Source organism: Ceratotherium simum, chromosome 4 (genome assembly GCF_057802395.1).
Source record: "Ceratotherium simum simum isolate JZ-2026a chromosome 4, ASM5780239v1, whole genome shotgun sequence".
In the NCBI taxonomy this organism is placed as follows: domain Eukaryota; kingdom Metazoa; phylum Chordata; class Mammalia; order Perissodactyla; family Rhinocerotidae; genus Ceratotherium; species Ceratotherium simum.
This window is the reverse complement of record NC_141903.1, coordinates 88834213-89247461: the sequence shown is the minus strand read 5'-3', so window position 1 is coordinate 89247461 and position 413249 is coordinate 88834213. Positions and strand designations below refer to the sequence as shown.

The following is a 413249-nucleotide window of genomic DNA, read 5'->3' as shown; positions in this document are numbered from 1 at the left end:
GAGGCGGACTACCTCCCCATGCCTGCAGAGGGGCCTACTTGGTGCTGAAGGCTGGGTGCTTTCCAATCCAATTTAAATGCTGCAACTGCAGAGGTTGCCCCCTCTCTGCCTACCCTGCCACGTGCCCTGTCCCCTTAGAGCCAAGAGTGCCCAGGACTGGGGGGGGAGAAAGCAGCCTCAGCCTCTGCGTAGACTCAGACAGGGCTTCACACCACCAGCGGCCCACCCTAGAAGCAGCCTGAAGAGTGACTGGCCGAGGCTGCTCGCAGGGGCCACAGCCTTCGAAAGCCAGTGATGTGGGGGAGCAAGCTCAAGCCAGTGCCTCAGAGCCAACTGTTTCAGGGATTTTGTGAGCCAGTGAAACACAGCCATTATAAAAATTAAATTGTGTCAACTTACAACTAAATAAATTGTGTTTTAAAACAAAGGTAATAAATATTCAAAACTCATCCCTTTCTAATTGCTACATTTTAGTATCATGGATGACCTTGGGGTAATATACACCTGTTGTATTTGTGTGGTAGAAATACTGTACACATCTTCCCAACTCCAGGATCAGTGACATCGCATTTGTAGCTTGAAATCAGCCATGGTGGGAGTACTTGTACCACAGAAATTGACAAACACTACAAATCAGACTCCTCATTTGCCTGCACACTGCTGCCAAAAGCCCTGACGGATAGGTGGCATCCCACTGCGGAGACCCAGGCCACAGCAAATTGAGTCCCCTGGGTTTGTGGGCCAGCATTGCCCCTAAACCCAAAGGAAGGGAAGACTGAGCAAGCTCAACATCACGTCAGAACACAAAGGCTTTCTTGCTACATTTGTGTTGACTCGGAATAGGACCCAACGTGCAGAGAGTCCACCGCTTTCTATGGGTATTGTTCCTTCAGGGAGAATGTACAGTAAATTGGCTGTTATGCTGTGTAAACAAAAATAAACTCTTTTGAAGTTACAAAGGTGTTTCCCCTCTCGCACCTAAGTAGGTATCCGAAAGGAAACTCTTTCCTTGCCTTTGATGTTCACCAGGCCTGCCTAAATAGAACTGGGCAGGTTGGCTTCATCTCATTTCCAGCACTATCGTTATATGTTTATTGTACTGAATCTGGCTCCTAAATCAAACAGAAGAAAAAAAGAAATGTTCTTTCTTGATCTGTGCTTTCATAGCACCCAGAATGCGGTTATGTATCCTCACCCTGACCCAGGAACGTGTTGAACAGATCATATTCCTTCACTAACTTTTAGATGCTGTAAACCAAGTCCTAGAAGAGTTTTTCTTTCAGGTAAACCTCCATTTTGGACACATGCTAAACCCACAATCCTCTCCTTTGCAATGAGATCTTGGCAGTGGTCCTGCCCTTGGTTTTGGCATTTGGGCGTTTCGCTTTGTTTTGTCTTGTTTCTTTTCTGTTTTTACTGCTCTGTAAGACCTTCTGCTGTGAATATTCCAGTCACCCCAATTGTACTGTCTGTGTGCTGCATGTGTGAACCCCAATAAACTCTGTTTCAGGTTTCTGGAGTTTTCATCTTAAGTACAGCTGGTCCTGCTGTGAATTCATCTTTCTGGTATGCTCCTCTGTGTCTGATTCCCAATTGCCAAAATGTTTGACCAAGTGTGTTGTAACAAATGTCCTAAGACAGCCCTGTGCATCCTTGTGAAAGGGCATGCTCCATGCGGGAGGGCTTGTGTACGGCCTAAATCTATCAAATGTGGAAGTGTGTACACATTTATGTGCCAGATACCTAACATTCATGTAACAGCTGCAAAGATATTTAATGTACATCAAATTAATAAAAGAGCAATTTTTGGTCCATTGTATTCAAATAAAGATTACCCTGTGACTGACTTCCCTTCCAAGCACAAATTGATCCTTAAAAAATAAGTACTATTTTTATGTCCTTGGACATAAAGAAAACCTGTTTCCCTTGATTTGGGCTTATTTGAATTGTTTCTGGGGGCTGGTATGTCGTGGGCATTGAGGTATTTATTGTTCATTTTGCGGGAACACTTGCCGATTGTTAGCCAGGACCACTGGAGAGGGAATGTTTGTCGGGAAGTTTGTGGCGAAGCAGATACTCGTGTTCTTTGGCCCTAGAGCAGGAATAGCAAACAGATTGTTACCTTGCATATTAACTCCAGTTGATTGGCGGTGGCTGCTTGGAACATTAGTTTGAGAAGAAAGATAAAAGTGCTATATTTTATTGCCTTGGCATTGGAGGCAGAAACATGGACTGCCTGCTATGGATTTGCTAATCCCAAAAGAATACTTTGATTGCATTTAACAGAAGACCCAGCTTCAAGTATCTTTTCTAAATAAGGGAATCGTTATTTCACATAACAAAAGAGGAGGACAGCCCCAAGGCTGGTTATGATGTGCCTTGGCCACATCACTGAAGACCCAGGTTCTTTCCATCTTTTAGATCAGCCATCCTCAGCACACTGGCTTTTGTCCCTTCATGCTGGGACGTGAGATGGTGCCAGCAGTTCCAAGCATCAGATCCCACACAAAAACCTGAGGGCCAGCAGAGAGACTATGCCCTCTTTATGACACTTTTTAAGGTCAAGGAGAACATTCTCAGACTCCTCCAGCAGACTTCCGCCTGTGTCTCATTGGCTGGATTTGAATCATTCGCCTACTCCTAAACCAGTCACTAGCAAGGGGAATATAATTATTGTAACTGGCTGAGACTAATCAAGATTCACCTCCCCCAGAGAGTTTGAAGGAGCTCATTCTCTCCTGAAACACATGGCTCCTGACTGCCTAAGCACAACTGGGGTTAGTGAGCAAGGAAGAGAAAGGTAGCTACTGAGTAGGCAAGTAGCAGTGGGCCATGAGCTCTAGAACCATGCTAACACTGTAGCCACATGTAGCTATTTATACTTAACTAAAATTAAATTAAGAATTCAGTTCCTGGGTCATACTCAGCCACATTTCAGGTGCTCGATTACCCCGTGACTAGTGGCTGCCATATTGGACAGTGCAGATATAGAACATTTTATCATCATGGAAAGTTCTGTTGGATAGCGCCACCCTGCAGGCAGAGCACTCACTCCCTCTGCAAGCTGTTCCTTCTCCTCGGGCCTGGTTCTCTCCCCGCACCACTAGATCCTTTCTTTTTGTTGTTGCAACTTTTTCCCCCCATTTTCTTTCCCCAGCAAACTGGAAATACCCAGCCCATCACACCACACAGGCCTTCACCCTTTCTCCAGGGCCCAGCCCACCAGATCTAGAACCTATCCAGTATTTAAGAAAAGTTACCATCTGCCCCCTTTCCTTTCCTTCTGGTTCATGATGAGGATCTTACATGAGGGGAAAAGAAGACTCCCCAGGCTGAAAACCCCTGTAGTGTCGGGGATGATGGCAAGCGTGGGAACTCACCAGAAGATGCTGGGATACAGACGCGTTTGGCAAGGATCATTGTGAAGTCTGAGGGAAGCATCCACAGGCCTGGCCCGGGTCAGTGGCTGCAAAATCCCAAATGTGAAATTCCTAGCAATCCATGTGTTAAAACAATGCAACGTCGGTCTTGAAGGAATATCTTTTCCCGCTTATTGATGTCCGATGAAATGAAGTTGTTATCCTTATCTATATTAATTTGCTAGGGCTGCCAGGACAAAGTACCACAGACTGGGACAGGCTTACACAACAGAAGTTTGTTTTCTCACAGTTCTGGAGGCTATAAGTTCAAGATCAAAATGCAGACAGGGCTGGTTTCTTCTGAGGCCTCTCTCCTTGGCTTTAGATGGCCGTCTTCTCCCTATGTCCTCACAAGGTCTTCTCTTGGTATGTGTCTGTGTCCTCTTCTAGTAAGGGCACCAGTCGTAGGATTAGGACCCACCCTAATGACCTCATTTTAACTTAATCACCTCTTTAAAGTCCTGTCTCCAAATACAGTCACATTCTGAGGTACTGGAGGTTAGGACCTCAACATATGAATTTTGGGGGGACACAATTCAGCCCATAACGTTATCGCAAATGCTACTTATTTTATGTGTATGTATAGTGTGTGTAGAATTGTATTGTGTGTGTATGCTGTATACAAAATGTGACTGAATGTGATTGAATGTGCCTGTGGTCACATGGGAGAGTAGCACAGGCTGTGTATATGTGTTGACTCTTGTGTGGGCTGTTCGTTCAGGGGGGTACGTAGAGAGAGAGAGGTTGAGAAATAACCCTTGGGCCCTGCACTCATAAGCCAGGAACAGATAACTCTGGGGACACCCTGGGGCAGGCTAACCCGGCTGTTCTTAGACCAGTGGCTCTTTGCCTCCTTCAGCCTCTCTGCTTGTTAGAATTCCAAATGAGACCTTACTCTCTCCATACAATAATTTTCTTTAACCCTGGAGTCGATGGGGGCATCATTCCCCACCCTGCACCACAGTCTCTGAGCAAAGCAGCCCTTGTGTGGGCCTGTCCCCCGTGAAGCTTCCTCCATGACCGTGGCCTCCATGACCTTCGTGTGCCCTAGCTGGCTGCAAGGGGAGCCAGGGAGAGGAGCATTCCTAGAGCCTGGGTGGACTGCATCAGCCTATCACTACTGCAGTCCCTTTGTTCAGTGGGGAGAACAGATGCATCATCGTCTCCTGTAATTTGCAGTCCAGACACCAGGTGGAGAAGTGAAAACCACGAAGGAGACACGTTCCTGAGGCCAAGGCAGGCTCAGCCCTGTGGCCCCAAACCTCCCCGGGGCCAGAATGAATGAAGTGCTGTCGTCGGGCTCCCGGAGGACACAGTAAGCTCCAACCCTGACTCCAAGTGCACCAGCGGCCACAACTTTCCGTCTTGTTTTTGTGTCCACTGCCCAAGAGCCCACGGGGAGGCAAAACAGACCACGTGTGCCGCAGCCCCCCTCCTTCACACTTGCTCACATCTGCATCCTCACTGCTCAGCCTGTTGGACTGAGATGTCCTAGGAAATCTCATCAGCAGGTTCAGTTTGGGATGGGGCTGTGCAGAGAGCTCCTGCATGTGATGAAAGGCTAAGTGATTTGTAAGTTGCCCCCCGCTTTTGGTCTTGCAAACGTGGGATGTACCCCACTGCAGGCTGCCGGTGCCCCTTTCTCAGGGGCTTCGCTGTGCTGTCGCACCCTCCTCAGCCTCCTGCCCAAAGGACGCCTGCAGCCTCCCACCGACACTAGAGGATGCTTGTGGCACTTTGTAAAGTCCTGGAAGTCCTGTAAAGTCCTCAGGCTTTTCCAGACCTCGAGGCCCCATTTCTCCATCCATACTGGGGACTGTGAACCTTCCGAAGCAGGAGGCAGAATGTCACCATTGCTAAGAGCATGAGTTTGGGCAGAGTCAATTCCAGGTTTGGGGGTCCTCTTTAAGAAAAATGATACAAAATTAAAAACAAAAAGTGAGCTACAAAAGTAACTATTTATAATGAGAAAAGAAACCTCCACAATTCACAAATTTTTAAAAACTGACAAATATCGGGGGCCGGCCCGGTAGCTCAGGCGGTTAAGTGCGCGCGCTCTGCTGTGGCGGCCCGGGGTTCGCCGGTTTGGATCCCGGGCGCCCACCGACGCACCGCTTGACAAGCCATGCTGTGGCGGCGTCCCATATAAAGTGGAGGAAGACGGTCACGAATGTTAGCCCAAGGCTAGTCTTCCTCAGCAAAAAGAGGAGGATTGGCGGATGTTAGCACAGGGCTGATCTTCCTCACACACACACACAAAAACTGATAAATATCTCAGAGCATACCAAAATCCAGAAAAATAATATAATATTTTTATTAATTAACTGCCTGACACACCTCTATAATTTTTCCCTGTATTTTTTGGCTATATACTCTTTGATTGTCTCTTCATATGACAACAGTTTTGTGATATCATTGCCTATAGAGAGAATAGAAAGATAAAAACTAGTTTTGATTGCTAATAGTTTCTTTGAAAGTTTCGTGTTTCTTCTCCACTTCTCACATACTTCCTGTGCTAAAGGTGCAGGCCACATTCCTATCCGCAATCCCATCTCTGGCTCTGTACGTTCGGGTCATGAGGCCAAGTGAGTGGGCTTGATGGACAGCAGAGTATTTCTGGAAGCCGTTCCTTCAGTGGGACAGCTAGCAGTGACGTCACAATCACAGAGGGATTGAGAACCACATCAATATATCCCACCAAACCCAATTGAATATATCCCCAATTCAAATTCCTCTTAACTAGATCCCCAAAACACCTAGCTCCACACAACACTCAGGAGAGTTTGAGGCAGGAGAGATGAGGCAGGAAAGAAATGATAACTAAGAAAATAATTTATTAGTTTTGCAATTTGTTTTTAGTTTTGCAAATTTTTAAAGAACATATGACTATGTGAACACATTGCTAGGGCTCTCCCAGTGCCTTGGAAGGGACCTGTGCAAATGGGGGGCTCTGAGGCCTGAGCCTCATTAGCTTCGTGGTAAACACTCCTCTGAGTCTGGGAGTCACACAGATGTGGGTTCGAATCCTGAAGCAGCTATGAGGGCAGGCAGGAAGCTAGAATTAGTCTTTCTGAGTGTTCATTTCCGCAAGTATACATTAGAAATGATGATAGCTTGTATTTCTCTGAGGTTTGTAAGTATGCAGAAAATGTGTATAAAAAGCTTGGCAAAGGGCCTGGCACATAAGTCCTCGGTAAATGGTAGCCACTATGATTAGCATGATTGGCTCAAATCTGCTCCTGGAGGCGGGTCTGCAGTCCCTTCACCTGGGGATGTTGAGATGCAGTCATCCTGGGAGCCAGCTCCCCTTGAAGTGCTCAAATGGGGTGCAGTCCTGGCATTGTCTAGTTCTCACAAGACTTCTTACAGGACCAGGTAACCTTCACCTTCTACTGTCAAAGGCATTGCCTGGGCCTGTGGTGACCCTGGCAGCAACTCCGGGTGACTCACCCACAGCCCCCAAACCCAGCTCTGGTTCCAAGTCCCACAAAGACAGCCTGCACAGTGCCCTGCCCAGGTGTCCAGATGCCCAGCTCCAAGGAGGGCCTCTGCCACCAGGAAATGAAGGCAGAAGCAGTGGCCCGCAGGCCAAGATACTGGGACCTCACTGCCTCCAGCAGCCCCTGAATACACAGTGCAAGGCTTGGCCAACGTGGTACTACCCGTCAAGAGCTGCCTCTTCCCCTGGTCCCCGGGGCTTTGCCCTTCATCCTGCTGGATCTAAGAAGCCCCAGAGGCAGAATGGTCCTGTAAGTCTTTCCCAAGTGCAGTTGCCTTGAATCCCGCCCAGAGGAGTCTTGCTTCCTTGGGACCAAAAAAAAGACCAAAGAGCCACTGTTCCCATCAGACCAAGCTAACAAAGCAGAGGTGAGGGAATGAATAGTTTACAGGAAAGAAGGCACATGGGAAGCCAATGGCGACACTTGTTTGGAGCCCAACATTGTGCCAGGCCCCACAGGGGACACTATGGAGGTAGGAAAGGAGGCACAGCACCACTAGGAGTCAGGAGTGTGGTCTCTAGACTGAGTCAGACCTGAGTTCAATCCCAGCTCCCCCACTCGTAAGCTTTGTGGTCCAGGGCAGGTTCATTAACCTCCCTGAGCCTCGATTCCTCGTCTGTAATACAGGGATACTTGTATCCCCGTTTGAAAGGACTGAATGATGTAATGCAAGAGTGCACACACTCTCTTAATGGTGTCTTTTGATGCACAGAAGTTCCTATTTTTAATGTAGTCTAATTTATCAATCTTTCCATATTAGGTTAGTTCTTTGAGGATCATATAAAAGAAATCTCTGTCTATCCCAAGGTCATGACGACATTCTCCTCACCTAGCTGCTCTATTGTTTTTCATTTCACATTTAGCTCTATATTCAGCTGGAATTCATTTTTGTGTATCTTTGGTATTCAGCAGATCAAAAGGAACCACTGAAGGAGTGAGAGGGCAGACCGCAGAGAAGATATTGGCAATTCGAATAACCAACAAAAGACTTTCATCCAGAATAGATGAAGAACTCCTACAAGTCAGTATGAAAAAGACAGATAACTCAATAGAAAAGGAGCAAAGACTTCAAAGGAAACTTCACAAAATGTCCAGAAGAACATGGCCATTAAACACATGAAAACAATCTCAAGAGTCATCTGGGAAATGCAAATAAAACCATATTAGATATCCCTAGTCACCCCCAAGAATGGCTAGAAGGTAAGAGACTGGCAATACCAAGTGTTGACAAGCAGCTGTCGTCAAGGAACCCGCACTGCTGGTGGGAGGGTACACTGGTGTGACCACTTGGGAAAAGCGTTTGGAAGCATCTGCTAAAGCACAGTCAGCCCTCCATATCCATGGGTTCCACATCCTCAGATTCAACTAATTGCAGACAGAAAGACCTACTATGATGGTTGTGTCTGTAATGAACATGTACAGACTTTTTTTCTTGTCATTATTCCCCAAACAATACAGTATAACCACTATTTACATAGCGTTTCCATTGTATTAGGTATTATAAGTAATCTAGAGATGATTTAAAGTATACAGGAGGGGGCCAGCCCAGTGGTGTAGTGGTTAGTTCGTATGCTCTGCATTGGTGGCCAGGGGTTCACGGGTTCAGATCCCGGGCACAGACCTACACACCACTCATCAAGCCGTGCTGTGGCGGCATTCCACATGCAATGTAGAGGAAGATTGGCACAGATGTTAGCTCAGGGCCAATCTTCCCCCCCCCCAAAAATAATAATAATTAAAAAAAATAAGTAAATAAAGTATACAGGAGGATGTGCATAGGTTGTATGCAAATACTACCCCATTTTATATAAGGGACTTGAGCATCTGCAGATTTTGATATCCGGGGTGGTTCTTGGAGCCAATCTCCTGAGGATACCAAGGAATGACGGTATACACCTCTTACAGTGCAGAATTCCTCTCCCTGGTATGTGCTTGATAGAAATGTTTGCATATGTGCACCAAAAGACACATACAAGAATGTTTGTAGCAGCCAGTGTCAAATAGGGGCCAGATTAGGGACACACTGCCTTCCCCAGATCACCCTGTACTCATCTATTGATTATCACACCATTGGCTACTCCCCTCCCAGTCTTCTGTCTGGCATTCATACATCCTCCTGAACTCCTTATGTATATCTGACTTCTCCCTATTTGGCAGCATTTTTATGATTCCTTCTAAAGTGGGTTTCACCCCAGTTTCCTAAATAAGTATGATTTAAAATGCCAAAGTCACTAAAGAAAATTCAGAAAAGGCAACTTGCCCTTAATTGGTTGCACAGGAAATTAATCTCTAAGGGAGAAGGACATGCTCTTTTCCAAGACCTCCTTATGATACAATGGCTGCCATTGGTTGAGCTCCACCAACCCATGAGGGTTGGTGCTTTATGTACATTATCTTTATTAATTCTTTTTTCTTAGTAGCAAAGTTTTCTTAAAATCTTCCATAACTCAAGCTTTATAAAAAGCCAACATGGTTGAAAATTGGGTTCTCCCTGTAAAGCCCTCCCTCTAAAGGATAAGAGCGTGGATGCTGGAGTCAAATTTTCTGGATCTCTTTCCTGGCTCTGACACTGCCAGCTGAATGACTTCAGACAAGCTGCTTAACTGCTCTGGGCCTCAGTTGTTTCATCAACAAAAAAGAAGATTGACTACCTCTTAGGATTGTTGAGTTCACGTAAAGCGCTTAGAACAATGCCAGGCACGTAGTAAGGTTTCAATAAATGTGAGCAATTGTTACCAAAGTCATGCATATCTTCAACAATTCAGTTTACGGTATCAGAAAACGATTGACTAGAAAAAATCCTTGAATGTTTTGGCTCTTGACAAGAACACGTAGAAAGACATGGATTCTTAGCCTTCATTTCAGTCGCCACATTTTTCGTCTGCACACACTGTGAAGCAGCATATCAGACATTCCAGAGCAATAAGCCCAGCTGGTCAGGTGAAGACTTGCTTTAGCACGTGAGAGTCGGACAGCATTTCCCCGCCCACCCGACAGAAACCAGCCTGGTGTTGATAATGGCAATGCAGGAGCCCACACTCCCCGCTGACGTTCGGAGGCTGGGTTCCCCTTTGTGGAATGAAGGAGACGTTATCTCCTTTGTCTTGAGCTATTTTGTGAGCTCTTTGTTTAAAATGGCGCAAGAATTAAACAACCACAAATCTGCATGTCCTGAGTGACCACTTCCCCATCACACCCCGCATGTGTGCTGTTCTCCTCTCTAAGGGCCCCGCAGCTGCTGGAGAAGAAGATGTGGAGAGGGATTTCCCTCCCCTCCGCCATCGCTCACCTGACGGCTGGCCTTCATTCTCCAGAAGAGGCAAAGGAAGGAGAGGGAGAAGGCAGGGTGGGGTTGTGGGGATACGGGGGCTCTTCGAGGAGGGGAAGTGAAGCAGGCACCCTCCTTCCCCAGAGCAGCCCTTTCCTGGGCCCCAGATGATGTGATGTTCCTGCTGAGATTCTAATGAACGCAGAGGCCAAGTTTTGTGTTGTCATTTTCCAATGTAAAATCCTTCACTCAGGGTGGCTTGAGAAATGACATCCAGGTGAGCTGCGGAGGTCCACAGACCCCGGATTGCTGATTGTTGCAAGTCTATCTATTAATTCACTAAAAAAATAATCATTGTAGGCACCAACAGGAAATAAGACAGTGTGGTTCTCCACATCTTCAAGGATCCTACATTATAATGGGAGAAGACAGACAGTAAACAAGTAAATTAACAAGATTCTGTAAGACTGTATGCAGGACTAATGCACAGAACACGAAGCAGGTGACGTGTCCTCCAGCACTGAGTAGGAGTTACTTTAGATCCAATGGCCAGGGAAGCCCTCTCTGAAGAGATGACGTTGACCTGAGTGACAAGAACGTGTCTGAAAGCCCAGTCTGGATTAGATAGTGTTTTGCTTTGAAACTCTATGAGCAGAGCACCCCCTCCCCCCACAAGGAGACAACTACAAAATTAGATGCTGGGCAGCCTCAGGAAGGGCGTGGGGACTGTCACAGCAGAGAGAGCTTTCCACACGCTGCCACAGTTGAAACGGCAGCTTACAGTTCTCGCGGGCTCCGCGAGAACGGCCCTGGTGAGTGAGTCTGTCTGTGGTGCGGACACTAGACCCGTGACCCGAAGCACCTCGCTGTCACGCAGCTCCAGCGACGGCGCCGCCAACCAAGCCCTGGGGACCCCACATGCTTGCCACCGTTGCCCGGTGAGCTCAGCGCCGCGGAACAGCCCTGTCCCGTCCAGGGCGTCACTCGGGGATGGGACTTCACAGGTGGTAAACCTCAGCTTAAAAAAATCTGACACGTAACCCAACAACAGAAAAAAAAACTAAAGATGTTACAAATGTAAGCAACGCCACCCAGAAAGAAGGCTGGCAGGACAACAGATTTTCTGAATCCCTCCCAATTCTCTTTCGGTCTTTGTTAATGGGCCGCAATACCTTTTCAGTAATTTTGATCGGCATAAACACACTTTTCCACTTTACGTTTTTCAGATAACACATTTCCACTCATTAATATTGTTCTCATGTGTCATTTTAACAGCTTTATAGAATCTAAGAATGTTGAAATTCATTGTTTATTTATTTTTGCTTATTTTCATTCCATTTTTGAGGATTAGGATTACCTGAAATTTTTCACATGCATTATACAAGGCCCCGCTAAGGACATTTTGGTAGACTTGGGGTTTTTCCCCTTTTGCCTGATAGAAATATTCCACAGAGCGAAGTGACCCAGGCGATGGGTGTGACCAGTTTTACGGCTCTTGTTAAATGTCCTAGATGGCTCTCAGGAAAGACGGAGCCAGTTTATGGCCCGGCCAGCAGTGGGTGCATGCCTCTCTTCTTAGATCTGTTTCTAAACTGGGCTTTCTCCACATAAGGAGATAAAATGGTTGCAAATAATTTGAAGGAATTCTTTGTTTTATAAAAAAAAAAAATTCTCAAAGCCTTCCTTTGACCCCACTGGTAGGTACATTTAACCTTGCTCCTCCACAAACAGACCATTTGATGCCCCTGCCTCGGCCTTTGTCTTTACTTCACCCTCCTCTGAAATGCTTTTTCCAGAAAATTGTGTGGCTCGCTTCCTGACTTCAGTCTCTGCTCAGGTAAAATCTTAACAGAGGCCTTTTCTCTTCACTCTACCTAAGATGCCCTACGCCCCACTCTGTCATTCTCTCCTCTTAACTCGGTGGCCCTCATCACAGCCTGACATAATATGCTCCTCTTCTGCTTTTGGAGATATTATCTGTGTCCCTCCACTAGAACATACATTTCTTGAGAACGAAGACTGCCTCTTTTGCTTCTCTGTTCCGAATGCCTAGAAGATGCCTCAAATATAGCGAGTGTTCAAGACCTATTGTTGAATGAATAAGTGAATGAACTGAGTGTCTGATTACACCATTAATTGCCTGACATTCTGAAAAGTAAATGCTGGAAACCTGTGCTAGGCTAATAGGTGGATCCTAAAAGCTTGCTGGTCATGGGTTCTTAACTTTAGTGCAACTTATGAGTCCTGTCCCTCAAAAAATGTAATCTAGTGTGTAATTTCTGGGGATTTTCGACCTGCTGAAGCTCTTGGTGGGTCTAGAGATCTCAACTTTAGTACTACCACTCTGGTGATTACAGTAACCCGGAAACCATAAATGGGCAGCCCTACAAACCAAACTTGTTTTAGTTTGGCCTATAGAAGATTGACTGGCACAGAGTTTTTATTTTTATTTTATTCTATTATTTTTATTGCAGTAACATTGGTTTATAACATAATATAAATTTCAAGTGTGCATCGTTATACTTCTATTTCTGCATAGATTACATCATGTTCACCACCCAGAGACTAATTACAATCTATCACCACACACATGCTCCTAATCATCCCTTTTGCCCTCCTGCCTCCCCTGTCCCCTCTGGTAACCACTTCTCTGTCTCTATGTGTTTGTTGTTGTTGTTATCTTCTACTTATGAGTGAGATCATATGGTATTTGACTTTCTCCCTCTGACTTATTTTGCTTAACATAATACCCTCAAGGTCCATCCACGTTGTCACAAATGGCTGGATTTCATCATTTCTTATGGCTGAGTAGTACTCCATTGTGTATATATACCACATCTTCATCCATTCGTCCCTTGATGGGCACTTAGGTTGCTTCCAAGTCTTGGCTGTTGTGGCACAGGGTTTTTAAAAGTTTTGAATTAGTTACCCAAAAATCAGAGAATCTCATTATAAAATAAGTCATTGGGGTGTAAGTTTCAGCATAGGGAAATATAGTCAATAACAGCAATAACTTAGTATGGTGACCGACGGTAACTAGACTTGCTGTGGTGATCATTTCATAATGTATATAAGTGTCGAGTCAGTACATTGTACCCCTGAAACTAATACAACATGGTATGTCAATTATACTTCAATGAAAAAAAATTTAAAAATTAAATTTCACAAAGGAAAAACAGTCCATATTTCTCAATGCTCTTGAAAATCCAGGAGACCTGGCAGCGCTTAGGCCACATTCCTAACTGGAGATGAGCAACAGCGGCCCTCCCTCGCCCACCCCCACAGAAGGGGCTTGTCCTCTTCAGGTCACCCCAGGCCCCCTGCTCCCTGCCGCTTTTCTGGGTTGAAGCTGAGTGTTGGTGACCATTGATCATTGGGCTCACACTGTTGTTTTTCTTAAACCTGAGTTAAGAAGAAAGCAAACCAGCCCCCTGCCTCTTTTTTCTTAAGCCAGGTCCACTTCACATCTTGATGTTACATGCCTCACCACTGCAGAAATTCCACTTGAGACCTCTTCTCTAACTCAACCATAAATCATACAGGTGAGGAAACCAGGCTCCAAAATGGTTAAGAGACTTGCCCAAGATTTCATGGGGGCTTCAACTCAGGTTTCCTGACTCAATGCTCTTTCCACCACACTGCCTTCTCAGCTGAATAAAGAGCCAAGAAACTTATAGTGTCACTCTCTAGAAACCTTGGACACCTGTAAATCTATCAGAATTGACCAAACTTTTCAAGGTCATCTCTGTGTACCTGCCAAGTGCTCAGAGACATCCAAGCAATTCTTGACCTGTGAATGAACAAACCAGTGAATGAATCCGTTTCCAAATTATAGTTCAATCTGGGGAAAAGATTCATTGAAAAGCAAGCCACTTTTCACTACCAGCTGAAGGTATAATCATATTTCTGACCACTCATCTTTATTTCAGTGGAATAAATTCTAGCATATGAAACACACAGCTCTAGCCCCCACGTGAGGTTGGCGCACGGCACAGTGAGCGGGGATTAGCCACTGGTCTTCCAGAGGACGCAAACCTGTGTCGTTACCCTAATGTGCTCATTTGATGTTGAACATTGCAGGCTCCTTTAAATTCCCCACAGCTCAAGTTTCGAGTCATCAAAGCGCATGATTTGTCTTGATTCCAAGAGATAAGAAGCAGATGACCTGAGCAGCTGGTGCTGGGAACCGCCGCGGAGGAGGCTGTGTTTCTTCTGCCTGACCACTGACGCTAACCAGGCTGGATGTGGGCCCAACTGTGTTCTGAAAATCCATTCCTCCCTGTCTCCAGCGGCGCATTGCGTCTCTCTGGGAAATTATTCTGCATTCTGACCAGTGGCAATGTTGTGCCCTACAGTAACAAATGAGAGCCACTTGACCTTTTAGGAAAGTCATTATTACTATTATAGCATAATTTTAAAAAGCATTGCCTCCTGAATATTTATATCGTCCAACCCTGAGGACACTAACCGCCACTCCTAGTGGCTCCTATATCTGTTTTCTTCTTTTTTTAGCAATAGATGTCCTGTTTTTAACTAGATACATAGCCACAGAATAAATACGACATTTCCTAGCTTCCCTTGTGGACAGAAGTGGCCATATGTCTAAGTTCTAGCTGAGTGGATATAAGTAGAAGTGTCATGTAGACACGTAGAAAGTAGAAAGTCAGGTAGAAGTAGAAAGGTAGTCAAGTAGAAAGGTCAGGCTGCCTGGAACGTGGACTTGATGGTTGGATCTCAAGCAGTCATTTCAGACCATAGAGTGGAAGCCAAATTGAGGATGGCAGAGCAAGAGGATAGAAGGAGCTTGACCTCCTAATGATGATGACATTTTCTGTCCTTTTCAGCTGATTCTAATGCTAATTAAAGCAACTAAAAGTTGATCAAAAAGACTGAAAGCCATTTTTGGTAAGTAGGCAGTTAATTACATTTAAAGATTGATGCATAAAACCATTTTTCACCATTTCCAATGAGACACTGTCTCTTCTGCATTAAGATTATGTGAAAATGATGTTTTCCTTTTTTTTTTTTTTGGTGAGGAAGCTTCTCCCTGAGCTAACATCTGTACCAATCTTCCTCTATTTTGTATGTGGGATGCCGCCACAGTATGGCTTGACAAGCGGTGTGTAGGTCCACGCCTGGGAACCAAACCCACATACCCCAGGCTGCTGAAGTGGAACGGGCAAACTTGATCACTACACCACCAGGCCAGCCCCTTCCTCTCTTTATATATAAATAAATGCTTAAAAATTTTTATAGCAATTTTTATTTTTTATTGAGGTATAATTGACATATAACATTATAATAGTTTCAGATGTACAACGTAATGATTCTATATTTGTGTATATTACAAAATGATCACCACCATAAGTCTAGTTAACATCTGTCACCATACATAATTACAAAATTTTCTTTCCTGGGATGAGAACTTTTAAGATTTACTTTCTTAGCAACTTTCAAATATGCAGTACAGTATTAACTATAGTCACCATGCTGTACATTATATCCTCATGACTTATTTATCTTATAACTGGAAGCTTGTACATTTTGACCCCCTTCACCCATTTCACCCACTCCCCACCCTTTCCCCCCACTCCTCCTCCCCGTCTCTGGCAACTATCAAACTGTTCTCTGTATCTTTGAACTTGGCTTTTTTGTTTGTTTGTTTTTAGATTCCACATATAAGTGAGATCATACAGTATTTGTCTTTCTCTGACTCATTTCATTTAGCATAATGCCCTTAAGTTCCATCCATGTTGTCGCAAATGGCAGGATTTCCTTCTTTTTTATGGCTGAATAATATTCCGTTGTTTCCATGTCTTGGCTATTGTAGATAATGTTACAATGAACATGAGGGTGCAGATATCTTTTCAAGTTAGTGTTTTTGTTTCCTTCAGATGAATACCCAGAAGTGGAATTGCTGTATCGTATGGTAGTTCTATTTTTAATTTTTTGAGGAATGTCCATACTGTTTTTCTTAGTCGCTGCACCAATTTACGTTCCCACCAACAATGTACGAGGGTTCCCCTTTTCTCCACATCCTCACCAACACTTGTTATTTCTTGTCTTTTTGATAATAGCCATTCTAACAGGTGTGAGGTGACATCTCATTGTGGTTTTGCTTTGCATTTCTCTGGTGATTAGTGATGTTGAGTACCTTTTCATGTACCCGTTGCCCATTTGTATGTCTTCTTTGGAAAAATATCTTTTCAGACCCTCTGCCTGTTTTTTAATCAGATTGTTTGTTCTTTTGCTATCAAGTTGTATGAGTTGTTTATATATTTTGGGTATTAAACGTCATCAGATGTATGATTTGCAAATATTTTCTCCCATTCAGTAGATTGCCTGTTCATTTTGGTGATGGTTCCCTTTGCTGTGCAGAAGCTTTTAGTTTGACGTAGTCTCACTTGTTTATTTTTGTTTTTGTTGCCTTTGCTTTTAGTGTCAAATCCAAAAAATCATCACCAAGACCAATGTCAAGGAGCTTACCGCCTATGTTTTCTTCTAGGAGTTTTATGGTTTCAGGTCTTACATTTAAGTCTTTAATCCATCTTGAGTTAATTTTTGTGTATGGTATTAGATAGTAGAGCAGTGTCATTATTTTGCATGTGGCTGTCCAGTTTTCCCAACACCATTTATTGAAAAGACTGTCCTTTCTCCTTTGTATAGTCTTGGCTCCTTTGTTGTAGATTAATTAACCACATGTGCATGGGTTTATTTCTGGGCTTTCCATTCTGCTCTATTGATCTATGTGTCTATTTTTATGCCAATACTATACTGTTTTAATTAGTGTAGCTTTGTAATATAGTCAAAATCAGAGAGTGCGATGCCTCTGGTTTGTTCTTCTTTCTCAGGATTGCTTTGGCTGTTCAGGGTCTTTTGTGGTTCCAGACAAATTTTAGAATTGTTTATTCTATTTCTGTGAAAAATGCCATTGGAATTTTGATAGGGATTGCACTGAATTTGTAGATGGCTTTGGGTAGGTAGCAATTTTTAATACCTGGTTAAAATATACATTTTTCATACTTTTTACAACAAAATGCCCTACCCTACTGAAATGATTTGGAAGCTAACCCATGGCCTGCGGGTCTTTATTTGTTGTTCTTTGATTTTTGCTTTAACATGCTCTAGGGGTGATGGAGAACCACTATTTCTACATGTATGAGCTTTAAGCTACCACGAACTCATCATCTCCTATGCTGACTGTGAGCATATTAAGCTCTAATCCTGGGATTTGTCACTGGGAATTCCAAAAGGGAAGGGTAGACCACTCTTAGACACATGTGGTCATCACTGGGTAATGCTAATGCCACATTCTAAAATGGTTTAGCTAAATACATTGCTCTCCCTTTCAAAGTGAAAAGTTTTCTGTCCCACTCTGTTTCTGAATTACGAGTTTCAATCATATTCATGAATTATTAAATCTAATAGAACCTCATAATATAATAACAAATGTAAATAACTAAAATATGGTCAAGCAAAAATAAATTGTTAGCAGACTTTCAGAATCTTTGCAAAGTTACGGAATCTAAATGAAAATGATTCTTTCTTTCTTGATTCTTCATGCTTGCCTTCTGTAAGAGTTAGGATACAAACAACATTGCCAAAACAAAGAGACTCAAAACTGCAGAGATTCAAACGAAGTAGAAGTCTATTCTCTCTCGGGGGACGTTGTGGAGGAGGATGCTGAGTCAGGGTAGAGCAGTTCTGCTTCGCAAGGTCACTTGGGGTCCCAGGTTCCTTTTACTGGGACTCCACCAGCCCCTGGACCCTAGGGTGTGATCCCTGTCCACCTGGTGAAAGCCAACTCCCCACACATCCAAATTCTAGCTTGAGGGAGGGGGAAAGAGAAGAGCACATTCCCAGTCATTTTAATGACAAAACTTGGAAGTAGCACATAACACTTCCATTCAGAACTACTGGGTACGTGGCAGCAGAGGAGACTGTGAGCGTGGTCCTTAGCTGGGAAGCCAGGGCCCAGCTAAAATGTCCGTACTAGGGAAGAAGGGGAGATGGGTTTAAGGGGAGAACCAGCAAGCTTCCACACCTTCTAACTGGTTTCCCGCCCCTACCAAGCCCACTCTAGTCTGTTCCCTGCGCTTTTCTCAAATGGGAGTCTGATCAGAACACTCCCCCGTTTCAAGTTCCTGATGGCACTCGATGGCCTTCGGGGTAAAGTTCAAGTCTTGTGCTTTCAACACAAGCTCCTCCACGGCTGGCCCGGCCTGCCCCCTGGGCCTTAGTTTCTGCTGCTCCCTCACATGAGGGCTGCCAGTTAGCAAATAAAAATATAGACACCGGTTAAATTTGCACGACATCTACTTATACTCAAAACTGAGTTGTTGTTTATCTGAATTCAGATTAACTGGGCAGCCTGTATTTTTATCTGGCAACCCTACGCAACATTCATGGTTAGACTGGTCATAATGGAAAATGCATGTGTGCGATTCCCTGAGCAGGTGGCACCATCTCAGCCCTATGCTGGGCCCTTGGCCTAAAAAGCCTTTCCCTTGCTCCTTAGTTAATCTGCTTAATCCCAACTTGTCCTTCAAACTCAGGTCAAGGGTTATCTTTTCTAAGACATTGACCTTGACCATCACCAGGTGGCCCCTGAAATCTAATTTAGCTGCCCCTCCTCTGAGTCTTATGACACCAGGTCACACCTGTAGAATAGCACTTGTCACACAGCTTCACCATCATTAAAGCTCTTGTCTGATTCCTCCCCTCGACTGCAAACCTCTCGAGAACAATTTCAGCTTTAAGATTGTAACCCCCCACCCAGTAGGTGCTGTCTAATGTGTATTCAAATGAATGAATGAGGCAGCACAGCGTAGCAAAAATGATTAGGGATGTGGGAGAGAGGCCTGGGTTTGGATGCTGACTGTCTTCTACCTGATGTCAGATGAGGTCAGTTGTACACTCCTGTAGGGGTGTTCTAAGGACAACTGATCTTGCCTGCACATGGCAAGTCCTCAGCAATAGTAGTATCCTTCTCCCTCCATCTGGTGCTGAATGTTGTTAGAGGGCGCAGGGCGGGACTCAGGGGAAGCATCCACGTCCACACAGATGACCTTCCCCACTCAGCAGCGAGGAGTGCTGGTGAGACCCTAGGCAGGATGGGAGAGCCTGCATCTGAACGGGTAAAGGAGTGGGCACTCACTCAGGGAGAACCCTTCAAACCCAGCTTCTTCTTCTCATTATTGAATACATTATACTTGTTTAACCACTTAATTATTTTTAATACTAAAAACATAAGTGAAAAGAAAACTGATAGGAAACAGGCAAAGCTAGAAAAACTTTGATTCTAAGGCTGTGGCCCAAACAACTGGTGTAAAAGCAAAAAGTCAGCCCGCTGTTTCACTTGTAATGTAGCCCGCTTTGTGGAGTCCGGCTCTCAGTGGTAGGAGCAGGACCCAGTAGGAAAGTGAGGTGTGTTGTAGGGTACGTGGGCCATAGGAAGACAGGACCCTCGGCCCCACAGCCGGGCCTCATGGAGATGGAACTGTGCTTTGGGGACTGGAAGACCCTCTGCAGCAGGCTTTGGGGGCCTCCTTCTCAAGGGTTTCACTCTTACATTGTCATTGTCATTGTCTCGGCAACTCTCTGCCTCTGTGTCTCCTGCTCCTGCTCCTACTGACTGGCTGTGTCCGATGCCTCATATTCAAATGCCCCAAGAGAGACGTTCTCATCGGTTTGCCCAACACTGTGGAGCATAGCCTGCCTGTGTTTCACAAAACTTTTGCAACAGGCCAATTCATAGATCACCGAGCGGTTTATAGACTGGCTTCTCTGGGGTCAGGCAACCACCTCGGACCAGTGGACTTGGCCAGGGTGACAGGCTACACAGCCAACTTTTCCAACTGGACTGTGGACATGAGAGACACTCAGATGATCATTTGTTTGTCTATTTGCTTATGAACTGGTAAAACCATTTGTCGTGCAGAGTTGGGGGAAGAGAAGGTCATTTGTCTGTCAAATGCCAGATTTTGGAGGGTGTGAAGAACTGGTTCTATTTCCCCTCAAAATGTATTTAATGTCTCCCCCTGGTTCCACCTCCCTCTCTTCAGTTCAGTCATCCTGGATTTCTTTTTGGGTTTTTTTCCCAAATCCCAATCTCTCTTTCTCTCTCCCCTTCCCCCCTCCTCTCTCTATCCCTACTCTGTCTCAGTCTCTCCCCTGGACCTACAAATATGTAGTTTCCTCTGTCTGGAACTCTTTCTACACCCTCTCAACCTGGCTAAAATACCTATGCATTCCTCGAGGAAGCTTTTCCAGACTCTCAGGTCAAGTCAGTTTCCCCTGTTATAAGCTCCACTTTGCCTGTGCTCCTACTTTCATCAGGTTCCTTGAGTTTATAGTTATTTGTTTGATGTCTGTCTTTCCTGTTGACAGAAGCTCGATGAGGGCAGAAATCTCTGTCTCGTCACTGCCATTTCCTCAATATCTGGTCTAGCTCCTAATGCTCAGTGGACTTTAACAGATATTCATGGAATGAAGGTGCTTTTGCTATTATCATGCTATCTGGACAGAATGTGGTTCATTTAAGAAAAATGTATGAACCGCAACCATCCCAGTGTTGAGCAGAACCGAAATAGAGTGTTTGTGAGTTGCACCAGCAACTGCAGAGAAATTGGTCTCACCTCTGGGCAGGTGGGAAGCTTTCCAGGTGTGTCCTTGGGAAATGACTCAGGACAGTAAGTGGCTGGCAGCCTGGCGGGGAGGGGCCAGGCCCTGTGTCGGATCAAGTAACAAACAAGTGGGGGCAGGGGTGACGGTCCTTCCTCCACCTGCACACCGTCCCCCTTCTGAGCCCCGGCCTCGCCCCCAGCCTGCCTCAGAGGAGCCGCTCCAGGCTGCCCTGGAACAGCAAACATGGGATTTTGTTTGCTGACTTGGCTTAGAAACAAGGCCTCTCTCTGACCTTCCCCTGCACAGTAATAAAGGGAGAGGGCGCTTTTAAAGTGGCATTGCACAGTTTCCCGTATGTATCGCCACACTCTAAAGGGAGCATCTCAGTTGAGCATGACTGCCTGCAACGGGCGAGGATGTGGACCCCAGCTCCACCCTTGGCACTTTCACCCCACGGGGGGTGAGACCCCGACCTGTCACCCGGAGCCCTTGCTGGGCAGGGGGCTCTGCTCCTGCTCAGGCTTGTGTCATCAGGTGCCTTTGCCGAAGGGGCCAGAGACCCCCCAGCTTAGCTTAGCTCATGGCAAGCTGTTTTTAGGATGCTCAGAGAACCAGGGAAGAAGGACCCAGCCACAGAGCTGGGCTTCGTGGCCACCCTGCATGTCACTGGGGACAGAAGAGCAGCTCAAGTTGCCCCGCAGCTGCTCTCACATCTCAACCAGCTTCCAGAGTCGCTCTCAGGGACGATCAGACTGCAGTTTCTCCGCCATCAGGATGACTCGGCTTTTCTCTGTCTCCACGTCCATTACTCTGTCCCTGCTGACTAATTCCCTCTACTGCCCTCCTCTCCGTCTCAAGCTTCCGCTGCCTTTTGTCTGTGGCCCTTTAGTCCCATCCTACTGTCAGCTTCCCTCTCGGTGTCTCACAGACTCCCTAACAGCAGGGACTGATGGGTGCAGCCTGTCACTGTGACAAAGCTCTCAAACCAGACCCCCTCTTAGGCCATTGCCAAGCAATGGGAAGCGGCCACTGGGTTAGGGGCCAATTCCTGGCTGAATCAGTTGTACCAGAAGCCACATGTGCAGAGCCACATGTGCAGAGCCACATGGTAGAAAACATTCATTCATTGGACGAACAGGGCACTTCTGATATGCCGGGCTCCATCCATCGTAGAGAGAATATAGCAATGAAGTCAAAACAGCACAGGCCTCTGCCTCCGCGAGCACGCATTCCACTGGAGGCTGGGAGGACTGTCCGGAAACAAACTAGAAAGAACACTCGGGACAGATGTTGATTCATGTGATGGAGGAAAACAAAGCCAGAAGGGGGTTGGGGAGTGCCTGGGGCGGGGTAGGGAGTGGTGGTGTCAATTTCAAATCAGGTGGTTGGGAAGGTGAGAGCGTGACATTTGCATCATTAAGGACATAAAGGAAGAGAGAAGTCTGAGAAGGAACCCTCGGGGGCTCTGGTGTGGTAGACACCACAAGGCTTCTGGAGGCAAGGAGTGTCACTTGGTACTGGCATCACGGGGAAGCCCTGCCCTCCAGGGCCTCACAGATGAGAGAGAGATGCCCCATAAGGTACATAGTGCAGGCTGTGAGGCTTGACTAAGTCCCAGAAGGACCAGAGCCCAAGGGATGTTTGAGGAGGCACCAGCCTGCAGGCACCCACACTGTCTGCACCTGTCCCTGGGCTCCTAGCCCTGCCATGGGTGAGCAGACTTCCAGTTAGGAGTGGTCCAGTTCAGTGGGCGTTGACCTTTAGGGTCATTGGAGGGCTTGTTAAAACATTTGGACTGGCAGGCCCATTCGCAGCAGGTCTGGGTCAGCAGGTCTAGGGGGCCCAGGGATTGGCGTTTCTCACACTGACCCAGGAGACGCTGCTGCTGCCGGCCCGTCCACCCCACCCCGGAGCACTGCTCCCATGTACCCTCTCCTCACTCCCTGCCTTGCCTGAGTTGCCCTTTCTCTTCCCTCTGTCTGCAACGGCCAGCTTCCTCTTCTGGTTTTTCTTCAAAGCCCAGCTGGGAGCCACTTCCTCCAGAAACCTTCACTGACTCTCCAAGGCAAACCCCTTGATGCCCTCTTCTGAGCATTTCCCCTGCGATTTCACGGCGTCTAACTCCTGCACTCATATCTCTCTGCCTTTCTGGGTTGTAAGCACTTGAGGACCATTTCTCCAGTTCCTACTCTCTGCTGTGTGTTCAACACTACTGTCCGAGACCCTCGGGTTTGTCCCGGAGTCTGTGAGAGGAAGGCCCGGCGGGGAGAGCCCCTCCTGCTCCTCCCCGGCCTCCCTCCCCAGCTGAGCCCCTCTCGCCCCAGCTCCCGGGCCGCCTGAACTCCCGGCTCCAGCAGGTCCAGGCCCGCTGTTGTGACGACATCTGGCCAGCAAGGAAGTTGAAATTCTTTCTCTGACAAAGCAGCATGCAGCTTAAAGTTTTAAGACTCTCCAGAAGAGCAAAGCATGCATGGGTCGGCCAGTGGGTCGGGAGGCCACCGCGAGTGTTTCGACTCCCTGTCTGCAGCTAGCTGAGCGGCCTTGGGCAAGTCACTGGCCCCTTCATGTGTCAAGGAGGGAACTGGACTAGATGATTGCTAAGGTCCTTTCCAGCTCTCAAATTCCAAGATTACTGAATCCGAGTTCATGTGAATGCTAAGCAAAGATACCAGACTTCTAGCATGAGAGTGTCAGGTCTGGTGGGAAATTTGCCCTTCTGACAAGCAGTTTCCTAGTTTTATTTCTGCACATGGAGTCATAGACACTCTGTAAAGATTCTGAGTGAGTCATAGATCGAGGTGCTGCAGAGGGAAATGACAGAACTAAATTATAACACAGAGAAAGGTGCATAGACAAGAGTTTGATCTTAGCATCACCACTGTGTGACTTTCAGCAAATTATTTAACATCTCTGAGCCTCAGTTTCCTCATATGTAAAATGAAAGCAAAACCAGTATCTACCTTATAGGATTACGATGAGAATTAGCAGAAAATAATGAACAGAGGTGCCTAGCACAGCACAGATGTTCAGCAATGGTAGTTCCCAAGGGATCCCTCGGGATCCTTTCAGTTCATCTCTGCTGCCAGGCTGGGCCCTAAAGAAGGAAGACATTTTGAACTCTGAACCCCAAAGTCCTCTGATGAACATCTGGTCACTCTTACGGCCTTGCTGGTCACTCATTCATTCTATTTATGTTTATTGAGCTTTTACTGAGCACCAGATATGGTGAAAAGAATAAGTATAGATAATCAAGACATGGTCCCTGTTCTCAAGGATCAGGAGCTGTGCTTTAGTTAGGGACGTAGACAAATCAACAAAGATGACATAGCGGGATAAATGCTACCGGGGTGAGCACTGGGTCTGAGCACACAGGAGAGCTCAGAGGAGACTTCCTGGGCCAGGTGACACCCAAGTTGATTCTGGAAGGGTGAGGAGGATTGGCCTGGCTGGGTGGTGGCAGGGAAGAGAATTCTAGGGATGGGGGAAATGAGCCTGGAGAGGTGAGCAGGACCATATCACCAAAGGTCTGTGCCCCACAATATGGAGTTTAGTCTTTAACTTAGGAGCAGTGTGGAGGCGCTGCAGGGTTTAAGCAGGGGAGTGGCAGGATCAGCTTTGTGTCTGTGAAGACCACTCTGACTGCTGTGTCGAGAACTGAGGAATGGGAGGTAGGGGAGGTTGGCAAAACTATAAGAGGAATGAGCAGTGTAGACAGCGCTGCACTGATCCAAAGTGAGGACGGCTGGAGGTGGTGACGATGGAGAGAAGTGGAGGAGTTTGAGAGATGTTTACAGGGTTCCTTCTACAAGATTCAACAGTGAATTGGGTGACAAAGTGACAGAGAGGGAGGAATCAAGAATGATGCCTAGATTTCTGGCCTGGGCACCTGAATGAATGCTGATGTCATTAACTGAGATGGTGCGCACAGGAGGGAAGGGGCAGATTTGGGATGTGACAAGGGGAGGAATCAGTTTTAGAGAGAGGGTGTGTGCCAGGGCCTCTGGTCTTTCTTGCTCCAGGCCCGGGAAGTCCTGCCCTTCCCCTCACCCTGTGGTCTCTGACACATGCAGTCGGTCCTCCCTGTGTCCCTCGGCCAGCTGGTGAGTTAGTTCTTCCGTTTAGTAGGACCGCCTTGAACAGAGGGCTGGCCTTGGGTAAGGGACTCTCCATGCTTCAAGTTTCTGATCTGTGAAATGGAGAGTGACAACCTCAGAAGGCGGTGGTTAGGATTAAATGAAACGATGTGTGAACGTGTATAGAACAGTGTCGGGCGCCCGGACGCTGTCTGCGATGTTAACTCGCCTCTTCCTGGGGTCCAGACGCCTCACGACACCGTGTTTACCTGGGGTGCTCCTTCCTCGTCAGAAGCAGGCTTCCTGTTTCTTCCCCTCTCAAAGGCGGAACTCCTCTTTCAGCTGTCCGTTACTTTCCTATTTCCAATTTCTATTCATCTGCAAAATCAAAGACTATAAACAAGCTGTGTGGTCTAGTGTGCGAATTCCCCAAGTTGCCCAGCACTTAAAAAACATTCCTGGTCCCACCAATGACTGGAATCTCTGGGATTTAGGGCCATGGAATCTACATTTTTAACACTGGTCTGATGAAAAGAGCACAGATTTTGTAGTGAGCAGACCTAGATCTTAGTACTGGCTCTATGTTTAAGTGGCAGCCTCGGGCACCTCTCTGAGCTTTCGTTTCCTCGTGCATAATACGAGGGTAGTAGAATCTGTTCATAGACTTACTATGAAGATCAAACAAGACAGCCCAGGGCCAGGCCCTCTGAAAGCCACGCGGGCTCTGTGGGCTGTACGATACTCTCATTGGCTCTGAACAGGGAGCTGCAGCCCAGGTCTCGTTTGACAACTGAGCCCTCAGACACTCCCACGGAGACAGTTTTCCAGCATCTGCCACCATGACAGTTGTACATCACTAATAAGAATTTTATAACATCTATTTTTATGGTATTACATGTCATCCTCATAAAAGGAAGTGGCCTGGATCTTAGTTAAATCCGCATGCCCACCACCCGCTCTGTGGAGGTAATGTTCGTTTTTAATCTGCCTTCAAATGACTTTTGTTCAGTTTCAAAGGAAAACCCTCTCAATCTGGTGTCTGAGGAACTCCAGTCCAGCCGTCCAGGGTTTCATTAGTTTTTAGTGGGATTTCTTAGCCCCTGGCCCCAGGCCCCATGCGAGGCATCCTCATACAGCAGCCCCTCCCACAGGCACCCTTCCACCCAGGAGCCTGCCCGCCATCCTCCTCTGAAGAGGCTGGGTCTTCTCCTGGTGACGGGCTTCGTGAAGATCAGAGGGCGGACTGCGTCTCCACGCTCCTGCAGTGCGCTGGTGCTTCACACCCAGAGCAGAGTGGCCGGTCAGACTTGACCCCATCGCGGCCCTGAGACTGCGAGGGGAACTTATAGTCCAGGGAGAGGGAGCCCGAATATGCTGTGTGGTTCCTGAGATCATAGCCAAAGGCAGGCCGTCCGCCACTGTTTTCCAGGACACGATACTCCATCGGTAGCTCTGTGAAACCCAGCATTCTCAGATATGTTCCTATTTTGGTGTTGAAGCTTTTCTCCCCCGTAATCCTGGGTTTGAAGGGCTACACCTGGTGGTTCCTCACAGAGAAGGACTGCGTGCGTCCCCAGGGAACTGTGAACCCTTGGGGGCCGCCACTTCTCCCCCACACACGTTTGTCTCTTGTCTGCTCCCTGCAGCCCACCTCACAGCACGAGGATTAGTGGAACGATCCGTTGGTTGAATCAGATCAACTCGTAGGTTTGTACTCCCCAGGGGTGGATCTTTCTTTTCTTGGTTTGTGTTTATTTTGATGTTTTTGAATCGACAGTGACGATTTTAGCTCTAAAGTTGTCCCTCAGCAGAAGGTCCAACCATTTCTTTCCGGTGCCTGTGTCATTTGCTCCGGGCCGCCTGTCCTCTTGGCCACCGTTGCACTGGGCACCCGGCCCCAGACCCAGGAGGGGTAGTCGAGGACTGAGGGAACCCCAGAAGCCCGGGCCCTCCGCCCCATCGTGGGCCTTCAGGAGCCAGGGGGAAGCAGGAAGAAGAAGAGTGTTCCAATGGGGTGGGAAGAGCCTTCCTCACTGAATATTTAGACTTTAAATTTGGTAACTTTTCCAGTGTTTGTCAGAGAGAGCCTGTTTGCAGATGCGAGGGCGGCCGCTCTAGACCGGGGTCTTTGGGGAGTGATGAAATCCCAAGGGCCTGACCTCTCAGCCCCCTGCCGAGTGGTGTGACCAGACAACGTCATCCCTGGCTTAAACCCCTGTGGCTCCCATCTCCCTCAGGAGGAAATCCAGTGTCCTCCACAAACTGCCCGGCCTCCAGCACCAGTCTCCCCCGGGCCTCGCCATGTCTGGCCACCCTGGCCTGGCTTCTGTGTTCTCTGCGGCCTTGCCCCGGATTCTTTCCCTCCTTAGCAGCCCCCTGTCCTGTTCCAGGCCTCACACGCTCATCCCACCTACTCGGAGGGTGTCTCGGCCACCCGGTCTGGAGCAGCCCAGAATAGGGGCCTGAGGTCAGGGCACAGGCCTGTCCTTGTCGCCTTTGCCTGTCTCTGTATGTTTCCCCCAAAACCCCACTAAGAGCCACTGCTCAGCTCCCCATCTACACTTCACCTCACCCCATGACTCGGCTGGTTCCCCCAAAGTCTGTGCAGGCCAAACTTTCCCCCCTTTCCTTCTTTTCCCTCCTTCCCCGTCCTCAGGAAAAATCATCTTTCCCTGTGCCCTGTCCCTCCAGGATCCTATGTAGGGGTAAGAACCAGGACCCGGGAGATGTAAATACATTCAGCAAACCCTGGGGGACTGTGTGGGCCGGATGCTGTGCTGGGCCAGGGTTTACCACATGATTTGAATCCCAGCCTTTCAGCTTACAACCTGGGTGTAAACCCTGGGCAACTGTCATAGCCTCTCAGAGCCTCAGGCTTCTCACCTTTAAAATGGGGCTAATAAAGTCTACTGGGATGGTTAATTTTATGTGTAAACTTGACCAGGCCATAGTGCCCAGATATTTGGTCAAACATTATTCTGGGTGTTTCTGGGAGGGTGTTTTTAGATGAGATTAACATTTAAATTGGTGGACTTGAGTAAAGCAGATTGCCCTTCGTAACATGGGTGAGCCTCATCCAATCAGTTGAAGACATGGATAGAGCAAAAGACTGACTTCCCCCAAGCAAGAAGGAATTCTGCTGGTGGACGGCCTTTGGACTTGAACGACAACATTGGCTCTTCCCTGGGTCTGCGGGCTGCTGGTCCAGCCTGCAGTGGACTTGCCAGCCTCCATAATCATGTGAGCCAATTCCTTAAAATCAATATCTCTCTATATTTATACTCATCCTACTGGTTCTGTTTCTCTGGGGAACCCCAAACTAATACATTCACCTTGTAGGATTTCATAAGGTTCGTTATTACTAATAATTCCTCCTATTTATTGAGTGCTGACAGTGTGCCCCCACCTTGCTGAGGGTTACCATACATTATCTCGTCTAATCCTCACCACAACCTTATGAGCTGCTGCTATTATCACCCACTGAGTACACTGAGAAAATGGATCCTTAGCCAGAGATTGCTCAGGTGGTAAAGGGCAGAATCACAATGCGCATTTTAACCAGCACGCTCCCACCTCTCAGCTGAGTCCTAATTAACGGATGCTCCTCTTGCCCAATAAATGTTCTCTTCCACCCCCACCCCAAAATAGCTGAGGCGTGTTCATTCACTTAATACATGTATTTGATTTTTAAACACGGGGGTTTTTTGGGATCATCTGATGCCATGTTACCCAGGAGCTTTCAGGAGAGGGACTGGGGACAGGAGGATCTGACTGTATTCCTCAGACCACCACACACAGACTCCTCCGGGGCCCAGGTCTACCTGCCCAGCAGAGCCCCCTTGGCTCCCTGCCTCCATCTGCAAGGCCTGAGGCCGCCCTGCCTCTCAGGCTGGGAGAGCTTCCTGGAAATCAAACCCCCTTGGTCCCCTCCAATGAGCAATGTCATCTTTCACTGCTGCAGGATTTCTAGGTCCCCCGGCCCCATGGGGGAGCAAATTGGCTTGCGGGTGGAGTTTGTGGAGGAGAGAGACACGTGCGTGACCAATTCCCTGGACTTTGTACCGTCCCGTTTCGAACCTGTCCACTGAAGGCTCTCGTTACTGATAAAGCTCACACATGAAACAAGCCGCCCGGATGGCCTGCCTCCAGCGAAGCAGAAGGTGGGGAGCTGCGGCTTGCAGGGCGCTGGGGGGTGTGGGGTGGCTGCCAGAGAACTGCTGCTCTGCAGTCACCACAAGCTTTAACCCTCTCCGCCCCGCTATCGCGGGGAAGCAAGGAGGCACCTGGCTTGCTCTGGAGAGACCATAGTTCCTTCCCTAAAGGTGGGTTCTCCCGGCTCACCACGTTAGTGGATGTTTTCCCAGAAAATTCCCTTTATCCATGAACAGAGTTTTTTTTAAGTTGGAAAGAGAAAGACCCAATAAAGTTTTTTAAAAAAAATAACTAAAAAAGCCTCTTAGGGCAGGAATGTGCAATTTTCTTATATGCAAATTAGAATGGGCTGTACAACAGCAGGTTCCAGTTACTGTATCCCCATAGCTCTTTGCTAAGAGCTTTGCTACGCTATCTCCTTCAGTGTTTCCACAACCCTGTGAAGTGGGTATTGCTTGACATATGATGGCACAGTGGCTTGAGGGATGCAGGGACTTGCCCTGGGTCACATGGCTATAAGTACATAATTGCTACTTTAGACTTGTGCTGGCAAAGCAGCCTCACCAGGAGTGATGTCTTGGCAGATATGGGGAGGGCTTATGACTCTGATAATCTGTTTCTGCGGGGAAGTGTTCCTAAAAAGGATGCCAAACAACAGTGGAACCTGTCTGCTTTCTTTACCTGAATTCATTCCGCTACTCATCCATTCAACAAACATGAATTTAGCACTTACACTATGTGTCAGCTTGTTCTAGATGCTAGTGTGGGGGATCAGAATCAACCACTTCAAAATATGTCTCTTTACCTTGATTATTTTCTCTGAATGAAACTTTGACGTCCCCCCCCCACTAACTGCCTAAAAAATTTTAAGATAGATGGCCTGTCCCTGGGGACACCATAGATAGATTCACCATAGATAACTCTGCATATGGATAGACTGGGAGGGTCCTTGCTAAGCCCATTCTTATCCAAGCTCTGAAAACCAAGTAAAAGTAGAAATAACTTCTACTTTGTAAGAAACATTTACATTTCTAAGGGAAATCTCCATTTGTAAAGGTATCTCCCTCTCTCTACTGGAGGAAGGGGGGATGACCTTATCTCTAGAAACTCTTATCAATGTGGAAGGTGAGGACTTAAATCTGCATACTCTTGTTTACTGTGCTTTCTGGTAATCTCCCATAGCTGATTCCCCCCACCCCCAACATCCTCCTTTGTGTTTACCTGAATATGCTATTTAAGATGAGAACCTCCGCCATTTTGTTGTTACCCAGTTTTTCCAGGTTTCTCCCATGTATACATGTTATGAAGCTTTGATTTTCTCCTGTTATTCTGTCTCATGTCAATTTAATTTGTACCTCAGCCAGAAAGGACTCAGAGTGGGTGGAGAATAGTCTTCCTCCCCTACACTAGAAATAGGACATAGTTGCTGTCTGTCCAAACACTGGGTTGACATTGCATGGAGTGTAAATGCCAAATTCAGCAAAACCTTTCCTGATGGGTCCAGCTTTCTCTTTGTCCTAACAACTCATAGCAGTGGTTTTTGCTAAGAAATGTCCTTATTCCTATAGCTTCTGCCCTTGTTGGGCTAACATTTGTACTGTTATTAATTATTTCCAAAACCCATGCCTTCTTAACCCAGTTAGACGGCGAATTTCTTGAGAGCAGAGGTTAGTTAGGCACTTACCAGCCACTCAACAAATGTGCTCTGACTTCATATGTCATTCCTGATACCTAATAATTTCCCTACAGAATCAAGATATTCACACTGAAGCAAATCATCAGTTTTATTTTTAAGTATTGAATTGCATGCTCTCGGTCTTCCTATAACTTTTTTTCTCCTGGATCTAAATCTGGGCTGTGAATCCATGTGTGTAGAGTGATAATATATGATATAACTTGAAATTAAGCTTGTTACGTCTCCTGTTCCTGCAAACCTAGGGAAATCAGAAGTATTTGCCAGGGACACAGGAGCTTAAAGAATTTGTTTCCAAACTGTCTATTCTCTTTCTCTGCTGTTCTCTCTTGCTTCCTTCCTTTGCCATCTCTCAGATCACAGTATGATTTTTCCAAGCTCATACTGTAACTTCTGGGCTGGGAGCAAAGGCTAGGGGATATGAGGAAGGTCATTGCCCCCTGCCTGTTGTTCCTGAGGGTTCCCAGGCCCCTGCCATGTTCTTATTTAAACACAAGACTTGTTAAGTGCTTCCTAAAGCTAGAAATTTGGAGAAGGAGAAGGAAAAGCTATAGGAACTAAACCAGCTGCCAGTCTGATGATCATAGAACAGAACCATATAGGGCCAGCCACGGGGGAGGGGAAAAGGCAGGAGCGAAACTGTAGGTAATCGAGCTCCCTCCTCCCTGGGCTGCGGAGCCCATGCCCTGCTCGGCTTGGCCGCCCTCTAGCCTGGTTCGACCTTGGAGCTGTACCTGCAGGGCAAGGGAGGAGCCATGTGTCTCCCTAAGCAGTGCCTGGCCCTTTGCCGGGAGGCCGGCGCCCCGTTGGCATCACAGGTGGCTCTGATGGGCTCGTCATGCGCTTGATTCCCAGTCAAGGCTGGCCTCGTCCGGAAGGAGGCCCAGAGAGAAGTTCCTTGTGGGGCCATCTGGAGGTGGCTGTCAGGGTGGGGAGGCCCCTCTCCTGTTCTGGGACGGCTCTGGAGAGGGCTGTAACTGCTCCACCACCCTGCCACCATATTACAGTCCTCAAATCTTGGGTCGGCCTGCTCTCAAGAAGGGACAGAACCCCCCCAGGCTGGCACCACAGGCAGACCACCTGTACCAAAATCTCTCCCCACCTGGCCTACAATTCGCACCACCATACTCTTTCTGGCAGGTCCAGAATACCCTGTGAGGATGAACACGTGTCATTTGAGAGTGTAGGATTTAAGACTGTGAGACTGCCCAGTTCATGGATGCCACGTAGAAGGCAGCAGGGCTTTCGAGAGGCAAAGCAGGACTCTGCAGGAGTCTGAATGCACAGGTGGGTTAGGAAAGTCTGCAGCACCTGCAGGTGCTGAGGAGACGCTGGGGCAGGTAATGCAGGGGAGGAAAAGGGCTGTGAGGAGGAACAGGCAGGGCAGGTAGCCCGGGACGGTGGCTCTAGCTGCACTGGGGGTTGTGTCCTCTGTAAAGAGGCGGCACGGACACTCCAAGGCCATTGTTGCTGAGTGGGAGTGTGGGCCCTGCTGGCCAGGTTTTGTTTTCTGGTTTCTGGATTTTTTTTAAGGAGAAGGGAGAAAACAACCAGGTTTTTTACATGTTGGCAACTAGTTTAATTATTTTTAACCACTGTGTGGGCCTGCACAGTACAAGCTAAATGAAATATCTGTGGGCCCCATATGGCTACTAGGAAATAGTGAGGGAGGAGTCTGCCCAGGGCCATGTCTGCTTCCAGGCGCAGCTATGACACCCTCTTCCCAGCTCTAAGGCATGATGTAAAATTATTTAACCAGCGGGAGGCCCTTCTTAACAATCAAATCTGTTCAAGCCAGGAGCCAAGTGCAGTATTGTCAGTCTCTTTACACCTCCGATCCATATCTTGACCCTGAAAACAGTACAATCCATTCTTTTCCCTTTTTCCTCTTCTTCCAGCTCAAAAAAAACTAAAATGCAAAGCTTCACCAGGGAAGTTTCTCTGGAGAGGCAGTTCTAGGGGAGACCTTTGCCTCCCAGTCGTTAGTCAGGAATATTCCAGGTGGATCCCCAAGCCAGCAATGCTTTGAACTTGGACAAAAGCCCTGAATGACCTTGGGCAAGGTACTTAGCCTATCCGATTTCCTTCTTTTGCTCACTAAGAAAAACGCTCGTAGTGGGAAAAAAAGCACAAACCAAGAGTGTCTGATCATTCATCTTCCAGACGTCTTGTGCCTGTTTCCTCCTCCAAAAAATTAGTGGAACAGGCCTGAGGCCCTTAGGGGCCAAGGGTCTCTAACAGCCTTGTTCTTAGAGCACTCCCCTCCATGGCGCTCAGGAATGCCCTCTGGCAGAACGTTTGAATTCTGTGAGCTCCATCCCACCTCGCCTACCTGATGCCCTCCAGCTGACCTCCGGATGCCCCTGGGACACTTGATTGAGTCAAAGGTCCGGTCATTTTACCAAGTGATACAACAGGGTATATGTATAATACACATAAAGATAGAGAATATTGTGTCCATATGAATATTGCTTATACCCAAAATGACAAGATGAATTTGTGCCTCTTTTTTCAAAGGTTCAGAATGTACTCCCAGCTGATTTTAGAGACCACATCCAGGACTTTCATGCCGAATGCCATTAAGTGTCTAGTGTTTGGAACTATCTGCTCATCCTGACTTGGAAGCAAGTTTATTTATTCAGCATAAAAGGAAGTATTTGAACTCACAGTGTGATTCTCTGCAACTTTTAAAAGCAGCAAGACTGGACAGACGACTTTGAGGACAATAAGACATATTTCTCTGTTCTGAATACCACCTTGCTACCTTAACTTGACAATCATAGCTATCCACGAGCTCAAAGTTAAAAAGGACGTGAATTTTAATTAATAAAGATAATATATTTAGATGATAAAAATGAGCCTTTTTTTCCCTAAAATTCCCTTGTATTGCCTTCTTCATTCGGTTAGTTTTGAAGCACTCTTGTTTGAAACTAACCATGTGAACAACGTTTTTATGAAATCGCAAGATCGCCCAGGTGACCAGAACAACTTTCCCCGTCCCACTCCGATTGCTTTGCCTGGGTTATTTAGAGCCAGCTGGCTTTGTGGAATGACGTATTTGAAAAAAAAAAATGAATTACAAAAATAGGGCAAGCGCAGAATAGAACTGCAGGCTGCAGTAGGGCACAGCCCCTGGTTTACATCCTCTCTTTCTACCCCTCCTCGACATTTAGCATGGTGTCCCCCGAAGGGAGGCGTGAGAGAAACTGGCGAACACGCAGAGGAATTGAACAAGGGAGAAGACCAGTGACTGCCGAAGTACAGGATGCGTGAGGATCAGGACGCAACAACAGGCAGGCCGGAAGGCTGCCTACAAGCTGAGCCCCAGCGACTCCCTCTCTGGACGGAGGGCACAGCCGTCCTTCGCGTCTCACCAGCTCTCATTGGCTGTGCTGAAGCTCCTCTCGCAGATACTCTTCTGGGCATGGTTTCACATGGTTCCCAGCTCATCTTCCTCTCTTACTGAATATTGGACTCTCCCGCTCTCAGGCGAAGAAGCTGAATGGTTCTCTTAAAGCCCCTCCTGGGGCCGGCCCGTGGCTTAGCGGTTAAGTGCGCGTGCTCCGCTGCTGGCGCCCCGGTTCCCGGGTCGGATCCCAGGCGCGCACCAACGCACCACTTGCCTGGCCATGCTGAGGCCGTGTCCCACATACGGCAACTGGAAGGATGTGCAGGTATGACACACAACTATCTACTGGGGCTTTGGGGGAGGGAGGAAAGCCCCTCCTGTCTTCTTTTCTTCCAAGCAAGTAATCATTTTGATCACTTCCCTCTGGATTCTCCCCTAATCCTTACAGCCTTGCATTTGTCATTTAGAAGCTGCTAAGAGAGGAAGAACATGGCACAGCGAATTCCGTCAAAGCTCTCTTCTTCTGAGCCAGTGAGTGGAAACCAGCATGGCGCTCTGCCCCAGACCATTTTGTTGATGCTACGCTCAGCTCAACGCCCCCTCTGACCCTGAGGGTTTTTCTTTTTCTATTCTTAGGCATAAGCCGTCATCCTCCTACCTGTATTTATGCAGCTTGGGTTTTTCCTGACTCATCTCTTTTGCCCTGGTCCCTGGACGGTGTAGCGATTAGAACGTGTGGATGTCACTTTTGCCCCCTATTATGGTTCCTGGAGCCGGAGCTGCTGCTGTGTGACCCGCTATTACTACAGGGTTTTCACCAGCTGAATTCATTCTCACCATGTGGTCCTGTCCACAGTGGGCAGCTTCTAGGAAAGACAAATCCATAATTTTGTTTTGTTTCATGGGACTATTTCTGGAAGTTGAACTGGTTGGCTGGTTGGAGTGAACGATCTTGCAGTGAAAGCGTGTAAGTGACTTTCTAAGGGGCTCCAAGGTGTTTTTTCCTTCTCTGAAATGTCATGGTTGACTCTCTCTCTCTCTGGATTCCAACTAATATTTTGTATAATTCTGCTATGCTGCCGCTCTGTTCTTCTCTGGGTGGGAGATATTGCAATGCAGGTACTTGTTAATTTTCTGCTGCATCCAGATGCTGTTTAACGTATAGTCATTCACCAAATATGGGATATTACTGAACTTCTTCACAATGGGGCTTTTTGGCATCAAAGAGCTGGGGAGAGTCAAGAAATTGATTTCAGGACCCCAGTTGGAGGGAGGCAAGTGATAGAGAATGCACCAAGAAATTGATTTTGGCGAGAATTGAGATTGAAGTTAATCAATCATTGATTTGACAAATATTTATTGGGTTCCTACTATATGCAAGGCATCAGGTGGACAAGCAATGAGTAAAACTGGAGAGCTGGTGAACCAGAACAACAGATGATTTATTAAGAGCGCCAAGTCATGGAGACTCAAGAAGTCTTTGAGGAAGAAATGAAAATTACCTGGAAATAGCAATTTTATATATCAGCTCTTTTTCCTTTTCCTTTTTTTTAAAAAAAAAAGTCCTAAAATAGGACTCTTTCGTGAGAGGCATCAATGAAGCCTGGTAGAGGCATCAAAGGAGAACTATCGCTCTCCTGGTGTAAGATTACAGAGGAGGAGGAGCGGGAAGTGTGATCGCTTCCCTCTGTGGCCCTCGGCCACTAGATCCTGGGGATTTTGGGGAACTGAGCAACTTAATCAGGGGAATTCAACATGAGTGGAATTCTAAAACCTAATTTTTGAGGCCAAGTACAATAAAATGGACGAAGACCCTGACACAGAGTGGATAGCCAGTGTTAGCTGAATTCTATTGAAGATTGTATTATCACAGAGAAGCACTAACTTAAGTAGAGCAACTAGAAAAAAGTCCTACTAATGAAAAAGCCATTTGAGATTTAAAAATTTGTAAATTTGTTTACAAACAAATTAGTGTAAAAATCAGAAATAAAATCACCGTGAGTTCAGATCTTCTGGCCATTGGAGGTTTGGAATCCTAGGTACATTTCATATGCAATTCCTTTTTAAGATCACCAGAATTGGGGCCAGATTTTCAAAATTTCTATCAAAGGTTTTGTTGCTTATTGGAAGGGACTTCCCAACCCAATGGACAAATGCTCTGTATAGCATTTCCAGCTAAATGCTTTGTTTCTTTTTTGAAAGAGCACCTCATATAATTTCAGTGAAACATTGAAGTCATATTAATTTATGCGAATTAACATATTTTCTGAGAACATATAAACTCCAGACATTCAGAAGAGCTTAATTCACCACATGTTAGAGGACACATAAAGTTGACATTATAGTTTGCAAAAGATAAATTCCTAACTCTGTTGTATTTTGTTTAATTTTACCTCCTGGAATGTCCTCAATCCTCTCAAGAGATTATAGAATTCACTCTCAAAGTGAAAACAATTTAAATTCATTTAAAAATAATTTAAACAAACACTACTAGACAGCACGTAGCACTTGGAGTGGGAAGAAGGGCTGAGGGTTTTGTGAAATCGAACAATAAACATCAAGGGTGTAAAATGATAGAACATGAAGCAGCGATTTTCTGGTGACCGTAGTGCCTCCCCTCCCCCGCTGGGCCTTGTGGATGATCAGCAGAGGTTCTGCCCTACACTTCAGTAACACCATCCCTACTCTGCTTTTGTAGTCTTTGTTCATAGTAAGCTCTCACAAAATATGTGACTGGGTAAAACCACCACTCTGACACTCCAACGTGCTTAGAATACAGAAATTTTAGGAAAATGAAAAGAAGCTGCTATGGGCTGAATGTGTCCCCCCAAATTCATATGTTGAACCCCTAATCCCCAGTGTGGTGGTATTGGGAGGCGGGGCCTTTGGGAGGTAATTAGGTCATAAGGGTGGGGCTCTCATGACGGGATTAACGTCCCTTATAAAAAGAAAGAGGCAGATCTCTCTCTCCCTGCAGGCATGTACCCAGGAAGGGCCCTGTGAGGACTGATTGGTTAATTTGTAGTTATCAGGACCCAAAAAATGGAGGCGCCCCAGTGGCCTGGCCCATGTCGCAGATCTAAACCTAAATCAGCCTGCACCTATTCGAAACACAATTTACACCAATCACAATCCTCCAACTCAGCTTTAGCTAGCTCACCTGACCCTAGAAAATAGGACCTCTGGCCTTGTAAGGATCTCCAACCTCCTAGCCAATCAGGATCTCTTTCCATGTTGTCTCTTCTCTACAAAACTCGCCCTCCTCCAAAATTCCCTGGGAAGAGTGTCCGGCTGCTTGTGAGGCTCCATACTCTCCCATCCATGGATTGTTTTCCCTTAAATCAAGGAAACAAACTCGTCACTAAGTTCTTTTAGTTTTCTCGTTTGACAGGACTTCATGAGAAGACAGCTGTCTGCAAACCAAGAAGAGGGCTCTCCTCGGGGACCGAAATCAGCCGGCACCCTGATCTTGGACTGCCAGCCTCCAGAGCTGTGAGAAATAAGTGTCTGTTGTGTAAGGCCCCGGTCTATGGTATTTTGTTATAGCAGCCCGAGCTGACTGGGACAGAAGCCTTCAAAAACCCGCGGGTTTTACTGACCTGGCTTAGAAACTGCAGCAATCAAATGATGATCTTTGTGTGTAGTGGGCAGACTCTATTTGTTGATGTCATCACCTGCCAGCACCCAAATAGATCTCTACTATGACTGTCAAATCTTTATTGAGCACCTACTCAATGCTGGACGAAATTCAGATTCCAGCTCCTTGAAAGCTCTCAAGTTTTAGACTCTCAAAGTCTCTAGGGAGAAAATCCTAGTTTGGAATTCTACACATGGAAAATGAGCAGGCTTTCAACAGCCATAACTTCCCACACTGCTGTCTTGGACCCTCTGGGGTCACTTTTTTTGTTTACTATTTGGGAAGTAAAGGGGAAATCTGGGTACTCCAAGTGCCAAGTTTTTTTTTTTTTTAATCAAGAGGACAATAGAAACATAAATAGCAACTAAGGTAGCATTTGCTAAAGGCGCAAAGGAGGGTACCAATAAAAATACTGGATACAGGAATTCAGAGGAGGAAATAAGCTAAATTGCAAGAAGGAAAAAAACCAACAGGAATGGCCATTGGAATAGCCCAGGTGTAGGACCATAAGAGCTTGAACCTGAGTGGTAGTGGTGATGATGACAGCAAAGAAGAAAGAAGAGACATTAACAAAGGAGAGAGAGTCACAAACGACCACCGGTCTCAGTGCCTGGACGCTGAGGAATGATCCTGGAGGAATCCAAAAAAATGGAGGTTTTGAATCTAAGGGACTGAAAATGTGTGTATTAACAGGGGATGGCACCCAGAGGACAGCGGACAGACCCATTGGTAGATGGGGGTGCTGTGGAATCGGTTGATTCTGATTTTTCTGTCTGTTGAGTATGAGGTGACAGTTGTGTTTATAGCACGACAAAAGGCAGGCATTGGTGATCTCTGCCTCCCTGGCTGTGGCGTTCCTTGGTTCACTACTGGCTTTTACGCTTAGCCTCGGGCTGACCAGATCCAGATGTGAAGTTGACTCTTAATGAGCTGAGTAACTGAGCTTCAGCAGCTGGTTAGCGACCAAAAAACAAAAAAAAGAGAGAGGCTTTAAAATGAAGGGAGCCCCACCAAAACGTTCAAGCAGTACTTTGTGAAAGCGGCAATTTCTGCTTAGACAGTAGACCGCTCCGATGGTCAGCCTTCCTCCTATCCACCAAGTGAAGAGCTATCCCTTGTCGAGTTGTAACTGAGGACCGGGAGTCACTAACCAGTCCCCAAATGGAAAAGCCGTTCCGGCAGCCCCTTAGCAGCAGCTGAGTTTGGGGGTAGAAGCCACAATCCCTTCACCAGATAATAAGCACCTTCCGGGAAAGATATATATGTTTGCATATTCAAATTGCCACCATCAACATGTTTATCTCAATGAGGCTTTGTTTGGAAATAATATAGATTTGCCTTCACCAAGAAAATTAAATGCATCTGAACTTAAAAAACTGGTAAACCAACAAAGACATTATTTCTATTTGACTATACTAACAGAATGCAGGTTTCTTTTTAAAAAATATTTTGAAAAGTATTCCAAACATAGAGATACAGAGGATAAAATATTAAATATGTACATACCACCTGGATACAACAAATGCCATGTTTGCTTCAGTTTTTTTTTTTTAAAGGAAATTAAATGTAGATATATATGATATTGCTTGTCTACCCTCTCAGCTTTCATTCCCTTCTCTAGTTTCTCAGAGGTTAGTGCTGTTCTGAATCTGGTATGTTCTTCCTGGGCATGTTTTGTATACTTTTACTACATGCATATGTCCTCATATGTATACGTAATATTATTTGTATGTTTGTAACTGCATGTAAATGGCATCATGTTGTATTTATCATTTTCTATCATATTTTTGTATATTACAATGTATCTATTCTGCCACTAAATGCCATTTAGCTTGTTTGCAGTTTTTCCCTGGAATGAACATCCTTGTGCCTGTTTCCCTATATGTGGGAGCTTCTCTAGAGGATCTTAGTAGGTGTGGAATTGCTGGATTTCAGGAAATGTACATCTTTACCTTAACTACAGATGGCCAACTTATTCCTCAAAATGATTACTCAAAGTATACTCCTCCTCATGCTGTATGAGAACTCCTAATTCCCTATACTTGTCAAACTTTTTAATTATTGTCAACCGAATGATTGTTTTAATTTTCATTCCCTGATAGCGATGCTTCTTTCAAAATATCCAAGCTCTCCTAGGTCATCGAGAAGTCTGTTTGCCTCTCATCAACCAATTAAGACAGAGTGTTCCAGAAGGGAAGTATAAGAGTCAGGCAAAGAAAAATTAAAGCTAGGACTAAGAGCTACTGCCAAAGATAGATCAATCTGAGATTAAGATAAAGCATACTTGAAGTTATAGTCAATGGAAAGCATGAATGATTTTAATAAATTGATTCGGAACAAGTTTACACGTATGTGGTAGAGCCCTTTGCTGAGCACCTTTCAGATCTTATCTCATTAATGTACACCAGACCAACAGGGAACGGTAAGGGATTATCAGTGAAACTATAACCAGAGCTGGTGCCTGGACACAGACTGGACCCAGGTCCCTAGTTCTTTGTAATGGCAAATGGATGATGGTAACTTGGGGGCATTTGTAGTAGGTCCTTTAGCATTCACCTGGGAAAAGGGAACATGCATTTAGCAGAAGATGAACATGTTGACATTTGTAGTTCAATTTGTTAGTCTAAAGAACAGGAGATGGGCTTCTGTGCTGGGGAAAAAGTTTGGACTCAGGTAAACCCAGAGCTGCCATTTACTGCCTCTGAGACTCGCTGGGTCTTTTTCCTCACTGGTAGATAGGATAAGGATATCTTCTTCATGGAGTTGGTACAGGATGGATAGTTACAGCTATTCCTAGTATAGTGCCCAGTACATATCAATATTTAGTAAATCCGCTAGTATTTAGTAAATTTAGCATGTAGTAGCAGCTGTTACATTCCAGGCATTGCTGCAAGTCCTGGGCCCACAGCAGTGAAGAATGAGATCAAGAAGCTCACATTCTAGAGGGAGGTGACACACAGTAAACAAATAATCCACCATATGGTATGTCAGATGATACATGCAATTAAGGACATTAATGCAGGGTAAAGGGGATAAAAAGTGAAGGGGGCCACCTAGAACCAATGCTTCTTCTCTTGCTGCTCATTTCCAGGCTACCCTGGGGATCACCTTTGGAGTCACTGGAGTTCTAACTTTCTTAAACTATTAAATGGGAAAAATAATAATGGGATTGTGTATGGCTTTATTTATTTGCTAAAATTAAAGTTTAGACAGACTTTCCAAACTTTGATTTGTTTACAACTTTAACTTCAAAGCAAAGATAAAAAGGCAAGATTGCCAAAAGGCTTGCCGATTTACATTGACAAAATATCTGAACATTATCCAAAATTACAGGCTTTAGTGAAGTGAAAAAGGACTTCATTGAAAAAAAATATATATGTATATATAAACAAAAATATGTACAGTAGAAAAAGCAATGGGCAGAGACTCTCAGGAGGCCTGGAACGTAGTTTAGACTCTATTCTTCCATAGCCGTGGAAATCTAGTTTGACAAGTATAGGGAATTAGGAGTTCTCATACAGCATGGGGAGGAGTGTACTTTGAGTAATTTTTTTTAAAAAGCCTTGAGTGGGCCGGCCCCGTGGCTTAGCAGTTACGTGTGCGAGCTCCTCTGCTGGCGGCCAGGGTTTGGATCCCGGGCGCGCACTGACGCACCGCTTCTCCGGCCGTGCTGAGGCCGCGTCCCACATACAGCAACTAGGAGGATGTGCAGCTGACATACAACTATCTACTGGGGCTTTGGGGGAAAAAACAAATAAATAAAATTATAAAAAAGCCTTGAGTAATTTCTTCCCTGTCACTTCTTCCCTGTCACTTCTGGTAATCCTTTGAAAGCACATTGGTCACTATTCTGGTAAATATGTTAAAATGATCAATAACATGATATTATTGGAAAATTACCAAATCATTTCAAAGGTGAATGAAATGTTAAACTTCTGTGCTGTTTTACTCAAACATAGGTTTTTATCCTGTTTGATGCTGTTGATATAAATAATGTTATTGTTATAAAAACAAAGTGGCATTTTTTCAAACACCTTTAAGCTCATTTCAACTTATCAAAAGAAGAGAGATAAGGGCCGGCCCCGTGGCTTAGCGGTTAAGTGCACGCGCTCCGCTGCTGGCGGCCCGGGTTCGGATCCTGGGCGCACACCGACGCACCGCTTCTCCGGCCATGCTGAGGCCGCGTCCCACATACAGCAACTAGAAGGCTGTGCAACTACGACATACAACTATCTACTGGTGCTTTGGGGGAAAATAAATAAAAATTTAAAAAAAAAAAAAAAGAGAGATAAGCCTTAAACAACAAAAAATTTTTAAACAATATTGCTTTAAAAATTGTTTTACCATGTCTAGTAGTTTTCAAATGTCATCTTTTGTTTTACATTAAAGAAAAAATTTTTCTTTATTAAAAAAACATTTTTCACTAGATGGTCTCAGTTTTTGTTTTTAATATTCTTGCAAGCATAGTCAGATGGCAAAGTAAGTTGGCACATTGCCTCATATTTATTTGAATCGCTCTCCAATGTCAAACCCTAAGAGAAAATAGCCCAGGATTCTGCAGACAAGTTTCTTTTCTGCGATTCTGCAGAGACATGATCTGTGAGATAGTACTGGTGTTACACAGTGAACGCAGACTGAAATCTCAAAGATTAATTTCAGCACTTGCAAAACATCAGGAACATTTGCCTTTAGAATTTCCTCTTACATTAAGTTCTTCATAGAAACATTAGCCATGACAGAGCCTTGAACCTCCCCAGAGCCCTCAGGGAAGAGCTAACCAGCTAGAACAAGAACCTAGAACTACTCTCCTGCAGATCTCCTATTTATGCTTTAACCTTCACTTGCCACCATTAACAGATATGTACTCAAGCTACTTATTACTATCTGTGATATCTAAGTGTTGATGGCACCAACTTATTTTTCTTAAAACTCCCCTTTATCACTCTTACTGGTGTCAAACTCATTACTCTCCTGACTCTCTCCTTGCCCTCTGCCACAGCCCCTTGCCAGGTGTCAGCAACTCCAGGTTGCCCCCCTCTAATCCGTCCTATAACCTGCTGCAAGATTCACCTTTTCCAAACTCCTTTCATCACGCAGCTCTCATGCCCCAAAGAGCTCTCCAACGCTCCTGTGATAATATCCTCTTAGCCTGATGGTCAGTGTCCTCCTTGTTAGAAATGCAAATTAATGGGCTCCAGTCCAGACTTCCAGGAATGGACGTTCCCCATCCAACTCTTACCCATTTTTCAAGGTCTACCTCAAACCATACTTTTAAGTCCTATCACCTTCCTTGACCATTCTAGTTTACAGTGATGTTTTTCCACCTCTAAATACACAGACTACCCACTTATTTGGGCCCTAAATCATACACTTACACTGAAAATTGACATGTGCAAGTAAGGGCTTAACTGTTAGTACTTAATCCATGGAATCATAGAGATGGAATGAACTGCAGGTATCATCCAATTCAGCACGTCCTGCAACACAGGAAATCCTCCTGAACATATCCCCCTCTGGTGAACACTGATGGACAAGATGCTGTGCCTCAAGACGTGGCCATTTCACCTTTGAATTGCTCTTATAATTAGAGGCATCTGCTTTTTAAGGAAGAAAACCCCACTCATCCTATTCCAACCAAGTGAGAATCTAATGCCTCCAGAAAAAAAAAAGATGGGGGTTGGGGGAGAATCTTCTTGCTACGCCTTCTGAAGGAGAGTTCCCTGAGTCCAGCTGAGATCGGTTGTGTCTGCTTTCCAACAGAACCAGGTACTGTCAGCGTGGTCTGCAGATCTGCAGTGTCAGCATCACCTGGCGGCTTGTCAGAAATGCAAATTCACGAGCCCCAGCCCAGACCAACTGAACTGGAAGCTCCGAGGGTGGGCCCAAGGATTTGAACTTTAACAAGTTTGAGAAGGACTGCACCTCCCATGTGAAAACAGCTGGCCACTCTCTGTATCTTTGCATACTTAAAAATGGTTATTGTTACTATGCCACCTTTTCTGCAATTAAATCATCTCATAACTCTACCCCAGTTATTTTATTTTGCCAGCCATCTGGTTGCCCACGCATTCCGCATGCGACAAGCAGGAGAGGCCACAGGTATAGACAAGTCCCACCCTCCTCCAGATCTTTTCACTCTGAGGCACAGAGAGAAAAACAGCTCCAGGTGACCACATGAAAACCCGCCTTTTAAAATAGCCCCATGCAGTTTAATTTCCTCAAAAGCTTAGCCGGAAAAGGTTTTTGTGGCGTTCGACCCCAGCTGGGCTGGGCGACAGTTCAGTACACGGGAGGGGGAGGGGCTGCGAGGTGAGCGGGCATGACTCGCAGTCGTTTTGAGCGGCTGCTGGTGTTTATCTTGCCCCTCCAACCAACGCACACACACTCTCAATTTCTTGTCATGAAAGGGAAACCCTGTATTTTGTAGACAAAGTCACAGAAGCAACTTTCAAAGGAAAAAAAAAGAAAAGAAGTCACCGTGCAGCCTCCCCAGAGGAAAAGGAACCGCGCTGTTTGTCCTTCTGTAACTGAGCAACACCCCGGGCGGCGGGGGCTGCCTGTGTCTTCTGCGGTTTCTCTTGCTCTTCTCGGCAGAGGTTCACTTCCACCCTCTAAGTGCTCCAGAAGTGAAAAACCAGGCGGGGCGGCCGCAGCCCCAAGGCCAGCTGTGCGCGGGCCCCAGCTGCAGGGGATCCCGGCCCAGCGGCCCGCTCAGCCCCTTCCTCCAACCCCGGGCCGGGCGGGGCGGGCCCACGCGGCCCGGGCGCTGCGCCCCGCGCGCGGTAGGGGTCGCTGCGCCGGCGCGCGCTCCTGCCGCGGTGAATAACGGGGCCGGGCTGGAGGAGAAAGGAAACCTGCCGAGGGAGGCGGCGGCGGGCCGGGAGGGCGCGAGGGCGGAGAGTTCACTTTTGCTGGGTGTCAGCGCGCGGCGGCCGCAGCGGCGCGGACGAAGGAGCACCGAAGGAGCTGGTCGCCCATCTCGGGGCAGCCAGGGAGGGCAGCGAGAGGCCGGATACGAGCGCGCCGGCGGGGCGCGGGGTTGGCGAGCCTGGCCAGCGAGGGGAGCCGCGGGGGGCGCGCCCCGGGCGGTCCCCCGGAGCCGCGCAGGATGCCCCACGAGGAGCTGCCGTCCCTGCAGAGACCCCGCTATGGCTGTAAGTGCGCGGAGTCCCCCTCCCAAGGAAGGCGTCGGAGAAGCCGAGGGAGCGGGTGCGCGCCGCGGAGGGAACAGGAGGGCAGCGGCTGTGTGGCTGGCGGAGTTGGGAGCCGGAGTTGCAGAGGATATTGAGCGGCGTCCTCCCGCTCTCCCCATCAATTCTCATTCCCCAGCCGACACCCCCACCCTCTAGCCCGCAAACCCCAGCGGGGCGCGCTGGCAGCGCTGGGTCTGTGGTCTGGGACAGACTGGGTTGGGGGTTTTGGGGTATCAGGTGAAGAGCCCGCGGAGCTCCGGGCCGCTGCCGACTCGGGCCAGGGGGTGGCGTGAGGGACCGGATTCTGCCAGCTCAGAAGGGGAGGAAAGTTTGTTTGCTGTGGCTACAGGTGGGCACCGCAAGTAGTGTGCCCGCGCGCTCTGCTAGTGGCACAGTCGACTTTCCTGGAGGGGCAGGCGTCCCCACCTACCCCACTCTCTCGGACTTCACCTGAGCCCAAAGAGCCAGCGTGGGCGCCACGGGTGTGAGTCCTTTCCTGCTGGTGCCGAAGGGGGCACCTCGGGCCCCAGCCCGTCTCCTCCCCGCTCCCCTGAAACCCGCGCGGACTGTGCCGCGCGCGGGAGCACTGTGTCCCGCGGGGAGAGGACGCGGCGCCGGGCGCCCGGGATCCGGTCGGAGCCCGCGTGACTTGAGCGAGATGGTGTCGATTACCCAGCCAAGACTGCCCTCGGGAAGAGGTTGCTTTGGCGGATCGTGAGTGGATGGAACCAGATTAGCACCAACCACGTGGCTTCATGTGCAGAGTTCAGAGTCTTTACTAAACATGTGCCAGGAAGTATTTCCTTTAAAACAAACAAAGTTGGCTCTCTCTCTCTCCAGGATTGTCCCTGTTAGTGAACCCATGGCCGAGGGCCACAGGTTAACTTTTGCCCAGGCTGGCCTTGGTGGCAGAGGTTTGGGTAAGGTGGTGGTACCTGCTGCGGGGTGATTTGTGTGGTTCTGGCTGGTTGGGAGGGCCACACACTTGCCTAATCAAAAAAAGGGAGTGGTCCGCTTGTCTAAGTTCACCCTCCCCTTCCTGCCGCCAGTCTTGGAATGGAGCGTGAGATGGGAGGTTAGTTTTCCCATGTGACCCTTTTGGTGTCGGGCAATGAGGCAGAGACCTGAGGAGTCAGCGCAGCCTCGGTCCTCTAGGGAAGAGCATGCAGCAGTCAGCTAGGACCCGGCTGTCTGCAGCCTTCACTAGTTGGCACTTGGGTAAACCACACGGACAGCAGCGCTCTCTGGGTTCAAGGAGGCCCGCTGTGCTCATCCGGAGTGTGTGGCGTCAACCTCAGGTTGGTGCAAGTCCTTCCCGGAACGTATGGTAGCTTCGCTGTGTCAAATTATAAGATGACCACACAGTCTGGAAACAAGGCGAATACACATAAACAATGGGTTTTGATATCACATTTTAAACTATGATCTGCTGGCCGTGTCGTCCCTCGTTAGTTCCATGTGCCGTGCTCGGTTGCCGTGAATGGAGTGCGTTAGCGCAGCGTTTCCATCAATCTCTGCATGTGCATCTGTGGTGGTGCTTGGTTTTCACTGAATGCACCTGTGGTTTTAGCACCCCCCCCCCCCCCCCCCGCAAGCATCGATCAAGGAGAGTCAGATCTCACAAGCATGAAGAGCACTCCACACGGCACTTTCTTTGGAAATCATCATCCAGCCTTTCTCCAGTCTGGTGTAATGGGGTGGTGTGCCACCCTGTTGGAATCACTCCCATTTAACTTCCCCCAGCCTAGCAAGTGCTGACATTCTTGGTCACTTAACACTGTGAAAAATGGAAAATATTTGCCAGTTTCCAAACTTTATGGTCACCCTAAAGTATTAAAGCTTTAATACAATAGCCTGTTATGTCCTTAAAATGAACATTTCTATAATTTTCATATCAGGTCCATGAATGTTTATTTTTAACATAGTTTATTTTTAAAATGATATAGTTTATTTTTAAAATGATATCTAGTGGAATATACCTTAGTGTTAATAGGTACTATCTAACACTATTCATGCAAAAGGGGATGGTCTGATGTGTTAGAATAGATAATTTCTGGTGGTTGTTGGCTGTCTGGGCCTTCTGTCAACACAAGACTGAAAATAGTGCTGTGGGCTCCTCACGGGAAGGCGGGGGAGGATAATGCAGGATTGTCCTTGCTCTGTTGCGTTACTGGGCTGGGCTTTTTCTTATTTGTTTTTTTGGTAAGTACAGGCTCAATAAAACCTGGAACTATACCAAACTGGCTTTATCCCCGACATTTACAAAGAAACAAATTCCCTATACATTGTTGTAATTTCAGTTCCCATGCTGTACATTCTGAGTAAAAGATATTTGAGAGTGGGCTTTAAAAACAACTTTTTGGTAGTTTGAATTAAGCTGTTACACTTGTTTTAGGTCTGGCCTTCTGCTGTCTTTCCTTCTCCTCTTGTAAATGTCGTTTAATTCAGTAATTCTTGTACAAAGTAAATTAACTCTGCTCAGAGCTGCTATAGTATCTCTCCTCTCCACCAGGCTGAGTGTCTGTACAATACCACATAGTAAGTCGTACTTAAGGGATTTCTCAATGAGTTCTCCATGAAGGCTCCCGTCTCAGATTTCTGACCTGAGGGATTACTGAAGTCGTCCTGACTTGCACACTGGTGTGCTGAATTAAAACTAAATAGACCACTTTCTATTTAATCCCTGCTGCTCCGTATTCGCCACATCTCGTGCAACCTGTAAAGTTATTTTGTGTGACATTACTACAGAACAAAGCTGCATTATCAGCTCACTAGTGAAATTCTGCAGGGGAAAAGTGGAGAAAGGAAAAGGTGGAAGCCTTTTTACATTAACTTAGATATAACCAGAATATTAGATAATATTATAACCAGAATATCTTTCTACACTCAAACCAAATTGAAATGACATGGTTAAGTATGATTTGCAAATAATTTTTGTGCTGTTGTGATGAACTGATGTATGTGGCAAAATTCTGAAACCACGTTGCCACCATGATTTGTAAAAAGTTTTGTTCCAGTTACTTGAGAGTTAAAAAGACCAGCAATAGCAGCAGAGGGCCTTTGTGACTGGCCTCGGATGATTGCCCTCATCACTGATGATGCAATCAGCAGTTAAGTGCCGCTGTGGGTCGGTGATCAGTGTGCATGTGGCAAGAACTGTGGTTTTCTACCCTCTGCAAAACTTCTTTCGTGAGAAACATTGTAAACATAATAGTGATCAATGTTTCACTGTTGGCTGCTTTTAAAAAGTGCAACATAAGCCCAGCATACCGTGGGTATGTGTGCATTGTGGGGGGATGTTCTGGCTGATGCTGTGAGCTTTTGAATAATGCTCTTGTCTGAATGGTGAGATTTCTAGATCGCCTGGTACCTGGAGTATTGGGGTGGGCAACATAACTAAACCTTTTATCCCTTTCCCAGTACCAATCCGGGATGAAGAAATTTAGGTTCTGAATTAAACTCAGGTGTGTAGAACAGGATTGACTCCATCTGTGTGCAGCAGCGTGCCTCTAACGTTCTATCAGTGTTTTCTTTCGAGCCGCAGAAGGTTCAGGATACAGGCAGTGTAGCCATGCGATGCTGTGTTTAGTAGACAAAAAGTCAACTCTCTCCTTCATGTGCTAATGTTTTGGTTGAGCTTTTCAAAAGGATCTTTAAGGTCAACAGCTCAAGTGTTATTTTAGTGTGCTTTTAACTTTAATTACACATGTTCTTAGCCAAAATGACTTGTTTGGGAGAGTTTAAGCTTGTAATACCGAGTTTGTCTTAGAATTTAGTATAGTTTAGAGTGTTAGCTAACCCCTTTTTTCTCTAGGGAACCGTTGGTTTGCTGTTGCCCGTCCTCCTCCACAAACTTTTTAACAGCTCATTTTATTCAAAAGGCTGGTACACAAACAAATCTAGTGTACCAAGTCTTCCTGGTAACCAAAAGAGAAACAGAGGCCACTCAGCTTCTGATGTGACAGCCAGGTGAGTCCTGCAGGGGAGGCAGTTCAGCGTGGGGCACGGAATGGAGATTTGTGAAGTGACCAGGGGCTGGGGCTTCTCGTGTGCTGCTATCATCCGCTCGTCATCACCTTTGGGGAGGCCAGTTGTCTCCCCATTTCACAGAGCAGCTGAAATCCATGATACTGTCCCAAGGCCACACAGCTGGCTGGTGACAGTGGGAACTGGAAAGCCAGTGCTGTCAGACCCTGAAGGCTTTTCTCCTTGGCTGTTGCCAGTTTGCCTGCCCTGAACCAATCATAGGGGGTTTGCCCCATGTGTCTGTGTCCGGTGTTTGTCATGATTTTATCAAACTGCAAAAATCTGCAGCCATTTGGATAGTGTGTTCTCTTAAAAGTAGATGCATGGTATGCTCTAAAGTTGATTTTGCTTTTTTTTTTTTTTTTTTTTTTTACCCCCCAGGGAAAAGCATAGAAGAATGCATGGGCTTTTTATAGAGTATATCCAGACTTCATCAAAGGATTTTACATATATAGGTAGAGACATCGCATCTCACTGTGAGGCACTGAAATGAAAGAAAGGCTTTTCCATAGTATGGTGGCATGCTCCAATGACTCCAAATAGGGTAAATTGTAAAACACTTTATTACGTGTATAGTCATCCCTCAGTATCCATGGGGATTGGTTCCAGGATCCTCCGTGGATATCAAAATCCGCTGGTGCTCAAGTCCCTGCGGTCGGCCCTCCCTATCCGCGGATGCGGAAGCTGTAGATACCAAGTGCCGACTGTACTGGCCATGCCTTAAAGTCTGGGGCTGATGAGAAATCAGGCAGAAGTTTGTAGTGGAGTAGGTGACCAGTGAGCCAATGCATTTTCACTTTACTGCTCTATTTTATTTTTCTCCCTTGAAAAATGGTGTTGATGAAATGGCAAAAGCTTTGGAGTTAAATAGATGTGGGTTTGAGTCCTGACTTGGCCATTGACTGCATGAGCAACCTTGGGGTTTTCTCCTGTACCTTGAAGGGTGGTGGTTTATATTCCTGTAATGGTGGCTCATGTGGTTTCTGGCACATGGTGCTAAACAAATTGTAGTTATTTCAATTAATTGAGCACTTAATATGTACAACACATTGCGGATGAAGAAAGATGACTAAGATGGTTACAGCTTATAGGAGAATCCGGAAGATGAAGAATGATGCTTATACTTCTCTTAGTGAACTTCCAAGTTCTGTGGAAGCGAAGACATGAGAGTTGATGGGTTTGGATGGGGCAATAGGAAGGCTTCAAATTTGAACATGACCTTGAGGAAGGTCGGAGGAACAACTGAAAGGCATTCCAGTGCATCTGTTGTGTGGGTAGTTGGGCGGGGTTGAAGTTTAGGATGTATGGATAGATGCTATGGAAGGGAGCTGTAGCTGGAAGGGGATTTGTCATGGAATCCCTCATTTGTAGGCAACGAATGGCAATTAGAGCTGTCTTGAGGAGAGCGGGTTGATCCCATCTCGCTGAAGTGTCTTGTTCTTTGAGACCCCCCCCTTTATTTTTTACTCTTCATTGGACTTTCATCGGTGAGTGGCCCTGTGAGGTGGGCAGTGGTGGGAAGGTTAGGTGTGGTTGAAGTGCATGGTCGAAATGCAGGAGAGATGTGTGCATTTGGTGCCCATGCTCTCTGCTACTCAGCCCTTCACATGCTTCCAGGTTTGGGAATTCTTTTGGATGGTCAGGTTTGTCAGATATTTTTGCTCAGGATAGGCCAGAAATTACTGAAGAATGATTATGCTTATGGAACTGCTGGTATTCAACGAACTCAGAGAGAGGTAGGCGTGGACCCTCACCAGAACCTCACCGATTCCAGCCAGGGAGACAGACAACTAAGTACACTATCCCAGCAGGTAAATTCTCTGGGAACGGGTAAGAAGAAAAGGTGTAGTTAGAGCAGGGCAAGGATCCTGACAACTAAATTATCTAGGGCATAGGGTTTCTCCAACCTCTTTTTTCCTCATTCTCTCCATTACTTGTAGTAATTTTTAATTCTCAAATTGCACTTGATTTAGTGCCCTCAAATGTTTTGTTGAGAAATGGCTAATGCTACATTTCCGGTTCATTAGCAGGCACACAGATTTAACTAAACTGTAATTGGACGCTCCCTTAATTTTCCAGTCGTGGATTATGTATGGTCCTTCTTGGCAATGTGCCTAAAAGGATCCCACAGCTGGCTCTCCAGGCAGTGCAGTGGTTTTCAAGGAGCGGTTCCCGGAGCAGCAACAGCAGCAGAGCATCACCTGAGAACTTGTTGGAAAGGCGAATTCCCGGCCCCACCCAGACCTTCTGGGTCAAAACTCTGGGGGTGGGTGCAGCAAGGTTTCTAGAAGCCTCTAGCTGATTCTGGTGCACTGCTCTAGTGTGGGTGAGAAGGCATTCCTGATATACTATTACCCTCTTCCCAGCGCTTGCAGGCTTCTGTCGAGTAAGTGAAAACACAGGGGCACGTTACTGAATGCTTTATTTACAGTGTTCCTGCATGTTTACTTCCAGCACACATGCACCGCATACAAACCCAGGCACTGATTTCTGTACAGGTTTGTTTATTTTATAGGATTTATTTTGGTATGGCTTTAAGTTTGCTTTTCTCCCTTCTGGGAAACAAATATGATCTAGAAGATAAAATCTCCTGATGAGGGATTCAGTCAGGTCAGCTCTCCCAGGGTTTCTTGGTGGGGGCGGTCTCTTAGGAGCCATTGGGAAGGCTGAGTGAGCTGGGGAACATTTTTGTGTTAAAGAGAGGCCCCAATCCTGGCAATTCTGGGCTCTAATTCTTGCAAGGGGTGCCTGGACAGTAAGGGCTGAAAGATGTTGTTTTCCTCCATTTTTTTCCTCCAGGACAACTTAGTGTTTTTCATTCATTTACATATTCATAAATTTTAGAACGTTGAATACGTTAGCAGAAACATTATTTGATAGGAATAAGTGCACCCAGGTCATCTCCACACTGCAAGAAACTACGTGTCTTTGTATTTTGTTATTGATTAAAGAGAGAGGACATTTCTATGATTTCTTTGCTTGGGATCCCCAAAGACAAAGACTTTTAATTCTTCTCCTTTCTCCATAACTACTAAATCTCTGAAGGAAGACATTTTTCTATCATTTAAAAAAAATTAAGACAGATTAGTTCCTGATAATTTTGTCTCAATTCTCATATTTTATTGCCAGTATAAATTCAATCTTAAGTAATGCTCATGCCATTCCTTGGTCATCTCTGTATAAATAGATGACTTGCATGTGATTGAAGTGACATATATTACTATTCCTTAAGTAATGCTGAGGTCAGTACCCACCCCATAGCCTGGCACCTAGAAGATGCTCAGTGAATAGGTTTTAAATTTTATTTATTTATTTATTTTTTCCCCCAAAGCCCTAGTAGATAGTTGTATGTCATAGTTGCACATCCTTCTAGTTGCTGTATGTGGGACACGGCCTCAGCATGGTGGGAGAAGCGGTGCGTTGGTGCGCGCTCGGGATCCACGCCCGGGATCTGAACCCGGGCCGCCAGCAGCAGAGCGTGCGCACTTAACCACTAAGCCACGGGGCCGGCCCAACTCAGTGAATAGGTTTTGCCTGAAGTGTCTGTACTGTACTGCTTGTCTGAAGGAGGAACTCATTTCTTTTATCTGTCAAATTAAAGATAATCTCAACAGCTTTCAAGTGCCAGGCAGATATTTAATGCTGAGTTTAGATCAGCTTTCCCTGTGTGTGGAACCTAGGTAAGTTGTTTTAATGTCTCTCTGCGTCAGTTTCCTCTTGTAAAATGCAGGTGGGAAAGTGTGTGCTCAGGGTTAAATGATTTAACGCGTGGAAGCACGCGTGTTCAGAATATGCTCCGTGTAGAGTCAGCACTTGAACTGGGGGGTGAGCCGCCGAGGTTCACCCTCACCCACCACCACTTGCCTGTCGCACGCCTCTTGGTCCCTTTCTTACTTTAACCAAAAGTGGATTAAAATCCTGGCCCCATACTCGCTTGAGAGCATATACTCGTGAGGAAACTCTCTAGTTGTCTATATGAAATGGAGGGAATCTATCAATTTGGATGGGGGTCAGATTAATCCCTGTTTGTGTATACTTTAACAGAGTAACGTGTTCTATTGCTATTTCCAAATACAGTTGGATGGGGGTTGGATTTCTGCACTGCATTTTTTGGTCATGTCAGAAACGATCGTGGAATTGTCACTCTGAAGTTACCAAGCCTTCTATTGTTTCATTTAGGTATCAAAGGGTCAGTTGGTCATTGCTGCTGCTGGTTTGAAAGCCTGAGGGTTCATGAGGCTGTCGAGATGGGAAGGAGCTCCTTGACATAAGTGCTGGTCTTTACGCAGCGGTCAGATTGTAGAGTCTGACTTGGCTACCAGGGCCAGCCAACCTTCTGGTCAACCCAGTGCTGTGGGGGTTTAGGAGGGAGTGAGGAAGAGGAGGAGAGAGTACACGGCGTTCGTCTGACATCCCTCAGGTCTCACTGCCTCTAGAAATGTAGTGAAGCTTTAGGTTCATGGGCCCAGCGCAGCTCCGCTTAGAGGAATAACTGGTGTCTTGGAGCCATTAGAAATGGAGAACCTGGGCTGCTGCTCGTTGCCCACTTTCAGATTACTCATCCATTCTGCCTCCCTCCCCTTTCTACCAGGTGGTTTTATTCTGGCAAGTTTCATATAAATGTTTCCTGTAAACCCCTCTACTCCTCACTTCCCCCAAAAAGGAGCATTGGGATCAGCCAGACTTGGCCAGTTCTTGCCTGGGGCTGTGGGTACCTCTGTCACTTTGCACATTCTTGGTGTCAGCCCTGGGCTGACCGAGCAGACTCCCCAGGGCTAGGGTAAGGGGCTTGGCAAGATGTGAGTCATGTAGTCAGCCTTGTGGTATATGAGTTCTCCATTCACCCACCCCTGAACGATGCTCCCCCCGCATAAGATCCAGGAGGGCGGCTTCCCAGAGCCTTGCTCCGATTGAACTCTTAGCAAGTTTTCCCCAGAAATGGACATTACACAGCTCGTACAAATATGCTCCTGCTTTCATTCTGTATCTACTAATGGGTTTTATTTTCCAAAGGAAAAAGTACTCATTTAAAAGAATCTATAAAGATACAGTTCTCTCTCCATGAGAACAAAGGCTACATGAGTCCTTTCCTTGCTTTGGAACTGATTCTGGGGAAAGTCTCGGAGCTGTCTTCCTCAGCTCCTTAATATTACAGTCATGCACCATATAATGATGTTTCAGTCAATGACGAAATGGCCTAACAACGTGTTTCTCAGAATATATCCCCGTCGTTAAGCAACGCATGACTGTTTGCTATTGTCAGTTTGAATTGGTTAATAGTTTGGAGGATTGTGTTCACATAGTCCTCTTCAGCGTAGGCTCTGCTTGTAACTTCACATTTGATCAGGTGAACTCTGAGGAGGAAATGGAACTTATAACGTGCTTCTATGTAGCAGTTTTGAAATCTCTGAAATGTGTACCTTTGATCTGTCAAACAAGATCTAACCCAACAAGGAAGATATACTTCACCTGTATACTCATGAATACCTCTAGAATGCAAACATCTTTGAAGGTTGCCTTTAGGGAGGGAGACTAAGGGCGAGGACAGGAATACTATTTGAAATTGTTTTTACCGTGTATTACCTTTCAAAAAAATAAAGCAAATGTGTTTGAAAAATATTGTACTGCATTTATTACTCTAAGAATAACATGGGTAAAATAGAACAGCAGTAAGATCCATGAGGATCAGAACTGTGTCTTTTGGTCACTGCTGTATCCCCAGTGTCTGGCACATAAGTCATTCAACATGTCAACAGTGGTTCTTTCCAGGTAATGTGATGATGAGTGAATTAAAAAAAAATTTTTTTTCTCTTCAGATTTTTTGCTATAAAAACATTTTTATAGTTAGAAAACTTATAACAGTTACCCTTTGCTGCTCAAGATACAAAGTTCTCGTTAGCTAGAAACTCTGCCTTGAGAAAATTAGAGTCTGAAAAACAGGTCTGTTATTGTTAGAAGGATTCAGTGGAGATCTAATTTACCAGGTGTGTGTGCGCATGTGCACATGCATGTGTGAGAGAGAGAGACTGAAAGACAAAAGTCTTGAGGGGTCCAAGACTCTACAGTTGTAAGCTGTTGTGGTTGGGATAGAGGTGATGAGAGGATGGACGAAAAACATAAGGATCAGCAAAGTGAGGTTAGCGATGGTGACAGAAAAAACATCCCAGGTGGGCAGGAGCTAGTCAAGGTTTCTAAAATTGGTGAAGGGACAGTGTGTAGGAAGCTGATCTGTAACAGGCAATAATGAATCAAGACGTAGTGGCCACAATGAAATAAAGGTTGCTGACGTAAAAGTAGGGGATTGTTCTCTTGTCTCAAAAGGAGAACTCTCAAGAGCATATATAAAGAGGCAGACCTCATGATTGTTCTTGCATTCAAAAGAGGTGCAAGATGCTGTGTATATGATGGAATTTACACAGGGTTTGCAGACCAAATGCCGTCAGGGGTCAAGCGTGATCAGAGCCTTATATAAAAATAAGAAGCTTTGGAGTGTCCCTCAACTGGAGATTGTATTTCCTACCTTAGTCATTCAAATGGGGAGGAGAACATTTGTGAATAACACTCAGACAAAAGATTAGTCTGTGGGTTTATTTGCCCCTTGGAAGCTGCCTTCACGCCCTGCATTTTGTTGTAAAACTGAGGTAGTTGTGATGGAAGTGAGAACCTGGAACCGTGAGAGACATGAAGCACTGTGGTGGTGTGGTGGCAAGGTGGCAGCCTTAGATTGAGGTGCCACTTACTGTGTGACACTGGGTGACACTGGGTATGACTTCTCTGAGCTTCTGTCTACATCCGAAAAATGGATTTATGTTGACCTCAAAAAGGATGTGAGGTGCGGGAGCCTGAAAACTGCTCAGTGTGTATATGTGTGATCTGGTGGGGTGGTAATTTTACCACTTACTTGAATCACTCTTCAGTATAGTTTTATTAGTGTTGAAAAGGGTTTTTCACTTAATCATCCACCTCAAAGGCAGTGGCACTTTAGTTTTGTGACATATGCTGTTTTTGGACCCATGTTTGAAATGAGACTGTCTTCCTCCTCCTCCAACTTGAAAGGCAAAATTTTGGCTGTGGGTAGCAATATCTTTGAGATGTAAATTTTCTAAATCATAATATATAATCTTGGCCAGATCTTTCCTTTTCCACCTGAGCATTTCTCTTACTAGGAACTGTAAATATTGAAAACACAAGAGAATAGTAGGATCCTCAAAATTGAAGAGATATTTCAAAAGTAGTGTCTTTGAGACCCACGCTCTCAAAATGAAAAATGTTTCATAAAGCGAAACTATTTTGTGAGACAGGGAAGGTCTGTGTTTTTAGCAACGGAGAGATGTAGCTTGGGAGGGCAATTCTGTCTCCCCGGCTGTTGATAGAGCTCGTTTCTTTACAAAGTTGAGATGTTGTGGCTTATTCTCAAGTAAATGAGGGGTGGAAGGCAGGGCAGCTGGGATCAGTTGGGGCTTGAGAAGATTTTCCAGGGCTGCTGGTGTCAACAGCGGGCCAGCCTCCCAAGTTAATTGCACGTCTGTGACTATTATCCACGCTGTCATAACATCACATCTTGGTTGAGAGCTCTTCTAATTTGTGGTTGTCAACCTGGCTGCCCGTTGGAATCTCCAGGGGAGCTTCACAAAGAAAACACCCTTTCCCTGGATCTCATCCCCCAGAGGTTCTGTGTATTTGTTTTGGGGTGGAGCTCTGGCATAGGTATTTTTATTTTGTTTTCCTATTAAAAAATTTTAAACCCTCAAAACCTCACAGAACAACACAGTGAACATCCATTCCTTTCACTTAGCTTCACCAACTGGCGACATCTCGCCACACCCTTCCATCTGCAGACATTGTGACAGCTCCCCCGAAAATACTCCAGCACCCATCTCACGTGCCAACAACAAGAACACACCCCTCCACAACTATGTCCTCAGTGCCACCAGTACCACACCTTCAAGCCCACAGTCCAGTTTTAAATTCTACCGTAAGGTTTTCCCCAGATGAATTTCATAGGCATTTTGGGGGATCCAGGGTCCGGTCAAGTTTCTCACGTTGCCTTTGGCTGTTATGCCCCCTCAGTCTTCTCCAGGCTGGAACATCTCTCCTGCCTCCCTATCAGTTCAGTGACACTGAATCCCCTAGGGAGCCCAGGCCTGTTTCCTGGGACCAACGCCTTATGAGGGATGCTGTTCCCTCCCAGGTCATCACATCAGGGGGCCACGGTGTCCAGCCTCCCACTAGTGGTGATGAATGGATATTTTTAAAAATCTCCCTAGGAGATTCCAATGTGCAGCGGAGGTTTGAAATCCATTGAATTAATTAAAACTCCTCACTGTGTGTGTGTGTTTGTGGTTGTCGTAAAATATACAACATAAAATTTACCATTTTATCCATTTTTAAGTGTACGGTTCTGTGGCATTAAGTACACTCACATTGCAACCATCACCACCATCCATCTCCTGAACTTTTTCTTCTCAAACTGAGTCATTACTGATTCATTAACTGATTCATTAAACAATAACTACCTATTCTCCCGGCCCCTGGCACACGCCCTTATACTTCCTGTCTCTATGATTTTGACGACTCTAGGTATCTCCTGTAAGTGGAATCATATAGTATTTGTCTTTTTGTGACTGTCTTATTTCACTTAGCTTAATGTCCTCAAGGTTCATCTAAGTTGTAGCATATATCAGAACTTCCTTCCTTTTAAAGGCTGGATCATATTCCATTGTGTGTATGAACCACATTTTCTTTATCCATCTGTTGATGGATGCTTGGGTTTTTCCACCTTGTGGCTATTGTGAATAGTGCTGCTGTGAGTGTGGGTTTACAAGTATCCGCTTGAGTCCCTGCTTTCACTTCTTTTGGGTGTATACCCAGAAATGGGATTGCTCTATCATATGGTAATTCTATGTTTAATTTTTTGAGGAATCTCCATACACCTCTCACTTTTCAATTGACTGAGGAAGCCTCAGAAGGGTGAAATATCTTTGAATTCAAGAAAGAACTCAGTTAGAATGCAGGCCTCTGGGATCCTGTTCAGATTACCTCCCCAGGGCTGTGTGTGGGTCCACCTCTTCTTCTTAGGGGATACAGACCATGGGTGTAAAACCCAGCTGTGGCAAGATTGACTTCTTTGCAACCTCAGGTGGTCTGCAGGACAAGGGTTAGAGTGTAGTATTTCATTTATATTATGCATAACTTTTTAAAGAGTTTAGTTTTGGGTTGATAATTTAAGTAATATTAGTACATAGACAACAAGTTGCCTTTGGTCTCTATAAATAGTGCAAAGGGAGGTAACAGGTTGCCTCTGTGGGGTGTATAGGATTTTTAAAACAGAATATTGTTTTAGTTTGTTAACCTGGCTCCTCCAAATCCTAGCTGTGTGACCTTGGGCAAAGTCTTAACTTCCCTGGTTTGTGTTGTCCAACTGTAAAATGGGGAAGATGATAATAGTCAGAATTGAAGGAATTCATCTATGTGAAGTGCTTGGTATCTGGTATACAGAAGGCACTCATTCAGTGCAAGCTATTAATATAATATTTCCCTTTGATTTCAAAGATGTTGTTTAGATAATCTGTTATCCTCAGAAGTACTATTTGGAATGCTGGTATTTGTTAAATGAGTTATTACTGTTTTACCAGACTTGGCATCTCTATTTGGCTGTCTTGTGACTTGGGTTAGAGGCCTAACCCAAGGCCTCTAGGTTAGTGATTCTTAACCAGAGTGCAAGGTGGCAGGAGCATGTGAGAGCCAGGCGGTAGCACAATTGCAGACTTGAAAGTAGGGAGAACAATTTCCTGAGGGTGAGTGTTGGTCATTTGTATTTATTGTTGGGACCGTAGGGTCCAGATTAGGAAAGTGTATGGGGAGGATTCCGGCTTCCTGGGGCCTGGCTAAGGTGGATCCAGGACGAGGCAGCCTGCTGTTGTGGAAGGCTGGATATTCTTGCACTCCCTGGTTGGAAAAAGCTGAGAATTATAAGATCAACAGTCTAACTCCGTGCAACCAAGTAGTTGTCTCTTACTGATGAGTTTGGAACTTGTGCTAAGTATGGTGTGTGGAGTTCCCAGAATTATTTAACAAAAGAATCGTTGGCTCTGCAGAATAGTCCAGTAAGTGTTGAAACGCGGACAGTCCTACTTCAGTGGAAAACCCTGATCTGACCCTGGTCTTGGGCCTGTCTCTGGTTGCCTCGTATGGTCTGTGGAGAGACCTCCCCCAGTGCTTCATGTCTGGTCGGAGGGGACAGGACCATGAGAGGTGGGCATGGTGTACACAATTCTAGGAAGAGGGGACTGGGTTCTATCTTTTTCTGTCAGTTTAATCTCTAATGATGCTGATAATAACAAATACATATACTGCTTATAGGTGCCAGGCACTATTCTGAGCACTTTATAGGAATCACTTGGTTTAACCCTCATAACAACCCTCTGAGGTTGGTAATATCTCCTTTTTTTTTTTTTTTTTGGCTGAGGAAGATTAGCCCTGAGCTAACATCTGTGGCAATCTTCTTCTACTTTATATGTGAGTCACAGCCATGGCATGGCTTGATGAGCAGTGTGTAGTTCTGTGCTCAGGATCCAAACCCAGGAACCCGGGCTGCCGAAGCAGAATGCGCTGAACTTAACCACTACGCCATGGGGCTGGCCCCAGTAATATCCTTATTTTATAGGTGGGAAAACTGAGGTACAGACACATCAAGTAACCTGCCAAAGGGCCCACAGCTAGGAACTGGCAGAGTCAAGATTTGAACCTGGGCTTTGTGCCTACCATACCTGTTGGATACAAGTCACAAAGTCAGTTTTTGATACTTGGTACTCTGCCTTCTGGGTAAAGCATTTAGCCATTGTATTAGTTTCCTATTTGTAACAAATTAACAAAAACTGCAGGGTTTAATAAGACAGAAACTTTTTCTCTCTTACTTCTGGAAGCTAGAAGTCCAAAATCAAGTGTTGGCTAGGCCATGCTCTCTCCGAAGCATCTGTTGTAACTACTCTCTGCCTGTGTAGTTACATGGTGTTCTCCCTGTGTGTCTGTTTTTTCTTTTTATGAGTCACCAGTCATTGGATTAGGGCCCACCCTAATCTGGTGTGACCTCATTTTATTGCATCTCAAAGACCCCATTTCCAAATAAGTTCACATTTTGAGGTTTTGGGCACACATGAATTTTGGGGGGGATACTATTCAATCCACTATAGCCATTACATTTGGGAAAAGGAAGAATTGTAGACGTCCTAAATTTTTAGCACGGTGATTGGCTAATTCCAAACAGTGATGGGAGTAGCCAGGGAGAGGCAGTGAGTCAGTGGGGTTGACAGGGTCTGCTCTTCAGTCAGCGCTTGGTCGTCACCAAAGCGGAGACGTCATCACAAAAACAGACAGAAGAAGGAAGAGTGGAGGGGGGGCAGTGCAGAGCAGCCAATATCAAAGGATTTGGAAGCACCAGAAGGCAGATGACGCTATGGTGGGAGAGAGAGAGACAGAGCAGAAATAGCATCATGGTTTATGAGCAAGCAACTCATAATTATAATTTAAACACACTCTCGATGGCTTGAAGTATATTCGGCACATTCTGAATAAGACCAATGGGAAGTGCGTGGTCCTTTTTAGAGCAGTTTTGATCAAGTTTACTTTGCAGCCCTGTAGCTTTAGCCAACAGTTAAGGAGAAAATAGCTCACTTAGAAGTCCTTTGATCAGGCTGGATGGCTGAGACATACATTGTTTCCAACCTAATTTCTATGCAACAGGACTTTCTAATATAAATCCATAACTCCAGTTTATGAATATACATTTTCTGTTTTTTGCTTTGGCTGATAGAAAGCAGAGAACCAAATTTGGGGCGTATCTACAGAATTTGTGAAGGGCTGACGCACTGTTTTCAGCGTATTTACATCCTTCTGCTTCCTTGCTCTTCTCTACTTGTATTTTCCCTTTACCCAATTTCTTGATATTTATTTATATTCTAACATATCTGTCTTTGTTAACCTCAAATACTTTTAGGAAGGACATAAGATGTAAGTGAAGTGTTCATTCGACAAGTGAGCCATTTGGGCTGACCTCTGCCCTCAGAGAGCTGAGCTGGTAGGGGAGGTGGCACAGGGTCTCAGGGCCCTGGCTCTGTCCTCGCTACCGCTCGGCTCTGGCTTCCTCCCCTGCGGAATGGAGTAATGCAGTATGGTCCCTATCTGATGACGTCATTGGGACAGAAGGCGATAGATGGTGGGCGTGAAGCTCTTAGCGCAGTGCTGGCTAAGAGAGTAGCGAGTGCTCGGTGGGCGGAGAAGGAAGCCTTCCACCAAGAGGAGAGGGTGTGAGCTGAGGCCCAGGGTTGAGAACTGATGAGAGGAAGGAGAGCAGAGCAGATGTTAGATCTTGACTGCCACCAAGGCAGGGATTCTTACACCGCAGAGGCACCGGCGGTTGGACCTTTTCTGCTCCTCCCTCCTCAGCGTTCCTTCTCACCGGCACTGACTCCAGGCCCATGCCTGCCTCGCTGTGTCACCCCCTGTATCTGCTGGCTCCACCTGGAGCATGTGCCAGCTGGGTTAAGTGAGGAGCCTGCCCTCTCGACTGATTCCAGCAGAGTTAAAGGAGTAGTCTGAAGCTCCTGACACTGGTGACCAAGACTATTTTGGGAGACGGATTCTCTGTTAAAATGTTATTGCTTTAGTTTCCTTTTTCTTCTCCGTCCTCTTTATTTACTACCTTCTGTTATCCATAAACTTTTCAACTCTGAATAGCAGACAGCAGTTAATGTGGCCATTGGAGAACCACAGATGCAACTTAAATAAACTGATTAGTGTCTAATAATGTGGAGAAATGCTTATGTAATAAAGTAAAAAGGTAGGGTATGGTGTGGGAAGTTAGAACAGAAGTCCTGTGGAGAAAAGACTGGAAGGAGACGCACCAAATCGTTAACCGTTGTTTGATAAAGCTATGTTTCCTGCTCTGTAGTCTTCATTTTTCCCTAGAGAGACTTGTGATCATATTAAAAAATGGGAGGAAAAAAACCATCACCCACATTAGTTTTCGTATTATTCCTCCTGATTGTGAGATAGAAGTTCTTCCCTGTCCGGCCTTGACTGACTTGGGCTGCTGGAGTCCCAGGCAGCAGTTGATGGTGTGATAAGAGGAGCTGCCGGTGTATCGTCTTGTTGGCCTTGCTCTTCTGCTGCCTTTTGCCTGAGCCTGTGAGCCCCACAAGACCACTGCGGCCTCCTGGGTCAGTGCCTACGCGCCACATGGAAATAGGAGCTTTCTGTGCGTGCTGGTGTTAGAAGTCGGAGGGTGGACTGAATTTGAATTGGAGATTCTTGTGTGACTAACTTGATGGGTCAGGTTGAGAGGAGGTTTTCCCATGGGCTGTGCCAGTAGCCTCTCTGGCAGTAGTCACAAGATTAGAGTGCGTGCGCTCAGTTCTGGGTTTCCCTTCATCGGCGTCCAGTCGTTTTCAGGGAGCAGAATTTCGTCAGCTGGCCCGTCACCAGCCAGGGCCAAATTAGACATAATTGCGCATGAGCTTAACTTTCAGGTCTGTGGCTCCCTGTGCTCTGCAGAAGCATGCCAGGCCAGAGGCTTTGTTCTCCCTGGGAACAGCATGCCCCAGCAGAAAGGTGACAGTATAATTCATCGTCCAAACCGAGACACCTTAGTGGGGAGAGGGGCTTCTGTGAATTATGCCAAGGCAACAGCGGGGCTATTTCTGGGCAGACAGGGACGAATGGTCCCCCTAACCTTTAGGATGGTCCTTTTCTGTTCTGTGAAATGAGCTTCACTTTCCTAGACAGTCTTGACAGCAACCTTTGGAGGAGAGGGGAAGCCAAAACTGTTGGAGAGGATGCCTGGGCATTCGAGAAAGGGGAAAGCAGGGTGCCTTTTCAGAAAGGTTGAGTTAAAAATAGAGCGCCGCCATTCAGCAGTTGCTTGGGCGCTTCAAACACCGGGATGTTGCCGTTGTTCCTTCCGCGCATTCCTTGTGAGTCCGGCTCCCTTTCCTCTGTGTTGTAAAGGGATGCAGCCTCTTTAATTCGCTGCTGAGGGAGCTGCAGGAGAGGGTCCCTGAGGCCCCTCCCAGCTCTCCCAGCCCATGATTTCATAATGGGTAACCTAAGGCCTGCACTGCGTGGGTAATGAGGAGCGACAGGCAGGGGCCCTTCCTGCTGAAAGCACAGGGCCCCGGCTCCTCTGTCCCTGGCTGTCACACACTCAATGGCAGGCTCTTCTCTGAGCCAAGGATGGAAAACCATTGAGCGAGGGGAGTGCAGGCCTCTTACTGGAAAGTGGGTTTCTTGGTGGGCTAAGCTGTAGGTGATGGGGGCTCTGAGAGGGAAGAGAAAATAACACTGTAATTAATTCTGCAGGTCAGGGTTTCTCAACCTTAGCCCTTCTGACATCTTTGACTGGACAGCGTTTGGTTGTGGGGCTGTTCTGTGTATCATAGGATGTTTAGGATGTTCTGGCATTGTAGGATGACAGCAGTTTCCCCCTCAGTTGTGACAACCCGAAATGTCTCCAGACATTGCCAAATGTCCCCGATTGGGAATTGTTGCTATAGCTGAAGAAACAAAATCGTCTTCTGGATATTGCTTTTGGTGCTGCTGTGTTTTGTTCTGGCCAAGCTCCCACCTTAAGCCTTTATAATACCGCTTACTGGACCAATTAGTGTCTGTGGCGGTGGGTGGTGATTTAAAATGAAACAGCCTCGCTTGCGTACTCTCGGATTTGGCTCTGAAATAAAGTGAGCTGAGCACCCTCCCCCCGCCAAGAGTGCTTGAATAATGAGGTCTTTCTGCTGGGAATGGGATTATGCTTTTTCCCACCATTTAAAACTATTTTTATAAAATTTCTACCATGACTAGTGTAGCAGGTTTAATACCGATAGAAACATGACATTTTCAATGAGGTTCTCTAGTAGGCGCTTCCCACCCTTCACTGCGCACATGCATCGTCTGAGGATCCGGTTAAACTGTGGGCTGGGCTGCAGCAGGTCTGGGCTGGGCCCACGATCCACATGTCTCACATGCTCCCAGTGATGCCTGTGCTGCTGGTTCGGGGACCATACTTTGAGTAGTGAGGCTCTAACAGGGACCAGCTCTTGAGAGTTAAAGAAAAATTGGCAGCTGTGTCCAGGAGGATGGTGGAACTCTGAGTGGGGGCAGCATGAAACTTTTGGCAATCTGTTGTGTGAGGGAGCTGCCCACAGACCTTTCTGAGTGTGGGATGTGATCTCCCAAGCCCGGCTGTAGTCTTGCAGGCTGTCAGGCAGCAGAGGACCAATGCTTGCAGCCACTTACCTGGCACTGTGAGGAGTGCTTTAATAGGACAGCCTGAGACAGATGGCTGCACCCCCTGAATGGGCACTGAAGGGGCAAGCCAGCTCCAGAGAGGCAGCAGACTGGACCGTTTTAGACTCGGAGCTGTTGTCTGCCTCCCTGGGTTCGAATTGAGCAGAGCGAGTCACGCAGGGGAACCAGCCCAGAGGAAGGGCTTTGGCCTAATTTTCTAGTTGCTCAGCTCTGCAGGGCTGGTGGGCACCTGCTTTCCCAGCGCACTGGGCCACGAGAAGAGTGGTCCGTGCTGCTCCTGTTCCCCTGAAGCCTTTGCTTCTGCAGGTCTGCTGGTACCAGGAAAGGGAGTGGGAGGTGGTATTGGGTACTGTGGGAAGTGAGTAAAACATTCCCAACAGTAGTGCAAAGGAAGATACGGGGCCCAGGCCACCCACTGTTCTGCACTGGGAGTCGGATTTGGATGCAAGTACTGTCGTCCCTCGGTATCCGAGGGGGATTGGTTCCTGGACCCCCAGGGATATCAAAATCCATGGATGCTCGAATCCCTTATATAAAATGGTGTAGTATTTGCATATAACCTAGGCATATCCTCCCATATACTTTAAATCATCTCTAGATTACTTATAATACCTAATACAGTGTAAATGCTATGTAAGTAGTTGTTATACTGTATTGTTCAGGGAGTAATGACAAAAAAGAAGTCTGTGCATGTTCAGTACAGATGCATCCAAGAGGCCTTTCCATCCGGGGTGGGTTGAATCCATGGATGAGGAACCCACGGATATGGAGGGCCAACCGTACAGCAGTGTCTTTACTGCTTATTAAACCAACTTATTCCAAAAAAAAAAAAAAAAAGACTGCAGAAGTAATAAATTTTCATCCTTGCAAAACCCCTGAAATGTAAAGAAAAATTTAAAATGATCTTTAATCTCATTATCCAAATATAATCATTGTGAGCATTTAGGCATATTTCTTTCTAGTTTTTATTCCTTTCTGTATCTGTTTTTTGATTTTTTTATCTGTCTGTGTTAAAATTAGTTGACATTCCTATCACTCTGATGAAGGTGTTAAAGTAAATTTGTACTGTTCATGATTTTTCAAAATTAGGAGAGTGCCAATCTATGAAGGTCTTTGTGGGAGAATTGAAATGAATGAGAGCTTACACTCTCCATCCAGAAGTCCAGAGATCCTGACTAAATCTTAACCCAAGTTCACTGGGGATTTGCATTTGAATGTCTTTGCTCCAGCTGAATGAGAAGGACACACACACACACACACACACACACACACACACACGACTATTTTGTTTGTATAGAGTTTTAGCACCTTGTTTAGCTCTCTCACAGCATCCCTTTAGGAAGAGAAAGTAGATGTCTCTAGTTTGTAGGTGAGGACAGGAGAGTTACAATGGTTTAAAGACTAATTTGAGGTCCTAGTCCAGACCTCAAAGTCGTTGGACTTGTCTTTATAGCAAGAAGTAATAGAAGTCATAAGATTTGGCAGGGTAGGCAAATTTGCCTGAGTTAGGCAGGCTGACCTATGTACAGTGGTTCACTTATATAGTGCCCCAAAACTTAGTGGAGTAAAACCACCGCCGTCTTATGATGCTTACAGATTCTCTGGGTCAGGAAGTTAGGCAGGGCAGAGTGGGAATGGCTTGTTACTGCTCCATTTGCTGGACCAATTACTGAGCTGGAGTGACTCAAACTTCTGGGGGGCTAGAATCATCTGGAAACTTCTTCATTCAGTACGTGGGCTCGGATGACTTGAAGGCTGGACTTAGCTGGTCACCAGGGCACCTACAGGAAGACTCTCCATGTAGCTAGGGGCTTCTCCCAGAAGGACTGCTGGCTTCCAAGAGACCGAGAAGAAACTTCATGGACTGTTATAACCTAGCTTCAGAAGTCAGATAACATCATTTCTGTAGCCCTCTATTAGACGAAGCCATTGTGAGTCTGCCCAGATTTATGAGGATAGGACATAGACTCCATCTCTTAATAGAAGGAATCAAAGAATTTGTCACCACTTAAAAAAAAAAAAAAAAGGCACATAAACTAGTCCACGTTACACCACATATTGATTCAACAGAAAATTAGCTTGAGTAGAAGTCAGCAAAGCTGTAACAAGAATGAGTTCATGGTAAAGAGGGAAATAAAAGATGAGCTGTGTATATTGTGAAGAATTAATGAAAATAATTGAGATAAGTAGAAAAATTGAAGTTAATCTAAGTTCTTGGCAATTGAGGAATGATTTAAATAAATTATGAAATATGTATATTAGTACTATGCAGCCTTTAAAAAGAATGACGTAGCTCTGTATGTACTGACATGGGACTATGTCCATCTATTTGGTGAAAATATAGAAAAACATGTATTCAGTGATCCATTACTATTTTAATGTAACATATACATGTATATGTAGAAATTTAAGAAAGAGTCTTAAAGGAATTGCACCACACTGTTAAAGGGGGTTTCTAATGGGGATGAGGGCAGGACTTGGGTGGGTGTTAGGTATGAAGGGGAACTCACTTATTATTACTCTCTATAGTTCTATGCTGTTTAAATTTTTTAATGAATTAATATTCCTATATTGCTCTTACAATATGAGTTGCTATGTGAGATTTTAACCTTTAAAATATATTAAAGTTAATTTGGTAAACATCTAAAAGTCAGGAGAGGGAATTGCTGTCTTCCTGGCACTGTTACAACACCTTCCCTTCTGTGTAGTTTGTTATATGAGCGGCTACAGTAGGTGTGGTATTTGCACAAATTGGCACCAATCTGCTTAGTGTGCACTGTAGTTGCCAGAGAGATTTAAGAAAACCGGTCTTTTTGTTGTTGATTTGCTTTGCTTTTTCCTCTCTTTACTTTTCTGAGAAGTTTCCTCAGTGGCTGCACGGTCCCCGAAATGCTTGGCGATTGCAGGTTACCTCTGTGTTACAGCTCTAGTAGGAGTTAATAGACATACTCATGCAGGGTTGAAACGTTTAAGCTTTTATTATCTCCCAAATGGAATTAACTGTATTCATATAATCAAATTGGGGAAATTCAGTAGCATTAGAAAAGATTTATGGCTTTAATCAGATTCAAATCGGTCTTTTTCTGAGCTCCCGTTCTGGGGTGGGGTTTTTTGGAGCATCATACACCTTCAGGCTAATAGAACAGGGTGGAAGCAAGGCTGGAGATCCGGACCTGTGTTTTAGAGGTATAAGCCCTCTACTTATTTCCTGTGCTGTATAGCAACCCAATCATGTCTCATTTTTCAAATAATGATATTATTTCAAAATAGCATCCTAATGAAAGCTAGGAAGAGTGACTTATCCCGTGCCCATCCATGACTGAGCTGTGCCCTGACCTGACTGTGAATTAGGCAGATACTTCCTGCCCTTAAGGCATTTACCGCTGAGTAGGACAGAGACATCAAGTGAGTGATTATGAGAGGATGAGCTCGCAACAACTTTGTGAGACACCGGGCTGAGTGTTCTCTGTTTGCCCCTTCCGCTCCACCATGCCCTGTGCCCTGGGAGGCAGGCCGCTGTGGATACCCTATGGGCTCTCTTGCCCTCTTTCTTTGGGAAGATAAGTCAGGGTATTTGTTTTGCGTGCTCCCTCCTTCCGCAGGCTGTGGGTTGCTGGTGGTGCTGGGTTCCTCTCCTGAAAGTCACAGCTCCTGTCCAGGGGCCCTCTCCTGCTGTTGTTGCAACTAAATTCTTGCTGCAACTGCTCCCTTCTTTTGTTCCCTCAGACCTAGGGGAAGTGATGGCTCTCTGCTGTTGCTAGCTCCCAGGTACGCCACAGTCCTTGCTAGTGTCCCTTAATTTGTTCATGCCTGTGTAAATACAGGAATACCTCATTTTATTGCACTTTGCTTTATTGCACTTGGCAGATACTGTGTCTTTTATAAGACTCTCCACCAGCAAAAAGATTATGACTTACTGAAGGCTCAGATGATGGTTACCATTTTTTAGTAATAAAATATTCTTAAATTAAGGTGTACATTGTAGTTTTAGACATAATGCCATTGCACACTTAATAGACTACAGTATAGTGTAAACATAACTTTTATATGCACTGGGAAACCAAAAATGTTGTGTGACTTGCTTTGTTGTGATATTGCCTGATTGAGGTGGTCTGGAACTGAACCCGCAATATCTCCGAGGGATGCCTGTAGTGTTTTCATTAAACTCGTTTCAATTACCCTGTTTGGGTACCATTTCTTTCCTGGCTGTATTCTGACTAATTAGATAATACCCCGTTTAACAAATGAAGAAGTTGAGGCTTAGAGATCAGTGACTATCAGAACTGGAATTAGAATTCAGGCTATTTTATGTCAAAGCCTGCTTTTTTTGTTGTTGTTGTTGTGAGGAAGATCAGCCCTGAGCTATCATCCGATGCCAGTCCTCCTCTTTTTGTGCCGAGGAAGATTGGCCCTTGGCTACCTTCCATGCCCATCTTCCTCTACTTTATATGGGACACCACCACAGCATGGCTTGACAAGCAGTGCATCGGTGCGCGCCCGGGATCCGAACTTGCGAACCCCGGGCCACCGAAGTGGAGAGCAAGCACTTAACTGCTTGCGCCAGCGGGCTGGCCCCAAAGCCTGATTCTTAAACTCAGTGCTTGACTGTTTGCCTCAAGTGACTAGGAGGTTCTCATTGTCATCTTCAAATTGAGAAGAAAAAGGAGGGAAAAATTTCTTACCTGTCAAAGGTAACTATGAAGTATAAGGCTAAACAACAAACTAGCTCTTATGCATTTACATAAGCAACATCCTTCAGATCAACTTCTGTAGTTCAGAGCTTTTGTCTTTCTTTTGGAATTACCGTCAGAATCATTTTATCAACCGAGAAGGAAAAATCTAATTAAAGTAATAAAACCTTCAATTTGCCACCTTATTTTCTAGGCTTGGCTCAAGAAGTTGGCTCAAACCAGTTCTTGACTACTGGTTTGCAAACATCTGATCCATCTTTGAGGAGCAAGTTTCAAGATATTTAAAAGAAATATATAACTGAGTTGGACATTCCAAAAGAGGCATCTAAAAGTGTGCTCCGTAATGGTGGCCAAGTTGGAATGAACATAGAGCTGTTCAGGTGGCTATTTTGAGGGATAGAATATTTATTTCTGTGTACGATCTCTTGACTTATAAATACCGGAACTTAATCATATTACCTGAGTCTCATCTCAGTGCATCCTGACTCTGTATTCATTTCCTTGACCTACAGAGGAACTTGAGGCTAACCAGGATGACAGTGTTTGAAGGCACGCTGCCCATTGTTGCCTTATAACTGGAGCTGTCTTTGAGGAAACATAATGTGATGGATAAGAGCTGGGTCCTCGAGCCAGACTGTGCTGGTGCCAATCCAGGCTCCACAAATGACCACTCTGTGCCTCAGTCTCCTCATCTGATAAATGGAAATAATAACACCTGCCTCACAGTTTTTGGACGCATTAATTATGTAAAGGACTGAGGAGAATGTCTAGCACAACTGTAAGTGCTCAGTAGTAGGGAGCAGGTGATGATCACTGGGATCATCACCATCATCTTCCCAATCTGGGCTCCCAGTGATGCTTCCTCCTTCTGTATAGTCACAGTCCTCCATAGATCTGGTCTATCACATTTCAGTGAACTCTTCTGTTTTCTTTCCAGGAAAAAAAACTTAACTTTCTAAATTACTTACTTTTGAAGAGGTTGTGTCCGAGTCATGGAACATGAGAAGAAGAAACAGAGGAGGAAGAAGGGGTTAAGAGCCTGGTGGGAAGTGAGCATGGTGGGAAGAGAAGTTACCATGCTAATAATGCTGTTTCTTACAAAGCCAGTACCTAGGATCCGGTGAATCTCAGCCACACGTGTGGGCTAGTTTCTACTTCTAGTTCTGTTGTTAGCTAGCCAGGTACCTTTTGCCATTCAGTCACTACCTTTGTAGCGACTCTGAGTCTTCAGCTGGCAAAGTATTATTAATACCTGTCACTTCCCTACTTCCTGATTAACTTGGTGGACTGAACTGGTGCAGACAAACATCCCTCTTGCATTAGACGTGTAAAAGATATTTAAAGAAGGCAAGCGTGAGAAATCTGCCTGTGCCGTAAATAGAGAGGGCTTTCAAAGCCTGAATGTTGAGTAGGACGGCACCTGTGGCATGAAGTTCAGGCCTATGCGGAGCAGGGCGCCTAGCTCTCCCTGCATTAACTCCAGGAAGCAGGAAGAGCTGTTCTGCCCACAAAATGGGGAGTAGAAAAACCCTACCCACCGGCTAGGGAATGGCCATGGGAAGAAGGAAGGAAATGGCAAGAAACGGGGACCCAAAGCCTGCATCATAGGTGAGGTGGGTGAGTTCTTACCTGCATGATCGGAGCCCCTCCAGCCGAGACATTAACACCAACATGTCAAAAGCCAGTGGAGAAGGTTAAGGGAGCTATAAACAGGGATTGGGCTATAAGGCCTTCGTTGGTAATAAATCTACTCTCTCAGATTTTCTGTAGAGGATGTCATAATTCTCTTCTTCCCACCCTTCCAATTAAAATAGAAGCCTATGGTATGATTTATTACAAGTTGTCTTTCTTTTTTTTTAAAGGAGTGCTTCTTTTTTTTTGTGAGGAAGATCAGCCCTGAGCTAACATCCATGCCAATCCTCCTCTTTTTGCTGAGGAAGACCGGCTCTGAGCTAACATCTATTGCCAATCCTCCTCCTTTTTTTCCCCTTTTACTCCCCAAAGCTGCAGTAGATAGTTGTTATAGTTGCACATCCTTCTAGTTGCTGTACGTGGGACACGACCTCAGCATGGTTGGACAAGCGGTGCGTTGGTGCGTGCCCGGGATCCGAACCCGGGCCACCAGTAGCGGAGCGCACGCACTTAACCGCTAAGCCACAGGGCCGGCCCCACAAGTCATCTTTCTCAACTTCCAGTAGTCTGATCCCATTTCCTTAAATGAAAATGTTATCACAGTAAAACTGGGTTATAATGTTTCTAGTCTTGGTCATAATGTAGATCTATTGATTGACTTAACCCACTGAACAGCTCCAGGAATGAATAAGTAAGCTGTGTGCATGCTGTGTGTGTGATGGGGAAGGAAAGGAATGTGAATTCTTTCTCACACAAAGTAAACTGACTGCGTGGTACAGGTGTAGAGCCCGGGGCGGTAGGCAGACACTCCTGGCCACTCGTGCTCCCTTCACTTGGGATGCAGAGTTTTACGCTGAGCGTGTGTCAACATCTCTCCTTGCCTGAGTCACTCTTCCTTCCTTTTTCTCCTAAATTTAAAATTATCTAACAATATGATACCAGGAATAAAGACGAAATTCATTCTGCTTGAATTTAAAGAGACATGCAATGGAAGCTTCAGTGAACCATGTCTTGGTTGAGATTTTTTTCTGGAAGGGGGTATACAATGGGAGTGCCACAATTTACAGTGAAGAAACATATGCAAGTTAATAATTTCCCGAGTTTTAAATCATCTCATTATAGAACTTCATTTCAATATAATAGTTATCTGATGCATAAAATGGATGGAAGCAAAGGTGATGGTAGATGTATGAACTTTAAAGTTCAGCTTCGTCCTGGTGTGTATATATACAATGGGACAGAGCCATGTGTGGGAGAGCATGGTTTCTAGAACCCACACACTGAATCTGGCCTGCCTGGCACTGGGGCCTTGGGCAAGTCCCTCGTTTTCTGAGCCGTGTTTTCGTCCTCTGTAAATTAGGGCTCTCTGTCTAGCAGGGTTGTTGGGAAGGTCAGTAATTACATGTCAGGCTGCTAGCACAAAGCCTGGTAAATTAACAAATGGTAGCTGCTACGGGCCGTGGCATTCCGTATCTGAAATACACCCAGGGTTTTTTCATAGAACAGGGGTTTAGCTGTAGACTTCCTGGCTGAAATTTTAGCATGTTTGTTGGGCAGACTTTAGACTGGTTTTACGAGATACTTGTATAAAATTTTAATCCTTTCTTGACACTTTTTTTTTTCTGTTTCAAGGTCACTTTGGTGCATTTTTCCTTATGTGTCGATTTTTCAAATACAGGTTTGGGATTGAATACAAAATCCACAAACTGATGTAAATAAACAAATGAGGAAGAAGGCGGTGCTTCCTTACAGTAGACAACCTTAAATAGTAGAAGGAATAATGGAGTTACAAAGTCCTTAGTAGATGCTAATATTAGTGGAGGAAGTTTTATGAGGAAAAGGATATTTACATAGTCTCAAAGTATCTCCCCACAAATTGCTTACTTATTACAAAGGAAAAAATAGTTAATGTATAGTGGAGAAACCTGGCACACGTCACCTTAACTTAGTGATTACAGTTAACATCACCCATATTGAGACAAACCAGCATCTCTGCCTCCTGATTTGAGTCTGAAAAGCACACAACTTGAGTTTTGTGTTGTGTGTTTAAGTGCAAAAAGTGTATAGCCTGAATCAACTCATGAGGAAACATCAGCCAAATCTAAACTGGTGGACATTCTATAAAATTAATGGGGTATAATCCTCAAAAACATCAGATCAATGAAGAGAAAGGCTGATAATAGTTGGAGATGAAAGGAGGCTAGAGAGACATGGCAGCGAAGTGTGTGTAATGAAAAGAAAGCTGTAAAATACGTTCCTGGGACAAGCAGTGTGACTTGAAGATGGACCGTGGATTGGATAACAGTGTTGTGTCAATGTTGAATTTCCTGATTTGGATAATTGTACTGAGCTCATGTCATAGAATGCCCTGTTCTTAAGAAATATATACAAAATAAAATATACTGGAAAAACGGGAGAGAAATCGGAGACCTAGGCTAGAGGGTTCCCATTTGTCGTTATGTCCTTAGCTCTCTGGTCTGCTTTACTCTTGTCCCAGGGTCACCTTGGGAGAGGTGTGCAGAAAGCTGACAATAGGAGAAAGGCATTTTCTTTGAGCAGAGGTGAAATACTATGTATATTGTGAATATCTCATTATCTTTGGATAGATGAGTAACAATGTGGGGAGAACTGGTGAGAACTCTAGGAGCAATGTTTGAGACCTGGATGTGATCATTATTGACCTGTCAAGTATATTATTAGATCTTTATTTTTAACAACCTCCAAGTGGATGGAATTATGAGAACAGCATTTTAACTTGTCGAATGTATTTTTCTATACATTGAGCTAATCTTAAGCCATTAATACTGTTAAAGAGAAGATAGATTTAAAAGTATTCCCGTTTGGCAGATGAGGAAGACAGACCCAGAGAGGATAAGTGACTTGCTCAAGGTGGTGCCTCCCGGACTTGGAACCTTCTGGACTTGGAATCTCAAAGCATCTGGGGATTGGGTTCTTTCCTAGACCATCAGTTCTAGTTACTTTTTGGAAATTTAAGAAAATAAAAGTATGAGAAAGTAAACATATCTTCTCTGGTATAGTTTAGCAGTAGTTCTTGTCTTGAAAACAGAGTTAGACCAGAGAGATGCCATTTCTAATTTGAAACTCTTTGGTTCTATGAAATTGGTTAAAAAGGCTAAATTTGATTCAAGAGCTGCCTGTCTGTGGTGAGCCCTCTGGATGTTCCTAAACTCATCACTGTGAAGCTGCAGCCATCTGTCTTGAGGACCCTCCCAGGGGTGTGTGAGCAACAGGATCTGTTATTCTGTATGTATGTGAATTGAGTGGCGAGTCCCCCAGGCCCGGCTGTCTCCCTTGCTGAGAAGCAGCAGCAGCACAGAGCGGGTGAGGGAAAGACGATGGAGCTGGAACGCCAGCCTGTGTGTCTTGGCCCTGCCACTTGCTAGCTGTGGACTCTGGCCAAGCATAATAATAAAGATGACAATAATAATAGAACCTACCTCGTAGGGTTGTTGTGAAGATTAAATAAGTTAATATTTGCAAAGAAGTTAGAACAGTGCCTGGCATATAGAAAATACTATATAAGATTTTTTTTAAATTGTTGTACAATATACATAATTTACTATTTTAACCAATTTTAAGTATATAGTTCAGTGGCATTAAGTACATTCACATTATTGTGCAACTGTCACCACCATGCCTCTCTAGAACTTCTTTCTTTTCGAAACTGACACTCTGTACCCATTAAACACTAACTCCCCACACCCCTTCCCTGCAGCCCCTGGCAACCATTGTTCTACGTTCTCTCTGAATTTGAGTAGTCTAAGTGCCTCCTGTAGGTGGATCATACAGTACTTGTCCTGTTGTGACTGGCTTATTTCACTTAGCATGATGTCTTCATAATGTCCATGTTGTAGCATGTGTCAGAATTTCCTTCATTTTTTAAGGCTGAGTAATATTCCATTGTATGTGTATACCACATTTTGTTTATCCATTTCTGTTGATGGACCCTTGGGTTGCTTGCACCTTTTGGATCTTGTGAATAATGCTTCTATGAATATTGGTAGACAAATATCTGTTCGAGTCCTGCTTTCACTTCTTTTTGGTATATACCTGGAAGTGAAATTGTTGGCTCATATGGTAATTCTGTGTTTAATTTTTTGAGGAATCACCATACTGTTTTCCACAAGGGTTGCACTGTTTTATGTTTCCACCAGCAATGCACACAGGGTCCAATTTCTCCACATCCTCACCAACAGTTGTTATTCTGTATTTTTATATATAAAAATACTATATTTAACAACCAGTAGTCTAATAATCAACGTCTAAATTGTTGCCTTAGTCTTTCTAAAGAGAGAGAGAGAGATGAGTAAAATATTTTGACTAGAGATGATTTGAGAAATCTTGTGGTTAATCAGCTACTGGTTAAAATGTTCGCCAGCCAAACGTGCACCAGAACCCTATTCTGTATTTCCAGTCTCCCCCCCAAAACCTCCCCCTCATCCAGTATTCCCATCGCACTCTGCTTTTAAGGAGAAGGGTAATTCGTGAGAAATGAGCTCATGCCAAGAACTTTTTTAGAACCAAAGAACTCTTGGGTTTACGTGCTGGAGTGTGTCGAGAATGGGTTTGCTCAGTTTCTTCTGCCAAACGGGAGTAAACCTACCTTCCAAGAGCACTGTACAACTCGAATGGAGAACAGACTTGGAGTGTCCAGCATAAAACCAGCCCACCCTGAAAAAGAGTTTTTCTACAGATAGAATGAGAATGTTCTGGATCCTCTTTGACCCCCGTTTTTTCCTCTTGACATGCTTCCCTGCTTTGTAAACACTTTCAGTGGGTGCTGCAGGCACCGATGCGTGAAGAGGGTCCGGTCCATTCCCAGTTCCAGAGGGCCCCGTGGATCCCAGCAATGGGTGGTGATATGGGGCCTAGCCAGACCCTCAAGGGCTGCTGGAATCAGCGGGTCCAGTGCCTCAAATGAGATGCTTCCTGGGAAGGATGCCTCTCAAAGTTGCCTGCACATGGGCAGTCAAGTGTGAGCTAAGCTGGCATTGGTGCCCGTCACAGAGGAAGCTGCTCTCGCTGCCTGAGCCCTCCACGCTGCTAACCCGGGCGCTGGTGGTGTGCGGGCCATGCAGCCCGCAGGGTACACATGGCATATCTCCTTGGAATGCCAGTTTTATGAAGTTTGGAGGTGGGAACTCCTTATGTTGTAAATACTGAACCAGATCAGTTGTGGAGTAGAACAAAATGGATGATGTTTTTTTAAGGGTGAGACTGAAATTAGACATTTCAGGCTTGTTTGGGCTTTGAGCTGTGCCCCTATGTACTTCACCCCCATTGTTTCTACGCGTTTACTCTCTTCTGCAGTTAGGATTATTTTTCTATGGGAAAGCTCACTGACACACCGTTTGGGAAGCCTGGGTGTGTGTGTAGATCGAGAGAGGGCCCGGGAAGGCTGGTTTGCATCTCCTGGAGGCAGTGTGCCAGTTACGAGTCAGAACATGCGTTCTACGGGTCAGCTGCGATCTGGGACAAGTGATAGAGCTGTTCCCAGTCTGTTTCCACCTCTGTAAAATGGGAAGAATACCAGTGTCGTAGGATTGTTGTGGGTTAAATGGTAATGCCAATGCTGAAAAAACTGTGGTGGAGATACTCCGGGGCAGGGCTGGCTGTGGCCCTGGGAATGGGGCGTTAAGAAGACAAAGCCTCACCAGTGGCTTCTATGGTCCTCTTATTCATCCCAACACGATATCAAGAGAGAGAGACGGCTGGGTTAGAGGAGGGTTTGGAGCTGCCTAAGACTATTCCAGAAGAATCCACCGGAGAGGACAGAAACCCATTTGGTGTGCTGCTCAAGGCTCTCCAAGTGAGACATAAGGATGGCAGTGGCTGGAGCACTAGGAGAGGGACCAGGGAACCAGAGGTTGTGAAGAGCGGATCTAGGGCTGTTATCTTTGATCTCCACCCCCACTTCCCAAGGAGGCAGCTCAGAACATGTTCCAAGGGAGAGCAAATACCTGTTGACTCTGAATACTGGTGACTTGGCAAAATGAGGAACCTGGTTTGACTATTAGTAGTAATTATAGTAATTTATGTCAGTGACTTAACTGATGCCCAAGGCCTATGTGTGGTTCTGCTGCAATTATGTGTGCCACCAGATGTGCCAGGTGAACTTGGTGGAAAGAGCTCTTAGTGGTAGATGACCCCTGCCCAGCACCTTGAGGATGAGCTGCCATCTGGTCATCTCACTGTCGTCAACAACCTGTCCTCCTTTCAACTGCACCGCTTGGAAACAGCTGACAGCGTCCTGGGCGGTCTCCCTGTTCCTCCCCTCGGGACGTTCAGAGACTTTCGGAAGAGTGGGGCAGAGTGGCCCTGCTTGGGTCTGTTTCCGTAAAATGGAGTCTTTGAACGCCGAGGAATGGGACAGGAGACAGGACCAAGGAGAGTCCTGAAGTGCAAGTGCCATTGCCTCGTTCTTCTTGTCTTCACTCCTCGAGGTGCTGCCCCTCCCAACTGCCTTTCCTCCCCTCCTTCAAACCTGACTTCACACTCGCAATCTGGAATCGGGCTCTGATTAATCCCACCGTTGAGTAGTCCCTCTCTCCCCCTTGCCTTCTCTGTTCTTTGTCCTATAATTGGTTCTTTTCCAGAGGGCCTAACTTTTCTCCAATGTTAAGTGTGTTTTCTGTTAGACTGTAAACTCTTAGGGGCACAGTGTCCTTTCTCGCCCCCCTTCCCATTCCTTCTGCCTACCTCTGACTTCCCTGATGTGCACTGAAACTATTTAACGATTAGTTACAGACTTTGCCACATACCAAAAGAAAAACATTCTGTTGTATTTATTGGTTTTAATTATAAGGCACTTAGAAGATGTTTTAGGACTCTGCATCTCCATAATTCTCTGTCAGCATTTTGCACCTAGTGGACCAATAATAAGAATAAATTTCCATCCTCACTTGGCTTCATAATCGTGGACACTTCTGCTGCACAAATGCTAGCAAGGATCTCATGTCTGGAGTAGAAACAATGACCTAATTCTGAAATTGTATTCAAATCCCCTAAGGAACTAGTGGCTGATACACAATCTGGCTATCTCCTCTCATCTGCAGTAGACATGTGCTGCAAGGAGATTTACATACAGTACCATGGGCCAGTCCCCAGCCAAGAAAGAAATGCCTGAAGGAGATCAGTTACTAATTGAAGTCTGAAGCAGAAGAATGTGAATCATATTTAAGGTAGTCGCTGTCCTGGCTGTTGTATACAGTTCTTTGAGTTTTGGACTAAAAAATCATATCTGAAAACCTTAGTGTCTGTCATTTTGTTTACAAGAACATCTGCTTTTCTAAACTTGGGTCCTTGTACTTTCTATGAGCGGTGGTACTGCATGTTAGAACAAAAAGCACACTACAAGCCAAAACCAAAATTGGTTCAGCTTTGTTGCCCAAATGGAGTAAATTCTTTCCCACAAGAGAGCTGTTCCCAGGGTATTTTATACACTTTCCGAGTAGTTTACAAAATCGTGGTTTATATACATTCTCTGCAGCCTGCAAACTCGGTGTTAGCCTCACCCACTCTTGCCAACTCAACTCCCTTCCCACATCAGCCATTCCGTTTCCTCCTACTGCTCCCTGTATTGTTGACCTAAAAGAATAAAAATATGTTTGCTGTGATATAATAGGGTACCTCCAAAAGTTCAGTAAAAACTAAACAAAAGCCAAGAAATTAAAGTTGGTTTAAAGATTAAACCAGCTCTGTAATCTACTAGTTCTGGCACCTTGAGCAAAGCACTTACCATTTTAGTCTTAGTCAAGTGGAAGGAATAATACTTGTCCAGCTATCTGACGGGCTGTTACAGTCATGTGAGATGTATAAAGTGGCAGCACTTTATAAATGGATGTGACTTCTACGAACCTGAAGGGCGCGACGTATGTGGTTCGAGTCCTGCTGCTTGATGTTGGTATCATGTGCAGTGTTTTGTGACTTCTCACAAGTCCACTCTCCCACAACCCTAAATGTGTGAGCTGATGCTGATTTTCGTGTCCTACTTAAAACCAGAGAGGCTTCTTGCTCATGAGGACTAGCCTAAACTGCTTTAGTCCAAAATCAAGTTGAAATGTCTCTTGATTCATGACTGTATTGTCACCATATTTCCATTTGCATAGCATGATCCATCTCAGAGCTGAGTTTTTGGCACATTTTAAAAATTGACTGTCCTGAATCATGTGTTAATTCACACTCACTAACAAACAGCGTATGCTTGCATTAATAGTAACCTTCTGCTCTACACTATAGGCTACTAATTGAGTCTGTTTATTAAAATTCTAAATGTAAGTGTAGATTTAAAGTCAGCTTCTTAGTATATCCCCAGAACAATGGAATGTGTCTACATTTTTTTCTCTTTAATTATACAAACTTGTCTGTATGGCAATTGGCGTATTGGGGTGACTCGCGGGTGCTGAGCCACGTGCGGCTTCTACCTCCACCATCTGAAGTCACGAAGGGAGTTGGCTCAGGTTGTCTGCCTCCTTTTCCTTCCCCCGTACGATGCTCTTCTCCATCCTGTTCACTCTGTTGCCAAATTGTGCCCTTGCAGAGCATCGCCGTGTTCCTCTTCTCTCTGCTCAGACCTGTAGCGTTTCGTGTCACACAGGCTCGTTGCAGCCTTCTCTTTGTTCTCCGGATTAGGTCTCCTGCCATTCATTCTGTTCCACTCACCTCTTACCCTACCTGTTCTCTCTCATTAGCTTGTCACACCCAAGCTATTCAGGCAGTTCAGGACTTCTAACAGACTATCAGGGCATTAACCATCTTCCTCTCTGCTGTTGGTTCGACGTTTTGGGATTTTTTTCCCCCAATAAAGCTGACTAAATAATCATCCTACATTTTGAATGACTGTGATCCTTTTCTAGAAGTTCAAATGGATCAATTAGGTGCAGGAAAGCCATCCTTCGCAATGGAACTGACATTAAGCTTATTCCTCATTATATTATTTTATTTCTCTGTAACTCAATATTAAAACAATTTAATCTTTTGTTACTTCTGATATAGATATACTGAAGTAATACGCATCAATGGTAGAGAGTATTTGGAAAATGTGTAAGAATCAAAAAAGTTGGAGAAAAAACCCCAAAGCCCTCCTTTTGGGAACAGATGCTTTAACATTTTGCTGGTTCCTTTTAGGCTCCCCCCCGCACTCCGTAATTATAGTGCATATAATAACATAACCTTATGTAATTATTATAATTAAGAATATATACCTACAAATATATGTATATTCAATATGTGCATATATATGTGGAATGAAAATTGTGGAGCTTTTTTTCAATTTATGTAACTGCAAATACATTTGATTTGCAAGTTATATGGGAGATAGATGCTAAAGCCACAGAGGGAGGGAAAATTGAGGCTAATCAATTATCCTTGAAAAACTAGCTGATTTATCTGTTGTCTTTATTATATAAGTCTATAAATTTTATAACTTGCTTTTTTAATAATCACATTATAATTTAACTATTAAATAATTTAACATATAACTTTTAAGGATGATTTTTAAAAATATTCATACAGCAGCTTCACGGGGTAGGTAGCATTATCCCCATTTCACAGATGAGGACACTAGTGTCTACTTAACTCATCCGTGACTGAGTGTGACACCATTACATGCACATTTCACCCCAAAGCCACTGCCCTTTCCACTCGGCCACACACCTTTTTTATCAGGTATCTTTGTCAGTTTAGGCAGAAATTCACCTTTTAGGGGAAAAAGGAGTAGAACGGAGGAGGGTGCCTCAGATTTAAAAAAATGTTAGATTTTCTCAAATGTGTTCTCAGCATCTGTTGATCACGTCTTTGCTCATGATGGGATATATCGTGAAAGTAGTGTCATTTAGTTTTTGGTGATGGTGTTTTGTTTTGGTCTTGTTACAACCTTTGCGTTCCTGATACAGTCTAACTTGGCAATGTTGAATATTGTTTTAATATTTTTTCCCTTGTTGGACCGCATTTGAGATTTTTGCATCTCCGAGAAATAAACCTATAATTTTACTTTCTATACTTTGTCAAGATAGTAGCATTAATTTATATGGTTTCCAACAGGAACAACAGTTAACCTCCGTCTATCTGCTGCTGAGTGAGATTTCAGTGATACCATTAATAACACCCTCAAACATTCACAAACATGCAGGGAGGCACTGGCACTTGGGTGTAGTAGAAAGATCAGAACTTCGGAATCAGAGTTGTTTCGAATCCCAGCTCTGCAATTTGGCTGTCTTTATGATCTTAGAATTACCTAAACTTGAATTACTTAACCTCTCTGAGTTTGTTTTCCAGCAGAAAAGTGGAGATTCAAATTCCTGTCTTAAAGGGGAGTGCAGAGACTAAAAGATACTGTATGTCAAATATCTGGGGTGCAGCAAGTGCTCTTTGGGTGTTAATCCCTCTGTCTGCTACTTGTCATGAGTACGTCAGAAAGAGCTCGCACTGATCAGAGAAATCAGACGTGCACGTGAAACAGAGAAAAAGCCTTACTCATAACCAGTAGGTTGTTTTGTTTTCTTGCACTTACCTTTGAATTGTTTGTGATTTCTTTCTTTTCTCCTAATAGTCAAGGAAAAATTAGGCCAAGACTCACTATTCTATTGTCTTCTAAGGCTCCCAGATTTGTAGAAATATCCTCTGTTCTTTGGGGTAGTTTTGAGAGAGTAGGGACGGAGTGTTAGCAGTGACTTCTTGAAACAGCCCAGGGGGCTGTCCTTATATAGCCTGCTAAGTCTGTTTAACAGATGTAAAATATCACTGTTCCCATGGGTTAATAAAGTTTAGGTAAACATCTGTGTCCTTAAAATATTCGTTATGTACAGAGAACAGGGAGAATCATTTTAGGACCGGTTCTAAATAATTGGGAGCATTTTGCACTGACCATCTTAAGTACAAAGTTCTTACCCAAGTACAGATGAGTTGAATTGCTTTGCTTTCTTTTAAAAACAGAAGAGCTCATCCAGACTAAAGATTTTATGATTTCTTCTGTAATTTTAACTGTTGGAGTTAAAATTTTAAAATTGGCCTTGGAAACTTGACACTCCATTCTTCCTTACTGTGTGGGGATGACGGAGTGTGTAGGAGCAGGGCAGTAAACAAATGGAATTTTTCCTGCCTACTTCGTAGCAAAAGAGGTAGTTTTGGTCCCCAAAATGTTTTTTGAAATAATTGTTTAAGAAATTTCAAATCTGGGGATCATTGCCTTTAATTCTTCTCCCAAGTTGAGGAAAGTTCTAGATAGACCCTTCCTTCCAACCCAGTCTGCAGGCTGGCCCACCTTTGTATATGGGCCTTAAAGTCTCCATGATCTGCTTTGAGTTTCCAGATTTAAAAAAAAAAGTTAGACATTCTTGTTCAAATTTCACTCGTGTGTGAGATGGAGAAATGAAGTCCTGTTCTGAAAAGGTGTCCTGAGTTTTGAGATCCAGGCTTGGTAGAAACAGATGGCATCTTAGGTGCTCAAGTAGGATCACCTTCTTGGGGGATAAAAGTTTGGGACCTTTTGTATCAAAGTAGGATCGAAGAACTCTCTTTTATATGTAGATCTTAAAGCTGTGTACATTTAAAGCATATTTGCAGAAAAAGATTAACTGTTTTCACAAAGCTTGAAATATTTCCTCATTTTCCTGAATATTTATGGCAAAGAAGCTTCCTAACTATTCTGGGCCTTAGTACCCTCACTGAAAAACGAGATTGGCAGCCAGGCAGAGACTCTAACTCTTGTAAGTAAACCGTGTGTTTCAGTTGGTTACCCTTCTTCCCCTACCTAGGAAATTCTTCTAATGCTGGACTTGAAGACTGAGGGCTTTGTCTTATTAAAGGAGATGGCCTCAGTCCCTCACAGCCATGTCTAACCTGAATATCCACTGAAGTTATGTGTTTATTTACAGCTTTGGAGAGTTTTTAGAATATGTGATGGGGGAGAAGTTCCCATAAGGGTGGAGGGACAGGCTTTAAATAAAGTTGACCTTCCCTTAGGATCTAGATGAGATGGCTGTGTTACCATCAGGGCGTTGGACTTGGTGGGACTAACCCTGTGAAGGACACAGCATCTCTGCCTTTCAAGCACAAAGCTGAGCACACCATTGAGCAACCTTTACTGAGTACCTGCTGTTTACCTGGTCCTTGGTAGGGATGTGGAGATGGGTGAGATGCAAGCCCCTGCACTCAGTGTCTCATAATTTCAGTGACCTGATGAAGCCTCCAATGTTAACACGTGGGGTGGCAATCTCTGTGGTTTCAGATTCTTTAGAGTGTCTGTGAGGATGTATCGGGTTGCTCACAACTTCAACCTCAGGTTTGCCTTTGTTTCAAAAGAAAATTCAGTTTAAGGAAGTTTGATCATGTGGTCCTTTAAAGCTTGAGATTAAGCAGCTGTGAAATGCTTCAGGAGGCTGGTGTGAAGCCAGAACATACCACGGGGCACGCTTGCTGAGTGTATCGGCTTACTGGACATCTTGGACTTTGGGTTCTCTCATCTTTATATCCCAACACCGTCCCAGCCCCAGTTTTAGGGTCTTAGAATCAATTCTCTTCCTTCTAGTGCCTAGATGGGGATATACATACCATCTCTGGTAGCCATTCCTTAAGTTCTGAGAGTGGGGAGATAGCAATTTAGGTGTGCTCTCCCAGGTAAAACCTGGTCCCAGCTCTTAGAAGATGGTTCAGTACATGTTTGAATTGAATTACCCACGCAAGGGATATTCCGGGTTCCTTACAGAAATTTTGAGTCACAGAGAATAATGATGTGTATATAAAATGCTAACATGTGGCGTGTTTCTATGAATTGATGGTTCATATCATATTCCTAATCTGCTTTCCCTTAAAAGGACATGCCTTGAATGATGCCATTTTGTGAAACAGATTCCCAACCCTGGTTTTTGTGATTCTTGCTGACCCTCCCTCCAGTACATCCCTGCCTATCTAAGCATCCTGTAGATGCTTAATAATTGTAATTGTAATTATGCCAAACTTTCAATCATTTATAATAAACATTTCATGAGGCACCTTGTGTCACACTTATCCCTTTGTGTCCAGTCCCTAGAACAGATTGGCACAAAGCAGCCACTCAAATATTTGTTGAACAAAGAAATGAATTTTAGTACAAAGGAGATGGTGGCCTTGGTGTCTCTGTGAAGGGAACAAGAAGAGTAGCTGAAACTAACAAGTGGCCGTGCCAACTCCTTAATGAATGAGGTCGGTCTTGGGCTATTTTTACACTAGATTTTGTGGGTGTTCATTGGGAAATGGACTCCTTAAGTTTCCTCTGTCTCTAACTTTTGTTCTATTTCAAAACCTTCTCTACCAGCTCACTCGCATTCAGCTCCTTAAACCTCTGAATGAGCCCTATAATATGATTTCCATAGAATGTTATACTTTAACATACCATCTTTTAGCCAATGTCAGCTAACATTACAAAGGGCATTTTGCGAGTTGCTAATACTTCAAGAAGTTGTTCTTCACAATGTCCTCAAGTTTCTTAGGGTTCAAGGCAGCAAGTAAAGATGGACTTGAGAGAAAATTGCAGTTAATCAAGTTGCTTTAAAATCAAAGCAGTTGTGAAGGCATTTAAATGATCCGCCCTTGGGTTTGGCGATGACAAGTGCCTTCCTGGCCCACTTGGATTTAGCAGCAGCATGGCACTGGGCAAAGATCAGGGGCTGCGGCACTGAGGGACCTCAGTTCCAGCCCTGGCTCTGCCATTGACAGAGCGAATAACCACAGGTAGTCCCTTTCCCTTGCATGACCCGGTTTCCTCATTTATAAGAGGGAGATGATGCCTGTCTCTCAGGGTGATTATGAGAATCACACAGTGACATGGAAAAGTGACATGGACAGCCTTATGGAGGTCAAGTCATGCTTATGTGAATTCTTATCAGTTATGTGATGGCTTTTAAATGGCAGGGTTATTATCCATGCTAATGGCTCTTATCAGAAGCTGCTACTGAGTGAATGTTGAGTAATGCAGAAATATATGCAGGTGACCCTTATGCCCGAGAACGATCTCACACTCATAACCGTGGCTTCCGCTTTGACAATAGGTCATGAAGGAAGGAAGGTGAGGCTGAAGTCCGTGTGGTTGGAAGGGCAGTGGCCAGGTATGTGGTCCAGGGGACCAGGTCAGCAGGGAAGGCAGGGATGTGTCAAGGGAAGCCCCATAAGAGCAAATGGATCTTGTTCTGTTCACTGCGCTTTCCCAGGGCTCTCACTATGTCTGGCCCATAGAATCTAGGAAATGAACATTCCTTGAGTGAAGTCTGTGGAATGGTACTGTATTTGCTCCATCAGTGACCACACCTTTATTTTATCCAGGTGTGGCATATAAAACTACCCCAAAATAGGCAAGTAAAACTGCCCCACATAGATATTTTAGAGCCCTTTTATTAATCTTTCCTGATAAGAGATTACTTGTTCATCAAATGTTTTTATGGAGCATGCAGCCTATACAGGAAGGTGTGCTGGACACGATGAGGACAGAAATATGTCTCCTGGGAGTTTACTGTTAGATGAAGTGGGATGGGAGGTACCAGGAGAGAGGGCATTTTGAGTGGGAACAATCAGGAAGACTTTGGGAAGGAAGTGGCTCTTGAGCCTTAAACATAGTTAGATTTCCATCAGCTGGGGCCAATATGTTGCAAATGAAATTTAAAGCTTGGATGTGTGTGTGTGTGTGTGTGTGTGTGTGTGTGTTTTAATTCAAACGTTAAGACAAATCTTCTCCTTGGACAGGGTGATGTCCGAGTTTGAGAGCCGCTCAGCAGCTCTCCTGGGCTGGTGGGATCTTGTGTGGCTTGTGGAAGCAGTTGGGGGGCAGAGGCCCAGGGACTGAGTGCTGCTGGGGCTTCTGCCTCCTCCTGGGTGGGTTGGTTGAGGCTGGAAGGAAGCAACAGCCAAGAAGGAAGGTGGCAATAAGAGAACCTCCTTTTGAATGTGAGCCTGGTGCTCGCACTTAAAAGTTGGGGAGGGTAGAGTAAGCACATGGCTTCTGAGGAGTGAGGAGTTTTGTGTTGTTTTCGAACTTCAGTGTGTCAGCAGGTACTATAAAATGAAAATACCCTGTCAGAAATGGGAGACAGTCTTTAGGCTGAAATGAAAATGAGAAATTGGAAGTCATGGGGTGTCCTGGGGGTTAACTGTTAGGGACAGCGGAGATGGAGGATTAGGTATGATATGTGAACAGGCCACGTATCTTCTAAGAAAACTCAGGGTAAGAAAATTATAATTTGCAAAGTATATTAATTATGGGATGATGGTTAGATCACTTATTGAAGATTCACTGGAAGGTAATTTTTCAGCAAATATTTGAGTGCTGTCTATGTGCAAGGAACCATGATAGATGTGAGGGTGATGTAAAGATGAATCAAGAGTCCTTTCCTCCGAGGAATCCCTAGTTTGGAGAGAGAGACATGACTGAGTTACAGTGGGGGCTTCTGTGATGAGTGATGTAATAAAAACATGAACCAAAGTGCTGAAGAGAGTGGATGGATTCTGACTTCAAGTTCTACTTGAGAAGGTGTCAAAGATGTCACACACAGAAGGTGGGACAATGGCTTTGCAGACAGAGAGAAGGGGAAGAGCAGAAGCACTCAAGTCTAAAAGGTTGAGGTATGGTCCTGGAAGACAGTGCTGCGCAGAAGGGGTGGCTGAAAGGTGGCTGAAAGGCTTCATGTAGGGGAGGAGAAGGAAAGTGTTCTAGAACTTTGTTCTGTAGGAAATGGGGATCTATCAAAGATTTTGAGAGGAAGAATACCATCAGTAGGACTATGTGTTAGAAAGATGCTTCTGGTGGCAGTGAGGAGAGTGGATGGGAGGGGTGGGTGGTGGCTGGGAGGCTGTTTGAGGGCTGTTGCAAGAGTCCAGAGAGAGATGGTGAAGGCCTGGAACTGTGTAGTGAAGGTGCAGAGGGGGGTTGTTCGAGAGCTTTCGTAGTTTTCCTAAACCTGAGAGCTCTCTTCTAAAGTTTAGATCAGATTCAGTTAATTAGCAAAAAGAAGATGCTTTTGGCAAATACAAGTCTTTGTTGACCCCTATTGGTATTACTGGGATGAGGTCTCCCTGTTTTAAGGAATGGAGCCACAGTGGAAGATTGGGAGTGGTAGAAAGGGGGGCTGGGGTTGCGTGTGGAAGCTCCTCTCCTCGGCCCTGCTTGTTATATACCAGCCTGTCCTGGTGCTTGCATGTCTCACCTCTCTCTCCTGCTGGTTCCGTTTCTTCCTCATCCATAAACAGAGACTTTTCCCAAAGTGCTTCCATACTTTTCTTGTTTTCTCCATCCCATCTGAATATTTCTAGCCCCAGTGTTTCTGCTCTTCACTTGGGCAAATAACCTCTCAGCCTGTTTGCTCAACTATAACGTGGGATAAATTACCTGCCTCATAGAATCATGAGACTTAAATGAGACACTGCATAGAAAACACTGCCGAAGGCCCTGAAGCAAAGTAAGTACTCAGTAAATAAGCATCTAGGATGTATTTACGTGCTTCTGGTATTCTGCCATATTTTATATTGATGTAAGTTTAATCTCCCTTTTCTTTTGAATTCTTTGAGAGTTTGGTATTATTTTTAGATTTTAAGTGTTTAGCACTATACTTGCTCCAGTAAGAGGTCAAAATTTGATCTTAATTCCTTTTGTCTGCCAAGATGATGTTTTGGACTCCTCATCTGCAGGGCATGGGATTGGCCTTGCTTAGGGATGGGTGGTGACCTTCACATCATTATTGCTTCTGCTCGGGACCAGGGGTCCCATTTATGAAATTGCTGACTGGGGCTGGTGGCTGGCGAATGAAGAAGCAAACACTGACATTCTTGTCCCATGTGACCCTGCTACCCATGCACGTTGTCTTCATTAGATGAGTAATCTAGCAAACTCGAAACCAAACTCATTTTATAGCCATCAGAATTAAAGTTCAGAATCGAAGAGGGAAAAAGCGTCCTTTTTATGAGAAAGGAGTCTTGTCATGTAGACAGACAGTCAAGAGTTGGCAGGTGTGACAGTGGAAGCTGTTGGGTGCTGTTGAGACCACAACAGAGGGCAGAGGAAGTGCAGTCAGGAAACGGGAGGCCGTGTTCCCTAAAGTGTGGACATTCATAAACTAGGCTTGTGTTGGAATAAAGAGTGTGGGCTTGAAAACTCTGCTCACTTGCTGTCTCTGTTGCTTTTTTCCCTAGGATACCTGTTGACCAGGAAGGTTAGCCTTGTAAAGGCCAAGAAATAAGGAAGGAATTTTAGAGATTTTGGCATCTGTAAAATAGGATTTGGGTTGGATGAGAAGCCTTAATTCCCTCTAGGAGTGAGAAAACACAGGTCCTTGTAGATTCTTTGTTCAACCCCCACATTTTCAGGATGGTCCAAGCTGAGCCACTGGACCAATTCTACAAGCTTGTCAAGGAAAGTTGTTGTGAGTAGACCATGCTCTAATTGATTTGAGGCTGTCTAAATCATGTGGCATCATGTCTATGAAATCGGATTGCTATTCTTATTCTATTATTTAATAATTTCAACCTATACTTTAGTATTGCACGTTTTGCTAGAAATAATATAATATTTTTAAATCCAAAGGAAAATCTCTTTCTATGCTTGATGTTTCAGTACCCCTGTCTGTCAGTGTTCACTGTTGATCTGCATATGAGTTTTTCTAGTTGATTGTCTCAGGTATTTATATGATGAACACTGCCTTCAAGTAATGTGATGTTATCCTCTATTTCTAGCTATTGTGGACGATGAAAGGCTCTCTGCAGAGGAGATGGATGAGAGGAGGCGGCAGAACATCGCTTATGAATATTTGTGCCACCTAGAGGAAGCCAAAAGGTAAGACCCAGACTTAGTCTATTTATGCACCTTTACTTGGAGATAAGCCCTGGGGTACTATACTTTTTTTTTTGCTGAGGAAGATTGGCCCTGGGCTAACATCTGTACCCATCTTCCTCTATTTTATGTGTGGGACGCCTGCCACAGCATGGCTTATTAAGCGGTGCGTAGGTCCGTGCCCAGGATCCGAACCTTCGAAGGGAGGCCTCTGAAGCGGAGCGTGTGAACTTAACCATTATGCCACCGGGCCAGCCCCTGGGGTACTATACTTTTAATGACTCATTTGCAGTCTTGTTGGTAGCAGGGTAATGAGAGAAGAACCACCTGTTTTGTGTAAATGGTCAGGCAGAATTGAGAAAAAGTTGCCACCACAGCCAAGGTCAAGGCAAGAGAGGCAACTGTTCCTTTTTCTTCCTCAGAGCCTCTCAGGAAATCTCTGGGCAAACTGTAGTTTATTTCAAATTCCTCATCTTGCTGGCTTGGACGTAGGGGAGCAGCAAAGACTCAAATTAACTTCCTTTTCCCCCAGAGCTTCCTCAGATCTTTTCCCCACTCTCACCCCAATAATTATACATGCCCAGTAGGACGATAGCATTTTGGACTGAAGTCCGTGGGTCACTAAGCTGGAAGGTAGTTTTATGACGGCTATCTCCTTTTTAACCTATGGGTGTGACTACTTGGGATATGTGTCTTTAAAGTCGTATTGACTTTTTTAGACTTTTTAGATTATAAGTAAATGTTGGGTTCTACAAGGAGAAAGTGAAGATAAAGTATTTGCACTTCAGCCTCTGTATCAAAGAAATCAGAAGAACTTTGTCCTTTGCTGGGTGAATACTGCAGAGCCCATATGCCATGAGTTAGATTCTGACTTAATGCTTTGTGCTGTGATCAAGCCACATATTGTTCCCTGGACAGATGATATGTTCCAGCTCTCTCATCTATATAGAAAATACACATTGAGTTAATGGTCATTGCTGTTAATTCTCTCTGATCACTGATAAATAGCTATCTAAAGAGCTAGAAGAATGAGGTTTTTAGTCAGTGTTTTGTAAAAGAACATTCAGTGACACATGCTCTAATTTGGCCTCAAAATTGCTTAAAAGGGGATTTCCCAGGGTTGTTTAATATTTTAACAGTGTCCTGTAACTCTAAGCTCTCAAGATAAATTTTAAAGGTTATTTAACATGTCCGTGGAGTCTACAGTTAGGTTGCAGGTCACCGAAGGCTCACTATTAGTCTCAGATTATTAGAAACATGCTTTTAGTCAAGTTGTTGCTAAAAAAGTTAGATAAGGAGAGTGATTTGTAGACATTCAAAATAAACAGGCTTTCAGTGAAAAAGTTTGAGGAGAGTTAGTGGAAACTTCCTCCTGACACACACTTTGCATTGCAAGCTCCTGCCTCCTGTGTTTTGTAAGTGGGAAGCAGTGTTACGCGGAGGAGAAGGTGTGGTTGGAGTCAGACGACTGAGTCTCCTGGGTCCAGCTCCGCCACGTGCGAGCTGTGTGAGCTTGGGCAGGTCGTCTAACTGTGGGAACTTCAGTTTTGTCTCCTCTGTAATGGGATGATACAGATCTTGCCACCACCTGCCCTACTTACTGTATGGATTTTTTTTTTTTTTCTAAAAATCAACTAAAATCAAGAAGGTTTAAGTGTTCTGTGAACTATAGTCCCAGTCAGGTGGATGGTGATAACATAAGCATAGTTTTCTCCTGAATGTATCAACGTGGTATCAGTATAGCTTGAAAACTTGCCATCTTTAGTATTTTCAAATTTCTGTAATTGAATTTTGTTTTAGAAAAGTCAACATAACAATTAGCCCAGGTTCTTTGAAGAAAGCTTCCTTAGGAATAGTTTCATTGAAAGAATAGACTATAAAATATACAGTTTTCCCTCTAAGTTGGTTTTCATAAAGTTATTTTACAAGAAGAGATTAGACATGGTATGTATTTATGAATCCTTTATTACAATCTGAACACTTTTTGTGACTTTCAGGGGAGCTGATTTTTGGTCATGGAGTATGTAAAAATTATGTGGCTATTAATAGATATATTAATATGTGTGCTGTGATTTCAAAAAGCATAGTATACAGAATTCTGATTGTCCTGAACTCAAGAAATAAATAAAGGGGTAAGTTAGCCTCTGTTCAAAAAACTATTTATTTGAGAGGATTTATTGCATGATTCTCTTACAGTGTTAATACCTTAGGAATTTGTCATATTGGGTTTATTATAGTGCATGTATGTGTGTGTGTTCGTGTGAGTGTATCCGGCTTATAATAATGAGTTTGTACTAAATGATACACTTAGAATGTGTAAGTTTAGCCAGAAACTGTTTCTTATTTCAGCTGAACTGACTTGGGTGCATTTTAACTAGAAACATGTTGGTTCTGTCTTCGTGCCTCTTTTTTTTTTTCTTTCCAGAGGTGGTAGCTGGAAGGATATCTAGTTTGTATGTCCTGTAACTCAGAATTTTTAAAAATTCAAAATTGTAATAGTTCAGTATGTCTTTAACCTTGGTTTTATTAATTTCAAGATTCTATGTTGATGTCAGATCATTTAAAAGTTCCTTCATTCAGAGGAGTATCACTACCAACATTAGAGAAATAAAAAGGAAAATGAGAGAATTATTATATGAACAGTTATATGCCAACAAATCAGATAACCTAGATGAAATGGACACGTTCGTGGAAAGACACAAACTGCCAAAACTGACTCAAGAAGAAAAAAATCTGAATAGACTTATAACAAGTAAAAAGATTGAGTTATGTAATCAAAAGACTCCCCGCTCTTCCAAAAATATACAAGAGGAGGGAACACTTCCCAGCTCATTCTATTGATACCAGTATCACTCTGATACCAAAACCAGACAATGATACCTCAAGAAAACTCTAGACCAATATCCCTTATGAATACAAATATAACATTCCTAAGCAAAACACTAACAAACAGTCCAGCGACATATAAAAAAGATCTACTGAGATGTTGAGTTAGGCAATGGTTACTAGTCCCAACCTGTGGAATGGGAGGAAATAATTGCAAATCATATATCTGATAAGAAACTTGTATTTAGAAAAATAAAGAACTCTCCTAACAACATAAAAAGTAAAATAGACTAATTTTAAAATAGGAAAATGTTCTGAATCGTCATTTCTCCAAATAAGATACATGAATGGACAATAAGAACAGGACAGGGGGGCCAGCCTGGTGATGCAAGCGGTTAAGTGTGCACAGTCCACTGCGGCAGCCCGGGGTTCATCGGTTTGGATCCCGGGCGCGCACTGACGCACCACTTGTCAAGCCATGCTGTGGTGGCATCCCATATAAAGTGGAGGAAGATGGGCATGGATGTTAGCCCAGGGCCGGTCTTCCTCAGCAAAAAGAGGAGGATTGGCAGATGTTAGCTGGGCCGATCCTCCTCACAAAAAAAAAAAAAAAAAAGAACAGGACAGGATGCTTAACATCAGTCATTAGGGAAATGCAAATAAAAACCACAGTGAGATACCACTTCACACTAGGATAACTATAATCAAAAAGAGTGATAATAACAGTGTTTGCGAGGATGTCGAGAAATTGTGATTCTCATATATTGCTGGTTGGATTGTGAAAGGGTGCAGCTACTTGGTAAAACAGTCGAGCAGCTCTTCAAAAGTTAAATACAGAGTTACCCAATGATCCATCAATTCCACCACCAGATCTGTGTATACCCAAGAAAATTGAAAACCTATGTCCACACAAAAACCTGCACACAAATGTTCACTGAAGCATTATTCATAAGAGCAAAAAGTAGAAACAACTCAAATGTCCATCTACTGATGAATGGATAAACAAAATGTGGCATATACATACAATGAAACATTACTCAGCTATAAAAAAATATTAACAAATTGAATCCAACCATGTGTTAAAAGAACCATGTAAATCACAACCAAGTGGGATTTATCCCAGGTCTGCAGTGCTGGTCCAACGTTTGAAAATCAATGAATGTAATCCATCACATCAACAGGCTAAATAAGAACAGTGACATGATCATATTAATAGATGCACAAAAAGCATTTGATACCCATTCATGATAAAAATTCTTAGTAAACTAGGAATAGAGGGGAACATCCTTGACTTGAGAAAGACTATCTACAAAATACCAATAGCTAACATCATACTTAATGGTGAGAAACTAGAAGCTTTCCCACTAAGATCAGGTACAAACCAAAGATGTCCCCTCTCCCCACTCCTTTACAACATTATACTGGAAGTTCTAGCTAATGCAATAAGACAAGAAAAGGAAATAAAAGGCATACAGATTGGAAAGGAAGATAAACTGTTTTTGTTTGCAGATGACGTGATTGACTATGTAGAAAACCTGAAAGAAAAAAAATCCCAGAATTAATATTCAATTATAGCAAGCTTGCAGGATACAAGGTTAATATACAAAAGTCAATTGCTTTCCTATATACCAGCAATGAATAAGTGGAACTTGCAATTAAAAACGCAATACCATTTATATTAGCACTTAAAAAATGAAATACTCGGGTATAAATCTAACAAAGTATGTACAAAATCTAAATGAGAAAAACCACAAAACTTGGAACAAAATCAAAGAAGAACTAAATAAATAGAGAGATAGTCCATGTTCACGGATAGGAAGACTCAATATTGTCAAGATGTCGTTTCTTCTCAACTTGATCTATAGATTCAATGCAATCCCAATCAAAATCCCAGAAAGTTATTTTGTGAATATCAACAAACTTATTTTAAAGTTTATATGGAGAGGCAAAAGACCCAGAGTAGCCAACACAATGTTGAAGAAGAACAAAGTTGGAGGACTGATGTTACCCGACTTCAAACTTAATATAAAGCTACAGTAATCAAGATAGTGTGATTTTGGTAAAAGAATAAACAAATAGATCGATGGAACAGAATAGAGAGCCCGTAAATAGACTCCCATAAGTGTGATCTTTGACAAAGGAGCAAAGCAATACAACGGAACAAAGACAGTCTCTTCAACAAATGATGCTGAAACAACTGGACATCTACATGCAAAAAACTGAATCTAGACAAGACTTTACACCCTTCACAAAAATCAACTCAATGGATTAGACCCACACATAAAACACAAAACTATAAAACTCCTACAAAATAACAAAGGAGAAAACCTAGATGAATTTGAGTATGGCAGTGGCTTTTAAAATATAGCACCAATGGCATCCATGAAAGAAAGAATTGATAAGCTGGACTTCATTAAAATTAAAAACTTCTGCTCTGCAAAAGACAATGTCAAGAGAATGAGAAGACAAGCCACAGAAATATTTGCAAAAGACATAGTGATAAAGGACTGTTGTCCAAAATATATAAAGGACTCCTAAAACTCAACAATAAGAGAACAACCTGATTAAAAAATGGGCCAGAAACCTTAATAGACACTTCATCAAAGAAGATATACAAATAGCATATAAACATAGGAAAAGATGCTCCTTCATATGCCATCAGGGAAATGCAAAATAAAACAACTATCAGATGCCACTACACACCAATCAGAATGGCTAAAGTCTGGAACAATGACAACACCAAGTGCAGATGAGGATGTGGAGCAACAGGAACTCTTATTCATTACTCGTGGAAATGCAAAATATACAGTCATTTTGGAGGGCAGTTTGGCAATTTCTTACAAAACTAAACATACTCCTACTGTATGATCCCACAATTGTGCTCCTTCTATTTACCCAACAGAGTGAAGGCTTGTGTCCACACAAAAAGCTGCACATGGATATTTATGGAAGCTTTTTTCATAATAGCCAAAACTTGGAAGCAACCAAGATGTTCTTCAGTAGGCAAATGGATAAATAAACTGTGGTATGTCCAGACAATGGAATATTATTTAGCACTAAAAAGAAATGAGTTCTCCAGTCATGAAAAGACATGGAGGAACCTTAAATGCACATTACGAAGTGAAAGAAGCAAATCTGAAAAGTCTACATACTATGTGATTCCAACCATATGACATTCTGAATACGGCAAAACTATGGGACAGTAAAAATATCAGTGGTTGGGGGAGGAGGATGAATCAACGAAGCACAGAGGATTTTTAGGGAAGTGGAAATACTCTGTATGATACCACAATGATAGATAAGTGTCTGTATACATTTGTCCAAACCATAGAATATATAACACCAATAGTGAGCTGTAGTGGGGCCGGCCCGGTGGCGTAGCGGTTGTGTGTGTGCGCACAGCTGCAGCGGCCCAGGGTTCACAAGTTCGAATCCTGGGCGCACACCGACGCACCACTTGTCAAGCCATGCTGTGGTGGGGTCCCATCTAAAAAACAAAAAAAAAAGGAAGATGGGCATGGATGTTAGCCCAGGGCCGATCTTCCTCAGCAAAAAGAGGAGAATTGGCGACGGATGTTAGCTCAGGGCTAATCTTCCTCACAAAAAATAAAAGAGTGAACTGTAATGTAAACTGTGGACTTGGGGCGATTATGATGTGTCAATGTATGTTCATCAGTTATAACAAATGTACCACTCTGGTGGGGGCTGTTGGTAATAGGAGAGACTGCAGGTGTGGGGGGCAGAGAGTATATGGGAAATCTCTGTACCTTCCCCTCAATTTTGCTGTGAACCTAAAACTGCTCTGAAGTCTGAAAAACAAACAATGAATGAAGTACTGATACTCTACAACATGGACGAACCTTGAAAATATGCTGAGTGAAAGAAGCCAAACACAGAAGATCACATATTGTATGATACCATTTATATCAAAGGTCCAGAATAGGCAAATACATAGAGACAGAAAGTAGATTAGTGTTTGCCGAGGGCTGCGGGGATAGGGGGATTGGGGAGCAGCTGCTAACGGGTATGAGTTTCCTTTTGCAGCGAAAAAATGTTCTAAAATTGGTTGTGGTGGTGGTTGCACAACTCTTAGTGTACTGAAACCCACTGAATTTTACACTTTAAAAGAGTGAATTGTATGGTGTATAAATTCTATCTCATTAAAACTCTTTAAAGAAAAGTTCCTTTGATCAGACTGGCTTGGAGAGGTTCTTAGTAAAGCTGTTAAATAAGATTAAATGGTATTTAGCAAATAAAATGCATATAGAAGGTATTCCTAAAATACATGAGGTGTCTAAAACACTATCATTTTACAGATCTTTTTGAGCACCCACTGTGTGCAGACAGGTACAGTAGGGTCACTTTGGGAGAGGGAGATCAAGCAACTAAGAATGCTATGCTCAAGAAATCTCACTATTTGATTAAAACTTTTACTCACAAGTTAAAAATTCTTTCCTTCACTTATGTTTGTTCTGCTAATCTCTCTGTATGTATGTGCATGAGTATCTCCCTGTATCCAGCCCGTCATCCTAAACATCTCTCATGTGATGACCTCTCTATCCCACCAGCAGCCTACTGAAGGCTTCCAGGGGCTCTTGCTCGATGACTCTAGTGATCTCTAATTGGTTTCCTCACTTCTCTGGCTCCCTTCAACCCTTTATCTGTATTAGAGTCATCAGATGAATCTTTGCAAAGCTCTGATCTGTTGTGGCCAATCCTGTTTAAAATCTTCTGGTGATTTCTCAATACGCGCAGGGTAGGGACCAAACTCCTCTCAAGGGCCTCCCAGGCTCTTTTGAGTCCAGTCCTTACAGCCTCTCTGGTTCCATATTGTGCCCTTTTCCCTCTTGCTCTGTATTCCAGCCATTTGATCCCTTTTCATTTCTATGTTCCCTCCTATGCAGGACCTTTGCATGTGCTGTTCCCTTTTTATACTCTTTATCTAGTCAGACTCGACTCATTCTTCAGATCGCAGCTCACTTTTTCATAGAGTCCTTCTCTGGCATCCCCATCTAGGTCAAATTTCCCCTATTATAAGGTATCATGACATTGCATCTGTCACATATTTGAATGAATTATTTAATGCTCAGCACTGAATTACTATCATTTGTTACAAATGAGAATTGATTATACTCTGTTTTCTGTATGTTTTCGTTCTTTTTGGAGGTAACAAGTAGGATATGAATCAGACTCATGGTAGACAGGATTCTGGATGGTTTGGCTTGACTGCCAGTCTACAGGTGAAATTTAATCTGGGTGTCAATTGGAAATTCTATGTTGCAGTTAAATGGTGCACATTCTTCCTGCCTTGTATGTGACCCAATGATTATGAAGCTGGGAAGTCCAGACAATTTAATGATACCACAATAAACTAGAAGATATCCAGAGTAAGGCGTATAATATTTTCCAATGAATGAATGAAGAGAAGTAGTAACCTGTGTATTAAGATGATTTATGGCTGAAATTATTTTTCATAATTTATAAAATTATGAAGTCTCTGTATATATACTTGTTAATTAAGTCTCAAAATACTAATATTAATGGCAGTGAAGGGAAAATGAAAAAGGCATATTTTTAGGACCAAAAAAGAGAGAGAATTGCTCTATAAAGTGGCTCTTTACCCTAAGGGATGTGTTTCTCCACAGGCTAAGTGGTTTAGATGGTGTCATGGAGACCTAATCATCACTGTGTTGGGAGGCAGAGGATGTCTGGCAGATGTATTAGTTATCCATGACTGGGTAAAAAATTACTCTAAAACTTAGTGGCTTATAACAGTGAACATTGATCTCACAGTTTTTGAGGGTCAGGAATCTGGGCATAGCTTGACTGGGTCCTCTGGCTCTGTCTCACAAAGCTGCAGCCACCACAAGGTTCGAGCAGGGCAGATCAGCTTCCAAGCTCACTCACGGTGTTGGCAGGATTCAGTTCCTGATGGACGTTTGGACTGAGGATCTCAGTTCCTCGCTGCTGTTGGCCAGAGGCCTCCCTCAGTTCCTTGACATATGGGCGCCTCCACAGGGCAGCTCCCAATATGACAGCTGGCTGCCATCAGAGTGAGCGAGTGATAGAGCAGGAGAGGGCAAATAAGATGGCAGCCAGAATCTTTCTGTAACCTTTTCTCAGAAGTGGCATCCCAAAGTTCACCGTATTTTATTCATTAGAATCAAGTTACTAAATCCAGCCTGTGCTGGAGGGGAGAAGATTACACAAGGGCATGGATTCAAGAAGATGGGGCTCACTTGGGGCCACCTTAGAGACTGCCTTCCCCAGGATGTGGACATGTCCTTTTGAAACTGACCCCAGAAAGAGTACCTGAGGGGGAAAGATCCTCTTTATTACTGTTGGAAACCAAATCAGGAACTGGATGATGCCTGGTCTGAATGATGATGGTCCTAGGGTGATTTATGCCTTGATGTTTTTGAATTGTGAGCTATTTTTAACTCAGCTTCCATTCCTCTGCAATTTTAAATAATACTAAATGGACTTTTAAGTTTTCTTTTCAGGTAGGCCCTGAAATCTAACTGGATAGTTTCTTTGCTGTGAGAATTTTGCTGAAATGGGCCTGTGCAGACAAGTCTGCTACTCATATGGGCTTTGAAAGTTTCTCTCTGATGCCGGAAATCCCACTGTTTACAGTTACTTTTCCAAAATAATTAGTACTGCTAAGTAGATTTCTTATTAATCATTTCATATTAATAAAATATATTTGAATAATGAAAATGAGTCTATTTTAAGAATTTCAGTTCTTTAGTTTTTTAGGACAACTGTGCAAAAAGTTAAGATAGAGAGTTCTCTTTGGGAAAACTCTGGGTTGAGGAAGGAAATCGAACTGGAGCTATTATGAAGGTCAAGGAACGGGAGAGGGAATCTTGGCAAGAAGTGGGGAGGGAATTTGCAAATTGCAATTGAGCAAATAGTTGTGAATGGGACTGCTGTTGCGTTTCCCAAGGAAAGTTCCTGAAATATTATATTCCTTTTTTAAGGAAAGAGAAAATGCATAGGAATCTTTTGCTGTGTTTACTTTTTCTATCCTACCTCTGAAAATTAAACAAAGCAAAAAAGCCTTCCGTTAGATGAGCTTGTTTAGAAATACTATCTTCAAAGAGGTCTTTATGTGAGCCAAGCTGTCCTCTGCATTAGTGAATCTGGGATAGTTTCGTATGTGCCCAGGACGGGAAACAAAACACGGGTGTAATTCCTTTTGTGTCAATGCTTACAACTCAGATACCAAAAGGACACCTCACTGATGAGATCAAGTCTCATGCTCTGGCCTTAACTAGTAGTGCGTTAGAGAATCAGATCTGAAAGGAGAAATGCTGTGAATGTTGAAGCAAGTCAGAGCCATGAGTGTGGGTTTGCTCAACGCTGAATATTGGTGATTACTTTAAGAAAAAGGATCTTATGACTGGGCAATGCTTTAGAGAATCCACTGGATTTCCTCTATGTGCTTGGACCTCACTGCCTTTATTCCTAAGCCACCCGTGGCTGTGCTCATAAGCAATTCTAATGGAAACTTGGAATTTGGATGGTAGTACTTTCTTGGTAATCAACCCGTTAAGAGACATGTTGTTGCTCTATACAAAACATTAATGAAATTTTAAGGAGTTCTTAATTGCGTTTTGAAAACATAAACAGCTTTCATATTTCTATGGTAACTCTGTATTTTTCCCTTCCTCCGCATTCTCTCCCTGGCTCTGACCTCACCTCTGCTGTCCAAGGGAACAAGATGAAGTTCTGGATGCAGCAGCCGGGAGGCTGGTAGGGCAGGGGGCGCAGCTGAGTTGAAAGCAGGGCCCCTTCTTGGGGTCTGGCTCCTGGGTGAGGAGAGGGCCTGCCTCTGAGGAGTGGCTTGTTTGGCCACTTTCCAACCAGCTTGCCTCGGGAGCCATATGCCAGAGAGCCCTAGGACCTTTTTGGCAGGCCAGGGCTTATCACACCCAGGCATATCCCAAAAGTAGGGAGAGGGAGTAACCTGCGAGGAGAAGGGGGTCGTCAAGTGTAGCCTGGGAGAAGGTGAGATGTGGGTGTCTCCATGGCACATGAGGAGACATGGTACCAGTCAGCCCAGCCTGCCAGGGTATGGTGTTTGCAGCCGGGGCCTCAGGGAACCGGTGGTGCTGAGGTCCAACTGGGTGGTGACTAGAGGTTGTGCCTTGGAGCTGGAGTTGAAGGAAGAGACATTAAGAGTGTAAAGGAAGAAGCCGCAGGGGTTGACAGGGGACTGCATTTGAGGAAGAGGACACTGGGAGGTCAGATGCTTTGGGGTGGATCCAGGCATCACTTTTCTGACTCAGCGGGACACATTGTGTGGTTTCTATCAGCTGAGCCTGAGGTTCGGACACATAGTTGGGAGACTTTTTTGGTTTTAGTTTTCATGTATTCTGTGTTCTAGCCTTGGGTATATGTTGGACAGGTGCCAATCAGGTGTGATCTGACAAATGAAAGCTTAACTTCTCAGAATGCTGGTATTTTTGAATACAAATAATTGATATTAATCATCTCTAGCTAAAGAGAAGTTGAGCAGCTGATATTTGATACCAAAGTTTATATTTGTTTCCCAGGCTCTTCGAAGCTGGAGAGCTGGGAGAGGTTTGGAATTTTCCGTGGTCTCAAGCATACTTGACTACAAGGGTTATCACATAAGTGCCCACTCACTAGGCATGGTGCGCTCAACTTAATGGGGTTATCCCCATTTTATAGATGGAGAAACCAAGTCCTGGGAAAACTTCAGTAATTTGTTCAAGGTCACAGCCAATAGGTGACATAAACAGTATTCCAACCTAGCTCTGTCTGACTTCAAAGCCTGTGCACTCAACGACTGACACACTGTCTCACTTTATTTCTTTACACATTTTGATCATGTCTTTATTGTAAATTCAAAACTTGGTTTTGGTGGTCTTGGTTTTTAGGTTCTATATGGACTAGCTTTGTTCTAGCTCTTGATCTGTTCTCACTACTTGAGTTTTGGCGCAATTAGCACAACATAACCATCCACTGTCTTCTTTTGGTTTTCTTTTCTTTTTGTTCTCTTCTATCCCCTTTTCTGTTGCTTGTTTGTTTTAACTGGTACTACTACTAGTAGAATTCACCTCATATCCTCCGTCCCTTCCTGCCTGTCTTCTCTCTCTCTCTTCTATTAGTCGTCCTAAAGTTTTAGTAGGAATTTGCACTTTTCAATGGTGTTGACTTTATTCCCTTCTTACCCAAAATAGTTGTGGTGCATCTTTCTTTTTGGTTAGGTCTGGATGCTACATTCAATTCATCAATTGTCTTTTTGGTTCTGCCACTATTAGGACTGGTTTGAAAGGATGCTTTGTTTTTTTGTTGAAACATCAAAAGGTATGAATAGCAGACACTGCTGAGGACTCTTCCTTCCTGTATGAACCTCCCCACCAGATGCTGCCTCATGCTGTGATGTTTAAAAGTCATAAAACAGTGTCATTATCCAAGGCATAGAGGGACTCTAAGGAAGGCTGGTGGGGGAAAACATTTGTAAAGGGTTGTTATAGAATGACTTTTTCATGTCTTCCATTTGTAGAATGTAGAATGGTTTTCCATTGCTTTTTCGGTCTAAACACTTGTTTTCCTCTAACAGAGTGCAGATCCCTATTTTGTATATGGGGACACTCAGAGTTCATTAACTCACTAATCCGTGGTGGAGTTAGCAGTAGATTTGGGATTAGGATAAAGGTCTCCTGACTGACAACTGCTCTTTCATCCCGTGATTCTCTCTAAGTCATGTTGATTAGAAAAGGTATTAGTACAAAGCTCAGTGGTGAGAATATACGAAAGTAAAAATAAATATTAAACTTACATTGTTTGGTAAATTCAGTTTAAGTTTGCTTTTAGTTAAATACTAAATTCATAGTTGGGGGGAGTTAGCCATTTGTACATTTTTGTCATGTATCTTTCATTTTTGCTGAGACACGTGAACCCATTTAGGTGCTAGAAGAGGAATTCAAGAATTAACAGTTCTAGACGTTTCCATACTCTACTCAGTCTTGCTTGGTTTAAATGTTCATTGTTTTTTCTTTTTTCCTTCAAATAGTTTGTAGTATACAGCTGTTCCTGCCTCTGGTATTTCATAGGACACAAGTTGAGGCAGCGACGTCATCTGAGTGAGAGAGTGACTTTGGACAGTGATTCTAAAATTCACTTACCACCTGCATCAGGGTCACAGGGGTGCTTGTGCAAATGCAAGCTTCTGGGGTTCACCCTGCAAATCCATCTCCAGGAAGTGGGGCCCTGGAGTCTGCATTTTAACAAATCGCTCAGGTAAACTGAGCACACTGAAGTTCGAGAATTACGATCTCAAGAGGGAAGAGACCAGCATCTATGACTGATGCTGTCTCAGCAGCTCTGACTTTCCCACCCCAGCTCAGATGTAAAGAACACGGATACCCCTGCCTCTGTGATGAGAGGGGGAGAGGAAGCGTATTGAGGGTTGTCACCTGCTGAAGTGGGAAGGATAGGAGGATGCAGGAATGAAAACAGCTGTTGTAGAGAAAGCAAGAGTGCATCAGCCAGGGTTGGATAGAAAGCCTGAGCAGTTTTGAAGAGCCGACCGAAGTTCTAAATTTTCCTTGTGGAGCCAATCAACATATTCATGTGGATTTTCCCAGCAAGATGAGAGAAAATGAATGGGGTAACTAGGCTCAGGGATTGGCATGTTGGCTCTGAGAAAGTCATGGAAACAGGGACCCCAGGGTGTTAATGTGAGCATCACTGACATTGGGTGGCCTTGGGGTCCCATCTCAACAAGGAGGCTCTTGAAGCCAGGATGGGTAAAATGGAGTGGGGCAGCAGGAGGGTCAAGGAGCAAGCTATGACGAGGATGAAGGGCAGGACCTGTAAGAATAAGGAAGTGGAGAGGTGGGTAAATAGAGAGCTACAGTCAGAGATTGGGAAGCCTAGACCTTAAAGGTGGAGTATTGCTGGGTATTGATAAGGGTCAAGGTGTGGTGGGGCTTGTGTGTGATTGAACTGGAATGGAGGTGAAACCTTTAGATAGAGAAGGAAGTCTCTGAGCCGTGCCTTTGGGTGTTCCCAAGGACGTCCACCTTCTTGAAGCCTCCAGGCAGAGGTAGACGTGGGAGGAACAGTGACTGTGACGAGAAAGAAAGGCCTTTGGAGGTCAGGAGAAGAGTGACAAGGTAGGAGTGAGGAAGGGGAGGGCTTAGAACAGAGGTGATAGGACGTGGCCTGGAAGAGAGAAAGTTCAATTGGAATGGTGATGAATGACCCTCCCTTCTTTGGTCCCAAGTTAAGGAAATTTGGGGAACAACTACCCCTGGTTTAGGAGAAGTGGTATTATGAACGAAGAGCCAGATTTCCAGTAGGACAAGTAGGTAAGGAGAGTGTAAACAAACAGTTGAGAATACAGGAGAATTACATTGTTACAACAGGTAAGCATCTAGAGGCCGTGGGAAAGAATTAGTAGATTTGGGGTGTGTATAAAGAGGACTGCTTTGTAGGGCTCACTGAGACAGATGACTGTATCCAAGAGTGGGTAAAATGGAGTGGGGTCAGTTGTACCCATCCTGATCCATCCTGGGTCAGCCCTTCTCTCAAAGTTAAGGATGAGACTGAAACCAATGCAAAAACACATTTAGGTTTCTTTACCTTTGTAGGCGCCCATAGAGATCTTCTGTTACTAGTTTATTACTAACACAGTACTTATGACATACACTTTCAACAAGTGACTTTAAAACCTTTGACCCAGAGTAAAATAGTTTTATATCATTGCCCCAGGTATTTGTGTGATGATGTGTATGCATTTGTGTCTAACTGAACAACAAGGATTCACAAAGCTACACTCAACCTTTAGTGTATCCAATACACCCTGTCATTTGCTGTTCTGGTCTAGTTCGTTTTCTCAGAAGATGCTGCCGTGAGCCATTGTGTTGATGTCATGATGCGTGCAGCGTGCAGCCTGCAGCTGGACGAACATGCTTACGTGCTCCCGAGCCTGCTTTGGTGACACTAGGTGCTGTTTCCTGGGCACCTCTTGGATGAAGAACATTCGTTTTCTGTGTGTAGATCATACTTAGGCTTATTGCATGATCAGGGAGAAGCCAGGAAGTCATGTTTGATCAAGACTTTCCCACTTAAAACTTGCACTGGCTCTCCATTGCCTGCAGGATCACACGGTACCTCCACGCACAGCACAGCGGCCCTGTCTTACCCTTGGAAGTCTTCCTGTGGTTAATCATTCCCTCCTCGGTTTCGCCTTAGGTCCTTGTCCTGCTTCCACTGCACTTATTATAGTTGATGGTAACTTTTACTACATGTAGTCCTTTCCTAGCCCTCAGGGACCTCCTTGAGGAAGACGTTCCTACTCTCGGTACCCCCAGGGCCCCGCACAGGGCCTGGCACAGAGTGGGTGTGGGGTTGGTTTGCCTGAGTGAAGGACGTCGTGACCTCAGAAGTCCTGCCTTAGGGTTCTTGTCCCGTGTGGTTTGGCCTAGAGGGGCCTTGTGAGGGGTGCCCATTCTCCCCATCAAATAGCTCTGACTGATAATTGACAGTTTTCATTTCTGAATTGTGTGGGTCCCTTTGGGGAACACAGATCAGCTGATTGTGCTTAGGCATTTTATTGTGGAAATGGTGGTCCCCAAATGGTTGCACTCACATTCCACTTACGCTGTTCCCCACAGATGTTCAGCGGTGCACATGCCACGTGTCTCACAGTTTTGGATGCTGTGGGAGTAGGCACTGCTCACCTTTCCATTTCAGGGGGTAGTTTGTTAGCGGCTGCTCTGTCTTCATGATGTAATGGAATAGGAATTTGAAAGGACCTCGGTGCAGATAGAGTCCGCCACCCCTGACGATGTGTTCTGCACAAATAGATTTAAATAGGCCTTTTGTGGATCAGAACTGCCTACAGCCTAAAACATACCAACGAGACAGATTTGAGGATGAATTAGCAAAGGTTCAGCAAACTTAAATGGTAAATGAGGTTGCTCAGATGTCCATGGCTCAGTCAGACAATAAAATAAATTCATTTATGTGGTGTGTGTGTTGGTTTTGAGAAATTGATAGACAAAATAAGGAGTAGATGGAGTATTCTTGTTCCTGCTGTGCCTCCAGGCTGGACAGACAGAGAACAAAGGGGAAGTAGGCTGAGTGTGTGGGGAGTGAGAGGCGATAGGAGTGGCATGGTTTTTAATAGCCACATTAAAAAATAGAAACGGGTGAAGGTAATTTTAATATCTTTTATTTACCCCAGTATATCCAAAATATCATTTCAATATATAATCAATGTACAAAACTATTAGATATATTACTGTCTTTTTTATTCCCGGCACATGTCAATTCAGACTAGCTGGGCTTCAAGTGTTCAAGAGCCACATGGACTAGGGGCCACCACATTGGACAGGACAGGCCTTATACACTTGATGCTTTAGTCTACAGGGGACCTCAGAAGGAACTTCTGACTAGGCCAAGAAGAGAAAAGGTGCAGAGATAGTTGTGTTTTGTGTACAATGGAAGCAAAGTAAAGCTTTAGGACAGCAGAAATGGAGAATTCACCAATGAGGTGAGCTTGACTTTCTTCTCCCTTAATTTCCTTCTCATATTCACATTTAGAGCAGAAATGAACTCACCAAGATACTTAACGGGAATACTAAGTAGCATGCGATGCATCCCCCTTTGCTTCTGTGTTTAGCTCGACACGCACCTGCCTCACCTTTTCCCAGGTGAGTGGGGACCACCACGGCACCTTCGCAGGCAGAAGTTGTAGAGGAGGAGTGGTGATACTACCTTCATCCTCTGCCCTGATGGGCTCTTGCTTTGTCCATGAAGTTAAGTAACCAAAATGGACGCTGGTCAGAGTTAACTATTGGTCAGCAGGCCTCTCTGTGGGCAGCAAATCTGTGTTTCTTTTGTTCTTTTACGTAACGACTTAAGGACTTAATGATGGACTGTGACAAAATTGCCAGTCTATTTTGAGACTCGGGAGCTAAGACCTGTCCAGAATGCTTAATTTTACGAGAGTGGTGATGGAGGGAGGAGGAGGAGGGTAGTACAAACATACGGAAGAAGGATGTCCGCCCAATGTTGACATTTGAATACCCGGGACTAAAAACAAAGTCTTGAGTGTTACAAAGGCCAGGAAGGATGCTCTCTTTCTACCCGGGCCAACATTTTCTAAATTTTATTCACAGGAAGATTCATTGTGTACAGCTGCAGAAACAATAGAAAATACAGTGTCTAGGTTATCAGAGCAGCATTATCTAAATAAAATTAGCAGGTTCAGTGTTTTGATTTGGCCTTGACTGAAAGTTAGGTGTGGAGGTGCCATGCTGATTCTGTTCTTCTCAAACAGTGCATGAACCGTAGTTGATTTCTTTCCCCTAGTCCTGCTCTCTTAGTGTCTGAGTGACCTTGAGGAAAGCACAGTCTCAGTGTCTCAGCCTCCTTATTTGTGAACCGGGTCCAGGAATACCTTTTACACCTACATCATAGCCTTCTGATGTGGAAAGCAGGCAGAGTCGAGCACTGTGTTGGTGAAATTATCAAGTGTTGAAACGTGGAACAAAATACCCCCTCAGCTTATTGTTTGTTACAAAAACATTTTCAGTAGTAGGAACAGCTGTGAATCAGGCAGCCCAACTTAATCAGAGTCAAAGAATGTGCGCCTTCGGCTGCTTTTTATTGATACTGTGAGCGCATTTACTCCTATAGAGCATGAAGAGAGGCGGAGCAGGATTATGCAGGGAAGAATGAGGACGTCTCAAGACAGAATCATCTCTCTGTCAACAGTATTTTCAATACCAGATAGAGGCCCCTCTTTCACCGCATAAGGAGAGTAGGGAATTGGTTTTTAAACCTGGAAATACACACATTGGTTAATTATACCTTTTCTCTGTAAAGCATCTATTGAGGAAATACTTTGACCAATGTTGGCATAGCAAATGCAGCTTTTAAATATAATTCTTACTGGAAAGATCATCATCTCCTTTAGGAAGAAAAATATAATGCTTAAGAAGTGTTGATCCTTTGACCTGCCACGTTGGGCAGGGATGGAAGTTAGTCACTGGCTATTAGAGGTGACTCAGGCAGCAGATAAACTGGACTTCTTTGACTCAGGTGCATGAAAGGCTGTAGGTTTTCTCCTGGCCACCAGGAAAGCAGAGCTTTTTCTGAAATAAATCTGAAATCAAGCTCATTTAGGCTCACCACAGCTGCCCCACTCCCTGGTTGGTTGAGCATAGGTGTACACCTGCTCTAAAATTGTGTCCCTAAAATTGTGTCCCTTTATGCTGGTCCTGATGCCCCTTCTCTCCACCCCCCACCCCATGCCAGTCAAGCAGAATTGGGAAGTTGGGGAGAGGAATCCAAAGAGATAACTCTTTAGCGCCTCAGAGGCCTGCCAGGAGAAGCCACAGGCTGGGCGAGGATCAAGGGAATAATGATAAAAACGTTTCCATCCTCCTGTGAAACATTCTAGAATTAGGTGTTGTGGTTATTTTATTGAAGTAATGGGGGACTGCAGTGTGAGTTGAGGGGAGAAGCCTGCCTGACTTTGGGGTGTCAGGAGTGCAAGTGTTTTGAGGGCAGAGACGGTCTCATTGATCCTAATTTCTTCTCCTGTTGATCCACAGGATGTCTGTTTCCCAGCAGGTTCTTGTCAAAGGTGTGGTGGTGAAGATGACTGCCAGCTTGGGTCCCAGATGTTCCATTGGATGGGTCTTGCTTTAAAACTTAAATTTATGTTAAGCCCCAAAGAAAGAGCAAACTAAAACTTCAAAGAACCCAAAATAGAGCATGTAATTTCATGCGCTATAAAGGCTTGTGGAGGTTGCTTCGCCCAGGTGCCAACATCGTCTTTGGTATATAGGAATAATCTGGTCCAGCTGCTGTTACAGATGTGGCAGGGCAGGTTGTGACAGGGGGCTCTGGACAGCCCCTTGGGGGGTGGGGGTGGGGTCTCTCTCTGACTGTGTGATGCGCTTGTTCCTTTCCGGGGTATTCCCTGGCTCCTTGGTAGGCATTGGCTTGTGGAGGAAGTTCTCTGCTGCGCCACCCTGTGAAGCAGTGGCCAGAGGCGTCAGGCTTAGAAAGTGCTTTTAATTTTTTAGAATTGTTTTCCCTTTAGCACTCGAAGCAGGGTGCTGATGGGCAAAAAGGCAAGAAAACTAAAGTAATTTTCAGAGCCCAGGCCAGAATCCGCTTCTCCAGATGATGCTTCGTATGTAAGTATCTTTTTGTGGGATATTTTGAGCCCTTTTCATATGTAAAGATTTATTAAATAACACACGTGGGTGGACACGTACAACAGAACGCTATCTCTAATAGCTTTGAAATGCTTTTACGTCAGTGGTAGGTTCTGATTCCCTCTGGCGTGGTAAGGAAAGGCTTTTTCTTGGGCTACACTTTAATTGCAATGGGGAGTAAACAGATTTTAGAGATTTCCTTGTGTATTTGTGTTGGCATGGGTTCATTCTTAAAGCCCTAAGTGGGGTCCTAGTGTTTGGGTTTTTATGGAAGTTACTTGTCTATAATACAAGCACCCTTCGGGGGTCGAAGGTCTGTGTGGTCAGAGGAGAAATGGCCCGAGGTGGACGTCAGAGCAGCTCTGGCGCATCCCTGAGCGCCTCACTATCCTCCCGCTCAGTCCCCGGGCGTGGCTCCCGTGGGAGAGCAGGTGTGCGCCATCAGGCATGCCCTGTTCTCGGTAGATTCTGGATGGGGGGCGGGGAGGAGCTGATCTTTTCCAACTGTATTTTAGATATTTGACATATTTAAGGTAAATTCTAACCTTGAGTCTTGATTTTGAGTTCCTCACAGCCTAGTAGGAAGACGGTCAATGACGTACCCGGACATGCCCTCTTTCTGGTTTTCATCTTTGGAGGTGTAATATTTTTGTGAAAACTTGGTCCTTAATGTTTAGATTCACCTTTTTCTCCCCTTAAAAATCCAGCGGAGGGCCGGCCCTGTGGCTTAAGTGCTCGCGCTCCGCTACTGGCGGCCAGGGTTTGGATCCCGGGCGTGCACCGACGCACCGCTTCTCCAGCCGTGCCGAGGCGGCGTCCCACATACAGCAACTAGAAGGACGTGCAACTATGACGTACAACTGTCTACTGGGGCTTTGGGGGGGTGGGGAAAGGAGGAGGATTGGCAATAGATGATAGCTCAGAGCTGGTCTTCCTCAGCAAAAAGAGGAGGATTAGCATGGATGTTAGCTCAGGGCTGATCTTCCTCACACACACACAAAAAAATCCAGCTGAGGCCAAATTAGTGAGAGTTGCTATAGTAACATTAGCTTTGATATGAAGATACTCAGCTGAACCTCTGTGGAAAAAGTTGACACGGACTAAAAATACAAAAGGTTTATAGCTTGAATAGCTTATAATGGGAATTTTTAGCCAACTTTTAAATAAAATCTCATTTGGTTACGACATGTTCATCCTATACAGGAATAGTATTAGTTTAGATTCTGCTCAGGTCTACAAAACATGGATTTAAAAATCTGCCCCGTTTATCTCCCTCACTCCTAATATGATTTTGCCCATAGAAGATTAGCTTATAATGTTGTTTATATTTCAGGCTTATATTAATATACTCCTTTATGTTGAAATAAACTCATATTTTCCCCTGAGATATAGACTTCATCAATTTCACCCCCTGTGGCACAATTATCAGCACATTAGATGCTTCTGTTTGTCTTTGGCCCAGTATTGCTGAACACCTAACAATCGATTAGGTGGAAGTTTCCTAAATCAATATTTTGCCAATTATCTGGAATTTTGATATATTATTGGTCTTGGCAGCACAGAAGACTATTATAATTCAGCGATTTTTTCAAAACAGACATTTCCTTAGTAGAATGATTGTTGTTACACCCTCACAAGTGACAAACACCCATTTGAAAGAAGCTGATGGTACGTTTAAATATCGTATAAAAGATGACTGATTTTAAACTTCTTCCCAAGTAATTTACTATTGGGCCACTGTAGCCACCATTACGAGCTTGGTTATAAGTGATAGTGAGCTGTTCCCTTCTGTTTGTTTTTCCTCACACGTGTCCTAAGCACATTTTCTCACCTCTCAGGTTAGTAATCGTTTAACCTGGAAACTCGCTAGAATATAAGATGTTTAATTTTTTTTGGTTACCGGCATTTATCTTAACTGAGTGCTTACTCCATGCTAAACACTGTTCCAGGCACCATGAAAACGGTAGTGCTGTTGTGACTGTGACTGGTGTTGGGGGGGTGTGTTTATTGGTATTTAGTATTGTCAGTTTGCAGGTAGGCCAGTTAGAATCACTCTAAGACAAAGTTGAGCTTTTTGATATAATTTATTAATTGAGGTGGTTTTCTTTTTACATACTGGTATGTAAACCTGAATTTGAGGATATGGTAAACTGGCTGTTGAAGGGTTAGAATGGCTAGGCTACATCGCGTGACAGTTTCCATCCTCCCACTTCTCCATGCACAACTCCAACCCTCCACACGGCTCTGCACGTGGCACTCAGGCACGTGGGTACACTTTCTATGAGGTGGGGTTGGAGAGTGGAGGGCAGGATCTTTTCCTTCTGTAGTGTCAGAAATAATCTCATGTTCTTAAACTATACTCTATTGAGATTGTGGACTAGTTGAAGGAAAATTAGGTGAAAATCCTGATTTCCTCTTCTTTGTGATTTTTGTTGAGGAAAGGCAAGAGATAAAGAAGCAACTAAAAACGAGCTGGGCGGTGAGAATATTTTTATAATAATGGACGTTGTGCAGATATGCGTAGTACATACCTGTGGTGGCTGGAAGTTTAACAGCTATGTCTCCTGGAAAAAGTCTTTATTCTGAGTAGCTCATGCTTATGTAATAATTACAGTACTGTTACTGAAGAAGGGGACAAATGGATATTGGGTAGACAGTTGGCAGCTCTGCCTCAGCCGTGCTGTGCCACCACGCACCAGGTCAGATGCGGGGGTTCTGCTGTGAACAACACCAGTAGCCTAGCCTTGTGAATCTCACCACAAACAGTTGACCAGATTATTTAAATGACAAGAAGATTGAGGGTGCTAAATCAGCATATAAGAGGGAGGCCTAAAGTAGTCTGAAAACTAACAAGAGCAACAAGCTTCCATCGAAAAGTGTGTGTTTTTGAAATCTGACTACTGGTTGGTGGTTTAACAGTGAATGGTTGGGGCCGGCCCAGGGGCGTAGTGGTTGAGTTCACGTGCTCCACTTAGGCAGCCCGGGGTTCACGGGGTCGGATCCTGGGCGTGGACCTGTGCACAGCTCGTGGAGCCATGCGGTGGCAGTGTCCCGTATACAAAAATAGAGGAAGATAAACATGATGTTAGCTCAGGGCTAGTCTTCCTCAGCAAAAAGAGGAAGATTGGCAACAGATGTTAGCCCAGGGCCAATCGTCCTCACCAAAAAAAAAAAAAAATTGTTGGTAAGGGTAAGTACATGCTGGATGTGCCATTCACATAACTAAGAAAGATACAAGCCGGTAAAATGCTCATTGATAACCACCAACTTGCATAGTTAGTCTCTCTCACAGCTGGGTTCCTTATAATGGAAAAACAGAGTGAACCTGGGTCACTTATAAGTAGTAACTGCTGGTTTTAAAGAGCTTTATGGTTCATTTATTCTTCAGAGACCCCTATGAGGTAATACAAGTGATTCTTTGGTTAGTTTATGTTCTTACAAGAAAAGAGAGATCATCTCCCTGATGTTGGTTTATATGCCTGATTTTGTTCTCTGTTCAAGTATAACAAATCCAGCCCCCTTATAATTCAGTCAGATATGTCAATTGAAATAGTTGTCACTAGATGCATAGACGTAAGAATCGTCTTTTGCTATACCCAAGTCTTCAACATTCACTTGGTTGCTGATCTCTGAAGTGAGCATAAAATTTGCCTTCATAGAGATGTTGGGAAGATAAAGTGAGAATTTTGGGAAAATGGATGTTAGAGATGAGAATACACTTTACAACCAGTTCTTAACTTGCACTGTGTATCTTTTGGACAAATTTTACTTTTAACTGTTAAAAAAACCATTTTGAATAGTTGTTCTAAATCATTGATCAGTGTCAGTGTGCAGTAGGCTGAGTAATGGCTCTCAAGGAGACCGGGTCCTAATCCCCAGAACCTGTAAATGTTACCTAATTCGGAAAAAGGGTTTTGCAGTTGGGATTAAATTAAGGATCTTGATATGGGAGATTTTCCTGGATTATCTGGGTGGGCCCTACGTGGAATCACAAGTGTCCTATAAGAGGGAGACAGAAAGGAAAAGACAGCCATGCACAGAGGAAGGGACCTGAGTGATGTGGTCACAAGAATCTTAGTTTCTCCCAGTTGCCTACTTTTCAGGAATTAAATTTCCTGACTTCTAGCTCTCAGAACGTTCAGGATTGTCTAGTGTGTATGAAGGCTGGGAATGGGGAACACCTGGATTGGGGTTAGGGAGCACATTTGCCAGACACTGTGTCTGTCTGTTCTCCCCTCTCTCCTGGTGAGGGACCTGCGTGGCGCGGCTCCCCTCCCGAACAGAAAACTCAGAGCCGAGCTGAAGCAGAGGTTTAGAAAACACATTCAAAAACTCAAACACATGGAATGCATCCAGCGCTTTCAAAATTCAAGATGATGGAACCATATTGGGAAGTCCTTAGTCAGAAGGGCGAGGAAGCTGAATCAGGCAAGGCAGGAAGGGAGTTCAGGGCTCTGTGGAGTTACAAGGAGGCGGGAGCCTGGCCTCACATCAGAGGTCACCCTTCTCTAGCCGTGTGACCTTGAATGATGACTGAACCTCTCGTCCTTGGTTTCCTGACTGAAGGGGGAATCATGCCTACATCATAGCACTGCTCTGAGGACTGGAAGTAATAGTGGATTTTATAAGAACTGTTTTAGCGGTTTGCACACGGTTTCCTCAGGGATTGGTGTAGTTCCTAATCCGCATTTAAATTATTATAAATGTGAGGTGAAAGGAGGGAGAAATTCTTGTTAGTGAGTAATTAGCTTACTACTCAGCATCAAATTATCCATGACACGTGTTCCTTGTGTCTGTTAAGCACAGCTAAGGTCAAAACTTGATTGTTTTATAGACTGAGTGTTCTCTTTATGAGAATTATCAATTGATAACCTCAGGGGGGAAAAAACAATCTATAATGAACACCTATTTTTTAAGATTGGCCTAAGGTAGTAGCGCAGGATCTAACATAATAATTGCCCTACAAAGGATTCTCTAGTTCTGAATAACTGTAAACTAAAAGGTCAACTATCTGGAATAAATTCTTATGGTCTGAAAACATCTTGATGTAGGGAAAGGTGAGAGCAACTGAGTTCAGTAATTTGTCTTTGTGGAATCCACCCTGTTTGTATAAAAGTCATTTTCAGGAGCAATTTGACGGAGTTTTGCTTCTGTAAGGGAGGTGTGAGGTACGAGGTGCCTGTTGCCTCAGAGGAAGAGGTGGTGGGTTTGCCCTCTCCCTGTAATGCCAGACTAATCCACCAGCCTAGGTTAGTAAGATTAGCCATCTGTTAGCTTCAAAGCCAGAGGCAAAAGTCTCTGCTTCCAGATTCCCTTGGTGTGCGGGTTTGGGAAGAATAGACGGGAGCTAGTAAGTGCCACATACCTTGACGGGCCACATGCCCAACTGAGTTTTTATATCCCCTGTTACATCCAGTCCCACAGCAGTCTCATGACCTAGGCGTTACTCCCCACTTCACTTAGGAAACCAATGATAAGGGGTTTGGTCATCATTTAAGGTCACGACTGGAAAAGAGTAAGGTCAGGCTCCCCTATCTCCCAGCTCTCCCACTGTGTCCTAAACTCCTTTCGGCTGATACAGCTTCGTCCCCCCTCATTCTATGCCTCTTAGTAGCAGACTTGCAAGAACCCCACTTTTTGACAGACCTATGACCAAGCTGTTCTGGAGAAGGATGCCTAGTGGGAGCAGGGGGCCCTTCATTCCCAACACCACGCGGTCCTTCCAGGGAGTGGCACCTGCTTTGGGTTCCTGGTTTGAACTAGATCGTTTTGTCCTCCAGACCTCATTCCTTTGTTTTCTGCCACTTCTCAGGTCAAGGAGTAGTTCAGATTGTCCTTTCTCTCTGACCTCTTCCATGTAAACTTTCTTAAAAGAATACTCATGATAAATTTTGGTTGAGCCCATTTAGGTTGAATTAAGCTATTGTTTTCAGGAGGATTATTTCTGACCCCTATTTCTCATTTCCCTTATCACTCCCACTCCCTTTCACACACACACTCCACGTACAAACCATGTGTACACACACTTCACCACCCAGCTTCAAGATGAGTCACTTTAAAATGAGACTTTGTTAACCTGGCTGCAGGGAAATTTCTTAGCCCTTGACATTCTGTATGAAGAGAGCTCTGTTGGCAGCCTGCCGTGGTATTTCAGATGTCTGCCTCAAACTTGACGGTGCTGGTTGGAAATCATGGTTCACTCTCAGCAGTGTTTTTCATTGAAATGTAAATTGCCTTATACCCATTCTCATTCTTGTAGATTCCCAGGAAGAAGACAGATTTTTTGTTACAAGTGTTGAAGAGAAAAACTGTCCTTACATCTCTTTTTTTAATATATAACAAGATTGAGGATGATTCATTTAGGCAGTTCTGGTCCACTGTAGCGATTTGCATATCTAACAACAATATAAAAAATTCTCAGAAATCTTACCCCTATGGGATTGTTAGTAATTTGAGGGAGAAAAGAGGGCTTTGTATCTGGATTTAATTCCTGAATTAATAAGCTGCCATCACCCTGGAATGCCAGTTTTCTTTTACTTACCTGTGAACTACATTAAGGTATTTCTCAAATAGTGGTTTAAATCTAAAAACAAAATAATTGCCATAGGACTTTTTTTTTTTTTAATTTAATTAATTTATTTTTTCCCCCAAAGCCCCAGTAGATAGTTGTATGTCATAGCCGCACATCCTTCTAGTTGCTGTACGTGGGACGCGGCCTCAGCATGGCCGGAGAAGCGGTGCATCGGTGTGTGCCCAGGATCTGAACCCGGGCTGCCAGCAGCGGAGCGCGCGCACTTAACCGCTAAGCCACGGGGCCAGCCCTGCCATAGGACTTAATGTCCTGGGTTTGGAGTGCTTTTCGAGAGCATGAGGACTAAGCAGGAAGGTGGACGCGGAGGGAATGAAAGATTCAATAATAACTGCATGAGACCTCAAAGTACCACTCAACTGGCCAAAAATGTGGCCTACAGCATAAGAGGCTGTGAGATAAAAGCTATTTGTTGTTCTTCTAATAGCTGCAGGCACCATATATATTTTAGGTCCTTTTAAAACTTTCCTGCTGAATCCTACTTTATTCCTATTCTGACTTTCAAACATGACCATTCCATTTTTAAAATACGATCGAATCTATGTGGCAGAATCTACTTAAGATGAACAGATTACATTAAGAAGGCTCTGGGACCAAAGGGCTGAACAACCTCAAGGGTTTTTCTTTAAATATGCTTAAAAGTAAGTTCCTTAGCACCCCTGAGAGGAAAGCCCAGTAAAATGAATATGACCTTTAGAATATAGAGCATTTGAGATTTTGATCTTATTTTTTAAGATTGTGGATTTATCACTTGGAAGCTTTTAATGGCATTATTGCATATTGACATGGTAGTGAGTGTGGTGTGATCAATATATGCACTAAAATGGCGTCACTTCCTCTACTTTCGCAAAGTTTGCTTTCTCTCATGTGTCATCCTTGCTATGTTTTATGTCATGTTTTTACAGACACGAGGAAACCACTTGTGTTGTTGTCACTTCTTCCCTGACTGGTCAGCACTGAATCTGTAGGTGTGTTTTAATTGTTTGCTAGACCTTGAAAAGTCTCGTTAGATGGAATATGAGAGAGACTGGGAAGGTGCATTTTTTTTGCCTACTTCCTTTCTGAAAAAATCTGAAACAGTACCATTTAACAGAAGTTTCTGTGAGTTGTGTGAAATAGAGTTGTAACAGTGTTCTAGTCTATAGGAGTTTTCATCTATTTGGAAAGATATGCATCATCCTGTCTTATGTTTCTTGTCTTTCCATGACTTTGCTCTTTGCATCCTGACATGCACTTGAGCCTTTGATGGTCATCAACACCTGTGACTCCCAGGGTTGTTCAATCCCTTTCCTACTGCACCACGTGTCTCCTACCTTCAGGCAAAGTGGGCTCCTTGTGATTCTCTGCCTAATTTGTATGTCTCTGAACCCCCTGTCCCCTCTCCTTCAGGTGTCCCTCCTCTTCCTTCTTGCATCACTAACTCTGACATGTCCCTTAGGACATTTGAGTTGGGCCTTTGTCTCCAGAAGTTCGCCCTGGCGTTCACTCCCCGCCTCCCACAGCTCCGCACACACCATGTTTCTTGTTTGCCTCTGCTTAGGCTCCTGTGACTCCTGATGTACCTTTCTTACCCCTTCCTGCATTGGCAATCCTTGTTGGCTTGTTCACCTGCCATTCTGCCCCATTCCCGTGGCCCCTCACACAGCGATGTCTGCGGGAAGACACAGCACTTAACTTCATGACCTTAATAATAACCTCACAAGAGCAGGTCCTCGGTAAATACTCACCAGCTGTGTGAGTCTGTAGAGACTGTGAAAGGAATTCAGAGAAGTCTGAGATGCATTTGGCCCCAACAGTTCTTTCTCGGGTTGGGAAAATAAGGCATGTCCTCCAGAAAGTTGCTCTGTTGCTGAGCAGAGGGGCCGTAAAGTGAGTCAGGGCAGCATGAACTCGTGGACTGTGTTCAGGCCCTGAGTGTGAGGCGTGGGAGTGGCTCATGCCTCCTGCCCTGGAGGGCAGGGTGGGAGCAATCACCTTGGTGGCAGAGGGAGTGAAAGGGTGGCACTGGGCTATTGCCTTGGGATGAATAGGATTTCTGTAAGCTCTGGCGGTCAAGGAGGAGGAGCACAAGGAAAAGATTAGCATTGAGAAGGGGCAAGCGATTTGGGCAAAAGGTTGGAAGAGAGATTTCCTGTTCCAGAATTAGTAGGGGGAGGGAACGTGGCAAGGTATGTGAGAAGCGGGTTCTAGAGAGCCTTGACTGCTAGGTCAAGACGTTTGGGTGTTATCCTGACATGCAGAGGAGTGTTTGAAGGTTTTGGAGTTGCAGAGTGGTGGAAGCAAACAGTTTTAGTGCCGAAGGGGAGGGAGACTGTGGGCAGGGAAAGAGGCTCTTCCAACAGTCTAGGCAGGAAGCAATCCCAACCCAACGAAATATGAGTCCACTATTCACTCAGTCAACAAAACTGAGTCTTGTGTGTCAGGCCGTGGGGATTCAGAGGTAAGTAATGTAGGGTTCCTTCATAAAAAAAGGGTGTGAAAACAAAACTCCCTCAGTTGTCATGGTGGTAGTGAGAAACTTGCAACCTAAAGGAAAAATGCGTGAATGGTGATAGGATATTAGTCACCCGATGTGAGCTGCAGCAAGGTTGCATGATGCTGAGATCACAAATTGCAGCTTTGGCTTTCGTTCACAATGAAATGGATAATACCCTCTGTGGGCTGCCATAGTACTGCTGCCAGGAGTCTTCCTGATGGCATCGGCTTTGGTCCCTTTCAACTGGTCTCCCCGCTTCTTCCCTTGCCCCCACCACACTCTGTTCTCAACACAGTAGCCAGGTGATGCTTTTCAATGACAAGTCGGATGATGTTACTTCTCTTCCCAAACCCCACAGTGGCTCCTGTCTCACTCAGGCGAAACGCTGAAGTCCCCATGGTGGTCCATAAGGCACCTCCAGCCCTCATTACCTGTCTGGTCTCCTCTCCTTCTGTGCTGCTCTTTCCCCTCGGCCATGCTGGCCTCCTCGCTGTTCCTCAGATCAGCCTGGAACGTTCCCCCTTGAGGCCTCGCCCCTGCGTGTCTCCATGTCTAACCTCTCACTTCCTTGAAGGCTGTGCAAAGGTCACCCCACCACCCTATTTAAAATTGCAACCTGTCCCCAAACCCCACACCTAGCCCTCCCCATCCCTCTGACCCTCCTCTACCTTTTTCTGTCCATGACGTTAATTGCCTTTAAACATAATACATCAGTTGTTATTATTATTACTGTTGTTATTATCGTTTCTTGTCCGACCTCTCCCTACTGCCTCCCCCCACCCCATATGTAGGCTCTTTAAGGGCAGGAATCTTCATCTGTTTTGTTAACTGATGCATCACAACTGCTTAGAACAGTGCCTGGTACAAAGTAGAAGCTAATAAATATTTGTTGAATGAATCATGACTTATCTGCTATCACTCATAAGGCCTAGTTAAATAACTTGCTTTTCCCCCTGTTAAATGGGTTTTGGTCATGGGAAAGAATCGTTGATCCTGTCATGATCTAAATTTCCTATGTATTTCAACCAATTTTTGTTTGTTTTCCTCAAATGACCCACTTTCTCTGAGATTTTTAGAGCCAAGTTTTATGAAATATGTACAGTAAGTAGAGAAGAAAATTCGAAGGCAGCTTTTCAAATAAAAGAAACACTTGGCAAAATAGTCCAATTGTATTATATCATAGATGATTTGTGATCTGGAAGGCAGAAATGGACTTCACTATAAAAATCTGGCAATGCTAGAAGATAAGGTTCTGTGTTTCTCTGGCTTACATTCCCTGCATGCATTGCAATGATTCCTGACAACAGTGATGAGTTCTCCATCGTCTCTGTCTTGGGGAATATTTCAGTTACCCCCACAATTGTTGATGCCTGTTACTGTTCCGTTACTCTTAATTCTGGAGCAAAATGCACACACACACTCACACCCCAAAAAATTAAACAAACATCTTGTATTCAAACATCTTGTATGTATGAATACAAGATGTAGAAAGAATAATTGCGTAAAAGGACCACAAGAGTTTTAGGACTTTTTATTTTTTGGTCACTTAACCTGTTTGTCTCCTATGCATGCATGCATTGACACAATCATACACACTCACTCCGCCGCCTCCATCAAAAAAAACTGTTGAAGGAAATTCAAAAAATCATAATCAAGAACTTGGAGATGTGCAAACCTTGGAAAACTTTTAATGAGCTAGCCTGCCATCTTGTAAGTAAGTTCCAAAGGTGAGTTGGGATCTCTGGAAAGGTTCCATGAAGACTGTGAGAGTAGTGTTTTGGTTGTTGGGTTTTTTTCCCTGTGAATAGGCGAGTTCCTTTTTTCTAGAGCTGTTTTTATACCTTTTTATTGATTGATTGATTGTAGTTGGGAGGCCAAGAAAAATCTTTATGTATAAAGGACAGATATACACACAGTACATAAATAAATATACAAGTAGCTAGCATGGCATTAAAATTTCATGAGACGGCAATTAGAAGGAAAAATCTAAAAAACTCCTGGGGGTGGGGGCAATAGTGAAAATGTGGTTGTGTAACACTGGTCTAACCTGTACTCAGAGGCACCAGCCTAGGGCATGAATGGTCTCTTCTGGACTTGCATGCTTTTGCATGGTGGAAAAAAAGTTCCTTTGATGGTTTAGCAGTGAGCTGCATCCAAGGGCCTGAGTTGGCTGGGCAGAGCACAGGCTGATCCATTTGATCTATCAGGCTCTTTATGGTTGAAGGGACAGAATTGCTCAGGTTTGGGATCATGGAGGGCTGAGTGAGGGATTTGCTGGGCTCCCAGCGACTGGCAGGCAGGAGCAGAGTTTGGGAATGTGAAGGGGTTTGAAATGTCCAGCGTGAGTTACCTCCCCCAGCAGCAGCATGTTCTGCATTCTTGACCCCAGGCCTTTGCCGTTAAAGCAGCTCCCTCTGATTTCTTGTGATACTTTCTACTTGAGTCCTTTCTTCTAACTCACCAGTCCTTCCCCCATTTCCATTTCCAAGTCCTGGGAGAGAATCCAGACAACTAAGTCCTGCCGTCCGTGTTTGAGCAGAGCCGAATGCCGAGGCTGGTGAGCAGCCCTCGTTAGGAACAGGAAGGGGCCGCACATGATCCGGTCGTGGCTGCTGTGCCTGATGAGTCTCCTGAGGTCACTCCCCTGAGGGTTGGGGTCAGGAGTCCCTGTGAACACAGCTTCTTGAGGGTGACGGGGGCATCCTGAGGCTTCACCTGCCTGGAAGAGGCTTAAATAACTGGCGTGAGTGTTTGCCCTAGGTGATCGTCACTGAAGATTTTCCACTGGGGCTCCTTTCAGCATCTACTTGGACAAAGAATTTTAAAGTTTTATTCAAGCTTCTTAAAGTTTGTCTAATGCCTTCACATCAGGAAAGGAAAAGTTTGCGCAGATTGAGTGTCTCAGAGGTGGCACTTACTGCTCATATGATCTGTCTCCTGAGACTGATTGTGAGAAGCTTGAGCAGAGACTTGTTACCTTCATCTCTGTTTCTTCAGCACTTAGTACAGTGTCAGACACATGGGAATTTTTCAGTGAATTTTGTGACCTGACAGAGCCTTGCACGTGGAAGAGATGATTGGTAATTCTGAAAACTTGAACATTAATTATCAAAGGACATATGTCATAAACTTCTGTTTTATCTCAAGTCAGGCTATGGAGCATCCTTATTTTAGACTTTAGTTCTGCACCTTAATATTTATTAGGTTGCTTCGTAAGAAAATTTTCTTTAAAAATTTCTGAGCATCAATTATGATAGAAAAGATAGAGTCGAGGGAAAATTGCAATATGTAAGACACAAAGATTAATCTCCTTAGTATACAAAGAGCCTCTTTCAAATAAGTAAATAAGGAAAGAACAGTCAGTTGGAGCATTTTTTTTTTTTTGCCTACTTAATAGATAATTCATGTTTAAAAAAAAGCATATGAAACATGTTCAAACTTGTTAAAGAAAGGCGAATTATAAAAGCATCCCATTTTACCTATCAAGTTGACAAGGATTAAAACATGATTGCCACTTTTAGGATTAAGGGAAACAGGCATTCATACCTCTTATGTGGGAGTGTAAGTAATACATAATCTTTTGGGAGGATGATTTGAAAACAAATACTTTTATGACTCAGCACATTCTTTCACAAGGATGTGTATTGCCACATTATTTACAAAAGTGAGAAATTATAAGCAACCTGCATGACTAGGAATAAGTGACTGTTTAATTAAATGAAGTAAACACAAATGATGGATTTTTGGCCATTAAAAATTAAGTTTATGAAGTCTAATGACATTGTGAAACTGAAAGAATCATGCAAAGTAATATCTACAGTAAATGTATTCAGAAATTTAGAAATTTTCTTAATGTTAATTGTTTATTGCTGGATCAAAATTTATGGTTCTTCTTGGCACTTTTCAAAGTTTCTTGAATTTTTATAATAGGCCAATATCATTTCTATAATCAGGAAAAATTATTTAATAATACAAAGCATGGTATATGGAAGTGAGAGCGAGTCTTAGTTACTTAATAGAATATCCATCCCTATAAGGCCTGAATGATGCCTTTTCATTTAAAGGTCCTTCCCCAGTGATTAAACAAGGAAAAGCAGTTTAATAAAATGCTCTTAATGTTAACGTGTACTATTTTATAGGTTGTTAAAACAGAAGCAAACAGAGGCAGTGTGGAACAGGAGAAGGAGCAAGGACTTCTCAGTGCGATGGTCCTGGGCCAGGATCATGTCTGTAGCTGTGGGACTTGGGGCACTGGACCTCCAGCTTTCCCATCTGTAAAATGGGTATATTAACTGTCCGTGTCCTCATGGGACTGTTGTAGGGAACAATGAGAGTAGTGTGTACGAAGCACTTGGTACAGAGTAGAACTCAGTGAACAGGTGGCTCTTCTTATGAGGAGAAACCTCTCAGGAGGAACATAGCATTTCCTTCCAGGGAACCAAACTTGAAAACTGTTAATTAGGAACGCTTCCTCATTTTACAGAGAATGACTATGGTAATGGTGTGTTAGTTTTCTATTACCTAAACTTAGCAGCTTAAAACAACACACATTTAGCATCTAACTGTTTCTGTGGGTCAGAAGTCCAGCCATGGCTTAAGTGTATCCTCTACTTGGGGTCTTGGGAGGCTGCCGTCAGATGGTGACTGGGCTGGGTTCTCATCTGGAGGCTCAACCAGGGAAGCATCAACCGCCCTGCTCATGTGGTTGTTGGCAGCACTTTCCTGGGGTGGTAGGATTCACGGCAGCTTCTTCAAAGCCAGCAAGTGGGGAAAGACAGACAGACAAGCACAAACCCTCTAGCAAGATGGAACCTTACATAACGCAGTGTGATCACAGGAATGGCAGGCTGTCACCTGTGCCATCTTCTGTTGAGTAGAAGCAAATCACAGGTCCTGCCCACACCCCAGGGGAGGAGATTCCACAAAGGTGTGAACACCATGAGGGAGATCACGTGGAGGGGTCTGTTGGCTGCAAATGGTGTCCCCATTCACATGTGTTTCAAACATAGAAGCAAATGCACTCTTTTAGAAAGTGATATGGTTGAGACAAATATTGGCTTCTATCTTAATGACACTGATTGGAAAGCAAGATGAACCCACATTGTGCTTGTTTAATATTAAACAATATTAAATTATTATTTAATAACAATATTAAATTAACATTAACTGGGCTGGCCGCGTGGCTTAGTGGTTAAGTGCGCGCGCTCCACTACTGGCGGCCCAGGTTCAGATCCCGGGCGTGCACTGATGCACCGCTTCTCTGGCCATGCTGAGGCCGCATCCCACATACAACAACTAGAAGGCTGTGCAACTATGACATACAACTATCTACTGGGGCTTTGGGGGAAAAAGAAAAAAAAAGGAGGAGGATTGGCAATAGATGTTAGCTCAGAGCCGGTCTTCCTCAGCAAAAAGAGGAGGATTAACAGGGTTGTTAGCTCAGGGCTGATCTTCCTCGCAAAAAAATAAATAAATAAAAATATTAACTGTTAAAGGCTGATAGCACTGCCTTCATGCGGTTTGGTGCGGGAGGACACAGCTCTTTCCCTTGAAAAACTTGGTTATCTGACATCTCCCAACCCAGCGAGTTTTCGAGGTCTCAGGACTGATTATTTTGTAAGTAATGGTAATTGAAATATCACTTCAAACGTGATTTTTAAAAATCTTTTCTAAAATGTATGACTTTTTTCTTTTATTATTTGTGCAGTCTTTATAATAAGTACTCATTTGGTGAAAATAAACGTTGCTTTGTCTCGCCCAGATTCCTTGTTAAGCTTCAAGCTTTTGTTTGTTCTCCAGATTGAAAAAAAGCCACTTGTTTTGCTTTTGACTTGGCGTCCTCCAGCAAGAAGTGTGGCACTTCCGGTTCTCTGCTGGGCCCCGCCTCCTCAGGCTCACTCGGTTGTTATGATTAGTCAACTCTCCTTGTAAAGGAAATGTTGATGAATAATGCAAGAAATTTATGAGTATCATAAAAGCCCAAATGAGATTGCTGTTTGAGATGGGCCTACTGAAATGCCAAATGGGCTGTTTGGAGGTGCATTGGTAATCCAGAGGGCGAGGAAGGGGGATCGCTCACACCTTTCACCCAGGGGTAGGAGGCCCTGATGAATCCGCGTGGGGACTTGATTCCTGCTGTGAACAGGTGTGCCGGCCACCACATTGTGGTGCTTCCAGTGGCTGCAGGTTCAAGTCTTGGAGATTAGACTCTGGAATATTTTATAACTTCCAGTTACTCTGCTCCTGCTAAGTGTCTGGCCGACTGACCAAACTTAGCAAAGCATCAAGTCATGGGCCTTCATACAGTGTGGAACTCCTGTATGAGGGAAAACCAAACCGCCCAACTCTCTCACCTAAGAGACCATGCAGTCCTTGCCACATGTGTTCTGGCTGTGCATGGTGCATGTGTTAGAGTTCAGAGTAGAGAGAAGCTTCAGCATTCTGTTGGGCCAGTTGTTTGCCAGAACACGGGGTTGGATAAACAAATATCTTCACATTCCCCGTATTCTTAATGCTGCATATTTGTGTAGTGTTTAACTTTTCGGAATGTTTTCATATCTCTTCTTGATTGAATGAATGAATGCATCCAGATTGTGGAGTTGAGGCAAATGGTATTACATCAGTTTGACAGATGAGGAAACTAAGGCTTAATCACTTGACTTGCCAGGATCGTGTCACAGAGACAGAAAAAGAGCCAAGGCTTCCTAGTTCCAAAGCTCAGACACCTTTTGTTAACGAGCTATGCTGGAGCAGCGGGTCACTTTGGATCCTAGCTCTTCCATATTCCGGGACCTTGGGCTGCTACTCAGCTTCAAAGCCTCTGTTTTCTCATGTGTGTGTGGGGTTGTCAGGTTTAAATAATTATTGGGGGATAGTCCCTAACCCTGGGAAGCACTCAGTAAGTGACAGCTGTTGATACAATTTACGTTGGATTTGACACATTCCTCTTATTCTCACAACTTAGACGTTGGGCTTACCTGGTGTGTCTCCTTCAAGCACACTAGATCTGGGTATCTGAAATCCATCTCGTGTGCAAACACTGACGAATATCCTGCTGTGATGAAGTCTGTTGTCTTTTCCATGTATGCCAAGAAAGGTTTCTTCTGAAATGCAAGCATCTGGGCCCTCGCTCCTACCCTCTGTCTTTGAATCGGAGAGAGGCTTTACCCCTTGACGTCTAAGCAGATGTCTTCTTAAACCACATTAAAAGCATCATCGCCCCGTTTCTGGATCTTCTTTTCTCTTCCCCCTTCAAAAATAAGACAGCTCTTTAAGAGGAGAGAGATCTCTCTGCCTTCCTGCATGAGAATCGAGACATGCTGCAGAAAATAAAATTCTCTGAGCTCCTTTATTTATCTTTTTTCCAAATTATTTATCCTTTTTTTTTGAGCTCTTTTAAATTTTAAATATGATAGCATGTTATCTGTGCAGGTTTTTTGTGTGTGTGTGTGAGGAAGATTAGCCCTGAGCTAACATCTGTTGCCAATCCTCCTCTTTTTGCTGAGGAAGACTGGCCCTGGACTAACATCTGTGCCCATCTTCCTCTACTTCATATGGGACGCTGCCACAGCGTGACTTGATAAGCGGTGCATAGGTCCGTGCCCAGGACCCAAACCTGTGAACCCTGGGCCCCCGAAGCAGAGCGTGCAAACCCAATCACTATGCCACCAGGCCGGCCCCATGTGCAGTTTTTTAAAAGCATGACGTCATACATATACATGCACGCATTTGATGACAGGCTGCATTTGAAGATAAGACAGTATCAAGGAATGCAAAAGAGTTAGTCTGCTTTCCAACCTAGCTTCACTCTTGGACAAGTTGCTTAAACTTGCTAAGTTCCCTGAAAACAGGAATAAGAAGAGGTGCCTCACAGAGTTGTCACTGAGAAGATAAGCGCGCAGTCAAAAATCAAATGTTAATAACCTAGCAGCACCTGTCTCACTGTCTTCTGTTGCATGTCCCTACTTCCTGAGTGTGGACATCTCCTCATTGATTAAAGGTGAATGCAAACGCTGGTTAGACTGGCTGCGTTTGCTCACTGGTGGAGGGAGTGGCCTGAGAAATGGAGTGTCTCTTTCCAAAGCCAGCCTGTGTCTCCAGCTAAGGACTTGTCAGTGTAGTGTTGTCATTAACAAAATATTTTTTTCTTGTTATAGAAAGCTTAGAAAATATGGAAATGCATAAAAAGAAAATAAATGTTATTGACAAGCTTACTGTATAGAAATAAGACATTTTGGTGTCTTTGCTCCCTCTCTTTTTTTTAGCTTTAGATATTTTTGTGTGGGAAATGTTATCATGCCTGCAAAAGTACACAACACATATGCCCAGCTTACCGAATACCAAATATGTGGGTACCCATCACCCAATTAAAGAGCTAGAACATTGCCAGTGTCTGTGAACCCCTGTGTGCCTCACTCTTCATTTATTTCATTTTCCAAAATCAACTAAGTTCTGTTTATGTAGTTCCATATTGTGTTCTTTTTCCTACTTTGTCATAAGCCTTTTCGTATCAAGTCATTATTTTAGGTTGCTTTCTTATCCTTGGAGCTTAAAGTGATCACAGATCGTGGACTAGCCTAACTGCTTCTTGTAACTTAATATATGCCAGGCACTCAGCCTTAAATATTCATCTGATTTAATTTTATAGCACCCTGTGAGCTGTAGTATTTCCTCCTTTTACTGGTGGGGAAACTGAGTTCAGAATATTTAAGTAAATTGCCAAGGTGATATAATAAGCAACAGAACTGAGATTGGAGTGCAAGTCTATATCCAAATTCCTTGCCATTTCTACCCCTGCCAGGCTGCCTTATGGGCTATATTGGAAGTGGAATGCACATTTCAGGAATTGGCGTTAAATGTAGTATTTCTCCCTAATTCCAAGCGTGAGTAACACAAATGACTAGGTCTAGTTTTTAGATGGTGCTGGTGCTGGAAAAATCCAAATGAAGGCAAACTTCAACAAGAAATGTGGAAAAAAGAGAATGATTTCTTGATCATTGGAACAGTATTGCATGTATAAGGTCTGCTTTTATTTGGAGGGCCTGTCGTGTTGGGTCATCCAGTCCTGTGCCCCGCCCCAGGCTGCAGTGGAGTAAGGTCTAAGCTTTTATGTCCTGAGTAGCCCTCCTGCTGCCTGCTTTACACTTGTGCATCTGTAATTATGTGCAACCTGGGAGGGAGCCGCTCTCCTCCTTTGCTTTGCCCATGGAGAAATTGCCCTGTTGAGTCTAGAAGAATGAAATGGTTGCTATGGTTGCCGCGGCAGCGACAATGTCGAGCTCAGAGTTGACTCAGAAATTGTGCTGCTTATGTGTAGAAAGAGCGGAGACTCGATTTGGCACAGATGCAGTTGCTCATTATATTTTGTAGGTAGAGTCACTGTGGAATCCCTGGTTATATTCCATGAACTCTAAGAAGTCCATAGAAATAGAATGTGAATAAAGGCTGTATTTGTTGAGGTGGAAAAGCATCCTTCCTGTAAGAGACTTTTAGTTCTTACGTGTTGCGATGTAGCTCTTGTTACACTTAGTGAGGCAGCAGAGGTTCCGCTCATCGAAGTGTTGGTTTGTATAAGCATCACCTTCAGCTTCGCTACAGTGTCTTTTCTAGGTATGGAAATTCACTGCCTGCGACCAGTGAATAGCAACCACTATGAGGATTTTCTCAAATAGCCATTAAACGCCAACAGTCACCACCGCTTGCTGAGGACAATAAAAGGGGTGGAGGAAGTGGTCACCACTGGCATATATGTTTGAATTCTTACACTGCAGGCGTCCAGCCTAAGTAATGCCGTCATCAGTTTTAGTTCAGTTAATCATGCTTGAATTAAAATTGGTTTTTCAAAACTTTGTGGGAATGATGCAACACAAAAATAGCTTAATGTGTCCTGACTTCTTGTCTGAAGTATGAAATGATTTGTTTCATTTTAAAAAGCTGGAGAACATCAGAACATATTCTTATGAGCACTTACTCCTAAACATAGTAAACCTAATGTGAAGTTCAGATTGACTTTTTTTTAATTAATTTTATTATTAAATTTTCGATTTTCTTATTTTTAAGTTCTCAATTAATTTCACTTTGATACAGATTGACTTTTGATGCCGTGCCTTCCTGTATTGGTGTGGAGTCTTAGTTAGCAAGGAAGTCCCATGGGTGGCTTTTATTTCAAGTGAGACTGGTATCCTTTCATGGGGGCAGGAATCCTCCTGTTGGTTGGTGCTGTTTGGAGATGTCTGCCTAGAATCTTGTGTCCCCCAAGACTTGATCCGATTGCTGGGTTCTTTCCAACTAGCCTGCTAAAGCTGCTGAATCCCTGAATGATAGAGCTGGCACTGACTTAGGCAGTGGCCTTGACTTTTAGAGCATCATGTGCTGACAGGGGAGCGTGCGTCACCCAAACAACATTAGGACAATGTCCAGGATCAGGCTGACTCAGGTGTTCCTTCTACCCTTGCCTTTCGTCCACCTCCGCCACTGACTGTGGTTTGATGACTCTTATCCTAGTTGGGGGGCAGGCAAAATCTTGGGGTTCAGCTCAGCTGAGTGCCTTCAAAGTGAGGAGGACAAGGGAATGAGTCACTGTCTCTCCACTGCTTGGGTTATCCATCACAAGGTCCTTTTTGCTTTCCTAATCCTTGTTATTGTCACCATTCATCTGTCACTCTCCCAAATTTGTGTGCTACTCTGTGTAATCAACGTGTAAATGGTCAGGTTCTAAGACTCGGTTCTGGGCTGGCTTCTCTCCTCCATCTGGACTTTCTCTGTGGTAGAGATGGATGTGGCTGAGATTCCTTGATGACTCCCAAATGTATGTCTCCAGCCTAGCCACTTCTCTGAGTCCCAGGTCTGTCCATGTCATTGCAAACTCAGCATTCTCCTCTTCTGGGTACTACTGTAAGCTTTCAATGTTCAGATCTAGACTCATGACTTTGTAACAGCCCCAACCTGTTGGGGGAACAACCCTTCCCCAACAACAGAATCACAGACTTGGTCTCCTCCGTGTCCTCTTCACATCACAAGCACTATCATCCTCTCAACTTCACAGCCCAGAGTCGACACGACTGTCTCTTCCTCACCCTCTATACTCAGTAGTGCTCACATTCATCAGTTCTGACTCCTAAATCTCTATCCTTAATAGGGCTCGAAAAGCCCAGCATGATCTGGTCCTTGTCTCACTCACTCATCTCCAGCCGCCACCCTGCTCCTAGCCACACTGGGCCTCTGGGTAGACCCTTCCCACCTTAGAGCCCTCACACAAGCCCCCAGTTGCTGAAGTTTTCTCTTCCTGACTACTGCCCATCATCCTTCTGATTTCATGTTAAGGGCCATGTCCTTAGAGGAACCTCTTCTTGATGCTCAGATGAGGTTAGTCTCTGTGGAATAAGCTCTTGGGGCCTGCCTGGCTCCCTCAGAAGAAATTTAGTCCCATCAGAATAAGGACTGTGTCCTTGCTCAAAGCCTGTGCTCAGTGCCTGGAGCAGGGTCCCACACAAGGTATGCACGTGACAACTATTTGTTGAGTGAATGAAGGAATGACAGGCACTGTGCCAGGCATCATACATACATCATCTCATTTCATCCTCATAACAGTGCTCAGATTACTTAAGGAGCTTGCCAAGGCCACTCTGGAAGTGAGGAGTCACCCCAGTGCTGGAGAGTCATCCAAGTCCAGGATCTTTCTGCTCCTCTCTCTGGCTTTCTCAAGGAAGAAATGTTTCCTGCTGTTAGATTTCCTTAATAATAAATCTATGATAAAAGGAGAAAGGAGCAGGGCTTCTTTTCATAAGGGAAATTGAGGGAGAGTTTGAAGAGACTTGCATTTTACAGGTGCGGATTTCCTTAGGGTAGTTTCTTATTAAAAAAAAAGAAAAATCTCTTCATGAATAAGCTTGGGGAACTGTAGAACTGGATCAGCAGAGTTTGCTGCCAAGACTCTGACATTCCAAGTTCACCCTCTATTGCTTCCTGAGATGGTCTGTCCTCCAGAGCCACATGCGTTTATTCCTGATCTCTGGGCGTGTAGCTTTTAATCCAAAGGAGCTTTGAGCTCCTTTCCTCTCTACCATTTTAGTTCTTATCTTTTTGGACTCCATTTATTCACTCAAGAAGTACTGTTGACCACCCATTATGTTCCAAGCACCGTGCTGGGACCCAACTTGATTCCTATCTCTTGTGAACATTTCCCCACTATTGCCCCTCTGCTCAGCAACCCCTACACTTTAACAAGAAGCATCATTAGTTATGTAATGAGGTCTTGACTATACAAATGTGCATAGCCTTATTATTTAAACATTAATTGAGTACTTTCTGTGTACCATGCACTGTAGTAGGCTTGGAAGCTTAAGAATAGACACCTTCAGTGCCATCTGTTTATACTACCAACAACCAGGCAGGGATGGGCAGGTAACCAGTGTGAAGTCAGGAAGTATCTGTAGTTTTCTGTGATCCGCCAAAGTGCTACAGGTTTTCAAGCTCCTGCCACTCTGAGGCCTCCATCCATTCTTGGCTCAAATATTGTACAGAAAGTAACTAAGAGACCTAGTGTTTGGGCAGGAGGGAGGACTAGTTTATTTCCTCTTTATCACCTCCTCACTCTCATCCCCACCATTTATCTAAATACATCTAGTTCACTGCCAGTAAGTTTCTTGTGCCTAACAGGTGAAAGCTTCTAGCACTTAGTGGGCAATTCATAAATGCTACTATCTTTCCCTAGAAAGCAGTGGCATCTATTTATCTCAAACTTGAAGTTAATGGAAAAAATATTGACCATCAGACACACATCTATCCACCCTATTTGTATTTGATCTAACAGTTAAGAAAGCTGGAGTCTACAATTGACAAAAACAGTGGGCTCCAGTGTGGAAAGTGAAAAGAAAATATTAGAACATCTATTTTTTACTTATTGCCTCTTAAAATTTTCTTTTGTTGGTTTAGCAAAAATGTTGACAATATTTTGAAACTAATAAATTATTATAGCAAGGTTGTAGCCTACAAGGTTAATAAACAAAAGTCAATTGCTTTCCTATATACCGGTGATGAACAAGTGGAATTTGGAAATAAAAACACAATGTTATTTACATTAAAATCCCCCAAAATTAAATATTTAGGTATAAATCTAACAATATATAGAAGATCTTATATGAGGAAAACTACAAAACTCCGATGAACTAAATTAAAGAAGAAGCTAAATAAATGGAGAGATATTCCATGTTCATGGATAGGAAGACTCAATGTTGTGAAGATGTCGGTTCTTCCCAACTTGATCTATGGATTCAATGCAATCAAAATCAAAATCCCAGAAAGTTATTTTGTGGATGTTGACAACCTAATTCTAAAGTTTAGGTTTAAACTAAACTTTAGAGAGAAGAAAAAGACCCAGAATAGCCAACACAATATTGAAGGAGAACAAAGTTGGAGGACCGACACTAACCGACTTCAAACTTACTATAAAGTTATAGTAATCAAGACAGTGTGGTATTGGTGAAAAAATAGACAAATAGATCAGTGGAACAAAATAGAGAGCCAAGAAATAGATCCCATAAATATAGTCAAGTGGTCTTTGACAAATGAGCAAAGCAGCACAATGGAGCAAAGATGATCTTTTCAACAAACAGTGCTTGAACAACTGGATATCCACATGCAAAAAATGAATCTAGACACAGACATTATACCCTTCACAAAAATTAACCCCAATGGATCAGACCTACATGTAAAATGCAGAACTACAAAAATCCTAGAAGATAACAGGAGAAAATCTAGATGACCTTGGGTTCAGCGATGACATTTTAGATACAACACGAAAGGCATGATCCATGAAAAAAAATAATTGATAAGCTGGACTTGGTTAAAATTAAGTTTCTGTTCTGCAAAAGACACTGGCAAGAGAATGAGAAAACAAGCCACAGACTGGGAGAAAATATTTGCAAAAGACACATTGGATAAAGGACTGTTATCCAAAATACATAACTAACTCTTAAAACCCAACAATAAGAAAATAACCCAATAAAAAATGGGCCAAAGACCTTAACGGACACCTCATCAAAGAAGATATACAGATGGCAAATAAGCATATGAAAAGATATTCCACATTATATGTCATCAGGGAATTCCAAATTAAAACAAGGAGATATCACTACACACCTGTTAGAATGGCCAAAATTTGGAACAGTGCCAAATGCTGACAAGGATGTGGATCAACAGGAACTTGCATTCGTTGCTTGTGGAAAAGCAAAATGGTACAGCCACTTTGGAAGACAGTTTGGCAGTTTCTTACAAAGCTAAACATACTTTTACCATATAATCCAGCAATCCCGCTCATTTGTATTTACCTAAAGGAGTTAAAAACTTGTGTCTACACAAAAACCTGCACATGGATATTTATAGAAGCTTTATTCATAATTACCAAAACTTGGAAGCAACGAAGATGTCCTTCAGTAGGTGAATGGATAAATAAACTATGGTACATCCAGGTAATGGAACATTATTTAATGCTAAAAAGAAATGAGCTATCAAGCCATAAAAAGACATGGAAGAAACTTAAGTACATATTACTAAGTGAAAGAAACCAATCTGAAAAGACTACATACTGTATGATTCCAACTATGTGACATTCTGATAAAAGCAAAACTATGGAGACAGTGAAAAGATCAGTGGTTGCCCAGGATTAGGACGGGGAAGGAGAGATGAATAGTTGGAGCATAAAGAATTTTTAGGGCAGTGAAAATATATGATACTATAGTGGTGGATACAAGTCATTATACATTTGTCCAAACCCATAGAACGTACAACAAGAATGAACTCTAGGGTAAACTATAGTGATATTTTGGTGATAAATGATGGGTCAATGTAGGGTCAAATAAATTTTGGTGATAATGATGGATCAATGTAGGGTCATCGATTGTAGCAAATGTACCGCTCTGGTGGGGAATGTTGATAATGGGAGGGGCTGTGCAAGTGGGGGAATGGGGGAGGTATGTGGGGAATCTCGATGCCTTCTGCTCAATTTTGCTGTGAACCAAAAATTGCTCTAAGAAAGAGTCTGTTTTAAAAATGTAGACAATATTAGTATACAGCAGCAATAGCAAACACTTATGTTGCTCTTTTGTGTGTCAGGCGCTGTGCTGAGCTCTTTACACATATTAGTTAATCCTCATAAAAATATTATGAAGTACTGCTTTTATCCCCATTTTACAGATATGGAAACGGGCAGAGAGAGGTTTAGTAACCTGCTAATGCAGCTGATAAGCAGAAGGCTGTCAAACCCAGGGAGTCTGGCACCAGAGCTGTGCTGTTAACCACTCTGCTAAACACTAATATATGTATATAATTTGTAAATAAATGTATGTGTGCTCACAATACTTTTACTAGTATGAGTATATGATCAAGAAAGTTAGAGATCATAGTTTGAGAAGGCCAGATGCAGAATGAGTACTGCCCTTTGTTCATTGCTGCTGATGAGCATCGTCATACAGTGGGGATGGGGTTTGCCTATGAAAAGGATTGGGGGAGGAGTAGACTCTTCTTTTTTAGAGAAAGATTCTTAACTGTTATTGGGGAAGAACAACCTTAGGAGGTAGGGAGGAAAATAGAGGAAAAATCAGGTTAGATTATATATGTAAGATATTATCAAAATAAACCTTGGGCGTGTCTGATTTTTGAGAAAGATCCAAACTGACCTGGAAAAGGAATGAAGGAAGAATGGCATAGCACAGGGTAGGGCACACTTAGCACCAGTCTGTCCTAGGATGGAAACAGGGCAGGAATTGGAGAAAGGGAAGCCTTCATGAGGTACTGATATGAGGGTGGTTTTCAGAGCCCCTAAAGCTAAAGACCAAGTCCTGGAACTGAATAAAGATCCAGTGAGATGCATACAAGTTCACAGGAAAAATTCTAAGAGCTTAACAGTTATGTGGACAAAGAACAGGTCACAGAAAAGTAAAACTAATAAGCTTCCAACATGGTAAGTTCTACAAAATGGAAACCAATTTCTCTAAAACCAATCAGATGCATTTTTTACCTGCTAATTTAATAAGACAAAGTACAAACATGCACATGCAGAAGGCCCCCACCTGCACCCTCTGTTTTAAGTATCCCCATCGTTTGCAGTCGTGGGGAACCCTTTAGGTAATTAGATAGGGTGTGTGCGTGTACACACACACATATATTTTAATATATACATAAGTATAAAAGGCCTTAATGTTTCTCTTTAAACTTCACCTGAGAAAGCAGTCTTAGAAGCAGTAAATGCCACATTGCCTGTCATAACATCGCTTATTATAGTGAAGTATTGGAAATGACACAAATGTTTACCATGTTTAATCTAGCCAGTCAGTGAAATGTTAGGCAGACATTACAAATGATGGTTAGACAGACTGTATAATAACACCAGAAAATGTTAATGATTATAATGTTGAGTGAGAAAAGTAAGACAATTATACCTTATAGACTACCTCTATTACAGTATTTGTCACCTTGTGTTGAAATTCCTTGTCCTTACTTCACTGTCTTTGTGTCTAGACTTGGGAGTGCCAAGGGCAGAGATGAGATAATTCGTAGTACAGTACATGAGAAATGGATCCTTAGTGCTTTGCCCATGGTAGACAATACAGAATGAATAATAAACTTCTTCCCCCCAAACATTTCCCAAGAGCTGCTAACATGTCTTAAAATTACAGGAAATAGTATTTAGAGAGCTCCTTTTTTACATTGAATAGATTTAAATGATTAATTTTGTTATCTTTCTCTATATGATGGAATGTTAAATCATTTGGAAAGTTTTCCAGTGTAGTATTGGTAACTGCAATAAAGAAGTGTCTTCCTTAAATGAACATATAGAAATGATGAGTATATGGTCCTTTTATAGAAATCCTTAGGGCAGGAACATATCACAGTTCAGATCATCTCTAGGGTGTTTTGGAATGGATTCTTCTAATTCTCATTCTCATTATGTGTCAGAGTTAGAAAGACAAACTATTTGAAGACAAAAATTTTAGTGAAACTTGACCATTAGACAAAAGATAGAATTTGCTATTGAAGGAGGGAGTCCTGAATCCTATCCCAGGATAGTTGCTGGGATATGCAAACACAGAGAGTGTAAGAGGAATTCAAGTGTGGAGCTCACACTTTGTATAAGGCTCTGTGTCATTGGAGGGAAACTTAGAAACCCCTAGCACCCCTGGGGCTCTGTGTCTTCCTGGTTCCTCCTGCATGGATGCATGCTAACTTTTCTGCTTTAGTAGCTAACTTCCCATTCCATGAAACTGAAACCTTTTAATTGCTCTTTATTGGTGACCTTTAAGAGAGAACTTGGGCTTCTTGTTGTCAGTCTCGAGAGAAACCAAACTGTAAGGTGTGATACCATCTATTGAATTAGGCAAGGAAAAAAGCTAATTAGAACTACTGTGAAACTGAACTGCTTCTCAAATGTTACCAAACCTTAAGTGAGGGGTGGCTATTCCAACTTCTAGACTCATCATGAGTCTATGTCAGGGCCGGCCCCGTGGCGTAGCAGTTAAGTGCGGGCGCTCTGCTGCTGGCGGCCCGGGTTTGGATCCCGGGCGCGCACTGATACACCGCTTGTCAGGCCATGCTGTGGCGGCGTCCCATATAAAGTAGAGGAAGATGGGTGCGGATGTTAGCCCAGGGCCAGTCTTCCTCAGCAAAAAGAGGAGGATTGGCATGGAGGTTAGCTCAGGGCTGATCTTCCTCACCAAAAAATAAATAAATAAATAAAAGGACCAAGCTGAAAATATTAAAAAAAAAAAAAAAAGTCTATGTCATAATTTTCGTTAAAAAATATTTTTCCTAACGATTGCAGTGTTTTCTCTCTAATAACTATTTTCTATGTATATGTGTTTTATAAAACGTTACCTTTGAATTCTCATAGCCTTGGCTCATTTTAGTGCTTCTTCATTGGTAGAAAACTTAAGGATCATAAAACAGTTAATAGTTACTATTTATTGAGTTCTTCCTCTCTGTCAGGCACCGTGTTAACTATTTTAAGCATATTGTCTTGATTAGTCCTTGTAGCACTCCTTTGAGGAACATGGTATCGTTCCTGAAATACATTTTTAAAAACCCTGAGTTTTCGGAGGTTAGCTTGCTCAGGGTGGGGGCAGGAAGGACCTTTACACCAGGTCTTCTGCCATCAAGGCATTCCTCTTTATAGGGATGGTGGTCGGGAACAGTGGTAAAATCTAGCATATTAGGACACTTACATTGGTTTGTGAGTGTGTTTAAAATTGCTAGATCCCTTATAAAGCACATTTGTGACACTGAAGTTCACTCACGTCTCATCTTTCCACTAAGCCGCAGAAGTGTTGATGTGACACAGTGAAAGAGTCAGAGGAAGCTATTGGGCCAGCTGGCACCTGAAAAAGCTAAGCCTGAAAAGGCTACATATTCCAACTATAGGACATTCTGGAAAAGGCAAAACTATGGAGACAGGAAAAAGATCAGTGTTTGCCAGGGACTCGGGGAGGGACAGAGGAATGAAGAGATGGAACACAGGATTTTTAGGGCAGTGAAACTATTCTGTATGATCCTGTTAATAGTGGATATATGTCATTATACATATGTCAAAACCCACAGAATGTACACCACCAAGATTGAAGCCTAATGTAAACTATGGATTTTAGTTAATAATAATGTCTCAGTATTGGCTCATCCGTTGTAACAAATGTCCCACCTTAATGCAAGATGTTAATAATAGGGGAAGCTGGGAGGTGGGGGCAAAGCGTATATGGGAAATCTTTGTACTTTTCCCTTAATTTTTCTGTAAACCTAAAACTGCTCCAAAAAAGCCTTTTTTTTTTTTTTTAAGCGAATCCTCAAGCCCTTCTCTCCAATTTCAGGGTTTCCTTCATTTTTTAAATTCTGACCCCAGGTCCTAAAACGTCAATCACATTTGAAAGTCCCCTGTCGTTCACCCCACACCTGATCTTTTGCTAGCTCTGTGGATGAGCTTTTCCGTGTCTACTTTCTGTCTTTTTCCAGCTGCCAGTATGCTAGCTGCTCACATTTGGTCTACCCACTCCCAGCCTGTCCTGCATGCTGCCCTCAGATTAATCTTCCTGAAATGGAGCCCTGACAGGCTCACTCCCCTGGCCAAAAACCTTTGTCTTTGCCCCTCCCACCTCAGTTTCTCTATCATCTGCATCAGGTGGCCCACACTCCAAGAAATCTTAGAAGCAATTGTTTCTTGAAATCAGAAGTTATCCCTATCATAGCACATTGTTGATAGCTTTTTGTTGACATTTGTTCTAATGGTTTGTGTTAAACATTGTGTTGTACTTGCCTCTCCCTCCCCTACCAACTGGACTATGTTATTTAATGGTAAAGACCATTTTCCCTCCACCATTGTTTTTGAGTCACTGTAGTGCTTTGAATACAGTAGGCCCTGGAGGAATGCAGCTGAATTCAAGGTATCTGTGTTCCCAATCTGCTTATCCAGAGCTCTGCTGTCAGGTGAAATGAAAGACAAAGGCATTGCCCATGCAACAGGCAGTGTCATACACAATTCAAGAGCTGAGATGTTTCTGACATTAGAGTGGTGTAATTTATTGGTATTTGATCACTGACACATTTATTTGGAGTTTGTAGCCACTATTGTGGCTGCCCTACTGTGTCTTGAATTGAAAGTTTAGCTTGGCATTAACAATTTTAACCACTACATTTTGAACCAAACATCCATCCACATGCCTTTCCAAAAGAAATCCTTGTTGCATAATAAAAGGGTGCCTTTGCCTATCTTTCTTATTAGAAGATTGAAAATGGTATTTAAATAATGCTGTTGCTTTGATAACTGTTTTACATTCTTTAAGGATTGAGGAATCTTGTGGCTACTTTGTTAAGTAATTTTTCTTCTGAAAAAAAATTTTTTTCTTTTTACCTTTTGTGGCTTAATTCCAGTAAAAATTTTCCACTGAGTGAAAATCCTAGGTCTTTTTCTTTATCCCTAGTAAAAGTTGGGGTGAGATAGAAACACTTAGTAGCTCCATTATTGCCTCCAACACTCAAGAGTTCAGCTTGAAGAAAAATAGTTGACTTTAAAGAATATAGCTTGAGGACAGAGGTGAGGAGGAGATACAGAAGTATGCATCTATGGAACCAAATTTTTTATTTTCTTTCAAAATTGTTTAAGCAAAGCACATTTCACCAAGTTGAATTTCAACTTGAGAGATATCCAGATGTTAAATGGCAGGACTCCAGATACTGAATGTGCTGTGCTTTTAGCAGAATAGAGTAGTATTTTTGTTTTGTTTTCTTTTGTTTCTTTAAAAATAAAGGTCAAGAGAGACACCCGCAGGAAAGTAAGAACAGAAGATTTAGAGAGAGAAATGTTCTCTTGAGGAACAAGGGGGTAATCTTTTTTTGTGTGTGAGGAAGATCAGCCCTGAGCTAACATCCATGCTAATCCTCCTCTTTTTGCTGAGGAAGACCGGCTCTGAGCTAACATCTATTGCCAATCTTCCTCCTTTTTTTCCCCCAAAGCCCCAGTAGATAGCTGTATGTCATAGCTGCACATCCTTCTAGTTGCTGTATGTGGGACGCGGCCTCAGCATGGCCAGAGAAGCGGTGCGTCGGTGCGCGCCCAGGATCCAAACCCGGGCCGCCAGTAGCGGAGCGCGTGCACTCAACCGCTAAGCCACGGGGCCGGGCCAAGGGGGTAATCTTTTTAAAAGGAGGTAAAGTTTGACAATAGTATGTAGGAAAGAGGTTTAAGGTTTTAGTTGACTGTAAACTCAATATAAATCAATAATGCAATGTGGCTGCAAAAAAGTCACTAAAATATTAGGTGGTTTTGATATATATTTTATTGTTTTGAGGAAAGGTAAGCATCCTGTTAGGGTTTCAGGTGCTACATATTTTTAAAGCTTTGGTATCTGTTTGACTTACAAATGTAAAGCTATAGCAAACTTAAGTCAACCCCTGATACTTGTCTCTCAACAATAGCTGGTGGCATATTTTTGTCAGGTCCGTATTGGATTATAGTTGAATTAAAAGTTATTTCTTAGTTCTCCAGGATGATAGAAATAGTAATTGGTCAGAAAAGCCAAAATATAATGAGGATTGTAGAAAAAGTATTTGAGGAGAGAGAAAATATGTGAGATGGAAAGTTGTCCAAAGCATTCCTTGCCCTTGAAAATAGAGCAGAAGAGAGCCATGGAAGATGTGAAGTGACTATTTGATATTTGATCTTAGAACATTCACAGATGGATTTCCTTTGCAAGTGGTAGTGTTCTATAGAGAGGGAAATGATGTGGTCACCTTTGGTTGTTTGCTTGCTTTCCAAAGAAGAATTGCTGTCTTATCTTGAAATTTTCTTTCCAATGCCAGAAAATATTATATTTTAAAAATTGGCAAAGATGCTTCCAGTTGTAAATACTTTTTTTTTTAAAAAAAGAAATAGAACACAAGATCGTGGCTCCCCTCTCTGTATGTGAATGTGGGGTTCTTAAGCAGCTGAAGACAGAGGAAACAGTTGGTGAGACAGCTAGTGAAGAAAATGGCGGCCAGAGACCAAGTAATGGTGGTTGGTAATACTTTCAGTGGTCTGTTTAATCTACCAAGGAAGATAAAATAAAATTTTTCCTCTAAAGCAGGTTAACGCTTAAAGGATAAAGGAAATACATTAGAGATCTCACATGCCTTTAGTCTGGAATATTTTTTTACTTTGTGCATTGCTGGATGCACGCATGCACAAATATGCACACGCACACGAGTATGGATCATCCACACAGTGTGATTTCAGGGAGGTGAGTACACACTAGCACACTCCTTTTGAACCTGGTTGCTGTTGCCCCAGATTTTGTTCCCTGTAACTGGAGTCAACTCTTTATTTTGTAATTAGAAAATGCAACATGCAAATGCAAAAAAGAGTAAGGTATTTACTCAGTTTTATATTTTAATCTGATATTTCTGGAACAATTTAAAATGCTAGGTATATAAGAAAGGCAACTTAAAGCAGAGATTTTTCATTTCTTTTTACCTCCCCAGAGGAGCTGGTGATTGGAGAAAGTTGAATAGCCATAATTAGAAGTAGATCTATCACTTACTGAATTGTGTGATCTCTGAATTGTTTCCTCAACTGGAAAAGGAGCTGTTGAAAGGGTTAAATGAAAACCTGTCTGAAGCATCTAGTTTATATTGGGAACTCGTTAAAATGGTAGTGCCACGTAAGAGGGAAAAAGGCTATAAATAGGGAGAGTTTGGGATTCCAATGTTGACGTCCAGACACACCCGGTGGTTCTTCCTCCCGATGCTTAGCAGTAATCAGACAGAGGTTATTTGCCCAAAGACACCTTGAATTTATCGGCTATATACCAAAAACTATTGACAGAGTTGGTGGAACCACGGAAAAGACTAATTTAGAATATCTTCATCTGATTCTTAATCTTTAGGGGAATAATAAAAGTTCTTTGGGAGAACTTTAAAATTTTACATTTGAATTTCATCAAAAATGACATTTGGGTTAATTTTAATAAATGAAAATGTTTGAGTTCCAAGTTTTTGGTTTATATATGTTTAAAACTTTGTGAGTCTGGAAGTTCCTGTTAGAAATTTATCATTTTTAAAATTAGATTTATTCACATACCAGAGGACGTGAAACAATGAGTCTACTATCCCAAGAAACTCATTTTTATTATATTCTAAATGTATATATATTAAAATTCACTTTTTTTGGTGTAGTATCCTAAAGTTTTAACAATTGCACATACTCATATGATCACCACCACAGTAAGAATACAGAACAGTCACATCACTCCAAAAATCTCTCTTGTGTGACTTGTTTCTAATCAAACCCTCTTCTCCTCCTAACCCTTGGCAACCACTGATGTATAGTTTTGCTTTTTCCAGGATATCCTATGAATGGAATCAAAAAGTAGTAACCTTTGGAGGCTGGCTTCTTTTACTTGGCACACTGCATTTGGCATTCATCTATGTTGTTGTGTATAACAGTTCATTCCTTTTTGTTGCTGAATAGTATTCTGTTGTAGGGAGGTGCTACCAATTGCTTGGAGGACATTTGGGATGTTTTCAGTTGTTGGTGATTATGAGCAGAGCTGCAGTAAACACTCATTTGGGAAGTTTTGTATGAATGCATGTTTTCATTTCTCTGGTATAAGTATCTAGGAGTGGGATTGCTGGGTTATGTGGAAACTGGTTAACTTTATAAGAAACTGCCAAAGCATTTTCCAGAATGGTTGTAGCGTTTTGCATTCCTGCCAGCAGTGTATGAGAATTCTAGTTATTCTGCATCTTCCTCAGCACTTGACATTGTCGGTTTTTTGTTGTTTGTTTTGCTTTTTTTTTAGCCATTCTAATGGGTGTGTGGTAGTATCTCAGTGTGATTATTGTTTTGCATTTTCATAATGCCTAATCTTTTCATATGCTCATTTGGTAAAGTATATGCTTAAATCTTTTGCACATTTTTTAAATTAGACTTTCTTATTGTTGAGTTTTGTGACTGCTTTATATATCTGGATACCAGTCCTCTGTTGGATATGTGATTTGCAAAATTTTTTTTTTTTGAGTCTATAGCTTGTCTTTTTACTCTGACAGGGTGTCTCACAGAGCAAAGTCTTTAATTTTTTTTTTAAGGTTTCTTTTTTTTTCTTTGAGGAAGATAGGCCCTGAGCTATCATATGTTGCCAACCTTCCTCCTCTTTTTTTCCTTTTTTCTCCCCAAAGCCCTAGTAGATAGTTGTATATCATAGTTGTACATCCTTCTAGTTGCTCTATGTGGGACGCTGCCTCAGCATGGCTTGATGAGCGGTGCGTAGGTCCACGCCCAGTATCGGAACGAGCGGACCCTGGGCTGCCGAAGCAGAGCGCGTAAACTTAACCACTATGCCACAGGGCTGGCCCCCAGCAAAAGTCTTTAATTTTGATGAAGTCCAGTTTATCAGTTTTTTTCTTTTATGGTTTGTGCTTTTGGTGTCATATCTAAAAACTCTGCTGAACCCAAGGTCACAAACATTCCTTTCGTGTTTTTTCCTGATGGTTTTGTATTTTTATGTTTCACATTTTAAGTTAATTTTTGTATAAGGTGTAAGGTGTAGGTTGAGGCTCTTTTGTCTTACATATGGATTTCCAATTGTTCCAGCACCATTTGTTGAAAAGACTTGCCTTTTTCCATTGAATTGCCTTTGCTCCTTTGCCAAAAATCAGTTGAAGATATTTGCATGGTTCTATTTCTGGACTCTGTTCAGTTCCGTTGATCTGTTGTCTGTCCTTTTGCTAATACTACAGTAATTTTTAAAATCAGGGAATGTGTCTCCTAACTTTCCTTTTTTTCAAAATTATTTTAGCTATTTAAACCTCTTTGCTTTTCCATATAAAGTTTATTATTGGCTTGTGTATACTTCAAAAAAAATTCTGCTGGGATTTTGATTGGGATTGTGTTAAATCTATAGATCAATTTGAGAAATGACGTATTAACCACATTGTCTTCTAGTCCAAGAACATTGTACGTCTCTCCGTTCATGTAGGGCATCTTTGGGTTCTTTCATCAATGTTTTACACTTCTTATCTATTTTTAAAGTAGAAGCATCCATTAATTCTGATGCCTTAGGCATTTTTCACCCTTCTTCCTAACAAAAATGTTTTTAAAAATCTGATTTCATTTTCTTTCATTGCCATAGGAACACCAGGAAACTCAATCATTTGTCCAGATTTCCAACTTATTTAGTGCTGGACCCAGGCCCTTAATGATAAAATGTCCCCCTTGATAGAGCAGTGACCGTGTGTACCAATTACATTGATCGAGCCAGCGTCTCGTAAATTACAACAGGGCAGAGGGTGTCCTCACGTCACTATTTCCTATTTCTCTCCTCTTCATTTTAAGTTACAGTTTCTATCTTTGGGGAAAGCAGGAGAAATCTAATTTGTAATGGATAGAACTAGTTGTCCACTTAAACAATAGAAAACTGAGTCATAAATTCTGTCTTCATAAAAACTCCTCCATACTTTTGGAAAATGACTCATTTTTAGGCAGTGTCTGCCACAGATAGTTGCCAGAAAATGATCTAACTTGGATAAGCTTGATGCTTTGTACAAGTTTCAGGGCCCCTGTCGAGAAAGCATTAGGGACTAGAGACCATTGTAGGCATGTCTGTGTGCCAGGCTGATGAGTCTATCAACACAAGTCAATGTAGCATTTGGAATGTTTCAGTTCAGTTTTTCTCCAACTTTAGCTTGCTTCAGAATCACCTGGAGAGCTTGTTAAAACACAGATTGTTGTGCCCCACCCCCAGAGCTTCTGATTCGGTAAGTCTGGGATGGGCCTGAGAATCTACACTTCTAACAAGTTCCAGGAGTTGCTAAGGTGGCTGGTTTAGGGACCACTTTGAGATCCATTCCTCTAATTTATCTTATTGAGTCACTAAAAAGAATTGATAATTTAAAAAAGTGCAACCTACTGAATTTCCCAAAGATCTCACATGTTACAGTGAAATCATGCTCACGAGTGATGCAGCGGATTGTGCTGAGGCATCTTGGATTATTGAATGGGAAGAGGAACTCCTGCACTCGGAGCCCTGCCTATTGCACGCATGGAGAGAGGAAAGGAAGCTGTGTCATGTTGCTTTCTGCCCTCTCCTTTGGTCAAACGGGTGGGATAGATCACTAGAAATTTAACAGCTTAGTATTATTTTAAGATTGGGTCTCTGGTGCTCCTGCCTGTAGGAGGTGTAAGTATTTGATTTTATTTCCTTCATTTAGCCAAAGAATTTCACGCTAAATTTTGTAGGTTGGAAGCAAACTTAACTTGGATGCAGGGAGAATTCAGCAGTATTCAAGAGGAATTTCTAGGTGACTGTGATTCATTCTAAAATACTCACCATTGACTGAAAGCTTGACGCCCGTGTGTCTTGGTAGAACATAGTGTGGTAGAGTGGAAACAGCAATCATTAACCAAGGAAATCTATGTTCCTGTGTGCCTTGGACACTCAGTACAGTGGCCTTGGATAAGTCATTTAATTTATTTGAGTCTCAGTTTGGTCAGGAAATGGGAGTTTTTGGAATAGATGATCTTTTAAGTTCCTTTCTGGCCTTGAGATTTTTATGTTTCTGTTTACTTCCAGCCAAGTAAATGATGCTTTTTTTCCCCCTCCATCCATTCCCATTATAAATTGGGACAACTGTATAATACCCTGATATCAAAATGAGAGGAAATGTAATTAGCAAACTCATGAATTTCCTTTGTCTTAATTTTCGAAGGAAGAGATATTTGAAATCATGGTCTGCGCTCTGTTCATTAGAGATCTTGCCATATCAAATTCTTCCTACCTGTGTTGAAATAGGGAATTTGCACTTCTTTCTAAAATGCACACTTACTTTTGTCTGCAGATGTCAAATAAACGAGGCACAGCTGAGTAAGAGATGAAACTGTGGCTTGTTGCGTGTATAATACTGGGGGGCGGGGAGCTGGAGTTTCTTATCACTTTTGGTCCAATCAGGTATGCGATAGTAGCTTGGCTTTCATCATCCAGCCCTGAATAGAGCGGGAGAATCATCAGCAGGCTATTCTGGAGCCTCCTTTTCGAAAGTGCTTTGAAGAGAAAACTTTTCATCTAGTAAGTAGTGAAGAGCTCCTGATTAATAACCTCATTTCTTTTAATTGGCATAAATTGAGATGATTAGGGGGAAACAAAGGAGGGGGCAAAGATTCAGGATTTTGAGACTTGTTACCTCCTGATTCAGGTGGTTATGCACACACTGGGCCCAGGACACCCCGTGGGCTTTCTTTACGTGCTCTCTGCAGCAGATGAGATTAGATAGACCCGAAGTGCTCTCTGCCCAGTGATCTTTGCCTATAGATTTCAGAAATCTTAAACTCAAGCAGGCAACATAACACAACCTGATCTCTTCAGGTGTCTATGAATCTGGGGCACTTGCTCTGAGATGGGGGCAAGCCTCATTAGGTCACTCACTGTTAGGAGGAGTCCGCCCAATAAGGGATAGGACAGCCTACTCTCAAATTCACCCTGAAGTCCAGCAGAATTAATTATGGTCTTGATCACGTAGGGAATCAGACAGCCTTTGGAATTGAATGAAAAGCAGTACCTTAGCTAACAGTCTGACTGCCTGCCTGCACCTGACTTCTTGTGTGCTGTGACTTGTGTCCCAAACACTTGACTCTTCAAAACTCACGAAGGCTGGGCTGCTTGGTGGAGTATGGTAAAGCCATTTGACATCTTTTCATAACAAATCTAGAAACCCTGGGAGGGCATCTGTTGCTACTGTTCTCCAAAGGCAGCCTGTGTTTGAGAATCAGCTAATACTGATCCAATGACGCACAAACTAAAACTCTGGGATTATGGAAAAACAGAATTGAAGGCAGTGTTGACCAATCAAGCTACGTGTCTGGGCATAATGCGGGCCACGGTTTCTCACTTTGCTTTTAACATGGATCCACAAAGAATTTCTTTGTTAACAAGCAGAAAACATAGAGTTGAATATGCCAGAGGAAGAAATGATATCATGGTCCAGTTGAATCAACTAAGAAATATTTTTGTGTTAAAGAAATTTTTTAATCTTATAACCACAGCATTCACATTCTTGTGTGTATTGAATGGAAGATTCGTTTGAAAAGAAAGTTAACATAAATGGCCTCGTTAAAGATTTAGGAAATATTTTGCAATGTAAGACTCACTACTTAAAATCAGAAATACGTTTTTCTTTCCCACTAATCTACATGTTTATGGTAACGTCAGGACAGTGCTACCCTGCGATTGCACCATAACCTATCACAAATGCATGCCTTGTGCCCACGTATTCAGCAAGGAAGCTCTCTTTTACTCTGTCTTATTTTCATTGAGGAAACTCAGGCCTGTCCATCATGCCTGAGTCTGGTGTGGTATTTAAGTACCCTCCCGTGAGATGCTATTAAGTCTGGATTTGAGGGAGAGCTGCATCTTTGCATTTTCAAATATGAGAGAGATGTTACCTGATACTCAGAGAATCTTGGCTGCAGTTTAGCAGCCATCTCTGGATTAGTTTACTGTTGTTTTATAATACTATTTTTTTGTTTTAACCAATTTGCCCTTGTTTGCTGATGGAAATTATTTCGTGCTGGCAGGCAACTGTTAGGCAGTTCTAGGGTTTCTGGTAAATGGAGTACCCGTGTCATTCTTCATGTCAGCAAAATGATGTCGGGTTTTTGCCCATCATACTTAAAGTTAATTTGAGACTGAAATTCTGGAGCCATGCAAATTTATAAATATAAGTACTATTTAATAGCAGATAGTGCGTTAGCTGATTTAGTGGTTGAATCTTCAATGATTTTTTTTTTTTTTTTAATTCTGTGTGGGGAATTACTTTGAGATAATCTGGGAAAGGAGAGAAGTGGGAAGGAAAAGAGTGTGAGGCAGGCTGGGCGGGGAATGAACAGAGCTGTGGGCTTAGGGGTTAGAGCAGGGTTCTTATACCTTCTGTACTCCAGGAGCCCCTCTGCAGGCCGAGAAGTCTATGGAACTCCTCTTAGATTATGTTTGAATGCATAAAATGAGACAAAAAGGACTGCAAAGGAAGCCAATCTTCTTGAAAAACAGTTATCAAAATGTTTAAGAAAACAAATTTGTGATAAAGTAGTATGTGCTTCTTTACCAATGCACAAAATAACCACTTCCAGTGGTGGATCTGGTGACTACTGTAACTTTAAGTAGTGATGAGCATAAACAATATTTTGAAATTGACAGCCACTGTAAAGTGATACGAAAATACATTTATTTCTATTGGTGACAAAGTCAGGTATTGCTAATACCTACTGCGGTTGGTGGTTTATATTCATAATTGAAGGAAAATGCTAAATTTTAGGTAGACTTCAATGAAGAGTAAAATGTAATTATTTTCCTATCCCAGTCCCCAGACTAGGAGCCCATGGATCTCAGATTAAGATCCTCCTGGTTGGAGGAACTTGACTTGAATTTTAGTTTGGCCATTTACTGGCTATGTGACCTTGGACAAATTAACTGAACCTCACACAGTCTTTTTCCTCATCTGTAAAAGGATGGATGGTACCTACTTTGTCCTTGGAAGGCTTAAGAATAGCATGCCTGGCCTAACTCCTTGTGCAAAGATAGTGACTTGGGCATGTTATTTCCTCTGACTGGCTTTCTTTTAGCAGTTATAGTATAAAACGATGCTTGCTGCACTTGCTGACGTACCAAGGCAGACTTTCTGCTAGATAGGAAGCCAAAAAACCAGATTATACTGAAAGCGGAAAACTCCTTTTACCTTTAGATTTTATTAACAGTTGTTGACCCTTAAGGGGTATGAGGGGTGGGGTTATGGTACAATACAAAGGAGAGAAACCAGTATAAAAGTATTTGGGAAGGAACCTATTAGGGAATTTCCTGCTTGCCTTGTTGATCCAAAGCCTTTACTTGCAAAGAGCCTTTTGCTCATTATAAAGGTTTTAACAATAACTAGAAGTGGCATTGCCACCCAGGACGTTTGGGCACGAGCTTTTTGCATTTGTCTGGTAGGTCTCCTGATGATTGATTGGCTGCAGGGCGTGGCATGTCTTGGCTGCTTCTACAAAGGGCAAGACCACTACCTTCTCAGATCACACCTTCTACACCTGCAGAGCGTCCAAAAGTCTGGTTACTCTATTAGATTCTGGTTTAATATCTGAGTTTTATTACTTAAGGGGAAACGCAGAAGGGTGGAGCCTGTGGTTTTGTATAAATATTTTCTTAAACGAGCATACCTCTCGGGCATAAGGACGTGTTCTTTTCTGGCTGGCCACGTGAGTCGGTCTGTGCGTGGAGCTGCGAAAGCCTGCCTTTCTCTCTGATGGCTTTTAAAGGCAGGCACTGAGTGTTGGATCATCCCAGCCACTGGGCTGTGAGGTCCGTGAGGCAACACAGTTTCAGTTTCCTTGTCCCTGGGGTAATACTAACACCCCATTTAATGTCTCCTTTTCATCAAAACCAGATTTGTCGTCTCACTTATTTCCCAGTGTCTGGCCAAGATAGTGATCTTTATGAAAACAAACTGGCAGTAACTCAAACCAGATAAGATAGGAGAGCTTCGCCTTGGCAGAAGGAAGCTGTTAGGGGGAACATATGGAGACAGTGTCTAAACAGCTTCAAGAAGGTGTATGCTGGCTTGTCTCAGAGGCGCTTCCTGTCTCCCAAGGGCTGTTTGAGTCAGGAAAGCTACTGGGACCTGAAGGCCTTCCCCACCCCCACAGGGACCCTGCATGGGGCCAGCACCTGGTGCCCCCAGGAGACCTCTCCAGCTCTTCCCTGACATTTCTGAAAGCGGAAGCAGGAGTGAGATATAAAGAGTAAATATAGTAAACTATTACTTGGTATCATTAGAAAAACAAGGTGTTGCAATTTATGGAGAATTACCAAATATACTGTGCATAGATTACTAATTTTCAACATATAATAATTAAATCACCCAGACTGGGGACTGTAATTGTCATATTAATCTCTGAAGGTACAGACAGGACTTGGGGAGGTTCTTGGGTGTTGGCCATCACTGTGATCGTTAACGGTTCCTAACCAATCTCCCGACTGCACGTGGATGGTAAGCATTCTGGGCAAGGGAAGGGAAAGGAAGAAACAGCTTATCTGCATTCACCAGAGCCCGTGTCTTGCCTGTTAGCAATTTTTTACTCTTCTTTTCTGTTAATCTAAACTTCAGAGTCCCTAAGCTCGTGCTTTCTCATATATTAACTTGCTAACTCACCTCCTTGTCTCATGGTTTTCTTTATTCCGATACAACCTGTCCAATCAGAAGGAAGACTGTATAATTCCTCAAAGGCTACTTGTATGATGTCATCCTCTTAAGAATCTTCCCTTTGCTTCCCTATCAAGTCTCAGCTCTGGCCATCAAGACCTCAGGTGACGCCCTTTTATCTTAGTCACCTTATTCTCTGGTCACCAGTGTAGATCTTTGGCCTCATGAAGGTGGCTGGTTTATGGTCAGATATTCCTTGTTCCTTTCTATCTTTTCGCTTGTGGGATTTTCTCTCAGCCAAATTCTGTCCATTCTCCCAGCCTCAGTTCTGGTTTTTTTTCTTCCTTTCTGGAACCATTATATCTTGGCCCACAATACCTCACCAGCAACCTTGCATCCCTCTCACTGTCTGTCCCACACACTTTGGTCATTGGGTATATTTGATTTTATATTGGTCTTTTATTTTTTCACATATGACTTGTTTCCCAGGGTTAAAGCTCCTCGATAGAGGAGACTCTGTTCTATTTATTTTGTATGTTGCAGTTCCTAGCAAGGCACTAGCACACAGTAAATGTTCAATCAATATGTAGAGGAGGCAGGTGAAAGATACCACAGGTTAGATACTTCATAGGAGGAGATGGAGCCTTGATGTGGTTGCATCCTTGTATGCCTGCTTTACAGAACCAGAAACTCGGTTTTCCCTACTTTGCTCAGAGTTGAGCCAGGCCCAGGGAACTGATTTACAAAAACCAAGCTCAAGTTAGTGACTGCCAATTCATCCACAATGAGAAATCTAACTTCTGGGCAACTGGAATATCTGTATCAGCTGCTCAGTGCATCCTTTTCTTTGTGGCAAAGTTTCCAGAAGGTTGCTCTAGGGCTATGGATGGCCAAGATGATGCATTTGAAGCAGCTCTGAAACCCTACTGTGTGCTCCCTGGACTCAAGGGACATGGCGCCACAGTCTTGCTCTTTAGTTCCATATCTTCCTCATAGAAGACTCTGCTTTTAGGAATTGAAGGGCTCATCTGTAGACTTGGGGGTACAACCTGGTCAGTGACGTTCTGAAGGCCAGATTTGAATTGCTGGAGAAGCAAAGGGAAGGGAATTTAGACAGGAGCAAAGGCACAGCCCAAAGGCTTTGGAACAGAATTGCCCAAGATGTTGGTGGGGATGTCACCGGACCAATGGGCCAGATGAACAGGATTCCTGAGCTGAGAGAACAGCAGCCCTGAGTACAGGGCGAGGACAGTTTTGAAGGGGTGGGTGGGAGTGTTCAGTGATGCTGATGGGAGATCAGAATGTTGAAAGAGAAGTAAGACCGATGTCTGGTTGGTTTCTTTATTTTGTTTTTCCTGAAGCTGATTTGGCTGATAATTTACATATGAGTAAGGGATGTTGTGAATAAGTAATCTTCAAACTAAATTAACTGAATTTTTACATAGAACTTCAGAGTATGCAGAATAATAGATATAGGCATAAAAATGGTTATTTTTCAAGTGTGATTTAATATGAAATTCATAATACTCTGAACTGGTAGAAGCTGTGGGAGGTTAATTCCCAGGGTACTGTGTATTGTCCTTTTAACACTGGTGAGTACTTTTACAAGCTGAGGGCTGTGTATTTATCAGGAGCTTCTCTCTCCCATGGACAGTGTGAAGGGGTGTTTTGAAGTGTGAGCCCGGGAAGTCTGGTTGAATAAACACTAATGGATGGGCTGATGGAGAAGAGTTTACCATCTCTGAGCGACTGATAATCACTCAAGCATATATAAGAAGCTGAACGGTAGCTGTTTGCATCTGTCACTAATGATGTTTGCCTGGTGTGAATGGGAGTAAAGAGGATTCAATTGGTCTAGAACAGAGGCTGGCGCACTTTTTCTGTAAAAGTTCAGATAGTTTTGAGGGCCATAGAGTCTCTGTTGCAACTACTCAACTCTAGCATGCAAGCCGCTGTAGACAATACAAAAACAAGTGCATGTAGTAGAGCTCCAAGAAACTTTATTTATGGACCTCGAAATTTGATTTTCTATAAACCTGTGTGTCATGAAATACTATTCTCTTTTTGAAGTTTTCCATCCATTTAAAAAATAAAAAGTATCTTTGACCCATGGACTGTAATTCGCCAATTGCTGGTGTATGACGTAGAAATAGGATGGGTTTTGGGGAGAAATGGTACAAAATACTGGCAGCTATACATCTGTGATAGTGTGGAAGGGAGCTTCATCCAGCCTTTCTTGGCAACTGATGCTTCTTATACCATTCATTTGCAAAAGTCATCTTCAAAACCCGTGATTTTCTCCACTGGTTTCTTCAAACTGATTATCAGCTTTCCCAAAGTGCTGTTTTTGTCACCAGATTTTACAGGTTGCAGGTTAGTACTGGGTTTCTCCTGTTTCCAAACAAATTGTTGTGGACACAAATGTCCCTGTATATGTGCATACACCACACACACACGTGGGAGGGCCCTACCTTCACAACTTCAAGTTCTTCTAATCTTTTTTATTCACCACTCAGTGGTTCTTCATTCTCCATGTGTTGGTTTATTTCCGGATGTACATATTCGTTTTCTTTTGGTAAAGTCCTGTTTCTTCCTATTCTTGCTGATAGAGGAGACCACAAAAAGGACTTCTTAAAACAAAATTAAGAAAACAATGTAATTTCAGCTCTGAATCTTGTCTGCTTTGAGAAGAATCAGAGTTTGGGGTCCACACTTAACGCCCAAGCCCCAGATGCAGGATTCACTCAAATGGGAACCTGTTGTAGAGAAAGCCGAAAAACGGCAGTCAGACATTTACAGGACAGCCCAAGGGGTGCCTGTGTCCTGATGATTAGAACTTGTGCGGATCCATGGTTAGTAGATTAGGACTGACAGATGGACTCCGTTCCTGGGAACAGTATCTTTTTTAAAAAACATTTAATTATTCAAGGAATACATGAATATGTTCTTGTCTTTTAAAATAATGTGGGGTGAATGGGATTTCCCATTTTACACAGCCTCCCCCACTCAACACTGCTTCCCCACCAAGAGGTAACCATTGTTATCAATTTTTGTGTCTTCCTAATCCATTTTCTGTGTGTTTACATAAATGTTCATAAAGTGTTTCTTTTTTTTTAAAGATTTTATTTATTTATTTTTTTCCCCCCAAAGCCCCAGTAGATTGTTGTATGTCATATCTGCACATCCTTCTAGTTGCTGTACCTGGGACTCGGCCTCAGGATGGACGGAGAAGTGGTGCCTCGGTGCGCGCCCGGGATCCGAACCCAGGCCACCAGCATCGGAGCGCGCGCACTTAACCACCAAGCCACGGGGCCAGCCCCATAAAGTGTTTCTTAATATAAACTGAATCATACCATATGGATTGTAATGAAAGTTGCTTTCTTCTTTTTTTTTTTTTTAACTTACTACATCGTGGAGAACACAGGTCCACATCTTTCTTTTGCCATGCTTTCCTGTGGATGGGGATAGGAGAATGGCAAAGGGGAAGGAAAATCTTTACGTGACTGATACTGTGGTAAGATAGCCTCTGTTCTCTAGGCCTGATAGTGGTTTAAAGCTGACCCTCTCATGGGGTGCTCTTCAAAGGCCTCCCATCGCTTACTCCATCTCAGCCCCTGGGAGCCCAGTGGTCCACCTCCAATTCTGCTTCCTGAGGTCATGTTCCGTCCTGACAGCCCTTGAGGTCTGGACCTAAGATAAGCCCTGGACTGGCTCATTCTTGCTTGTGGACCACCCCCAGCCCATGGAGACATCTAGAAGTCTTTGTTCCAGCAGACTCTGAGAGGATGCACTAGTCCCAGTGCAGACGTAACTTTCCTTCACTCCCTGGTCACCAAGGCAGCTAGCCACCCTGCCTCTCATGTTCTAGATTCCCAGGGTGGGAGTCAGACACCAGCTCTCCGTGCTTCCTTAACTGGGGGGCTGAGGGGGGGTTCCTATGAAGCTCCCCACTGCTGTCACCAAAAACCCTCTTGTGAGGCAAGAACGTGCTATTTCCACCCTCTGAGAGAGGGGGAGCTCTGTGGGGGTCTCACAGCAGCTCTTTCCAAAGAAATCCTCCCTGAGACCTTTCTCAGGACCCTCCTTAAGGGAGAGAGACTCCAGTCTGGTTTTTCTTGTCTCCCTTTGCCACATTTTCCAAAGGTGTTCTGTAGCTCACTTGGATACCCGCCATCACGAGGATCTTGTGTTTGTCCAAGGTTTCAGTGTCGCATCCTGATGACCTGTAAGTGCGGTCTCTTCTCTTCACTAGGGATGAGTGGGGTTGTTGGATCGTAGGGCTTGTGTGATAGAAGACTGTCAGATTGTTCACCAGCAGGGTCTCAGGTTCATACTTGCCAATACTTGATAAAATTGATCTTTAAATTTTTTGCCAATCTATTAAAGAAAAACCTGTGTCTATTTTTTTTTTCCTTACTAAGCAGCCCTTCATATGTCTGTTAGGCATTTTTATTTTTCTTTTCTATGAATTGACTCATAATATCCATTGCTCAATTTTAAAAAAGTCTTTATTGATTTACAGTTCTTTGTGTTTTCTGAATGCTAATCCTTTGTTACGTGCCAAATATTTTCTCTAAGCCTGGCCTTGTCTTTTAACTTTGGGAAATTGGACTACATCAAAGGCACCATAAATAATTTTCATCTGTATGACTTTTTTTGTTGTGTCTGACTTAAGAAGACCTTCCTTCTCCAAGGTTATAAACACGGTCTCCTATATATTCTTCTAATGCTTTAATAGTTGAAAATTTTTAGTGTTTAGAACCTTTGTGCGTCTGGAATATTTTTGTGAACAGTAGGACTCTAACTTAATTTTCTCCCAAATGGAGATTTGGTTCTCTCAACATTCTTTTGTGAAAAGCCAGCAACGTGTTCTGTGGCCAATGGAGTAAGAGTAATGAAAGAGTTAGTTACAGGATGGGGGAGGATGACAGATCCTTGCTAAACATCCTAAAGGTCAAGGTGAGGTGACCTCTGTCCAGAAAATACTACTCTCCTGGAAAATCTCCTGTAGCAGTAGACACCCAGGATCCCTTGATTTGCATTGTCAGAGCATTTCACTAGAGGCAGAACTAAAATCTGTGAGTATCTGGACATTGATAGCTCATGAGCAAACAGTCGTAGGCAACTTGTTCGTAACTGTCCATTTCTTTCTAATCAGGAAAAGTTTTTACTTGAACAGTTTCTGTGTGAATCTTTTATCAGCTCTAATAGTTAAATTTCTTCAAAGAATGCATATGAGCTATTCTTTTTTTAAGTGGGCCCTTAATTCATCCTCATTAATACTTCTTTTTAAATTAAGACTTTATTTTTTAGAGCAGTTTTAGGTTCACGCTGGTAGGGGATGTAGGGGTATACCTCCTGCCCCCACACATGCACAGCCTCCCCCACGATCAACATCCCCTACCAGTGTGGTTCATTTGTTATGATTTGTGAACCTACAGTGACACGTCGTAATCACCCCAAGTCCGTAGTTTACATTATGGTTCACTCTTTGTATTGCACATTCTATGGTATGGACAATCATTATGATATTATACGGAGTAGTTTCACTGCCTTAAAAATCTTCTGAGCTCCACCAATTCATGCTCCCTTCCCCCCCGTCCCCCACCTGCCCCCAACTCCTGGCAAGCACCGAACTTGACTGTCTTCATAGTTTTGCGTTTTCCAGAATGTGATATAGTTGGAATCATACAATATGTATATAGCCTTTTCAGATTGGCTTCTCTCACTTAGTAATATGCATTTAACTTTCTTCCATGTCTTTTCATGGCTTGAGAGCACATTTCTTTTTAGCGTTGAATTCCCTCTCTGGATGTACCACAGTTTATTTATCCATTCACCTACTGAAGGTCATGTTGGTTGCTTCCAAGTTGTGGCAATTATGAATAAATCTGCTATAAACATCCCTGTTCAGGTTTTTGTGTGGATGTAAGTTTTCAACACCTTTGGGTAAATATACCAAAGGGGTGTGATTGCTGGATCGTATGGTAAGAGTATGTTTAGTTTTGTGTGAAACTGCCAAATTGTCTTCCCAAGTGACTGTACCGTTTTGCTTTCCCGCCAGCAAAGAATGCGAGTTCCTGTTGCTCCACATCCTGGCTGAAATCTGATGTTGTCAGTGTTCCAGATTTTGGTCATTCTAATGCATGTGTAATGGTATCTCGTTGTTTTAATTTGCATTTCCTTGATGACATAGGATGTGGAGCATCTTTTCGTATGTTTACTTGCCATCTGTGTGTCTTCTTCGGTGAGGTCCCATTAATACTTTTCAGTTTGTTTTCCCAAAACTCTTCTGAGTTGTTAGCGAATGTTGTATTTAAGAGGTTGGGGAAGATCATAATGATGCTTTTAAGGCCTAATGAACCTGATCTGAAAAACTTTAAAGCTGATATTCCCTGTATCGCCTCGTCATCGTCCTGAGTTTCATGGTTAGATTGAGACTCATTGTCCTCACCATTGGGAAAGTAGCTCAAGGCATAGTGTAAGTGAAAAACATATTTACTAAGAATTGTAAGCCTTTGTAAACTCCTCTTGTGTTTCTTTCACAAAATTAAAGCCAATAATGACTGTCAGTTTGAATCCAGGACTTTTGCCTGATTTTATCTAAACCTTTGGACATAGACAGATTGAAATATTTGTCCTTTGGGCAGAGAGGATGGCAAGTGCAAAGGCTATTGGGGGGAAGGGAGAGTGTGGCACTTTCTAGAAGCTGAAAGGCCAGTGAGACCAAGCAGTCGGCGGGGGCTGGAGCTCAGAGCCTTGTGGGCAGGTGAAGGCTTTGGGCCTGGTGCTGAGGGCACTGGATGCCATTGAAGGGTTTTAAGCCGAGTGACAGGATGAGCTTTGTACTAGACAAGAACTTTGGCTGTGTGAAGACAGACTGGTAGTGGGCAAGAGGGACCCAGAACAAACAGTTAGAAACCTTTTGCAGTGATCCAGGTGAAGGGTACTTTAGTACTTTACCTTGATTGGATTGGAAAATATAAAAATATTGGCGTCTGTGTTTTCTAAGGTAGAATAAAAGCCCTGTAACTTACAAGTATGGTATAAAATAAAACTTTTTTTTTTTTTTAACCTCAGTGCCGTTTTAAAAAATCAGATCTGTGCAGACCAGTTACAAAATTTGCAGGGCCCACTGAAGAATGAAAATGTGGGACCCCTTGTTCAAAAGTTAAGAATTTCAAGATGGTGACAGAAGAGCATTAAACCAAATGTGGAGTCCATGTGACTGCCGTAGAGGTCGCTCTGGGTCTCTGTGATGGAATGACTTGGGTTAGTCCCCAAGAAGCTTCTCTCTGCCCGTTCCAGTGTAAGGCTGGGATTCCTGTGGCGTAGGCAGAGGGGCAAAGACTGAAGCAAGCTTGTGTTCAGCTGATACTATTCCTTAGCTCAAAGCTGGTGTTAACCTTACTAGTGGTGATTGATCAACTGTAGACAGGGTTGAAAGCCAAATTGAAAGTAAGTATTGTGACCAGGCGAGGTAAATAAGGATGATGGTGGAAATTGAGAGAATGTTTTTTTTATTATTTCTTGTTTTTATTGGCTATGGTGGACAAAAACATAACTAAGAGAAGGGAATACGGTTAACTTTAAATCTGTTCCTTGGAACTATTCCCTACCAATACGTACCCATTTAACTAGCTTTCTGAGAACATATTCTTGAATAGTTTTGGGGAACACTGGTTTGGGCAAAAGTTTACTGTCAAATTGTGTGCTTTTTTTTTTTTTTTTTTTTTTTTTAAGGAATTAATGAGACATAGCTTTTCATCTCAATTTTAAGTGTTAGGACTCTTCTCCATTTATTTTGTGCCTCAAGAAAATGGCTCAGAGAACTCACAGAGCTTTTCATAGGAGGTATGAAAAATTTAAACTTCTTTAACTCTGAAAATTGAAAGCATAATGTATATATGTATTTTTACCTGCTAATATCACAGAGGGAAGAATAGTGACTGTGGAATTTGGCAGTTTGAGATCTGAAACTGGACGCTCATTCTTATTTGTAGTGAGTTCTCTTGGTGAGCTCCGTACTGGAGATATCTTGAGGGCAAAGTTTGAGAACACCTTTTACAGCATAACTTACATTTCTAGGAAAAAGATCTGGTGCTCACTAAACCAAGTAAGTCCCTTGCAGCAATTTTCAGTGACTCAGAGCCCTGATATTTGCGTAATGATTCCACCAGCAAGGAGACTGGCTGCTGAGATAATTTGGTTAAGATAAGTCCTCTGGTTTATGCTTTTAAAAGGTTAATAAAGGCCTTTCCTGAGTCGTGTGCTGTGCAGCGGTTTCCAGGGATTTTTAATTACCTAAAATGCTACCTCTCGAGCTGGGTAGGGATAGTGTATTAAAGTATTCTTTCAGAGAGACCCACAAGACCGGTTCTGGACAGTTGACATTAAACACTGTGAAATTCCAAAGTGCAGACAGCTTGGCAAGTTTGAGTTCTGGTGCATTCTGTTCAGAACTCGTTTTTTGTGTTTTTTTTCCTCAATAGTGCTTTTGTCTTTCTGCTAAAGGTCAGGCTGCCCTTGTCCAGTACTGGTGGTGTTCCTTTGTGCGAGTTACTCAGGAAGGGGGTGGACATATTGACTCAGTTTTTATATTGATAATAACCTATCACAATGCCAGATTTTATAGATTTGAAAATGTAAATAAAATTGTTTACATTTTTAAACTGCTGGTGAGCAGCTGCCAATTCTAAAATCATCTGGACTTTTGTCGCTCTCCTTTGGGTTCATCTTGCCCCTCTCTGCTCTTTGGCGTGGTAGGGCAGAACCACCATGGACTGGGTTTAGAGCCAGGCTTATTTGGAATCCTGGTCCCATCATTTTGACCATTGCTGTAACACTTAGATTAAGTGACCTCTGTGATATGGGGGTACTACCCACTACCTTGTACAGTTCTTGAGCAAAGGAGCTGGTGTATTGCCTGCTACATGGTGGGTGTTGCCTACCTGTTAATTTACCTGGAATAGCACCTAGGAGAGGGGGCGAGGTTTGACCTCTGCCCCTTTTCTTTCCAGGGCAGTGGGGGTTGGCAGAGGCCTTTCGCTGAAGCCTGTTCCTTGGAGAGTGACCGTGAGGGGCCCACAGCCGACTGTAGCCTGCCTCAAGCTAGAATATATTCCTACTGTACTGTTGTTTTTCAACTACTCACAATTTATTTAGGGAAAGTTTGTGATTTATGTCTATTTAACTCTACTGTTAGTGTGGCTGGGAGGAGTTTCACTCAATTTGTGGGGGATAACAGCGTGAAATGACTTTAATTCTCCCCAGGCAGTGCTTACAACTGTGCTCTGTAAATCCCCCGTTCCAGTTCCTGGATGATACATTGGACATATTCTAGAATGCCTTCATCTTTCTAAGACTCCTAATCTCCTATCCAGTTCAAGCCTCCTACTCTCTCCTCTGAGCTCTAGCTCCTCCCATGACAGGAAACAAGTTATTTAACTGGGCAAGTTGTAGTTGGTGGAGAGGAGGTGTGTCCATCTGGCTCACTCTGATGCTGGAGGTCTCTGCGCAGTTAGTGTGTGAGGCTCTCCTGGGGCTGTGGCTCCTCTGCGCAGGATCTGTTCAGAGGGGGCGCAGTGTCTCCCTTTGGCTTTTCTGGGTGTTCATGCCCCATTTGTGCTCCCAGCTCCTCCCTGGAGTCAGTGTCCTGTTGCCTGGCCCAGCAGCTGCGGAGCCCTAGGGCTCCTGCCCCTCTGTCCTCGACACTCCTGCCAAAGGAACTGTGCACACTACTGGGGTCCCCTCGCACTCTGTCCAGGGCTCATAAAGAACTGGAATGGAGTGAGAATATTCCCCCCTGGATCCCTCTAAGCTCTCCTTGCATGAGGCTCCTCCAGTGGACCTCCCACCTTCCAAATCTCTAGCTCAGAAATGGGTGCCAGTCTGTTTATGGGTGTCCCCACAGTCCAGATTGCGGATGCCAAGTTCTCCCAACTCCTAACATGCTCACTTCTGCTGCAGTGCCAGCCCAGCTGGGCCTATGGGTTCTGCAGCTCAGCCAGCAGCCAGACAAGGAACAGGATGCCCATTTCTCCTTCTTGCAGGTACCCCAGACTGCCCTAGAGATTATCGTAGAACCCCTCCCATGCTCCTAACTTGCTGGGAAAGCAGGTAGTAACTGTACTAGAAACTTGCCCTTTCCACAAAGCCAGCATCAACCATTCTCCTTTCCAGGGCGGCTGGTTGGAGGGAGGGGCTGTGATCAGCTAGTGGAACTGTTGCTGCGACTTCTTGGTAAGCAATAGGGAGCAGTGTCTGTCCCTATGTGTTTACGGCTCAGTGTACTTAACACCATTGTCCTCGGCTTTGGGCCTTGGCTGTAATTCTAAGAATAAGAAAAAAATCCCACCCAACTATATCTTCATATTAGTAATATTCTCTTTTTTAAAATACCTGCCATCTAGTCCTGGGATAGTCTTCCTGTGCATTCTTTCCTGCAGAACCAGGTTAGTACTTACTGGTAGTTGTGTAGGATTTGAGTTGTAGGCTTAAAATATATCTCACTTTAGGAAGGTGCTGTAGGGACTCTGTGCTATGGTGTGAATGTTTGTGTCCTCCCAAAATTCACATGTTGAGATCCTAATGCCTGATGTGATGGTTTTAGGAGATGATTAGTTCCTGAGAGTGGAGCCCTCATGAATGGGATTAGTGCTCTTATAAAAGAGACCCCACAGAGTTCCCTGGCCCCTCCTGCCATGTGAGGACCGGGCGAGAAGGTGCCAGCTGTGAACCAGGAAGAGGGTCCTCACCCGACCATGCTGGCGCCCTGATTGTGGACTTTCCAGCCTCCAGAACTGAGGCAGACATCATTTTAATTGGCTGTAGGGATAGGAAGTCCAAGGGTCTCCGGGTTTTCTTCAGTTTCCATCTTCTGACTCCTTGCCGGCAACTTAGAAGTATAAAGGAGTGTTCTGCTGGAAAGATTGGCTAGGTCGGTTTCTGCTGCTTCACACTCACCTAAGAAAGGGACAAGCAAAATAAATGACAGTCTCACTTTAGTAAAGTTGACGATTAGGTGTGAGCAAGCTACTTCATTGTTCACTTTTTCAACATGTGCAGGAGAGGAAAAGGAACCACTGGAGGTGTGTGAGTGAAATGGTGAGCCCTACTTGGGGAAAGTTAATCTGGCAGCAGCTCGTAGACTGGGTTGTCTGGGGAGGGGATGCTGGAGGTAGGGAGCACTAGCTCAGAGGTCCAAGTCCAGACCAGAGTTCAGAGGGCCTGAACAGGTTAAGTGGCATTGGGAGTGGAGAGGAGGGAGGAAGGGGAGAGGAGCAGAGTTGATAATAGCTGATTGGGACGTTGCAGTTTCAATCTAGGATCAATGGGAAGAGAGCGTATCCTGAACAGAAATAGGGAGTTAGAAGAGAAGACCTATTTGAGGGTAGGGAAGTGCGGGGCCACCACTAGCCCATAGTGCCTTTGTGAGAAGGAAAAGGCACCTCCTCCTGCAGGCACAGAGCCTAGCCAGTGGAGCACAGGCTGGTACCCTGGGCCAGGATCCTGTGTACAGTGTGCCACCTGTACAGTCATACACGGTGGCCCTGTGGAAGATTCCTGTAGAGCAACAAGATTCCTATAGGCACAGACGTCCTCAGGGTCGCCATCCCCGGGGCTGTAAGATCTAAGAGGTGGTGGTTGGGGAGGGGAGCTCCTTGTTCCTGTACTGGTTGCTGAGAAAGCCAGCAGGTAAAAAAGGCACTTCCTTTTGACTACCTCCTCTATGTATATGCCTGCTATTCTTTTTCTTTTTGTTTGTGTGGTAATACATATGTATAACAGAAAATTTACCACTTGAACTATTTTTAAGTGTACAGTTGAGTGGCATTAAGTACATTTACAATGTTGTGCAACTGTCACCACTATCCATCTCCAGAACATTTTTATCTTGCAAAACTGAAACTCTACCCGTTAAATACTAACTCCCCTTTCCTCCCTGCCCCCAGCCCCTGGCATCCACCATCCTACTTTCTGTGTCTATGATTTTCACTATTCTAGGTACCTCCTATAAGTGGAACCATACAGTATTTGTCTGTTTTATGTGTTTCATTTAGCATGGTGTCTTCAAGGTTCATCCATGTTGTGGCATATATCAGATTTTTATTTTTAAGGTTGAATAATAATCTACTGTATGGGTATATACCACATTCTGTTTATCTGTTGATGGACATTTGAGTTGCTTCTGCCTTTTGGCTGTTGTGAATAATGCTGCCGTGAACGTGGGTATACAACTAGCTGTTTGAGTCCCTGCTTTCAATTCTTTTGGGTATATACCCAAAAGTAAAATTGTTGGATCATATGGAATTCTACATTTAACTTTTTGGGGAACCACCCAACTGTTTTTCCACAGTGGCTGCACCATTTTACATTCCCACAAGTAATACATGAGGGTTTCAATTTACCTGTCTTTTCACTGACATTTGTTTTTTTCTGTGTATTTTTTGAATAGCCATCCTCATGGCTGTGAGGTGATGTCTCGTGGTGGTTTGATTAATGTCCCAATTTTACTTTTATGCAGCTTCTCCTAATGTATTTTTTATCATAAATTTAATAATTATGCAAATATAGTGCCTTGCCTTTTTTTTTCCCCCCCCTCTAAAAGCTCTACTTTTTGGGCCAGCCCTGGTGGCCTAGTGGTTAAGTTCAGCACACTCCACTTCGGCAGCCCGGGTGTGGTTGCCAGGTGTGGACCTACACCACTCTGTTAGCAGCCATGCTGTGCTGGTGGCCCACATACTAAAAACTAGAGGAAGAGTGGCACAGATGTTAGCTCAGGGCAAATCTTCCTCAGCAAAAAAAATAAATAAAGCTCTACTTTTCAAGAATGTGCTGAGAAAGAGCAGCTGTTACCCCTGTACGTTCACGGCGGACTGTTACCCATCTGAAAACTTAATTACAGGGCACATTTTTACTTCCCTTTGAAATGTAGTAAAAGTTTAAGATGTATTTCATTCGACATGCAGAGTGTTTAACTATTTTTAAATTAGTTCTGAGCACATAAAAATCAGAAGAGCTCTTAAAAGCCTGGATTTACCACTTAGGAAATCCTGAAGGGCCCCAGAGGTCCCCATTCCCACAAGGCAGCAGTGGGCTGGAGCCCAGTCACCCACAGTCCTCTCCTAGCCAGGGCCTGCCTTGCCCCTGAGGCCTCTGTTTGTAAGCCCACTAGAGTGGATTTCCTGAGGCTCAAGTTAGTCTGGATTTATCCCAATTTGTTAATAAATTAGGTGATGAGAAGTGACTAATACTTCTGCTGTACCTAGTTACTTAATACCTCCGCTGACACTTTCTCTCCCGATGAAATCTGAAATCTCTTTGTCATCTGTCCTTGCATACCTCAAGCCCCTTGGGGACAGGTCTTGCCAACAGACTGGTCCCTACTGGTTAAAAGTCACTTTAAATTTGAGTGTTTCTTCTTAGCGGGAACATTTGAAATCGTGTTTCTGTATGTGCATGAGGCACGTGTACTCTCTTCTCCCTCTGCTGCAGCCTGGCTCTGTGGCTCTTCAGAGTGTTGCCCCCCAATTCTGAGTCCCTGCTTGTTCTTGTCCACCAGTGATCATATCGAGAAACCTGCTCTTCCCATATGTGGGGGCTAGCTTTGTATTTGTGTACCCATCCATTTAATATTCTGTGTATGTGCTAGAATGATGGCTCAAGATATAAACATAGTTTATGTCTGTGGTCTGGAAATACAGTTAGCGATGTCTGTAGATATTTAGATTGTAAAGATGATAATTGGTCGACTTCAGATCCTGTGTCTTACACATAATCAGGACTGGAAAGTGTTAGGTGTGGCTGCCTTGCAGCCATGAAATGGAGGCATTGTGAAACCCAAGCCGGGCCCAGAACACACTCCCAGCATGATTTGTTACTGCACAGAACTGGCTCTACTGTCAGTCAAGCCACACTTCCTGAAACCTGAGAACACAAGGGTGTAATAGTGTTCTCTTATAACTGGCTCCTGTTCTCTAGAACCTTCATGTGACTCTCCTTGTGGTTTTCAGCCTGTCTCTCTCTCTCTGGTCAATGATGACTTCTTTGAAGGGGAAACATTTAAGGGAACGTGATGGTGGTGGTAGAAGAATGGGATGTCATGGCCAGTTTCTTTAGGCAGACCCGCCTCCACTCTCTAGGTTTCTTCTCCGAACTTCTCTCGGTCATTTGTCCAGGCAACCGAGCTGGAAACCTCCTTGGCAGTCACTAAGTTAGTCCCCATGATTTGTGCTTCCTGTCGGGAGGGAGCCATGGTGTGTGTGTCTCAGCGGTGAGTTTGCCTCCTGCTTTCTAGGCAATTTCTTTTTGTGTCCATCACTTTTTTCCTGTGTGTCATCTTTTTCCTAACCGGACATAGTATTTAGCCATAGAGTTCGAATTTTGATTTTCTTACTACATAGAAGTTTGTTTTCTGGCTTCTTCTTACCCTTCCCCCCTAAAAGCTCCACTGGTCTGTCACTTCTTCCCCAAGGTGGGTGGGATAAGATTGCTTTTTATTCACGTGGACTTGCATTGCCCCCCTCTGTAAGAGTTTGTCACAGAAAAAAGTTTTCTCTATTTCTAATGTCTATTTCAATACAGAACAATGATGAAATTGTTAGACAAGTGAAATGGTACTTAATTATCTGTCTGGAAATTCTTACACATCTCAAGGGCTTTCTTCGTGGGAATTCACTGTGGGTGTGAACTAGGGTGCCCAGTTCCAGAACATGCTATCTGGGCAGGTTCCCAGGCACCACTTTCTAGCTGGGCCAAGGCAGTGCTGGCCTGTGGCCCCCTCTCCTTCCACTTCCTGCTTTGATGGCCACTCCACCCAGGTGGCTGCTGTTCTGACCCAAGAGCTAGCAGACAGTAAAGAAACCGACTTCTAAGAAAAGGACCTTAGTTTAAAAAACTTTTTAACATGCCATCTTGTAAAGGTGTAAGGATTCTGAAGTCCCCAGGGGCTCCTGCCTTCGGATCACAGGGGCATCTAGAGCCAAGAAAAGTAGAGACTCCAGGGTGGGAACATTTGACAGAGGCAGCAGTCCCCAGCTGCCTTTGGTCCTGGGAAGATATTCTGAGTGGCAGGGCTCTAATTAATTATTAACCTACATATCAAATCGAGGAAGTACAGCAGGGCCAGCAGCAAATGCTGCCGCCTGGCGAGCTGTTGCTGGTTGAGCCTGGTGAGAAGGACCTGGGAGGAAACTGATCTAGTCAAGGGAAACCTGTGTGGCGCTTCGAGAGGATGACTCGGGTAGGTTCTTACTGGTTCAGGTGTAATTGGAACATTTTACTTAATCTTATTTTGTAATATTGTGTTTACCGAGTGGGTAGTTGCTTAATTAAGTGCTTTAAAATTTTTATTTGGTCATATGTATACATGGTACAAAATGTAAAAGCTCCGAAAGAGAGTACTCCGTGGAAACTGTCTTCTCCTACCCAGTTCCTTCCCTGGAGGTAGCCACTCTTGCTAGTTTCTTGTGTAGCTTACAAGGGATCGTTTCTGAATAATTATGTATGGTTGTATAACTACATATAACTATGCACATGCAATTATATACATATGCACATATTACTCTATAATTGTTATACAATTTTGTAACACAATTGTGTACACAATTGGCAACATGATTAAATATTTTTCAGTAATGATAATTTCCTGCAGTCTTTTAATCTTGCTTTAAACCAAAGGAAAATTAGAATATGGGACAGAACAAAATGGCCATTTGGGAGCACGGAACATGTCCTGGAGAGGAAATGTTTAGCTCTCTGAAACTGTAGCAGTTTACTACAAAATCGTAAAACCGCAACTGGCCCTCCTTGAGGACCTCAGGTGTAAAGGCTGAGCCAATGCCACCCCTCAGGGTATGGCTGACAGTCACACTGGTCACATGGTGGCCGCTGGTTTGTGCTGGACCCCCCAAGAGTTACTTCCTTTATCCCTGGTCCCCTCCCTCCCATAGGCGTCCATTCGGATATGTATGAAGTGTATCACTTAGGTCTGTATGTATTCTTGTCATGAATCTTGTCATGTATGTAAGTATTTTTAATTTATGCAAATGCTATGACTGTCTGCTTCTGTTTCTTAGTTCTTTTTTCACTAGGATCTGAAAATTCCATCCTTGTTGCTAAGTGTGCGTCTAGTTCGTTGCTACCTATCCTCGTGTGGCAGAACTGAGATTCTGAAGATAGCTGAAGCAATTGTGGTGACTTTTACTGCAATTTTTCTTTTACCTTACTTTTTATTCGTCACAAACATTTTAGGAAACCTTAGAATTCCACCAATCTAGTGTATCAACTTTTCTAACTTTTATATATATGGACACACTTGATATAGCAAAAAGTGTATGTACATTTGTTTTATTGTTTTATTCACTTTACTACATCAGTCTTCCTCCATTTTGTGGAGTGTCTTCATAGATTTTAATGACTGCATAATATTTCATCTATATTATGCACCATAACTTCACGATCTCTTTTGTGAAACAACTTTTAAGTTGTTTGTTTTTTAATATCACTGTAATTAATATCTTTGTGCATATGGTTGGGCTTTTGTTGTTGTTTTGTTCTCATATTATTTAGCCAGAATAGATATGCACTAGGGATTTAGGAGTTCTCTGGCAAATGTTGCAAGTTGCCACATTCTGCCTCTCACTATGTTCCCAGAAATGAATGCAATGTCTGTCTTCCATTAAAACATCCTTCTTTTATTTTCAGAGTGTTATACTTAGAGCTGTTGCCGTAGAAATTGATTTATCGAGTGTCGTGATGGTCAGCAGAGAAATAAGGAACTGCAGGTTCTCAGTCTTCAGAATGAGGTGCAGAGTACCATCTGCTACCTGTATTGTGCATCCTTTCTACTCCGCCGTCCCTGCTGGCACAAGCATGGCATTGGTTTAATCCTCAGTCCTTCCACGCTCTGTGGTCTGGATTGTCAGTAGCCACTTAGTGAGCAGCTCTGCTTCAGTCTGGGCTGAGGAGTGTGTGAACTGTGAACTGTAAATATGGACACACGTGTGAAAAAGAATGGTGCTTGGGATGCTTCTCCTGTCTGCTCGTCGTACAGTTCCACTGGAGCGCTACTGAAAAGGGGCTTGCTGCTTGTCAAGATTGTGTCCCCATGAAGAGGAGGAGGAGGAGGAGGAGTGGAGAGGGGAGGCATTTGCAAGAACATATGCTGGATTCTTTTCATTCTCCTCTTGGTGACGATGATTGATGGCATCTAGTGAGTCCCCGTTTGTCACTTCCTTGGTACAGCTGGTAGTGGGGGTGGGGGAATCAATAAGGGCTGGGTGAAGGTTGTGGCTAGAGGAGGAAGGGGCTCTCAATTTCTCAGTTACACCTTCCAGTAGCGCCTTCTGGTGCTGTTACTTCAGTGCTACCTGCTGAGAGCTACTCTTTTCGGTCCTTTAGACTCTAGAAGAATCAGTCTTCATAGCCCTGCCTTATTCTTCATCTCCAGGAAAGGGCTAACTTTGACCACAAGATGCCTGCAGTTTAAGGGGAGGAAGAGAAGGAAGGAAACCCGTGCTGGGTGCAGCTTTTACCGGTTATGTTTCTTGTGTTTTGAAATGTGGCCTGGCTTGAGCTATGGCATTCTCTTGGTGTTCTAGAATGTCCATTATTTAGCGATTCCATGTTGAAAATTTGGTTAGGAAGTAGGAAAGAGCTGTGAAAAGGAGAGTTGAGGATAGGAAGGAATTGTGGCAAATTAGGTAAGTTTACAACGATCTTTTTAAGCTTGCTGCTTTCGTTTTCTTGCCTATATTGGGGCAAAGAAATGTTTAAAAATGCAAGCACAGTGATGATTTTGTGGTTAGATCATGTGCACAATGCAGACAAACCCAGGAAGGAGAATCTGCCTCATCAAGTTTTCAGTTGTTATTTAGGCCAAAATTTATGCGGAAGCCTCAGATGAGTGTTGATTTGCCGGGAAACTGCTGCCGAGTACTTTCGGTTCTTTCTTCTTGACTCTTCCTTGGAACCCCAGCTCATGGTTGTCTTGCATAATGGAAGGCGCTTTGCACTGCAGATGAGCAGTACAGCCTTATCTCACCTGTAGCAAGTTCTAGGGAAGCCAGGGAGGCAGAGTCCAGTTCTTGAGTTCAGTTCTCCAAGGCACTTTGATCTGCTGGTTTTCCTGCAGGGTGTCTATGCCCCACCACTCTCCCCCAGAGGATTGTGGATCTCACCTGTTCAGGTCAGTGTGGCCAGCCTGCCTAGGTGCACAGGACAGACACTCCGTGGAGAACCCATGGTATCTGGTGGGTCTTTCAGAACATTATACTTTGAACTGGTGCTCACCTGCCTACCTCCTTTTTCTTCCTTTTTGTGAACAATTGATTCTTGAACACCTGGTGCATACTGGGTACTTTTTTTTACCAGGTGACTCGACACATGGCATTTGTTTTAATTCTCTTGACTTCTTTGAGGTAGCTGGTTTGTACCCAATTTTCTGAAAGGGGAAATTGCGGCCCAGGGAGATGGTTACACACCAGGGTAATCATGACTAATAAGTTGCAGAACCAAGTTTGAAGCCGGGTTTTCAGGAACCCAAAGTCCAGTGCTCAGCTGCATCCCAAAGACACCTCTGAAAGTGACAGCAGCCTCTTTGGCCACTCCCAGAGTATGTTCTCTTCATCTTGTATTAAAGCACAGGTACACCTTGCTTTGGGAAAACAGGGTCTATGAAGATCTGAGCTGGCTTATTTTAGTTGGAAAGACGGCTTCACTGAGAGTTTCTGCTTAAGACTGTTAAAACTTAACATTCCTAGGAAGTGAGCTTAAGCCCTGTTCACCATGTTCATCTTAAGCAATTTGTCAGAGCAGACTGGAGTGTGGTGGACATGGGTGCTGTGGAGGTGACAACCTGGATTGAAATGTCTGCTTATTGGCTGTGTGACCTTGAGCAAGTTACTTAACTCTCTGAGCCACTTTCCTTCTGTGTTAAAGGGGAAAAGTACCCATCTCATCAAGTAGTGTGAGAATACACTCACGTAAGTGCCCAGTATCTGCTAAGTACTGGGCAATGTGCTAAGCAAATGGAAGCTGCAATAGTTTGTGGTTCGCATCATCAGTATTGTGGGAGCCCCATTATACAGTCATATGGTGCATAATGATGTTTCGGTCAACAACGGACCACGTATGTTGCGGTGGTCCCATAAGATTAGCACCATCCAGCTTAGCTATGTAGTAGGCTGTACCATCTAGGTTTGCGTCGTCACTCTGTGATGTTCATATGATGACGAAATTACCTAACGATGCATTTCTCAGAACTTATTCTCGTCCTTAAGCGACACATGACTGTAATGGAAACCTGGCTCATGAACATATATAAATATTGGCGTAGCCCTACTAAATGCCATTTAAGTCTATAGCTTGTGTAATGCAATAGCGTGTGTGTGTGTATTGGCAGGGGGTTGGGAGATGGAGATGGCTTGAATTAGCTAAGGGAATGGTAAGATGGTGACTAGAGGAGAAGGCATGTTTGGTGGAGTAAAATGCTGGCTTAGTTGCTGCCCCGTGGACGTGTATATGGCAGGAGCCAGCTAGACAAATAGTGCTGAAGAAAGATGGGAACAGTGAATTATGCTGGCAGTTGGGCAGAGAGTGGTCCTAGGTGGAGCAGTGAGCAATGAAAGCTACGACAGCTGCCACTACAGGTGCTTATTATGTACCAGGCACTCTTCTCAAGCTTTTTTTCCATTAACTCACAACCGCCCTCTGAAGCAGTGCTATTATTATCCCCAATTTACAGATTGGGAAAACAAGACAAGACGAGCTAAGTCAGTTCCCCCAGGCAGACAACTGGTGGGTGGCAGAGCTTGGTTTTAATCCCAAGTGTCTGGCTCTGGGGTTTCTGCTTTTAACCATTGTCCTATATGCCTCCCAAAGACAGACAAGGTCTTTGCTCTTACGGAGTCTACATTCCGAGTAGGTGAGTCTGTCAAACACACAAATGATATAATCTGTCAGGTAGTAATAAACCCAATGAAGGGAAATAAAATTGGGGAAGGGGTTTTAGAGGATGATGGGTGTCGATGTTTTAGCTGGTGTATTATTTGCTTGGGCTACCATAACAAAATACCACAAACTGAGTGGCTTAAACAACACAAATTTATTTTCTCACAGTTCTGGAGGCTGGAAGTCCCAGATCAAGGTGTCGGTGGGATTGGTTTCTCCTGAGGCCTCTCTCCTTGACTTGTTGATGGCTGCCTTCTCCCTGTGTCCTCAACAGTTTTCCTTCTGTGTGAGCACAGCCCTGGTGTGTCTCTCTCTGTCTGTCCTAATCTCCTCTTAAGTACATCAGTCATAGGATTAGGGCCTACCAACGTGGCCTCATTTTAACTTAATCACGTCTTAAAGGCCGCTGCTCTGAAGACTGTCACATTCTGAGATACTACAGGTTAGGACTTCAACATATGAATTTGGAAGGGACACAGTTCTGCCCACATCATTCTGCCCTTTGGACCCCAAAATTTGTGTCCTTCTCATATACAAAATGCATTCATCTATATCCCAGAAACCTAAAATCTTAACACATTCTAGTGTCCATTCTAAGTCCCAAATCTCATCTAAGGCAAATGTGGGTGAGACTTGAGGTATGATTAATCCTGAGGCAAAAAATCCTCTCCAGCTGTGAACCTGTAAAACCAGGCAAGTTAGGTGCTTCCAAAATACAGTGGTGGGACAGCTGTGCGATAGACATTCCCATTCCAAAAGGGAGAAATTGGAAAGAAGAAAGGGGTCATGGATTCCAGGCAAGTCCAAAACTTACAGGGCAAATTCCATTAGATTTTAAGGCTTGAGAGTAATCCACTTGATGCTCTGTCCTTCCAGCCCACCACGGGGGAGGCAGCCTGGCCCACTGAAACCAAGGATGAGACAGAGTCTGAGCCTGTGGTGGGAGTGGCAGCCCTGTCAATCTCTAAATCACCTTCAGGGTCATTCTTCTCTTATCTTGATGGATGACCTGTTCCACAGCCAGGTAGCTCTACTGTCCCATCCCCTAGAATCCCAGAAGTCTGACAGCTTCTTTCATTTTTGGTGGCTCTGTCCCCTTGAGTCTAAACTGGCAGGGTTTCTGCTGCTATAACCCATCTCTGTTCCTGCCTTCTGCTGAGATGGCTGATTAGATCCAGAGTCACACTCTCGATGCACTGACTGTCCAGCCCCGCCCTTTGCGTTCTCCCCAGAACACACTTGCTCATTTTTTGCAATATGGATAGGCTGAGAATTTTCCAAATCTTCAAGTTCTTGTTCATTTTTGCTTAACAATTCCTTCTTCAATTTCTCTCTCTCTTCCTTCATTTTACTTTAGGCAGCAAGGATGGTCCGGGCCGCATTCTTTTTTTTGTGAGGAAGATCGGCCCTGAGCTAACATCTGCCAATTCTCCTCTTTTTTGCTGAGGAAGATTGGCCCTGGAGTAACGTCTGTGCCCATCTTCCTCCACTTTATATGGGACACCGCCACAGCATGGCTTGCCAAGCGGTGCGTCGGTGCGCACCCAGGATCCGAACCGGTGAACCCCGGGCTGCCGCAGCGGAGCGCGCGCACTTAACCGTTTGTGCCACCGGGCCACATTCTTGATTTGTTGATTTTCATTTATTGTATGTCTTGGTTAATAACAATTCCTCTTTCACTTTCCAAGCCTTAAAGCCAGGCTGTTGACATGGTTAGAGGTATGTGAAAAGATACATATACTTAACATTGTCCTTAAGAGGGAGTCATACTGATGAGGTGTCTCAAACAGCACACTTTAAAAAAAAAAGATGAGAGTGTTTTCTTTTTGTCTCTCCTGCTTCCCTCCCCCGTCACCAACTAGACTCAACCACAAACTACCATTTTCCCCTTTGTTCCTGTTACCCCAGTTTTTATCACGATTCTTTTAGTGTTTGCTACCACAAGTCTCCATTTTGCCTCAAATGTTAGGTGTCATCAGCAAACAAGCTCTTGCTTTTCGTACGTTGGTAGAATACGTACACTGTATTTCGTTATTATCTATTATTGAAAATAATACAGGCTTATGATAAAAAAATTAAGATACAGGAAAAGATAAGAACCTCACTAAAATGATTACAAAGGAAAACTACTGTTAATACTTTGCTATATGTTTTCTAGTCTGTGTACATTTAAATATATGTAATTTTAGAAATAAAATTCTTGTATAATTTTGCATTTGGTTCTTTTCTCTTAATTTATTGCCAATATTTTTCCATTTTCTTAAATATTCTATGAAAATAAGCAGCTATATAACCTTCTATCCAATGGATAAATATGATTTTGTTAGACACTTAGGTTTTTTCCAGTTTTTGTGTTGCACAAAAATCTTGGACCATAACTGTGTTTATTAAGCTATATTCATAAAGTAAAATATCTGGGTGGTATTTTAAGTTTCCTGATGTTTTCTTTCAAGAAGCAATATAGTGTGGTGGTTAATGTGCAGAGTTCAGAGTGATATTTGGGTTCAAATTTTGGTTTTTCCACTGATATAATCTTGGACAAGATATTTCATCTTTATTGATGTCTGACTCCTTATTTTTTTTAATGAAGATGATATCTCATTGGGTTATGGGAAGAGTAAATGAAATTTTATAAAGCACCCATGCCCTAAACTTAATAGGAGTGCAGTAATTATTTACTTTTTTATCATCAGATTGCTTTCCAGAAAGTTTGTACCAATAGTTTATAACTGTTCGAACATAATGGGGAGAAGGTTGTACAGCTGAGAACCTACAGGCACATAAATTGGAACCAGTAGAGGACATAAAACATGGGAAGATTCCAGGGAGGTGGGACTTGTGGCTCCTCCCATTCACACCCTGGTTGCCTGGATACCAAAGTCTCCAAGGATCCATATTTTCCTATTTAAACATTTCAGGCATATATATTTCTTTAATCCCCACTGAAGTGTTGACTATCCTGTGTACACTTAACTTTTTGTTTTTTCCAGTATAGGAGTATTATTTCAGAAAAAAATTTAAGTCAAGGTATTATTAAACCTATTAAATATTTAACACTTGAACCAAGTCATCTAAGATATCAGCCAAAAACCATGATATTGAACATATTAGATATTGTCTCTCCCCTCCCAACCAAATGTTGAAGCTTAGGACCAGCCTTTTGCTTAATGTGCACAGTAACATTAACAACAAATGCATGCTGAGCCAGCCCCAGTGGTCTAGTGGTTAAGATTCGGCGCTCACTGCCACGGCCTGGGTTCATTTCTGGTCGTGGAACCACACCACTCGTCTGTCAGTTGTCACACTGTGGTGGCGGCTCACATAGAGAACTAAACTAACAACTAGGATACCCAACTATGCACTAAAGCTGTAAAAAAACAAAACAAAACAAGTGTATGTTTTGGGTTTTTTTAATTTTTTGTTGTTTTATAGGCTCATTGCTTTATGCAATGTCTGCCTATGTAGAAATCTTAGCACATGTAAATGTCATCTTTGCGTTTGTGTATTTGTATATGCCAGGCTAGCTATCTCTCCAGGCATGTCATATTATCTGTATAATACATCCCAAGTAGATGATTAATTGGGCCAAACTGAAATAGAAGTACAGTAAATATCTGATTGGTGCCTGGAGTTAGGAAGAATTATGAATAGAGCAGGTATTTGAGCAACAGTGTATTCTGTGAAATAATTTTCCATTTTTTTCAAAGTTTATTTCAAAATAATTTTCAAAAACTAATCCAACCTATTACAAATTGGGCTACAGAGTTTGCAGGCCTTCTTATATCCATCAGTGCCTCAGGCTCTTCTGCTTATTTCTACTTCTTCCTTATCCCATGTCGAAGGGAACATAGAGGAAGCAGGATAACATTAATGTGCTAAATGTCCTTCTCTAAGAAATAATTCACCCAAAAAGATTCTTTGAAAATTTTGTTTGTTTAAAGAGGAGGGAACTATAGGAGTGACTTCCAGGTGCCAGCTCTCTGTACAGGTGCCATCTCCTGTAATCCTCAAAACCGCTTTGAGCTAGTGGCGTCCTAATGGCGGTGAGAATCTGCGACTCACTGCTCAGTAAACTGAGGGGCTTTGCCTGATTCACCACTTGGAACAGTGTCTGGAAAGTACCAGATGCTCAAAAATATTAACTGGGTTAATTGATTAATCTGTTGAGGTTACACGTCTGATGAGGGACTAGGCCAGACTCAAACTTGGGCATGCTAATGATAATTGTGGTCACTGTTTGCTGGCGTCTTCCTGTGTGCCAGGCACAGAGCTACACGTGTTACATGGATTCCTGTTTACTCCTTACAACAGCCCTCCAGGGGCAGATACTTTAAATAGCCTCCTTTTACAGAGAAATCACTGGTATTGTGCTGGAACTAGGATTTGAACCTTGAGAGTATCACCCCAGGGACTGATTTTAGTCCCCAAATTGTACTGCTTCGGTCAGTTGCCTGCCATTTCATTATAGGAAATGTTACCAAGGGTTCTGGGGAAAAAAAGAGTTCTGTGGTCAAAAATTGGGGAAACATGGGGTTAAAAGAAATCAAACTTGGTTCCTACTTGAGGAATTCTCTGAGCTTTCCGGATGTTAAGGCAACTTATGAATCCTCGAGAGAGGACATGGAGTGCAACATTTTCTAAACGTACTTGGTCCCCTTAGTACTCCCAGGACATTATTAGCATCTCACTAAGCCAATATTCTGTGGAACACAGTTTATGAAGTGCTTGCCAAACTCAACAGATTGCCTCCTATATCGTCTCCCTCCTAAAGAGGAGAGTAAGAAAGAAGTCCTCAGAAGTACGCTCCGTTCCTGTTAGGTCTTGGAGTCATACATTGATTCTTTTCATAGTATTGTATGTCTGTGTTTTAAAGAAAATATTTAGCATTATTTTAACATTTCATGTCATTTTCTTAGAGTGAACCAAATGAGTTTTGTATGAGAGAAGGATAGGGGTCCACGGATGCCCATGTCAGTTGTGCAGTGTATGTTTTTCTACATCCCTGTTTCCCTGAGCTAATAAAGTGATAGAATCGTGGTGACAGTGTTTTACATCAGCCTCCAGCGAATGGAAAGGTTACCATGAGAGCTTAATATAGTCCTTCCGACATTGTACTTCCTCTGGGCGCAAAAAGTGACCAATTACACTGTACGTATAAAAATGTCTGGTCTTTGTTTTTATTCTTTTGTAAAATATTTCATATGCTGATTTTCAAAACATTTAGGGAGAGAAATTGTAATACTTGAAAGTTCAGGGAACAGGGCACTGCATTAAAACAGGGTTTGTGCAGAAAAAACATACTTTCTGTTTTTTGGCCAGGAGTTCTACTTTTGGGACGTTGATTCCATACCGCGCTGCATGATAGAGACCAAGATTTATAGTTGGTGATTTCCTGAATAACAACTCAGATAGCAAATGCCACAGCGAAACAACTTGCATATGCTCTGCAAGGTGCAAAGTAGCACCGTAAAACGGATCATTTGTCTCGGGATTTTTATGAGTTTCTTTTTTTTGTCTCTTGCAAGATAAAATGACATTGATTATTTTTCTTTTTGGCTTTGACCTATAATTGGAAAAATTTCACCCTTCTCTCTCCTTCACCCTGCTCTCAGCATCTGCTCCCTTCCCCTTCTTCTGCTGTTCTCTCTTTGATCAGACCGTGTACGTTTCCACATAGAGATACTCATGGAAACCACTTCACCTCCAAAAAAAGGTTGAAGAGAGACCACTTGAATGATAAAAAGGAAATTCCTTTTCCTTCCATTTAGTTTCTCCGTGCCTGATAAGTGATCCACATTTTCCCTGCAGAGAGGAGAAAGAATAAGCAATACTAGTAGGAATTAGTCCCTCCACCCTGGGAAGGAAGGAAGATGAAGTTCTCCAACAGCCTTGAGATGCTCGTTAAGAAGAGCTTCAACTTTGGCTCTGGGATGAGACAGTCACGTCTTGGTGTTGTGGTTTAGGAGGAGTAATCAGTGGAAGCGACAGGGAAGAAGCAGTAAATGCAAGGACAGCGTGAGGAGATACAGGCCAATTCTGGGTGATTTTCAACAAGGGTGCTAAGACATTTTAGTAGGAGAAAATGTAGGCTCTTCAACAAATGGTGCTAGGACAACTGGGAATCCACATGCAAAAGAATGAATTTGGATCCTTACCTCTCACCATATACAAAAAAATACCTCAATGTGGATCAAAGGCCTAAATGCAAGAGTTAAAACTGTAAAGCTCTTAGAACAAAACGTAGGTAAATATTTGTGACCTTCAGTTAGGCTGTGCTTTCTTAGACATCACACCAAAAGTCCAAGCAACAAAGGAATGGATAAATGGGACTTTGTCAAAATTTAAAATTTTTTGTTCTTCAAAAGACACCATCAAGCAAGTGAAAAGACAATACAAAGAATGGAGAAATATTTTCAAATCATACGTCTGAAAAGAAATTTGTATGCTAAACTCTTATAACTCAACTATAAAAAGACAACTCAACCAAAACATGGGCAATTGATTTGAATAGATATTACTCTAAAGAAGATATACAGATGGGCAATAAGCACATAAAAAGACGCTCAATATCATTAATCCTCAGAGAAATGAAAATCAAAACTGTAATGAGATGCCACTTTGCATCTACTAGGATGGCTATAATCAAAAAGACAGCTAAGTGTTGGCAAGGAGGTAGGGAGATTAGAATCCTCATACGCTACTGGTGGGAATGTAAAATGTTACAGCTGCTTTGGAAAACAGTCTGGAAATTGCTAAAAAGGTTCAACATAGAGTTACGTTATGATCCAGCAATTACACTCCTAGGTATATATCCAAGAGAAATGAGAACATATGTCCATGAAAAAACTTGTACTTGATGTTTATAGCAGCATTATTCATAATAACCAAAAAGTGGAAATAATGCAGATGTCTGTAAACTGATAAATGGATAAATAAAATGTGATATATCCATACAGTGGACTATTATTCAGCAATAAAAAGGATTGCAGTACTAGTACATCCTAGACCATGGATGAACCTTGAAAACGTTATGCTAAGTGAAAGAAGCTACTCACAAAAGGCCACATGTTGTATGAGTTCATTTATATGAAATATCCAGAATTGGCAGATCTATAGACAGAAAGTAGATTAGTGGGTTGGAGCTTTGGGAGTAAATGGGGAGTGACTATTAATGAGTATAGGGTTTCTTTTTGGAATTATGAAAATGTTCTAAAGTTGGTAATGGTGATGGTCTCACAACACAGTGAATATGCTAAAAGTCATTGCACTGTACATCTTAAATGGGTGAGTGTACGGTGTGTGGATTCTCTCTCAATAAAGCTGTTAAAATCATATTACATAACTGCAGTGTCATATTGAATTCCATTATAATTTTAGACTCATTGACTAAAACTCAGCTCAGAGTTTCAAGTGACCTGTTCCAGTACATCTAGCTAGTAATTGCAGGGCTAGACTTCCTGAACATTGGGCCAATTGTCTCTACATTGTGATTGTTATAGGAAGTTTGACCCCAATGGATCATAAAAACCACACTTCGGATTTTTATGGGTTTGGCTGGATACCACTAGCTTGTGTAACAGATAAGCCACGGGGGTTGAGGTTGGCAATAGAAGTTTAATTTTTTCTCATATGAGGTAGTGCGAGGCGAGGATGAGGGGGCCCTGGGGGTTCTTGACCACACGATTGGTCAGGGACACAGGCTGATGGGAATTTTTCCCCCTCCCCTTTCCAGGTTGCCATGGGCTCTAGTATCCAGCTAGCAAACAAGGGAGGCGAGAGTCGGGGCTCGGCCATGGAAGGCGTTCCTGAGGCAGGCCTAGGGGTGATGCACTCATTCCCTGTCTCATTCAGTGGTCACAACCCAGCCACTTGGCCCCCACAGGTACTGTGGGGCTAGGAAATGTAGACCCTGGCCAGCAGCCTCTCGTAGCTGTCTCCTAGCCCCTGGGATGAACCATTTGGTATCTGTGCTCCAAGTTCTCTTCCTTTACACTTTTGGAAAATAGATCAGAAGGATATTCAGCCCACATGATGACTGTGTGCTAGTTTAGAAGTTTGCATATTGTGGTTCCTGCTTCATTGTGAGGTATTTTATTACCTTTAGAGCACTGTTGATCTAGCTGGTTATTCTGTCAACAGAGTTTACCGCCTGTCCCAGAAGAATAGTCTTGCTATCAGTCAGTGTTTATTGATCATGTACTGGCTAATAATTGGTAAGTTTCCAAGTAGTATATTATTAGCAGACTCTTTGAGATCCTATCTAAGCTTGCAGGAGTTCTCGAGGAGGTGACTCCACTTGGCTAGGCTCTAGGCTTCCCATACCCAATGCCTGCTTGCAACAGCACCCACAAGAGGCAGCCCAGGCCACTTATCATTTACTGTGGTGAGGTAGGTGACTGACAGGTGACAGAGGGAGTTCTGAGAGAATAAATGTAACCCCGAGATATTGACGGTGAATGTGCTGTCCTCTGACCTTGTACTGGAAGAGTGACAACATGTGCATCTCCAAGCCATGGAACTCTTACTGCTGCTCTGAAAGTGGCCTGGAGTGTCTTGTTATCACTTTTATTTTACACCAGGCTGTAGGACTGCACTGAAGGATTCATTCTTCTGTTCGGTGAGTCATGAGAAGTTAAAAGTTGGAGTTAAAGGAGCAGAGGGTCCTGGCAGCTTTTTGATGGCTTTCAATTACTAGCTGTGTGGCCTTGGGCTTTTCTGAGCCTCAGATTATCATCTGCGAATGGTGAGCCTTATAGCACCTCTTCCTTATGGGTTGGTCTTGAGGATTAAATGATAATCCTCGTAAAGTATTAAATCAAGGTTCTGGCACAAAATAGTGCTTCGTAAATACTAGTTATCATTGATGATAACAGCATCTTCTTTTGACTTACAAGGTAGTGAAAACAAGATCTCTCCATTAATGCCTAATGTTGCAAAAATGCTACATTTATGAGTCTTTGGCAATGTCCTAAAAGATTTTATGATGTAACTGTGATGCTTGGAAAAAATTTTTTCTGAACGGTCAGAATCTTTCATCTAATAACAATTTGTTGAGTACCCACTATGTGCAAACACATGGCCAGGCAGAGAGGGATTATAAAGAGGAAGAGGTGGCCTTTGCCTTCAAGTAGTTCATGATGTCATAAGTATTAGCAATAGTTGCATTGTAAATAGGCCGTAGCTAACCTAACTTTTTGGTATCATTAGTGTTTTAAGCCAACTGCACATATATTCTAATATAGACAAAAATAAATGTGATTATCTTTGTTTTTTTTTAACAAGCCCAAGTCTAAAATATCATATTTCAGAGTTGTTTTCATTTTAGCTTCCTGCCACTTGGTCCCGATTGTCAACTTCTCTCCCCTCACTCCTACTACAAATTGTCAGTTTACCTGTCCCCTACCCATCACACATATACCCCAATTATGGGATTACTATAAAGCAATTATGTATTGTTGTGTGAAAAACAATTTCTTAAAATTTTTCAAGGTAATTACTTGAAAGCAGGTTTTTTAATGAGAAATAACCTGATGCTGTAATTTGCAGTTTGTTTAGATTAGAAACTCGATCTAGTGCAATGGCTTTCAACTTAGCCAGATTTTTACTAAAAAGGCAACATTATTGTTGATTTATTAAATTTCTTAAAAATTTTTCAAGTCCATGGTACTCTTACTTCAGTTTATTTGAAGCGAGGCTCATCTAAACCAAATATCCCTTATTGTGTATGATACGTGAAAGCCAAATTCATCATCTCCTTTTGCCGGGTCCTTGTTCTCCCGGTGTCACAGTCCCCCTAGGACATCGGAGCTGGGAAGGACCTTATTATCCCGTCCTTCTCGCTTCCTGTCCCTTTAGTAGAGGAGAAAACTGAGGCCCAGAGAGGTTAGGGGACGTGTTGGGTCGCACAGTGGGCATGGGGCTGAGTCCTGGTACAGAGAGCTCCCTTCACCCTGGGCCTCTCTCTCTGGTGGTGATACTTTCTTTCCTTGGACCCTTTTCCTAAGCTGTCACCAAGTCTTGTTACTGTTTCCTTGAAACGTCTCTTGGTTTCCTGCCTTCCCAGTTTTTCCTGTCTAATCCAGTGCCTCAGTTCCTTGAAGTGGGAAAGGCCTGACAGAGCACTTGGTCTTTGGGGCATCCATCATACAAGATTAATTTTCTCTAATTACCACCGTCAGCATGTCAGTCTTCTGCTGTGAAGCTGCCAAGAGCTCCCTGCTTCCTGTAGCAACAGACATCAACACTTCTCCTCTTGGGCTAGGTCCTCCTGCACCTGACTTCCTTGTATATGCTCACCTTCATTTCTTTTCTCCCCATGAACCCCAAAGGCCCAAAGTCTTTTCTAGGTTTTCTCCATGAGTCAGCCATGTTTCCTTTAGGCCTTGAGTCTGTCTTGCTCCCCTGGCCTTTCCAAGTACTCCATTTTTCTAGACCAAATCCAGGTCCCACCACCTTTTCAATGTTTTCCCTGTTACTCCAGTGATAACCCAGTGACCCCTCTTTATTCCCAAACTTTATCTTTATGCATTAATGCATAGCATTGGGCATAATGGCCTCTCTTATGTGGTCCTCTGGTTTTTCCTTGCCATTGCATTGCATTCTCAATTATATTTAATGCTCTTTGAAGGCAGGGCTTGTGTTTATATTTTTCTCATATACTCCGTGTTTTAGAGTGCCTAATAAGTGGTCAGTGAATACTCCTTGCTTATTAGGGGCTCTTTGAGCTTTTAAAAGATGTTGTCCAGAGATACAAGCAGTTCAGACATTTTATGGTATTCACTGCTTGGATCAGAACTGATTGTTAATGTTGCAGAACAGTGCTCTGCTGTCTGCCAAATGTTGGTAGGATCAGCCACTGTTGTGTTAATGATCCTCTGAGGGGACTGGCTATCTAGGTATGGTGCTCACACTAATAGTTTATGATTTGTTTGTGGATCAGTGGTAGGGAGGTGGGAGGCTCCCCCACTGGGAGCCTGCACACCTGCCTTTTGGATCTTGGTAATAGTTCCTTGAGAATGGGTAGGAACAACATTATCCTCCTACCTGTGGCAGGTTCTCAGCACACCCGTGTGAAATGTGAACTGGCCTGGCTCCCCTCCCACTGTGTGTCCTTGAGTTGGTAATGACCTTGGTGCTCTGCTTTGTGCAATACTGGCACAGTGTCCTAAGATTTAATCTGATCTTTTTCTGAAATAGTTTTTCAGAACCCAGTAAATACTGCACCTTCCCAAAAAGGTAAGCATGTTGTAATGAGTTCCTGGTATTGGAAAAAGGAATGTGTATTATTTAAAGAAGACTATATCTGCTTTCCAAATTTTGATGTCCCTTTCCCAAGCCTTCCTACCTTTCCTGGTAGTCATTTCTGGACTGAGGCAATGGCAGATTTTACAGCATGTTGGACTATGCTCTCCCTGAGGCATAACCCCTTCAAGAATCTCTTCCACTAAGAGCTTGTAAACTTAGAATTATTTTTTCTGTAATGTCAGCAGGACTAATTCCACTCATACAAAATGATTTGGCCTTTTTCCTCTTTGGCACAAAAGGGCGTTGGCAAAGTCTCAGATAAAGGTGAGGTTGACAAGCGCTGGCATGGTAGTGAGTTCAGCGCCTCTGGGCTTGTAGTCCCCCTTGTTCATCTTGTATTCTGAATCCTTGTCCCACCTAGAAAGTTCTCTCTTCCCGTCTATGACACCTGAAGATGTTTCAGGTCCTGCTCCCTTGGTTAACATCTCCATCTCACATAGGGAGATGCTGCAGCTCTTCATTTACAGAAAGTTACCCAACTGGAGTCACTTTAAGGTGTTTTTAATCCCTTTAGGTGGATGGAAGTCTGCTTAGTGGAAGAATTGCCACCAACCACTGAGCTGGAGGAAGGACTTCGGAATGGAGTTTACCTTGCCAAGTTAGCCAAGTTCTTTGCCCCGAAAATGGTATCAGAGAAGAAGATCTATGATGTGGAACAAACACGTTATAAGGTAACTGAGATCTAATTGGTTTTGGCTTCCAGCTAAAAGTGAAAGTTTAGTATTTCAGTTCAGTATTTCCTTTCCCTTCTTTTAGTGTTTCTACAGGGATTTGGGGGGTGAGGGGAGATGTCCTTGGTCTCTGAAGCCTGTTAATAATCACTCTGGAGGCAGCAGTTTTAAAAGCAAAGTGTTTCTGTTTCTGGGCTGAGGCTGAGAGACCTCTGTTTTGTGGGACGTCCCAGCCCCCATCATTCCTTTGTGGAGGTCATTTTTAGTAGCACCAGCAAATGTAAAGTGAGGACACTCCACCCCTGCTTTATACACCACCAGCGCAATTTATTACGCCCCTTGTTCCATCGAGGAATAAAGGGCCCCCCAGGACTTGAACTTGTGGCCCTAAAGAGTTAGGGCCAATGTGATAAAAAGAGGACCGATGTTGAATAGGCAGGAATTCTTTTCCACTTGGTGTTTAAAACAAAATAAGAGTAACCTTTTTGTATGCAACTAGTTTTAAGAATTATTTCATGGCTAATTTAGGAAGGCTTATAGGGGAGAAAACAAGACCAAAATAAACACCAATCTTGTATTAATAAAAGAAAATTCTGATATTTTAGAGACGCATGTCTAAGTATTTACAGATAAAATGATATATCTAGGATTTGCTTCAAAATAATTGGGAGGAAGCCGGATAGATAATTCAAGACTGGCCGTAGTTCATAATTGCTGAGGTCAGATGATGGGTGCCTAGGAGTTCATTATACTATTCTGTCTGCTTTTCTATGTTTGAAATTTTCCATTAAAAAGTGAAGGAGGAAAAAGTAAATGCTGGCCTAAAAGACCCTTTCATTACATGTGTCTTCAAAAGGGAATTTTATAATGTGTGGTGTTCCCTCCTGGAGTATGTGATCTCTTGTTCACTCTGGGTCAGGGTTTTTAAAGCTTCTTTGAAGCTTAATTCTTTATTTTCTTAATATATTTGGTTCTTTATATCAGTATTTTTTATCTGCAGATTTTCAAGTATGCTTAAAAGTTATTTTCTTACCATTGCAAGGACGACATTAAGTATAGTTGAAAATGGAATGATTTCCCAATTATTGCATGATTCATACTACCCTTCAGTTGTCATTGAGACAAAATTTATTTTTAAAATATGTGTATTGAATTTAGAGCAAATGTTTGAGTAATTTAGGCTAACCGTAGACAAAATGAATTGACAAATCTTTTTTGACAAGTCTGTTTTTGTGGTCTAGTCTAAAAGGTAACAGAGCAAAAGTTTCTGCCTTGAGTAGTGTTATGTACAAAAGTGTTTGCATTTGTTAAAGTAAGTTTGAGTTTATTAAGTCTTGTGTTTTACACTAGAGTTTTTAGCTCATTATCGCCTTTCACAAGACTTGAATGAAGCAATGACTTAGGCAGCCAAAATGAAAGTTGTTTTTTGTAATTTTGAGAAATATTTTTAAAAGTTCAGAAAAAAAATTATTTGTATCCCCACATGACAAAATAAATTAACATTTGTCCACGTTTAAGAGCACAATTTTTCTTTTCTTCATTGCTTGCATAATGGTTATTACCAAGATCTGGGCCAATTAGTATCAACAGCCACATAGATTTGACGACACAGTTAGAGTGTAGCCGGGCTGGGTTCCCGCCACACTGGAAATGGATTGTGGGTATTCATTTTGCTCTTGTGGATGGTGAGAATCAGGCCAGAAAGACAGACCTTCAGTGGAGGCGAGCCTCAGAGCAGAGGGTGGGCTAATTCTTTCCTCTTCTCTGTGCATTATACACCTTGACTAGGAGTCTCTTTCCAGTTCAACTCTGGACCCCCTCGTGGCGAGGTACTGTTAAACAGGTACTGTTTCCTCCTGGCGTGGGAGGTCCCACTATTTGAATAAATAGCAACTTCTCTTCGGGATGGGCACAGGGGAATTATTTCCAGTCTCTTGTTACAAAATAAAATACCTGTGGAGCTTAGGCAGGTGATGACATGGTGAGAGAGGGACGTGTTCTGTTTTGCCATCCCCCACCCCATAAGGCCCCGGGAAGACTGGGGTGCACAGAGGAAGGGAAGCTAGGAGAGGGGCGGAAAGAAGGGAAGTGGCAGAAGGAGAGGGGTTGATGCCAGCTGTGATGTGGGAGAGAACCAGGGAGAAATGGAAACTACTCCTCTGTTAATTCACTGGAGAAAAGAGGCTTTTCTTTTTTTCCTTTTAATAAATCCCTGAACGTGCCTAATGTACTTGAATGGGAATTTTTAGTGATTTGCCATGTAATCATAAAATTTTATTTTAAGGCCATTTCATTTCTTTTACAAAAATGAGAGAAGACAAATATTAGTGAACAGGAGACTTAACTTCCTGTTGTTGTGTTCCTCGGGACTAAAGCCTGTCACGTGGTCCTTCCCAAGGAGCACTAAATCACGGGACTGTGGCAAAGACGTTGAAACACAAGGGAACACTTGATAACCTGAGCCAGCCCCTTAATGTGCCATCTGGAAACCATGAGTTCAGTGAGCTTGGGCTCTCGCTGCAGGGTCTGCCTAGACTGCAGCCATAAAATATAACCCGCCTGTGAGGCAGTGTTTCCCCAAGGTGAAAGCTCTGTCCCAAATCTCTGCAGGTCCAAGTTTGGGCACTGACGGCTTTGGGTAGGCAGGAGGGGACTTTCCTGCTGCCCCTTCCCTTTGTCTGCCAGCTTATGTACAACCCTGGCTCCTCGTTAATTTAGGGTTAGAGAGATGTCCTAGGTATTAGAGTTAAACCTTGCAATGATGAGTATTCTTTCCCTGGCCACCTCCACCTCCCACTCCAGGTCTGAGTTACGAGACCATGCCACGTGGGCTGTGGCACCTGACACTGCCCCTCTTGGACACGCCATGGTGTACTGTAATGATTGTTTTGTCATAAAGGCAAGAACCGTGTTTCGTCTCTGCCATGTCCTCGGTGAATGGTGCAGGGTCTGGCCCATAGTAGGTGCTAGGGAAGAGCTGCTGGGTGAAGGAATGAAGCCAAAAAACTCGGTTTCTTTCCTTGTCTTTGGTGCTTTTATCGTCCTTAATCAAGGTGCTTTGAGTCTGACACTCTTTCTCTAGGTGTGATGCTCAGACCTCCTGCAGGACCACCAGATGGTGTGTGTAAAAATGTGGATGTTTAGGCCCCATCCCAGACTACTGAGTCAGGCAGGATCTCTTGGCTGGGGACCCAGGGAGCTGCACCCTTAATAGTCATCCCAGCTGATTGTTTTCTTATCTACTACAAAGGTTTGAGAACCACTGCTCTAATAGGCAGGTAAATAGTAATAGAATAAATTTTAATAAAGTTATAGGGAAAGAAGATAAAGTGATACCATGATAGAAATACATATGGGATGAACTCATTCATCCATACAGTACTTATCAACGCCACCATGGGGCAGGCGCTGTTCTGGGCGCTCAGGGTGGAATGATGAGCAAGGCAGACGTGATTTCATGGCGCCTACAGTTAGAGAGACACACCATGAGCAAATAAGTCTGTTAAGAAGTTAAAGCCAATGTTATGGACTGGTAGCAATGGGCTTCTCTGAGGAGATGTTTACTCTGAGGCCGGAAGAATGAGGAGAAAGTCATTCATGTGCAGAGTTAAGGGTAGGGAGTGGGGAGAACAGTCCAGAGAGAAGAGGCCCATTTGTGAGAGAAGCGAGGAAGAAAAGAGCTTGGCCAAATCGAGTGGCTGAAAGGCTGCAATGAGGGACAGTGGTGAGAAGTGAGACCAGGAGGGAAGCAGGGGCAGATCATGCAGTCACACATGGAGGCTCTGATTCCATCCTAAGTACAGGGGCAGCCGCTGCCGTGATAACAGGCATCATGGTACAGTTCGCTGCGATGTGGAGAGTAAATTGGAGGGAGGGTGACGGTGGAGGCAGAGTGCAGTGAGGGGATTACTCAGTCCTGGTGATGTGGTCTGCACGGACAAGAAGGGAATGGATTCAAGGGAAAACAAAGGGTGAATCCTGGAAGGGGGTTGGAAAGGGGCGAAGGGCAGTGAAGAGAAGACGGCTGGGTGAACACTGGGGGACAAACAAGGAGAAAGCACTCAGTTGTCAAGGGGGTGGGGGTGGTGAGGTCAGGAAGGCTTCCCTGGTGGAGGCATGACAGATGAGTGTTCCTCAGCTGACTAGGCTGGGCAAGAGAAAGAGGAGGAGAGGGAAGGAGGGACGTTCCTTTGAGAGGCCTCAGCCTGACAAGGCTCAGAGACACAAACAGTACCGTTGTGTCCAGTGCGTTGATAGCTGTAGGCGTAGGATAAATGCCTGCTGAGCGTTTAGCTGAGCCGTGGATAGGGAAAGCGGACAGGTGATGCTAGTGGCGTGAGCTGCAGAGTCAAAACGCTTCCGAGTCTGGCCCCACCACTGACTGCCCCTGTGAGCTTCAGTTTCCTCACATGTAAAGTGGGAATAACAATAGTGTCAACCTTTGTAGAGATGTTGGAGGAACAAATGTGATCATCCACGCAAGGCACGCGGCCCAGCGCCTGACGGGCATGCGCACTGTACCTGTCAGCGGTGGTGGTCGTGCTGTGGCTCTGTGGGCAGGACGTTGACCAGGATATTTGCACTTGGGGTCAGGAGCTCCCACAAGCTAGTCTTGACCCTGAGCTCAACTCGAGCTTCTTAAATACTTGGGCCTCTCAGTTTCCTCATCTATAAAATGAGCAAATTAGAATAATTATTGGTTTTAAGCTACCTCAGCTCTAACATATCTTGATTCTAATGTGTAAGAAGTTACTATCCAAAGAAAACTTATATAATTCCTCATCTATTCAACGTGAACTAGAATAATCTTGTTTGCTGGTGTTTAATAGCTCAGCAGTAGAAAATCAGCATATACTTTCTAGTCCGGGACCTGAGAGAAGTTAGGGAGAGGGACATAACACCCCTCGGCTAAGTCTGACTATAGACACACCGCCCGCGCTAATATTAATATGTAGGACTGGTGAAAAAAATAAACAAGCTAAAAGTGGTTATAATGGACTAAGCTTATTTTTAGCCTACTTAGAAGACCATTTTTGTTGTAATTGAAGTAAATCTAGTAGATTGAAGGTGTTCGCTCACTGAAGCTTACTTCTTATATATGCGGACATGAACCACAAGGTTCTGAAGTCAGCACTCCTCAGCTGTTTAAAATGGATGAAGGATTTGAAATCTGTCATTTCATTGACAGTAGAAATATGACCAAGATAACCACCCTTCCCTTCAGTGCCTCTTACATAAAGCGCTAAACCTTTCTCTGACCTTAAAAGTGAATAAAAGATTCAAGCCCAGTCCTATAGCGTAGTAATTACAGTAGCTAAAATTTATTGCCTTCTTAGATGCACTTTGCAACTAAATGCTCTATGTGTGTTGTCATTTAATCTCTGCAACTCAGAGAAGCATACCATTCCCTTTTTATGGCTGAGGAACCAAGGTTCAAAGGGATTTGTAACTTTCCTGAGGTTACCTAGCTAACAAGACCATTAAATGGATGGCGTGTCTTCGTTACATGGTTTGGATTATTGAAGCCCACCAGCCAAAGATCCCCAGAAACTCATCTGGGGTCAAACAAACAAAGTTAGGTTTATTTAACTCATTGCGGCAAGAAAGAAATGCATATTCATGGAGCTGTAAGGAGGAGCAAGTAGGAGCTTCGTGTAGATTTGGGCTTGTACTGGGTGATTCTAATAAGGATTTAGGGAAGCAAGGATCGGATGTCTTTGGGGTGTTATCAGGGAGGGGGATCAATTTGATGTCTTGGTAATTTTTATCTAGAAGATGAGAAGATTGAATAGGGACTAGATTGGCGTTAGTCAAGAAAAAAGTTGCCCTTCTTAGAAGAGAGGATAGTTTAGTTATTTTGTGGTGCTGAGGGTCCTCTTCTGTCTCTTGACATGATTTGTGGATTGTTTCTGTCTTGTCCCTCCATGGTCACAGAGTGGCTGTGTCTGAGAATTGTTTGTATTCTGCAAAAGTTGTTTATGCTGAGTTACCCTCAGACCCTATTGCCTGGCTGTTAACTGTCTGGGCTCTCTCTCTTTATTCCTTTCCCTCTTTCCTTCCTTTCTACTCTCCTCGCCCTCTCTCTAGTTATTTCATAGTAACTAGCTGATTTCTCTCCTCTGAAGAATAATCCCGCCATCATTAGGTCCTGTGTTCTTTCCTGGGTGGTGTTAGCACAGGGAAGATCTTCAGATCCAAAGAGACAAGTCTGGAATCCCAGCTCAGCCACTTAACAGCTGTTTGGCTTTAGGCAAATCACTTCCTCCTTTCGGCCTAAGTTTCCTCATCTCTTAAAAATGGGAATGATAACTACCTTGCAGAAGAATTAGAGATAATTTATGCAAAGTGCTTGACACACACAGTCCAATCTCAATAAATAGTGGCCACTATTGAAAAGTATAAATATTTGTCAAATGTTACTTTGCTTACACTTTATAATTTCTAACAGCAACAAAAATACTTTTGTTAAATAAACTATTAGATTGTAGAAAGTCACAGAAGATGGGAAGAGCCAGACTTTCTGAATGTGATTATCTGCCGTTGGATGTTAGTTATAGATAAAATTTGCTGTAGTTGCTTTTTTGTACATTTATTAAAAAAAAAAAGATGGGCCAGCCTGTGGCGTAGCAGTTGGGTGTGCGTACTCCGCCTCTGGCGGCCCAGGTTCAGATCCCGGGCGTGCACCGACACACCACTTGTCAGGCCATGCTGTGGCGGCGTCCCATATAAAGTGGAGGAAGATGGGCACGGATGTTAGCTCAGAGCTGTCCTTCCTCAGACACACACAAACACACTAAATAAATAAATAAATTTAAAAATAAAAAAAAAATAACATTATACTACTCATCTAACTAAAAATACAAGGTAGTTTTAAAACTCTTCTTAAAGGTTCATTACCTGATAAAACTTCATGAGATACAGGCGAGGATACTATACTTATAGACTGTGTAGAAAAAATGGTTGGCTGATAGGACTATAAAGAAGAACAGAAGACATAGACTTTTTATTACATGGGTAGAAAAAGGTCTTGTAAAACATTTACACTGAAGGTTTACTTCTTGTGTACAAGGCCAAGATTAGGATTAAATTATAGGAGGAATAGATACTAAAATTAGCTCTGAATTGTGGGGTGGTTTTTGTTTTCATTTTTGTATTTTTCTACATTTTCCAGGTTTTCTACAGAAATCGTATTACATTCATGATCAGAAAAAGCAGTTTGGCAGAACCATAAACCACACAAAAAAAGGCATTTAGTCTTCTAAAAGTCCTGTTTTTCTTGAAGTTACTACACTTCTCAGCCATGGACATGATAAAACCGTGTGTGTGTGCACGCATGCATGCATGTCCATTCATGTGTACGTGTGTTTCATAAGACATCCTAAGGCATGTGCTAGACGTTACATAGTCTTTGAGATTTTGGTTCAGAATTACCTCAAATGTGTGAATTCTTGAAACTGGAATGGTCCATCACAAATGGTTGGAGTGTAGCTAAGACAGTCTAGTCTCCTTTATTGTCTCTGGTTCTTTTATATGAGTATTAATAACTCTATTACAGGAGAAATACAATTGAAAAACATCCTGCTAACGAAAAATGTCATTACAAATGGCTCACTTTTTGTGTGATCTCTTCTTTCCTTCCCCGCTCCTGTCCTCTCATTAGAAGTCTGGCCTTCATTTTCGACACACAGATAATACCGTCCAGTGGTTAAGAGCGATGGAGTCTATTGGTCTACCCAAGGTAAGCCTGAACTGGGAAGCCAAAAGGGGTAGTGCAAACACCTCATTATGAAAAATGATTTGACAGACTGGGGTACGTTAATGCAACAGATGGCCTCATTGTCTTAGGAATGAGAAATGCAAGGACTAGACAGAAAGGCCTATGGCAAGAATTTAGAATGAAGTATGTGTACAAGTTGAGAGCAGCCAGGTAAAAGTGTGTATAAATTAAATAAGATCAAAACAAGCTTTAGCTGATAGATGGTTGATTTAAAATAGCCACCTCCTGGGGCTGGCCCGGTGGTGCAAGCGGTTAAGTGCGCGCGCGCTCTGCTGCGGCGGCCTGGGGTTCGCCGGTTCGGATCCCAGGCGTGCACCGACGCACTGTTTGTCGAGCCATGCTGTGGCGGCGTCCCATATAAAGTAGAGGAAGATGGGCATGGATGTTAGCTCAGGGCCAGTCTTCCTCAGCAAAAAAGAGGAGGATTGGCATCAGGTGTTAGCTCAGGGCTGATCTTCCTCATAAAGAAAATAGCCACCTCCCTTTTTTGTGTTGCTATTTATACTTAAGATTCTAAGTCTCATTGTATTACTGTAAATTATAATTATGAATTTATTTTTATAAATTATTGTTATAAATCATAGCATCACTTTAAATTTTAAAGGCTAGGGGGTTATAGCTCTCACTCCTGAAATAGATGTCCCAAATAAAACTCAGCAAATATTCAGAGCTTGTTAAATTCAGAGAGCAGACACCCTTAAGCCTGTGAGAGAAATAAAGTAGAGGAAATGAGGAAATAATTACATTTGATAGAAATTGTGGAGCTATTTCTTAAACTTCTTATTTTGAAATAATTATAGAATCACAGGAAGTTGCAGAAGTAGTACAGCTATGTGTGCTCTTCATCAGCTCCCCCCAGGGGTGACGTCTCCTACCTGTAGTACAATAATAAACTGACATTGGTGATTGATGTGAACTAGGCCACAGAGCTTACTCAGTTGTCACCATTGTTACATGCAGTCGCCTGTGTGCACTCACTTGCGTCTGTTCAGTTTTATCCCGTGAAGAGATTTGCGTGACCACCACCACAATCAAGATAAAGATACTGCAGAGGAGAGGGCCTTTTTGTTGTGTCCCTTCCCCAGCCGTGTCCCCTGGCAACCACTAATCTGTACTCCATCTCTATAGTTTTGTCATTTTGAGAACGTTACGGAAGTGGCATCAGACAGTAGGTCATCTTTTGAGATAGACTTTTTTCAGTAAGTGTAATGCCCTCAAGATCCACAAGTTTTTGTATGTATCAAGAGTTCGCTCCTTTGTATTGCTTATTACATACAGCTACTTTCAAGAAATGATTGAGGAGTGGTCCAGCATGAAGGCAAGGGGATAGGCTACTCACTTAAGACCTGTGTTGTTCTTATTGTTGTTAATCCAGATTTGCAATTAAAAGCACCCACCACAACAAAAATAAAAGATTCCTTAATGTAAACTATGAATGCCTATTTTTAATATATTTGTGCTCGTGTCTGTTTTAGCTCAACTTATTTTATCTCAAAATGGTCAATACTGATTTAATTTATTCTGCCATTTTTAATCAAACGACATTCCTTTCTCCGAAAATGCCCAGAACATTAAATGCTCTTCTCTTCTGGGCACTAGTTATAGTCTAGAATTCATGTTTCTAGATTATGATTTAGCAAGTAGTAACTGGGGGCTGGGTGGTAAACAGTTTAATAAAGAAAGGAATTCAAATTGGGTTTTTCTGTAGGAGGCAACATACTTTTTAGACTAGGATAATTTCATTATATTTGATAAATTTGATTTAAACCTTTTCAAATTGTACATATGTTGGACCAGGTTTCACTTGATTTCAAGCCCAGATAAGTGATCCATATAGCAGATTCTATTTTCACAGTGATTTTTATTATGAAGTCATTGATACGTTACATTGCAGGGATGAGAGACCAACATGTACTGAATTGGCTGATGTACTTGACTGCTATTAATGCCTTCCACTATCAATATTAAGTGCCTACTGTGCTTAGCATCATGTGAGGTGCTGGGGATAGAGTGCTGAATAAAACATCTGGTGAACCATAAATTGATCCTATCTTCCTGCTAACAGTAGACACATTCATAGTGTTTTTACAAAAGAAATGTGAATATACAAGGTTCTTGTTTAAAGGAAAGGGAGGGAGCAGTTATAGTTGTCCTCTGCTTACACAGTAGAACTTTAAACCTGGTCACATTCTTCTGAATTGGGAATCCTCTTCTCATTGACACTTTAACAGCGAACATACAAAAGGAAAGTTGGCAACACCTTTGAAATTTTCTAGGCTACAGACATTTCTTTAAGTGCAGAGCGACTATCCGTTTTGTAGCTCAAGAAACTTTGCTTCTTTCTTTTCTCAACTTTTTTCAGTGTCCAATAGAAAATTGCACTTGAGTATCAAGTACTACCATATGGGACACGATTTAATTTTAGTTTTTATGTCAAATTTTATAAAATATTTACTGAAAGCAAGTAATGCCAATACGCTTATCTTAGTCTTAGAAGCTTCAAGTCTGATTACTCATTTTTTGGTGCTTAGGAAAAAATAAGTTTGGTGCCCTGTTCTGGAATCTGTTCCTTATTAGGCTTTTAGTTTTAAACTTAAGAATCGTGTAAGTGTGTATTAAAAAGCTTAATGTTCAGACTTTTCAATCTAGTAACTCCATATTTAGTTGTTTATCCAAAAGAAACAATCAGGTGCTCGGAAAATACAAGGATATTCATTGCAGTGACTTATAATAGGGAAAAATTGAGAGCAAAAAAATGTCCAATCATGAGGAACTACTTAAATGATTCAAAAATATGAAAGAATCATATATATCCATTAGAAATAATGTTCTTGTAGAATAATGAAGGGGGTAGAAAGTAGTCATGTTCTATTAAATGTTTTAACTAGGTTTACAATATGTACAATTTTGTCTTCACATACACACATACATAAACATAAATCAGAGACATATACAAAAAAACGACTGGAAGAAAATATACCAAAATGCTAGTGGTGACAGTCTGGGAGGTGAGATTATAGGTATTTTTCCTTCATATTTGATATACGTTCCTGATTTTATTTGTGAAAATGTATTACTTTAAGCAGAAAAAAATATCAGTGTGTATGGTAGGTGTGTGCATACATGTTTACAGAACGGTGTAGCCAGGTTTTTGACGGTGTAATGCTGTAAGAAGGACACACTTCTCGGGCCAGGGGACCTCTGGGCAGTCACAGGAGTGACTCTGCTATGGAAAGCAGAGCCTCTGCGGGCGCACACCTTGTGGAATGGAACTGTTACCCAGCCCTGTGGGTGCAGCCTTCTTGGAGTGGCCGGCGGGACCCCCACCCCCAGAGCCACTAGGAAGTGTGCTGTCAGGCAGTGGACCAGATGTGATGGGTCCTCCTGGAGAGCAAGGTGAAGCAACAACTGACGGGTCCCTCTCCATTTAAATAAATACAGAACAGCAAGGGTAATCCAAGGAGGATCATTTGGGAGAGTTAAAATGATTGTGAAAAGCAAAATGTAATAAACACGTCGTTTCTTTTGTTTTCCAGATATTTTATCCAGAAACAACAGATGTGTATGACCGGAAAAACATTCCAAGAATGATATATTGCATTCACGCGCTGAGGTGGGGGAAATACAACTAAAAGTCTGGAGAAATCTTAAGTGACTTTAATAATCTGAAGAACTTTTTATTGGATTGAGTTGTTTTGAATTTGCTGGTACAAAATTAAAATAATTGTCAGGGCCCACCTGGTGGCGTAGTTGTTAAGTTGGCGTGGTCCACTTCGGTGGTCTGAGGTTCACGGGTTACGATCCTGGGTGTGGACCTACACACTGCTCATCAAGCCGTGCTGTGGTGGCATCCCATATACAAAATAGAGGAAGATTGGCACAGATGTTAGCTCAGGAACGATCTTCTTCAAGCAAAAAGAGGATGTTTGCTCAGGGCCAATCTTCCTCACCAAAAAAAAAAAAATTTTAAAATAAGTGTTATATGAAAATGATCCTTGAACTTGAAAAAAATTTTTTTTATCTAATTCAGCATAGAAAACCAGAAAATGAATGAAAGACCTGTAAGTGTAATAAGGAGAAAATTTAAGTTGAAACTTCTAGAGATCTAATAGTAATGTGCTACCATACTCTTGAGTTATGATCTAGTTTACAAATATAGCCAAAATATATCGAATGGGCAACTTGAATGGTCATAATTTTGGTTTGAATACTCTTAAAATTATCAGTTTGTTTCATTTCTTAGCATAGATTAATAAAATTCACTGTAAATATGGCTTCTTCTGACCTTTTGTTCAATAGAACTTGTATGCTAAGAAGAAAGGAGAAATTTGGAAGTTGCTTTAAATTAGTCAAATCAAGACACGTTCATTGTTTTAAAGCAGTTGTTCAATAACTTAATTTATGCACATGTTGAAGTTCTGCTAGCCCACAAATCATTTTTTATCTTATTGGCCTGCAAGAAATGTGATTTTCAGACAGTAACAAAGATGATTCTAAAAATCTAGTTTGTGGCGGTTGTCTTGCGTGCACACAGGTAATGGCTGGAAGACTCATGTCTAATTAAGTTTTAAGTTTCTTTTAGAACATCTGCCTTGTGTTTATATCACTAGAAGTCATTTTCCTGGCGGAATCTTCTGCCTAGAGGTTTATATTAACTTCTTCCTGGCTCTTTTCCTCTCCAAAAGAAAAGGTTTCTATAATAATTCATTGCAATGCTGGCCTACTATAGGAGAATTTTGATTATATCATATAATTTGACTTTTCCCCCTGATTAGTACTTACGGGATTTCTTTTTAGGATGACAGTTGCTAGAAATATAGACCAAATGTAGATGCCTTTTCTATGATTTCTTTTTATTCTAATAATTTAGAACTGAAAAAAAACTACTTCTGCGCCTGCCTCCTCATATGTGGCTAGTGTATCATTATGCCAGCAGGTTTTCTAAAAGCTTTTTGCGCAAAAGTGCTTATTTTGAGGAATATTTTCAAATGTGTTGCCCAACATTCTTTGTCAAATATTTTTCAGCACTTAGAATGAGCGCTTAACACTACGGTTAGTACTGTTTGTGTGACCTGCTAAGCCAGCCACCATTAGTTAATGTCATTATCATATCCATGCATCATAGTGCTAATCTCCAAATCTGCAGCATGCTCACGGGGTGTCTTGTGCAAGCTTAAACTGATTTCCTGAAGTGGACACCTGGAGCGTTAATGTTAAGCAGCTTATAAAGAAGTGGTGTGCTAACTTCCTTTCTGGTGATGTCACAATTCTAAAGAAGTTATATAGAACTGCACCGAGGCTTACAAATGGATGTTTGTCCGTAGTCTCAGCAGTGACTTGAACAGCGTGGTAGACTAAGACAAAGCAGCTTCTTGCTTATTATTGCCAATTGTATGCAAATGTTGGGGTGGTGTTTGCTTGGGCTGGTTTTCTCAGTTATTCACTTACTCATCGTGAAAGTCTTTGCTATTGTCATTCACAGATCCACCTTGAGTAGGATCTTTAAAAACAATATTTACTTAATAAACGGCATTCCCTGGGGGAATCGCCTTCACTTTTCTCTGTTCTAAACTTAGTGTATGGCTGCTTCTGGATAGGGAACTGAGAAGTCTCAAGTGTTATCTAATTTTTTCTATCAAAACTTTTTCCTGCTGTGGTTTATTTAGAATGCAGTCAGTTACTCAAATGAGGCTGATATTCTGCTCTGTTGAGCAAGACACATTTGGCAGCTGGGTAGCAGAGCCCTTTAATAAGTACAGTGGGCTTGCCCTCGCTGCGTACTTAGAAGTGATGCTGGAAATGAACAAATGTGTCTGCAGCCGTTCTATCCTGCTGCGGAACAGCAACACTGCTGGTGTGGAGAGTTCTCGTTACCTGATAGGGAGGTAGGCAGGTCAGAGGTTCTGACCCTAGATCAGGAGCCAGGCAGGAGGATCCCCTGGCACTGCCTTCCTCCTGCCCCAGCCTGGGGGCCTGACTTGATCTACAAAGTTCACTCTCGTGTCTTCTGTTCCCTGACTTCTTGATTTGGGCTTAACAACCTCATTAGGATCTCGTGGTTTCTTGCCCTTGCTTCCTGTTTGTATCTGCTTTTCTCCTTTCCCGCCTGCCCCTCGCCCTTTCACTTGATTTCTGACCCAGCCTCCTGGCCTGCCACTCGTTGCTGCCTTTGTCAGTTCAGCTTGGTGTTCTCAAGCCCAGACTCCAGTGAGCGTTAGCACGGCAGCCCCACGGGGAATCCTCACGCTTTGCCTAATATCCAGAGACTCACCTCAGTGATGGGTGGCCTCGTTGTTTTTTCAGAGAAATGTTTATTATCTTGTTCTTATTTAAAATAAAAAATAAAATATGTTCATTGTGGGAAAAATTGGAAAATTCTGAAAGAATAACAAAGGAAAAGCTCAAGTACCCGTTATCTCAACGCCAAGTGACAAGCACTGTTAGTGACTGTTGGGCATGTTTCCCTTTTGTGTCTTCATCTGGGGTGTTTATAAAGCCTGTGCAATGAGAAGGAACCCATTCAAGAAGTGAGAACCTTACTAACCAGCTACTACTACTGATTTTTTTTTTTTTTTTTTTTTTTTTTTTTTACTGTCTGGAGGCCTTTTATGCATGAAGAACACTTTTTGCATGTTGTTTGATGTTTAAATATTAGTTATAAAATTGAATTCCCTTAAACAATTAAATTTAATAGAACTGATTTTTTGAATACTTCCAATACCTTAAAGAGCAGGTGAAATGTCCAGATACATTATTACCAACTTACCACACTTAAACCTATTCTCAAAGATCTGCTCTACAGATTTCCCTTGTTTCCTCATTATTTATCCACTAATTTTGACTCATCCTAGGACTATAATATTTTGGCACCTACCCAGAGTTGTTACCTATATGTGGTTACCAAAAACAATACCTCTTCAGACCTGCCCAGGTTACAGATCTGGTTTCTAACCCATCAGCTGTCCGTCAGAACATGGCTCCAGCTTGGACTCTTCTCCCAGGGAGAGTCAGACCTTAGCTACCAGGCAGCAGGCTGCGCTTTGCTGGGGAAATCAATCAGACCTTTCTAAATTTTCAGTATGTGCTGTCAGGTAGGTTTTTATTTACAATCTGGTCCCCACCCCCATCACCCAGAAATGATTTACTTCCACGTCTCGCTTGGCCAACGTTAGATAACCCATTGTTCTGTCATAATGATGTATGGGCCTGATGTGTTAACATTATTAAAAGCTTATGGATGCCTTTTGAATGTTTTCTTGAAATTAGGTGGGCATTCTAGAGGTTTCTCCCCCAGGAGATGAGGGACTGACTCTACCTAATACTCTTTGGGCCATTTGGCTGATTTATCTTCTCAGATCATGTTTCTGGATCCTCTCTCTGCTTGACCATTGAGTGGGACCATCAGTGCTGGACCTTCTTTCCACCTGGTTATTTTTGTCACCACCTGTGTTCCTCAGTCCTTCCTTATCTTGGGACACTTCTTTGGTTTTCTAGGACTGTTTGGCTTACTCAGAGTTCCTCGTCTTTATTCTTTCTTGTAGTATAAGTGTAGTATAAATAATATAAAAACAAGTACATATCTGTACTCTATAGACAGTTATAGAAAAAACAAAGCTCCCATATTTTAATAACTATTCCCAACTTGTTAAAATTAATACAAATAAGTATACATGTCTTGTTTTATCTCTATTTGTATTATAACTGCCTTTTTGTTCACTTGATACTATTCTCTTTTGACCACTGTTTTGAACGCCTGGCCTTTCACAGCCTTAATCAAGACGAGGATCTTTTTTGGTGGACCACATTGATTGAGCTTGGTCAGTGGGGCGCTCTCTGGCAGCTCCTTTGTCCTTGTAGCACTTTCCCCGACATTCTTTGAAATATCCTTGCTTCATGGTCACAAGAGGATATTCTGATCCTGTCCTGCTTTAAGACATGGAATCAACTCCCCTCCAAGGAATCCTTTTCAAGTCATGTGTTCATAATGATTTTTCTAGTTTAACAGATTAGGATTCTGGATTCTGCTTTTCTTACTGTATAAAGTTGATTTGACTATTAAGCTGCTACTATACTGACAACAACAAGCCTAAGATCAGTCTGCCTTCCCTCTGTGTGAGCATTACTGCCCCTGCTGCAGCTTATGTGGCTGCCGGCCCAGCGGTCGTGTTTTCAGATGCGGTGGCGATGCTGAAATAGCACACCTTTGGGGCTTGTGTTTGTGAAAATGGCTGTGGCAGACCCACTTCTGGTTGGCCAGCTGTTCCAGTACCCTGAGAGCTTTGTGAAGAAGGACTCCTCTACCAGCTCCCACAGTTGGGCGGCTGCCTTGATTACCAGGTGGCCTTTGAACCGGCTCCTCAGACCTTAATGTATAAATTCCCTTGTCCTAGACTCACTTCCCTTAGGACCCTTTTCGTATGAAGAAACCCATTGATGCCTTATACCAGATTGATTGCGTCTCTGACAGAGAACATATTTGTATTTACTAATAAACTTCCTAGAAATAGTCCTTTACCCAAAGGACAGGCTGAAATCCTATGTTTTCAGGAGGGATATCTAGAGATGGCAATAGTTGGGATTATGGTGAGGAAGATGGTTACACCTTCCATATCTTTCAACTTACTCCTTATTCAGAATTCTCTCCATACTTTGGACCACCCTCTCTCCTCCCCTTCCTCTCCTGAGTTAGTGTTATGGCTCAGCCTGTCCGTCCTACTAGATTCTAAGCTTTTTGAGGCTGTGAACCAGGCCTTGTCACCTAACACAGCACATACACCATTGATTCCAACTGGAAGTCTCTGGCGTTTGTATTTTTAACTTTTCAGTTAGTTTAACTGAACTAATTTCCCTATGATGGCTGCCTCAGGATTCCATTTATTTTTGCTTGAAAATTGGGTATAGAATACTGGATTTTGCCATGATATTCATAGTGACGCATGTGACTAAGATGGGGAAATAATGTGGTTCAGTAGATAAAACCATTTCAAACATGGAGCCAGCGAGGGGAAGTAGTAAAAGAATCTTAGTGTTGGAAGTGGGGAAACCACTGTGGTAGGTTATTAATAAGTGTGTGTATTGAAAGGGCATGCTTGTTTAGCAGGGGATAATCGTAGTAAAAACAGAGGCTAACACCGACTGAGCTTTTAATTATATGCCCGACACTGTTCAAAGTACTCTAAGATGTCATCTCATTTAATCCTGACAACATACCCATGTGGTGCGTACTGTTGTTAGTCTCATTTTCTAACCAAGGCGATTGAGGCACAGACCGGCTGCCCAGGGTCGCACAGCTGGTAAATGGCAGAGTTGGTATTCAAAACCGGGCTTTGTGACACCAGAACCTGCTGTGACACTCAGCCCGCCATTGAGCTCAGAAGAGAATCAAGAATTGCCTTGCTACTCGGAAAATTAAAAGAACAGTGGCGTCAGACTTGAACTTCAGCACAGGCCTCTCCTCTGTTATATTTAGGAGGTTTAAAATGAAGCATCAGGGAGCTTCAGAACTGGGAGGGCCTGGGAAGTCGAGTCCAGATCCTTCCTTTCACGGATGAGGGAACTGAAAGTTGGGTGACGTGACTTGCTCAGAGTCACACATCCAGAGACGGCCGGTCTTGGGGCGGGATCCAGGGCTTCTGCGTCTAGTCCCATGGTCTCTCTGGTCAGCCGTGTGGCTGTGGTACGTTCATCTCATGTGTTACAGCATAAAATGAACTGCACATGATGTGACCCAGCAAAGCTGCGATACATTCGGCTCCTGCCTTTTAAGTTTGCATTCCTTTACTATGGCGCCTTTGAATGTATGTATTGAAAGTAGTAGGAAAAACCTTAGTAGCATTTATGTTTTTACTGTCTTTATTGCTTCTTGAACTGGCACTGTTATTCTTTGTACAAATAGGAGCGGATGGGCCAGTGAGGCTTTAGTACCTCAGGGCTACCCGCCCTGCTGGCCTCACTCAGTGGCAGCGCCAGTGTGTGGTAACTTTTGGTGTGATAAGAGGCTCGCTGGTTCACACCAAGTCTTTCTTACCCAGGGAAGTGGTGGCGACATTCATTCCACAGTGTCCTTTGGAACGCTCTGGGCCCTTTGTGTTGGCTGTTAGGCACTAAAGGTGCTTAATGAGTTCAGTGTTGAAAAGCTGCAAGAAATTGGTGTTTTTTATACTGGGTGGGCTTTTTCGTGTTTTGTTTTTTTAGGATTAAGGCTCTGGATTTCCTATATGCTTTGGGTGATGAATGGCCTCATTTGAATTTAAATGCTTGGGAAGGAACAGGCTGCTACTGCTGATTCTTTTCAGCCAGGGAATACTGGATAAGACAGTTTCCTAGTGAACATTTGTTTGTCCCTCTGAGTCATCTGCCTGGAAGCCCCTCCCACACTGAGATTCTGTATAAAACTCCCATAGTGTGAAAAGTGATCTTTTTCAAGCTAATAGTTTAAACTTCAATGTCAGAGACATTAAATGTTGAAAACTGAAGCCAAATAAAAAATACACGTTAACATTTACAAAAACATTTTTGGTGAAGGTATGTATATGCAAATAAGATTTCTACCTGATCAGTACTAGCATAAGAAAATCTCTGATTTAAAGTAAATTTAGGGGCCAGCCCAGTGGCGTAGCAGTTAAGTTCACGCGCTGCACTTCAGCGGCCTGGGGTTCGCAGGTTCAGATCCCAGGCTCAGACCGACACACTGCTTGTCAAGCCATGCTGTGGCAGCGTCCCATATAAAGTAGAGGAAGATGGGCATGGTTGTTAGCCCAGGGCCAATCTTCCTCAGCAAAAAGAGGAGGATTGGCAACAGATGTTAGCTCGGGGCTAATCTTCCTCACAAAAAATAAATTAATTAAATAAAATAAAATAAATTAAAAAGTAAAGATTCTTCCATCCAAAAGATAACTTCTCAGCTCCACCTTGTGGCAACTTTTAGTTAAACCAGGATGTTTGTTTGTTGTGAGATTTACATTAGTATTACAGTGTACAATGGAGAAGCAAAAAGTATAATTGGAAATAGTCACCTCATTTCTTTAGTACCACAGGGGAAAATGAACGGTTTTGTTTAGTATAATTGCTTTAGTTCATATTACCAAACCTTTTTTTTTGTGGCAGCCTAAATACCTTTATTTGAGGAACAGCTTGGTAGAGACAAACATTTTTCTGTTGTAGATGTTCCATACAGAGTGATTGAATGAGTGGGTAAATCATGTCAAGATCGTTGATGGAGCACAGCTCTCTTACTCCCTTTCCAAAACTGTCAGGAAATTACTACAGTGGTCATTAAAAAAAAAATTGCAATAAAAAAGAATGCCATTCACCGACTAGAAATTTAAACAGCTCCTGACAGAAAGCAAACAGATGGGACTGGACTGATTGAGAAACAAGACAGGAGAAGACCGCAGCCCAGAAACCACTAAGGGATGCAGCAGAGCGAGGAGCTGCCGTGGGGCTTGCTCCAAGCAGAGAGATGGCAGGAAAAGGAGAGCCCCAGAGCCAGCATTATTGGGCTTGGACCTGCTGAGCCTTCTGACCCTTCCCTGAAGCGGCGAGTGTGGGTGCTGATGGCTGGGTAGCATACCAGTACCCGAGAGAGCTAAGGACCCCAAAAAAGCGTGCACAGGGAGCCCCAATCTGAGAAGGCAAGACTCTGGGCCCCCTCCTGTCGTCAGCCCCACTGTTCCCCCACTGTCTTCCTAAGGCTGGCTCCTGTCACGGGGACCTGCGATCAATAACCACAAACAGCAAATTGCAAACCCCAAGATGAGCCCCAAATCAGGAAATGCCACATATTTGAGGGAACCAACACTATGAAAGAGGAATTAGATTCACGAACGGAACCAACACCCAAGGAACAAACAAAATACTAAAATATGTGCAATTGGTGATTTATTCAGTTGATCTATTTAACAGATATTTATGGAGCACTTTCGCTTATACACAACAAAACCAAAGATAGAACTAAGAAAGAGGAAAATTGGATATAGATGAAATTAGAAAAGAGATTAATAAAATTTATAGTTATCTAAATTTTTGTTACGTAATAGGAAATTTGATGCATGGATCTAAAACTCTAGATTATCTCAACAGATAGGGAAGTAGAAGTAGAAATATATTATGGATAATACATATTCATTAGCTTAGGCTTTGATATAAGAATATAAGTTTAAAGTGTGTTAAAAGTTTAACAGATTATTAATATAAGTAATACACACTAAAAATACAACACATTAGGGGGCGCTGTGGCCTAGTGGTTAAGTTCAGCGTGCTCCACTTTGGTGGCCCAGGTTTGGTTCCCAGGTGTGGACCTACACCACTCATCGGCGGCCATGCTGTGGCAGCGACCCACAAACAAAATGGAGGAAGATTGGCATAGATGTTAGCTAAGGGTGAATCTTCCTCAGCAAGAAAAAAAAAAAAAACCAACATATTAAATACTTGAAATAATTATAGACATAAAATTTGTTGTTAGAAGACATTTTATGGGTGTCTCTAAATTTTACTGTCACATTTTCAAAGTTTCAGTAATTCACTGAATTATTTTTATAGTTTTCTTTATAAATTAGTTCATGTGTATTTTTAAATTTAGTTGTAAAAAGAGGAGGAAAATGCAAATCAGTTACTATGAAAGAAATTGAAGAGATAAAATGATATATTTTTGATTATTTATGGATCTATTTTCATTTCTTAAAGTATGGCTTGATTTTATTTTCTTAGAATTCTTTTGCAGCTTTATGGTACCTATCTGTTTAGTGCTGTAGTTCCAGTTACTAGAGAGAAACAAGTGAGGAGGTTGACATTTAATTTGTTCCACATGATTTGAACTCCCTTTTAACTGGAATGTTTTTCCCGTGTAATAAAGACTTGAGAAGTGGCTCATGAAATATTATGATTTTGAAAATGTCAGCATACTAGTTTTAATTATAATGACTTGTTTGGCATGAACCTTTCGTAGTAAAGTCTTCAGAGGCTGTGTAAATAGTTTTATATCCATGATAATCTCTGAAGACCTAGAACTTAAACTAAGGAATGTATCCTGTCTTTCTAGCTTTGAATTATGATTACCTAATGCCTATTTTACATTGAAGAATGTTCAGAGACTGATATGTTTTTCCACTGTGGGTAAGATGATAATATCATATTAAAATTTAGTACTAAAATTGAAATTACCATATGGTTAAAATGTCATTTGTTCTTTGTCCTTTGGTTGTGGTTTTCAGGGAAAAGGGAGAAAATCATAGAAAGGAAAATCCTGCCCCCCCCCGAAAAAAAATCTTTAAAGCCAAAAATTTATTAATAGGCCTTTCCTGGGAGAAATGGAAATGGCCAATATACGTATGAAAAAATGTTTACCGTCACAACTAACAAAAGGATATGTGGACTTAACATTTTTTGGCTATCAGATTAGCAAGGTTTTTATTGATAGTACCCCGTGGTGATAAGGGCACAAAGAAAATGGCATTCTCCTGTATTGGTGGTAGAGTGGGTTCTTGGGTTCAACTGCACATTCAGACTCTCACAACTGCCATAAGCCACATCTGGCACCAGTTGCTCAGAAGGATAGAGATAGCCAGGAAATGAGCCTGCGGGCAGGGCAGCATCGAGTGTTTGCTCTTTGTGGGGAGGCTTCAGGACACTGCACACAGTTGTCCACGCAGCCATCTGGAAGCTGTTCTCTTTGGTACCCTAGGTGACAGCTTGAGTGCTAAAGAGTGAGACTCATATTGGTGGGTGTGGGAACCTCCGTGGCTTAGAGCCTTAGCCCCCAGGAGCCAGGATCTATTGTAACAGCTCCACAGCATGGCTTCCCAGTGCCCTGGAGGAGTGTGCCAGTTATGAGAGTCTCTGAACTCAGGAACACCTGAAGGTATGGTGCCTGTTAGGTATTGATAATTCCTTCTAGTCAAGATGCGATGTGTCAATCAGAGGTTATTTTTCTCCTAAGCAATCATGCTTATTTAGTAACACGGTTGTGTATACCTGTATCAGGTTCCTGGGGAAACAGAGCTAGAAAGTTAACTAAAGGTCAGATTCTCTTGCAGTAGGGAAAGGGGCTTTGTTAACCCTTTACTCACAGAAAATAAATGAGTATTGTCTTTAAGAACACAATTTGACAATGTGTATTGAAAGCTTTGATTGTATATGTATTCTTTCAATCTGGCAGTGTTGTTTTTAGGGATTTATTGTAACAAGATACCTGCACAAAGATGTATCTATATGTAAGTAGGTTCCCTGCAGCATTATTTGCCACAGTGAGTAATTAGTGACCATCTAAACGCTCAGTGATTGCTTAAGTAAATGACAGTATGTTCACATTGTAGAATACTATGTGAGTTTATAAAATACTTATTCCAGAAACAACATTAAAAGAATTTATATCAAAATATTTAGTGTTTAACAGTGGATGGTGATTTTCCATGTAACTTTTTTAACCATAGATTACTAATTTTTAACTTTGACCATATATTACTTTTCTAAATGATTGTTTTTTGCAGAGATGATCAAAGTAAATTTCAATGCATGCTACTTACATTAATTGATCATGCATTTTAAGAGTTTAATATCATTAAGAAGGCTTGATCTTGAACTCCTTTAATGAAATTTTATGTATTTTATAAACTGCTCAGATCCATCTCACATCAACATCTGAAGTGATCATCCTGAAATATTTCAAGCCATTGAAATCATTCTCCCATGCGCGTTATTGTGTAATTTCTAACTTCTAGTTAAAATCTCATAAATTATAACCTATCAAAATTGATGGTAAAGTGAATACAGAATTTTTTAGTTGGTCTGTAGAATTAATCTTGGGGGCTGGGAGGTTAGGATAAATATGGAACAGAAACTATGGCTCAGTGATCAAGTGAGAAAAGTCACATAACCATGTATTTTCATCTGCTTCGGTAGAGTTTAGATGCCAGCCTTAACTCCTTTTATCAGGTTATGGGTAGGTTAGTGGGTACCCTAATTGCTTCCTAAGGGATTTTTAAAAAATATATACAATTTCCTCTCCACTTAGTAATATGCCCACATCATGGTTTATCTTGAACATCATTCCATCCATGAATAGTCTTCCACTCTATTTATTGGCTCAAAAAATGTAAAACAAATATTTCTTCAAGGGGTGTATGGTACTTGGAGGCATATATACGAATATATAGGAATGAAAAGGAAAATATAATTTGAGCTTTACTTTCAACGAAATAAGAATCATGTAAGGAATATCCAAAGAAACGTTTACTGCATTGGTTACCTGCTGTTTTGTGTTAGCTGTGTCGCTTATTCTCCCAACAAATGGGTGGCAGAGAGTTAGTTAACCGCATGACAGTGCTGTGGACTGCAGAAGACCAGTCTTTCGGACTTTGACTAGGGTATAGTCCTGGTCCCACCAGGGACTGTGTTACCTCGGGACTCAGTTTCCTCATTTGTAAGGTGAATGGATTCAATGAGATAATAATCTCTTAGGTCTTGCTCAACTAAAAAAACCCTTAAGATTTATGTAATTTCTAACTCTAAGATTTATGATGATCCAGTTGCTAATAATTTTGTTTTCTTTCAGTTTATATCTGTTCAAACTAGGAATAGCACCCCAGATCCAGGATTTGTTGGGCAAGGTAGACTTCACAGGTACTACTCTCTATCTTTACGATTTTGTACAATGTATTTATTAAGAAAATATACCAATATCTTTTTTCATTCTACTCTTGATTCCCTTTTTTCCTCTGTATTGATCAGAGGGGAAAACCTACTTATTATACTGTTCATACTCAACCTAGTTTCCTTTTCCCCACATTTGCAAAATAAAAACCTGAGGCCGGCTTCTTGCTAAGGTTCTTGTTTAGAAATGGCCCCGCCTTCTTGATGAAGACGTTTCTTGATACCAATATACTCATTCCTCCCTCCATCTCTGGGGCTTACTTTGATTTGTTTTGTTCTTTTTCAGAGGAGGAAATCAGTAATATGAGAAAGGAGCTTGAGAAATATGGAATACAGATGCCATCTTTCAGCAAAATAGGTGGTATTCTAGCTAATGAACTGTCTGTGGATGAAGCTGCATGTAAGTCTATTTAAAATCCAAATTTGCCGCTGACAAGACACTTACTATGCTTTATTTTGGTTATAAGATTTTGATTATAAGAATAGAATATTTAGAATATAGTTTAAGCACCCTGAAAGTTTTTATTATACGTATCGTAGATGGTTAATTTGAGTATATCAAAACATAACCAAGTGATTGATTTGGGACTTTAGACATCCACTTGTGCACTGTGAATTAAGAGGTTCCAGAAATATCTTCATTCTCCAAAACGTTTCCCTGCTTTCTCTGTCCTTAGATGTCAGTGATAGGGTACGCTGCTGTGACTCTGTCAGTGTTGCAAGGTAAATCGTAGGCCTCTCTTAGAAAGCACATGGTACTTTAAAAGTGTCCCTGTCACCCTGCAAACCCCCAGTGGCTGAGACCAGTGCTTGGTTCATTTTAGCTGTTCAGTGCAAGTTGCATAGATAGGGATTACGTAACAGATGCTGAGACAGGACCAGAGACAGACGGGCAGGTGGAGAGGCTGTCGGGGGTGCTCTCTGATGTGTCTGAGGTCTCTCTTGGCACACTTCCTGGAAGCCAAAGAAGAAAGTAAAACCACTTAAGTTATGCATTGTCAATGCAACTGTCCATATTGTCTTTTGCTGATTAAAATCTTTTTTTTTCTCTTTACTTTTCAGTGCATGCTGCAGTTATAGCCATTAATGAAGCTATTGAAAAAGGAATAGCAGAGCAAACCATTGTAACGCTAAGAAACCCGAATGCAGTTTTAACTTTAGTGGATGACGACTTGGCACAGGAGTATCAGAAGGAACTCTGGGAAGCTAAAAAGAGAAAGGAGGAAAATTCAAGACTGAAGGTATTTAATTAGATTCTCAGTAATAAATACGGTTATGAGTTGCTGGTTTGAAAAAACCTTACAGTTAGAGGTGATATTTTTACATCAACTGCTGTGGTCCTCGTAGGCATAGGCAGTTGGTTTGGGTGAAATGTAAGGGTAAAAGAAGAACATGCACTGTGTGAGGAGATTAGATTTCCTTATATGATGACTATTGTAGGTTGCAAGAATTGAAAGAATTGATGGTCATGTCATAAACTTAACTACGTACCTGGGAGCTGTAGAAGTAGCAGCTGAAGACCTTCCCTTGGTGTGACCATCACCAGAAGACCTGGTATGGTCCAGGTTACCTTGAGATTTGTTAGTAGACGTTAATAATTCCGTGTGGTAAACTTGAGAGAGGATATTTTTGAATCCAGTCTCTTCGTATTTTCCCAATGGTTTATCCTCATGTTTGAGGAGGAGGTCTCCCTCCTGGGCAGGGCAGCTGCTCCTGATCCTATGTCATACTTCCTGCCTTCCTGTCTAGTGTTCTTGGAGACTTGTCTGCACTCAGAGCTTCCACTTCCTCCCCAACTTTCCTCTCCTTAATTTCTGGCCGTATCAGCCTCAGCTCCATTACTAAGAGTAACCACCTCATCTTACCACCTTTTCTTAACTGGTGGCTTCCGCCAGCATCCGGCACATTTGCCTGTCCCTGCCCCGCCTGCCTTGGGACTGTCTGCTCCCCTAGCTTATGTGCTTCTTAGTTGCCGTGGTTCTCCTCTGCATCTCTCAGTGGCTCTTCCCCCTCCTCCTCCTAAATGTGGGGATGCTTCAAGGTCTGACACCGAATCCCTCCTGTCTCTATTCTTCCTCAATTAAGCTCATCTACTTGTTGAAGAAATCAGCTGTCAGCTTGATACCAGGCCCCTCTAATGCTCCTCCAGATAACTTCATCTCTGTGTCCCACGGGCCTCGTCCCAACCACGTCAGAAAGGTGCTCATCTCCACCCTGCCCTCCTCACACGCCTGCCCCTTGCTGGCTTCCCTTTGGATTGACTCCCACATTGTTTCAGAACTCTCTTTACGTCCGCTCTGCCCTACCCATCGCTGCATTCCATTGCCTTTTCTTGCCAGGCTTACATGCATTGCCCACCTTCTAGTCTCACCACTCTTCCTCAGACCTGCCTCTCTTGACTTCGTCTCAGGCCTCTTGCAGCACCTTCCTTCTGGGTCTCCCTGCTTCCTGTCATTCTCCAAGCCAACCTCTCTCAGAGCTAGAGTTTGCAAAATTAATCTTTGGCTACAGATCTGATGTCATCCCACCAGAAACCTGCTCTGCTTCCCTACTGCCTACTGAGTTAAGTACAGGTCCTTCACATGGCCTTAAAAGGCCTCTAGGGTACCCAGCTGACCTCCCCACCCTTTTGGCTAATGCTGGGCACACACTCCATGCTGTAGCCTGATGTGCCAAGCTTTCCCACCTTTGCGACCAAACCCTGCTCCCTCCTCTCTGCCTTTAACATTGCTCTCAATTGTTGTCTCTCTTTAAAACTTGCGTTCCAACTGAGTATGTACTTCTCCTATAGAATCTCTTGTGTTCTGTGTATATTTGTTATTTGTGTTCTTGATTTTATTAGACTGAATCAAATGAAATTTCCAGAATTCAACTAGTTAAGATCTACAAAAAAATGCACTATCAAGTGGTCCAAGCTAATGTTTTCCACATTAGACAATTCGGCCTTTGCAGAGAGTCACTGGGTCCATTGTTCATCCTCGTAATCCTCGCCCGGCGTGCCTAACCCGAGGGCCCTGCACAGAGCAGGCACTCCTAACTACTGGCATTGAGTTCAAATGAAAATTCGTGCATGGTTTTTATCACTCTTTGCATTTTTGCTTTTGAATATCGAGCTTTGGAAATATTTAACCTCAGGATTCAGTGAAGACTTTGTTTTGCAGAATAACTGTATTTCAGAGGAAGAAAGAGACGCATATGAAGAACTGTTGACACAAGCAGAAATCCAAGGCAACATCAATAAAGTCAACAGTAAGTAATGGTGTGTAATGACAGGAATGGATACTTCTATAAGACACAAACCCTCCTAGTCAGAATCTCAGCAAGACTCTCAACTTTTTTGTCCTTGTAAAACTGCTTTATATGATGGAAAATCCACTGAATGTCAGTGTCGCTCTTAATTACGGTGCATCATCTGATGTTTCGCAGACAGCTTTTTTGGTGAGCTTGCCCTAGTGCATGCAAAGTACCTTGAAGCTAATTTAACTGTACCTTCCCTTTTCATCATAGATCCAGTGTATGTTGTACTTCGCACCTATCCTTTGTTGGGCTAATATTGAAGGTGACCTAGTAAAAGATTATGACTTAAAGATTGTCATTCCTTGCCCATGATTATGTGGTGGCGTGCAACTGGAATTGTAAAAGATACTGTTGACACCTCTGCTCTGTGTGACTTCCCAGTCATTAGTCTGCAGTCTGTGAGACTTGTTTTCGTACAGCTTGTGTAGCTTTAGTGCAAGTGTCGAGTGGACTCGACAGGCCAGGAAATCACAGGGCGGCAGGTTTGAATCTCATGTCCCTGAGACTCTACGGCGTTGCACAGTTCAGTTCTTCTTGATGCCGGTTCAGTTGTATGACTACAGAGAGTGGAAAACTTGGGTAATTGAAATAAGCGCATGCAAGTTAAATCCATTTATCTCTTTATTAGTCTTTTTCCTCTCTCTAATAAAATTTTATTTTTACTTGAGGCAGTAGGGAATTCTATTTGATATCTGTTACCCCTAGGTCAATCTAAATAACCCACATATACCCAAAAAACTAATACATGAGAGACTGTGCATTTAGCCCATTTAGTAAGGCGTGTGAACCACCTGCCAAATTTAAACTCTGAGTATCCCTTAATTACAACAGTCCTAAACCCTGCCCTTGATTTAACCTCCTAGATGAGCTTTGAATGTTCTTCATTGCTCTTAACACCTTCGAATAAATGCGCACCTGTAGGTGTTACCTGGAAGTTTGCTCCTAAGTTGCTGGTGGAGACGTATCCTAAAGGCTTCAAACAGGAATCACGGAGGCCCAGAGAAAATGGATGTAAACATCTAGGGGTCAACAGCTGAGTGGGTTTGAGAATTTACCTTACACACCCAGCTGCTGAGAGCTCATGGGTAACCTTTTTTAAAGGGAACACCTAGGGGCCGGCCCGGTGGTGCAAGCAGTTAAGTGCGCAGGCTCCACTGCAGTGGCCCAGGGTTCGCCGGTTCGGATCCCAGGCGTGCACCGACGCACCGCTTGGCAGGCCATGCTGTGGCGGCGTCCCATGTAAAGTAGAGGAAGATGGGCATGGATGTTAGCCCAGGGCCAGTCTTCCTCAGCAAAAAGAGGAGGATTGGCATCGGATGTTAGCTCAGGGCTGGTCTTCCTCACAAAAAAAAAAAATAAAGAACACCTGAACATTTTGGAATGCATGTTCCTGTCGTTTTATTCTTATTAAATTTTGAACATGTCAGTGATGATACATGAAGGACAATTTCAAGTTTCTCTTTCTGCTCTGTTTGAAAGCTGAGAATTCATTATGCTTGACAGAAATGAATTACAGGAAGAAATTAATATCGCCAGCGAGACATCTGAGGTCCATAAGCTTAGTGAGGAAATGGTTCCACAACCCTTTGCCGTCGTTTATTTGTGCAATGTTTATAACCGCTAACACAGATTTCTTTTTCATGTTAAATAACATGCCTTGTATAAATGTTTTAATACTTTACTCAATGACTTAATTTCCTGACTACAAATTTAATGCCAAATTGGCTATACTTTTTTTTCCATTTTTAAGTAAGAGGCATGAGATGATTTGCACTAATGCAAAACCAGCTGAAATTATGAGGGGCTTTGCAGTGTTTGATGGCTTTAAATGGGTAGAACATGATTATTCTGAAGTTTTTGATCTCTCCTCATCTGAAAATTTATGGTCTAGTACAACTTAAAAGTAGTCTTGAGAAAACCTTGTAAAGCGTATTTCAGTCAGTGACATGACAATGAGACAATTGTATGCTTTAAAATATGTGAGTATAGCTACTTGACAAGCTTTTTTCCAACCATGTAGGTTATTCTATTAAAATGTTAAGGTGTCCAGGCCGGCCCGGTGGTGCAGCGGTTAAGTTCGCGCATGCTCCACTGCGTGGCCTGGGGTTCACAGGTTCGGATCCTGGGTGCACACCAACGCACTGCTTGTCATGCCGTGCTGTGGCAGCGTCCCATATAAAGTAGAGGAAGATGGGCAAGGATGTTAGCCCAGGGCCAATCTTCCTCAAGGAAAGTGGGGAGGATTGGCATCAGATGTTAGCTCAGGGCTAGTCCTCCTCACAAAAGGAAAAAAAAAAATAAGATGTCTACGTTCGTAGCAGCCATAGTAACAACATAAGTGACAACTTCCATGGTAATGTCACTGGATCTGCTGTCAGAGTCTTCAGCTTTGTTTGAACAGCAGTCATTTAACGTTTGGGTTTGGCACACGCATTCCATTCATTACTTGACATGTTCTGTTAAGATTAGGACTGGAAATTTTGTTAAATGCAGAGTGTAAAAGAATGGTTAAGCTTACTTGTTTTTTTAATAGAAGAAATGGTTCATTAAGAGTGTTTTAAGGATATGATATTCTGGTAATATTTTACCATCCAGTTATGCAAGCTCATAGAGTTTTCAAAGATGAAGCAAGATCCTCTCCCGAGAAATCAGAGACGCAGCTGAAAGGCCTTACAAAACTTCAACAGAACAGCCAAGGCTGCAAACAACCACTAACCTTCCTTTCTGGAATTCTTTCATTTGTCATGTTAATTCTAAGAATAGAGAAAGGTGTTTGGATTCTTAGGGTCCTTCAGAATCAGTGTAAGTTTTCTGGGGTGTGGCATGAAAGATTACATTTGTTACATTTCCTGCTATTGGAAGATGTCTCTTAGTAGAAAGGTTATTGAGGGTAGCCCCTTGTCAACGTAGTTAGAGAAGATAAATTGTCATCTGTTAAAAAGGTTAGAATAATCTTAGCTCCAGTCTTGTCATGTATTAGGGAGACTGCCTAACTCTTAAAAAGATCTAGAAATCTATGGGTCTGTGTTATTTCTACTACCCTGAAGCCTTCTTTGTAGGGCAAAATCCTGCTGGTTCTGTTCGGTTTGCTGTTGCCTGGTGGCAGAGTTCATCACTCATTCTTCCATTTGGGCAGCAATTCTGTTTCTGTTTTCTGAAAACTACGCTGAATCTACTGTTCCAGGCATCCTCAGTTTTGGTCATTAAAATTCAGGTCTTTATAATCTGAGTATTGCAACCGGGAGAGACATCAGAGAGCTTATGATTGTGTCAGATCATGTAAACCAAGGCATGTCTGTGATCAGAGCTTTTTTTTTTTAGGTTAAATGATACTAGCACAGGCTTATTTAATGATATGAATTTTGGTTGTAATATTTAAAAAAACATATAAAATTATTTTTTCTTAAGAATCACACTTCACAGAACACAGGAGTTGAAGGGAGAGTATTCTGAGAACTAACACCGTCAATATCAAGCAGCAATGTGTCTGAGTGTCTCCTGGGGGCTCCCCTGGTGCTGATTCAGAGGGAGGGTCAGCAGTAGGGCGAGACTTGCTTCTGGTCCTCACGTAGCTTCAGTCTCCTTGGGGAGGCAGTACTAACACACAGGAGTGTTAAAGAGCAATGCCTGCAGGGTCTGTATGGCCCGGCTCTAAATACTGTGAGGATTCCCAGGGTGTGAAGCCTCAGGGACTGGAGCAGTGTGAGGGCTTCATGGAAGAGGTGGGACCAGAGCTGGTCCTGAAAGGACGGATTTTGTAGGGAAGTCATGCTAGGCAGGAATGATCTCATAACTCCAGCTCTGTCAATGCCGAGCTTCTTTTAGAGATGACCTCCAAGGATTGGACTGACTTCTAATTACTGAGCTGCCATTTCCAAGGCTTTGCCTGCCTTCTAAACTGCAGCTTTTCAGAGTTCATGAGAAGTGATGCCTTAGGTTCTAATGCTTGGAAAGATGGGCTGGTTGGGTCAGGCCGCAGTGGGAATAGAAAACATTCTGATGAACTGTGCCCCCCCCACACCGCAACCCCCCCCCCCAGGGCTGGCCGCGGTGGACCACATCAACGCTGTCATTCGGGAAGGCGACCCCGAGAACACGCTGCTTGCACTGAAGAAACCAGAGGCCCAGCTGCCTGCTGTCTATCCCTTTGCTGCTGCCATGTATCAGAACGAGCTCTTCAACCTCCAGAAGCAGAACGCCATGGTGAGTCAGAGGAGGTTCCAGGCACGGAGATGGTAATTCTGAGTCCAGGCAGTGAGGAAGGCTGTTGAGGACAGGTGCAGGGGGTGGAGTGGCTTCCACTTGAACAAGTCCCCACTCTCCTTGGCCTCCCTGTGCCATCCCATGGCTCCTTCCTCTTTAACTGCTGCTTTTCCTTTACATGAAGCTTCTGGAACATAGTTAGGACATGCAGGAGGCTCCGCACAAATATACACTGAAAACAGGTGGTTCTTATTCTCTGTGTGGTTTTTGAAGAACTTTGGATAATTTTTTTAACTACACTGAAGTTTTTTTAAAAATATGTAATGTATTGTGATATAGAAAAATAACCTCTGAATCTGCATTTTTAGAAGTCTGCAACCACGAACATTAGCACCATGGCTTTGATGTTGTAAATTTATGCTCCTTAATATGCTAATAATATTAAATAGTAATATTCGTATGCAGGCACAGTGGTTAAGAGCATGTGTACTAGCACAGGATTAAGCCAAACAATGGAACAGAATGAAAAGTACTGGAAGGAGAGCCAAGAATTGTTTCAGAAAGTGGAGAAAGGAAGGCAATCTTACAAGTGTTTAACCATTTGGGGAGGAAAACATTACTTCACTACACAAACCAGAATTAATTTCCAATATAAAAGGTTAAACATAAAAAATAACACAAAAATTAAAGTTCTAAGGGAAGATAGAGGGATATTGGATCTCAAAAATCAGAAACAGCTCTGCTCCACCAAAATAAGGGGAAGCAGCCAAGAGCATGAAGAGGCGATGTGCAAAACAAGGAACGTGCAGATGACGAAGACACAGAAAAAGTTCAGACTCAGTCGGAAGTCAGTAAATCTAAATTAAAATGAAATATAGTTATTTTTAGGAAACAGATGGGTAGAGAGTTGAGAGCGTTGACCCAGTGTTTGGAAGTCTGGGGCAGCGAGCACCTCCTCGCAGCTGGTGGGACCATGAATCCTACAACCTTTCTGGAGGATGATCTTAGTAATGCGTGTCAGAGGCTGTTACCCACTGTCCTGACAATCACATTGCTAGGAAATGAGCCTAAAGGATACGAACCGAAAAGTTTTAGCCACAGGGGTGTTTCACAGCATTGTCTGTAATCCTGAGAAACAAGAAACAAACCACATGTTTAACTAATAACAGACTGCTTAATTTATGGTATTTCCATGTGCTAGAAATAATATGTAACCAGTAAAAGTTATAGTGTAAAGAGTAATGATCTGAAAAGATGTGCACACTAATATTAAGAGGAAAAAATGAGATTAAAATGTGTAGCTTTATCTTGTTTTTTGTAGTAAGAAAATAAAGTCCATTAAAGAAAACAAAACCTCTGTAAATGTTTGCGTGAATTAAAAAGAAATAAAAGGATATGCACTCAAGGGCTTGAGTGGTAGGATTAGTTTTCTTATTCTGGCTTCTTAAGACTCCCTATGTTTTATAAATAGAAATATGCTATTTCATAAGAAAAGAAAAATAATTTAGTTTCTTAAATTGCACTTAGGTTCTCTCATTAGAATTGTCCCCGCTTCTCTAGCTTTGAAGCCCGAGGCTGCTCACACCCCAGCACAGTCATTCATCCTGCCCCATTTCTTTATTTTTCCTTATCCTTTGCCAAACACCACTTTAGATATTTGTGGACAGTTCACCAGCACCAGTAGAGGAGGTGAATCTCAAATGATTCTGTTCTGCTCTTTGCTTATAATATTATACCTTCCTTATGTGTTAAACTTGCACTTACAGTTAATGTAAGATATTGGGGTAAAATTTACTTACTTGCTCCCTATAATATCCCCTCTTTCCATTTGCTTTGGGAGGTAAAATGATGCTTTGTTACTCTAAAATCAATTTGCTGTGAGATTTCTGTGGTTACATGTAATATCCTAAATGTAAAGACATATATCAGCTTTTTTTGGTAATTTGTTTTCATGCTCCCTCTACGTTCCTTCAGTCTGATGGAAGAAATAACCCTTTTGAAGTTGGGTCAAGTCAGTATAAAAAAGTTAAATGGAAGAGAACGTTGAAGGGGGAGGGCGTTCTGAAATCTAAGATATATTTTTTAAATCAGCCAAATCCAGATTTATAACTTGTATAAATCTGGAGATCCTTACTTGATTTACCAAAAGATAGACCTCACATTTCTTCAAATATCTAGACCTTATAGTACATTTTAAAATTTATAGCCAATTATAAAAATGTGACCTAGACTAACCTTTTTGGAACTAGAATCAATATTCTTGGTTTAAAGACTTTGATATACTTTTCTGGGGTTAAAACTTATAGGTGAAATTCTCCCCTCTTTTCTTGACCTTTAATTTAAACTAAAAATCACCAGCTATGCTAAAATCTTACCTCGCACTCTCATACAGTGACAACATTGTCTAATCCTTGACTTAGTTATTTGGTGAGAGTGAGCCTGTAAGCAGCCCATATAGCTGGGAGTAGGAATCGGCTACGGGGGTGCGGATGTTTGTGGAATCTTAACTGTTGGTTATAATTAACTCAGTCCCCAAAATGGTCATCTAAGGAAAACCCAAGGCCATTTACCTGTTCTTTAAAGCCAACGAAAAATAAGTAGCCAGTGAGCTGTCTTTCTCCTGGGTTCTCAAAATCTTTACTTGTCATTGTGCTGTGAAACGTGCATTCTAAACCGCATCACATACACGAGGTGTGTGATTTGGGGAGATTATGTCGCTGTATGTTTTCTGACAGAACTACTTGGCCCACGAGGAGCTCTTGATTGCGGTGGAAATGCTGTCTGCTGTGGCTTTACTAAACCAGGCCTTGGAAAGCAACGATTTAGTGTCTGTGCAGAATCAGCTCAGAAGCCCGACAATAGGCTTCAACAACCTGGACGAGACGTACGTGGAACGGTAAGGGAACACTTTCCAGACCTCCTTTCAAGGCAGAAATGTGTGTTTGGCAGATCTTGCAAAGGAAGGATTTGTTCCTTACTGAAGAAATCTATACTTCCATGCTCATTTTCTTGAAAGTTAGTCTACTTTAAGAGTCTTTCGTTACAGTATTCCTTTTAAGGGAACACAGAGTCTAAAAATGATCAGTCTGTGGCAGTTACTGGCTGAATTTGTCATTAGCAAAGATTATTCAATAGGCTAAAAATACAAGAACTGTAGAAAACATACCTTCCCTTGGGCTTCTTTTGGAGACGACAGAAGGTAGAAGAGCTGGAAGCCACTTTAATAATCATCCAGTCCAGTTCTCTTATTTTACTGATGAAGAAACTGAATCTGGATTTATGGACCCAAAGTTGGGCGACTGGCCCCAAACCCCATTCTTCAGGTTGTTAAACCAAAGGTCTCCTGAGACCACAGTGAATCATGGCAGTGGGTAACAGTCTCAGTTTACTATCTTTCATTTCATGTTCCTTAAACATGCTACTAGATAGTGCAATTGGCAGTATTATAAAACACTATGGCAGATCTAGAGAGAGAATTAAGGGGCCAGAATGAGGAGCCCAATTAGAGATTCAGCGAGACAAAAGCCCGAGTTAAAACGAGTGATTTTCCATCCTGGATTCTTGTGACCACCAGGGGGCGATGTCTGCATAGATCTTGACAAAACCTCTCTTCAGATACTGATTGTGGAACTGCTCAAATAGGTAGGTTGGGTAATTCTCTTGGGTCATGTACAATTGTACAGGAAAATAGACGTCTTAGTTTTTGTTAAAATGGTGTTTGACCACTTGTCTGTGTAGAGAATGGCCCAAAAGTAGTAGGACAGTGGGTTTTCCTTGTTTTTAGTCTTCATGGAGAAATGATGCCCTTGTACGATTTAAGTTTGGCCACCTGGTTCGTATAACTCCTCAGAGTCTCTTTCCAAGGTGATTTCTTTCTGCCTCCACTATTTCTGTTAATGGGACCATCCTCTCCGCCAAGCTTTAGAAACCTCAAGCTTAACCTGAGTTTTCTTCTGCCCTCCACCAGGCACCCTTGTGCTGTGAACAGCCTCCTCACTTGTCTCCCTACCAGTAGCCAATCAGCATATGTTATACCTCTACAATGTTTCCATTTCCCAGTGACCACCTCATTTAGACTTTTCACCTTTGCTTCTGTGATAGCCTCCAAAGTGGTCCTCCTGCGTCTTTTCTGTCCTCATTCATTCTTCCCTAACCAGGCTTTGCTGCTCTCTTAGTGCTGGAGTGGAAGACAGAGCTGGTCGCTGTATTATGAAGCCTAAAGTCTAATGGGGCCCTGATGGGGTGTCTTGATGAGATCATTGTCAGTACTGTCCCACAGGTTTAGCATCCCTGGCCACTGACCTCTAAATGGCAGTACCCCCTCCCTCCAAATCACCATTTTGATTATCAAAAATCCTCTCCTCCCCTCACCCCAATTTACAAATGACCCATCAAGGCAATGGTCCCACACCCCATCTCAGAATCACTTTTATACCTGTGGTTTTTAACTGAGGCCTACAGACACAGCCTCGGAGTTCAAGTATTCTGTATGAGAAACTTTTAGAATTTGTGTTTGTTTTAATAATCTTTTTACATTTTGATTTAAGCACTTCATGGGTCACCTGGATAACCCAATGCCGACCTGAGATTTCAGGGCCCCTTTGGTTCTTGTACTGGCAATTGCATTGGCCCCATATGGTCTTCCACGGCCTCAGCATTTCACTTTCAGTGTCAGCTTTGTAACCCGGGATCTTGGAAGCCAAGTTTGCAGGTTTTCAAGTTTGAGAAACCCTGCTCTGTCTGGGCCACTCCCTGTGGTGGTACAAGTTCTTCACAGCACCAGGCTGCTAGGCAGGGCCACCTTGATGAGTTCTTACAAAGTCTCAACCTATGTACCATGGCTTCCACCCTTAGGGCTGTGTTTTCCCAGAAAGATTCTTTTGTCTAATTCTCACAAAAGTAATGTAGGGTTGGCATTGATTCTAGGCATACGCTGTTCCCAGATTAATTGCTCTAAAATGTAGCTATGTTTATCATGCAATTCAATTGTTCCCTGTTCTCATCTGAATTAAGAACAGACTCCTCACTCTGTTGTTCTAAACTTAGCTCCAGCTATATCCCTACTCATATTTTGCACTTCATCCAAGCTGGATCTGAACCCATTGTGTGCTTTCTGGCCTCTCTGCTCCTATGCACGCTCCTCTCAACACTGGGAACGTGGTGCCTGTCACCCATCTCTGCCTCGCACAGTATTAGAGCTTGTAAGCCCTGCCCACCGTAGATTATGCTTCTGTGAATTATTTCCATGCTTCTCCCCACCCCAGCTAATGTCATCTCCTCTGAGAACTACCATGGTGTGGTTAGAGGAACGCAGCCTTAGAGCCAAAAATATCTGAGTTTGACTCTTTCGAACCAAGCCCTTTTCTCTTCATCTATAAAGCACAAAAACAAACACAACAAAAACACCTACTCTGTGTCTGCAGAACAGTTTTGAGGGTTAAGTGCTTGGTTCAGCGCCTGTCCCAGGAAGGTACTCCACCACTAAGGCTTTCCTTCCACTTCCCTTGCTTAGAACCCCATCGTTACTACTCTTAGGAACTCTGCTTTTGTGGTCGTTCCTGTGCTCTGCTTTTATACCTTTCTTGCATTGTTGTCATCTTATCCGCTAGACTGGAAGCTCCTTGAAGTACTGACTGCATCTTGTTCATCCTGGAGTGATATCCTGTGGTGCTGCCACAGGCTTTGCACATAGTAGGTGCCTGATAAACATCTGCTGGACTGGACTGGAATTTCATCTTCTCAAAGCTTCCTCAGTCTGTTAGAAATATGATCTTACTAGTCTGTCTGTAATAGATGGTGAAGAGAGATCTGAGAGGCGGGAGGAGAAGAACATAGACCCATTCAGGTCAACTATAGACTGTTGCCACCTTTAGTACTGGAGACGAATGTGTGGAAAAGCCTGTGGAGCCCTGCTGTGTTACTCCTAAAATCTTTTCCCTTCCACTAGTGTTTGTTCATTTCTAAAGAAATGATGGGTGATTGTGTTTTTTTCTGCATTCATCCTTAAGCTTGCTCGTGTTATTCCCATTATGTCATCATTTAGATGTTAAGCATGTGACATGCCCATAAGGGTTTGGCACTTTCTTATATAGTGCGCCCCATGTATAAGGGCTGCTAACCAGTGCAAGTTGCCATTTATCCATAGTGTTATTGTGGTCAGTGTTATTTATTTCTATTACTAGTGTAGCAGAGTAATTTCTTAGGTTTATAACTCTTGGTAAGATGAAAATCTCATGCATGACATTTAGCCAGTTTCAGGCCTGAATTTGGTGATGCATCATTTAGCCGCAGATAATGAATCATCACTACCACTTAATATTTTGAATGATGTTTTTCTTTCCCAAGCTGCACTCTGTGGAAGACACTTCAGTGCCACCTTGAAGCATGCAGAACTTTGAGAAAATTTGTCACAACCAAGAAAACAGTTTTAGGCTCAATGTGATGTTACTTCTTTTAATTCCTGCTGTTAGCATGTCCAGAGGTATACTCAGAAATCAAACTGCGCAGTGAAGCAATAGAGGATGGGTCTTGATTTCCCTGGTGTCAAGATGAAAAAGCAAACTAAATGATCTAGTTTCTTTACTTTGGGCTGGAATAGCTCATGTTAGCTTATGGTTGTGACGTTGGTTCTGTGATTTTTAAATGAGAAAAGTGATTATTGAGAAATAAAAGTTTCCTTGTAATATTTCGAGATGAATCATTTTTTTCTCTAAAATTTCCCAAGAAAAATAATTTGAGTGGTTGACCAAACTCTATTTTCCAGAGGGCTGTGCAGAGTGAGGAGGGTCAGGGGTCAGAAATGAGGTGTAAGAATGTGATGGCAGTGAGCAGACAGAGGAGAGGTTTTGAGTAGCTGCTATGAAGCCTTAGGAGAAATGGACAGGTGAGGAGGAGTTCTAGGATATTCTGGTTCAACATGCACCACCTCTTCAAGAAAACATACAGGAAGGATTCAGCAGAGTTTCTGGAACTGCGTTTGCATTTTATTTGATTTCTCAATGGGCATAGTAGGCCTGAAAGTAACCCAGCTATGTTAGGGTTACAGTAGCAAAGGTCTCTCAAAGCTCGGATTTTGGAAGGAACAAGAAAAATAGTAAAAAGAACCCTCAATGGAATGGTTAAGAACCATGGTAATTCTGGATTTTATCATGTAACAGTCATCTGGAGACCAAGAAGAACCAAGACACGCAAAAGGAAGGAAAATTAGTAACTAAAGGTAATTTCACAGGGTTGAGAGCTCTGAGTTTTTTTGCTTGACTTAGATACAAGGTTGGATTTTGAGGAACTTGGACTAAACAGCATTTGTATGTAAAATTATTTTTAAGGAAAAACACAGTATAAGTGGGCTTACTGTATGTTGACAAAACTGCACAAGACAATTTCTCTTGCCTTTCTGCTCTTTGACCTCGTAACGTGTATTCAGCGATGTGTGTTGAATTTAAGATGCGTGGCATGAACAAAGAATGACTGTCCCTGACTGGTGTCATAATTGTTTTCTCTTACACAGTTATGCAAATGCACTACTCGCCATCAAACTGGAAGCCTTATCCCAAGGACAAGATAACTTAAGCTGGAATGAAATTCAGAATTGTATTGATATGGTTAATATTGAAATTCAAGAAGAGAATGACCGTAAGTATGGAACACTTTCCTTCTCTAGGATTGTGGGAGAATAAGGTGTCTGGACAACTTAGTTTTCTAGATTAGGGCTGCACATTTTTGCTCATGGAGCCCTATGAGAGTTCACTCCCCTAATATATATATATGATTGTTGCTTTATGATCACAAATCATGGTGATTTGCTGTGTTTCCAGAAATTATGAGCTACCAGCATGAAAGTGGACAATCCCAAATCTGCCCTGAAACATGCTTTCTCGAATGTCAGCTTGATTCCTTATCATTTACCTCTTACTTATAAAACCAGAGTGAAGACTGAGGAGCTGTGTAACTGCAGCAATCAGTATGTTCATTGCGTTTCCGTACATAAATTACCAAATTCAAGCGTCAAGCTGTCTTTTCCGTCATAAAAACAAACAAGCCAACGCCATCTTCTTTGGCTTTCTCTGAGCAGTTTGACCCTGGGTTAGGATTGCTAATGTCATTGACCTTCCTTCTACCCTGCAGCCTTGACTTATTTTTCTAACTCCCTTGCTCTAAGTTTGCTGGTAGAATAGGCAGATACTTCTCTCAAAAGTTGATGATGCTTTGTTCTAGTATGTTTTGGTAAGGTCTTAGATTTGGCTTTCTAATGCTATATCTTACTTTGTGATACTAAAATCACTCTTGAGATAAAACATATGACTTTGTTAGTTAGCAAATTGCATCTGCATAGTTTTCTTCTCTTGCTTTACTATCTCCTGTGCACAACATCAAGGCCGAGTTTGGCTTTGTGTTAAACATCTTCTCCCTCTAGGCCCCTAATAGAAAACAGGGTCCAAGTGTGCTGCCTTAACCGCATGCACCATAGATGTCACTGTTGCTGTGATCCCTGAAAACTTTTTTCGTTTTGTCCTTTTCAAGTTGTGTGCAAATCTAAATTTCTGCTTTCTGCTGCATCTCAGCGTTTCCGGCCCTTGAGGGTTTTGGAATCCCTGCTGTCAGGTGACTGACACACAGCCCCCTCAGCTCTCTTCTGACAAGTTGGCTTGGGGTTGGTTGTTCTCGCCAGATGTTAGTTAAGAGGGAAGCACGAATTGGAGCAGAAGTTCAACATTATCTGGGGGAGAAAATGCTGGTGGGTGTGTCTGTAACGAAGCTCAGCCCCCAGCGCTCCGCCCCGCTGCCTTCCTCCTTGACCCCAGCTCCACACTCCGTCTCCAGCAGCAATGCTCTCGGTGTTTGACTAATGCCACTCATGGGTAGGCCTCTTCTCTTTGGGTGGGCAAAACAAAGAGTCGTGTTCCATCTGCATTTTCTAACTTCTTTCCAGTTCTTTCTGGCATCCCCACAGCCCGGGTCTGCTCTGGTGATTTCTGTATGTGCTGCTTACACACCTAAAGGTGCATTAGTTCTTGGTGCTGAATAATCGTAGTTTTATTCTCATTCTTGATGTTGATTAAAAGGGGAAGGGGAGTGCCATTTTTGTCCCAGGATATCAGATAGAGCCTTTGCTTTTACCAGGAAAAGAAAAACAAGTAACATTTTTATCACTTAAAAAGAAAATGGTCTTTTGTAGGTGGATATCTTTAAGCAAAAACCTCTTCGGATTGGTATGGCATTTATCTAGGTAACTCCTGTAAGTTATTCTGCATGGGACATATCACGAGGCCATTATCACATTTCTTTTAAGCATCCAGTCGTGAAGGGCATATGCTATAACCAGAACAGTTATTTGAGACTGATATTTCCTTTCTAGAGTTTGGGGGATTTAATACAGAAGATTTAATTCCTCTGTGTCTTGGTTGGTTTTGTTGTTTGGTCAAAATGAGGTATTTTTGGTTAAATCTCATGAAGTATTGAGTTTGGTATCATATGTTTGGGTAATGGCTTAAAAAGGTAAATTAAGAAAAAAATATACCATTGTGAACAGGCAGGAATTGCACAATATAGTAATCATCTGGAAGAACTGAGACTTTTTCATGGATATCTTGAAAGTGCCTTACTCGCCCCACCCTACCCCTGCCACACATTCCAAGGTCTAGTACTGTGTCTGAATTGTGATGTGGATAAGGTCTGCAGCTAATGGGAAATGATAACTGTGGAGGGTGAATTTAATGAAGAAATTGCTAAACTCATTTTCTCAGACTTGGATGCTCTGTTGATTTCTTAATGGAAAATTCACTTTTCTCAGAGTGATACCAGAGCATTATTTTAACCATGTAGCTTATACAAGAGAGTTTTCTTCCTTTGAATTATTGCTTTTTAAATTTTGTAGGTACCATTCCTTGTAGGTTACCTCACCTGTTGTCTCAAATACACAACCTCTAAGAGAATGCTCACTCTCTCATTGGACTAGAATGTTAAAGCATCACACAATGATTTACAGAAGTGGGCCGTGGACTGAGACTCAACAATCTTTGCTCAAATAGGATTTCCCCTTTACTTATAAATGGAGGAAGTGATGCAGAGGCGCCCAGGGGTCTTCTGGGTAGGTTTTTCAGCTCCTATGAGGTCATTTACTATGACCTCAGCAGCTTGTGTTCTTAGAAACGCACCAAAAACTTAAGGAGGCGATTTCAATCATGTCAGCTGGAATGCACTCATTCCCAGGTGACTGGCCATTAGGAACACACATTCTCTTTCGCAGATTTAGTTCTGTTAAGATCATTTTTGGATGGAGTGTTTACAAGTCTACCCATGGGAGTGTCCAGAGAATGACATGAAGTATTCCGTGCTCTCCAGTTTATAAATACTACAGGGTAAATGATAATACCTTGTATGTGGATGGTACTCAGACTTGCCCGAGTTCTTCCAATGTTTGGAGATAATGTAACTTGCATGTTAGAGAAGTACTTTTGCTTTTTCTTCAAACATATTTAAGTATTGTAATCTGGAATAATTTCTAGGTGTTTTAGATAAATCTTTTCATCCTTAGCAAGGTGATATTTATGGGGTTATCTCCTCAGGAGATACTTAGCTAAATATTGTACCTTAATTTGAATGTCAAGATGAAGATACTTCTTGAAAATTAGAATTACTTATTCTGTTTCTTAGCATATCCCATTTGTAAAGTGACTTGTGACTGTTTTAATGAAAAATAACTGACAAAATAAGAAATAATGTTTGGCTTTAAGAATGTGTATTTTCTGAGCTTACTGCTTGTTAATGTTTAGTTTCTTTACTAGATCTTGTCCATCAGCACTAACCTGGGAAGCAAAAGCCTCCTGTTAGTATGTGTATGTATGTCATGTATACGTGTACATGCATGCACATACATGCATACACTGTAGTATTTTATGACTGATTGATAAGTTTATTTTTAATAATAAGGTAGTATTGAGAAGTGGCCTCCAAATAGATCCCTTTTGCTAGAGTTTCAAAAACTTTTCCAATGCCATAGCTTGGCATCTGTGCTTTTTGTTCCAGGACCTTATAGTCTACGTCCTCAGACCCTGTAGTGTGGTAGAGATGGTAGGAAGGTAAACTGGGGGGTATGCTTATTCGTCCTTTGGTACATCCATGAATTAGGGCTCCAGAGGTCATTTTACCAGCTAGTGTTTAGAAACAATTTGTGGTGTTAATTAGTGATACTTGAACCTTAAAAATATCCCACAACATGCATGACTATGTTAATGTGGCTAATGACTACCATGATGGACAGCCCAGATACAGAACATTTCTATCATCACAGAACATTCCAATGGACAGCGCTGGACTACATTGACCCAGAAATTAACTCTGCTAACACTGTAGGGAATTGCTTGATTTTGAATTGTCTGACTTTTCTCTGTTTGGCATCATTTACAAAGTGGTGAAGTAGAGTGATCTGAAGAATAGAATGTGTATCCAAAGTTCTTTGTACTTAGTTGTATTTTCTGTACATCTCTGCATTAAATTCTTCCAGCTCTGGTATTCTATGGTTCTGTCATCCAGTATCTTGGCATTGTTATCTGAGGCTTACACTAGAAATAAACATCCCTGTTACTACCTGTATGTAAAGTTATCCCCCCTTTTTATAACAGCTTCAAATTATAACAGAGATATAATTTGTATACCATAAAATTCACCCTTTTATTGTGTTTTCATGGTGGTGTGTGTGTGTGTGTATATATATATATACACAAGTTGTGCAACTATCACCACTATCTAAATCTAAATTCAGAACATTTTCATCACCCCAAAAAGAAACTTCATACGCATTAGTAATCACTCTCTTTTCCCCCTCCTCCTATCCGCTGGCAACCACTAATCTACTTTGTTTCTATGGATTTTCCTATTCTAGACACATCATATAAATAGAATCATGTAATATGTGGCCTTTTGTGTCTGGCTTCTTTCATTTCATAATGTTCTCAAGATTCATCCATGTTGTATCATCTATCAGTATACTTCATATTCCTTTCTAGGTCAAAAAATATTCCATTCTCTGGATATACATCTTGTTTATCCATTCATCAATTGATGGATGCTTGGTTTGTTTCTACTTTTTAGCCATTATAAATATTGCCTCTGTAAACATTCATGTATAAGTTTTTGTGTGAACATATGGTTTAAATTCTCTTGAGTATATACCTAGGAGTGGAATTGCTGGATCATATGGTAATTCTATGTGTAATATTTTAAGGAACTGCCTAATTATTTACCGAGGTGACTGTACCATTTTCCATTCCCACCAGCAATGTATGAGAGTTCCAATTTCACCACATCTTCACAACACTTGTTATTGCTTGTCTTTTATATTACAGCCATCCTAGTGGGCATGAAGTGGTATCTCATTGGGATTGGGATTTGCGTTTTCCTAGTAACTGATCACATTGAGCATTTTTTCATGTGTTTATAGGCCATTTGTATATCTACTTTAAAGAAATGTCTATTCAAGACCTTTTCCCATTTTTTGTGTGTGAGGAAGATTAGCCCTGAGCTAACATCCGTTGCCAATCCTCCTCTTGTTGCTGAGGAAGATTGGCCCTGGGCTAACATCCGTGCCCATCTTTCTCTACTTTTTTTATATGGGACGCCACCACAGCGTGGCTTGATAAGTAGTACATCAGTCCGCACCCGGGATCCAAACCGGCGAACCCCGGGCTGCCAAAGCAGAGCACACAAACTTAACCATTACACCACTGGACTGGCCCCAAGACCTTTTCCCTTTTTAAATTGGGTTTTCTTTATTATTGTTGAGTTGTAAGAGTTCCTTATATATTTGATACACTATACAAGTCCTTTATCGGATCTCAGGACTTGCATGTATTTTCTCCCATTCTGTATAGGTTGTCTTCACTTTCTGTGATGGTATCCTTTGAAGCACAAAAGTTTCAGTTTTTACAACATCCAATGTATTTATTTTTTTCTTTTGTTGTTTGTGTTTTGGGTGTCATAGCTAAAAAGTATTGCCTAACCCAAGGCCACGAAGATTTATTCCTGTTTTCTTCTAAGAGTTTTATAGTTTAAGCTTTTATGTCTAGGTCTGTAATCCATTTTGAGTTATTTTTGTGTGTATGATATGATGTAGGGAGTCCAACTTCATTCTTACATGTGTGGATATCTAGTACCAGTTGTTATAAAGACTATTATTTACCTGTTGAATTATCTTGGCATCTTTGTCAAAAATCAGTTAACCATAAATGTAAAGGTTTATTTCTGAACTCTAAGTTCTATTCTGTTGACCTTCATGTCTATGCTTATGCAAGTACCAAGCAGTATTAACTGTAGCTTTGTAATAAATTTTGAAGTTGAGAAGAGTCCTCCCATTTTGTTCTTCTTTCAGCATTGTGTTGGTTATTCTTAGTCCCTTGCATTTCCATATGAATTTTAGAATCAACTTGTCAATTTCTGTTAAAAAAAAAAAAAAAAAGGCAGCTGGGATTTTGATAGGGGTTACATGGGATCCATAGATCAATTTGAGGAGTATTCCCATCTTAACAACATTAAGTCTTCTGATTCATGAATATGGGATGATTTTTCCATTTATTTAGGTCATCTTTAATTTTTTTCAATGGTGTTTCATAGTTTTCAGTGTACATGTCTTATGCTGATTTTGTTAAATTTATTCTTAAGTGTTTATTCTTTTTATGATTATAGTGTATTTTTAATTGGTATCTATTGTAAGTGGAATTTTTTTAAATTTCATTTTCAGATTACACATTGCAAGTGTATAGAGATACAATGGATTTTTGTACGTTGATCTTATATCCTGCAGCTTTGGCTGTACCCTTTTATTAGCTGTTATAGTTGTGTGTGTGTGTGTGCGCGCGTGCGCGTGCATTCCCCACCCCCCTTTTCAACTCAATCTTTGCAATAGGTGGTTCTAGAGAACTTACAATGTACTGTGACTTAAAAGGAAAACTTCTTCTTCATTTTCTAGGAATTGTAGCTGTAGGGTACATCAATGAAGCTATAGACGAAGGGAATCCTTTGAAAACTTTAGATAGTCTCCTGTTACCTACTGCTAAGATTAAAGATGTGGACCCAGACTCTGCCCAGCACTACCAGGATGTTTTATACCACGCTAAATCACAGAAACTCATGGTAAGTCTTAGTGGTTTTGTTTCTTTTAAATTTACAGACTGGGTCGGGAAGGGGAAGCGAGAAGGAGAATTTCTTACCCATTTTTCCTAAAGCTCATGGGCTTCTTGTCCAGCAATTGCCTGTGAGCCAGATGGAAGTAAGGGGGCTGTTATTTTCCTAGTGTCAAACATGAGGGGGAGCCGGCTCCCGAGCTGATTGCCGCTTCTATTCTTTCACTAAAAACTCAGTTGTGAGTGAGTTCTTGTCCAGAGGCCAAGTCACTGGAGAGGTACAGAGCACATACTGTGTGCATAGTGCAGTATAAAACATCTGGTAGGGAAAAGGGGATACGAGGAACACATGATACCATTTGAATGTTCTCTGTCCCTGACTTCAAGATGCTTAGAAACTTATTGAGGCATGTAGAACAGTTAAATAACTATTCTAGAGATGAGTATGTGGCAAACTGTCAAATGAGGAGTGCACAAAGTGAATCCTAGATGGTTGGGATTGTTGTGGACGGGAATCCCAAGAGAAGTTGGCATGAAGATAGAACAGGAGCTGTGCCTGAGAGGTAAGGAAGAGTTGGTTAGGTGAAGGGGAAGCAGGAAGATGCAGGCAGGCAATGCAGTGCTAGGTGGGTACCAGCATGGTTTGTTCTAGGCACGAGAGGAGACTGATCTGGGCACAGTCTCATTGAAGGGCAGAGGGTTTTGTCTGGTGCAGAGTTTGTACTGATGTTATGAGGAGTCCCACAGATGCTGGCCACTGTTGGAAGGGTACTGGGCTAAGTGGTGAGGTTTGATGACTGTCACCTGAAAGTCAGAGTGATGCTACCTGGGACCTCACCACTTATAGCTGCCGTGCCCCCAGGTGCAAGCCCAATCCGAAAGGGATGGGCGTCTCCTTTATATAGGTCTTTAGAATCCAGGAACTGCCTCATCTGGAACAAGAAAAACATCATTGGTTAGAGCAAACATTTATTGAGTACCTGCTGTTTGCCAGGCATGATATTAGGTACTTGATGTATATTATCTCATATAATCCCCATAACAGCCCATGAATTAAGTATCATTATCATCACCTTACAGATAATGAAACACAAACCAAAGTTGTCCAAAGCTACCCAAAAAGTAACTAGTTCTGGAACCATGCCCTGGTCTGTCTAATCCAGAAACATATATTATTGTGCATTAAGGCAGATGGAAAAGATGTTTATTGCAGCATTGTTTGTAATAGCAAAAGACCAAAAACAAGCTAAATGTCCATCAAGATGGGGCTGGTTAAAAAAATTGCAGTATATCCATACAGTGAAATACTATATGGCCATCAAAAAGAATGAGTGAATCTTTATTGGACAATCTTTAATCTGTATATTGTTAAGTGAAAAAAGCAGGCTTCCACTTGCATAAACATGGGATACATACCCATATATATGTGTGCTTGTGTGTGCATAAAATATTTCTGGAAGGAGATACCTTCTGGAAGGTGAACGAGGAGGCTGGTGTAGATGGGACTCCTCTTTCTCTCTGTTTTTGTACTGTTTGGATTTTTTTATTTTTTACAGAGAGCGTGTATTATATACTCGGTGTTTCTAAACTTTCAAAAAACAATGTAAACTCACAAAAGGCCAATTCTTCCAGTAACTTTTCTAGTTTCTGGAACGGTACCTACTGCCCCAATCCAGGTGTTCCTTCAAAGCAGCTAACTTCCACTCAAGTAGATTAGAAACATTTTGACGTAATCTGGTCTCCAGCAGCATACAGGAGTAGTTGCCTCTGGAGAAGAGAATTGAGTGGCTAGAGAAGAAGATGTATTTTTGAATCTTTTCAATTTTATACCATGTATTACTTAGGCAAAAAGAAACTTAATAAAAATTCAATAAAAGTAAAAAAACAAAACAATGTAAATCCTATTCACGTCACACCACTAAATGGCCTCATTTGAGGTGAAGAAAAATATCCTCCAAGGTGGGGCCTTCTGTGCTCTTAGCCTCTAATGGGGATGGCAACAGCCTTACCCTCTGCTTTATGGATGCCCTCACTTAAATCGTCCCCTTCTGAGCCTCACAGCAGCTGTGGGGTGCTGCCCTCTGAGCTGACATGGGTGAACCTGAGGCCCAGGTTGAATGCCAGGCCCATGAGTGGGAGAGCAAGACTCAAACCCAAGCCTCGTGTCCCGACATCCCAGGGGGAGGAGAGAAGCCCCTGTCAACCAGGAGTGGGCTGCGTCCTGCTGTCCCACTGATGGAGCTGTGGCTGGAGCACGTGGCACAGCATTGGAAGATAAAGTCATTTGCTTTGGAGACAGATAGACACCATTCAAATCTTGGCTTTGGCACAAATAGCTAGGGATTTTAGTCAAGTCACCAAAATTGTCTATGCTTTGGTTTTCACATGTGTAAAATGAGAATAATAGTACCTACCTTATAGGATTATGGTGAGGATTAAATGATAATATAATATTAATATATTAAATGAATAATGTATATTTGTCTATTCATATGTTAACATATTATTACAATAACTATTAACATATGTGTGAGTGTATAGCATTTAGCATGGAGCCTAACACCCAGAAAAAGTGCTTAAGGACTGTAGCCTTATTATTGTGTGTAGCTCTGGCTGCCACACGGGTGAGTGATGTCTGCATCACAAGGTCCTTACTAGACACAGGGTCTGCTTTGTCCACAGACCAAAGCTGGGATCCTCTAGGTACAGAATAGAGAGAGACCTGGGTTCCTCACTGCCCACAGCCGCATGGGAGTTTGTTCTTGAGGAGAGACCAACTCCACAAACCTCTCAGAGGCGGGCAGTGGAGGGCCCCTCGAGAACATTCCAGTCTATGCCTCTAGATCAAGATGGAACCCAACAGCCCCTCTCCAGGGCTCTCAGAAGCCTCCCATGCTCCGCCAGCCATCTGTTAGGTGTCCTTCCTAAGTGTAAAAGCTGTAGCTTTAATAGTGTAATTAGAGCATTAAATAGGAACCCAGGGATCTGGGTTCCAGCTCAGGCATTAAACCACTTTTGGCCTATAAAATTAGGGCTTCAACTATATTGGCAATAGCTAACAGTTAAAACACTACAACTCCAAGCAATGAATCTGATTTGGTTAAATTGCTATTTTTAAACACAATTTTCTTTCTCTGTCCATTAATTTTGAAACTTTCTTTTCTCAGCCTGTTCTCTTTCCCTGGGGGAAAAAATCTGATTCTGTTATTTATTTGGTGGGATCTCTGGTTTGTTTTTTAACCCCTACTGTTTTGATACCTGGAAATTTCTAGTTGTGTTTTTATGGGGGTATTTCTGTGCCTTGCGTTTCCAAGGTCTGGCATTGGAAAATAATAGAAGAAAATTATATTACTGGTATTGTCAATTTAAAGTAAAGCTTGTGCCCAAGTAGACAGCCATTAAAAGTCACAATGGATAGCATCTTAATAGAATAGATGCTCATTTTTATCTAAGATTGAGGACAGCGATGTAGGTTGGTGAGGATTCTTGGTCCTCGTTAACAGTGTTTCAAGTATAACCTTGTGTAGGCACTAAATTCCTTTTGTCTCTTGAGGAAGGGCTGAGTGATGGGCCTATTGGCATATACTTAGCAGAGAACACGCTCTCTGTGTATTCACTGGAGACAGTGAATTGTGAGCTATTTTAAAATTGAAAGCTTTGCATAAGAAGATAGGAATTATACCCCCGAAAAGTTCTGTTTTACTATATATATATTTATTGCATAAAAATTAAGTGTGCTTTTAACAAGTGAATGTTGCTGCATTTTTTTCCATAGGTAAAACTGTATTACAGTCGATGACTTATTTGCAGAAACCAATTCCTCCTGTTGAAGTTTTTATCGTCTTGAAACTTATTTTAGATTTGTTTTTCTTGCTTTACTGTTTATCTGATTTTTATTCTTCACATAATCACACACGTACCGTAGAGGATCTTCATGTGCATGTTGTTTTCTTTCTTTTTTTTGTTACCTAAGTCCAATGAAATAGGACACTCTGCACATTCAAAAATATGCATTTAAAATGTTTTTTTATTGTTTTGATAGTCACTGCAAAGTATATGGTCAATGCATATTCTTACAGACTTAAAAATTCATCTCAGCAATGCTTCATGCCCTTAACCACTAATATCCACCTCTTATCTAAATCCCTAAACTAAGGGAAATAGAGTCATTTACCTACAGGAGTATACTGGGCGTTTATAACAAAATGTTGTTTCCCCATTAAAAACTAGGCATAAGGAACAAAAATAATAGAGGCGTTATTTTAAACTTCTAAGTGACCTCAAGAGTATATTTTTAGCTTAGCTTCCTTATTTTTTTTTTTTAAGATGGCCAACCAAAAATGATATTGTCCCATGTCCTACAGAATACCTTGCCTTCTCGGTATGAATTTAATGGGCTTTTGTGCAGTTTAGGTGCTTTGGGATTTTATTCTTTCATTCATTCAACCACATGATGTGCCAAGCTTGGAGCTGGGCCCCATGGACCCTGAGAAGACATGGGCCTAGGGTTGCTACAAGAAGCTCAAAGAAGGAAAAGGAAAAGCCATTTCTCTATCATACATGGTGCTTAATAAGTGTTTATGGAATTAATATTTGTATATAAATGAACTATATATAAGTGCCGTGATAAAAATACAAGAAGTGCTTTGAAAGTTCAGATGAGAAAAATGAATTTCTAGCTTGAGAATCAGGGAAGACTGGTCCTTTGAGGAGTTCAAGAGATGGAGAGTAAAGGCAAACATGTTAGACATAGGTTTCCAGTTATAGGCAGGGGCAAAGAGAGGAGAAATCAAGATCACCGCAAAGCAAGAAGTTTTGCTAGTGCCTATATCACAGGGAAGATTTATTGGAAAGCAAAATTAGAAAGTCAACCCTGAATGCCAACCTAAAGATTTATAATTTATTCTAAAGCAGTGGAGAGTCAATGGAGGTTTTTGAGCCGGGAGTTTTGAGTGATATATTCAGACTGATCCTTGAGGAAGATTAATCGGACAGTGGCCGGTGAAATGGAGGACAAGCTGGCAGTGAAGAGAATGATTGGAACGCAATAGTGGGCCTAGGACAACGGACCCTAGTGAGAGACTTACAGAGATAGAATCAGCTGATGAGGCAGCCACCAGAGTGAGATTCGGACGAAGAGAAGAATCAAAAATGACACCAGATACTGAAAAATGAGATCTTAGCTTCTCCCCATGCTGTGACTTTGTCCCTTATCCCACCCTTCCCTTCAAGTCATCTAGAGTAGAAACCTCAGAGAAGTAGGGAAGATGGACTTTTAAAGAGCTTGAAGTACCAGTCAGGCGAATGTGTCAGTTGCTATAAGGAAAGTGATGATATCTTTTCTTCTGCATTGACATTCTTAAAATACTGATAAAGTATGTAAAAAAACTAGTGCTATTGTAATGTTTTATTTTGAACCACTATTTCTTAGGCACTCAAAAATGGAGCTGGAGAATAGAACTCCTTGCACTTATTATGCACGTTATCCCAAGAATGTATGTTTTTACGGATAGCTTTCCTTATTCTCTAAGATAATTTCACCATTGTAAGGTAAACAGTGGAATGATCTGTGATTTTTGACATGAGAAAATATAGGAATGGATCTAGGCAACTATTCAGGCTACCAAGGCACAAAGCTATGAGATAGATCAAGTATAAGCCATCGATGTTGTTGTAGTAGTAGTTAGTGTGGTGAATAATAAGTATAACATTACTTGGAGCAAAGCAAATGGTAAAAATCATAAGAATGAGGAAACTCGTCTTGACATACCACAACCATCTATGATCGTATGCATTAAGTGTCCGAATGATGGCTGTGTAGCAGTAGATAATGACCACAAATGGAATTAAGAATCCAAAGAATGCCAAGGAGATGAAATAGTAGAGTTGGAAGGGAGCTGAGGATTCACATGTATTGTGGACATCATGGCAGGTGGTGATATCTGGATGGACAAGATAATACTCCTGCTTTAGGATGAAAAATGGCAGCATGTATAAGAAAACCGTTGCCCACACCAGTCCACACGTTAGCAAGGCATAGGTGCGCTTGGGCAGTCCCCGATAAGTGAAAGGGTGGACAATGGCTAGGTAGCGGCTGATGCTGATACAGGCAAGGAGCAGAATGGAGCAGTACATGTTGCCATAGAAGATGACTGTGGTGGCCTGGCACATGACCGCTCCAAATACCCAGTTGTTCCCATTGAGATGGTAAGCTATCTTAAAGGGAAGTGTGACACAAAAGAAGAAATCTGCAACGGCCAGGTTGGTGTAGAAGATAGTCATACAGACGGACCTAGTCCTGAAGAAGAGCATCCACAGGGTCACCGCATTGGCTGGCACACCTACTACAAACACCAGGATGTAGATGGCAGGTATCAGTTTGGTACTTAAGGAGCTGCTCAGGTACCCTATGGTAGCGTTATTCACGTGGAGATTTGAAACACTTTCTTTGGGGCACTTAATTTTTACAGTTGTGGTGGTTCCTGTCCAGCCTTCTATGGCAGAAAGGGGAAACTCTTCAAAATAATTTGGGGGAGCTCCGCGGTAGGTCTTAATAGGTAAGATTGGCTTTGCCAAGTTGTCTGCATCATTTTCCATGCCTGTAATTGAAAAGAAGTATTAATATATGGTTTGTTGCTGAGCCATATCTGTGGTTCAGGAGACAATAAAACTAAAGGTCTTATGCTACATTAATTTCTGTAGTTGTAGAATTTAGGGTCATTTTTATTTTGAAAAGTTGTTATAGATCAGGTAATCAACAGGAATGCATTTAGTATATAAAAACTATGTGACAACTCCTTACATGTAGCGAGTTTATAATACTGTTGGAGGAAACAAAAATAGCACATCAGACTACTATACGCTAATGTCATATTGATTACAAGCTGTATAGGCATTCAGACGATAGTTAACAGATTTACATGTTTGAGCAAAATGTCAAGGAAAAGATAAACATGAGCAAACATGAGCAAAGTTCATAAAGACATAGAATTTAATCGATGAATGAGATTCTGTTGGTGATATATTAGCAAAGGCATAGTGTGGGCTGGTGTGAAATCTGGGAATGTCAGATAAGTTAGTTCAACAAATGTTTGTTGCATACATATATGCCAGTGGTATATAGTTTTAAATAAACTCCATCCCTGTCTTCAACTCTCAGGCTGGTGGAGAAGATGCACAACAACACATTGTCTTATGCTAATATGGTGCATCTGAGAGATGAATTTGAAAGAGTAGGTTACAGTCAAATCTCTGAAGGGCCTCTAAACTGCACTGAGAAATCAGGTGCCCATTCATGGATGCTGGGGTTCTACACATGCAAAGTTGTGAACAGAGGGATGGCGTTGTGGAAGACAGCATGATGGCCCCCCAAAGATTCCATCTGCTAATGCCTGGAACCTGTGACTATGTTACCTTGTATGGCAAAAGGGACTTTGCAGATTGATTAAGGACCTTGAGATGGGATGGATATCCTGGATGGGCTGACTGGGCTGAATATAATCAGAAGATTCCTTATAAGAGGGAGGCAAGAGAGTCCAAGTCAGAGATACTTGAAGATGCTATGCTGCTGGCTTTGAAGATGAGAGAAGGAGCCATGAACCAAGGAATGTAAGCATTTCTAGAAGCGGAAAAAAGCAAGAAAACTGATTCTTCCCTAGAGCCCCCAGAATGGACACAGCCCTGCTGACACCTTGATTTTACGACTTGTAACCTCCAGAAATGTAAGATAATAAATCGGTGTTGTTTTAAGCCACTGTTTGTGGTAATTGGTTACAGTGGCAATAGGAAACTAATATAACCGTGACTTGACTTGTGTTTAAGATGACTTTGGTGAGAGTATAGAGAATAGACTGAAAAGGTAAGAAATTAGAGGCAAGGGGGCCTGATTTGGGGGCCACTCAAGATGGAGAGTTGCCGAAGTAGAGCGACGGCAGTGGAAAGGTGACGATGCACACATGAGACTCTGTGATGGAGGCTCCAAGGGGCTGGCATCTGATTGGTGATGGCAGCAGAGAGGGAGAGGGAGGAGCTAAAAGTGCCTTGGAGGTTTCTAGTCTAGATGACTTGCAGGGGGGTGGGACAAGGGGCAGCACAGGGAGAAGCTAAGACCTCGGTTGTTAGCATTAACTAAATTTGAGTTGCTGGTGGGATATTGGTGTGTTAAATGTCCCGTGACAGGTTAGAAGCCTTAGGCATTGAGTCCAAAATTCCAGGAGCCCAGATGAGAGGTAGGATGTTTCAGTGTGCAGAGAGGCTGTAGTTTAATTTAGTGCGAGTGGTGGGGGTGGCCTGGGGAGAGAGAAGAAGAAAGAATCGAAAGGCAGACTTTAGGGGAAATGTCAGATTTTAAGGGGAGAGGAGACAAAGGAAGAAAAATGAGAAGATGAAATCAATATGATGATTTTTAGGAACTTGGAAATGAAAAAACAAACTCAGCAACTACATACTATATGTATTTGGCATTACTTGGCATGTTGATGTTAATGATCCTAATTCTTGAAAGAGCAACTTCAAAAACAGAATAACCCTTAATACTCAAATCTCTTTCTCATTATATATTTTTCCATAAATTAATCTTTGACATGTATAGAAAGTAGGTTCTCTTAAGTTTCTAACGTTACCTGAAGATGGATTTTTAGGTTGAATGTGCGCCTCATACTTATCAACTTCAAATGCCATTGCTCTGCCAGTTACGTCTTCTCGCGTGACGTCAGAATTCCTACGTGTTAGTTAAAGTGCTAAGACTTTAGTAACCTGCTTCTCGTTCAAAGCCAGTCTCTCTTCCTGCTTTCTTCTCTAGCAGCTCGCCCCCAGGTGAAATTGAAGCCTCCTCATAGCCATGAGATTGCACAAACTGAATTCAGTGTGTAAAACAGAGGGAGGGTGTTGCCCGAACAAGCAGGGACAGGGGGTGCTCAGGTGTCATTTAAGAGCAGATAAATTAAAGAGAAGGAAAGAAAAATCTGGGAAGTGGCGTTCTTCTGTGCCTGTGTTTAGATGTGAACCGTGAAGGCGTGTGTGTGACACTTGAGTTCAGCCACACAAATCCTTCTGCTCACTTGTGCATTTTGGAAATTCTTGCATCTGACAACAGCCCGAAGAAGTGCCTTTACCGAAAGGCGAAAGCTGGAAAGGGTGGCTGAAGAACATGCTGCACAAGTTACTTCCCTTCCAGATCTGATAAGAGAGCTGTTGAAACCAAGTGTTTGTCAGTTTTCAGAAAATTCCTCTGATTGAGCAAGGCATCATGCCTAAAAACATGCCAAACAGTGACTTTGTTTGTGAAAAAGTCTTAATTCCATTTTCCATGAGAATTCTGGATCTGGTTCAGCTTGAATAAGTCTTTTATTCCTTAGAGACTGGTTTTCCTTAAGAATAGTACTCATTGTTAAATTTAAATTTAAAAAAAATTTATTTGAATTCTTTATACAGGTTTCCATTTGGCATAATGTTTCTGAAATGTTTCAAGGCCTTGGAGAGGGGCTGATCCAATGGAAACGGACGTCAGCCTCTAGACAATGGGTCCTTCCCTCACCCTTCTCCCCCATCCCATCCAAGAAAGCAAATGCACTGCCTTTTACTTTGTCGCCTTTAAATTCCACTCTTCACTTCCGCCAAATCCCATCAGCATCTTGAAGGAACCACCTCCACAAACCTCTTTTCTTTCATTACTCTGCTGCATTTGGGTTCATCCATTCCTAGATAGAGTGCTCAGTTATCTGATTCGTAACCCGCATGTGTGCTCCCACTCTCCTACACCCGCCTCGGCCATTCCAACTGTCAATGTAAGCAGCATCCCTTTACCGCGGTTTGATTTTTGTTTCATTTTATTTCCCCCTTGTTGTTGCCCCTCACCGGCTCTCCTGCTCCTGACAGTGTGGCCTGGACTGTGACCTAATGGTGAAAGCATTGTGGATACAGATCTATCCGAAGTTTATTAATTTGGAAGCAAGCAGGAGATTACAGGCTAACATCGTGTTGAGTGAAAGAGAAAACACATTAAGAGTTGAATAATAGTATTTGGGAGATTTCGTTTATAAAATTAAAAAATCATATATGAGGGTGGGGAGAACTCCCTGGTACCACTGAAAGTCAAAAAAGGTATTTCGTTAAGAAGCATTAATTTATTAGCATCACTGATTACTGAGAGCAGACCACTCAGTCTTTCTGGGAGTATTCTTGTTTCCCCCATTTGTACCTCACCAGAAGGTATAAACAAGATTTTTTTTAATCTCTTGCAAAAGTGCTATCTTTGCTGAATCAGAGGAAATACTTAGAAAATCAAAAACTTCTCACAAAGAAAACTGATCCTTAATTGTAGAGATCTAAAACCTTGGCTGTGCCACACATTCTTAAATGTAAGCAGAGGACACAGTCTTTGAAGAGGTTTGAGCCGAGTGAACCAAGTTACGCTGTTCGCTTCTGTGATGCCGCCTTAATCTTAATCTTAATAACTAAGATCAAACGCTGTCTTTGGGTTGCAGTTTGTGTGAGATGCAAAGAAAATTAGATTCAGTTGACTCTTGTAATACAAACCAGCACCCCCACCCCACCCCACCCCGTGTGAAAAGAGCTTACCGCTTTGACAGTGAGTGAGTGACAGAAGCATCACTCCAGCAGCTGCCAGGATGAGGACTTTCATCTTGATGACCTGGGTCCCGCTTCCCAGATGTCATCAAATGTGTAAAATCGGGGAGCACGGTTTCACCTCAGTTCCATGTGTTAAGAGTAAATGGAAACCTTGTTCTCTCTGTAGACGTGTGCTCTCCTGTGCTCTGCAGGCAGGAAACGTGCCCAGGTCCTCTGCAGGGAAAGGGTGTGACAACACTCGAGTTTCAGTGTGCATGACTCAGGCTGAGCCTCTGAGCATGATGCGTGATCCCGGAGAAAGTCATTTAACTCTCGCCCGCCCTAATGGTCCATTCTGAACAGATGCTGGCATTCCCACCGGGTTACATCTGTGTGTTGAAAGAATGCAGATGGTGTACTGACCTTTACTGGGGGGCGGGAAATAGATGCTGAGCAGCAGCTAGTTTTGACTCTGTCCCATCCCATTTTAAAAATGCAGTTCCAGAGTGTAATTTCTACTTAATAATTGAGCTGTCAGAAATTATTCTTTCCTTTATCCTCCCAGCTATTTCAAATTTTAATTCTTAAACTTATGACATGATTATAAATTAAGTGAATCATGGAAAGCAAACATTTTTTAGAAGTTAAAATTGTTTAAGTGTTTGATTTACTTTGAAAATTCTCCCTCACTGTCAATTGGTCAGAATTAGTCATCAGTGTTTGGCCAGAACTTGGTTTTATAGTGTTTTGTTTTACTTTGCCACAGCTCAATATATTCTGAGCCAGGGCGGGGGGTGGGGACAGGGCAAACAACACTATTTGATTAATAAATCATAATATAATGTTGAAATGCAGAGGACTCCCTTTATTCCATGGGTATTGGCGAGCAGGTCTACAATAAGCCTTTTTTGTAAATTGTGGTAAAATGTACGTAACAAAATTTACCATCTTAACCATTATTAAGTGTACAACTCAGTAGCATTAAGTACATTCACAGTGTTGCGTAACACCTAAGCTTTTATGAGTAGTTATACTCTGGAGGATATGACTTAATATGTAGTAAAAAAAAAAAAAAAAACACTGCATTATAACAGGTTTTCCTGTAATTAATGAAACTTAAGGTTAAACACTAAGCCAGACAACCCAACAGCCTGTTGCCTATAAAATGCAACGAGAATCAGAAAATGCAAATTTCACATGAGACTTACAGGCTAAGGGATAAGCTGGGAAGGAATTGATCTATGTAAACTTTTCACATCTTGATTCAAATTTCATCACACCAAGAGTTTTGCAATCAAAAGTCAGTGCGATGACTACATAATTTATGGTAACATAAACTGAGATAGAATGCTATTGTGTTGCAGAAATAGTAACCAAAAAAGCACAAAATATTGAAGAGAGTACTTTTTTGTTTAATTAAAATTTTGTAGGACTCATCTAAATTCAGGAATTTATGACATGATTCGCAGATGGCCTACTTTCTGTTCACTTAGTCCATTTGTAACTCATATGTTGAACCTAGCTATTTAGCTGGAGGTGGAGCCATGGCCATCCTGTGTATATAATATTTCCAGTCTTCTCATGAGCAATTGAAAAGGAGACCTCTGGTAGGATTCAGTTTTTACTCTTGGTTTTGCATTTAACTCTAACAACCTTTAGTTCAGTGAGTCATGATTTAAACTGTTGCCTTAAATTCATTTAATGTGCAAAGTCCCTCTTCAGTTTGGCTTATTAAACTAATACTTAAGTAGGATTGTAACTTCTCATCTGGGGAAAAGTTTGTATGGTGCCTCTTCTGCAGTGATAAGTTATGAAGAAATTTGGTAAATACCGTTCAAAAACATTGAGGCAGACGTAAATTAACTTGTAAGGAGCTTAGTTTTTAGGCTGTACCTTGGGGAGTGTTCAGGTTCTCTTTAGCCTTGGAAACAGAGAAAAAAATAATTCCTGCTCCCTGTCTCTTCGTTCCTCCTCTAGTCTTCAACTTCCTATCTTGCTTCCTGTTTGAACCTTTCCCATCCATTCTCCCAAGAAATGGAAAATCTTACTAACAGCTGACGGTACCCCCGTGGCGGACCTAGCTGGAGATGATTGCAGAAGCAGGCACCGAGCCTTTGGCAATGGTCTCGGTTAGCCCAGATGGCACAGGATGAAATAACAGATATTTTGTCTCATTTTCAGAGCCCTTTCCACACATAATTTCTCATGTTAGTCTCTAAGGGAAATAGGGTTGAACCCTGCCAGAGGAGCTGGTGAATGTTATTTCTCCTTTCTGCTCCTCATCCATCTTGAGTCCCAAATGATGGATCTGCTTCTCATGGCTCCAATGAGCTCCATTCTATTCATCACAGTCTTGCTTTATGATTTAGTACATGATACTTACATTCCTACGCATAGGCAAATGTCCCCATTTTTGTTAATGGAATGACTTATCTTCCCTGAAAATCTTTAATTTCTACTGATAAAAACATTTACTTATAATCTTGGACAAATTGATATAAAGTGCAATTACTGTCTGGAAGACTCATTTAATTACAATATATGCCAGCACTGCATTCGTAGCAAGATCATCAGAATCAACCCAAAAGTAAAAAATAGTGAAGATACTTCAATGCCTTTTCATTGCTGCTATCACTTCCTTTCTGAAGCTGTCCTTAACTGCTTAATGTTTTCTCACCCTGCAACTCAACCCCCCTACTCGAAGTTAAGCCCTACTTGGCTATTTCTAGATTGTGTATCTACAGCTAGTATTACCCTGATCACATTGTATTATAATTATTTTTTGATGCATCTGTCTCTTCTACTGAGCTGTTAGCTCCTTCAGGGCAATCACCATGTTTTTTTTTTTTTTTTTTGGTATTTATTTATTTATTTATTTATTTATTTATTTATTTATTTATTTATTTATTTATTTATTTATTTATTTATTTATTTATTTATTTATGCAGGTGAAGAGTTGTCCTAAGCTAACATCTGTTGCCAACCTTCCTCTTTTTTTTTTCACTCCCCAAAGCCCCAGGACATGGTTGTATACACTAGTTGTAAGTCATTCTAGTTCTTCTATGTGAGCTGCTGCCGCCACAGCATGGCCGCTGACAGGTGGTTCTGTGACTGGGAAGAGAACCTGGGCTGCTGAGGTGGTGAATGCCAAACTCAAGCCACTAGGCCATCAGGGCTGGCTCTGTTTGTTTATATTTTTGTCTCTGTGTCTGAGACTCTGTGTCAAGTATCATTGTGTTTCCCTCAAATTTAAAGTATCCCGTGGCACTCTGGGCCACCTTGGGAACCACAGTTACTGAGTGATTGAGGGAGAGAGTATTTGACTAGGGCATCCAGAGAAGGCTTTTTTGGAGGAGGTGGCATTTGAATGAAGGCCTGAATGGTAGGAAAAAAGCACCAGCCCTGAAGCTGGGGTAGAATGTTGTGGCCTGAAGGTCTGGAACGGGGGGGTAGAGGAGTGTGAGGTGAAGCCAGAGCAGTCAGCAGGGCCAGATGATTAGATCCCCTGAGTCCACGGGAAGGGAGTTTGGTTTCTTCCCAGCAGCAGGGGAAAACCTTTGGAGGAGGAGAAGCAGAGGAGTGGTGTCACGAGGGGTCCATTTTGCGGAGATGATCTGGTTCTCTTTAGATGACCACTGTGGTAGAGGGCGAACTGAAACAACAAAAGTGAATAGAGACCCGTGCAGCTGTCCAGCTGAGCGATAATGGGCTGGTCTACAGGGATGGCTGGGGAGAAAGGAGAAGCGGTCCGGTTGGGGGTCTTTTTCGTTAGTAGCTTGTACAGTACATGGCAGTGATGAGTAGTTGCTAAATCAGAATTTGTGGAAATTATAATAAAAGGCTCCTGAAAAGCAGTTATTAATTCTGTTGCGCTGTCATTCACTGTTCATTCTTTTTTTCTACGGCGATATTCTCAGGACTCGGAGAGTGCCTCTAAAGTTCTTTGGCTGGACGAGATACAGCACGCAGTCGATGAGGCCAACGTGGACGAAGACACAGCGAAGCAGTGTAAGCCCGCACCTCCTTTGGCTGGCCCCGCTTGCTTGCACCTGCTTACGCCCTGCACTTTTACTTTAATTTATAATTTTTTTAATTATGTAATTTTAATTTCTGAGAAGATTTGGCCTCCCTTACCAGTTTTAGTTCTTGAATACGTATTTACACAAAATTAAGATTTGTTGGTTGCACTATTTTCAGTGATGAGGTGCCATCTCCAGCAAAAGCTGAGAGTGTTGTTGAACAAAATCCAGAAAGCAAAAAATGGTTTCTAACCTCTCAAATTTATAGTTAATCAAGTTCTTTTTTATCTTGATCCTTAGAAAACTAGCCCATTTCTGCTTAATAAATGCCCATCCTCCCTCCATGCCTTCCATTGTATTAGTCCTTGTAGTAAACAGAACTACGTATATATTTTTCTCTGGAGAAAAACAGAACTACGTATATAGTTTTATATATATATGTATTACTGTTTCTCTGGAAAGTATATATACTGTCTATCTATCTACACACATATATATATATGGAGAGAGAAAGAGGGAGATTTATTTTAAGGAATTGGCTCATGCAATTGAGGAGAGGCCGGCAAGTCTACAATCTGTCGGGCAGGCCAGCAGAGGCCAGGTGGCAGCACTTCATCACCAGAAACAAGTGGGCGTGCTTACTGTGATGGACGGCAGAGTCAAAGCGGCGACCAGAATAATCTGACTCACTGAGACTATGGAGTTAGCTATGTGATCATGGTGTTCCTAGAAGTGAAATAGACAGTCTACTGAATTCTTACTTGATTTTTACAAATGGAAGAGTTCTAAGTGAATAGAAGTCTAACTTAAATCATAAAAACAAAGTTATGGCCGCTCAGTCAATTCCCAGACGTGAGCCATTTACAGACCCAGAGCTCCTTGAATGAAGGGGAGGCTGGGTCCTTTTGAGAAAGGACTCTACTACACTACCAAAAATTTACACTGTTCATCTTGCTCCCAGGCTTCTCCCAAAGAGATCTGTGGCCTTTTACCATGGTTTCTGTGCTGGGGGCAAAGAGCATAGTCAGACTGTTTAGGGATTACTTGACATTGGCTGTGGACTGACACTAATTCCAGGAGACCCAAAACTTCACTGTGGTCTGCCAGTCAGAGTAGGGGCTTATGGAGGTCAGGTGATCAATGGAGTTTTAGCTCAGGTCCGTCTCACAGTGGGTCCCGTGAGTCCCCAAATCCACCCTAGGATTATTTTCCCCAGTCCAGAATGCATAATTGGAATAGATATACTCAGCAACTCACAGAATCCCCGCATTGGCTCAAATGATAGTTTTTTAAATTTTATTTTAAGCCTCTATTTTCATGAAGGAATAGTATGAAAATTCACATGGCAATCTAAAATAGCTTCGAGATTGACTAACACTCTACATGTATGAATCACCTACTCTAATTAAGATAAGATTCCTAAAAGTGTAGTTCATTAACCAGTCCATTCATGGCACAATTAGAATCTCTCTGGTTGTATCAGGTCATAGAATGCTGTTGGGATGCCTTAGTCTTGCTCCAAAGATGTACTTTTAAAATTTGGAAGCATCTGTAAGGAACATCTGGTTTTTATTTACTTAGCCTGGAAAAATATGTGTATTTCTCCAAACTGAACTTTTATACCCTTAGGATCTTTTTTTTTTTTTTTTTAATTATTTATTTATTCTTTCCCCAAAGCCCCGGTAGATAGTTGTATGTCATAGCTGCACTTCCTTCTAGTTGCTGTATGTGGGACGCGGCCTCAGCATGGCCGGAGAAGCGGTGCATCGGTGCGCGCCCGGGATCCAAACCTGGGCCGCCAGCAGCAGAGCGCGCGCACCCAACCGCCAAGCCATGGGGCCGGCCCCTATACCCTTAGGATCTTTGAAGTCTTTCTGTTCTAGCACTCTAATCTTTAAGAAAAAAATAAAATTGAGATGTGTATATAAGAGATCTAAATTTAAATATAAAACTGAAGGCAGCCGTAGTTTGAACAAACACTTTTAAGAGATTAGATTTTAATGTAGGCACTCAAATAGCCTAAAAGGGTTACAGTTTTTCTCTCAGAGGTCAAACCGAATTAGAGATTATTTTATTCCTTTTATTCCATGTTCTTCTTACATTTGACAAAAGTAAAGTAGATTCTGTTTTTCTTGTTGAGACTCATGGTTCTATTGACTATGAAAGTAAAAGGTTTTCTTAAATTAGTGTGATTTTGTGCTCCACACTTGCACATTTAAAATCTTATCTTCTCCCTGTGTCCTGTCCCTCAGAGGAGTTGATATAGTTTCTTCTATGGTATATAACAACAAAAAGATGTTCTGAAGATAAAACCATCTATATTCTGACACTGAGATGAGAATTTTCCAGTTTTTCAACAAGGAATTTAATCTTACTTTTAAAAGCATTCTTCATCCTTTATATGAAGACTTGAAACAGATTCTCGTCACATGTTGTAAGCATCAAACCCACTCTCAGATCATTTGATAAAAGAAAATGTATTGGCCCATATGTTTTACCACAGGCAAGATTTCAAAGGGCAGATTGACTCAAGTCTCCTTCATTTTGGCCCGAGGTGCATTTTCACTGGAGCATCTTGCTTTCTTAAAGTAGGTTTGTCTCTACTTTTGACCCCTTACAGCAATGTTTCTCAACCTTTTTCCCATATAGGACCCTAAGGAATCTTTCTAGACTTTTTTCCCCCCAATTGCTCCTCACTGTGAAAGTTTAATACCACAGATAGATTGTACATCTGTTTATGTACCATATGCAGATCTGTGCTTTATACATAAAAAGGTCATTTTTACCCCCTCCCCCCAAGAACCAAAAGGTTATATCGCCTCTTTTGAGAACGCGTGCCTTAGAGAAAGGCTGCTGGTATTGGCTTATGATGTAAAGCAAACACTTTTTGGGGGTCTTTTAGGAGATTTGTGTAAGGTTTCTTAATTTGTTCCTTAGCAGAAATATACCTAACTTTATGGAGATCATTTATCTGACATCCTCAACTATCTGGAACTTAACCACAACCCACAGGTTAAGCAAAAAGCAATCAGAATGGATGTCTCAAAGCCTGTGCACTGGAACTGATTGCCTCTACTTGTGGGGGCCTTGTGGACACACACTTTGTCTGTTTATTCTTGTCTTAGGCATAAGGCTAACATGTTTGCTCATTTCTCTTCCCAATTCAGAGTGCATCAGGAGCCACGTGTTACCAGGCAGTGAAGTGTTCGGGCTGTTCTATGCAGGCACACAGACAGCAGCAGGAAGGGATGCTGGCAGTGACAAGGGGGGAAACTAACAAGCATAGGAGTTTGGGGCCATTTAGTGCAGGAGCAAAGAAGCCCCAACACCTCCATGGTCCTTGAAGGTGTCGCCCGCTGGATTATAGCACAGGCTGATTCTAATGACATGAAGGGCTCTTCTGGCAGCTCTCAGCAAGCAGGAAGCACCTACTAGGTACTAGGGACTGTGGGTAGAATGATGAGCAGCATAGAAACTGTTCTGTTAGGGTTTTCCCCAGGGCTTTCGATTTTCATGGAAAATGGTTCTGTTAAGATGAGCTTCAGTAATCTGGAAAATTAACCTGTGGACCCACTCCTTGCACATCAATACTCAGTGATAAAGCACATTACTGTATGCAAGAAATTTATGCCTTGATAATCCCCATCCTTTAAGGAAAATAGCATTTTACTGGGTTAGACAAAGCTATCAGATATAATTTATGTGGGAATTCTTGGTCATTTACTTGTTCCTTCTGCTTCTCTCAGCCCACAAACTTCTCAAATACCAGTGCCACATTTTTCTCACCCTACGAAGCTTTCCTGGAGAAGAGGAAAGAGGGGCAGTTCACCTATTCCTACTGACTTCTGTAATCACAAGAACATACGCTATACCGTTTGTTCAGCAACAATTGGAGTCTGCCACAGAGGTTCTCTGTTATTCTTTCTGTGCTGCTCCAGATTCGCATGACTTTGACTCCAGGCTGTTGAAAGTCCAACTCTTTTTTTCTTGCCCCTTCAGCATTCATAGTTTTATGTACATGTGAACATAATTTGATGACAACAATATACCATTTAGCATTTGTATGGTAGAGTTGGACATGTATGTGTTTAAAAAAAAAGAAAAAATATCCATCTCTCCCCTCTCTTTTCATCTAGAAAGTTTTTTAACCTGGTTTCTTCCATATTTTAGTTTACATTTCTAACTCAGTACATTTACAGGTCGTGAAAACAGTAGTTCCATTGGTTGGACCAGAATATTCTTACCTGGACCTAAAGTGGATTATAAAGAATTCACCACGTTAACTTTTTTTAGGCAACCAAGAGTTCAATGTGGTTTTATTTAAGGGGAGAGGCAGAAATTTCAATGAGATAAAATGCTTTCGAGCCTAAACTGGTTCCAGAATTAAGTTTTTGAACTCCATTGCACATATCCACCAGCTGTGCCTGTTGTCTTTCTAGAGCATTCATTTAGGTTGCTAATGACAGCCTTTGTATATCTTGAGAATATATTAGCACTATACAAGAGACTATCAGGATTTCTGTAGCTTAGAAAGCATTTTACTTGTTCTGAGAATAAGTAAATGTCTTTGTAAAGCTAGTTCTCCAATACTGATTAATGACCCTACGTAAGGGCTGCGTATCCACGTTGGTGTGTATTCATCCCGTTTCATAGATGACTACGGTGAGCAGAACCTAATGTCTTGATACCACACAAGAGTAACCAGGAAAGACTGAGATTTTTAATAAACCATGCTCCTGGGAATCTTCTTACAAGCTAAACTGGTAGGTGAGTTGGTGACTGTCTCAGGCATATGTGGTACATACTCTCAAAGGGTAAAAAGGTTTAATACCAATGCTTTCCTAAAAGGTTGAATTATATCCTTGCCTGCCTCTAGGGTAAGCAGAGGATAACCATTAATAGAAACTTTCTTTTCCGTTACCCAGGGGTTACGCTGGTCGTTGATGTTAATCAGTGTTTGGAGAGAGAAAAGTCAAGTGATATTTTGTCTGTTTTGAAGTCTTCCGTTTGTAATCCAAATGACGTACTCCCCGAATGTGCTGACAGGTACTATGATGCCCTTGCGAAGGCAAAAGAGAAAAAATCTGAAAGTGGTAAGCTGCCTCGTCATTTAGCACCAACTAAATATTTTAAATATTTTTCTTAATTTTAAGACAAATATTGTTTTCAAATGAACATTTCTAAAATTTTTTTTGTCATCTATGGCACAGGAAAATTTTGAGATGTTTCTTTTTTGTTGTTTGGAAAGCTGTGATTTACTTGGTGACTATGCATGGGTGGCATCATAGACTTGAGAAGATACAGTATTTAAGGAGACTTTGCTTTCTGTAGGTCTTGCTTGTTGATCCATTCCTCCAGTGATACAAACTGATTTTTACACTCATGTTTCTCTCAATCCTTTTTGAAACAAATGATACATGATTGTATGATATTAAGTAGGAATAAAGAGTAATCTTGAAAATACAGAATAAAGTGTGGTGAATTGGTCTCCAAGAGATCAGATCAATAACCTTGGCAAGTATTTATGCCTATTCAATTCAGTGGCAGATCATGAAATGTTAGCTCTGGAAAGTGTCTTTGAGATCATGAGTTTAACACTCATTTATCAGATTTAGAAACTCACATTCATGAGATTTTGGACCGAAGGAAAAAATGACAGACCCAGGGAGATTGATTTTTGACAGAGATAATCCATCATTCCCTTAGTAGATTTTTCGAGCACCTGCTATGTCCTAGCATCAAGGATCAAGGTGTCTCCTGACTCCTAGCCTGGTGTTTATTTGTACCACAGCATAGGTCATGTACATAGTACTTTTCATCTTTAGGAAGATACTGTGACAGTATATGGCCTTAGAAGTGGAACTTAAAAAAAAAAATTTAGTTCAATTGAAAGTTTGTCCAATAGTACTCTATGTACTTACTTTTAAGTTTGTCTGATGCATTTCCAACTTGGAGATTCCCCCTCCAACTCAGCAAATCTTCCTGATAATGAAATGGGAGGCGGGCTATTGGCCCCTCTCTCTTACTTGACCTCTGACGACCCTTGAGCCCCTCTCTGTTCCCTCCACATCTCTTCATCAGCAGGTACCGTGCTGAGCCTTCCTCACTCTTCACGGGGAAAGAGTTGCACAACTGTATTAATGCAGAGGTTGAGTTCCTAGAGATGACCCATCATAATGTCAAATCCGTCCTGGCCCAGACTTAGTTTATCTTCTCTCTCCTAAACTTGTCTACTCCCTTTCCCATGTGCCATGTTTTAGTCAATGGAGTCAAAATGTCCCCAGATATCCAACTCAGAAACCTGGGAGGTACCTTAGAGTTACTTTTCTTCCAAAAAAAAGAGAGAGAGCCAGCTGGAACTTTGTTAGGGGTTGTTTTAAATCTGTAGATCAATTTGAGGAGTATTGCCATTTAACAATATTAAGTCTTCTGATCCATGTACGTGGGATATCTTTACTTTTAATTGGGGCTTGTTAAATTCTTTCAACAATGTTTTGTAGTTCTCAGTGTACAAGGCTTGCATTTCTTTTGTTAAATTTATTCCTACGTATTTTATCATTTTTGATGCTGTTGTAAATGTTTCCTTTATTTCGTTTTGGGGTTGTTTATTGCTGATATATAGAAATACAATTGATTTTTTTTTAAATTTTTTTATTTATTTATTTTTCCCCCAAAGCCCCAGTAGATAGTTGTATGTCATAGTTGCACATCCTTCTAGTTGCTGTATGTGGGACGCGGCCTCAGCACGGCCAGAGAAGCGGTGCATCGGTGCGCACCCGGGATCCGAACCTGGGCCGCCAGCAGCGGAGCACGCGTACTTAACCGCTAAGCCACGGGGCCAGCCCTGCAATTGATTTTTATTGAGAATTAATTCACATACCATAAAATTCACCCTTTCGAGGTGTGTAATTCAGAGGTTTTTAGTACATTCGCAAACTTGTACAGCCAACACTGCTAGTTAATTCCAGAACATTTTCATTTCACCAAACAAAACCCCATACCTATTAGCCATTGTTCCACATCCCCTACCATCAGCCCCAGGTGACCACTAATCTACGTTCTCTGTGTGCCTATTCTGGATATTTTCTATAAATGGAATCATACTGTGTCTGGCTTCTTTCCCTCAGCATAATGTTTTCAAAGTTCATCCATGTTGTAGCATGTATCAGTTCTTCATTCCTTTTTGTGGCTGATAATATTCCATTGTATGGATATGCCACATTTTATTTATCCATTCATCAATTGATGGAATTTGGATTTTTTTCCCCCTCTTTTGGCTATTCTGAGTAATGCTGTTGTGAACATTTGTGTACAGTTTTTGCATGGACTTATTTTCATACAGTTGATTTTTGTAGCTTGGTCGTGTATCCTGCAATCTTCCTGAACTCATTCTAACACTGTTTTACTGGATTCCTTGAGCCTCCACCTGTTTTTATAAATCAAGTGTTATTGAACAGCGGCCATGCTCGTTAATTTCCGCATTGCCTATGGCTGCTTCCATGCTACTATGGCAGAGTTAAGTAGTTCTGTCAGAGACCTATAGCCCACTAAGCTGAGAATATTGATTCTCTGGCCCTTTACAAAAAAGGTTTGCCGACCCCTGTTCTAGAGGGAAGTTGAGAAGATTTCTAGGCAATTAAAGACTGACTTTCACCCCCAGACAGAGTGATGAACCTTGTTTTGGGGAGTGAACGCAATGACTTATTCTTTTCTCTTTCACCTCTGGTTCTAGGTTGTCTCTTCTTTCCCTAACTGACATGTTCACTCTTAGGTGGATCACTCACCTCATGCCTCAGTTTAGCTGTTATACAGAGGTATAATTTTTGTCTGGAAGGCATCTAGAAAGTATGCCTCCTTTTAGAATGCTCATCACCTCTTAACTAACTGAATTTTTCTCTTCTGTGGTTTCCTCAAAGGCCCATTATTACTCTTTTCCCTAAGTAACAAACCAACTATATTTCTTAGGAAAAATACTTGTACCCTGTGCTGGAGACACCCTCGTCAGCCTCTCAAAGTCAGACTATAAATTCAAACTTGATGTGAAATGATAGGAATTCCCTTTTTCTATGATCCACTGACATTCCAAACCAAATAAAGTTTTCTAATGCCAATATGGTTGATTTTTAACCAACTAAGACCTTTTTACTTCTCAGTTCTTATGTAAATAAGAGACCAGTTTTCACCATCTTTGCTTTCTTTCCTTCCCACTGAGAGTTGCCTTTAAAAGGGTGTTTATTCTACTGAAAGCATTTGTGAATTGACAACTATTGGTGATTGAAAATATAATGATTACTTGTGATCAGCCTAATTTAACTATGCAATGTATTTTCTAGTAGACTAGCATTTCTAAACAGATAACAGCTATCTGACTGCCCGTTTAAAAAGAAATACATCTCTCTTCCTGGTCATTGACAAATAGAACAGTTGAGGGGCACTTAAAATCAAATAAAGAATCAACACACACTGAAGGGCCTTAAGGTTTCTCTGCTTAGTTACTTGAATCCATTTAAATATTCTACGAGGAAAATCAGTTGAACTCTGACTTACGTATAAAGGCAATTAATCTAATGCTCACTTGGCAGCAGTTGGCTTAGCTTAGTCTAGGTCAGAACTTTTTTATTTTTATTGTTGTTTTTAGCTCTCTGGTCTGGAACAGGGATCATGATCATTCAACAAAGTAAACAGATTTCTAAATAGGAAGTGTAGCCCATGATTTCATAAGGAGGAGATATTCTTCTTGATCAATTTAAGTCATGACTGCCATAGATTTTTTTCTAGTACACCCCTCCCCTCAAATTAAGTCCTTTCAACATTTTTTTTTCTTATTTTGTGTGGTGTGTGGAGCAAGATGAGTGAGAGGAACCAGGAATTTTCCTTCTCCCTGCTTAGTGGCCTTAGTGTTTGCATATGCCATTTTGTACTTTGAATAGAGTTATCTGCAAAGATGAGTCACCTCTGCTTTGGTTTAATGGCCCTCCTTAAATAATGGGTCACAGTCCTTGTAGGTCACTTCTTCTCAGAGAAGTTACTGGAAGGCTGTCTAAGCAAAGAGGATTCTTGCTCATTGGTCTCCTTTTTCTCCTTGTAGTGCTGTTCACATCTACCTGGGGCATACATTCTTGGTTTGCTTTTCCTTCTTGTTGGCCACTTGTGATTCCTATCATCCGCATGAAAAATTTGGGATCCAGAGCTAGCATTCGACATCAGTCTCTCCTCCCTTTTCTTTGGCTTAGCGGGGAGCTGCCAATGAATACATAGAATTCATTCCATTTTAGTGAGTCATTTCTAATGATTTTAACTTAGACCATCTGAATGCTTGGTAAAAAACACATCCATCAGATTATTTTACATATTGAGGAAACTACATTGATGTTAAAGGGTTCAGTGTTTCTCTCTAGAATGTAACAAACTTTTTTCTTTAGTGTCTGCTGAAGGTTCATGGCTCAAACTCACCCTGCAGGAGAAATATAAGTACTACTACAACATCGATTCGAAAGAGAGTTCCTGGGTCACACCTGACTCATGCTTGTCTAAAGAATCATGGCTCATGGTGAAGGAAATTGAGGTAGGAAGTTGGTGTTTGATGGAAAACTGTGCTACATGAGGATAAATGTGACTGCTTTTCTGTTTTTGACTCGTGAAAGTGATGGAAGGAACTAATTGATTTATTTGAAGGCTGGATGTGGAGTAGAGTTTTCATGAACTACAGTTGGATGTGGTTACATGGTTACTAACTTTTAGAATGCTTTCCATATTGGCATAACACCACCAAACAGAGCAGAGGGAAGACAGCTTTTGCAGCTTACTCGGGGTGATAGATTATCCTAAGAAATCAATTATCAGGTTTTCCTTGACTCAAAGGCTCAATTAGTAATAATTCCTTGATTGTCAGTATTCAAAATGTCTTCTTTCTTTCCCCCTCTCAGCCTGCAACACAGATATGTAGGTCCTTTAGAAAGTGAGTAATGCTTCCGAGGGGGAAATACTCTTGAAGGAATGTTCAAGATTGCTTTGGACTTGAGACCAAAAGTTGGACCCAAAAGATATTTAAAGAGAAAATACTGATAATTTTTGAGTTCCGTTTCGGAAAAAAAAATAGAACACACAAATGTAGATCTTACAGAATTGTTCAAAGTCACCAGCATCAACGATGTTGCAGTATCACAGTACTGTGGACAGAATCACCAGTATGGTATTTACAAAACTCAGAGACAAAACTGGGCTGGGGCTGACACTGCCACCAGAAATCTTGAAAGACAAGAAGATAGTGAAGAATGTAATTTATTAACTAATTTCAAATGTTCAAAGTTCCCACAATTTATAGGAAAATAGCATTGTGGCAATGAATTATTAGTGCTGCTTTGTTGAAAAATGAAATTACGGACAAGATTTAAAAACCGTACGCTGCAAAGATGAAAAGAGGTATCAAACTGTGAAGAAGCAGCAAGAAAGGGTTAAAATGCAGAGGTAAAAACTGCTCGTGTGTGGCGTCCAAAGATGTCCTAGGCATAGCTCTGTGAAAGCGAGCATCTGTCTGTTAGGGTTATTAAAAAGTGGAGAATCTACATTGTAGAAAAAAAAAAAAGGAAAAATTTTATTTCTTCGAGACAATCTAAAATTACTGATTTTATTCAACGAATATACGTATATGTCTTCTCTTAAAGGTATTTACGCATCTTTTCTATGATTTCACTTTTAATTGTTTGAATTGACTCCAATCCGTTTGGAATCCAATCCAAATCTATTGATTTCAGTCACACTGGATAAGAGGCATCAGCCATAGAAGTGAGTTCAGTCTTTGCTTGCATCTCTCAAAGAACATACAAGTAAACTCAGTTCATAATCCACATAAAGACAAATCACAGTCCGCCCTCTTCCTTCTTCTCGTTCATCTCGGTCTGCCGATGGTAGCGCATCTTTCCTCTCCCTCCTCCTTTCCTTCTGCCCCAAGTCTTTTATTTTCCCCCAAATTTATTTTGAGTTTTCCCCAACCTAATACAATGGTCTGCCTACCCTGGCCTGGGCAAGCGAAAGCGGGCAGAGAAGCCTGAGGACCTCATGGGCACTCCAGGCTTGTCCTTGGCAGCCTGAGGGAGGGAGGATGTGATTCTTATTCTTACCATATTCATCCTTGTCTCATTTTCACTCTGTGGGGCTCAGGCCTCACGCTTGGTCCTTGCTGGTGTCATCTGTACATCTCCACCTCCAAATTTTGAGATCATTCAACCGTGTTCTCATACCATCCCAGCACAGAGCTCAGAGGATTCCAAAATCCTGTTGCTAGAAAGAAGTTAAGCGAGTTCATCCCTCAGCTCTGGTCAAATCTGTTTTTAAACTAAACCAGAAAGAGCTATTCATACCATTTTATAAAAGATAAAACTTCCAGAAGCTATTCTATATGCTCCTTTCACCTGATGTGTGAAGTGTAATCATAAGAAATATCTCTTGCCAGGACATCATCGAGGAAGTCACAGCAGGTTACATTCGTGAGAAGATGTGGTCTGCTTCTGAAGATTTGCTTCTTCGCTTTGAAGCCACAAGCTCAGGACCCCTCCTTAGGAAAGAGTATGAAGCTAGGAAATCATTTTTGTATGAACAAGAAGCGCATGTGGTCCAAATACAGGTATGTGAATCACCTACCACTAGTTACATCAAACTGTCGTATCCCCTGAAAATGTTTTATTTGATAAGATAATCAACTACCAGCTTTCTAATAAACAAATCTGACTGCAGAGTTTTTCCTTAATCAGTGCCCTTGAGTCTGCTTTATTAATGCTTCGAGATGGGAAAAATGTTGAATGATTTTTCACCTGTGGTCTTCTGGAGAGTATTCAGGGGCACTGTGGACTTGCACAGATCCACCTGCCACCAACCTAGTCAGAGCTGGAGGGACACCTCAGATCAGAGTTGAAATCGTGTTTCTCTAAAAAGCTAGATCTCCTTGTGTCATCTACTTCCTGAATCAGGTGCTTTACGAATTGGTTTTTAGTGGGTAGTGGCTGTTGAGTGGCGTCTGAGGTTCTATGCTCTTCTAGCCGGAAAGAGCGGAAGAGCTAATGAAATAGATTGAGCGTCTCCAAGAGTATCTTCTCCCTTATCTAATCTGTCATTCTTTGTTTAGGCCTACAGGAGAAATCTTCATTCCCAACTTTTTATCGTGAGTTGTTCTTAAGCTAGTGTGACTTGTCCGAACTTTCTTGTTGGCAGGAGAGGAACTTGCCAGATTTAGATGTTTCTCCTCTGTATTCCCCCAACACCCTCTATCAGCCACCACGCTGACTTCCGAAAAGCCATGTGTTTGTCTTTTTTTGTGCATCCAAAGTGATGCTGTTATTGACAAGCAGAGTTTGATGGGGTTTTTCTTTGGCCAACAACTATGAAATTTCCTAAATTGGAAGTTTTTAAGCTGAAGAGCCTCTCTTTTGTGATCATTGGTGTACTTATCTGCTTCTCTCACCTAACTATAATAATGTTCAGGGCAGAAAATGAATTTTTAAAACTTTCATATTCTTGTGTCTTGCATACAATAGGTACTCAAATGATTGAATTTGCTCAGAGCTTAAGATATTAGAAGGCAGAAATGATTAATTTTTTAAAAGAAATTTCTCCTATTAACCTGACACTCAAAGGATTTTTCTAGGTGAACCAATAAGTTTTCTAGTTTATTCCTTCTTTAAACAAGTGGTAGGCAAAACACACAGGAAGTGAACAGAAGCCTAAAAATAGAATCACCTACAGTGATGCTGAGGCTCTAATTTTGCACAAAATTCAAAGAGTGTCAGCTGATGTGACACAATTTGGACCAACTCGAATCTCTCTAGTCTCAGGGCATGGAGCGGTGTTGCAGTTGGAAGGCATTCTGAAGAGCCCACCATATATAATCCGTCTGATATTAGGACCCAGGGCTGAAGTCACGAGAGGGCTGGGGAAAGGACAGAAACAATCTTTTGGAGCCATTTTCCTTCAGTTCAGCAGAGGCACCAGGATTGAAGAAGCCATCAAACTAAGAAGTCACCCGTCATGCCTTTTTTTTTTCACTCTTCTGATGGTTTTCTGTCAAGGAGGGCATGAGGTCTAAAGGCAAGCTATTCTGGAGATAAATATAGTCAGTAGAAACCTGCTGACCCACAAAACCAAGACCATGAACCAAAGGGTATCATGGTAATCTCATTTCTTGCCAAAGGGCTGATTAAGCCCTGAATTCAGAGACTGATCTGAAATCTGAAGACTTCCCCTCCATAGAATAGCTCAACCTTCCTAGCTTGCCAGATCAGCCCAGATACAGTGCTTTTAACAAATTCAGAGAGAAAGCTCCAGGCTGAGGCCAACCACACCCCAGCTCCACCACCCTGCACCCTCAGTCTCCTGCCCAGGAACTGAGAGAATATATGTCATCAGTAGCCAATCCTCTGTCGCAAGTGCTTCTGGAAGAAATCAGAAGGTGCCCAAGTAAATGGAGGGAAGTCAAGGAGAATCTACATAGCCATATTATTTTTGAACAGTAAGAGGGCCCTGACAAAATGGCCTACATTTAAGAATGAGTGAGCCAGAAAAAAATCTCAAACAAAAAAGAAAATTTCATATCAAAAAAAAAAAAAAGTATAAGTTGTAAAATATAAAGGAAGTAAACATTTAAGGATACTCTTATTCCAGGAGACAGAAGACAGAAGACATTTTTATACTGAAACTGCTTTATGCTTTCAAGAAATTTAATAAGACATAGACTTAATGAAACAAGTCAACACAATAAAATGAAAAGATAACCGATCATTAGAGAGGAAGAGAAATAATGACATCATGGAATATAAATGAACTTTTAACTGCAGAATGCAGAACAGACAGTGAAAAGTGAAACGTGGAGAACTTGAGAAAAATCACACAAAAAGCTGAGGAAAAGAATAGATGATTTAAAATACATTTTCTCATCTAAAAATGATAATATCCCTTTTATTGCAGGGTTGTGGGGATTAAATGGGATAATTCACGTAACAGACTTTGCCCCCAGTATGCCGCTCTTCAGTGCTCAGTAAGTGTTAGAAATGATGAGATGGTAGAAAAGATGACTCAGGACAGATCATGGGTGTCCAACATGGAAGTTGTTTGTATGGCACAAGAAGAAACCAGAAAAAGCGAGACAGGAAAAAATACATACCTACAGTTTTGTTTTTTTTCTTGAACTGAAGAAAGCTGGAACACTTCTTTTTAGGAAAAAACATAATAGTGACAAACCCCAAAACTTAGCCCTGGGAATTACTGAATTATTGAAATTCAGGTCAGAGAGTGCCACAAGCATCTGGGCAAAAAGAAAAACAAGCTTCTCTGAGGCAAATTCAGATTGCCAGGAGCAGTGGCAGAGTCTGCAGGCTGGGAGGAAGGCGGGGTGACCCTCTGTGACAGTCCTTCGTCACATTGTTTTAATGTAACTGACCGCTCTTGTAGATGGCTGGATTTTACCTTGTAGCAGAGAAGGACAAGAGATAAATGTTTAGGGCTTTCTTGGCTAACAGATCACTCAAGAATTTGTGCTTTGGGAGTTGCAGTTGGTCATTTGAATATTATTGAGGTGCCCAATTATCAAGTAACACAACCAACTTAGAAAGCCGGATTTTCTAGAGATTGACAATGACAATCTATAAAACAAAGTGGTAACCTCTGGGGTCTAGATATTTTGAAAGACTCCTTTATTGCAGATGCATTACACAGAAAATATATTTATGGTAACAAAAAACAAAACAAAAAGGTGAGTGTTATAAATTTTCCCACGTTCTCATACCAGTCAAGAGCGAGGAGATTGACATCCAGGGCCGTGATAAAATGAAGCTTTCAAAAGAGAAACTGGGCTTCTGCCCGGCGACTCTGCTGTCCCAAGCTTGAGAGAAGCCTCAGCTTGAGCTGGTGTACTCTGCTTGGTTTAAGGTCCACCCCCAGAGACAGGGGGACCTCAGATGAGCTTTGGAGGGGAGGGTCTCTGACAGCATTGCAACTCAGTGTCTCCTGAGATATTCTCTGTTCTTGTACTTTCTAGAATAAACTGTGGAAAACTTGCACATAACTAATTGGGTAACTCACTGTTTTCCACAGGCTTTTTGGAAGGGACATAAACAACGGGAAGCATACATGAGCAGGCGGCAAATGTTCGCTGATAATGTTGCTTCTATTGTGAAGGTAAACGACCTCTCCTACCTTTTCAAGTGCTTGACTCAAACTTTTCCCTTCATTTTAATTTTGCTTCTGGAAGACAGACTACGGAAAGAATGTATATGAGCCTTGATGTCAGGAGCAAGTCCTGGGTTTGAATCTCCCCTCCACTTCTTACTCACCTGATCATCTTCAAGTCTATTAAAACACTGGCTCAGGTCCTTTATGTGGTTGTGAGAATCAAATGTGAAAGTGCTTCATGACCAATAAATGTTCTTTCTCTGGAAAGTCTAAATTGATTGTTTCAAGTCTGAGGGACACCCAGCTTTGTTTCATGGTCTTCTTATCATATATGCTAATAATATTTAGAATGCTCAATCTTAAGGTTTGTTAAAGGCAAATGCAACACTAGTGACAAGAAGAACTAGAGTTGGGTTGGGACGCGTGTTTGGGTGGTGAGCCAGTCTAACACAGCTTTTCACCTAGGCTGACGGCTCTGAGCTTAGAGAAAGAAAAGGCACCGGATGCCTGCTCCCCCAGAGCTGAAAACCAAAGGAGTGTGCAGAAATGAGCTGGGAGACCACTTGGACATCAAGATGAGAGTCAGAATAGTGGGGCTGGAGAGAGAGTTTGGAATCAGATGACATTAGATTAAAAGACCTTTCAAACGGTGAAGACAGGCAGAAAACGATGTGGTCTAGCTCCGTAGCACATCAGCTCCTTCATACTGTCCTGGGCTCACTGTGGAACACGTGTCTGTTCTCAGAGAACTGCTGCTCATGGTTGGTCCCTATGAGACCTCTGCAGGTGTTTTCCTGTCAAGACCTAAGGATATTGGATGCATTTAAGAGCTGTTAGAAGAAACCCTGGACTTAGTTTAATTTGATTTCCTGACCCGTGGCCACTCTCACCAAATGCTTTGTCCTCTTGGCTTTTCTTTCTTTAGATTAAAGCAAAGTACTGCAAAGCTCCGTTACCTTCCCCACCATAACATATGAAATGTTTTTGAATCCCTTAAGAAAAAACAATAAAAGAAGTAGAAGATGAAGATTAGGCTGTAGATGTTTGTTATCTGGTGGGCTGCTAATTTTTACTGTTTTATCAAAATAACTATTATTTTCAGAAAGACTGCATAAAAAAGATATTAAAGTTTGTTTGGTAATGGCCTTGATGTCTCTATTTGACTTATTTTTAGATTCAGTCCTGGTTCCGGATGGTAACAGCACGAAGGAATTACCTTTCACGACTACAGTATTTCAGAGATCATGTAAGAGACATGCGTGTGGATTTTTTATCCTGCCTGAGAATGAGCTAAATGAATGCTTTGTTGAACGTTAGCATTGAATGATTTTTATTAAGTGGTGGAAATGAATACCAGGAGGAAAAATAGGTCTTAGAACTTGATGTGGTAATATTTGGAGACTGACTTTTTAAATTCAGAACTCACGTTCAGAGTGAGTCTTCACCAGTCAGGACTGGATAGGAAATGGGTGAAAGGAACTGATTGGGCTAGTAATGCCAAAGAGAAAAGATTCTAAAGAAGTATTTTCCAACATTGCTTGTAAACTTTTTCTAACTGCTGACTGATTAACTTAAATAGAAGTCCACCAGAGGAATTTTTTCAGGATCTTTTCAAAGAGGGAGATGTGAAGATAGATTGGATCATCTCAGTTTGGTGCTAAAATTATTTTTCCCTTTTTAGATCTCTTTATATAAATAGTCCCTGTTCAATCTTGTTTATAATTTTAGCTAACTTATCCTTTCTTCAACGAAAATGCAAAAATAAACATTGAATACGCCACATCTGTATACTGTCATTTCTAAATAGTGTCCATTCTTAAATATTGTCCATTCTCAAATAGTTCTGAATTCTAGAATAGTGGAGTAATTGGGACTCTGGAAGGTCATGATGGTCTCATTCTTTTGCAGAAAAATGAAATTGTGAAAATACAGTCACTGTTGAGAGCAAACAAAGCAAGAGATGACTACAAAACACTGGGTAAGTGGGAGCATTCTGAAACAAAGTATGGATCCCTTATAAACCAGGCAAGGACAAGCTATTTCCGTCTTAATCACTTCAGGGGCTGCTCCAAGAACAGAGGATGACCACTGTGTCCAGTAGATTTTGATCATCTCGGGCCCCAGCTTCTGAACCAGTACACAAAGGAACGTGTGCTGACAGGAAATGGGCCTTCCTATTATAAGTGGAGGGGGTAAGGAGTGGATATGATTTCTTCTTCAGAAAGAATGGAGTTGGCATAAATGCTGATATTTCTATATTAAATGTGAGCTAGAGTCCGGAATCTAATGAAAAGAGTTAACCAGAAGATAAGCTTACATTTAAACTGTTTATTAGGTGGCCTATGATTTTTTTCTCTCATTTTAAGAATAAAACATGTTCATAAAAGAAATTTTGGAAATATAAAGAGGGAAAAAAAAAAACAGAGTCTCTGCTCCCAAAGATGATTACAAACATCTTCCTGTAATTTCATTCTGGGCTTTTCACAGTAGCTGTGGTTTTTTTAAATGTTTTCTTAAAATACTAGTATATGCTGTTTGTGGCAAGTTTGAAAACAGCAAAACAAAATAAAAAACACCCAGAAATATCATTCACATTGTGTTCTTTTTACAGTCCCAACCCTACATATGTTTGTTATTCTGTTTTTTACATAATGAAGATCATTCTTTATCTGCTGAATTTTTAGCATTCTAATTATCACAAGAACATGTGATAGATTAAGAACACATCCTAGATTAAGTCAAGAAGAGCCTGCTGATAAATTTATTAGTACTGCCCAAATTTTTAAAGTATTTTATTTAGGTCATTCAAAATTAGTTTTGAGAGGGTAAAAAATCATTGTTTGTGTTCCTTAGTAATGAAAAGGGTCGTTATGTTGTCGCTAACTCTGCATTGTTTCTTATTTTTATTTTTTGGAGAAAATAAAAAACTGTTCAGTAATGTTCCTAGCACAGTGCCTCGTAAATAATGGAACCAATTCCCTCTATTCTGTAAAGTCTGTCTGAGTTATGGAGTGAAGTAGAAGGCTCGAGAGAGATCTTCCCTGATACTTGTTAAGGAAAAGCCGCGGGAAGCTTTAGAGGCCAGGTCCTGCCTCCAGCCTGCAGAATCTACTGGACGTTAACCCATTGCCTAGATTCCAGAATCCAATATGCAACCTGAGTGAGGAAAGGTCGGCCATTCTTTTCAATGCCACACTTCTCCACTTTTGAATTACTGAGATTCGTTTCTCCGTTGGTAGATATCTAAGTTTTTTTACAAGAAGCTGAGTAGGGGGTTTGTGTTCTGAGCCCTCACACACTAAAACAGGTTTGCTATTGCCTTTGCACAGGAAAGATAATTTAAGAATAAATTTTCCAAATGAACATGGTCTGCTTTCATTTCCTTCCAGATAACATGTTTCTGTGGGTAGTTGCAGTTTATACTTCCTTACTTTTTTTTTTTTTAATTACAAAGACAAAAGAAATTCCAATGAAAACATCGAAGTGATTTTATCTTAAAGCATAGAAGGTAGATAGAAACTATGTTAGTTAGTAAGTTAGATCTGAGCTGCTCTGCGCTTTGGCAAATAGGGTGGTTTTGTGGTAACTGAAATGTGACTTTTCACTTCTGTCTCAATTCAGCATCCTCATAAAACTAAGGCATTTTTTTAATCTGAAAAAAAGATCACTTTTCTTAGTCTATCCTCATACATTTTCACCCATTCCCTCTGGAAAGGCATTGAATGCACTCAAGCTTGGAAGTTGCTGGAAGTGTAATATGGCCACTTGTTAAGCACTGACTATGAAGTTATGTGATTTCCTGAAATTAAAATATCTCAAAGTGGTTCTCAGCATGAAGATGTCAAAAAATCTACTGTTCATAGAGGAAATATTAAGTTTGAGCCATGATAATTAGTAAAGCTAAAATATTAATTTGTTTCTAACGGGCCTATTAGCACATGCAAAGATACACAATCCTTAGGAGCAGGGGGAGAGAACTTTAGACACAAATGAGATGGCTCATGTTCTCTCAAGTTAGCTACATAAATGAGCTCTGGTGCACCGCTCAGACTTTTTCTGATATGGTTATGTCATCAGCAACATCTTTGCTAGAAATGGTAGGAAAATAAGTTCACATGTGCTTCAGTGATCAGGAAGCAAAGGGTCCAAGGTGACTTGCTCCAATCAAGACCATCGGAAGTGGCGAAAAGAAATACGGATGCCTCTAGACTTGGTTATTCATGCTGAGTTCATGCTGTTAATTGTTTCTTGGTTGAACTCTTTTTATTCCTTGAGTGTCAAAACACCACAGAGCCAAGCTGGAAGTGAAAAGGGAGATTGACAGGGCCCTAGATGTGATGGAGAGGACAGCTATTGAGGGTACCACAACTGCACTGGGCTCTGTCATCTTTGTATTGCTGTGTGTAATCATTCGTCATCAAAGGTCCAGACAGTTTATTCTTACAGTTTACCCAGAGTGGATCTCACTAAATACCTTAAAAAATATTTTTTTTCAAAAGTCAGAGTGCAAGGCAATTAAAGCATAATTGATGTTCAAGGCTCTAAGGGAAAGGGTTTTAGAATTTCTATGGATACCCTCTCAACGACTGAGGCTGGTCTCCCGGGTCCTGAGCACCCTCCCTTGGTCCATGCTGAAAGGACAAGGGCCAGGTTTCAGTTTCTGAAGTCCTTTCTTTCTGGCAAGTAGAACATGTGTTCCTCTTGCCAGTCCGTTGGCCCCTATTTGGCCTTAAAGTTCTCCCTCCCTTGATCTTTTCTAATTCACCTTTCACCTAGTTCCTGCTCCTTCCCAAAGGTCTTTTGGGCTGAGAGAAACCACTTTCTGCTTCCTGCAGCAAGAACAGAAATCCCTTATCTGGCTCAGCCACAAGCTCTCAGGGCCGAGGTAACTTACATTAACATTCTTTCCCAGGGTCCTCATCAATAAGGCACGGGTAGATAGAACTGTCTTCTCAGTGCGTGCGTCCTGGAATCAGTGGGAGAGAGGGCTGATAAATGAATAATAGATAACCAGAAAATAGTGAGGCTGGACATTATCAGTAGTGTGCATTTATTTATATGATCAGTTTCCTTGTCAAGATTTTACATGGGGCCGAGTGATTCACTCCAGACACCAAATACTTCCATTGCCATATTTTGCTGGTAATGCTTGATTCAAAGACCTGGTTTCTTTCCTATTGATGATAATTCCAAGCTTGCCTAATTAAAGCATGCCTGTTCCTTTCTCTGCAGTTGGCTCTGAAAACCCGCCGTTAACAGTAATCCGCAAATTTGTACACCTACTGGACCAAAGTGACTTGGATTTCCAGGAGGAGCTGGAGGTAGCACGGTTGAGGGAAGAAGTGGTGACCAAGATCAGGGGCAATCAACAGCTAGAGAAAGACCTGAACCTGATGGACATCAAGATTGGGCTCCTGGTGAAGAACAGGATAACACTAGAGGTCAGTGGGGTCTCTGGGACTGGTGGCTCCCAGAAGAGAGAAAATGCACATATATTGGCCCACAACACCTTGGTCCAGCTAAGCTCAACTGAAATCCAGAATGAATTGTCCAAAGTTCAGTTACCGTTTTTCTTACAAATTAGTGGTTCTCAGACCTGCAAAATTCTGTGCCTCCCTTTTATAATGTATTTTGTAAGGCTTCTTTACCATTTTGAAATGAAATTTATATGAAATAAAACCTACTTAAATATGTACCTTCATAATAATACTAAGGTTTTTATATGAATATGAAAGAGAAAAAGAAAGTAATTTATAATAAAAACACATTTTAATTTGAAAATACATGGGCCCAATGCCATTAGAAGCTATGTGATCAAGTGGCCTGAGTGTTGGGCTCTTCACAGAACAACCACAGACTGAGAGAGCTACAAATAGCTACAGATGAGACTGATCTGGGTGAGTGGTGGAACCGCTGGTTATTTCATTTTCCAAAATGGAAAGTTCAGAATAAGCAAAGTGTGGTCTCCCCCCACCCCAATTTACACAGAATTGCAGTCCTAGAAAATTCAGTGTATATTAAAATTGTGGGGATACGTATTGTACTTATATGTAAAACAAGTAGATTCTAGGCTCAAATAATTACACATAGAATTTTGACCTACATGAAAGACCAGCAAGACATTCAAAATCCAGCATTCAAGCTGTGGACAATTATTTATGCAGGACCATCCTACAAATTGCAGGACAGCAGAGCATCTGTCACCCCTAGCCCCTACCTGCTGGAAGCCAGTGGTGCCCTCCAATCATTAAGATGTTAAAAAACACCCTATGCATTTCCAAAATGGCCCATACACAGAGTGGTACTGCCCCACTAATAGCCTCTAAATAAATAATGCTGTAGTTTTGTATCTGTGTGAAACCCGCCAACGTCAGAGCTCCTGAAAACCATGTGAAAAGTGTCATTTTTACCCAAGAAAAGGAGATTTCTAGGGTAAGGCTGCTCTCCATGTCCCTGCTCCTATGCCACGTCAGTTTTCAGAAAACTGATATGTCAAGCACGGGGAAGCTGACCTCTGGAAGCTCCGAGACGGCCACGGTGGGTCAGAGGTGGAGAGCCAACTGCCGGTGACTCGAATACGTGGTGCTGGAAAACTGGGAGGTGCGCAGCCATTGGGAGGCCACCAGATAAGTGGACATGTGAACGCCCACTCTGGTCTCCAGCCCTCACAGACATCCTAGTGAAATAGTGCAGAGAGAATAAGGAAAATAGAGCAATTTGTAAAATAGGAAATTATCATCTTTTCTAAATATTAAGAAAACTACAATTTAAATGTTCTGCATTTTTTTCATTATTTTATCCAGAAAAACAATAGTACTTTACTCTTTTTAAAAAAATCATGTTTGTATTGTTGACACACATGAGAACTTTTGAAGTATAATATATTCCAGAAGGTCCTTCAGAGAATGCCTTTTATAGTCTTAAACTGCTCTTTTATCCTATTCCCATAAAGTTGTAAACAGGAAATGTCTTGCCTGTTAAAATAAAGGCTTAGTTGTGAAACAGTAAATAGTAGACATATTTATGTAGCTTGTGGGAATACAATCATGGCAGATTTTCAGATCTTTATGAATGTTTAAGATTTTTTTTAGAAGTGGTCCTAATTGATAGCATTGTGAAACAAAGTTAATTTTTCATCTTTCAAACACCAAATATTTATCAAACACTTATTAGAAGTTAAACTAATGATGATTAAATATGTAGCCTTTAGTCTTATTGATAGAGCATATTTATATTTAGTTTGATGATAAGAAGGATGCAATTTATAGTAGTGAAAAAGGGGGAAACAACTCAAACACAAAAACAACAAACAGGATGATAGAATTAGTTTAACACGTATGTTATACAGCCACTAAAAATAATGTTTTTGAAGAACATTTAAGGGCAAGGGAAAAGGTTCGCAATATAATGGAAAATAAAATAGTACCTAAAACAGTACAATTTTATTTATTACAAAAATACATGTATACTTCAGAAAAGATAGAAGAAAGAAAGTTGTGCTTTTTCTCTGGGTGGTAGAATTAAACTTCTTTATCCTGTTTTTTTTTTTTTTTTTTTTTTTTTTTAACATTGAGCATGTGTTTAGTGAGAAAAAAAGATTTTAAAGGGGAGTAGCTTAGTTCTTATAGAACAACTCTAGCTCTCTCCAGTAACCACGTCTTACAATTCTTTTTAAATTGGCGTTTCTCCTAGAAACCTCAGAAAGTCAGTGGGTGAGTGAAGTGGCTAACATTGGTTTTAGTCAAAAAGAATGATTTGGAGATGGAGACAAAGCATCTGAAGTAGAAGTTTCTTAGAGAAGAAAAGTATAGACTCAAACTAGCTTGAAGGAAAACCTAAATAGAAACTGTAGGTAATCATGAATCACTAAAATTCCCACTGATGGGTGTGATGTACCGTATGAATGCAGATTCACAGGCCAGGGCTACCTGAAACCCAGGATTGAGATTTATTTTACTGCTGAATTATACCACTTCACTGCTTATATTAGCATGCTTCCTTGGGCGTATTTCTCAACCTCTGTGAGCCTTGTTTTCTTCACTGAAGAATGTGCTAAATGATTTACATATATTGTTTTTAATCTTCACAGCAACTCGGTGAGATTGCTATTATTAAGCCCATTTTATAGGTTGAGGAAACTGAGGCTTTGAGCGGTTGACCTGGACAAGGTCACAAAGCTACTTGTGCTTTGCAAATACCATATTTTTCTGACTCCAAAGCCCAAGCCCTAGCTCACACCTTCTACAAAAGTTTTTATGTTCTAGCCTATTACCTGCATGCAGATGTCCTGTGATCAGGGGAGGGAGAAAGATTGTGGCAATCAGGGCAGCATTGAGATGGGGGAATATCATGAGCAAGCTAATACTGTTAGCTAACAGTATTAGCTTGTTCAAACCTCCATTCCTCAAATGTTCCGTATTTATTGGTAAGAATAGGGGAAATTAAATTTCTGTCAATACAAAGCACATGCCTCTGCTGGGAGCCCCTGTCTGGGTTGGCCTTTGGCCCCTTCTGCAAGCTTCCCAAAGCAAGCCTCCCAAAGCAAGCCTCCCTTCACATGAGCAGTCATGAGCAAGGCATCCTTTCCCAGGGAAGGAGGAAAAAGGGCTCCCCACCTGCCCAGCTCTGCACTTAGGTCCCCAGCAGACACACTGTTCCCTCCGCACAGCGCTAGCTCTCCCCTGCGGAACTCAGCATTGGACTCTGCTGGTTCCCTGCCTGCAGGACTCTGCTGTCCAGTCTTCACCAAATGTCTCTATTTCTAATGCAGAGGAATTTAGTTCTCCCCACAGCTGGCTTCCCACCGCCACCCTCTCTTCTGTATGTGTCAAAAACCATCACCATAAAGATGAAGTCTGGAATAGAACGAACAAGAAGTCTCCAGTTTCCAGAGCCACTTCCATTGAAAGTAGTTGGGAGGGGGGTTATAAGTACCAAGATTGTTTTTCTGCCATGTATTTAAAATCAAGATCATCACTTTATTCCATGAATTTGAGGGAATTGAACGATCTACACATCACCAGTTATTTGAAGAGGAGAAACCTGGGTTAAATGGAACTGAAAGCCAGAGTTAGTCTAGTGATGTTCAAGACTTCTTACAGATAAAGATATCAGGCAGCCACCTGCCTAGACTTCTCCTTAACCTCCATCTGGTGGTAACTACCCTTCTTCCTTCATCTTGATTGTATTTTATATGTTTGTAAAATAAGGGGGGTAATCATTGTCCTTTTTTTGTTGTTGTTGTTGAGGAAGATTAGCCCTGAGCTAACATCTGTTGTCAATCCTTCTCTTTTTGCTGAGGAAGATTGGCCCTGGGCTAACATCCATACCCATCTTCCTCCACTTTATATGTGAGACACCTGCCACAGCATGGCTTGATAAGTGGTGCATAGGTCTGCGCCTGGGATGTGAACCTGTGAACCCCGAGCTGCCGAAGCGGAGTGCATAAACTTAACCACTACACCACCGAGCTGGCCCCTGCCCTTTTTTTCTTTAATTTTATGGAGGTACAAATCAAATCCCCCTCTTTCCCCATATAAGCAATTAGGGGGACAGAAGTAAATGATTAAGTCAAGGTTGCCCCTCTCTAAACTGAGAAAGAGAAAGCCTAAAATCATAGACCTGGAAGGCAATGGATGTAACCACATAGAACCATCTTATGTCAGAGCTCCAAGGGTTTCTTCTACCTATGGGCTGACTTCAGCTAAGAAAATGGGGTACTAGGAGGTAAGCAAACTTAGAGCTTGTCCTGTACACAAAAGCTGACGGTGGTTCTCATCCCCAGGGACAACTGGAAATGAGGGCAGGTGCATTTTTGGTTGTCAAAATGACTAGGGGTCTCTACTGGCATTTGGTGGACAGGGGCTGGGGATGCTAGATGGCCAGCACACAGCAAAACATCGTATTGCCTGAAATGCCCGGAGTGCCCCCTCTAAAGAACAGTGGTCAAGCGTCCTGATGCTGGCTGCCGATAGAGTCCTCATGTGGAGGTTGTCCTAAGAGCTCAGGGAAGCAGATGGAAGGAGTTTTAGAAAAAACAACTTTCTTGCCACCTACTCTGTGGGATAGTGACCTAGTGTTATGTGGCAGAGGAGGCGTTCTAGAGCAGTGGCTTTCGTGTGAGTCAGGTGCCATTGGTGGATGATGAAATCCATGGAGTGTGTCACATCAGCAGTCTTTAGAAATGGAATAGAATGAAAACAAACTGAAAATATCAGACTGTGTCCCAGTAGTAAGAATAAGAATTGTTGAGTATAGTCTGCGTGTGTGTGTGTACACCAACGAAAGATGTAAAATGTATTTTTTACTGTGGGTCTCTGTAGAAAGTGTTTGGCAGACCCTTATCTAAAGGAGCTATTCTTGTTCGTGACCCTTTAAGCTCCTAAACGGGGCACAATAGCCTGAGATGACCACTTGACAATGTCTTCAGCCACACATTTTCCAAGATTCCTTGTAAATGTTTAAGGAAGTGTGACTAGGAAAAAGAATGTAATTTTGTTGAATATTTAGAGGATTTCTTTCCTCTATATTGCATAACTTTTACAAGTGTTTTAATAAATTGAAAAGGTATAATTCACTGTTTTAAAGTGTACAATTCAGTGCTGTTTAGTATATTCAGAAAATTGTGCAACCGTCACTTCTATCTAATTCTAGAACATTTTCATCACCCCAAAAAGAAACCCTAAAGAAAAAGTTCTGGAATTGGATAGTGGTGATAGCTGCACATCTTTTTAACTATACTAAACACCACTGAATTGTACACTTCACAAGGATGAATTTTATGGTATGTGAATAATATTTCAATTCAAAAACAAAAGAAAGAACATCCATATTCATTAACAGTCACTCTCTGTTCTCCCCGACCCCCAGCCACAGCAACCATTAATCTATTTGTCTCTATAGATTTGTCTGTTCTGGATTTTTCATGTTAATGGAACCACACAATATGTGGTCCGTTGTGATCGGCGTCTTTCACTTAGCGTAGTGTTTTCAAAGTTCATAGCATGAATCAGTGTTTCATTCCTCTTTATTGATGAATAGCATTCCAGTGTATGGATATACCACATTTTCTTTATCCACTCCTCAATTGATGGATATTTGAGTTGTTTCACTTTTTGGCTTTTATGAGTATTTCTGTGAGCATTCATGTATATGTTCTTCATGTATATGTTCTTCATGTATATGTGAACATATGTTTTCAGTTCTCTTGGGTATGTACCTAAGAGTGCAATTGCTGGGTCATATGGTAACTCTGTTTAACTTTTGAGGAATTGCCAAAATGTTTGTGTAAGTGGCTGCACCATTTTATATTCCTACCAGCAAGGTATGAAGTTTCCAGTTTCTCCACATCCTCACCAACGTTTGTTATTCTTTTTCACTTTAGTCATCCTAAAAAGTATGAAATGGTATCACATCGTAGTTTTGATTTGCATTCGCCTGATAACCATTGATGTTGAGCATCTCTTGCTTTCTTATTAGCCATTTGCAGATCTTCTTTGGAAAAATGTCTATTCAAATCCTTTGGCCTTTGTTGATTGGGTTGTCTTTTTATTTTTGAGATGTAAGAGTTCTTTCTGTGGATGCAAGTCCCTTATCTGATATTTAATTTGTGAATATTTTCTCCCATTCTGTGGGTTGTCTTTTTACTTTATTGATAGTGACTTTAGAATCACAAAGTTTTTAATGTTATGAAGTCCAGTTTATCTATTTTTTTCTTTAGTCACTAGTGCTTTTGGTGTCATATCTAAGAAACCATTGCCTAATTCACGGTAACAAAGATTTATACCTAGGTTTTCTTTCAAGAGTTTTACAGTTTTAGCTCTTACATTTAGTTCTTTGATCTCTTTTGAGTTAATTTTTGCTTAGAGTGTGAGGTAGGGGTCTGACTTCTTACTTTTGAATGTGGATATCCGGTTGTCCCAGCATTATTTGTTGGGAAGACTATTCTTTCCCTATTGAATTGTCTTGGTGCCTTTATTACATCTTAAGAGCAAATAAGTGCAGCTTTGGAGAACAAATATTACAAAAGCCAAATTCACCTGCAAGCTGGATTTCCTTAATTTGTTTAACATTTTCTCTTCCTTTGTCTCTTCATGAGGAGAATGTGGAAAATTAATCTTTCCAACTGTGTGTGTTTCGGGGTGTATGTGAAGGGAGGAGGTGAAGAGCACCAGAGTACAAAGTAGTAATTTCATAAAATTTTTTCCAGGATGTAATCTCACACAGAACGAAGCTGAATAAGAAAAAAGGTGGAGAAATGCAAATACTAAATAACACCGACAACCAGGGAATCAAAAGTTTGAGTAAGGAGAGGAGAAAAACACTAGAAACATATCAGCAGCTGTTTTATCTTTTACAGGTGAGAATGGTTTCTTTCCCTCTGAGTTTTAGATAAATACTCTGTTCCATGTTTGTGGTTTACAGGGCTCTCCTGTGCTGCAGGTCTGGTAGCTTACATGTGCTGAGCACCTGCTAAGTACCGAGGGCTGTTCTGGGTGCTTTATATGCATCATCTCATTTAATTCTTACTGCAACCCTGGGAACCACCAGAAAATAATTATTATCGTTATCCTTTATGACACATGAGAAAACTGAGACACAGCCAGTAAATGGTAAAGCAAGGATGGTGGGACCAGGCAGCTTGACTTCAGAGCCCATGCTCTTCATGACTATATTTTATTACAGTTATCTGCAGAAACAGTGTAAATCTAATAATAACATGAGCAGATGCTGTCAGCCATGAAAAAACTAACTATGTGAAAAGAGATCTTTACCAGATGCAGTCCGCCCTTCTTTTGAGGAAAGAGCCAGAGAGTTTGGATTAGGGTATCTTTTTCTATTTCGTTATTGTCATGGCATTACTGTGATCTCAATGAACAGTAATTTTCCATTGCTTCCAGAGTGCGGGTGAGACCTGATAAGTTGAACTGGTTACAGCTGGACTCTCTTGTTCTGTTTGACCATTGATTCGCCCCATCCGCCCTACCAGCACGTCCCCTTAGTCCCAAAGGAAACTGAGTAAGCGATAGTGATAGATCTAAATGAAGCCTCCCCTTTGGCAGGAAAACGTTCCCAGAAGAGGCGGATCCACAGTTCTTCCTGAGGGTCAGCGGTCCCTCTGTGTGGGGGCCTGGAGGTGCCTGAATCTTTGCTTGAAGAGGTCGCCGGCATTAGCTGTACACAGAGCATGTTACCCAAACCATAAAGGAAGTGCGGCTAGCCCCGTTGAGAGAAGAGATGTTAATTTTGCTAGAGTTGACAGTTCTGTACTTGGAATAATAGATTGGCAATCGTGTAGAGCCACAGATGGCCACGATGTGGCAGCATAGAAAGAAAAATGTTAAAACTTAGAATTGTTTGGGGAATCCACTGCTTAACACCGGCAACCTTTCCAGAAAGAAAGGGGGCTCACAGTGGGTGGGGAAGGTTTTTCGTCTGCTAAATAAGATTAGTACTCATCCACCAGTTGGAAGTTTAATCTTAGGCATTTATCATTTTTGACATCCATGAATTTCCAAGTGTATGAAGCTTCTTTAGGATTTAGTTTTTTAATGGTAGATTTTGATAGACTTTCTGTGATAAGGAAAGTGAAAATTTGGTCGTTGACCTAAGGCTTCTGTTGTTTACCCTGTTATATAAGTGGAGGCTCATTAATGGAAAGAAGAAAAAGCACAAGAGCATGGTTAGAACAATTCCACCAAGTTTTATTCCCCCAACAATCCAAAACCGACAGCCCCAGGACACGACCCTTCAGTGAAGTGGCTCTGGAAATCATGTGTTTTTCTCCACCTTTTCTTCTCTCTCCTTTGGGAGACGTTAGCCCAAGATCAATGAGGAAACTACAGAAAAGCAGGTGGTCTGGATCCCTTTGGCCTTTGGACTGTGCCTTGGCCAGAATTCTTAGCCGTAGCAGCAGGTCAGCTCGTACAGGTTTTGCGTTGGGATTGTCTCTTCAGTCTGAGCCTAAATTTACAGTTTTAGGTCATCTGAGAGGAATGAGGAGTTGGCTTCTTTAACTTTAGAGTGAGTTTCCTGTCTCCGGATCCCGTGTGCTTAGTGTGGGAAAAGAATCACTATGGAGATATAAAGAAAAAGTTGTCCTGAGCTGCCTATTCATAAAATTTCGACCAATCATTATGGGCTTGAACGTAAATCTAAGTAGAAAAGTAAACTAGAATTTGGGTTTTCATAAATACTTTAAAGCCAAACTGCTTGAGTATATCAGATGAACACTCGTTTCCACGTATAGAAAATTTTCTTTCTTTATCAGAAGGAAGATGAAGAGTAGCAGTATTACGTTTCTCTGCAACCTAAATACTATTTTCTCTTCTGACCTCCACCTGGTTGGTGTAGCCACTAGAGAAAAACCATATTACCGTGAAGACTGGTGCTACAGCTCGTGGACTCCATCCTCAGCTGAGCCCTCAGGGCTCCATGTCAGTTTTTTTAAAACTCTTGTCAATCTTTTATGTTGTCTTTTTGTTCTTGTCAGTTTCTTCTAGTATTTTCCCATCAACTGTCCTGACCTTCGCCCCACTCTTTAGCCTCCCTACCTCTCTCCTACCTTCTCACTCTGTAAAACACCGTGGCTATCCCACTGTCTCCACATGGAACATATTCTTTCCTTTTTCTTTTTAGTCTCAGAATATGGGATGTGTTTCCTTCTATTCATGCATCAATCCTTCTACGACAGTCTATTTAGCTGGGCCCTTGGTCCATTCTTGCCAGTCTCTTTGTATACCAGATTCTGTTGGCCACCCCCTCTCTCTTCTGTGCCTCTACAATATAAATATTAATATGTGGCTCAAAATGGTTAACAGTGGGACGTGTACAAGATACAATTATATTTCATTAAATATATCATTCAGTATATAAAAGTAAATCCTATGATAACTTTCTAATATAACTTCCTATGGTATAGGATTAATATTGGCTGATACCTTTTAAAGTCTTATTATGTGTCAGACACTCTTCTGTGTGTTTTATACATATTAAGTCATTGAAGAGCAGGGAATTGGATACTCCTCTTTGCTTTAACAATATATTAACATGTAGTTTTATGGGGGGTTTTTTCTTCTTCTCTCTTTCCATTTAGACCAATCCTTTATACCTGGCTAAGCTGATTTTCCAGATGCCACAGAACAAGTCAACTAAATTTATGGATACTGTTATTTTCACACTGTACAATTATGCTTCCAATCAGCGAGAAGAGTATCTACTCCTAAAGCTTTTTAAAACTGCTCTGGAGGAAGAAATAAAGTATGTATATAAATATGTATGTAAAAAATACCGAAGAATAGACTCTTTTGTTAGTGGTGGCTATCTCTGATTTACTAAAATAAGTTAAAAATTATAAGTTATTTATACATACTAAAATATGTCAAATTTCTTGAGAAATTTCTTCATCATTATAGATATATTCAGGTGCAACTTTCTCCCGCCAGTGATACCTTTTCTAGTGCTAAATTAACTTTTGATTTTGCTGGTGTACAACAACTAAAAATCAAAAGCTTTTTGAAAGTCAGTGGGAAAATTTAATTAAAATTCTGTGAGTCATAAAAAGCCATAAACAGATGAGGATAATGATCTCTGCTAAGTAGCCCTCCCTTCTTACTGGAACTTGAACTGCTTTTTGCTAATTTATTTTCTGACTCAGTTATTGTAAGAAGTGTGTAGGTAGCTATAATAAATGGGGGGGGGAAATACATGAGAAATGCCCTTAGCCGACCAGATGGACCTTAACTGCCTTCTTGACTTCTTGATCCCTTGAGCTATGCTGGTTTGGGTCTCCTGAGCATATTAGCCAGGCACCTCTGCCCTCCGGGTGCCTATAAACCAGCATGAGAAATGAGATTCATGAGATATAGTGATGCTGGGCAGTGGAATAAGGTAAGTGGATGAAACAGATCAGAGGGATGGAAAGAAAAGTTCCAATTAGGTCAATCAATAAAGATTTTATAGAAGAGGAGGTAGATGACCCAAAACCTTGAAGAACATTTACTGTTTTTATAAGAAGAAATAGAAGCGGGAAATAAAACACAATGGTGATAGAAGCAGCACGGGCCAAGGTGCAAGAAAGAAGGTAGAGCAGCCCTCCTAAGAGGTGATTTAGTCAGTCACCACCGGGAGGTGGAGCTGGAGAGATAGGTTGGACCAGATCACGGGAGACACTGAGTGGTGGCCCAGGTGCTGAGGTACTATTTACTTCCTAGGAAGCTGTGAAAGGTTTTTGAGTGGGGTATTGACGTGACCACATTGGGTTTTTGGAAGATCAGTCTGCTGCCATGTGTGAACAGGATGGCTTGGAGTTCCACAGGTCAGAGAAATGGGGGAGTCAAAAGGAAAAAGATACAGTGTGTGAGTTTGAGCTATTGGTGTAGAACACACGCATGATAATGTCCAGCAGAAAATTGGAAATTCAAGACCAACTCCCAGGAAAGATGGTGGATTAGACACCGAGGCCAGAGGATAGGTTCCAAAGAGATGGCAATGGAAGTTGTGCATGTGAGCGAGGTCTGAGGGTAGATTGTGTAGAAAGACGTGAAAGAGAACAGAATTAAAATGTGGAAGAGGAGCCCGCAAAGGAAGCAAAAGGAATGACTAGGTAAGATAAGGACCCAGGTATGCACTATTAGACCCTAAAGGGAAAGGAAGTGGAAAAGGATGAGAGGTTGCCCAGAGGTGACGGGGAGGAGAGAGGGGAGGTCACAGGAGCTGGCAATCAGAAGTGAAGAAGAGCGCTCTCAGCCATGTGATGTTGCTGGAAGCTGCATGGCAATACATTTGAGTGGGATTTGGGGAAGTGGAGATAGTTCATTCCATCAAGAGAGTTATTTTTAAAATTTGGTAACTAGAGGGAACATAATACTTGTACAGTGTCACCCAGTGTTATTATTAGTCTTGGTCCTTTTTCAGTTCATGCCTGTCTTCTAGATTAAAATTAAAGCTGAAAACTAGTTTCTAGATTCTTAAATTTCTCAAATAAATACACATCTTACAAATGATTGCTTCCTTTTAAATCACATCATCTTTGATCTTCATGGAGAAAAATACAACCCCACGAAGCCCTTGCCTGCCAGAGAGAATGTACACTGCTTAAAACTCTATCCATAGAGGCCAACCATTTTGTTTTGGTTTGGGCTTTTTTTAGATCGAAGGTGGACCAGGTACAGGACATAGTTACTGGGAACCCCACAGTCATCAAGATGGTCGTCAGCTTCAACAGAGGTGCCCGGGGACAGAACACCCTGCGCCAGCTCCTGGCTCCAGTGGTGAAAGAGATCATCGATGACAAGTCCCTGATCATCAACACAAACCCCGTAGACGTGTACAAGGCTTGGGTGAACCAACTAGAAACACAGACTGGAGAAGCCAGGTAACAAAGCCAGCAAGATGCTGGTTTTCAGTCATGTTTTATGATCATTTTTACATGTTTATTTGTATATACTCTTAAGCTCTGTTAAGAGAACAAAATTTATCACCCAAAGTCAGTTTCAATCCCAAATGTTACCTCCCTTTAACATATCCTTGCAGGTCACATCCTTGGACTCTTGCTCATCTTGATATTACGTGGTATTTTCAAATTTCAGGACCCGTTGATCCCCAAAGCCACAACTTCTGTTAATTCTCTCCCTTGGTTATTCTTTGTGTGTTTCTAAACCTAAACCTAGAAATGGCAGACACTTTTCTCTTCACCCGATAATATGTACTTTATTTTATAGTTACCGAGTGAGTAACTTCAATGTATAAGCGTTAACAAGCCAGGTAGGATTGGCTTATTCTAGGTGGTGGTTTGTAGATTTTAGTGATCCCAGCTTTTTATTTCCTACAAAAGGATGCCTTGTGAAATAGTTAAGATATGCACCGAGAATTACATGGATGGTTGTTTCAGCACTATTTGTAATAACAAAAACCTGGGGAAAGTCAAAATATTTAGCTTTGGGAAATTTGTTAAATAAATGTTTGTATAACACATAATAAAGTAGTAACTATTTGGAATGGTGGTATAGAAATGTATCTGCTGGCATGCAAAAAATGTTCGTGATAAAGTTTTCAGTTGCAGTTAGGCACGATAACCCATTTTCTGAAAAAAAATATGCATGTATATATACACATACAGGTAGGATCTGTATGGGGTGTTAATATATGTGAACTGCATTACACTCATGCGTGTGTGAGGCCCATATACAAGCATGCATAGAGAAGGACTTAGAAAGTTATGCACAAAGATATGAAAAGTGGTTGTCTCTGGGTTGGTATTGTTTTCTTGTTTGCTCGTACGCAATTTTTTCTGTAATGAACATATTGCTTTTTTATAATTAAAAAAAGAAAGTTAGCTGAGTCTACGTTACTTGGATCTGCCTATGATTTTGCTAGAAGAGCCTAGAGTCCCCCATTTCCACTGGTGGCAGAGGTACAGTCTGGGCACGTGGGGCTTCCCCTCACTTAGCAAACATTGTGTCATTGGAGTCAGTGGGCAAAGTCCAGTTCACTGTACAAAGCTTGACCATAGAACCAACGTGGCAAGGATAGAGACACTTGTAGCGAAGCCCCCAGTTAATTGCAAGCCCTTGTCTTGTTTTCAGCAAGCTGCCTTATGATGTGACCACAGAACAAGCCCTAACATACCCAGAAGTGAAAAGCAAACTGGAGGCCTCCATTGAGAACCTGCGCAGGGTCACTGACAAAGTCCTGAACTCCATCGTTTCTTCCCTTGATCTACTGCCGTAAGTTGTTCTTGTAGCAACTTCAATGTTCTCTGCTGAAAATTCTTGTAATACTACGTAAAATAAACCCCGGTAGTGAAGACAGGAGTTTTCCCTCATATTGTGTTTACTATTTTAAAAATTTACCTACATTTGCATTTTAAAGTCATAACTGTTCCCTAAAGAGGGAACAGTACAAAACAGTACTCAGTTACTATCATTGGTGGAAGTCCTGTGATTCCGTTACCATCTCATTTTATGTTTAATTTTTAGGAAAACTGCTCAACTTTAGTTGACTGGAACAATTAATGTGTTTCTTCCTCTCTTAGCCTTTTTCCATGATTTTCTTTTGTCATCTGTTTTACCTGTAGCTATGGATTGAGGTATATAGCCAAAGTACTGAAGAATTCCATCCATGAGAAATTTCCTGATGCAACAGAAGATGAGCTATTAAAGGTAGATTTTCAAGGGTACTTTCACCATAGCTGCTCTTGGGGGTTTGAGCCAAAATTACCAATGTACCATTTTGTAAGATTTTTCTCCGTATATCACTATTTATAATACGCTGCTGGTCTTCTCTTTCTAATGACTATCAAGATTATTGATTATGCTGAGGTAAATTTGTAGATCTTACACATTATTGAGATTCTTTATATTAAAGCATTTTGGGAGCAATAAGCATATTTTCCACCAAAAATAATTTTGTTAACTATATTAATAATGTGCGATTATATTAGTGGAAAATATAAATGACTATTTCCCTAAGACAAATCTAAAACTCTTGAGTTTTCTTTCTTAAAAATAGTCTTTCCTTCTGCTTCACTCCAGATTGTTGGAAACCTCCTGTACTATCGGTACATGAACCCAGCCATCGTCGCTCCGGATGGCTTTGACATCATCGACATGACAGCCGGAGGTCAGATCAATTCCGACCAAAGAAGGAACTTGGGCTCGGTGGCCAAGGTTCTTCAACATGCAGCCTCCAACAAGCTGTTTGAAGGAGAAAATGAGCATCTCTCCTCTATGAACAGTTATTTATCAGAGACGTATCAGGAGTTCAGGTGAGAGGGGTCATTTCTTTTGGAGAAACTGACAAAATGGTGGGCAAGAATAATGTGTGTTCTGTGGCCAGAACTGGAGATTTGGGGGTGGGGGACAAGAACCTCAGTTGGCGGCATGCGTTTCTTCTTCTAGTTGGCACTGTGGGGAGAGAGGAGGGAGGGATGAACAGGCTGGGTTACCTCTGTCTGGTGTTCCCCATCCAACCCCCCGCACCTGCCCCCAGTGCCCCTGGTGCATTCAGTTATCCCCATATGTACAGTTTCTGCTGCTGACAAAATGAAATCTTGATTCTTCCTGGTATGCTACAGGCTTATTGTGCTTAGAATAAAAAAATCAAAATAGCCAATTTCTACTTTGTTGCACTTAAGAAGAGGGTTTTTATTTTTGTTTTTTTTAAGAACTTGTCCAGTCGAGGAGAAATTGCCTTATCTGCATCAAACAATAGTAGGAAACTGAGTATTTGGTCTTGAACAGTTGGAAAAATCCAGCGGTTATATTTGTTGAAGATTGTGTGTGAAATGTTCTGTTCTATTCTTGAACCTCTCTCAGTGATGCATGTAAGACTCACGTCTATTGCCTGTGTATGCGCTTCTGAATTATATCACCAATCGGTCCACAGGAACGTGGAAGGAGGGAGTCCAAAAGAAAGAGTCGTTCACCTGAGGCTCTCTTCAGAGGCACCCTGGTTCAGCATTCCCCCTTCCTCCCGTCTGCCTTTCAGGCAGAAGGATGTAGCAATATGACAGAAATGTGGCCTCTTTCGCTCCTCACTTGGAAAATGATCATTTCCCATTCCTCAGTTTTCCTCTGGATTAATGACTTCCTACTGACAAAGGGAGTTCATGATCATTAATCTCTGTTTAGAATTTGTGGCCTCTTGTAAGAAAACTCTCCCAAATCCTCTTACTCCAGGAAGTTTTGTTTTCTCAAGCTGCTAATTTTAGTTCTCCTCACTGACCAAAAAGCAATATCCATTTCTTGTAAACCCGTATCTGCTATTAGAGCTTCTTTTTTTCTGAGATTATTCGTATCAACCATCTATGGTTCCAGCTCTTCTCCATAAAGAAACAAAACCAAAACCCTCCCCTTACCTCCCCTTGAGTCCTTTTTTCCTCTTCCACTCACATTTATCCTTTGTGTTCCTTAGCAACTCATGGAAAATTATAGCCAAAAAAGTGCAGGAAGGCCACTTGTCACATACCCTCCCCCAGCCTTGGCTTGGGAAGGTTAGAGGTTATTTCTGGTGGACAAGCCTTGGAGATAAACCTTAGGAGGTAAACCAAGGATGATTTCAGGTGTGTGAAACATTTACGACACTAGAGAATAAAATACCTCGTCTACTTGAGCAAGGGGTCACTCCTAAACCTGGCCACAGCACACCTGGCTTTTCTTGATCTCTGTCTAAATTTGCTGTCATTTAAATAGCAGACTTTTTAGAGTCTGAGTACTGGAGGAATGGGGCACTGTATATATTTGTGTGTCTAGCCTTAACAGTCTCCATCAGCCAGCAACTGTTGTTTGGATCCACTAAGAGTAGAGTAGGCTTAACTCAGATTATTGTCAAATTGGTAACAGAAGCTCTGAGGGTTCCTTAGAGCTTGTGCCGTTTAAAGTAGCAAATTTGATGATTTGCTTTTCTGATTGTTTTCTCTAGAAAGACTTGAGTCTTAGATCAAGGATTATCAGTCTTGACATTTTTGTTTAAATTTCAGGGGCCGTTTTAAAAAAAACAACTTTTTTTTTGAGGAAGATTGGCCCTGCGCTAACATCTGTTGCCAATCTTCCTCCTTTTTTCTCCCCAAAGCCCCAGTAGATAGTTGTGTGTCATAGTTGCACATCCTTCTAGTTGCTGTATGTGGGACGCTGCCTCAGCATGGCTTGATGTGTGGTGAGTATGTCCGCACCCAGGATCCGAACCGGCGAACCCCAGGCCACTGAAGCAGAATGTGTGAACCTAACCACTACACCACTGGGCTGGCCCCATAACTTTTTTTTTAATGACCTGCCCATCATCTGATTACACTGAGTCACTGACAGGGCCTGAGGCCTTTACTGCTCTCTCCCTTCCTGTCTGAGGAGCTGGGTCCGACGTCCAGAAACACAGTCTCGGCTTCCACAGTCAGGAGCCAGCCTGGAAGATGCTGTAACAAGACCCCCCAAGGTTTAGGATGGAGGACAAAGCACTACCATCCTTCAACATTCCCTCACTATTTTGATAAAGCTATTTGACTCACAAATTTGACTCTGTCTTAAAACTTTTTTTTCCTTTGTTAGGAAATATTTCAAAGAAGCATGTAATGTCCCTGAGCCAGAAGAAAAGTTTAATATGGATAAATACACAGATGTGGTGACAGTCAGCAAGCCAGTCATTTATATTTCAATTGAAGAAATCATCAGCACACATTCAGTAAGTGGGGTTGGAGGGGGGTCTTAGCAGGGACCCACGGTTCAGAGGGCTGTTACATATTCTTAATTCTAAGAACCCTTTGATTATATATTCCTGACTCTTATAAATTAATAAAACTCATTTTCCCAAACAAGGAACATTTTCTTTTTACATGGTACATTTATTCCCTGACTCTTACATATTAATAAAACTCCTTCTCCCAAACAAGAAAAGTTTACTTCTTTTTTTTTTTTTTTTTTTTGCTGAGGAAGACTGGCCCTGGGGTAACATCCATGCCCATCTTCCTCCACTTTATATGGGATGCCGCCAAAGCATGGCCTGACAAGTGGTGCGTCGGTGGGCGCCCAGGATCCGAACTGGCGAATCCCGGGCCGCCGCAGCGGAGCACGTGCACTTAACCGCTTGCGCCACTGGGCCGGCCCCAAGAAAAGTTTACTTCTTATCTGATCCATTGAGAAGTCAGATTGAGCATGTGCAGTGTAGGCCCTGAGCAGGGACAGGCCCTGGTATTCTCCCCACCCACCAAGGCCACACTGCCTGGACCCCCACCGTTTGTCTCTCCCCCTTTCAGGAATCCTCTCAGCTTTTCCAGTAATTTTCTGGGAAAATGAGAATGTTCTCTCTCTTCTCATGTTGGACATAGAGAAAGAGAGAATAAATGGGGGAAATAAACACCCCCACCCAACGATAGCCACCTGCAAAGAATCACTTCTGTTGTTCTGGAAACCCCCATTTCTTAGGAGCAGGCCCTTTCACAGTCTGTGCCATGTCATAACGTCACCATCTGGTTCGCATGCAACCATCACCACCGTCAGCTGCTAGCATGTATTAAGCGCCTCTAGGGATCAGGGCAGTTGGCTGGTCCTTAGATGGCCTTTCAGTTATTTAAAGTAAAAAGAGAGCCTAAGCATTGAGAGTTTGTTTGTAAGACAGATTGGAACTTATTTTCTGAAAAATCTAGATTCTTAAAAGGTAACCATTTCACGAATTGTTTTGGACCTGCTACTCCAAGTCTATATATATATATATATATATATATAGACACCCAAAATCGCAAAACATGTCCAGCAACACACCATTTGCAAAAGTAATTTTCTAATGAGGAAGTAGACTCGTTCATGTTTGAGCAGCAACTCAATTGTCTATTTTTGTGGTAGATCTTCTATCTCAAAAAAAATGTCCACATGTTGGCTGCACATTTGCTGTGGGCAGTATCCTCACGCAGAGAAAGTGGTGAGGAGTTCTCTTTTAGAGTGAGAGATTCTTTCCCAAGGATAGCAGAGAGGAAATGTTACTGTATTAGTTTAGACTGTTGGTCTTCAAGGAGAAATAGTCTGTTCCTTTTGTTAACGAGGATTGAAAACAGAATCCCATCCTGGGAAACGTGGCTTGTGACCGATTTGGAATTTCTTCATGTGTTGGGGTGGAAGCAGATGCAGTAACGTGGGACACGGTAACAGCAGAGACCGTCCTGTTTACTGTCTGTCTCGAGGAGGAGGTGTCCGCCTGCAGACACAGACACAACAGCAGCACCGCTTGCCAAGCCTGTGGTCACGTGCTTGCCCCTTGTTCTCTAAGGAACGTGTGGAACGTCAAAACAAGCTCTTGAAGGAGACTTTTTCAGGAACGTTTTATATTCTTTAATTATCAGAATGAAGGGTAGAAGCTGGCTCCCTAAAGCAACCCTTTCCGGAGACAGCAGCCAAACAGCTGTCCTGTCTCTTCAGAGAACGAGAGCAGAAACTGGCCCATCTTGCTCATTTGTTCTTACCTCTAGCTTACCTTCCCCCCAAATGTCATACGTACTGCCCGTCCAGATTTCACTGTATTTTATATCACCGCTATTATTTATATAGTGTCTTTCTTTAAATCCACTTGCCTTTTTTGTTTAAGAATATTTCTTTGCTTTAAAACAAATACCTCTATACCTCTAATCATAGTGGAAAAAACTAGCATGCCTTGCAATAAACAGAAACTTTGAAGGTAAATAAATAAAATGAAAACAGAGTGGTTGGATGTAGTTGCTTCCTTGAAGGTATGCATCTGAGGCCTCCTCTCTCTTTCCTAAAAACCCAGTTAGCAAGTGTCAGGGAATGTTAAGGAAAATGCAACATTAAACAGATACTCTCCTTCACTAATCTTAAAGATTAAAAGAGAATGGAAAAGGCAGTAATCAAAGCAGTGTGGCGCTGGCGTAGGATAGACATACTGAGCAGTGGGATAGAACTGGGAGTCTAGAAATAAACCTTCAAATTTATGGTCAATTTGTTTTCTACAAGAAGCTAAAACAGTTCAATGGAAAAAGAATAGTCTTTTCGACAAATGGTGCTGGGACAACTGGAAATCCACATGCCAAAAATGAAATTGGCCCCCTTCCTTCCACCCTACACAAAAGTGAACTGAAAATGGACCAGAGCCCTAAATGTAAGAGCTAAAACTGTAAAACTCTTAGAAGAAAACATAGGAGTAAATCTTTGTGACTTTGGATTAGGCAATGATTTCTTAGATATGACACTAAACACGCAAGCAGCCAAAGAAAGCAGTTGAACCTCATCCAAATTAAAAACTTTTGCGCCATACAGTGCCATCAATAAAATGAAAAGACAACCATGAGAATGAGAGAAAATAATTGCTAATAATATATCTAAGGGACTTGTATTTGGAATATATAAAGAAAACCTACAACTCAATGATAAAAAACTGAATAACTTTAAAAATGGACAACTGTGCGTCAAAGGGCACAATCAACAGAGTGAAAAGGCAACCTACAGGATGGGAGAAAATATTTGCAAATCATATATCTGATAAGGGGTTAATACCCAGAATATGTAAAGAACTCCTACAACTCAACAACAACAAACAACCTGATTGAAAACTGAACTAAGGACTTGAATAGACATTTATCCAAAGAAAATACACAAAGGGCCAAAAAGCACATGAAAAGATGCTCAACATCCCTAATGATTCCAGATTGAAATCCAAATCAAAACCACAGTGAGATACCACTTCACACCCATTAGGATGGCTTCTACCAAAAAAAAGAAGAAGAAAATAAATGTTGCCAAGGATGTGGAGAAATTGGAACCCTTGTACACTATTGGTTGGTAAGGACAATGGTGCAGCTGCTACGGAAAACAGTATGGTAGTTCCTCAAAAAATTAAAAATAGAATTACCACATGATCCAGCAATTCCATTTCTGGGTATATACTCAAAAGAATTGAAAGCAGAGTTGAAGTTGTACACCAGTGTTCATAGCAGCGTTATTCACAAGAGCCAAAAGGTGGAAGCAACCCGTGTCTGTCAAGGGGTGACTGGATCAACAAAATGTGGTAGGTACATACAGTGGAATATTATTCAGCTTTAAAAATGAAGGAAAGGGGCCGGCTCGGTGGTGCAGTGGTTGAGTTCGTGTGCTCTGCTTTGGCAGCCTGGGGTTCGCAGGTTCGGATCCCGGGCATGGACCTATGCACTGCTTATCAAGCCATGCTGTGGCAGGCGTCCCACAGATAAAAGTAGAGGAAGATGGGCACGGATGTTAGCCCAGGGCCAATCTTCCTCAGCAAAAAGAGGAGGATTGGCAACAGTTAGCTCAGGGCTAATCTTCCTCACCAAAAAAAAAAAAAAAGGAAGGAAATTCTGATACGTACTACAACATAGATGAGCCTTGAGGACATCATTTAAGTGAAATAAAAGGACAAATACTATATGATTCCACTTACATGAGGTACTTGGAGTAATCAAATTCAGAGAAACAGAAAGTAGTATGGTGATGGGAAGGGAGAATGAAGAATTGATCTTTAATGGATATAGAGCTTCAGTTTTGCAAGATGAAAAGAGTTCTGGAGGTTGGTCGCACAACACTGTGAATGTACTTGACTGAACTATACACTTAAAAGTGGTTAAGGTGGTAAATTTTGTTATGTGTATTTTACTACAGTTAAAAATAAAAACATAAAAAATTTTTTTAAATGAGCAAATAATCTGAATAGATATTCTCCAAGGAAGACACACAAATGGCCAATAAGCACACGAAAAGATGCTTGACATCATTAGTCATCAGGGATTGAAATCAAAACCACAATGAGGTATCACTTCACACCCACTAGGATGGCTAGAATCAAAAAGTCAGGTAATAACAATGTTAGCAAGGATCTGAAATAATTGAACCTCGCACATACTGCTGGTAGAAATGTAAAATGGTACAGCCACTTTGGAAATCAGTTGGCAATTCCTAAATGTTAAATATAGAGTTACCATATGATGCAGCAATTCCACTCCTGGGTATGTACTTAAGAAAAATGCAAACATGTCCACACAAAAACTTCTCTGTGAATGTTCATAGCATCATTATTCGTAAGAGCCAAAAAGTGGAAACAGATGTGCATCAACAGACGAATGAATGAAGTGTGGAATATTATGCAGCAATAAAGAGGAATGAAGTGCTGATACATGCTACAACATGGGGGAACCTTGAAAACATCATGCTAAGTGAAAGAAGCCAGACACAAAAGGCCACAAATTGCATGGTTCCATTTACTTGAAGCGTCCAGAACAACTAAATCTATAGAGATAGAAAGTAGATTCATGGTTTCTAGGGGCTAAGAGGAAGAGGTAATGGGGAGTGACTGCTAATGGGTACAGAGTTTCTTTTAGTGTGATGAAAATGTTCTGATAGTAGATTGTGGTGATGGTTGCACAATTCTTTGAATATACTAAAAGCCATTGCATTGTACATTTTATTTATTTTTTATTTTTTTGTGAGAAAGATTGGCCCTGAGCTAACATTTGCCAATCCTCCTCTTTTTTTTTGCTGAGGAAGACTGGCCCTGGGCTAACATCCATGCCCATCTTCCTCCACTTTTTTATATGGGACGCTGCCACAGCATGGCTTGACAAGCAGTGCGTCAGTGCGCGCCCGGGATCCGAACCGGCAAACCCCAGGCTGCCACAGCGGAGCGCACACACTAACCGCTTGCGCCACCGGGCCAGCCCCTGCATTGCACATTTTAAATCAGTGGATTGGATATGTGAATTCTATCTCAATAAAACTGTTGTTAAAAAAAAGAGAGATTGAAAGTGGGAAAGACTGATTTTATCATTGTGATTCAGAGTTTTATAAGATAGTTACTTAAAACAACTAAAATTATATTTCCTATCACCAGAGATACCAGTCCCAAACTTTGGAAACATTGTTTTAATTTAATTCTAAATGGAAACAAAAACAGATGTATTGTCCTTCATGGTTTTCCCCTCCAATGCTGCTGCTCCTCAGGAGTTAAGAATATTTCCTGTGTGACTCAATGAAACGCCCCAGCTGGGTTACTCACCTTTGACCCTTTTGTGGGATGTGAAGGGAGAACCAGCTGGTACAGCTAGGTCTCAGGCCAAGGCACCATATGGGCATTTATGCCATCCCTCCCCATGGAAGATCTTCAATGCCGGACAGATTAAAATAGCTAATAGTGGTGATTTCTTTTTCTCTGAAGAGATATGGAAATGCCCTTCCAGTTTGCTACCAAGCCAAGAGACTTCTATCTCATTTTAGATTCTTTCCCCCCAACTCTGACTTTTTCTGTAAAGGTGGAGGGGAGCACAGGGGTTCGGTGGTAGAGGCTGCCGCTTGGCAGATCTTGCAAGATCTTGCTGAAAGAGGTTTTATGAACATCTTTCACAAGCTACAATTTCTTGATGTAGAGTAGACACTTCCCTCTAAGATAAAAGTAAAACTGTATCTCTCTGTGGTCTCTAATAAATGTCAGACTTCTATTTAAGATTCAAATGATTGCAGAAGAGAATTATCGTGAAAACCTAGAAGGGGAACTATGTAACTATGGCAGCGGTTGAGAATTTACTTTTATCTTTGTGTGCGTGCTGCTTTCTGCGTGTAGCTCCTCTTGGAACACCAGGATGCGATTGCGCCTGAAAAACAAGACTTACTGAATGAACTGTTGGAATTGCTGGGAGAGGTGCCCAGTGTGGAATCTTTTCTTGGTAAGAGCTGTTCCTTCTCCTTATCCTCTGTTTTTTGTTCATTTGTTTGGTTGGTAGTTGGGTTTTCCTATACTACATCAAAATTTTTCTGGAATTTGATACTAAGCTCACTTAAAACATAATGACTACACTAGCCCCTTCCTACATTAGAGGTGCTGTAATTCATAGTGTCCTAGATTGTAAAACAACTTGATAGTCTTGAAGGTAAGTTCTAGAGATATCAGAAAGGATTTGTCAACATATATCATAAGGAAAGAAAAGAGCCACATTTATTAGAAATTCCCTGCTATGTTCTCTGAGGATTTCTTTTAACAGTTCTCTCTTCTAGGAATTTTTTCATGTTTTGAATATCTAGGTCCCATGTTGCTTTCGAGTTTGAATCAAAGATTTAAAAAGCCACTTTAAGTGTATTGGAATGTGGTTTTTTATGAAGACCACGATCTCCTGTCCAGATACGGAGGCTTTCTTTCCCACAGAACCTGTGTCTTACCTTGTTGATGCCACCATCACAATGAGTGAACTGAAAGTATAGCAATCCTTTTTTTCTACAGGGGAGGGAGCTGTTGACCCCAACGACCCTAACAAGGCAAATACACTAAATCAACTCTCAAAGACGGAGATTTCTCTTTACTTGACAAGCAAGTACGACTTAGGGGATGGCGAAGCTGTAGATGGCCAAAGCCTCATGATCAAGTAAGTTTCGGGCTTAAAGGGCACATGTCTCCAATGATGCGTCTTAAATGGTGAAAATTCAAGTAAGGCTAAGTCGCCAAGTAATTCATTTTAAAATATCTGAATATTGAAATATGTTATCCATCAAACATCTGACCAAACAAAGCATAATAGACTCTTTATAATTTAAGAGGGAACTAAATACTATAATAGTTTATAAGGCCTGTCTTGTTTTTTAGTTTTCCATGTAGTAATCTGATTCTTTTTTAGTTTTTTCATGTAGTTTTCCATGTAGTAATCTGATTCCTTTCCTTTAAGAGATGAAGTGATTAGCTCAACCTGTGAAAGTTCTTAGCTAACTGAGGGAAATATCTGTTTCAAAGTGGTTCAAAAGATTAGTGAGGATATTAATACCCTGAACCAAATTTAATTTCTGGCATAAAATGTTGATGTAGAAGCTACACACAAGTTAAGATATAATGATATCATCTGGTTTATTGGCCTTCTTTCCTGTTAAACTGAGCCTGGATACATTTACCAGCTCTGACTTTATTTATACCTTACTTCCTGCCCCCAAAGACTTCAAATGAAATATTCACACTTTTAATTAATACTTCCATCAAGTCCTCATGGATATTCCACACCTGTCCTTTACACACAGAATAAGAAAGATTGAGATCCATGACACAACACCATAAATCAAACACCATAGACCAAAAACACGTGCTCACCAAACAACAGTTTCTAAGAACTCATATAAACAAAAGGATGTGTATTAAAACAGTTGTATATTGGGGTGCAGTTGAGATGGAATTGGGAAATGGGGACAAAAGGAATAAATACATATTTAAATAATACTTCACACGTTACTTCTAAGCTCCATGTCCTGAGTTCTGAGGTGGTTTTCAGTTGTGACAAGAGCGTTCTCTTCTGCCACTGGCATGCTTCAGACAGCACTCATTTCCAGTTGGTTTTTTCCCAGATATTCATTAACCCATGAAAATGGCTAAAAAAGGCTTTCTCAGTGTGCTCTTGCCATATGTGCTGCTTCTATTAGGCTTGTCTATTTTATCCTCAGGTCATCTAAGGCTCCGTTCGTTCACGTAGCACACGTTTGAGTGCCCACTCTGTCCACAGCACTGGGCTTGATGCTGGGGATACAGCTGTGAGCAAGCTGGTAACAGTCCCTGCCTCCCAGGACAGAGGCCAGGGGCAGGGTTCGTACGCAACCTTGGCCTCAGAAGAGTTGAGGGCGCTTCCTTTAGACTACTGATGACCAAGTCAGACTGAACTTGCAGAGAGACAGCTCAGGGCAGGGCAACAGAGGAAAAGGGGAAAACTGTGGACTCCCCTCCCTGGGTCCTCTGAGCAGGTGCCAATTATCAAGGTCACTGGGAATACAGATTGTGTGGTTCTGCCATGCAAATTAAATTAGGCCAAGTACCCTATGATCTCATAAGCTTTGGGAAGAAATGTTTTCATAACTGGTTTTGTCTGTTATTTGAACACCATTTCCTAAATGCAGTCAACTCAAATGTCTGCATTAAAGAATGGAAATCACAATTTGGCTGGTCTAAAATATCAAATACTCAGAATGTCATATACATTTATATATATTTATACTTGTTTCTGAATGAGTCTCCACAGTTCTGTGAATTTTTGGAATTCACATTTTAAAAGAAAAACCAGAAAAGTCAGGCATGTTAGGCAGTGATGTGTCTTAGCCAGGGAAACCTGGTGCATTGTCCTGCTTGCCTCAGCCGCCGTGGGGCCCTCTCCCAGCTCCCTGCTGTGTGCTGGAAACAAATCCTGTCTACTCCCTTAATCACCACACCAAGTAGAGCCGGCCAGTGGTTTTATTTTTAGCTTTTTATTGTGGTAAAATATATATAACCTAAAATTTACCATTTTAACCTTGTCAACTGTACAATTCAGTGGCATTTAGTATATTCAGAATGTTGTGCAACCATCACTACTATCTAGTTCCAGAACATTTTCATCACCCCAAAAATAAACCCCATATCCATTAAGCAGTCACTCCCCAATATCCCCAGGCATCTTTCCAGGCCCTGCTCCCCAGTCTCTGACAACCACTAATCTGCTTTCTGTCTCTATGACCTTGCCTATTCTGGATATTTCATATAAATGGAGTCATATAATATGTGGCCTTTTGAGTCTGGCTTCTTTTACTCAGCATAATGTTTTTGGCTGAATAATATTCTATTGTATGCATATACCATGTTTATCATGGACATTTGGGTTGTTTCCACCTTTTGGCTCTTGTAAATAGTAAGGCTACGAACATTTGTGTACAAGTTTTTATTTGAACACCTGTTTTCAGTTCTTTTGGATATATACCTGGGAATAGAATTGCTGGGTCATATGGTAATTCCATATTTAGCTTTTTGAGGAACTGCCAAACGTTTTTTCCACAGTGGCTGCGCCATTTTATATTTCCCACCAACAACATATGAGAGTTTCAATTTTTCCACATCTTCACCAACACTTATTTTCTGTTTCATTTTTTATTATAGCCATCCTAGTGGGTATGAAGTGGCATCTCATTGTGGTTTTGATTTGCCTTTCCCCAATGATTAATAATGTTGAGTGTCTTTTCATATGCTTGTCAGCCATTTGTATATCTTTGTAGAAATATCTATTCAAGTCCTTTGTCCACTTTTTATTTATTTATTTTTTTTGGTGAGAAAGACTAGCCCTGAGCTAACATCTGTTGCCAATCCTCCTCTTTTTGCTGAGGAAGATTGGCCCTGGGCTAACATCCGTGCCCATCTTCCTCTACTTTATATGGGATACCACCACAGCATGGCTTGATAAGCAGTGCATTTGTCTGCACCCAGGATCTGAACCTGCGAACCCCAGGGCTGCGGAAGCAGAGCGGGAGAACGTAACCGCTACACCACTGGGCCGGCCCCCTTTGTCCACTTTTTAATTGGATTGTTTGTCTTTTTGTGGCAGAGTTGTGAGAGTTTTTTGTATAGTCTGGATACAAGACCCCTATCAGACATATGATTTGCAAATATTTTCACCCCTTCTGTGGGTTGTCTTTTTATTCTGTTGGTAATATCCTTTTCTGCACAAAAGTTTTTTAACTTGATGAAGTCTGCTTTATCTAGTTTATCTATTTTGTTGTTGTTGTTGCTTGTGCTTTTGGTGTTATATATAAGAATTCATTGCCCAATCCGAGGTCATGAAGATTTACTCCTACGTTTTCTTCTAAAAGTTCCGTAGTTTTAGCTTTTACATTTAGGGTCTATAATCCCTTTTGAGCTAATTTTTGTGTATGGTGTTAGGTAGGGGTCCAGCTTCATCCTTCTGCAGGTGGAAGTCCAGTTGTCCCACCATCATTTCTTAAAGAGATTATTCTTTCTCTACTGAATGGTCTAGGCACCCTTATCAAAAGCCAATTGACCATACATGTGTGACTTTCTGCACCCTCAATTCTATTCCATTGATCTATGTATCTGTCTTCATGCTAGTACCACACTGCATTGATCACTGTAGCTTTATGGTAAGTTTTGAAATTGGAAAGTATGTCTTCCAACTTGTTATTTTTTCAAGATTCTTTTGGCTACGTGAGGTCCCTTAAAATTCCATGTGAATTGTAGGCTCAACTTTTCCATTTATGCAAAAAAGGCTATTGGGCCAGTGTTTTCCTAAACTTGATAATTCACTGCATTCGTAGACCTCTGGGGTCTTAGAAAGCCTTCCTCTGGGCATACTTCATTATTGTGCCGTTGTCATTGTTCACTAAACAGCTCAGTGATCAATGCAGATAACAATTTGAAATGAAAATTGACCAAGTAGCCTTCCCTGAAAGTGGATTTTGAGTATTTCCCCAAAGATTCAATAGAGTTAGCTTTGTGATGTTAGGCAAGCCTTACTTCCAAATACATTATGCTTTCTTTAACTGTGTATTTAAAAATCATGATACTAACAGATAATTATGTGTCATTGACAGGGAACTTGGAGACCATCTAGTCTTAGACTTTATCTTTGAGGTGAGGACATTAAAGTCTAAAATTATGGGAAGCAAGTAGCTAGTCACTGACATGCTTTAAATTCATATGGCATATTTCATTGATATTCCATTAAAATACACTTTGACATGTTGATTTGAAAACTCTTATGGGGGTGACTTTTTTTCCAAGCTAATAAACCAAATTTCTACCCCAAACATATGAGATGGTTCTTGAGACTCTTCATTAGAAAACCAAATTTAACTAAAATCAGACAATCAGCTTTTTAGAAGTCGCTGTAAAGTAGACAATCAGGGAATAGCAGTTGGGACATGAAAATACCTGGCTTTTCTCTATCAAAAAACTATCTTGCTTGCTTGTTGTGTTTTTAACTTTCAGAAATACCCCCTTATGATTAATTACAAAATCACTAGCTTTCCAGTGACAAGTAAATCCTCTTCATGGGGGTCTTTGCAGTTGCAGAATTTGAGGCATTATTAATCCATATGGTTATCAATTTAATACCATCCTAGTTTCATAATTGTTAATAATTAGATAAGGATAAAGATGATTATAATAGCAAACACCTATGTAGTGCTTACCATTTGCCAGGATCTGTCCTATAGATACAGATATGTAGATAATAACCTATATATAATATAATAACATACACGTATAAAATTTGTCATGTAATACTCTCAGTAACTCCAAGAGGCAGAGGTTATTACCTATATTTTACATATGAGTTAATTAGGCACAGAACAGGCAAAAATCCTTCCCTGGGTAGTACAGCTAATAAGTGGAGCATAGATTCAAACTCAGACCATCTTAAATCTTCCAGGGCCTAGACTCTTGATCACAGGGTTTTAGAACTCGTTGAGGGCAAGGTCATTGCTATTTGCACTCTTAGGAATCTTGGAATAAATCATGAGAATGATAGCAGAGCAGTTATTGCATAACCAATGCTGCGGCATCTTTCCAGGCCAAAGGGAAGGAATGACTGATAGATGTGAGGGACATGAAGACACACATTGGTGTGGGAAGAAACATTTCATTCCATTTCCCTCCTGTGTGTTGATGGAATAGGGAGCCTCAGTTTGAGCTGTTGGCACTTTGCCAATACTACCAAGCAAGGTGGTGGTAAAAGAACCAACAAAAAGAGCCTGGTTGAGGAGTCCTGGGAAGACTGGGATTACAGCCTCAGTCTGTCCCTTATTAGCCATAGGACTCTGAGCAAATCACCCAACCAACAGTTTCCGCATCCGTCAAATGGAGACGAGGGGAGATTGAGGGGGAAGGAAGGGTCACGATGAGCAAATGAAGTCACGCATTGACACCTTATAAATGAGAAAAAACTATACAATTGTAAATCTCATAACTTGTGATTTAACTTAAAATATGTGCTCCTGATGGCCTTTATTAAGCTTGTTTTCCTGCAAAAGTGTGTGTGTTTAGGTAGAAGGCGGTGTTTGTGGTTTTTAACCATACTTAGCTGCCTGAGTGCTTAAGTTGTCATCTCTTAAGAATTTTTTTCCTATCACATGATTCGGTTTAGGCATCCATCATCCCAACTGAAAGATATCCTTGGTTTTGGTTCAAACTGGCATGAGCACAAAATGGCTAAGGTAATATTTGAGATCTAGTGATAAAAACGCATAATCACATTATTAGGATTTTAAACAACTGGAAGTGTTCTGTAGCTTCCACAAACTTGAATTCCTTTTCAACCCTGGGCGTACTGTAAGGCAGATGACTAAGGAGAGGCCCAGGAATGCTATGGTCAGAGAGTAATAACATACGCTGTATGAGTGGAATGGCCAAGCCTGAGGGGCCACACCAGTTTACAAGCGCCATGTGGTCTCATTTAGCAACAGTGGGATGTGAGCGCAGCTAAGAGGAGTAAACTCCCTGGTGTATTTCCTTTTTCTTAATTCTTCCTCAGAGTTAGAGACCTCCTCATTCAGGGAGGGTGGCGGAGTCCTTGGTTTGGTCAGCCTGTCTTACATATTGTTTGAACATGGGGCCAATACTCTAACCAGTTGACTTATGCTGGTCAGACCGTATCTAGAATATTGTGTTTGCATTGGGGTGGGGCAGGGGACACGTCTTGAGATCATTGGTACACTGAAATCTGAGCAGGGCTATGAACTCTCTTTAAATCTGGTTGTGAAGAGGTTTAAGGTACTGAGGGGTTTCACTTAGAAAAAGGAAAGGTGGTAGGAGAGGAGATGGGGGACACCTTCTCTGCAGATTTGTGAGGCTGATGATGTGGAAAGGGAATTTGACTTGTTTTCTGCAACTCTAGAAAATAGTGATCTTCGTGTAACCCTTGAACCTCTTAGGTCTTGGTTGCCTTGTTTGTAAAATCAGGGGTTGCACTATTCCCTGAAGGTCCCCCCAGTGCTGAAGTCTTATGACTGAACAGATCCAGTGAGTGGACATCACTGGGAGTCAAGCCTCTTAGAGTGAGCTTCCCATTTAAGAATGGAATGTTTCAATGCTGCATTTGCCAAAAGAAATTTAATGTGAGCCACACAAGTAATTTTAAATTTTCTAGAAGCCACATTTTTTAAAAGAAGCATTAAAATTAATTCTAACAATATATTTTATTTAACCCAACATATCAAAAATGTTATCATTTTAATATGTAATCAGTGTAAAAAATTGTTAATGAGATATTGTGCATTCTCTTTTCATGCTAAGTCTTCAAAGTCTGGTGTGTGTTGCACACAGTACATCTCAGTTTGGACTAGCCATGGTTCAAGTGCCCAATTGCCACCTGTGGCCAGTGGCTGCAATTTTGGGCAGCATGGCTTTAGAGACCTTGTGACTGCATACCATGTGTCACACCCCAGAGAAAGCCTTTACGTACATCTTTTCGTTCAGTCCTCGCATCAGTGCTCTGAGAGGTTCCCATTATATAAATGAGAAAAACAAACCTATAGGGATTATGTAATTTGCACAAGTCCACACAGCTTGTAAGCAACAGGAGCTGTGATTCGACCTGAGATCTGTCTGACCCCAATGTCCTTAACCATGGGCATACTGCAGAGGGAGGTAATGAGTTCTCTGTCATGAAGCTGGATGGTGACGTATATGTAAGATGTCTGGGGTAGAATTTTGGCAATGGATTCCACAGGCCTGACACAGAGTAGAATTCCAAGAGAAAGAAGCTGTGTGGGCTGTTTGTCCTCCAGCAACTCCTGAGCAAATAAACATTCTTTGTCCCTGGCAGGGCAGGCTTTAGTGACTCTAGCCATTCTGGTCATCAGATAGCTTCTCGAAAGAGACAAGCTGGGAGTTTCCTGGAGGCATATATCATAAGTAGTTCCTGGAATATTATTTCAAATAAGAAACAGTCACTGTGCTTACATTTTTAAAATCATTCAAAGCTTTTATTTTTAACTCGATGTTCCCATTTAATACATTTCTAATGATGATTGGAGGAGGGGGGTGTGTGGGGAGGAAGCAGTCCTTGGCCCTCTCCCCCCAGCAACCTTGGGAACAGTGCCATCTCCCCACAGCTGTGATTAGCCATGAGCCCACCTTTGACGCTCAGCGGACTGTTTTCTGTGCATTCCCAGACAGCCCGTAAACCCCCCGGCAGTGCAGGGTCATGGGCCAGAGGAAATGGTTGTGATCATGCTTCTCATACAGACTTGCAATAAATAAGAAATGAGAAAAATAATGTTTACAGATGGCTTATTGGATTTTTTCCTATTTTCAAAAATAATATATTTGGGATTTGAGAGTTTCCTCTGTCATTTGGGAGCAGTTGCCCAGATGCTTCAAAACGTGAACAATGTTTTATTTTCATTTTCATGCTGTGTGAACATTTCCTGCTGTAGTTGAGGAAGAAATTCATCATCCCGTGATACCATGAATGTCTTTGAAAGGACTGAGGTCAAACACAGCAACAGAGCTGTGATAAAAGTGACACTTCAGACCTCGATAGACCTGTTGATAATCTAAGGCAACTTCTGTTTAGGCTTCCTTGTTTTGAAAGGGAAGCTATATCCGATACTACTGTTCCCACTTGTGTAAAAGTGGGCCAACTTGACCATTTGCCTTGATGTTAACATCTTTTTGCATAATCACATAGCCTGATCTTTTATTAGGATGCCATAAAGGACGCATGAGAAGATATGTGGTTTTAGCACTTCCAATTTTCCAGCTCTTACCTTTTCACTGAGCAGCTCCTGTATTCTCTACCACCTGAAGACAAGGCTCCAGGCCCCCAGTGTGTTAGTTCCCCCACCAGACCTGAGGTTCTTGCACACCATCCTCCTGGCTGCCGTGCCAGCCGTCAGCTGAAGCCTCCGCAGCCCGCACGCGACTTCTGCTCCCCCTGTCCTGGAAGCTGTTTCGTAACTTCTCAGAACAGGAACGGTAGCAGCTGGTCTGGCTCCTGAAGGCTTATGATGTATTCAACAGGCTCAGAGGTTTAAATGGTATTAAAGTCAGGAAAGGGGGATGTTCAATATCATGCCTGCACCCTCTACAGTAGCGCACCGTACCAGCAGCTCTGGTGCCTCTTGCTCGTAAGAAGTCGTCTCAGTCTAAAAAGAAGAAAAAGTATTTAGATAAGGAATCTGATGACATGCTTGTGCCCATGTTACTGACAGTATTATCCTACAACATCAAGCATATAAAACCCAGATTTCGATGATCAAGCATTCACAAACTTTCAGGAGACTTAGAGCAGACATAGTGAATTTCTGCAGGACTGTTTTACTTTAAGGGATTATCTTTGAAGCTTCATTTTTGTACGTGTTTGTGCACTCCCTCAGGAGAAGCAGATATTTGTGCATCAGGACTGCTGTCTGAAAGTCTGTCTCTTCTTTCTCTGTTTTGTAAGGACCAAAAAGCTGATAATTGACGTGATCCGGAACCAACCAGGGAACACATTGACAGAAATCTTAGAGACACCAGCAACTGCACAACAGGTAATTGGTCTTTGAGTGTAAAGTCATAGGTACCATAGATGGGAGTTGATTTCATTAATCTTCCTGTCCAGTGTTTACTGTTATCTCAGAAAAACAGTATCTGACATGGTTTGGAAGTAAGGAATTTTATCTATTACTCTGGCCAGCTGAGTTCAGCCATGTATAAAATCCATATGGAATATCAGTGGGAATGAAATAGAAAATGCAGCACCAAGTTTATGCTGAATGTAATTTTGTCCCAGATTAGAAAGATAGTTCTGGGTCTTTCAAAGCCTCTGAATGTTTATCATAAACTTTATCACACAGTGGATGGGCAGATAAGTCAGTTAAGAGAGAGTTCTGGTCAACAGGATGTAGAAAAATACCTCTCATATCTTATGTATTTGCTAACTTGAAGAAGCGAAGAAGCATCTCACACATTAAAACTATTTTCCAAATGCTTCAGAAGCTAGTGTCTTGAGTGCGTTGGGTCAGAGCACCATTATCCTGCTGTAAGTAACTAAAGTTGCAGAACAGTCTTGCATTAAACTTTTTATCGACGTCTTTTACAATGCATCGTTGTTTAGTTGGTTCTGAATTAAGTTAATTTCAGTGGTATTGCTTTAGTATCAGTAATTGCCACTCCGTAAACAAAAGTTAACAAAATTTTCTAATTAGTTACTACTTAGCAGACCTACACATAATTTTCCTGAATCATTCTTAATTGGTTGCCAAGAAATCATTCTGTCAGTTTTTTTGTGTGTGTGTGAGGAAGATCAGCTCTGAGCTAACATCCATGCCAATCCTCCTCTTTTTTTTTTTTTTGGTGAGGAAAACCAGCCCTGAGCTAACATCTGATGCCAATCCTCCTCTTTTTTTTGCTGAGGAAGACTGGCCCTGGGCTAACATCCGTGCCCATCTTCCTCTACTTTATATGGGACACCGCCACAGCATGGCTTAACAATTGGTGTGTCAGTGCGCACCCGGGATCCGAACCGGTGATCCCCGGGCCGCTGCAGCAGAGTGCTCGCACTGAACCGCTTGTGCCACCGGGCTGGCCCGGCCAACCCTCCTCTTTTTGCTGAGGAAGACCAACCCTGGGCTAACATCCGTGCCCATCTTCCTCTACTTTATATGGGACACCGCCAAGCATGGGCTGACAAGCGGCACGTCGGTGCGCACCCGGGATCCCAACCTGCGCCGCCAGCAGCGGGGCGCACGCACTTAACCACTAAGCCACGGGGCCGGCCCCCATTCTGTCAGTTTTTAATAAGAAAATATAAAATAGAACTTCGAGTTATCTGATGTTTGTTAATGTGTGAATATTTTTTAGACAATGTGGGTCGAATATCCTACTAATTTAGTATGAGAGTTCTAGTCCTTATTGAATATTTCATTTTCCTCCAAATGTGGCATAGTCACTAAGGATGCAGACTTTTGAGATCAAGTACAGCTCCACACCTCCCAGCTAGGTAATGCTAGGCACATAGAAGTGTTTCTGTGCCTTAGTTTCCTAAACTGTAAAAGGGGAATAATTATATTGGTACCCAATTCGCAGGCAGGAATAAATGAGTTAAAAGACATTAAGTAGATAGAATAATGTCTGGCACATATTAAGTGCTCAATAATGGTGGCTGCTCCTGCTACTATTGTGATTTACTGCTGACCTGGTAAACTGGTCCTGTGTCATGATGGTGTCATGATGTTGACCTGTCCATCGTGTGTCTATAACATTTGTATCCTTAGACATTATCTATTGTGTCCATCAATTGTGTAGTACAATGAAATGGGAAGATTACCAGTCTCTTTTTATTGTTTTTTTTTGAACAAGCTATCCAAATTGTGTTCATTCATTCATTTACTAATCATTTATTTGGGAATTTATTATATGCTGGAATATTCTTATTGCCTTTGATTCAAAGAAACCCTGCAGGTTTTTCAGAGTTAGTAGTTCAAGAGTGATTCCCTTATCAGAACAGAGGGCTCTGACTGCCTTCATGGCTGATGAATCTCCATAAATGTTGCTGAGTTGAGTGTGTGCGAGTTGAGTTGGGTTCTGGATGTTCAGTGTTCTCACAGCCATGTTTTAATGGATAATCTAGTTTTAGTTCCCTCAACTGGACTAACCAGGAATTGAAATCCTTCCATCCAGGGAATTAAAAATATCAGTTATCCACTGTAATATTTCCATTACTAAGGGGATTTTTCACCTTAGCAAGAAGGTAGCTATTTAGAATTTTGTCCAAATCAGGCCTGCCACCACTGCTATGCTTCTTAAAAAGATGAAGTAATTTCTTCCCAAAAACCTACTTCAAAATCCATGGAGAACATATTCTGATTCTGCTCTTTAGGCTTTGGCTTGAGGACTATTTTCGTTCTGACATTAACTTGTATTGTGTAGTTTCTGAATCGGTGAGATTCGAGGATCAGAGAAAAATCAACATCTCTATATTCCCTTTTCAGGAAGCAGATCATGCCACAGACATGGTGAGCCGCGCAGTTGTAGATTCCAGGACTCCAGAAGAAATGAAGCATAGCCAGTCTATGGTGGAAGATGCACAACTGCCCCTTGAGCAGAAGAAGAGGAAAATCCAGAGGAATCTTCGGACGTTGGAACAGACTGGACATGTGTCATCCAAAAATAAGTACCAGGACATTCTCAATGAGATTGCCAAGGTTTTTGGAAATAGTATTCTTTCTTCTTAACTTAGCAGACATTCGCTAATCATTGGTCACATGCTGGGCACTCTGTGAGGTGACATGAGGGATTCATACTTGTATATGCCATGGTCAATATTACAGATTTTTAAAAGTTTCAAAGCAGTTGATGACTTTTAATAGAGAACAATCACAACTCCCCCAAGTCATTAGAAGAGTTGACACACAACAGAAATAAATGCTCAGGAAATGTAATAGACAAGTTTCATCTATACCTTTAAGCAATACCTACTAGTTTTAAAAATGACACTTTTAGGAGAGTTCTCTCTTGAGTTGTTAGTTGTCTTGGGATGTGCCACTGAGATGGTAACTGTATCCCTGAGAATTTGCCTCTGAGCAGTTTAGCCTAAATGCTTTTCAGACTTAAAGGTTGGTTTCTGTTTTCTCATCCCATATTTTTACAGTTGAGAAACTTCCTGAGAAACGGATCTCAAATTAGTGCAAGGAAACATCAGAGGAAATGGCTGAGATCTGTTTGCCAAGGATAAGGAAGTATATATTTGGGTTAAAAGGACATTTCATTCTTTTTATCCAAACATGCAAATTAAAATGGGTCCAGAAGTTAAGGGCAGTTAAATGATCAGAAAAAAATAAATTTCCTCACCTTCTGCGAGGGAAATGCACTCAGCTTCATTCTTCCATGGAAAGTTATGAGTAACTCAAGGAAAGTAGCGTTTCTTTCTATAGAGCTGGGGTAGGAAATATTTCTCTCTGGGAATATGTAATAGAGAAATTGATGCTTTTGCCTTAAAAAAAGAAAAAAGATATCGTGAAGGCATCTACCAAAAGATTCTACTTAATGAAGAATTTTTGCTTAAGGAGGGTGTACGTGTGTCTGTCTCTTTGGATTCCTAGGGTAATGGTTTTTAATTTATCCGCAAAGGAAAAATAATATTAAACAAGCACCATTTTTGTTAAATGGAACATTTTCATAATTTAACCAGTAGAATTACAAAAAAAAAAAAATCTTACATCTGTAAGTTTAAATATAGCATTGCTTTTGTAACCTGTGAGCAGCTTGGACAAGTTTATGTTCCAGGAACTCTATTTAAATCCAAGTAATAGTTTTCAAAGCTGAATCTTTTCAGTCTGTCTTGAGAGCCCAGTTGTTGTTTTTGCAAACTTTGAGAAATATTTCCCAGATTAAAAAGCATATTTTTTTTTACTTATTTCTAAAATGAATGCAGTGATTAAATGTAAACTTTCCAGTGCCAAGTATTCTTCAAAGAGGAATGTTCAAAATATTCTGAAGAAATTGCTTGTCTCCTGCTAAAGTCTTCCTTGTGCCCCTTTTAAAACACTGTTTTTCTAAAATTGCTTCTTTGCTTTTCCACCAAGAAAAAAATAAACCTTAGCAACTCACTAAAAGTGAGAAATGGACGCTTTCCAGTTCTGAAGTGGGAAAGAATGAGCACACTTCAGTGTTGTGCGAGTAGAAGAAGCTGTCCGAGATCAGCCACCAGTTCTCACGGTCACGAGCAGTGACTCACCGATTGACAGTCTTTGTGTCCCAAATGAGCAATGTTATAAAGCAAACTTCTGCTTAAATCTCAGATCACAGCCTCGCCTTGTTGTTTTAGGATATTCGAAATCAAAGGATCCATCGTAAGCTTCGAAAAGCTGAATTGGCAAAACTTCAGCAGACCCTGAAGGCGCTGAACGAGAAGGCAGCGTTTTATGAAGAGCAAGTTAATTATTATGACACCTACATAAAGACTTGTGTGGACAACTTAAAAAGAGGGTATGTTAAAATCATATCACACTCATTTGTAATATCGTGATTCATATGGGGTGTCAATTCTTCTCCAGTCCTGGGCTGTTGGGTTCGGTTTGGAAGCAAACTGTTTGCTTTATGTTATAACCAAAAACTAGAATCTCAGCTTTATTATTTGCCACCGTGGACTAAGAAATCAGGGATGTAGAAACTGTTAAATTCCCCACCAGCATTGGAATTAAAGTAGCTTACCCTGTTGTATTCTAAGCAAGTAGCTTCAACACTTAGGGAGGCGCTTCCATAATTCCTTTTGTCTTTTTTAGTCAAAGGTGTTTTTAAAACGCTATTATAAAAAAAAAAAAGCTACTCTTTTTTTTGGAATGTTTACAATAAACAATGTTTTATATACTTGATAATGTTAGGTAATGCCAGATATTTGCTAATTGCACAGTGCAGCTTAATGATTTTAAGTTGCTTAGTGGTTTTAAAAAATCACTATTGACACAAAAGACAAAATTTGGCAGTTCTCCATTACCCATTAGCATGTGTATTATAGATTTTTTATATACAATATAGCCACTTTTAATGAGTATTCTTTGCTCATAATTATTCTTATCACTAGACTAAGGTCAATACTAAATAAATTTTAATTACCCATTTAAATATGTAATACAGTATTTTCACATAATCCTTGTAGTCAAATTGACAGTAAGAAATGGTGCTGTATGGAAAAATCAATTGCATTAATCATAGAAGATTTGATGAAGGGAAATCACCACATTTAAATCTCAGTTATTCGGGCCCCACTAGTTCTGAATTTTAATTCATTTGCTTGTGGCCTGTAAATTACTTTTACTCTATTCCTAGGAGGCAAAAGTTGGTCAAGCTAATATTCAGTAGAAATAAGGTTGTTAAGGGTTTTCTTTACATATTTATTGCAACTACTTTCAGGCACCTTACAAGCCCTGCAGTCAGGTGAGCTGGAATTGAGTTCTGATTCTCTTACATGTGTGATCTTGAACCAGTCCAGCGCACTTCTCTGAGCCTCCGTTTTCTCATCTTTAAGGTGGGATTAAGAGTATAGTACCAGCCTCACAAGTATTGTTTAATGAGAGCTAAATGAAATAGTATATGGGAAAGGAATTTATTCACTTCAGAGCCCTATAAGCAATGTTAATTTTGTAAACGGGAGGCAATATTTATAAAGCACTTGGAACAGTGTGTCCCTGTAGTATTTGTTGAATAAATTAAAGCAGTCCTGGTAATACCTGTACTTAGGAAAACGCAGTTTCATGTTCTTGCACCAAAGTTGCTTGTGAAATGACTTAATCTAGCCACTTAGTTCAATATGCCTGAAAAAAAGAGAGTACAAGTTTTATGAAAAATATTAGCCTGTAATTCAAACTTCAGTCACTTTGAAAATTGCTTTCCCTTCAACAGTTCAGTAGTAAGGTTTTACCCCATGGGGAAAATTGCCACCTACATAACAAAATAAAAAGTGGCACATTCCGTGCAGTGGGGAACAGGTACGAACAGTGATGTGCACCTGGGCAAGGTTATGGCACCACCAGAAATATGTGTTTGCCATCGTCATGACACACGGTTTGTTCTTATTTTGTCAGAAATTCTCGGAGATCAATTAAACTAGATGGAAAAGGAGAACCCAAGGGGGCGAAGAGAGCAAAGCCGGTGAGGTACACAGCGGCGAAGCTGCACGAGAAAGGTGTCCTCCTGGGGATAGACGACCTGCAGACACACCAGTGAGTGCCCTGGAACCTGCACAGGACACACGCGCCCTCTCATCGCTCACAGACAATCTGACTCACATTTCCTCAGTGTCCTGTGGCCTTTGAAGAAAGCTTCCTTTGGCCCATCTCGGCTTACCCTTGATTACAGATGACAGGGGGAAAATCCATGTATTGTAATCTCTCTCTTCCCATCACGCCTTTAGCATCTGGTCTGTCGGTCAGATGAAGTGCTGATCAAGTGATGTGTTTCCCGTGGCTTGTCCAGGGGCTTAGGATTTGCCAGCCTCCGCTGTCCCTCCAATAGAACTGAGTCATAGCAGTGAGAATGAAGGGCTGTCTTTTGGTCTTGATAGATGAGAGTTTTTTACAATTGCAAAGTATTGCCTGTCTGATTTCAGATCCACGGGTTGTGTGCCAACCCCTGGGTCAGAGCCATCCCAACAATGCGTTGTTAGTGTGTGTATTTGAGATGGAGGAGGAAAGGGAAACCCTCCTCCGAGGCCCCACACCAGGCACCAGTGGGTTCTCCGTTTTACAGGGACCTTGAGCCACGTGCCCCATTGGTCCCTGTCCTTTGGTGGGGGGGAGCCAGACTCACTCTGTGTCTCCTCTCTAACTCCTGCCTTCCTCCAAGGCCTGGCTTCTGCTCCATTTATCCCATCAAACCTTCTCTTGTCTACACTGCCTCAGAGAAGATGCTTGTCCCTCTTTCAAGTTTCTATGAAAGTGATCATCTGAAATACTCAACCCACCTGTCAGCAGTATAAGTCAATATTTAATTCTCACGTTCTGTGACTCTCATATATTTCCAACTATATTTTATGCACTTTGAAAGCAAGGACCATATTTTGCATTTCTCTCATAATGAAACACCTACTTCAGTGCTCTGTGAGCCACAGATCTCAACAAGAGCCATCAAACCTAGTTTTAGTGAGCAGAGTGGAGGAAAGATGATGGGAGGTTTTGGGTGACTTCCGTAGGATTTTCCCAGTAGACTGTTGGCTAAGAATGGTAACTTAGGATTCCATTAATTTGTTTCAGCTTTAAGCGTGTACTTGCAATTCCACATGTCAATGTCCTTTTCTTCACTAGGTTTAAAAATGTTACATTTGATATCATATCTACTGAAGATGTGGGCATCTTCGATGTCAGGTCAAAGTTCCTGGGTGTTGAGTTGGAGAAGGTGCAGCTCAATATTCAGGTAAGCTGGGATCCCTGTCCCTAGGGGGTGAGTTTTATAGTGGACAACATTCAGGGCTCCCCGCCTTGCATTCTTCGTGACAACGATGAAATTTAACAGAAGACCAATGTAAGCCTTATGTGCCAATATTAATTTAAGTGTTGATGATTTTTTAAAAGCCATGATATTTCAAATTACTGGAATTTAAAATGCCTTACACGGTAAACCAAAGCAGTCACTTTTTCTAAGCCGTGTTTCCATTTTCAAGCTTAGAGAAAATAATAATACAAAAGTATTCAGAGCTATTAAGGAAAGGCTGGAAAGTTTCCTTTTATTAGGAACTTGCATTTCTTTCTAAGACTGCTCATGATTGGAACTTTCCTGATCTCATTTCTCCTTCCTAGAATTGTTTTTACATCAGTTTCTTAAATCTATTTGTTAAATGTTTGGGACCATAGGAATGAAAGACATTGTGCAAAATAGGTATCTATAAATAGATAAATAGTGTTTGCAGTCTGAATTATTGCAGTTTTCTCGCAAGAACCATATTTAAGCCAAATATACAGAAACTGAGAAATCCAGTTTATGTGCCACACAAAAAAATAAATAAATAAATGGAGGGGAGGGTACAACAAATGTGTAAGTTCATCTGCTCGCAACTTCTTAATCCTTAGCACAGGATCAATTTAGAGAAGTAATTTTTTTCTTTTTCATATAAGTTTTTAAATGGAAATAACACCTATTTACCTGGAGTCCAAATTACCTGTAAAATGGTTTCCAGGTATTCTGCATGTATCTACATGAATCACCCTGATAAGCCACTGGGAGTGATGTAAGTTCCAGCCTCACTGTCTGCTCAGCCCGTGGCTGACAACCCTGAAATTACCTCCTCCTCCTGGGAGCAGATCCCCAAGACCTTCTTTTCTGTCTAGCCTTTGGGAAAATGGAAGCTAAATGGGTTTGCTAAGGACATTGAGATAATGGAATAAATTAGAGTTCAGAGAGAAAAATTAAAGATATTACATAATTATGAAAAGCATACTTAAGTAACTATCGTTTTCTAACTTATTTTAAATATCACTAAATGTATCCATTTAACGATTTAACTGGGAGTCTTGAGTTACTTTATGTAACATTTAGATAAATATGGGAAGAGAAAAAGAATGCGCTTGTGGTGATGTGCCTTGGTTAGTGATTCTTCTCTAGATGTGGCAAAGACATCATGTGATTGCCAAGAAGGAGATGACCCAAGGCCAAGTGACCAGGTGACACCTGTCTAGAGATGCCTCAGGAATGCCATGGGACTTCCTGTGAACACTGGTGCCAACACCAAGCTTCGCTTGCTCCTTTGTTCAGGATTTGTATGCAGTAGGATTAGCTATTCACACCATTCATTTTTACACACAATTGATTGTGAAATGTTACGCCCTAGCTGTATGCAGGTAGCTAATAGGCTCCAGATTTTTTTAAGTCGTTAACATATCTTCAGGACCGGGGCCGGCCCAGTGGCACAAGCGGTTAAGTGCACGTGCTCTGCTGCGGCGGCACGGGGTTCGCTGGTTTGGATCCCAGGCGCGCACCAACGCACTGCTTGTCAAGCCATGCTGTGGCGGCATCCCATATAAAGTGGAGGAAGATGGGCATGGATGTTAGCCCAGGGCAGTCTTCCTCAGCAAAAAGAGGAGGATTGGCAGATGTTAGCTCAGGGCTGATCTTCCTCACAAAAAAAAAAAAAAAAAGCTTCAATATATTTGGGCCGGCCCTGTGGCTTAGCGGTTAAGTGCGCGTGCTCTGCTGCTGGCGGCCCAGGTTCCGATCCCGGGCGCACACCGACGCACCGCTTCTCCAGCCATGCTGAGGCCGCGTCCCACATACAGCAACTAAAAGGTTGTGCAGCTGTGACATGCAGCTATCTACCGGGGCTTTGGGGGAAAAAATAAATAAATAAAATTAAAGAAAAAAAAAATCCTGTTTAAAACATATCATCAGGACCAGCTACATAATTTGCAGGGCCCAGTGGAAAATGAAAATGCGGAGCCCCTTGTTCAAAATTATTAAGAATTTCAAGATGATAACAGCAGAGCATTAAACCCAGTGCTTCTGATCATGGGACTCTGGACAGTTCAAATGTCCAAGGTGCCTGCATATAATAGCTGTCAGACATAAAGTCAGACTTCTATTTATATGTATGGCTTCCAGACAATTACCTTGTTATCTGAATTACCAAAGAGAAACACGATGGCCAGGTCTGCAGTGTGAGTCAAGGACTGGGAACAGGACAGAAGTTCCTGGGAGAACAAAGGGAGATCCCGTCTAACATTATGTTCCTAGGTTTTCCTGAGCCCGCTCTTGCCTTAGTTTCTAAAGATTATATCTAATTCTATCCTATAGCTACAGGCCATACACAGGCGGTGTGACTGACGTGAACATGTTCTGCTTACACAAATAAGGGCAGTGTTTATTGAAGGCTGCAGAGTTGGCATTCTTCTTTCCCAGATGAAGATCTGAGGTTCAGAGAGCTCATTATGGAAGAGGCAGCTGGAGTCCACGCTCTTCACCACCCTGCTCCGCTGCCTTTCTCACAGGATTCCAGTTGATCCTGACAAGACAAGGGTGGCTTACAAAGAGACTGCAGAGGCCTTGGTCTCATATACCCAGTAACACCCCTGTGAGGTTGGCAGTGTTAGCCTCAGTTTCACACAAGGAAACAGAACTTCAGAGAGGTCATATGATATCGCAAGGTCCTAAGATAGCAAATGGTGGAGTTAAAACTAAAATCTGGTCTTGCACCCACAAGGGCAGTTGTTTTCTCTGCTCCGCACCTTGGGGGCCCAGCTACACCCCTGCTTACACCGTTCCTTCTCAACTTCACCATAGTGGTTTAATTCTTTGCAAATAGACTTGGATTAACAGATGTTGCCTTTCCCAAAGGAAAAGTGAATCTCCACTGCCCTATAATAGGTAAAAGCATTCTTGACAAAAGAATGTCAATTCCTGATGGAATTTCCGGCCCAGAAGCATATCTAAATAATGTAGCATTTAAGTGAGCGAGCTTGGAGGTAATTGAGGAAGTGGAGGAGGAAGATGGCAAGAGCCAACGTTCTCTCAAAGATGGCTCCAACTTCTGCAGCAAGCTTTGCTTAACGGAGACTCAAGGCCTTATCATTAAGAACCAAGAAGTTTCCAAAGGGATGATTAGGCATATGTGTGTGGTGATGGAATGTAGTCTCTGGGTGGTGAACATGATGTAATCTATGCAGAAATCAAAGTATAATGATGTACACTTGAAATTTATATAATGTCATAAACTAGTGTTACCCCAATAAAAAATAAAAGACAAAAGGAAAAAAAAAGGAACCAAGAAGTTTTCAGAGCTAGAAACAAGGAAATGAGACCTGGGTCTTAGCCTAGGGCAGTTCGGGAATGAGATCTTCTATTTGGAAAAGGCCTCCTCTCCTGTATTATTGTGAAATGTTACTGCTTAGTCATATGGCTGGTGTGACCTAGTTATTAATTTTAGCAGGAGAGTTTATTTCCTTTGCTTATGTGGTGGCAATGAAACATAGTATGATAGACTGACTTGAGAATGAGGGCTGTTCTCAATACAAGAACAGAAGTAGTCTAGATTGAAAGGAGTTGCTTTGTACAGTGGTCTCCAGATTTCCGTCACACAGCTTCATCAGTAAATAGCATGATCACTTCTCGCCCTTTGTACATATTTATTTATAAAGTGTACGTGCTCCTACCACTGTACTCAAAATGTACTTCATAAAATATATATAAAATTTAAATGTTTAAAGAATGGGAAAAAATAAAAATAAATAGGAGTTCTAATATTCTGTTTGCTCCCTGATGGATTATCTTATTCCACTTTAGAAAACACTGCTGTTCTTTTTTTTTTTTTTTTTTGTGAGGAAGATCAGGCCTGAGCTAACATCCATGCTAATCCTCCTCTTTTTGCTGAGGAAGACCAGCCCTGAGCTAACACCTATTGCCAATCCTCCTCCTTTTTTTTCCTTTTTCTCCCCAAAGCCCCAGTAGATAGTTGTATGTCATAGTTGCACATCCTTCTAGTTGCTGTATGTGGGACGCGGCCTCAGCATGGCTGGAGAAGCGGTGCGTCGGTGCGCGCCCGGGATCCGAACCCGGGCCGCCAGTAGCAGAGCACGCCCACTTAACCGCTAAGCCGCGGGGCCGGCCCAACAGTGCTGTTCTTAAAGATATGCCCCATCTTGCTGGAACATTGTGTTTTTAATTTTTCAGTTAAAAATTATATATCTGATATTAACTTAAGGATAGTGGTTTTCTTTCATGCCTTCCTTATCAATTCTAAAAATCTATTTTCTTTCGTCTAGGTAAGTGATTCTCAAAGTATAGCACCCAGATCAACAATATCATCATCACATGGGAACTGGTTAAGATGCAAATTCTTGGGCCCCACTGCAAAGCTGCAAAGTCAGAAATCCTAGGGATGGGGCCCAGCACTCGGTGTTTTAACCAGATGATTCGGATGCACGCTAAACTTTAAGAACCCCCACCTAGGTCATTCTGTTAACTGAGTCTTATTTCCGTCAAATTCTCCTAGAATGTTTTTTGAATGTGCGAAATGTCAAATTTGAGATTTACTGATATTCCTTACAATTTCAGGATTTACTTCAGATGCAGTATGAAGGAGTGGCTGTGATGAAAATGTTTGATAAGGTGAAAGTGAATGTCAACCTCCTCATATACCTGCTGAACAAGAAGTTCTATGGGAAGTGAAGTGCCTGCAGAGGTTTTGTGGATTCTGGGCCACCTGGATTGGGAAATGAATCTGTTCAGTATTTTTGTTTTTAAACATGATTGAAATCACTGCTTATAACGTGTGATTTTTTTTTTAAAGACCAAAACTGTTCCGAAGAATGTACCCACTGTGCCTTTTTGATAATTTGATACTACAGTAGAATGATACACAAAATGAATTAATGTAAACAATTCCACATTATACTCTGGTATAGGTACTCTGATTTAAAACTTTGGACGTTCTGTGATTTGTTTGAAAATAGGGAGAAAATTAATTTAGCTGACTGGGGACAAATGTGTAAACCTATTTTCCTATGAAAAAAATTTTAAATGTCCCATTTGAATAACACAATTCTTCATAGATTTTTTTTTAATCTGTGGAGAAATGGAACCCTAATTATTTGTAATGAATTATTTAGATATACTTAGTTCTAAGCCCTGTCTTCTGGGAGTTACCGATTTTAAAAGAGAACTTTTGTGCAATTCAAAATGAAGATTTTATAATAATTGAAAGTGACAATACAATAACACTTTCTGTATAAAAGTATATATTGTATGTGATTTATTCCTACTAAATAAAGTGCACTACTGCCTCATGGTAAAGACTCTTGTACCCAGAGCCTTTAAGTGACTAAGGAACAACATGGACGGTGATCCTAGGCCCCCACCTCCACCCCTCACAATTCATTTGAATACTTCAGTTGTGCCTCTCAATTTTTTAATGCAATAAAATCAGTATCTAGATGGTTTTTAAATGTATTCTTTGAAAATTGTTTTATGTAAAATAAATGTTACTCGATTACATTAATTTGGTTTTTTGGTTGTCTTAATAAACTCAAATCATTTAGTGGGTAGGAGAGGGTTCTTGGTGGGGCTTATCAGGAAAAGAAAGACTGCGCCTTATGCTGTATGTGTCAGGGTACCAAGAGATCCCAAACCCTGTGGCTGAAACGAGATAGAAGTTTGTTTCTCTCAAATTCGGTAGTTCCAAGGTAAGTGTGCAGGCCTCCGAGGTTATCTGGGGATCTAGCCTGGCTAGTGGGTTCTGTCATTGTCACTGATTCCTGGCCAGCTGGGAGGGGGACAGAAGTCCAGGGCAAGCATTTTAAGGTACATATGTCACTTGTGTTTGCATCCCATGGACCAAAATCTAGTCCTGTGGCCACAACTAGCTTCAAGAAAGGCCAGCAAATACGGTCCCTAACTAGGCAGCCAGCTGCCCAGTTAAAACCCCAGGTAGAAAGAGAAGCGTTTGTTATTAAAAGAAAGGGAAAGTGATTCCTGGGGTAGGTCAGCCATCCCCACCATGGTAGTAATCCCCCTGACACTTTGTATTCTGTTCGTTCATTCAACAGGCTTTGTGTTCCACAGGGATTACAAAATATTGAGAAAGTGGGTTGGCTTATGCTTATTTGGCACAAATGAACTTTAAGTGTTAGACCCATAGAATTTGGAAAATTCAAATTTTAAAAAGTAGAATCTGCTACTTTAGTGATTGTTTCAGGCTATACATATTTTTGACAGGTAATTTGACTCTGTTGAAACAATGCTCAAAACGATGCTCACTGTCTCAGCAGTTTGTGGATGTGTTTTGTGTGTGTGTGTGTGTGTGAGGAGGACCAGCCCTGAGCTAACACCCAATGCCAATCCTCCTCTTTTTTTTTTTTTTTTTTTGCTGAGGAAGACTGGCCCTGGGCTAATATCCGTGCCCATCTTCCTCTACTTTATATGGGACACCACCACAGCATGGCTCAAAAAGCGGTGGGTCGGTGCGCGCCCGAGATCCGAACCGGCGAACCCCGGGCCACCGCAGCAGAGTGCGTGCGCTTAACCGCTTGCACCATCGGGCCGGCCCCTGTGGATGTGTTTTTTTAATGCAGTAACCTTAATATAGACTTCTGTAAGAGGAAGCAAATAAGCACACAGTAAAGTTGCACCTGTGAAGGAAGCGCCCTCTCCCTGCAGCTAGCATTAGATGCATTAGGTGGGGAACAGGAGCCGGGGCAGCAGCAGGTGAGTTAGACGTCATTCTTCATGCTCCAGGAAAGACCTTAGTGGAAATGTACAGGAGGAGCCAAAATTAAGGAAAGTTGTCTGAAGGCAAAAGCCAACCTTTCACAGCATCTCTGAAGGGAGCTTGTCTTGTTCCACCTGAGTGCTATGCTTGGGTGTTATCTGTGTGAATAAATATCTCTGTGTCATGCCAGTACCCTAAAGGAAAGCTGTGAATGGTTTCTCTCTGTTGGCCCACAGGGTGGGGTTATTGTTGAAGATATTACCAATTGCTACTTGTCTGAGGTCCTTAAGGCACATGAATGAATGTGACCCAGAGAAGGAGTAATTCGATGAAGAAAGAGACCAACAAGAAGCCAGGGGAGCATGGGTGTGGAGATTGTCAGAGCCAAGGCCTGGGCATCTCCCGGGAGGACTGAACCATCCCCCAAGCCAGAGGACATTGTGTCTTGTAACCCTGAGCCACTAAGGACTCCTGACCAGTGTATGGAGGAAAAATAATTTTCCCTCTATCCTTCTGAGTTCTTGGCTGAGACCCCCTGTAACAAAAGACAGATTGTCAAGAGAAAAACAACTAGAAATGTATTAACATGTATACCCCACATATACATGGGGAATACCCAGGAAACACTCCCAGAAGCTACCACCTTAAATACTATCTTTAGCTCAAGACAGAAGAAAGACGTTGGCATTGGGTTGGGGAGGGGCGGGGTGCAGTTTACTGGAAGGTGAGAAGAGGAAACGTTTGGTAGAGGTTGCCCTGCCTGCAGATAACTCTCCCACATGAAGAAGTCATCTCTGGTAATAGCTCTCTTCCTGGTACAGGCACCCTTTCTAATGCAAATTTCCTTTGTAAATGTAAACTTCCCTTACGAAAGGATAACTTCCGCTGTTTTCAGAGCTTCTCCTGTGTCAGCCTGTCAGCAGTCACTCAAGATAAACCATATGCCAAAGAGGCATATTTTGGGGGGCCCATTCTGCTGCCCTGCACCAGCTTCCTCCCCAGGGCTCATAGCTTTTCTTACTCAGCAGGAAGGGAAAATTTTTTTTTTTTAAACACAGCAATTGAAACTATAACTGGATTTTTGTATAGCTGACTCTCATATTTTGATGTAGGTTCGATCATGTTTCCACTGTAACAAAAATGGTCTTTGGTCTGGAAGGTTGAGAGTCCATGCTCCCCTGAACTCCACTTTTTAGCACCTAGAACTTGAAAAGGCAAAAAGAACCTAAGGAGCACACTAGCTGCTCTCAGAGGACGTGCTCTGTGATCTCCAGGAGGGAAAACCGGTGCATGCTTCAATAATCTGGAAGTTTGTGGTGAAGAAAGAGACCAGCTCAGTGTGATCATTGTCTGACGTGACACATCTCCTTATGTCATTGAAAGACCAAAACCATAATGCGTGTGTTGGTGTATGTATGTGTGGTTGCGCACTAATTAGAGGTGCTATTCATGATGTAATTTTATGACTTGGGCTGTGGTTAAGTAGGGATTTGTGGTATTCTTCAAACATTCCAAGAGGCAAACCACAGAACTCTGAATGGTAAAAGTTGTCCATATTTTGAGAGAATCTGGTGAGCATTGGATAGTCTTACTGCTGATCAGCTTTTTGAAAAATCTGTTGCCTCTGTTACTCAGGACTGAGTAACAGGTTAAGATAGAGCCCTCTAAGATGTCCTCTACACTCCAGAGGACAGAGATTGTTTCCATGTCTGCTGTAAGTCCAGAGCCAGGCAGTGCATTGTGAATGGCGGAGAGGCGGAGGCCCAGAGACGGGCTCTGCAATGGGTTGAGAGGAGGCAGACACCACACCACTGCCCCTCAGGAGTTGCAGTATTGCTTTAGGTTGGTCCTCACAGAAATGGGACAGTTAGTGATTATCTCAGTCTGACGATGCAGACACTCTCAACTCAATCTCCAAATCAAATAGCTCATACAGATTTTCTAGGTTGCCTCACGGTTGTTTTCCTTCAAGCTAAAATACATTGGAAGGTGTGAGGGTTAATTTTGTGTGTCAGCTTGATCAGGTTAAGGGATACCCAGATAGCTGGCAAAACATTATTTCTGGGTGTGTCTGTGAGGGTGTTTCCAGAAGAGGTTAGCACTTGAATCCATAGACTGAGCAAACAAGGTGGCCTTCACCAGTGTGGGTAGGCATCATCCAATCCATGAGCGCTGGAATAGAACAAAAAGGCGCAGGAAGGGCAAATTCTCTCTCTCTTTCTCTCTCTTCCTCTTTGATCTGGGATATCCATCTTCTCCTGCCCTCAAACGTTGAAGCTCCTGGTTCTCAGGCCTTCACACTCTGGAACTTATGCCAGTAGCCCCCCAGTTCTCACGCCTTCAGTCTTGGACTGGGAGTTAGTTAGACCATTAGCTCCCCTGGTTCTCAGCCTTTGGGCTTGGATTGAATTAGACCACTAGCCTTCCTGGTTCTCCAGTTTACAGACAATAGATTATGGGACTTCTCAGCCCCCATAACCTCATGAGCCAATTCCTACAATAAATCTCCCCTTGTATCTATATCTATAATATGTCCTGTTGGTTCTGTTTTCCTGGAGAACCGTGACTAATACAGAAGGGAGATGACCAGAAGTAAAAGATATTGAGTTCACCTTATATAACTGCAACAACAGTTTTTATTGTTGTTTTCTTTTTAACAGATATTGTATTTGACGCTTTGTTAGTACCTCAAGCATAGGGAGAGTCTACCATTCTATCCACGGTATAATTAGTGGAAATACATTTGTTGACCCATTATGAGAGATTAACTTTACTTCTAAACCCAAAATACCAGTGCAGATTTGAAACAACAGAAAGCAAAAGGCAGAAACAGGCTTCCTGCTGATTAGCTTGTAACGTGATTACAGACTTGTTCTCTTGAAAAACAGATGTGGAGGTGTCTGCACAGAATCTGGAGTATCTCACTCCTAACTTGAATACTATTTGCTTTCCTTCCGTGTGAGCCCTGGTATCACCGCCGTTAGCTTCCAAAGGGGAATTCCTGAGCTAGTTCCTGGGATACACGGTTGTCTTGGAGGGCTTCCCAAGAGGAGTGGCAACCTGAATGCCCGAAACAGGTAGATCACCTAATGGATTTAAGAGAAACTGCTTTCATATCATTTTGGGATTAAAATGTGCACCATTTTGATGTCACGTTTTTATAAAGCACTACTAAATACCACAAACACTGTGAGAGGATAGCTAATGACTCATACTATTTGATGCCAGGCAAGTTCAAACAGAGAAAATAAAAACTGGGAACCAGTATCAAGTGGTCCCAGCATGAATGATGCTGCAATGTTGAGGCGTCATTTCTGAGGAATATCGACCTGTTAGGTAGCCCTCTCTGGTTAGGAAGATTTTCTACTCTGGGAAACCTACACACATGTGCTCTAAAACTGGCAGTCAAGGGGTTTTGGTATAGGTGACATGGAACAAATGAAGCAGAGAGATTCATATCTTTTTCAAGAAGCTCTAAAGGGCACACAAGTGGTATAGGAACTTTGTAGAGTGTGAGGAAAAAACAGACAAGAGAACATCGCCAACAGACCATAACACAAAATGAGAAATCAATCACAAAAAGCCAGTCAAAACTTCTAACAACTGATGAGATGGAGCAGATATAATGAAACTGACAAAATATTTAGCCCTGAATTGCATATATGTACATATCAAAACTTGCAAAATGCAGCTGAAGTGGTGATTTGAGGAGAAGGAATGAAAATTAACAAGCTAAGCAATCAGTTCAAAAGGTTAGGAGAATAAAGAGTAAATCCAAAGAAAGGGAAAGAAAGAATAAAAAGCCTATGTGAAAATTAATGACATTGAAAATAAACAATAAAAGCAACAAAAAAAAAAGATGGGCATTGGAAAATGGTTATTTCCAACCTCTGGCCCGATTCATCAGAAAAAAAAGCAAAAATATGCTATTTTAGGCATAAAAGTGGGGACAAAACTGCAGATAAAACAGATAGCTTTAGAAGAATAAAATTCAGTATATACATACAAGAGAATACTATGAAGAGTTTAAAAAGAAAGAATTAGACAGACACGTATCAATCACATAAATCTAGAAAAATTCAAACTGACCAAGTATTCCTAGAGTATGTTACTCTGTGTAAATATTTAAAACATACAAATCAAAACGAATTTTTTTTTTTTTTTTTGGAAACACAGATGTACTAAAAGTATAAAAACATGGATGAGAAAGTTCCTTTTCTGGGCAGGAAAAAGCATAGAATCAGGGGCCGGCCCAATGGCGTAGCAGTTAAGTGCATGCTCTCTGCTTCGGCAGCCTGAAGGTTCGCAGGTTCAGATCCCCGGCACGCACCAATACACCACTCATCAAGCCATGCTGTGGCAGCGTCCCATATAAAGTAGAGGAAGATGGGCACGGATGTTAGCCAAGGGTCAATCTCCTCAGCAAAAAGAAGAGGATTGGCATTGGATGTTAGCTCAGGGCTAATCATCCTCACTAAAAAAAAAAAAAAAAAAAAAAAAAGACTAGAATCAGAAAAGGGTACCAGAAAAGCTTCACCACTGTAAGACGTGTATGTATTTACATGTATATGTTCACACCGAGTTGTAGGCCCACGGGTGTGATATTAGGCTCTGTACTTCTCTATGCTTGAAATATTGTGTAATTTAAAGAAAGTCTCACAAACTATATGAAATCCTGTTCAGTTCTTTTTATCTCTCAAAGCAGTAGTTTTCAAAGTGTGTCTGTCTGTCTGTCTGTCTGTCTCTCTCTCTCTCTCTCTCTCACACACACACACACAGAGCAGCTTCAACCCCTGCATCACCTGGGAACTTGCTAAAAATGCAGATTTTCAGACCACGCTCCAGACCTACTGAATCAGAAACTCTGGAGATGGGGCCCAGCACTGTGTCTTCCAGATGATTCTGATCCATGCTAAAGTTTGAGAACCACTGTCTTAGAATAATGTTTCTCTAAACTTTGTTCTGGGAACCCTCAGACATCACCATTGCCTGGGGGTCAAAATGTAGAATTTGATTTCCCAGGTCTGGGAGGGGGTCCGGGCATCTGCACTTGTGTGTGACAAAAGTTAAAACCACTGGTTCTGAAGGTAGGTTTAACTTTTGGTGGCCGCTCAATTAGCAACCCACAATCTTTAGAAAACACTAAAGTGAGGAAGAAATACCTCACTGTGTTCCACTCTCTCACCTTGTTCACTGTATTTCAGCCTAGATAAAACATACTTAAAAGGATACTTTCCTCTACTTAACAGGCACAAAGAATTTAAGCTTTTGTTCCAGTGGCTCTCTTTTTGTCACCAGAGGTACATTCTGTTCTAATAAGTAAGCAAAAAAAAAGCATCCTTTTAAATTCTACAGTTTTGTAAAATGGTTAAAAACATTTTCCACCAATGTAATAGTTACAACTTAAAAGCAGTCATAGTATTATTCCATTCTTATTTTAAGTATACACATACATGAATACTTGTATGTGGATACAATTTCTTGAACAGCAGAGGCAGACAGAAACTTTTAACTGCAGCCGCCATGGAGACATGGTTCTTAGAAGGGGAGGCTGGAGAGACTTTTACTTTTCACTTTACATCCTTGAACTATTAGAATTTTTTGCCATGTGTATTGATTACTTTTATATTTTACACTGTATTTCATTGATTCTAAGATGCCCTTTCTTCATGTTTAAACAACTCTGAAACTGAGATGTTTCTTACAATCAGTAGTATGTCACAGTTTAATTGGCAGTATTTTTTCCTTGCTTGTGGTACATAAATTAAAATGATGAGTCTTAAAATCAATGGTGTTTAGGATTGATGAAAAATAGTATAAGTTAATAGCGAGTGGAGAAATATATAATTGTAGTGGTTCACGTTACTCTTGGCTATGTTTTCCTTGGAGAAATGAATAGAGAAAATTTTTAAATAGCGTTATATAATTGGGTTAGTCAGTAATTTATTGAGAAACTTCTATAAACGAAAAGGCCTGTGCCCTGAGGATGACGGAATGCAGGGAAGAACGAGATAGTCTCTGCTGTATTTTCTCCTCCGGTTTAAGTGTCAGTGCCAATCTCGATGCGAAATTCCCTTTTTAAAAAGCTGAGAGCCCTGACCAGTGACTCTCCACCGAAGTTTATCAGCCGCAGGGCGCAGAACACGCCCGCACATCTGTGGGGGAGAGGGGCTGCGGTACACTTTCCCGGAAACGGCCGGTTGAGGGGACCCACTTCCTTTGTGGTCTAAAGGACGCAGCCACCAGATACGCTCTCCAAGCAGGACAGGCTGCGTGCTCCTCCTGGCCCAGCCCCGGGCGCGACGTCCTGTAGGGGCCCCCAGCGAGCAGCTCGGTGTCCCCCGCCCTGTGACTTAAATTTGGCCAAATACTGTTAAACTCGCGCACTACCGTCCGAGAGAGTGTGAGGGCCCCTAAGAGTCACCAGGGCCCCCCGCCCTCCGGGCACCCCCCTCGCAGCCCGGGCACAGGCCGGTCTCCTGCGAAAGGCCGCGGGTGATTCCCACGGCCCTCGGCTGGGAGCTATTGTCAGAGGGGAAAAGGGACAGCTGCGCCCGAGCGGGGGGCGGAGAAGCTGCTCTTGGGAGGCGGGTGGTTCGTCCCACTCAGAGGCAGCGTGTCGGTAAAATAGCGAGTGTCCGACGGACGAAATGTCTAACTTGGAGAAATAAAGAGAAACGAATAAGAAATGTCTAGAATTCTGTCCAAATGTAGGACCCCTTCTCATTAGGGGGCAACCTTGTCACTACAGTATAAACTTTTTAATCCACTCTCCCTAGTTGCAGAGACACAAGTCACTTTCAAACTTTTAGCTAAATCCCGAATTTCCAAATGGGCCGCCGGGGCAGGGAGGTCTCGGCCGGGGGCCAAGGGCGGGCGCCCGGGCGCACCCTGATCAGACGGTCACCGCTACCGTCTGTGCTCCCGGGAGGATACGGAGAGGTCGAGGGAGCAGCCGCCCGGGCCGCCCAGCCCTGTTCCAAAGCCCCGCCGGCCTGAGTCACTGAGAGCTTCGTCCAGGGCGCCCAGAGGAAAAAATGTCTCGTTCGGCTTCCCCCGCCGGGCAGTGGCCGGCAGCCAGGGCGGAGCGGCGGCGCACCGCGCGACAGGGGCTGCCAGGTGGCCGAGCCCCGGGGCATCCGAGCGGCGGGGCGGGGCGGGACCAGGGGAGAGGGGGCTGCGGGGAGGGGGCGGCGGGCCGCAAGGCGCACACTCGGCGCCAGGGGCGCCCTTCCCGGCCCGCGCCGCCGGCGCCCCGCCCCTCCCGCCCGCCGGCGCCCCGCCCGCGCCCGGCCCCGCGCCCAGCCCCGCGCGCGGCGCCCGGCGGAGCGCAGCCAGACCCGCCAGCCACCTTCCTGCGTGCGGCGAGCGCCCTGCCCGCCCCGCCGGCTGGCCCCGCGGGAGCAGGAGGGAGCCCGGGCCCGCGCTCCCGGCGGCGGGACAGTCTCGGGAGCAGCGCCGCGCCGAGCGCGCCGAGCCTCGGACAATGGGGCCGCGGCGGCTGCTGCTCGTGGCCGCGGGCCTGAGTCTGTGCGGCCCCCTGCTGTCGGCCGGCACCCGGGGCCGCAGGCCAGGTGAGACTGCCCCGGGCTTCGCTCCCAGCCGGGGCGCCCCGGGATGGGGCGGCGGGAGGAGGAGGGACGCTGCGGGGCGCTGAGTGGATGCAGGTTGCGCCTTCTCGTCGCTGGGGGTGCCCCTGACTGCCCCCTCTGCCTCAGTTTCCTCCAGGAGCCACACAGGCGTTTGGGCTGAGACCCGAGTCTCCCCAGTCGTATCCAGGTGGGCGTGCCCATCCCACCCGCCCCCTTCGCGGCTTGGCCGAGGCCCCTCGGCGCTCGGTTTTGGAGGATGCAGCCGGCCTGCCACAGGGTGTTGGATACGGAGGAGCCTGGGGAAGCCTGCATTCCTCGTTGCATTTGTTGCCGCTGTGTGGCCTGGTTCTCCCAGGACCACCCCAAGAAGAAAGGGTCTCACTTTGCTCCGCCGATAAACGTTCCGGTCTTTTCAATGTGGATTGGAGAACCGCTCCCGGTGAAGTTTTGTTTTGTTGGAATTGTTTTCCTGGCGCATTGTACAGGCGAGGAGAGTGTGTAGAGAAAAGCCCAGTCAGTCCCTGGGCACGTTTGGTAGAGAATCAGTACCCGCAGCCCCGGGCACGGGCCTTGTGCACGCGAGGGGCTCGCGGGGCGGGACAGAGCGTGATAACAGGAGAGCCACCGGGCGCGGGCGGTTGTTGGGAGGTTTCGTTTGTTTATCTAGCACCCAGTCTTCCTAGTGAGTTGAGAAAGAGATCCCCTCCCCAGGACCCGGCTCCCTCCGACCCTATCGGATTCCAGGATTTCAGTTTCGCATCTGCTGCAGGAGGAGGTAGGTCGCCTGGAGTCTGTGTCCCACTGACAGTGTAGTTTCCAGTATCTGGCTACCTGACCAAATAAACGTATTCTCCAACATGCCCCCCCCCCCCGAAAAGCAGGGCAGAGAAGTTGTTTTTAGCCTATAAAGTTAGAAAGTGAGAAAAAATTTTTAATTTCTTTGTAATGATAGTACTTTATAAGCTTTTAGCCAGGTTTTTTTCATGCAGAAACAGATTCTAGCCGGTTTTCTTACTATCTGTGAAACATTGTGAACTCTATCTTGTTTTCACACTGGAAGTGGTGTAGATGCATCAAGATTAGGAGGTGACAAAGACAGCATTTTCTCTGCTCTCCATCTTGGCTCAGGGTGAGTTTTGAGGTGATGCTTTTGGGAAAACGAAGAGCCCCAGATAGGGGCCCACAGTTTTGCAGCAACTAGCCGGCCTGCCTGTGGATAACGTGAGCATCGTCTCTGGGGTGTAGGGGGAAACATGGAGTCTAGAACAGATGTTCACTCAGCAGATGTTTACTGAGACGTTGGTAAGTTCATTAACCAGTTTACGTTCCTTTTCCAGGCCATTTAAGTGAGATCACTTGCCTTCGTCAGAGGGCCAGTGACCAGAAGGTGATGTTTATAAATTTTGTAAGAATCTGGAGGATGAAAGGGTTCAAGAATAGCCCATGGTGATGTGGCAGAGGGGACTGGGTGGGAGATTCCACGTGCTGCCCTCCTGCCCACAGGCTCAAGCCCAGTTCTTTAGCATGGAATGAGTCCCCACCCTCTGACCAGCCTCTCTTATTACAGATCCTCTCCTATTACATGACCTATTGCATTACCTGTACTTCACCCAGCCCCACCCTCTAGGTCCTCCCCCAGGGAGCTATGCTTTCTCTGGCTTTTGTCCTCCCCCCCCCACTCCCTCTGGCCTGAATGTCTTCCCCACGCCCCACATTTTCACATTTAACTAAAAACAGTTACTTATATCAAGAACCTACTACTGACAACCCCCTGCTTAGGTACATTACATATCCCACCTTATTTATTCCTCATAACAACCCTTTGAGCAGGTGTCATCCCCATTCTACAGGTAAGGAAACCGAGTCCCAGCATGGTTAAGTCACAAGTCTGGTTAGAAGTGGAGCTGGGATTTGACCACAGGCCTGTCTTTCCTAAGTGCGAGCTTTCTCTACCTCCCCCTGTCGAGAGGAAGCCATCCAGTCCCCCGGCCCCTCTGTGCTCTCTGGTACCCCTAGAAGGCAGAGTCTGTGCCCCGCTAGCTCGGTAGCCCAGGCCTAGCACATGGAGGTGTTCAGTAAACATTTATGCATGGATCGTGGTATCCTGCCATTTACTTTTGAAAACAGACCAGTGAGGCTGGCCATAAATAGATCCCTGTCTTGAATATGCTAATTAAGTGGCTGTTACTGAGAGACGGTGGTCTTAAGCCCAAACAAAAGGCACAAAACCAGGCAATCATTCTGCTTGAAGCCAACCAGAAACCTCTGCAAGTCAAATTTCTTATGAACCAGCAAGTAATTTTCTATTCCAATATCTATCTCATTCCTCCTCCATCCCTCCCTTTCTTTCTTCTCTCTCTCTCTCCCATTCATTCCTTAGTGGCTTTGGCTCTATTTTTATCTCCTAATCTGTGTGTGAGGACATTTGGGGGGGCATTCTCGGCCTTTCTCAGGAATATTCTCTTGTCGTCTCTGCTGGTTGCCTTTCCACCCCTCCCCTCGTCTGTCTGATTCAGCGTTTCTTGGCCCCTGTGTCTGAAGGGATCAGTGTGCTATGAATCCTAACTTGCATTGTCTCAGCAGCTCTGAACGTGCTCCTTTTCCGAAGTGCTTCTGGCCGCCATCTTCCCTGTGCCCTTTCTGCCCCCTTCCTCCTACCCCAGTCAATTCACCTTTGTCCTTGTCACCCTCACAAACTGGATCTCAGCTGAGCCCTGAGCCGGAGTTCCGCCGAGACAGTGGGGTCGCCAGCACCCTGGGTTCCTTGTCTTCCCACTCTCCTCGTTTTGGCCACACGTCCCTCTTTTCCCTTGAAACTCTACCTTCTTTCTTTCTTTCTCTTTCTTTAATTTTTAAATTGAGATAAAATTTACATAGCATATAACGAACCATTTTAAAGTATACAATTTCATGGTATTTGCTACATTTACAATGTTGTACAACCACCACCTCTGTCCAGTTCCAAAACATTTTTGTCACCCCAGAAGGGCACTGTACCCATCCAGCACGCAGCCCCCGGCAACCACCAGTCTGCTCTGTGTCTCTGTGGGGTGGCCTCTTCCCCAAATCATTCAGTGGAATCACGGGACGTGGCCTTTGTGTCTGGGGAAACCCCTTGACTAGTTTTCCTGAGCGCCTGGGCTCCCCTGGCTGTGGGATGCTCACAGGAACTGGAAGAGGCGTTGGGAACACGGCCTTGGTTTAGTTTTGACGATGATGCTAGTATTGAGGACTCCGTGGTTTCAACATTCAGGATTTTCTGTTTGTTTCCCTGTTTTGTGGTGTCTTTCATTCTGCCTTTTGCCCTCTCTTGCTTATGCGAGACTATCAGATAAGTAGGTCTCTCTACAGGCGGACATGGCTTTTTCTGGGTGTGAGCTTCCACTTCCCCAAATACCGGCTCCAACCTTGACCTCCGGATTGTACTTGGAGAAGCCCACTGAGGTTCTGCCTCCTTCTCCTGCACCCCAAGGCATCTAGGGAGGTTTTGCCACTTAAAAGGCCATTACAGGCTTTTATACATTATTTATTTGCTTTCAAAAGAACCTGCCTTTTGAAAGAACAGGAATAATGTGTAATTTGCACTTGAAAACAAATTTATTTAACTTGAAGAAAGGACAGTATGTAATCTACATGTCATCTGTGTCCTGTGATGAAGCAGAAGTCAGGTCTGTAGTATTGTGGAAGAGTATTTTCTTTTTTTGCTAACCAACAGTGAGAACTGTAAGAAATACACTACATTATGACACAGCATGTGTGCAATAAATGTGCACAGACAAGCATTGTGTGTATACAGACGTGAAAAAAGTTTTGCCAGACAATACTCACCTTTACCAGGTACTGTGCATTCCGATATTTTCTATTCTATTTTTTAAACCACTTGTTACAACGCTGTAGATTGATTCGGTAAGCATTATCAAATCTCGACCATCATTTAAAACATAGGGCAGGGGCCGGCCCCGTGGCTTAGCAGTTAAGTGCGCGCGCTCCGCTACTGGCGGCCCAGGCTCGGATCCGGGCGCGCACCGACGGGCCGCTTCTCCGGCCATGCTGAGGCCGTGTCCCACATACAGCAACTAGAAGGATGTGCAGCTATGACATACAGCTATCTGCTGGGGCTTTGGGGGAAAAAAAAAAAGGAGGAGGATTGGCAATAGATGTTAGCTCAGAGCCGGTCTTCCTCAGCAAAAAGAAGAGGATTAGCATGGATGTTAGCTCAGGGCTGATCTTCCTCACAAAAAAAAAAAAAAAATAGGGCAGCAGGTACAGTGAGTTGCCCTGCGGTTAGCACAATTGACGGCCTTTTCGAGAAGAGTTCTGTTTCCAGGAAGTGCTGTTTATGATGTTTCTATCATATCTAGAACCAAGTTTGTTTGAGTTCAGGTTTACAGCCTGCAGCAGGACTCGGGCGGGGCTGGGGACGACACAGCTTGACTGGGAGGAACTGGTGATGGTTAACATCCTTTACTGGGACTTAGTTTTCATCTTAGCTCATGGACTTGAAGAGTAGAGAGCACCATTCCCAGCACAGAGCTGAAGGCCTGTAACTTCTGGTGGCAAACAGCCCTGGAGGAGGCGGGAAAGCCTGGGAATCTGAGCAGTTCCCAGAGAGGCCTGCTGGTGTCCTAACCCCCGCGGTCAGGCTCTGGCCGCCAGGAGGCTCCCGGCACGAGCACACACACTTCCCTCATGTCCTCTTGTGCCTGCTCTGGCCTGGCGGGCACCCACAGTGAAATTCTCTGGTTGTCTGTACTTCCTGGTAACCTCACCTCCCCTCGGCTTCTGCCTAGGTTTGCTTCCAGCAGAGTCCCTGCCCCGGGATGCGGGACGCGGGACACGGGACACGGGACGCGGGACGGGACGCGGGATGCGAGGGCGAGGAGGCGAGGCAGCCTCTGGCACTGGCCTCCTTGGCTTAACCCTTTAGTCAGGTGTACCTTATTGTACCTTTAATTCTGGTCTTTCCGCAGCAGAGATTTCCGCTCACTCAACGCTCTTGCTTCTGCCCCTTCTCGAACAGTAGTTTAAAATTTGTTTTTCTGTTTCGTCCTTGAATGTCTTTCTGTTGCATCTCTCCTTCCTGTGGGGGCTGGTTGTGGGCATGTGGTTAGTGTATAGCCACAGTCTGCGGGACTCTTGAACTCCCCAGCCACAGCTGTGAGCATTGTCAACTTAAGTTATCCGTTCGCGTGGCCACATACTGCCTGCTGTAGTTAAACGGATGGGCAGGGTCATTTGTTTGATGAAATGCTTAGAGGAAAATAATAGCAGTCTTGTAGGAGTAGGTCGTGAATCTCCAGTTTTTAAAGAGGGTAGTGTGCTGTGGTTCAAAGGGTATGAGCTTTGGAGCCAGGCAGATCAAGGTTCAAATCTGGCTCCTCCACTTACTAGCTGTGTGACTTTGGATTAGTTACTTAGCCTCTCTGTGCCTCCACATGTCGTTCATAAAGTGGGGGTTATAGTGCTTATCTCGGAGAAACCTTAGAGTGACATGAGGTAAAGTATCTGGTGCATAGTAGGAGCTCAAGAAATGCTAAGTGTTTTCATATACCAATTCCTCCATGTTCCAGAAAAGCCTTTGAGGATTTGGTATCACATGAACTCTCTAAATGTGAAACTGTTCACACCAACGTTCAAGAACTTTTTCCCCTTCAAAACTAAGTCAAAAGAAGACAAAAGCAAAAACCTGTGTCCTTAGTTTCTAGTGGTATGTATAAATATTTTTTTCTTTTTCTTCTTTTACTTTTTATTATGAAAATTTTCAAACATACCCAAAAGTGAACAGTATAATTACCTCCCATATTTTGTTTTATCTGTACCCTCGCTTTCCTCCCCCCCAACTGGACAATTTTAAAGCTAATCCCAGACATTATATCATATCATCCGTAAGTACATCAGTATATATCCTTAGAGATAAGAACTCTTTGTTTCACATAACCACAATACCGTTATAACACCTAAAGAAGTGACAAACAATTTCTTAATATCGTGTACTCTTCAGTCAGTGTTCACATTTCACTGAGGGTCTCATAAATGCCTTTTTTCAGTTGGTTTATTGGAATCAGGATCAAGCAAGGCCCACCGTTGCATTTGGTTGGTACGTCTCTTGAATCTCTTCTAGTCTGTAACTGTTTCGCCCTCCTCCTTTTTTGTGGCTGTTGGTCAGAGACTGGGTCGTTTGTCTTACGGCCTGCCCTGCCTGCTGCACCTGGCCGCTGCATCTGTGGGGTTGTTCCACGTGTCTGGCCGTCCTCGGCCTTTCCTGCGATGTGGCCGGTACAGCTGGAGGCTTGCTCAGATTCAGGTTTGGTTGTTTGCAGGACTGCGTCAGCAGTGGTGCTGTGTCCCTCCTGTTACGTCATCTCAACAGTGTCTCTCTCTTTTTGAGATCTGAGGATTACTCGGTGGATTCAAGTGTTGTCCACTTGATCCAGCCGTCATGAAGTTCCCCTTTAACCTTTCACCTAACGGTTTTTCCAAGCGCTGATGATCGTTGGACCAAAGCCATTATTTCACTCAGAGCTTCAAAACGATACATTTCTAAATCGATTATTGTTTCTGTGTCTATGAGCTGGAACTATTTTATAAAGAACTTTCTCTGTTGACACTTCATTTCCCTGAAATATCATTTATATGGAAAAGGCAGGATAAATGCTTGGATCTTGTCTTTGTTTACCAATTTTCAGACTGGGCCCCATGATTTCCTCCAAAGGTGACCAAAAAGGTTTTATTTTCCTTTGAGCATCATTATGAACTCATGGATCTTAACATGTATGACATGTTTTAAGTGTTTCAGTTCATTTCCTTCATTATTCTTTTGATGATCAATTGTCGCACCTTGGCCAGTGGGAGCCACTTCTGATTGACGCCAGAGTCTTTCTGACCTGACCCTAGTATCTGAAGATGTCTGAGGCTCATCTTGTGTGTTTTCCACCCACATCTGGAACAAGCCATTCTTTAAGGAGCGTTGGTTCTGTTGATTGGAAGACGGTGTGTGTTTGCATTTGAGGCAGTGGAGCATTCCGGTAATGCTGCTGCATTCCACTGGATGGGGTTGGTATGTTTCTGTTATTTTTCCATCATCCTCGTCTTTATTTCTCTTTAGCCTGTAGTTGAGTGGCTCATGGAGAAGTGCAGGATGCAACTGTCCTGCTCTGTGTGGGAATGTGGGCAAGGTCCTGGGACTTCTGCTCTGTTAATTCCTAAAGAGTCTGCGCCCTGTAGGGAGGGCTCTGAGTCAGAACCGAGGCTGGGGAGTCATGGGGGGCTGGCCTGATGTAATTCCCTGGACCTCGTGAGACCTTGACAAAGCATCCAGTCACCACTCTGCTTTTAGGCCAGATCTCATCCAAGTCAGAAAAGTCTCCAACTTTTCTCGCCGGTATTGCCGACTTACTAATTTTTAAAAATCTCCTGAGTTAGAGAGTCCATAGCTAAGCTATTTAGCAATATGCTCTATTCAATAACAAAACTACTCTAGAGCCACTTAGAGAGCCTAAATTAAGGAAACTTAGCAAGAAGTATGAGAACTGGGTTTAGGACCTGAGCTGCTTTTTGGGGGAAACCATAGCTTAACAACAGAAACACAGATGAGTTCCAAGGGCTTTTGGCAGCTGACAGGCACCTTCTCCTTGACCTTTGAGCTGTGCGAGGACTGGAGGGAAAGAGAAATACTCAGACTCGAATTTCAGCCTGACGGGCTTGGGTGGGCTGGATATATCTACCCACCTGGAATTGGTTTTGCTCTTTCTTTGATGCTAGTGTATACTTAAAAAAATTTTGCTGACATTCTTTAATTCCATAAAAGCCAAAATATCAAACCTATAGTGGCAAGAAAAGGTGACACCTTAGGCAAGGCTATTTAATCAAGAGATTATGCATTCTTCCTGGGCTCCAGCCTATAAAAATGTAACGTTTCAATGGGTATAATCTTTCTGTCATCAACACCATACTGCCCACGAAGGCCTAGCCAGGGAAGAAATTTACAGAGTAAAGCCTAATGATAGTTTTATTTTCAGACCAAGTGATAGGACCTAAGAAGCTTCTTATGAGTATTCAGTAGTTTTCAAATGGTATCATTCTTCTAGGTGGTGTCTTGATTCCTATGTGTGCGAATCCCCTCCGTGCGTGACAAAAGTCTTTATCTGGGGGCCGGGCCTGTGACGTAGTGGTTAAGTTCAGGGCGTTCTGCTTCAGCAGCCTGGGTTCAAGGGTTTGGATCCCAGGCACGGACCTACACCACTCGTCAGCCACGCTGTGGTGGTGAACAACCTAGAAAGTGGAGAAAGACTGGCACAGATGTTAGCTCAGGGCTAATCTCACTCAGCAAAAAAAAAAAAAAAAAAAAGTCCTTAGTCTGGCCACGTTCCCAAAACTGCAGAGGAGAATTGTGTTTTAAGGTTCCTCTGGGTCAGCATTTTTAAGGACACATGTCTTTGTGGTATTAAACCGGCAGAACCCATTCGTTGTTTTCTTTCAGCTCCCACACGTTCATTATGACCTTGAGGGTAGCCCCAGATCCCCCCGGGGCTGTCAGTACCAATGTCAGGCCTGCACGTGGCTGGGTCAAGATGCACACAGAGTAAGTTAGATGCATCACAAAGGGGAGAAAGTGATACTTCTGGGAAAGGCTGTGAGTTTGACATTTGATTTACAGCTCTGGCTCCTGGGGCTGTGTACTCTACAACCTGTGCATGTCCCTCCTCAGAGTGAAAAACTAGACATTGCTAAATAGGAGGGAAGAGGAGTCTATATTCCATTTTAATTTAAAATAATTGAGAGTGAGCAAATAATTGAGTCTAAAAGCAAGCTACATTGAAGTGATAGGGGAAGGAATTAATAATAATTTTTTACATTGATTAGTCTTTAAAGTTTACAAAGTGAACACATGTCCTGTTTCACATGGGATGCTCCTGGCTGCCAGATTTGTAGGTGGGTATTGGAATTCCATTTTAATGACTCTGAGACTTAGTTCAGAGGGGTTAAGTGACTCCTGGCAGAGCCAATATTAGAAAGCAGATCTGTGATTAAAAGCCAATTTAAGGAGCACCACCATGTGCAGGGCACTGTACTGGAGATTCAGAAACGGATAGGAATAGTTTCTTACCCTTGAGGAACAATCTAGACCTATGTGTGTACTCAGAAGCTCGTCACTGGAGACATTTGTCCTTTCTCTGTGACAAATCTGGCCACTCCTTCACCCTCAGGGAACCCACTCATGACCTTGCTGAGGTCATTTGACCTCAGCCTTTCACTGCCAGGCCCCGTTCTGCTGTCTCAGTTGGTACCACTCTAGCTTTGCTGTTCATTTTGGAAATAGATGCCAACTTATTGTATTTTATTTTCTAGTTCTAGAATTTCCATTGGTTGATTTCTTTGCTGATGTTTTCTGTTTTTTTCATCCATTTCAATGAAACATTTTCCTTTGCTTCATTGAGCGTAGTTGCTACACATCCTTTAAAATCCTTATCTGTTAATTGGGTCATCTTGGGATTGGCTTCCATTGATGGTTTTTTTTTCTTGAGACTGGGTCACACTTTCCTGATTCTTTTTATAGCGAATGATTTTGGATTGTATCCTGGACATTGTCATACTATAAAAACTCAAGATTTTGTTTTATTTCTCCAAAGAATTTTGGTGTTTTTGCTTTAGCAGGCAACTAATTTGGTTGGACTCAAACTGCAAACTCTAGCTCTTGAGCAGAGAGCACGATACCGTGTCAGTCCTCTTATCTTCAGCAGAGCTGCTCTGCGTCTTCCCTCCACGGGCAGGTGCGGGCAGGTGCGGGAGGCAGCGGAGCCTGGGGCAGAGTTTACACTGGAATGTAGGGCTCCCCTCCCTGACTTTTCCTTTCTGGGATTCTCTCCTCACTGTCCGGTGACTGTGGTTGCCCTGAACTCTGTCCTCTGGTTCTTCAGGCCAGAAGGGTGTGCGTTTTCTATCTGAGTTTTAACCATCCTTTGTGGCACTGACTTTGGCCTTCTCTCAAGCTAAAAGCCACTGAAAACAAGGAACTCACCGGGTGCCATCCTTGCTTTCAAGATTCATCCCTCCCCTCCCCAGCAGCATCCTGTGGACCTAAATGCCCTCAGGTGATTGATTTGGGGGGTGAAGGGGGTGCAGAGTTTGTAATTTTTCTCTAAGGGATGGTTGGGTCTGGTAGGGCCTTACAGAGCGGTGCCAGAGGCAGAACTCTCTCTTTGGTTGCGTTATGCTTCTCTGTGTAAGTTTTTGTTTGCAGGAAGGTTCCACTACCGAGAAATAAGACCAAAGCTTTGACAATCCACTATACGCATCCAATCTCCAGCCCGGTTTTAAATCCTCTCACATCACTTCTGAGCGATCTGTGTGTCCAGCCTCCGTCGTGAACACGCCCAGCGATGGAGACCTCGCCCTTCTTCCTCTGAGCTTCCTCTTTCCGCTCCTCAGCTTACCAAGGCCCAACAAAGGCTCTTTGTCCAAGTCTCCTCAATGGCAGAACTTGAGCAAAGCTCCTTGGAAGGAAAAGCTGGTCGAATTCCAGCGGCTGAGGGTTGCATTTCTTTGATGAACATTTCAAATGGGTGTTTGGGATGGAAGAGGGTGGTAAAAGGAGGAAGTTTACAGCTGAGCCTTTATTTGGACTTCTGCTTGATACTCAAAATAGCCTGGTTTGCCTGGTGTCTGCCTTGACGCACATGGCATTCTGGAACTGAGCTGAGGAGGGCCATCAGCCTAGAATGCTGCTCCACTGACCTGCCGAGAAGTGAGAAGGCAAGATGCATGAGGTGGTGGGTGCCTTGGGTTATATTAGAAGATAACCCGAGGGACTGTGGTTTGGACCCGAATATGATGAGAGATTTGGGACATTCTACTGTGTAAACAAACTAAAGACAGTGGAGGAAGACTACCGTCACGTGGGTAACGGTCGTGGGAACGGGAGCCCTTGGCCCTACCGTGAATTTGCGGCTAGCTCCGTCACGTTACGAAGTCCCCTCAACTTTCTGTGGACTTTTCCATTGGGAGGGATGGGTTTCAAGGGGTGGCTGCCAACTAAATGGAGAAAATGCACATGTGAAGGCAGGTGGAGGAAAGAGGTCTTGTGGCCTGGGAGTGGTTTGTGTGTGTAGACGGCGGCTGCTGTAGAGGAGAAATCTCTGCTTCTTCCCTTCGTGTCAGGTACTCAGCCTTCGCCGACGTCTGCACGCTGCATCTCTGGAAGTGTGTTGTTCGCTTCTGTCCCTCCAAGGAGCAGAGTTCTGAAGGTGTTTGCTGGTGCCGAAACAACACCTTATAGCCAATTTGGAGCTAGCTAATCCCCTGACGACGTCGGAATCCATTTGTGCCCCACCTGCTGTTCTCCCCCACGCTCCTGCAGGAAAACAAAGCAAACGTAACAGGTACTCTCTGCTGGTCTCTTTTGCCTTTTCCATTCATTTTCTTTTATTTTTCAGGGTCAAGAGCAACCAATGCTACTGTGGACCCCCGGTCCTTTTTCCTCAGGAATTCCCATGATCAGTTTGAACCGTTCCCACTGTCGGGGGAGTCCGAGGAGAAAAACGAAAGCGGGTTAACTGAAGACAGGTTCAGCTCCATCGACAAAAGCAGTGCTCTTCAAAAACCGCCCCCGGGGTTCGTCTCCAAAGATGCCTCGGGATACCTGACAAGCACCTGGATGACCCTCTTTATCCCCTCCGTCTACACTGGCGTGTTTGTGGTAAGCCTGCCTCTCAACATCATGGCCATCGTCGTGTTCATCCTGAAGATGAAGGTCAAGAAGCCTGCCGTGGTGTACATGTTACACCTGGCCACGGCGGACGTGCTCTTTGTGTCTGTGCTCCCGTTTAAGGTCAGCTATTACTTTTCCGGGAGCGATTGGAAATTTGGATCTGAAATGTGTCGCTTCGTCACGGCCGCCTTTTACTGTAACATGTATGCCTCCATCATGCTCATGACAGTCATCAGCATCGACCGGTTTCTGGCAGTGGTGTACCCCATCCGGTCCCTCTCCTGGCGTACGCTGGGAAGGGCGTCCGTCACGTGTCTGGCCATCTGGGCTCTGGCCATCGCGGGGGTGGTGCCTCTCCTCCTGCAGGAGCAGACCACCCGGGTCCCGGGGCTCAACATAACCACCTGTCATGACGTGCTCAACCAGACCCTGCTCGAAGGCTATTATGCCTATTACTTCTCTGCCTTCTCTGCCGTCTTCTTTTTTGTGCCGTTGGTCGTTTCCACAGTCTGTTACGTGTCTATCATTCGATGTCTTAGCTCTTCCGCAGTCGCCAACCGCAGCAAGAAGTCCCGGGCTCTGTTCTTGTCGGCTGCTGTTTTCTGCATCTTCATCATTTGCTTCGGACCCACAAACGTCCTCCTGATTGTGCACTACTCGTTCCTTTCTCCGGATTCCACGACAGAGGCCGCCTACTTCGCTTACCTCCTCTGTGTCTGTGTCAGCAGCATAAGCTGTTGCCTTGATCCCTTGATCTACTATTACGCTTCCTCTGAGTGCCAGAGGCACCTCTACAGTATCTTATGCTGCAAAGAAAGTTCTGACCCCAGCAGTTATAACAGCAGCGGTCAGTTGATGGCAAGTAAAATGGATACCTGCTCTAGTAATCTGAGCAACAGCATATACAAAAAGCTGTTAACTTAGGAAAAGGGACTGCCGGTGAGTTAAAAAGAAAAGGTTACAAAAGCATGTAACCTGAGGATTCTGTTAGTCATTGCCAAAAAAGTATTTACTTTACCATCTAAAACAAGAAATGTATGATTTGCATGCCTCCTTCTTACAAGACCCTTAAGCATACATATTTGTTCATTACAGGAAAAGATAACAGGAATAGAAAACAGCATTGTTCCAAGAGAGTGTTACCAATGCTACAGTAATAACTGGATGTCACTTTTTGATGTATTTAGGTGACATATGTCGTGTTTTGTGTGTGTATATGTCTGTGTACACACACACTTTTGTCATCTGCAGTGCAGTATAGAATAGACACTTTGAAACCCTCCTTTTTTTTTCCCTTAGAGATTATGGAAATAAACTCTGCTTCTCTGATTTAATATGCAGAGTTTAGGTTGGTGGAATTTAGCCCTGAACATCTGGAGCTGTCCATCAATAGTGAGGGATTCTATAGCTTGGACTTACAGCTTTTGCAAATAAGTGTATTTTGAAATTGTTCAGCAGCAGTGTTTAAGTTATTGAGGGATAAGACTTAGTATTCTGTGTGTAGAAAAAGTTCTACTGTTTTTCATTTTAAACATATCAAATTTTGAACTCTTTAAATTATGAAAATAGATGATATGGGTAGCATTTTTGATGGTTTACACTCTGTACATGTAAACCAAATGGGAGCATAGGTCCCACTAGTGACCTTAGGTTGGCTTTCAAAGTACCCCACCCCCGGATGGAGGACTCCCAGCGGTAGATACAGGCAGGGCCGTTTCAGACACGGATTGGCCAGAAGCCCTCCATCTGAGCCTCCCAGAGAGCAGAGGGGCAGGACCCCACATTTGCTCTCTCCTCCTGGGGTTCCCTCAAGTGTGGGCTCTGAACTGATCATGTTTATTAGAAATTGGCCAGGGCAGGCCCCGTGGCCTAGTGGTTCAGCGTGCTCCACTTTGGCGGCCCAGGTTCAGTTCCCAGGCGTGGACCTACACCACTTGTCAGCGGCCATGCTGTGCTGATGACCCATATACAAAATAGAGTAAGATTGGCACAGACGTTAGCTCAGGGCAAATCTTCCTCAAGCAAAAAAAAAAGAAATTGGCCAAGTTGACTGTGCTATCCCAGGAGATAGTGAATATAAAAGACTTCTCTGCCCGTTTTAAGAATGGAGAAAGAAGGCTCATTCACTTCTAGCAGTGCCCTGCAAGGACCATTGTCAGATGGAAACACCCGTGAGCAAACGTGAACACCCATTGTGTGCTCTGGGCTTAGAGAGTTGAGTAAGACCGAGACCTGCCCTCAAGAAGAACAAGGTAGACGGATGCATAGAGTGTGATATGTGTATAATAAATGTGTCATTGTATGAAGAAGTGTTTTGAGCGAGAAGTCACCAAGCGAGTCTCACACAAGCAAGGCCTGTCAGTTGAAGAACTTTGAACATCTGGGTTACTGCTTCCTGTGGTTATAACTTGAGATGAAAGCATAATACAATACGGTGTATTTTTTAAAATAAGTCCTTCAGTCTACATTAATTGGACACTATTTATAAATGCTTTCAATAAATAAATCAGGTTTTTTAAAAAGAATCAATTATGTCAGTCTGATTAGAAATAACAGAAGAAAATGAAATTGACTTTGAAATCTAGGAAAATTATTCTATATTTTTCCATTCACTTGTCTTATTTTGATTGAGATGATTTTAAAAGCATTTTTTAACCCCTTGATGAGTATCAAGTACAGAAAATCCTCATGGATTTGACAAAATAATTTGAAAATGAGGTTGAAATGTATCTTTTTTCCTTATGAAAAGATGTAGGCATTTTAAACAAACAAGAAAAGTGGAAAGTTGCAAGGCAAATGCTTACCTATTTAGAAGAGCAAACTATTTCCAAATGCCACAGAATAATTTACATAAAGGTATGTATTGTAAGTAGAAGCTAGAGTTGATTTTATTAATTTAGTTACTCTATGCATTTTATCCATCTCAGTGGAGATTTCCCATCATTGTTTATTCAGTCTGTCTGTATTAAAATACCTCTGACTTAATATTACTGTCATTAGTATATTATCAATCTGTACTTATAAAACATTATGTCACTGTTTTTATGTATTCTTTTTTAAAAATTTTATGTAACCTATATTAATAAACATGAACGTTTGCTTGGTATCTGTTTGGAATAAATTTTTATTCTATCTTTCAAGGCCTTGGCAGGAAGGCCAGTCTTAGGGTTTAGCTGAAGAGCCTTTAATGAAGAGGCAATTTGCAGAGGTGTGGACAGGGCTGAGGGGACCAGCAGGGGAGAGTGAGGCACCCAGGGACCAGCAATTAGGGGAAGCTATCACGCCCCAGGCCCAAGTGGCAGACGAGGGAACACACTGATCTCTTGCTGGGGCCTCCCATTGCTCCTGAGCTTAACCCCAGATCTCAGGACAGCCTGGGTGACGTAGTCCATGAAGGTCGGCGTGTCAGGGCCTCGAGGATGCATCTGGAGGAAGAACAAATGGAGGAGAAGAAACACAATTCCGACCAAAGGCATTGGGTGGTTAGCTTTCTGTGTCTTTTTTTTTTAATCCCTTCTTAGGGAAATTCGAGGTTATGTCATTGAGAATATGTTCAGATTCCTGGGTTACAGGCATCGTGGATAGAGTCTGCAGTTTGTCCTAGTGAAGAGAGAAACAAATGTCAGAGCCGGGAGGATATCCTGAAACCCGAAGAAGGGCTGCCCTTGAGTGACAGTCCTTTGCCAGCTAACACTCCTGGGGTAGAGGGCAGGAGAGGGATTAAAAGCAAAATGACAAGTACCTCTGAGAGCTGAAAATCAATAAAAAGTTCTGATAGCATATTTCTAGGTTCATAGTCAACAGAAAAATCATTTCAACCAAGCCAGAATTCCGTTAACACACAGCAGTTTTAAGTTAACACTCAAGGTTAAGTTTCTGAGGCCTAGACTCTCCACAGGTGTTTCAGGAATGGACGTATTGAATGAAGTCAGCCCCGTTCATGGCCACCAGAAATAGGATCCCCACTCTGCCCAAAAAGTGACCTAGAAACTCTTCTAGTTATTTTTCAAAATATGTTTGAATTCAAAAAACACACTTGTATTTTCTTAACACAAAAATGTTTGTTTTTTCCACAGAGTCAAAAATAGGATTTTTAAGGAAATGGTATACTTGGCTGTTGAATACACACATGGAAAATTTTAGGTTATACTTCTGAATTTAAGAAATTAAGAAAAATGTCGTCATGTCCTTCAGGAAGTCTTGAGCTCTAAGGGCAAATGGAAAAAGTTAAGCTGTGTTTATGACCAAGCTTTTTAAGTCTCTGAGGCCTGGACCTTCCACTAGTAGCCTGTCTTCACCTAGGTGCCATAGTGAAAATTCAGGGGAAGACGGTCACCAACAGTAATTTCCTGGCAGAACTGGCATAGCTGTGTGGCTATTCCTTTCAAAATTACTAGACCAAATGTGCATGGAGAGGAATGGAGCATAGGCTAACCCAGCTGTGTTTCATGAAGGAGGGGCCGTTACGTAAGCTGCAATCAGAACATAGAAGAGAAATGCTCCAATGCAATGATTCTGAGTCCCTGAGACCCTTTCAGGAGATATATGAGGTCACAGCTATCTTAAAACACTAAGACATTACCTTTTTTTGGTCTGATTCTCTTACAAGTATACAGTTGAGTTTTCCAGAGGCTACGTGACAGATTGAACATAGAAACAGATGTGAAAATCTGACTTCTATTAAGCCAACCGTTAAAGAGATTTGCAAAAATATAAAGGCAACTCGACTCATTAAGTCATTGTTTTGGGAAAAAAAATATTTTTGTGAAAAATGTGGTATTTATGTTAACATGTAATGGGTTTATTATTTTTAGGTGAAAAATATTTTCAAAAGCTCTCCACTTTAATGTCTAATATGGTAAATATTGGTAGATAATAATCAGTGGTTTTTGGGCCGGCCCCGTGGTTTAGTCTCCTGCCATGCTGAGGCCGCGTCCCACATACAGCAACTAGAAGGATGTGCAGCTATGACATACAACTATCTACTGGGGCTTTGGGGGAAAAAAAAAAAATCAGTGGTTTGCTGCTAAACCCGATCTCCAGAAAAAGGAAAAAGCCCTGATTTGTAGCATTTGCCAATTTCCCTGGTGTGAATACTCCCTCTGTTGCCAATTTCAAGCTTCCACTGGTTTAACAGTTGGCTTGGAAAATTCCTGAATGTTGAATTCTCGTGAGCTGGTACAATCTGACTCCAGCACACCGCTAGATATAACCTACATAAACGAAAACTCTTTGGGGTCCTAATAATTTTTAAGTGTATTAAGGTTTCCTGAGCCAAAAACGTTGGAGAACCCAGCTCTTATGCAAGATTTCCCAACTTAATCGCCTTCAAGAAGTCACAGAAACTGGTCATAATTATAAAGCACAGAGGGTGACAGTTGGCTTACAGCGGTAGGTCACCATGTTGGGTTTCCGGCAGCCCCGCAGCTGAAGGGTCAGTATTTGGAGCATTAGAAGCTGATTCAATGTCACAGGTCCAGTGTAGCCTAGAGATCGGGAAGCTTTGAGTGAGGCCTGGTTTCCAGCCAGCTGCTGGGACCCGCCAGTGGTGGCATCACTCTAAAGTGAGCGTCAAGCCCCATGCTTCTGGTCCTGGGGACTGTTGCTGATGCTGGTCTTCTGGAAGCACAGACGATCAGAGGTCCGATTCAGCAGCATCTTGGACTTAAGATAACACGGTATGTTTCCACACAGCTGGCTGTGTGTTCATCACTTAGGAAATGACTCACAAACACTGGAGATTAGCTTTGAGAGCTGCATTTATAGCAGCCTGAAGACACTGGGGTGGGGGAGGCGGACAGGGCAGGTCTGGCTGTTTTGCCTATCTTAATAAGCACAAAATTGGGCCCTTTTAGTGAGCTGCTGGGTGACCAATCGGGGGAGTGAGAACCTGACCAAGGGTAGGAACACCAATACTGTACAGGATTCGTATAAGGGCAAGACCTCAATTGTTCTGTGTGTCTGTTGTTTTGTTTCTTATCCCAAGATACCTAGTTGCTCCCTAAACTGTCCAACACAATATCAAAAAAAAAATTTTTTTCATGTATCCCTATCCTCCAGGAGCTAACTGGTTTTTGCATTTAATCATAATATGTAATACTTAGTTAAGAAGCATGGAATTTGAAGACCTCAGATCTTAGAGAGTTTTATCATCTCTGCCTTGTTAGAAGGAAGTTTTAGAAACTTCAGGTCAACTCTGATCTCTGGCCGCACAAAGAACCGCTGGAGAGCTTCTCAACAACTCCAGTGCCCAATGCCCGCCCTCGACCGACCGATGTGCATCGCAGTCTCGGGGGCGGGACCTGGACGTCCATCTTGTTTCAAGCTCCGCGGGAGACTGTGACGTGTACACCGGAGTTGATAGCACTGCTTTAAGAGAGTGCTTCTCAAATTTAACATGCGTCCAAATCATCTGGGCGTCTTGTTCAACTGCGGGCGGACGCAGTAGGTCTGGGGTGGGGTCTGCGTGTCTAACAAGTTCCCAGGGGATGTTGACATTGCCGGGCCTTGAACAACACTTTAAGTACCAGGGCCCTAAGAGATGGCCCTGAGGCAAAATTTCGCCAAGTTGGAGGTCCAGGCACTCAGAAAATTCAATTCTCAGCTCCTTAAAATCGTTTTTAAAATTGCCATTTTCAATGTGGCGGTAGTAGAGGCGTTTAATCCAAATTTGTTTTAGACGGTGTCTGTCTTGCTGTGTTTTCTCTCCCCTCTTGAGTTCTTTTCTAGGGGGAAGGATAGCTTAAAAGGTTCTAATCTCATACATAAAACCGTTTCACACGAGGCTGGAGGTTGAGAGTGGCGACTGCCGACTCTGCTTTGTGAAGATAGTGCCCTGCAGCTAGCAGCACGCCAGCTTACCAGAGAGCAGACGTGGACATGTGTCTTGTCTCTGGGTCTGGGTGAAAAGTGGTGACTTCGGGGACATGCTGGGGCTGCTTGTCAGCCTCAGGAACTTCAGTCTCGATGGTGCCGGAATGAGGAGCTTTGGAAACCCTCAGGCAAATGAGTCAGCCCAGGGGTCATCCTGAGGGGATCCATGACTCCACTGTGCACGGGCGGAAAGAAAGATTTAGGAAGTCAGCTCTGGGAACATGTATTTGCAGCACATTCAATTAGCCTGGGGTGAATTCTTCATTACAGAAGCCCTCTTACAAGTTGGCGGAAAAACAACCAAAAGGTAAAAAGAAACTATAACTTGTATGGAAAAAATATTGCATCTCAGTAATAAGCAGATAGCTGCAATGAGAACAAGGTAGCACAGGCTCCTATCTCAGTAGCAGGGATTTCTTTCTACGATGACTCTAAACAGCTCCCAAAGGAAGGAAGGAAAATATAAATCAGCAGCACAGGTGAGAGAATGCTGGAGGACATGCTTTAGGAAAGCAGGTTGACAAAATGTCATCACCCTTAAAATGTTCATAACCCTGGACCCAGTTATATGACTTTGGGGAGTCTGTCCTCAAGAAATAATTATAAATAACAAAAAAAGCAATAGACTTCTAGTTTTTAATAACATCCTTATTTGCATGTTAGCAAAAGGCTGGAAACCCTCTAGATGTTCGACCCTAGTGGTTTGCTTCTCCAAACACTTACACATCCATTTACAATGACATGTGTTAAGCGTATATAATGGCACTGAGAAGTGCTTATCATATTTAATTTTTTAAAAAGCAAGATGCAATGATATATGTGTGGTACGAAACCAACAATATGGGAGGAAAGCAATTGGTCCATGTGGGATCTATTAGCAAAGACTAATGGGAAGTATACCAAAACATTTAAACTCATGTTTGGAGAGTAGGGCTACTTTTTTCCTTCTATGTATTTCCTACCTTTTTCCTGAGTGTGTACTACTTCTCTAACAAAAAAACAATCCATATTAGAGCAAAACAAAAATCAAATAATCAAACAAACAGAAAATAAACAAACCCTGTTTCCATGTTCTTTATTCTCTTCCCAAGGTGCCCAGTGCTACCTCCACTGTAATTTTTGAACAGACACTCTTGAGCATCTCCTAGCCACAATTAGTATTTCATGCTTCAATATGTTATTCAAGCAGAGAATAAAAGCGTTAGAAAATTCTATAATTCTACACCTACATTTGACATCTTCAAAATTCTTCCAAAATTATCTTGTGGAACCCTGGATTCTCCAAAATATGAAAACATAAAAATGTCTTTAACTAACCATACTCTGAGGTCAGAAACGTCTCTATTTGTCCCCAACAGCTACCAGGATGTTCAGCATAACGTTTTGTCAACACTCGTAATCAGAGCTGGTCATTTTCCCTCTAATAGACTTTACACTTACACCAAAAGGGCTGCTCATTTATTTTCCACTGGAATTCAACTTTCCTCCTCAAGCAAACATTATTTGCTCAAAACAAAACAAAAACTTTATTTTGACTGATTTTATTGCATAATTACATTAGTCCTCTTATTCTTAAAACTAACTTATGTACATAACCCATATATTATTATCTAATATTTGAACAATCTGATTAATTCTTCTATAAGGTCTTTTAAAAAAATACTACAGTTTTATTTCTTTAAGTTACTTCTGCCTCTCTTGACCCATGTTGTTGAGTCCTTGACTTCACTTATTACTTTTTTTATAGTTATCAGATTACACGATCTACTTGGTGAGAATGAATCAGACACCCACAGGCTCGTTATTTCTGTACAATGCAGGCAGCGTGGGCACTTGACAGAAGCACACGGCAGTGACTGCACCCAGTGTTTCTCAGAATGGAGTCCACGAAGATGATTTGAGCTGCTTGTTGTAATGCAGATTTCTGGGCTCCATCCACACCCACAATCAGAATCTCTGTTATGGGACCTGGACCATCTACATTTTAACAAGAGGCAGGGACGATTCTTGCCCACCAAACTTTGAGAACCACAAAACTAACGTTTACAAGAAATCTCTGACCCAGTACGTTTTGTGGTCAGCAAGCAGAAAACCACAGTTTATCTGTTAAAATGCTAAAGTTTTTCAGAATTATCCTATAGATTATCATGTCTATCTGCAAAGTTGTTAGAGTATTAAGAATCTGTAGATATTTTCCCCAAGATATTGGCCCTAATTATCTGACTATATCCACTGAAAGGTTTAGCCTTTTAAATAATTGTCTCTATCACTCACTTTGCCTTGTATGTATAGAAACGGGTACCTTCTCCTCTAGAGATACAACTCGAAGCTCTGTATTCATGTAGGATTTTTAATTTATTTTTTGACTATGTAACACTCATGGTTCAAATGTTAAAAGAACAAAAGGATATATAGTGAAAATTCCACCTCACACCCCTGTCATCTCCTCAGAGACAACCTCTGTTAATATGGTGTTGGATGTATTTTAAAAACAATCCGGAAACTCATTAACACTTTTAGGGGGCAAAAGGAGAGTATACAATAGGCCATTTTATTTTTAAATTGTATCTTTGAGTTTTAAAAACTCCTGTGACATAGAGATATCCGTCAGGTATTGCTACATAACAAACACACAAAACCCCAGAGGCATAAAATAGTAAGTGTTTATTGCTCACACTCTAGGGTAGTCAGCTAGATAGTTCTGCTGACATATCTGGGAATCTACTAGCTGATTTAGGAAGGCCTCAACTGGGGTGGCTAGCGTGGCTTAACTGTGCTCCATAAGTCTCTCATCTGCAAGCATGCTGATCCTGGCATAGTCTCATGGCAACGGCAGGGGAGCAAGAGAGAAGAAACATATAGAACATCTGGAGGTCTAGCATGGGAACCAGCACATCCTCCTTACAGTCACATGCTATTGGCCAAAGCAAGACGCAAGGCAATCCCAGATTCAAGGGGATGGAGAAACAGACACTGCCTCTTCAGTGAAAGGAGTGTCAAAGTCACGTGGCAAAGACAGGGCTACAGGGATTGATGAAGATTAGAGGCATCGTTGAAATCTACTGTACATAATGTCTGCACACTCATTCTAATAATGATCCTTAAAGAAATGGCTGAGCAGCCAAGTATGTACTTTTCTAATAACATGGCCATGATTTCTGAAGATCTTTCAGTTGCTTAAACATTTTTAAATGTCAACAGAAGGATTATAAAAACATCTCACAAGCCTGGGTCCTAGGCTCAGCCCAGTCACACATGCCTTACCACTGTCATATGGGAAAAGATGAGGACTGACTCCAGGAGAATATCTGAGGAAACATGAAATATAATGTTTCAAGTCCTACCAAAGAAGAGTGGCATTTTAATTGAAGATTTGCTCTTAAATATCTGACTTCCTCCCACAGGGGTGCTAATGTACCAACAAGCCGTTTGGGGAAAAGCAGTGTGATCAAGTATGGTTTCACCTTTCTGTGTCAACATGTTTTTTGAGATTATTTTTAGTGTTTCAGTACTGATTCAAACCTTTGGTTTTGTTTTTTTGTGTGTGTTTTTTTTTTGAAAAAGATTGACCCTACGCTAACATCTGTTGCCAATCTTCCTCTTTTTTTTCATTTTTCTCCCCAAAGCCCCAGAACATAGTTGTGTATCATAGTTGTAGAGTTGTAGCTCTTCTATATGGGACGCCGCCTCCACGTGGCTTGATGAGCGATGAGTAGGTCTGTGCCCAGGATCCGAACCGCGAACCTCGGGCCACCGAAGGGGAGTGTGTGAAGCCAACCACTCCACCACCAGGCCGGCCCCAAAGCTTTGGGTTTTTAAAATCAGAATAGTCACGCTCGTAAAGTGACTCTGAAAAAAGGTTTATGAAACAAATGTCAGGGGTGATACTGGTTTCTCCTTCCCATTTAACTTAATTTCTATTGCTCTTTTGCTTATTTTAATAAATAAACTTTGTTTCTTAAGATAACACTGCCTCAGATGCTATCAGTAGCCTCATCCAGTTGTAAAAAAAGTAACCTTTTAACTAGAATTTTCAAATACTTTAATATGCCTGTGGGGTGACTTAGCCACTTAACATTTCCTAACCCGACCACATTTGTCCTACTGGTTGGTATGCAGTGACTAGAAGAACGGAGCATTTCTCTCTGATAGAAGGTGAGAGATAGGACTTGTGACACTTAGTGACCAGGCCACAGTTCACTGAGTCTAGACATAACAGGTTGAAACCTGTTTTATAGGTTTGGATGTGGGTTTGGGCATATCCTAACACTTGATAGAACAGGTATTTCCCTTGTAAATTGTTGCCTGCTAATGTCAGACTGGGGCTACCAACATCTCCATGTCCTGAGATACATACAAACTTTATACAGCATTATCTGTGTAAGACAATGCTCTATAAATTTTTGTTCTCCACTTCCCCTTTATTTTTGCCACTGGTGCCCATAGGCATAGTTTAGGACCCATCACTGGTGGCCCTCTGAGCTCAGCCAGAGAAAGTCAGAGAGATTTGCAGATGGAAGGATGCCCTGACAAGGATGTGAAGCAATGGAAACTTTCCTACATTGCTGGCAGCACATGTATATAAAACGGCACAACCTCTTTGGAAAAAAGTTTGGCAGTTTCTCGTAAAATTAAATATACAGCTACCTTAGGACCTTGCAGTTCTACTCCTAGGTATTTGCTCAAGAAAAATGAAAACATACTCCACACAAAGACTTATTCAAGAATGTTTACAATAGCTTGTATTCATAACAGCCTTAAAACTGGAAATAACCCAAATGTCTATCAATAGATGGATGGATAAACAAATTGTGATGTATTCATACAATGCAATACTACTCAGCAATAAAAGGAGCAAATTAGGGATATACTCACCAATCTGGGTGAATCTCAAACATATTATGCTGAATGAAAGAAGCCAGATACAAAAGAGTGCATATTGTATGCTTCCATTGATATGAAATTCTAGAAAATGCAAACTAATCTATAGTGACAGAAAGCAGATCAGAGGTTGCCTGGAGTTGGAGATAGAGGGGAAAGTTGACTGTAAAGTGTCAAGAGGGGGTGATAGAAATGTTATGTATTTTGACTACAGTGGTTGTCACATGGGTGTATATGTTTGTCAAAATCCATTTAACTTGACACTTAATATGGGTGCAGTCTATCGTACATAAATTGTACCTCAATAAAATGAATGCTTTCAAAATAGAAAGACTTGACATTGCTAATTATTAGGAAAATTCAAATCAAAACCACAGTGAGATATCACTTCACATCCATTAGGATAGCTATTATCAACAAAAAAGAGAAAATAAAAATGCAAGGATGTGAAGATATTGAAACTCTCGTGCGTTGTTAGTGGGAATGTCTAGCAGCTATGGAAAACAGTATGGTGGTTCCTAGAAAAATTAAACATGGAATTACCATATGATCCAGCAATTCCACTCCTGGGTGGAATTTCAACAACCTAAAGAATTGAAAGCAAGAATTCAAACAGATATTTGTACACCCATCTTCATAGCAGCATTATCCACAATAGCCAAAAGGTGGAAACAACCAAATATCCATCAAAGGATGAATGGGTAAACAAAATGTGGCATATACATACAATTGATTATTCAATTTGAAAAAGAAATGAAATTCTGATACATGCTACAATGTGGATGAACCTTGAAAATGTTATGCTAAGTGAAATAAGCCAGACACAAAAGGACAAATACAGTACGATTCCACTTATATGAGCTATCGAGAGTAGTTGGATTCACAGAGACAGAAGGTAGAACGGTGGTTGTCAGGGGCTGGAGGAAGTAGAAGTGACGGGTTGTTGTTCAATGGGTATTAAGTTTCAGTTTTGCAAGATGAAAAAGTTCTGTGGATGTATGGTAGTGATGTTTGAACAACAGTGTGAATGTACTTAATGCCACTGAACTACACTTAAAATGGTAAATTTTATGTTTTGTATATTTTACCACAATAAAAATGAAGGAAAGGGAGAGAAAGATGCCTGATTTAAAGATGTCCCGACCAGCAGCACCTGTCGTGGGGCAGAACTGGGCCAAGGTACCACTGACTTTCGGACCCCACTGCCCCTCCCAGGACCACACACAGACTTCTCACTCAACAGACGTGTCTCATTGTGGAGGCAATTTATTCTGCCAGGCAGACGAGGGGGACCTAATGGAAAGGCATCTGAAGGATAAGCCAGGGCTCTCCAGAGAGAGAAGTGGAGGAAGGGCACACCACGGCACAGGAGCAGAGGTGGGATCGTCCCTGGGGCTTCAGAGAACGCAGTAGCCTGACGTTGCTGGAACAAAGTGCACGTGGTGAGCAGAGTCCGGAGATAGAGTTGGAATGTGAGGGTGGGTCCCGATAAAGAGGGGTCTTGAGGATCATACATAGAGTCGTTTGACTATCTCAGGGACAGCAGTGAACCTTTCAATGACTTCAAGCAGAGTCTTGACTTGATGTGAGGGAGTTTGAAAAAGACGGCAGAGAGGAGGGGGCTGGAGAGGGAGAATCAGGAGGCGGGATCCAGGATGGTGAACTGCCCGCCCCAGCAGGACCTATGGTTCTTGGTTCATCCCAGTCAATTGCAAACGTTTTGTGCTTGTATCCCATTTTGAGAAACATTAAGATCTCACTCCCTTTTAACATCTCAGAAACTTCAACATAAATTACCTTTGATGAAAACAAATCAAAGCAATTCCTAATGAAGACTAGTTTTCAGCTCTACCCTTTCATGTCTCTGACATACTGTCCCTCTCTTCCCCCTCACTCCTACTCCCCACTCAACCGGCAATCATGGTTCTACAGCAAACTTAAGAGGAAGTGTTGCTTAAAAGGTGAGCCTGGGCTATGAGGGACACTTTAAACAAGTCTTATTTGGACTAGCACTTCCTTGAGCTCTCAGAACCGTCGCAGGCCCTGGCCAGCCCCCGTGTGAGGAATGACTTCCTTCGGTTCACTCCCGATGTGAGGGCTATCGGCATGGGGGGACATACCTGACCGGCTGAGTTCTGTCTGCTTTAAAGATGCTCCTGCCTCTCTCCTCATTCCGTCGTTTCCCAGTGTGCAGCTCATAAGAATCACCTCGGGGGGCCGTGAAGCACAGAGATCCCCAGGCCTCTCTCTGGGGAGGCTGGTTCAGGAATTCTGGGGCTGCTGTCTGGAATCCGTATGCTTAGCAAGTGCACCAGGTGATTCTTATGGCCAGGCAAGTTTGGGGAGCACCGTGAAGACCCTGCTGGTGGCTGTGTCTGCCACCCTAAGAGGGAGAAGCAGCACGGCAGATGCCAAACCTCTTTCAGGGGTGGTGAGTACGGTGCTCACGCAGCGGCTCATGCCCAGACAGAGGAGTGGGCCCACAGAGGCTTCCTCAGTGCACAGAGGAGGAGGCAGGCCTGGGCCCAAAGGGTGCTCACCCGGGGCAGCCTCCTGCTGCCCAACTTCCCCCAAGGACACTGGGCAGCCCGCAACTCAGCCACACGAGCCACAGGGCTTCAGTCTCCACTAGCAGATTCCTGAAAACCAAGATCCAAGCAGCCGAGAGAAGAATACTGCCTTGGGAATGTTTGCTCAGCCTTTCTTGTAAAGGGAGCTAGAGGGTTTTAGGCCATTTTCCTAAACCTTAGGAGACCCCTGAATGCTGTGGATCTGGCTGTTTTTTAAGATTGTTCAATTCTGGGCCCTGGGAGAATTCAAAGGAAAATGCCTGGTTGTCCCTAAGTCATCTATGCACTGAATTATAAACAGAGGGAGAGAGGGAAGGGGAAATATATATCTAGCAAGAGAGAGCGTGTGCCCAGGGAAGAGGTGGATAGGAGGAAAGCATTTTGTTTTTAATGAACAATTCATTTTTGAGCAACATTGGAGAGAAAGTCTTGGTTCAAATACGTGAACATTTGCATTATTGAAGCTTGCTTTTCTACGTTAGTGTAGATTTTTCCAGAGGCAGATCCTGAGACAGGAAGTGAGTACAAATAGCTTATCTGGAAGTACAGGGAACACCTCCAGGGAGGTGAGGAAATGAGTCAGGATGGGACAGCAGCCCCTAAAGGGCACACTGTTAACCTGGTCATCCCAGAGGGAAACTCTGGGAGACTGTGTAAATGATCCACTCGAGGGGCAAGGGGGCTGATGTATTTGTACGCCAGCATCTGAGGGTCATTGGTGAGTGCTGCTCCCAGGGTGGAGGGCATTAATTCCTGGACGTTTGGACCTCTGGGCAGGCCCACCTTCAGGAGAGTGGCCCTCTGGTTTCAGAAAAGCCCTCAGTGCAGGTATGGACAGTTGGGAGTCAGCCTGAGGATAATGAATCCGAGAGGTCCAAGGAATGAGCAGGCCACTGACAGCACCTGCTGTGTTTTATTAATCCTAAACTCACGTTAGCCTCCTGAGAAGTTTAACACAGTACGTGGAACATAACTGAATCCTTTCTCCACAGTTGAGCGGGTCGTAGAGAGCGTCAGATATGGTAACCTTCTCTGTTATAGCTGCTGTGGAGGGGGAAGAAGGGTTTACTTTCAACAACAGGGTTGTCAGCCTCTCGAAACTTCTGACCTCTATGTCTGCTTTTGTGTGGTTCTGGCCCCCCTCTCCGCCCCGCAGGTGTGGTGGTGTGCCCGCCTGCAGCAACACCATTTCTTCTCAGCAGCTGACTCCGGTCTGCTGGGAGCTGGAAAGCAGGTGGATAAATAAGCTCGTTGGAATTGTGATCAAAAAACAAAACAGATGGCAATACGGCCAAGAGATCTCCTGTGAGTGTTTTGTGTCATCTGGCTCTTTAGAAGCCATTTCTGCCTCTTCCCGGAAATTTGTCTGATCACTGGGTTGAAGAAGTGACTTTGAGACAATTACAGGGTCTTCTGACGTGACCAAGGGGATTCCTCCTACAGAAATGTACTTCCCTTCTTGACTGAGGCACAGACAGGAGTGGCCACCACGTGTGGTCATGGCAGAGACATGTAAAGGAGCCAAAGAGGACCAGATAAAGAGAGACGGGCTTTATTACAGCAAAGTGGGAAGGACGCACCCAGTTGTGAAATACGTTTTAGAGACTCCCTAGAGCGTGGTGTGGTATGACTGTGGACTTCTGGGAAGTTGTGGGAGCAGACTCCACAGGGAGCCACAGGAAGAATTCAGTTAGATGAGACCCAGACTCTCAAACTCTATTTACATAAGAATTTGAGCAGAGTTATAGGTTTCTATTACCTCCGTTCACGAGGAAGAAGAGGGACATGCCAACGGAACTACTCTAATTTGGCAAATAAATCTTACAAGCATCTCGAGGCCATTTAGAAAAACAGAGACATGAAATACATCAATACCAGGGCAGCAAATTATCTAGTAAGACAACCTATTACAAACCTCTATTTAGAGATCAAAGATTTCTTTCATAGGCCATGGAAAATTTTCTGAAGTCAGGGTATCTCATAAGACTCCCTTGTTCAAATAATTCATCCAAACACAAGTAGGTAATAGTTACAAATAATTGCTTAGTCTCTACATTGAACAGGAGAGCAAGATTGATTCTCTGTGAATGGTGTCAACTCGACACTTCATTGGATAATGTTCTTGGAAATAGTGTGAGATATAGAATTGGTGTCTCTTCCTCTGCAGCTGTGGAGAAAAGGAGGTATCATCTCATTCTTATATTTCTGAGACTATGTTTTTTTAGCTTCAGTGGTTCACTAAGAAGACTTGAAATTTTAAAGTTTAGGCTGCAGAATATCATTAGATTACTTTGCAAGAAAAAGCATATCTAAGGAGCTCAAATTTTATTAGAAGAAATTGAGAAAGAGCAGAGGAGGATTTTATTTCATTATAATGGAATAAGTGTATGCAATGTTCTTCTGCAGAGTTGAGGTGGTTATTTTGTTCTGGAACAAAGTCATCAGTCATATTGAAGATGAAGAGTCAAAGCTGCAAACTGCAGCTCAGCGCTAACCCAATGTTAGCCCGCTCTGAGGACAGGGCAGAAAACATGTGAGTTCATGGGCCAGTGAGTCTTGTCAACCAGTCTCCCACACGCTCGCCATCAGTGGCAACCTCTTTCAAATGATGGGACATATACAAGGTCAATAGATTGGCAGTATGTTAGTTTCCTCTCTAGTCAATTTCTAAAATGAGACCTAAGAAAAGCACAAAAAATGCTACCACATATCAATCCATAATAACTTCCATAGCTCTTACAGAGCCTGTTCACTTGAGAAGAAAGGTAGGAATCATCTTTAGACCAGAGTCTAGTCACTTAGATTTCACTGCATATAATTAAGTTCCTTGTTTTTCAAGCTTGCTTATCTGGTTTCCACTGGAAATCCTCAGTCCTTCCTAGTTTATGGCACCAGCAGATTACAATGGTGGTAGAAGGTAGATAATAAATATTCCTGTTAACCTTGATGGCCCCTGGGGGAATTACCACATCACAATTCTGTACAACAATATGTGTTTGTCATGGTGATTCTTGGTCACACATAAAAAAAGTTGAATTTTTTCCAGTATACCGTTTAATGAGGCAGTGAAGTACATAGTTTGTTATTCATTCACTCTTTTTATTCAGCGAGTTTATTTGCTCATCAAACTGAATCTACCATGGCCCAGGCACAGAGCAAAGCCCTGGGGGATGCAGAAAGGGTAAGACCTGGTCTCTGCTGCATTGAACACTCGGTATCTAGTGGGAAAGACAGACACGTAGATCATCCTCCCAACAGCATGATAAATGCCAGCATAGAGAGGTAAGCAACAGTTTCTGTAGGAGCTCCAGGGACAAAGGTCTTGATTAACTGTCAAGGACAGTAGTCCTCAACCGTGGCTGGCCATCTGCACCACTTGGGGAAGGAGGAGATTTTTAAAAAGAAAAAAAAAGATGTCTGGGCCCCACCAAGGATAAATGGAATTAGAATCTCTGAGGATAGAGGTCAGGCATTATTATTTTTCAGAAAGCTCCCAGCACATCCATTCCATGGAATACTATTCAGCCATAAATAGAAATGAACTACTGATACATGCTGCAACATGGAAGAAGCTTGAAAACATCATGCTGGGTGGAAGAAGCCAGACACATACCTTATGATTCCATTTACATGAACTGTCCAGAATAGGCAGAGCCACAGAGACAGAAAGTAGATTCGTGGGGAGGAAAGGGTAATAGAGGGTGACTGCTAATGGACACGTCTTCTTTTTGGGATGATGGAAATGGAGTTAGTGGTGATGATTGCACAACATTATAAATATACTAAAAACCACTGAATTATACACTTTAAAGCAGTGAATTTTATCTCAATAAAAATAAAATTGAAAAAAAAAACTTCTCCCGGGGATCCTAATGCACAACTGTGGTTGAGACCCCCTAACCTAGAAGATTACCAGTGTGTTGGGGGATCAGTATTACTGATTTTTCCTTTTGCCTCAGGCTCCAATATGGCTCCAAACAGCACTGTTACAGATCCTGTCTTTATTTAAATTCTGATATTTTGTTCATTGTGAATTATTTTGCATTACTTTTGATTTTTTACAATATTATTTATCGTGATTGCTGAAATTTTTAGTACTCTCTTAAATGGCGCATGGTGACTCCAACCCTGGGGCTGAAGGTGATAGATTTAGGGAGTCTCAGCACACAGGTGAGTTAAGACCACGGAGGTGAATGAGATGGCAGTGGGAGAATGTACAGCAGAAAGAGAGAGTGTCAGGGCTGGAATGGGGGGCGGCGGGAGGGGACATCTGCATTCAACCGTCAGTAGAAGGAAAAGGAGAATCGGTAAGGAGACCAATAGTCACTGAGAAAGGAGGGAGACCAGAAGAAAGTGCTGTGATGAAGACCAAGGAGGACAAGTTTCCAGGAGAGGGCTCAGGTAGGATGCCATCCAGGAAAAGGCACTGGATTGGGCAGGGAACACGGGGTGTGCCGTCCCCAGGTCCTCTGAGAGCAGCGCACGGGAGGAAGGAGCGGAGAGGCTGAGGGGGCGGAGGAGGAGGTCAGCAGCTCCTGGGGACCCCTCCGAAGGGAAGGAAGGAGGTGCTGGAGAGAGGCAGGGTTGAATTCAGATTGTAATGTATTTTAGGATGACAAGCTCTGAACAGGTTTGTGAAAAGAGAAAGAAGGAAGACCCAGGAAAGGAGGGAGCATTGAAGGAGTGAGAAAATGCGGAGGAGGAGAGATAAACACTGAGGAAAGCACAGAGGGGACCCGAGGAAGAGAACATCTCCCTGTCCTGCCCTTGACGAGCCGCCGCCACAGCCCAGGCCCCGAAAAGTGCCGCAGCCTCCCCACTCTGCGTCTGCCGGTCCTCTGGGCTCCACACCTCTCTCCCCTCCGGGACTCCTCATTCTCCGCTGCTCCTGTCTCTAGGCCTCAGCTCTCCCCATCGGCCCAGCTGCAGGGGTCAGTGGCCTAGTGTAGGAGTTGCTCTCCTGGCTTGTATTTTTGTCTTTTCTCCTGGAAACTCTGCCCTCACTACACCCAGATTCTGCAGGCCACATCCCTAAGCGGGCAACTCGCCATCGTCGCGGCCTCAGGCCTTTCTTCAGTCAAGCCTGCGCCTGGCCCAGCCCCGGCCTGGTGAGACTGGGGAGGGTCATCTGCTCTGTGGGGAGCTCACCCCTGAGGGCCCCATTTCTCAGTACAGCAGAAGACCCAGTGGTCATCCGCCTGCTGGGAGGGACAGCAGCGGGGAGGGGCTTGTGGAGGGCCTCACGACCAGGGATCGCTGACGAATTACTGGCGATAGTAATTATGGCTTTTATCCCAATGCCTTAAGAAAGAAGCTCCAGTGCAGGAATTTCGGGTAGGATGGGCTCCTGGGTGGGGATCAGCAAGGCCAGGGCCCTAGGTGGACCGGGTGTGAGGAAATGGAGGGGCCAGATGGTCGCCAGTTAGAGAAGGAGAGGAAGCAGGGAGGGGCTGAGGCTGGAAGATGGGCAGGGGACAAGGGACACAGGTGGAAACTGGGGTCAGAGAAGAGCCTTGATGGGGAAGCAAGAAAGGAAAAAGCAAAATGCCTGAAGGTGTGTGCAAAGAAGGCAAAAGCAAGAGTCCCAAGTTTCAGAGGTGGGGCTCTCTGGGGTTGTGACAAGGTGGCATTGCGTCCACACGTGCAGGTTGTTGAAGGGGAGTTGAGCAAGGCCAGTAGTAGGGAAGAACCGTGAGCCGCGAGGCTGGGAGGTGGCAGGTGCGCGGAGGAAGCCGTGTGGGTAGTGGTTAGACATTCTTCACACTCAGGGAACCACACTTATCCTGACTAGTCCCATGTCTTTTTTTTTTCTTTTTTAATGACTCTTTTTGTTTAATTTTATTTATTTATTTATTTATTTTCCCCCAAAGCCCCAGTAGATAGTTGTATGTCATAGCTGCACATCCTTCTAGTTGCTGTATGTGGGACGTGGCCTCAGCATGGCCGGAGAAGCGGTGCGTCGGTGCGTGCCTGGGATCCGAACCCCAGGCAGCCAGCAGCGAAGCGCGCCCTTAACTGGTAAGCCAGGGGCCGGCCCTAGTCCCGTGTCTTTAGACAAGTCACGCACGTCCACTGAGCCCTGGCGTTCTAATGTATAAAATGGGGAGTGTAATACCTGCACTCACCACACTGTTTTAAGGATTAAAATGAGACAATATCTGCCAAACGCAGCACCTGGCAGACAGTAAGGTAGAATAAATATTACTATTAGTACTGTTGGTGCCCAATCAAATAAGAAACACCAGATAAAACTTTCTGAAAGGATATCTAAGAAAATTACATGGATATTTTTGGTCCCCAGCCCCACTTCCATTCTTCTTTTTTCTCTTCCTAACAGTTCTCTGATTTTTATCAAGTTTTATGAAGCTGTATCCCCCACACAGCCTGTGTGTCTCAGGGAAGGCCGACCTCACCCCAGATCCAGGAGTGGCCTGATAAGTCGAGAGGTAATCCAATGCCCTGGACAGGCCCAGGTTTATTCAGGAAGGGGTATTTTAAAGGAAGAGCTGTCCTCTCTTCCTCCAGATATTGCGTTATGTTGATGTAAAAGCTGTACTTCTGTAGCTTTCTTCCAGTTTCATCTTTTAAAGACTGAATCCAGCTTCGGTCATGTTTGTCTTCAAGCCTGTGAGCTTCAAACAAGCACAGAGAGGCCAAGCATGTCGACCTCCTGGTGCCCCACACACCAGAGGACAGACAGGAGCCATGCTGAATGAATACATAAGCAGGTATTCTCGTTCATTTTAAACAGAAAGAGAAGGGGAAGGGAGAGAGGCAGGGCTGGATTTGGATCCAGCTTCATGGGTGTCGAGGGGTGCGCACCACCACCCCACCCTGCTCTCTGCATTCTCTTCTCTGCAGCTCACGGAATGAGAATAGTAGGTTATTAATGAGTCTCCACCAGATGGCAGGGGGTCGGCCTCTCCCCAAATCCTGCCTCATACACACACAGGATAGAGAGGAGTGACCTCGGCGATCATCTGGGGCAGAGTCCTTTTCTCCAGGGAGGTTTTGACAACTCGAGGCCACATATAATCACTTAGTGACAGATATGGCAGTGGTGACAGGGCTGCTGGCTCTGGGTCCAGTGTTGTTCGCTCTATTCCACACTTGTCCTGGAAACAGAAAGCTCGCCGCCTTCCCATTGACAGCAGGGGCTCCCCCAGAATTGCTTCTTCAAAGCATTTTTAAAAATGGTATTTTAAAACTACACTTTCAACATTAAAAAAAGTAAAATGTAAAATCTGAGCAAATAGAACAATCCTGGGGTTACATGTTTTTGTGTTTTCAGAGTAATTCTGAGTGATTTGATTTGTCAGACCTCATTAGTAAGAGTATCCCTCTGCCTGTGGAACAAGAGGACCACATAGCGTGCACGTGAGTGCCTGCGTGCGCCTGCAGAATCAGAGCGCTATCTGCCTGAGGACCTCTGTAGGCGCCCATGACGGAGGCCTCTGAGACACTGCTGTCAGAGCAACCGAGATGTCGGCTGCGCCTCACTGCAGTTCAGAGGCAAAGGGTTTAGGGTCAGACCAAGAACCACACACTAAAGAATGTGATTTATTTCATCCTCCTTCCTGCTTCCACTAAGACTCAGTAAAACCAGCTGGAAGGAAGGAAAGAAGAGAGGAAGGAAGGGAGAGAGGAGGATATCACCTTTTGTTAGATGAGACTGTAAACTCCTAACAGACAAGACCTAGGTTTGTAGGTTTCGTTTTACGTAACACTTCACACGCATGTACTTGGTAAACTCTCACGGTGTCTCTTATGTAAAACAAATGATAAAGCAATAAAAGAAGGACCTGGCATCAGATGGAATTTGTGACACCCACAAAGAGCTCTACATCCAGCTATTGTTAATGTTGTCGAGACTGCTCGCCTGAGTTCTTAGTCACTCTCCCCCTGATTTCTGGTAAGATAAGAACAGTGTTTCAAGTTGCACGGCTGACAGACTCGGGCCGGGGGAAGATGTTGCTAACACAGAAAGCTCTGCCGAGATTCATTTTTAAAGCAACGCGTTTCGATCCCACAAACTGCATGAATTCAAAAGGCCGTCCATTCACGTCAGAGTCCACTCGGCTTTCTCTAAACGGCTTTGCAGATGACCTGACTTGGTAAAGAATCCTATGCCTGGGTCAGTTTCTTTTGGGGAACATTTCTTCAGCATCTCAATGAGCTGGCTTCCCTGGAGGCCAGTGCTTTGACCTTGGCCCCTGGTCCAGCGGGGACTTATGGGTTGTTTAGCTGTCAGGCTCCCCTTTGGAGCCCTCTGTCAGCTTCTCAGGAGGGTGGACAGAGTCCTGGGTCTCCCTCTCCCTGCACACTCGGGCTGTTGAAAGCTACTAGCCTGCAAGCACACATTGCACCTCCACCCCCACCACCAGTTGAAATGACAGGAGACAAAATTCTGGGAAAAGATAAAATTCTGGGAAAAGATAAAATTCTGGGAAAAGATTCCCAACTGTGGAATTTGCAACTGTTGGCACCAACCAGAACCTGAATGTATTCACTTTGTGGGTCTAGGGTGAGGGAGAAATTTGTGTTCACTTACTCTGTTTTCTTTCCTCATACACAGCACCTCTCTAGAGTTGGCCTGAAGCCATACTGAGTGTGTGTGGATGGGTGACTCTTGTTTGAGACTGCTGTCATGAACATGGGCTTTAAAACTTGCCACTCCTTCCAGTATTAAGACCTGAGCAGCACCCAAGATACCCCATACATGCCCAAAATAGAAGAGTGGCTGCCCATACAAGGACCAGCTTTCCCGTTCCACAGAGCAGAGCAGAGTTCTCCAAAGGGAGCAAGACACGAGCGTCCCAGGGTATTACAACCTGGGAACAGGCAGATCATTTTGTTTTCCAGTCTGAGCCCAAGCCCATGTTTAGCAAAGCGGATATCAGCTGTCTTCCTTAACCAGCGTCTGACAGAGCGTGGGCCTTCACTGATAAAGAGGAGTTTTTCCCCAGACAATTCAAAGAATTTCTTCATCACTCAGCCCAATTTTTCTTTCCTCTCCAGACAATGCACTGTTGACGTTCCTAAGGAAGTGGCGTGCTTTTCCACTCCACCCCAACCCTCTATGGGTGTCAACCCCAATTTCCTTACGGGTGCCAATCCCAATTAATGTATGGGTGAGATTGCTAAGGCTTAGAAGAAGCTGACTAAGAAGAGTAACAGAGTGTGGGATTCCCTTGTGGGTCCCTTGCTAGGTCGGGGCAGGGCTGAGGCTGCAGTGCCCCCTCTGAACTTGTGGATGAGTGGTGTCTCCATCAACAGGGGCGAGCTCCGTGTGCAGAAGGGGTCCTTGCTGCTGCTGCGGTTGCCTGGGTAAGTTTCCCAGCAACTTCACTTCCTTCCCCCAGCTCAATTTCCTAAGGAAGAGAGGTGATCAACAGAAAATTTAGTGGATGCATAATTTATATGTCCAACTTCACTCTATTTCTTTAATATTTAAATTAATATGACCTGGTGGCTGGCCCCACCCCACTTGGAGCAAGCAAGTCTCTTTCCTCTCCAGGTCCCTTTCCTGGATAGGTCCAGGAATCCCAGGGGAGCCCACTCAGTCCTAAGGGGTCAGCCCCAGTCACTGTCAATGCAAAGTCTGGTTTTCCACCGAGGGCCCCGTTCTCCACTGCTCTCCCTGCTCCCCGCCGTATGCCCCCCGGGTGGGGAGGGACAGGAGCAGAGGAGCTTCAAGCATCAGCTGCCCACCGTGCCCAGAACCAGCCCTCCACTTCCAGATCCCCTAAGCAAGCTCACTCCCTCAAAGAACAACCCAACAACGGCTAATTCCTTGCTAAAAAAATTTTAAAGGAAAAGAGTAACAAAGTCTCTTCCACAAAGCACATGCTGTAGATATAGACCAGGGTTTCCAGAAAGTCTTGAGGAAGGCATGCACCAAAAATGTTGACTGGAATTATTTTTATTATAATGGTACTCTCATAAAAGTAAGTATAAATAACTTATGCTTATCCAAATGTAAAAACAAATGCACAAATTAAATACAAACGAAACTAAAACAGCTAGATTCAATGTAACAATATTGGTATAACACGTCAGATGATGTTGATTTTAACTGAAACTAAATTTCCACTTCCAGCAGTAATTATAATAAGAGCTAATATTTTTTGAGCAAGTGCTATGTTCCTGGCCAAAGTACTTTAAATGACTTTATCCATTTAACCCCACAGTTCCAGAGGCACGTGCTATTGTTAGTCCCATGTTACTAAGAAAGATAATGGGCCTAGAGAGATCAAATCAATTTCCTAAGGAGACACATCTAGGAGAGGGCAGAGCCAAGCTTTGAACCCAGGGAGTCTGACCCAGGGCCTCCACTCTGAAAACTGTAGCGTTCTGGGTACTGCCTGCCACCATGCAGGCTCTTGGCGAGGTTCAGCACATCCGTACCACCGTGGGCCATGTGATGACTCTGTTGTCTTACCCTCTTTCCTTCACTGGAACCACGTCCAAGCCTTCCTTCATGCAGCCTGCCCTGGCATCGTTGGGCATAAGCTCATCATTTACAAGTTCCCCTTGGCCCTTCTCTCATTCACTCCAAGTACAGTTTGAAGCCCGAGGAATCAAAACACAGAGTGAAATGTGGGCCCAGCAGGCTCTGGGAAGAACATCATTAAAATGTGGTCACTGCAACCATTGACAATATGCATATATTATACTATTTTTAAAAGATTATTATCAATATGAAAACACAATATTCAGATATTCTTACAGAAAACTAGCAAACCTCTGTTAATTCATCTGTGGACGTTTGCTCTAGATGAAGAGATCAGAGTACTATTATTCTGTACCTCATAACATTTGTAGTTTCTATAATATTTGTAGTTGTGACATGAAGGCCAACTATCATTTATCTCAAATAAGATTCCATGCCTAAATAATATGAAAATTCTAACTGATCCTCAGTCCTTGCAAGAAAAGTAAGATCCATAAAATTTACACGCACTCTGTGGGAGACTAAACATTGCCGTTCTTTTATAGTCCTGATTACCTTATTAGGACAGACTTTTGTTCAAGCAAATTATTAGAATTGACAGTGAAAGAGTCCTGTGAGTCACAATGAGTTTGCTAATTGGCATTATTTATTCCTCACTGGCTTTGCTCTTCAGTTGGTGGCATAAATGCTGGTATTTGTTTTGCTCTGGGAAATTATGAACCTATTAGGAAGGGGAACAATCGTTTTTCTATATAGAGTGCAGTTTCAGGAAGTTGGTGGATTAATAGATGCCTGTTCTGAGAAGTAATCTGGGCTGCATCCTCTAACTTGTGGGAAGCATACACTCCTCATGTACTTCTTTTTCAGCCTTAACCATCAGTTAATACATCAGGAATTCCTAAATATCCCAAGGACGTAGGCAGACTTGCAAAACTGCTATATAAACATGGTGGCAATAGTTTCTGTGTATTTAGCAAAATAGAGTTAAACAGAGTTCTGGTATTTATAAAAACAAATTTAAAAAAAAGCAAGGAAAAACAAATTTATATGAAACAGGTTCCGATTCAAGAGGGTGTTCTGAGCATATAGGTTTATCATCCCTCTTTCCCAAGATCCTATTGAAGTGATAAAGAATTTAAAAGAGTGTAAATCCATAGTCTCAAAGACAATGAGGGCTGGGCTGGGCATCAGCAGTTGAGAGATTTCAACAAAGTTCTGGAGATGGAAAGAAGACGTGAACATGTTGACAGAGGAAGCGGAGTCCAGGGTCACGTGCAGGCCGGGCGCCAGGGGAGTGGATCTCCCCTGCCTGACAGGTGCCCAGAGAGGGTTTGAACTGGAGTCTGCAGGCACGAATGGGAAAACTGAGAAAGAGGCTGAAAACAGAATGCTAAAAGGCAAGATTTCCAAAATGCAGTGGGAAAATTATTTAGGACCTAGAATTCTATTTCATCCAAAACAACTGTCAAAAATTAAGGCAGATAAAGACATTTTCCGAAGACAGATATAGTTGCTACATACCCTTTCTTAAGAGCTTATTTGAGGATGTACTGCAGTAAAAAAGGAAGAAACCTGGGCCAGCCCATGGCCTAGAGCTTAAGTTCGACGCACTCCACTTCAGCGGCCAGGGTTTGGTTCCCTGGCGCAGACCTACACCGCTCATCTGTCAGCGGCCATGCTGTGGTGGTGGCTCAAGCACAAAAAGAGGAAGATTGGCAACAGATGTTAGCTCAGGGCCAATCTTCCTCAGCAGCAAAAAAAAAAAAGGGGGGGGGGGAGAAACCCAAGGAAAAAAAAGATCTGAGATATAAGCAACGGAGGATCAAGCCAGGATGAGAGCTATGCAAATGATTAAAGTCTCTGGGCTGAACACCACCAAGAAGAACAGACTGGATTGCAGGCAGTGTATAAAATAAGTAGGAAGCTGGGGAAAACTGCTGGCAAAGACATGTTTCTTCTTTTATTAAGAAAGTAAATTAGAAAGTCCAAGGAAAACAATCTGTGCAAGAAATTCATAATCCTGATGTGAAGCAAACTAAATTATAGCCTAATTTTGAGCAATTGATGGAGTATGAGAAAAGAGAATCTTGATGCTTAATGCCAGACATATTCTTTCACAGCGGCATAGGGAATACGACATTGCATCTGGGGAGAAGGAGGCAGAGTCATTGCTCAAAGCAAAGAAACTTGGCTTTTCTGTGAACAGTATTTATATAGTCATAATAATATAATCAGGGGTTACTGATTCTCAACTTTTAGACCCTACCCCGCTGGGAAAACTTGATGATTATGGAACAGAGTGGAAGCGTTGTCAGCATTGATTGTGTAAGAGCGAAAGAACATCTGGCAGAGGTTGGGAGGCGGAAGGAGGGAGAGGAGGCGGAGGACAGAGTGGAGATGCCAATGTTCTCATTCTACTTTGTGAGGAGTCTGGAGTTTGGGTCTAACATGGGTGGAATAAGAAATAGAAGTTAAAGTATGTTATTTAGAATTATGAGAATAACCCTGTAAAATAATTTAAAACAATAATATAGCTATCAACAAAATTGTGAGGAGAGGGAGAAGAAAGGTGAGACAGTGGACGTGAACGCAATTCTAACCTCTCATTGTTAGAAGCCGACAGATACTTTCTACAGTCAAGAATCAAGAAATAGAAATGGAAGCTTTTGGTGGTAACATCCAGAAGAACTAAGACCAGATATTGTTAAAAAGTGTTTGTTTCGGACAAGTAGGAAGAAAGAAATGGAGGAGAGGAAACAATTCCTTTTTCTTAAAACCCTTTCTAACTACTCGGTGTTTTTTTTCTTTTAACTATGTCCATGTGTACTTTCATATTTTAAAAATTTGTATGTAACGTCTGAATTATGGATAACTACAGGCGATTTGACTTGTAAATCCGTCTTTGAAACCACTACGGTCATTCCCTTTAAGTAATTAGCTCAATGAATTATAGATTTTGCTTATTTGGTTTCACAGCAGTTTTGAAAATCACCCAGAAAAAGTGATGTGTGGTTTGAGCTGGCTTTTCAACGGAATAAAATTAAATTTTGCTTTGAAGTCTTTATAACTCCCATAAGGAAACTGGTGACATGTGGGGTCCCAAGTGCACCCTGAAATCACAGGTGCACGTGTGACACAGAAGGAATTATCCCGACACCTGGGCCCCCACCCTCAGCAGGGGAAATCACCGGCTCTGGCAAACAGCAGAATGGGCCTGTGGGGCCCCCTACTGTTATGCTGGCAAACTGCGTCTTCCTGGGCAGCATTCCAGGGTGAAAAAAAAAAAAAAAAAATCCTCTGAGCCTGGATAGACTACAGGAAGGTAGCGGCAGGAGACGTGGGACTCCACTGGACCACCACGTGCATTTATTTACATGTTTTAATCAATAAATATGATTTCCAAAATTATTTACATAACAATCTAGGAAATCGAACGTGGACTGGGTATTAAATGATACTTGGATATTATTGTTAATGTTCTGATAATGATAGTGTGGTTGTGTGGAGTGCCCTTATTTCAGGAGATATGTGCTGAGCTATTTAGGGGTGAAATATAACGGCTGCGTCTGACCCTCACGTGGCTTCCCCTCTCATTCAGAGCTAAAGCCGAAGCCCTTCAAGGCCATTTTCCCATCGAAATCCATTCTCACCTTCCACAATAATTGATTTGTAGCTGGGAAGCAACTGCCCGGCCCAGGACTGCGTTTCCCAGACTCTAAATAAGGAAGCAGACAGGAGCGGCAGGAGGAACTGTAAATGGTTCCCTGCTCTGGACCCTCTTCCTTCCCCTCCCTCCCACCGTGCCTTCCAACCCTGGGAGCCGTTTTCAGGGTGAGCAGAGGAATCTGTGGAATGCTCACTTGTTTCTATTTGCCACAAGCAGTCTTTGTTTGTTTTTAACTTGAATATCTAACACTCCCTCTTAAAACCGGGACTCGGGACTCGGTAGAAAAACTATGCTTCACATGATTTGCAAGAGCCAAAAACTGGAAACTCATATGCCCATTAAAAATAGGACGGATATGCTGCTGCTGGGAATGCAAACTGGTGCAGCCACTATGGAAAACAGTACGGAGATTTCCCAAAAAGTTAAAAATAGAACTACCATATGATCCAGCTATTCCATTTCTGGGTATTTACCCCAAGAACATGAAAACGTTAATTCAAAAAGATCTATGCACCCGTGTGTTCATTGCAGCATTATTCACAATAGCCAAGACTTGGAAGCAACCCAAGTGTCCAACAACAGATGAATGGATAAAGAAGATGTGGTCTATATATGCAATGGAATACTACTCAGCCACAAAAAAAGACAAAATCTTGCCATTTGTGTCAAGATGCGGCATCTTGACTTCCAGCAAGTGAATCTGATTTCAGACTTCTGCCCTCAGAACTGTGAGAGAATGTATTTCTGTTATTTTAAGCCCCCAAGTTTGCGGTAATTTGTTACAGCAGCCACAGGAAATTCACACAGAATATGAGGAACATATGAAAGTATTCATCTTCTTAAAACAAAATAGAAGGGAGGGAGGGAAAGAAAGAGAGAGGGGAAGAGAGAAAAAGAAGAAAGAAGGAAGGAAGCAAGGAAGGAAGGAGAGGGAAGGAGAGGAGGAAGCCAGGCCCCATGGCTGGTGCGCTGGTGGCTGCAGCGTTAGTCATCTGTCACACAGAGGAGTGAAAGGCAGAGAAATTAATCCAGAAAACCATTTCTTTTGAAAATAAATCCAGGATTAGAATAGGAGAGACTGAGTAACACAGGCAAAAGTAATAACTCTGTTGATCCCTCTACACTGGATATCCAATCTCCTGACAAATACAGCGGAAGGACTTTGGGAAGTTTGGATTTCTTTACTGAGGAGACGATTTTAAAAAGGGAGAGAGAGGGACACAAGCTAAATAAACGGATGACTCATGAAATGAATTTGTTTTCAGATAATTGCTTCCGAACGTAGCGATGATGTGGGTATGAGTCATTCCCACAGCAATTCCATGCAGAGTGCAGACAAGCTGGAACACGAGGTCTGCTCCACCCACGGCGATAACTCTGGTGGGAAAAAGCGCCCACGTCACCGACTCGGAGCCCATCTGTGCTGGAGAGGGATGGGATGAGAAACCCTGAAACCAGAGTGGAGGCAGCGGCTTCGCACCTTTGCTTCCTGTTGTGTCTTGTCGCTGCTGTGAAGTGGGGCATTGAGACAAACAGAGCAGACACATCTGGGGAGGAAGGCCGCCAGAGGTATGACATCACTGGCACCAGATCAGAACCACTGCTTTCAGCCTCGAAGGGACCTGAAGGGGCTTGTACCCCAGGGGGCACTGGGCCTCCAGCCCTGCAGGGCCTGTATCTGCAGTCACGGTCAGAAGCCCCCTGGCAGGCCTTTGCTGAGCTCCTCCCATGTGCTCAGGTAGTGCTGGCAGGCACCGAAGCGTGGAAAGGGGAAGAGGACTCAGACCTCGCTCACCATCCAGATGTGTAGATAAGACACACCCAATTAAAGAATGACAAGGACAAGACACACACAGAGTATTGTACTGACATGATACAGGGCTCAGCTGACATGCTTAAAAACTCATGGATAGGAACGAATATATTCTTCTCTTGAGTGCCATGCTGTTCCTAGGATTTGAGAAAGGTGGTTTTAGTCATGGGCTTGTTCTGTGTGGGACTTGGCTGTTTCACCAGTGACTGAATCACCCATGTGTGCAGCTTTGTGCTAAAAGCCCAGAGGAACACAAGAGATCCGAAAGAGTTTCTGCAGTTCAGCTGGAAAAATCAGACAGCTCAGAAACATCAGTAAGCCATGCCACAGAAGCAGTTGTGTGCTCCTGGCTGTCCCTGCTATAGGAGCTCATTCATTCATTCATTCAGCTAACAGTGATTGCGTGCCTGCTTGGTGCTGAGCACTCTTCTGGCCACTGGGACACAGCAGTGAGCAACCAAACCTAGATCCAGATCTGCCTCATAGAGCTCCCGTCCTGATGTTGGGTTTGGCAAAGTCAGACAGATTTGAGATGTGACTAGACTTCACTGCTGGTGCACAGGGAAGAGATCTGGGCCAGAGTTCAGAGAAGGGCAGCACCAGCTGGGTGGGTGGGCTGAGAATGCTTCAGGGAGCAGGAGAGGCTTACGTGGGGTCTTGAAGGACGGTCAGAATTTGGAAGGACCAAGAGGAGCTGGGGAGAATTTTGAAAGAAGGCAGGAAACAGAGTGACTGACCAGGGATCAGGGAGGTGGAGGTGGGAGAGATGGGTTAGTGGAGGAAAGAGGGGGAGTCAGGCTGTGGAGGGCTGGAAAGGCAGGGCAAGCTTGACTTAGGAGAGGTGTAGACAGTGAGTACAGGTGTCGACGGTGCGTGTAGATGCAGGTGTAGACAGTGAGTACAAGTGTAAATAGTGCAGGTGTGGGCGTGAGTGCAGGTATAGACAGTGAGTACAGGTGTAGATAGTGCGTGCAGGTATAGACAGGAGTACAGGTATGGGCAGTGAGTACAGGTGTAGACAGTGAGTACAGGTGTAGAGAGTGAGTACAGGTGTAGACAGTGAGTACAGGTGTAGACAGTGAGTACAGGTGTAGACAGCGAGTGCAGGTATAGGCAGTGAGTGCAGGTGTGGGCAGTGAGTGCAGGTGTAGACAGTGGGTGCAGGTGTAGACAATCAGTGCAGGTGTAGACGGTGAGTGCAGGTGTAGACAATGAGTGCAGGTGTAGATGGTGAGTGCAGGTGTAGACGGTGGGTGCAGGTGTAGACAATGGGTGGAGGTATGGGCAGTGAGTACAAGTGTAGACAGTGAGTGCAAGTGTAGACAGTGAGTGCAAGTGTGGGCAATGAGTACACGTGTAGACAGTGGGTACAGGTGTAGACAATCAGTGCAGGTGTAGATGGTGAGTGCAGGTATAGATGGTGGGTGCAGGTGTAGATGGTGAGTGCAGGTGTAGATGGTGGGTGCAGGTGTAGATGGTGGGTGCAGGTGTGAGTGGTGAGTATAGGTGTAGATGGTGAGTGCAGGTGTAGATGGTGAGTGCAGGTGTAGATGGTGGGTGCAGGTGTAGATGGTGGGTGCAGATGTAGATGGTGCGTGCAGGTGTGAGTGGTGAGTATAGGTGTAGATGGTGAGTGCAGGTGTAGATGGTGAGTGCAGGTGTAGACGGTGGGTGCAGGTGTAGATGGTGAGTGCAGGTGTAGATGGTGAGTGCAGAGTACAGGTATAGATGGTGGGTGCAGGTGTGAGCAGCACAGAGTATCTGGAGCCACTTGGCTGTCCTCCCGCCTACAGCCCCAGCCCCTCCCCATCTATCCACTGCCTCTTTTCCCCACTTCTCTCCTCCTCATCAATTTTCCCTTCGGGTTCATTTTCCTCCTTCTCATCCATCTTCTTCTTCTTTCCTGTCTGCCTCCTTCATCCCTTCGCTTGATGGTTCCTTTCGTGCCTCCTTTATTTTATTCTCACCCACTACACCCCACGATGACTGAGAAAAATCAATACAGCAAAATTTTATTCCGACCAAAGGATGACTGGAAAGGAAGAGGTTCTTGAGAATCAGCCCTTGACAGAGAATTAATTTCATGTTAAGTCTCTCTAACCGGATAAGGTCTCCCAGGACCCTGGGCTTGCCTTGTGTGTGATGTAATCAGACACTGAAACACAACCTCGGAAATAGCTGCTCTTTCAAAACACTAGGAATATATGCTAAGGCAACGGAAGTGTGACCTTCATTGTTCACTGTGCAGAGAGAGGAACAGGAGAGAAAACAGGCGAATTAGCATCCTGTGTTTCTAAAGTTGTCTTATAAATTATGTTCTTTATGTGTATAGTTCACATAAGTTTGATCTTTGATCATAATAGTGAGGGACCTAGTAGGAAATGCATGTTTCTTCACGCTTATTCTTTTTCCCTAAAAGTAAAGAAGCTCACTCAAATATACTTGGAAAATACAGAAAATAATAAGGAAGAAAATAAAAATCAACGATTTCATCATTCAGAGATGATCACAATGAATCATTTTTTCCTGCTTAACAGCCAACTTCACCATCTCAACAGCTTACAACAACAAACACTTATGTTCTCTTTCCTGGGTCCACCGAGGCTCTGAGGACTCAGCTGGGCCTGGCCAGGCTTGGGTTCAGGCTGAGCTGGGGTAGGTCCGCTGCCCCTGCCTGTGTTTCCTCGTTTTCCTCAGACCAGCAGCTACTGGGAAATAGTTTTTCTCATGGAAGATCACAAGAATGCGAAAGGGTGAGCAGAAAAACGTGATGCCTCTTAAGGTGTTCACCTGAAACTCACACACTTGTAACCGCCACCCACATTCCATTGGCGGTAGCGAGTCCCCTGGTGAAGCCCAACATCGACGGGTAGAGAATTTTGTCTTGCCAGGTCTAGAGCGCTGTAGGTTTACATAGCGGGTAAGAACGAGGAGCAACAATCTGATCTACCACAACCACTGTTGCCATACTGGTGTATTTCCTTCCAGTCTCTCTATGCCTAGCGTATAAAAAGTGTACATGGTTAAATGATTATACTAATAATCTTATACCTTTTCACATCTTTGCATACACTGCCCTTTCCCTTGTATTCTCCTCATCGACTTCCCCTTTCAGGTTCATCTTCTTTGTTCCCACCTGCCTTCTTCCTCTTTCCCATCTTCTCCTCCTTCCCTTCCTCTGATGGTTCCCTTCCCTGCCCCTCTATATCTTATTCTCCCCCACCATGTCCCATAATGAATGGGGGGGGGGAAACAAGGAAGCAATTTATTTTTAACTTTGCAGGATAGTGTAAGAAATCTGATGCCTGAATTCAATAACATGCTGTGGAAATAGAGAAGGCAGGTAGACGAACCACTTTCCTCTGGTGCCACATTTCAAGGTTAAGTGGGCAGTGGGTTTACCAGTATTAGCACCGTTGGTTGTTGGGTCTTCCTTATTTAAATGGATTAACACTGTTCCACAATGATAGACCTGAGGGTAAACGGGTAACAGTAACCCAAAGATAAGTTAGGAGAAAGCAAGGATAGCAGTTTAGCAAGGCTGAGTCAACAGATCAGATATTCAGCTGTTTTGGAAACAGTAATGGCAGAAATGCCATTCTGCTAGACAGGAATATATACATATATACACAGAATAAATACATATAAAATAAATAAGTAGGCAGCACTAATAAAATCCCTCTCATAAACATGGAAAGCAGCTCATCTGGCAAACGGATTAGTTTTAAACACGTTAGTTCTAAAAAATGAAGGCAGTAACTCCATCTCCAAGTCTGAAGGATAGCTGTCTGACAGCTGTTATGCATGCAGGATGTTTAAAATAGAGACGTCCACGAAGCAGACTGCCCTTGCTAGTGCCCAGAGGTGGGACATATACAGATGTGGGTGCCTTAGGCAAATTACTTAACTACTTTGAGCACCAATTTCTTCATCTATAAGATGAGGAGGTTGGATAAGTCATTGGATTATTGAGCATATTGTGTAAAGCGGTGTGCCGTCCTGGGTGTGCCACAGAGAACGAGCAAGAGATAGTCCTGGGCCTCTTTCATTCATTCATTCATTCCTTCAGCCCATCGGTCAGTCAGTCAGTCAGTCACTAAGTGGCTTTTACTCCATGACAGGCATTGGGTACACAACAATGAACACAATTCAGCCCCAGAACTCACAGTTCCCATTCTGATGAGAGAGACAGGCAGCTAACCAGGCAGTTATAAACCACTAAGATTCGTGTTATAAAAGGGAAAGTGAAGAGTGTTATGGAAAAAAGAGAGATAACTAACAACTTTTTACCACGCACTGCGCTAAGGTCCTGATTTCTCCTCTTACTGTTCACCCAGTCTTACAGAGGAAAAGAGTGTGGGGTCCGATCCTAGCTTTGCAAACTTGACAGTGCCATGAACCACCTGTGGATGTTGTCCGTTCAGACCTTGATTCAGTAGGTTTGGGGTTGGGGGTGGGGGGGCCTTCTGCATGTCTAACAAGCCCCCTCTCTGAGCAGCAGGACACGAGAGCTTGGCTCACTGCCCCACGTCACCTCACTGAAAAGGGCAGTGCAGGGTTCTCAACCTGGCTTCAGCCTGACCCCAAAGCCTTATCACCTTTCAGAGATCCTGCCCCAAGACTCTCGCTGCTCTAAAATTCTGATTCCCATGCCCGGTTAATTTGAGAAATGCAAATAAAATAAGAGCCATCAGAAGCTGGGCGTTTCCTGGTGCCCAGCTGCGCCCTCGCCGACGAGCATTTAGGGATGTCTGGGCACTCTCTCAGGGCAAGGAGGCTCCTGGGGGATAGCAGAAACAAGCTTCTGTGGTTATAAACCCCTGTGTGACACTCACAAGGGTCCCTCTGTGACCTGGCCCTACTCTAAGACCTGGCCCAGAACTGGAGCAAACGAATAAAGAAGTCATCATAAATATAATATCGACATACTGAGCCCTCAACTGTGGGCCAGGCACTTACCAGTTAATCCTTCCAATAATCCTGTGAGGTAGGACTATCACCATCATCTTCCCTCTGCAAATAAGGAAGCAGAGGTTAAATAACGTACCCAAAGCAACACAGCTCGACAAACGCAGAAACAGCATCGAAAACCAGGGCCAGGACTGTGTTGGCTGATACCCCATGTGACATTGCTGTCAATTCATCATTCCAGCTGATTAGGAAAAAGAACAGCTCTGGGCCAAAGGGTTCCTACACACTCCCCCACATAACAGCCTCCCGTCAGCCACGCTGACTTACACATATGTAATCATGTATGCAACCATGTGTGAAATGCCTGAGAAAAAGACGTGCCAAGTAGTAAGAAGAGATTCAGCCTCAGGAACCACGAATGAACTCATACAATTGGAACAACTTAATTCCTCTATGTTCATTCTAGACCTACTATTTGTTCACAATCCAAGACTTTCAGGAACTTGAACTGTTATTTAAGAGATCGTTTACATATAGGACAGAATTAGAAAACACAACACAAGGACTGGCCCAGTGGCATAGCAGTTAAGTTTGAGCACTCCGCTTCAGCAGCCCAGGGTTCACAGGTTTGGTTTCCTGGGCATGGACCTACGCACCACTCATCAAGCCATGCTGAGGTGGCGTTCCACATAGAGCAACTAGAAGGATGTACAACTATGACATACAACTATCTACTGGGGCTTTGGGGAGTAAAAAGGAAACAAGGAGGAGGATTGGCAACAGATGTTAGCTCAGGGTCAATCTTCCTAAAAAAAAAAAAAAAAAGAAAGAAAATACAACACAACACCCCATAGAGTAGGAAAGCATGTCAGGGTTAAACTTTGAGCTGACAATAACAGCTGTCCTTTATTGATCCTGATCTGTGTGCTTTTTTTTTTTTTTTTTGGTGAGGAAGATTAGCCCTGAGCTAAGATTTGTTGCCTATCGTCCTCTTTTTGCTGAGGAAAATTAGCCCTGGGCTAACATCTGTGCCCATCTTCTTCCACATTATATGTGGGATGCCTGCCACCAGGCCAGCCCCCTGATCTGTGTGCTTTGATGTACTATCTCATTTAATATTCCCAGCAGCCCTCTGAGGAGCCCCATGTTTTATGGATGAGGGAGCAGATGCTCAGATGGAAGTGACATGGCTAAGGCCAGGGAGCTAACAAGTAGGGAAACCTGAGTTTGAACCAGGAACTCTGACCCCAGCCCTTACACACCAGTCATAACCACACGCTGTGCTCTACTGCCTCTCTCCGAAACCAGCCCTCCACGCTGGGCAGCGTCTGGTAGGGGAAAGATGCACCTTGCTTGGAATTATAAAGAAAGGCCTAATGAAGAATACGGTATTTGATGGATCTTTAACCAATAAATCTTTATCAAGTGCTGGCTACACTACTAGAATGTTGTAAATAGACAAATGCTTTTTGAGCTGAAATATTTTGTTCAACTAAGAGTTAGCTACTGAGGGCCGGCCCTGTGGCTTAGCGGTTAAGTGCGCGCACTCCGCTGCTGGTGGCCCGGGTTTGGATCCCGGGTGCAGACCGACGCACCGCTTCTCCGGCCATGCTGAGGCCGTGTCCCACATACAGCAACTAGAGAGATGTGCAGCTGTCACATACAACTATCAACTGGGGCTTTGGGGGAAAAAAATAAATAAATAAAATTAAAAAAAAAAAAAGAGTTAGCTATTGAACGGTAGTCATGAGCGTGTGTGTGTGTGTGTAAAAATAAGGGGTAGGGGATGCTGGTTGGAGGGCATGGCATGAGCAAAGCTCTGCCAAGAATAAGCTCAGCCTCTGTTGGGGAAATTGTGAAAAAGCCAACCTGTCGAAAATGGAGAGTTCATTCAGTCATTCAGCAAACATTTCTGGAGCACCTACAATGTGCCAGGCACTGTATTAGGGGTTAGGGATACAAAGATGAGTTAGACACAACCCCGGCCTTCAAATGCTTCATAGACTTGGAGGGGGTGGTTGGTGGGGAGGGGACAACAGGCACGGACTGGGACAGAGACGTGTGCCACACAAGTTTACAAATGGCTTAAGAAGGGTCTGGAGAAAGAGAAGAGGGTGCGTAGAGGGAGAACTGATGGGGAAGGGGAGAGAAGTGAGCGAGAACAGTCAGGCCCCTACAGGCGGTGAGAGGAAGAGCAGAAGGAGGCCGGCGGGGTGTGGGGGTGGGTGGCTGTGAGGATGAGCAGACCATGGCAGAAGAGGGTCTGCTGGGTCAGTCCAGTGACCCCGGCGAAGCCTGGCCCGACTCCTCTGTTGCACAAGCACGCTCAGGCCATGAACAGAGCCTTCAGACACGATCCCGTTGTAAGATTGACAAGGTGGCTGTTTTCTGTGTTTTCAGGCAACTTCCAGGAAACACTTGATGCCTTTCTTGTAACTAGCTGTAGGAAGGAGGAGGAAAAACAGGCATGCTCCTGACATTTCTGCATAAAGTCTTTTTCAACACCAGAAGTCATTGTGTAAATCTTCGTGGATGCCCACCACGTGCTGGGTAGGGTCTGTGTTGAAGAGGCAGCAGTGAACAAAATCTCTGACTTCGAGGAGCTTAGGTTCAAGTTGGGGCCACAGAAACAGACAAAAAACAGACAGATACACAGTATATGATGATATGACAAGCCAAGGAGAAGAGAGCAGGGGGAGAGAGAACGACGTTGGCGGGCTATTCTGCAGGGGACAGTCAGGGAAGACCCCTCTGACAGGGTGACGGGAGCCAAGACCTGAAGGGTGAGGCCATGAGTAGATGGCTGGGGAAGAAGAAATTGTCTGAAGGGGGAGAGTGTTCAGTGTGTTCCAGAACCAGCAAGGAGGCCAGTGGGCTGGAGCAGACCAGGCGAGGGGCGTATGGGGAGAGGGAGCCCCGAGGGGCCAGGGGCTGCATCCTGCAGGGCGCCTTCCGCCTTTCCTCTGCCTGAGATGGGAGCCTTGGAGAATCTGAGCAGAGACACCCATGACAGGGTCCATGGTGCCTTTTTAAGGGTCACTCTGGCTTCTGCGTGAGGGGTGGACCTCGGGAGTCAGGTGGACATGGAGAAACTGGTAGGAGGCTACTGCCCCAGCCCAGGCAAAGGAGGGTGGTGATTTGGGCTAGGGTGTTAGCGAGTGGAAACCGGGGGATACGATCTTATTCTGGGGATGTTGTGAAATCCAAAATGATGTGCTGAGGGACTGGATGTGAGAGAAAGTGAGTAATCAACGATGATTCAGATTCCAAGGTTTTTGGCCAGAGTAACTGGAAAAACTGCCATTCTTTAAGATGGGGAAGACTTCTTGAGGTGAGAATTCAAAAGTTCGGTTTTGGACATATTTGTTTGAGATGCCCATCAGGATATACAAGCCCTGAGCTCAGGGCAGAGGGCAGAGCGAGGGACAGTAGTTATTAAAGTTAGATAGCAATTAAAGCCACAGGACTGGGTGAGATCACCAGGGAGTGACACAGGCAGAGAAGAGCTCTGGTCCTCAGGGCATGCCAGTGTGGGGAGAGGAGCCAGGGGGTGAGAGGGGAACCAGCCAAGGGTGGTACCTGGAAGCCACCTGCTGCTGAGAGGGGAGGATGCTAAGGACTAGGGTTAAGTTTGGGATTTGGCAATGGAAGGTCACTGGGGACCCTGATAGAGACCTGCTTAGATGGAGTGGTGGGGACAGAAGCCTGGTGTTCCCGTCAGATTTCAAGGAAAAACATGGGAGGAGAGGAGGAGAAGGTAACAAGAGCGGACATCACTTTTAAGGAATTTTGAGTACAGTACAGTCAAGAATGGAATTGGAGAGCGACCAAAAGGAGACATTATTTCCCAGTTCTAGGCAATGGAAACCAGTGCAGAGGAAGAAATTAAGCATGCAGAGGAGAGGAGACAGGATTGCTGGAGCGCTGTCCTTACGTTGTGGAGAGGGGATGGGACCCAGCGCACAGGCGCGGGGTTGGCGGGTCGGGAGCAAGGGCAGGGCAGCCATTGTCAGGAGAGGGAGGGCAGAACAGTGGCAGGTGGATTTGTACGTGGAACATGGGAACGTTCTCTTCTGATTGCCTCTCTTTTCTTCCTGCTGTTTGTATACAGTAAAGGTGCTCTGTTGTCGTCAATTCTAAGATGCAGCTTTTTCGTGTTTTAGGACCTATGAAAGTGGAGTAAATCTTAAAATCAGTGGAGTGGTTCATTGTCCGTGTTCTTTCTCATACATAAAGGAGACTTTACACCAAGGGTGACTTGGATTCGGTGAGCTATGGGATGTCACTTTACTTTGGTCCCAGTAGAGCTCCCCATTGGAGAGGGCCACTCAGGGCCCCGCACATGCTGTGCGCCTTGTGAGCTGAGGGGGAGATGGCGACATTTTCAGTCAGAGACTTGGGGCTGGGGCTCTCTCTCTGTTGCAGATGCCTGCAGCCCAAGCCTCCGCAGAAGGGTCCAGGAGCCTGGAGAGCAGGGGAGGGAGGCTGGCCCTCTGCCCACAAGCTGCAGAGCTTTCCGGGGCGCTGGCTGCTCTCCCCAGGGGAGTGGGGGAGACCAAGCACAAGGCAGCAAACACTTGGCCCACACCTGCACCTGGGCAGACACTCCTGACTCAGAGACCAACCGCTTCCTCCAGTCACATAAGATCTTGGCGCCACATCCTGTGTGGTAAAGACAAGGAGAAGTCCAAGGGTCTGCGAACAGGGAACTGTGTCACCGCAAAGCTGTTGTGTGCCTTCCCCAGCTGTGTTCACTGCTAACAGTGTGCCTTGTATCACTTGGGTGGGGGAGCTGGAGCCCCCGGCTCCTGTTCTGCCATGGAGTCTAGGAACAGTTTGGGAGGCTCCCTCTGTCCAAACAAATAGTTGAGTGCTTACCATACACTGTGCTAAGCACTGGAGGTACAATTATTAGGAAACCCAGACAGGGCCCCTGCTCTCAGAGCTTCTAGCTAGTCAGGGAGATGTATTATTAAAATAATAATATATATATTAAAAAACATTTTCAAGAAACTATGTGCCAGGACCTGTTCTAAGCACTCTATAAAGACTAACACCTGTAGTTTGCACAACAGTCTAAGAACCAGGTGCTGTTATTATTACCTCTGCTTTACAGATAAGAAAAACTCAGGCACAGAGAAGTTAATTGTCTTGCCCAAGGTCACACAGCATTAAGTGGCAAAGTCAAGATTCAAACCCAAGCATTTTTGCCCAGGAGTCCTAGCTCTTAACCAGTGAGGCCACACTGCCTCTCTGATATTTCATCTAGCTCAGTTATTCTGAAAAAAACTCCCTTTGGAAATGGAAATGACTCATCCTGGAAGGAGTGATTTTAGCATCTGACAAGCCAGCGGAGAGGTAGCTTTGACGGCTATTTAAGAGCCTGCTGGGCACAGAGCAGTAAATGATCTGCACCGGCCCTTCTGTGGGGTCACGAGCCTTGGGCTTCTCTTTCCACCCTGTCTTCACAGCTCCCTCCTCTGCTGCCTCCTCCGCCTCGCCCCCACCGCACGTAGTCTTTGATCCTTTTACTTGGGCTTCTCAGACTGTACTGTGGGGGGCTGCAGCAGTGCCCTTGGCCAAACTCAAACCAGCCTAGAACCGCACCCAAGAAAGGGTCTGTCAGTGTGGCACGGTGGGGAGGAGAGAGGCAGAGAGGGACGGGAAATCATATTTCAAGAATAGAAGCTGCTCTAGACCAAAACTATGTCTACCCTGGCCCATGCAATAGAGTCCTTGCAAAATCTCGTCTCTTCCATTGGCTGGTTCAGTGGGCTTGTGAGTTACTCAGGACTCAACATTTTGACTATAAAACAGAATGCTGGGGGCCGGCTCCATGGCAGAGCGGTCAAGTGCAAGCACTCTGCTACTGGCGGCCTGGGTTCAGATCCCAGGCACGCGCTGATGCACCGCTTGTCAAGCCATGCTGTGGTGGCATCCCATATAAAGTGGAGGAAGATGGGCACGGATGTTAGCCCAGGGCCAGTCTTCCTCAGCAAAAAAAGAGGAGGGATTGGCATTGGATGTTAGCTCAGGGCTGATCTCCCTCACAAAAAAAAACAACTGAATGCTTCTTTAGTACTTCACACTTCATCAGCCCGTTTACAGCCCTGATCTCCTTGGGCTCCAGCAGCAACCCCGGGAGGTTTTCCTGGCGGAACACAGCGGGCGCCCAAATGGGCTTCAGTGACTGGCAAGTCACTCGCCAGACCCTCAAGTCCCTCCCTCCTTGGGGAGTCATTTGCATTTCTAAAGTGAGTTTGGTTTCGCATAAGTGGGCTGGACTGTGGGAGCATGTAACTGGGCGGCTGCGCTGGCTGGGACTGTTTGTGCTTTGAACTCCACACTCTTCCACTACATCTTCCTCCCTCCCCGAGGAGGAGGACGAGACAGTTCCATATGCAGTGCCGGGGTGCGATTCCTCCAGAACCAAAACCTGAATCCCTGGACATACCTACTTGACATCCTTGGGCTCCAAAGCCAAAAACTGGCCTGATTTTTCCCCCTAATAAATAAACATCTAATTTCTAATTGAAGTGCACACAATTCAGGGAAGCTTCTGGTAACACGAGCGTTTAGTGTCACTAGGAATGCCCCCAGTCTAAGGTTATGAGTTGGGCATCTGTTTCTGAAACCGCTTCTGAAACATGTTATTTCTCACAAGAAGACAACACTAGTCTCTATTTCACAGAATAGAGTGAAGTCTGAGTTAATAATTCCACGTTACCTCGTCCCATTACAATAATGTTTTTCTTTCCAAGATTACTACGGTTTCTCTATTGGACCAGCGATAGAAGGAGCCGAGAACTGGGGAAGTTTTGTAGCTAGCATGAATTTTGGCTGTGGCTGGGACTGAACCAGACTCCGTCCCTTCTTCCAGAGTCCGGTTGCTACGGTGGATGTGGATCACGGAAACGGGGCAGACGTCAGAGCAATCACGCTCCCGCCCCCGCGCCCAGCCCGGCGCGCCTCTGCAGGGCTTCCTTCAAATGCTACTGAGGAGCTCACAGATGCTAATCAGCAGGACCAAACTAGTTTCTGCCGCCCGGAGCAGCTGGGAGTCAGTGCTCTACCCGCTTCCCCGAGTTTCCCAGAGCCCGTCCTCCACATCCCTCCCACCAGCTGTCCCTCAGCTGCCGGAAGCGGCGCGCTGCTGTAACCCCTCTCTGGGCCTGTGTGGCCCCGTTGTCCTTCATCTCCAATCCACACTCCGCGGCTCTCCTAGCCCCTTCCTCTCCTTACCAGCTTGTCACAGGTCTTTGTCATTCTCTGCAGCTTCACCAGGAAAACCACAGCTATTACCCGCCCCTACCAAGTACAGGGCACCCTTGAGGGGGTCCTAGAGGCAATGCCCCTTAGCCGTTTGAATACTCACGCTGTTCTTGGAAGGTAAGGGGAGTATTGACCCCACTTTACAGATGAGGAAACAGAGACCTAGGGAGAACAAGTGACAGGGCCAGATCTCCCAGGGCTGTGGGCAACCTGTCCTTACTGCCCGGCTCCTTTCTAGAGGCAGGAGGCATTTCTGACTGGAGGGGGGATGGGGCAACTGAGTCTGGATGAGAACAGGGTCCCTGGAGGCCCCCGGAGATGGCGTCACTTGAGGGAGCCCTCACATCTGGGCCTGCTTGAGGGCCACACGCTGCCGCCCCCGCCCCGGCCCCTCTCCCTCCTAAGACTTGGTGGGGCTCATCCCCTGGCGCTAACTTCAAATAGCTTTTGTGGCACACGCAGGTCTCCGTTCCTCCTCTGCCATCCCTGCTTGGCTTTTGTAGGGTCATCCGTCTCGTGCATCCAGGGCTACTCGATGAAGCTCAAAGATCTGGGCTGTTAGGAAGCGGCCCTGAGCTCTCTCCCTCTCACCCCACAGGCTCACAGACCTCCAGGACAATGGTCTAATCCTGCTGGGTTGCAGAGGAAAGACCTTTAGTTGACTAGGGATTATGGGATGATTTGTCTAAAAGCAATATGATATATGTAAGGTCAGCTGTAATATGATCTTTCACTGTGGTAGTGACCGCAACATTAACAATCCCCTTCATTTGTATAGTGTTTTCATGGTTTCCAAAGGACTTTTATGCACATTTTCTTATTTCATTGTCACAATCACCCTTTGAGTTGAACAGTTTGAGTGTTAATATCACCATTTCACGTCAGAGAAACCTGACACTGAGCGGCCGCACAATTTGCTTCCTGTCCTGTAGCTAATAAGCACAAAGGACTCGCAGGCAGGCCTCCTCCTCCAGCGATATATCCGCTATACTAAAGTGACTCCGCTAAAAAAGATCTACCTAGCGCTCACACAGATATTTACTGACCATGTGCTTAGATCATGCTTTAGAATCACAGCTCCCCATCTCTTAGGTTCTTCTAACCTCCATGAAAAATCCTCTTCCCCACTCTACTGCTTGAGTAAGTAAAGATTAAGATTAGGGCTGGGAGCCTGCCCTGTAGCATAACTGTTAAATTTGCATGTTCTGCTTCGGTGGCCCTGGGTTCGCCAGTTCCGATCCAGGGTGCGGACCTACTCACTGCTTATTAAGCCATGCTGAGGTGGCGTCCCACATAGAAGAACTAGAAGGACTTACAACTATGTACTGGGGCTTTGGGGAGAAAAAAGAAAAAGAGGAAGATTGGCAACAGATGTTAGCTGAGGGCCAATCTTTCTCAAAAAAAGAAAAAAAAAAGATTAGGGTAGAATTTTCAAATTAGTAAAGATTTTTTACAACAGTAACACTCAATGTTGGTGAAGATGCGAGGACACGGACACACTCATACACTGCTGATGGGACTATAAATTAGTGCATTGCTTCTGAAAGGGCAATTTGATGATAATCATTAAAAGCTTTTAAAATTATCAGAATTTTTGATGTAGCAAATCCACCCATCTCTAAAAATATTTTTTCCTAAAGAAATTGTCTGAGACTACAAAAGAAATGTATGTATCAGGATATGTGTATCTCTATGTTATCTAAAACACAACAACAAAAACATGAAATAATCTGAATATTCTACAACAGGTTAAATAAATTAAGATCTACCGAGTAATTTTAAATGGTACTATGGAAGAATATTTAAGAATTTGGGGAAATGTTCACTATGTTGTTGAATGGGGAAAACTAAGTAACAAAAAGATGATGCAATGTGATCTCAATCTGATTTTTAAAAAGATAGCTCTAATTAGAAAGGCATATCAAACTGTTAAGAGTAGTTATCTCTGGATCCTTCCTTCCTCTCTATCTAGCTTTATCTATCTCTTCCTTCCTTCCTTCCTTCCTCCCTCCCTCCCTCTCCTCCCTTCCTTCCTTCTTTTTTGTACTTTCTAGTCTTTTTTACAATAAACTTAATAAGCATGTGTCACATTTGTAATCAGAAAAGAGAAACCTTCTTTAGAGGAGACTCTAAGAATAAGCCACTCAGGAACCACTGCAAGAGGCAAGCGGAGCTTGTGGTAGAAATGGAAGCAGACAAGAGGAACAACTCGCCCATGAGCAACCAAATTGGAAAATAACTATATTCTGGGGTTGAGATGTCTTTTTTCTGTCCACTTATCGAAAGAGGATGTGGGGACTGATTTTACAAGAAAAGTCAGCAATTAGGCTTCTTTGAAATTGGGCTGGTGGTCTTCACCCCTGGTGGTCAGACCAGGTGGGCTCTGACTCCTTCCGACACTGGAGACTCTGGAGAGGAGCAAGGGGGCAGTCTACCTCTGGGAGCCCTCCCCCGTGCTGGACAGGACAGCACTGGACTCTCCTGGAAGGCTTTGCTCCTCATGCTCTCAACTCACATCTCTGAGGTGTTAGTTTACTTCAATTTATAAATTAGAGCTGGTGGGGTCCTTAGAAGCCCTCTGGTGTGAGAAGAGGAGGCCCGAGGGGTGCCTCACTCACCCAGCATCTCTTGGCTTGTCAGCGGTAGAGCAGAGGGGTCCGGATGGTAGACAAAGTTTGGAAGGATCATGGAGGTCTCTCAGCTACCCAAGGGCTTTCTGGACCCAAAGAAATAATTTCAAGTGATAATAACTTCAGGCATTAGCGACCAACTGCTATCTAGGCTTTAATTAACTTTAGATTTTTTGTTTCTACCATTCAAACAATTGGGGAAAATATTTTTAAGGAAAAGAGTTATGAAGACTTTCAAACTGGGCTGGAAGTGTGGTTGGGCATCCCTGAGAGGCGTGTAGACAGTCATGACATCATGGGAAATGAAGCGCAATCTCACCTTTCTGAAGAAGAATGCCATGGGGAGCAGACTGGCACCCCACACCTCATGAAGATTCGGGAGATGGCATCCGTGCCGGTGATTACCTCGTGAAGTAGGCACACAGTGGGGGCGAGGCCTGGAGAAGAGTCATTATGCCACACGGTGATTAGAAAGATGGGACTGGTTGATGGGCAGGGCTGAGATGCTCACTGAGGCAGCACTGGTGTTTGGAGTGTATCCCTCCTCTCCTGCCATTTTCCTCTCCCTGTTTCTTCCAGCTACAACTCCTACCTGATTTAGTCTTTTCTTTTGGTCCCAGAAAGGCCACCCTGCCAATCTCAGTGATGTGAAGATAGGGCTCAGAATGGATGGGTCACGTCAGTGTCCTCAGGATTAAAGTCCAAAGTCTTTTTCCTGGTAAACACAAGCCCTTCACAGGTGTCCTGCCTACCTTTCTAGCTTTATTGCTAGCCACTCTCCTTCACACACTGAGTTCCCACCACACTGCTCCCCAAACACACCACACTTTCACGCTCTTCTTTCTCTCCAGGGTCTGTCCCTACCCCATTATGCCTGGAATAACAGAGACTGGCTAGCTGGCCACTGAACCCGTTTCTCTTCCTTCTGGGCACACAGACGCCCTTGCAGTGAGCTGTGGCCATGTGACTGAGTTCTGGTCAATGGAATATGCAAATGATTGGGCACCGCTTTCAGGCCAGAGCTGTGAAAATCTTATCTGCACAGCACTTCATGCTCTTGTCCTTCTGTGGTGACCTTGGAAGCCACAAGTTGAAGATGGCAGAGCCCCAAGATGAGAGAAGCCTGGCTCATTTATCCCCACTTGGAGGAGAGCCCTCCACCAAACTTAGCCTTGGATTTGGCTTTAAGTGAGTAAGAAATAAACATCTATTTCAGTGAATCATAGAGATTTGGAGATTTATCTGTTATAGCAGCTAGGCTTACATTAAACAATCCAACTAGGGAACTATTCATCCTTCAAGGCCCTCTTCAGATGCCCCCTCCTTTAGGAAGCCTTTCCTGACTCCCCCAGGCAGAAGTCATTCTTTCTTCCTGTGATCATAGCCTTCAAAGATGCATCACTTATGACCCCCCACCCCCATTACTTGACTTACTCATGCATCTCTCTTTACATTTGGCCATCAGCTCAATGGAGGCAGAGATATGGATCTCTGCAATCCTAGCTTCTAGCAGAGTGAGTGAAAGATAGTAGGTACAATCTATGAAAACTCACCCTGTCACAGTATTTGTTGAGCTCATTCTCTGTGCTAGGCACTATTCTAGCACTGGGAATACAGCAGTGGACAAAACAGACAAAAATCCCTCTCCTCTCCATTTTAAAGTTTGACTTTTATAGCGTTTTAGACAGTTGCCTTCCAATATATTAAGAAAAGTGATTTAAACAGGGACTTAAATAATAACGACATTAAAGAGATGAGTGTATAAGAGGCAGCTGCCAACTTTGGGTTATGTTACTTTATAAATCCTTTTAGAAATGCCACAAACTAAATAAAAAAAAAAAAATCTCTGTACTCCTGGAGCTTACACTGCAACAGGAGAACTAGATAATAAATAAATACACATGGAATATCAATACTGGAGATACATGCCACAGAGGAAAATAAAGCAGGGAGGGAGGATGGGGACTATAGGGTGGGAGTATAATTTTAAATAAGGTGTCCTTAGAAAGCCCCACTGAGAAGACAGCATTTTAGCAGATACTAGAAGGAAGTGAGGACTGAAGCTGTGCAGGTATTGGCAGGAAAAGCATTCCAGGCAAAGAACAGTAAGTGCAGAGGTGTAGCAAGGTGGGTGCACGGCTGGAGCAGAATGAGTGAGGGCAATATAGGAGATGAAGTCAAGGAGGTTGTGTGTGTGTACAGGGGAGGAGGGCGGTGTGTATAAACCTGTGACAGACTTTGGTTTGTACTCAGAGGGAAGTGGGGAGCTACTTCAGTATTTTCAGTTGGAAGTGATCTGATCTGATGCACATTTAAACAGGTTCACTCTGACCGCTATATTAAGAGATGACTGTGCAGAGGGTCATGGGCAAAAGAAGGAAGACAAGTTACAAAGCTATTGTAATAATCTAGGCAAAAGATAATGATAACTTGGACCATGGCAGTATTTTGGACGTGTTGTCAAAGTAGGATTTGCTGATAGATCAGATGTGGAATATAAGAGAAAGAAGTCAAGAATGACTCCAAGATTTTTATCAGAGCAACTGGCAAGTTGGAGTTGCAATCTAAAGAGATGAGATGATGAGAGGGGTGGGGTGGATCAGGAATTTAGTTTTGGACTTATGCTTGACATGCCTATAGTCACGTGCAAGTGGAGATGTTCAGTAGCTGGATGGATATGTTATGTGTCTAGAATGGAGAGATCTGGGATAGAAATACAAATTTGGGAGTTGTCAGCATATAGATAGTACTTAAAACCACAGGACTGGATTAGGTCACCAAAGGAAATGAGTGTATGTTGCCAACAAAAGAAGTCCAAGGAGAAACCCAGGGGCACTCCAGGATGTAGAGTTCAGGAAGGTGAGTGAGAGCCGGAAAAGAACCAACCCCTTCTGAGTTGCCAGTGAGGTAGGAGCAGAAGCAAGACAACAGTGGTCCTGGGGGCCAAGTGAACACAGCATTCAAGGAGGGAGAGATCAGTTGTGTCAAATTTCACTGTCAGGTTGAATAACATGAAGACTGAGAATTGACCAAAGGATTCACCACGTGATAGCACAATGAATGAGTGACTGAACGAATGTAACTTTTCCTCCCTCTGTATTTGACTAGGACCCAAGAGTGCAGGAACTGTGTCTTTGTTTCTCCAGGAAGAGTTTGATGAGTTTGATAAATGATTGTAGAATTGATTGAATGAAATGACTTTTCCCTCAGTGTCTGGCCTCCCCAGTTCCAACTGTATTTTCCTTAGACTTGTAGAAGGTGGGAAACTGACAAAGTTCTCAATTCCCAGAGCCAGGCTGTTTGGAATTGCCCAGGGGTCATTTTGCTGTACTGTTCACAGAGCCAGACAACACCCCAAGGCCTTCAGGGCAAAGGAGTCATCAATATCTAAAGAACAAATACTGTCACAGGAAAACTTCTGCCAACTGACTCAGATGAATGTAGTTCATTTAGTCAGGCTGCTGGGAGCAATCACATTCTTGAGGTAATGAACTCACAGCATTGTTCAATAAAATATTTTCTTGGAAATTCTGATGATTCAGGACATATTTCCATAGGATACCAGTGAAAAATTAAAGTGGAAAACAGCTGGACTTGATGCATTCTTCTCTGAGAAGAGGAAGAGTCATTGGGGCAGTCATTCTATAGGAGCCACCATTGCTTGAGTGCCTACCAGATACCAAGAACTGTGCTAAGAAGTCTTCACGGGCATTTAGCAACCTGAATCTTCACAACCACCCTCCAAGAAAGGTATGACCATATCATCATCCCCAGATTGTAGACGTCGTAATAATAGGTCACAGATGATGAAATGGAGGCTTAGGAAGATCGAAGGGACATCATAGGGATTGAGTATCTTCCCTAGTGAGGGACCCTCAGGAGTGACCTGATCCCCATCAGGAGAACTGTCATACAATAGGATGAGGCAGTCCCCAGAGCTGCTTCTAGAAGCCAGCTTTTCCTGGGCATAGGCTGAGGCGTGTGGCCTGGGAGGCAGCATCCTGAGAGCTGGAGTGCAGGTCGTGAAGACTCCTGAGAGAAAGGAAGGAAACAAATAGAATGTTTGTTGAACTTCTATCGTGCATCAAACACAGTCACAATTTACTTTATCCTCAGACAACTTTAACCTAACAATAATTAACTCCATTTTATAGGTAAGGAACCTAAACCTTAGAAAGGGTAGGTAATTTGTCCAAGGTCACACAGATGTTAGCCAGAGGAGAAGCCAGAATTTGCCCACAGGGTTACATGGTTTCAAAGGCTAAGCTCTTTCCACATTCCCAAAAGAACTCACTGGAGACACGGCAATGAGAGGTTCCTAAGAGATGGGCCTACTGAAAGGCAGCCATTGAAGAGAATTGTCTCATTCACCGGACAGTTTCCCCTGGCCATTCTTGTCTGTGTGTGTTGGGAGGCAGGCCATTCCTCTTAGGCAGGGAGAAATTATTCCATTCTCATGGCGTGTTCAGGGCCATTTGCTTCTCTTCCTTTTCAACCATTTATTTCCCTGCTCTGTGAGCTCCTCTGTCAGGGCAGAGGGAAGAGGCATAATGCTAGCCGTCCACTTAGGTAACTTTGGGGAAATGATTGGGGATATGGTTGAAACAACTGGCTAACATGACATTTTATACAATTTTGTCTGCCTGAATTATCTGGAACCCACATTAGTTCTGTTAATTGGCCCCATGGTGGGTTCAGCAAGAGGTCATACAGAGGACACAGGGCCTTTACCAGATGTAGGCTCCATCCTAGAAACTCACAGGCCCAAGATTGTGGCTGTTCAGTTTATGGTTGTTCAAAAATTAATGATGGTCACTGGCAACTGACTCACCAAACTCAGGTCTTCTGGGAAGAATCATGGACTCTCAGGGCTCAAGCCCCTCAAGAGGTTATCTGGACTCACCCAGTCTGGCCCCTAAGCCTGGAAGGGAAATCCCTCTCCAACATGCTGGACCCATGCCCTGGTCCTTGGTGGCAAGCCGTGCAGCCGTGTGGACCTCAGCTTCCCCAGTTAGAAATCTCTTTCTACACTGAGCCAAAATCAGCCTCCCACTGTGGCTTCCACCTGTTTCTGCTCTGGAGCTACTCAGAAAGCATCTAATCCTCTTCTACATGCTAATCCTTCAAATATCTGAAGACAACGCTTGCCTTTCTCTTTTCTGCTCCTCCGCTGCCCAATAGTTTAAGTGGATAACAGTAAACTTTATTTTACCTTTTCAAAGCAAGTAAAAAGTAAGACATTACCAATATGATGAAGGCCCTTGTGCACCCTCCCCAGTCCCTCACTCCTCTCCCCACCCCCTCTATCTGCTTGTGTATTTCTTTAGGCTAGGGGTCCCCATGCGGAAGAGACCCCGGTGGAAGCATTTGCAGCGCAGTGATTAATAGAAGAAAGTGGCAGTCATAGACTACAGTTTAAATGTGATGGAGGTTTACAAACTGTATCTATAAACTGAGTAACTGTCGGCAATTTATCCAACCTAAGCTCCATTTCCTCCTCTGTAAAATGGGAATAATAATCACACATATTGTGCGTCGGGATTAAACTAGACAGTGCTCCTAAATCGTTAGCACATGGCACTTAAAGTAGCTGTTCCAACTGTTTTCTGCCCTGCACCTCACAGACGAGGAAATGGGCCTAGAAGGGGGTGGAGAGGTTTGTTCGAGGTCACAGCTAGTTAGCACAGTTGGAAACCTAACCCCAGATCCCTGACCCCTCCCGCCGGGACCCCTTCCTGCTCCCCACCGTTGGTGTCCGCAGCCGTCCATCTGCCCCAACAGATTAGAAACTGCCCCCTCATCCGACAGTGCCCACCACACTGGGAAGCCTCTATCAGCTACAACAAGTGCAGTGAGCTCGAGTCTGGCTTTTGGCCATGTAGGAAAGGGGAGCGAGGGAGATGGACGATACTGGCTCCCCTGGATCAACGAAAGGTTAAAGGTAGTTCTAGGCGTTGCCCAGGCCAGGATGACCCCGCGATGCGAGCGCTCCTGCCATTTGCATTCCAACACAGCCACTTCACCCGCCCAAGCCCGCCCTCGGGCGGGTCCGGCAGCCTGGCGGACGCAGCTCGGCACCCGAGCGCGGAGCAGGGGTGCGGAGGTCGGGGCGCCCAGCCCGGTGGCCGCGGGTGCGGCCCGGCGCCCGCTGTGCGGGGGCGTGGCCTCGCGGCGCGGCGGCCCCGGGGCGTGGCCTCGCGCAGGTGCGTCGAGCGGCTCTGGTTTCGCTGAAACTTCTCCGGCCCTGGGGAGGCGAGCGCAGAGGCTCCCATTAGGGGCAGGTGGAAGGTGGCTTTCTCTCCGCGCGGCGAGCGGGCTCTGAGTTTCGAATCGGTGGCAGCGAACTGCGCGCCCGCCGGGCGTCGGGGCTGCTGGAAGGATGCGACGTCCGAGCGCGGCGTGGCTGCTGGGGGGGGCCATCCTGCTGGCGGCCTCCGCCTCCTGCAGTCGCACCATCCCAGGTGAGAGACTTGGCCGAGGGGGGCTCGTGCCGCTAGGGAGCGGGGTCCCGGGCGCCATGGGCAGGTGGTGGAAGCGGGGCAGGTGCGCGAAGGGTGTCCTGCTGCCGCCGCCGCCGCCGCCTCGCCGCGTCCCGCAGCCTCCGCTCGGTGGCTTTGATGGGGGGATCCTGCGCCCGGAGAGCACCAGCTGGGACAACCGGGGAGGCTGAAGTCGGCGGGGAGGAAGAGGAGGGAACGGAGAGCTCGCGGGTTCCCGGAGGGCTCAGCCTCCTCCCTGGGGGTGGCTTCTTTGCAAACACTAAGTCATTAGGAGCTTTTCGCGCACCCCGGCGACCTCCTCCAGGCTGGCCCCGTGGGACCCCTGCAGTTAGCGTGGTGATGGCTCAGGGCGGGGTGGAGTGGGGGGGAGCCCGCGGCCTGGAACCTTCTATCTCGCTTTTTGCAACCCTTTCAACCTGCGGAGCCCCCTCTTTGGGGTCGGCCCACGGCGTTCGAGACCCGCCCGGGCCCGGCAGCTCCTCGGGCGCCGTGGACGGCCCGGGTGTGAAGTCGGGGCCGGCCCCCGCTGGCTTCTCGGGGTGACGTGCCCTCAGCCTCGAGTTTTAGGCCAGTTGGGCGTCACGCGGGTTTACGAATGGAACTTCTTGGACCCTGCCTCGTATTCGACCAGGTGACCTTACGGCCTGGGCCTCCGGGTCCTTCCGTGGCACACGCAGCGTGCACTGGCGGCCCCTCAGGGCTGCAGGCCGGAGGCTGTCAGCCCCGGGCACGGAACAGCGCGGGAGCCGTCCGGGCGGTGCGCCGGTGCCAGCTTGTGCGCGGCGGCCGGATCCGCGGGCGGCTGCCCCGGGTGCGCTCCAACTTGTCCTGCTGGGGGTGGAATCTCCCGGCCTGAGCAGGCCTCTGAGGGCGTGGGGGAGGTTTGGCCTGAGGTCAAGCTTCTGTGATGCTAACGGACGCCCCGCGGTTTCGGGCAGCCAGGGTGGCCTTATAAGGGAGGCTTTAATTTCCCTGCGAAATTTGCAGACCTGCTGGAAAAGGCAGTTTCTCACTTTTATCCTCTTCATGAAGACATTTTAAAAAGACCAGATCACTGTGAATTTGAGTTGGATTGAAGAGTATGATTCTTTTCCCCCCGGAGTTATGGAATAGGATGTTATGCTGTATACTTGAAAACTGCCCACTGTATACATTTTATTGATCAGCAACAGGAAAGGCATTTATTTCGGGGAAGTATTGAAACCGTGATGAACACTTCTCCGTTTGCCTTTGTCTTTTAAAGTTGGAAACTTAAAATTCAGGAGCAAAACTTAGTATATGCAAACATTTTTTAAAAACATGTGAATGTAGGTGATTGAACGCTTTTATGATTCACACAGTTCCTATGGGAAGCTGCCCCTGAGTGTTTGGCTTGTTCTTGTTTACAAAGCGAGAGGCAGGGGAGTATAAGGTGAACTTGATTTAACAGCAAAAAAATCAAATTACTTGTTAACCAGAGCTATTTAATATTGTAGCTTGTTTTTGTTTTTTTTTTCCTTCAGACTTCTATTCCTTTGCAGTTAACTTTGCTAAAGGGTAAGCTAAGTAATGGTGAGACATTCGGTAGATGGAGCTTCCTCCCAAGTTGAAACTAGGTTGGTTTTGATTAAGAAATACAGCATCACCAGAGTTTCTCTGCCCCTCGGCACCCGTTTCCTCATTCGCTTTCAGCCTGACTCGCAGGCCTGCTCCTCAGTTTGCCACAGGGCAGATATTAGGTTTGATTTTCTTCCCAAAGGTCTCACCCCAGAAGACTGCCTCATGGCAGGGACCTCAGCCTGGAGTACCACCTTCTCGTTTTACAGACAGGGCCATTGAATTGATGGGGGGCAAGGAAAACACCCCGTCAGGCCCCTGCTTTCCTTCCCATCACAACAGTAATTGATAATTATTTGTGTAAATATGTTTAATCTGTCTCGCCACTGGATCATATATTCTGGGAGGCCGGGGACTCTAGCATCTTCTCCATCACCATGGTCCAGCACAATCTCATTATCTAAAGGACCTTGGTAAATACCAGATAAAGAATGAAGTGAGGGGACTTGCCCAGTGACCTGGCAGGTGGATGGCTGTTTGGCCCTTCAGTCGGCTTGTTTCAGGCACTTACTGTTTTCTACCGTGTCATCAGCCTGGGAGGTCCCCTATAATGCAGTAATTCCATTTTTCTTTTGGAGACTGAAACTTCTCTTTATAATTGATTTTTAATTATACAAGTAATGTGTGTTGACTGAAGAGGAAAAATGAGCCAAAAAGTGGGGGGAAATTTAATTAAATCACCTCAGTTCCCAAAGTAACCACTGCTAACATTTTGTTCTATATTCTTTCCCATGCTTTCATATATCCATGCATAAAATATGTACTGAAAAATATAGAAAATCTTTTTGTACAAGTTTGGAATTATATAAACGTCAGTAAATATAAAACATCTTTAATGACTCTAAAGTATGTTATAGGAGGATGTATCATAATTTTTAAAATTTATTTATTTATTTAAAGAAAATCCCTCCCCACCAAAGCCCCAGTGCATAGTTGTGTATCCTAGTTGTGGGTCTTTCCAGCTCTTCTGTGTGGGACGCCACCTCAACATGGCTTGATGAGCAGTGAGTAGGTCTGTGCCCAGGATCTGAACTGGCAAACCCTGGGCCGCCGAAGTGGAGCATGCGAACTTAACCACTATTTGGGGCCTGCCCCAAATCATAATTTTTAAATTGGTCCTCTGTTGATAGACACAAGGGGTATTTCCAATGTTTTGTGTTAAGAGAGAACACTGTAATGAACATGAAGATGAGACTTCTGGTTTGTGTTCGGTCCCCTAGCTTGCCCTGTAGTTACTGATTAATCTTGTTGGTGATGTTTTAGTGAAGTCTGTGTTTGACTTTCTTATGGTTTTATTAGCTGGGCAAGTGTTGAGAGGAAAACAGTTCATCCTGAAAGATCACGTGAAAATGACTAAAGTGTACCTAGGGAGGGGAACCTGCAACTGAAGCTCTTTATTTTTCAGTCTGGGCTCCCAGAGGTCAGGAGCAAACAAAAACTGGGGGTGTGGGGAGAGCAGGGAAGAGGGTACCAGTAGACAGTTAACACAAAGAAAATGCTTGGCTCTGTACTGTGGTTGGTGGGCTTCGCTGGCCGCAGGATACTTAAAATAACAAAGGACAAGTAGTGTTTTTAAAATTAAAAGTTTTACATGCATTTTTTTCCAAAACTGTACCAATTAGAAGGGTCTAAAAAAATGAAATTCCCCATTCTCTGCCCCCTCCACTCTCAACAGACCTCTCTGCACAAATATATATTTTATAACAATAGAAGGACCATATGGTACACATTGTTTACAATTCATTTTTTTTACATAATAAATCTATTCATGGTCAGTGTATAGAAATCTCTCCATGGGGGGATATTATTCATCGTATAAATGTCCTAAGTTATTGAGCTAGTCTCCTTTTTGGTGGATGTTGAGACTAGTATTGTTTTACCATGATAAACAATGTTCCAGTAAGTTTTCTTGCACGGTATTTTTGTGCACTTTAGCTAGTATACGTGCAGGAAAAATTCCTAGAAGTAAATTGCTAGGTCATAGGGCAAGCACACTTTAAATTTTGATATATTTTGCCAAATTGTCCTCCAAAAAGATTGTACCAATTTACACTCCTTTGAAAAAGAAATCCAAACACTATAGAGGGGTGTGAAGTAAAAAAAGAAAGTTCACCACTCCCCACCCATTCTACTCCACAGAGATGACTATTGTTTATAGTTTGGTGGGAATCTTGCTGAACATCAGATTTTGCAAGTAAATTATATTACCATTTTATTATACAGATGGAAGCATATTGTTCTGCCAGTTGCTCTTTCAATTGACAGCATGTTGTCACTATCTTTCCATTTCGATATTTTTTGAATAGTGTAGTGTCTACTGTGAATGGTAGGGACCGTGCTGGGGATGGGGTAAGTTAGGAAAGGGGCCTGGGGAACAGTGCTTGTTTCCTGTTTGTAATTGGGCTGAGGGGTGGTGCCTTGAGCATCTGTGGGTGTGTGTATTCTTTCGTAGTTGGGCAGTATTGATTACTGCCCCCAAATGGGGATGCTTTTGTAGCCAGATACTTTATATGTGTTTAAACTTCATATGTGCCTTTAATTTCTTCCCCACCCTGTGAAATAGAAATGATGTTACCTGGTTTGCAGATGGGTTATACAGTTGGGAGCTGGGATAGCATTAGTCCTAGACGAGCTCTGTGAGTTTGGTGAATGGTATAGGACACTGTAGGGGTAAAAGTCTATGCGCTCTGCTGAAGGGGCTTCAGGGACCTTTGAGCAGCGTCTAGACCTTTACCACTGTGTATCTTAAAACATAAGCAGCGTGCTGCTTGTGCAATGGACACAGTGAACGTGAACAGTATTTTTGACGGAGACCATTCAAGATTGTATGTTGGAATATTCTCAGGAAATTTTTCTTTCTCTCTTTCTCTCTCTTTTTTTTTTCTTTAGTATTTCTTGCTCTTTTTTTCTTTTTTTTCTTCTTCTTTTTTATTTTAGTAGTCTTATTTAAAACAGGTTTTGATTTCTCTTTACATGAACTGTTCGGACCTGGTATGTGCTTATTTTTATGGAAAATTTTAAACAAATGAAAGTAGAATATTATAGTGAATCCCATATACCCCTCGCACAGCTTCAATAATTAGACCCAGCCTATTCCTGCCCTCCTCCCTGTGTTATTCTTTGACAGCTTTATTAAGATATAATTTGCATACCACACTTCAATAACTTTTAGAATATTCAGAGTTGTGTATCCATCACCACAATCAGCTTTAGAACATTTTCATTACCCTAAAAGAACACCCCACCCACCCCTTAGCCATCACCCCCAATCTCCCCATTCCCCAGCTCCTGGCAGCCACGAATCTACTTTTTGTCTATGGATTTGCCTAATCAGAATATTTAATATAAATGGAATCATACAATACGTGTCCCTTTGTGACTGGCTTCTTTTACTTAGCATAATCTTTCCAGGTTCATCCATGTTGTAGCATGTATCAGTACTTCATTTCCTTTTATTGCCAAATAATATTCCATTTTGTACATATACCACATTTTGTTTATCCATTCATCAGTTGATGGAAATTTGGGTTATTTCCACTTTGAGGCTCTTATGAATAATGCTGCTAGGAGTTTTTGTGTGGACACATGTTTTCATTTGTCTCTTGAGTATATACTTAGGAGTGTACTTGCTGGGTTGTGTGGCAGCTCTGTTTAACCGTTTGAGGAACTGCCAGATTTTTTTCCCACAGTGACGGCACCATTTTACATTCCCACCAGCAGTGTTTCTGAGTTCCAATCCCTGTGTGATTTTGAAATAAATCCAGATACAATTTCATCTTAAAATATTTCAGTATGTATTCATAAAAGATGAGGATTTCTTTTTTTAAACATAACCACTTAACCGCTAACAATAATTTCTTCATATAAAATAGTCTGTTCAAATTTCTAATTGTCTCTTAAATGTCATAAACGTTAGTTTAATAGTTTGTTTGCAGTCCACCCATTACATAAGGTAGATAATGTATTTAAATCTTTTAATTTATGAGTCCCTCCTCCTCGCCTCTTGCTTATTTTTTTGCCTTGTAATTTATATTTTGAGGAAACCAGGTCCTTTATCCTGCAGCAGTCTCCACAGTCTGGATTTTGTTGGCCTCGTTTTTGTGGTGTTAAGATGTCCCATGGTCCCCGTTATTTCCATTAATTTGGCAGTTGGATCCAGGTGCTTGGTCAGATTCAGGTTATTTTGTTTGTCTGTTTGTTTTGTTTTTATTTTTTCCAAGGTTACTTCACAGGCTCTTCTTACGAGGCGCATAATGTCTGGTCGTCATGTTTTGTGATGTTAGTAGCTGTGGACAAACAATGCCTAGATTTTCATCTTTTTATAAAGTTATATAACTTTTTTTTTGTACTGTGGGAAAAAATTGAGTTTTCCTTGTAGTAACTCTAAAATCCTGGTGGCTCTGCATCCTGCAGAAACGCAGGCTGACTCTTGAATCGGTGTCTGGTGGGCTGTGTCTGGGGCGGGTGTCCAGCTCTTTGCATGCGGAGCTCCGCAGGCCACCCTCCACTCTTCGGTTCGCAGCCCTGCCACCCCCGCCCCCGGGCGAGCTGTGAACAGTCTTCAGAATTATGTATTTCAAGTAAATATATAAATTATTGGAGGAGGGGCTAATTTGCAGAGGATGGTTTTTAAAATGGTAAAATTTTACGTTTAGAAATTTCTGTTTGAGAAAACATGTAGTGTGCGGTCAGCGCAGGCTCAGCTGGTCTCGATGGATTCCAGCAGGTGACCTCAGGGCAGGGCCTCGGGTGCCGTGTGGCTGTTCAGAACCATGGCTTCTAGAAGTGGACTAGGTGGGGTTGAATCCTGACTCTCCACCCACTGACCGTTTAGCCTGGGGAAAGTTACTCCGTTTCTTTGTGCTTCAGTTTATGCATCTGTAAAAAGAGGATCTCATAATAGTACCTTCCCGATGAGGTTGTTGTGGGAGTGGAATAGGTTAACAGGGTAAAGGGTTGAAGCAGGGCCGGACACGTGGTAGGAGCCCTTCCTGAGAGCTGGCGCTGTAGGTGTTTCCGGTGGGTTTGTTTTGTGCAGCTGTGCTCCCGTAACCCCTGCTGCTGTCTCGTGTGGTGTTCTACCACCTGGGCCAGGCCAGGGCCCTACGGAAACAGGCAGGAGAGCTGTCCCTCATTTCTTTCCTTCCTTGGGGTGGCTGGCTGAGCTTTGCAATCCATCGCAGGTGTGGTGAGCCCCTGCTCCACGTCCAGGGCTACGCCAGGGGCTGTGGCGACTAGGAGGGAATTATGACACAGTCCTGGAATTGAAGAAACCAAGACTCTCATACAGGAACCCCTGCCATTTGGGTGCCTGGGGCGAGTCCCACAGACATATCACCTGTCTGTAAATGCGTTGCTGCTGTTCTCTTGCGGTGCTGCAAAACTGGTCACTCTTCTAACTGGTTTTGAAAAACACTAAGTGGGTCACGAAATCAATGACAGGGTAGTGACTGGCTTTTTATAAGAATGGAATAGAATACAATAGGCAGTATCAGAGTATACCCTGCATAAAAGGGTAATAATTATTTTGTGAAACTTTTTTTTCCATTATGGAGATATAGATATGTATTGGAACTCGGTTGCCATAAAGAATATGTTTCTTTTTTTTTTTAAATGCTATCTTTTTTTTTTTTTAACAATTTTATTTATTTATTTATTTTTCCCCTCAAAGTCCTAGTAGATAGTTGTATGTCATAGCTGCACATCCTTCTAGTTGCTGTATGTGGGACACGGCCTCAGCATGGACAGAGAAGCGGTGTGTCGGTGCACGCCCGGGATCCGAACCCGGGCCGCCAGCAGCAGAGCACAAGCACTTAACCGCTAAGCCACGGGGCCAGCCCAAGAATATGTTTCTTACTACAGGTTATAGTCTTGTATTTGAAGAACATGGTAATATGTAGGAATATTATTTTTATTTAAAAATAATTTATGTTCTTTTAAAAAAATTTTTAAAGAAATTAGAACAAGAGATAAGTCTATCCTAAATGTATTAGTTTCTTGTGCCATAACAAATTGCCACAAACTGGTAGTTTAAAACAGAAATTTATTCTCTCACAGTTCTGGAGGCCAGAAATCTGAAATTGAGGTGTGGGCACCTCTGAAGACTCAAGGGGAGAATCCGTTCCTCGCCTCCTTCAGCTTCTGGTGGCTGTTGGCATTTCTTGGCGTCCCTTGGCATTACTCCAATCTCTGCCTCCATTTTCATATTGCTTTCTCCTCTCTGTCTTCTCTTCTGTCACCGTCAAATCTCCCTCTGCCCTTCTCTGACAGAGACACTTGTCATTGGATTTAGGGCCCACCTGGATAATCCAGGGTGATGATCTCATCTCAAGATCCTTAATTATATCTACAAAGAGCCTTTTGTAAATAAAGTAATGATCACAGATTCTAGGGATTAGGACATGGACATCTCTTTTGGGGGCCACCTTTTACTCCACTACCCTAAGTGAAAAGTGAAGTATTGCTCTCTCCACCTTCTAATCCTCCACCCAGGCTGACCACTGTTATTTAGTTCTTAATAGGGAAGCCTTGGGAGAAGTGAATGGTCCTGCTGACCATGGGTGCAAAGCTAGAAGAGGAAAAAGATGACCAAGCAGAGAAATGATCAGATAAACTCATGAGCGGATTTGACATCCTCCCTGGCATACTGTTTGGCAGTTTGCCCTGTTTTCTCTGCACGATGAAGGCTGACTGTTCCCTAGAATTAAAGTAAGATCCTTCAGTGTCCTCAAATTGTCCCTCACTTTCTTCTGCAGGTCCGTGAACATGTGGTTGAATGAATGGTTGAACACGTGCCCGTGATATGCCATTCATTTGTTTGTGGTTTCAAAAATTTAGTTCGTGATATGGGGATGGGAGCATAAGTTGTTAAAGCTTGTCTTGGTACTTGCTTGAAAGTCAGAACACAGGTTTGTCATTGGTATACCCACCCATCCAGTGATCTTGAGACCAGAAGGCTTGCCTGCCCCCTGGCCTCCATGGGAAGGTCTCCAGGAGGCCCACACAGAAGCAAGGAAATCCCTCCATGGCTGAGGCTGTCCTTGTAGGTGGAGAGAGAATGTCCCTTGTGCTCCTGGGAATCTCCCTGTGTCAGACTTTGAGATAGGGAATGACTGATGGGCCAGGCTGGAGCCTGTCTTGCGGCCAGAGTGAGATAGAGATGGCCATTATGAAAACAATTAGGAACTAATGAATGTGGACACTTGGTAAAATTAAATTGAAATACTGTCAGTTGTTGCTGGATTCATAGAAATCAATGTTATATTCCACACAGCCCTCCAATTAAAAAAAATGTTTGTTGTAAAAAAAAAAAAAAACAGACAACAAGAATCCTAATAATCTCATCGCCCAAAGAAAGCCCTTGTAAGCATTTTGTGTACTCCTCCTTCTGTCTTTATCTGAAGTACTTTTATTTGAACAAGCCAGCATTACTGCTGAAACATTGATTTCTGTAATGACCTTGTCTGCCCTGCCTTTCTTGTACAGGAACCAATAGAACCTCTAAAGGAAGAAGTCTCATTGGTAAAGTTGCCAGCCCAGCTCAAGTCACTGGGAAAGGAGTGACAGTGGAACCAGGCTTCTCCGTGGATGAATTTTCTGCCTCTGTCCTCACAGGAAAACTAACTACTGTCTTTCTTCCGATCGTCTACACAATTGTATTTGTGGTTGGTTTGCCAAGTAATGGCATGGCCCTGTGGGTCTTTCTTTTCCGAACAAGGAAGAGGCACCCCGCTGTGGTTTACATGGCCAGTCTGGCCTTGGCAGACCTCCTCTCTGTTATCTGGTTCCCTTTGAAGATTGCCTATCACATACATGGCAATAACTGGATTTACGGGGAATCCCTTTGCAAGGTGCTCATTGGCTTTTTCTACGGCAACATGTACTGTTCCATTCTCTTCATGACCTGTCTCAGCGTGCAGAGATACTGGGCCATCGTGAACCCCATGGTGCACCCCAGGAAGAAGGCAAACATTGCCATCGGTGTCTCCCTGGGAATATGGCTGCTGATTTTGCTGGTTACCATCCCCTTGTATGTCGTGAGGCAGACCATGCACATTCCAGCCCTGAACATCACCACCTGTCATGATGTTTTGCCTAAGGACGTGTTGGTGGGGGACATGTTCAATTATTTCCTATCTCTGGCCATCGGAGTCTTTCTGTTCCCAGCCCTCCTCACGGCCTCTGCCTATGTGCTGATGATCAAAACACTTCGATCTTCGACCATGGATGAAAACTCGGGGAAGAAGAAGCAGAGAGCCATCAAACTTATTGTCACTGTCCTGGCCATGTACCTGATCTGCTTCACTCCTAGTAACCTTCTGCTTGTTGTGCATTATTTCCTGATTAAAAACCGGAGCCAGAGCCACGTCTACGCCCTGTACATCGTAGCCCTCTGTCTCTCCACCCTCAACAGCTGCATCGATCCCTTTGTCTATTACTTTGTTTCAAAAGACTTCAGGGATCATGCGAAGAACGCTCTCCTTTGTCGAAGCGTCCGTGCAGTAAAGCAGATGCAAGTCTCTCTCACGTCAAAGAAATTCTCCAGGAAGTCCAGCTCTTACTCTTCAAGTTCAACCAGTGTGAAAACCTCCTATTGAGTTTTCCAGCTCCTCCCATGGAAGTTTTACAGGACGATTTGGAGGCTGCTTAGTGTTATGGGGATGTTTCTGTTGTTTCCTAACCAAGCGGATCCACCGCATAGCATGTATCTGCAGCACCTCTCAGGATTGCTGGAAGCTTCCCTGTTTGCATGAAGAAAGTCCCCCAAATTCACATAGATGTCAGTTTCAGAATTCCTCTACTCAGATGTTCCCAGAAACGGAACTGATAGAAGCAGACGTTTCTGAAGGTGGTGAACAGACAGAAACCCAGTGACTTGCAGAAACTAGTCTTGGCATGAAGACTAAGTTCTTAGCTGCAACTACATTTCTTTTACATCTGGGGTCAATCAGAGCCTTGTTAGGGCTTAAGGGCCCTCAGGGATGATTGGTTCACTTGACTGACTTTACAGATAAGGAAACTAAAGAGGTGAAGGAGCTACCCAGAGTCAGGTTTCCAACCAATGGCAGTGAGTTAGGATTGAACAGTAGAATGTGAATGATCAGTGGGGTCCTTGGACCCCTCATCAAAATCATCATGGATCTGGTTAAAAAATGCAGGTTAGCCAGACTCAGGAATGAGAGCTCAGAGTCTAGGAACAGTGCCTAGGAGCCTGCATGCTCGTGCATACCACGGGTGGAGAACCACTGGTCTGGGTGCTGCTTCCACTTCACAAGGTGCTGTAGTAGTTTTTGAAAAGAGAAGCAAACAGAATGCTTTGCTTCTCTTTGATGTTCAGCTTGTAATGAAATCTGTTTGTTGACTTACTGGGGCTTTCAATTATTTGTTTATTAATCCTCTGAGCTTTTGTATGTATCATTATCACACATCAAGGAAAATACAATGAGGATTTTAAATGTGGAAATAACAAATTTTGTGTAACTTTTTACTGACTTCAGTGAAATCTTCAGGTAGTCTGAGTAACAGACTGTTTTGTAACTCAGAATAACATTTACCATTTAGTATTTTAAAAAATTATTGTTGGACTACTTATTGTCAGTTTTGTTCACCTGTTATCAAGTATGAAACTATGAAGCCTTCACTGAGTTTGAACCACATCTGTTTGAAAAGAACACTAAAAAAGATGTGATTTGCAATATATTTAGGAGGTACTTGACTCCAAGCTGACTTTATACAACTGTTGTATTTGTGACTTTTTAAAATAATTATTTTTTGTATGATTGATTTATAAATAACACATGACTTTTTTTACAACTTATTTCTGAATTGTGTGTGTTTTGGTTTGTTTCTTGTTTTTGAGGGAAGGGGGGAGGGAGAAGGGAAGCAACAGCATCACTCTTCTGAGAAGAAATGTGATGCGTACACCTTATTTTTTATGTAAATAGGCCACACTGTACATATTGCTCTGTGACGATTGTTTTTCATTTAACTACGTCTTAAGATTCTTTCCATGTCTGCATCTGTAGGTTGACCTTCATTTTTAAAGGATACACACTATTCAATATTTTGGATATATTGTGATCTATTTAGTCATTTCCTTACCTATGGCTCCTGAAGTTGTCTCTTTCTCCGGTTAAAACAGTGCTGCGTTGAACATCTGTGTGCAGACATCTTTGTGGGTATTTCTGCAGGATGAGTTCCTGGAAGTAGTCTGCTATCAAACGTTAGATGCCCATTTTAAATTCTGGTAACTCTTGCCAAATTGCCTTCAGTAATTTGTACTTCTACCAAAAAGTAAGTTTGCACCTGTTTCCTGAAAGGCTCACCCACACTTGATCCATCAATCTTTTGAAATTTTACCAATCTGATTGGAAAAAATCTCACTGTTGTTTTAATTTGTATCGAAGCAGCAGAGCCCAGTGGCTAAGGCAGGTTCTGAGCTGCCAGGCAGGGCTGAATTCTGACTCCATCCTTTCTTTGTTTTTAGGGAAGATGCTTCTCTGTGCCTCAGTTTCCTCACTTGTAACATGAGGATGATCATATCTTTCTCCTGGAGTTGTTAGGATTAAATGTTGGGCGCATTTATGCCCCATAAACATTAGGTGACATTGTGACTGTTACTGTCTGACAGCTAATGAGATCTCCTTTCAGAGCTGCTCCTTTCAGAGCCAGTGGCAGTCCGCCTCCTTTGCTTGCTCTGCTTTGAGTCAATAGCAGGCATGTGGGATTGTCCTGTGTACAGGTGAGAAAGCGAAAGATGGTGGATACAGGGTAAAAGGGAACAGAAACGAATGGCTCCCAGGGGCCCTGCAGGTGGTCCATGGGCTGATCCAGTGACAAAATATTTCTGGTATTTGCCAATTCTTTATTAGTCATTTTTATAATACATGCTGATGGTAAAAAGCAAAAAAACCAAACTGAACAAAAATATATAAAATAAAAAATTTTCTGTGCTACTCATGCTCATTCTCATCTCCCAGCAGGAACTAATTTTTATAATTTTTTTATAGAAAATATATGTATATTATACTCTTAAAATAAGAATGAATATGTTAAAATAAGAATAAATATGTATGTGTATATAAATACATATAAGTGCATTTATATGTCGACTTCTAAATGAGTTCACATGGATCTTCCTCATTATTTTTAATGACCAGGTAGTATTCCGCATATGGATATTCATACTTTAATCACTACCCTATTGAAGAAGAGGTAGTTTTCTTGGTTCATTTTGACCAAGTCTTTGAATCGACATAACGAAGGGCAAAAGAAATGATTTGAGAAATAGAACCATAAGAATGTTTGTTTACTGAAGCAAAAGCTTTTCAAGTCACTTTTGTTTCTTTTGCCTTTGAGGAGTGGTCTCACAGACCCTGGTCTACCTGAACGAGGCCCCAAGGAGGTGGGGGGGACTCTGGCCCTGAGCACAGTAGGACCTGGGTGTGGTTGTCCTCGCTCTTGTGTTAGCTGTCTTGTTGTGGTCTGATTTTTCTGCACAATCTGAAAATGTGACTATTTTGCACTCCACTGGCCCCATTTACTGAACGAGGGCTCTCTTAATTAGACAGTGAATGTGGGTCTGCGTCCCATGGCGGGGGGGGGGGGGGGGGGGGGGGGGCAGGCTAGGCTAACCTGACCTGCCTGGGGTTGTTTCCCTGGGCTTTTCCTCCTGTGTCACTAGAGTTGTTTGCAGCAGGAGTTTCATCTGTAATTAATTTCCTGGTTATCAAGATTTCATAAATCCTGTGGCTCTAATCTCATCAGTATGCATAGTTGAGTGATTACAACTTTGTTCCTGTAACTTTAACCCTTTGGAGGCCCTTGAGAGGACAAGAACGTATTACCAAACCAAAAGTACAGTTTGTCACTGCTGCCCCCCGTCTCCTTGATTAGAATTATGGGTTTGTGCTGCAGAGTCTGGATGTCGTCTTAAAAAGAGAAGTTCCTGATTCCACACTAGTCAAAGCCTGTGTCTAGTTGTCATGTCCCCCGCCCCCCAATTCTGAAGAAAAAAACAAACCCCGAGGGATCAAGTGCTCCATTTTATTCATGCCTTAGAATGTCACTGAGACGGTTGTTCATTTAAATGTAAATAATTGGAATTGCTCAGACCACACTTTGGAAGTGTCCTTATTGGGGGAGAGAGTGAAGAATTCTGTGGTTTGGGTATGAGCTGCCCTTGCCTCTACCAGTTGGTCAGTCTATGGAATATTTCCCAGTGCCTGTCTATTGGTGAGAAAGTAGGCACAACCAGAGTTCCGGGCCACCTCCTGCAGAAACCAAGCCCGAGCCTGCGGGCTCCATCACAAACTCGAGGAAAGCCACCAGCACCCAGCAGCAGTGTGAGTGGTTCATTCGTTCATCCCACAGTTAGTGCAACATTATTGCCTCATTAAATGCAAATGATTAAATCAGGATCCCTACCTTACAGCAATCTAGTCATGGGGTTGATGTTCTCAGTGAAATTAATATTTTAATAAAAAACACAACCAATCCTCCAGTATTTGGGCTACTGGAAAACATTTAAAGAACAGCCTATTCCGAAGCCAGCTCTTGAGAGTGGGAGAAAGTCAAGAAAAACATGAAGGACAAGAAGGCTTTGGAAGGGCCACTTACTGTGGCTTTTCCCTCTTAACACTGTTTTGCTTAAATTTATTAAAAAATAAACTTTTTAAAATTATAAAAGTAATAAGTGGTTCTTGTAAGTAAATCTGAGACTATAAGAGCATATACTGAAAAGTGAACATAACCCCTCCCTACCTACCCGTGTCAGAGCTGGTTACTCCCTTTGTGTATCCTTTGAGATGTTTTCCATGCCTGTAGAAGCATGTGTACCTATGCTTTTTAAAAGTAAAAGAGGAGTTATACTATGTACTATATTAATACATAGCCAATTACCTCAACTTAGAGGCTTAAAACAGCAATAAACATTTACTACTTGCCCAGTTTCTGTGAGTCATGAATTTAGAGCAGTTTAGGCAGGTGGTTCTGGTTGGGATCTCATGAGGTTGCAGTCGTCTGGAGGCTTGCCTGGGGCTGGAGGATCCACTTCCCGTGGGGCTCCCTCACAGGGCTGGCAAGTTGGTGCCAGCTGTTGGCAAGAAGCCTCAGCTCCTCTCCACGTGGGCCTCTCCACAGGCCTGCCTGAGTGACCTCATGTCACGAAGATTGGCTTCTCCCAAAACAAGGGATCTAAGAGAACAAGGGGGAAGCTGCAATGCCCTTTAGAACCTAGCCTCAGAAGTCACACACTGTCATCTCCACTACACTCTATTTGTCACACAGACCAGCTCCAATTCAATTTGGGAGGAGACTACATAAGAGCATAAATACCAGGAGTTGAGGATCACTGGGGGCCATATTGGAAGCTGGCTACCACGCTATGTATGTGAACACAGCTTGGACATTATTTCCATATCAGCATTTATAGATCGACCTCATTATTTTAAATGGCTGTATCCACTGTATGGATATACTGTAATTTAAGGAATCCTCTAGCTTTTAGGTAGTTTCCAGTTTTTTTGCTATACTTGTAATGCTGTTCAAGCAATCTTTGAGTGAATATCTTTCTATATCTTTACGTACTTGTTCATTCAATATTCTTCCAGCATGCACTATGTGCCAAGTAAAGTTCAAGGCAGTGAGGGATATTGTGAAGAACAAAATAGACAAGAACCCTGTTCTCATGGAGTTTACCTTCCAATTGGACAGAGACTGAAAACAAGAAAAATATCTAAAAGTACTAAATTCTAAGAAAGAGTAAATGCTAAGAGTATTTTGTATTAGGGGATCAAGGAAGGTTTCTAATGAGGTGAAATTTAAGTTGCAATATAAAGAGCCAGCCCTCGGAGGATCCCAAGCAACAGCTTTATGGGAACGGGTGAGTGGGAGAAGAGCACGAGCAAGTGCGCTGGAGAGATGGACAGGTGCTGGATAACTGAAGGGATTTGTAAGGGAGTGAGGAGCTTGGCTTCCATTCTGGGTGGGATGCCATGGGGTTGTTTTACTGGTAATTTAAAAAGTCACTGGCTACTGTGGAATCCGGATGATAGGAGGGCAAGGGGGGAAGCAAGAGCAGTTAGGAAATTCCAGCAACCCAAGCAAGAGATGATGCTGGCTCAGTTATGGTGATGATAGATGTGGCAAGAAGAGAACTAATTTGGGCTATGTTTTTATTTACCTATAGGTAAAGTCAACAGATGTGAGGAAGAGAGGAATCAAAGATCATGCTTAGATTGTTTTCTTCATGGACGACGGTGAAATAATTAGGAGTGAGCAAGTTTGGAGGTTGAAAGAGTTCTATTTTGGCTGTGACATCTGGAGTTTGAGATGCCTGTTAGACATCTAAGTAGAACTGCTGAGTAGGACATTCGGATGTCTGAGTCTGGGTTGTCGTTTTTATGGTGATCAGGGCTGGAGATAGAGATTTGAGTCTTTGCCATATCACTAGCACTTTTACAGCAAAGGACTTGTTGAGATGCCCTAGGGAAGAGAATACAGGTGAAGAGAAGAAGGCCTGGGACAAAGGCTTTGTCACTTATAACTTTTTGAGCAGAAGAAGCCCAGTAAAAGACTGAGAAGGACTGGCCACTGGGGCAGGAAGAAAGTCCAGAGAATATGCTGTCAGGGAAGCCAAGGGCATAAAGGAGAGGAGTGGTCAGTCATGTGGAATGTTACTGAGAGGTCAAATGAGATAAGAACAGAGAAGTGACCGCTGGATCTTACCACATAGAGAATGTTGGTGACCTTGATGAGACACCAGTCTCAGTGGTGGTGGGGATAAGAAGCCAGAATGGGGTGTGTTCAAGAAAGAATGAGAAGGAAGGAAGTAGATACAGTGATGGTAGATGATCCCACACAGCAAGTTAATTGCAAAAGGAAGCAGACGAATGTGAGACGAGAGGCAAGGAGAGTGATTCTGTTCTCTGTAGAATATGGTGAGGGGAGTGATTCAGTAGAGAGGGAGACACTGATGCTGGGAGCGTCTTTGGATATACTGTATTTCCAGAGGTAGAATTTCTGGAGCAAAGGGTATGTGTAATTTTGATCATGATAAATTGCCCTGTTGAGATGGTGCACCAATTTACACACCTGTCAACAGTGTGTGTCTGTTCACCATCTCTTGTAAACACTAAGTTTTCACAGTCTTAAATATTTTCCAACCTAAACTTCACAAATTTTGAGTGTAAGGATCATACAGGACTATGAGCATCTTGGAAGAAATGAAGCTCTGTCTTTCTTCCTTTATTTACTTTATATTTGGAGCATATTTTTTTCCTGCCATTCCTCATGACTAAGGCAGTGACATTTGAAAGGTACTAGCCTTGAGGTCCCATTTCTCTTTGTATTATCTCTGAGAGGAAACCTAAATTATTCTTCTGGGTGGGCTGCAGAAAACTTCTGTTCCATTTGGAACATCCTTTGTTCTAGAAAGTTCTCTAGAGAATATGAGGGCATGGCTGCAGCCACTACAGCTGGTATCTAAGAGCTTGGAGTCTGAGCCCTGGGCCCTGGCCAGCTCACCTGCAGATGAGGAACTAATACTCAGCATTGCCAGATCTTGGCTCGCATCTGAGTTCTTCCCCCCACTCCCCTCCACTTCACCATGTAGCCTGCAGTGAATGACTTAAGTCTGTAAAAGGGTTTAATTATAGCTTCTATGTAGCATTGGGTAGACTTAATTACCTAATCCTGAGAAAGCAGTTTTAGCCAAGCCTTGTGTTCCGAGCTCTCTCAGAAGCCACCTGGGCACTTAGAGGGGGCTGTGTCTAGTTCTTATTAGTGACAGATTTTCCCTCCAAGTAAAGATTTTTGTAGATGGGAGACTTTGTTAAAAACATAACTGATTTATCAGAATTTATGGTTTAAAAAAATTGCAGGGCAAGGAGGGAAATAATGGTATTTATTCCAATGATAGCTTCTATTAATTAAAACTAGAATTGTTTTTTTTACTTTTTAAAAACTCAATTATTGAGAATTTTGTACCCACACACAAGTCAATGAAATTGTATAAGGAAGCTCCATGTAGCCATCATTGAGTCCCATCAACAATCAGCCCTTGTTCAATTCTACCCCATCCCGTTTATTGTGAAGCTAATCCAAGAAATCATATTATTTCACCTGTAAATGTTTCAGTGACTCTAAAAGAAAAGAAATTTTAAAATCATACCTTTAAAAAAAAGCAATTACTTTACATCAAATATCCTGTCAGTGTTCAAATTTCCACTTGTCTCATAAGTTGATTGGTTTCTCCTTTTTAGTTTAAAAAAAAAATCAGAATCCAAATAAAGCTCACACATTGCAATTGGTTAATAACGTCTTTTAAGTCTCTTAATTTTTCTTTTTTCCCTCCTTACAATTTATTTGGTGAAGAAACAGGTTTTTTGTCGATTTTCCCATAGTCTGGATTTGGCTAATTGCATTCCACTGGCAATTTAAAAAGCATACTACAGGAGTTAAAGGCTCTGCTGTTCAAGAACTCTGATTATGCATATATTCATTTTGCACTTATGGGAAGCAACCAGGAATCCTAAAACTCTTCTCTCTTTGCTCTTCTATGTGGTGGCTGCCCCACGGTGATCTTAGTCTGCTCCTGAGGATAGGGAAGAACAGGACCCCGGGCCCCCATCTGGACCTGGCTGGCTGTGCCTGGGAATTCCACTCTGACAGGATTCGTCATTGAGGAATAGGGACGCTTCCCCTGTGCCTTCTGTTCCTGTGCATTCGTTTTGATCTCCCCAGAATGTCCGTCAGTCTACAGTTCTACAGCTTGGGTCCTCTTAATTTTTGTTTTCAGGTGGGATAGAACAGTTATTTTAGAAAGAGAGGTGTTTCAGTCTTCAGAACCTATCTTCGAGTTCTTTCTGTCAAGATTTTGTCACGTATGTCGGACATTTCCTGACCTCTCTCTTTTGAGTGGCGGTCGCTAGACCAAGGGCGATCTGAGGCCAGGGCTGACGGTCCAGGTGTGCCCTGCGCTGGCCGTCCGAGGAAGGGGATCACAAACGGCTGCTGTAGCTTCTTGGGAGTGATCTTACAGCGGCTTCTGGGAAGATGAGCAAAATTAAGTCTCTTGGGTAGATCTAGGGAGACCCAGCCCCACCTTGAAGGTTCTTCTGGACCTTCGGCCTGGACAGGAACATGGAATCTGAATTTCTCAAGGTGAAGTGAGAGTCAGGCAGGAGGCTAGGATGGTCCCAGGAGCCAGAAGGAAACGAACTGTGCAGCGCAAGGGATCTCTCGGAACCCCAGGGCTCAGCCACCGTCCTCTGTCTCTGTCTGTCTCTGTCCCTCTGTCTCCTTTGTGGCCAAGGTAAGGGCACCTGTGAGGGAGGAAGCCCCACGGGAACCGCCCTCTGGCCTTGTTGCCCGCCCCAACCCCAACCCCAACCCCAACCCCTACCCCTACCCCAACCCCTACCAGGTGGCCTGGGCCCTCCCCCTCAAACTTCAACTGCTAGATTTAGAAACAGGAATCTCCCACCAAAAGTTTTATTTCTATTTTCTTTATCTTAAAGCTGCCTTCTGGGGAGATGAGGTAAGGAGAATGCTCTTATCTTGATTTCATGGGGTGGAGATTACAATCTCCCTCCGGAGTGAGGAGACCTGGCTGGGAACGCAGGGGTCTGAGGAAGCCTTTGTGGCTGCGCATCCAGACTCGGGCGTGGCAGCATGTTCCTTATCGGTTATCAGGAGGGAAAGCAGGCAGAGCTGTAACTGATGACTTAGGGCCCATAAATCTCTGAGTAAGCAGAATGCGAAGGGGCTGAGTCTGGGAAGAAACTGCCCGAGACAGAGCCTCCCACCATCGCCTCCTAGTGGCGGAGCACAAACGCTCTGCAGCCAGACTCCCTGGGTTCAAATCCTCACTCATCTCGGTGGTGACTTGGAGAAAGCTCGAACCTGTGCCTCAGCTTCATGGGCTGTAAAACGGGGCTAATAGTTCCTCATGAGATTTTTGAGGATGAAATGAATGAATACATCTAAACTGCCTACAATGGTGCTTGGCCAGAGTATGTGCTAGTTACTGCCAGCTGCTATTACTTTCGTCTAGTCCGGTTACCGTGCCCGCACAGAAGGGAGCAGGAGGGATATGGGAGCACCAGGAGGGCGGGTGGGGCGTTCCAGGCCGCGAGGCGGCTCAGGGAGGCCTCCTTGGAGGACTGCAGCCTGCGCAGAGGAACTCCCCTCCGGGGCGCTGAGCATTAAGCCCGGCAGGCAGGGCAGTGAGGTGGGCCGGAGCTCTGAGCCGAGCAGATTTACCCGGAGATGGTGGACACTCTCCGCGAGCTGAAGGCAGGGAGGGGTCAGGCGTGCATCCTGACAGCTAAGGGCAAAGTGGGTGCAGGCGGTGAGTCGGGTCTCACAGTAATTCAGCCTAGACATGGCAAAGGCCTGGGCCATCGTGCTGGGGTCGCAGAGGAGGGAACGGGAGGAAATGCAGCGAGGAGGTAACACCTGGCAGCTGATCGGATGAGAGGAGGAGGGACCGAAATAGCTTGACACTCAGGTTTCTCGTTTATGCAGTCGGGTGAGTGGGGTATTGTCGATCGAGACAGCAGACAAAGGAGGGTCCCGCCTGGACCAGAGGAGGAGGGGGCAAGGGAGTGAAAACGACCACTTCGGTCTGTGTGATGCGGAGTTGGAGGTGCTGAGGGGCTATCTGAGAGACGTCCTGTAGTCAGTCTGTTTGTACTCTGCCCTGTCCCAGGTGGGACCTAAAGTGATAGGTAAGGGTACATAAAACAGAGGACAATATTGTAAATTCAGTAGGAGAGGAAGAGGGAAAGCAAGGATGGGTTGTCAAACTGAGGGAGGGGGAGGTTAACATGAAATACACCACAGAAAGCAGAAGTCCAAGCCCACTGGATTCAGCTGACTCCACTGTCTGGACTGGCTGCAGTTTTACGTTTGTCTGTTTGTTTTTCGTTGTTTTTTTTGTTGTTGTTGTTTTGAGTTGTAGTCTTAAAATCCAGGCATTCTCAAAAATTAGGATTTCTGGCTTTCTCTAAAAATATTGGAAGTTCTGGGAGCTCTGAGCCATACTCTAATCTGGCTACAATTATCTGGGTCTAAGGAGCAGTCACCATTCTTAAGAGGGTGTGGGCTTTCCAATTTACCACAGTCCCCTCCGTTCCCTATTGTATCCCCAACACTGAGGTGGAGTATCAGTCCCATTTGTCATCATGGACTAGTTCTCTGACTTCCTGTCTCTATCAAATGTGAATAAAACAAAAATAAGTTGAGATTTCTTTTCTTGCTCTCACTCTATTTGGCCTGTCTGTGGTAGCTGCTTGGCTGTGGAGGCAGGCTGATGCTTGTTGTTCACAGCTGTTACCCTTTCTGATTGGTGGCTGTGTGGTACCTGTTGTTGAACAGTCTGATCATAACCCTGCTGTAGGCATTCAAGTTTATAGCAGGTGGTAAGATCAAGGATTTGGCGTAGGTGGCCTGCAGACTTGACTCTAGGCCTTATAGCAGCCAAACAAAGAAGGATACCATATCAGCCAGGCAGCTCACAGTGTCCATAAGGTGATCGCTTAGGCCAATCAGGACTCCTCTCGATGCAAAGACCACACAGAAACTTCTCCTGAGAGTCTTCACAGAGAGGGAATGATATGTTCCAATAGCATACATCCCAAAGTAGACACAAGTCTAAGGCTGGTTCTAGCAGCTTCCCTCCACATGGTGGCATTTACCCAAAGCACACCTGCTTAAGCAATTCCTGGGGAGGCCACTCTGATACAGTTTAGGAACCCTATTCTCTACTGAACTGACCTAACATAGGGATAATTTTAGAAAATTTAGAAAATCCGGAGAAATGGATGGACTCCTCTAAGTAATCTCTCATAGATAATCCAAGGATGCGATGCCTGGACTTGCAGCAGCCACCTTGTGACCAAAAGAGGACAAGTCAGGGATGAGAGCCAGCACACACAAGATGGTGAAGAGGAAAGACAACATCTCGGGTCCTTAATGACATTGTAGAGACACTGAAACGACCAACGCTTATTGTGTGAGGTAACAAATGTCCTTATGAAGTTGAAACTACTTTCATTCGGTTATTCTAAGACTTGTTGACAAGCACGTCATAACTGGTATAGCCCGTAACCAATTCAAGTCCAAAGAAAGAGCAAAAAAGCCACAAACAATCCAACTTCTCCTCCTGGGAGAGGAAGTATAAAAGTAAGATAGGCAAAGGGCTGGGCCATGAAAAACACTGGCACACCATGAGAGGTTGTAGGTCTATATTCTAGGTGAGTGGAAATAAAACAGTACTGATAGGACTCCCAGGGGTCTCAGGTCTCAGGTCAGGACTGGGTAAACAGACTTGGGAATGGGGATCCTATAGTTTTTAGGTGAAACTGTCACCGTAGGTGAGGCCGCCTAGGTTGACCACGTAGAGCAATGGAGAAGGCCCACGTTTGAAGGGCAGGCATTAGAGATGAGATTCCTGCTGAGGAAAGAACACAGAGGAAGAAGAGTCAGAGAAGTTGGAGGAAAACCAGCATCAAGAGAGGTCACGAAAACCAAGAGAACAGAAGCTTCAAGAAGGCAGGAATGGGGAACAGGGTCAAATACAGCCCACTAGTTTGAGAACTTGCGTTATGTCAATGAAAACTGGGATTCCGTACATACTCCCTCTGAGATGTCATTCTGTAGATGAAAATTTTCCTGATCCATCGCATTCTTGCTTTTAATAACCAAATCTAGAGTTTTCCACAGGAATTTCTTACCTCAGATTTTTAGAAATGATAAAAACAGTTTATAATAAAATTTAATTCCATGAGCTCCTAGGAACTTCTTCCTTATTTCAGTTTGCCTGCTATTTTCCCTAGCCAATTTTAAAAATCCCCTTCCTGGAAGTTCTTATCTGTACAGAATTTGAAGCAATAAAGCCTTTGTTTGCTAAAAGATGGAACTGCCAGGACCAGTTTCAGTTTGTCACTTATCTTTTGATAGGTACAAGGGGTAGAGCCTTTCTCTTGAGGCAATCAAAATGGAGTTCAGAAATACAACACCCAAGGGATTTCTAACACACTTAGAGTCCTTTGCTCCTTCTCAGTCTTCTGCCATCCACTCTCCCGTCCAGTCATGGGACGGGACTGAGCCAGCTGGCTGAGCCAGCTGAGCTCCCGAGTGTCCATCATCCAAGGACAATGATAAGCAGAGTGGGGGCTAATTGTCACAAAGTCTAAAACGGATTCTTCAGAAGTAGCCTCTGAACTTTTGTTTCACTATTATTAATTATGTTTATAAGCGGATAAGGATTGGAGTTTTTAAATTTGCACTCCTTTAGCGGGATGATACATAAGAAACAATCCTTCTGGTAAGGTTGTAACCTCCAAAGAGAAATGTCTCAATTTGGTGGATACATAGACTTTAAAAAGATCTAAAAGATCATTCCATTGTAACCAGTTTGCTGTGACTGTAGAAAGGTAAGCATTACAGCCTATGATGTCCATATAACCAGGAGCCAAATCAAGATAGGAGGAATATATGGTTATTATGTGAACTTTGGAACTCAGAGTTGACTCAGATTAGGATATTTGAGCCACTTTTACCACCACCAATCTATTTCTGAACTGCTGAAGGAGTTAGCATGCTGAAAATGAGTGAATACCTTTTCCTGGAATCCAGGTCTTTTGGATACATACAGTATTAAAGCCCGAAAGAAAAGCAAAGTATGCGTAATCTTCACCCCCGGGACCCCACCCAGCTCTGCATGAAAGTGAGGAGCCTTGGTCACATGGAGGCTACCGCCAGACTCCCTAGTGGCCTAGAAAGATGCAGCTGTAATTAGCCTTTGTGACACTGGGGCTTTGGGTAGGCTTGTAACTTAACCCAAAACTGGCAAATCCAGTCTATCAAGGCCAGTTCTTTGTGGAGAGTCTGCAGCTTTCTGGATAAAGGGGAGGGCTCCCTGGAGAGTCGACAGCTTAGCAGAGTCCCTCCTGAATGGGGCCTATCAGTCGGGGTTCTTACTCCGACTGATACTTACTAGCAGTGGAAGCTGCCTCTAGCTGCTGAGACAGAACAGGAATTCATTCAAAGGAACATGAGTGGCTCACAAATCTGATATGAGAGCTGTGAAAAAACAGTGTTTGAGGCGAATCTTTCAGGAGTGATGTCCAAAACGACACTGCAGAATTGGCTGGAGGAGAGAACCGCTCCCTCTGTGGCCGCCAAGCACCTGAGGCCACAGTTTGTACTACTTGGCTTTGCATCCGTTCTACTGCAGCCAGTACACATGCCACACCTATCCCAGGAACTCCGACCTCACTTGTGGCAGAAAATAGAGGGGAAAATGAGCTTACATACAGACCAAACTTCAGGGACAGAAAACGTTTAGGGTTGCCACTATTGCAAGAGGTAGAATGGAGCGAAGAGAAACCTTTCTCCCTGGAGACCCTGAGATGGGTGCCACCCTCTCCGCTGCTCACTGTGGGAAGCTGGGAAGGAGCTGGTGGAAGGCTTCTGCAGTTCTGGTTGCATGTCATGAAAACAGACTCGTGACAAATATGTACTACTGATTTTCAGTGAACTTTGGAAATGATCAGAGAAGCTCTAATAAAGCAGATGTTGCTGAGGTGACACTGAGAAGTCACAAAGCAATGCCACTTTGTGATCTGAGGTAATGCCTTCGGAATCAGAAACAATGACTTTTGGTTAAACTGATTTTTAAAAAGCTGTATATTAATTCTATTAAGATATTCAAGGAGGTGACTTGCAGAGAACCCATTGTTGCTTCCCCTAATTTCATTCCTGCTTCGTAGAGAAAGGTGCTGCAGGAAATAGGGAACAGTGCCCTCTCCTGTAGGAGCTTGTCATGTCTGTCCTCTCTGAGACTACATAGGAGAATTTCATCACTCACATTTTCATTGCTGAGAAATTCTAATGGAAGAAACATACTTATTTACATTGCACTATTTTTCTGAAGAGTCATGTGAAAAAAGACCAAACTTTTCACCAACCAACTATAGTCATTATCTATTGTTGCATAACAATTTACCTAAATGTAGCTTAAAATATGTATTCTCTCATACGGTTTCTGTGGGACGGGAGTTGGGGGCTGTGTAGCCGTGGCTGTGGCTTGGGGTTTCCCAGAAGGTCGTGCGGCAGTCGTCGGAGGCTTGACTGTGGCTGGAGGGTCTGCTTCTAAGGGGCTCATCCCAGGCCAGGCAGGTTGGCTGGAGGCCTCAGTTCTTTGCCACGTAGATCTCGCCATGGGGCTTCCTGGGTGTCCTCACAGCGTGGTGACTGACTTCTCCCAGAGTGTGGGATCCAAGAGAAAGCCAAAAAGAAGCCACGACATCTTTTATGCCCTAGTCTCGTAAGTCACACACAGTGTCCACAGGTCAGCTCTGTTCGGTGCGGGAGGGGCCTACACAAAGGCGTGAATACCAGGAGACAAGGATCTTGAGGGCCATTGTGAAGGCTGGCTTCCCCTGGAACCTTGTATTGTAGTGAATGGTGTGGTTTTAGCTGACGGTGAAAGTGTAATTGTGGGACTTGTTACTAGGTAGTCCTGGCAATAGACATGAGCAAAGGTTCAGATCTGTGACGCGAATGCATGCCACAAACATTCTGCCTGCTTGCTTTCAGTCTAGTCAGTGTGACTGGCAGAGGTTCAGACCAAGAATCACCCACCTCCTTTGGCCCAAGAATAAATTTGGGCACCTAATAAGCATTAATATTCTACTTTTTAGCCATCAGTATTAATAACTCAGTTTCACTATTTTCAGTGAAAGAATTTCTTTTTTTTCCTCTTTATTACTATTTTTTTTTACTGAGGCCACATTGGTTTATAACAGTACATAAATTTCAGGTGTGCATCAGTATATTTCGACTTCTGTATAGCCTACATTGTGTTCACCACCAAAAAGTCTAGTTTCCATCCATCACTGTACACATGTGCCCCTTTACCCCCTTCTCCTCTGGTAACCACCAATCTATTCTCTGTATCTATGTGGTTGTTGTTTTATCTTCCACATATGGGTGAAATTATATGGTATTTGGCTTTCTCCATCTGACTTACTTCACTTAGAATAATACCCTCAAGGTCCATCCATGTTGTCACAAATGGCAAGATTTTATCTTTTTTATGCCTGAGTAGTATTCCATTGTGTGTGTGTACCACATCTTCTTTATCCATTTATCCGTTGATGGGCACTTGGATTGCTTTCACATCTTGGCTCTTGTGAATAATGCTGCGATGAACATACAGGTGCATATAGCTTTTCAAATTAGTTTTTTCATGTTCTTTGAATAAATACCCAGAAGTGAAGTAGCTGGATCATATGGTATTTCTATTTTTAATTTTTTGAGGAATCTCCATACTGTTTTCCATAGTGGCTACACCAGTTTGCATTCCCACCAGCAGTGTATGAGGGTTCCCTTTTCTCCACATCCTCTCCAATACTTGTTATTTCCTGTCTTTTTTTTTTTTTTTGAGGAAGATTGACCCTGAGCTAACATCTGTTGCCCATCTTCCTCTTTTTCTTTTTTCTCCCCCAAAGCCCCAGTACATAGTTGTGTATCCTAGTTGTAGGTCTTTTTAACTCTTCTGTGTGGGACTGCCTCAGCATGGCTTGCTGAGTGGTGATAGGTCCATGCCCAGGATCCGAACCAGCGAACCCCAGGCCACCGAAGCGGAATGTGCAAACTTAACCACTATGCTGGCCCCTCTTGTCTTTTTAATAATAGCCATTCTGACAGGCATGAGGTGATATCTCATTGCGGTTTTGATTTGCATTTCCTTAATAATTAGTGATGTTGAATATCTTTTCATGTGCCTGTTGGCCATCTGTATACCTTCTTTGGAAAAATGTCTGTTGAGATCATCTGCCCATTTTTTAATTGGGATGTTTGGTTTTTTGTTGTTGAGATGTATGAGTTCTTTGTATATTTTGAATATTAATCCCTTATTGGATATATGATTTGCAAATATCTTCTCCCAATTAGTAGGTTGTCTTTTTGTTTTGTTGATGGTTTCCTTTGCTGTGCAGAAGCTTTTTAGTTTGATGCAGTCCCACTTGTTTTTTCTTTTGTTTCGCTTGCCTAGGGAGACATAGTCAAAAAGATACTGCTAAGACCTATGTCAGAGAGTGAACTGCCTATGTTTTCTTCTAGGAGTTTTATGGTTTCAGGTCTTAATTCAAGTCTTTGATCCTTTTTTTTTTTTCGGTGAGCAAGATTAGCCCTGAGCTAACATCCGTTGCCAATCCTCTTCTTTTTGCTGAGGAAGATTGGCCCTGAGCTAACATCTGTGCCCATCTTCTTCTACTTTATATGTGGGACGCTGCCACACCATGGCTTGACAAGTCGTGCATATGTCCATGCCTGGGGTTCCGAACCTGTGAACCTCAGGCCGCCAAAGCAGAGCACTCAGATTTAACCTCTATGCCACTGGGCTGGCCCCCTTTGATCCATTTTGAGTTAATTTTTGTGTATGGTGTAAGATAATGGTCTACTTTCATTCTTTTGTATGTGGCTGTCTGGTTTTCCCAACACCATTTATTGAAGAGACTTTCCTTTCTCCATTCTATGTTTTTGGCTCCTTTGTCAAAAATTAGCTGTCCACAGATGTGTGGGTTTGTTTCTGGGCTCTCAATTAGTTCCATTGATCTGTGTGTCTGTTTTTCTGCCAGTACCATGCTGTTTTGATTACTACAGCTTTGTAGTATATTTTGAAATCAAGAAGAGTGATGCCTCCAGCTTGTTCTTTTTTCTCAGGATTGCTTTGGCTCTTTGGGGTCTTTTGTTCAAAAGAATTTCTTTAGCTATCTTCTCCTAGTAATTTATTTCGATGTTTAACAGCCGTCATGATTAGGGAATATTTTATTTCTTTAATATTGTTTAAGTTATTCTTTTTTTTTTTTTTTTTTTTTTTTTTGTGAGGAAGATCAGCCCTGAGCTAACATCCGTGCTAATCCTCCTCATTTTGTGCTGAGGAAGACTGGCCCTGAGCTAACGCCTATTGCCAATCCTCCTCCTTTTTTTCCCCCCCCAAAGCCCCAGTAGATAGTTGTATGTCGTAGCTGCACATCCTTCTAGTTGCTGTGTGTGGGACGCGGCCTCAGCATGGCCGGAGAAGTGGTGCGTCGGTGCGCGCCCAGGATCCGAACCCGGGCCACCAGCAGCGGAGCGCGCGCACTTAACCGCTAAGCCATAGGGCGACCCTGTTTAAGTTATTCTTCATCTGATTGTAGCAGTCACAAAAAGCAAGTGCCAGCTTCTCTGTCAGTAATCCTCCATATTCTCAATGCCGTTAAGTTACTTTTCTTCCTCTGGTGAAATAATTCCAGTTTTAACTTTTTTCTCATGCTGACAGGGATGGGGAGTGTGTGTGTGTGTGTGTATGTGTACACACTTTTTATTAAGGGAAATTTCAAATGTATAGAAAATAGGAGAGTAGCATGCCTGTGGTCTAAGGAACCCCCATGTGGCGACACCAGCTTCACAGTCGGTTGACTCCACGGCCCATCTGGTTTAATGTCTTCCCTCCTCGCTCCCCACCAGAACCTCCCACCCACTGGATTATTCTGAAGCAAATCGCAGAAATCTTCTCATATCATCCAGGGAAAGTCTTGCCTTTAGACTTACTCTTCCTTTTGACTCTCAGCTTTAGTCTGTGGGTAAAGGGTAAGATAAAATAGCTCTAATTCAGCAGAGAACTCAGGGGCATAGGGGACATTTAAGTGAGAGAGAAGGGAAATCTCCTTTCTGTAGTTCCTGGAGCAGAAACATCTGACTTCCTGGCAGAAATATGTGGCAGATTCTCTAAACCTGTTCTCCTGGACCAAAGGGTGAGGAGAAAAAGCCAGCAGTCGCAGCTGTCTTGAAGTTTCTCAAGGGACCACTGCCCTTCACATCATTGTCCAAATTGTTTTCTGAAGAATGAAAAACCTGGACACCAGTCCACTCACACACACGAAGACACACACTGATCCTTTAAACTAATTTTGGAATCAAAAAACTTTTAAAGGAAAGGGAACTCCAAGGGCATTTAGCCCAAGGATGTCATTTTCCTCTCGTGCAGAAGGAGGCCAAGTTATGTCATGTACCTTATGGCAGGTTGAGTATTTAATAATAATCTGTCACATATTTTTCAAGAATATTTTGAGCATTTGTCTTGAATTACACAATCTCTCACAGACTCTATACAACACTGGGCAAATGTTTGCTGCTTAATAGTGCATGTGAAAAAGGCTTATAAACTGGAGAGTCAGTGGCTGTTATAGTCAAATCAGCATTTGTGTGGTTCGAATGCTTTGTCAACTCTGATTTTTAAAACACTTCATTTCTTTTTTTGTTGTTTTTGTTATATAAGTAAAATATACCCATTACTGAAGATTTAAAATTACTAAAAACAAGAATAACACAAGCAGAAAGAAAAACCACCCTTAAAAAAACACCTATTAACATTTTTGCTTATTTCCTTTATCTTTTCTTAGGCAAATATAAAAACATAACACGATCATTTAGAATCAGGTATTTTTACATGTTAAGTTTTAAAATTCAACATTATACCTTAAAAGACATTGCTTAATATGGAGATAGATTACAATTTTAAATACTGTATAATTACAATTAATGTTTTAATTGAAAATGAAATTTAACAGCAGCATTAAAGAATTTTTAAATCATCTATAATTCTGTTAAAATTATTTGTAATTTCCTTTTTTTTTTTCTGGTGAGGAAGATTGGCCCTGAGCTAACATCTGTGCCCATCTTCCTCTATTTTGTATGTGGGTTGCCACCACAGCATGGCTTGATGAGTGGTGTAGGTCTGCACTAGGGATCTGAACCCTTGAACCTGGGCTGCCAAAGCAGAGCGCGCTGAACTTAACCACTATGCCACCTGGCCGGCCCCCTTCTTTTCTTTATGTACACAAATTTTTACCATTATAGCATACATACAATTTTCATTTTTTAATTTTCTTTTATTTTACTGGAAAAAATTTTTTTGTCCTTCTGTAGTCTCTGGCCTATTTTTCACATATTTCCTTTCTTTCAGGCTCTGCAGCCAAAGCCTCACTTTCTAACAGCTCCACTCTCTGCTCCCACCTGTGGATTTGTGCTAGCTTTTTTTCTCTAAAATAGCCTTTACTTTTAAACTCCCTCATATCTGATTATTTCCACTTCCCTCATTCTTTGCACACTATCTTGGATACAGAGGTATACCTTTTAGCCCTTAGGGTTATGACTCATGCCAAAAATTGAAAAATGAAATTGTAATAATAGAGTAAGGTGCTACCGGACGACCCTTCTGTGCTATAAACCAGTGTGTCTCCGCTGCCACCCTGGGATTTCATGTCACCTGTAAATTTGTGTCCTTAGCCCGACAGAGTACTATTGAGCCTTTTGACATGATCTTTGTTTCTGAAAGGCTCCTGGAGGCAGAGGCTGGGGCTGCTTACGTCACAGGTAAGCCCCTGAAGAACTGCTACTCATCTTATAAACAATTTCAAGTGCGTTCTGGGAATTAGAGGGCTTCCAGATGCAGTCCCTAAGCCTGACACTAAGGGGCAGCATGTGCTAAAGGAAATAGCTAGCTCTGCTACAGCCAGGCAGAAACCAAGTGGAAACCACCTTGCTTTTAGATCCCAAAAGCAAAGGATGCAGAGGCCACCTTTTTTTTTGCTGAGGAAGATTCGCCCTGAGCTAACATCTGTGCCAATCATCCTCTATTTTGTATGTGGGTCACTGCCACAGCATGGCTGACAAGAGGTGTAGGTCCGCGCCTGGGATCCAAACCTGCAAACCTGGTTTCAGTGGCATGCACTGAAGCAGAGCATGCCAAACTTAACCACCAGGCCATGGAGCCAGCCCCAACAGAGGCCACATTCTCATCTCGCAAACCAGATTACAGCAAATGTCTGTCTGATTCCAGGAATGTGTGGTAAGTGCAATGATAAAATGAAGAGTTGCTCCAGGGGATGAGGGAGGAGGAAGGTGGGCACCTGTCAGAGGTGGGAGGTTGGGCAGGTGGGAAGAGTGCAGAAAAACTTCCAAGAGGTGGGGCCAGCCCTGTGGCGCAAGTGGTTAAGTACGCGCGCTCCGCCGCGGCTGCCCGGGGTTCACTGGTACGGATCCTGGGCGCACAATGATGCACTGCTTGCCTGGGTGCACACCAATGCACTGCTTGTCAGGCCATGCTGTGGCGGCGTCCCATATAAAGTGGAGGAAGATGGGCATGGATGTCAGCCCAGGACCAGTCTTCCTCAGCAAAAAGAGGAGGATTGGCAGATATTAGCTCAGGGCCGATCTTCCCCACAAAAAAAAAAAAAAAACCTTCCAAGAGGAGATATTTGAGCTGAGCCTTAAGGAGTGGATAGAATTAGTGTTACGGGCAGTGGGCCCAGAACATGCCGAGGCATGGAAGAATAAGAGAGCACGACAGTTGGTCAGTTTGTAGGCAGGGTCAGACCTTTGAATTCCCAGGAGTGTAGGCATCGATTTGTGTTTTAGATAAACTACTCAGGCAGCAGAGTGGAGATCAGATGGAGGAGAGTAGATAGACTAGAGAGAGCAGTAAGGAAGCTGTCGCAGTAATAGCGACCAAAAATTATGAAGTCCTGAAGGTGGTGAAGAATGTAGAGAAGTGGATGAGTTCCCCTGCTGTTTTACAATAGTGCCAGGAGCTGGGTGACAGGTGGCACTGGGTGACTGAGACGGTCACTGCAGCAGGAGGAGCAGGCGGGGTGGGCAGAGGACATGGGATTTGCTTTGGTTCTAATTGAGTTGGAGAAGCTTGTGGGACACTCAGGCAGGAAAGAGGTCCAGGAGGTGGTTGGATAGGTGGTTTTGGAGCTCAACAAAGATCGGGCCAAAAAATATGATTGGGGGTGACTGAAATGATAGCTGAAATCTCCAGGGAATAGCGTTTAAGAGTTAGAGAGAGGAAAGTGCATTCAGAAATGAAGAGACCCAGAAAGGTGTGGTCACAAAGCCAAAGGGGTGTTCTTGGATGGCAAGACCCAACATAAAAAAGATGTCAGTGTTCCCCGCATTCTATGTATTTAACACAACCCCAATACGAATAGCAACAAAATTTGCTCCAAGGGCAAGCTGCTTCTGTCATGTTTCTATAAGGCCTGGCATAACATAAGTGCCTGGTAAATATTTCTTGACTATATGTAGGTACATTAATCCAGTGGGATAATATGCAACTTTAATAAAGAATGGGGTAGATCTACATGTGCTGATATAGCAAGATTTCTAAGATATTAAGTGGAAAAAACCAAGGTGCCCACAGGTTGATGCTGTTTATGCATGTGTAAGGAACCGCATGTAATATTATATATAATTATATAAATTATATACATAAGGATAGTTATAGCTGACGCAGACATAGCACTAACTGTGTCCCAGGCACACGTTTTAACTCATTTAGTCCCTCTGTTGGGTAGGTACTGCTCTTACCACATTTATACAGATTGGGAAACTGAGGCCAGAGCAGTGAGTGACTAGCCCAGGATCACACGACTAGTTAGTGGCAGAGGTGAGAGCTGAAGCCAGCCATCCATGCCGCACACTGCTACCTCTCATAGGAGAGGATTAGCTGAGGGGTTCTAGGGTGGGGGATGGTGGAAAGACAATTCTACTTTTATTTCATACTCTTGAGTATTCAAAATATTATTTTACCACATGCATTATTCCTTTAGTAATAAAAATCTACATTAAAAATATGTTTGGGAGTTGGGCTTTAGGAATTCAGTCAGAACATCCCTGGGGACTGCGGGGGAGGTTTCCGTGGATGCCCGGTGCTGGGAGGCTGGTTGAGGGTACTTGCTGGCAGGCTTATTAAGAGGAAATAGGAAGGAGATGCTGGTTTGCTTTCCACATCATTATATTTCAGTCCTGGGCGGACAGGCAGCATTTAAAAGCACAGAGGCCGATTTCTGGCTTTGGTTTTCCCAGTGACTCTTTTTAAGTTTCTTTTACTTGGAAATCCCCCCTCTGGATTCCTGCTCGGGGCTTTATTCTATTTCAATTTTTTGACCAGGCAATACATTCCCTTAACTGAAAAAGTTAAAATCAGTTAAAAGGGTGTAAATGAGAAATCTTCCTGCCGACCTCGCTCTTCTCCCTCCCGCCTTGCCCTTAGAGCCACCGCTTCATCACTTTCTCCTGGATCCTTTCAGTGACTCCGTAGGCAAATGCAAGAATGTACGCACTCATAGTCTTATTGTTATTTCCTTCCTACACAACTGGGATGGCTGCTTTGTTCTTTTCTAAATCAGCACATGGAGAGCTTCCTGGTTCTTTTTTTTTTCCAGCTGCACAACTGTCTTTTGGGTTAGTTTATTCTGCTCTGAGTTTATTCCCTTGACCTTGCTATTGCTTTGCTGAGGAGTCTCCGGGTTTGAACCAGTGTTTCTTCTTTGCTCCTCTGTTTTTCAAGTTCTTCCCTGTCGTCAACGTCCTAGGGCCTGGCTGCATTGTACCTGCACTCCCCGTAATGGGATAACTGAAGACTTCTACCCTCTCTGCCTTCTCCTCTAATGCACACAAAGGGCGCCAACCCTTCTCGATGGCCCTTGGGGCAGTGACTCACACCTGTTCATCCTGGTGATTAAAAACACGAAGAGACACTTCCATTTGAATCTCGTCACTGGTAATTTTCATCTTCTTGGGAACAGGTGTGCCGAGGTGGAACCCCAGGTGTAAATGCGTATAGTTTCATTGTAAACACCTGTTGACAGAGCTGTGTATTGGCTGAACAGGTACGAAGTTAGGTATTTTCTTCCTCTTTTTTTGTTTATTTTTAATCTATGCTTTAATGTGACTCTGTACTTGTTGCCTGGTTGCTAACTTACAAACGCACTGGAACTGCTTCATCTTGGGGGGCGGGGATTGGGGAGGAGAAAACCCCCCTGCAAAGGTCTCCTCTGCAGCTTGCCCTGGACGCCCGGAACACTTGGTTCAACCGAAGTTTGTTATGGTTTAACAACCGTCACTCGGGGGGTGACTCGGGGACGGTGATGTTCTGTTTTAACAAAGTGTTGATGTTTCCCCACCTGCTTATTTTGAACAAGTGTTTTCTCCCTGAGCTTGGTGCTCTGCCCCTGGAGTGTTCACTTCCGCTGCCAAGATGCCCACCCAGCTGGAGATGGCCATGAACACCATGATTAGAATCTTCCACAGGTACTCTTGCAAGGCAGGGGACAGATTCAAGCTCAACAGGGGGGAACTGAAGCTGCTGCTACAGCGAGAGCTCACGGAATTCCTCTCGGTGAGTCACCCTTCTCTGCCCCACCCGGTCGAGGTGGGTGAGATACCCATCCAGGGACGGCTCTGTGTACGTGGTCCCTGTGATTCTGCCACTGACACAGTATGATTTGTTCCCAGATTTAAAATTCGGGGGGAGCCAGCACTAGAGACCTGTGTTTCTGTGATTACAGGCATGTCCTCTCTTCCATATTGTCTATGGGGAAGATTTCCAAGCGTTGGAAATTATATTTGAGGCTTCCATCAATTATTCAATGTCCTGGTGCAGCAACCAAAGATAGAGCTAGTTATACCAGGAGTTATAGTTATAACTAGTTACACTAGTTACACCTGGACCTTGTTCAGCTGTCTGTAAATTAATAAATATTATGTTTGGGGCCAGAAATGAAGCCTGGGATGCTTTATGCTGTGGTGGCAAATTTTCTAGTGACAAATACTTAGCTTTTTCAGCCAAGCACAAGCTGATGGTGGTCGACCAGAGGGGTGTGTCTGGCCAGTGACCAGCGGGGTAGCAAACAGATTCATATCCCAAAATAGCCAGGAGCTGAGTAAGTCTACACACGGAAGCTTACACTGGAGTGTTCGGGGTCTGCTCAGAGGAAAACCCTTCACTCTGCTGGGGTGTGAAGCTGCCTTGAGTTGATTTTCGCACGCTGTTCTACCCTCACCTGGTGTCACTCAGTCCAAACGCTGTAGTCGGACTGCAGGGACTGTAATTACCACACTCTTCTCCCCACCCTCTATGGAAAAACTTAAAGCAAAATTTTTTAACATACTAATTCTTCACAGTACCTTTTTGGTGATTTTAGGAGTCCCCAGAAACTTTTTTCCCCCTCAAATTCAGTTTGGCTGCTGCATTATATAACATTTATAATAAAAGGCTCAGTAGGTCAAACTTGGCACATTGTTTTATTCAAGTGAAATTTATACTTGTTTTTGACAAAGTTGGTTTTGATCCATTAAATTTGTTTCCAACCATTTAATGGTTGGCAGCTAATGAGAGGGCAGTGGGGAATTCCTGAAGGGCATGAACGACTTTGGAAACCTTTCTCATCCACCCCTCATCACAGGAGAGGCGGGCGCTCCACAGTCCCTCCCCTCCTGAGCCCCCATCGCCCCTATGGGCTCCGGGCTCTGCTTTCTACGGATAAACAGCCGTCGTCCTTACGAGATCTAGGTGGCTCCTTTGTGTGTCAGGTGTTGTGCTCAGTAACGCTGCTAGATGAAATCTTGAGTGTCCCATGCAGTATTGGAAACATAACTAAAACGTTATTCATTGTCCATCTGAAATTCAGATGGCATCCTGTGTTTTTATTTGCTACATCTAGCAACCTGGTGCTAAGCACTTGTAAAAGTGTATTGAAGCATCCCTCCAATTTGTGGGGAGATCTTATTCTTCCCATTTTATAGATAAGGAAATCAAAAAGTGTTAAGTGATTTGCTCGAAGTCCCGTTGTTGGTAAGTGGCAGAGCCACCCACTGTCTGTTTTTGGCTTCAAAGCCTCCTTTCCACGTCTCCCCCTGGCTCCCCGCGTCCTGGCCCTCGACCTGTGATGTCGGGTAAATGCATTTTCAGCTTCAGCGGCTCACTTTGATGAGCTGTTGTTTGCTCTTCTCGGTCTTTAGGTCTGAGCCAGGATTATGTGGTCCTGAGGCAGCGGGCTGGACTCACTTAGAATTTGTGCCTGGTTCAAACCTCCCTGCAAGAAAGTTCTCGGAAATTGTCCTTAGATGCTAAAAATGGAAATCAAAACTTTAATGTAAATAAAAGGAAGATGCAATTTCAATTGTCATTATGAGCCTCAAAGCCTGGGAGTTAGAAATTTTCTTTTTCCTTTTAGTGCCAAAAGGATCCCCAGTTGGTTGATAAGATAATGCAGGACCTGGATGCCAATAAGGACAACGAAGTGGATTTTAATGAATTTGTGGTCATGGTGGCAGCTCTGACAGTTGCATGTAATGATTACTTCGTAGAACAATGGAAGAAGAAAGGAAAAAAAGATAAGTAGTAAACTAAGCTAAAGGCAGAACTATATCCCAAGTTATTTACTTACTGTTCATCTATACCCTCCAGATTTATAGTTACAGTAATGTCATTTATAGATATACTATACATGTAATTAATTGTTTATATTGTTAACTGATGTACACCTTAATATATTGACTTTAAATACTCCAAATCTTATATGCCCTACTTGAAATTTTCCTGTATTATTAAAGATGATATATGCATTTTTTGTCTGTCAGAGAGAGCATCACAAAAATTTAGCTACTTTCAAATGAGACTAGAACATGGCAAATTTCAAAGATAGACACTCTTCATTCTTAAATTGTATTTTGAACTTATTATTAAAGAAATTAAGTGGCCCTCCCATTCTCTTGTGATTCTGCTTCAAGGAAGAAGCTGTGAGGGTCTGTAAGCAGAAAGGCTGATGAACGGAAGAAAGTGCTGGCATTTTGCAGTGAGTGAGATCAGGGAGGGTAGATTCTGGGCTGGGTGCTCAAGCCAAGAGAGCTGAAGGCAGCAACTCTTGGGTGCTGGTGTATAAATACCTCCCCTTGCCCCTTGGGTCACGTAATTCTGAGGCAAGTGTTTACACCGTTTCCAAGGGCTTCCCCTGGGGTTGAGCTTCAGTCGCCCCTGGGGAGGCTGGCTTGATGTGGCACCTTCTGGGGCTACCTTCCCTTCCTTGCCTCACTCCACGCCCCCACCCTGTGTCCTGCACCTCGAAAATCAACAACTTGCACGCACATCCTCG

The 413249-nt window shown here is 43.1% G+C and overlaps 5 protein-coding genes across 7 annotated transcripts; 4 read left to right on the top strand and 1 right to left on the bottom strand.

Annotated features, from left to right (window-relative positions):
* The first annotated feature begins 44617 nt into the window (after positions 1-44617).
* On the top strand, positions 44618-304574 carry IQGAP2 (IQ motif containing GTPase activating protein 2). Its single transcript, XM_087430147.1, has 36 exons — positions 44618-44871; positions 88272-88371; positions 178944-179100; positions 186761-186838; positions 190414-190490; positions 202428-202495; positions 202812-202925; positions 203588-203766; positions 205687-205774; positions 209862-210025; positions 212761-212921; positions 217533-217657; positions 223989-224152; positions 238629-238719; positions 243656-243823; positions 248153-248295; positions 250183-250353; positions 253812-253895; positions 255064-255135; positions 255798-255867; positions 259122-259330; positions 266098-266247; positions 268984-269147; positions 271039-271263; positions 272474-272614; positions 272965-273049; positions 273422-273654; positions 275930-276062; positions 281952-282054; positions 282606-282747; positions 291562-291649; positions 294092-294304; positions 295927-296087; positions 297683-297820; positions 298901-299009; positions 303636-304574. The coding sequence occupies exons 1-36, from the start codon at positions 44826-44828 to the stop codon at positions 303747-303749; spliced, it is 4728 nt and encodes a 1575-aa protein (XP_087286273.1). The 5' UTR covers positions 44618-44825; the 3' UTR covers positions 303750-304574.
* On the bottom strand, positions 229660-234784 carry F2RL2 (coagulation factor II thrombin receptor like 2). Its single transcript, XM_004420444.3, has 2 exons — positions 234721-234784; positions 229660-230741 (listed from the first exon to the last, which is right to left on the bottom strand). Exons 1-2 carry the CDS (start codon positions 234782-234784, stop codon positions 229669-229671), a joined length of 1137 nt encoding a protein of 378 aa, XP_004420501.1. The 3' UTR covers positions 229660-229668.
* Positions 304575-313129: 8555 nt separating the features above from the next.
* F2R (coagulation factor II thrombin receptor) lies at positions 313130-328192 on the top strand. Of its 3 annotated transcripts, none has more exons than XM_004420442.3 (2): positions 313130-313361; positions 324812-328192. In XM_004420442.3, the coding sequence occupies exons 1-2, from the start codon at positions 313274-313276 to the stop codon at positions 326008-326010; spliced, it is 1287 nt and encodes a 428-aa protein (XP_004420499.1). In that variant the 5' UTR covers positions 313130-313273; the 3' UTR covers positions 326011-328192. The 3 variants fall into 3 exon arrangements, with proteins under 3 accessions (XP_004420499.1, XP_087286272.1, XP_087286271.1); XM_087430146.1 differs by lacking the exon at positions 313130-313361 and adding an exon at positions 313677-313818; XM_087430145.1 differs by lacking the exon at positions 313130-313361 and adding an exon at positions 323446-323470.
* Positions 328193-376363: 48171 nt separating this feature from the next.
* F2RL1 (F2R like trypsin receptor 1) lies at positions 376364-388069 on the top strand. The gene is made up of 2 exons (XM_004420441.3): positions 376364-376617; positions 385738-388069. Exons 1-2 carry the CDS (start codon positions 376536-376538, stop codon positions 386847-386849), a joined length of 1194 nt encoding a protein of 397 aa, XP_004420498.1. The 5' UTR covers positions 376364-376535; the 3' UTR covers positions 386850-388069.
* A 22139-nt stretch (positions 388070-410208) lies between these two features.
* On the top strand, positions 410209-412856 carry S100Z (S100 calcium binding protein Z). Its single transcript, XM_004420535.2, has 2 exons — positions 410209-410494; positions 412332-412856. The coding sequence occupies exons 1-2, from the start codon at positions 410354-410356 to the stop codon at positions 412497-412499; spliced, it is 309 nt and encodes a 102-aa protein (XP_004420592.1). The 5' UTR covers positions 410209-410353; the 3' UTR covers positions 412500-412856.
* The last annotated feature ends 393 nt before the right edge of the window (positions 412857-413249 follow it).

Bases quoted from the DNA above. Each gene is read 5' to 3' on its own strand.
- IQGAP2 (XM_087430147.1), top strand. From the start codon at position 44,826: ATGCCCCACGAGGAGCTGCCGTCCCTGCAGAGACCCCGCTATGGCT. The intron at 186,839-190,413 runs GTAAGCCTGAAC...TTTGTTTTCCAG, and splicing joins AGTCTATTGGTCTACCCAAG to ATATTTTATCCAGAAACAAC. The intron at 271,264-272,473 runs GTAACAAAGCCA...TCTTGTTTTCAG, and splicing joins ACACAGACTGGAGAAGCCAG to CAAGCTGCCTTATGATGTGA.
- F2RL2 (XM_004420444.3), bottom strand. From the start codon at position 234,784: ATGAAAGTCCTCATCCTGGCAGCTGCTGGAGTGATGCTTCTGTCACTC. The intron at 230,742-234,720 runs GTAAGCTCTTTT...TTTCAATTACAG, and splicing joins ACTCACTCACTGTCAAAGCG to GCATGGAAAATGATGCAGAC.
- F2R (XM_004420442.3), top strand. From the start codon at position 313,274: ATGGGGCCGCGGCGGCTGCTGCTCGTGGCCGCGGGCCTGAGTCTGTGC. The intron at 313,362-324,811 runs GTGAGACTGCCC...TTTATTTTTCAG, and splicing joins CACCCGGGGCCGCAGGCCAG to GGTCAAGAGCAACCAATGCT.
- F2RL1 (XM_004420441.3), top strand. From the start codon at position 376,536: ATGCGACGTCCGAGCGCGGCGTGGCTGCTGGGGGGGGCCATCCTGCTG. The intron at 376,618-385,737 runs GTGAGAGACTTG...TTTCTTGTACAG, and splicing joins CTGCAGTCGCACCATCCCAG to GAACCAATAGAACCTCTAAA.
- S100Z (XM_004420535.2), top strand. From the start codon at position 410,354: ATGCCCACCCAGCTGGAGATGGCCATGAACACCATGATTAGAATCTTC. The intron at 410,495-412,331 runs GTGAGTCACCCT...TTTTCCTTTTAG, and splicing joins AGCTCACGGAATTCCTCTCG to TGCCAAAAGGATCCCCAGTT.